A 573,644-nucleotide genomic window follows, 5' to 3' on the forward strand; every position below is an offset into this window, starting at 1 on the left:
TAATTATCTTTGTAGAATATTACCGAAGCTACCGATGTTAGCAAGATTATGAATGTTCGGGAAATAAAAGCTTGGAAAAGTGTTTTGTTGATGGTCAAAATTTATATTTTTATAAATAAATATTGAAAAATAGATGAGAGCAAGTCTTACATATTCATTGATAGTTTCATGAATCATGAGCATAAGTATATTCAGAATCGATTTTATATCTGGAGCAACAAAATCACTGGCAGACCAGTGTCATTTTGATATGGGGATAAACAATGATGATCCACACTTTCGGTTCTCGACGATTTTGGATATTTAAAAATTAAAAATCGACATTATTAGTATTTTTCAACAGAGGTTTCATATTAATATAACATATTAAGCGTACAAATATTTTTTCCAGATAAAAGTAGAGATGAATATAATACGCAGATTTTTAATAGTGAATTTCTCTGCAGTTGATTGAATCTTCAATGTCAATCGCATAACTATTTTCAACAATCTGAACAAAGTACCATATACTAAGTTTACCACGACCTTTGTAACGATCAGAACCCAGGTAGAAATATCGGAGACATCATAAATAATATATTAGAATGATCAGCATGACGGGCAAAGTCGATTAAGACTCGTGCGTCTGTCTATCCGTCTTTATATACGCGAACTAGTACCACAGAACTTGAGATATCGCTATGAAATTTCGCTTGCTTAATTTTTGGAAACGTCAATATCGGATCACTATAGCACATAGCTGCCATCAAAAGCGCGTTTCTGTATGGAAAACTTCGGCATGCATTATTGTCTAAGAAAATGCTACAGTTTCGAAACATAATGCTAAGATCGGAGCTTTATAGCACCTAGCTAGCATACAAACTGATCAATGGAACTCTTTTGTGTTCTAATAATTGCACCTGTGAAGTGTTCGATAGCTTCGCTTTTACTTGTTTATTTCTTGTACAAAATTTCATTATAATTCGGAGTATTCGGAATCGAGTATATCGCACATATATATTATAAAATCCATCAAAATAAACAGACGATTTCGAAAGAATCGGAGTGGGCAATAAAACTTTATTGATAGGCTTGTTTTTGTTTACCGTCGACGTTTTGACAAAACAATTCCTTTGAATTGCAAAAGTAGAAATTATGTCAACTTCACCCGAACCCAAGCACATTTACGTGTAATTAGCTTTTAGCACCTTTAATTGTTTGTGTGACACTGCAACAAGTCGGTTAATTCGCCTCACCGGCGAAACAAGCTCATTCATGCGATTTCGGTGAAAGCCCGGTCCGCAGCGGTTTTTCATTTCAATAAAGCGAGTCAGCGCTTTGCTAATTTATTTATTAAAATATGCTTAAGACACGCTTAGGATATGCCAACTAACGCGCTCTTCTGCTTCATTTAACCTTTCATTCGCAGTGAACGCTTCAATATACGTCGCACACAGACGCACACACATATAAACATACTCATACAGTTAATGATTTTGTGCGCTTTTGTTACATTGTAAAACTAGCAAATTGTTACAGGTGAATTAGCATTAGCTCGCGGCAGGATGTTCAAACACCCAGAGTAAGGTTTGCGCGTGCGCACAACATTTTGCCACACCACTACTTTTGTGTAGTCGCAAAGGTGTCAGTTAGCCGGCTAATTGCGACGCTAAGTCTCATCCGCACACTCGCATTTCGCCTAAGGCTAAGTAATTGTGCTAATCGTTTGTACAGTCGTGGCAAAAACAACAGCAAAGACTAACCAATAAACGCCAGAGCCGGTTTGAGGTGAAAGATGAAACGAAAGACTTAAGCGACAAACCCGCTGGTCGTTGACTGGTTGCTGGAGCTGCGCAGTAGCCTGTGTAGCAGTTGTCTATAACGCTTATTTGTTAATGTTGTTTATGAATTTTTTGCTCTTTTATGTGCTTGTTTACAGCTAACATATGCCTGTAGCTCGCTGATTTACATAATAAATGCATATTTAACGAAACAAAAGCCTTTTGTATGACTTCTGCTTTTGCTCAAGCACCGCTTGCGAATTTGATTGGCTTTCTTTTGCTTGATTTAAAACTTAATGAGTGCATAATTAATTGCAACGAAATTTATTAATTTCTTTGTTTGCTTGCAAAATTCACATTAGAGTTATATATTACCACGAGTTGCCATTGTTCGCTAACGAGAACCTTATATAAGAGTTTAATATTAGAATTATTTGTTAATAGAATAAAAGTATCAATACCTCTTTGTATGTTTTTGAAATGAAAAACGCTGGCTTTTGGCTAATCTTTATATTGAAAACAAAAATGTTGAGCATTATAACATAAACTCTCTTTATAAGATAAAATAATAATAAAAAATTGTTTTGAAAACTGAATTAATGCACTTTTAAACATTAACTTTCCGGTTCAAAAGAATCAATATATAGTTTGATATAAAAGCAAAAACTTTTTGAAAATTTTTAAAAAATGAGAAATAAAAAATATTCAAAAATTATATATACAATCGAATAAAAAAAAGGTAGTGAAATCGTTAACTTCGTTTGCACCTTAGTCATAGTACACTTGACAGATAAAAAAGTTTTTCATACAAGAACTTAATTTTGATCCGTGGGTTTGTATGACAGCCACATTTATAGTGGTCCGCTCTGAACAATTTCTTAAAGACTTGCATCGTTGCTTTATATATTAATTTATGCCAAATTTTGTGAAGATAATTTTTTAAATGAAAGGGTTATCCATACAAGAACTTGATTTAGATCATTTAGTTTCTATGGCATCTATATGCTATAGTGGTCCAATATCGGCAGTTTCGACAAATGTGCAAGTTTTTGGGGCGAAAAAAACGTGTAAAAGGTTTCAGATCGACATCTGTGACATTAAAGGACTATTCATTACTATACAGGTAGACGGACATGGCTAAATTTACTCCTTTCGCCATACTGACCATTTTTATACATACTTTAGGGTTTTCGATATTTCCTACTGGGTGTTACAAACTTCGTGGCAAACTTAATATAACCTGTTTGGGGTATAAATATTTTTTTGAATGTAAAATAAGCTATTAAAAGCTCTAGTAAAAATGAATCCATTATTTTTACAATATATTGAGGTTTTATTTGCAATGGTTAGAATAGCCGATTTAAACCAATTATGCACCGATATGTTCTCTAACTTGTTGCTTTTTGAAGACGATTCATAATGCCGCTCTCATTAAAACCATTGTCCTTCTGACCAAATCTGGAACAGTTGATTTGGCAAGCTTTTTGTAAATGAATATTTCGTAATTTTTATACAATAACAAGATATTATCGCTAACTTTGTCAACGAAATGTAATCTGTATTACCTTCAAAAATGGGAATATCCGCTCAATTCTCTGACTAAAATGTAAAAAAAGTCGTTTCGGCCGTTCTATCGCATTGCGAACAGGAAAAGCTTTCCAAAACCTTTTGCTGTTAAATTTACTCGGGAGTATTTTGACGCAGTGCAAAGTTGTGCATCGGTCCACGATTCTGATAGAGAAGCTAACGTAGGCAATAAAACTTATTTTTAACAAAAACAAATAAGCACAAAAACTATTACTTCAATCTCAGAATTAAAATAATTTTAATAATTTTTTTCAGATTGCGATGTCACTTTCTCTGAGCAACCATACTTGGTTTTCCCAAAATTGGCCAAATGTATTGAATGGGCAAATATTTTTTTTTTTTTAATTCTGAGAACTGTAAGTAGTTTATATTAATAGAGAAGATTTTCTGTAAACACAAAAAAATTGCTTCCGTATGCATCTCGATGTTGATTAATTCTAGATTAAAGCGAATACGCTCATTTCCTGATTTTTACTTATATGGGTGGTGTTAAGAACAGCAAATAACATAACATAATCTGTAATCTAAAGATTTTTCTTACCAAAAAAGGATTTCCGTGAAAAAGTAGGGTACTAATCCATGAATTCGACATAGTTGTATGCTTTTATAGTATATATACAAATAACCCCATTGCTATTTTTAAAAAATATTTAATTCAGTTATTATGAAATTGAGGAAGTCAGAAAATAAATTTGAAAGGCCGCCAGTTTTTGGAACAAATTCATTGAACAAACGAAACATTACTATCTGATTATCAAATCAAAAAAGTTGAATTATTTTTGGGATTATTTTTTTTTTTTTTATTATATCTAATATTTAAAAATATTTTTTATTTAAAAAATGTGTGAAGATTTTTGCTTTATCACATTTGCCAAGCTAACGAACGGTACTTACGTTTTCAAGAAGAATAAAAATGAGCAAAACAAGTTATATTTCAATAAAATGGCGGCGTTATTTGCATATTATAACAAGGCTTAAAACAAAAGGTTAAAGATTATATAAAATTTAGTATATATAAAAAAAAAAAATAATAAAAAATAGTTAGTCTCAAACTCAGAAGCGGCAGGTGTTTGCACTCACTTTTTCTCTTTTCACATACCTGTATTGATATTAAATAAAAAGTAAAGAACAAAAATAAAATTAAAATTCAACTAAATAAATTGATAGGAATGACAATTTGGTTGCGCCAACATCTCACAACGTAATTAATACACTACAACATTAAAAAATATACGATATATGTACATATATATTTTTGTGCGATTATAAGCCGGCAATAAAACCTGTTAAACATAGTGGAAATAGTTATAAGTAAGCAAATAGAATATATGGTAACGCAGCTGGCGTTGGTGACTTGCTGTCTGACGCTTTTTTGCTTAGTCAATTTTTTGGTTTATTCTCGTTATTGTATTAGCTTCAAACACTTATGCATAGATATTAATGAATTTTTTATGATATATTGTATATATATATAAATAGATGTTTTCATGCAAGTTTAAATAGCTTATATTTTTTGCTGTTATGGTGTTGTTGCGTAATATGAGCTTGTCTGTATAGATGAATGTTTGAGTATAGTTTGCTGACCTGAAGTTCATTGACAACAAAACATTGCAGTTTTTGATATTTTCAGAAAACATCACACACGATTCATAATTATGCAAATGTGTACAATATATAAATATGTACATATAAATATATATTTTAAACAACTAAACATCACCTACATACATGAGACTGGTGAGATCAATCAAAGCTGTCGTACGCCGCTGAGTTAATAGTGCCAAGTAGAAGGTCTCTGTTGTGATGTAGGCTCATTGTCATTGACAAATTATAATGTTCATAGTGTGTGTTGAATTTATTATATAGAGATCTATAGTAGATTTAATTATAATATTATATATATTTAAATAAATGGGTAAATATGTTTTTTCGCAAGTATTATATTTGGAAGTAAAATAAAATTTATTAATAACAGTGTTTGAAGTGAGGTTATAATGTTCAAAATGGTCCAACGAATTATTTCAACCCAGCAAATATTATAGCTACTTAACGGCTACATAAAGATTAGCAATCTTCTTTGTCTGAAGCAAATCAAAAGCATACCGTTCTCTAAAACGCTGAAACCCAAAATAAATGTTTCCACAAATAAATTTTTAGCCTGTTGTGAAATACCATTATTCGTTTTTTAAGTTAATTTTAATCGAATATCGACTTTGATCTCGAAATATATCATATACTGCTGTAGAATGTTCCCAGGAATTTAATTTCAATGTGGTTTTCACTTAAAACTTCCGCAAGGTGGCTAATTTTTGTTTTTCAAGCGAAGCACATACGATTTTTTTATTATCCTTAAAGTATAAGAATTAGTATTATATACTTACATAGTGGACTTTATTAACTTAAATAACATTAGAAATTGTCTTAAGAACATTTTATTATTTTTGTTACATAAGACATTATATAACCTTGAATTAAGCTTAAAGGAATAAAAATATATATAAAATATAACATATGTCAATTGACTTTCAAAATCGTTATGATTTTCTATTTTTGTCAAAAAATCGTGAGCTGTTTAGCCAAATAATTTCAATGCAATTCACTTCATTTTATTGTGGCATTAATGGATATTTAAATTGATCGATTTGCACTTAAAAAGTTTGACTGGAGCCATCGTTTGCCTTACTTGGAGTATCATAATAAAACACTTTATTTATGTTTGTCTGCGCGTGATTTGTTTACTAATTAGGGAGATTGTCAGATGACAGTGAAGAAATTTTAGCAATATTAATTTTGACATTATTAGTAAAAACTAAAACTGAAATATAAATCGATATAGTGAAAAATCTGCATTAAACAGAAATATTATATCAGCTATCGACTTAGAGGATTTTCTTGGGTATTGCAAATGTAGGCATCCAAATCCTTATAGCTGGAGCTGGTGCCATAAGAAGAAGAGCGCATTTGTAAAAAAAACTCAATGAGCAAAACTATTGCCTCATAAATGAATTTGAATGAGAGTAAATCAATATCCTCGGGAGTATTTTTGAACGCACTGCTAAGATGTGCATCGGTTCACGATTCTGATATAGAAGATAACGTAGGCAATAAAACTAATTTTTAACAAAAACAAATAAGCACAAAAACTATTACTTCAATCTCAGAATTAAAATAATTTTAAGAATTTTTTTCAGATTGCGATGTCCCTTTCTCCGAGCAACCATACTTGGTTATCCCAAAATGGGCCAAATGTATTGAATGGGCAAATATTTTTATTTTAGTTCTAAAAAGTGTAAATAGTTTATATTAATAGAGAAGATTTTCTGTAAACCTAAAAAATTGATTCCTTATACATCTCGATGTTGATTAATTCTAGATTAAATCGAAAATGCTCACTTCCAGATTTTTACTTAAATGGGTGGTGTTAAGAACAGCAAATAACATAACATAATTTATAATCTAAAGATTTTTCTTACCAAAGAAGGATTTCCGTGGCAAGAAAATTTACTGAAACAAGAAAAGTTAATTTGCAATTGATTATTTTAAGTCTTTATTGTGGAAGATTATCTAGTTGTGTAAACACAGATACATACATATGCAGTTAATCATTGCTTAATTTTGGTTAAAATTTTCACATCTGTATTTATCACATAAACGTTTAGGTACATGTATATACATAAGTATATATATAGTATATTTAAAATGAAGCTTTTGATATTTCAATATTGTGAAATTGGTTATAATGCATTAATATCATTAGTGTTTTAATAAGTTTCTAAATATTTTGACGAAGAAGACGTAGGTACAATAGCTGTTAACAATTTAGTATTATTAGCTATTATAAAATTGCTTTTCTTTTACTTAAAGTTTGTTTGCTTTTAACTGTAAGTTTGTTGTTAACATCAATAATGATATGTGATATGAATTATCCTGCTTAAATTTATATATATGTAAGTGCTCTGCAGTGAAACCAACTAGTTACGAACTACTTTAAAACTAGTGTGAAATATAAAATCAAGCATTCCGTCGACTGTATTTTTTTCATACAAGCCTTTGATTCGATCGGTGCTTAGACATCAAATCTTGCTAGAAGCTTATTATCAGATTTCGGTCGAATATATACCATATAAAAACTAGTTTAAAACAGATCAGTAAATGACTATTTGAAATTTTATATATAATATTTCTTTGAATTAAGTTCGGGCCATAAATTTATTAAAAATACTGATTTCCGACGTAACTATGATCTCTGAGCGAACATTGTAAAAACTTGTTATAAGTCTGATGGCTTTTGAACTTTAGTCATTATCTGTCATATATCCCAAACTAGTTCGATGTGACACTGCAGTGTCAATATGTTTTTTTTTAATGTTTATGTAATGTGTATATTTAATATAATATATTATATTTGTAGTTATCTAAGTAAATCTAAGGAAGCCAACTCTTGTTTGGTTCGAGTCTATCAAATTCGCTTGCAACAGCTGATATTGTTTTATTTCAGTTCAATTATTATTTTCTCGCATTTCAAATCATCATGCTCATCACCAATTATTCATAATACTATAATAGTTTATTACACCATTTTCGCCAATATTCCATCACATTTTCATACACAGCCTTGCCGTTTTTACTTCTAATCAGGTCTGTAGACTCTTTGTTTGTAGACTATACTCTCTAAAGCATTATATAAGTTTACTTTCGCATACATAGAAGCACTTTTTACATTCATAAGGGTTTATAAAAATATTTTATTAAGATCGTCTCGCCATGTTCTCCTTATATTAACAATATAGTTTAAGCATCCTTTGTTTGATTGAGCAAATACATAAATTCATTTGTCTGTGTTTTCGCAAAATTCCCAAAATGACACGTTTTTCACAAAGCCAGACAACTAGACAGTGACACGTCGCGTCCCACAGACATGCATCAAGGCGTGCACAGTGGATCATCGTAATAGAAACTATACATCATTTTCAAAAACTTTAATTGTTTAAATGAATGTATTTAAAGTCAGTAAAAAGCAGACATAGATTTTGCTTTTATAAGCATAAAATATAAACACATACCATTTTACAATATAAAAATACTATTCTACAAATAACAAAAAACAAAAAACACTTAAAAATGATTGTTGTATAAAATATTTCGAAGTACAAAATACAAATGGTAGAGCAGTGTAAAAAAGCAAAGCCTTGATTTTCAACTGTGAAAAACTCTTTTTGATGCGGAATTTGGAAACCTGAACTAGATTAAGATTTTATGAACTACTCTTGTAATCCAAATATTAATATATCGAAAATTAATTTTAGATAAAAATTTTTATTAAATCGGTTCCAACTGCACTGATTAGATTGGCACCACTAAAATCGAAATTTAGGATGAGAACCATTTAAAATTTAAATAAAAGACATTAAAGAGAGACCAGAAGATGTCAACATATGGATCATATGGATCAACTCAACACCTTTTGGTTAATGTTTTGGGGATAAAGCGTATCAATGCTAGACTCGTACCAAACGACTTGAATCTTTTGCAAAAACGACGTCAAGTGATGCTTGACAATGTATGTAGCTGAGAACCATACATGAATGTATGAATATGACGTCGAAATTGTTCAATAATTTAGCGAATGGTGACCCAAAAACTAGTCGAAATCGAAAAAAAATTAAAATTCGCTGAAAGTATGAAGGCCGTCCCAGCCGAGGCTTATAAAAAATGTGTGGAAAATTGGATAAAAAAAGATGTGTACTAAAATACGTGAAAGCATAGTTTTTTTTGTCCGTTCTGGTCATATTTAGCCAGATGGATATTTATTATATGTATATACATATATATATATTTTTTTATATTCATAATGGTGAAAAAAGTGGTTTTAAAATTTGATGTGCGATATCGACAAACATTAATAATACTTTTTTTAATGATGACAGTACTAGAGTAGAGTTCAAAATTATAAATTAAAAACAATCAACTCATTTGGTTTGAAACAAAAGATATCATCTAGATTTATACAAAGCTTACTATACGGATATTACTATATTCAAGAAAGGAAAAAAAATTCATTTTTTCTTTAAATTAGTTAAAAAAAACTTTATAAACTTAAAAGAGTTAAATTTTTTTTAAATATTGTTAAAAACATATTTTTCCGAAGTATTAAGGTTTTTTTTAACTAAATACGTATTATTCATACATACATATGAGCAATAAAAAAATTTTATTCCACTGAAATAATTATAATTATGCTCAAAATAATGTTAGCCTAAACCACTGTTCCGGGTATGTTGTTGCATGTTTTCGCTTTACATTTCAATATCACTGATGATTTGCGCTAACTATACTACAAGTATGTATATAATTTCGCACACAAAAGAAATGCGTTGTCGCATTTAGCTTTTAAATTAAAATATGCAACAGCAGTGCCAATGTGGCTTAAAAGCTTTGCTAGTGATGACGTCTATACATAGTCTAGTGACGCAAAAGCAAAAATTTAAGTTTATTTTTCTGTATTTACGAATTCGCCAAAGATTTTGTGCTGATAATCGAAAGCCAGGGAAGCAATGTGTCCGGCATTTTTAAGTACAAAAAGGAGTCTGAGTCCGTTTATCAGCACTGTCTATCGCTTTGCTTTGTGAATTTTCAATACTTGACCAACTAATGCTTTGCAATTCTCAACCGCAGTCTTTAAACTTGCATGGTTTATTTGTATTTGCTTTATTAGTAAATATTTATATATTATATTAATATCGATTTGTTTATCGATCTCACATTGAGCTGTATTTTGTTTATTGCGTGCGTAATTGAATTTGTGGTTCCGACTTAAAGTCATGGCCGGTGCTTGGAAGTTTGAGAAAATACTTTGGCTTCAATATTAATCATTATTTGAGGGTTTAACTTTGTTGTATTTATTTACCTATATGTATAACTGTTTTTAGTTTTTATTACTGCGATTTGTTTATATATCCATTGTATGCTCATACTTTGCCTACCCTCTTATTTGCACTGCCCACTGCACACTTGACTGAAGTCTCTTTTGTCTCGTTTGTGGTTGAATTAAATTCGTGATTGCGCATACGAGTATAAGCTGTTTACTCCATCTTATTTTCAATTTGCTATTCTCTTTCTACACAGTTATCAGGCATTTGTTTACATATTATTCTTGTACAGTCTCTAGGCGACAGTATTTACTTTGACAAGTTGTTGTACTCGGGGGCATAATTGCAAACACTCTACTCAACCGCAAGTGCCCACCACCGTTGCACCGCCACCGCCCGCCTGCTCACCTTTCTATCAGCCTCACTACAAACACTTTCAGGTACGTCGGCTCAGCTCAGCATTTGCATTTCACTCACGTTGCTGATATTTAGCCGCTGATTAGCCAAGTTTTCAGGTAAATAAACAGAAATTCCAGCACATGAACCACCTTCAGTATGGCCACTGCAAGTAAAATTAAAAGGAAGAAATATTTTAGAAGAGCTGAAAGTTTAAATTTGAGTTCAAAAGAGAAATAAAAGAAAAAAATTCATTGCTTTTAATTAATTTTTAAATCTCTTAGCTGAGATTAAAATGTCTAAAATGACACCTGTGCGGTTCGGCAACTTCATTTAATTGCCACTTTTTGGCTTGTGTGTGGTGTAGCTCGCCTGCGGCTACCCTGTGACCACTGATTTACTATGCCACTAAGCCTGGTCTTCTGAATTCTGAAAAGTTTTATCATTTGGAAGTTTAGTTTTAAGACGAGTCTAGTGCTAATCGTTCTTTGACTGTTAGATGTGTTTTTGACGCATTTCTCGGTAATGGGTAATGAGAATAATGAATTCAAGACTTCTTACACTGTTGCGAAAAATATAGTGACGATGTTATTTGCTGGATTTATATATATATTCCGCATTTACGTCAAGCAGTTGCAAAGCAATGCTTCCTAATAACTTAACTTAGCGCCATCTAGTGGATAATTTTTTTGCCTTATGGGTATAGCTAGTCTTACATTAAAATAACCCAAGCCTCACTTTTTTGGTATACACTTTGGGGTCCTAAAGACAACATTAATTTGATGAAATAGTGGAAAGCTGTTTCCCTGTCCAAAACGCTGTTGTACTGCAACTATCAAATCGAGTGACAATGATGCTCGGAGGCTAATGATAGATAATGCACATTTGAAATTTTGACTGCAGCCACACAATAATATTATCGTACAATTTTCTGCTATTATTGCAATTTTTAATAAAAATGTACTCACATTTTTCAATTGAAAATTCAACAATTTTTACAAGTAAGCCATTTTAATAAAAATTGTTTTAAAACTAACCTCTTATGTAATTTTCTAGCAAATTGTATAGGACGAGTTTCTAGAATTATCGGCACCCGTAGAAGTTCATTAGAGTAAGGTAATCCCGAAAACTGGCTCGGTAGCCACAATTTATTTTAAAAATGTTATCATTATTTTTTTTACACTAAAAACCATTTTTTTGATTCCATTTTCCTAGAATATAGCCTTGAATGCTCTTAATAGCACAGTCGTTTGAAACTTGAAGACTACAAAAAGTCGATCTGGATTAGATCCGGAAACAAAGTGGATGCAAAAGCAATTCGAAGTCAACTTTGATGTCGTTTTCTTTGGTATTTGATACGAAACTGCCACATAAAAATAATTTTGTTGTTTTTTGTGAAGCTTTATTCTGTTACAACTACTTTGGACATTCACTTGGTCACCTTAAATGCTAATATGAACTATGTGTTGAATGGAATTTAGCAAACCATTTTGACCTCTTTATTACTTTCTTCAAAATACCTAAACTTGCATCGCTCAAACAGTTATATCTCATAAACTGATTATCCGAAAGTGACTGAAGTTTGTATATATGTATTGTAGGCCTAATATGGTAGACCAATATTAAGGGAAAATTTATTTACGAGCGATCTAAGTTCGGTAAAAGGAAGGGGAGAGGAGGAGCGCGGCTAAATTTTAAAGGGTGAAGAATGATCTCGATTTCCAGCTAAATTATAGTTCTAAAGAAAAAAGTTATAAGGCAAAATTGTAGGTAATAAAAAGGAAAATTTTTTGTAAATAGACTTTTTTCACATAACCTCAATATTTATGTGAAAAATTCCAATGACCAACTTTTTGGGTTTTTTTTTATCTTGGACAAAAATTTTTTTTGCTTTCACGAAATTTGGTCGAAACTTATCTTCTTATGTCCCAAACATACTGTATTTTTTTTTAATTTCAAACATTTTTTTTTCCTTACATATATTGATTTAATATCGAAAAACCCCTAATTTTCAATCAAAATAATTTCTAGTCAAAATATCATTTTTTTTTTAAAAAGTCACTATGCTTTATATTCTTGAAAGTCTTTACTTTCAAATGGTATATGGCATATATACGGCACTAGGGCAAATTTTTTCAATACTAACTTTTGAGTATTCCTGATACAAAACTGGACTGTCCAATAAGTTCTCTGTCTACGAAAGAAAATGGAAAGTGGCAAAAATGCTTTCCTAAGATCAAAGTTGTAGCCAAATCTGAAGAGTACGGTGGATTGAGCAGCAGCGGCGATGGACTAGCTTAGTTCGCGCGATTTAGCGTTGTCATAGTGGAAGAGTACTTTCTTCTTAACCCAAGTGGACGTCGAATCGGCAACTGGATCGGTGGAGCTCTACCGATTTGCCTTTCTTCAAGTAGTCGATGTAGATTATACTTGTCGAGTGTCAGAAAGAAGTAGCCATCACAACTTTGGACGATAGGACAGTGTTTAACCCTTCTTCGGAGCAGGTTGACTGCGTAAATTAAAAATCTAAATTATATCAACGCTGAATTATATTATTTTCATTAAAAACAGTAATGTTAAATATTGAGTGCGCTGTTGCTAGTTAACAGCATTCATTACACTCGCTTTCTTAATGAAAATACTATCACAAGTAACCTTAACTCCTTCTTAAGAAATATTCAAAGATAACCTCCAAAGTTAAACAAAACTAAGGCGTACGCATTAATCAGCGCTAATTAAAATTAAAAGCCAAAATCTCGAAAATCTGAAATATGAAAAATGTGCTTAGGTCACACCGTCGCATTACAGCACCGTTATGTTTACTCACGTTTACAACACACACCGATACACGCATAAAGTCTACATAAAGCGGAATATGAGCCGTGCTGAGTAATGTCAGGCGATTTAAAGTCAAATCCTCGAGTAAAGCAAATAATATTTCCGCCGAGAAGTGAAATGTGAGACTAAACACAAAAGTATAAACGTGTATGCAAATTAGATGGTGCGCTAACAACGGTACAGTAATGTTTACATAGAAATTTTGCGTGGAAAATATTACGATTTGTCTTTCACTCACCGGCTGTCGTTCGGCGTCCGCGCTGGTGAGTGTCATTGCCATTCACTTTTAGCTGTTTATTCCATTTTCTTCTAGCACGGTAACAAATGTCACATTTCAGCACCCCTCGCAAGCCCACAGCCCATCAACACCTTGTTAGCTTTTAACTGATTTGACTATTTGCTTAGCTTTCCGATTCTCCGCCGCAAATTATGAATTATGAAAATGAATTTAGGCGCGAAAATCAAGTCCCTTCGGCGCAGTGTCGTATTATTCGAGTGATTTGTCATGCGAGCTCAGCTGAGCGGTGTTAAACTCGCGAGAGAGATACATGAAAATAATCTCTATACTCTATAGTTAGAGCACACCCTGTATTTTAATCAGCAACATCCATTTCAGTATCATGAAAATTATTACATCATTAGCACTGGCAATTCAAATGAAAATATTAGCAATGCGCCGTTTGACTTTGTTTGTGTATTCTGATTTTATTGTGACATCCGCTAAAAGACAACTTTGCTTTCGAATTTTGTGGCGGCTGATTCATTAATGAGACACATTAAAATGACGGTCATTAAATTTTATGACAACGGATTGCTTGTGTTCTTAGGAGAGTTTAGGAACACGCCGCTGAGGTGCAGGTCAACTAATTAGAAAGTATTCCCCAAGGTGTGCGAACAATTCTTTTGTTTTGTGCATTTTATAGTAATTTTTGTAAGGTCTATGCGTTTATTTAGCTAAGAAATGATTTAGATAAAGTAAAAACTTTGTATAATTTAACCGAGTGTTGACAAAAAAGTTTATGAATTTAAATTTTAAAATAGCAAAAAAGTTTTTTTTTTAATATTACTAATGACTTAGAACTATTGAACAGAAAACTTTGGTTATTACTTTACTCAATATTTGTTCTCAGAGTAAATATACACTGGCTGCATTTTAATGCGCCATTTACACAGATTAATATGGTCAAAATATATCTTTGCAAAATTTTTTTAGTAGTAGTAGTTCAGCGTAGGTCCAAAACCTTCAGGAGGATTTTCTGTCACAAGGAGGGCGCTCAGTAAGTACAATGATCATGAGAGCGATGCCAATGCTTGTGAGTAGCTAAAGGCCTCTGGGTACCGAAGCTAAAACAATCCACATAACCCAAACCTTCTGCGAGGGAGGTCGTAGCATATGTTCATATGATATTGATAGTGGCGTCTATCTTTGAGCAAGAAGCTCGCGTTATACATGTGTATATTTTGATGCCAGGTTCGTAGGTCAAGGTAGCAGCCCCACTAACGAACACGGAAACCTGAGCTCATCACCCATTTTTCTGATAGTACTGGATTACTGAAACCATTTCAGTAGAGGACTTATCCAAACTTGCGTCCATCTTTACTTTTCGCTTTCATTACGTGTTAACTGTTCCTTAGTTGGACTTAGTACACATGTTAAGTCAAAAAATAAATTAAACACCAACAACATTATCCGTTTGTAGAAAGGACTACTTAGAATAAATAAGCAAGTGAGTTAGCCTACAACAAATTATAAATTTCTAATTAATATGTTATTTACGTATTTAGGGCATACAATTTAATCTGTACTCGTATTTGTACTACAGACCGGGAGTAAAACTTTAGTATTAATATGTATGCTACGTTTGCCATCTATTGTAAATCTACTTAGCACTACCACATGCATTACTCACAAACATATATCCATATACGTAGCCAGCAGTGAAATCAACTAGTTATGAACCATTCTGAAACTAGTGTGAATCACGGTACAACTAATCAGTCGGCTGTTTTTTATACCCAACAGGGTACACAAAGTTAGTGATACCCAGAAGGAAACTTCGGAAACCCTATAAAGTATATACTAAATAATCAGCGTGATGAGCTAAGTTGATTTAGACATGTCGGGATATCTGTATACATGCGAACTAATCCCACAGTTTTTGAGATTTCGATCTGTTCTTTTCTCCCAAAGATGCTGCTCATTTGTCGGAATCGCCAATATCAGATCATTTTAGCGTATAGGTGCCATACAAACTGAATTATCAAAATTAAGATGTTTTGTCTTTGACATTGAGTAACTTTATTGAAAGCAATTTATTCGCCGACGTAGCTACGAGTATGTTCTCTTTTTGAACCGGACTTCTAAAAATGTTACAAATCTGATCGCTTTCGGACTAATTCGATTTTAGTCAAAAAATTATAGTATTTTTTCCAATAAATTCTATGTTCGATTGCATGGTACATACATATGTTTGTACCCATATACCATAGCATAAACAATATGCATATTATTATCCGCAGCTTCCGGCTTGCCTTGAGGCACTAAGTATGACCTGTTTGAGGTTCATTTATTTACAACAGCAACAACAACAATTATTCATGTATTTACCTGAAAACCATATCTAACAAGTGAATAATTTATCAATGTAGTCGCCCATTAAATAAGCTATGAATAATATACAACCACATTTATTGTTCCAGCTCATTGGTTGAGCAATGAATAAGGTAGAATAAATACAAAATCCCCGCATTTTGACCAAACAAATGTTATTGTGGATGAAAATGGCTTATAGTAGATGGAAAACACAGAAATGAAACTGCACATTTAGTATTTCATTATTGCGTCTGCATTCATGATAGAATGCAACTCATTAATCGCCGTCAAGCCGGACTCTTTAGCGACACTGATTACACTTGAAATACACAAAAAATTAATTTCAATTTTATTTACGAATTTTTTTTTAATGAATTTCAGTAGCGCGTGAAACGCATTGACAAGACATTTTAATAACTCATCACTCACTCGATCGACACTTGCGGTATATCAACGACAATAATCGAGCGTAAGTGCGACAACGGTAAAGTATTCATTTAATGATTATGTAGTCTGAGCAAAATTAAAACTTGTAGTGCGCTTACAAATTACATAATTAAGTTGATCATTTGCTTGCTGTACGGAAAAACGCTCGCATTACTTGCATTACATTAACTTGATTATATATTTATAACTCAAAGATATTAACTGATCTGTCAGCTCACAATAGCACTTAATGTGCTTACTGTTCTTTGTAAATCAAAAATGTAAATTGTTTGAGAAAAGCAGACTCAAAACAAACGATAAAGTGGCAATAAAAATTTTAAATCAGACTTATTTTCGAAAATTTGGTAATTCAAAAAAGGCATTAATGAAATGTGAGAAATGAAGATTAAAAATATTTTTAAGTGGAATAGAGGCCAAATATTGTGGAAAGAGTAAGAAAAGCATCGGTTGCCTTAATTTGCTGTAGAGGAGCTATAGGGAAAGGATGGGGACTTTCACCAAAGGTCATATTTTGGTTCTACGGAACCGTAGTCAAGCCAATAATGTTCTATGGTCCGAAATTCTCTCTTGGTTCAACTACATTCCTGAAAACCTGGATTACTGGCGGCTCTTTCTCTGCTCACATATCGAAGACGGATATGTGGAGGTTTAGTGTCTGTCAGGTAGAAGTGGTTGGTTTTAAGGTGGTAGACGTACTACTCCCCAGCTTCCTTCAGGGAGGTTAGCATTCACTCCAACAGTCGAGATTCGTTATCAGAGGGGGCACTCATCGGAATGGAATCGAGTTGAATTTTCATTGGCGTCTTGCGTTCGGGAGCAATGAACCTTGCGGTGCTTAGTAGCAGCTAGTCGACGACCCACAAAAACATACTATTAATTAATTTATTATAAATACACATTGACCGATATTCAACTATAGGCACTGGGGTTCACATATTCAGTACCTAGGGGCTTGAACACTTTTAGTTCGATTTAGACAAAAGGTGGCATACTTTAAACTCATTATTCATGCAAAGTTTTATCACGATACATCGATTGATATGCATAGTGGAAAGTGAAAGAATCAGATGGAATTGAAAATGGTGTTATATGGGAAATAGGCGTGGTCGTAATCCGATTTCGCCTATTTTCGCACCATAATATAGAAATATGAAAAGAATGTTATGCGCCGAATTTGGTTGAAATCGGTTAAGCAGATTCCAAGATATGGGTTTTCCCCTAAAAGTGGGCGGTGCCACGCCTAATGTCTAATTTTGAACGTGGTTCCTATAAAATCATCTTATACCATCCCAGAAATACAATTTAATGTCTCTGGCGTGTTTATTGCTTGATTTATAGCGCTTTTAGTAGTTTTTAACAGTACCGTTATATGGGGAGTGGGTAGGGTTGTCACCCAATTTTACTCATTTTCACACTGTTGATAGCGGTGCTAAAAATATTTATTACCAGTGAGTTTTGTTATTATAGCTTTAGCGGCTTAGGAGATATGCACATTAAACCTATTAGACCACGCCCACTTTTTTTGAAATACAACCATCTTACAGTACCAAGAAACATGTGTATAAAGTTTCATAAATATATCTCAATTTTTACTCAAGTTACAGCTTACACAGACGGACGACTGGACAGACGGACAGACAGTCACCCGGATTTCAACTCGTCATTTCAACTGATCATTTATATATACATAACGCTATATCTAACTCGATTAGTTTTAGGTGATACAAACAACCGTTAGGTGAACAAAACTATTGTACTCTGTAGCAACAGGTTGCGAAAATTTTGTAATTTAATAATTTGCAACCCTACCCGTGATTGTCACGAAAGTTTTCTTCCAGCGAGCAATCTATTGAGGTCGGAAAACAGGAAAAAGTACTGGAGTCAATTCGATGGTTATATGAGATATCATCGAGCCACTTTTTGACATCTGCAGCAGTTTATAAAATACTTAGTGTATAGGGTATACATAATATTGTACCAAATATCCAAAGCGTATCTTTGGAAGGCAAGGTCTACATATAGACTCAAATCTGGTAGCCCCATGTTAGACACCACTGTTGTAGAAAATTACATAGTTTTGAATATTTAAATGTTTAATATATATTTAAATTTTAAATGAACAATTTTTTATACTCTTAACAAGTATATAAAGTTTGCCTTCTAGTTTATAAGGAAAGGAGGAAACCTCGGAGACTGTATAAAGTATGTACTGTATAATGAAGAATTATGATAAGTTGAGCCTTGCCTGTCTGCATATACGCGAACAATGGATATCGGGCAGAAATTTTTAAATAGCCTTTTCACTGCAAGAAGCTATTCAATTGTCGAAACCGCCGATATCGGACCACTATAGGATATAGCTGCCATACAAACTGAGCGATCAAACTCAATTCCTTGTATGCAAAACATTAATATTTTACAAGATATCTCCACAAAATTTGGCTTAGATTTTTATCCAAAGCAGTGGTATAACCTTCGAACAAATTATTCAGATCGGATCTCTATACCATATAGCTGCCACATCAACGGAACGATCAAAATCAAGTCTTTGTAGGGATAACTCTTTTATTTGACAAGATATTTTCATGAAATTTGGTACAGATTATTGCTTAAGACAACGTTACAATCTCCGAACAAATTATTCAGATGGAAAAATTATAGCATATAGCTGTCATGCAAACTGATCATTGCGAATCAAGATAAAGATCGTTTTATATTATTTTGTGGTGTGGGGGGCATTATAGTTTTGGTGCAGCCGAAGTAAACGGATTTTCTTGCTTTTCCTATCTTTTGTCATGGATTCTGTAACCAACGCGAATCGCAGTGTCAATTGTCGGTACCATTCGGTGCCACAAAGTGTATATTTAATGTCTGGAGGTGACTATCTTAAACTTGTATTGATCGTGCTGATATGCATATATAAATACCACAACCTTTTGTTTCCTCTCAAATAAAGTGCATAATGTTTCTTTTCCAAAATAAAACCACAATCCATTGACAGTACATTATAATATGAATTTCTTTTTATTGATTTAGTAAATTATTTCAGTTGATTGGCTGCACCAACATTTCAATAATATGTATATGTAACCTTAATAATTCTTTAGTATTATGCTCATAATACACATATATGTGATGTATGTGTGTATATATGTGTGTAATCATTATCAGTTAAGTAATTATAATTATTGTTTGTAGCTTTAGCATTGATGTTTGATATATTAGTTTTGTATGTATGCATCAAGTTATGCACATTTCTATATATTTGTGTGTATATATTAATCAATTGTACATTATTTAATGAATTTTTACTTATGTGTGTATTACTTGCTGCATCAGATTTAGATTATAGCTTAAAATGTTCACTAGATAATTGCTAATCAATTTCTTTTTAAATCATTTTTAGCTTATTTTTGCTTTGTTTGCTGTCAAAGGTAATTATGTGTTTGGTTTTTATAATATTCTGATATTAAATATGGGTTTTTGTGTGGGTTTTAATTTAATTTTTTTATTTTTTAGTTTTTTAGTTTTGTAATTTTCTAAAACTTATTGCATTAACAATTTTAGAAAACTTTTCACGGGATTTTAGTTTAGATTATGTTGAGTTATTTAAATATTCTTTTGCTGCATAACCGTTATATTTGCTTAGCTTATGGAATTCTGTATTGTAATTGCAGTAATTTACAAAGTTATTTTTAGTATTTGCTGTATACTGTATAACGGATTTTTGTTTATGTTTTAAGTTTTTTAAACTGTATGTTTTGAATTTGAAACATTTTGACATTTATTTTCACTGTCCATTTTCACTTAGTTTATACTATAAATTACTGTGTTAATTATTGTATTTTGAAGACTGTATTTCCAAAGTTGTAATATGTGTTTAGTGCTCTTATTGTATTTTGCTCTATTTGTATTATAATAATTTTATTAAACATATTTTTATATAATTTTATTCATATATAATATATGTATAGTGTTTTTTGTTTGTTTTTGCGTAATATTCTTCCTGATTTTCCTTTACAAAGTTTTTGTAAGTAATATCGCTTGCTTTTGCTGAACACTCAAACAGGAAATAAATTCACTTAATTTAGAAAGTAATCATTATTTACGCATTATTTGTCTTAGCATTTAATTATTTACTTTAATTTCTACTTACTTTATTGCTATTACTATTTTTTATTTGTTATTAATATTTTATTTACTATATTATATAACTTTTTTTTTGCAGTTTCGTAAGTCTACTATTTTTGAATTTTATTTTACTTATTTGTCTTTTAGTATTTAAATACTTATTGTGATTTTTCGCTGATTTTCTAATGCACACTTACTTCTGCTTTAATTATATCCTCTCATAGACTGTTTTACTATATGTATAAATATCTTAACATTGTTTTATGTTTTCTTTCTGTTACTTTAATTTTCAGTTTATTGTATGAAGTTCTAAATTATTTTAGAGAACTTTTATAATTTAGCTAGGCAATTATATATATTTTTTTATTAATATTTTAATTTTTTATTTATTGTTGTTGCATTTTTGTTGTGTGTATGTACGTTGTCTAGCTGTAGCAGTTAACTAAAATTACCTATATGCATATTTCTTATATTGCAGCTATATTTTGTTATTAATTGAAAAGTTAATTAAACATTAAAAGAAAACTTTGTTTTGTTTTAGTTCATTTCGCTGTTTAAACACTGCCTAATTTAATACTATTAAAGTCTACTTTAACAATTTTCATTGATTTATTAAAAATATTACAAAAAAAGTGAATATTGTTTTGTTTCTACTTTTTTATTAATGCACACTACATTTTAAAGCGTTTTTAATTCTCTGGCATACTCAAAGAAAGGATTTTTAGTTTTTATACTTCCATGCGGTTTTGGTGAAAATATGTTTACAACAATATACAAACTTATGTTTTTATTAATCAATTATATTTGTTGATTAATTTTATTTTTTAGTATTAAATATGAGTTTTTATTGTATTTTTTATATAACAATTTCTATTTTAAATAATACTTTTTAAATGATTTTCATGAATTTTAGTTTATTTTAAATATAATAAATAATTTTTTAGTTTTACATATGAATTTTTATTGAATGTTTTTATATACAAGTTTTTTACTATTTCAAAGAATACTTTTCAAATGATTTTCGTGAATTTTTTTTTCTTTTAAATTTATTTAAAAAAAATTAAATAGACAATTTTTTTATAGCTATATTTATTTCATTTTATTTTTTATTAATTTATTATTTTTTTTATTTTTTTATTATTGGTTTTGGATTTATTATCTTTTTATATATTCTTTCATTTAGTTGTTTTTATTTAATTAGGGTTAATATAATTTATCTTCACTTAATTATTTTATTTTCTTTTGTTTTTGTAACTTTTTTTTATTTAATATATACTTTTTATTTTATTTCTTTTATTACTTTGTATTTTATTTTATATACTTTCTTTTTAATTATATTAAATTTCATTATACTTAGTTTTATATTTCTTTATATTATTTAAGTATGTTTTATATTAATACTTCTTGTTTAACTTTTTTTATATTATATTTGTTCATTTTGTTTTATTTAACTGTATTTTTTAAATTTTATTTATTAATGTTATATATCATTTATTTTTATTTAGATAATCTACTTTACTTTTTTATTGCAGTTTATTTTATTATAACTTACCTTTTGGTTTTTTTTTTTTAATTTTATTTTACTATTTATTTATTTATTATTTTTTTATTTCTATTTATGTTATTTTATATATATAATCTTTATTTTATATTTCAATTTTTATTTTTTTATTGCTTTGTTTATTTTGATTAAATCAAATTAATTATATGTTTATTTCTTAGTTAAATAATTTTCTATATTAATTTATTTTATTCCTTTGTGTACTTTAATGTGACTTTATTATGTGTTTTTTATATTTAATTTTTTTTTATTCCATTTATTAATTTATATACTCTTTCATACTTTTTAATTTGATTTCAGACTTAATTTTGTTTTATTTTACCTTATTAATTTCTCTTTTCATTTTTTATTCGGCTTGATATTTTTGTTAGTAAAACGTAATTTTTATTTATTAATTACTTTAATTTTAATATATTTCATTTGTTATTTATTTCTATATCTTTTTATCAAATTGATAGAAGCACTAAAATTATAGCTGTAAAAAGTCTCATTCTAGCATCTTAACTTGTTCATCGGTTTAAGCGCCTTAAAGTATATATCATTCGCTTGAAAACAGTATTCGAAATTAATTGGCGCAACTTCTGCGTATATTTTCTTCGTATTTGTTGTCGTATGTAGTTCTTAATTTAGTTATATAATGTCATACAAATTCAATTTCTTTACCGTTACAGAACACATAAATTTCATTTGTTTTGTCATATATGTATATATATTTAAATGTTAAAAATCGTACAGTAATAAGTTCTAATTAAAATATTTAGCAAAATTCTCAACTCAGCTGCGACGCACCAACACATTTACAAAGCAAAACGCCGCTCCTGCCGGTCTAATTTCAACAGTTGGCGCCTTGCGTTCGTGTTGCTGTCATTTGTTTCTTTCTTTTTTTTGTAAATAAAAAAATAGGCCATATAGTGATATGTATTTGATAATTATTTGACACAAAAACCATTTTAAGAATTTAATTTGTGATATTCAATGAACTTGATAACTTTTTAAAGTTGAACTTATAGCATTTTTATTTTTAAATTATTTTATTTCATTTTGCTTTATTTTATTTAAATTCATTTTTTAATTTACTTATTTTTAATGTTATTTACTTTTTTCTGCCCTTTGTACATAAAAACAGTATTTGTCTGATAATTTTTCATTAATTTTTATTGTAATATTATAACTTTTTTTTCTCAGCTACCAACAAAACTTTTCATATCATAAATTCATTAATTTATGCATTTTTATCAACGGGAATTCAAATGCCACTCAGCTTTCATTTTATTGAATTCAAATGCATTTAAATTTTTATTACAATTGCATATTTTATTATAACGACTATATAACATTGTTTTACATTAACCGTTTAACGCCGTTGCATTCATAATTGTGCATGTATGAGCATGCACTTCAGCGTGCTTTTGTATTATTTTTTTTTGTTATTTTTTGTTTTTGTTTCAATGTGTGCGTTCGTGCATTTTTCGTTTGCTTCATTTATTGTATTTGATTGTTTGAGTAACATTGTTTCATCTGTCATCGGCTTTTTTGTGTTTTGTTTACATTGTTTTGTGGTAGTTGTTGTTGTTATTGTTGTGTGCTTTCTTATTGAATTTACCGTATTTAAACACAGTGCAATACAAATGTTGCGACACGTGCGCTTGTGCTTTCAATGCATTTCTGCTCCGCCACTCTCAGCTCTCGTCATTGTGAACTCTCCGACGCTTTCATTGCTCTTACATTTTCGTTTTTTATTCAATTAAACATTTACCTTTTATTATCAGATGTCATAGCTGATATAATTTATGTTATATTTAATAATATGTATGTAAGTATGTCTATTTGTTGCTATCTTTTTTTTTATAATTTTCAATAACAAAGAATTTATTGACGCAACTGTATTTATTTTTTACATTTACTAACGCTAGTAGTTTTTTGCGTGAGTTTGAACAAACGTAAGTACATATATGAAATATACAAATTATTTGTACTTTAACAAATAAAAATTGTTAATCAGTGAAAATTAAATAAATAAATTTATAAAGAGTATAAGTGTATAAATTATATATTTGTATACATATAAACACATATTTTTGTAAAATATCTAGAATGTAATTAGCGATCAAAATTATTTATATTATTTTCGAATTTATTTTCCAAGTGTTTATAATAGCAGAAATTTAAAAAAAATAATAATAAATAATAATAAAAATCTATAAACGCCATCTTATCACTAAGGCTGCAAACCGAATGGAAGTATTTCCGAAATAGATGAGCAAAGTTATCGTGAAAAAAATTCAATTTTATTCAATAACGAAAGTTAAAACAAACTATCATTTATATTCCTAAGAACATTTTTTTATGCTTTAAAAACACATTAAAATTTATATCTCAGAATAATAGTTAGTAATAATTTCTACTAAAGAAACACGCACATAATCATCACCAAGTTAGTATTGCTTCAGCTAAAGACATACTTATATTACATGTCACTAAGACAGATTCTAATGAGTATATGGACAACACTCACTAGACTGGAAAGTCAGTACAAGAAGTTTCTCTTATCTATGATTACTCAACATAACTCACCCATATGTCTTAATCTGCTGTACGTAGTGCCTCTTTCCCTGTAACTTTAGTAGCATTTCGACTCTTTGATGTGAGAGTACTATAATAGCTCCATTTACCATACTCAGCATAGTAATACGATGTAAGTATAAATATGCCTTTCCCATTTGTCTTCGATCTCACTACCCAAAATATTCACCTAAAATTTCCTCGCATGATCTAATAATTTTCACAACTGGCGAGCCGGGTCTACATATATAGTACTAACTTTGAGTTTACACTTCAAAATCTGCCTTTGGTATTGTCACACCAACAAATGCTTGAGATTATCTGAATGTAAAACCTTTTTTCATTACTCTGTTAGCCGGGGTTGCTTTATAGTATATTTTATAACAAACTTACACTTTTAGAAAGTAGAGATTTTAACAACAACTATTACACGCGAGCATTTTTGATTGAAAAGTAAGATTTTTCGATTTTTAGTTGAAGTAAAATTTCTCTTTATATTGGTGTGTTTTGGACAAGTTTACATCAAATTTCCTGAAAGAAATTTTTCTTGTACAAGATAAAAATAAAAAACCCAAAACATTGGATATTTGACTATTCACATAAATTTTGAAGTTTTGTAAAAAAAGATCTTATACAAAAGTTGTAAATCTTTTCATTATCATCGACCGTAAATTTCGGTTTCAACCTACTATGAATTTGTTTCACTATTTATCATTTTCAAAGTTTTTTGCACTGGTCTAAACAGATTGCGGGTCAATAAATTCAAAGCTTTCGTGCAATGTTCAAAATTGTGTAAAGTTATGGTAAATTATATTAATTGAAAAAAAAAATTTAGAAAAAGTAATATTTTAAATATAGAATAATAGGCATCCTGCTGTCATTCATAAATTTGGTTTGAGCCACAAAACCGTATATAAATGGCAACAAGATTAAAACCACACAAATAAATATATATATAGAAAAGTGAAATAGTTAGAAATAGGAATGAAGCTTATGTCATTATATATATGTATATAAAAATATATTTCCAGAATGTACCTTTTTTACAAAAATTACACGAAAACTAATACCTAAATAAATCATAAAAGCTCAACCTTAAACTTTATGTTATACATATCTGATTAGATTATCAACTGAATTTATGTATGTATGTATACAAAGTTGCTTGATAATTCGGCATAACATGGAAACGAAGCAGTATGGAGAAAGAAGCAGTATATTTTCGTTAAACGCATATATACACTATTCACCCATATGTGCGCAAGGAGGCTTTGCGCATGCGCGAGCAGTGATTTGTGTACGTACATACAATCTTACTATACTCTAACGTACTGTTGTTGTTACACATATGAAAAGTTTTGTATACAAATTAAAATTAATAAAAATATATATATTAATACTTTTTATACAAAATAATATAAATTGCATTAGAATACATTTTATATAAAAAGTAAGTGATGTTATGCATTTGTTGCAGCTTTGATTTTTGTGTGGAATTTTATTTTTATTTAAAGTACGTAATATAGCTTTAGTTTAATTATTTATTTGTATAAAAATATAAATATTTATTATTTTTTTAGTTTAGTATTATTTTATAGATAAATATATATACATATTCGTATGGATGTATAATTATAGAATTTTGTTGCACGCAGTTAAGGTGCTGGCAAGCAACCAATTGACAGCATATATATTTCATTTGGCTTTAGATCATATTCACAAAAAAAATTTTTGGAAATCCAGGTATTTAATATAATTAGTTAGGCTTTAGCGTTGCAACCAAAAAAAGTATTTTGCTATAATTTGACTTCGCAGAAGATTTGTTGTAATAGAAATTCAAATAGTTCACCAATTATAATTGAATTAATTTTGCAGAGAAGTATAATTAGTTAAGCTTTAGTGTTGCCAATTAGAAAAAAAAATTATTTTATCTCAAAAACTTTTCCCAGATGTTTTGTTGTAATAAAAATGTAAATAGTGCGCAAAGTATATTCAAATCAATTTTGCAAAGAAATATACATATATAGATTTTTTACAAGGCAGCTGCTTGTTGTTATAAAATAATTTCCAACAAAAAATTTCAAAAAATAAAATCTAACTAGTTCAAAAATAATAATAATTTACGTGGTCATAAACATCGTTTATAAAAAAACAATCTGGCAACCCCAAATTTTTTAATGGAAATTTGCTGAGATTTACCTTTAAAATTTATATTTATATAAATAATGTTAATTTCCTTGGTATTATTATATATTTAATATATAATGCAATATAAAAAAATAATCTGGCAACACCGAAGTTTAGCTTTTAAATTTATATTAATCCCAACAAATTATAATTTCCGCGGTTTAAATATCAAAATAGTTTATGGTGTTGCCACCTTATTATAATTTTCGAAAAATACCATACATTCGTTTTACACATCAGTATATCATATTAAATGGCATTATTGCAGTGGCTAAACATATTTAAATTAACGAAATATACTATTGAAAACAACTTCATAAAATACCTTGAAATAATTATTAAATTAAATAATTAAGATTATGGATAGTTTTCAAATATACTTTTTATAATTATTTTCAAGTAACACTTCTCCGTTTGTCACTATTTTATACCGCTGTCAATTGGTTAAGCTTCCCACTTCATCACTATAATGCCAGCAAAAACTGCGTTACTCGATATTTCATTTACTAACATCATATAAACCGGTTTTGTTATTGTTTAATGTTGAAATTTATAAAAGAAGCTTTTCATTTATATGATTTGAGGTTCTAGGGCATAACCGCTACACGTTTAGTTAGGCAGGGATGCTAATATTTACTAGTTTAGTATACTATATTATTAGTTTTATATAAAAAATTTTATAATCATTATTTATTTTTTGTTTGCTCACGAAATACTTAGTATTCAAATAGAAAAGCATCAGGGTATACTACTACACTGCATATACTCATTGCATATTTAACACACAATTTTTAATTTTTTTTTAATTAATACTTTTTATATTTAGGCTTTTATCGCTTAATTATTTATTATCATTTTTTTTTTTTTTTTTTTTGGAGCTGTGTATTTATTTCTGGTATCTGTGGAATTTATTATGCCGGACTTCAGAAGCCAGTTTTATTTTTTAAATATTTCTTTGTCTTTTTTTATTATTTAATAGTTGTTATTTGTTATTATCACTATTAGTATTATTTAATATTGTTTGTTGTGTTTTTTTGTTTGTTGCTTTCAACCTACTATGTCTGTAGTTTCAAGCGTGCAACCGCTCAGTATTATGTTTTTTAAACTTTAATAATACACACATTTTTTCCGCTACTTTATTGGCTTTATTTAGAAATAATAATATACTTTGTTTTTTAATTTAATAATGTTTTCTTTTTTCAAATTAAAATACATGTTTATTTATACTTTTTATTATATTTCATATTTTATTTATATCTTATGACATCTTTCCATGCTGTTTGCATAACTTATTTTATTTATTTTAAATTTTACATATACAAGTATGTTCACAAAATTACTTTACATTTACTTTTTAATATTTAAAGATATATATATATATATATATATGTATATGTGGTTTTTCTTTATGTTTAATTTTATATTTGTCCCACTTAACCTAATGCGCCATACACACTTAGTAAAGTAAGTATAAATGTGCAACTAGTTACAGTACTAGTCTTAGAACTATATAATATCTGTATTTTCATTACTTTTTTAGCAATCAGAGTGTTCACGTTTCATTTAGAAGTGTTTATAATTGATATGCATTTTATATGTATATTTAATAATGTATATATTTTATAGATAATTATATAATTAATTAACTACTTAATAATTGTTATAATTGAGTACACTACTATTCAACGACATGTATGCATGTAGGCGTGTGTGTGTATGTAACTAAACTACATATATGTATATAGTATATATAGTATACTGCATAACTGTTAATATTTTGCGGTACTTTTACTTATATGCTTTTAATAGTTATATGCTTATGTAACTAACTATTTATGCGTGTGAATGATTTGTATGTGTGTGTATTATTTAATTTTTGGAGATACAGATATACTGTTATTGTTTTAGTAATTCATTGACATTACAAACACTTATTAATGTTCAGTTATTATTAATTTAAACTGTTACATATGTATTGGTGTGTATATAATAACTTTCTATATATTCAGCTTAAGTTTATATATGTGTATTTGTATATATAATTTCAATATTATTTATTTTAGTTTTCGTAAATACATGCTTAGACGATAATCATAGTTTTTTGTTGTGTTTTTAGTAGTTTTTGTTGTTTTCCATCTATAAGAGCCAATTTTATAAAACTGTTGAGTACAAATTCATATTAATAATATCATCTTTTGGTTTAATAATTGTAATAATAGTCGTTATAATAATATACTGATATGTTTTGCGCCATATATATATACCATTTATTGGAATATATATACATATATTATTTATTTTTGTATATATATATGTGTGTATATAAATATTTGTCACACTTTTGCTAGACTGCTTATTCCTTTATATAAAAAGTGTTTGCTTAGCAATTCATTTTACAATTTCGTTTAATTTCATTAATAGAAATAGCTTAGACCTTAATTTTTATAAATTATTACAATTTTGTTTTTAATTTTATAATTATTTTAAAAATTTTTATTAATTATTTTTTTAATTTTATAAATTTTTTATTATCGTTTTTAATAATTATTGGTTTTTTTATTTTAATTAATAATTTATTTATTTTAATTTCCTTAATATTAATTTTTTTCAACACTCTAGCTTAAACATTTGTCTGCCTGTAGCTTGACAGCTGTTTTTAATTCTTGTAACTCGACATAAGTTGATTTCAGTTTTACATGTAAACACATACACACATATACATATATGCTCATGTCTATACATACTTATTTTTTAGCATTTTCTTTGCTCTTTTTTCATAATTTTTACTATATAATATGCAGTTATGTGTGTGTTTGTGCCACTAATTTAGTTTATTGTACAAATTTGCAACTACTGCTCCTAATGCAATTCTCCACTTTATGCTATTAAAATCCAATTAATTTGTCAGCCATAAGAATAGGTTACTAATTTTCATTATTTTATTTTCCTTTTTTCTTATATTCTTCTCTTTCTAATTATTTCTGCTTTGGTTTTTTAGTTTCTACAGCACAGCTGAAGGGAAAGCTATATGGAATAAAGGCTAAAGGCTTATTTGCGCACTAAATACATATATTGTTGTTGTTGTGAAAATTTAGCTCCAAGTAATTTAAGTAAAGCTAGTGTTGTATTGGCAAGCGCAAATTTTTGGATAAATAATTTGCACTTTTATATAAATGTTATAAAATATATGGTAAATTAGTTGTTATTGTTCGTGACAGTTGCTGTGCGTAAAAATAGTGACAAAATGAAACAATCAGCATACAAACTGCTTCATGACAATTCAGTTCAATAATTTGACTAATTTTGTTATGACGTTTTTTGTTAACGTCACTCAAAAATACAATAAGGGGGGGTGTAAGCAATTTGCTGTTCTTTAAAAAAATATCGTTTACAGGTAAACATCATATAACAAGGACTACGCTACAATGCATGCTTTGAATGCTGCGAAAACAATATAATTGCGCAATATTTCGCTGGTTCAATATTTTTGTTGATATACCATAGCTTTACGAAAGATCGATTTGCAAAATCAGAAAAGAGGGAAAGTCATAGAAAAATATATTATAATAATAATAAGAAAAAGAAGAAGCAGATGAGAATGACTAAAAACCCATCTGTCATTTATTTGCTATGAAAAATTTTACCTTTTCAATATAAATGAAGAGAGTTCTATGAAGTATATGCGAGTATCTCTTGTTAGTTTTATTATTTGTAGAAGCAACATTTTATCTTAACATACTTCACACAGCTCTAACTCACGGCAATCCCCACAGCAATCAGCCAGATTTTAGTTTAATAATTCGTATCGTGTTTCTAGGCCGTATTCTAGGCAAATTAGTTTAGTTGTTCTGGAGCCTAGAACAAGAGAACACGCGAAACGCCCTAGTCTTTTCTCTTCTCCATTCTTTTCTTCGAAAAACGATTGCAAAATTTAGAACCTGAATATTTTCCCATTTAATAAAATTATTTGTCACACTTTATCCACCGATGTTTAATGCTGTGTCTAAACAAGTATGCAAGTTTTATGATATTGGCAAAAAACACTCAATCATTCTCTTTTAAAATGTCATATACTACATGTATCCACTCGTCTCTTCAAGCTAGCTCTATCTGATTCACACTCGGTACTAATATTGCATATAATATTAAATTTGTATCAAAAAGTCAATGTTTTGACACTTCAAAGACCGAACTTCTCAAATAAAGAAATTTTCTAAGAACTTTAAACTGTAATTTTATAATAAATATATATTTTTTTTAATTGTTATATTTGAATTTCATATTGAATAACTATCATATTGAGTCCTTGTAAGCAGTGTTTTTTATTAATTAAATTATTTGCTAAAACTAAAAATTTAAAATTTAAAAAGTTTTAAAAATCGCAGTAATTAATTTTTTAAAGTATTTTTAATTATAAAAAACTAAAACTTCCAATCCATGTCATCTGAGGTTTACCTGTACCCACAATATTTTAATAATACCAAATTTATTTATTTTCTTTGGCGACCTCTTATCTCATCGCTTTAGCTCATTTCAGGTATAAAATCGTTAATATTCGGCAAATTTTCGATACGTTTTTCGTCGTCGATAAAAATTTATATATATTTTGTTTTAATTTAACTTCGTATTCGAAATTTAGTTGATTGTAAAAACCTATGCCTGCGGTAGTCCAATTTTGTATAATTTTATTAATTTTTCAATTGTCACAAATACATATGTATGTTTGTATATGCCATTAAAATGTTGGAATGTGCCATTTGGCTTACAAAAAACAATTAACTACTTTGGTTGGGTTCTCCAAGCTAAAGTGTTTCGGCTGCTCGGCAGCTGGCGCAATGGTAAAAAAGTATTTTAATGTGCGTACGTGTGTGTGTGTGCGATTACGTTCGTTTTACAGAAATTCTTGTCCAAATAAAATTTAAAAAAAAAATCAGTAAGTATTCAAGAATAATCTAAAACTTGAAATGAAATATTATTTGATTAATATTAAATTAAATAATCGAAAAAAATCTTATTTTAAAAAAGGTATTAAAAAAAATTAAATAAAAATTTTGTAATTATTACAAACAAACATATTAAAAATATATATATTAAAACACATATAAAAATTAATTAATATATCGGTTAAAAAATTACTTTTTCAAAAAACAATATAAAAAATTATATAAAAAGTGTATCAGCAAAGTAATTAAAACTTAGCAATTATTACAAAAACCTAATAAAACGGAAAAAAATTACTTATCGAAAAAATAAATATAAAAAAATAATAATCAAAAAAATTATTAAAAAATTAATTAAAAATTTATAAAACAGTAATCAAAAATTATAATTAAAAAAAAAAAAACAACACGTGAAAAAGTTTTTATTTGAAACAATTTGTTAAAAAAAAATCAAGAATTAAATAAATTAATTGAAAGTTTAGTAATTATTACAAAAATAAGACACATTTTTTACTAAAGGGAATGATGATTAATTAATTAAAAATTTTGAAATAACAAAAAAAATATTAAAAATATATTTATAAAACAATATTAATTATTTTAAAATTTTTAAAAAGTATTTACGAAAATTATAAAAAATGTTAAATAAATATTGTAATATTTTAAATTGTTTCAAAAACTTTATAAAATATTATTTTTATATTATCTTACTCATTAATTCGCACAAGAGTTTCTGAATAAGCAGCACAAATGCTTTTGCTCGTTGTTATGTATGTATATGGTATATGTTGTATGTGCGTAAGAAATTTGCTCGCACAAATTTTCATTTCACATTAAATGGTTATATGTGCGTTTTTTATCAATTAAACATAATTGACCCCTAACATTGTATAAACGTACATACATATGTACACACACATATACTCGTATATTTATACTACTCTTCCGCCCAACTGCATCTACACTTACATTAACTACACTTCCTACAATGAATGCCCTTTACAAATTTATTGATTTATTTTCAGTATACGTTTCGCTATAAGCCTTTATGTGTGTGTAGGTGTGCGCCTGTGTGCGTGTGTTTGTATCTGGTTTAGTTGGTAATAATAAATTGTTTGTCGTTTTCTTCATGTTTTCATTTATAATACTAAGCTTGTTCTCTTTCTTGTTGTTGTTGTCAATTTTTGCATTTATTGCCTGTCTATAGTTTCTAAAATGGTTTTTGTGTTTTAGAAAAATGCATTTACTGACGGAATGCCTAAGACCAGTGACAGCGCCAACATGAACGCCACGATGCTCCTTTGTTGCAGTAGCAAGTGTTGTTGCAGGGAGGAAGCGGATGATGGTTTGACTTCACATTGCGCTGAAAAAAAGATGGAGAGAGTTGGTGGTTATTTTTGAATGGCGAAAACGACTGGAAACTTATAACTATAGTTCAATGTGGGTAAATGACATGACATATGAACATATATGTATGTATATAGCACTAAATTAGGTATATAAATAATTATTAGATATATAATACTTTTTTTAAATATTGTAAAATTATAAAAAATAAATTAACGGATTTGGGAATTGTTTTTTTTTTAAACATAATAGGTTTTTAAATAAACTCTTTAGTATTAGCTTCTAAATAAGTAACTCTCTCCAATGCTTGCTAATAACCCAATTGTATATACATATACTTAAATAGACCACAACTCGGATGGTTTCAAGTTCTATCTACAAATGTTTGAGTTTTGAAGGCACGAAAAAGCCATTAGACCGACATCTATCGAATAAATTTAGGGAAAGTTTATGTCTTTATATTTGGTCAGCGTTCTTTTCTTATGCGATCTCTGTTCGATGTTATTTTGGAAAGAAATACCGGTACCGGTAGAAACGACTGAAATGTCAACAAAATTGTATCACATACATGTGCCTGTACTTCAAATGCGATCAAATACTTGACATTCTCTATGATATTGTCGATAAGAAAAAACAGGGAACAAACTTATATTTAAGAGATGATTTCTTTACTCATAAACTGCACCAAATTAAACAACAGCTTTAATTATTTGTATTGGAAATTCCACTGGGAAAACATATTTTCTATGATAAAAATCCTAGATTTAGTTTCCTTGTTTAGTTCAATAATTATAGTTATCGCCGCGACTTGCTGAAACGTAAACCATTAGGTAAAGGTTCAAAGTTTCATTGCACAAATAGAGTATAGCTGGGATAAATCGTATTTCCCAGACAAGCAAAGTAAAAATTACAGAAATAAGAGATGGTGAGGCATCATGATTTGAATTGGGAATACACGGCATGATACATGTGAAAAAAGAGAAGAAAATTACGAAAAACAGTATGAAAGGCAACGTTGCTTTAAAAAAGCCTTGTGTGTCACTGCTAGTTTTTAAAGAGTTACCATATAACATAGGCTTCGTTTTTCGGGAGACTATTTTGTAAACATATACTTTTTGAACAAATAAGCCGACATATATCTGGTCTAAAAGATAGATTGAAAGAAATGATCTTCATGTTTTTAATGAAAATTTGTATATATGTATATATGTAATACACTTTTTTAGGTTCTTTTAAAAATAAAATATTTATATATATGCATAAATTGAAAGAGATACTACTTTTGTTGGGTATACATATGTATATTTAAAGCTCAAAATATATTCGATACTTTAGTCTGCTTGCAACCGAGTAAATGCCATCTGTTGAAACACAACAATTTTAATTCCCGTACAAGAAAGATATATGAATGTATACACGAGCATATTTCTTAAACTACTTGGTTTTTCTTAAACATAACTAAGAAAAGTAAATTTTATAAAAATTAAACTGCTTGTCAGAAATAACAAGTTTTTGGTAACTGGAACCATAATCTTTTTTGATCTGATATACAAGTACATATTTTTTGAAGAAATGCTTTGAATCAGCTGTAGTAAACCTGTCAAAAATATCGACAATATTTCAATATTTTAAACACTATGAATATGGTTTTAGTACGGTAATTTTAATCTTAGACTTAAAAAACATAACGATTTTAAAATATAATAAATAGGAATAAGTTATTAATTTTATATATTTTTTCGAGGCATTATTGGTCCTAACATTATTTTTGGTTGTGTATAGAGAATTTATATTTTTATAATGAATATCAAAGAAGCAAATTTGTTTAACACTATTTATTTCATAGAATCACAATCAAACCTAACCTAAGACTGTAAAGTTAGTTTACAATGGTGCCATTCCAAATGAAGAAGCGTAAATAAAAGTATAAAACCATTTGATAAAATATTATATGAGATTTATCATGTAAGGTAATTTTTATAATAAGAGCAGTTAGTGCTAAGGATATATGGGTAAAAATTGACGAGTTCTTTGCACAGTCTTTTTGGCACACGAGTCCAAACTCGGGAAGCTTCAGATCTTTACATTACAATTTTGATTAAAAAAATTAAGGCAAAGCAATATTGATATGTTTGCATTTTAAAAATGTATTAGCCATACAGAGGCCGCTTGAAATATGTAACACAAAATGTTGTATCGTGACAAATTCTAAATACGAGAACAAAAGCGTAAACTCAATAAGGGATTTTACAAAGTTGCCAACAACAACACAACTTGTTTTAACACTTCTAAGCTACGATATTTGTAACACCCAAAAGGCAGACCCGATAAAGTCGATTTAGCTATGTCCGTCAGTCTATTCGTCTCTATAGATGCGAACTAGTCCTTTAGTTTAAGATATCGGTCTGAAATTTTGCATTTCTCATTACAAAGCTGCTCATTTGTTTGTACGGTGAATATCTGATTATTACAGCATAAATAAATATAAGTGCTTGTATGGAACACCAATTCATTTGACGGGATATCTTTAAGAAAGCTGGATTGGATTATTCCCTAAGGCAATAATGAAATATTCGTACAAATTGCTCAGAACTGATCACTATAGCACATAGTTGTCATACAAACTGACCGATCAAAGTTCTTGTTAGGAATCTTTTATATTTGTGAGTATTATAGCTTCGATGCAATCGAAGTTAACATTTTTTCTTATTTTGTACTGTAAACAACAAAATCCTAAATACAATTGCAAATAACGAACAAAGAAGCGAGAAAAGAATTTAATAACGTGTATATATGTATGTACATATGTATGCAAATAACATTTTGCGATAAAGCAAGTAATAACAAATGAAAATATGTGCGATTATTGTTGTGATTGATGCAGTTGTTTGAAATTTTAAAATTTTTTGGGCTTTTCACTTAGCATTCGCTACTTACCTATTAATGCGCCGGCAAGAAAAGCCAACAACGAAGCGAAAGCCATTTTTTATTTCTTTTTACAACTACTTTATAGCCTCGTTGCGTGTTTATATAATATTATTTGATTATTACTTTTATTTGAAATGTATTATTTAAAAATGTTTTTTTTTTCGAATTGGAAACGCTCAAATTTTGCATTTATTTTATTCATGTAATATTCATTATACAACAATCAACACTTTTGAATTTAATTGTATCAAATTTTGCAAAAGGCACAAAATATCTTACGTATATACATACAAATAAACGTAGGAACACAGTACATAAGCTCAAACATACATACATATGTAAACCGGTACGCACTTGTTGTACGAAAAATGTATACAAAAATCGAAATTTTGTTGTAAAAGCTATGTGAACTCAAATTAAACAGTCACACGAAAAACGAAACAAAAACACTAAAAGTAACAACAATAAAGATAGCAGTAAAAGCATATTGTACAAACACATCTACAAACAAATGTGTCAGCAATAATTTTTAAGCGCGCGAGTTGAGTGCAAATGCAATAGGCACATATACACACATATACATAGATTTGACAATTGCAAATGTCAAACAGGCCGACACATTAATATTTGAAAAGACAAGCTACTTGCACTGTGACAAGAGTGGCAAATTATAATTTTTTAATTCGGACACGAGTTACTTATTCATATAGTATACATAAGTATATACATACTTGTATATAATATAAATGTATAAGCATAAAGTAACTGAAGTTTTTGCGCAAAAAATAGGATTACGAGTTCAATACGCAGAACTAGCATTGTTTAGCATAAGGCTAGGCACATAGTGAAATGGTGAGCTAAACAACGAAACACGCAAATAGGCTTGAACGAATACCTAACTTACTGTATTTCTATTTCAAATTTGCAAACATGTTTATTTTGTAACATTTTTAAGGTTTATGAATTGGTGAGAAGTTCACCGATCCACTTAGCAAAAACTTAAGTTAAAATGTAAAAGCTCACCTGTACGAAGATTTATTTTAAATTTACTATGATATTCTGTATGAATTTACCAACAAATTTTGATTTAAATGCTAACTATAAACAATAAACATTTAACTGGTCGAGGATTTTCCAAAAATCAATTATTACCTTAGAATTCTTTTGAGAGTTCTAAACATTATATAATATACTACCACAAAAGCGCTATTTGTGGAAGGCTTAATTTTGATAACTTCCTTGGTGCTTAATCTGTATAGGAAGTATGTTAAAAAAGTAATGGAAATAATTTGTTTACAATAATCTTGTTGCATTAAAAATAGTCCCCATTCGACACGATGCAATTCCAATCTTCGAAGCATTTCTCAAACTCGATTTTTGGGATAGTCTTTAGCTCGTTCAACGATGCGCTTATAATGTATTTTTATATATATTTTTTTTTAAATAGGAAAAAGACCCATGGCGCAAATGAAGGCAGGGGCATCGTTACTATATTGTTTTAGACCAAGAATATACGAACAAATTCTTTGGTCCATTTGCTGGTACAGACAAATTAAGCAATGAATATAGCTGGAAATTCGTTTAGTAGTTCATGCGCATGTATATCAACAAAATAAATTTTTTGAAACTATTATAATCTGTGCAACATATTGCGAGAGTATAAAAATACTCAAATAACATAAGTATATACTATTTAATGAAGCCTGAAAAAAGTTCCGTTCCTTTTTCCTTCCTTGGATGTCAAAAATATTTTCAGATCAATCTTTAATTGCCCGCAAAACCCAAACAAAGTTGTAAATATGTCAAAAGGGCAATAAAATTAAATACATAAATACATATTCCATTCATATCAAATAAGGCAGTAATAAAGCATATAATGATTTTACTATACTATACAGTGTATGATCATCAAATTGATTTATTTCCCCAAAGTCAAGTAAATTTCCTTCAAGGCGAAAGTATAATTCTGGTTTAATTCCATTCATACGATTATGTTTACTGAATATTTATTGTTTAATTTCGGTAATCTGAATTTGAAGCCGAAACGGTATTTTAAATTTTTTGTAGTGTTGCCTTTAAATTGTACAAAATGACATCTTTCTTCTCGCTTATTCTATTCTCTCATTCTTATAAATATATACTGATCATTGTAGACCGAATTAGTCGTTAGCCGTGTAAATAGTGAACGAAAATAATAAATGAGCAAAAAAAAACGTCAAGTATTTTTACTTAATTTTGCTGCTATCGAGAACTTTGGATTTGACAACCTCCTGTCTACTTCCACACTGACCAAGCTGCCTCAAGTGTGACCGTAATGTTTAATACCAAGGTGCACAATTTATTTGCCATAGATATATAAGGTCTAGTAAAACTTAATCTATAAATAGTCTTAATAAACTTCATTCTCATGATATCTAAAAAAAATTTCTTATCCCTGATCTCTCATTTTTGCTCTCCATCAACTAATACAGCTTAGACCTAGAAATATCTTTTCCAATAAATTACAAAGCCATTTAAATATTAACGACTGTTTTATTTTATACATTTAATCCCCTCATATATATTTCTCTGACAGTGGAATGGTATGATATATGGTGCCGTAGCGTGTCATGTGCTTAAAAAAACAAACGATAAAAAACGACGTTGCCAATTTTGTAAATTAATAAAGACTCTCTATACCCTTTTTTGTGCGCCGCACACTCATCGACAAAGAGCTGTGCCAGACACTTTGTCGTCGCTGCTTGCGGTCATACAGCTGATGCTTGTGCCAACCGAGCAGCCAGTAACAAGCAGTCGCCTTGGGCACCTTTCTTAATGACACAAACCAGTTAGCCGGTCGACTCTCTAACTGGCAACCCGATTTTTACACCGGCAACGAAAGAGCGCCGAGCGAAAGCTGAGGCGTGTGTGTTGTCACGCAGTTCTGCACCCCACTAGCCCTACGGCATAATACAAACCTGTTGTCTCGAGTTTTGTCGGTCCCTCTTCAGGACGGACGGTCTACGGTCGGTTGTTCTGTTGGTCTATTTGTCCGGCCGCATATTATGCGGGGCGCGGAACACCATTTAACGTGCCTTAATTAGTAAGTTTTAAAAGCAGCGTTTGACACACGTGTTCCCAATGTCGTGCCGTCCCTACCTCGGCTGCATCGCTCTTGCCCACTCTTTTTGACTATATTAGCATTTCCTACTTTTTTTTTAGCTTTTTCGTAGAAATTATCTTTCACTGGCGTATTCATGCTTAATTTTAGTAACTTTTATTAAAACAAACGTCGTTTGTTTTTGCCACTTTTTTGGCTATTTATTCATGCAGGTGGTTGTCTAGTGTCTTTTTTCGCCCCCTTCGGGTTCAACGGTTATTCATTCGTCGAAATTATATAAAATTTAAATTAGCAAAAAATCATATTGCCAATATTTGTTGCCATTTGACTTTTGTTGTATGTTATATTTCACTTTCTTTGTTGTTGCTGTCGTTGGTTTTGTTGGCACTGGCACCACATTAACTGCACACGACAGCTAATGCCAAAACAGCTAACCGCACTTATTGAATAAATTGCCGAGCTGATAGCAAAAAAAAACAACAAACAACAAATAAGCAAGCAAGCAAAGTCGATTTGTATCCAGCGGCGGCAACAGATTTATCTATATACTACATTTTTTGTCACTCTTGTATCCATTATACGGCGGCTGAGCGCTCGCATGCACAGGTGTAAGCATTTCTAGATATCTAGGTTTGTTCACGGGCAAGTTGCCTGCGGCAGAATGGCTAATGTTTCTTTGATATTCATAATTTGATCATTTTATTGTTTGTTTAGCAGTTTTGTTCTTATTTTTGTTTTACATTCGTTTAAATTGAGCAGGCACACAGATACATATGTACAAAGCTGCTAACGGTGGTGACTGCAGACAATCTACGCGCAGCAGCAGCACGAGTATAATGAAAAGCAATTGCTATTCAGGTAAACAGAATGGTGAGTGGGCAATCAAAGCGGTGAATTAATAGACAGACAGACAGTCGACTGTTACGCGTCAACTGGACATCAATATTTAATTGGCTACATTGCATAGCATCGGGGGACATACTGGAAAAAATATAGCACAAATTTGATATTTACATGTTATATATTTTCGACAGACCCGAATTCGTTTGGTTTCAATTCGTCCACAAATTTTCATTGCGAAAACTGAAGTTTGAGATCTACATAGGTACAAATTTATATTGGATTTACCCTAAATTGAGAACTTTATAGTAAACTATATCATATTCCCTTAAAACGTCTTATTATTGTGTCCCAGCTTTTACCTTTACTTCTACAATTTCCTTCGAGTAATTTTCAGTGACTCGATAGAAGGAAGCACTGATGCTACTTTTTCACTTCTTACATATCCTTGCAGAAGGCGTAAATGCATTTCGTAGGGCGTGGTGCCGTATCACGACATTGCCTTTGACAATAATCTGTGCCAAATTACGTAATACAAGTTTGTCAAATAAACATTTTTTTACAAGAACTTTATTGTGATCGGTCAGTTTGTATGACAGATATATGTCATAGTGGTCGGATATCGGTGGTTCGGACAAAAGAGCAAATTACAGAACAAAACGGAGAAAAAACAGAGTATAAATATACTTCGTTAAGGAGAATCAGAGAGAGCGAGAAAGAGAAATGTTAACCGTAAAATGAAAGGAAAGTTCAAAGGCGGAAAGAGAAATATAAGGTCTTTAGAAGCCCTTACCGACCGTTAAGAATTCTCGTAAGAATAAGAAATTTAATTGGTATTTGGCGAAAACATATTTCTTATCAAGCCTTGCCTTGCATTTTCGGTGTTTTTCGTCATCTGGAAAAAATGGCTGTCTTCGATTTACCATTTCTCTGTTTGCTTCTGTTCTCTTGTCAAAAAAATCGCATGCAAAAGCAAAATAAACAATATATACCAGAATTCTAAATTTTTTAAATATATTAATTTTTTAATTACCGTTTGGTATTCTGCTCATGGCCTTCCTATGTAATTATATTCCACTCTTGAAAAATCTAGGAAATCTAAGATTTGTGTTCCCAAACTCAATTGCTCATTAAAATGTGTATACACACTCAAACACCAAAAAACAATATTAATAATTATTTATCAGCACATTTAAATTACATAAAGGAATTATTACTACTTTTATTTTTATATTTTGTAACTAAAGCATTTTTTTAACGCTTACGGCTGCAATCGATAATTATCACTATCATTTATAATGTCAATGCTATTGGTGATCATTCATCATTTTTACAAATAAAATTAATTAATTCACTATTGTGTTTTGCGGCAAGCGTTAATGGAGAAGTTTCTATCGGAGAGTTTTTTCGTAGAAAATTTAGTCATTTACACATTTGGATTATTTAGTTTAAAAAAATATTATGCATAGCCACTCATCTCGTACTTCTTTTCGAATTGAATATAATTTTTTCTCCAACAAATAGTTTTTCACATTTCAACAAAATCTGCTTTCAGCTCAAAGCATTTATTCAATATTTTTGAAATACTGGTTTATCTCACAGACCTCTTCTATTAGTGTGGTAAAATCCGAGGTCATTTAAAAGTGTCCCGCTGAAGCACTCAGCTATGATTAAGGGTATAAAATAGTTGCTTTTAAGCTGGATTTAATCAACAGTTCTATTATATTGCTTATTTTTTGATACTTGATATATTGTGAAGCGTCGCGGAATAGCCTAGATGACTTCTCGAGAACTCATTCAAACTACAACAAAACGTTCCTAGAACTCATTTTTGAAGTGAATTGATACATAAAAGTATTTTTAATTTTCGAGCTCATTTAAACGATTTATTTCAATAAATATCTTGTTTCATAAGTGTATTCAGACGAGGATTTTTTCATAGCAACAAAAAGCTGTAAAAGGTGGAACCATATTATTTAGACTTGATCCCAAAAAAACCTAGTAATAACTGGTTCTGGTCGATATAACGCTTAAAAGTTTCCGAAAGAAAACTAAAAAGTCTAAGGCATCATTTACGTGGCTTATCGTCTCCAAATATTTTATACTCAAGTATGTTACATTAGAAATATATTTAATTTTTCTTTCCCTGAACAGGATATATTGAATTTGCCACGAAGTTTGTAACAGATAAAAGAAAACTTCGAAGACTCTATAAAATATATATACTATATATAAATGATCAGCGATGAGCTGAATCGATTTAGCCATGACCGTCTGTCCGTCTATCCATCTATATATCTATATATACGCCAAATAGTACCTCAGTTCTGCAGCTATCGATCCGAAATTCTTTCTTACCAAAAATCTTATCAAACCGCTGAAAACAAATAGCTGACATACATACTGACCGATCAAAATCAAGTTCTTATATTGAAAACTTTTTTATTTGGCAAGATATTTTCACGAAATTTAACAGATTAGTATTATAAGGCAACCCTACAATCTCCGAACATATTACTCAGATCGGACTACTATAGCATATATCTGCCATTCACATCATAGGAAATTAATCTTTAAAAAGTTTAACTGTTTAAGATGATTGTTTCTATAAGTTTATAAGGTTACTCGCTGGTTATTCGAAATTTCGAAATTCGCTGATAAGAAACGCATAGTTCAATTTAATATAATCAAAGCCTGTTGTTGCTATCGATGAATACTTCGTAAACAATACGTTGTACCAAGTGGTGGTGGTGAATGTTTTCAAATATTGTTTCCGAAAAACTCGAAAATCAAACTATACCGGTTCTCTATTCACTTGATCCTGGAAAACCATTGACTACATATATACTCAAAATTTAAATCCCATCATTTACGTGCAGGAGACATGCCATATAAATTTACCAACCATATTTGACGAAGAAACTATAAATTAATAGACCCCTTATCGAACATGATTGAACAAATAATTTCACGATACTTATGAATTTATTACATAATTTTTACGCACATGAATGCCGCAATCGCAGACAAAACTGTGGACCATAACTACGTATGTACCATATATATGCATGTCCACAAACACTTGAACCAAGAAAATATGGCTTCGAGATAATATGGTAAACTGCACAAACAGTAGCTGAAAGCGTGAATCCTACTCAAAAAGCGATTACTGAATTTCAATAATGCTGCCAAATAAATTGGAGAGATTTAGAGCATCATAAATTTGGGTTTGCATAATTACAAAAACAAAAGGAGGAAAAAATTAAAAAAAAACGCCTGCATATGCATGATTGGAATTTAATAATATTGTTCCACTTTCAAGCGGATTAGCGAAATGCGAAATGGAATAGCAACTGGTCGCTAATACAGTGGAGACTAAAAAACATTGATATGATGATAAATTCGAACCAAAAAACCAACTATAACCAAAACTTGTATATGAAATGTGAGCTAATACAAAAATTCGAAATTCTATATTTTCTGCATTTATCGATTAACGTAGCTAATTTTAGCTTATCGTTTAGCGGTAAAATGTACAAATTTATGCAAAAGTGTGTCAGATTTTAGTTTTTAGATAAAGTTAATTTTTTCTTTTTGTTCAGTTTTGTGTACAGCGCCATTTGCGATTTCTTAACCCATTGGCTTATGGAAGCATTTTCGCCTGCTTATCTGCGCCAATATCGTTTAAAACGGTTAAATTAATTATACAGCACATGTGCCTGCAGTATTGTTATATTATTATTTTGAATATTTTGAAGAAATCGAAAAAATCAGCCATATCAAAAAAGTCAATGCACGAGAGCGCATCAAAGACGCGACGCATAAATTTCGACTAAGATTAACGAGAGAAATTTTAAAAATCATTCAAACAATATAATTGCATATACTATATACATATATACAAGTATGTTGTATATCGATTATTCATAGTAGTTAATGCGAGAAAGTCCAAGTTATGCTCATTTCGAAAGTGACGCAACGTCTGCCTTTGTGACAAAGACATATTAGTGACCCTAAAATAAATCCATAAAAGATATGTGAATCAAAATCTATATATAATATATGCATATGAGCTTATTACAATGGTGATAGATTACTTCTTCTGTCACGAGAACCGCCGAAAAGGCGAATGTAATCCACGATCGACAAGTAAACGCTTTCTGATTAAGCTTGGCAGAACCATAAAATATATGACACCAATAAAGAACTACATGCGATTGTGTGTTTATACATATGTGTGTCTAATCTGTCAAGTAGTTGTTTTTACGCTTGTATTGTTTTCGTTTTTGTTTCGCTTAGCAATAAATATTGTCCCAGCAGGCGACCACGATACAGCGCCCAACTGTCTGCGCGATCGCGATTAGATTAAGCACTGTTTTAGCACCAGCATTAATACTAACACATCTATATAGGTATTCATAACACACCCATACTTGGACGATTTGGATACTTATTTGAAATCACTTTTCGTTATCATTTGTTAGAATAGCGCAAAAAAAAAGTAAATATAAACCCTATTCTGAGAATATTATTAACCACCTCGGCTTTGACAGTACTTAATTTATTTTTGACACAGCGAACTCTGAGCAAAACATGTATGTATGTTCGAAAATTTTAGAACTCGAGACAAGAAAAAAGTGTTTCTTAGTGCAGTTCTATTATACATTACTATACTCTACATGATTGTAAAAATTGGTGTAAAGTCGTACCAAAGTTTATACTACTTGTATATAATTACTTATTTGAATTGACCATATATATTTTTTTGCTCTACAAAATACCGTTTTGTTCTCAAATAGTCTTTCTTGAAGCATTAAGTTCAACATTTTGAGAGCCTAAGCCATCCACAAAATGTCAGATCCTGCAGTGTACAATTTTTTAAACAATTTTTGGATAAAATATATATACTAGCTTTGTCAGCTTGAAGCACTGAGACGAACAGTTTCAAAGTCTAAGCTCTCTAAATAATAACACATCGCATAGTCCTTCCACATTTCAGAGATCATTACTAAATTCGTCCAACGTATCTACCTCCTTTTTCAATAAAAATACCGAAGAAATTAAGGGGAAAACGGTGAATTCATGTATGTTATAGATGATTACCTTAATCAGAACTAGAGCATGGTCGCATCTGATCCATTGTCAGAAGCAGCATTTTTGTTTCTATAAATGGGATTGACTTTAAAAGCTAGACAAAAGCAAAATTTTCGAAGATATTTTAAACTACTTCCAAACTAAATTTGATAACATAAATACCCAATATGGAATCATTTGGAACTAGTTCACTGGAAGAGGTACAGTCTTTCAACATTTAATTGGAAAGTTCTTTATATAAATTTTTTACAGTTAACATTCGATCTTGATATTTTTATGACATTAATATATACCTTAGGTCGAAGTATCTATAAGTAAAGTTACGATGTTACTCTTCATATCGAGGATTATATAATATATGTATATGTATATATAGATATTTGTAGACCTAAACTGTATCGACTTGGCCTTGCGAAGTCCGCAATCTATAAAAAAATAGGTGGTCAAAATTTCTTGAGAAGTCGTTTGTAAAAAGGCACAGATCTATCGTTCTCGTAACAGATTTGAATGGAAACGAAAGAGCGATGCTGGGTCATATTATTTAAAACGTATATTTCTGGGATAAGCCTTAAATTTTCAAATAAATAAGGGTCCAATCAATTCGAAGTTGACACATTGATATAAAGAAAATTACTCACAGAGTTTCTTTGAAAATATTCTAGAATACAGACATTGCATTTAATTTGTATATTCGCAGATATTTAAAAAAATATTCGTATATCCATACAAAAATTACCTCAAACGAAAACGAAAATACGAATATTGAACCTCTTAAAAAGAAACGGAATAAATTTTAATAGGAAGAGATACGTTGACTGTTAAATTTATGCAAATTTCCTTCCATTTTATTATATAGCTGGATTTCATTTATTTCGCCGACTGTTGGATCACTTTCCTACTCCAATACATTAGATAATCATTAACAATTCTGATCATAAAAGTAGTTATAAGAGGTTGTAAAAGTGGATGCGCGCACGGCAGGTGGTGCGGATCTTAAGCGCTGTTGGCGAGTTGTTTCGCGCAGAATACCATTTCGATATTTTTTTCTCTATTTTGAACGTTTTGTCCTTTTGTTTACAGCTGCGCTAGTTTCTTATAAGGCAAAATATTATATGAGCAGATATGAAGGTAGAATTATATTGCCTTCGGCCTTTACGTAAAAGGTTAGTGCCTCAAAGCAGTTTTAATTTCGCATACGCATGTTTATAAATATTTAACGCAATAAAATATTGCCTAATTTCTTGCATTTGTCTTTGAATGTTTCAATAATTAATTCGCCGTGCTTTATGCTAATACCGTCTTTTATATCATCTTGATGTAAGTATTTATGTACATATATGGATATATTTTTTATGCCATACATGGCGTGATGAAATGAGGCCTATTTCGTATGCTTTTTAGGCTTTTCGGCATATCTTTGGAAACAAATATAATTGATGAAAGTTGGCGTGCTTAGATTTCAGCGCCAAACTGGCTGAGACAAGACAGAGATATCATAGAAAAGCATTTATCGATACAAGCTCTTCAGCACGTAGACCTATTGTCCTAAAGAACAGCTGCTTCCATAAATATTGTACAATAGGGCTTTAAAAAAAATGTATATTTGCTGACAACAACAAAAATTAAATTTCTGCTATGTTGACAGATTATTTTCCTTTCATTAATTCCATGTGTAAGCACTCAGTAGCTCCGTTTTCTGATTAAAGGTATATATCAACTAGCAGTCATTTTTCTGCTTAAAATTATCTCAAATCTAAAAACAAAAAAATGTGTTGGCCTCAAGGGCCATCCCTGCAACTTCCCGCTAATTTCATACGTTAACGTTCAAATTTCGCTTTTTTCACTGCTTTTGTTTTATGTTTATTGGGAGTTTAATATAACATTATTTCCCAAATTTCTCAAAGACTAATCAATTTTGGTGATTTCTTTCGTTAACGATGTCTCGTTTTTAAATTTTTTGTTTTCGATATCTCGCATGTAAATCAACCGACCCGGTTTGCGGCAAACGATGTGTTTCTTCAAGGCTTAGAACTGATTAGTTTTTGGTGTCGATCGGTCAAGTCGTTTGGAAGAAATTCGAAAACGATTTTTCTACTGGTCTGATTGGGTCCAACCTTACACGAAATTCAAGTGCAATGAAACCCTTTGGAATGCCGTCTAGTTTATTCAAATCGGTTGAGCCGTTTAAAAGTTATAAGAGGTTCACATGCATCCACACAAACACACATACATCCACACACACACATACATCCACACATACATACAGACATACGGACATCATCGTAGAAATGTTCGGGGAAGCTTCCTCGACCCTCAGAACGTCGAGATCTGTTGAGAACTCGATTTTTGCAAGATGGGGTGAAACCAATATCTTCCCGATTTTTAGAAAATTTTCAATTTTCTTAGCGGGAAGTTAAGAAAAAAATATCGCAAGACCAGCCAAAATGTTGGTTTTTGAAATTAAAAAATTTAAATTTTAAATTATAATTAAAAAATTTGCACTTCAAGGTACCTTAAAAAATCGAAATCGAATTATTATCTGACAAATATAGGTATATAAGAAGATCTTGTGTAAATTTCAAGCAGATCGGTCCAGCTTTTTCGAAAAAATATTCCTCACGGGCTCTGAAAACAGCGTTTCCAGTAAAACGGATTTAAAATTTAGAGAGCCGATTACACTAAGTTAAAAAATGCATACGAAAACGCTCATATCTCCGAAACTATTATTCGACTCGAGTTCAAATTTTCGTAGAATATTATCAAATATGTCTAAATTCAATATAAATTAAAAATTAAATCGATTTTTTTAAACTAAAAAGTGGACCTACCGATTTAACATATAAAAGTCGCAGAAACTAAGCTTTTCGAAATTATATCAGAGGATAATCAAATGGAATAATCTTCACAATGCTTGAACAATTGCATTAAAAAAACGACAGTCGGAAAGTTAATGTGATTACTAGATATCTATCATGTCCTCAGTGATTTTTAAGAACACTTAAACGGGACGGAAATATGTTCAGATCGGTAACAGTGAGCTCAAAGCTAGTCAAGGTATGCATGACTACACTATTAATGCTATTAAGCGACTTCCATATAAAACTTGTCTGGGTGCCTGGCCAAAGCGGAATCGTCAGAAATTTTAAGGGTGATGAGCTTACAAGAAAGGGTAGCCTTACCCAATTTGTCAAAGTTTCAGGGAGGAAGATGAAGTAAAAACAGACTAAAATTAAAGCATCTCGGTTGCCTTACTTTCAACGAATACGACACCGACTGGAATAGATATTAGCCGCCTAAATAAATTTGTGACTGGCTCTAAGAACTTTGTCGTTGTGTTACGGTCTTTTTGAATCATACTTTGCTTTCGGACGTTGTGATTCAAACATCCGAGAGAGTATTTGCTTGGCTCACTACAATATGAGTGCTTACAACTGTTGAATTTATAGGGCGCCTGCATATAATCTGTAATAAAAAACTCCTATAAAATCGAACAGGCTGTTTACTAACAAATAAGGCATCTGGAATAAGAGATTCAAAATATCAATAATATGGATGTGGCCCTACGATGTAGTTTATCTTTTAAATTTAATTCGTTATATAAAATTTTTTGTCCATCTTTCATCATTTTAAGATGAATGTGATTGTGTATTTTCTTCATCTAACTTCCAAACATTTGCAAATTAACAAAAATAAATTTATATTTGAAAGATGAAGTTATAAGAAGAATTAATTTTTACTTAGTAAAATTTTTTGTGGCAGCTGGCGTCGAATACGCATATGAGGGTTTTTCTTCGAAGATGGAATCTGTCAAGGTTAAGATATTGTAGTGCTTATGATTACCCAAAAGAAATTAGCGCTATAAATAATACAATATAATTACTTTTGTTGATTTTCAGTTGATTTGCACCGCAAAACCTTGATATTGGAGATGTAAAACTCATTCTAGCATAAGTCTTTTTTATTACAATCAAAAACACCGTCACCAATAGCTTTGAAATATTATACTACAATTACTGCCCTCTGAATCAAAATTTCTCACGTTTTGTATGTGCCAAGATATACATATAAAATATATATATAATATAATATATATACTTTCATAATTCAAATATAATAAAAATTTGAATTTTAATTAAGGCTTATCGCTAACTAAATCTTTCAAAAACGCTCAAATTCTTAGAAGTCAATATTCAAACCTCACTTTGGTTCATAAAAGACCAATAAATCTCAAAAATATCACGCATATGTGACCACAATGCCATAAAAGACATTTCTTTAAAAATCGGCACGAAAGATGAAAGACGAGCAACACTGTATGCATAACCACATTTAATTTCTTTTATTCACAGTCATAGATTAATATTATGATTATACGCATCCCATAAATGTATATTCGTGAATGTTTGCGGTTTTAAACGCTGCAATAAATAATACATATTAGTTGCCACACGAGCTGGCCGGGCGACATTAGTCATTAAGGCAATCTGAATAGGGGCATGCGCGTGCCATGCGACAACTGGACATATCATTTTTCATATGAATATTGATCAATTGTCTTCCCTTTATCAACTTTCTCGAACGACGTTGAGCTTCAAGCTGAATTAAAGCTAAAGTCGCGCTTTGACAGCCATGAGTCACATGTTCAAGTTTCATGCGGCAGCAGCAAGCGGACTAGCACAACTTAAGGCAATTAATCTTGCGTGAGTGATGCCGTTAATTTGCCGTATTTAAATGAGTTTTCCTTTTATTTAGTTTTTGTTTTGGGTTGTTTTGATTTTCATTATTCAAATCATACATATGTATGTATTGAAAACATGCACGATTCATAACCCGCTCAACTCTCGATACGCTTTATTTACATATTGTGATTGTTATTATTGATATTTCATGTTCTTTTTTTTGTGTTTTTTGGTGAAAAAAAATTTTTAACACAGGTGTCACCGAATGGTATTGTTTTAGTCTGTCCTCGTTTTTGTAACTAAATTTTTATTATTTTTCTTAAATTGGACGACGAAAAATACACCAATGCGCATTGTTACCATCATTCAGTCAATTTTAAGAGTCTTTATCTGAGCTCGGCTCACAGCTCACCGATATTCATGAGCTGCCACCTGAAGCCTATAAATTTCGTTTTTATATTTTTAGTCCCAATATTTAGTGTTAAGCTTATTTTGCTTGTTTTGTTGCACTCTCATTAGCAATGCAAATTTTTGATAGTAAAATATCTATGGAACCCCCGAGAGCTATTATCGCTGCGTCAAAAAGTCTGTGCATTTGATTTCTTCTTAAATTCTTTTGTATAATTGCCAGCGTAACTAATTAGGGTTCAAAGCGAACGCGTGCGATAAATAATCACACATACACTGTTAGGTGGTGTGTTTTGAATCGAATTTGAAATTATAATCGAAATTCTATATTTAATTTTGTTTAAATACGAACGATTTATTTTGTTTATTTAGAGTATAGTTTCGTTGCTATTCTTCGCAAATAAAAATACATAAAAATATATTTTACAGAAAAAAGAAACAGAAAATATGATTACCAAAGAAAAACGATATACAAGTAGGTAGCCAGCATCTTACAACCAGCTATTTTTTAAATATTCTACTATCATTGCTGGTTCCGTTACGAACGCAAAACACTCTTTTACGCTTTTAAAGAAAACATGAAACAAAATTCTAAACAAATCTTAACACAATTAATAATTTTACTAATATAATGACATTTATACAGATATTTGATACTTACATCCCCATTTCCGGACTTCGCGCAAATATTCATTCCAGAATGCGCAACGTCCTTCCAGTGGGCCACGTTGTAGCTTCTCCTCTTTATCATCGGTTGAAAAGACGTAATACACTGGATCTTTCTTCGAAAAATTTGGCCATTCTTCGCCATCTGTGGCGGGATTGCTGTAAAAGACAATAAAATTTAGAATTCGCAAAAAATAAAGACTTCAATAATATCATTGCGCTTGACCCTTATTATATTGTGCTTTACCTTTTTCGCTAACCAATAATCCTATTCCATAATGTGTCTTAAATAAAAACTATGTATTGCTTTTTTAAAGGCATTTTCAAGAGTGACATCTCCTTCCTCCATCTGATTTCCTTTCGAACTTGGTATAATGCCGTTCTTTGTACTTTTGGACAATGCCTACATGGTTTCTTTGGCTCAAGTTTTCGACTTTTACATATCTAAGCGACTGATTGAGGTTTCAAAATATAATTCATTCTGATCTTCAAAATCATACAATTATATTCTGTTAAGGGGCACACCTAATGTGACAGCCTATAAAAAGCCGCTTTTTATTTATTTTAAATATTTCATTAAATACAAAGTAAAATTTTAAAGAGGAAAATTAAATATTTTTTGAGTCCTAGTATCAAAAACTAATAAGTCAGTGTATTGAGCACGGTATAAAGGACATGCAGAAAAATTTGATTGCGATCGAATCATTGGCTCCGAGTAATCGCTCAAGCAACTTGGAAAAAGCCAGTTTTGAGCAAAACGCGTTTGAAGATAAACCGATAGAATTGATTGAAGAAGACTGTAACTAAAAAAATATTTGAGATATCCATTTAAAATGTATATTATGTTTTTAGGCATAATCTAACGAAAGATGCAAAAATCGATTTTTTTTATTTCACACTAGGCGTGCCTCTTTTATTTCACTTTAATACATATATTACTTTTACGGATTTTTACTATATTTACTTCTGTTTTAATTGTAAAATTTTTGAGGATTATGATTTATGTAGTTTCGGGGGATCCCAGTACACGTACTTTTTTCAATAGCATACTTTTGACAGATCATATGTGAGTCGTGTTTAGTTTTGTTTGGCATTTCATTCTGAAAAGACTTTGTCCTGAACAACGTCTACAAATTATTCAACTTTATTACGAAAATTCACGTTACGTAAAGAATGTGTTTCGCGCGCTTCGCTCAAGTTTTGGTCAACATAATCAGCATTCTGAGCGTACACCATCACCCAACATTCATTATTGAGTTATATTCGATCGAATAGACCACGCCCAGCATGCAGTGAAGAAAATATAGCGGTCGTAGCTGAAAGTGTACACGAAGACCATGGAGTCGATTCGGCGCCGTTCGCAGCAACTTGAACTGACACATGGAACGACTGAGCGCATTTTACGTTGAGGTCATTGATAAAATGAAAGCAAAAAAACAAAATACAGATTGTGCAAGAACTGAAGCCGCTCGATCTACCCAAGCGACATCGCTTCGCTCTATGGGCTCTTGAAAAGTTTCAAGAAGATCCGACATTTTCGAGCCAAATTTTGTTCAGCGATGAGGCCCATTTCTGGCTTAATCAAACGAAGAACAATCTGAAGAGATTCAAGAGCTGCCGATTGGCCACCAAGATCGTGTGATATCAAACCATTAGACTGTTTCCAGTGAGGATATGGAAAGTCTAAAGTCTACGAGGACAATCTCGCTTCGATTCAGGCCTTGAAGCAAAGAATCAGGCGTGTCATTCGCCAGTTACCAGTCGAAATGCTTGAACGAGTTATCGAAAATTGGACTTAACGGATCTTCAAAAAATAAATGCCAAAGGATATTCTTTCGAATTATAATAAACATTTTCCATTAAAATTGAATTTTCTATGTTTTTTTCCATAAAAAAGTAGGAAACCTCAAAATGGGTCACCCTGTCAAATATCCGGAAAATGGGAAGAAGCCTACTTAGCCTAGCACACATATGCAAGAACAATTTATGTGAGAACACTATTTATGCCTATTTGTTCCCAGTTCCCTTTTAGCGTGGTGAATTTTTATTTCCACATGCTGTATTCGCTTGTCCCCCTCAGCAGAGAATGTTAATAACATTCTCTCCTATTCATTTACATTCTCTGATTCTCTGCTTATCCATATTATAAAAGCTGCTATAAAAAGCTTAGTTACTATAAATGTTGTAGCTTTTCGGGCTTTTCGCACCGAAATACAACTTTGGTTCAGCGCTAAATTAACTTAACGAAAGGCTCACATGCCTCAAGAAAAGCTCTGTTTAAAAAGCTTTCGTATATTTTACTCATACCAAATTGAATTTAGGCGTAAGCTTAATATTAACGCGTTCACAGCCCAAATATAATATATTATAATAAACACATGAACAATTCTTATTTGGCAAATAAATATACGGCTGGTGGCAATATGACAATTTGAAGCTACAGGGACTACATACCTTGATAAATATCTACATAGAACTCAGTTTAATGACAAGATTTTGGTAATATTGTACATACATATATTCAAAAATAACTGAGGTAAACAAATTAAAACAAATTTGTACAAATATTGCAACAGAGTTGAGAAAATTGTATTTTCTGTGTGATGTTAACAAATAAAGTTGAATAAGAGCCATTATTAGGCGAAATTGAGAGTGGATTAATCATAATAATATTTAGTATCTTATTTACTTATATTGTAAGTAGCAGACTCCCTTAATTTCATTACAATATTTTGCTTCGTGTCTGAAATATTTATATTAAAATTATATTAATATAAAAATAATAAGTCAAAAGAGAAATTCAATATTATACAATACATTCACTTAATTTTAAATAAAGTTATCTTACATATTGACCGATATATGCGGTATTAGCTCAACCGGAAATACGAAAATCTTGATGTTAGGTATATGCGTGCTAGTGAAACTATTGTCCCGGTTTTACTCATTTACTTACACAATGACTCATTTTTCATTGGAAAAATAGTATCTCTGAATTTGAATACTATCCTTCAAAGATTGACTGATATTTTCGCTAAAAAGACAGTGATAGACACTGGGGTTCAAAAATTGGGTATCTGGGGGCTTAAAATATTTTAGTACGGTGCATACCTTAGAGGCACTATTTGGAAAGGTTTTATTTCGATAACTTCATTGGTGCGTGAGTATAAATGTTAAGAAATAGTAAATGAAGAATAATAACTGCGTTTTATGTATTACACATTATAAATATATTTATAAAAAGTTATTATTTATTAAAGTAAATAGCTTTTTGACCTTGCAAACAATGCAAAAGCGTATAAAATTACAAAATGCCTATCACGCATGTATATACTTATTTATTTACGCAACAATTACCTATGTGTACATATGCACTTAGTTACTTAACCATAAATATTTTTTGCTAAATTTCCTGAGCTTCTCAAATAAAAACTTTTTAAACTCAATCGTCAGTAAATTCATAAAAAAAATAAAAAATCAATTGCTCTGCATACTTTGCTTAATGCACACAACCAGATACACAAATATAATACGCAGATAAACATTGCCGAAAAATTTTAGCAGAACTGCAATCAAATTGAATGGCAGAGGCGAAGCAGTCGATTTGTTAAATTCGATATTAAATTACAAAGAATAAATTAATTTGCATAAAAGGAATTTAGTTATTGAAAATAAATAGAATTGATATTTGAAGTTAATAATATTAAAATATAGAAATAGCATTATTATACTCTTGCAACATGTTGCGACAGAGTATAATAGTTTTGTTCACCTAACGGTTGTTTGTATCACCTAAAAGTAATCGAGATAGCTATCGAGTTATATATATACATTGTGACCAGTAAGTTTCCGGAAATTGTAATTTAAACTGCCCGCGCTGAATAGTTTTCCGCACTTTTTTTTTTGTTAAGTTGTTAGCACCATCCTCAATTACTATCGCGAAAATGAGCGCGATCTGTCAACCAGTTTGTTTGCAGCAGCTGTTGAAATCAGTCGACCTCAGTCGTGTTTTACGATATTAACAATGGAAAAAAATATTGAACAAAGAATTTGCATCAAATTTTGTGTTTCGTACCAAATTTTGTGTGCGAAATCGTTGCGAATATTAGAAAAGGCTAATGATGAATATATTCTGTCGAAAAACCAAGTCTACGACTGGTGGTCTTTAAGGAGGTCGAAAAACCGTCGAAGACATGCCGCGTTCCGCTCGCCCTTTGACGTCTACCACGGCTTGTTCCAAAAGAGCTGGCCCCATGAGACTTTTTTTGTTTCAAAACTCAAGTTAACACTCCGTGAAACCCGTCGACAGCGCCTATAAGGCATTTTTCGATGATTGGAAAAAGAGATGGCATATGTGTATTGCTACAGAAGGAGCATATTTTGAAGGCGACAATATAAATATTGATGAAGATTTAACATTTTTCGCTTCATTTACGATTTCCGGAAACTTTTTGGTCACAAAGTATAAATGATCAGAATGAAGAGACTAGTTGAAATTCGGGTGACTGGCTGTTAGCCGTTCGTCTATTCGTGCAAGTTCGCGATAACTTGAGTATACATTGAGATATCTTGAGGTGTTGTGTCATAACTAAGGCACAAATTAAGGTATAAAACTGTAGTTTAGTACCTCCTGTACTGTCGCTATTGGCAGGAGTACATGTGTGGGCGTGGCTCGGCCCCCTTAATGGTTTAATGTACATATCTTCCAGACCGCTTAAGATATAATATATCAACCAAACTTGCTGAGAAAAAGAATTTATCACCCCTTCAAACTCTCTGAAAATAGGAAAAATCGGTTAATAACTACACCCACTCCCCATATAACGCTTATGTTGAAAACAACTAAAAGCAGCCACAAGCATTAAATTTCACAACCAGTAGGAGAGGGCTATATAGGATATGGTGTGGAAATTGGACAATGGGCTTTTCACAGCCCATATTTCGATGAAATCCTATTTTTCTAGAACTACGCGACCGATTTTAACCACACATTTCTATTAGACACTGCAAAATTCGGCGAAATCGGTTGACAACCACGCCTAGCTCTTATATAACAAACTTTTAAATTCCGTCTGATTCTTTCACATTAAAATATAAAACTAGACCCCAATAAAGTTATCAGAATACAACTTTGCACATATAGTGCGCTATTGTATTGGTATTTCATCTTACATCTATTGTCGATATACTAGAATCGGACTATAATTTATGCCAAAAATGGGTAAAAGCAGGTCAACACTTCCCTTAGCACCCATATACCTAACATAAGTATTTTCCGCTTCACTTTATACCGCATCTATCGGTCAATATATAAGAAATCTTAATGAGATTCAGAAAGAATATTTTTCTAATAACAGTGTATCACCTTTTCTTAAATGAATGAAATCACGACGACACTTTCTTAGTATGATATAAAGTATTGCCAACACCTGAAGGTGTTCCGCCGCCTGTGTTCCGTGCAAGTTCCAAGAGTATGAAATGATCGGTTACACCCGAACTTAGCCCTTCCTTACTTGTTTCAATTAACTTTTTTATATCTGCCTCTAAGCCACAAAAAAACCACTTGTTTTAAAAAAGTACTCAGCTGCCCACCGAGGCGGATGAGCAACACAAAAAGCACGCAAATACTGATAAGCACGCAAACACATACACATAAACTATCTGCTTCCATTCCGCTTGGGAAGTTTACAGGCGAAAACTGTTGCAATTAAAATTGCACTACAAATCCACTTGCGTCGGCAAATATACTTTCGAGTGCCGGCTACTCTTCACTTTTTATTGCACGCCAAAGCTTATTAATACTTGCAAAGCAACCGATGTCAGTGTGTGTGCTTTACTTCTCGAATGGTGTATTGCAATATTATTAACACATTGAAAGTTTCATAAACAGCGATCGTTGGTACTTACCCAGTTTTAGCAAATTCAATAACGGCATTCAGCATCCGCTTGCCCAGCTCTCGTTCAACTTGCCGATACTGTAGCGATGTATTCAATGGTTGACCGAAGAAGTACTCGATTTCATCGCCGTGCAAGACGCCCATCCACTCACCCCATAGGGAAGTGCTAGTGCGCTAAAAGAATATATGAAAATTTTTTGCGTTTTTTATTGAGAAAAAATTAAGTACTATTTTAAAAATGGAAGTAACTCACAACTATGAGTAAATTTTGTAGAACTATAAAACAGTAAGAATTTTAAAATTATTTATTTTTAAAGACTTAAAGTATGCGAATAAAAATAATAAACTTATTAGCCGAACTTATCCACGTTTTTACAATTTTCTACCACCTTTATAGCCTCAGCTTACACACATTTAACTCATACGTTTTTCAGGTATATATACATACTCATATATAATATATTAAATATAAACATTGGTGTCTATTTCTGCCCTCACCAGTTGACTTTCTACTTGGTTTTGCACTTAAAGCCTAAATAATTTGTTCGCTGCTTACCTGCCTATCTACAATTATCAACCCTCTCCAGCAACACATTGAGCAACCATGGCAATCTCAATCAGACTTTCGAACCTCCCTTCATCATTCTTTCGGTAGAGAAGTGTCACAAATGGGTCGATTGTAGTATTTACCTAATTTGTAATTTCTGCTACTATTTTCCTTTTGTTTTCGTCTTACTCATACAAACATATATTCTGTTTAGGAAATTGCTATAGAAAATTGCCGGTGAAAATAATCTGATTTCATAAAACTTATTTTTGGAAGATGTATTTTTGTTTTTCATGAAAAATTTTATATGGTATTTTTTTCGATGTCTCAATAATTTTGCATATAAATGTGGGTAGACTTAGGTATTAATTGAAGATTGAATAACTGTACTTATATGCGAGTCAATTTATATAATATGTAATGAGATATTGAACTTACATAGTCTGAAGCCATTTATGGGTAGGAAAACGAATTGCACAAGTATATATGATGAGACCTCGCAGCTCTTAAAAAAGATATTGAAAATATATTTTTCAATATTTCTATATTTCATTGTGCTATGAGAAGCTTAGTATTTCAAATGTACGACAATTGCCACGCGCAAAAAACAACTAAATGAAACTCGGGCTTAGAACTTATAGGTCGCTCAATTAATCAGAGAACACACTATACTCCGAAGAGAAATTCAGATCTTCACCAATTAGCAGGGGTGTTAACATCAATAACGCATACATATAATATATGGATATACCATATAACTCATCTCTGATAAAATATATTTCGTACTTAGTACCTTTTGTAAGTAATAATTGGTTTGGACCCGTATTCCTGGTGAAGGTTAAGCAAAATGATTCCTTTTTAGTGCATATTAACATTCTATAAAAATAATAAATTGAGAGAATAATGGGAGCTTTCGTAATTCCTACTATATGTAGTCCTTTGTGAAGCCACAAAAGTGGAATTGCTGTATCATATACTTATAAGAGTCTGCAAAGCGCCTTGTGGCCAATACAAATTTGCTTAAGCGTTTAATTTCTATTCTCACTCGGTCGGTGGGATATTTGAAAAGTTGATCTACGAAGTGTTTAAACCTTGATATCGCAAACGCGAGATAGTAAAGATGGAAGTGTTGAGATGTTTTCACTTCATTTTCTTCCATACAGCTTCTACAGTTTGAATCCGTTAAGATTATATACCTTACAGAGTGGACGTCGATGGGACAATGACCTTCTAGAACTCCCACAACTGTTCGGTAATAGAATACAGGAGGAACGTGGATCACAGACCCGTTCTCAACAACTGATAGCGGGGCTAGGGCGCTTTTTCTTGGCAACTTATCAGGTTTACAGCTATCTGCGATTTCACTTTGGGCAACTTTATTAGTCTTATCACAAAGTGAATCGATGCCATTAATAATGAGATTAAGCATTCATTAACTTGGCTTGAATGGACGGTTAGTGAGCTCAAGACTAATATCTCCGCCCTGCTATAAGAGCGGATAGTCACTTCTCTGATGGACACTGCACGCAGGAGCAGTAAATCGACAGCTACCTTAATGGCAACATCCTCGACTTGAAAAATACTACAGTAATCAGCAAGTCTGAAGCTGAAGTTAATAGAATAAATATGGTGTCGTAGAGCCAGAGGACTACTTTCGGTGAATGACGGCACCTCTTGCTAATGACCCATCTGAAGCAATAGATGGCAGTCAATACCTTCCTTACTTTCGCGAGCACTAAATACTTCATCGTATCTGCAGGTTGCAGGCGGATGCTTTCCATTCGCGGTAGTGGTGCTTCAGTGCTCTTGTATCCGTCTTCATGAGCAATCACTCGGGAACCACGCTCCTCAGGTTTTTTCAGCAGGTCGTTGACTACCACCACATCTTAGAATTATATATCTATATTTGAGAAAAATTAAATTATCTCTGCTCAAAGAAATAATAAGAACCGATTTGATTATAGTTTCCCAGACTGCTCACAAAAAAAAAATATATTATATAAACTAAAGTACTCTGACCTCTGATATGAAAAAATTTCCTCAAAAGTCAAAATGTCACCACCACAAGCAATTTTCTATGTGCATTGATCTAGTAACCTCAACTCAACCACATGTTGACCTGCGGCGATGTCGTTCACTAGCTGGACCAAAGGAGAAAGGAAGCTTTGTGACATCGCTTACACACGTGTATGTCGGACAGTTAGGCAAACCACAGCAGAGGCATAGTACCGTTATAATATTTCTCGCATTTTCGCTTAAGCTGCCAGCTCGTAAATACCCGACATGTTCGCATGGAAGTGTGGTTTTGCGTGTGCGCTTCGCTTCACTCCATGTAACAAGGCTCTGAAGATTATGCGCTCGATAGAGCTTACACACATGGAAAAGTAAAGAGGTTAGCGGCAATGCTCTTCAGGGGTACACTTTAGCGGTGCGTGTGTTAACTGCTTGCTCAATGCAATTTGAGGGAGCTGACTGCCTATGATGTGATAGGAAAGACGGTAGAGCATTAGTTTGCTTATATTGGTAAGCATGTACATACATATAAACATATATATCACTATCAGCAACTATGCACAAGCTGTTCATAAGTGCTTATGTGAAGGTATGTTAGTTGTTGGTTTCTCTGTATGTGCCAATATGCTCACATTCGTTTACGAAGTGTTTATGTGCCTAAATGTATGCTATTAATTTTGCTTTTGCAGTAATTTAACTTATCTCCTTAAAGCATGTCTACGCTGTCACATGTTTTCCCACCATATCTCATCTATATAATTACATCAATGTATAGACCACTCCAAAACCATGCTTTTAGGAAACTGTTAAGTAACTTGCTTTTCGGGCACATTAAGTGACCTCTTAAGCGTTTAGTTGAGGAATTAAGACACATATCTAATTTGAGGAAATGTGTGTGAAGCTACGTTGCTATTATAACGGGTGCTTTTTTAGACATGGGGTTTTCGATGAGGCAAGACGCATTGCGCGCTGCGATGAAGATTATTATTGCGCAAAAATACTGATTGGGGCCATATCCCAATTGCTGCAAGAAGTGGTTGAAAATTGAACCTCTTGGCTGGAATTTATTAGAGCCCGCCGCAGCGGTCACTTGCCAAAAATCATTTTTAATACATAATGGCCAACCCTTATCTTTATAAAAAAGCTAAATTTCTGGTCATAGTACATGTCTAAAAAAACTACCCAACTTAAAAATGTCTTAATTTAAAAGGATTTCTTTACTTCACCACTAATTTTAGGATTATCAAATCAATTTCGAAATTGCCCTATTGAATTTAAGAAATTTAACGACTAGATGTTGAGAAAAAAACTTTATATTAAATTAAAAGACACAACGTTCCACAAATATTGTATCGGAAAGATAGAACTGATTGTTGACTTTTCGATAAATTTACATGTTTACGGCTGGAATAAAATTCGAGAGACTATCTTATATTATATTACAATTTTTTTTTACGGTAAGAGAGTTTAATGGGATATTCCTTCGAAGTTCCTGATACCAATATATCTGATTCTGTTAGTTGGACCTTAATTACACTCAAGCCCTACTAAAAGCGATAGAACAATAAATAAATGCGGCAGAGACATTAAGGGGGGGTCCGGGTTTTTATTTTCGAAAAATCGCCCACTTTCTAATTTGGTACGCGGTTCCTATAAAGCCATCTCATACCATCCCATAGATAAAATTTAATGTCTCTGTCGTGTATAATGCTTGATTTATCGCGCTTTTAGTAGTTTTTAACAGTACCGTTATATGGAGAGTGGGTGGGGTTGTTATAGCTTTAGCGGTTTAGGAGAAATACACATTTAACCTATTAGGGGGCGGGACCACGCCAATGAACAATGATTGTAACTGTTCAAGCGCCTAGGTACTGAATGTGCGGACCCCAATGCCTACAGTTGACTGTTTACCGAAAATAAGTTGTAAGATATATTATTTAAATTCATATAATAAAATAAATAAATGAAACTTTCGATAATACTTGTAGTATGTTTTTGTGTCAAAAATGGGTTGAATCCAATCAATACTTCCTTTAATATAAAATTTTGCCAACAACTGAAGTAATTTCCCGGGCTTTGATGCTTGCATGTTGCGAGAGTATAAAATGTTCGGTTACACCCGAACTTAGAACTTCCTTACTTGTTTAATATAAAGTTTTCCTAAAACCTGAGGGTATTTTCTTTACTTAGCCCTTGGATTGGAACTACTCGGAGACGTTTGCTATGATTTCTCTTCTTCGCTGTTGAAAAGCATCGGATTGAAAAAGGGTTAGAGAGAACTTGGATAATTGAAGTATCCATGATCTTAATATTGTTTCCTCATTTATTTTTAAATGGTTTACCTGAATTGGAAGAACCACTTTAACGATAGTGTCGAAAAATTTTAATTAAAGTGCGCTACGTTTAGAGTACGTACTTTACTCAATACTCGATTCAACACCCACATGACTACCGCCGCCAAAATTACTTAATTTTTGAAGCAATCGCCTGGCAAAGCATTAAATCAATGCAAACTCTGCCGATAATGAAAATCGTGCCACATAAATATCTCGGACAGATAATAATTTAATGTATTCATTAAGTTTACGTTAACTGCGCTACGAGGAATTGTTGTGATTTGAACAAAAACAAATTAAAAAAAAAATAAAACAAAATATCAGCCATTAATGACAGAGTGGAATGCGTGGCATTGCGTGAGTTATGCATAGAGAACGACCGGCCCCTGGACCGAGCAGCGGGTCAGGACGCGACGTGACTTCGCGCAAAGTGTATAAAATGAAGAGACAATCGATACAACGAGAAACAGCAACATCAAAGCCGTACAGCGAAGAGCGCAAGACAATGCGCTACAATGTCGCAGTGAGAATTTCGGTCATTGTCCTTGACCATAATTATGACAATGAACACACCTTGCCAGGCACAAACACACGCGCGCTCATAAACATAAACACACATAAAAGCGCGCACGTTCATCCAAAAAGCAATCAGCAAACAAACTAAACAAATTGCTGTCCATCTCACTAAACTCCTCCCTTCCAAAATCGGAATCGCTTATCGTGCTGTTTATACTGCTATTTTATTTTGTTGACCCACAACAGCCAGCCAACCGACCAGATAGCTTGAGAGCAAGCTAATAAAGAACGAGTGTGTTTGTGAGTTTTTAGCCCAGTTTTGTGACCGACGAACGCACCCACAAGTCACCGGGAGCATTCAGAGCATTCAGCACAAATTCAAAGGCAGACCAGTTGACCGAGCAAGCTGCGAATGGCGAAAGTAAAACATTGGCATATAAAATAGCGTAATTTTTATTATTATTATTACGCGCAACCGAACCGATTTCACGGCAGAAATGAGACTGGATTACTAATTGAAATATTAAATTAATATAACTTGAATTTAGTTGCAGAAGGCAACAACAACTTGCCTATTGTTCTAGACGCTGACATCAGCACTTAGCATGCTACTGGATGCGCGTGCAGTTGGTTGGTAACCAATAATTTAGCTGTTGCGCTAATTCTTTGAATTAGTGCAACTTCGTTTGAAAAACAGGAAATGTGAAATAATATTAGTCAGCAATTAAAATTTCACCTGTGGGAATTTTTATTGCGGAGTAAGAATGTAAATATGTAATTTGATATATTTCAGCGGAAACAAAAGGTAAGCAAGTTATTGTGGCGATTGCCGAAAATATGTAAGTATGTAATTTTAAAGCAAAGGCAAAATGATAGTTAATTTATTATGTGTTAACTCCTCCGCCCTTAAAATCGAGCGTCCTCGATCGATGAGTTAACGTAAAATTTTGGTACGTCTTCTACTCCTATTTCTATCGTGTTTCGGTTGGGTAATTTCTCTTTATTTATTTTTCGCAAAAATCTTAATTTTAACATTGTACTAATAATAACTACTATAATAATTCCTATGGAGATTACATTAATAGCGAAATATAATTGATTACGGTTTTTTAATATTCCTAGTTCTCTTAGTTCATTTGTTTGCAACTCTTTAATTGACTTTAATGATAACATTTCTTCAATTTTCTTATGTTCGGCCATAGGCTGTAAAATAGCAGGCAAGGGTTTTTTCCCTGTTATGTCTTTAGAAAAGTAAAACTTATTACCTACTTCTATAGTTGTATTAACATGTTTTATTAAGTATGTTCCATTAATTTCTATACTTTCATTTTCGAATTTAACTAAACCTTGGTATTGGTTTAAAAAGATTAAATCATTTGACATTTCTTCTATAGTTTTTATATGCTGATTATTTATTTTTGTACAATTATCTAATTTACTTTTAAGCAGATGTGCTATGCATGTGCCGTTTGTAATATTTTCTACTGAATCTTTTGAACATATTGATAAATTATTATATGATTTACAATTTTTAGTTTTTCCATATATTTCGTTCTTACATACTAGTATAGATTCATATTCGATTTTATTTATGAATTTTCCTTTCTTTATTGGCCTAATTTCTAATGATTTGCAATCTTCTATTCTTGTTTTAGGTAAGTTTATTATGTAAATTAAGCTCTCTTTATTAGAGGCGATTTTTATATCGGCGAATTCTAGTGCTTCGTCAATATTTATAAAAGGAATATTTTCATCTTCTACGAATTTCCTTGTTATTTCCATTTCTTTATCAGATAGAATATACGAATTTATTATGTTTGATTTTGCCCAATGAATGGCATAAACAATGTTTATTAATTCTTCTTTTATTGTTTCTAGTTTAAACTTTGTTTCTAGTAGTAATTCATTATCAATTTCTTTCTTTTCTTGAACTAGTTTAGATATTTTATTAGTATTCTCTATTACCTCATTAATTTTTTCATTGGTTAATTTATTTATTATTACTTGTCTATTATTATTATCTAAAACGTTATTTATTTTCTCGACTATTATATTAAAGTCGCTATGGTCCGGATTTCCCGCGATCCATTTCCATGCGGATCCTATAAAATCTAATGATCTTTTGCTATGTGCTTTGTTTACACTAACTCTACGTAGATAATTTTTTGATTGATTGACGAGGGATAGAAGGATGGGTTTTAAGGGATGATTTCGGAGCTGTTCGTTAATTGTCGTCTCTAAGCGTCTGATAGTATTGTCATAGTCTTCTAATTCTATTATATGTATGATTTTAAAATTTCCTATTTGTAGTTTTGCTTGTCCTGAATCAATTGTCACGAGTTGGGATGATGAGTAGTCCAGAAGTTGTACGTTTGCTGAGGTTATCGTTATGATCGCAATCAATCTAAAAATTTAATAGTAAAAATAATACAATAATGTGCAATATTCATTATTTTGATTATTTTGACTATTTTTTCTTATTTTATGTCTTTTTTTTTTTCTTACTTTCTACGTTATGCTTATTCAATATTTCTTTTCCCCTTTTTTGCTTCGAAAGGAAAAATGGAAAAAAAAAAAAAAAAATGTTGAATTGTTTTTAAAAAATGGAATCAAAAATTATTGTTATTATTTTTTTTTTTTTTTTTGTTTTTTTTTTTTGTTAATTTTTTTATTTTATTAGGCTTTTGTGAACCACTTTACCCGATTCTGTTAGGACTGTTGATGAGTTATTTTCTTTGACTATTTCTTTTTTGTAGCGAGGTGTAAGCTTTGTTCCATATCTCTTGTTAATTTTTACGTAGATGGTCTGTCCAGATTTGTAGTTCTTACAGGGTGTCTTGTTTTTGTTATGGTGTTCTAAGTCTTTTTCCTGCTTCAGTTTTAGTCTTTGTATATTATTTTGTCTAGCTGCTTCATACTGTTCGGGGTTAATGTAGACTTTGCGTCCAAAAAAGTTCTCTATTGGTTTCAGTCCAGTTGTAGAGTGGATTGAGAAGTTGTATTCATAAACGGCTCTGTCAAGCAATTCCTCAAAGGTCCTGTCTATTTTTTCGTTTTTTAAACATCTTAGAATTTCTGCAAGGGTTGAATGGAAGCGTTCAACCTGTCCATTTGCAGTATGAGTGTGTGGTGGGGTTTTGTAAATTTTTATTCTTAACTGGTCCTCGACCATGAAAGCTATTGAGTGCGAATTGAGGGATTTTTCGTTGTCAATTATAATCATTTGGGGTATTCCAAATGTAAAGAGAATTTGCCTTAGTGGTTCACGAATGTTTTCTGTTGATTTTGATTTAATAACTCTCGCTTGTGCGTATTTTGAATATTTATCTATGGCTGTTAGCACTAGATTTTTTTCTGCTATGAAAATGTCAATGTGGACGATTTGTCCTGGGTACTCTGGAATAGGTGTTTTTCGTATTTCTGGTTTATTAGGGTGCCTATCGTATTTATTTTCTGCACAAATTTTACACTGTTTCACGATTTTGTTAATTTTTGACTGCATTTGTGGGAAATAAAATTTTTGAATAATTTGTTTTTTGTTCTCTATTGCGTTCCTATGTGCTCTTTTATGTTCGACTAAAATTTGATGTTCCTGTTGTTCGATTGTGTTTAAGTCCTTGACTTGTGACTGTGTGAATCTAATTTTGAAATTGCTAAAGTGAATAGGGTATAGTTCTTGGATTTGACCCATTATTTTTTCAGAGGTAAATAAGCCGTTGATGACAGAGGGATTTAGATGCTGTTTGAGTAAGTCTTGTAGATCGTCCGTGGAGTACTGTGGTCTGGTAATTGTATGTCTGTGGTATGTTGGAAAGGGAATTTTGAAGTCTTTTGAATTTTCTTGGCCAACCATTATCCAAATTTGATTTTTGAAGACGTTGATCGGGGCTTCCGTTGTTGATATTAAGTTGTGTCCTGAGCTTTCGTCTGAATGAGTCGCTATTGTTACTGTATTGAGTTCTGGTGGTCGGGAAAGAGTGTCGGCTACAACGTTAGTTCTACCTGGCTTATATTTGAGTTCGTGGTCATATTCTTCTAAAATTGCCTTCCATCTTTTCAGTTTTGAGTTGTCGTTTTTATTGCTGAGGGCGTAGGTCAAGGGCTGGTGGTCTGTGAATAATTTTATTTTGGCAGTCCCATATAAGTAGTTTCTTAGAGATTTTAATGCCCAGATGATGGCGAGCATCTCTTTTTCGTTCGTTGCGTAATGTTCTTCTGTCTTTGTTAGGGTCCTTGAAATGAAAGTGATTGGCTTACCATCCTGTTCCAAAACTGCACCGATAGCATGTTTTGAAGCGTCTGTGGTCAAATGAAATTCTTTTTGGTAATTTGGGTAAGTTAATATCACTTCTCTTGATATCAGTGAATTTTTTACTTGATTGAAAGCTTCGATGGCTTCCTTGTTCAATTGGATGAGCCTATTTTTTGATTGGTTTTTAGAAATTCTTCCTGCTTCTCCTCTCAGGAGATTAGTGAGTGGTTTGGTTATTTTGGCATAATCTTTTATGAATCTTCTGTAATAACCAGAGAGACCAAGAAATGATCTCAAATCTTTTAGTGTTTTTGGGCTTGGAAAGTCTACTATTGCTTGAACTTTTGTGGGATTTGTGGTAATACCTTCGGATGAAACTAGGAATCCTAGAAATTCTATTTCTTTTTTGAAAAATTCGCACTTGTCTATTTGTACTTTCATGTTAGCTTCCTTTAAGGTTTCAAAAACTTCACGGATGTTCTGGGCGTGTGTATCCTCGTCCTTGCTGAATATGATTATATCGTCTATATAAACATAACAGATCTTTCCTATAAGTTTTCTTAGGATATCATCTAAAGTTCTTTGAAAAATTGCGGGAGCGTTTTTGAGACCGAAAGGCAAACGTGTAAATTCGTATTTGCCATTTTTCACTGAGAAAGCAGTTTTCTCGATGTCAGATTCTTTCAGCGGAATCTGATGGAAACCGCTTTTCAGATCTATAACTGAAAATAGGCTGTTTTTACCTAGTTGGGATAGGACTTCGTTTATGTCGGGGATTGGGTAACGGTCGGCTATTGTGATTGAGTTAAGTTTCCTGTAATCTATTACCAGTCTGTATTTCTTTTCGAGGGAAGCATCTTGTTTTTTTGGGACTATCCATATGGGTGAGTTATACGGGGACCGTGAAGGTCTTATTATGCCATCGTCTAATAATTTCTGAATTTGTTTTTCGACTTCTCCTTTTAAGGACATGGGATAAGGGTAATATTTTGTGTAAACTGGTTCGTTTGAGTTCGTCCTAATAGACGCGACAACTTTGGTGGTATAAGTTAATTTCTCATTGGGGTCAGAAAAAAGGTCATTATTTTGATGCACTATTGAGCTCATTGCTTGTTTTTGAAAATTGTTCATGTGTTCGTTTCGTATGGGCACATGGTTGACATCCTGTGAAAATAGTTGCCTAAGGCGTATTTTAAATGAATCGTTGATGGTCATAAAATTTTCTTTCGTGTGAATCACTGCTGACAATTCCTTCAAACTGTCATTACCTAGTATTGCATGGAATGAGACGAGGGATGGTAAAAGATAGAATTTTAAGTTGATATTTGGCAAGTTAAAAAGATTTACATACGTATGGTGGGTAATTTCTATTTTTCCCCCTACTGAATTTGCAAAAAAAATGTTGTTATTTAGAATTTTCTTCTCTGCTAGTTGGGGCTGTATGTAGTTTTTGTTTGACCCAGTGTCGACCAAAATTTTTAAAATTTGTCCACTCTTCGTCCTGCAGTTAAAATAGGGTAACGAAGAGTTTCTTATTCTAAAAAATGGATGTCAGTAAAATCTGCATTTTCGTAGTTATAGGGATAATAATTGGGATTTTCGACTTCGTATTGTTCGTAGGTGATAGGTGGAGTATTATCTTTATTGTCGAACGAAGTTTCGGCTTCTTCTGGACTAGCGCTTAAATGGAAATTTCTTTGGGCTTTCATAGGCGGGTTTGTTAGGTTTGAATCGGGTTGTCTTTTTCCAGCGTATTTGAAGTTGGGTCTATTTGCATAGTTGATGGCATTTGTCCTAATGCTAGGGTCAATGTCCATCGGCTCCGGTTTTTGTTGTGGCTTCTGGGCTATAGGCCTAGGAGGTGGGTTATAGTATTGATTTCTCTGTGTCTGCTGCTGATTATAATTGTGGTATCCCTGTGGGTATTGGTATAATCCTGTTGGTTGGTTCGGTCCATGTTGGTATTGTGGTCTGTTGAAAATATTTGGTCTTTGAGCTACTTGGTAAGACATCAATCGTTGTTGAGGTTGTGGTAAATGTGCAAGTTCCGGATAGAACTGTGGTGCTTTCGGATAATTTCGAGGTGGCAGTGGTGGTCTAAAGTTGTAATTGTTGAATCCGTTCTGTTGGTTAGCGTGAGCACTCCTAAATTTTTGGTTTTCCAATTTTAAGCACAAATAAAGCGCCTCTGGAAGGTCTTTGGGTTCTCTCATTCCTAATAAACGTGGTAGGTCGCCGTTAAGGCCTCGAACAAATGTGTCTAGGGCTTTTAGCCTGTACGTTTCCGTAAGGAGTCTAATGGATTCCTGGCTCACTTCCATGCATCCGATTTTGTTTAAGATTAATGAAAGGTGGGAATATACTTTTTGGTAAAAGTCCTGAACTGAGTTTCTGCCCTGAATCAGACCTGTCATTTGGTATTCTAATGTACCTAGGTCTCTTTTGTCCGCGTAATGTGTTGTGAGACACATTGAAATTGCCCTCCAATCTAGTGGCGTATTGTATGATTCAAGCGCGATGTCAGCGCTACCTACAATCTTATTTCTTATAACGTTTAATATTCCAAAGTATCTTGGTGTTCCTCTTGTGTGTTCGTAAATGTGGAGAATCCTTTCTACGCTTTTCTTCCAAGAGTTGAATTCGGCTGGTTTCCCAGAGAATTCCCTCAGTGACCTAACTACGTCGGGGATCTTGTCAATTTCTGTGAGATTGTTCCTATGCCGTTCGTCTATTATTTGGTCTGTAACTGGTATTGAGTTGGCATCTGTCCCTACTATATTTTGAATTATAGTACGTCCGTCGGTATTAAGTATCTGCGTCACTAGGTTCTTTACTAGATTCTGCAGTTCGGGTGTGGGTTGTAGGGCAGGGCTTGCGCCTGGCTGTGGGTTTTGGTCTGAATTCCCTAATACAGATGGCCTTACTAGGTTGTTGGGGTTCGCCATATTGAATTATATATATATATATATATTTTTTTTTTTTTTTTTTTTTTTTTTTTTTTTTTTTTTATGAAGGTCTAAAAGAAAGGAAACTTCTATTTTCTTTTACAATTATAATCTATTACAATTTTTTCAAAAAAAAAATTTTTTTAGTTTAAAATTTTAATTTCTTTTAGTTTTTATTATTATTATATTAATCTAATTAGCCTTACGTTACTATGTGAGTCTGCATCCTGCTTTTATCCTGTGAGTGTAGTTCCTTTTCGCCGCTGCTACTTAGGCCTCTTCCTGGGATGTTTCGTTCCTCGGTTGGTGAATTTTTTGGAGTTGATTGTTGAATTTTTGTGTGGCACTTTTGTTTATATAGTGGCACTTTTTAGAGTTGATTTTTAGTTATTTGTGGCACTTTTATTTATATAGTGGCACTTTTTAGAGTCGATTTTTAGTTATTTGTGGCACTATTATTTATATAGTGGCACTTTTTAGAGTTGATTTTTAATTATTTGTAGCACTATTATTTATATAGTGGCACTTTTTAGAGTCGATTTTTAGTTATTTGTGGCACTTTTATTATTTATACAGTGGCACTTTTTAGAGTTGATTTTTAATTATTTGTAGCACTATTATTTATAGTGGCACTTTTTAGAGTTGATTTTTAGTTATTTGTGGCAGTATTATTTATATAGTGGCACTTTTTAGAGTTGATTTTTAATTATTTGTAGCACTATTATATATAGTGGCACTTTTTTTTTAGACTTAAGTTTTATTAATTTTGTGGCACTATTATTTTTGTAGTGGCACTTTTTTAGACTTAAGTTTTATTAATTTTGTGGCACTATTATTCTTGTAGTAGCACTTTTTTAGACTTAAATTTTACTAACCGGGTAATATCTTTTTGATCGGGCGCCAAATAGCGTAATTTTTATTATTATTATTACGCGCAACCGAACCGATTTCACGGCAGAAATGAGACTGGATTACTAATTGAAATATTAAATTAATATAACTTGAATTTAGTTGCAGAAGGCAACAACAACTTGCCTATTGTTCTAGACGCTGACATCAGCACTTAGCATGCTACTGGATGCGCGTGCAGTTGGTTGGTAACCAATAATTTAGCTGTTGCGCTAATTCTTTGAATTAGTGCAACTTCGTTTGAAAAACAGGAAATGTGAAATAATATTAGTCAGCAATTAAAATTTCACCTGTGGGAATTTTTATTGCGGAGTAAGAATGTAAATATGTAATTTGATATATTTCAGCGGAAACAAAAGGTAAGCAAGTTATTGTGGCGATTGCCGAAAATATGTAAGTATGTAATTTTAAAGCAAAGGCAAAATGATAGTTAATTTATTATGTGTTAACTTATATAATGTGTCCTCACCCTTTACTATAACGCTGCACTAATTTAAATATGCTTGTACATGTATATATAAATATGTGTGTGTTTGTGCGTATTTGTATTAGAATTATGTGATTAGTTTGGTCTGCGTGTGTAACAAGCACGTGTCTATAGCTCAGGGACTAAACATAAGTAGAGACTATTCATCAAATATGTATGTGTGGAGGTGTGCAGCAGCAAATGCGGATATAACGGGTGATCCAAGTAAAGGTACTTTTTTTTAATAACCATCCTTTTGACAGATCACGCATGAGTCATGTCAAGCTGTCATGTTATTTTTGTTCAGTATTGTTTGGCATCTTATATTAGAGAGACTTGCGCCTGAACAACATAAACAAATTGAACTTTATTACAATAATTTACGTTCTGTAAAGAATGTGTTTCACGCGCTTCGCTCAACTTATGGTCAACATAATCGGCATACTGAGCGTACACCATCACCCAATATTCATTACTGAGTTATATTCGATCGAATAGACCACGCCCAGCATGCAGTGAAGAAAATATAGCGGTCGTAGCTGAAAGTGTACATGAAGACCATGGAGAGTCAATTCGGCGCCGTTCGCAGCTACTCGGACTGACGTATGGCACGACTTGCCGCATTTTACGTCGAGATCTTAAATTGAAAGCGTACAAAATACAGCTTGTGCAAGAACTGAAGCCGCTCAATCTACCCAAGCGACATCGTTTCGCTTTATGGGCTCTTGAAAAGTTTCAAGAAGACCCGACGTTTTGGAGCCAAATTTTGTTCAGCGATGAGGCCCACTTCTGGCTTAATCAAACGAAGAGCAACCTGAAGAGATTCAAGAGCTGACATTTCAACCAGGAAAAACAACGGTTTGGTGTGGTTGGTGGCCGGTAGAATCATCGGTCGATATTTCTTCAAAAATGATACCGGTGAGAATGTAAATGTCAATGGCGACCGTTATCGCGCATTGATAACCGACTATTTGATGCCTGAAATTTAAGTTCAAAATTTCGGCGATATTTGGTTTCAACAAAATGGCGCCACTTCCCACATATGGCAGCAATCACTATCAAATTTATTGAGAGAACACTTCGGTGAACAGATAATTTCACGTTTTGGGCAGGTCGATTGGCCACCAAGATCGTGTGATAACACACGGTTAGACATTTTCCGGTGAGGATATGTAATGTCTTAAGTCTATGCGGACAACCTGCTTCGATTCTGGCCTTGAAGCAAAGGATCAGGCGTATCATTCGCCAGTTACCAGTCGAAATGCGCGAACGAGTCATCGAAAATTAGACTCAACGGATGGACCATCTGAGATGTAGTCGCGGCCAACATTTGAAAGAGATTATCTTTAAAATATAATTTACGAAGGAAGTTCTTTAGAATGATAATAAACATTCCCCATTAAATTTAAACTTTCTTTGAAATAGTAGGGAACCTTGAAGTGGATCACCCATTATAATATATATGATACCTTTTGCCAGGTTTACCTAGGTCGTGTCTTCTAGTCGTACATACTGCCTAAATTTGCTAAGTCAAAATTACTAAATCTATATAATCTTCAGAAATAAAAGTTCCTCGCCAGCAACATCATACCAGTTTAGCTTTCGACCTAGAATGAATTTCTTTAAGCAGGTAAAAGAAGGTTCAAGTTTTCGAGATTAATTTTTTCCTACTGAATTTGATATCTCCACAAAACTTATACAATTGCATATTTTGGTAATACGAACAGCTCCGTTAAAATTGGAAGTAAAATAGTTATCCGACTCATTTGATCATTAATGATGTTACACACAAAATTATTTTTTCTCATGCGATTTTTTAAAACTAAAGTGGAAAAAATTATCTGAAAGACGGAACCGAGACATATGCAGATTTGAAAATAAACAAGACTAACCTTGTGCCGAATTATTGAAGAAAAATCTTGAAATATATACCGATACTTAAAAAAGTATAGCCTTATTATCGACATCTCACCACAATTTCTGTAGTGGTGGTGGAGTGGAACAGTAGTCTCATCGAAATCATAACCTATATTATATAGACGAATTATATTTATACATAACAGAAATATCCCGAGATGTCTATCTAACGAGAAGGTACAATATTTACAGATTCCTCACATTGGAAATGGTCACCATCACTTAAGGTGAAACGAAGAGCTGCGTAGACCTCAGATGAACGAGGCAGCGATTTCAGCTTTAATGCAATCGCGAAGCTGCTGATTGAGATGTGTAATCCGAATATATGCAGACATGTCAATTGTGAACGAAGTTAACTTTAGCGGAGAAAGAGAAAGACATTATCTTCCCAAAACCAACGTGGAAAACAAAGAAACGACCGATGCTACTGGGAAATGCTGGATCTTAAAGGTCAAGTCCATTTAGGTACTTAACTATGGTAAATCCATAACTAGCACTAGCCTCACAAAGACGGTACAAAACGATGCATATTTGTGCTGACATTGTTCCTCAAATGCAGAATCCTATCCTGTTAACTTATTAAATTAAGTAATATATTGTATATAAAATTTCGGTAACATCAAACAGACACTTCAACACTTTTATTTTTAACCACAATATACTAAAAAAATTATTGAATATAGGTATTTCGAGAAATTTTTCTTTCCACTTAAGACTTGGTTTGCAAAAATCAACCTTTTTTTCGAAAGTACTATACGCTTAGATTACACTGTAAAAAGTTTTGAACGAAAATCGAAGTATTATATTGTCGAAGTTATAGCACCTATGCGTGAGCGTCTCGTAGTAGTACGCGCTGAACCGCTCGGTAGCTGTTGCACGGCAAGACCTGTTTCCTTCTATTCATTTATTTTGGAGCTCGGGCATATTGAAATTCAAAACGAACATTCAGTGTACGTTCGTTACTTTGTGCGTAAACATCTTGTAACGAAAAGGAAAGATACGCCGATTTCTATTCAAAATAATGTCACTTTTTTTACGAAGTTAACCATTATTTTATTTTTCAACGAAATTGTTTAATCCAACCGGAATGACAAGCCCACAGAACAATAATCTTTTTGACTTTTCTATTTCAGATGTTCTCAAGCGATTGGGGCCAACCACCTCCTTTTTTTTTTTGAGACGCTTACTTCAGTGTTAAAAAAATACAAAAATAATGCTTTTGTACACTCTAAGATACTATTAATAATATATAATATTACAAAATGAATCTGATTGAATTTTATTTTTTGCAAATGAAATATTCCCAAAAAAGACATTAAAAAATGAAAGTTACTGCTAAACTACTTTTACTATCTTAAAAAAATCAAAATTATTTACCGAGATACGAGTATATAGCTAACAATTCTATCTAATATATATTAAATTTTTCTTCACTTTTATTGATTAAAAATTTTGTGGAAACACTTGCATTCGTTGACTTTGTCAACTTGTTTAATAAACTTGCATTTTGAACGCACACACGAATACATTTTATTTACATGTTACTATTCACGAAAGTTTTTATGATATTCCACAGAAGCTTTTATTCATTCATCGCGACCAACTGTGTCAAGGTGATATCGAAGAAGTAACAGCTGTCATTTAGTCACGAGCTACCCCCAAATGGTTAGAAACACTTCATTGCTTTATATCAGAGCTTGGATTGTGTCATGCATTTAATATTTCTTCCCTTTCAAATGCGAGTATACGAGGTGTGTTCAAAAGATAAGGTGAATTTTCGCGGGCTGTGGAATATCGGGGCTGTGGAATATCGATTATCGATATATTTAGTTTTGGTTAAAATCAGACACATATCTTTACTATGTGCTTGCATTAGGAGCCAATTGCGATTATTAGTTTGTTTTGAAAACAGAAAAGGTTAGTCCCGTTTTTGTGTGCTCTTCGCTTTTTGACTTTTGCAAGAAATGGATCAAAGAATATCTATTAAATTTTGCGTTAAAAATTTAATGAAGTACTCCAAGGCACTTGAAATGTTGACTGTGGTATTCGGTGAGTCCACTTTGTCTCAAGAAAGTGTTAATAAATGGTACAAGCGCTTTACAGAAGCCCGAGAAGATGTTGATGACGATGAGCATCCTGGAGGTGCAACCATGTCAAGAAGCGAAGAAAACATCGAAACAGTGAAAACAATTGTTCTTAAAAATCGTCGAATCAATATCGAATATTTCGGACATGAAACGTATTGCAGCGAAGCTTGTTCCGAAATTGCTAAATTTTGAGCAAAAGCAGTGTCGCATCAGTATCGCTCTTTAGTCAAAAACAAAACCGTAATCATACCTCAACCACCGTATTCACCAAATTTGTCTCCCTGCGACTTTTTCCTATTCCCAAAACTGAAGAACCCAATGGAAGGAAAGCGTTTTGCCACAATTGATGACATCAAGCCAGAATCGTAGAAAGAACTGATGGCGATACCGAAAGGCACATTTCAGAAGTACTTCAAGGATTAGAAAAAGCGTTGTCACAAGTGTATTATATTATTACTTTAAAAGGGACACAACAGATATAGATGAATAAATAAGTACTTTTCAAAAAAATTCAAAATTCAGCTTTTCCTTTGAACACACCTCGTATTACGTACTTGCATATTCATAGTTGTTAATGTATCCCCTTTGGGCGGCATACATTTGTGCTTGCAGTAGTTGGATCGAGTCATTCTGCCATGTGGGGAACATTGCAACTTCGCGTACAAATTCTTGACGGCAGATAAATGATCCAGCGATAAAATTTAATGAATTTAAAATTAAAAAAAAATACAATTTCAAAAGCAATTTGAAGATTTATTTTCCCTAATAAAATTAAATTTTTTTTACATTCAAAATATGTTACATTCAAATAATTTAAAAAAACTTTTTTTTCGAAAAAGTCAAAGAAATTACGTGATTATATTGTAATATAAACTAATAAAATATTTTTTAAGAATTTTTATTTATACAATACTTATAAAATATTTACAGACATGAAATCAAAAATTTTATATTTGAATACCGTTCAATTCCTACTGGGCATTTGAAACGGATACAAAAGTAAACAGCACTTGTCATTTAAGTGCTAGTGGACTCTCATAGATTATTAATCTTTCTCTGTTACTCTTATATATTGTACTATAGTCGGTTAACTTGAATGTATAAATATTAAAATAATGTTGATCTGAATGCAGTTGGAGGATAAATAAGTAAATAGACATATATGGTTATATTGAAATATAGAAAGAAATGTATAATGTGTAAAAAATGTCTGGCTGTTGCATAACTCAATAGTTTTTTTGTAATTTCAAACAATTGTCACTAACCTTCCACATAACTGTTATATAAACATGGTTGGGTTGATACCAATAGCATAACAGTTCGTTTTTTTTAACAATTTTATTGAATAAACAAGAAAAAGCGTTAACTTCGGTTGCACCGAAGCTATAATACCCTTCACAAATAAAAAGGCTCCTTACGAGAACTTGATTCCGATCGTTCAATTTGTATAGCAGCTATGTGATATAGTGTTAATATGACAGCTATATGCTATAGTCATTCGATCTATACAATTTGTTCGGAGATTAGATTATTGCCTTAAATAATAATCTATGCCGAATTTCGTGAAAATACCTCGTCAAATAAAAGAGTTTTCCATACAAGCACTTGATTCCGATGGTTCAGTTTTTATGGCAGCTATATGCTATAGTAGTCCGATTTCTGCAGTTACGACAGATTAGCAGCTTCTTAGTTAGAAATGGACAGGTGCAAATTTTCAAATCTATATTTCAAAAACTGAGGGACTAGTTACGTATATACAGGCCGACGGACATGGCTAAATCAACTGAGCTTATCTTGCTGATTATTTATATATTTATTTTATAGAATCTCCGACGTTTCCTTCTGGGTGTTACAAACTTCGTGGCGAACTTAATATACCCTGTTCAAGGTATAAAAATGTAAACAGATGGCAACTTTCCAAAAAAAAAACTTTTATTATACTGTTTTATATGAGTATCTCTATATTTGAGTACTTTCTTATGTATTTTTAACCTTTTTTTTTTAACAAATATTTTCAGTTTCTAGTGTTACAACGAATAATCCAAACAAATCGGTTAAGCTTACAGCTTGGTGGTACTTGGTATGCCACTATAAATTAAATTGACTAAAATATTTAAACAGGTGGCAACGCTCTTACCCAAATATTTTATAATTACTAAATCTTTTCAGCAAACACAAATATTAGAAATATATGTATATTGTAGTACTTTTATGCTAAACGCTCTTCTGCATTAAAAATTTAAAAAAGCTGGCAACCTTCTAGCTTTGCATTTTATTAGTATATTAAATCAAATAATAAACAGAATCAGCTAAACGTTTCGAGCTTCACCATGGCGTAGCTGAGTCCACTACAATCGTGACGGATTTATGTTGCGTTGCCTAATTTCGTTGCGCTTTTTTTTCAAAAATTAATAAGGGACCTTCCAGAAATTAATTTCTTTCCTAGTTTTAAATAAATTCACTGTCGCAAATGAATACGTACATAAATAAATACCAACAAAATTTAAATGCATACCATATATGTACATATATACCATACATAAGAGCAGGTGAGTATCCTGTCACTTGTTAGCATACAGCAACTATGTCACCAACGTACGATATATGCCGGTCTGCATACGGTTGTGTATTTGCTTAGATAGTTGTGTACATTTCATTAATAATTACATTGTGTAAATATACTTTATTATTTGCCTTATTTTTACTGTTAACGGTCCGAGCAAATAGTGCAAGTTGACGAGCGGAGGGCAAAACCACTGTCACACACACACACACACCAAAGCAGATGACAGTATGTAGCATGTATTTGTTTGTATCACTACCGTTATCTGCGAGCCTTACACTTTGGCCTTCTCGCTTTTTTCATTGCTTCTCTGGTGCTTTTCACTACACAATTTAGCTTTCAATGGAAATAAAAAAGTACAGCACAGCCAGCTGCTTGTTTTCTCAATAGCACCCTTGAAGGTAGACAGTGTCAGCAATTTCAATGGACCCACAGACTTATAGGCAGCACATGGACAAGTTTGTTGAAAGGCACAAATAAGTATAAGTGTATGTGTCGGTGTGTGTGTGTGTAAACACGCGTGTGCTCGTACAGTTTGCGTTGGTAATTGCAGCGCACAACAACAAACAGTCACAGCAAGGAGCTTGAAATGTGGCATTTTAAATTGCAACGAAGTCAATACCAACAAGTGTTCGTTTACACGAGGAGAAGAGTGGAGTGTATAGTGTATATGTGTGTGTGTGTCAGTATCCATTTGCATAAATAGTTTAAACTACATTTGGCTTTGAAAAATTTGGGTTTGAAAAAAGCATGATTGGTATTCGATATTACACCTCCGATTTTATTTCTGACATTAGAAGATTCTTATATTTGCCCAGAGATTTGGAGGATATAAGATTACTAAAAAAACGCCGCCGTGCCGACCATCATTAGGAGCTAGCAATAGAGGGCACCCTTGCGCTTATATCGAAATGAAACCGAGTTGGATCTCCATTGGCTATTTACTTTCTAGGAACGAACCAATGGACCTCGTGTGCGCTTAGAAGGCGCTGGCCGACGATTCGCTCCTGTGCAACTGCAAAATCATTTTGGCCTAGGGTAGAACGCCGCAGATCTACTAAACTACTTGCCCTTAGCAAAGTTCATTTTGCCGCAATCGTAGGGCTTCTTACTGGTCACTGCCCAATAGGTATTCTACGGTAAGTCTAAAATACTTGTCGAACGCTAGTTGTCAGAGTTGTATGGAGAAGGTAAAGTGGAAAGATCTAGGCACTTTCTACGCCATTGTCCAGGTTTTGCAAGACTGAGTTTGAAATATCTCGGCAGTCTTCCCTTCGGCAAACATCGCCGAAACTGACGTTAGTCATCTCAATAAATTTGTTATAGACTCAAAGCCCTTTACACTTTTAAAGGGTCCTATGATCTGTTATATAGGAGTTTTAGGTAGCACAACAGACCGGCGTTCTAAGTTGTTGAAGTAAGATCACTGTTACGATCGATCTCAACTCTCTGAAAATAGCCTTTTCACTTCTGCTTTATTAAATGATTACAGAGAAACAGCCAGAAAAAAAATACAAAAATATATAGTTAAAAATGTAAAAATCAATTATTCAGTGCTCACTTAAACTCTTCAGCCTATTAAGAGTTTTTCCCTTAATGTTCTCGCACAAAAAGTGTAAAATAAATTTTCTCTACTCACGTGTGTAAAGTAGTAGTAGTGCACGGAAGCTCCCCGTTCGGCCAACGCTTGGGCATACTCATTAGTCGGGCAGGTGAAGAAGTGATCGCCCACTGCGCGCCCGATTTGCTGCTGATTTTCCAAACCCGGATTACCAACCCAGCTGGTATGCTGCAAATACAAAATAAATTAAATTATTGAAAAAGGTTAGTGAAGTAAATAACCAATAATGATGACTTTAACACAAATGACTATATTGATTGGACAGGATAATGCTTTATGGACATTAATTGTTTAATAATAGAAAATTACTCACAAGCAGGATATATACCTATATATAAATATGTATACGTACTTAGTAGCCATAACAACAACAATATTATTTATGCACTTCTCATTTGAAATGGAAAAAAATTTAAATATACAAAACAAAAATGCTGCTCAAACTCATATCAATTTAAGAACTTGACCGCAGTACTTATATAATTCAGTTCAATTAAAATTTCCATCCGAAAAGCTGCACACCTGCAATGTAATCCTTCCAAGCACCTAATTTGAATGCATAACCAATTATTACTTAATTAAATAAATCGATGGAATCGACTGACAGCATTTAGCAAAAACCACAACAGCAAATTGCTGCAATAAGCGGTCCATTTAATAAATCAACAAATTAAAATTTAAGTTGTTTGTGCGTAACACTTACATTCAACAAAAGCAATATGCAACAACAATAATGTGTCGCATTACCAATGACGTTCGGTGCATTTATTTACTCGTATAAATATGTGCAAATATTGGTCAGTGACTGGCCATTGGTCACACTGCTCATTAGTGGACATGTTCGATATGCCACCGAGTTGACCGCGATAAAGTAATTAGTGCACAATGATCCGGTGAGTGACATAATTGGTTTTGTATAAGTGGGAAGGGGAATTGCAGTTTGGAAATTTATTGAAATTTTTTGAAGCTGTTTCGAAAGCGTTATGAAAAAGTTATAGCTTCCCTAAGGAAAACAATTATTATGATAATTTTGCGCAATGCTCTTACTTTTTATTTACATATAAATATGTATATATGCACTTAAACCAAAAATATTTGAAAATATTAATATATGTAAGCAATTTCAAACGTGATTAAACAATTCTCTTTACATATCTGTACAATATATATGCACTTGTATATAATTAGGTTACGTTAGTTGTTATTAGGTTAGGAGGTTGATCCTAACTGGAATCTCACATGGAGAGCTTAGAATGCCGGTGCAAGCTCATATATAATTGATCAAAAGCCCTCACCACTCGACAAAGCGCTTCAAGCCTATCACATATTTGTTTAGACGGCTAATTAGCGGCTATGTTTCCTGGTTCGCCAAAAGTATGACTGCCGATATGTTTCAACTTTAGTGTTGCAAAGCTGTATGATGGAGAAGAAAGTACCTGGCTGTTTCAACCTCACCATCTGTCATATAACTTTGACAACTCGCGTCCAATAATATGCCTATTGCCTTACAATAGACATACCAATATTTTTTTAATTTTATAGATGTCTTTTTAAATTTTTTAAGAATATACTGTAAATCGTTTGAAAAATGAAATATTTTTCAAGTTACATGCGATCCCCGAAGTTGATAAATAAGGTCATTCACTGCTTGTCATGACTCCGGCCTTATCCATGCATGAAATCTAAAAAAAAATTCTCCACTATAAGATATTGACCGCGCAATGACCTATGCTTGATGAAATTTGCTGGACTGAGCTGGAAACTTATTCAAGATATCGCTTAAAATCGATTTTTTTTTTTAATTTTTTTCACTAGGTGTGCCCCTTAAACTACAATTACTAAAGCTTCTTCCCAATTCGATGGGAGTTTTGTGTCATCGTGAATTCATATGCAATTGAAAAGAGACATCAAATGAACCTTTGGAACATAATTTTGACTTACGTATAAGTCCTTCAGAAGTCATTAGTTCTTTGAGTTCAGAAAATTCAAAACAATTTTCAAAGAAAGAATGGTGGCGCCATCTAGGCTACTTCTAAAACTGCAAAAAAATGATTAGTTTACAATAAAAAGTATGATTGGTAAATATTAATATTTTTTTATAATTATTGTATAAATTACTTATTTATTGCGTGCATACACTTGGTTGCCTACCACTCAAAATAGGCCAGAATCTGCCACAAATCAACACATACCTTTGATTGTGTGCTGATTGTTTGCACACACCCATAGATAAACGCATAGCAATACGGAAATTACACTCTTCCACAATTCATATATTCATACAGAAACCACAAAACAACAGAGCACAGATAAATTTGCGAACAAAACAGATTAAATGTGTGCTGCAACAACAATCAAAATGTAATGACCACAGGAAGAAATTGCTAAATCGAAAAGGGAAATTAAGCAGTTATTCATAACAGTTATCTCATGTTTCGAATATGAGCATTAACAATATATGGTAAAATGCATATATTTATATCCTGACTATAAGTGTGTTGCAACTTCTGGCCACTTGGTTTTTAATGTTTGTAGTGAAACTTCAATGCACGTGTGCCCGTATCGTTTGCGTATTTGTGCTACACAATATTTAGTAATCCATTAGATAGGCTTACTATTAACGCAACACTAATTAAGTATTACAAAAAAACTATGTAGATAGACTTGAAAATATTCGAACCAGGGTTGTAAATTTTTTAATTCAAAAATTTAGGATAAAAAAATAAAAATTTAATAATCCCGATGCTGCGATTAAAAAGTAGATTTTCGTTTCTTAATCCCGATGTTGGGATTAAAAATTAAATTTAGAGATTAATTCCAGATGGTGGGGATTTAAAATTGAAAATATTATATGACTTTTTGATTGCAATAAACTTAAAAAAAGTTAATTTCAAAAAAAATTCTTTTTTAAAGGAAAATGCATTATTTGCAACCCTGATTTGAACATTAATTACTTGACATAACCGCAAATGTTCGAAGGTGAGGAAGCAATACTTACATGGTATATTAGTCAAACTAATTAAAAACCAATCATACATGGGTTAATCTACATATGCATATCTCACGCACGCGTACACACATCAATTAACTGAATTGGTGTTTGGTACTTTTTATACCCTAAACAGGGTATATTAACACACAAAAGAAAACTTCGTAGACCCTATAAGGTATATATGTAAATTATCAGTGGGACGAGCTGAGTCGATTTAGCCATGTCTGCTTGTCCATCCGTCTGTATATACGAGAGTTAGTCTCTTCGTTTTTGAGATATCGGTCTGAAATTTTATTTTTTTCTAATCAAGAAGCTGATTATTTGTCCGAACCACCGATATCGGACAACTATATCTTATAGCTGTCATCCAAGCTGACCGATGAAAATCAGAATAAAAAGATCTTTTTATATATTTGTATACTTTAACAAGTAAGGATGGGCTAAGTTCGAGTGTAACCGGACATTTTATACTATTGCAACTTTCAAGTATATAAATAACGCACACTAACTCACAATAACAAAAATCATTTTGTATATGCACATATGGAGATAGGGGTAGTAATGACCCAATTTTATCCATTTTTGGCATTACTACATATTGCTAATGGAAAAAATTCTCTCTGAGTTTCATGCAGGTACGTCGCATACAATCACGAGTATATAAGGAGTGAAGTCAACCGGATGACCGGATTCTGATATTAGTTATATGTGGGCAAGAGCAAGTTTTCACCCGATTTTATCCATTTTAGGCATACAGATGCACCGTTGTATATGTAGGTAAGGGCGGTTCAGGAGCTAAACAGAAGTCTGTGGCCGGCGCTGACAAAGGGAACCCCATCGAGACTCCCTCAAGCAGGATCAGATGCCCGGACTCACATAGGAAGAGGGGAGGCAGACTACCCCCTCTACCACCAACTGGGTGTTCTGGCGTACAGAATGATCCCAGGAGGAAAGGCATGAGCGATGCCAGCCTGAAATGTTACCTGGGGCACCTCCAGGAGGGAAGAACTCCGGAGGAAGCCGAAAAGTTAGCGCGTAACAGGGGGAGAGGAAACAGTGCTTTGGAGAAGCGGAAGGGTGGCAATACCACGTCCAGTAGTAAACGGAGTAGCGAAAATCAGAGCCAGCTACCGGTTTACGCAACTCAGGAAGCAGGGCGGGGTTGCGAAAGGACAGCGCATTCGACCACCCAGGCCGCGAAGCGCAAGAGTAGCCGCGGCACAGGAGCCGGATGGTCTGAGTATACTGCTGATCCAGGAGCCATGGTACAACAAAGGAGAGGTCAGAGACCTCAAAACGGAGTCCAATAAGGTAGTCTAGGATCCCTCTAGTGAGAGACTTAGAACCTGTATAGTAGTTAGGAACGATATTGATTTATTTTGTATTTCAGAGTTCCTAACACAAGACCTGGTCGCTGTGCAGGCTAAAAGCAACAAAGGAGCGGACTTCGTCCTGGCAGCGGCCTACTTTCCAGAAGAGACACTGACAGCACCCCCAGAGGCCGTCGGTAACCTGGTGGAATACTGCAGGGTGAATAACCTGCCCCACGTCCTAGGATGCGACGCCATCACATTCCGTGTGATGGGAATGGGGCAGCACGGACTGCAATACACGGAATAATTCACTCCTTGAATTAATAGTTAGTAGGAATTTAAGTATTGTAAACTTGGGGTGCGAGCCCATCTTTGTAACCAATGTAAGAAGGGAAGTGCTTGATATCACTCTTGGTAACGAACTTATGACAGGGCTGATCGGACAATGGAGAGTGTTATCGGAACCCTCCATGTCAGATCACCGTATCATAACATTCGCACTAGGGGTAGAGGACAAGCAACTCCCTCCCAGGCGTATCCCTAGAAACACAGACTGGGCCACCTTTAGGGATACGCTTGAAATAAATGTCAATAGGAGGGGGCAGCTGGACGGCAGTGCTAATGCCTCATGACTGGAGAGCAACTGTGATTTCAAGGGCCGTAACTTTTTATGATTTCAAGGATTAGAAATAGGGAGACTGGTAGTTAACCTTGCAGCTTCTTTAGTAAGGTTTATAATAAAAAAAAATTATATTTAAAACTTCGCAACGTTAATTCGTGATCTATATGCACGCACCCACACATGCCCGCACACATGTACATGGAAAGTATAAGCACATAAGTTGGCTATCAACAATCAGGCAATCAGCAGCAAATCGGTTCAATCGAATAATCGGCGTTAATGGCGGACCGTCTAGGAACGGGAAGGACATGCAGCACACCCATCAATTGCGTCACACACACACATGCATATTTTTACTCATATGCGCTCATACATTCAAGCGATAGCCATGCAAAATTCAACGCAATTACAGAGTTGCCAATTAGCACAACTGTCCGAGCCATTCAGTGCAAACACGCAGGATTAAAATTAATAATATGCTATGTGTGTGTGAGTGCAGCAATGAAGACAGAGTAGAATACCTTATATACTGTTCACATTAATGCGAATGAAAAGGAAAATCGTCTAAAATTGGCATTGATCAACATATAAATCAGGCGGGGAATTGGATTATTTTTACAGCAACTCTATAAATTATTTGTATATTAACAACAGTTGCTGTAGCTTAATGTAATTACATTGGAACTAAAGGGTTTGAAAGTTGACTGCGTAGGGTTTATCAAAGTTTGGCTGGATAACTTTATATCAGGAAGCAGTGCAAAAAAATTCACGATCGGTATTATTAGAGATGACTCAAATCGGTACTTAACTTGGAATGCTCTAATAAAGCTCCCCAGAAAAAATTAAGGTTTTTTGTTTTGCCATACACAAGTCACTGCCTGGCATAACATCTATATTATATAATATAATATAATTAAATAGAATGGAAAAAGTCCCATAATCTTCCAACATATTGCCACAGAGTATAAGAGTTTTGTTCACCTAATTATTGTTGGTATTACCTAAAATTAATGGAGATAAATATAAGCTTATACATATAAGTGATTAGAATGACGAGACGAGTTGAAATCCGGGTGACTGTCCGTCCGTTCATCCGACCGTGCAACGATAACTTGAGTAATAATTAAGACAACTTGATGAAATTTGGGAGCCGATGTCAAGTTTCAATTATAAGCGTGGCATCGCCCACATTTAGGTGTATTATTCTAAAATTTATATGTCACAGCGCGAAAATGATTAACAATCACACCTACTATTTATATAACACAATTCAAATTCTTTCTGATTCTTTCACTTTCCAGTATACAAAGCAAGCACCAATAAATATATCGGAATGAAACTTTGCATGAATAATGCCTTTAAGATGTACCACTTGAGGACCAAAAATTGTTAAAGTCGGACTATAACTATTCAAGCCCTCACATACTGAATTTGTGGACCACAACAAAACCAATCACGTCGTAAACAAACAGCTGCCAACACACACTAATTGTCATATGGAGATCAAACTAGACACGAAGTTGTACCAACAAGGGAATATTTTTTGATCGATTAGGGTTGCGCGGGTAGTTTAAATAATCCGTTTCAAGAAATTTATAGCTTAAGCGGTAGCGAAGAACATTTTAAACATAAAAGCTAACGTAATCATGGAAGCCTTTCGACACAGTATAAATTATAGTTCTCTTATTAACTAAACAATAATATCGTGTTAAACTTATTATTTCGTAATGTTAATAACGAGAGAAGCAGAAGGATCGTTGCAAGACTTTTTTGGCATACATCTTGTATTGATAACATAGTCCAATATACTCTAGATTCTGTGGAGCGACTAATAGAAAAAGTGTGCAAAGCACTTACATGTAATATTAGTTAATTTGCGGTCACTGAACTACCAAAAATTACTATCTAACATTTGGGGGAAGATTTAAAATTTGAGTTAACGAATTCTATGAAAGAACCAAGTCGTAGAAATATCATTATTTCTCTAAACTTTTACCTTTACAAACTTTGAACATCAAGCTTTTTGTACAACTGAACTAACTAAATACTGACCTTTTGTTATTTTAATAAAAAATGAGACTGCGTTAACTTCAAGAAAACCGTTCAATATGCTCGTTTGCTCCCACGAGAGCATATGTACTGCCAAACTACTTGTATGCTTACTTAAGAGCAGAGGCTACCACAAGTGGAAAAAATGCAACGCTATTAAAGTCAATCAACCAGTATTTGTGCCAATATTGAGTTCCATTCTTGTGTAAACGAATGAGCAACTGCACACTTGGCTGATTGGTGTAACTGACGGCCTTTGTAAAGCAGCTTGATATGCTGCAAAATGTTTGTGCAATAGAAAACCAGAAAAAGTTTGATATTTTTTCGGTCGCTGAAAAATGTGCAATGCACTTGAAAATTGAGTATTAGGGGAAACATGCAATTTATAAATTGATTGGTATTGATAATAAAGGGTGTGTGTGAAAAATGCCCTCTAAGGAATTTGATAACTCTAAAAGGTTGCACTTTAGTATATAGTATGTCCATATCTATGTTAATACAGTGGAAGCTACCAATTACAATTATTATAACAACGCTTTCCATGTCTATGGGAAATTTTCCAACTAAATTGTTGTGCAAAGATCAATTTTGAATGTAAATATCATACAACAAATATTCCATTTTTTAATATTTGTACAAAATCATGGTAAAATATCTACCCTGATCTCATCTGTCACCTTAATAGAATACTATCTAAATATAGAATCGCTGCATCAGGTGCTCAGACATCAGAACGAGCTTCTCGAGTGCGAATTGGGTGCAGTGTCCATGCACATTTAAATACGCAAAGGGACTACCTCTCATACCCCCAAGTACTCTTTTACAGTCATTAAAGGCGCTGGATTAGTTGAGGTACTGTGAGGTCTTTATAATGATTGTTTTTTTAACTATAATATATTTTTATTGATAATACTAACTATAAAAGTTGTAAAATTTTAAGTTTTCTCGCTAAAATATTTAAGCATTTCAACTTTAAAACGACTCTTAATTACTTATAATCGTTATGTGAAGACCCATATCTCTAAGCCATGAATGTTGCCATGTACTTATTCTGTCTAAATAATGTATACATTAATTACAAAACTATATAATTTCAGACAAACTAAGCTGCCTCTCTCAAAGTTTTAGCAGAAAGTTGAAGTCACACAGCCTACATAGTCAGTCTATGGTATACTAAGACGATTTTCCACGAATTTAAAATTAAAAACCGATTGCATTATGAAGTTAAGAGATTTGCCAACTTTTTTTCAGTACGTGGGTGCAGAAAAGTGTGTTAAATTAAAGAGCGGTTATATCTTTGTATATATATGTTTGTGCTCAACATCTTATATCGTTAATAAAGAGTGCAATGCAGCAATACTTTTTTCCAAGCTTTTTCTGACAGCTATTACTTGATATATACTCAGTCTGATTTCATACTCAAACTTATACCGGAACCACTTTTACAACGCATGGCGCGATGCGTCCAATAATAGGTCGGCATAATCTTTCAGAAGAGTCAGTAATTATAATAAAAAATAATTTATAATAAAGCTGAATTCTTGACAATAACTTTAAACTTTATGCGTTTTATTTATTCTTGAAAACCACTTGTCCAAAAAAACACCCTTTACATTTGTCCTTATACTCTATACATACATATCTAGGGCTGTGTCTTTATGAGTTTCTAACAATTACGTGTATTAGGTACTTACCCGAAAAATGATTGCATCGCGTTCCGCTGGTTTTACTTTGCCAAAAATGTTATTCATAATTTCCAAATATTTATCACGCGGCAATGAAGTCGCCTCATCCTTATCGAAATAATCGATAAAATCGTAAAGCAGAAAATAGGTGCCTGTGTAAGAGATTAAACGAAAAACTTTTTAGAAATTTGAAATAAGGCCTATTAAATTGTTTAAATATATATTACCGCTAAATAGCTAACGAATAGTATATACGTATGTGCATGTATTATTACACGTTTGGCTTATATATATCCTTTTTATAAGGATTTATGACACAGAAATTTCGTTAGTGTAAGATAAATGAAAATTTCACAGAATTCACTTTTACTCTCTAACAATATTTTGTTCGCTTTACTGGCCTTTAATCGCCGTTGGAAACGAGTAAAGCATTTCCCATATAGTTCGGTGTTCAGTTAACCCAATGTAATACCCAAACGTCAACTCAAAAAGATAATGAAACACTTTTATATAGGTAAATTTTTTTTAATAATTGAACATTGAAAACCTTGGCTTCTAGAATTATATATCATTCAAATCAATTTCATTTGAAATAGAACGAGGAACGTCCGACGTTGTTATACGATAACTTATCTACGAAGAGTAAGGCATTCGAAGCTTTGGTTCACTATCTTAGTGTTTAAAACTAGAATATAGTAGGTACCCTTTAATTGTATCGTCATTATCTAGTCATCGTAATCAGGTATAAAATCCGACCTCCATAAGCAAAATCGTTGACAAATAAAACGCAGATAGCTTATTTCATATTTTTGCTTATAAACGAACTGTGTTCGCAATACGGGCGAGAACAGTCAGCTGATATTCAATTTATTTCAAAATGTCTGACATGAAGAATAGTTTAGTTTGAATTTTTAAATTAAAACTGAAAGCACCCCACACCATCAAAGAACCTTCGCCAAAATTTCGCTTCGAAAAGCACATTGGTTCCTTACATAAATCTGGCTAATAATAGCTAAAACCGTCTGGTCCATCAAGATTAAATATTTTTTCATCAGAAAAAATTATCTGAAAAATAATATGTGCATTAAATTAAACGTACTTGCATCTATAAATTGTTTACCTGATGTCAGTTGGTCCTCATATTCCTTTCAGCGAACTCCTTGCGCTTTAACTTGTGTGTTTTAGTTTAATACGGCACTTTTTTTTTAATTTAGATCGGACAATGTGTGGTTGAGCATTGATAGATCTCTGAATTGACAAAATTTTGTACGACGCATAAAGATCTGCACAAACTTTTCGCAATTTCTATCATGCTTATATTCTGAGTATACAAAGCAGAAATTTATCCTTGTTCATAGCTAGAGAGCGACTTAACACGTTCCATTTCCTCTTTTTAATACTCAAGTTTTAAATACAAAAGCTTTCTGTATCGAAACTAATATCTAGCGCACTAATCAACAGCTTTTTAAAGACCGACCTTATCATTTTGTCGCAATGTATTGTGCACTTATTTAAATAAACGCACTTTTATTAAATCTAACGGTATCTTTCTACGTCCCAAAGCGGTTTTTTTCACTGTCATTTAGATGCATATTTATTTTCATATGGTTACCATTTTCAAGGAATTCCCGTTTTCTTACACTGTACTAACTACGATGTGACCTTATCATTTTGTCGCGCACCTTATCAATTAGTGCGTGTTTGGCAGCTGTTTGTTTACGACGTGATAGGTTTGCCTGGCGATTTTTACCATGGAAACCCAATTAAGATGAGCTTGGTAACCATTTTCTGTTTCCAACAAAATCACTGCTACGGAATCGTGATGTTTAAAGAAGTGTTTTGGTGAGTCTACTTTATCACGAACATGAGTATTTGAGTGGTTCGAAACGTTCAATGAAGGTCATGAAGTCATTGAAAAATTGCTTAATGTGAGTCGTCCATCTAACTTCGTTAATGACGATAACATCGAAAAAGTTAAAGAAACAGTGCTTAAAATCGTCGTGTTGACATCAAAGAGATAGCAAAGGATCTCAACATCTCTTACAGATCGACTCTACCATTTTGGTTAATCTTTTGGGTATGAAACGTGTTAATGCTAGATTCGTACCAAAAGACTTGAATCTTTTAAAAAGGACATCGATAATAGGTCGGAAAAGAGATGCTTGATAACGTAATTGTGAACCCTACATTTATCAAACGCATCATTACTGGATTAGACGTGGGCTTATGAATACAAATCAAGGAATGGCGCTCCAAAACTCAGCCGAAACCGAAAAAACCAATATTAGCTGAGTTCACCGAGGCCATCCTAGCCGAGATATAACAAGTGCATAGAAAATTGGATTAAGCGTTGGCATGCTTGTATTCGCGTAGTGAAAGTTTAGTTGTTTTATGTTAGTGCGGGTGAAATTTGATCACATGAAATATACATATATATATATCGTATAAGCTATCTATCTATAAGGCAAAAATACAATAGAAATAAAGATTTCACCAAATTTTCACCGTTACGTTTTTTTGTTTTGATTATGACAGATGTGACCAAGAATATAAGAACAAAATACAAGCGGTGACGTCACGAAGTTATAATGAAAACGTGGCAACGTAAGAATCAATTTTACAATTTAGTTTATGTTGCCTTTTCTCAATCTAAAATTTATTACGTCACTGAGTATTTAGATGGCGCAACCTCTTTTCTAACATTCTTGTAGGCAACTAAGTCCATCAAGTCATTCTCGTTAGTTTTTTGGGTTTTGCATATCAATAAAATTTTTCCGAAGGGTTTCTTTTGTGACTAAAAGAACTTTCCCCCTTCATTTGATGACTTCAATATTTTCCGCACTTTTGCTTTTACACCAAATTCCGTTTATTTATCTGAATTTGCATTTCACAAAATTTCATTTTCCACCAAGCGTCCCCCAGCGGGATTATGCGGATGCGGTAAATAGCGCAACGCCGCAGGACACCACAAATGGGTGGCAACGCCACAACGCCACCACGCTAAAACGAAAAACAAACAAGGCAACAAAACTTAACCGTCCGCGCTACGACCAACCGCCGACTGAAAGTGACGTCAAGGACAAGCAGAAACGGTGAAAATTAAACGCGAATTGCTAAAGGGGCATGAGTAGGGGGGAAATGAATGACAGGAAACTTGACGAGTTAACCGAAAAATATGACTTACTGGTTAAGCGATGCTGAAAAGTAAATATGTGTTTTGTTTTTGTTTTTCTCTTTCCGTTGCCTCTGAGGTACATAATTTCAGAATATTTTTAAGCGAAAATTTCAAGTACGTACGTACATATGTACATACATACACACATAAACATAATTAATTACGCGCCATGGCTTTGTGTATGTTTTTGACATTTTTCAGTTATGCACGTGAAAACGCTTTGGGAGGGAACGCCAATACAGTGGAATTCACGCCGAAAAGTAACCAAAATAACAACAACAGCAACAAGAAAGAAGAAGTGTGTAGGAAAATTGGCAAAATCAAACACTCAAATGCTCAACAGTGGTAAATTGTTATCAAGCATTGCCTATAGGCCACTTAACTCAATGACAACAATAGCAACAACAAACATATAAACCAATAGGCTGAGCGAAGCGTATATGAGCGTGAATGAGTGACAGAAGCGAACGCATGTCAAGGGTAATATTGTTGCAAACGAGGTAAACCCTTCTAAACAAAGACTCACAAGCATACACCAACAAACACTTACCACTTTAAGAGGGCGCAGCTGCTTGAAGAGGAAAATTGGAATTCTAATGTTAGGACTAAGTCATCATCTAAGAAGTTCTGCTGGAACCGGTGCAAATTAAAAATGTTAGTGGGTATAGTGCACTGCCTCCAAATAATTGTGTATGCGTATTTCACACGAAATCAATGAATATTCTTCTTACTGCTTAAAATTCAACATAAATGCTAAAATGTAGCTCCTAAATTATTATGATGAAAGCTAAAGTGAGTGGACTGTTTCAGAAATATCTGTCGCGACAGAAAATATTCACCAAATAATTTCAAGGCATGTTGAAAGTCGTCGATATAAATCCGGTTTTCATTTCAGTTACGTACACACAAGCACAAAAATCGTTATCAAAGTCTATGGATTACAGAAAATAATTTTAATCAAGCTCAAGACATTTGATTGGCTCGTTAAAACATTTTTTATGTATAGATTGATATGCAATATATAAGGTCTAATAAAAAAATCCTTTATTTATGCATTAGATTTAAGGTTTTATTTAGCAGAGTTAGAATATTGCGGTTTAGATCAAATATGTGCCGTTAAAAATGCCGCTCTTAAAGAAATCCTCGTTCCACTTGACAAAAAATTTTGACAGTCGATTTTCACAAGCTTCTCTTAAAGCCAATTTTTCAGCAGCAAAAGCATTCGCCATAAATATTAACAGATATTAATCACTTGGTACCAGGTCCGGCCTAATAGGTGTATACATAAGGAGGTTTTTCGTTAACTCTTGTTGTCATCCATTACATTAGCATCGTAAGCAACAGCGCTGTTGACCTCTCCACTAAATTTAGCAAGACCGAACTGGTTTTTGTTCACTAGGAATTACAAAATTTAAAATTCATTCCAAAATATTTCGATTACCCCATCGCTTTTCTGTCCACATACCTTCGAGAGAGGGATGAACTCGCTGGAGGACAGGGGCGGTGAGCTTTTTTACGGATGTTTCACGCTGGTTTATAAAAATTGGAATAAAAAGATCTCAAAATACAACACACATAAAATAATAGGCGATCTTAGCAATCAACTTGTAAAGCTAACGGTACAACTTAAAACGCACGAGGCATTGTAAAGAACAGAACAAGAACCTTTGGGTTATTTTCAAACCGATTAAATGTTGATTTATTGCGAAGCAATGGATTTCCCTATTGAAAAAAAAATATTGTAAGAATATTATCTAAGATTCTTTAGGCTTCTTTTTTGTGGACCGAATTAAGCACTTTTCAAAGAGTCAAATGGAAAAATCTTACCGTATTTACTAATATTCCAGAATTTTCCATTTATTCTTAGTGGAGACAGTTCACAATTCTACAAAAATTATCGTCATTAAAGGGTTAAATTCTAAACTACCGTAGTTTTTCCTCAAAACCCATTTTTGTCCAGTAATCACACATTCTCAATAGTTACTCAGCTAATCTATCTATTAAACCGTAAAATACGAAAGTATGACTCCCCAAAGGCAACCAACATTAAGAACTAACATCACACCGTTAACAGCCTAGTTCCCCACTAATTTGCCGACAACACGTTTCTCTGCAGTGCTAACGGTATTTGCTTGCAGCTACAGCTGACAAGTGCAACCAGCCGACAATGCGCCAGCTGTAAACAATGTCAAGAATAGCAAGTCAAGTGGTGGCAGCAACAGCAACAATAAAATTTGCAACAACAACAACTCTTATGAAACGTAACAACAGCAAGCACTTTATTAGCAACATTGGCAAGACCATAATAAAAACAAACAAACAACAACAACAATAAATGCTACTCACACTGCACGAACTCTTATACAAATGCATATCCAACTATTTGTTGTAAATGTGAGTAGAGACATAGGCACACACACATACGAAGGCATGTTGCACGTGAGAGCGCCTCAAGTGAATGCATGCTTTCTGTTTTCTAACTGTTTTGTCTCATTAGTTTATGTATTAATCATTATGTAGATTTAAGTGATGCATGGATGGCATGTAGTTGTTACATCATTACATTTCGTCTTTTCGAAACATGTTCAGTTTATAAAATTTACTTTTTGTTTTATTGGCTTTACAGTTTTCTTGATATGTAAAAACGCCACTAATTGCAAGAAGAATAGATTTTTAATATTGGTTGTTTCGTAGTTTCGTTTTTTTAGTGCAATATAAACACGATTTATTTTATTGCGTAAAACATTTTTGGGCAATTATTTATTCTTCATTTGGATCTAATACCTTTTGTCAACTTTTAAGCAAAATATTGATTTCGCGCTCATACAAATTTTGATCCTTGCAGGTTGTTTCAATGGTTTTGATGTCCTGATTTGAGCTGAAGGTTTTCACATCCAAAAAATTTTGCAGAAACCGAAATAGGTAGCATTTCGAAGGTGCAAAGCTGGGAAAAAATTGTTGGCGTGTTAGCACATCCCATTCAAGCTGCAAAAGCTTCTGGCGAGTCATCAAACTTGTATGAGATCTCGTATTAGCCTGGTGGAAAACCACATCTTTTCTATTGATCAATTCTGGTCTTTTCTGTTTGTGTGCATCACTCACTTTGCCCAGCTGATCATAAAACACTTCAGAATTAATCGTTGTATTGACGGGCAAAAATTCAAAATAAACGTTCCCTTTGAAATCTCACCAAACAGATAATATAACTTTTTTGGTGTCAATCGGCCTTCGCAGTGGTTTGGGCTGGTTCATTATTTTTAGGAGATGATCTCTCACACTTTACATTCTTGCTGTTTTCGAACTTCCATCTTCGATAGGGCACGAAACAAAACTATTTCAAAAAAATTAAAAAAATTTTCTAAAAATAAGCCTTACTATATCAGCTGCTTGTATAACGATAAAGCGGATAAGTGTGAAGTTGGCAACGAAAAAATTTAATAAGATCAGCTGTTGCCATCAAACGAAATTACTTAGTGAACGACCCAATAATTTCACTAAAATTATTTGACTTAAAAATGGTTTTCGAGAATTAAATAAACACCATGTTACCTAGTTAATCAAGTTTAAAGCAAAAACGAGTAAAAGTATTCAAGATTTCTTTACGCTCATCGCCTGAATATTGGCATATATACTTTATAGAGTTTCCAACATCTCCTTCTGGGTGTAGCCTACTTCGTGGCAAACTTAATATACCTGTTCAAGGTATAAAAAGAAAATATCGACACCACCAAAGAGAAAATACGCCATATTTTACAGTTTTTCTTCGAAAGCGCGAAACACAAGCCAGGTATTACAGTGGTTTAGGTTCTATTACCATAACAGCCAATCACTCGCAATTTTGTTTTCGTCGATTCCGTTCCGGTAATTTTGATGTCAAAGATGTAACTCACTTTGGATGGTCAATTGTTGAAAATATAATATAAATAAAATAATAAAAATCGTTGAGTTCAACTTTTTCGTTTAATCAGTAGTGAAACATTACACAATAAACCGCTTAAAACTATTTAAATAAGGTTGGATACAAAAAGTAGTTTGGTGTATGGATGACACACGAGTTAACACAAAAAACCTCATGGACCGAAGTCAAGATTGAAAGTGTTTGTATTTGGTGTGATTTACAGGAAATCATTTACTGTAAGTTGCTACAGTTTTGTAGTTTTTGAACCCAAAGAAGCCTACTAGCCTTTGTGGCCTTCAACTCTTACATATTTAAATATGTATGTATACCTACATACATATGTGTTTACATTTGAAATTTACGTAAATATATTTTCACTTATATTTCACTCAACTCATTTGGACACAAAATTATGCATTCGCATGTTTTAACCGTAATTTACTTTTGCTGAATATGTTAAATTTTTTTCCACTTTAAAAGTTTTAATACCACAATTCGTTGTTGTTGTTGTCATTTTTTTACATTTGATTACACTTCCACCATGTGCTTCACACTTTGCGGCTAGAAGTTTGCTTTATATTGGCTTTGCTGTTGTTGTTTTTGTTCACAGTGCCAACACACACATCCGCTCGGGATTCGCCGCCGCACAAGTACAATGTTCGCATTTTTTAACAAATTACAATTATGTAAATGGCATCGTTAAAGTATGCCAACAGCGGGTAAGCGAAAAAGTATTATATACAACAACAACAACAAGAACAAGAGATATTACACTTCCGGTCTGCCTGTGCTATCGGCAAGCTCACTCGTTCGCATACATTCATCTTTTTCGTCAGTTTTTTTTGTTGTTGTCCTGGTTACTATTGTTGTTGTTTTTATGCATTTGACTGTTTTGACTTTTGGGCGCTGCGGCACAGAGATTAATACGATTACGGCCACAGTTTTAATTTAACAGATTGTAAAAGCAAATACATACACATGAGTATGTACGCATGTTGAGTGTGTGTGTTTGCATTTTTGTTGGTTTTTTGTGTATGTTCGGTGGGTGCGTCGTTATTTTGCTCGCACAACCCGCATATTGCTAAAACTTAATTGTTGTTGTTTTTGGATTTGAGCGCGTATGTTGGACGTTGTTATCACGCTGTGCCACTTTTCACCTTAACGTGTTAAACGCGCCGAGGTTGCCACTTGCGATTGCGTTTATATATCAAGTGCGATAAGCGCCAGTCATTTATTTGAATATGTGCTTGTCTGAGATATGGGTTCACAAACCCACATATAAGCTTATATCGCTTTTAAAGTTAATTTGTATATGTATGTTACAAATGTTGCTTCGTATGCGTATGCAGATGTGTAATTGAATGTTCTTATAATTTTAATTAAAAGTGTAAAGTAATTAAAGTTCAAAGAAAATGTAAGTATAATTGGCTAATCATTCCTTACTAACCAAATAACCCTAAAATTATATTCACTGAAAATGCTGGAGTATAACCAGTTTACCAGGGGAACCAATATAAGGTGAGCGTTAAGATATAAATGTGTTGATAAGAGATATTTGTTGTGAACGAACCCTAATTTTTTTTTTCAATTTGGTTGGCATGACATCTTCAATAACCTTACAGTCATGGAACAAACAACATCATATTCTTTCATTGTGTTCATTTTGTATCGGAACGGATGAATAAAAGTTCTGCAGAGTCGCGTCGAATGCTTGTCGAGGCACATAGTGATCATGCTCTATCAGAATCAACATGGCAAAAGATGGTTTCAACGGTTCAGAGATAATGATTTGCTAAATCGATTTAAGATACAACCAAAGTACTTGGCTTAGAGCTGCTACCGAACCCACCGTATTCACCAGACTTGGCCCCTTCCGATTACCATTTCTTTTCATCAATGGGACACGCATTTGCTGAGCATTTCGATGCCTACGCAGAAGTCGAAAATTGGGTGTCTGATTGGTTTGCTTCAAAAGACGAACATTTCTATTGGCATGGTACCTAAAAACTGCCAGAAAGGTAGTCAAAATGTATAAAAAGCAATCATAAATACTTTGAGTACATTTTTTTTCACTTTCCTATTCAAAATTAGTATTATTATTTATTATTTGATAGACACACATCAGTATATCCTGAACAGCGTAAATTAAGTTTGCTAATAACTTTGACACACCCTGAAGGAATGTCGAAAACCACATAAAATTATAATTTATATACTTAGTCCTGCCAAAAGTTCTTTTACAAGTTTGAGCCGTTATAACACATTTTTTAATAAAGTTAAATTTAATATTCCTAACTTATCAGCAACTAAACGCTCACTATGTCAGAAAATAGACATCATTCGTGTTCCAAAAGGAGATTGAGATTGAAAAAGCGCATAATATAGAAAAATGGGTGTCGAGTTGGGCAAGAGTTCACAAATTGTACAATGAAACACTTCAATAGGAATAATTACAGATAATACAATAACAACAAAAATACCATTATAATATAAGAATGAAAGCTTTATATTTTACATATGAATACGTTTTATTCATGATAGAAAATCCATAATAATATAAAAAGTGACGCAGAAATATTGTTTTTTAGTATTATTCCGCTACATATCAAGTATTGAGTTATTTGAACTCTCTTGGGCAAAATCGATAACTTTGGTTGTAGGTTTTTGAGATGAGTTTCCTGTGTAAAACTATTTTTTTTTTATTCGGAGCTATAAACAATCAAGGGCTGCAAGCTCGACAACGTTTCTCAAAATTATTGAGGAAATATTGTCTTCCGCTACAATAATAACAACTATTTTTGGAAAATTAGCAGACAGCTTTCGAATTAGCTCTTGATCAACCCGTCAATCGCAGCAATTTTCTGAAATTGACTATGGAATACAGGGCGTATGAGTAACTTTAGTGCTACTTTATAACAGATAGGTCTTTCCCATGTGCGTAAGGTAAAATATAGAAAATAATCGTATTTCACTTATTTCTTTTTAAAGTCCATAAAATTAATAAATTCCAGTTTGTTTCTTCACCGATAATAATCACTTGAAATTTGTTAAGCCGACCGAACGAACCGAAAATATCGACTTTAATCAGCATTAAAGCATTAGAAGATGACAAAACAAACAAGTTTGCACAAAAGTAACTGTATACACAGCAATAACAGCTGGAAAGGGAAAGCGAAAGAAAGTGTGTAAACTGTACAAAGTGGCTGACGAGCATAATGCCTAGCAACAATAACAACAACATGCGCATATAAACAGCAACAAAAGGCACATATACAAATACAAAGATATGTATAGGTAAATTGACACATATAATAACGCAAGTATGTGGGAGTAAGTGTAATCTAATGCTCAAATAGCACTGCAGCACCGAAAAGTATCGCCGCAAACGGTGGCAACACTCGCTAATACATATTTTCAATTTACATGCGCTCAAGGACATACAAAGTAAATTTTATTTCAACGCAAATACTATCAGTCAGCATAGGGGCTTGTGCGACAACTCACAGCTGGGGAGGGTTAGAGGCAATCCTAGCAGTAGAGCTACGCAAAGAAGCCACTGTTGCGATGTTCTTCTGCACTGCTTCTTTTTCTTCTTCTTTGTTGCGGCATCTTTAAATATTTATCTTTGTTGTAGTGTTGTTATTGTTATTTGTTGCCAAACTTTTTTCTCCGTTAACTGTTATTGTGTTTTCAGCTAGATAGTGTATTATTTGTATCTGTAGTGGTGTCGGACACGGTAATAAGCATATTTATGCTTCACCATCGAGAAATGTGTGTGTGTAAGTGTGTGAGTGTGTGCTTATTGTACGTACACGCGTTAGTGGTATCGATTTCTGCAATTTATTTACCAGCAGCTTTCTCATGCTCAGCAATAACAAAAACCACAATTCAGTACAAATATATAATTTAGATACATATTTGTATGATTATATACATAGTTACAAACATACATACGTATGTTTGGTAAATGGAAATTGATACATTTATTTGGTGGTGTAAATATAATTTTGAATATTTGCTACAGAAATTCCAGTCACTCTTGGAAATTGTTTGAATTTTACTATGCCTACGCATCCAGCCATATACATATGTATATTTGGGCATGTATTTGGAAGTTAAACATATTAGTCTAATAGGTGATATATGTAAACCTTGAAGTTAGCTAAGAAATTTGTAATACCCTGTAGGAAAAGTCGGAGACCCTCCAAAAAAAAAAAATATATATATATATATATTTATATATATAAATGATCACCGTCCGTCTGTCCGTCCGTCCGTCTGTATATACGCGAACTCGTCCCTCAGCTTTTGAGATATCGATCTGAAATTTTCAACAAGTCTTTTTCTTACCAAGAAGCTGCTCATTTGTCGGAACGGCCGATATCGGACCACTATAGCATATAGCTGCTATACAAACTGAACAATCGGAATCAAGTGTTTATATGGAAAACTCTTTCATTTGACGAGGTATCTTCATGAAATTTGGCGTGTATTATTATTGAAAGCATTTATCTAATCTCCGAAGAAATTGTATAGATCGGATGACTATAGCATATAGCTGCCATATTAACAGAACGATCGGAGTAAAGTGCTTGCATGGAACTTTTTTTTTTTTTGACGAAGTATCTTCACAAAATTAGGCACGAGTTATTGCTTAAGGCAAGAAATTATTCTCCACAGAAATTGGTCAGATCACTATATCATATAGCTGCTGCCATACAAATTGAACGTTCGGAATCAAGTTCTTGTAAGGGGCCGTTGTATTTGTGAAGGGTATTATAGCTTTGGCGATATTGTATTGTAATACAAAATTTTGCGTTCTACAGGAGTTATATTTATTTTCTTAAAAATATTTCTTTAAAAGTTATACACGTAGACAATACATTTTAGGATGTTGACTATAGCGCGAGTACACCATGTCGTATGAGCAACACAGAATTTATAAAGCACTTGTATGAAGACTCATTTATATATTGTACATGTATGTATGTAATTAACTTATATTTTTATATATACAAGTGCATATATTTTTAAATTATATTTATCGGTAGCATGGCATCAAGATGAGTCTTGTTTAGACCAACATTTTTTGAATCTAAATTATAAACTTTTCATGAGTCTGTACTCAAACTATTGAAGAACATCACATCTAAGCTTGGGTGGAAACTTAGGAATTTATAAATTATCAAATTATTAACAAAACACTACACCAAAAATAATTTTTCAGTTTTCTTCTAATCATTTTACTTTTCAATACGATTACTGTTGCTTTCAGCAAATTGTTCCTACACTTATTAAGCACGAATCTGCTTTACATAGCTTCGGTTCTCATAGATTGCATGTCTTTTGTCTAAAACTTAACTTATCCTTAACCGTTCCTGAGCTGCTCTTTATCCAAATATTTTTGAGACCCCTACTTCATCAGCTGCTAATTTTTGAAATTTTAACTTTTTTATTTTTCGATTTTTTCTTGTATTCTTGTAATGTTAATACATAGATAACTATGTAATGGAAAGTAAAAATATGAATTGCCCTACGAGTTACGACACTTCCAAAACTACCTGAAATGCATGACACTACACTAGAATACGCTCTTAACTATTCAACTAAAGCATACGCAATAACAACTTGCAGTCCCCGCGTAAATCTGCATATTTAAGTTTTTTTTTTTTTTTTTTTTTAACAAAAGCGAAGGCGCAAAAGCATGTTGCGAGTGAAAAAAGAAGCAGCTGCACAGAACAATCACAACTTTAAAAATCCAAACCTAAAAAAGAAGAAACACCTAGAGAAGAAGTGCAACAAAACTGTTTTCATTATTGCAAGTGAGATTGTAACTGTATCATGTGTATGTAAACATCACTTGTTTTACAAACGCACTCAGAAAGTCAGCGAAAAAGTTGTTCCCAAGCCGGGTATTTCACTACATTTTTCGTGTAAATACATATACTCGTACGCAATACTCAAAGGAGGGTGGTTCATATGCACGCATTTTACCTCTTTTTTAAATATTTTTTTTAATAAATGCTGCAATAGATATAGATACAGATTATTTGAGGCCGCTCATTTGTCGAAATTACCAATATTGGTTGAATATAGCATATAGCTGCCTTACAAAGTGGTCGATGAAAATCCACTCTTTGTATAAAAAAAAAACTTTTTTATTTGACGATATATCATTCCATTTGGTTTGGATTTTTATACAAGGCAACACTACAGTATCCGTACATACTGTTCAGATCAGGCCACTATAGTTATGGTTGTCTAAAAAAAATAACTGATTCAAATCAAATTTTTGTATGGAAAGCTTTTATTTATAAAGGGTTTTATAGCTTCGTTTGTTCTTGCTTTTATTTCAAATACGAAAAATTGCTTGTGGGCTGAAAACTTATTAAAAAGTTTTGAAACTTTTAAGGGTTTGTGATAAAAAAATATTTGCAGCTTTGGTATATTGCGCTAGTTTTACAAGTATTTGTACCACGCTGTAGGTTCCCTTTTGATATAGAAGCATACATACGAGCTTGCCAACGCACACTAAGCTCGTAACAACTTATACACTGCTGCTTTTCATTAAATTTAAGCACTTTTAATATAAGTATTTTTTGCTTGCATTGCCACCAAAGTTCTTGTTGCTATGTACTTTATGTTATTAAGCTCCCGTTTTTTTGGTGATTACTCGGAGTTTTAGGGCACACGTGCCATGTCGTTGTCGCGTCGCATGCAGTATGCCCGAAAGCCGGTTATACACATTTTCCTTCCATTCCCTAAGTACACATACATAATTGCATATATTCGTATATATGTACATTATATCCGTAAATGTATGTACATTAAATATGTACGCAACCGGCGTATTTATAGCAGTGCTTAAAAGAACAGCAGCGCTCTAAGAAAGGCCCGTCGCCTGCCACTCGTATGCGCTCGTTTGATTGTATAAATATATGCAAATGCATATGTGTATGTGCGCTTTTTCTTATTTGTCCTTTATATATACCCCCTTTTAGTTGTTGGCTGGCGCTTTTGATGACTGTCACATTTTTTTGTATACCACCAGCAATCTACCTGTCACTCGTGCGTTTGCCACATGCCTCGTTGCAGCTGGTTGAATGTGGCGCGGTGTGTAAATGCGGCGAAAGTGTGACAATTAAAAACAAAGTGAAACAACGCCAGAAAAGCATGTTAACCAGTGTTTTCTAGTAAACGGCGTACGCGGCGTATGAGTGACATTTTAATTTTTTCGTTTATACAACAAAAAAGTCGCTGTCAAAAGTGAAGGCAAGGTAAAAATTTAGGATGAATACAAAACATAAATAAATAAAACTTATATATACATGTACATATGCATGTAAATAATACATATCTTCAGCATTATTCTGCATCAAAGTGATTGAAGGCGAAAATGGAAAATGCGAGAATGAAGGCTTCATAAATTAATTATAGCAAAATATTTTGATCTGAACAATTTCTTGGGCAATAATTCATGCCCAATTTTGTTAAGATATTTTGTTAAATAAAAAAAAAAGTTTAGATATAAAAATTCTACTTTGATCAGTCAGTTCGTATGGCAGCTATATGCTATAGTGGTCCGATGTCGGAGGTTCTGACAAATAGGTAGCTTCTTGGGGAGAAATAGACGTGTTGAAATTTTTAGATCGATGCCCAAAAAACTGAGGAACTAGTTCGCGATACAGATAGATGAACATGACTACATCGACTAAACTCGTCACGCTGATTATTAACCTATACTTCATAGGGTAACCGATGTTACCTTCTGGTTGTTACAAACTTCGTGGAAAACTTAATATACCCAGTTCAGGGTATATAGTTATAATCGTATAATTCTTTGAACAGCTAAATATAGTGAATAGGAAACACTCTCATTTATAAAATTTTACAGTTTTTATATTAATCTAACATATAATTTAACAAATCTTTCTCTTTAATATATGTTTATTAACAATAGAAATTTCAACTAATTCCAATTATAAAATACTTCCGCAACATTTCATTCTAAATTAAAAATAAAAAGAACAATTTATGTACAAAAATTGTATATTTTATCATTCCACATGCCGCGTGTACTTACACGAACTTGACCTACAATTGCCACGCACATAAAGCAAAAAATTTACAACCCAATATGGCATACTAAATGTGCCACACCGCGTATACGCAACATTTCCATACAAGCGACCATATGTTTGCATGCGCATTTGTCAGCACCACTGCGGCAGAGTGGCTTTCGCGCGTTCAAGCGGAAGTGTAAATCACACAACTGGCACGAATGAGTTATTTGGCAGCACGCTGAGTAAGGCACTGTCTTACTTCCGCAGGCGTTTGGGGTGGGTAACCACAAGCACTCGTAGACAGGACTCATAAGTGGTTGGGAAAAAAATATAACATATAAGTATATGGGTTGGTCGCTGAATATTTTATGCAAAAGTGCCACAGCGTGAACGGAAGCACACATACACATACAAAGATAATATCACTAAAACGCACAGCGGTAATTACAAGTACGATGAATTCTAAATGATCCCGCTATGTGTATGTGTATGTATTAATACATTTGTATCGTAAAAAGTGTGGAGCACGAAATGGTAGTTTTGGGAAGATAGTTTGTTGTGGAATTTAAATACGATAAATTAATACGAAGTTCAAAAATTTGGGACTAGTAAGGATATATATATATATATACATGGTGGTATATATATATACACATGGTGGTCATAATTTTTATACTCTTGCAACATGTTACTACAGAGTATAATAGTTTTGTTCACCTAACGGTTGTTTGTATCATTAAAAACTAATTGAGATATAGAGTTATACCATATATATGTATATATAAATAACCAGGATGACGAGGGGAGCTGAAAGCCAGATGTCTGACTGTCCGTCCGTCTCTCCGTTCAAGCTGTAACTTCAGTAAAATTGAGATATCGTAATGAAACTTTGTACGCGTGTTCTTTGGCAAAATGGTAAGAACGGGTTCGTAAATAGATCGTTGAAAAAATGGACGTGACCCCGACTTCTAAGAGTATATGTACATATATCCTGAAACATTCAAGCTACTATAATCAAATTCACTCAAAACATATCCGTTGAGCACCACTACCAGTAGTGTAAAAATAAATGAAATCGGATAATAACCCCGCCCACTTCCCATATAACGCTACTGTTAAAAATTACTAAAATCGCGATAAATCGATAAATAAACACGCCAGAAACATTAAATATTACATCCGAGATTGTAAGAGAGAACTGTATGGGTAGCATGGTCAAATAATATAATAGGCGTGGCACCGCCCCCATTTATGTGAAAACCTAAATTTCAGAAACTGCTCTACTGATGTCGACTAAGTTTAGTATGTAATATTATCTTGACATTCTTACGCTTCAGTGCGAAATCGGACGACAACCACGCCCACTTCCCATATAACACAAATTTAAATTTCATCTGATTATTTTACTTTCCAGTTGCAAATCAAGCAACATTAAATGAATCGGGATAAAACGTTGCATGAATAGTGTATTTAAAATATGCCACTTTATGTCCTAAATCAGTCCAAGTGGAACCAAAACTGTTCAAAATTGAGTTTTTATATATACATATATTTTATATATAATTGAAATTCAGAGAGGATACTTTCCTGATAATAGTATGGCTGTGGGTTGAATCAGATCAAAACTTCCGTTAGTACCCATATACCTGCTATAAAGATTTTCGAACTTCATACCTTCTAAAAAGAGCTTATCTTTGTGTTTATAATGGATAAAATTTGACCTAGGCCCCGTATGACTACTATCACGTTATTCGAACATCCGACTGACTTTACTCCTTATAGTATATGAAGTACCTTAATGAAACCTAAGAAGCATTTTATAAGTGCGTGAAATGTATGATAAAATCGTGTCAACATTACCCCCCTGTCCCATATACTGCTTATCATGATTTTCGTTTTTCTGACAAGTTTTATGGTGAATATGTCGTTCCGTGTGTAAGTTATATACTGAAAAAATTGCTTCAAAGGATGTTTTGAAGTGTACTTGAGCAATGTCCGAATTGATGCAATCAGCCAGTCCCTTTTCCTATCCCATAAAATGATATCCCTCTATCCACCTGTATTTAAACCGTTCAGGTTGGTCAAAATGTGTAATATTTTAATGAAATTAAATTGACAATTTTCTTAAAAATTATGTGGTTTAGCGGTAAATTAGAATGGAATGTTTAATTCTTTCGCAACATTTTCTAATATAATGCATTTGATTCTTGCAAGAGTATAAAATGTTTGGCTACACCCGAACGTAGGTCTTCCTTACTTGTTGAGCATCCTTCCAATATTAAAATATATAAATCTCATTTCAAAATTCACAAAATTTAAATATATCTAAATTGTTGTTTTACTAGCTTATATCCAACCATTATAGTAACCGTAATCCTATTATAAAAAAGTTTGCTAAATCTACTTAAACACTTTTTGCTATAAACCAAGGCTTTATAAAACAACACTGCAGATATTTACTTAAAAATTAGCAAATTTTGTTCTACCTTCTCTATTTATATTTGAAGTATAAAGGCATGCATGTCATCGTACCTGGCCAATTCTCTGGCTCTTTTGAAGCTTTTGTGCAGCAAAATAAAACATATTTTTAATGTTACCGAAGCTTAAGCAAGTATTTTCGAGCAGCTGTCACAATGCCACAGCCAAAACACAAGTGCTTTCATCAGTTGGAAACTGCCGCAGGAAGCTACTAGTTAGGCACATAACGGCGATACACAAAACAGCGCAGAAAAACGAAATAGAGGAAAGCAAAAGTAGCAAGAAACCGTAAGAAATTGAAGTGTAACAAAAAGTCAGCAAACTTGGCAAATATATATACGCTTGTTGAAAATAAAATTGCGGCTTTCAATGGGGCTTCAATTGTGCGAAGGCAAGGCGTAATAATGACAAAAGTCCAGAAGAAAAAGCTTAAACAAATTTGTGAGTAGAGTCATACCACAAAGGCATTTCAAGACAGAGCACAACTGACGTGCAGCAGCAATAAGAACAAGTGCGGAGTAAATTAAAAACCAAAAAATAAATAAATAAAAAAAATATGTATTGTAATTGCTATATTTGTATATATATCTGTGGAATAAAATATTTATTTGGTACACCCGTTATATTTCGCGCAGCCTCGCAATTTTTATTATTTTACAATTTTATTTATTCGTTGTCGCCGCCAGCTGTTTTCTAGTTTACTAATACAATACTAGCAGCACACGGGTTGGCTTTTGTTGTAAATAACAGTAAATGACCTTGAACTCACAAATACATAGACACGCGCACGTCAAATGTAAGCGCAAAACAAACATAAAGAAATGAGCATAGACAAATAGAAAGTAATAGAAAGCCATAGTAGGACACATACAAGCATACTTAGAGGCGCACTCACATATACACCTTAACAACTACACATACATAGTGGCAACGACTAATCCCAACTAGCAAAGCAATCAGACAGCCAGGTGTACTCTACGTCGGCAAAGCGGAGACTCACGCATCATCTAGTCAGCGCCGTTAAACTAATTTAGAGAAAAAAGATTGAAATTATAGTAGAAAATAAACGCAACAAAATTATAACAACACTGTGAACGACAACAAACACTTTAACAGCGGAAGGGCCTTTGCATCGAAAGAGCGCAGCAATATTAACAGCCGTGACCACGACGCAAAGCTGAAGACAATGTGGCGTATTATGTACACAGTAGTGACAGGGTTGCACTGAGCGGAGAAAAGTTGTGCGCCGTTAGGCACAGGCAGGAAAATATAGAGCTGAGAATTTATAACAATACACGAGCGTACCGACTTGAGCTGGCATAAATCGAGAGCAAACAGAAATGCAAACAATTCTGTTATAATCGTTGACTGTAAGAGCGATGTTGTTGACAAGTTAACAGCTGAGTCTCTTATGCCAGAGGTTTTGCTACTACTCAAAAGTTTGTATGTTTTATTAAAAGGAGAGGAAATGATTTGAGAAATTTGAGAACGTGAATGCTTAAATTTTTCTGTAGATAAATTAAACGAAACCTTAAGAATAGTGTATTTTACTTTTCTTCTTATCACATGAAGTATCCAATTAGGGATAGATATGGATATATTTAAAATACCAATAAGACAAATTACAAACTATAGGGTAGGTAACCCAAAAATGGTCGGTGGTTCGACCATAATTTTACAAGTTCTCTGATACTGAATATGTGGACCACACTGCCAACTGCTGACTTTTTACCGAAAATATCGATCGATCGCTGAGATCTTATATTGAAGTTCAGCAGTAATATTTTCTTTATTATAATGTGCCATTGTGTCGAAAATGGATAATCAATATTTCCACTATCGCCATATACCTAAAATAAAAATGTTCAAACTTCTGGTTGACTTTATACCGCACATATGGGTGAATATTTGAGTTAGCTTAATGAACTTCAGAACAATATCAATAGCTGGCTAATAATGAAATTGGCGTCACTTCTCCCATTAATACATTGAATGTATACATCTCCGAAGCCAATCAAGCTAGATCCCCCAAATTAACACAGCACAAATGTTTTCAACACTTCTTATTGCATTGTGAAAATAGATGAAATCGAACGATAACCCGTCCACTCCCCAAATAACAGTTCTGTTAAAAACTACTAAAATCTGTAAATAAATACGCCAGAGATATAAAATTTTACACCCGAAATGGTACGAAAGGTCTTTATAGGAGCCGATGTCAAAGTTGGACGATGAGCGTGGCACCGCCGACTTTTTGCTGAAAACCCATATCTCGAGACCAACTCAACCGATTTCAAACAAATTCGGCAGGTGATATTATACTGCCGTGTCTATGTTACAGTATGGATAATAACCACGCCTACTTTTCATATAAGACAATTCTAAATTCTATCTGATTCTTTCACTTGCTATAATACAAATCAAGAATCATTCAACGTATCCGGATAAAACTTTGCAAACACTCCAAGGAATTTCCCCGGCTTTGATCCTTCCAAGTTGTATGGTATAAGTACAAAATATTCAGTGACAACCGAACTTAGCCCTTTCTTACTATGTTTATCATGTAGGTTATCTTAGAAGTATTGTTTTCGCCGTCGGAAAAGGTTACTGATGCATCTATCTATCAAATCTATGAATTGAACGTTAGTAAATGCTAAAGTAAAAGTGACAACATCAAAATCGTCAACAGTCGCCGCCTTAAGCATTTTGACAGAATGGTTTTCAACTAAAACAAAGAACGGCTGTCCGACTTTTGAAATGCGGTCGAACAGTCTCAGAACACCTGATATTAAACAAAGGTGTCATTAGCTGGCCATCATATCTCCAGACTTGAATCAGCAAGCCATCAGATCTGCGCTTCGTTTTCTGGGATGTGTAGGTCACAAATCACCAGACATTTAACGAGATCAAACCAAATATTCGTTCCGACATAATCCCTATAACGTCTAAGATTCACGAAAAACAAATGGAATACACAGCAAAATAAGCGCAACTCGCTATGACTAATAAAGGCGGTCTCTCAATTGTTTCTTCCCAATATGTGATCTTCTGGCCGAATACATCAAAATGTTAAGAATTTGCTTTCAAATTTCATTCAATTTGTTCTGATGTTAATGAGACTATTATTATAATCATAATTTGTCAAAAAGTGTTGGTGATAAAACCAAACAGTGGAGCATGTCAGGTAATAAACGAAATGCCAAAAGATGCTCCCACTTAATGCACATTTGTTGCAACTTTAAATGATTCCGCATGTCACATTGTTAACAACGAATGCATTTTTTCAAGTTTGGAATATATTATTGCACAAAAATTTAATAGTGGCTTGTAAGAGTAAACTGTGCGCATCAGTTTGCAGAATGATAACGGTACATATGGATTACATACAACAACTTTACAACGCACAACAGTTATTTAATACGAAAAGTGCAAAGCAGAAAAAAATTTAATTTATCTGCATTTTACCAGCAACACTTTTGCATTGCAGACATTTATGAAAGCTTGCTGGTCCAACAATACAAATATCTATATGTATATATATATATATATATATGTGTATGTGTTGGTGTGTTTGCTACTAAAAATGTGTGTTAGCAACTTTTTACTCCAGTTATCTTATCATAAGTCTGCTGGTCAGAAAAATTTTACATTCACATTTTACCAAAAGTGGATTATCACAAAAGAATTGTTTCAGTAATGTACATGTGTACGAGTACATATGAAGGTGTGCGTGTGTGTTTTCATATCGTTGTGTAACAAAGTTTGGAAATTTATACGAAAAAATGCACGCCAGAGCAAAATATTGTTGGCAAATGTGAAATATTACAATGGACCATGTTTTTGATGTGCACATTTATTACCCAGCGGAGAAGCAATTCCTTCTTTTTAGTCACACACATATTTACTTTTCTCTCATATTGATAAGCTGTGCTCTGCATTTTGTGATATGTGCTATGTATGTAGTTGCATTTGTTTTGTGTAGAAAACTTTGTTTAACCATAGTAAGTAGTGGGCTAATATATCACAACATTTGAGTAGAGTTGCCAGACTAATTTCTGATGCACAAAAAATATATAAAACGAACATTTTGCGGATTCCCTTTGCTTTATGTTCAGTAGATATTATTCTCTTTTCGATTATATATTGTAGCAATAAATGTGTCTAATTTTTTTAGGAATTTTTAGTTCAAAATCGATATGAAGTTGGAATCAAGCATTGTTTTCAATTTTCTACTTTCCGATCAAATGTGTGAAGATTTACAAATTATAAAGGTAAAAAATAAAAAGAAAAATATATCTTATAAATAAAGATAAACTTATAAAACAAAAATATTTTCGAAAAAAAGTACCGTTTTACGATAACGAAATTACCGTTTTAAAAGTTTTAGAGAGAATAGTGAAGATGACACTCGCTTAGGCAGCCTAGTAACTGATCATACAACAGAAGTGAATTATTTTGTAAGAAAAATGGAGAAACTTATACTAAAGGATATATTTATGCTACATATATGATAAGATGATTCAAAAAAAAAAATTAATTTTTTTTTCGAAATCCTCAGGTAAAAACTTTCATGGAGATGTAAAAAAACGCCTGTGAAAATCAGAGCCTTATTTCCCATTTAAAAAATTTCAATGTTTCAAATAAAAAATCAGAACCGAAAATTTATATTTTCCTTAATAAAAAACAAAAAAGGTTTACGAAAATAAAAAATATGTTCAAAAACAAAGATTTCAAAAAACAAAGGTTTTCGAAAAAATATATTTTCGAAAAAAGATGTTCGAAGAAATATATTTTCGAAAAAAGATGTTCGAAAACAAAGATTTTCGAAAAAATGATTTGCGGAAAAATTAGTTTAAAAAAAAATATTTTCGAAAAAATTCTGATAACGGATAGCTCAAAGCGGCAATAAATTTGTGGTTTATTGAATACGGTTGAAGAAATTGTAATAGAAGGCATTTAGAATTTAATTACAATAACTTAAAAAAGGTTATTTAGCTTATTAGCTTAGAATTAAATACTAATATTAAAAAATCAAAATATCTTATTTAGTACGAAGAGATTTCCTAGAGATACCCAGGATATGTAAAGTGCCGCTCGCAGGGTTACTCACATTTAAAATTTTTATTTAAAGCTGAGACCCAAAGAAACAATCCAAGAAGTTGGAAATATATTTAAAAACAATGAGGCCTTGAAAAATAGTGACTTAAGAAGGTTAAAGAGAAATATATACATAATTTTGAAGATAAGTGATTCCGAAAAATTTAGATTTAAGATATTATATATAATATAATTTCATAAATAAAATCTAAAATGAACTTCAAATATTCCAACACAAAGTTAAATAACAGACCATAACAAGTTAAGCCGCTCAATAGACTAATTAAAAATATAATATTAAAAAAAGATTATAAGGAATGGCAACACTGGCATTCATTTTGCGAATGTGCTCCCCTGCTGCTTCGCCATAATCGCACATTGCAATTTCGCAAATATTTTATAGTGTGAGCGCTCGTCATAAACTACGAAAACGCTGCATTTAAGCATAAAAAATATGGGCTGCGCGAAATCATTGCAACTGAATGAGTTCTGCACCGCAACATATATAAAATTGTACACATACATACTTATACACATAACCGCATAAATATATACCATATACATGACACAGTCATAATATTGTTATACCCATTCCCTTATGAACCGGTCCAGCAAAGCAGCCTACAGCGGCAAGTCACATTTTATGGCCTATTTTTTATATCTCCCTCTATCTCCTCCTTTCCCGCGTCCAATGCCTCGGAAGTCACTTTGAGCTTAAACTGGCAACACTCAACCTAGCACCGGCTCGTTTTTCTGGGGCAACTCTGACGTCAGAGTAATAGTTGCAATAATGCAGCATCCTGCCGCGTTTCCTTCTCGCAGCGCACATACACACACAGAGACACACTTATATGCAGGCTTCACCCATTTCGCCATTACCACTTTAGTGCCGCTCAAATGGGGAAACAAAGTAATTTTGGAAAATGGAGCAGCAGCTAAACAAAAATAACAACAAAACCACAAACCATGAATTGTTTGTTGCAACTGGCAACTGTGTCTCGCGCCACTAACGCGAATGAAGTGCATGCGACAGGAAGTTGACTGTTGCCAGTCTATTTTAGCGGTTGCATGCGCACAAGTATACATTTATACCTACACATACATACATATTCATACAAGTAGTAGCGGCATGAAGTGTTTGAAAGTGCACTTAGCGCCAGCTGCCACACTTTGCAGCAACACCAACTCCATTGTCGTTGTGAGGCTAGTTATTTTTGTTATTTTTGGCATGTGCCCTTATGGCGCGGATATGATGTCGGGAAGTCGTTGACTTTATTAGGCGAAACTTTTTTTTTGCAAAGTTGTTTTTGTGTCCTGGGATGTGTGTTTGTATGTTTCCACCAGCTTTACTGCTGATTTTATTAAAATATATGACAATTAGATGTTTGTATGTGCATTTCTGGTGTTATAACAAGGATTGAAGTAGTAACGTAACTTCAATTTTTCGATTGGTATTTTTTTTATAACGTTTTTATGTGAATTTTAACTAAAATTGAGGTCATTCGCGCATGCTCTGCATTCCGTCGAATTCACTTTTTCAATTCAAAGGTCCTACTTCTCTTTTGCCTAGAAGTAGAAGCTTATCGGTCTGTTCACCATCAACACTACCCCAAAGAAACGTTATAGTATACCTTGTGTTGGTAGTGTTCCAAGACCTGAGGTGTTCCTCTAGGGGTGATTGTTTCAAGCAACCCGAATGATCTGAATGGTCTGGGGCAGCTTACAGGAATTTTGTTCCTACCTGACCTCGTCTGGCTTTTCGTTTTCTTCTATGCTAATATGACTGGACAACCAGATGATATAAACCGAGTTACCTACTGAGAGTCTAGTTACTCCCTGCTTGAATAACCTAGTATTGGCGCTACGTATAGTCTTAATTGAAACCTGAAAGACTGAATTGTAAGCATTTTGCTTAAAGCTACTTTTGTTTATGGATTACTACAGAAGAAGCACGTGAAATAGGAGCAGGTGCTATTTCACCTCTTGATAGGTCGATAAATGCATAAATTTCGTCATTAGTACTGTCGGTCACAGAAACATTGATCCATTCTTCACTACTGGGGAATGAAAACGTTGTGTGTAATTCCTCATGGTCGCATTGCCAATTCAGTCCCAACGCCCGTAGTGACGCCGAGTTTGGCTCCAACGATCTAAAATCATGTGCCGACTGGCCGGAAGTATTACATCATACTTCACTGGAATATGTATTGGCCGGATATCGAGGATAACTTCCAGTCATTTCTGATGTAGTTCTCTTTCTAATTTCTTACATTTTATTAGTTTTGTTTTTTTTTTTAATTTAAATTTGTTCACATAAAAACCACTAATTATCAAATAGCAACGAAACAAGTAAGGAAGTTCTAAGTTCGGGTGTAACCGAACATTTTATACTCTCGCAGCTTGCAAGAATCAAATTTTATATTAAAGGAAGTATTGATCCGATTCAACCCATTTTTGACACATAACATACTATTATCGAAGGATTAATTAATTTATTTTATTATATCAAATATATATCCTCCACATTGACCGATATTTTCGGTAAAAAGTTAACTACAGGCACTGGGGTCTACATATTTAGTATCCAGGGGCTTGAACAGTTTTGGTTCGATTTAGACAATTTTTAGTCACACGATGGCACATTTTAAACACATTATTCACGTAATTTTTTACGCCGATTTAATCATTGTTGCTTGATTTGCATTCTGGAAAGTGAAAAAATCAGATGGAATTTAAAATGATGTTATATGGGAAATAGGCGTAATTGTAAACCGATTTCGCCCATTTTCGCCCTATAACATAGAAATAGAATAATAATGAGAATAATGTTATGTACCAAATTTAGTTTAAATCGGTTAGGCAGATCCCAAGATATGAATTTTCACTTAAAATTGGGCGGTCCCCAGTGAATTTAGTTATTATAGCTTTAGCGGCTTAGGAGCTATGCACATTAAACCTATTAAGGGGCGGGACCACGCTCACTTTCAAAAAAAAAATTTAACTGCAGATGCCCCTCCCTAATATGATCCTGTGTACCAAATAACAGTCTTGTATCTTATTGTGGAGCTTAGTTATGGCAATTTATTTATTTTTGATTTATGGCGTTTTGCGGGCGTGGCAGTGGTCCGATTACGCCCATCTTCAATACCAAGCGAAGTTAGAGCTTGCACGGACGGACAGACAGTCACCCGGATTTCAACTCGTCTCTTCATCCTGATCATTTATATATACATAACCCTATATCTAACTTGATTAGTTTTAAGTGATACAAGCAACCGTTAGGTGAACAAAACTATTATACTCTGTACCAACAGGTTGCGAGAGTATAAAAATAGTATAAGCTAAGCTACTTTCTTTTTCGTTCGTTTTTCACCTCCGACCCATTTACGAATGTACTACACTGTATGATGCAATAAAGAACACAGTATTTTTTTACTACGACATTATTGAACCCTTTTCCACTTTAATAATTATTTAATATAACTTACCTTCGTCTCTGACATTTCCCATCAGTATGTCATAGCCACGTAGATCGGCTGTCTCCATCATTTTCATGGGGTGATCTGGCAAAAATGCGCCATCAATGGTCGGCGCAGATGGAAAACTTAAAATACCCGAGTAGGAGTTCCATTGTTGCACCGAAATCGTTTTGGCGTCGACAGCGCGCATGCAGGCCATCACAGCTTGTGGATTTTCCTGAAGAAAATTTATAAACAAGGTAACTATTTAAAAATATTATGTTATTAAATTAAATTTGGTAAAATATCTTGGAATCGTTAACAAGTTCAAATAAAACAATTTTTCATAAAAGCACTTGATGCCGATCGTTCAGTTTGTATGGCAGCTATATGCTAAAGTTCTGGGAGAAAAATGGATATCAGATCGTAAGCTCAAAAACTGAGAGCAAACGGACATGGCTTAATCAACTCAGCTCATCATGCTGATTATTTATGTATATATTTTATAAGGTCGCCGACGTTACCTTCAAGGTGTTCCAAACTTCGTGGCAAACTTAATATACCCTGCTACAGGTATAAAAACTGACAAAAAATTAATACTAAAAATATTTGTTTAGTTCAACGAGCCTAAAAAAGTGATGGTGGTAATGTATTCAACTAAGGATCCATTTTTGCCTTAGTTGACAGCAAAAAATACCAATTGATTCTTCTAAGCAATATCTAATAATTTACTCAGAAAGTAACAAGGCAGGAAACTGTACAGCATTTTTCCGCTCTTAATCTATTTTTAGCTTTTAATATTTCAAACTTTTCTTCTTGACTCAATAATTCTGCTTATTTCTCTAATGAAATAGAAAATTAAAATTATTTCCCCAACTCACCGACAATAGCGACGCATTACAATTGCAGTCGTTGATTAACGCCTTGCCAATCTCTACGGCCTTCTCCGACGTCATATGACTCCAGGGCGCATTCATTGTGCCCGATTGCATCATGCCCCGCTTCACCAAACCCGCCGTCACTGGCGACACAAGTTGCGCATTCACCGAACTCGAACCAGCCGATTCACCAAAAAGTGTCATCCACTCGGGATTACCGCCGAAAGCGTGAGCATTCGTTTTCAGCCAACGTATAGCCAATGCCTGATCCCACAACCCCACATTGCCGGGTGCCTCCTCCTCGTAGCCCGGCATAGCGGGTGACAGGTGCAGGAAACCAAAAGCGCCCACACGATATTGAAACGAAGCCACAATGACATTACCCACAGCCGACATAATGTCCGCATTGTATATATCCAGTGTGGCAGTGCCGGTCATGAAGCCACCACCGTAAATCCAAATAAGCACGGGTAAGCCATTTGTGATATTCTGCGGATTTCCGTTGTGTATCAAATGATCAGTGTCAGCTTTATTGGAGTGCTGAAAGTGAAATTTGAAATGAAATTTATTATGAAAGGAAATATAAGAAGGAAATGAATGAGTTGGCAATATTACAATATGTGCAGTGTGTGCTGCAGTTAGTTAGCTTGTGTTCTAATAAATTGAAAATTGTTAGAAGCCACACTCACCTCACCGCCATTAGCGCCACGTCCGTGCCGCAAACGCGCTTTCGCTGGCGCCCACACGTTTATGTACAGGCAATCTTCGGAGACATTTGTGTTAGGATTCCATATCTCTTCGCCAGAGAAACCGGGAAAATATTCATATCTGCAATGGTCAAATCAGAGAGCAAACAATTAGTTTGCAATTAGTAGCGTGTAAAAGCAGCTTATCTTTATATTTAACAAAAGAAGCAGCAGCTTTTCGCTTATAGTGAATTGAAGGCTTTATTCGCATTGCTGGAAAAGCAACCTCAATATTATATCTGCTTACAATGAACGGTAAAATGGCCTTAGTCATGCAGCATTAAACCACAACAGAGAGATAAAAAATGATGTCTTTTGGTTGTTGGTACGTACGTATGTATCCACTTATGTAATAATATATTTAATGCATGTATAGTTGGATCATGACTCCTCAGCTGTATAAGTTAACAGTGAGAGGCAAAAAGGTTCATATTGATTATACTTATACATAATGATAGAAATTTTTTAACATAATTTGTTTGCAAAATATCTACGTACAATCAATTGTGGGAGAGTGGTAAATCGAACAAAAAACTTATATAATTATAATACACAGATTTATTCAAATAGAATAGAAAGAAATTATTCCCCTCTCCTACAATGAATTGGACTCTGTTTTCGCTTCCATAAGCAATGAATGCAGAGAAGTAACGAGTCAAAAATCGCTTTGATGTCTCCTTATAGGCGTTGACTTGTCAAGAATTTTTAAAAAGTAGATTTTTTTTGGCTTAAAGTAAATATTAACAACATAGCGTGGTGAAAAAATGTTTCATTCCGTTTTATATTTTGTTTCAGATAGTACGTTTTGATTTTCGAAGATTGACCGAATATGCGCCATTTTGAAGAGGAGAAATTCCATTGCTTTTTCTACACACCCAGAATAAATTTTCAAATTTAGACCTTACAGGAGGGCTCTAGACTGGCATAACCCTTTAAGGTGTTCTATCCACTTGTGAATTAAATTTATATAAATGTTTGAGAATATTCTCAAAAAATTTAATATTGATACGGCAAATAGTTTCGGATATATGAACACATTTGTAAGAATCTTTTAGCTTAATGAAAGCGGCTTCTAATATTTAAAGGCGTGTTTCTCGAAACGTTGTTTTCAGAGTCGGTGACGAAAATTTCTCCGATTGAAATTTTCACATCACCTTAGATACAGGATACGAATACGATTATTGATAAAAATTTCGATTTTTAAGCCACCCAGTCCTTCGATCATTACCGGTATTTGTTTATAATAATATCGTTTTTATGGTATTTGGAATTTTTAATAGATTTTCCTTAACGCCTGACACCGCGTTCCGGTGGTCCGTTTGGAGATCGGTTAGGGAATATTCAAAGTTTTTCTAAGTTATTCCGTTTATTAAAATACATGAAATTCAGTGAATTCACATATTTTATTGATTTAATAACTAAAACGCCTCTTCAAAAAAAAAAAAGCAAAACCCGCTTTTTTCAATGTATACCACTCGCATAATTGCATTGAATTTTAAGCTTCATTAATTATGATAAGAAGCAAAATACCAGGAGTTTCGAAACGTTAAAATAGTCAAAATTTTGGAGCCACATTGATACTAGATTTGTTCTAGAAACCACAGAATATATACTCAACACATATTTTATTTTTATTATAAGCACCAGTATTCATTTTTCTCTTTACCTGCACAGTACATCCACAGCAAACACGAGCTCCTAAAGCGCAGATTTTCATTAATCCTATAAAACTTGTTTTAACACAAAATGTAGAATTATCATTAAAAAATAATGATAATGAAAAAAATGTTCTTAAACTTTTCAATGGCACATCAAAAAAATCTGCGCGACAATTGGAAGAGCTATGGAAACTGGAAAATACATCGGTTGGAGTATTCACTATACAATGTATACTTGCAGTATTGTGTAGTCAAGAAAATCAAAAAATATTTTTATAAAGCTTGTTTCATACAAAAGTAATAAGTAAGCAGTAATATCATAAAATTATTAAAATTTATTGTTTTTTCCTCTGAAAGAAAATAAAATTTATGGAAATTCAGAAAAAATTCGTGGCTACATTTAATAAGAAAATATGGCGCATAAAATTTGTTATTTGTAATCTAATTAAAAATGCACAATGTTTTTTGTGAAATAAATAATCGGATTTTTTATAAATTAAACTAATATTTAGTGTTTGACGATTCTTGTGTTATACGTCTATTGTATCCTCTTTTAATAAAAAACGCTAAGCAATTTTTATCAAACAATTGGCAAAATTGATATATAATATTTCCGTTTACTTCCCTGTCGGAGTAATTAGCACACTTGTGAATACTAACAGTTAAATTCTTAAGCCATTTTTACCGACGGACGATAGATGGCGCAACATCCAGATCAACATGTTCATGTAAAAAACCAGAAAAAGCGTAAACTTCGGTTGCACTGAAGCCGTAATACCCTTCAAAAATACAAAATATTCCCTATAAGAACTAGATTTTGATCGTTCCGTTTGTATGGCAGCTATATGCTATGATGTTCCGATCGGAACAATTTCTTCAGAGATTGAACCATTGCCTTAAGCAATAGCCCATGCAAAATTTCGGAAAGATATCTTAAAAAAGTTTTCCATACAAACAATTGATCATTCCGACAAGTGAGCAGCTTCTTGAAAATAAAAAGACGGGTGAAAAATTTCAGATCGATGTCTCAAAAACTGAGAGACTATTCGCGTATATACAGACAGACAGATCGACTCAGCTCGTCCCGCTGAGCATTAATATAGGTATATACTTTCTATCTTCATCTTATACCTAACTAATTTAAGTTTTTCAGTACACATTACATACATTTTAATTAAAATACTTTAAAAAACAAAAATTTTAAGTTCTTTTAGAAGCTTTCATTAAGCACACTTTTCTTATTATATTTAATTTAATAATTTTTTTGTGGCCCATCGTTTTTTGAATAGCCTCAAATAAAGTATTTTCGTTTTTCAAAATAAATACTACAATTTTATATCATATTACAGGCAAGTTGCTACTGAAAACTAACTTAAATATATTTTGACAGACTGTCTGTGCTCTCCTCTTTCCAGCTAGATATGTATGCCTGTCAGTTTCCGCTGCCAGTTCAAACGTCGCACATAAATTTCCAATTCGCGTGTGCAAATTTTGTTGCAGATGTGAAATGAGCAGTGAAAGTCCAAATAATTAGAATTTATATCGCAAATAGCGTAGTGTTAAGTGCTTTTAGCTTAAAATAAGCATATTATTCGTATAATCAGTGTTGTGTGTTAAATGGTGAGCGTGAATGGTTCACAGATGAGAATTAGTGCTCCGGTGCTGCAGGGCAAAGCAAGTTTGTATAAGTGATGTGTAGTGTTTGTGATAGTTTTATTGATAATAAAGAGATATCGCTAAAAGAGTGTATGTTCAGGAAAAGCTCTAAAGCTCAGTATCGCAAAGGTGGGCCTTAAGCTTATATTCTTCTTTAATTATCTTATTGAAACAATTAGTTGCACTCGCCATTTACACGGCAGCAAGAATGTAAGTTCACTCTGTTTATTGCTAATTTATATATTAATGGAAAAACAGCAAATTATATAATTCGGTTATAGAAGTAAAAGCATTTGTCACATACCCGGAAATACCCGGAGTTTTGAAGAAAAAGAGCAGTTTGCTTCCCTCTAGAATATATATACATTAGGGTGGACCGGAAAAAAAATTGTTTGCTTAGCCTGAGGGTAAAGTTTGTAGATTATACAAAAGAAAATTTTTGGAAAACATTTTTTTTTTTAACATCTAAGAAATTTACTTTAAAAGTGAGTGGGTAAGTGAGTCTAGATGTTAAAAAAAAAATTTTTTTCGAAAAATCATCTTCTCAGATGAGGCTCATTTCTAAGTTAATGGCTTCGTCAACAAACAAAAGTATCGCTATTGAGATGAGACAAATACTCGTGTGGTTCAGGGAATCAAATTGCATTCCCGAATATTGACCGTTTGTTGCGAATTTCAGTATGGTTTCATCATCGGGGCTTATTTCTTTTGAAATAAGGCAGGAAATGCCGTTATCATCACTATAGAGCCGTATAAGACGATGTTGACCGACTTTTTTTACCCGGAATTTGATGAAATCTCTATTTCCAACAAGACGGTGAGCCGCCTCATGCTCAACGCTTGAACATGGCCACATTGCGTGCAAAGTTTGGTGACCCGGTAATTTAGAGAAATAATGGCCGCCAAGATCAAGCGATTTAAAGCCTCTATAGTATTTTCTCTGGAGTTTGTTAAATCCAAGATTTACCCCAATCAACCAGCAACGCTCGAGGAGCTCGAAGACAACATTCAGCGCATTATAGCCGAAATGCCGCACCGGGTCATCGAAAATTGGCGTAAACGGGTGGAGATATGCAAACGGAGAACCCATTTTTTTACCCAATTTGAGTCTTTTCAACACATAAAAAAAGTATTTAGTGTAGTTGGCAACTCTCCTAATTAGCAATTACAGCATCTAACACCAAATACGTAACAGTTTGCGAACTTATGTGAAAAAAGCGATTATTTTATGTATTTTTAACTGAAACACTATAATTAATGGTATTTAAATGTAAAAACGTCATAGATTGCTAAATTATGTTGATATATTATTGTAATAAAAATAAACTTACCTTTTAAAAAAGTAACACTAATAAAGAAACATGAAGTACGCAACGCGAAAAATATAAATTCTAAAACAATTTCTTTTCTTCATTTTGAATTACAAACTTGCGATAAACATTTTTTTTCCAATCCGGTATTATTAATTCTATAAAAAATAAATCTTATAAATATATCTCATCTTCTAATCTTGATATACCGCGAAAATAGCACTTTAATTTGGAAAATGTAAATAATTATAGATATATGCATTTTTTAGTGCTAAAAAATATTGAATGTTAACTCAAGTAGAGAACACGGATGTAATCAGAGTAAAATAAAAAATATATCGAAGTAAAACACTATATCTAATTAATCGTTTGAATATATGTAATGTTGAACGTGCGTATATGTATGTATCTGTGATTGAAATAACCTTGTTAAAAAGCAATAATTTAGTTCTGTGGTTGCATATACCCATACTTTTTGCACATGGTATTAACTTGCATTTTAATCGCCCATTGTATACTCTTACTAAACACTAAACCTTACTCAAGTGTTGGTTTTGTCGGCTGTAAAGTGTTGAATCGTGAATTCAATGTAAATATGAATTCCAGTAACCAGCAATAATGCCGAAGAGCGTAGACATGATTTAATGAGAATTCAGGTATATCCCTACAGCAAGTGTTTTCTGGAAATCGAAAACATACTTACATATTTACATTTATTTGAGCAAATAACGGTTAGCATAGTTACAAGAATATTAGGGTGGCTAAAAAAAAACTAATGTTCTATTTTTGCTTCATACTCCGAAAAATTAGTTAGTAGAGACTTCTAAAAAACGCTCTTCAAGGATTAGCTCTTAATTGTAACGGGAAGGTCCTCCGCTTTACCGCCATCTCCGATCAGAAGAAAAAAATAAATAACGATAAAGCGGAGAACCTTCCAGTTTCAATTAATATCTAATACTTGGAGAGCGTTTCTTTGAGGTGTCTACCAACCAATTTTTCGCAGTAGCAAGCAAAAAAAAACCATGCGGATTTTTTTTTGACCCACCCTAATGAGTACACCTATATTAGTTATGCTGTATTTGCTATTAGCTCTTGCATTTGCTCTTAAATACAATATACATACTTATGTAGGGTTGTGTAAGCAAATATACGGAAGAGAACTTTCAATAACAATATCATTGAAAAGTTAATTACGAGTTTAAATGTAACTATTAATTTTTGGAATTTAGAAAATTTTATTGTGGGCGAGTGATTAAATATAGTATATGGTGTGTATATACATATGTTTATAAGCTTTGTTTGAAAAATAGTTATTTGATTATTTTAATTAACGAAAGACCTGATTTCTACAATTTCAAACGAAATTTGATGACAAATTTATTCAAATTCTTGGTAATAATAAATTACATTAAGAATTCACAAACATCCGAAGCGGCAGTTCGTAGAGAGAATTAATTTCTTGGTATAAATTTATAAATAACAAAAGTTTTAAAGGAACTAAGAGTTAAAATAAATAAAAAGCAGAAAATGAAAATTTAAAGCAGACTATTTTGATATAAAAAATGTGGAAAACGGTTGGCCTCAAGGGCCATCCCTGCAACTTCCCTCTAATTTCATACGCTAACGTTCAAATTTCGCTTTTTTCACTGCTTTTGAGCTCTTCGAAATTTTTCGTTTTCGATATCTAGCAAGTAAATCAACCGATTTCGACCCGGTTTGCGGCAAACGATGTGTTTCTTCAAGGTTTAGAACTGATTAGTTTTTGGTGTCGATCGGTCAAGTCGTTTGGAAAAAACGATTTTTTTATTTTTGAGATTTCTCGAAATTTACTGGTCCGATTGGGTCCAAACTTACACGAAATTCAAGTGCAGTGAAACCCTTTGGAATGCCGTTTAGTTTATTCAAATCGGTTGAGCAGTTTAATAGTTATAAGAGGGTCACATACATCCACACACACACACATACATCCACACATACATACAGACATACGGACATCATCGTAGAAATGTTCGGGGAAGCTTCCTCGACCCTCAGAACGTCGAGATCTGTTGAGAACTCGATTTTTGCAAAATGGGGTGAAACCAATATCTTCCCGATTTTTAGAAAATTTTCCATTTTCTTAGCGGGAAGTTAAAAAAATATATTATGAATTATATAAAACTGGAGCCACAATGTTTTTTTTTTTTTTTTGGTTTTTGCTCTTAAATTTACGTTGCATCTCTTGTTTATATTCGATATATTAAGGTTTTTTGTACGTAGTCTCATGTGAATGTCTAATAGATTTTAATAGAATTTTTTCATGAAAATCGTAGATTTACAGAACAGCAGTTAATGCCTATCGAGAGAATACCGCTAAAAGACAAACTAATTATCCATAACTCTTATAAAGTTTTCGTCAGAATTTAACATATTAACATATCAAAATTGTTGCATCTCAGTCTGTCTTTTCATTCCTTATAGCAGAGTTGGTCAATTTCTATGATTTTGGTTTTATTAAAAAATTATTTTTAAGCCCAAAATTGGAATTAAAAAATTATGAAATATTTTTTAATTTAAAACTTTACGTTTGAAATAAAAATCTGGCATATTAAGGGATAATAAGCAAATTTCTAAATATTTCTTTCTGAATAACTACGGTTTGGGTAGGTACAATCCGGTACTTAGGATTAAAATTTTATTTGTAATTTTTAGTGCGATTTTGAAAATTAAAAATTTAGTTCTAATTTTTCAATTCTGTATTTGGGATTGGAACGTCTAAAATTATGTTGAATTAAATTTCAAGATTACACATTAAAAAACCTTTAATTGCAATGTTAATTCAATTATCTTTTGAATGCATTAATTTCAACGCTGCTTAGTAGTAAGTAGAGTCAAACTCAAAAGTATGTAAACAACTATGTATAAGCATTTACGGAAAAGACTGAATTATTGACAAATTTACATTTACTGCTCTCTTTAAGGTAAGCTCAAGTTGGCATTATTACCACCCAACTAATACAATTGGTTGGGAAAAGTCATATAAAGACCGGGTGTTAATAAGTACCCCATATGAACCTCGATGACGATTCTGCTTTAAAAATAATTATGGAAAAACCATATTTTATAATGCGATTAAATTTGTAAGAATTAAAGTTGTGTGAAATATCTCCATTTCTCCGTAAAGCTATATACTGAAATTGTTTCTAAATTCTATATTCTGTATTACCAATCCAACTTAGTCTTATCTACAAGTATATCATATCTTGCTTGTTTGCCAAAATATTTGTGGTTTTGTAATTTATAAACAAATTTTCCTATTTTAAAACCGCATTTCTTTACAATAATCGATATATTCTCTCATATATGCTCATTGTTGTCTGATTTGTCTATTGTAAAGTTAAATGAACTGATGCCTTTCAGAATGGCATTAAATCCAAAACCGAAGATGAAGCACTCTTCCATATATTTTCCACTTCTTTCATAATTAATAGATTAGTTATTTAATCTACAGTTTCAATCTTGATTTGAAATATAACGTCTGAAATTGAATTTACTGATGTTACCAACTAATATGTTGTTACTACTGGCTGTAGTCTGGGGGGGAATAAAATGTTGGTTTTGGTTCGAACTTGTCCAAAAGATAATATGGTTTGTTACAGTAGTCCTCCGTAGTTTTGAGCATTATGAACTCATTTTGGTATAGGCTTTTTTGTGATTAAACCGACGAAGTTGAGAGAACTTTGAACTATCACAGTGAAATCTATGCAATCACCTCTAATTAATGAAACATGCTACTTCAAATATTTGTATTTGCGAACAGTTTCTACTTGTGAACCAAATTAATGGAGTCGATGCATGACGCACATTACGAAAATTAGGAAAAACTGTGCAAAACTGAAAGCATACTCGAGGCAGCACACAGAGGTGGCGACTACAGAAAACCAAATATAAATTAATTGAGCACCCATCAGTTAAGTCAACATAAAAGCGTTATGATAGCACAGAAAGTTGCATGCGAATTATTACACCGCTATGCAGAGCTAAGTGTGCACCGCACCTGACGCTTGTCATTAATAACACAAAATATGACCATAAATTGCTGGTCATGTTGTGCGCTACTGCAACAACAAGCGTTGCTTAACTTATATTATTATTTGAAACTTTTCAGCAAGTGCCACAAATGGGGCACCAATTTTCCCACTTGCCACTGGCAACAGCCAATTATTTTGGCTTTTCATTTACCAACTGTCATGACTGAGCGAAATAGAGCGCTGCTGGTTAGACCCTTTGCGGAATTTACGCTTACCTTTCTTGCACACAGGTTGCCGGCAGTCGCGTTGCATCCAAGACACCGTGCCAGGGCTCCGCTGGCACCGGTTTGCGAAATCGTAAATCATCTAATGGTGGCTTGGCATACGGTATGCCTGTGTACACGTGTACTTCTCGACCCTGCACGGTGACGGAGCGACCGCGCACCGGACCGCTCGATGTCTGCACCACCAAACGATCGATGACGCCATACACGGAGGACATACGCAACAGCAGCACAACAATGGCGAATAGACCACGACCGATATCGCCGGACGACGACGCGACACTGTATTGACGCGAAGACAAAGATGACGCCGCGGCTAACGACGCGCCTGCCAGCAAGGACGTTGGGTGAGCCATGCTAACTACAGGTGGTGAGTACGGAATCGGCTAGTGTAACGTACGAGGTACGCAAAATATAACGGTTGAATGGCGGTGTACACGTACACCTTATTAACACTGCTGGACTGGCGCTGGCTGTGCGCTCGAGATATACTCGATGTGCACTCAGCTGATAGACGACTGACTACCGCTTGACTGGACTTAGTGTTTGTGTTTGCTTAAAGAAGCGCGGACGCACACACTAGCAGCCGCTCGGGCATAGACACTAATATATGTGGTGTATGTATGCACAGTGATTGCTTGCTACCACGCGTAAACACATATGCACGCTCGTATCTTGCGAATGACAAACCGAAACGACGCGCGTTTATATTACGACCCGGCTCACAACTGTACGACACGATGGCGCGAAACTAGGCCGACGCTTAACCCTGCGGTGTTTGCACAACTTTCGCCAGCAAATTAAATGACGTCACTACACAACACAACAGTTCAGCCCTAACAGGTCAACAGCTCACACACGATTGCCTCGGTATATATGCGCTTTGGCTACACCGCGCTCAGTATCCACTCACAGCCGCCGCGCTGCAATTCCCACTTCAGTGCGTCACAAATTGCAGCGATTGAGCGTGTGTCAAGCGATTTACGTGGGGTTGTGAAGCGCGTGTTCGCGCCACTAGGTTGCCCTTCAGATATCCCTCACTCCCTCTGCAGCAGCTGCTTCGGCTGCAATTGAAAAATGCTTGTTAGTTTAGCGGATGCGGTGATTGCGCTTTCGCCGTGGCTTTTGCGCTTTTGAACTCTTGACTTTCAGCTTTGAGCTTTTGCCGCTGCTACCTTCCAACACTTCTCTCTTGCTCGCGATTTCACACCTGCCGTTGTTTACCGTTATTTTTCTAATGCGCGCTTTATTTTTCAATTAGCGCACGTATTTAGGAGTGGCAGTGTTTGCTTTGCTTGGCTCAGGTCACGCACGCTATTGCCGTTCTAGCTGTTGCTGCAACTGTTGCAACTGTCAAATGTGTTGAGGGCCAACAAAACAGCTGGTGGCAAAGTCAAAAATGTGCGCTATATATCTGTAAGTGCTCAGCGCGCTGCTGCAATCGCCTGCTGTTTGACTCACGTAATTCGCTAAGCTAGGTTGACATGCAACACATACAATGTTGTTTTAGCCGCTTACAAAGGCAAGCCACTAAGCTTATTCCGAACAAGCTGCGCTTAGTGCTGACGCGTTTTTCTTCCTTGCTGCAGTTTGCTCGGCTAATCCGCCTTTGTTCTAATTTTGTTGCGCTTATGTTTGTTTTTGTTTTTCGTTTTCTTTTGTTTACTTATTTATTGCTGCTGCCTTTGCCATTTCACACACGCGCGCACCACACACGCTGTCTCACTGCCTCACTGCCCGCGGCGTACACCACTGCCAGCAAACTTTGTAACTCTTTTTTTGTTGCGGCACAAGAACTCAGCAATTGCCACCGTTGTTTCACTTGTTCAGCTGTAGTTCTGCTCGCTCGGCACTCGCCAATCTGCAATTGAAACAAAAGCAAAGAAAGAAAATAAGTTAACATGCAATTTCAGCGCACTCAGAAACACACAAAACGAACAAGGAAAAAGGATATGTACAATTCGAAATTAGAAAGTGCATACACAAAAGAAATAAGAGCAGACAAAAAGCACATGATAGCTGTGCGCTAAGTAACAAGTGCTTTTCACACACAGGAAAAAGTACTCGAAACTTTTCTTCGCATTCATGCTGCGTCTCAATTTGCTGCACTGACAGTAGCATACAGACTGGCGCACGATGTGACTACTTCATACACACACACACACACACTCTCACACTCATACAAGGTATATTCTCTATAAAATGTTTTTTCTAATAAACTATTAACTATGCATAGTTGTATGCTTGCAACTGCCCACAACCCCACTCTGCACTCCTCTTCTCCTCTTTCTCTTTCGCTTTAACCAGCCACACCCATGCACTTAAAATGCTTGTTGCCCATAACTTGCTGCCATGTGTGCTTACTTAAGTGCTTAAGCATATTTGTCCGTTGTCTGTTGATGTTTAGATTTTCTTTTCGCATTTCCCCCTCCACTCCACTGCTCTAGTCGTAGTCGTAGTGGTCGTCTCTTTCAACTAATGCAGAGAAAATGTTGATTTTGTATTTAGGTGAATAAAAGAATAAATGAAAATAAAATAGTTGAGATATACGTAGCCATGTAGCAGTATGGTATGAGTACAAACAACAAGCAACAGCAAAAATAAAAGGCACACATACCACCAAACAGTTTGCGCGCCATCTAAGTGGAAATGGAAATGGCATTTTTGTGGTGTTGCACAAACGAGTGCAACGAGTTTATTCGAAAAGTACATAATTTCTTAAGTAGCCTAAGTACTCGCAATTTGTAAAGTTTGGCATTCAGTCTTAAGCATTTAAATGCAAGCTGGTGCTTTTGAAAGTTTGCTTTTAACAAGGAGTAGTAAGAGATTTTTGTTTCAACATTCGTTGCATTTGTTTTAGCTAAATATAAGTTTCATAAAAAATATGAAATAAAAAACATTTTTTCCTTGGTTGTTCGGAAAGCGTTGTAATGCTTGGATAATAATCTGTGCAAAATTTTATGAAGATACCTTAAAAAATAAAAGAGTTTTCATACAAGTACTTGTTTAGTAGTTTGATCGTTCAGTTTGTATGACAGTTATATGCTACTGTCGTCCGATTTCAACAATATCTTCGGAGATTGTAGCGATTCCCTGGATAATAGGCTCTATCAAATTTCTTGCAAATACCTCGTCAAATGAAAAATGTTTCTATACAAGCACTTGATTCCAATGGTTCAGTTTGTACGGCAGCTACATACTATAGTGGTCCGATATCGACGATTCCAAGAAATGAGCAACTCCTTGTTGAAAAAAAGACGTGTGGAAAATTTCAGATTTATATCTCAAAAACTGAGAGACTAGTTCGCATATGTACACACGGACGGATAGACAGGCAGCTGTTTATACATTTATGTGTATATTTTATAGAGTCTCCGACGTTTCGTTTTGGGTGTTACCAACCTCGTGGCAAACTTACTCACTTATACTTGTTTATACCCTGTACTTACTATACCCTTTCAGGGTATATGGTAATTATATTAATTTTGTAATATTAATTTTTTGCCGTTACGAAGATTTAGTTCTAAATTCCTTTTATATTGAATACAATTTCTGTTTTTAATGAAATATGGTAACTCTAGTTACTCTGTTAATAAATGTCCATATAACCTAAAAATATTACAATTAACAGTTTTTTTTTTTGTTTTTGTTAACAACATTTATATTTAGATAGATCATAGATCATTTTAGTATACACTTTACCCCAAACTTTCTTCTCTCCACTCGATGTTCATTAAGTGAAAATGTTTATTAAGTGAAAATACTTATGCTTTTTAAAGTGACAAGTTGGTGGAATTTAAACTAAAATTTAAATAACTAAAGAAGAATTCCAAAATAATACAATAAATTAGAAAAGTTTGAAATTATACCTACTACATAAGAGAAGGTCTTCACGGAATAATAACCTCGGTTTGAACAAATAAAAGCCAAAAGTTAATATTTGAAGTAAAACGTAGTGACATTTGACTTAAGCCTACAAAAAATATTACCAAGGAGTTATATCCACTAGCAAGTCTGAAAAAATAGAATTTAACCTACTTTAATAATCGGTGATGCTTTTTATAAATGTTCGGCTTTCCATGATACCGAGCCAAACACCATAAAACGTCCATAACAGGTGTCTATCAGTAAGGAAGGGTTTACTACTTAAAAATATCTCAAATCCAAAAACCAAAAACTGTCTTCAAAGCAGTTGCTAAAATGACCTCCTTGTGAAACAACATGAAGTAGTCACCGTGTATTCGTCATCAGGTTTTCAACTTATAGATATAGAGTAAATGACCAACTAATCATTTATTGCCACTTCAAAAAGTGTATATGTATACAGCATGCCAACAGGAGAGAATGAGCAACTAAACGAATATTAAGTTCGGCAGCATTAACCCCTGCTATTCCCCGTTTAATTACGTTTAAAGTGTATGATTTACTTTCTCAAAGTGGAGAATTTTCCACAGCAATTGCATTACTTGTTCAATTCAACCGGCTCGTTAACTAAAAATCCACAGAGTTTTTGCCAAATTAATTGAAGTTAATGGATGGTCAAAAATATCTCAAAGAGCCATAGGAATGCAACTGCTAAATGTGTGCAAGGCAAGATAAGTAAATGAGTAAAGTGGCAGTGAGGTTTGCAGCGCACGGAAAGAAGCAAACATAGAGCTGAGCAGTACAAATGGAAAAGTAAGTCTCTGGCACATGACATATGCGGCAAATTGTATTATGCAATTTAACCCGGCATAACCAGAGACGTTTGCGGAATTTCACAAGCCATTGCAGATTCATGTGCGTCTATATCAATGTATTTTTCACGTTACATATTGTAGAAGTAGTTGTGATAGCCCTGTAGGAAAATTTATGATCGGTAAATGGGCCACAAGAAATTACAATTTCTATATGCTGTATCTTGCATATCGGACTCAGTGACTGCCTGGCGAATGGGACTGCCCGGTGTTTTTCTAGAAAATTTCATAACCAATATATGGTAGAATATATTTGCGTTGCTTTGACTGAATTCTCCGAGCCAAATAGACGGTTGAATAGTCTCTGCTAATAGAAATATAGTTACCAAGTTTCTCTGCCTACCGGTCGATAAAAAGAAGTGCTGTGTACTTCCGAATTTAAGCTAGTCTTGACCCCAGTGTTAGTTTTATTTTGCATTTTCATATATGCACAGTTCTTATTGGGAATTGGTTGTTATACTCTTAAGAAGCCTTATACTGATTCTTAGGGAGAGATTGTTGTCTATTTCGTATCCACCTTCGTCCGTATGAACTTGACAGCTCTAAAGTAAACGAACGAAATTCAATCATTTCTCAGGTGAGACATCATATGATCTAGTCGGATATGGCACAAGCAAATTGATTTTTCAGGCCTTTGAATAATATTAGTTAAAAGTAAACCAAATCTATAGACCCAAAACTTAAAAACCCAGTAATTAGTGAGATTTAAAAGAAGAACTTTTGAAATAAAAACATCCATATAACCTCCAATAAAAATTTATATTGCCTAATTGTTCGATAAACAAAGTATTTGAATGGTTATATGCCGTTAGCTACGGCCAGGGGCCATGTTGGTCCATCTCTGATAATATTTCTGCTGTTTGACCGCGGAACCGTGTAGGCCTCATGATAGTTTATCTATACTACAATTTCAGCTTATGCCGATAGCATCGAAAAAATTATATAAAATATCTTCGAAATACAAATATGGAAAGAAGATGCCATCTACCAACCTTTCCTAGCAAAAGGCAGTCAGTGAGAGGTCGGGAAACCTGCTTATCAATGAAAAAGTTATGCTATTGGCTCTCAGCTGACTTATTCCTTTTTGCTGAACTCTATGTCATATATATATTGAAGGCTTAAAACAACTGTTATAGTTAAAGAGAGGAAACCTGACTGATTCCTCATTTGAGTTTCCAACTTCTTTCGATTCCTACTGGGTGTTTACACACTTATAAATGTCCGCATGTTCACATATGTGTGTTGTGGCGAAGAAATGCCTGTCCATTTGCGCCATGTCGCACCTGAGGCATGTCATGTCCAATGTGCAATGTGTGGCATGCCGGACTTTTGCACGATTTTCAGTTGACAGCACTCAAGACTTCAGACCATTTGTACTCGCCAACTCGGTCCGTGCATTCGTGAGTAGTCATGTGTGTGTGCCGCCGCAACTGCAGATGTACGTGAGTACTGGGCTATTTTGTGGCAATGCGGGCAGTAACGACATGACATGTCACAAAGCCACCAACAATGCTTACGAGCCTGCAAGTATGCCGAGCCTCACACATGCTCGCCTTATGCGAATATCGTCGCATTTTTCGACTTTTCCACCACACGCTTACAAAAATTTACCTGCATTTGCTTTCTTTAATGTACGAAAATGCTTTTAAGTGGTTTTAAAAATCGTAAAATGGTTTTATTTATTTTTATTTTACAAAATCACTGCTGCATCAAAGCAAATCAGCGTGTTTGGTTGTATTTGTTGTGTTTTTATTTTGCTCACTTTCCGGTGCGGCTTCTGCGCTGCTGAGTTCCTTTAATTATAGTGTGTGTTGGGTAAAAAGCACTTAAATCAAGGTTTTATATTTTCCGCTATTTACTTTTTTTAATGCGCTCTTCTAGTCACTTTACATACACTACACAATACACCGGTTTGTTTGTGTAGTGGTAAGTCATCAAATAACTGCACATACTGAAAGAAAACTCTTTGCTATGCCACCTGCCAAACGAACTCACACATTCGAAGCGGTCTGTCAACTAATGGGTTGCCTACATGCAAAACGATTGTCGAATTTTGTCGTGCACAACTTGCCAAAAAACAACAACAAACCAAACAAAAAACAAATAACACCATTAGGGACTGGAAATACAAATTTCTTTTATTGAGTTCCCAAAAGACCTTGTCCGCGAGGCGGTCTTTAGTGGTAAAAACGACACGCAAAGAAGTTGGCAAATATTTGCCGACAATTCATTTGATTACAGCAATTAAATTTTAATTGTTATTTCTTTGCAAAGCTGAGTTTAAAACTCTGTTTTTGCTAAAATAAATGTGTTAAAAAAAATTGGAGATCAATTTGGTTGAAGTTTAATAAACATATAAATTTGGATCCTTTTGCATTTACAAAACTGTCTTTTCAAGCTGCCAACTTTTGTACCAAAAGTCATAAAACAAAAGTGGATTTATTAATATCTAACTATGAGGTCTACCAGATTTAAACGAATTAAGAATAATTAATGGTTTTTATGAAAGGCTTTTTAAATAGTATAAAATTTAACTATTTACACTTGAATTGATCATAAATGGAGTTAACAAAATTTGCGACTACGGTTTTTTTCACAATCTCAAAACAATATCGTAAAAATTCGGCAGCTCGCATCACAAACACTTCATTTTGTAAAAGATTCTTAGATTCTCATATAAAATAGTCAGTATAAATATTAATAAAACAAGAAAAAACGTTAACTTCGGTTGCGCCGAAGCTATAATACCCTTCACAAATACAAAGGCCCCTTACAAGAACTTGATTCCGCACGTTCAATTTGTATGGCAGCTATATGATATAGTGATCTGATCTGACCAATTTCTGTGGAGAATAATTTGTTGCCTTAAGCAATAACTCATGCCTAATTTCGTGAAGATACCTCTTCAAATAAAAGAGTTGTCCATACAAGCACTTCATTCCGATTGTTCAGTTTGTATGGCAGCTATATGCTATAGTCATCCGATCTATACAAATTTCAAGATCGATAGCATAAAAACTGAGGGACTAGTTTGTAGACGGACGGACAGACGGACATGGCTAAATCAACTCAGCTCATCATGCTGATCATTTATGTATATATTTTATAGGGTCTCCGACGTTTCCTTCTGGGTGTTAAACTTCGTGCCAAACTTAATATACCCTGTTCAGGGTATAAATATAAATAAACGAAGTCTCATTTATATTAAACTTGCTACTGAAGTACGTATGCTTTTAGCTGTACATAAATGTTTCGGTAGAAGGCGGAGTTGTAAAAAATGTTAAATTCACAGCATCTCTTTTGTAATCTTTACTCGACGTAAATTTTGCACTAGATTCTGATCTTTTGGCAAGATTCTAGCATTGACACGCTTCATACCCAAAGCATTAACCAAAATATGCTAAGTCATACATAAAACATTAACTAAAAAATGGACCAGTCAGAGTCAATTTTGATTAGTCAATCTGGATCAGATAAAATTATGCTATATGCCTTTAATTTCTGTAAAACGGTGCACTCTGACTTAAATATCACAAGTTGAAAAGATTCACTACTATCAATATTGTACATGGTCTACAGCAAAAAGTGCAAATAACTCATCTAATTGCCTTTTTTATTAGTCCTATGTTATCTTTAAGCAGAACTTTAAGATGCCAAATGTTTTGAAATTTACTTAACTTCTTTTGCATGCTGAAACGGGAATGATGTAATAGCAAAAATGTTCAATAACGATATTCCATAACTAAGCGATAGATATCCCTTTTCTGCTTTTTAGTTTTACCTAGTTTTCACCACAATTGCATATGAACTTTAGATAGTCATTTTATTGATGAAACACATCAAGGGTAAGTAAACTACCGCTTTTATTGCTCTACTTAAGACTAAGGACCACCACACCGTTAGATTGATTTCCTACTACCAAAAATGCACTATCTCTATGATTACACAACATATTTATACTAGAAATGTAGCTAAACGCTTTTAGTTCAAAAATAACACTCGTACTAACGGTTAAGCGCCGCTCTATTGAGCATGGCACGTTATATTGTGCTCCACTAAACGTGTGCTAAACAAATCAACTCATTTATGCAAAAGAATGCATAGGTATTATATATATTTATGTAAGTATTACAAACACATATGCGCCAAACAGTGACTTAAATTTTGCATTTCTTTAGTCAGCGTACTCCACTCTCCCTCCTCCTCTGCAGCACTTTGCATTTTCCGGCTGCAATAATAAAATCACACACATACAAATGTACTTGCGAAGAAATATTTTAAAAGCAGCGGCAACTGTACTCATATTTCGTTCACACACCAGCGCATTTCTCAGTAGTTGCGACATGCCGCATGCCAAATGCCGCAACACGACACTTTTCCCCACGTGCGCGTGTCAGCGAGTCTTGCGAAGAACATGAGACACTGCTTGTGCCACATCTACACATACATACACACATACACGTACACATCTTACTGCACATTTGTGACGTTAAATGTGGTTGTGTATATGTGTGCTTCTCATTTGGTATGCAGTTGTGGTATCAACTAAAATTTTTAAGTATTTCCCAGTCGCACCAGTCCCACCAACTCAACCCATTCAGTTAAGCATTTATAAGGCCATTCAGTGGGCTAATGTTTTTACAATGCCCTCTTGCTTACGCTGGTGACAGCGCGAAGCGTAGCTCGTTGGTGTGTGCGTGGTGCGCAGAACGTGAGAGATTACGGCATCACTTCCGTTCTAAACAGTTTAAGTTATGATTTCTTATAACCATATTTCTTTAGCTCTAACACAATTTGCTACGCGCGTTGGTAGCGCAGTGAATAGGCAATGAGTGACAACGCGCATGAACTTATTTTCGCTTGCACTTTTTACCGTTCTTACGTACGCTTGTGTTTGAGGTTGCTCATACGCCTGAGTAAGCATGTTGGCAGAATTGTATTATGAGTTCACGCGTGTAGAATCACTGTCAAATGGTCTGTGAAATAAATGTGCATAGTGATGACGAACTGTAAGCGAATAATAAGTTGGTATATAATGACGGTATACGTATACTCGTATAGGTACAAATAAACTCTGTTAAACGTAAGTTAAGTAAAACTTCTTATTAGAAAACCAAACTAGGTTCAATTATTAATACTATAGGCTATAGACCCACATTGTTTCATTACTATATTTTACTTCTCATCTGCAAAAATTATATTAAAATCATTCTCAAATAAGATATATGAAAAAGAGTCTTAGATGTGAAAAACGTCAACCAGATCTTCGGAATTCATTATATTTGGGATATGAGGTTTGGACCAAGGTCTAGACCAATTCTATTCTAATTCAGCGCCAAAACACATTTCTAAGAAAACTTGTCCATTTAGTTTCATTTGAATATTACCTTTTGACCAACCCGAACCGTTTAAAGTCAGTTGGAAAGTCGGAAATCACAGGGCATATTGGGGAGTGAAAAAGGTATGAACTGATTGCACTAACTTTTGGCATTACTCAGGTATTTCAAGTAATTTAAAAATATATAACACACACACTGATCAACTTATTCGGCATAAGGTTTGTTAGAATAACAAAAATCATTACATATATTACCTATACATATGGGAGTTTGGATAATTCGTAGACCAATTTCAAATATTTTCAAAATTAAACTATATTATATCGAATATTATACATTCACTTAATTTTTTTAAGATATAAAGCCAACCGGAAGTTTGAAAATCTTATATAAGGTTTATGGGGGGTTAGGGTAGGATTAAACCGATTTTATCTATTTTTGGCCTTACTACATATTATTAACAGAAAAAAATGCTCTCTAAGTTTATTTATGGTACATCACATGCCATCACCAATTTATAAGGAGTAAAGTTAACTGGATGTTTGAAAATCTTGATATAAGTTATATGGGGGCTAGAGCAATTTTTCTCCGATTTTATTTATTTTAAGCATAACGATACATCGTTATAACAAAAACACATTCATTCCATTAATGGAGCTTACATATTGACCGATATACCCGGTAAAAAGCCAACCGAAAGTTCGGAATTCTTTATATTAGGTATATTGGGGCTATAAAGAAGTATTGATCCGATTTAACCCAATTTCGACATACACACATACTACTATCAGAAAGGATTCCTCCGAATTTTAATGATATATCTCACATATTGACCGATATTTCCGGTAAAAAGTTACTAATAAGCACTGAGGTCCACATATTCCATATTGAGTGGCTTGAACAGCTGGGATACTTTTTTGTCAATTCTTGATCAAAAGGTAGCTCACTTTAAAGGCACTATTTGTGCAAAGTTTTATCCCGATATGCTTTGTTTTATTTAAACCAGATGGAATTGTAAGTTGTGTTACATTGATAGTAGGCGTGGCCATTGTCCAATTTGTCGCCGGCTACCATAAAGCCTTACTATACCGTCTCTGGCACATTTAGTTATTTATTTGTTGCGCTTTAGTTTTTAACAAAACCGTTATATGGGAAGTGGGCGGGATTATCATCCGATTTCACGTACTTTCACCCTGTGGTAAAAGCTAAAAAGAATTTGTACTGGTCAAATTTAGGTGACATGACCATTTAAATATTTCGTCAACCTGATATTTTATAAATATATATCATACATAACTCTATATCTATCTCGATTAATTTTAGGTGTTACAAATAACCGCGGAGCGAACAAAATTATTATACTCCGCAACAACATGTTTCAAGAGACTATAGCTCTGATATATTAAAGTCTTGTTGATAACTCCCTAACATATTTTTCTTACTAACTCCCTCTGCGGTCATCTTGTCTGCTATTTAGTAACAGTTTCTATTTACTCTGCTGGAATATGAAACAAAGATTTTTTCGTTAAAGTAGACTGAATTCCTTCTGAGAGCATTGCCTGAAAAACATTTTCGTTCCAATAGTCTAATCTAAAAATACTTAACTGAGCTCTACTCTGTATAGCAAGCTCGCTTCGCGTGGAACAAGACAAATTACAAGTAAATTCGCTCAAAGTTGATAAGTAACTTGGTTCAAAGTTCGCATGTGTAAGACCTCGATATTTTTTATAGTTCAAATTAGACCAGTCCCCTATTTCCTAGCGGCATATTGAACTACTGCAGTAATTTTTGCAAAATTTTCTTAGTATATGTTAAGCTGAGACACCAAAGTAGGCACATAATCTAGAAAAATTATTGTAACTAGTTTTCCCCGTCGTTTCCACTGCGTACATTTCCGTGCATAATTGATGGTATTAACCCTGGCACAACATTGCACTTAGTTGCAGTTCAAATTGCACACATTTGATAAATTCGCTGCGTTTACGGTACCGAGTCGGCGGTGACCTCCTTGTAGCTAAAAGCGCTGTTCCACGCTTGAAGTGTCTGTGCAAAGGAGAACGCCAAGAAACTGCGCTGGGGTACATTTTAATGTATTTTTCTTTGCAATTAAATGCAGCTGGCGTTTGTGCCAGCGTCTTAATTCTAATTTGGATTTGCCGCAAGGCGATAAGTTTACAGTTTTGTTTTTTTTCCATCCACTCCAAGCCGCTGAACTGTGACTGCATACCTGACGGCGACAACCTTGCAGTACCACACATACAAACGCTAGTGAAAAGGTTTAAATATTTGTATGCGTGAACCCACAGGGTGGTACAAGTGGAAATAAGTTTTGAATTGTTGTTTTAAAATATATTTTATGATTTTTTGTTTCACATTATCACGTTCCACATTTCATGATTATTAAACATTATTTACTTTCCAACCTAAAGGATGTGGATTTTAAGAAATATCACCGACGTCGGTCGTTTTTGAACCAATTCAAGTTTGTGCTTTATTTTATTATGAAATATTTGTATGCAGATGGCAACACTTCTCAGTAATATCTCTGATAAAAATAGTTCTATACCAGTTTTAAGGCGATGTCACATTTCAATACTTTAAACAGATGACAACCCTAGATGACAACCCTTCATGCGCACATTTTTTTAATACCCAAATTGCTCTGATTCATTTATCAATCATATCACTTTTCTTCTTTTTTCTTATTTTCAACAAATTTCTAAACAGGTGGCAACCGTGCGCAAAAAATATTTTTAATGGCTGAACAGGGTATATACAGTCTGCCAGGAAGATGATTAAAACACCCAGAAGGAAACATCGTATACTCTATAAAGTATATATAAATGATGAACGTGACGCGTTGAGTCGATATAACCATGCCCGTCATTATATATGAAAACTAGTCCTTCAGTTTTTGAGATATCGATATAAAAATTTTTCAATGCCCAATAAGCTGCTCTTCTCTTGGAACCGCCGATAACGGACCACCATTATTACCCAAGATAACGGTACAATATCCGACTAAATAATTTTGAACGGACTACTAATGCATTTAGCTGACATACATACGTACAAACTGAACAATCAAATACATGTCCATGAACAACTTTTTTATTTGACGAGATATCTTCGTCCTCGAATAAATTTTTCAGATCGGACCACTATAACATATAGCTGCCATTCAAGCTGAGCGATCAAAATAAAGGTAAGATATTATTATACCATTTTATACGATAAAAAGTGCACCTGTGAAGGGTATTATGGCTTCAGTGCAGCGGAAGTTAACGTTTTTTCTTGTTTTGTAGTGACAACCATCACAATTTATTGAGGGTATTATTATATCCTGAACAGGGTATATTAAGTTTGTCACGAAGTTTGTGACACCCAGAAGGAAAAGCAGGAGACCCTATAAAATATATACACAGGTATATGATCAGCATGATGAGCTGAGTTGATTTTAGATTTCTGTCCGTCTTTCCGTCCGTCTGTCTGTATATATACAAACTTGAAATTTAGCACCTGTCCTTTTCTCCCTAAGAAGCTACTCATTTGTTGGAATGGCCGATATCGGACCACTATAGCATATAGCTGCCATACAATTTGAACAATCGGAATCGAGTTCCTATAAGGAGCCTTTGTATTTATAAAAGGTATTATAGCTTCGGTGCAAACGAAGTTAACGTTTTTTTTTTTTGTTTTTTACCTTTTGACACACCCTTTACCAAATGAGCAAGCTGCACCAGCATTTTATATGCCAACTCCTTCATTTTTATATTTTTTGCGAGTTTAACAGTCATCTTAAACCGCAATGCTACTGTTTATACATTTTACAGCGAATCTATATATACTCGTACATGCCCCGGTACATCTTTGTTACCATTTACGCCCTTAACACCGCTCGGGGTCTCCTAAGTGACTTGCATCTCACTTAATGGCATTAAAAGAAAAGTTGGCATTACTTTTCCTTTTTATTTTGCACTCTTACATGATTACCGCTTTTTTTCTCCGTAATTTTCGTCACCTCGTGCAACTACTACATCGTGTGTTTTAGCAAATAGCTTTACCACAGACTTTCTTGTCGAAGAGCGCGTGTTGCAAGTTGCTTTTTCAACAGAATCGGTTAAGGTTTGCGCGGAAAATGTATTTATACGGTTTTTTAATAAACTTTTTTAACATTTGTTGTAAACTAAACAACAACAACTGCAAGTACTAAGCTTGTGAGAAATTTTCACTCACTTACTGAATGCGACTTAGTGTGCTTATGCGCCATGCACTTTACGTTCAACATAGTTATCGACCAGCAGCAAAGATTCTTAGACACACTTCTGTATGTATATATATATATCTATCTTTGTACGAGTATAAAGTATATAATATATATATTTGAACTTCACTTCAACTTGCCTGTTCTATGCAGATAAAAGGATTTATAATTTGCTTTGCCAAGAATTTATGTGACTGAAATATTTAGTTGCCACACTGTTGCAGCTGTTTTAGTATAACCACAGTTTTGTTGTTACACCGACAAACCCGACCACTTTTAATGTCAATTTGAAATATGCTACTTTGCTTAGGTCGCCAAAGCATTTGCTGTTTCCGTTGACTTTACGATTTCCTTAAGACACCACTAGGTCGAACACACACACAGACCTTAGCATATTGCAATCTGCTGAGGCTGCCATAAAGCGAATTCTGCCACTTCTCAGTCACCGATATGAAAATGAGAATTCGCTTAGTGTGCCATTCATATGACTTCATAGTCTTTGGCATCATACAATTTTGTGCAACTGCAACTTATTTTTTTGCAGCAGCTGCTTCACCGCAAATGACAAGACAGCACTAAGCGGGGGTAGATACAAGCCTCATCTTTGCAGGCATTTATTACGCTTCATGGTATCTAAGCTGGCATTATAATTCTTAAGCTGTGAAATATTAATATTCCGCCTAGAAAGCAACAAAGCTTTATTGTGGCGCCATTATTTTAGTGGTATTATAAATTAAGCGCAACTGGCAGTTTTCCGACACAATTCAGTGACGAAGAGGAGAAATGCAGTTGTAGGTTATTTATTATCTTTAAAACTATTATGAAGATATTATGCTAATGCGCAAGAAAGCACAAAAAACAGATTGAGGGTACCGAAAAAAATTTCATTTAACCGAAAGCAGGCGCTGGTGAGCGAGGTTCCATAAATTTGGTCGCTAGATGCCGCTGGAGTAGATATCTCAACTTCCATTAATCATACGTTTCTAGGTAGTAAAAGAATTTGTTTCGGTCCGATTTTTATGAGACCATGAAAAGTTGTAATAGCTTGGTTTGGCTATAAGATATATGTACGTTGAATAACCTTCAGGTCTTAAGGTTTTTTTCTCCTTCGCCGCGATGTATGTGTGCATATTGCTCTTTCAGCTAAAACTCATAGCTCTAGAATGGATAGCTTCCAAAAGGGCATACGGTACATATTTTTCTGCGTCTTCATTGATTCATATCGGCCAATGTTCTTAGTATCCGGCATGCTGTTATCTAATTAGTCCTACATTATATAAAATTGTATATATATTAAAAAACCTCGTCCTTGAAATACAATCATAATAACACCGATAGATAGATCATAGTTTTTACAAAAATATTTAATATATTGATTGGATTATGAGACAAGCAGGTAATATAGTATTGTAGGATTTACAGACTGTCTGACAAACATATTCCAGTCTTTTCTCGAGATCAAGTTATTTAAGTCCCTGTGAAATGATGTGTTAACGATTCAGAGATAAATAAAGACAAATAAAGTCCGCTAGCTGGGCTATAAAAATCTTCGCCTGTTTTCACATCCATCATAGATCAGTTTGTGCCCCAACGAAATCCACCAGAGATCCAGAGCAGTTACTTCACTAATCAATAATTCGGATTGTGGAATTAGTTTCAATATCTTTATGACACAGATCAGATCTTAAAATAAGACGTATATAACGTTCTTCACTATGAATTGTTTACCTTTTTTACTCAGCAAAATATTCAACCAATTTGACCTACATTTCACCACTTATATAAGACACTAAAGTCTATAAAAAACTAGCCTAATGAGCTCTACATCCAGGTAAATATCAACTCCAAAACATGACACACGCAAAACTTCCTCTCAAAAAAAAGCAACATAAAGTAATTCACAAAATTTATTCGATTGATAGCGTGTCTGCCGCTAACTTCTAAAAACTAAAAAAAACAATACTCACTCTCCTGTTCCGTTTCAAGTTCAGTTGTAAATGTGCCTGGCAAACCAACCTCTACAAAGACTGAAAGCAAACCAGCCCACACAGCCCAAACTACCCGGCCACTAACTCCACCTTACAAATGGCCCTACCTTTCAATCACCGACTCTTCCGTTCGTCCATCCGGTACGCGAAATCGCGAAAATTTCTAATAATTAAACAAAACACCTTAAATTTAATGATGGCCCACTAAATTAAGTAATAAATTTCCAAAAGGTCACCAACATTTTTATGTCATTTTCACCAATACCCAAATCCGACAAAAAATGTAGACATCATAAATGGGTTTGAGGAAGAGGCAAATAGCCTATTGTCCTTAGAGTATTTTTCAAAAATATATATTTACAAAAATGGGTGGCACAACTTGATGTCGAAAAATGTATTTAATCATATAATCATAGAAATTATATTTTCCACAAATCAAGTCCATTATTTTAACCGAATTATTTCTTGTTGAAGTTAAAGTGATAGAAATAGGACTTAGACTTTCTATTTATTACAAGATATTAAGTACTTGTATAAGATATTAAGATATTGGTATACGATATCAGGCTTCGTATAATAAATTTTCAGTATTTTAAATTCAGGAAAAGTGCCTTAAATAACTCACCATTAAGCAATATTTGCAAGTCCCGGCTGAAACCACAAAGTCATCTTTTCATCGTAAAGATGGAAGTCTTAAGGAAGTGGTTTAAGTTTTACCTTTACTATATTTGTTATAGGTTATCTTGCTAATATTGAATGATTTTTGGAGAGATCTTTTCACGATATGTAAAGATATTATAAGCCCTGATAAATTCATAATGATTTCGTTGCCGTCGTGTTGAATTCTTTAGGGGGGTGTGAAATTTAAAAATAAAGCAATCTTTTTCATAGGTTATACATTTAAAAACAACAATCTAAAATTTCAACCCGATATCTCAAATAGTTTTTGAGTTACAACTTTCTAAAATGTAGCCGCTCAGTTCAATCCTGTTAATCAGTTCATCAGAACTGCAGTTTTTAAATTTTGCTTCAGTGAATAGTCGGAGACAAATAATCCGATCACTATCAAATCTTTTCTGTATTATGCATATACAATATGGTAGTTATCCATATAATGGTACAGGGGATCGCAGTGGTGAGAGGCACTTCTAAGCTTTAAATGGTTAAAAGTAAATATCTTTCAAACTATTAAATTGAAATTCGGGGATAATATTTTCTTGACCACAGCATGCCGTTGTGTTTGGTTACACCCGAACTTACCCCTTCCTTACTCGTTAATTTTGTTTTCGACTGTAGGTGTGCCGAAAATTATGGGTTGAGTTCGCTGGAGTTAAGGAAATATGAAGAATGGATAAAACAAAGGCCTCGGAATAGTTTTTTAATTTTCGCCAGAAATCTTTTTAAGATATTATGTTTTAAAAGGTAAATATCACTCAACATAAATGCTTTCCGATATTCTCGCACCTTTCGGTTAACCTTGTTTCGTACTTGTTTACTTTATTTGTTTTTTATTTTTTTGCGCTCTGCAAGTTCACCTCGTCCGTCAGGTATTTAATCATTGTTGCTTTTGTGCTTTTAAGTTCTTTTTTCATGTTCGTCAACTTCACTCTTCTGCTTTTCGTCATTCCTTTCATTAGGTAAAGGTCAAGCAACAATAAAATTGGTATTATTCGCATTTCGTGTTTTAGGAGTGATAAATACTTGTGGACAAGAAAGAATGAATACAAAAAAAAAAAAAAACACAAAAGTAAACAAAGGCGAATAAAAATGAATATACATAAAGCGGGTAAAAGATTGCTGACTTTAACAAAACGGATAAGAAGAAATGAGAGTGAGAGAGGAACTTGGTCGTCAAGTTAAATTGAGTGAAGCGTTGCTTTGTTTTTTTGTCTTATATATTTTAATGCGCACTAAGGTCGCCTGAAGGAGTGAAAAAGTGGTCATGTTTTTAATGGTGCCACCAGCACTAAGCCCACAACTATGACCTCAATCAAATGCAGGCAAAGCAAGGACTGACGATTCAACGAGCGCGTCACCAGCAATTCGAAGCGAATATTTATGAGAAAGAAGGTGAAGAGCAATGCACAATTTTTATCACTTATTTTTCCACAATATTTCTATGTAGTCGAAGTATATTACACATTATGCGAAACCTAATTAATGACACACATCAAGTGGGCAAGAGTTAATTAATTGGTGACATTCACCAACTTGACATTGCGTCGAGAGGCTGCTGGTTGTTGGTGTGCATTTGAAGATCGCAAGTGAGCTCACGAAGTGCTTCTACAAAAGAAAGCTGTCGCAGTGTTGGCGAATATATATTACATATATATGACGTAATAGTTGTACATTTGTATATTGAACACCCACATATTCATCTTAAAAATTGCTAGTGCTTCATATTTTATTTGCGTGAGTTCACCTGCGTAGGCGGCTGTAATTATTAGGTGGTAACAGCCACACCTCGTGAAATTGATTCACTTATCGACAACAGCTAAACAAATCCTACGTAGCGGCAATGAAACCTGATTACTGTTAACGAAAACAACAAAAAAACTAATATAACCAGTAATCTTTTTAATTATGTTATTGGTTACAGTTTTGATTACCTCACAGTCTAAAAGAAAGTATATATAAAATGTAAATTCATAACAGCAACAATGTACTTAAGGCTAACAATTGCTCTGTAACATTGAAACATAGTTGGACACCCTATAAAATATATATATGGGTCACTCCATCCGAATATTAAATTTAGTGCATAACATAATTTTTCGTTCTTTGAGGCAAAATAGTAAAGCGTGATGAGCTGAGTCGTTGTAGCCATGTCCGTCTGTCTATCTATATATATACGAACTAGTCCTCCATTATTTAGATATATCGATCTGGAATTTTTCACACGTCCTTTTCTACCTAAGAAGCTAATCATTTGTCAGAGCCGCTTATATTGGATTACTATAGGATTGAGCTGCCAAACAAACTGAGCGATCAAAAGCAATTCCTTGTATGGAAAACTTTTTTATTTTACAAAATGTGAATTATCATCACTTCAAATACGACAATTTGGTTTATTAACGTACCCATTTGTACTTCGTCTCGGAGAATGCGCATTATCCACTAGAGTAAACAAGGTGCGAAACTGATCAATGGTTGCTTTATTTACCAACTTTGCTGGGTTATTGCATAGACCGAATATTTGACACAGAGCGCGATGCATCGCGCAATCCGAACTAGGATTTTGATTTATGAAATCACTATTCTACGAAAAATGTCACAGATAGCTCCATATATTTCATGCCATTTACACTCCTATAATATTAATAATATTTCGTATACCGTATTTGATATTGACAAGAGTTTAATGTGCAACCAAACCCAAATGCTCAATTAAAATCCTTGCAAAGATTTCGTTCGATTTTTCTAATATAAAACACAAAAAAAATTAAATTTATTGCCTTGTAGATATTTTAAAAGTTTCGTTTTATTTAAATTTTTCCTATCACTATGGCAAGTTGTATCGCTCAATTATTCGAATAAAAGCGCGTTGTAACCAAGGCCATAAAGCCGCCACATCAATGATTGAAAGTATATGACTTCCAATACGCTTATATACATACACACACTAACACATCGAAAACAGCTGGAAATAAAATTCGCAACTTAATTACCAAGCAGGCGCACACCCTCAAATATAAAACATACACCAAACCTATACATATGCACTTTGAAAACGAATATATGCTGCCACAAAGTAACGACTCGGGCGCAATCAATATGCTGTGATATCATATCCGTGCCATGAGCAGCACATTGCCAAGCATTAAACGATATCTGCAATGTAATAAAAATTCCGCCAAGCAGCGCTTTACCCACCAGCGACATATATGTATACATATGTGTGTGTGGAGCTGTGAAACTATGACTTTGTATTGCCTCATCAATTTGCGACGGCACAATGAAATAGTGAAAACGAAAAATGTGCGGATAAAATGCAAAGTATGGCGTAGCTTTGGAACGCACACACCTACACATATATATATATATATATATTATATATGCAAGCTTCAGCTATGCATACATCACATACTCGTATGTGCACATGTGCTGGTATATGCGGACAGCAGTGTGTGTAACTGCACAATACTCAACGTGAACAACATCAACGTCGTCATCCATTATCACCAACATCACCAAGTGAGCCCTGGCAGCCACCATCTTTCACCATCTTGACATGCGCCAACCACAGCGAACAGCTGAGACAGCTGCAATGTAGACACGCCGCAAGCGTACAACAGCGCGGCGACGCCAACATATTCGCTTGCTTAATTATTGATTTCCGTTAACTATTCGCTATTCCAACCGCATTGTGGTTGGGTTTTTTGCCGCTATTCGTAGGCCTTTCAATATACTCACACTACCCGTAGTCCACCCTCGCTAACCGTTTGCTTCACTACACTTGGCTTTTGGCGTCTTTGTGCGCCGCAAAAGTCGTTGCTGCTTCATAAACCCGCCCACTGCGCCTAAAGTAGAACCCACCGGCACAAGTTTATGTTTCTGACTTTGCCAATATCGGTGTGTATATGTGTGTGTGGCAGTATTGAACGCTATCACCCCTTACCATCGCTTGCCTTTGCGGTCGCTTTTGCTGCCAGCGTCCGCGCCGAATCTTTGTCAGCTGTGCCGTCGCTGTCATTAACTTTTCACTTGGAACACCTCCTGCGCCTTAAGTGCCCAAGTGTTTGATGTTGGGTTTGCGCGAAAGAACTCACACATATGTCTTCGGTAATGGCGTGTGTTTTGATGATATCATCAAGGTCAGCTTTTACAACCGCCTAGTCAGCTAGCTTAGGTTAGGTTTGCAACTGGGAGAGCAGACTGGGCAGGCAGTGCGCAACGGCAAAGCAAGTTACCATTATTGAAGTAGAGTGTCTGCAGGCTGACAACGGACGCCGTGTGGCGGGTATTAGTTTGGATGGGCGTTAAAAATGGCGTTGATGACGACGTAAATTCTACCTTGCGGCATATTCAATGGCAGTAGTGACTTAATTGTTTTTCTTTCTGAAGTTTGTTGTAAATTTTTCAAAGTTTCGTATTTTTACTTTTAGTCGGAGAGAATCATTAAATACCTGCCAGATTTGCTATACTTTTATACTTTTGCTTAAATTATAACAAAATATTTGAAAGCACAACTGCAGACAAGCTTTTTTTGTTCGACTTAAATTTTAGCTGTTCTTTACTGTCTTTTTTCACATTTATTTTGTTGCCTCCTCCACTTTTTATTCTCTTCGATTCTCTAGGCGTTTTTACTGATTTTAATTGCATTTTGACCCCACTCCTACTCCTGGCTTATCAACGTCATAAAATTGGCAAAAAGTGCTTGGAACATCAAAATTCATATATAAATATATGGATCGTATATGTATATATTTGTACATATCTGATTCACGTTCTGTATGCATTGAAATAGTTACAAAACCAATCGGCAGTAACTCAATTTGGCATTGGAAGTGCAGCCATAAGCTTTCCAATTAAATCGCTGCGGCTCGGTGTGAATATGAAAATGGCAAAAATGCAAATTAATGCGAGATTTCGTTGGAATTTCAAATGGCCTGATGAAATATGCAGATACAATTTTATTGCGAAACTGATTTAATTGCATGTGCGCCAGTCAATGTCGATATATATAGTAATTGTTTGCAATATTCCGTGAGTTTTTTGTGGTTTGCGGTGCACCACGTCGTATGAGTAACACAAAGTACTTATAGATTAGTTGGTAAGTGGAAGTTTTTTAAGTAAACAATAAACAACGCTTTTTTTTACAGAAATGCAATATAAATCAGTCCTTGGTAAATAAAAATTGCTTGCGGGTATTAAAATGCATTACAAATAGAAAATATTTTCTATTGAATATTACATTTTTCACTATTATATCAAAACTTCAACATAATAAATAAATGGCACAGCAAATAAAAGTAATTGAAATGTCTTAAACATATTTCTATTTCAGTAATGTTATAAATGTTTACCAATGCTGCGTATCTCGTTACATAGATTTTGTAGTAAATTGAATGCTCTATAAAATGGTGTCTTCCGATTTGTCGGTTCCGGTTTAGAAGATATTAACCGTTGAAGTTTGATTATTTTAAGGCAAATTTTAAAACTAAAAGCTTTGTACGAAATATACTGCTCTACCGGCCTAGGTTCGATAATATATTTAATTATACAAAGTTATCTAAAGAGGCGTTAACACTGCAATTGTTCATAAACTAACTAAAATTTTAGTACTTTGCTTTAGTTAAACTGAAATGTGCAGATATTTTTTGTTCCAACAGAATCGATTGATCTCCGCACTCACTAAATTAGATCGTTTCGTTTTTATTTCAGAAAATCTATTATTGCATTAATCTTCAAATTAAAACCCTGATGTAGTTGTATAGCCTTATATAATCAGAGAGTCAAGTGCTGCCAAGAACACTGACTTTCCAAACTATAATTGGATTTCATATCAGGTTTCTGTTGGTTGGCCAGATCATCTGCCAATAAAAAAGTTATCAATTAAGCTTTCAAAAAAACTGTTGATTTTTATATTTATATTGATAATGGTTTGGACAAGGACCTAGAGGCTTCAAAATTTCGAAACTTAGAAAAGAACCGCTGTAGTATTTAAGCGTGTCAGTCAGCTTTATATGTAAGACAGTAAAATCGTTTTTCTCTAAACTAAAAACTAAATTTTAGCTATCGTTTCACAGTAACACTATCCAGTATCCAGTTTTTTGTTATTATTACAACTTAATTTAGAAACAATTTACTACTAACTTTTTCGAACAAAAATAGAACCTGTTTTAAAAATCAGCTGAAAAATTTATGTAGAGCTAAAGGTTTAAGAACTTTTCAAGCAATTTGAGTTTATTGAATCATCGTCACTGCAAAGGCCCTCGTGAAAAATTACTGGTCCACTAGCCGCCATTTTATATAAAAATATCAATATAAAAATGATAACAAAAGAAAGCAAATTTGATTTCGATTCGATTAGGGGTATGGAATACAGAATAAAATTGTCAAAATTAGGCCTTTTCAGTTCTTTAAACTGACCTAAATCGATCACTTTTTTGTGGTTAAGGGATTATTACTATATTAACTTGGTCACGAAGTTTATAAAAGAAAGAATGAGTCGGAGATAGAGTATAACATATATACATAAATATATGTATACATAAAAGATAAGCGTGACGAGCTGAGTCGATTTAGTCATATTCGTCTGGATGTCATCTGTCTATACTTACGCAAACTAATTTCTCAGTTTTTGGAATATCGACATTTCACTACGTTCTTTTCTCCCCAAGTAGCTGCCCATTTTCGGGAACTGCCGAATTCGCATCGCTATGGTATATAAGTGCCATACAAATTAATCGATCCAAATCAAGTCTTTATTTGACTAGATATCTTCATGAAACTAGGGAATTTTCGAAAATATTGTGCATATCGGACCACTATAGCATACTGAACCATCAAAATCAAGTTCTTGTATGGACAACTTTTTATTTAAAAATTTATTTTTACTTACCATGACAACGGCATAATAAAGAATTGTTCAAATCGGACCACTATAGCTTAAGGGCAGCTATATCCTTAAGCTGACCCAACAATAACAAGATATAGATCTTTTTATATTATTCTCTATTATTCTAAACTATAAAAAATGCACTTATGAAGGGTATTATAGCATCGGTGCAGCCGAAGTTAACGTTTTTTCTTGTTTTTTATTATTATTCTCTGAGTAGTTTTAGTTAGATGCTGATGGCAGGGCTTACAGCACGTAATATATCAACTAAGTTTAAATTTAATATATTGTAGAGTTATATAACAAAAAAATTAGACAAAATCGCAGATTTTAGTAGCACATAAATAATTTTCACAAATGAATTTTCCAAACTAGAAAACTCATTTTCAAAAAAAATGTTGCTCATACGCCGTGTCATACAGATTTTACTGCACTAGCGCATTAACAAAAGCCAACGCGATAACAATAGTTAATGGCTACCAAAGTAAAAATTAAAAATATAAATATTTTTCACAACAATGGCCACTAAAAACTAATTGAAAACAAAATATTGAAAAGAAAAACTTTATTCAGCATTAATTTAAAATAAATTTCCGGCTGCATATCCGTGTCGCCATACTTTGCTCTACTGTATGAGTTAACAAATAACAGAAACCACACATGCCACTTGCATGCATGCAACACACACACACAGCTCCGAAAAGAGATTGTAACAAGTAACAATGAGCGAAGCGCTGCGGGCGGATTGCGAAAATGCGATTTTGCACACAAATTAAATCCTTTGCCACAGTGGCAACGCAACGGCAACAACAGCGCAGTGTGGCAGTAGCACAAGCCGCACACACCAACCAAATAACTTGCCACATGTGTGAAATTGCGTGTATGCGTGTGTTGAGCACATACTGTTGTTGCTATTGTTGGCTTGCAATGCTTGTTTAATACTACACCACGGTGTAACTGTATATGTAAGTACGAATACGTGTGTTTGTATGCATGTGGCAAACCGGTATTGTTGACAAACGCAAATACGCAAGATAAACACAACAAAAAATACATATTTGTGCATACTTTCGCATTCACTTGCACATCTGCTTATTTGTTGTTTTTGTTGCGTCAAGTGCGTTGTTGAGCTTGTTCAGCGGCACTGCTATTTTGTTTGCCAACAAGCCAGCGATACATGCAATAGCTGACGCACACACAGCGCATATATAAGTATGCTGCTGTATGTATGTATGTATACATGCTTGCGTGTATATGTGTGTGCAGTTGCATGCATTGCTTCCAAATACATACATCATCACTTGCGGTCGCCGACTTGGCCTGAAGTCATGAATTTTACCCTTTGCACAGAACTCTTGCCATCCAACCATCTTTCCTAGTCAACCGAACCCCGGTCCCCTCTGCGCTGCGTATGAACTTTATCGAAACTATGTCAATCTCAAGTTAATTCCAGCAATTCAGTTGGCTTGATAATGCCAACTATGCCATTGGCCTCATATAATTGGCACAAACATGCACTTCCAAATGCACACACACATACCACTACAATAAAAAATGTATATGTATGTATTCACATGTAAATGTATGTTTTAGTAGCGAGGCAGAGCAGCAACAACAGTGCAACAATATGTTGCAACATTGGCATATGCATATATAATATACACATGCATATACAATATAAACATATACACACTTATACTTATACATTGTATCTCTACAAGCTGGCATTGTTGGCTCTTATTGCCATTAATTTCGTTGATATGCCCATTGTGCCGCTCTTACTTCGTATTCTTGCTTTGTTTTGCATTTTCGCATTTTCTTCTTATTGTCGTCATTGTTTTCTCATAATTATTGTTGTTGCTGCATTTTGACTCTAAGGCCCAATACTTTTGTTTATAAATGTATTGTATTGCTGTTCCACTTCCATAAGCCAACATGTTGCCAGCGTGCATGCAGCTACTATTAAAATTGTTGTATTGAAATACAAAGATAAACGTGTGTGTTTGGTTTTAGCCTAGTGCACTAACTCTACCTTTATTTGTTTGCATTCTAATTGCGAATTTCGCTTCATACACATTTCCTTATGTGTACTTTCGTGCCATTTGCCAGCATGCTTCGGAGCTTTATCTAATATATTTGTGTATGTGTGTGTAGGTTGCCCATTTATGACGTCAATGGCTTTCGGTGACACAGAAAAATTGTAGTCTATGAACTAATTTTCTAGCAAAATATATTTTGATATGAAACGGAGCCAAGGCTTACTGAACAAAGCTGGATACCGAACAGGACAGGAAAAAGAGGAGAATAAAGGCTAATAAACTCAGAACTTCGCTCTAGCAGTAATATATGTAGGAATTTAGATGGTAAAAAACTATATTTTATGATTTCTTAGTTAAGATTAGCAACGACCCTTACTCAAGTCACATGCATAATCCGAAAATCTAAAAATATTTGATTCAACTGATTGCTTTTATATAACCGTAAAATTAAATTTTCATTAACACCTAAAACTAAATTAATCTATCAACTATACATAGTGTCTGTTGGTATTAATGACGCTGCTCGAACCAAATATTTTTTGGATACTCTTCAAATTGTTGTGTGGTATTCGACAGGCTACATTCTCCAAGTCTAAACACAACCTGTACTTCGAGACGGCCAATCATCTGCAGCTATAAAATCAAAAATATTGCTTTTAAGCCACTACTGGATGGTTTTCCCTATGTGCTGGAGCAGATTATTGCTGAAAGATCTAATAAAGGCCGAGGAGATTGAAGAGAGTATTGCTTAACTGCTTTACCACGCCTTCTAAAATATCCTACTATTTTTTGACCCAAGCTTTAACCCCTTTTAAACATGAGTGAAGAGGTGTAATGCCTTTACAGAAGACAGCTGGTCATCAACCAGAACTTGAACCCTTGAAATACTTGTAAAAACTCTTTAACAAGGAATATTTTTCTATCTATAAAAAGGGCCGTTTATCGGATGCCTCTGAGCAAGCAGCATTCTGGAAATATTAATTTTGGTTCGAATTATTAGTTTAGCCTTAAGGGAATAGCTCATAACTGAAACCATGGACAATCGTAAGAGATCCATCCAATTTATACAAGCCGAATATATTAAAGAAATTCGTATCAACTTACCCAACATGTTCTTATTTTATCATAAACAGTTTCATTATTTTCCGTAACAAACAGTATTTCTGTATTGTTTAACTCTGACCGATTTGATGGCCTGTCCCTAAATAGCTATTAATATAAATGTCTGTATCTTTACCACCAGTCGAATATAGTTATATCAGCCACTGTGTCAAAAACCCCTAAGTAAGTTACAATATTACGCAACCAAATATCACGTGATTAATCTCAGGCAGTTCTTCAAAAATAGCCAAAGATAAATATAAATTGGTAGGACAGGAAATGAGGCCGTCAAGCGTGAATAGCGTCAACCACATTAGGGTCGGATAGCTGTATACTTAGGAAATCAATAAAATGCTATAACATATGCTCTGCTAAAAATTATGAATGAAAAACTTACGCACACATAGAAATGTATATACATTCACATATGTATAATGTGCATAACTGACTGTGAGGCTGCATCCATAAGACTCACTGACCCTCACATATGGCTTGGACGCAAGTGTCTACTTGCAAAAAAATCTTCCATTGTATTAGAACTACTTATAGTAGGCAGTCGCAAGTATATTTAGAATCATTTTTCACTGCTTTCATATAGGTACCTACAGCGGCTGTTGATAAAAAGTATTAAAAATGTATGTCGTTGGTCAGCAGCGGTTATGCGTAGAAACAGCGACCGCCAGCATGTATGCTTTTGTAAATATGTGTTTACGATTTCGTAACCGCCCCAAAGAATTTAATCAACTAACTGCGGACTACTTTATAACTAGACTGAGTAGTGACTAGTTAGCCAAGCCTTTTTCTTAACTTCTCCTTTTACTTTTATATTTAATTCTTTCAATCGTCTAGATCAAAATCATCAAATAATTTAATACTTTTCTCTTTCTAGTTGGAACTGGTTAATTTCAAACTTGTTCCATGCTTTACAAACGGAGAATAAGTTATGCTACTGCTACAACGTATCTACACACCACATGTCTGAAGTTTTTGTCTATGCGCCTTTTATAAGCCTCTCAAACATGGCAAATTGATTGACACTAAATGCGTATATGTGTACAAATACAACATAATATAGGGACGGCCACAAAATGTCAATGTTATGACGTCAGTAAAAATGTGATTCTCGTGTCGTAACGAAGGACAAAATGCTTTTTGAAATGAAACTCTTACATCACTAAAATGTGTATGTATGTGTACGTACATATGCTCGGGTATATTCATATGCTTTGCGTAATACTTTCATGAAGTAGTTATAATTTATGAAAGAGGAAAAAAAGTTTGCTAGAAGTGTATGCAAGTTAAGTAAATGATTGGAATGGTTTGAAGGGCGTATTTGCCCCATTTTGGCTTCGTTAAGCTCTGACGATAGTATACGATCTCATTACACAGATAAGACAGCTGAAAGCTTCCCTCATTTTTGGACATCTTTTTAGAAAAAAAATTCGTTTCAACAGGAAATATTATATTGTGAAAGCTGTTTAGAGCATGAAAAGTCAAGTAGTGAAAGTATTATGGAAACTGTGGTCGAAAGATAGGTCAAAAGTTACAAATTTTGTGAAGCTAACTTTCCTGCAGCTGAATTAATGCTTCAATGCTGTACCGAATTTTTAGCAGAGAGAGACTTACTTAGCTGAGAACAAAAGGCTTTTAGACCTTTTACAGTTCATCGCAAGTTGGTAATAGAAAAATTAAAGGGCCATTTCACACTCACAGAGCATAAATGGAGCCCAACTATTTGTAAGTCGGCTACAAAAGCACAAGGGAACGACTACCCGCTCCCAGATGAGTATTAATGAGACGAGGGTTTTTCTTTCTTACATGCGCTTCGCTTCGTTGTGTTTATTCCTCAACTTTATCCCGATGACATCGAACTCTGCTTATCTTTGTTTAAACACAAACGACTCTTCGATAAATTTTCCATTTAACTTCGCAAGTGAACTGAATAATGATCCCTATGGATTTTAAAGAGTAAATCTAATGATACTTAAGTACTCAACTTCTCTGGATGATTTAGCGATTGCGATATTCATTATAACCCTAACATAGTTCGTGTAGTTCATCCATGCTTTATTCCACTATACTAACTACGGTTTCAATGAGTTAATTAAGCACTTTTTTCTAATGTCTACTCTGCAGTAAAAGGAAAAGTATGGGAGAAACAGTAAACTCAATTAGCTAAAAAAGCTGCAGCTGTAGCCTTAAAACTTTTTTGCGAAAACTGTCATTGCCACTTAAAAATTTATAATTAAACCCAAAAGGATAAGACTCGAGAGTTAAAAATACCTATGTAAACTTGACTCATCGCAGAATTTTAGTTCGACTACTGATTAATATTTTTTCATTCAAAATTTGATTGATGAAGTTGTGCGACCGCACGACGTAAGCGTGATTTTTAATTTGGCAAAAAGCTTACTCAAACACACACAATCAATTATATAAGTATGTATATACGTATATACGAACAGATGATTACGCAGCATTCAATATTTTGAATGAAAATAAAACTAAGAAATAACGATAATTTGGCTGCACCGCAGCTACAATACCCCTCACAGATGCACTGCATATAGAGAAATCTTTATCTTGATTTTGATCGCTCAGTTTGTGTGGCAGCTATATGCTACAATGATCCAATCCTTACATTATGCTCGTAGTGTTGTCTTGGGCAATAAACCATGCTGAATTTCATGAAAATCTTCCTGTCAAATAAAAAAATGTTCCGTCTAAGAAATTGATTTGGATCGATCACTTTGTATGGCAGCTATATGCTATAGTTATCAGATATTGATGATTCCGACAGATTATCAGTTTCTTGGGAGAAAAGAACGTGTGCAGTAGGTATATACAGATAGACAGACTTGGCTAAATCAGCTCAGCTCGTCACGCTTATCAATTATATACGAGTACCTACTTTATGAGCCTTCTGCGTTTCTTTCTTGGCGTTATGAACATCGTGACAAACTTAACATAAAGGATTTCTTTAGAAATGAGATTTTAAAGAATAAATAAAATACAAATTAATTTATTGTTATGGCCAAGGTTTTAACTTTATTATAAAAATAAATGTTTTGAAATTGTTTTAGTACCAGGCTGACTCCAATCAGTTCCAGCCGAGAGGCTCAATTTTGGACCACCTTTTGCAACAATTCGGGCCGTATATCAGCAATAACGCGCCGAAAATACTCTTCCACGGCGGCAATCGTCTCGGGCTTATCTGCGTAGGCAAGCGGCTTTACATTCTCCACAAAAAATGGATCATACTCCAATACAAGAAGGAGAAAGCCATTAACCATTGCTCTATTGCGTTCCCCATTGACTCTCATATTATGGCCGAGATCATTTCGCAAAATATTCCATCAAGTGGATGATCACAGCTCGGATTGTTGCACGCGATGGTGGAGGGACTTATTCGTGGTGCGAAACCGATCCGTGGTTGGTCCAATTACCGACTGTACTGGGCGATATTGTGCAGGGTATGAAGTTTAGTTCAGTGACAATCTATGGATACGACAGCCATACACACAACCACATATACATATATAAATATGCGTGTGTACTACAAGAAAATATCGACGATAGTTTAGTACTGAAGCTGATAGTGGCAGCGAAAAGCGCAGTAAATACATACAGATAACACGCATAACCGTAAACTTGCTTCCACTCTCTGCCACTGTGGCATCATCGTGGGCATGCAGCATGCTCTGCCGCATACGTAATAATTTATGTATATCAGCATAATGAAAGCGTAATAAATCAGTGCCGCCGAGATTGGATCGCATTGCATTACAACAATGCACTTAAGCTGCATTTAAGCTATAAAAGAATACCACTTCAACACACACTTCCGTCGTAGCAATTAAGCGTAATTATGTTTATATTGTAAGTAATAGCGCTGTGCGACGGTAATGGACGTACTTAATTGCCGAGTAATTTAAATGTAATGCAACCAGTAGCCGTGCAGCGAAGCGCACAAAGTACTAAATGCTAAAATATGCCGAGCGTCTGCCATGAATAGAGCAATAAGGGTGGTCATGAGCGCACAATGGACGTAGGTACATACCAGCGTGTGTGTGTATGTGCACTCGTATAACAAACTTGCAATTGCTATGTAAATGTGTAAATTCATCGACAACAACAACAACAACAGCAAATGACTGCTTTATTATTTAATTGACAATGAATCAATGCTTGTTCGTCCATATATATGTATTTGTATATATATTGTAACTTTGTACAATAAATGCTGTATGTATATATATATGTTTATATATATTGGTGCGTGCAACAAGTTTTCTGCCTTATAAAAATTAATTTTCAGGTTGGGTGTGTAATTATTCAATCAAAATATCGGCATAATCTTATGTATTATTTTATATTTCATGCTTTGCAATTTTTTCCTTTTTGCTACAGATTTGTGCTAATAGATAGACATTCTGAATTTGCCGCCCACTAGCGCATTGCATGTGACCTAAGAACAGAAAATTAGCAGCTGCATATCGGTACATATTTGATTATAGTAATTTTTCACTTACTATTAATTAGAATGTAGCTCTATCAGTTAGTACTATGAATTTATCTTTAAATATTTTATAGCGATATTATTGTTGCATGCAAAGAAGTAATAAATTTCGCAAACAAAATAATTATTTTTTATATTTATAGCAGAAAGACTGAATCATTCCTGTCGCTTCTGTGAGAGTGCGCCACAAGAATTTTATCAAAGACACAGTCCTTAACGCGAAAATAAAGAAATCTAAACCCTTCTACTTCCAGGTTTAAAAAATGGTTAATTTCAAAAACTGTTAGGTTAGGCTCGATAGCTGATCCGCAAAATGGGTATCACACTTAGACTACCATATGTAGTCCTTTGGGAAGCCAGAAAATATAACTCCTATATGCGATCTTATAATTCGACAAAGCGTCTTGTGGTCAGTACAAATATCTATTACCTTACACCAGCTTAGCAGGATATCTGAAAGTTTAGGCTTTCAAGTATTTAAGCCTTGATTCGACAAAAGCGGGACCTGACTGAGATTTTTACTTCGTCTTCGTCCAAACAGCTTCTAACAGCAAACGTTAACTATCATACCCGTCATAAATACAAAAGATTCCTTACAAGAACTTTGATCGTTCTGTTTGTATGGCAGCTATTTGCCATAGTGGTCCAATATCGACCGTTTCGACATATGTGCATTCTCTTGGTGAGAAAAGAACGGGTGCAAAATTTTAGATCGAAATCTCAAAAACTGATGGACTAGTTCCTATATATACAGCCGAACGGACAGACAAATGGACATAGCTAAATCGTCACGCTGATCATTTATACCAGATATGTATATGCTTTACAGGGTCTCTGACGTTTTCTTTTGGGTATTACAAACACCGTTGCAAACTTAATATACCCTGTTCAGGGTATAATTATACATACCAAGCCAAGAATCAGATTATATCAATTTGCATGCCAAAATATAAGGCAAACCAGATATGTTACGAAATTGAGACCAAATTTAAAAGTTCCAATTTTTAAAGCTAGCGCTTCTTTCTCTCAATTCAGTTTCGCTTTGACTTCTCTTTCTCGGCATACGTAACAAATGGAAATTCAAATCCTGTGAGGATAACTCCTAAGACTTCACAGAATCCGTGGAAAGGCGCCAGCGATAAGCGAGGTTATGTGTATCTCCTATAAAAGCGTGTAGAAATGAAGGCAAAAAAAAATCGAAACAAGGACACACACATATATTAATAAATGCAAATATTCACCACACTCGTGGAATTCAAAGAAAAAACACGAAAACATACAAACAAGCACCTTTTTTACCTTGTTGTATTTTGCATATATGTATATGTATGAATGTGTGCCTGCGAGTATGCTAAGCACTTGAGATTTCTTTGTACTGCTTTCTCACTTCATTTTTTATTATTGCCTGGAGTATTTTATGGCGCTGAGTTGTGAGCTTTGGGGTGTGTACATACATAGCTACTTCCAAGAGGACAAATATACACACCCATGTCGGTAAATAAATGCAAAGACACAGTAACTGTGTCGTTAAGGATTCTGAGTGTTAACTCGAGTCAATACTTGTCATTTATTTAGCATATTTCGGAATGCGACTGGTGAAGGTGGCATAATGGTTCGGCTGTATTCAGATGTGGAGTTCATTTTACAATATATGAAAGCTTAAAAAATTGATTTTTTTAAGATTTTGGAAAATTTTAATAAAAATACCAAATTCTACTCAAGGACATGTCGTTTTTTGAGATATCGATCTGAAATGTTGCACACGTCTGCAAGGAACCTGTTTAATTGTCGACAACCAACTACTATTACATATAGCTGCCATACAAACAGATCGATCAAAAGCAAGATATTTTCAAGCCAACGCTACAATATCCTAACAAATTTTCTGAATGGGGCCACTATAGCAAGGCTGCGCTATATTCAGTGAACATTATTTTACGATCAGAAGATTATACAATAGCAAATAGCTGGCATTTAAACTGACCAAGTCCTTGTATTAAAAACATTATTATTATACAAGATATCTTCATAAAATTAGACATAGATTAATTTCCAAGCCAACTCTATAAGCTGAGAACCAATTTCTCAGATTGGATCACTATTGCATACATATATGGTAGCAGCCATTCAAACTGACCGATAAAATCAAGACAGAGATCTTTGTATACCCTTTTATAATATATGCACCTGTGAAGGGTATTATAGCTTCAGTGCAGCCGAAGTTACCTTTTTTTTTCTTATATATTCTTAGAGCCAAGTGGATAGACGCTGCGTACATTGATCAAAGCTATTGAGTTCAAAGTTCACGCAGTTATCAGAAAAAATATTCAAGTGTTTTTGATGTTGTGTTAAGTATAGCAGGTGCGTTTGTGGAGTAGAAGCAACGATAACAACAAATAAATGTATGTACGTAAATATACAGAGCTGTAACGCGACATTCAACATGCGACTAAGCCCAAAAAAATTAAATAATAAATATAAAGTTCCACTTAAAAAAAATTAAAGAATGCTCTATACTATAAGTTTCTCATATCTCCATAACAAAACAGACTTTAGTGTAAAATTCCAGTAATCTAGAGAAAACTACAATTTCCTTTGTAACCACCTTACACTTAACCACTTTACTTTTGTGTTTCTACTCAACTTGAGCACCAATGAATTCTTAAATATAATAAAACACATATATATACATTATCACATACATAAATATATATATATGAACATATGTCTATAGATGTTGGTGTCGGTCTTGCGGCAAAAATTTTAAATGTGGCGGCCACATAAAATTTCATTTATTTATATGTTTTCTTTTTTCATTTACAATTCGCTGCTTTATTTATGTGCAATTTTACGCCATTTCTTCATTTTTGTTTTCAATAAAATATTTACCGAGGTCAGCTTCATTAAAATGACATAAAACATTTATATGCCCATAACAAGATTATAACACAAAACAGCTGCAGCAAAAGTACCGACAACAGCGACAGAGAAATGTTGTAACGTACACACATACATCTATATGTTCCTATATACCTATATATACATACATGGCAAAGAAACCCGTATTTTGTCGCATACAAAAATACATTTACAATGACAAATACAAACGTCCTCTATGTATGTGTATGTAAATGAATGCCTTTTACATAATATTTTTATGCAAATTGAATTGAAATGGGGCAAGGATAAGGAGCAATGCGGCGCTAAAACGGACGAGCTTTTTTTGGCCACAAGGAGATACTGAATTTTTTGTACGGGTCTGTGCTTATACGGACTTATATGTGTGTGTAGTTATGTATAGTACCATTTTTATTCGCATTATTTCACAGTTATGTCACAACGGTTCATATGAAAAGCTCAATGACAGTTTTAAACAAAAAGGATACTTTACTGTTCAAATATAATTTTCATACATACGAGTTATTTCGTTGTTATATTTATTTTAGAGGAGAAACATTTGAATATTTTACAATATCAGCTTATTTTACATAGCGATAGAGATACATAAAGAGGTTCTTGCAGCTGAAATCGCTTTTTTTTTTAATTATAACGACGACTATACTAGTCTATTTGATTAAAGTAAAGATAGACCAAAAATAGATTATTCCACTTTGAAAAGCTCATTACTTTATTGTATTGATTTAAGGTGGACAATTTTTTTTTTTGGTTTCACAATTATTATTATTATTTTTTTTTTTGACCATAAAGTAATTCGTAAAACTATAGGAACAAACAACCGGAATAAAGTCTACTTGCTAGTATAATCAAGTAGAGATAGATGGTATAATCATGATGCTTTCGATTCACTAAGCTTTAAAGAGTATGGAATGGAATTTCTGGCAATTTGTGGATTACATCCCAAAAGAACTGCGCTCGCCCATTTTTCGTCTTCCATACCAAAATCACCACTATCAAGTCGCGCAAATCACTTATGGCAATTCGCTCAACTAAAGTATTCTCACCACAAAAAAGACTTTTGGCTTCATATTAAAGTAATGGAGAAGAACTTTCCGTTTTTTAGGCACAACTTCGACATATTTTAGTGGAAAAAATATATGTTGTTTACGCTTCAAACTAATGGCATATACTGAAAAAGACCCACAAGGATAGTAGCTTTCCAACGCATGTTCGGAATTTGGAACAAAGGATTAGTAATCAAGTTACGCCACTCTTGGCAAACCGCTATATAGCTAAAGACCCAATATTTTACAGTCTTAAGTTTTTAATTTTAATTTGTCATTTGAGACATTCACAAATGTAAAACTGGTCTAAATTTTATAAAATGGTATAACTGTAGATAGCGGTTATACCAGTTTAATGAAAAATCGACATACTCGTTTCTAACCTATTTTGGACAAGAGAACAGCGTTCAAAGATAACAAGCAAAGAAATGGCGAACCGAACTTGTCTAACATATTCTTATTTCTATTGAATTCAACTCAATAACTTTCTTGTTGCTTTCGCTTGTGAGCCCTATACACAATCGAATTTCTTTCACACTATCACCAACTACCTCCGTAGATACATATATTTGAATGTGAATATACATATGTAAACTATATATACCTCGTTATATAGCTATATATGTAAGTATTTGTATATACCCAAGAGAAACGCGTTACTGTTTACTTGAACTTAACAACTATAACGCCTACAAACGCACAATTATTACCACTTCCTTCCGTCCTTTCGGCCACTATGCCTAATGTGGACGTCTTGGTGTGTCAATCTATCCATTCAATTGCCTCTTTGTGCTTCGGTCGTGTTGTGTTTGTCTGCTTTTTTGCGCTTATTGTTAATTCTAACCTATATCTTTTTCGTTTTTCATTCACTTTTCTTTGTATTTAATTTTTAAGTTTCCACTCAGTCTTTTTAATCCACATTTCATGGCTTTGTGCTCTCTCACTTATATTAGAAACTCACTTTTAGACGTTTTCAAGTATCTTCTTACAAAAACTACTTGCATACATATTTATCTATTCTTTTGTTTGCAATACAATCTTTTCATTTTTATTGTCTTTATTGCGTGCCGCATTTACTGATCGATTTCTTTGTTTGTTGTTGCCATTATTGAAAAAGAAAACATCCTTTAAGTGCTTTTAAAGATGAGTAAATATATACACAATATACATTGTGCACATACACGTACACATTAAATCTACATGTCTACAGTGTGGCCCTGTAGGAACAAAAGATAAAATTTAAATGATTTTGAACTTTATATTATACTTTACATATTTTTTTGGTATTTGCATTTAGTCTAATTCTTCACATTGCGTACCCACGAAGCGATCTCTGTACTTCGATGATTTTATATCAAACAGATTAAAGTTCTTGAGAAGTCTTCTCAACGATGAACCTAATTTTTTTTTTGTAAAGTATAATTACAGCTTCCCAATTTTTCACTCATTGTTTTTGTATACAAGGTACTCGCATATGCAAACTTTTAACAAACGAAAAACGCCATGCTCATAAATCGAAATGTTGTTGTCGATGAGTCCTGGAAGTCCATCTTGGGAAATCACAGCTTCACATTATTTCTAACTATTTTTCATGTTTAGTCAAAGCTAAACCATATTAAGTGGCGAAAGTACAGAAAAAATTTTGGTTGTTGCTTCCAGGGTATCATTTTTAACTCAATGAATTTCACTTCAAGTTGCAATATATGAAAATTCACAAAAAAATACATTACAAAAATGTTGTTTATATTCTCAAAATCCGCAAAAATACTTATTTATGCTGAAAGTTTTTAAAGCGTTTTCTTATTTGCTTTTACAACAATAATTAGTATCCCTATATACCCAAACCAAATTTTAACCGAGCTGCCACTTTCTTTTGCCACTAGCTTCCGCTAAATGTGGAAATTCCATCATTTTTAAGCGCTTTCACCGATATTTCCATACTATCAAAACTCAATGACATTGAAAACAAGTAAAGAGTTTCCTACCAGAGCGCCATCTTGGTATTTATACAAATTCACAAAAATAAAGTAATATAATCTAAATGCTTATATCTTATTTTTTCCCGTTTGTTTGTACCCCTTCCAATATTTGTCTCGACTCGAGAAATTCTAAGACGACGTAAAAGTTTCCAAGTATCATTGTGCATGTGTACGTTTGCATTTTCGTAGGTACATCTCAAGAGCACGTGAACCATAACGCTACTTGTTATTATTATTATTATCATTATTATTGTTGCTAGTTGGTACGGGTTCACTATTGTCCTTGTGCGTAGCCATTGCCTTTACCATTACCATTACTGTTGTTGTTGCCACTGTCGTCCTGGTTATTAAGTAGATGCTTTGGTTGATTGCACGAGTGCTGGTGGGAGTATGGCGTGTAGAATTATTATGGTGCAAAACTTATACCAAAGTAACGAAATGAATACACATTAAATTAGTTCTCGTTCACACGCCTTCGAACCTCTTACCGCACCCTATTCAAACAAAAACAACACACTCATAGCAAAACAGTCTAATAGCCGACGGTAGTATCCGCGTTGATAACTTTTTTGTTTTGCTTTGCTCAAGTGCCCTAGTTGGTATTGTTATTGTTGTTGCTGTTATATGGTTCGCTCTTGATGCAATGTGTATATTAAATTGAAATATGAGGTTCGTTACCGAGTTATGCGGCTTCATTTATTGCCATAACTTTGACCGGCGCGACCCCGCTGCGGGCAGCGGAGCCGGGAAAATCCCAAAATCTTATAATTAAAATTCTTATTTTCATGCCGCTTGCTATGCTTAGTTAAACGCACATACACCTATACACATATCCAAAATATATATATTTTTTTTTGTTTTTGCTTTTTACTCTTCTTCATCTCGCTTGCCGACATATTTCTTCTTAAACACTCACCTAAACTGATTAATTTTTCATCAGATTTTTCTGGCAAATGTTGGGAGCAAAAAGCTTTTGAGAAGAGTACAATAGCGTGTGTCTGAATCTCTGCTATATCGGTTTACTTTTTTGTTTTGTTTCACTTTTTTTTTGTTTTTTTAATTAGGGATTTTCTCTTAATTATGATTTTTGGGTTTTGTGATTGGGTATATGTTAAAATACCGAACCGCAGTGTAACTGACATAACATACAAAAATCAATGAATTCAATATTGAAGCAGAGTTGTCGTCACTCAGCATTTCCTTCCTTCAGTCGGATTTTCTTTGGTTGCTTTAGATATGTCTAACGTATTTCAAATCCTTTCAGCCTGAAGTTTTCTGAAAACACATCTATTTAACTCCCACAATGAAATATTTTATGTAAAATCGATATTTTAGTGGTTAGTTTTCCATTTACTGAAAATGTGCCAACTCTGAGTAAGTGTTTTTTAATATACATACTCATATAAGGGTGTTTTTTAGACATGAGGATTTAAAAAAGAAATAAAACTCATATAAATTTATATTTCGGCCAAGAGCTTCGCTTTATTACACTAATAAGGGTTTGTCATTATGTTTTACAAACGATTTCGACTGACGCAGCTGGCTCGAATAAATTCCAACTAAGAGGACCAATTTTCGACTACTTCTTTCAGTAATTAGGGCTATATTTGGGCCGAATATTCTCTCTGTCCATTGAGCACACCAAAGAGTGACTTTTCGAGGATGTAACGGCGTTTTAACAATGGCTTGTGGATTATATCACTCCAAATGCGACAATTTTGTTTAACTAAAAATCAGATTCGTCGTTGAAAGCATGTTTGGTTTAAAAATCGGGATCGGTGGCCATCTCATTTTGGGCCAATTCACTGAACGTTCGCTATATTTTGATGGTCGTTCGGCTTTAACTCTTGCACGCAAAATCTTTCTCGGTGCGCACTGTAGGTCATTTCTGAGGATACCCACTATCCACTAAAGTGAAAGTGGTGTGAAATCAATCCATGGTTGCTCGAATTACCGACTCTGCTGGGCGATTATGTGTACCGAATATTGGACGCCACGCGTGAACTGAACCATTGTTTTGATAATAAAGACTATTTATTATGAAATAGAAAACCGAACTGAGTATAAATAAAGTAACAGCTGTCGACACAACCAACTCCGAAATATGTAAGTATTGACATTTAACCAGAAGAGAGAATTCGACTAATATTTTCTTGAAATATTTGCTATATCCAACGGGTAGTCTTATGTGACGTCCAACTCCTTCACAAACTTCTAAATTAACTCAAATTATCACAATTATTATTAAAGTTAAATATTATGTAAGCAAACTATGAGGAAGATGCGCCAACTAGTCAAAGTAAAAGTTGACACAAAAACTAGACAACTTTTTCTCTGGCTGTTGACACTCGCTGGTTGCAAAATTACGAAAAGTTAGTGTGAGCACATTTCCTATATTGCCTAATTGCCTGGAAACTGTTGGTGACAGCCTTTGACTCATTTTATATCATAAAAGAGCATGCTAAGGGAATATGTTTTTAAACTTCTGTACAGTTTGTGGCAGGAAGCACACAAGGATTATAATATGTCAGTAGAATCTATTTTAATTAATTTTGATTTTATCTTGGCAGTAGGTCCATATTTTATACGCTTATTCTAAAGTGATATATATAAACCGAGCATTCAGACTGAAGCGAGTTAATGTTTTATAAAGTTATTGAATGGCTCAATTAAATGGTTCAATGACTTTTACTTCGTGCTTGTCATTAGTAATAATTTTTTCTTTGAAATAATGAAGTGATTTATTAATAAAGACCACAAAAGTGTAGAGGACATTAGCATTTTCATTCGGAACTAAAAAATAATTTGTGAAATTAGATGATACAATTCACCGAAGATTAAATCTTTTAGTAAATCATAAAATAAAGAAAGTCTTGAAATCATTAAATACCCATCATAAAATACCCCAAGTATTACAATATAAAAAGTCTGGTCTGAATATGATGGAATATAACATAGTTAAATGTTGGTATGAATGTTATGAACACCTGAAAGGTGTTATCTAAAATGCTCATATTGCTATTAAATGACATAAAACTAATTAGTATTGTAATAACCAGTCAGTTGGTATGAGTCTCAGCTAACTATACGATGGTGGCAAACGCGGCTAAAAGAAACTACCATAAATCAAGGATTTTCGTTAAACATATCAGGCTTTCAGGTGTGTTTCTTTAATAATCAGCAACTTACTTACTGCTATGCATACATCCATACCTACATACAAATCGTTGAATTATTGTCGTCAAGGTTAATAAATATATATTATATTGCCGAAATACCTACACAGGTTTATCTACCTATATATAGTGCATCGAAGTACTCAAAGTAAGCCCTTACTCAATTTTTACCTCTTCCTTACAATTTACATATAACGATATAAATACATACTTGTATGCATGAAACCAATCAGTGATGCATACAATTTTTGGCATTGACTAATATACCGAAATAACCAAAAAAGCACGAGGTTATCCTAATATCCATAAACATACATACATATGAATGTACAATGTTTTTGAGTCGGGTTATATAATTGATATGTAGGCGTATATTGGTTGATATCGCTTAACCTTGAGGATTTTGCAAAAACTGTCAGTAATCAAATTGGTAAATGAGTAGCGCAAATGGATATTCGCTGATTAAGTAGTAGTTGTTGACATTGGCAATGAGTAGGAGAGCGTGAAATTCCTCAATTAGGCATTATAAGTTTGAATACGAAATTTCAAAAACCGCTTACACACATACTTGTATTGAATTTTCATAAAGTTGTAGATGTATACTCAGTATTAAAAACCTAATTAGTGCCATATAGTCATGGAGGTTCAAAAAAAGTCCATAACAAATGCTTAATTATTTAAAATTAATGATTAAGCTAAGTTAAAATATATGAATATAAAGCTTATTTTTAAATTTTTAACTAACCTCACATAACAAATACTATAATGCTTAAGGTTCAGGAAAATATAAAAACACTTTTATAATATTATCGAATTTTTCCACGCACTCATCCAAAAAATATGTATTTATATACATATGTAAACGGTGTCTTTTTAGAAGCATAGAAATTTTCATTTAAATTAAGTTCGAAATAAAAAAAAATATTTTTAAATTAATTTTGACACAATTTTGGTTTCCTTTTCTGAAGTCTGTTCCTTCGATTCTAATTTCCCCTTCAGCATCGACCGTATTTCGACAAAAAGTAGTCTAACGGAGTTAAATCGGTGGCTTACTGATCCATCCATAGTCCATCATTGTTGTACCAAAAAAGTGATGGATTCATGCACTCTGTGGCCTTTTACAGCGTCTTACTGGCACCTTTAGTACTAAGACGATTGATATCGACGTGATCAAACAAAAAGTCGTGTGTCATTTAGTTATAGTGCTCACAACTGACAACAACCTTGGTTCCATTTTCAGTTTTAAAAAGTTTTTACCAATAGGGCCTTCAGATTGGAAACCAAACCAATCAACAGGTTTCATAGCTTTTAATTAAGAAAATTATGCCTCTAAATACACCCTATACTTATATATATGCGTTAGTATTAATGTGTTTCTTCGTTACTGCATTCAATGCTCAGTGAATTGGAAAGCACAATAACATTCTTATCGTTTGCTCTTTAACTTTTATTGTAATTTTCGTGATCTCTTCTCAATTCATTTGGCAAATGCTTTATGCTATGCGAACTTTAATGGTTTGCACACATCATAAGCTTTTGTTTAATCGAAGCACTTTGCTGATTATGTGGATCTGGAATTTTTCACACTTGGGTATGCATACCAATATACATATATGTAGTAGAAATGAGTGTGCGTAAAGTATTTAAAATTATAAACAAAGCTTCAAACAAATTAATATGAATTTAACATCAGCTCGCTGATTCAGAATTATTTAGTTTTTTTGACAAAATGATTTCTGTTAGGAAACACAAATTAAGTTAGCTTTTGTGAAAAATATTTTACAATTACTCTGTGCACTTGTTAAAACAATTTTGAGTTTGTATGTTAAAGTAGTTTTAATGATGTATTGATCTTATTAGAGCAATAACAGGCCTTTTTACTTTTTAAAGTTTTGGTAGACGATTAAACTAAGTTGAAAAATTCTTACAAGTAGGCCAATATTTCCTAAACTTTTAAATATTACCCCTTAAATCTCCTGTTCTTAAAGTTTAACTGCAGATTTTTAATCAATAATAGAACCGAATTGTTTTCGTCAGCAGAACCTCTGTAGCGCATATTCAGCCTCATTCGACTTCAGCGATTTTTTTAAAAAGCTGAATTTTTGACGTAAGAATTTTCGATTGAAGATGAGGGTCCTTTACCGATATTAAGTCAATATAAGTTAAAAAAATAATATTTTTAATCAAAAAATTTGAAGAATGTTTGGCACATAAAAAAAAATTGTTCATTCTAAGTTTCGTGAAAATAAAAATATTTTGTTAAGAATATAAACCGAAGCGATTACTTGAATTTTTTACATAAGCTTTGAAGTTGTGTGAAAGAAGTGGCAACACGAAAAATGTAGATCTTTGTATTACCTAAAACTTTGCTATACAAACTTGATTCCATAGAACTTTTCTTTTCGTTCCTGTTATCTTATCTTCCTTATCCAATGGGTTCTAATTTATTTCAATTTTTTTTTGATTTTTTAATGTTTTTAAAGGCTTCTAATAGGTGTTTCGAAATATTTTAAGGTTCAAAAAAATTAGCGAAAAATCCGCCAATGTGATTTTGCCTACATTTTATGTCTTATAGAATTATATTATAAGCGAATTTTTTTTACTTGTAAAGAAACCCCCCTTATCAGTGGAAATGTTACTCAAAAATTAATCTGTTAGCTATTGACTCGTGCTCAGTTAATATCACTTATATACATAGCAGTATTATCTCTTTACTCGAAAATCCACTTATTCAATGATAATTTCATTACGAATTCAATATGCAGCGAGGCGTGAAACAAGCAGATTACTTTTATGACTTTTATCGACGCTGTTCAAATGCGAGCACAAGAAAAAAATCATTCATTTTGATTAAAAACGCTTAATTTAGCAAGCGTTGTTGTTTTTTTTCGCAACAAAATGAGCACAAAGCGAGAGCTACTTCCGCATTGTGCCGCCGACAAGCAGCAGACGCCTCCGCCACATGCAGAATAGTCGTTAAAAAATATGAAATCGCACAAATTTACGTGTGATATAAAATTTGCATATGTGTATTTTTTAAGATGAAATTGTGTGTTTAGATGTGAGTGTGCGCAATGTGCGAACAACGGAAACAGTATGCTGAGAGGGTCCCAAATGACTTTCACAGCTGGACGCGCGCACACTTTCAACTTGCTCGCAATCACGCGTGAATATATGTCAATCGGCGCACATACATGCACACATGTGTATGGCAATTTGCATAAAATCACACTAAAATCGCGCGCCCACAGCCGGTGCACGACACTTTCCCAGAACATTTGGTCTGCCAAAGCAATAATCGCATTCAACTCAATTAACACGTATACGCCATGGTGCAACGAAGCGATCAAATTAAACAGAAAATGCAATTCACATGCACATGCATGCCTGTGTCTGTGTATATGTGTGTGTTTGTGTGTGCAGTAGCGAACAAAAGTGACATGAGCAGACTGCCAACAATGACAGCCACAACAGCGGTCATCACGAGCTTTAGCACCGACGTCACCGGCGCATCACACTGCAGCAGACAGGCCAAAAAAAACACAGGAACAAGAAGCGCATGAGGGTGGCGAGGCATAGATGTCATGGTCGTCAGCAGTCGGGCCGATGATGCTCCAGCACAGCTTTTGTTGTCATATGCAGCAGCTGCATTGCTTTGCGTTGGCAAATTGTCATCAGCATTGTTGCATTCAGCAATGCTGCGGGCACAAACGTGCTAGCTCCGTTATTTTGCTGCTATTTTCACATGTCATGCGTGCGTGTGCTGTTCGCCTTCCAAAAACTTTAGTTTAAAGTTCATTTACGGTGCTTATTCAATAATTTGTCAGTTGTGGGTGTGTATGTGTGTGTGACGGTGAGTGTTCATGTCATTTTGCTGTCGTTAGCGCATTACTTTGGTCCAACTTTTACAATAAGCATGAGTGAATTGCATTAATCAACTGCCACACATTTACATACATACATATATCTGTGCGCATATTGTACGGAGAGTTACAGATCGTCTGCGTCAATGCAGAATTTCCATCAATGTGGCTATTTTATGCACTTCTCTCTCTCTCTCTCGCTCTGTGCACAATTTTATAATGGGAAGTTTCAATTTCAGTCAAGTCCACTAATTTCCACTTCATTGTTGTATTGATTGAACTCGAGACGAGTGCACTTGTCAAAAATAACTTTATAAAGGCTTCCGAAATAAGTCAGTTGTAATAATAGCTGTGAAAGCTAATAATGAATCTGATGACTTTTAGAGTTTAATCAAAATAACAATAGAGCCTTGATTCACTTAATTCGGCACCGAAATGTGTACAGTGTTATAAATAACTATTAGATTTCTTTAAGATTTTCGAGCTCAGCAGTTATAACATCATTGCTTGAATAAAGGAAATGTAAAGTACATATTCAAATTCTGTTGCCGTTGATTTCTGTATTAATAATTTTAAAAATCATCAAATCTATAAAATTAAACTTTCTACTTAATGGAAAGCGTTGTAAATGTACAGAAAACGGTAAATTTCGAACTTGCAAGTCGAATATACAATCTTTGAATTCTTAAATGTACTCAGTTAATATAATCGTATGTTCTCTTGAAGGCAATTACTCATGTCAATATCACTCAAACAATGTGAGGAATAGGCCTTGCTATATAAGTTGACTTCAGAGACGATATAAAGGAAAATTCATTATAAGAGATATCATTCCAGTTAAGGGGTTATATCCACTTGCAATTCAGAAAATCTGAAGAGACATTTTATTAAATAAATAAATAAAATTATTTGCATTTAGATAATTCAATCGACGATACATTTAAAAAAATTTGGATTCCTTTGATTCCGTAACCGATCTTCAGAAGGACCTCCGAAAACACTGTCTGGCAGTGAAAAAGATTTGTCTCTCAAATCCGAAAGCCAAACAAAAGCTATATTATTATTATAAAATAATATAAAAATTATCATGAGACATACATATTATTATAATCAAGGAGTAGTCAAAATTGTAATTTTGGACAAAACGGCAGCTCCCCAAAAAACGTCGGTTTATGTGAAAAAATTTACACTTCTTAAAAATTCGAAATCAATATTAAAAATCGTATTTCTTCAACCATAACCTGACAAATATATCTAAGAAAGTACTATGTAAATTTCAAGTCGATTGATCTAGCCCTTGCAAAGAAATTTTCCTCAACGACTCTGAAAACAGCTTTTCGAGAAATAAATTTTCGGGAGCTGTTTACACTAAGATAAATATTTCTTCAGCCATATCTTCATAACTATTTATGTACGAATGTATGTACGAATTAAGATCGATTTTTAGAAATTGACAAATAGTATATCCACTTAACGTAAGGATTATTATTCCTAATCATTTTCATCAAAGCAAAAAAATTCCTCAATACCACAACTTATTTCTTCTTTTTTATGTACTACTCATTTCCATCCCGTTCTTTATTTTGAGATTTGAAATGGGTAAAGTCTTCAATGTGAACGTTCTTTAAAATGTTCATTTACTCTTAAGCTTTTCGATTTTTTTTTAATAATAATAAGAGGTTAGTGAGAATAATAAATAAGAGGTTAGTGAGTTTGCCGGAATATCATGATCAGTATGGTTACAGTCCCTTCAGTTAAAGTTATTTCCATGTATGATATGCAGATTTGGACCTCCATCATCATTCGAAAAGACGTTTCCACTGTATTTCTCAAATATATAAAAATACCAATACCGATTGTGTTCGCCGAAGCGAATTTTTTAGTTTCGAAAAAAGACAAAAGCCAAAGGGAGCCAAATATGGCGAACACGTTGGCTGAGCAATGTCCCTCATTTCGAGTTTGACCAAGTGTCAGTCACAACCATGGTAGAATGTGACGGCGCACCGGGGTTTACGACTCTAGCAATGACACACTTCACACCCAATACCTTAATCAAAATGTGTTGTCGACTATATCTTGGATTCCAACACAACGCTTTCCAAGCACTGTTACAGTCCAAACCTTTCAATAGCTTCAATATATTCCATATATTATTAAATTTTTATTATTAAATTTTATCTCTTGGTAATGGTAATAACTAAGTTAACTTATCATAATTTAAGCGAGTACCGAAGCAAATAGTCGTAATGATATACGACACAATAACTTTTATAAGGAAAGTTTAAAGACATCGATACATCGCTCCGTATTTTTAATTTAATTAATGCATTTAATAATTTAATTTTTTACTGTATTATGTGCTTGTATGTAAGGGTAAATATTTTAATTTAATAAATGATTATTGTATTATCGCTTTTAGGTTTAAGTTCGTAGCGGATTTCAGACAACACAGGTAAGTACTTTCAATTACATTAAGCACAGTAAAAATATGTTTGATTTCCAACTGATTTAAATTTCACAAATAGTATTATAAAATTTGTCATTGTTTTGTTTTGAAGATATCTCTGTCGGTTTATTTTTATTCATATAAACACACTGCACTTCCATGTGTATCCAACTCATTACAATTTTACATATAATACTATGTTGCTTATATATCAGCACAGTTCTCATGCTCAGTTGGTTTTAATTAATCACCATAGTTTTAACTATTATATTTTAATCGAAATTAATCAAGCTTTAATTCGAATATTGCCATATTGCTTTATCAGATTCAACTCCAGCTATTATCGGCCACATTCAAAAGTTATTTCACTTTAGTAATATACATATGCAATATATACTAGTATATTTATAAGTAGCTCTTGAGACTTAAGTATATTGTCAGAGCACTTTAAATTGTCACAACAAAAACTTCAAATTTAAATTGAGAGACCTGTGTGTGGGACCACAATGTCCAACATACATATACTTGTATTTGTACATCACGGTACGGCAAATAAAACTATGCTCACATTTAAATTATATAAATAATTTGTTTGTCTTTTTAAGTGAAGCTTCATGCCACACGAAACACGGCGGCACAGTCTGCTGCGAAATAAAAGTGAAAATCCATATATACACACACAAAGAAACAGCCAGAACTAAAATAGGATATTTGAACAATACTATTTAATATTTAATAAAACAAAAGGTTATCCTATCTGAAGCGCTGGCAGTTCAAGTAACAAGAGAGGGAAATTCTAAATGTATTCTTTTATTTCTATGCTTTTTTGTGTAATTGAAACGGCAATGTAAATATTTTACAAAAATTAACTCTATATTTTAATTTCAATTTTTTTAAATTTTAAAATATTATTAAATGTATTTGAATTCATTATTTTCAATTTATTATTTCTGGCAGTTTCCAATTATTTCGTGATGACTTTTTAAAGTTTGATGTACTCTCTCATCTCAATTTATAATATTGTAGAAAAAACCTTCTCTTGTGGCTTAGTTGAGTTTTTAGTTTTGTCTACTTATACCTTGAACAGGGTATATTAAGTTTGTTACGTTGTTTACAACACCCAAGAGGAAACGTCGAAGACCTTATAAAATATATATATAAAGGATCGACATGGCGAGCTGAGTCGATTTAACCATGTCCGTGGATGTGTCTGTCCGTCCGTCTGTCTGTATATACTTTGGTATACTGGTCTCTCAGTTCTTGAGATATCGATTTGCACATGTGCTTTTCTTCCAAAGAAGCTGCTCATTTGTCGGAACCGCCGATATCGGTCAGAACGATCGGAATCAAGTGCTTGTATGAAAAAAATTTTTATTTGACAAGATATTTTCATTAAATTTGTCATAAGTTATTGTCCAAGTGTGCATTCTCTGAAAAATTGTTCAAATCGAGTCACTATAGCTTACAGCTGCTTTTACGGAATCCTTTATATTTGTGAAGAGTATGGTACATAGCTTCGGTGCAACCAAAGTTAACGTTTTTTCTTCAAACTAATTTTACTATATTCTGAGACTCAAACTATAATTTTATGGCAAATGTGTTTTTATATTTGTGCTCGATTTGTATGTAAATTTTCTATACTATTTTCATAAAGGTGACAAATATGAACCCATTTTTGGGAGCTGATGATCAATATGCCCCTTTACAATGTTCTCCTTTAAATATTAAGTAGAACTACAGAATGCAACAAATTCTAAAAATATAAGTAACGCATTTGTGCTGGCTTATCTACTAAGCTATTGTTGAAAATAAATCAATCACCTCTCCTTTTTAAATAAAATTTGTTTGGTTACTCTTTCAGAGTCTTTTAACTGAAATTTCTGACTTTGTATCTAATTATATACATATACCTATATTCCGAGTGCTAAAGAATGTAGGAAAAGATGCCTACATTTCGGCGCGCTGAAATAAAAAATATGATTTCAGGCCGTAAATGATATTTCTTAGAAAGCCAAGGGAATATTGCAGTCTGAAGAAGTTTACAAACGAATAATTTCATTTATTAGATTAATTGACGGAACGAAAGAAATGTTTAGTCAGTTAAATAGAAAAATGCTGTTATTTTAAGTTCAAATTTTTAATAAATAACAAAAAAAATAGTACTTAAAAAATAAAAATAAAGAAAATTAATATAATGCTGAATTAAAATAACTTAATAAGCAAAAAAATATATATAATGATATAATAAATTTTAAATTACTAAAAAAACAAAAATTAAATTTTCATATCAAAAGCAATAAATTCACGAATTTCGCGGTATGAAAGTATAATATACATATGTATATTCATCATTTCTTTAGTCCGATAAAATTAAGAACTAAATATTTACAGTTCTTTTTAAATGAGTTCAAGATAGCAAGTATAAAAATCTACTCATTTGTTGTTGAGTTACTCAAGTCAAGTTTATTCTACTTAAAACTCGTATGTAAAAATATATAATAAATATATATAACATCTGTTTAGAAAACTGCAACTGTCACAATTTGCCAAATTAAATTGGTCTTCTGCAAGTAAATTATATTTTATGTACGATTCATATGTTTGAAATAATTCAGTGGTTTAATTCAAAAATTTTCAATGATTAAATCTCAAACCGAAATTCGTGCTTATTCAAGCGTTTAATTGCATAATTACTAAAAAGTAAATAAATTTTAACCCACAAATGTGCAGATACAAACACAGCTGCGTACGTGAAGATGGAAACGGAAGACGCTCACTCAGCCTCACACGAGAGTACGAACACTTTCATGTATGAACTTAAATTTTGTCTATCAATGAACATTAGAGGGGTGAAAATAATTTAAAACCCACAAGCAACAAAACTGCAGCAAAACGCTTTTAAATACGGCATTAAGTCATTTCTAACTTCTATTTATGATATCTCTGCTTTCTTGCTTAAATGCCGCTTCCTTTCTTTTTGTTTATTTCATTATTTTTTTTGCAGAAAGTCATTTTTAATTAAAAAATGTATGAATATACATATATGTATATGAAGTTATGTATATAGCTTTTTTCTTACTAATAAATATTTTGATACATACATAAATATGTATATAATTAATATTGTATGCTATTTTTTCATTATTAAGTGGAAAATTATATTTTGAATTATTCAAAATGGGTTTTCAACTTTACATAAACGCATAAAAATCGCAGAATTATTAGCTTGATATAATGGTAAGTAAAAATGAATAACTTCTTCAACTTGTTTGTACTCAATTGCATTTCCATAAATCCCATGAAAATTTCAGCAAGCAAGAGTGCTGTGCCGCATTTACCGTTACTGATGTCATATTAATGTCGACACCGCATCCAACAAGTGCAGATTGTCGCTGAAAATCTGCATTGACTACACTGTACAGTTATTGCCATAAATTTATACCAGCAGCTCAAACATATGGACCCAGATTATTGTTTTCACTAACCCAAATTATTAACCCACCAAATATAAATATTTCATGTCGTAATTATGAATGATTTTTAATACCAAAATCAATACTTAAAGCCTCAACTTTAAAATTTCCAAAAAACGAGTTAAGCTCTTATATGTTTTGACAAGCTTAACTCGTATGCTAAATTCATTCCTCTAAACTTTCCACCCTGCTCACTATTTCAGTCGCTGTAATCACTTTTTTGTGTTGAGTACTACAAAAAAATTCTCTAATCCGCTGTGGTGCTGCATAATGCGACGGAGCTTATTGAGATTTATGCTAGGAGCGCACATTTGAAACACACACATATAACGGTATATACAAGCTGATGTATGCCTGTCAAGCACTTATCACCCTCAGTGATAAGGCATATTGTGTGGCCACTTCCAGTGGGGTTCCATAGTGTAAACTATTTTATGCCTAGTATAATGCTACTAAAACAAGTCATTTATAGGCTTATTTATTGGAAAATTATTTTCGGTTGAGTGAGGGCTAAGATTATGTCGGTTTGTGTACTTACTATCGCTCATTTTATCGCGTTTATACCCGGCGTATAATGTCAATGTGTTGTAAGACATTTTTCGACACTTACTACAAGAGTTTGACAGTTCAGCTGTGTAGTGGTAATGAAAAAATTTCTCTATAAAGCTTCATAATATGAGATTAAGTTTCGAATCTTGCGAGAACTCATGATTGGAATTATATCCAATTTGAAGAATATTTCTTTAGTTTGCGACGCAAAAATTTTGTCTGTCAATAAACTCGCGGGTGCGCGGCACGGCAGCATGTGATTTTTCAGTTTCAAAAACCGAAAAAGATCACAGGCAGCCAAATCTTACGAATATGATGGGTGAACGATGACTCTCGTTTCGTGTTTGGCCAAAAACTTAGTCACAATCATGCTAGAATATGGCGGCGCATTCAGGTCTGTTCGTATGAGTCTACCATTAACACGCTTCATACCCAAAACAATTACCAAATAGTTGAATCCTCTGATATCTCTCTGATGCCAAGCATAACAGAGGTGGATAGACTCGCATAATCTTGAGGTTTATTATATGTACATTTGTATGTACATAGTATGTTGAACTCAGCACAAATATAAACCTGTTTAGGAATCGATAAGTGATTTCGAAGTCGAATTCAAAATCAATAACGCTCATTGTACTGCAGAATTATACTTTCCAAAATCAGTAAAAAAAAAATTGTTGATAAAAAGTGCAGCTTCGAGAAAACTGCACCGGGTATATAAATTGTATTTCCTCTCTTCGGCACACGGCACCTCGATGCTCTCGTTAATTTTTTATGTTTTCTCATTTGATGCTTGCATGAAGAAGTGAAGTCTGCATTTCGTTTTTATTCATTTTTTTTACAGTGGCATTTGCTATCACTCACCTACCATAATCGCCACTATTTATTTATGTATGTACAATGTGTAGACAAGTTATTGTTTACGATATGCACTCGCTTAATGTATGCCTTTCAATGAGTCGTTAAAATGGACTAAATTGTTTTTAAATTTCCAAACAATAAATCATGTGCACTTAAGCTCCGCTTGTCAGACGATAGAATTACACTACTTTTATGATGAACTAAATACCGGCGTACATAAATACATACGAATACATATACACAATGTCGTACATGTAGACATACAAGAAAATATGTTTGTTAGTGTATGGATGTGTGCTAGTTTACTTATGCAAAGTCATGTAAAAATCTGATTGTTTGAGTAAATGATCATCTAATTTACAAAATGCATTATAAAACTGTGATTAATAACTGCAAATCGTGTGAAATGGCAGGGAACATATCCGAATTGACTAATCTCTTAACTCAATTCGATAACTCGTATAAGCAAAAACAAGTTTTGTTTTCTTGAAATTGCTTAGAACCAGTTTCTATGCCTGAAATGGTTCCACGATTATTATATATAATATCAATAATAATAATCACATAATAATATCTAATACATTCCCATTTAAACAGCATTTTGACAAATTGTAAATTTTCAGTTGATAACGAGTTTTCTTGATATACAATACTGTCTTAAGCCCTTATTTAGATTAACCGCATAACAACTGTATAAGGCGCTGAAAGACACTTTTGGTTTAAACTTAGTATGGTAAAAGCACCAAGATATCCTTATTCATTGCCCTCATGTTCTATATACAATAGTAAACGTCATCGATTCGCCACTTATTTGATCGGACAGATTGACCTCACTTTATAAACAAATTTTATGGAGAAAGAAACAAATAATAATAATAACAGTCTTACATTATACCAGTTGGGTGTTCGATTCGCCACTCTTCAGACTTTAGTAACCTAGAGAAAACAGCTTCACAACAGAAGTAATCCTGCAACGCAAGGAATTTTCTAGTTGAAAACGATCGAAAATACCACTCATAAAATATTTAAAAAGAATAACGAGAAATAGAGAGACAAAGAGGCAGAGAGGCAGAGAGAAGAAGAAATAACACGCAAAAAATGTTCAATGAATTATAAACCAATTTATATAGCAAAGTATAAATTAAAAAGAAAAAAAACTTGTAATATGATGTTCCGAGGAAAAATTTAAAATGATTAGATAACATTTAATATATTCACTAATCTAGGCTGCCCTCACTGCCTGCATTCAAATCGTTTATCGTTTATTAAAAGAAAACATTGTATGTCGTATTTTGTTATAAAAGTCGTCTTGTTTTATATATTTTACATTTATTGGAAATAATCGACGTATTTTTTGATTTGGGAAGTCGATTTCCAGGTTAATTCAGATGCATTGCTTTTACTTTATTGGTTTGGTTATACTTTTTTCTCTTTGTAGTGTCTAAATTAGCTGTAATAAATTTCCCTATTGACAAACAGATGGCGCTAAATCAGAGTCGCACAGGGAGATTTCGAATAGATTAGCTTCAAATTTCCTCAGTGATGAGATTAATAATTGTCATTTTAGTATGACGAAATCTTGCTAAATCTAGTAGATCAGTGAAAAAATCTGCTCAACAGCCCAAATATCGTGATTAAGGGTCGATTGGAATATGGTATAAGGATATAATAATAAAGTATTTTCAGATAAAAATCGTGATTATTTCATTTTTTCTAAAACTAGTTTAGATTAGATTCAATTTCTTCTAACTCCTGGGACGGAGGAAGCGAATTAAAACCAACACAACCTTTCACTGCATGTCTGTAGGTGGATTATTCAAGATATTTCAAATATAGCTAAAGACGACATATTCAATAAAGACATGTTGAGATCGTTCTACCACGAATTTTTACAAATAAATAACTTCGACAACTAGCATTCAATCATATTTTTAACCAGTTAAAACCTCTTTATCCATATAAATGCGCACCTTGTTGAGCGTCGAACTTATTCCTTTATCGATTGACCAAGACTGGTTGATTGCAGGAAAATTTCTGAAGGATAAAAACACTAAAAACATTAGTTAAAGCCATAGCAAAAATTATTATTTATCATAAGTTTTTCCTTGCTAGATAATTGTAGTCACGCACTCAACTCAGTCACCTATGACAATCGGCACAACAAAAGAAGGAAATGATTTCTCATGCCTTTATGTGGTATACATATTCATACAAATATAAAACGTTCATATATGATGGATATATGTAGATATCTCTACATAAGGAAAAAGAAAAACGTGTGGCACAGCGTAGTGAAATAAAATAGGTGAGCAAAGGGAATAGTATAATAAAATGCTCAACTTATAAGTAAATAGAAATGGTCGCTTGTATAGAGAAAGTACACGGCATGCCACTAACATATAAGGTCCTTATACAATGTATCACTTCACATGAGGTAAACACTAAAGTAGGCTATCTCAGCTGCCAAGCATCGGGGCAAAGTGGGGTGAGTGAAATGTTGACGGGCTGGCAAGCTGTGATGGGAATTTTGCGTTATGTAGCGGGAATGAGTGTCATGCTGTGGTTTGGGGACGCGTGCCAAAAAAGTGAATAAACAATTTTCACGGATCACGTTGCCCATCAAAAATGGCAAGACGAATTTTCGGCATAAAAACTACGTATAAGGTAAAATTAAGGCAAATATCAAGCAGGAAACATTTTGACGTTGTAGGAAAGTTCTCTGAGAATCTCTCGAAATTGTGTCAACTTGAAAATTTGGGTTCCTTTGGGAAAAATTTTAAACCCTGGAAATAATAGTAATAAAATAGTAGGTTTGTTTTTAATAGCAAAAAGAATTCACACCACACAACTTATATAAGAAAATGTTCAGATTTTAGGAGATCATACATATTTCAATATATAAAAAAATTATTTTAAGTAAAAAAAGTATATAGTAATGTGAACTTTAGTTGAAAAATGTACTCACCAATTAAAAGTCAGTTTGTGTGAAATTTTTCGCACAAAATTCTAACAACAGTCTTTATTTGTTACAAGCACTCTAGAAAAAAGTACAATGTTGCAGTTCTTGCGTTGTAAAATTAATTTTTTTATTTTATAGGTTTATGCCTTTTTTCGCTTTTTTCAAACTCTATATAACTTCACTGCCAAATTGTAAATATTTGCAATTAGGGGCTGGCCCACAAGCATTTCACTCAAATCTACAATATATAATTTCGCACTCCAGTATTTTTAAACATGAACTCACATTTGGTAATAAATTTTCATGTTTTCAAAATATCGTAGCATACTTTCTAGCGCGCAGTTATTTTACTTCGAATCCTTGTAGAGTATCATAAATGGCTGACACTAAAAAACATGCACAAATTTTTCATAATTAACTAAGATTCGTATTATTTTTTTATTATAGGTATGTATATTATATTACTTAATTTTTTGCAATATTCAATTCAGCACAATTATTAGTACTTTCTTATTTTTTAAACCACAATTGAAATATACTGTAAGCTGTACAGTACATTTACTTAAATCTCTCACTATTAAATGTTTGTTGCTTTCTCTTATATGCATATAGATTATTCCATGCACTATAGCTCCTTTACAAACACACCATTGTACATATGTATTTATATTAACTACTTTAACCAACGCGTTCACGGCTGGCGATTTTCGCAGCGTATTTATCCGCTTTTGGTCTCAACACGACAACGTCTCAAACTTGACTGAGCCGAACATCCTTTTGAATAGCATTTTTAAAGTGTTCTACATGCTGCTATGCACACGAAGCGCTTATGAATGCCTATGCCACGATACTCATAACAAAAATAAAACAAAGCTGGAAAGACTCCCCACTTGTGGAGGATGAGTGTGGCGAGTGGAGCTTCGAAATACCGCTAGTCAATATGTGTATTTGAAATATCTTTACTTTATGATGAGTTTGTTGATAGTTGTAAATAAAAGTTTCGCTCTCGCAAACACTGCACGAGATTCTCAGTTAATGTTATCAAATCTATGTTAAAGCGTAAAGCTTTTACAATGTTCTGAGCTGCTGTTACTGGTATTGGTCAGACGTTAATATTCTTTCAGAAATTTTAAAAAAAATATTTGAATATCTGCAAAGATTGTGTTTCAGTTTTATCGCAAATTATATCAGCTTAAATATTTAAATCATTTTTAGTGGAAATCAAGAAAATGTAGTCAAACTAATCTAATTTTTTTTTGAAACTTCATATTAGAGAACAGAGTAATCCTAGAGTTCACGGACGATTTTATAAGAGGATTTTCGATCTCATAACACACCGATAAATATCGCATTTTTATGTGCGGTGCAGAATTTGTCTGTTACAAGTTTTTAGGTTTCTCGGACACCTCTGATAAGTTGTCGAAACATTTTGAAAAGTCCGATTAGAATGACTCCAAGACATGATCTTCAATATGAGAACTTCTTATTTTGGCATCGAAAATCTTTGACTAGGTAGCTTAAGGGATAATATGGGTCTTGTAGCTTAAAAAACTTGTTCAAATGTACAATTTATTAGGAATATTGTCTGAAAATTTCAAGCTGTTTCGAGCCAAATTTCCAGATATGTACATATGTAGGCGTTTATAGCTCGCAATTACGGTCGACTCGTATCGACGCGACTCGTCGTGACTTTAAACGGATTTTTCTCAAAACTGCTTTTTTAAGGTCGGTAGTCAAAATTTCTTGATAACTTATGAATCGATCGGCTTTTTTTCATCATTTATAATTCAGTTGAGAGGGTAATACGTGGCCAAGTTTAGTGCAAAAGTGCATATAAATTGCAAAAAACGCAAAAAACATGAAATTTTCAAAATTTCTTAAAATTCTTAGTTCAAGTAGTAGCTCCTCTTAAAAAGCAAACTTTGATGTTCTTATTTCAGGCAAAAATTACCTAAGTTACAGTGACTACCGAGAGGACACTTTTCTGACGCTGACGTTAGTTAGGTCGCAGTCAATTACATTATAGGTATACACATAAGAGTAACAAGAAAAAAACATAATACTAATGTTGTAGCTTAAAAAAAAATCAACAAAAATTACCTTATTTTAACATATTAAATTTAAAAACATGATTCGTGTATTTTTGTTCTTTCGTTCGTCATTACCAAATGGCTAATAATACCAAAATGCTAACTGATCATTTACCACGAAGATTTTGAGATATGTGTACATCATTGTTGTGACATACCTCATCTTCTATCACCCAAATAGTCGTTTATGTTGTTCTTCTGGACTCGTATTTATATTTCGATTCTGCAGTCATTACACAGGATCCAATGGTTGGATTTTTTTTAATGGTGGAGTATACATCAATATTTTTCAATTAATTTCTCTAAATATATATTTTCTAGCACAACCGCAAATTTCGGCCAACTCTCGTGAAATTCCTTAATAAACCAGAAGCAGATGTTAATTTCTTTGTTGGGTTATTGATGGTACTAAATGTTACTACATATTTGATCTCCACATAAATATTTTAGTTCACTCATACATTCCTGGCTTCGAATGCTCGTCGGAAAAAACGAAAAATGGTGGCTCTAAAACATTTATTTTAATATAAATTTTTAATTTTGGCGAATACAACATTTTAAAACCACTACAAATAATTCAGCATATCGCAAAAACAAAACGTTTCAAGTACCATCAAGGGAATGACTATACCATCAGATTTGCATATTCTTCATACAGATGGCGCCTACCTTCCTGAATAAGGAACTAAATCTACCTTTTATCGCTTAATTGTAAGTAAAAAATGTTTCCAGCAGCCAGTAACTTATTCAATGTTTGTAAATATTTCTTTTTTAACTCAAATGTACAAACAGACGCGTTTATATTATATACATATGTACTATGTATATCGTGAAATACTCATAGATTCGTTCCCAATATAAATAAGCGTAAGCTTTGTGCATATTGCTGATCTACTTGACTAAAAATTAGAATTTCTTTTTCAAACAAAATACTGAGTACTTATAAGAGTATTATGTTCGATTATTTATTTTCGCTTATCAGTAAAAATGCTAATTCATTTGGTTTCAGAAAATGTCAAGTTCGGCAGTTGCAATTGTATAAATATGTACTTGTTCATGCAAATCGCTTTATTTATTTTCATCTTATTAGTTAATTAGTGGGTTATCAACATTAAATAAATAAATAATATATGCTTAAATTTTGCACATTATATAAATTTTAATTATATTGTCGGAATCATTCATATGTGCAGACATACTATAATATACACTCAAGATCAAATTTCACTCGAACAGATCTAAATAAACTGCTCCCGCAAACCCCATCTATAAAAAAGTTCTCTCTTAGATTGATATACCCTTTTATTTATTTATGTTCGTATGAAGTTTGATCTCCACTTTCGCGTCGCAAATAGTTGCCAGTCGCTCACCAATTGACGTATTGTACCGATTCGATTTGCGAGCGCAGTTTATATCGATATATCGGAATCAAATTTGATCTTGAGTGTATATTATAACATTCACTTAAAATTTTATCAGCAATTTGAATTATTTCTGAATATTCAGTACTATTGTGTATTGATACTTATATTCAGATGGTTTGACTTTGTTTGAAATAAGTGGGCTGTGTAGTAATACTGGGTTTAATCATATGCTGACTGCTTAATATAATGTTCCTTTTTTGTTAAATAATCAATATCTATGACTTCGACATCAATATCTGACCAAAAATGTTTCGCACTAGTTCCTAAATAAGACACTTTCTACCTAGTCTCAATTGGCACAGTTGTCTCCGATCTTTATGGTCTCACAATAATCCAAATTAGCCATAAGGATATTACAGAAGATTTTATTTTGGATCAGTTTAAAAAACTTATTAGTTAAAGGAAATAGAAATTATCCAGATAATCTCTTCATTCAACATTTCATAAATTAAAAAATTACTTTTACTTCAATTAATAACGGGTGTCTTTTTTAGACGTGTGGTTTTCTATGAGCCAATACTTTTTCCAGTTTGTCTTTCGAAGAGCTGCTACTTGATTTATGCTCAGTTTGGTTTACATTTACATAAACAAAACTATCACATTTGGTGTGAAAATAATCAACAAGCAAATGGGGAGACGCAGGTCCATAAATCCTCAAATAGTCACTTTTGGTTGGGGAAATCATTGGTCCATATTTCTTCAAAATTGAAGCCATTCATAATATAATATTAAAGTTAAAGGTATAGAGCCATGATTACTGGCTGAATTGTAGGATGTTGAGGTGGACGACCTTTGGTTCGAACAAGACGGCGATATATTCCACACAACAAACGAAACAATCAATTTATAGAAGGAAACTTTTGATGACCACATTATCTCGTGTCGTGGGCCTGATTGGTGGTCTCCAAGATCGTCCGATTTAACACCGCGGGACTAATTTTTGTGGGGTTATGTGGTTGCGCCCATAAGTTCGAGACGTTTGACGCCAGGGAAGTGAATACTCGGCACCGGTTAATATATCCCTTCATATTCAAAAAACCAACCTAAATCTGACTGCAATAAAGTGACGATTCACGTTTTAAATATCCATAGCCAAAGAAATAGACTACTTTATTTAGGAAATACAAATAATCTATCTATCACTTCAAGCACCAATACATAAATTAATAAATAATTTTCCTTCAATAAATATTAAGAATATTAGTAATTAAAAAATAGTAAGAACTAAAAAAGTACTACTCGATTTGGAACGAAACGTACTATTTAACCAATAGATATAACAGCGACCCAATTTCTTCATAGAACATAAAACTCATTAAATTGCAAAAGAAATATTGATATTGAAGCCATTAGTACTTGGGACAGCCCTACTCTAGGTATGAGCATATAAAGTCCAAAGATTCTATTGTCTTGTAGATATGACATTTCAGAGCACAGCTTTTCTAAATAAACATAAATGAGAACGGAGTTTATTTGGCTTTTGCTGTATAATCGGAAGTGTAGTGTGTTGACTACAAAATTTTTTTTTTAATTTGTATTAGAATTCAGTTCACCTTATTCAAAATAAAATTTTGGTAAAAACACAAAGTATTTTAGCAGGCAGTTCGATTCATAAGTAGTTATAAAAGGCAAACATCATTAAAATATGTCAATTATTATTGGCAACACCGTCATTTAAGCTCACTCAAATTATATATGTTTCCTTTTTGTAAAAATTACAATAAATTATATGTACTTCAACATACTCACGTGTTTAAATAAACAAGCAATTTCACTTGAACACACACACACACCCTCTATTTAAAGAAAACGCGCAATATTGCTTAAAACAATCAAAACAAATCCAGTCAAAGCCTGCTGACCTATTGCTGTTCTGTTTTTATTTTCATTTTAATTGGTTTTTTTTACTTCATGGTTTGCCTGTTATCTTTTGCCGCTCTCTTCGCCTCACTACACAAGTATTTCTGAACATTTAATAGTTGTAAGGGCCCGACTGCGGCACAAACAAGTGAGCTTATCTCGAACAGAGCAATTTTAGTTGACTAGAGGACTACTTCAGCCGTTTGTTCCGGCTGCGGTGAGAGGGAGAACGGATATGGAAGCGTTAAAATGAGAATGCGATGGTGATTTGGGACCTACACTCGGCCAATATGAATAAACGCGAAAGCGAGAGAGCGAAAAATCGATCACACCAAGCCGGAGGCAGCGCAGGTCTGTCTATATGTACACAGGTGCGTGTGTTTGTCTTGGGTTGCAGCTGTTTTTTATCGTATTGCAAAAACAACGACACGAAGAAAAAAGAAATGTTTATACGCACACATACATACATATACACACGCACTCACATATACTCAAATACATGTAAAGATGTGCGTCTATAAACTTGCTTGCCGCATACGAGTTCTTTAGTTCGCTACAACGACCGAATTTCTAGCGCCGTACGCCGTAAAGTATGCTACGTTTTTTGCTGTTCTTAAAGTTTACTAAATGTTTGTGCAGCACAAAGATGTTTCACTTCGACCGAGTTGTCATGCTTTGGCTACTTGTTTGTTTCTTTTATTTAGCAGTAGTGAATTCTTTTAATTTATGGCACAAAATTAAGTGTTTTTGAAGCTGTCACTACTTTTTAAAATAGAATACACAGAAATTGCAAATTACATAATTTATAACTGTTGTTTATTACACTCACTGCGGTTTGATAAGCTTAGTTCATACAATGTTGCCTTATTGCACAAAATTACACGGTCTAATACTTGGTTTAATACATTTTTTTGTTACTTATTTTTTCAAAAAATTCCCACTCTTCACATTTAAACGTAACAGGATATTTCAGCGTTCAAAGTTTGTATTATTTTTATATTTATTTTACACTCCGCTGATGACCCGCTAACTTCAGCACTAACCGCGTCGAGAGAACACTCACGATTGAATTGCACCCGGGCAGGGAGCATACTCAGGTCGGTAAAAGTTATTAATTTTTCCGCAAAGCTTTTATTTGTCTGCTCACATCAGCCGAACGCCAACCACCTGCCAGCTGCAAGATAGCCACCAACAGCCCCCCGTCCGCTCACTACTCATATGTACACTGGTATTAGTGTGCGTATAACAGTTTTTGCTATGCTTTTCACTAGTAATTTTGAAATCTCAAAAATCATGAGCAACAATACAAATTAACTGCTTTGCTTTTTTCTCAGTTCATGTTAAAATATCTGTTAAATTTACGCTCTCTTTGCTTGCCGTGCTTTTTTAATGAGCTTTTCTACTAACGTTTAGCTTTTCTGTTTATATTTCAGTGCTTAGCGAATAGCTTATATTGTTTACACCGATGTTTTTAGTACTGCACGTGGTTTGATGCTCTGTAAACTATTGCGGGGTTGTCAATTCTCATATATCAATCCGGTGTTAATTTTAGGTGTAAGCCCCGAATTAAATATCTAAAAGAAGTTCAACTTAAAAAGTAAAACTAAATACTCCGCTAGGCGATGTTGTTGAAAAATAAATATCATCGAAACCTTTTTTTTTTTTAATCTGTAACAATAATTGCAAACAAGATATACTAAAAAAACAGAAGTTATTGTTTTAATGATTTTTTAAGCTAACAGATTTCAATAAATCTTAAGAAAAAAATATAAATTTTCCAAGTAACACGCGATCTCCAACGACGCTGAAAAAAAGATCTCTCAGAGCCTAGGCGATTCCGGCCTTCTCCGCGTATGCAACAGAAAAAAGAGCAGATTCTCTACTAGAAGATCCATACAATGACTGACGGTTGAATAAAAAAATTCAAAAATTGACAAAATATCGGGGAAACATTTAACAACTATTGCTTTAGGTGATATATGTTGTTCCTTCTTTTAAATACTAAATATACAGTATGCTTTTATAACATTCAACTTACTCGACATCCAACACTTTTGAGTTTCTGCTTTTCAAAAGATATTACAACTAACTAGTTTATATGACGTTTATTCGGCATTTTTGTTTTTAAGTTTTCCATATAGTATATATATATATGTATATGTATAAATATATAGTACAGATTTACATTTGTATAAGCAAATATTATTAAATGCCAGTCTTTAGCATGGAGATCTGCATTCAAGCATGGCTTCAGCGCAATAATGCGGAAATTGTATGCATTTCAGAAGAAAATTGTTTATGCCCTGAAAAATAATATAATTATATATTACCGACCAATAGAAATATTTGAATACGATTAAGTTCGCGCGCGGTTTACAATTAATAATATCTAATACATATATACCCATATATACGTTAAACATTCGATTCTTAAATATGGATCGAAAAGTTGGCTCCATATAAGATTACAAAATGTCAAATTCATGTACCATATATTTATTCTTTTAGGCTTTTCGAACCTTTTCAGAATTATTACAATGCAATTGTTCCATTTACAATGTAATATAACTTACATTGCAGCATCCACAGCATGCCTCAAACATATAGAACAATATGTAAAAGAATGCAGCGAAGAAAGCCACAAAAAACGCGACGAAAAGTAAAACCAACAGCCATAAAATAAACCAGAGCGGGTTCTTCATAACGTAGTTGGTACTCTTCTCGGATAACTACTTTGACTTCTGCTGATAGACGCGTTCACTGAAAAGAAAATTTCGCTTAGCGACAGATAGCTATTTCTTAAAATTATTTTGTTTTTAAAAAGAATGTGAAGTAAAAAAATTGTCTGCACTCTTTAGAATGTATTGAAATGTCACAAAAGAAAATATGGAAACAGTGAGTGTTGCATTTTAATTATTTTTTTTTTACTTCCAAACACTGTGGCGATATCTTGTTAATATTGTAGTTGCCAAGGTTGATATTTCTATATACGGGTAAATAAATTTGGACCTCTGTACCGGAAATACGGATCTCCCATTCTGCTGTTGAATCTATAATATATCATATAAATCTATATATATCAGTATATTGCGCGCCTTACAGCCAGAACGAAGAGTTATTTTAAAATAAAAAATTATTTTTAATGAAGATTCGATTTCATTATCCAACACCATCGAGCTGTAATAGTTCTTACTGGGCATTGTCCACAATCTAAGAATTTTTTCGGACGCCATTTTATAGGGAAAAGATGAAAAATCCAGTCACTTTCTTTACCATTGTCCAGCTTTTTCACAGAAAAAACATATCGGTAGTCATACTTTCAGCCAACCAGGTGAACTATTGTACGATCTCTCCTTAGTTCTAAAACAGGCCGCTTTATCAGCCATTACCCAACCATCAAGGCAGCTTCTTTTCACAATATATAGAGTTTTTTTTTTTAATAAAAGATATTGATTTATTTTTATTTTAGCGCATTTTTTATTACAATAAATTATTTTAGACTGAGTAGAAAAATATTTAATGTAAATCGCTAAATGGCCTCATATATGGTTTGGACAATACAATTTCATCCCCCAATATAACTTGTTAAGATTAAATATTTATACGTATTTATACACTAACAATACAAGAATAACAAAAGAAACAAGTACTATTTTACTTTAGACCAACATTTATAACGGTGACTTGCAGTCCTTCATACCTTCAGCGCAGTAGTGGGGGAATTGTATGCCTTTCAACAATAAGTTGTTGAAACCCTGTAAAGGAAATCAAATAAAATATAATATTATATATCAAGATAACATATAAAAAATATTTGTATAAAGTAAGGAAAGCCTAAGTTCGGGTGTAGTCGAACATTTCATGATCTCGAAATTTGCAAAGTTGAAGGGCGGGGTACTCTGATCTTCAGGTAACTTTATAATAAAATATGTTGCAAAAAATTTAACATTCATTAATCGAAGAAATCAGACGAGAGGATAGAAAATCATTTTCGTTTGTTAAAAGCTCAACCTGTGTTGCTCGTTCGTGAACTCTTGTCCAAAAATAATAATGTAACGCTGATTCCTCCATATTCGGCAAAAATGGGTCCGTGTGACTTTTTTTTTTTAAGTCGAATTTGAGGAGTGTTTCGACGATTGGAACAAGCGCTAGCATAAGTGCCTAATATCGAATTGGAACTATTTTGAAGGAGACAACATTAATTCAGACGAATAAATAGATATTTTTTTCAAAAAAATAAAATTCTTGTTATTTTTTAACACATCTCGTATGCGGTATAAAGTCAACTATAAGTTCGAAAACTCTTACATTAGGTATTTGGTCACTAGGGGAACTATTGACCCTATTTTACCCATTTTAGACAATGCTGTTGTCATACAATTATTCAATCCGAATTTCAATACTACACCTCATGGATTATTTTCGATATTTTTTTGGTAAAAAGAATCTGGGGTCTTAAAAGGTTATGGTCCGATTTCGACAATTTTTAAGCTTGAGATGGCACTAGAGGCACAGATTTATTTCGATATATTCACTGCTGCCTGGTTTGTGTAATTTAAAGTGAAGAAATCAGTTATAACCTAAAATTGTGTCATATGGGAACTAGTCGTGTTTTTGGTCCGATTTGCTCATTTTCACACCGTAATATAATAATGTTAGGATAATGTTATGTACTGAATTTGCTTGTAATTGGTCTAGCCGTTCTTGAGTTATGGGATTTCAACTAAAGATGGGAGCTGCCACAATCATTGTTCAATTTTGAACCTATCTCTCTTCCTTCATACCATCTTGACAACATGTTGCGAAAGTATGAAAATATACTAATTTTGTCATCAATTAAAAGTCTGTAGTCAAGAGCTTTCTTTATTTATAAGCGTAGACTGTACTGATAAGCGAATAATAAGTGATATTTCTTATCTCTCACATTTGCTCACACTTAAACAACTTTGAACTCATTTTAAATTTATCATCGAAACTAAATTAAGAAATAAATATGGAAATTAGAAAAATTCAAGGAGGAAGAACTATCATGATTCACTCCCTTATCTCTGAAAGTGTTTCGCACATGCGTTACGAATGACACAGTGTTGAATAAGTCATATTCATATTGTTATCAATCTTATATAACAACCGGCCCGTTAGTGCATAATGAATACGCCGTTATATGCAAACTGCTTTATTAAAAGACTGTGAGTGATGTCATGCGACAATTAATGTCAGGTTATTTACGTCTATCAGATAGCTGACTCACACATATTACTTGTATTTACATCATTACACATGCGAGCATCAATAGCACTAAGACGTCAGTCTAAGTTCATCTCATGTGTTCTAACTATCTTGAGATAACCAATGTCATTTTTTGTTGGAATTGTAAGAGAAATATATACATATAAGTAGAGGTTTGAGATTGCCTGGCTATAAGCACACATTGTTTAAAAAAATATATGACAATAGATCTGATGTTCCATACAAGAAACAATTTGTCACTGAAATTTATAACATTATGAAGGTTTTAAGGCAAGACCTAACAAGATTTAACATTAAAATTTGTCAAAAGTGTTTTGTTTTCCATTTATACCAATCAACTGATAGTAAGGTCGTAAAATTATTACTATTTTCCTTACTCGGCTTAACTTAAGTCCGACCAAAAACTTTGCTAAAGCTTAGATCGTTCACCACTTTTTATACTGCTATGAATAGATACACACAATTGCAATCTGGCAACTCACATTTTTATCGTAAAGTTTCACATTTTTGATGTTATACATATTCAGAACGTTTTGGCATACGAGCGTTATTTGTGTTGTTAACAGTAACTTAAAATATTCATCTCGGGCAAAAAATGGAATTAAAGCGCGAACATTTTCTCGCGATCATTTTTTGCAACTTTCGAGATAGATTAACGGATGAATAGTGCATCGATGAACTTAATTCAATTTTTGAACATGAAGCTCCTTCAAAGACCAGTGTTTATCGATAGTGTGGTGAATTCAATCGAGGTCGTAGATAACTCCAAGACAAATTTCGTGAGGATCGTCCAAAATCAGTTGTTGTTTCGGAAACTATTGATGCTGTGCGCAAAATGATATGGCAAGATTGTCATCTGATGTATCGTGTTATTGAGACAACTATAGGCAGAGTAGTCAAAAAAATTCTCGTGTTGATTACGGTGCTTCGAAACACGACTATGTAATTGTGACAAGTGATAGATCGTGAGTTTACGCGTATTAGCCTGAAAGTAAACAGCAGACTGTTTCCAGATGAGACGAATCCAACAAAAGTTGTTCGCGCACTTCCAAGCAAATCGTTGCCTATTTTTTTGGAAAATCTGGACATGTCAGAACCATACCACTAGAACTACACAGAACAGTTAATTCTGAGTGATACACAACAATTGTTTTGCTAGTTGCCTTTCAAGAATTCAGGAAAATCAACCGCCGAAGACGAATCACTCTTCACCACGACAATACGAGCTCTAACACATCGACTGAAACAACTGCTTTTTTGAGCACTCAAAACATCGATTTGTTGGGTTATCCGTCGTATAGTTGGCAGCGAATGACTTCTTCCGAATGATTTCGTACTTACAAATTAACTAAGAGGTCAACGTTTTTCGACACTTGAAGGGGCGGTTGATGCGTTCAGTAATCATGTTTTGGAGACACCTCAATCAGAGTGGCAAAAGTGCTTCGACAATTGAATCAAACGCATGCAAATGTGTATAGATCTTAATGTAGAATATTTTGAAAAAAAAAATTAAGCGATTTTCGAGTATTAACATTTGTTGTTGTTCTCTAATCCCGAAATATAAAATGCCTACGTAACATGCAAAAGCGTGTCCGTTTGAGCTGTTATCAAACTAAAAGGAAGCGGATATTGGGTTCAGTAGATTAAGATACTCTGAAATTCTTAATTTCGTGAATGATGATTTGAAACTAGACGATAAGGTCAGTGCTGGAATTCACTAAACCTCAAACTTATCTTCCACCATATACATAAAAGCTTGAGACTGAAGTCTCAAGTAAAAGTCAGAGTTGGGAATGTTTGGCGTCAAAAAATAAATAAAATCAGAGATGTATTGGGCACCAGAGTGTAAACCACAGTACAATATATTTATTAGTTCTTGAAAAACACTGTGCTACCATCTAAATCGGTCTTCCCAACTCAACATACAGTAACCATGCGTCGACAAACGAAGGTCACTCCATCTACTGAAGTTGACCAAACCAAATAACCAAATAACTTATAGGTACAGTTTCATAATTTATATTAATACTCACCGATAACCCACTAAACAGCACTTCCAACACGTAGCATATTATGTATAAGAACGCAGCGAAGAAAGCCACAAAGAATGAGATGAACCAGAAGATTAAAAACCAAAAGATAAACCAAAGTGGATTACCCATATTGTTTTACTGTGGTTGCGGTCGGGTGTCTATAGCTTTCAAAAGCTAGTCTTGAGTGAGATGGAAGTTTGTGTTGTTGTTATTGTTGTAGTAGAGGAGTACGAGTTTTATGCTCTCACGCGCTCCGCAGTCACAGTGGCTAGGTGTTGCCGTAGGTTAAGGTGAAGAATACTGACGTTCAAATGCAGCAAACAAGTTCTATGGAAGAAGATAAAAACAACAAGAGTATCGTATAACATTTGCATTTTGATTTTTACATATCTACGAGTATTGTGTGAACATAAGTATATCGTATATATACGTTTGTATGTATTTCATATTTATTGCGTATGTGTATATTTGCAATGGAATTCATGAAAACGATTAAGCATAGATTTACATAGATTTAATAATTCTAAATAGTTTAAAATGAATTTTCGATAACTAACGGTATTTCAAATATAATAAATTGATTTAAATACACTCATATATATATATATATATATATATATGTATGTAGACACATGTACAAATATTTGAAAATATTGCGGCTTCATATTTATTAAACTTTTTTCGTATTTCCCTTAAAATAGTCATAAGGCGTTCAGTTACACATACAAACATATGTAGGTATGTAATTATGACATTTCACCTCAATTTCATTGAGTCACTAAATTCCTGGTCTTATAGCATTAGTTGTTAACACAGTGATAAGATAAAAGTACTTAAAGAAGTTTACGCAGGTGTTTCCGCAAGAATTTCGAAAATATTTGTCCTATAAAAAAGTAATGAAAAATCACAAAAACAATATGTGCCTAACATATTTATCAAATAAAAGACAAACAACAACAACATAGTCATATGGTTATTATCATAAATATTTAGCAAACATTAGTCCGCCTAAACTGGCTGCGAAGGGTCTGCACAAGGAATAAACGGCTGTGCATAGATTGACATACTTATGTATATAAGGGTGCTACTAAAAATTTATTCAAGTCTTAACTGTTTCTATTTGATGTACCATAAACTTGAAATATACCATCTGATCAAATTTGAACCGAACTGGTCCATATAGAGATATAGAATAGATGTTCCCTGATTGGTACAACCCTTTTTATAGTCGTGAGAAGTTTGATCTCCATATGTCAATTAGTGTGTGCTTGGCAGCTGTTTGCTTACGAAGCGCAATGTTTGTATGGCGAATTTTACAATGGAAAAAAATTAAAAATTGAAAATGAGTTTGCTTTAAATTTTGTGTTTCCAAACACGGCTATGGAATCATTGACGATGAGACAGAAGTGTTTTAGGGAGACTACTTTATAACGAACACAAGTATTTGAGTGGCACAAAGCATTCATTGAAGCTCGTGAATTCATCGAATACTGTCCTCATGAAGGTCGTCCATCTACCTCTGTTAAGGATGATAACATTAAAAAAATTTTAAGAACTTGAAAATCGTTGTGTTGTTATCAGAGAGATAGCAGAGATTCTCAACATTTCTTATAGATCAACTCATATAATCAAAAAATGTATGAAGTTGCTAATGACCTGAACCTTTTGCAAAAATGACGGAGAGTAGGGATCGCAAAAGAGATACTTGACAACGAAACTGACCAGTGCTCTAAATATGAACCGAAAGCGAAAAAAAGTAAAATTCGCTGAAAGCACCGAGGCAATCCCAGCCAATGCTTATAACAAGTGTATTGAAACTTAGATTAAGGGTTGGCAAGTTTGTATTGGGCCATATTTTGAAGGCGAAAATGAAGGTTTGTATTTATATACGTAAAAGTGTTATTCCTTTTTTGTCAGTCCGGTCAAATCTGATCAAGTTTTATTTGGAGAAATTTAGTAATATTTATTAAATGACTGTAACTACTCTTCTTATAAGGAGAATCATAGTTTGTCTTAAAGTTTACTTAAGCTCGACGACTCAACTTTAATAATATAAAATGTTTTTTTGTAAAATATGTATTTACGTTAATCATGTGTAAATTCAAACGCGAAATGGAAACATCTGAGAAATTATAAATAGTTTTGAGGCACCCTAATGTACATACATACATGCATATTTTTGTGTATATTCAAAAATAGCCAATTAGCGCCTGTTTACTTGTTTTTAATACATTTTCAATTTCGTAAAAAAATGTAGATATGTTTCAAAAACAGTAAGCAACACAAAAAAATGTTTTCCAAAACTGGAATTGTTAAATTGGGCATGCGCTGTGTGCCCTTTCGCAGTCAACACAACACTCAGGCAACAGATCGCCAAATACGCTTTGACCCCGACTATGACTGGAATAACTAAACATTCGACTTGTATCTTTTTGTTTGTGTTAATTTCTTATTGGAAAATATTTTGCCGCACAAAATATCAAAACAAATTAAAATTCTCAAGTGGCAAGTGTTTGTGTTATTAACCGATACGACTTTGATATGCTAATAGGCCGATTGGGAACGACAAACAAGTAGCGCAGGTGGGCGGGCGACCGGGTCTAGCACCCGCGCGATGATGTGATCTGCCAGGAATTGAGTAATTACATATGCATTCCAAAGCGCTAAACGCATGTAGGCCAAATCGAGACCAAAGTTATAAAAAAACAACAGCAATGCGTACTTACATATATTCACATACACACATGCAAATATGTACGTAAGCATACAATTAGCAGTAACTGTTTATATGACAAGTCAATTGTTGCTGTCACATACACATTTTAATTGTCTGTTTTCATATTAACATTTTTAGTTAATTTTTAATAATTTTGTAATAAAATTATTTAATTCGCACACACCCAACCCATTCTTTATATGTATTTATGAGTAATTTCCATAAATCATTAATCTATTTTCTATTCACAACCATTTTTATTAGATACTTAATTTTGTTTATCATAGCACATATTTATACACATGAACTCATATACATGTATTGTATATTTGTACATATGTATATAAAAATATATTTTTACAACACCTTGCAAATAAATTATTGCTATTCTAATCACTTAGACCAATTGACTTTACACTTACGATCACAATATAATCAAATTGTCTGTCCGTACGTTACTGCGACAAAAATACTACTGACAAGAAGACGTCGAAGGAGTGAGTCGGGTAGTGCTTGAATGGTGACTGTTAGTTGAGATTGTTGCGACTGACCAGCACTCTGAGCGCACATACTGTTTTCCGCTCTCTACTTTGGTGATCTCGCTGCAGTGAGTCTTCAAGAATTAGCGCTCCCATTAAGATTAAACCGCCTGTATACATTATACTTATATATGTGTTCATAGTGGGGAGAAACTCTTAATAAACTGTACTACATTATCCAACATTTTTAAAATATATTCAAGTGTGGTTTTTGTTTAATGCATAAATAGAGATTAGTACAAATAATCTTAATTCCTATGTTATAGAGGTGTATAAGATATATTGACTCGTAGTCAATCTTTTCATGGCGGTTTTTGAGGAACTATCAATATAAGACAAAACCCAAATTCAATTACCCGAGTGCAGCCTTTGATATTATAGGGACTTGTGCTGCAACTTGACAAACAAAGCTTTCTAGACTCTTTGGCGTTCAGCGCGTTATCCAGATATCTTCTCCTGAGTTTTTTTCAAAAATGATGCCGGTATGATAACCGTCTCTTTGATGCCTGAAATTGAAGCTTGTGATCTCGGCGACATTCGGTTTCAACAAGACGACGCCACTACACACACACTTCGGTGAGCAGATAATTTCACGTTTTTGGCTGGTCGATTGGTCACTAAAATCATGTGATATCACATCGTTAGACTTTTTCCTGTGGGGATATGTAAAGTCTAAAGCCTATGCGGACAATCTCGCTTCGATTCAGGCCTTGGAGCAAAACATCACGCGTGTCGAAATGCTCGAATGAGTCATCGAAAATTGAACGGATGGACCATCTGAGACGGAACCGCAGCCAACAGAAATAATCTTCAAAAAAAAAAATACCTAAGAATGTTCTTTCGAATGAAATTAAATTTGAATTTTCTGTGTTTTCTTTTTCTTTTTTCTACTTTTAAAGTGATCACACTCAGTTATCCAGAAACTTCTACCTTCTCAATGTCGTATTGCAAGACCGCCGAATGAAGGTGCGCGAGATAGCTGAGACATTAAGCACTTCAAAAGGCTACGTGGTTCATATCCTACATGAAATACTGTGCGTGGTTACTCACTACAGGCAGCAAGCCCACCCGTGATACCCCTTGACTCTGCTGAAGTGCAATCCGAAGGATCCAGTAATGCACACTACAGATTAAAGAATAGTCGAAACAATGAACTTCACCCAGCACACATGCTCCTATTAATGCGAAGGTTATGCTACGGCCGGAAAAGTGATGGTCACCATTTTCTGGGATTTACAAGGTATGATCTACGTCAACAGCCTGGAGAGGGACAAAATAGCCGCAGGACTCTACTATATCGATCTATTGGCGCAATTTTACAAGCGCCTTCCACCATAACAAGACACCGGTTCACACCTCCGCCATCGCCACGGCCAAATTGTTCGAATTTGATTAAGAACTGATACCCCATTCACCACATTCTTCAGATTAGACCCCGTGCTACTTCTTTTTATTTCTAAGATTGAAAACAGGAGTCGCCGTGCAGAAACTTTAAACGAATGAGAAGGTGATCGCCATTACGGAATGGATACAAACTCTGCGGCACTGAAAGTACACAAAGCTTTCCATATAGCATGGAAAAGACTTGAATTGATAATTAAGAAACGGTTAAAATCTTCATGGACTCAAGGCATATCGATTAAGCCATAATAGTGGTTCTAATATTCTAATGTTTGGCTAGGTGTTACTTTCTTAAGTTCATACATACTCAAGTAGATATATTTTAAAATTTTGTGAACATAAGAGACAATCGAAACAGCTTTGGGTTTTAACCGCTTGCCGATCCTCAATACTGTAAGCAAAATTAGATGTCTCACATAATGCAATTAGCCCGAAAGTTAATCTGTAATATATTGTTGTTGGTTTTTCAGTTTTTTGGCAAACCTCAGCACATGGTCACGGATATGCTATTTTTATGCAGTAAAAAACGAATTGGACTAAAACTAAAACACTAAAATGCAACAAATTAATGACGTGTAGTCGAACTTGTACCCCTTAACCCTGAAACTAAGTAAAAACACATTGGCCGTGAAATCACTGCCGCTGCAGCCCACTATAAATGAACCCACTCGGCGTTGCAGCAAGCAATTGAATTTTGGTCGATTACTTGTCAGGACGTGCCTGTATTGGACGCTAGTGACAAAAAAGTTCCAGAAGCAATTTTAAACGTACAAAGGATCGGTCTTAGAGGTGGAATTGTTGGATCGCTGAGAAGCTGAGTTTCGTTTAACGCGTTTACAAAAGAAAAACTGATAACAGGTAGAGAGATATACCGTAATACTTACACAAATGTCTTTAACTTTTATCTAAAAAAAAATACCAACTAATCTTTAAAGCATGCGCGACCCAAAGAATAGACTGCCCAAGTACGAGTCGGACGCTTTCGACAATGTCGAATATGAGTTCCGTATGACGTACACGCTCGAGACCGATCGTCGCATTATGAGTTTCGTCGATTCACGTTGGGGTATCGAGGTAACCGGTGGGATTGATCAATTCGAACCGTTAACCATTATCAATGTGACACCAACTGGTATGGCACGCAGTGCCGGCATGCGCGTTGGCGATGAGATTACGCAAATTAACAATACGCCAGCGTTGGAGTTAACTTTTAAAGAAGCATTGGAGTTGTTCCGTAAAAATAGACGTTATGTGCGGGTTTATGTGAGAGGGTGAGCGAATGTTTGGTACATTTTTAACTGAAAGTTTAAAAATTTTTTTACTATTCCCTAGTGATGTTGACGACGATGGCGAAGAGGACTGGACCTGTCACTTCTGGTTCAAACCACGTGAGTACCATATTTTATATTTATAGTAAATTTGTTCCTTAAATCTTCATATTTTGAAATAAACTAATTGCAGGCAAGCCATGGCGCCGCGATTTCACGCCCATCAAATGGGAGTTCCCATGGAACGATCGTCGCAAGCCGATCTACCGTGAGTCTAACTGTTTCATGGTGCCCAGTGTCATGGAGGAAAGAATTCGTCAACGTCGTGCTGCCACCTCGGCGGTACACAAAAAGGCTGAGCTTGAACCGCACACCCGTTCGCTAACACCATCACCGCGCCCTAAAAATCAACCCGGCGAAAACTTAATGGAAACTATGTTCAAGAAGTAAAGCTGCGCAAACATACAAATTTAAATAAAATGTTGCATGCACCAACCGATGTCTAAGCAGTGAAACGCGTTAGCAACTAATGCTAAAAAAATAAGCATAAATGTGTGTGTGAATTTTGCAAGTACAAAATATATGAAGGCAAATATTTTGTTGGAAAAATTCGCCACGCATAAAAACGCCAAAGGTTTTTCATTCCAGTTCCTGAGACAAATATACATAAAGAAAAAGGCGTTCGTTAAATCTGCCACAAACTCGAATAATGCTCACCAAAGAAGATGTGAACGATAAGGCGGTGTTAGAGGCTAGTCTATGACGCTATAGACACAAAATATCTACTTACATAGTTGTTAAACAAAAACGAAAAAGAAAGTAGTTTAATATAAATAAAAAAAATTTCAGAACCAACTATAAGTGATGAAATACAAGAAAGCACTTGTTATAAAGCTTTAATAGTTGTGTAACTTTATAAAAATGTGTGAAAATAATAGAAACAATAAAAATAATATTCAGCGTTGACATAAGTATAACTGTAATATGACTTTTCAATGTGTTTAAATAATGCAAATGAAATACTTTCTTGTCTCTTGCACACTCATTTGCATTTATAAAGCTACGTGGCTTTGCATGAAAACCACGAAGTGATTGCAAAAAGCACATCGTGATTCAAATAATTACCATAAACTTGAATGTAATCAAAGTAAATAAGCGTCAGCAAAGTTCTCTTAACAAACTATTTTGAAAACCATCAACCGATAGCGGCTCACAAGAAATTCAAACCTGCACGTATATTTTGGTATAAAAATCTCGTCATGCAACCTTCTCGAATTATTTAGTAATTGGTTATAGCAAATTTATTTTTTCATTTTTTCTTTGTAATTTTATTCAGTTTCAAATTTGAATTATATCAGACAAATGTGCTAAAAGTACAAATCGAAATTGTCTCTTTTACGTTTATAAATAAATAACCGTGGGAAATAAAGTCTATGCCAATTTTCTTTATGTGCTAATTGAACTTATTTATATTTCGTATCAATTAAATAAAAGCAACGCGAGAAAGCCAATGTCATTAACAAATGCATACAAATAATCCAAATGCATTTGCTTATTTTTATAAATGCACAATGAAAAACACCAACTAAAGAGAACTAAAAATTACTTGAACAAGGCTACAAACTTCTTTTGCTTAAAAGCAATTATGCTACAAAACTTTTTTTTTCGATGAGCGTGCCTGCTTTTTAAGCAAATAAGTCGGCGTTATTAAATTCTTCGTAAATTTTATTTAATGTGCTTAGATAATAATTTAAAAATGCTTTATATATCTTTGTATTACTAGGTTTGTTACAAAGGTTTGCACAAACCATATATATAATGTACTGTTGGAATAATTCGTTGCGCGACAAATGAAATGGCATAGCCGAGGAAGTAATCAAAATAAATAATTTTACAATCCACGTATCTTTTTTGTTGTTTTGTTTTGCTTGTGTGAAAAGAATTTTCGCTAACCACTTCATTTTTTTTTTTTTTTGCTGACAACCACTCAATTATCTTTTGTTTATGTTTGTAGCTTTTTATTCACTTGTTTATTTTAACAATTCTCTTGCGATTGATGATTTTGGTGTTGTTATTGATATTTTGATTGCGATGGCAATGACTGTTTGCGGTTTTCGAAATTAACTGTTGGCCCTCTGCTACGTATGTGGCCAGGTAGATACCCTTTTGCTTATATCTAACTGTGTGATTTGTGGCTGGATATTATTCGCGATGTAAAAGCACAAATATAGCTAAAATCGACAATATTGCCCACTAAAAAGAGAAATTAGACATTAAAATAGAAACAAATGTGACATAAAAAACACTATAGTACCTTCACTTTTGGATACTCATTCATGAATATAGTTATTATACCGACATATGGAAGAAACCCTCTGGCTCGACCTACAATATCTTTTTTCGTCAACCACAGTTGTCCAGGAGCGTAAAGACCTCGATCGTCCACGTTATTATTATCACCTTTAGTTAGGAATTTCACTGAACCATCTTCCCTACAATTTAAAAGTAGAATTTTTCCATATAATAATAGGCAATTAAATGTATAATTGAATTGTGTAGAATAACTCACTTTTCATGCAGTTTAACGACACGATGTACTATAGGTATATCTCTCCCTTCCACTTTGAACACAACAATTTCTCCAACACGCACTGGTTCTTCCTTGTAATTTGTTAAGAAAAGCAAATCTCCTCTATGAAAAGCCGGTTCCATACTACCACTCAGAACCACCACAATTGGCGATTCGCTGCCAGTAACCACCATTAGGCCCTTCCAGATCATCAAAGCCGATGAAACAATCATCGCAAAGCTCAATATTTGGTATAGGGACTAAAAACATTAGCGAGGGAAAAACATTAAAGAAAAATAATGCAGTTTTGTATACAATTGTTAAATGCATACGTGTAATCGAACAAAGTAAACCCTTCACACCACCAACTACTCATACATCAAAAATTTATAAATTTACCTGTCGTTTGTTCATTCTGTTAAAGTCGCGGAGCATTTCATCAAACTGCAACAGCTCGCCCAACCCCATTTTGATGGCTTTGTAGATTTACGTGTTTTTAACTTAAAATAGTACAAATAAAACTTTAATTTGTTATCCACACAATATACTCTTTCCGCAGATTTGTGAAGTTTTTGTGGCCGCTACCACGAAGTCGTCTTCTGTCAAACAACGCCGCGCGGACGCCTTTTGAACACGTCAGTTGCCACTTGCAGGGTTGTAAATTGGACTTGTACTAAAAGCACAAATCTTCGGATAAAATAATTAGTAAAGTTATGTCAGAGAATGTTATGATTATTCATTGATATCAATAAATCCCTGTTAGGAAAGGCACTATTCTCTTTTTTCTGAAAACTCCAATCAAGGAATTATCTAAAAATTAAATTTAAGTACAAGAAAGAAAAGATAATGAACCCAGTTGTGGTCAGAAATTCAATCAGACCTATTGAAATTCTTATATAAAAAATTTCATTTTATTTCAATACCCCTTTAAACCACAGAGGAAGTATTTTCAAAATTTTATATAACATTACACCATAATGCATGTTTCCTACTTCTTATTACGGTTCAAAATTTTTTAAAATTAGCCGATAATTGCAGCGGTATGTCGACGAAATAAATCCGGACAACGTAAAGCCGGCTGTCGTGATCATTCCTGTCATTGTGAATGACCCTATTTTAAGTCAAATTCATGTGCATCGTAACCTTATACCATGTTCATGTGCATTTTTTCAAAATTTCAGAATCCGTATTTTAAGCTGTGCGAATATTAAGTTCAAATCAGTTTTTTCCAACTTTTGTTTTTTAAACGAAAAATATAATATTGTCTCCATTTTCGAGGCTATAATTAAAACCCATTTTTAGACTTGCCATACAACATAAACGCCAATACACAGCAAATGGGTGACAATAGATTGTTGGATACCACCCAGGTTATCAATGGTATTGCTGTGCTGCTCTCGTTTTTCGTAGGTTACAAATATGCCTTAAAAAAGCATGATGTCAACCAGGATACTGCCGGTGCAAGGAGTACTAATCAGGGCACAGGTGACGCTACCACCTCTGAGGGTGTGAGTCTATAGTTAACCTTAAGTGGTGCTTTAATAACCAAACTTTTATTTTTGTATTGCAGTTTTTTGCTAGCTTTAGCAACAATTACAAAATGGTATTGGTAGTGCGCAATGACCTGAAAATGGGTAAAGGCAAAATAGGTGCACAATGTGGTCACGGTGCTGTGGGTGCTTATCAGAAAGCTATGCAACGCAATCCGCGACTAGTACGTGCTTGGGAAAATACCGGTTGTGCTAAAATTGCACTGCGTGTTGAAAGCGAAGCTGAAATGATGGCTATTAAACGCGCAGCGGAAACGCACAGCCTGACAACATGTCTGATACGTGATGCTGGTCGTACGCAAATCGAACCTAATTCGAAAACTGTACTAGCCATTGGTCCTGCAACCGTAGAAGATATCGACAAAGTTACTGGTCATTTGAAGCTGTTGTAAATTGTTTCATATTTGATCAATCAAGATACTCTTTGCGATAGCAATACGCTTATCGTTTTAGTGTAAGCTCAACAGAATAGAATACGTATGCGTAATATTAAAATTTTATATTTAGAATACAATAAGGTGTTACTTTATATATTAACTTGATTAAAAATACATAATTTATTTAATTCTTATAAATACGGTTATTTAAAAATTGTAATCATGAATTTTTCATTTAGAAGTGCAACCAGTCATCGTCATCATTATCATCTTGATGAAGTTGTTCGGGCTTAGCCGTATCCATAGTCGTTTGAACTTCATTAGCCTGTGGCTCATTCATGTTATTTTGTAGGTTAGCATCAATGCCGTCATTAGCCATTTCACCACTATCATTGAACACTTCATGTTTCATGGAGACATCAGCAACGGTGTCATCACCACCCCCATCTTCCTCGTCACTCTCCGAAATGGCCAAGTCTTCATCTATGCCGACGTTATCATTACTTGGCATTATTAGTGGCATCTGTGGCATAGACGTCATATCAGCTGGCATTGCACCATCAGTCATATTGGCATTCATTTGGAAGTGTGCTTGTGCTTCATCATCCTCCTTACCATATTGCATATGATTTTGTGTTGATTGCAAATCTTCAGTCGCATTATTGTGGGCGGGACGGTTGCCGAAATTTAAGAAGTCTGATGGATCATAGTTGGGATCCAAATCCATTGAGTCATCTAAAGGAAATATAATGGTAACAGGTTAAAAAATAGTACTCAAGTAAATTAAAACAAGCATGCTAATAAGATTGCATTGGTGAGCGGTGCAGTAAAGTAAAGGAATAAAATATAACGGGACAAAATTTCAAACAAAAAAATAAAAATGCTGAACGGAGATCGGTGAACGGTGGTAAAAGGAAATGTGCAGAGAACCTTGCTGCTGTTGAGTGTAGAACCCAACGCCACTCAATTGTACCATCGCCTCTGCGGCTTGTTGGCTGTCATCCTCGCATTGTTGCTCTGCACCTTCTTCCTCTGACACAGCAGCGTGTTATTTGTTTAGAAACAAAGAGTTCAATTACTTTAAAGGCACTTGAAATGCATACATACAAATTTAAACTAAAACTGCATATAGCTATGCCTAAGTTAGAATCTTTTGTTATACAAATTTCACACATTTAATTTGAAAGTTATGTTAGAAATCGCTCCACTCACCGTTGGCGAGCGGCGGAGGCTCTATTTTCATCTCGGTTTTTATATGCGACACATCAATTTGATCCATGCCCATAGCGCCCACAGTGTCCATGCCACTGTCGTTCGGTTGTATGCGTTCGCCTTGATCGAGTATGCTGGCGGCATTATTCTCATCCTCTGATACTTCCTGAAACTCCTCATCATCCGTTGAGCATTGCAAATCTGGTCGTTGTGAATTAATAAATTTTAAAAATTCATGAGTAATTAAAATGCGTACACAAATAAAGCGGCGTGTGGTTGCTGTACAACTAATTCATTGATAAATTACAACAGTTATAGTAGTAGGCGGTACAATAAAATACAATAAATTTTAGCGTGATTATTGAAAACAAATTTCACATTTGAAATAACCACAAAATCCAAAATTTTAATTATAATAATAATAGTAGTAGTAGTAGAGTATGTACAAATATTTGTTGGTGTGAGTAAAGGCGTAAATGAAAATCTCGATTCGCGTAGCTTTTTGTCTGCCACAAAAACTACGAAAACCACAAAAACTAAAAGTACAACAAAGTTACAAATAATTATTGGAAAATTTTAAATTCAAATTCAAATTAACCAAACATAAACAAAAAGTTGCCGAAACAAGGGTGTAAAGCCAAACGGGTAACAATTAGAGCAAATCATATAGTGTTTTAGTCAAACAAAAATTGGAAAATATTTTGTTTTGTTTTGTGTTTTAATAAATACGAGTAATTTTTTATTGTTGTTGTTAGATTTGCATTCCGGAAAATTCCTTGCATCATTTGGATGCAGTGTGTATTTGTTGGTTAGCTATTATTGTTGGTATTTTGTTGTTGTTGTTTACAATAGTAGTACATTATTAGTCTTACCTTCTTCCAAAAAGGAATTTTGTGGGTTACTTATATTTGAGGCTAGGCTGTCCTTGCGGGGTCGGCCACGCCCACGTTTAACAGCGCTCGCATTTATTTTGACTAGAAAATAGAATTTGTGTACGCTTTAACCCAGAGTTTTGGCTCATGGAAGTATTTTTTTTTTAAATTAATTAAAGAATTGTTTGCTTCTAAAGCTACTCTAATTGTGTGTTCATAAAGATAAACATTTTCAATTGTCAACAAACAAAAGGGATAAGTAAACGAAACGAAAGATAAAAACAAGAAAAAATAAAATAGTGCAAATCCGAAAATGACAAAAATAGGAAAAACAATCTAAGCAAATTTTTAGTTGAAATAAGGGAAAATTTGCTTTCACAATACTAGACACAAATAAAGGGTGTTGTAGACTAGGAGAAGCATTGTTTGCTCGAGAAACTGAAATTAGTTTCATGCCGGACGAAACACAAAGGACCATTTATTGTCAGATTACTAACAAAATTTGTGGCAACTGCTAAAGGTTAAGCGAACTTTATTTTTGTTTTAAGTATATGTATATCTACATATCTAAATATTTGTGTTAAAATTAAAATTAAAATTTTTTTTCAAATTCATGAAAACTTTAGAGCAAGTTATTGGTTAAGAGGAACTAATAACTCGGTGAAAATTAGCATGTTGTTGTTGCAAGGGTTATTCCGACAGAGTCTAGTGATATATATATTTAGACTGGATTGGAAAGCAGTGCTAGTTAAGTGGGCTTTCCGAGTCGATTTTAGGCTCGTTATTCTCTGTGTTTACATACTCGGCAGTGTGGTGTTTGGCGTAATCAATTTTAATATTTAATTCCGATTCAAAGAGGGTTAGATCGCCGAATTAGCAGCCCTTGGGCGGATAAAATCTGGACCAAACCCGGTAACGTTGAACTCTCTCGGTGAGCAAACATCTGCTAGCGATCTACACATTTTCTTCTTTCGTAGATTTCTGTCGACTTTTCGGAACAACCGTTACAACAACACACAAATTCCAATATTTACTTAAAAAAAAAAAAACCTCAAATTCCATTATTAGTAACGCGCAGAAAGATTATATGAGTGATAAAGTAGGCAAGAGGGAGCAATATATAGATATATATAACATTTTACCCATACCATTAAGGCTGTGAGCTGTACAACATTAGACCCCAAAGATGGAAGTACATTTTTTTTTTTTGAAAATATACAAAATAGCATATAGAAAGAGCATAAAATTATAAATTAATAAAATTAACCCATTAAACCGATTCAGATAAGCAAATAAAAAAAGAAATAAAAACAGTTACGCAAGCACTCACCCTCCTCCACAGTGTCGCGTTGTTTGCGCGGACGACCACGGCCACGTTTAACGTCGGGTGGCGGTGGTGCCATATCGCTACCACCAGCTGGTGTTGTGGCCGGTATAGTAATGCCACCAACAAAACTGCGACTAAATGATGAACCCGACGAGTTTAATGCAGCTGATGAAGTCGAAGGACGCTCGTTACCTTCAACATCGATAAAATCATTTTCCGGCGTACTCGAACGACTCGTACGGTGTGGGAAATCATAGTCTTGATCATCGCCACCCCAAGTATCATCCAGTTCGGCATCGGCACGTGCACGCTCTTGTACTTTGCTGATGTTTTGCTCAAGTTGACCACAATGATCGGAAAACTATTCGAATATTTTATAAAATAATACATTTGTAATAAATTAAGTTTTAAAGTGCCGTTAATTACCTCTTCCAGCTGTGAGCGCGCAAAATGCAGTAAATCTTTAGCATTCTTTGTGAAGCGCGATTCGCTGCCATTGTATTGCTCACAGTTGGCCGCAATTAGCTCAATGTCCGCCAAGAACTCAGCGCGTGAGTGATAACGATGCGCTGTAAACAAAAAAAAAAAAAAATCATTTTATAGTAGTTTTGTACTTACACCATATTGACTTTTACATACCCTCCACATTTTTGCCAATAGTTTCGAGGTCCATGGGACGCTTGATAATTGTATAATAATCGCGCACTTGCTTCTTATTGACTGGCTTCAAGAAGGGCCAGCTTTCTTGCATCAATTTTATTTTGCCATGTAATTGTTCGAAAATGAATGACAGCGCCACTTGATCGTTATCATCCAGCAGTGGATTAATAGCTTTCTCCAAGCGCATTAGCTTGTCTTCCTTCTCGGCCAATAGCTCGAAACAACTCTGCAGCATGCGTTGAGCAGCGACGGTGAACGAGCTGCGCGCACCATTGTATAGAGTTGAATTTTCAACAATTTGATTAAGATCGGCTAAGAATTCTTCGCGATTATGATAGCGACGTTGACGTATATAGTCGCGCATAGTTTGCAGATCCATCGGCTTAGTGACGATGCGATAATAATCGGGCACAAGCTACATTATACGAAAGTAGATTGTGTAAGAGTATATATACATATAAATATTTAGTTACAAATACACACCTTGGCGTTAACGGGAAAGAGAAACGGTGTCACATCCGGCATTGAACGCAACTCATTGAGTATTTCCTCGAGTATGGACGACAAAACAACTACCGGATCCGTACGTCGGCGATTTGCTGTCTTATTGTGACGTTGCAGATAATCGCAATGCAGGTCACCGGCCATGCGTCGCTTCTTCTTGCCCACAGCCTCTTTGGGCACCTTCAACAACAAAGTGCGACGCCGCACATCTTCGTGGCGCTTAAGCACCTTACTGCTCAATGTCACCTTAGTACCATCCACATTGACCAAATCATCATCCTCGCAGTTGAGCTCCTTCTCCACTTCCTCCTCCTGCTCTTCATTAATACTCACATTGGATGAATTCGAAGGCCCTTGCAAGCCAGTGTAGAGCGGACAGGCTTTATTTGTGCGCATGTGTCCAACCTAATTTAGAATATAATTTATATCAATACTCATCACTTTATAATTAGAAAGTTATAAGATTATAAGATTACCTGTCCACAGGCACCACACTTGAGCTTCAAGTCCGGTTTCAACTTGAACTTCTTGCGTGAGGGGCTGACTTCTTTGTGTGGCGTGTCGCGTTCTTTATGCGATGAGCCACCAGATGACTTGGGATCACCCAGTGAGGTGGGCATGCCACCTGGCTGCAATTTTTGGTTCTGCGCCAACAATGCAAGTCGTTCGCGTTCTTGATTGCGTTTAATGCGTCGCAGTTGCTCTTGTATGCGTCGTTTTTCACGTTTCATTTCCTCCTTCTGCTGTTCGTCCAATGTGGCGAACTGTTTAATGAATTGCTCATCTTTCGTGGTGCGTATCTTCATGTAGGCATCGATCACTGGCTGTCGGCGTACAATTTCCACACGCGTATATTCTTTGCCCTCGTTATCCTTGAAGGTGCGTGTTATTTTCAGTATACGTCCCTGATTTGGATTCGACACCGGCTGTTGTGAGCTGTCGTCTTTACCATCTTTCGATTTGCCACCCTTTCCACCCTCTTGATCTTCCATAATCTTTTTCAATAACTCCTCACGCTCTTGCTCTTCGCGTTCCAATGACAATTGTGTGGATGTCTTCTTATTTGACAGCATATTTTCCAAATTTTTACCCAATTCTTCAAGATCGGATTCTTCCGATGCTGAAGACTCATCCTCGTCCGTGGAAAGTACCTCTGAACTAGCCAGCACACGATTTTGTAGATCGAAAATGCGCTGACATTCCTCTTTGTAACGTTCCTGATGCTCGGCGATGGAAAACCGATTACCACGCGAAAATTTGTCCATACCCTGTTCGCCAGCTTTGGCCTTTTCGGTGGAAAGTGTGCGCACCACATCGATTACCTCCCAACGGGACAATTTTCGTATCTCCTCTTCAGGCACTTTGAATTTACGCAACAACTCTTTGGCACGCTGCAGCGGCAGACGACGTAAATCGGCGTCGGTGCCAGTGACGGTACGTTTCGGCTGAGACTCCTGCTCCTCTTTGGTTTGCTAATGGTTAAATTGTAAAGCGTTTAATATAAATAAATTTCGAGTCTTAGAGTTGACGTTACGCACCGTGGGCTTATTAGGCACGCGCACATAAGAAAAGCCTTCACCGCAACCGGTGGGGTCGGCCGGTCCAGTCAGCTGCAACAGACACTTGCCACGCATCGCTTGTATGTAAGCGCTGTAGACAATAAATAAAAAGAAAATGCGTTTACTTCAGTTGCACCGAAGCAATAATACCCTTCACAAATAAGAGAGTTTTCCATACAAAAACGTGATTTTAATCATTCAATTTGTATGTTTTACTACAACAACAACAACAACAACATCCCTGAAGTAATCAATTCTGAAAAACGTTACCGAAATTATCCCGGATTTTATCCCGCCGAGGGCTGTTATTTCGGCGATCTAAATCTAAGTAGTAGTAAGATCTCTGAAGTAATTTGAGGAAATACTGTCAATTTGACAATCTTTGACCGAAAAAAAGTCCTGATCCGTTCCGGTTACATAGACTCAACGGTCGTGAGAACAAATTTCTATTTTAGCTTGCTTACCGCGTGGTATTCCAAGGCGCCACCTTCACTTCATCGTCCAACTTCAGTTGCGCCTCCTCATCGTCATCCTCTTGAGGCGCGAATAGGAATTTCTCACCATAACCAGCATCTTTCAAACGCTGCTCGGCCGCTATCATGCTAAAGAATGCGCAGCACTGCTCCGGCGAGACCATTGCACGTATTTCCTCCTCAGACGGCAAACGGAATTCCGGCTTAATAACCCACCAGTTCGAGTCCATGCCTGTACGTTTGAAATCCGCACACTGTTTCAAACGCTTACGTATGCTGCTCTCCGAGTGCGCCGGGAAAGCACGCTTTATATCGTCCATACGTATGCGACGAGGATTGTCGCGACTCTTCCAAAACAGGCGGTAAATGAACACCTGAAAGCAGAGAAGAAATTAAAGTACAATTTTTTTTTCTCTAAAATAACTGCTTCTTCATACCTGCAGGAAGTCTCTTGTGAAATTATTGGCACGTTTCGAATTCGGACCAGGCACTTCGTAAATGGGGCACTCTTGACCCACTGTAAACAGCGCATTTATAGCGCGTATCCAAAAGTTGCTGCGATTGCGGATAACAAGAAACTCGGTCGGATTGATATTGTGCGGATAGATTGGCGCACGATACATATTATTCTCCAGCGCTTGTATGCACTGGCCTGGATGTATTATACCCAAGAAGGGACTGGTATGCGCAAACGCCACTTCGCCATATTTAAAGTCTTGCGGACCATTATCCTTTGCAGCCTTGCGTTTGTAGTAGTTTTTAATTTTGGAACACATGCCGACCTTAAAATAATGTAAAAACAATAATGTGAGTGAGTGACTAAATATAGATTAAAAATTTAAGAGTAACACGCACTTGATTCATCAAAGGTGGATGCTCTTCACAAAATTCGCATAATATTATATCGCCATCTTTGCCGCTTAAATCTTCAGGATTACGCATGAAAAACACGTCGCCACCACCCGACGCAATACGCTCCACCTCTCGTTGTTTGGCTTTTTTGGCGATATACTTAAGCAGTGGTAGTACAGCATGTGGACCGGGTGATGCTAAGGAACCATGCGAGAAACGTTTCAATGGTGGACGATGGAATGAACGCAGTTTCATAGGACCCATGTATGTCTAAAAGGTAAATTAAAGGAAAAATAAAATTGCTTTCAAAAAGTTTTCAATTCTTAAAATTAAATCTACCGGTATAAATGGCGAGCGTAGCTCAACTACTGGCGTGGAATGCTGTATCAGATTGCCGCCGCCCACTTTAAGTCGTAATGTCGGCTCAGTCTTAGGCTGATAGTAGCTGTTGAAAGAACACAAGTAAATTATACTTTTAAAATTAGAAGATTTATGCACAACTTACGAATCGTTTGAAATGTTGAATGGGTCACGATCTGGACTCTTGGGTGGTGGCGGCGGCGTGTCCTCGGCCAACACATTGATTACACCTGCTTTGCCTAACAAAATCTTCGATTTTTTAACATGTGGATGTGGTATTTTGATTTTCGGTGGTGGACCCGTATTTTTGCTAATTTTCGATGGATCAATGTCATCCGGTATACCGAGTATAATATTCTCATCATTCGGATCAAGCGTGAGCACTTTGGGTTTTGGTAATTTGGTCATCTGTTCGGCATCCCAGATGATTTCATCCTCCCATTTGCCATAAATCAATTCTTCATTCTCCACCGGAAAGATGCTGTACCAGGTGTCGTCCACTGCTTCGGGTGCTTTACTTTGTATGCTGAAATATTTTTTATTTCAAATTTTTAATTAAACTTATTTCTCGAAAATATCGCTAATTTCATACATACACCTGATTAGCCTTTTTGCTGGAAGACGATCCACCTTGCGTTTTGCCACTTACGGTGTTTCCCGATACGGGCATTGTTTTGCCCGGTTGACTGAAGGCACCGGCTGTCCGCGAGCCACTTGATGGCAACCAACCTGCTGCGATAGTTTTTGAATTCAATTTCTGCAGAACTTTCGCTTTTATATCGTTGCCATCCCATACAACCTCATCTTCCCAATGCAGTTGCGAAACCATCAAGAATGCATCGTCAGCAACGGGTTCACCTTTGATGTCTTCATCTTCTTCCACTGGCACTAATGCTGGTGAGTCTATTGCGCCACCTTTTTGTGGCGCACCGGATGGTTTTGTTTTAAATCCGTAATTGAAACCTTCTCCAGAATCGGGCACTTCCAGCATATCATACCAAATTTGTGCCGGTCCATAACGCCAGTCAGCGATTTTGGGTTTACTATCACTGTTGTCACCACTCTCAAGTCCCTCTGGTTTGACATCTTCATTATTTGTAATGCTTAATAATTTGTCCTCGTCATCGGAAACGCAATGATATGGCATTGGGTCCGGACCATAGTGCAGACCGAATCCTTTTTTCTTCGGTTCTTCTGAATCGCTTGTGGAATCGGATCCGGCATTCGGGTTCTAAAAGATCAACATAAATAAATGGATAATAGGATGTTGAATACTTTAGTGCAAAAAATATGAACTTTTTGATCCCGTGAGTGCTTTCGTCGTCGCCTTCTTTTCTTCACACTACGCCAAATCTGTGGCAAGCTTGAGGGTTTTCCCGGCCCAAAAAGTCGTGAAAAACGCAAAACTTTATCGGGACGGAAATCCGGAAATAATTCTCTCACATCCACATTGGCGTATTTGGATGGCAGCATGTCTGCTAAGGGCGTGTCCAACTTGCGCTCTGTCGCTAAATTTGTAATAACACAAAAAAAATTACTAAAATAAAAACTTGGCGGGAGATAATTTTCCTTGCAAACATACGTTTATCTAATTTTGTGTCGCCATTGGCACCGTCCGGTCCATTCGTTTTAACACTGTCAACATTATTGCTGCTTGACGTATTGCGTATAGGTGCAAGCGGGGGAGGCATTAGTTCCTTATCGTCTTTGGTTATACCTAATATGATATTTGCATTTTTTAAGTTCTTTTTTAAAGATTTAATTATATCTTACTTGAAGCCTCGACTTTTGAGGCCGGTATTGCGTCTTCAAGATCTTCGAGTATACTTTGTTCATGTGTGGGAGGAGTGCGCGGGCAATCTTCTGATAGCTCTGTTATATCTGAGTAATCTATTGCACTGTCATCTTTGACAATTTCACCATCGTCTTCATTATCAGCTTCATTGCCATCATTATTCGTAAATCCGGCTTTTAGGGCATCAAAATCACTCATTGGATGTTTAGGAACATCTACTTCATCCATTTCATCTTTTTCGGTATCTATTACTTCGTTCAACATTGAGTTGAGCCCCAATCTGTAAATATTTATTACCATAAGAAAAAAACAATAACAACGGCAATAACTGCTTTCGTGTATACATACTTGGACAATGAAGATATGTGCTCACGAAATTCTGGATCGAATGCATTGCCAGCATCATCGTCCATCAACCTTCCTTCTGAGTCTATATTACCAAATAATATGCCTGTCAGATCCATTCCAAAACCACCACCGGCGTTGCTATCAGCGGAGCCCCCACCGCCACGGCCGGTAGAACCGTCATCATCACTATCCGAACTCATATTGTAAAAGTTTTACTATTTCTCTTTGCTTTATGCAGAGATATCATATAGATCATATATAAATGGAAATAAACTTATTGCATAAAAAACAAACTAAAAATATTAAAGCAAAAACTATTATTTTCACAGAAAATCGAAACCAACTTCTTTAGCAAAAGATGTAAAAATCAGATGTAAGAATTTCGCGATATGGCCATATCGCAAGTAATACTATAATTTGTAGTCAGAATCAGTACTAAATTTTTGTTTATTAAACGAAGTGTCTTTAATTATACTAAAAATTATTAACTAATTTAAACTAAGTTAATTAATTTTAAACACACAATAAGCAATTTAATAAGTGAATTTCAGCACCAGTACACCTAAACCTAATAAAAAACCATTTTAGCGAAACAGCACCATATGCCTGCAAAGTGGCAGCGCAATAATTGTAATTAAAAGAGAATGGCAATGCCGCTCATGTTTTGTTTACATTATACACTGTCAGTGCTGAATTTATTTTGCTAACCAAAATCGCGTTTGTTTGACATATTTGAATATAATTTTTATAACGACGAGCTTTAATACTAATTATTTGTTTATAAACTTTGATTTCTGTTAATAAACTTCAAAATGTTAAAATATGATTATGGAAAACGCATTAAAGTAATGATAAATCGTGAAATTGGGTTAGAAAAGCGAGAAGTCTCTATAAGTAAATTGAGCCATAAATATCACGAAAACCTGGGTAAGCGCGGCTTCCTGCCCTGTAAAATGCGTTTATGCGTTTGTACTAACTTATTAAAATAATTTTAGCGAACTTAGAAGCGCGGTTTCATGATCAAAATGCGCGATATGATAAAATAAAAAATAAAATAAAGAAGGGAAATGAAATATGTAATGAGATTCAAAAAACGATTGACGACTGGAAAAAGCGAATATCAGAAATGCAAAACGAAGCTCAACGCTGCGTAGCTGAGGCTATACACAACCGTGAACAATTAATTAAGCAATTGGATGAGTAAATAATTCTGCGCTCACTTTAATTATTGATTGCTAAATATTTAATAATTATTATTTTTTTGTTTTTACCTAGAATACACACATTAAAGTTAGCGACCAATACGTACATTAATTTGAACGCACTTCCGGAGCGCATACAAGGAGTCTTTGTGCAAGAGACAGAAGTTCGCAGGAGTTGGCACCCTTTTTGCTTTGAACCTTTAAAGCACACTCCGGAAGAAGTGCGACAGATTATTTGGGGCAATTCCGAAAACGCCATGGTCTATAGTGAAGCATGGGAACGTCTGGTATTCCGTTCGGTACGCGAAATGCTGTTGCAATTAACTAAGGGCAGTTAATTCCTTTTTTAGCAGTCTTTGTTGTGTATGGTGTTTTTAACATAAGATAATTTTAAATTGTGAATATATAATATACAAATATTTTATTATATTAAGTAGTTTAATAAATTAAAAACGAATTTTAAATTGATTTATCTCGTTTTATTGCAAGAAACTTGGGGTATCCTACCGAATGATATATTCGGTATGAATCGGTCTCAATGAAAGGCATGATGATAAGATGTAAATCTAGTGGAATAACATTGAGATATTAAATTTTTCCCAAAAATTGAACGGTATACTTTCCACGTTTTGTTATAAGGACGTATGGCTTAGTGTTTGAAACTGTACTTAAAAGAAAGTAGCATGCAAGTTCTAACTAAAAAACAAAAAATATTTAAACTAGTTGGCGGATGTCGCCCAGTGTTTTTTAAGTTCGTTTAATAAGGAAGTGTTGATGCGAAAATATTATATCTCGAAATAATGCAATTCATTTCAGATAGTTGAGGTTAAAAAATGAATAATAATAACGTTCCAGTATTGGAATTTCAATGAAGAACTTTGTAAATAAATCGACTACACCGCCACCTAGGAATATGAATGTGATAGTAATCGTTTAATATCATGCACGTATATGATGAATCGCAGATATGCAGACCACATATCAGTATGCATATTTTGCATTGGAATACTTAAATGTTCTTACATATATACAAATTTATCAAACAGTGATTTATACCCAACCCATCTTTGATGCAGTACTTGAAAATATAGCAGTGCTGAGATATCTCCGAAACTATAAGTATTTCCCGTGCTTATTATCTCTGAGCTAATGTAGTTTGGTGTCAAAAATCGGTACCCGAAATATGAATCTATTATTTAATTTTCGTTATTCTATGTAGTTGTCTGTATACAGAATGTATCGGTTAATCTCTGAATTATCTTACTAAAATTAGCTGAAGCTATTTGATTTTATTTTGTATTGAAGACCTTCTCCTAACCCCAATACAGACATTTTCAACTTCCGCTTGACTATATACCGTAAATATCAGAGAGTCACTAAAATTTCGACATCTGCAATTATAAATTAAGTATTATAAATTTATATGATTTAATTTTTGAATATCAAAGTAATTATTTTTCCCTGACTTTAATATTTGAAATTAAAAAATGGTTGCATTATCGGACACACATTCAGTATTATTTTGCTCTAACAATTTTCATATATTTTCTGAGCAACAAATAGAAAGCAAACGCCGTAAAAAGAGAGTTGTCTTTAATAATACATGTGTAAACATATATTTGCATATGTATGTATATATTCGTGCAAGTTTCCAATACGAGCATTTCAAACTTATATTCGTTTTTCAGTATTAAATTGAAATTCAAAGTGCTTGGACGTTATCTTGAGTATAACAATTATTTTAATGCAAGTGAAAATACGGTAAATGATAAGCAGAATTAACTGTGCGTAAGAAAGTTATCATATTATTTATGTATTTACATACATACATATATTTACAGTTATTTTATTTTCATTAAATTTACATTGTGCCGAGCTCTCCCTGAATCAAGTTTAACAATTAATTGGCATTAATTAGTTGTTGGCTCCGCCGTTGGTCAACTAAAGGAGCAACCATTAAGGAAGCGCTAATCTCGGGCGGAACCAAACATTATATGTATATCATTGAACATTTTAAGAACATAAATATTTCAAGATGTTTGTTCAAAGGGAAATTTTAATGCACGAGAGGATGACGCCACGCCCATTGCTTAGTTAAAAAATCTATATACGATCTAATTCACATATTTAGTGAAGAAAATTTTATGTTTCTGGTATGTTGTCTAAATAATCCTACCTAGTAGAAAATACCATTAAATCGGAGGTGGGCAAACTAAATTATTTGATGCTGAAAAAACCGTTATACTGTGCGCAACATGTTGTGGGTGTATACAAAAGTTGTATTAATCATTATATGCATAATAAAAAATTAACGATAAGCGCTAAACGTTCAATAAATTTTAACAATCTAAGGCACTTGTTAGCCTAAGCTACAGATTTTTCAGCGCCATAACTGCTTAGAAGCTTGTGTAGCGTAATCTCGCACTTGCCAATAAATGCTTCAATTGATTGTCGATTGTGTAGTGAAGTTCGTTCTTGATAATCAAAGAACAGCTGAGTACCTCTTATATCACTTATAGTATAAGGGGCAAAATATCGACGGAAACGTCAAGATTGTGATCTTAAAATGTTTCAGAGATAAAATTAAGGGATGTGATTTTTAAAGATTTCCTATGCGGATGCATCGCTATTTGGTGTTTTAAAAGTCGCCAATATGCAAAGAACTAGACCTTTCTAATGGGGTTTTATCCACTAAAAAAAAACGATTTTTTTGTGATTTTTTTTTTTGGCGAAATATAATTTAGTAAATAAAAGAAAATAATATACATTCGCAAATTTAATCTCCTTCATAATCGGCGATTAATTTAGAAAAATTTTGGGTTTCCTTTGGTCCCGTAAACGATCTCCAGGAAGACCTCCGAAAAAAGGTGTCTGGCGGTGAGGAAGATTTTTCTGCTTAAAATTAGCTCAACATCATAAACCAAAAATAATTATTTTTACAATACATGAATACAACAATGATCGAAGGAATAGTCAAAATTTTGATTTATTACTAAGAGACGGCTTTCAATAAAAGTCGTTTTTTGCGAAAAATTTACACTTCAGAGAGGCTTAACAAATCGAAATTCTTATCAAAACTATTACTCCTTCTTCAATTATTTCCTGATAGATAAACTAAAAAGTTCGTGTGAATATTTCAAGTTAACGTTGTTGTTGTAGCGGCAGAGTTTTGTCGAGTTGACAGTCCTTGGCCGGAAAAAATCCGGGTCCGTTCCGGTTACGTAGACCCGACTGTTATGGGAACGGATTTCAAGTTGATCGCTCCAACCGTTACGAAGAAATCTTTCACACCAACTCTGAAAGCAGCTTTTCGAGAAAAATTTGTTTAAAGTTTTGAGAAACGATTACACTAAGTTAAAACCTTATTTAAAATGCACTCATATCTCCGTACTATTATTTGCCGAATCAACTTCAAATTTTTTGAGAATATTTTCAAATAACATGTATGTATGTACAGTCAAAATATTAGTAAACATTTTTTGAATTCATAAGTTAAGCTGATATCCTTAAGACCTATGCCATAAGAACTTTCGTTATTAGTTTTGATTCTAGCCCGACAAAATCTGAACAAACTTGAAAGTGAAAAACTATAGCAATAACTGTTAGTTGTAAATTTAATCTTTATTATTTTTATTTTATAATTATATAATTTTCAGATAGACCGGAAGCAAGAAATAACTCCACAAAATGTCTCAAAAACGGTAAGTGAAATGGTCATGCAAAGATGTAACTATCAGGCAGGTTAGTTATAAATTGTTCTAACAGATTTAAAGAAGATGTTCTCCTAATTAAATCTGATTCTCAAATATTTTTCTCTGATCTAAATAAATATTTGTTTAAGGTTGCTTTCTCTTGTGTAAATAATGCATTCTGATAGAAGTTGTTTTGGTCTCTCAAAAATTACTTTATATAACCCACTTATAAAATTCTGAAAAAAGCTCTTCATTCTCTAGTCCTAATATTTAATTGATCAATCTTGTTTTCAAAACCAAAAACCGTTGAAGAACACGACAGCGTCAATAATAATGAATAATGAGAGATTCCCGTTAACTTAGACCCTTTTAACGTTAGATCAGATTGCAATATTCTTCCTTCGCTGCCACCGAAAAAAGATACTATTTCGAAAATAAATTCTTTAAAAGTCCAAATACCCACTTCACATCCCTGCGTTAAGCATAAAAACTTACTTCGGAGAAGCTTTTTTATTTTGTTTTCTAAAAATAATTTTTTTTCTCTCATTCTTAGCAAATTTAATTTCATACAGATTCAATTTTAGTTTTCCGCTCGCTCACAGCTCTGCTCTCTCGGCTAAAAATATGTAAGGGAAAGCAACAACAAAGTTATACAGTTAACTATTCTATCTCTATTTGATTTATCTCAGTGTATATTTGATTCAATATTCTTCAGAGTTGGGTGGGTTCGTGTTCGTCAATAACATTTCAATATCCCTCTACTTTCAATCCCCTCTAGCTCGAAAAACTTGATAATGCGATTGCATCTTTATCTTAATATCCCTATATTTTAAACCAATTTCTATTTTTGTAGCTCTGTGTCGAAAAATCCTAACTTAGGTCAAATGTCTTCCGACTTCCTATACCACTTAGGGGTAAATGTACCGGATACTAAGGACACAGCAGATATTAAAAAGCAGTATGGACATATTAAGGTTCGTAAACAGTTTTTGAGTGTGAGAACGAATACTGTGATTCTGTTTTGCTAATTTACCGATATAATTAATTCAACAGGTGGTGTGTTTAGGTGGCAAGGACACGCGTATGCTTGAATTAGCAAAATATATACATTTCAATGTGTACGATGGCAATTCGGGTAGTGATTACGAAAGGAATTTATTCGAGGATGGCCACAGATATGCTGGGTTTATGGTAATCATTTTTATTTAAGGATTATATAAAATATATCTAAATTTTATTTCGTTTCTTAAAGGTTGGCTGCGTGTTATGTGTAAGCCATGGTGTTGGCAGCTCCACGATGAGTGTGGTATTACACGAAGTAATTAAATTGGTTAGTTACGCCGAATGTGTAGATCCGCTATTTATACGCATTGGCACCAGTGGTGGTCTAGGGATTAAACCGGGCACTGTAGTTGTGGCTAACAAGGGCTATAATGGCTTACTACTCAGTGAATATGAAATTGTAAGTATACAAGTATAGCCATCAAAAATATTAGACTTAGAAATAGAAATAGGTAGAAACAGTTTTCGAAAAAGTAAGTAAGTACCCTTCACAAATACACAAAATTCTAAACAAGAACTTGATTTTGACCGACCAATTTGTATGGCAACTATATACTATTGTGGTTCGATCTTAACAATTTCTTCTGAGTTTTGACCGTTGCTTTGGACAATAATTGTGCCAAAATTCGTGAAGATATCGTGTCACATAGAAAAGTTTTACATATAAGGACTGGATTTTGGTCGATCTGTTAATATGGGAGCTGTATACTATAGTGGTCCGATATCGGCGCTTCCGACAAATATGCAGCTTCTTGGGAAGAAAAGGACGTGTGAACAATTTCAGACAAATATTCCAAAAACTGAGGGAAAGACAGACGGCCATGGCTAAATCGATTCAGCTTGACATGATGATCATTTATATATAATATATACTTTATAGGGAAGTTTGTAACACCCAAAAGGAAATATTGGATTCTGGGTGTTACTGTTCAGGGTATAAAAATTGAAAATTTACATCAAAACCCAGTAATTTTGATTAAATTTAATATAACTGTAGAAGAAGTTTAGGCATTAAACTAAACTAAACTAGTGAAAATATTTTAACACGTTTTCATTAAGCATTCCCGATATATTCGGTATAAATGGAATCAGAATAACGAAAAGTATTATATTTAGTATAAGGGTTATGTTAACGTTTATTACATAACTAACGAATTGTATGGTATCAAGTTAACTCGAATAACAAAAATCATCGTATAAAGGGGTTAGGGGAACTAGTGAACCGACTTATGTATTTTGAGCCTGAGATCATTTTCAGGAAAATATGTTCACCTCACAAACATTTTCAGCATAAAATCAACCATAAACACAGAGATTCTCATATTCAATATCAGAGGACTTGAAAATGTGTACTACTTGACTTCTTCATGGTGCTTGATTTTTCTATTGTAAAGCGAAATAATTTGAGCAAATTTAAAATGATACTTTCTGCTTTATACTACTTTCCCAAGTAGTCCGATTTCGACTATATTACTAATAATTGCAGGCTATTTTAGGAGAACGCGTCGCACGGCCAGCCCAATTCGACGAGAGATTACGTAAAGACATAATTGCTTGCACGGAAGCAGCAGACACCGAGGAGCAAAATACCTGGGATATTATTGAAGGCAATACAATGGGCACAGATTGCTTCTACGAAGGTTCACACTTCTAATATTCATCCAAAAATAAATTTGTTTTTATAAATTTCGTATTTTGGCAATCCGTAGGTCAAGGCCGACTCGACGGCGCTTCTTGCACGAACTCAAATGGCGAGCCGTACACCGTTGTCGATAAACTAAACTTCCTGCGACGCTGTCACGATGAATGTGGCATAAGAAATATTGAAATGGAGGCGCCAATGTTTGCAGCGTTGACCTTGCACTGTGGCATACGAGCGGCTGACGTGTGCGTAACGCTTTTGAATCGACTGGAGGGCGATCAGGTGTGTGTTTTAATGAAGTTATTTGTATAAATACAAGTTAACATAAATAATTGCAAATTACAGGTGAAGAGTACCAAGGCACAATTAAAGGACTTTGAAGAGCGTCCGTTTAAGCTTGTGTCGCGCTTTATAAAACGTTACATAATAAACTGTGTATAAACGTGACAATAAAATATATATTTTCTCTTTTAAATCTCTTGGATTAAAATTTTTCCGCTCGCTTTGGAAGCATCATTTGGTAAACGTAGTTCGTTTGGGAATGTTGTTGCTACTGTAGTTTCCATTGTTTTTGTAGGCTGTTGCCTTGGTTGTTTCGTTGGTTTCATATTACTCAAAGCTGCAGCTGCGGTGGCTAATTTGTTTTTAACTAAACGATTTGGTTTAATCAAATCTGATAAATCGTAATCGCTTGGTTTCGTTTTGGGTAGGTTTGATGCAACGTTCGTGGTGGATAATGATGTCTCTATAGTTTTAGTGTTTTCAATAGTTTGTTTCTCATTAATTTTGGTTTTCATTTTTTTGGAAATTTTCTTTTCTTTCTTCTCAGTTTTTGCACTCTTCTCCTCTTCAATAAATAAACGTGTTGCATTGGCTGGTGGAAATTCACCATATAGACTCTTAAGTTGTGTTGTGGCTTTTAAGGCGTTGACATTTTTTGGTTCTAACTCTAGAACTTGCATATATAAGGCGTAGGACTGTTGGGAAAGAGAGGATCTATCAGTTTCGTCAAAATATTTCGACCAACATGTTACCTCTTGTCTTTCCCCATTAGCATATGTAGCATCTGCTAGGCGTAAGCGGGCTTTCAAGTTGTTCGGCTCCAGTTGCAAGCATTGCTCGCAATCTTTAATTGCTTCTGCATACCATTTAAGTTTTATTCCTAAAATAATAGTATTGAAAGTTAGAAAAGTGTATTGCAACGAGTTCAACTCACAAAATACATGACCGAAGAATTTTAGCGAAAAGATTGTTTTAATCGAACTTTTTGCATATTTTCGGTGTTACCGAACATTTAGTCGGACATACCATATATGAAGAGGTGGTTACTATTACTTGTGGCTTTTTCCTTAATTTATCGACACGTAATCGGCTCTACGGTCACCTCAATTAAGAACAGTTCAACTGTTTACTTGTATTATTACAGTTCACAAGGCGGTCGGTTCTACAACCCCGGATTTAGTTTCAACTAAGAACAGTCTCTACGGTTTCTTTTAAAATTGGTAAACTGTCCCCAAAGCGGTTCTACGACTCCGGATAAATTTCGATTAAGAACTGTCATTACGGTTCACTTCTAAATTGCTTAACCGCTACCAAGGTACTCGGTTCTACAACCCCGGATTTAGTTTCAACTAAGAACAGTCTTCTTGTAAATTTGTTTAAACATTCTAAAGGTTGGAGGTTGACCGCGAATTTATTTTCGACCAATAATTCACAGCATAAAAATTATTAATTTCTGGACTCGAACTGACTAGTATTTTCGCTTCCTAAAATATTTCACTTGTTTATCAACAAAGCCTATACTTACTGGCTGCGGCACGATTATTATAAGCTGGCGCCGCCTTCTCTGCGCAGACACTTATCGCTCGTCCATATTCTTCAATTGCGTTTTCATATTCCTTAGCACGAAAATAATCGTTGCCACGCAGACGATATCTGTGAATGTTACGTGTAAAAATATCATGAAAATTATATGCAGATTTCAATTTATGCTACTGACTCTTCGGCGAGCCGCTCGCGTTCTACATCGGTAAATTTGCTGAGTACTTCTTGCTCTTGGACGGTTTTAACTGCTGCAACTGTGCTGTCGCCATCTTCCATTTGTAGTTTTGATTTTTGTTTATTAAGGCGATTTTTGCGTTCAACCTCTTCCTGCACGCGCTCCTCAGCCAACTCCATGCGTAAGCACTCCTCATCTGCATCATATTTATCCCATTTTCCGTAATCGGTGGACTTGATACGCTCGGTTGAAATTTTTGATGTCGGCACAGCCACACCACTATTTGGTTTTGCTTTGAGTTCATTATTTTCTTCAGACTGTTTAATGGCACCGCTCTTACGTACTGGTGGCACGCCTAGATCTATTTTAGCCATCTTTTCAGCGGCGGCTGACAATTCAACGTCCTTCACCTTTATATTATTCGTCCAATCGAATATCGGTTTCCACTCTTGCTTCGAGAGCGCCTCACGTCCCTGCAATTTTTCCTCGCAACGAAAAAGTCGACTGTTCGGCTTGAGTTGTCGTAATTTATTTTCCGCACAGGTCGTGAGTTCAGGAAAATAACCTTCTTCGCCGGAACGTAAAATTTGTACAATTTTCTCTATTTCACGTGCATTCTCACACTCGCCAATATAAGCGAAATCCAAATGATTTATTGGAATATCAAACTTATCGATGAGCTTACGCTTTGTTTCCTTGCCATCCATGTTATTTATGTGCTATTGGGAAGATATTTTAATGTAATTTGTATTGCTGGAAATTATATTTTTTTTTGTTGCAAACTGAAAAAAAAACTGATTCTCTCATAATATTTATTTCGAAAACTACTTTGCTGTCCCATCGATTAAACAAGCACGAATGAGTCGGTAACTGCTAGTAACGGATCCTGAATTACAAGTATTACCGATTCGAGCAATCGTTTAATTGCATATATGTACATAGCTTTCAGGGATGTAATTCACTCTTTTTTCATACTTAACGGTAGTTAAACTCATACGTCTATTCAGGAGCTTGAGACTTGAAAAAATAAATAAAACTTAGTTCTCTATACGAACGGAGTCCTTTTGCGAACGGAAGGTGGTTTATGTTGATATTATATCCTGTATGTAAGGTATATTAAGTTTGCCACGATGTTTGCAACACCCAGAAGAAAACGTCGGGAACATAACATAAAAATTACCAGCGAGACGAGCTGATATTTTAAACACATCCTTTTCTCTACAAGAAGCTGCTCAGTTGTCGGAACCGCCGATATCGGACCATTACAACGTATATTCAGATTAAGAGAATAATAGCTGAATAAAATGCTTTAGACTACAAAGCCTTGAAAACTTAGTGTATAGTTGAGTTCTTAGATATTAAAACGTAATCTGTTCTTCATAAAGTTTTTTTTAAGTAATAAAGATGTGGCGTAAATATATTTACCTCATTAGGATCGCACTTTGTGTCAAAAGGTTGTAACGAACTATTTATCAGACGAAGGTGAACCTATATCGTTTCAAATTAATAAAAACGAAAAAAAAATTATTTCTTAAATATACCTATTTACCGCAAAACCAAGATCGGTCCTAAAATCTAAGTAGACAATTCCGTAAATCTAAAAATTACTGGAAACGAATCAATATCGATCGGTAATTCGATTTTCGTTCTTTGAAGGGATTTTGCTTCATAAGTTTTTGACGAGCCACGCTTAGGTGACCGGAATGAGAAAAACGTGAAAAAAATCCGCGATGTCGTATTGCCAGATCGCTGATTGAAAATGAGCGTTGTTGCTGTACCTAAGCAACTCAAAAGACCGTGTGAATCATAACCTGCTGTCGGGTGTAATGGGTGCCGGATTTGCGCAGTCCGGACAACAAGCACACCATAAAACTAGTCTTCAGCAGTGACTGATACTGTTTAAACACAATTCGAAGCAGTTTCTGCGTCTTTTCGTGACCGTCGACGTAACAGGGAGCGGCTGGTGTACATCAAAGACCACGTAAAAGTCGAAACAGTGGACTTTACCCGGCATAACTCGCGCCAGGTTTGACCTCCTTGATATTCAATAATTCATATTTATTTTTTTTTTATATATATTACATCATATTTATTTCATCATTTATTCAATTACACAATAAATCTGATTGATAATGAAGCATTTACGAACTTTCTTTTAACACAACAATTTCTGCTTGAATACATTTACACTTAACTCAGCTAATTTAGTTTCGAATAGTGTGTCTAAAAGACTGAAAGTGCAAAACTTCAAATACTTGTATATTTTTGGTGTCTGCTTTCTACATATAAATTATATTTATTTTTCCAAATTTATTATTATTTGTTTTTTTTTTCGCATGTATGTATATATGTCTTTCAATAAATATCCAACCGTTAAAAAGGCTTAGAAAGTTTGCAACTAATATAATAAAAAATACATTACTCGCTTTGTATTACATATACAAATAAACAGTTATGTGTGTGTGTATGTGTGCATTGTAGGTGTAAATGGCATGATGGCTATGTATGCGCTTAAGGACACTGCGATCTAAGGCTGAATTCATATAATGGCTATCTTAAGTGACTATTACGCACACATACACACGTGCGATGTAAATGTGCATAGTTTTTGTAATCCAAAAATATTTATTATTTACCAATTTTACTTATATATAGACACTGTTTATGTATTTACATTAAGAGTTTGCAGTGGAACTCAAAAATTTAAGCGAAAGATGGTTGCCGGGGTACAGTCATGATTCAAATACTATATATAAGGATGTGTCGAAAGCCTAAAAACAACAATTTTTCAAAAGTGATTTAACTCATAATGTCAAAACAAGCTGTTTAAACATATATTTTTTAAACATACTAGCGTATGAAAATGATTTTTAAAGTAATAACTAATTACGAATAGTTTTTAAAAATACCAAAATCATCAAAATGTAATTCATGAGAAGAACCAAAAAAGGGTTATTTGATATTATGCATTAAAAAATATTTTCGTAAAAAGAAACCCACTCTCAAGTAACACAACCCTATATAATTAAATCATGCGTAAAGGTGACTCAAAAAATAGTTTGCTAATTGAATTTGTAAATATTCTTTGTAATTTTATTTTAAATTTATTTTGTGTGCCGTTAGAAATTGTTATATTATTGTTTTTCTATTTTTCTAGATCATTCAACCAAATTTAGTTTCCAAATCGATTGAAATGCACTGCGTCGGTAAGTATTCACCATGTTTTCGAAACTGTTTTAATAAAATAGTTATTTTTCTTTACTTTAAATTTTTTCTTATTATTTATTTATTTTATTATTATTATTTATATTTTTATGCTTCAACTTATAGCTAGTCGTGCTTTTGGGCAAATTTTTAGTTATTAATAAAATAGTTTATATTTTTCCTGCAATTATTTGCTGTTCGTTTTACATACAAATATATTTTACACACATTCATACATGTGTATGCGTGTATTTCAACATAGGAACATCACTACAATTATTAAATTTAAACACATTTAAGTTTAAATTGTAATGTGATTATAAGAGTAGACATAACTAATTAATTTTACAGTTTAATTGGTATACAAAAATGTTAAAAATATCTGTTATATAATAGAGACCTGCTGATTTGACATTATAATTGTAAAAATTAAATATTTTCGTATAGTTGATGTGTTTGTGTTGTATAAGTATTATATGGTAGTATTTTTAAATATTTATAGGTAAATAGTGTATTATTATGTAGTAGTGTCGTTATTTTAAATCGTTCGAGTACATACATATACATATATGTATAAACTATATGTATGAGTTAGTGTTTTTAATATGAACGCGCCGTTTTGTGAAGTTTAACATACAATTTCAATACTTTTTATAAGCATATATACAAATTGACAATTTTCAAATGCTCAGGGTTGCCTAAAACCTCTTTAAATGCTGCTTAATTTTGAATTTTATTCACACATTAAACACTGATTGTATTTATATTTAAATTCTTATGTATACTGGCGCGCATTTTTGTAAGTAGTATATAATTTTTATTATGAGCAAATAAATTCGAAAAAAACACTAAAAATATCATCTTACAAGGCAAAAACAAAACAAAAAAAAAATAAATAAATAAAAATAAAAAAATAAAAATAATAAAAAATAATTTAAACTTAAAAATAAATATCAAAATACTCGTTGCTTTTGTGCTAATTTAGTTTTACACATTACTTTTACACTCTCTTTTTCCGTTAGTTAAAAGTTGGCTTCCTTTCTTCAGCAGAGGAAATATGGTACACTCACTTATACAAATATATCACTTTGTTGGCAAAACAACATATTATTACAAAATATAATTTTCAATTGTGTGCTTAAATACAAAAATTTCAATGTCAATATGAATTTTTTTTTTAACGCTGAATTGCTTGTTGTTGTCACGCAAAATTTAAAGCTCCTATGTTATATAATTCCTCTAACAACAGCTTTCACGCTTACGCTACATAGTAAAATATCTTAAACTAAAAAGAAAATGAGTACATCGTACGATTCCACATCAATTCTCGCATTCATTTAGCCTGCTCCATGCGCACTGCACGCCCAATCAAACACCATCCACATACATAACTCTCAAACTCATTTTCTTAAAGATTCCTAAGCACTGCTCTTGCTTGTTTGCCTTTTCGATTTCTTTTATTTTTACTCTCTACCAGCGAACTTGCCCATTATTTAAAATATATTTATGTGAAATTCGCTGACTATCGCTTCCAGGAAGTCTTTCAGTTGATAGTAAGAATGCTCACGCCAATAAATGTTGTTGTTGACTTGCTCCATGGCCAAGCCGATGGCTTCTTCGACTGCTGTCAGACCCAGTTTTCGTGCACGATCGGCAAACTGCTGCAGCTGATCTTTGTGGTATTCCTTATTCATGTAGGTGGTGATGGATTTGATCATCTCGGTGAGTGTGGAGAAGCCATCGCCGAAGCTAGAGTTACATAGAAAGGATATGTAATTAAATTTTTGGATCATAATATTTTGACTGCCATACATATGTATATACCTAGTCCAAAAAAATAAAGAAAATGTTTTCTAAAAATATCGCATACTCCCCAATAATTTTATTCCCTGAACAGTGTATATTAAGTTTGCCACGAAGTTTGTAAAAAAATACCTTTTTCTGTGCCCAATTAGATATAGAGACACAAAATTCATTTAATTTTAGAATTCACACAGAAACTATTGGCAATATAAGATATAAAGCTTCTACTTTCACAATATGTTCAGTATAGACCTTTCTTATTCCTTTTATTTTGATTATTAATGCATTTATGGAATAAAATATATTCAAATGCTATGATAATGGGGATCGTTTATAATCACATGTTGAGCCAAAAAGTATGCTTCAAAGTAACTTAAAAATCTCTGTTAAGATAACATGGATTTGTACATAGTCGTTATCATCTATGTTAATGTCAAAATAAATATTCCATATATCAGATATGGAAAAGGGCTGAGTATAGACATAAAAGCATTACTAGTCAAATATATTGAAGATAGTTGAATATTTTGATACTTTGAATCGTAATTATATTGTAACAAGTAAGGAAGGGCTAAGTTCGGATGTAACCGAACATTTAATACTCTCGCAAAGTCAAATAGTATACTCGTTTGAGATTTCTTTGTGGATTGACTGATATTTTCGGTAGAAGGTCAACTATAGGCACTGGGGTCCACATATTTAGTACTTAGGGGCTTGAACAGTTTTGGTTCGATTAAGACAATTTTTGGCCACAAGGTGTCATACTTTAATCGCATTATTTACGCAAAGTTTTATCCCGATACAGTAATTGTTGCCTGATTTGCATAGTGGAAAGTGAAATAATCAGATGAAATTGAAAATGGTTTCGCCCATTTTCGCACTATGACATAGAAATATGAAAAGAACGTCATGCACCGAATTTGGTTGAAATCGGTTAAGCAGATCTCAAGATATGGGTTTTCACCTAAAAGTGGGCTGTGCCACGCCCACTGTCAGTATTTTGAACGCGGTTCCTATAAAGTCATCTCATACCATCCCAGAGATAAAATTTAATGGCGTGTTTAGTGCTTGATTTATAGCGCTTTTAGTAGTTTTTAACAGTACCGTTATATAGGGAGTGGGCGGAGTTGCCACCCGATTTCACCCATTTTCACACTGTAGGTAGAGGTTCTAAAAAAATTTGCTTCCAATGAATTTTGTTATTATTGCATTAGCGGTTTAGGAGATATGCACATTAAACCTATTAGGGGCGGGACTATAAAAAAACCCACTTAAAAAAAAAATTTAACTGCAGATGCCCCTCCCTATACTAAATAAGAGTCTTGTATCTTGTTGTGGAGCTTAGTTATGGCAATTTATTTGTTTTTGGATAATAGCGTTTTGTGGGCGTGGCAGTGGTCCGATTACGCCCATCTGCAATACCAACCATCTCACGGTATCAAGAAACACGTCTACCAAGTTTCATAAAGATATCTCAATTTTTACTCAAGTTAGAGCTTGCACGGACGGACAGACGGACGGACGGACAGACAGTCACCCGGATTTTAACTCGTCTCTTCATCCTGATCATTTATATATACATAACCCTATATCTAACTCGATTAGTTTTAGGTGATACAAAACTATTATACTCTGTAGCAACAGGTTGCGAGAGTATAAAAAGGATGAAACGAAGCACTGATTTTCGAAGTACATATGTATTAGTATATATACAATACTATAAAAATTTCTGTACTCATTGTAAGGTTTGGAGATGCAAAAAAAATTTCACTTTTTGTTTTTTGGATTTAGTGGTATGAAATTGTTTCACCCAATTCAGTAGTCAAGTAAGATAATGGAATTCAAAATGGTCTATACATATGGAAAGGAATTTGTGGTTGAAGCAGCTGACCGAAAACTATTTCTAATTTTATAGTGAGGTTAGGTGTTATCGTCTAAATGTTTGTTTAGGAAACGAACAGTTGAGACAGGTTTGAGCCACAGAAATCATATTTGGGGGTCCAGTCTAAATAAGAAAGGAATTAGCCTTCTCTAACAATGAAAATAATGAAGAACTGGACACCAAAAAAAAAAAACACTGAAACCTCGTTAAGTAAATGAGGTAATATAAAGATATAATATAAATGGTTTTGGTCCGGTTTTGAGTGATTAATGGAGCTTGACTTTTTCTTTAAATTCTATGGTCAATAATTCTACTCTTATCTTGCTAGGTCACACTTGGAAATAATGACATAGTTTACGTTATCGCCCTATGCTATTATGTGGATTGATATTGCTCTAACTATGACACGAAAGAAGTTTTAAATCCGCGCCTGCACGGACGGACGATGACTGTAAAAGCGCCACTAGATTTCATATCTTCGAAAAGATTATTTAAATCTCTTCGTTTATTGACGAGAATTTATCTATTAATGAAAAATATTCAACTTACTATTCAGAGATTTCATTGATTTTCGATTGCAGAAAATCGAATGCAATCTCGTAACCAATCGGGTTCTCAGCAACGGCACGGAAAGCGCGAGCGCCATCCTGCTTTAATATACCAGAAGTGGGATCAATGGTCATATTTAGATATCTGCGAGTGAGAGTAAATAATAAATTTGAAAAATATATGTATAATTTGTGTATAAAATTCAATGATATTTCGATCCATTACGTACTTGGAGAGCAGCCATGGTTTTGTGGTGCAGCCCAAAGATGTCAAGATCTGCTCCTTCTCGGATGCGCTTGTGGTGCGTTTGTATTGCTTGTAGGCAAAGTACCATTCCTGGAAAGAGCCCTCGGCGAGCGCCGTACAATAAATGATCGATTTCAGATTTGGCTTAATGCTGTAAAAAAAAAATAATTTTATAAAATTTTTATTAAAAATGTAAAGAGTTGGACACTATAGGTACATACGGATTGAGTTTGGGATCGGCCATCCACTCGCGATACTTCCGGTGCGCTGGCATTGTACAGCGATCGTAGTTGAATTTGCATGCGAGGCGCGCAATATTGGCGCGATGTTGTAGTTGTATGTGTGATTCATTGTCTGGTTCATTCAAGCCGTAGCGGTCGAAGGCGGGGCGTACAATGAATTTCATAAAAGCCTGTATGAAATAGGTTGCTATAAAAAATTTTAATTTCAAAAAATAGTTTTACTCACTCTGAATGTCTCATAGGCTGGCTCGCGATGCAGCATATAGATAAGGTAATTGAGTCCACGTTGCGTTGCACGCCACAGTAGCTCGTCATCGGTGGCTGTGAAGATCTCCATAAGGAAGGTCAGGGGTATGTCATAGGTCAAGTACTCGGCTTGTGCCAAGTGTAAAGCATCATCCAAAAGTTGTGCACGTGTGATACGCGGCAACGTGGTGAACTTCTTTTTCAATGCCAACCAAGAGGGCATATCATAGTTGACGCGGTAGTAGCCCTGGCGATTCAAATTCACATAAACCACATTCTCTGTGTTATTTTCCGAGGTAAAGGCATCGCTTATGACAATTTGTCGATCAGTTTCCATCATCCAATGTGTGGGTATATTGTCGCCTTTGCGTAGCTCATCCGTTTCGAAGGTGATCGGTATAACGAAACGGCTGTCATCCGACATATTTCGCGATGGCAACATATAACGTTCTTGGGTTAGCACTAGATCAGCTTCACGACGCTCGACCGTTATTACGGGATAACCAGGTTTCGTTATCCATGAATCCATAACCGTTTTCACTTGCAGACTATCGGGCAGGGTCTTACGCTCATGCGCATGTTGTGTCATAAATTCCCACAACACATCACGATCGGCATTATCATAAGCATAAGATCTCAGTAAATCTTGTGTTGCTGCACGGAAGGCTTCATCGCCCACAAATGAGCTCAACATACGCAGAAGTATATTACCCTTTGAATAGGTGATCGGATCAAAGATGCGACGTATATCCGTTGTTGATTTCACATCGAAAGCAATGGAATGAGAACTGTTGTCCGCGTCATGTTGCATGGCATCGCCGAATTCGTAGATTGTATAAGTGTCCATAATTTGGAATTCAGGACGTATTGTATTCAGCGCCAAGTAGCTCATATAGCAGGCAAAACCCTCCTTCAGCCAAAGATCATCCCACCATTTGGGTGTGACCAAATTACCAAACCACTGATGCGCCAATTCGTGTGCGACAATCTGGGCAACGTGCTCCATGTGTTCAGATGAAGAAGCACGATCAAGATCTTCAGGCACGAGGAGAGCAGAATCTCTACAAGTTTATAAAAATATATTAATTTTATAGAAATTGTGTAGACTTTAAAAAAAATTCTATGCTCGCGCCAAAATTTTGCGGTATACCAAATTATTTAACCAACTGTAGGGAATATGACCCATGATTCAATAGTTCTCAAGAGTTAATCCCTAGAATCAAATATTGCAGATCGATCGGCTTTAACTTTATTATATTCCTGTAATACTTGTAGATTGATTTTTAAAAAATTACCAGCTGATATCCCTAAGCGGGTTTGAATACGGAGTGTAAGTAATGGCAGTTGTAAGACAGAGGTATTTAAATCGCCTTAAAATGTTGGACAGTTTTATACCGAAAAACTTATTTTCCAGATTCTCGGCTTTCCGTTTGGCTTTTTTCGTGCACCTGATAACAAAAGATACCCTTTTTGTAAGATGATATTAATAATAGGAGCCTAATATTTATCGACTTTTATATAATCACTACCCGGGCCCCGAGGAATTTATTTGCTGCATTTGCATAAAAAGGATCCATCCAAACTCCACCTCGGTTAGGTGCAACACATGCAATGGATGAGAATCTCAGAAACAAACTTATATAAATCTTATGAAAATGATTTTCGAATATAAGGTGGACTTGAGATACTAAAAAATATTTCCGTGGACGTTTATTTCATCCCAAAGTTTCAGTGAAACCAACACTCTGTAAAGTAGTGTATATCAGAAAGTTATAGGAAGTACTTGTATAAGTGAGCTGAGAAGCTTCAGAAGGTATTTTAAAACAACATTGAAAAGAGAGGCAAGCTGGTATAATGTAAGTACTGTCCAAACCATACTCATTTAAATTTGTGCAAAAATGCTTAAATGATAGATCGATTTTTCTTATCAAATATTTGGTAAACTAACCTGAATGTAATTAGTCCCCAATTTTCCATAGCACTAAAACCAAAATCAGGTATCGATACCATATCGATTTTCGATAAACGGTTCTTTATGCCAAAATAATCTTCGAAGTAGGGCAAGAACTTTCGCAGCATTGAATAGGCATAATTTGTCATTTCAGTATTTTCGGGGCGGGTCCAAATCTCTACGCGCGGAACTAGATTTGCATCCAAGTCGGAGAAGTGAGATTTCACCAAATTTGAAACGACAAAGGCGAAGCTGTAGATAGGCATTTTCGGTGATGTTACAAAATCATCGCGCGTAAAGCCTGGTCGGTGAACACTAAAACCAAGAAAGATTTAAAATATTTGTATTATATAACTGTGAGTTATGACAAAAGAAGGGAAACTCACGAGCTACGATAGAGTGGCATATTAGACAAGGCCATGCCGAGTTTATCATCACGTATAATAGTGATGGTAAAGTTCGCCTTCATGTCTGGACGATCGAAGCAAGGGAATGCGCGGCGAGCGTCGACTGGCGAGAATTGCGTGCTGACCATCCATCTGTCGAAAAAAAGAAGTTTGGAGAGGGAACGACGTGTATAATATATATCTTATTAATATATGGCATAAAAATCTTTCTTCATTTCTACTTACTCGATTTTATTGGTTTCCAAATTCGTATAGCTTGTTCTGTACACACCTTGAAGCGTGTCGGTTATCTGACTGACAAAATCCATGCTTACAATTAACTTGACATCCCGTTCATCCTCAATACCTCTAATTATGGCCACCACAAAGGATGAATTGTTCTCTCCATATTTACCATCGAAATCCAATTCGATTTCATCGCTTGCTGAGACATTGCTAAGCGAACGTATAACGCGCACATTCGAAATGGAAATATTGTGCACATCAAGAATAATCGGAAGCAGAGTAGGGATATTGGCATCACGTTGTACCTCAATGGCAATGCTACCATTGTTGGAGGCGGTTTTAATGTTGGGCTCAATTACAATGCTGGGAAGTGCAAAAATTATGTTTTTTGGATGATTAAATAATAATTTTGTTAATTTTGAAGAAAATGAGTGAGAAAATGGGATCAATATTTAAGTATTATCAAGCCGAAGTGCTCAACTTTTCAAAAATACCTTAAAAATTTAGTTAGTTTCAAAAATTTCAAGAATAAATGAAAGTTTCAAGTTAATTTACTCAAACTCTATACTTAAATATAATAGCGGTATTTAACTTACTAGACAAATAAAATCTAAACAATCAAAAAAATTTTTTTATTATGAATTTTCGGTTCATAATTCTCCAACTCTATTCTATATTATACCTAATTCCGACCTTTCATGTTAACTTTTTTTTAAATTTACTTTTTGTACAAATATTTCAATTTTTTAATTAGGTGGCAACACCATTATTTCATAATGGCGATAGACGTAGTCACAATAGAATATATACGATAAATTTATCTGTAGTTGGGAGTCTCTGTTAGAAACAAAAACTTAAAGTGTGGTGAATCGAACAAGCAACTCGTTTAAGTCAAAAAGATTAGTATTTTGTGATGTATCTACATCTTCTGACGTATGAAATTCTGTTAAATACTTTTGTTGTTGCTTTCCTGGCTGGTGCTAAAAACGGTTGTACCACCTGTTATATAAAACCTTTGAAAACATGACTGATATATTCACAATCTTGTTCATGTAGTATATTTTTTCGAAAAAAATTTAAGTCGGGTGGCAACTTCTCAAAAAACAAAAGTCTATTATTCAGATTGTAAAGGTATGACCACAGTATTATTATATGCTACCTATTCAAAAAAAAAGTTTTATGTTCATTTTATAAAACCACTTCATTTCTTTTAATTTAATTCAATTAAGATAAAAATTGCAATAAGCAGACCTGCCTGTAGCTTCTGTGTAATGTTGGCTAATAAATGTTAATGGAAATAAGCAAATGTGTTTATTTATGTAGATATGTATACTATGTAGTATGAAAATAAATATTAAGTATCAATTTACTTATCTCAGCCCCTTAGAAAGGCAAAACGATATTTTACAGCGATCTTGGCACCTACACTAACAATTAGCTCATAAATCAATAAAACCAATGACGCCGAATAAACTATCGACGTTATGCATACGTACAATTGTACATATTTATTCGTGTATATGAACCTAATGACAAACGTCATTAAATATAGAACCGTCTGTTATTGGAAGCTTTGAAAATCCGCCTCAGTGCATGCGATCATCAGTGAGAGCAACTAGCCAACAATAGTCGATAGAGTCATAGGAAACACCAGGCGCCACCACTAACAATAACAATACAATTGCAAATTTGCAACAATTAAAAGTCGTAACGGATTTTCATTAAACATTCAATTATTGTATGAGAAAATTAACAGCAGTAGTCATATGGTGCACGGCAATGCGCAAATAATTTCAAATTATTATATCGTAATAAAACATGTATACAACTGTATCAGATAGAAAAATGCTTGATTCTTCAACTTATATTTGCCATACGCGCTTTTCCTAATTAAATCAATTACCAGTTGCTCTCAGTGTCGTAAATTAAACGCAACAAGTGAGTATCTGATTAACGAGCTTGGGCGCAACGCGTCAGACATCTGGCACTGTCAACTGTCAGCTTTAAAAAAGAAAATTTATACAGATAATGTTGCAAAATATGGAGCTAATATGCTTGTTAATGTTTCTGCTAAAAGAGTTTAAGTTAAGTTAAGCTAAGGAGGGTATTTATATTGGGTTATATGGAATATGTATACATATGATTTGCGACTTTTGGTTTCTTGTACTCATATATCCTCTCCTCACTCACATTAACTTATCCAACCAAATCGCATTAAGGAAGCCTAACAAGCACGGTTAATGGAGTCACGGTTAATGACGTACTCCTTTGAGGATACTTCGGTCCGATGACTTTGCTCAAGGAATAGATGATCTGGTCTCACCGCCTCCAGGTCGCAGAACCAACAGTTTTCCGTCGATCAAGTTTCCCTTTTGAGCATTTGTAAACTCACCGCAGTGCCAAAGTACACAGCTTTAAGCTGCCTAAATTTGTTTGTAAGGGGGTTGATAACCAATCTGAACCTATCCAGGTTGTTTCCTCCACTGTAAAGATGTATCCGGTCCTATCGGCTTTGTGTCCGCTTTTGTCTTAGTCAGATGGTCCGCAATCTTCAAAACATATGTATCTCTTATCAATAACAGATGTACGTGATTCCGAGTTGTTATACTGCTAAGCTACGCAATTTAGTACCTTTGATAATCTAATTTGGGTGTGTCCTTTAACTCAATTGTTTTGATTAGGGCAGCGTCGATTCTAAAATAAACTGAGCTAAATAAGTGGATTTTTTTTGTAGGAAACTTATGTCAAGGGGATGGACGAACAGAGTAGGCAGGATGCTATGCTACCAAGTCATTTTCTTAGCGACTACCCTTTATTAACATCCATATTATTTAGGATATTTAGCTTAGGATGTATTCCATACATCATTTCATCCGTTGGATTCTTGAATAAAAGTACAGTAGACGATACTAGTAATTACATTAACCGAGTAACTTTATTGTAGAGAGCGGCCCCATATTTTTGGAGCCTATATTTCGGCGTCTTCGACGATTGCTGTGACATAGAAAGAACGGGCAAGGTTTTGAAAGCTTTCTGTATGTGGCTTCGTAGAAAACAATCACACATGCGCCTCGTTTTAAATAAACCCCATTTTAATTTTTTGTTCTGAGTTCTAAATTGACAGTTCGGACCGAATATTGTTAATGACATTTAATTTAAATAACTATTTTGATTTTTTTATTTAGAAGCAATCTTTTAGACAACCCCACATTTAAATAAGATGGCGATGTATAATTTGTGTAGAGCACGAGAGCAAGAGCAAACAAATGCTCGTAACGGGACATGGACCGTTGAATACCGCTATTACATACAATTTGACGCTCGTGCCGCATACAAGTTTAACTTCAAACCAGCTGCCATCAAAATGTTTGGTTATTTTTGCAATATTTTGATTGCTCTCGCATTGCAAGATCGAATTAGAACCGAAAGCCTCACGACAAACGCATTTCTGCACCTCTAACCCGATCAACCGATCAACGACCAACAGGGAGCGATTAGCGAGCGAAGCGCACAAAGTCAATACCATTGAGTGACAATCGCTTTCCTTCGCACGCTTTGAAATAATTGCTGTAAACCAGGAAATGCAACATTCTGCTTTGTCATGCCACAATTTCATATATCCAACAGACTTCTTACACTGATCACCGATTACACTTGTGGCCTGACGCGTTGCGTTGCGGCACGATCACAAGAACTGCGCCGAGACCACAAGCGTAGAGATCAACATGTACTAGACAAGAGGCAACAATGATTTGACCAGCATAACAACAAGGCAATAGTGCAACTCTTAACTCAACTGTCTCAACTGATGCGCGTTGGTCCGAACGCCTTCGATTTACGCCGCTCAACGTCATCGCAGGTCCGTCCAACCGTTTTTTTATGATTCCTATTGCGACGCTGGCGCTTTTCAACTGCATGGTTATTCAAGTCAATTCAATTCACACGGGCTGCCGCACCGCATTCCGAACGCGTGGCATCGCGTGCATCTGCGATATTAATGACGCTCGTTTGTGTGCCAATTGCACGAATGCATGCGGTGTGTTTGCTTTTTTTTTGTATGCTAGTGCCGCCACGTCCGTTAGTGCAACAATAGTTGCGCGCACGCGGCAAAAGTAAATGCCGGTTGCTACTGTCTGTCGCTTTATGCCGAGTTGTTTGATATCTCGTTTTGTTATCGTCGCTTTAGTTGTTTGCGGCTTGTTTTTTTTTTGTAATTCTGATTTTATTTGTTAACGGTTTTGTTTTGTTATTTTGTGAGCTTTTCTTGTTGTGGATGTTGGCAACATTTCTCTTTCTTATCTATGCGCTCAGATCGTTGCTGTGTAGTAATTCGCAGTATTTTGTTGTTGCATTTCGAGTGACGGCTGTTGAGCTCATTTGACGAGTTCGTGCTACTGGATTTAGTTTTTACTTAGATACCGGTGTTTATGATCTGAACGATTCTACTGTGGTGTATTTTATTACTTTTCTTGCTGTGAATTATGTAAGAGCTTGCTGTTGCCGCCTTATTTACATATTTGGTTCTGATAGCCTTATTAAGTAGGTCATAATTGGATTAAACGTTTTTTCCGGAGTTTTTTCAGAAATTTGATGTACCGAAGAGTGTTATAAATTATAACGAAATTACTTCTTATACTTTTAACAGTTATCAGGATTTTCAAATCGGCCAGGGTCTTGATGCTAATAGTAAATATGGTGTTAGTAGTTGACTAACATGTGTGATTTTCAGATACAGTTAAATTTTCTACACTCTTTACTTAGTTGAAGTATACTCGCAACTGTCATAATTTCGAAGTTGCAAAAATCGCCTATCATGCTCCTAGCATTCCACTAAAAGAATGTAGTTTTAACAGATGACGTGAAATCACTTTTGCTACCAAGTTTTGCAGTATTTATACAATTGAATACCAAATCAAACTTTATAAGCCACCAAAAAATATTGCCCTGGACAAAACCCTTATTCCTCTTAAAAGTTTATCTTAAGATGTTACAGAGGAATTATTTACGAATGATTTACGAATCTTTGCATGAGCAAAGATAAGAACCCTTTAGCTATCAAATAATCAAATTTCATTCGGACTCGTCCATTTAAACTGCGAGCGCAACTGAATCGATAAATGTTTTTTATTTTTTTGGTTCAACATTTTTTTATGTTCATGTGATGGTTGATCTTCATATGTCAATTTGTATGTGTTTGCCAGCTGTTTGACCGGAACCCGGAATTTTTGCAAAAACGATTAATAGAGTTCGCAAAAGATGTGCCTGACAACGTAGCTGAGGACCTTACATTTATCAAACGCATCCTTATCCTGCACTGAAATCCATAACAGCTGACACTTATGACAAGTGTATGGAAAATTGCATTAAGTAAGGGTTTCTCCCAAAATTCGCTGAAGGCACTGAAGTCCTTATAACAAGTGTTTGAAAAGTTGCATCAAGAGGGGTTTCTACCTTGAGAGATCAAAACAATCACTTTTAATATTATTGCTTATTCAAATACATACATGTTTTAAGAATATGTTTCAAATTAAAATCTGTTAAACTACGAAAGTAATCGGCCGTTTGTTGGAGCGTTTTTCTAGTTGATGAAGGTCCTACAAGACGCCAAATTGAGCACTTGCATGACATTTTTTAAATTTTAATTTTGGACGCTGGGACAAATTTTCAAGTAAAGCTTCATCTAACTTTTTTCCGACAACTGTGAGAAAATTTCTTCCTTTCACTTATTATACTTTCCGAAAAAAAAATTCCAGAAAAAGCATTAGGTTTTCGGGCCAACAAGTCAGACACTCCACTTAAGTGTTAGCATGCTTGTATTGGTTCAAAAGTAGCGTTTTTGAAGGCGGCAATAAAGATTTGTATTAAAATACATTAGGGGTAGTCACACCAGCTTTCTTAATTCATTAGTTGCTATTCGATACTTTTTTACGTGCATTTTGTTTTTGTAAAGTTATTAGATTATCGTTCTACCGAGTAACGAAGTACTCTGACAAGTTTGATAATTTTGCTTGGTAACATCAAATCAGCTATTTTTTTTGCGTCGTTGCCTTAAAAGTTTATTTAATTAATATTGCTGCTCGCTACAAGATAATTTTAAACACATTTTTTCAAATGTAAGTACTTAATAAAATTGAATAAGCTGTTTTGGAACAAAATTTACCACACTACTAAGATAAAGCAAAATATGTTCACAGTTAAGTGTTTGGAGTATCAACTAACGAATCACCAGATTAACATATTCAGTTTAAATATCCCTATTGATAATTGCTTTTTTTTGTCAGTCCGAATCAAATTTGATGGTATAAGTGAACAATTTAACAGTTACGTCCTAATGAACGCACACGTTTCAGCTGTAATGGTTTTTGACGTAGAAATACACTCTTCATTCCACATGTGGTAGGGAGAAGGAGAGTAAGACCTTTGTTGCAATGAAAAAACGTACTAAATAAAGGCTAATAGGGATTCGGAGAACGAAAGTGAGAAGAAGTTAGCTTAAAACAAATTAAGTCAGCCTTTAAAAGATTTTAAGCATTTTACAGAATTTTTAAGCTGATTGCATTTTTCGCAAATAATTTAAAAGTTTGCACAACTGCAAACTAAGCAAATAAACTCAGTTATCTGGAACACTGATACAGTATTGCGTGTTTAACATTTCAAATATTTACAAATAATGATGTCATATTAAAAGTATGGCATTTTAATGGCAAATAAAAGCGGTAAATTGACTTAACGAGCTGTTGAAATATGCACTTCAAATATGTGTGTATTGACCTACACAATTATTAATAAAAAAAAATTATAATAAATTTTAAGAATTATTACTTTCTTTATTCTTGATTTTGATTACTTACTTGTAATGGAGCGGTCTCCAACCGTCGTGCAGTTGTAATTTCCTATCGGCTGATTTACTCTTGTCTGCACCGAGAATGTCATGCTCTGGCGGTAAGCTGATGTCACCGATTGGCGCGATTGGTGGTGTGGTACCATATTTCGATATGGGACTGGCGGTATGTGGTGCCGTGCCGAGCATGTTGGCCGTCGCCACTGATGTGGTGTTGTATTGTTGGCCATTCGAATTGGAGGACAGAGCCAAAGGTGGTGAGTTCTTATTTGAGTTGCCATTAAAGCAGCTGGAATGGAAAATTTTCTTTAAGATTGATATTGAGATAAGCGTCAAGAGAGTTTGTATCTGTGTACTTTATCTCATCTATCACACTGAGTAGAAGCATTAGGCTTCGATATTATCCGTGGTTGCAATACTACTGCACATGTGATTCTTAGATTTTTGCTCAATCTAAATTACCGTTGTACATGAACGAATATCTATAGACTTAACACAAATAGCTTTTAACCCAGTTCATCGGATGGAATAAAGACACTTAAGCTAGAACTACCATTATATTAGTTTTATATTCTCGCAACGTGCTGCTACAGAGTATAATAGTTTTGCTCACCTAATGGCTGTTTGTAACACCTAAAACTAATCGAGATATATAGAGTTATAAAAAAAAAAAATATATATATATACACGATCAAGATGACGAGAAGAGTTGAAATCCGGGTGACTGTAGCTTGTGCAAAAACTAAGATATCTTGATAAAACTTTGTAAATAAACGAAATATAATCCCGCCCAATCCTCATATAACGGTTTTATTAAAAAGTGCTATAAATAAATAAACAAATGCGTCAGAAACATTAAATTTTACACCCGGGATGGTACAAAGGGCTTTATAGAGTCGGTGTAAAAAATTGACCATGGGTGTTGCACCGCCCATCTTCAAGTGAAATCCCATATCTCAGGGCCTACCTTGACATGCTCATGTTACGGTGTGAAAATGGCGACAATACCTCTCAAACATGTATAAAGATTTTCGAACCACTTTGACTTTACACCGCATATATCGGCCAATAAGTAAGTTATCGTAATGAAATTGTGAGATTGTGTCAGAATTTTAAACATCCTGTGTACTAATTTCCGACATTCCACCTGACTTTAAACCGGTTATGTTTTAATTGGATAAGTTTTCTTAAACCATCTGATAGAGTGTCTGATATTTCGCTTTCTTACCCTGTTTATTACTTTACCTTGGCTTCATATTTTGCTTAATTTTTTTGCGTTTATTAAGGAAGCACTTCTTCCATACAAAATCACAATTTCATTATCCTGTCAATTAAGTTATAGTAATTACTCTTTTCCAACCATTTATGTGTACTTTCTCCTCTTGTTTGCTAAATCGCTACTGATATTTGTGCAAAAGTACACGCCTAATTTTGGTCACCGGAAACAATATTTTTCGCTACCTTGGCTAAACAAAGAAAAGCGATCGAAAATGTGGGTCAATTGATTCAATTTACTTCTGTATACTAAAACTCACAACCCTAACAATAGCTAAAACTAAAGTGTATGCAAAATGAAAGCCAAAAATAGCACCCACAAACAACAACCAACCTTTTCCAGAAAGTGACTAACCCTAAATGTCATAAACTGTCCAATCGAGGTTACAACTTAATTAAATAGAAATGACGTAAAATAAAAGAAGAAATATGCGCTAAAACATTTAAGTTAACTGTATAATATGTAAAAGGAAAGAACACACCCTAGAAATCCAATTTGATTTGGATTTTAGTATTATACTTGTATAACATAGTTGATGATGAAAATTTTCACTTCTCACACTTTTCTCTTCAGTTTAAATGCCGCGAATGATATCAATACTCTCCTATATACTTATATATAAAGTCATAAATGGGTGTTGCAACAGTGATTGTTGCGGTCACGTGTTATGAAATTGTAAAATAGCAAACTACAAATTGTTCAGCATTCGTACGAATCGCGTGTGGTTCGTATATTGTCGATTGACTTTGTAATTGGTATTCAGCAAACCGTAATGAAACAGCAAAAACAACGCCACATTTGAATGCGTTGCAAAGTGGTGTGTATTGATTGATATTGCGTTTGATACTCACCTAGGTGTTGTTACTGAGCTCGCAGTCAAGAAATATGTGATGAGTATGGTGAAGATGAGCGCCACAACCGTCACTATCGCAGTGAAGAATACGCATGTTCTGGTCACGTAAATGCCCGAGGGTGGACCGTTGAATACATATTTTTGTCCATTTTTTGTTTTTAGTTGGCCACCTAAAAGAAAAATGATATGGAATATTATATTATTTATATATATAGTATGGGTTGTCTAAAGGTTATATAATTTATGTTGTTAAAAAAACAGATAATAAAAAAATACAATATTATGGGTAACCAGTTAGAAGAGTAAACCAAAATATTCAGAAAATGTGCTTTAGAAAATATAATAAATATAGACAACATTCCCAGTACATTTGATTTAATCCAGGAAATATATTATATGGATAAAAAGGAACTTTCTTTAAGACAAATGTTTCCCATATTTTCTTACGAATTTTAGCGCGATTAGGTCACAAAAAAACCTTCAATGGCATTATGGTACTCATGTTTTTGATATCATAGAATTTTAACAATGACTTGTCATTGTTAGTAAAAAATTGTAAAACCAGACCTCAACAGTTTCAAAATGCGATGACATCAAATATGGGGTTTTACATAAATAAAAAAATATAAATTTACAGAATTCAATATACTTTAATAATCGGCAACCCATTTAAAAAAATTTTGGAACTCCGACAGCCGAAAAATAGTGTATGGCCGTGAGGCAGATTTTTCTACTAAAAATTATCTGAATTCCCAAAACCAGGAAAATGTAATTTTACCATAGATGACTTCAGGTACTGATTGAAAGTCAAAATTTTGATTTTTGACAAAATAACGGCTTTCCAAAAAAAGGCGAGTCCACTTCAAAGAAAATGCTCATATTAATATCAAAAATATTTCTCCTTCGATCATAAAAAAATATATCCAAAAAGTCCGATTGCCAATTGGTCCAGCCGTTTAGAGAAATTATTTTCACCGACTCTGAGAACAGCGTTTCGAGCAGCGTTAAGTTAAAAAATTCTTGCAAATACGCTCATACCTCCGAATCGAATTTCTCGGATCAGCTTCAAAATTTCGGAGAAAATTCTAAATAACAAATATACATACATACATATATAAGTACATTCGATATCTATGCAAATGCAAAAAATTATTTTTTGAAATTTAACAGTGGATATGAATCCTTAAGGAATGACAGTAAGATGATTATAATCATAATATTCCCTTTGGTTCGGTAATTTTCAAATAGTATTCTTCCTCGCCTTAATCCCTAACTAAATTATTATGATTTATGATGTTTTTATAACATATCATTTTTCGTTTACGATGTTATTGTAGTAAAATGCTGCCAATGAAAAGTTCTATTAGATTTTAGTTTTCCAAACAGTGGTTTGTAGTTGTTGGTTTAGAATTTTATGTATAAATCTGCTTTTAAACCTTCATGATCGAATTCTTCCAGCATTTTCTTGCATCATATTATAAGAGTCAGTTTTAGGACTTTTTTGAATTCATTATTGATCCAGTGTTAACATATCATTTTAACTCCAGATGACCTTGCAACTTCTTATTGATGTTAGTCATAATATCATTATATTTAGGATGATCATCTAACATCGATTCTGCTCAATTATTTCCGCCGAAGTCCACATTGTCATTGGTCACTCTTTCATTTATTTACTTTTATGCATATACAGAACTAATTATTCAATGTTTGTTTTTTTATCTAATTTCTTTTCTTCACATCACAACCACCATACAAATTAAACGGAAACTATTAAGTTTCACTTGGCAACACTCTATGAACTATAAATTGTGCAATATTCCTGGGTTACAATTAATTGTTGCTCAATCACGTTCAATTAAAAAGCTCGCAAATAAATATGACTTCTATGTTGGCTGTCGATAAGCAGAGAATTGAAGGCGTTAAAAACGCAAATTAGTGCGAAATTATTCGCACTCACCCGCAAAACCACATGTCACTCAGCATTGCCACCAATTTAGCTAATTGCAGGAGGCATAAATGCCCACTAGTGGGCTGCCAGGCGAGCCAATACTTGCAAGCTGAGTGCTACGTGCTGCGTGCTGCGTTGACTTTTCGGCCAGCAGCCACTTTAGTAATAGAAACCCGACCATTTTCCCGTTTATTGTGCCACGATGTCGTTGAGACCACTTAAATTGAATGCAGGAATGTGAAAGATTGTGTCAAATACTCGCATTTAATGGTCACATGTGGCGAGTGGGTCTGAATTGTTTAAATAGAATTTGTGGTTGAACGTTGACACTGCATTCAATGATCGCAAGAGAGTAGCCTCAATTTATGTAGAAAGTTTTGAATGAAAAGAGTTTGTTTGGCGGAATCATAAAATTGATTAACCATTGTAAGTAGTAAATAGAACCATTACTTAATGGGACAACAGAAGTGTTTAAGTGGTTCATAAAGGTTTACTATGCATTCAGAGCAATCGAGATTCTTTTAAATTTAACGACTTTAACACACATTGATTAACATAAGTACTATAATCACACGGGCTGATTGTTTCCTGATTTAATTGGTTTCAATATATGGTTTTGTTCAAAAGACTTCTTTGTAGCGGTTTCACACTGATCTACTTATGTGAGAACGTGATCAGAATTTCAATTCATATGCATTGAGTCACAACACTTTTATGATCGGTCATCTAAATTTCACACCACATACCATACACTTTGCGCCGAAGTGAGGCTTGTAAAGTCAATAAAAATTCCAAGAATTCTAAAATTTGCGAAGTTCTCTTTGCTATTTATTTTACTTATTTTTTGTTTAATGTGATTTTGTAGTTATGTATGCGTGCAATTTAAAGTGCGATTTGCACTCTTTTCGAAATTGGGTTAATGTATTCAAGACACAGTAATTGATTGGCGCTGCTAACAGTCGGATCTACATAAAATTGAAGCAGATCGACTATGTCAAGGAGAGAAGAAACTTGAAACCGATATGACTCACTTTCCAGGTGTGAAACCTATTTTGATAGTATATATAACATTATAAGCATGTATATAGAAATTTTACAGCTTTTTAAGCACTGTTCCATTATTCAAGTATTCAATTATTTTTCTTTTTATTATTTTAATCATAATCTTAAATAATTTTTTTTTTATTATATGGATCCTTTATCTTTCTATAATCATGTAGTTTAAGATGGATGATTGATCGGAAAAGCCAAACAAGCAAAGAAATACTCAAAATATCTGGACATTACATGCGTTTATTTCAATTAAATATTAATTTGTTTTGCTGTATGACTGTGAGACTTAGAATGTCCGCACTTGTGATTTAGAACGATTGCAATCCTTCACCAATCATTGTCTTCGCAGAGTGCTAAGTATATATTTTAACACCAATCAAGCACTATGGAGCCGCATACAACAAATCCATTGCGCAACGAAATTCTTAAGGGCAAGTGGGCGTAGATTGGAAACACCTTACGCAAACCTGCTAACGGTATTGCAAAATCCAGGTGGTGACTTTAGACCAACAGAAAAAAGTGGAGTCGAAATTCCTGTAACAGGAATGGTCGGCCAAATGTCTTCAAATGAAAACCTATAGGTTCTCTGACTTTAAAATTTGTTAACCACCAATTGTGAATATTTTAAATTAAATACTAATAAGTGATATTATGTAATTGTAAAAACAATTTAATGTTAAAAATAATGCAAACTGATTGACATGTGCTATTAATTATACTTTTTCTTATATACACAATAATATACCGTCAATCTGATTCAATTAACTTTCACATCAATGCTAACAAATCAAAGCTTTCCCCTGTGACTGCTTACTCAAACGCTAATTTAAAATTTAATGCAGACCAATTTGTAAATCATAGCAACAGTAGACGCACACAAGAGCCATTTGCTCTTGTATACATTAGGCTAAGTGCATAGTGGAGCATAGACAACTGGGGATAGAAATAAACAATAACTTAGGCATAGTTAGGAAAGCAAGAAAAAAACGTTAACTTCGGTTGCAACGAAGTTATAATACCCTTCACAAATGCAAAATACTCCTTACAAGGATTTTGATCGATCAGTATGGCAGCTAGATGCTATAGTGACTCGAACTAAACAATTTATTTCAAGAATGCACCGTTGCCTAGAACAAAAACGCGTGAAAATTTTCGTGAAAATATCTCCTAAAGGAAAATGTTTTCCATACAAGCACTTGATTCCTATCGTTCAGTTTGTATGACAGTTATATGTTATAGTGATCCGGTGTAAAGAATTTCTTCGAAGATTGCACCATTGCTTTAGGCAATAATCCATGTCAAATTTCTTGAATGATTTTAGAGAAACTTTAATATGAAATTTAAACTTTATTTTTACGATTTTAAATAATATTTTAGGGGAATAGGGGCTTAAGAGAAATTGAAAAGTTTATACTGTTGAATGCGATAATTTTCTTCAAAGCCTATAATATTCAGCTAAATTCGTTAAACTTATACATCGAAGTTAGTATACTTGTTGCAAATCTACAAAACGGTGATACAAAACCTTAGACCCTGGGCTACCTGCTGGTGATTATAATTTTTAGTTCTATGTTAATAGGAGCTCAAAGGCAAATGCTTTAAATTACAATATACAATGGGTGAGAGTTTGACACCACACAACAGATAGTAATATGATATATGGTTACGTTTGGTTAGGTTCTATGGCTGATCTCGAAAATGATCATACTTGGACTGTTATAAACCAGCATGAGATATATAAAAAAATATATCCGCCTTGCTCTCCGCTGTACTATGCTCTTAGCCTTACTTACATTGTCACTACATATGTAATTTTGTACGTTCATATGTGGTATGCTGTGATGTGCTTTACTGTGCCTTGTAGGTATAGTGGACAAGTCTTTTATGTTGTCTGCCTGCTGCTGAGGATAAAATGCGCTTTGATCTCTTGCAATTGCATTTACCTTCAACAGTGAATAATAGAAACCACAACCGCAGCACAGTTTTCCAAAGAAACGTTGCAGGCAGCGCATTTGTGGTGCAGCGTGTGTGTGGCATGCATGAGAAAAACAACCGTTCAATGCTAAATGTAAATGACGAAGATGCCGTGCGCTGATGCACTGCCAGCTGCACGTGTGCTTTCAACAAATCAAAATGCCACAAACCAAACAAGTGAAAAGAACACGCATTTGATTGAATTCCTTTCTAACAAAAATGCTTTATTTCCATCAGTAGCTAGCCACTTTTTTTGATTATTATTCAGTTGCGCGGATTTGGTGTTGTTGCATACCGCAGACATGAAAATTTATCAAAAATTTGTGATTAATGTATGAATTAGAAATTTTCAGGTAGCGTCTAAATGTTATTTTAAGTTTGTTTTGTATTGTTGTGTGTGTTTATTGTCCATCTTTAAATGCATCAAAATATAAACTAATAGATGAGTGAGGCCAGAACAAGGTGTTGAGATTTCTTCTACATTTAATTAATATCATTTTGTTTGGAGGAGACAATATACTAAATTCCTGAGGAAATAGGAACGTTAAAATGAGAAGTGAAAGCAAAAGTTTAAAAGCTTTTTGATTTATGCACCTCATATCGTATGCTTTTAAATGTAGAAAGCTGTATTACATATGTACGAGTATATGGATGAATACGGGAAATCTGATAGAGTAGGATAAAAGCCAATTTCCAAATAGAGGCGTTATATAATATTAGTCTGTCACAATCGTAATTAGATTATATTCGGATGATATCATGAAGTTCATAATAGCATTAAAATCGAATAATTTTTTTAATTTTTTACCCCTGAATTTTTACTTCCAACTTCCGCGTCCAACTTCAAGACTTAACATGCCGTTCTAATCGCAAGTTTATTAATGGCATCACTTCATCATTTTTGACAAATTTCTGTCTAATGGCAACTCTTCTCTGTCTAGTTAAAGATTTAAACTCGCGTGGACCTTGTGCATAGTTAATTCTTGTATATTATAAAAAAATATCGTTTAACCTTCAAAATAACTTCCTCTAAGCTTTAACTCAACTAGCCTGATGGTGTTTCAAATTTGATATATTTTAAATCAAATGTTGGTCAGTTGATATGGCTCAACTAGTGGAAATGATGCTTTACCCATATTTTACCCACTCTGCATGAAAACAATGATGATCTTTATGTTTTAATTAACATAGGTATAATAGACATATTTTAACCCAGTCCATACTTTCTAATGATGTACCTTATACATACGCCAGGTGTACCGGTATGAAGTGAGCGTTAAGATACAAATGTGTTGGTAGGGAACATTTGTTGTGAACGAGCCTTAATTTTTTTTGATTGACATGATATCTTTAATAACTTTACTGTCATTGAATTTTTATTGTGTTGAAAATGTCAAATTTTGTACTGGAAAGTGATGGTTTGCGGAAAGCATTAACTTTTTGTTTCAATTTGAAGAAAAGTGCTGCAGAGTCGCATCGAACGCTTGTCGAGGCATGTGGTGATCATGCTCTAACATGCAAAACATGGTTTAAACGGTACAGAGATATTGATTATGATGTGAGAAATGAAGAACGTGGAAGACCACCAAAAAGGTTTGAAGCCGCCGAACTACAAGCAATATTGGATGAAGATGATACTTTGAGCCAAAAGCAAATGGCAGTCATGTAAAATGTTGAAATTTTGTTTCAAAGACACGAAAGAAAACCAGTTTTGCATCGAATGGTCAGCGACGATGAAAAATGGATTTATTTAAAGAATCCTAAACGGAGAAAGTCATGGGTTATTCCGGGACAACCATCAACATCGACTGCAAAAACCGATCCATTCGGTAAAAAGGCAATGCTCTGGTTTGGTAGGATCAGAAGGGTGTGGCATATCATGAGCTTCTAAAACCTTGTGAGACTGTAAAGACTAATCGTTACAGACAACAAATGATCAATTTGAACCACGCATTCATCGAAAAACAACCAGAATGGGCCAGAGGAAACGGCAAAGTAAATTTCTTACACGACAATGCACCTGCACGCAAAGCAAAATCGGTTCAGAATGCATTCAAAGTACTTGGCTGGGAGCTGCTAACCCACCCGCCGAATTCACCAGACTTCCCTGGTCCCGTCCAATTACCATTTGTTTTCAACGATGGGACACGCATTGGCTGAGTAGCATTCGATTCCTACGCAGAAGTCAATAATTCGGTGTCTGGATTGGTTTTCCTTTAAAAGACGAATATTTCTATTGGCATGGTACCCACAATTTTCCAGAAAGGTGGTTAAATAATGTAAAAAGCAATGTTCAATACTTTGAATAAGTTTTTTTTAACTTTTCCATTCAAAATTAATTTTTCATTTTTGCAAAAAACTCATTTCATACCGGTGGTAAGGCTAAGAAAAGCCCCTTATTTCACTTGGATTATAATGCCCGAGTATCGACAAGTGAAATAATTGTTTACAGATTGGGAAAGAAGCGATTTCTATCTATCTTAGAAAGACTAATTTGGAGCATGGTAAAAACTCTCTAAAAGTACGATGTTTGTTGTGATTCGGGAGAATAATTGCACTTATATTGAGATGAAAGGTTATCCTGATTTATAATAAATATGATTTGTTTTTTTTAAATTTTTTCAAATTGATTTCACTTAAATAGCGATGAAAAATCGAAAATTCATTTCTAGCAAGTTTTATTCGTCAGAGTTATTTTTATTAAAGTCGTTACTTTCCTCGAATTTTTCTTTAGGTGGTGAAACTTAGGAAGATCTCTTAGAGAACAATAACATAATATAATATATCTTAACAATAATAATAATTTTATACAGGTTATTGTTACAATATTTTCCGTTTAACAAATATGTTCGCGTTCGCGAAACACCAAAAAAATTGTGAATTTGTTTTTAATTAAAGATTAATAAAAAATTGCTAAAGGATACTTATTTTGTATATTTTTAAAATTATTTTTTCAACTTATTTTTTGTCAATTACACACATACCCGAAAATTTTTCCTTCGTTACGAATTCGAAATGAAAATGTTGTTTTAAATTTTTCACTCGATTATAATCGAAATTTCGCACTTTTTGAATGATATCCTGCCAAGTCGAAGCAATACGATTCGTACTAAATGAATTTGGTGATGCCAATGAGGGTGATGAATTTTTCATTGTTGCTTGCTGTTGCTCTTGCAATTTGGTTGGTGACAATTGTGTTGTTGTGTTTGATGGTGTTTGTTTAGCCGAAAATGCATTTTGAAATTTTGCCGAATGAGTATTTGAATTAATGATAGCTGAAAATAGTATGAAGATGAAGAAACGAATGGGTGAGGAATAAGTTTTTGTGGATGAATTTGTATGAGATTGGTCGAAATGGTTAGTGGAACAAAATTTTTCATTTACAAAGGTATGCGTTTTGTTAGTATGTATTGAATGAAGTTCGTTGCAGCGAAAAGGGGTAAATAGGGTAAGGGATTAGTGTTTAATTACAATAGTATTGATAAAAGTTTTTGAAATATAGCAAAGTAAAATGTGAGCAAAACTTAAAAACAATAAAAAAAATAAATAATATGTGTTTATTTATTTGGAGGTTAATTTCGGCATTAGTAGCCTTATCATTAAATATTTAAAATATTTTTAAAATTTTCAGAATTTAGTCAGCGAATAAACAGAACACAGTGTCTATTAACGCTTCGTTTTATCCATAAGAATTGAAAAGCCAAAAGTCATAACAGAGATTCAATGTAAATTTATAAAATCCTATGAAATATGCTTAAACTAAACTGTAAGTTTTTTTGAAAATGTTTTTACAAGGTTAGAAGTGTGACACGGAGGTCCACGTTTAAGTAGTTGATTCAAATAATGTTGCTATTAATTGAAAGCACGTAATGCCTTTCTTTGGATATAGACAAAGTTTATGGAAATAGAGATTACGACCTCTTACTTTCGTTACTCTTTATATCCTGAACAGGGTATATTAACTTTACCTCGAAGTTTGTAACACACAGAAGGAGACGTCGGACGTCGCCCCATAAAATGTATATATAAACTAATCGATCAACATTAAGTTCTTTTATAAAACACATTTTTATTTGTGAAGGGTATTATTGCTTAGTGAAACCGGAGTTAAGGTTTCGTTTTATTTTGGGTGGCGTTTGACAGAAAAATACGGTAGTTCGTGACGTTATGAAAGAAAGAAGGAAATGAAGTCTACATTTGCAATTATATACTATATATTATACTAGCTTCTTGGATATGGAAATGCTTCTCAAGTAATCTATTAATAGTTATTATTAACAACATAATGATTATATATATATGTACCGAACTGTAAAGTTGTTGAAGCTATAACCGGAAAAATCTATAAATCTCAAATTATTTTTCAATATTAATCTATATTAATATTTGTTTAAAAATCAAATATGTGCTAAAACCGAAAAGCAATGGCAGATTATAGCCCACGTTTTCATCACAAATATCTGATAATATTGAGATAAATCTTCTCGTAATCCCTGTGAAAAAGTCTAAACTTTGAACACAGCCGTTAACTGCTAAAACAAATGTGCTTAAGCGGCTTAAAAATCGTCAAACAATGAATGACTAACACCAAAAACCGCAAGCTGTAAGCTCACACGCAATTCATAAGAAATAATTCGGCTAAATTGAAAATTAAAAACCAAAAGTTAAAAATCAAAACAGCATTGGCCTTGAATTGGTTTCAAACTCATTTTCACAGAAGTTGGAGTTGCAACGCCCATAAAACAATAAAAGCAAAAGCAACAAAAATATTGATTTATACATACATACATATGTACCTTACTAACGCCAAAAAATGTATAAATAAAACCGATATGCATATATTTAACGATAGAGAAAACATTAAAGGTTAAGTAAATGAGTCAGAGATTTTACCAAATAAAAAAGACAAAAAAGAGAGATGCCATCAAACACCGTCGACCGAAAATTCAACGCCTCATTGATTTTGCAACGGTAACGAACCGAACAATCGTTTAACCAAGCTGTAGGTAGTTACATACATACGTACTCACAAATACGATAAATAAAACCTTTAAATATTTTCAGATTCATGAGTAAGCCGACACTGTCAACATTTTGGTATTAAGTTTTTTGCCATTCACCACTCAAGTTCAAAGTCAAGACGGTTTCCGTTTTAGGAAAGCAGACAAAGCACAGTTTAAGTGGCACACAGACAACATTTGCACGAACAAAGCCGAACTTAAGGTCATTAAAAAATGTATAAGATACAAGCTTCAAAATCATTCACTGAGCTAATATAAAACGGCTCGGTATATTGCTTTTATATTGCGAAATAAATACATCTATACTTATGTACATAATATGTGCATAAGAGTAAACATGATAATTGTGTAATTGAGTGTTTCAATTCAAGTCTCATGACTAGGTATGAACATATACATATGAAGATGCCGATGGCTTTAGTTAAGTTTGTTACGAAAAGGCTACCATTGAGTAGATTGCAGGCTCGGGTTATATGAAAATTGCTTTCTCGTAGCCTTTCAAAAAGCAATGAACGCAATATACCTTAATTTTATATAAACGCCCTCAACTATCAACTCACTGGTTGACGGCTTAAAACAGTCTAAATGTATAGCCTTGAAGCAGCAAAGTCACAATACAAGTCGTGAGAGAAGTACGGCCCAAAAGCTGCCTTATTATTACAATTAAATAACATTCATATATGAATGGAAGATATGTAAGTAGGTGTGTTCGTGTGTTAGTGGTGGCGCATAATTTAATCACGCACCAATGTAATTGAGATGATGACAAGATGTCTTGTAATGCCGATCGTGACATAAGTTACATTTCTTACGGTTGGTGCTACACCACGAAAGTAAGCGCGCAGAGAAAATTGCATTGCTTACACGCGTATTAAGTTCAAAAAATAAAACATAAATACATATAATTTAAAAACCCACAGAACAGTCTGCAATATTTCTATACGAATTACGGTAATTTCATTGCTTGTAGGTACACAGTATGATTTGTAATCGAACACCTTACTCGTACGAGTGCGATTTTCTTTTGCCTGTTTGTGTCTGTCAACTCACAGCGCTCTCGCATTACAGTCGCGGCTCAAAGTCCTTACTGGAAATCGATCGCAAAGTAGTCTGCGGCGTTAGTTCATTGCACTAGTCTGTGACTCATTACATGTAATTGCAAGCGATACTGGATAATGAGTGAGTGCTGGGGAATTGCACACGTCTTCGCCACTTTATTTGTTTACGATCACTGAACGGCAATTAAAAGCTTGCTGGTCAGGAACGCGCCTCTTTTCAGAGGGTAATGTGGTGTATCGTTTCGAGCCCTTTTTTACACTTTTGCAGAAGTGAGTATATCTATAAATATACGGCAATTAATCGCACAGTTATTTACTGTAAATATTTATGGTTCAAAGGCCCTTGCATAAGGTAATCAGCCGATAAGTATTTGCCACGCTGTGTTGGGAATGTTTCATGTTGCAAATAGTTACAATTAGTTGTTATTTATTTATTTTTGAATATATGAGAACTTTAATAAAAAAAGTATGTATTTACTTATAAAAATGGCAATTAATAAATGTAGAAGAGTTTGATTCCAGCACCATTTATATATATAATCAAAGCGCAATCCATAAAGAATGAGGATAAGTTTTATTTAGTACTACCTTTGGAGATTGTGATTTAAGAAATTATATCCACTTGTGAATTAAAAAACAAAAACATAATAAATAAATTTTTGTACCAGGTAAGTGGAAGATTGTTAGAAGTTCGATTTTATCTAGTTAATGAAACACTAATATACCCAAACATATTACTAATTAAAATTACATATAAGAAAATAATATTCTACAGTATGGAAAATGGAGGTTAAACTTTAAATTCTCGCTTTTTATCTCCATCTAAAAATATCACTGAGAGCTCAATTAGTTCTCGATAGTCATCGAAGCCGCCTTTGTCTGTTCTCTTTTTTATGAGTTCTCTAATATGGGCACATCTATCAATTGATCTTCATTTCCATATGAATTAACTACCGGAAGACGTTCTTCTTTTGATTTACGAGCATCTAAAACAGGCAATAATATTCAATCAAAGTGAACAATCACAAGGTCTGGCAACTCATTTTGAAAGTCAGTTTTAAGGGATTCCGCACGTTCTTTGTCTTTTTCTGTGCGAATTCTTTGAATTAAGGACTTTATTTTATGATATACGTCCGTATTGTATCCAAGTGTCTTAATAGTAGATTTAAAAACATATACGGTATCCATCATAATTTAGTGACATATGTCTAGCGCCGCTACTAATTTTGGACGAAGTCTTTTCACATTGATTTTTTGTTAGTTTTGGCTTGCGAGGCTTCGACCTGAGTTGACCCATCTTCTTGCAACGATATTATGTCTGCGTTCGAATCAGATGAGTCTTCTTGCATATGATTATATGATGATGTCGATGGGGATACTCTGCGATGTATTTATATCGCAGTTTCTTTTCCACAATAATTTCCAGGCGCGGCATTTCCTCTTTATCGATCCACTTTTTTGCAACTCCATCTAAGGTCGACCGGCTTGGATCCCGTTTTCGTTGCAAAAAATGCTTATATCCATTTGTTTTGATCAATTGAAGCGTATCAGGCGTGGGCAATATCAAATAAATTATGTTCTTTGACAAACTTTTGTCTCTGCTGTCTTGAGTTTTTTGTACATTTTTTTTACAAACCCCTCAAAATTTGCTTTAAATTCACAGGATTCTTTACACAATTAGGACAAGATTTTTTAGTACTACCAGTTCATTCCCAATAAACATTTAATGCAATCGCGATTAATGAGATTTTCACATTCATTTACAAACAATTCACCTGACGAATGTTGTAGGATAAAAATTGTTTATAACAAAGAAATTTTGATCCCTTATTTGATGTTTTGCCTCACCTATTAAAAATATATTTTACTTAAAACTGCGTAATTCAAGTTGGCATGTTGATCGAACGAAAACTATGTATTTATTATACAACAAGCACAAATTATAACGTGCATATCTATAGTTCTTCGATGTCGGCTGTAGTAAGCAATTATTTACAAGTTTCGATTGAAATCGGCACGAGTTATCGTAATCCTATCTACACCAAACTTAGTTTTCAACTGTTTCAACGTGATTAAAACAAATTAAGAGGATATGCATTCAAAACAAACAACTTTTTTGAGAGACCCTCATGTGAATATGTGAATATAATAATATATCGAATGTATATATATTTTTAAATATTCTGCGAAAAATTCGAAATGGGCCCGGTAAATAGTTTTGGAGATATTATCGTGTTTGTAAGATTTTAGCTTAGTGTAGATTTTTTCACAAAAAACGGCATTTTTTTAGGAAGCCGTCATTTTGTGAAAAATCAAATTTTTGGCTAATCCTTCGATATGTGCTTTTAATTTTTTAGTATTGAGATAATTTTTAGCAGAAAAATCAGGTACGAGAATAAAAGAATCTGAAATTTTTCAAAATGAATCGCCGATTATAAATGTACATTAAATTCTGTAGATTTGCGCTGCTTTTATTTATTCCTTAAATAAAATGCGTCTTCAAAAAAAAAATCACCAAGAATTGTGTTTTTTTTTTTTACTTTCAAGTGGTTATAACCCCTTAACATTATGATGTAAGTTTTATTTGATAATCATTGGAAAGTAGTTCGTATTTATTACAAACAATTTTATAGGAGAACGTTGAAGAAGTGTTCTAGAAACATCGATCAGATCACATCAAACCAAACTATGGCTACACAATTTGTAACAGTGCTATTAAAACTACATCAAATGATTCATTTGTGATAGATTTGATAATTAAGATATCTGAAAAGTCAGTTTTCGAAATACTTGAATGGAGTTAAAAATGGTTCGAGAATTTATAGCCATGAAAAGTTGCATTGATGTTCGCTGTAAACATTTTTAAAGACAACCCTGAAGGGAAGTCTCTTAAACTTACCACTGATTTGTCACTAATTTGATAATATGTCAACTAATGCCTATTCTTTTAAATTTTTTACTATAAATAACTTTCTAATTAAAAGTTTCTTCCTTATAAATTTTATTAAAGGACACACCTAGTGAGAAATTAAAAAAAAATGTTTTCAAATTTGGATAGGTTATTTAAAAATAAAATACTAAAATTTGAAATTGATATATTAATTAGTTTTTAAGTTACAGTCTTCTAAAGTGATGCCGCTAAGTTCAATCAGCTCCATTCGTTTTTTGATGTGAAATAAAATCGATCAATTTTTAATTTTTTGGACCGTAGGTCATTGTACGGAAAATATTTTCTAGTACAGATTTTTTTTAGCTTTAGGTTATAGGAGATTGCGTCTAATTTAGAAAATATCTAAATCCAATGTTATTTCAGAAAATATCAGGCTATAAAATCAAAACCGACTATAGATATTAATAATATTCATTTTGAATGGGCTGAACAACATAAAAACATCACAGTAGTACATCGTATGACTGATTTCGGTGCAGTATTATCTCATCATAACCCGAGTACATGCATATATTATTGTTATGTAAGTCCTAAAGTTCTGCTAACATCTAGAAAAATGGTGCGCAATTTTTCTAGAAGATTATAAAAACCTGTAATACTTTTTATTTGCAAAAAACAAAAAAACAAATTGAGTGTAGATGAGAGTGCATATTTGAAGGGTGCTTTGGCATGCATATCACAAATAATGCTGCAATTTGTCCTCTTTAATATGGTTCATTACAAATTTAATTTACTTGAAAACAAAAACGTATGTTGTTTCTCAGCGAAAATGCAAATGCGAGCAAATATTGTACTTACATACAGTTGTAATTTGTGGGACTGAAATAGAGAAAAACAGAGTTTTGCAAACTGAACTACTTTTTAATTGTTTTTTATGAATTACAATCTAAAAGATTTCAATTAAAATTTTTTTTTTAATTTATTCTTTTGGTATTTTTGCTTTTTGTTTTGCTGCGGCCTTCATATGTACATAGCATAAACATTAATCATTGAGGTTTCAAAAGTGCAACAAGTGAGTAAAAAAGTTTTTATTGCTTTCAAGATTATTTATAAATGCCAAATGGAAGTATAATGTAACCTCACAATTTATGTTGCATTTAACGGCACAATTTCGCACACTAAAATTAAATATATGCAGAGTAAAAGTAGTGAATGCAGAAATATTTAAGAAAATACTAATTTATTGAGAGCTAAATAATTGAAAAAAACTATAGCATTTAAGCACTTCAAATAAAAAAACTATTCATTTTCTATGCTCAACTTAATAGAAACTTTTGTGCGGATACTCTGTGCATACTTTGTGCTGTGTACCAGGCGCCAGGCCCACGTTTATTTTTACCATTTAAGTGCAGTTAAATTAATTTTTATGCGCTTTTCGTGCATTCAAGTGAAATTGTAATGAAGGAAATAGAAATGGTTGATTGTAAAACAAAAGTAAATGCAAGCAATTGATTGACAAATGGCATTTGCCCCTTTAACACCGTACAACATTTGACGGCAGCAGAATTCGGATGGGCGCTTGTGACAATGAGTTAATCACATGTAGACACGAATGTGCAATAAATGCATTTGTTTAGGGGCGGTACATTTGTTGGTGTTCTGTTGATTGACAATTACAATTTTTTGTTCCTCCTAAGTATAATGACCACTTAGCAAAAAATTCACTGCAAATGATCAATTTCACTCAAGAGTTAAGCTTTTTTCAAGTGCAACGTTGACGCAGTTGGGTATAACGGTGAATTATGTAATAAAATTGTTAATTTAGTTTTCACTGCAATTCACTGCGATTTCAGACACTATATAATCTTAATTAGTTATAATACTACACAGTACTTGTATCCAACAAAGTTACAGTCACATAGTTGAAGCTACCAAGCAAAAGTTCTAATTCGTCTTCTCGATCTTAAAAAGATCTAGTTAGCGCCACAGTGTAGTTTTTGGTGAATAGAGGTTTTATTGCAACCTTTTTGATTTTCAAAGCCACGATACAGTTTGTAATACTTGAGAAACTTTTTTTCTGTTCAGTTCCAAAACAATAGTTTGGTCAATGGAATTCCCTATTTAATAATATACAGCAGAATGCACTTTAAACAAATATTATGCTTAAATTGATGTAAACGCACTTAATTTTACAGTTTCTTTTATTGTAACTCCATATTTTTTTGTGATTTTAAATAAAAAAATTAAGCAGGGTTTTACACGTGAATCGGATATAATGCAAGATACGTAAAATGACAGCGGAAACCGGACAAAGCAATTACAAAAATGCTGCTGCCAGAGTTTAAGTGCTACTAGTTTTGGTTTCTAAATACATTTTTGCGAAAGAATATACTTATGTATATATATGCTAATTGTCAACTAGATCTTATAATAACTATTTTGCAATATTTAAATATTAAAAATTAAATGTTTGCTACATGTGTTTAAAAATTTCAATATCTTAAATTTTGTATTCCCACCCTATTGTGAACAGCACGAACAACAATGCAAAAATACAAACACAACGCTATGAAATATAACGTTTCCGCCGCCATTTCAACCGTCGTGCAAAAATTTTGGACGCGCTTGAGAAAAAATTTGTAAAAAGAGTGAATTTTAGCTTTAATAACGAAATAAATCAAGTGTTATGTAAGAAATATCTATTCTCAAAGTGTGTTTTAGTGAAAATACTGTATGCATCTAGTGTTTTAATAAAATAATTACCGAAAATGCATGAAAGCGTCGCGAGTGAGCTGCGCAGGCAAAGACAAAAGTTGTCAGTGCTATTGTACGTAAAAGCGTTGTGAACACTTAATGCTTCCCAGAAAAATCGCTTTTTAAAGCCGTGGAATTCAACATTATCTTCATAGAATGTAAGTTGTTTAAAAAAGACAATATTTAACATGTTTGCACAAGTCTCAACTGGACGTTTGGGCAGAGAAGCGAGCTGGCGGCAGCGCTGCTCTTGTTTATAGTGGGCTTCAAAACTGTATTCGTGTTGATTGTAACAACAATACATTATTTTGAAGCTTATGCAGTAATGACTTGTTAGAACTTGTTGTTTTCAATAATGTGAAAGTTTTGGGTGCGTTGTAAATAACAATTGCAATATTAGGCTACGCTGAATTAAAATGTTTAATTATTTACAAATGTTTAGAAAATTGTAAGTTATTGTAATTATATAAATATTTTCGTGAAAAGTGAAGTTGTCGTGATGTTTTATGTCTCAAAAATTTAATCTGTATATTTCGGCGTAAAGTGTTTCTTTTTGCGTAGCAGTCTGCTTACTTCGAGTTACACAATATGCAAATATAAGTGTAAAGTGTATTAAATTTTGTCAAATTCCTTTAGCATTTCAACTACATATATAATACTAATAAAGATTTCTGATTTCTGCAATTACAAACGATAAAGTGAAAAGATTCCCTATGCAACACGTGACTCTTAGGAATAAAAAACTCTTGCACTTACTTACATACTTGTATAATAAATATATATACATACATACGCATTTACTATACAAACATACGTAACTGAGTTTGACCCACTAATGTAATAATAATATAATATATAATACGAATTTATACATACAAATATGTCTGTGTATACATTCTTATACTTACATTAATATTGAAAGCTTGTTCTTGGTAGCTCTGTTATGATATGATAACAAAAAAGTTCACACCTTTCACGACTCTCCAGCTGCACGCGGAAGCTAAAACTTTTCTTCGATAACAGCTGCGTACGTAAGCGATTGCAAAATTAACTGTGTATGCAGTCTTTCTTATCAGTTTGTATTTCTCGTGAAGACAAATATATGCGCTTATCTTAACATACGTAAGACTATGCAACAGCTTTTAGTTTACCTTAATTTTAGTAGTAAGTGTATTTTTTAAGCATTTTCGAGCATGTACTCTGGCTGTGAATATTTTAAATTGGTGCTTGTAAAATTGTGTATGTACTATTTAGGTGTAACCGTAAAGATAACCTACATTTTTTCGTTCTACTGTGGCGCACCTACATTTTTCGGTTGACTCTACTTGTATTAAATTGCTTTCTAAAAAGGCGCATGTATTCTCCGTTGCAGGTTTGATGAATGTATTTTAGAAAATTACACACTCATTTTCAATTATTTTTAGATGAGAGGAGCATAGTAGCACCTTTTTCATGCAGTATTCTATCAAAATCATAATTTTTTTCAAATTTGAATGCAGTTTTCGATCTTCTCAATGTAATTAAGGTTTCAAGTGGTCCCAGTGCAAGCTGTACAAAGCTGTATGTATACTATAACTGTTCTTAATTATATGTATTATTCAACAATTAATTGCCGAGTCATGCATAATGCTTCAGTTGACAAAAAAATATCAAAGTAGCTTATTTTTGAAACCATAACTGTGTAAAGACGTCTTTATCAATTTACACCATCAGTAACGAGACATTGATTCAATTGAACAAAAATAGTTCTTTATATGAAAAAGAACGTGTTAACACCATGAAAGGTTTGCTGAAGAATCAATTACTTTAACTGTTGCGGAGAAAGTGAAAGCAAATTTGAATAACGCATTCAAATGCACATGAGTCCACACATATTAATATAATTGAAAACCGCTCGTACTCTGCCAAGTAATATCAGTTATATTTAATTGTTTTCCCACTTTGGTTAGAAAACACAATTTTTCATTTTCGAAATAATAAACTTGTGAAAGCTTATTGCAATGCACGTCAAAAGTAAGAAACAGAAAGTTCACAATTTATGCTTTGGATCGTACATACGCTTATACATAAGTAAATTCGTAAAATTTTAAGCTCGTTGGCAATACATAAATCAAAATAATTTTTGGTGTAAAGTAATAACAATAAGTTATAATGTTTCAAGGGGTAAACATAAATTCTAAAATAAATAAATATTTCTTTAGCGAAAACCGCCGTACTTTAAATAATGTTATTATTAAAGCTTTGGAAGTCAAGTGAAATCAGAGGCTTCTCGGTTTTCGTAGAGTTGCCAAACAGTTTCCTAGACGTCGCTGAGCTTAAAATTTATAATTTTTGGTATTGTGAATTCTTTTTAATTTTGGGTATAAAATGTTTTTGTTATGTTTTTTTTGCAAAACTGAGATCTACTTAATGTGGTTGAGGTATTACAAAAAGAAAGTATCTACTATTGAATTCTAACTTATTACAAAATAAATTTTTTATTTAGTTATTATTAGAAACACTTCATTCAATAATTAGTTTCGAATTTTTTATATTAAAAATTTGTTCGGGGTTTTAGATACCTTTTTTTAATTCTACATATTTTTTGATAATAAAATAAAATAAATTTTTAGTTTCATTTAAGTTGTAAAATTTACCATATTTAATACTAATATTTATTTAATACTAATATTTATTTAATACAAATATTTATTTAATACTAATATTCGTGGTCTCACCGTGCTTGATTGATATTGCGAATATTTAGAAATTAACTGATATACTAAGGAAAGCTTTTGTAAACGTCGAAGAATTATATATAATATATATATTTTTTAGAATACATTTTCAAGTCACAACGACAAGGTTCTATCCTCGGTTAAAAAAATGTAAGGTACATGAATGCATGAATAGACGAAATAAAAATAATATGCCGTTTATTGAAACTAGACTAATCAGAAATAAACATGAAAGCCTCAAATTTAATTGATTTCTTTCTACTCACATCCCAAATCTTAAAATTGCTTTGACTTTGACTTTGTCAGCAGATTCTGTGTACTAAATCTACTTCTATTAAATATAAACGCAACATCAATAGAAATGTGTCAACGCTTTTGGTAAATTTTTATTACTTTCAATTCATGAAAGTGGCATTTTTCTGATAACCTTCAATGCCTACAAAGTTATCGCCTCATAATGTGCATCTGCCGAATAAGAAGAAAACAACAACTCACATCACGGTGCTATAGCTCGGAAGTTGCATTTTCTCTTCCAATTTTCGATTAGTTGTGCCGTCATTCAAACAAATTTTTTTTTCTTTCTTCGAAGAGGAATACGAATTCTTGATAAGAATTCATGTTTCTATAAGCTATGTGCCTGTAAGTGGAATTTTACAGTTTTTGATGAAGTAAAATTATATGTGTACATATGTATACAGTACAAAATTGTAACAGGTCGCTTTATAATTTGTGCTCATCAACACTTTGAAATTTTGGTGAAAGGAGACGGGAAGTTGTTAGTGTCAAATGACATGTTTGCTGTCACCAGAATTTTTATTCTTCAAGCATTAATTCTTTCATGTTATTATTATTATTATTCTTTTGCACTCTTTCCTCGTAAAAAACTGACTGTCAATTATATTTTGGTTTTTCAACTTCCCCACTTTTGTGACCCATTTTTTTCTTACGCCTACATTATTCACTAAAATAAGTGGTTCCCTGTTCTTCCCATAATTTGTCCACTCAGCTTTTACATTTAGCAATACTGGATTTAATGAATGAGCAAATAATGAATGAATGAAATACATATATACTTGGTGGCTTAATTGCGAAACTTTTTCTTTTAAGGAAAGTGCAATAAACCCTTTATCCGTTTTTATCATGAATGAAATGTGTTTAATATGAAATAATATTTGCCGAATTGGTAATTGGGTTGACAGTCTACTTATTGCATATTCATTACTTGTATGTCAATGCACCTCAAAGAAGTAAATGTATAAAATAAAGTATAATTACATACATTTTTTATTTTGAAAGTTATTTTAGTGTTTTTGTTGAACCTACAAAAATATTATATAATATCAAATATCATTTATACTTTTTATGCTCTAGCAATTATAAAGTATAATTGTAGAAGCATAATTTCCACTCACATAACTGTATTATTCAAAGTTATCAAACACTTTTAACGAACTGCCGCTCTTTAACGAATAAAATTTTAAACTTTAAATTATGGCGGGAGATAATACTCGTATGTCAGATTTTTATACGCATTAGAAAAAAAACTGATTCACGGTCATAGCCTCTATGACTTCTACATAATGGCTAAATAAGAAACTAATCGATTTATCTTACCCTTATATATTTTTAAAACTCTTAAAACTCCTTTTAATTTAATCAGCTTAATTTATTTTGAAAGTTGATTGCAAAGGAAAACCTGAACGCATCTCGCTTTCGAAAATTAGAAAAATCACTCCATATCTTCTGCTAGTTCCTTAGGTCTAATAGAAACTATATCATATATTTTGGTCAACTTGTGAGATATTTTACTAAAATTATATGATTATCTCAAGAGAAAATTAATTTGACGCAAAATAGTTAAAATCGGTTCATTCCTACCTTAGAATATTCTTCATAAATCTAATTTGAGGGTATGAAACACCTAATAAGCTTCATTAGTGGCCCGAAATAAAGACAGCGTTAAAGATTGAAAATATCACTGGTTAGAAAAACAGTTACTAAAGTAATATATGGTACATATGTATATCACAGGTCTGTATAATGACTTATGGTTAAAAAAAATCAAAAATACGCTAAATGATGGCATTTAAAAAAAGTTGAATTTTACCCAACATTTTGATCGATTTTGGAACAGATCAAAAAACTGGGGGATTATTGTCTGGAGAACCATATAGTGCAGAAAAAATTCTATAGTGATCGAGGCATTTCTTTCCGATTAATCACTCAGAATAAAGGTTGTAACTCAAAAATTATTTGAAATCGATTTCAACTTTTAGCATGTTATGTATTAAAGAATAAATTATCGAAACATAAAAAAATATCGATTTTTTTATTTTACTTATAAAAATGTTGTTATTACAAGCAGACAAGAGTTTCTAACTTTATATGGAATATTATTGTAAATATTGGGCTTATTAGAAACAACTTCCGGAAAGCTGCGCTCTTTATTACTTTACCGCGACATCCATGGTTAGAAGGATTGTCACCATAAATCAATTATGAGAGAATCCATAATCTTGAATATTCTATGGAACAAGGAAAGCCGCTAATATAGACAGGGCAGCATTAAAATATGTATAGATAGGGTCTCCAACATTGTAATGACATAAAAATAATTTTTTGAACATTTCTTTTTATTTGTTTATTTTTATAGGTTTTCCATCCTCAGTACAACACAGATCTATAGTCACTCGTAAAAGTATATTAGACTTTTTAAACTAATAACTAATACGACTTCCCTTCATTATAAGCACGAAAAAGTACATAATTATGGCAGGAAAAATAGAGGGAAAAGTTAATAATAAAAATCAAATGAAATCATAGATGAAAATATTAAATATGTTTTTTTTTTTTTAAATGTAAAATATCGACAAATGTATGTAAGTATGCTCCATAAAGCAGCAAGTAATCATAATCAGCTAATTAAACTCTAAAATGCATTTCACGTGTGGAACAACTACTTTCGGAATGTCAACATAAAAGAAAAGGAAAATAAAAATGTTTGTTGCATAGCGGTAATCAGGTTTATATGTATGTGGCGTTTTTCAATTGCATTAAATTACGGCAAAGAAAAGCAAAAATAATACTAACAAAAGCTGAATCCACTCACTCTACATTTCAAAAACACATTCATACATACACACTCACACACACACATAAGTACTCGTGAAATATGTTACAAAAAATTAAAATTAAATGAAAAGTGTGCGCTGATAATAAAAGCTATAATTATGCTGGACTGCAGTTAATTGAACATTTCGAACGAGTGCACAAACATACACCCATACATATCTACGTACGTTTGTATGCACACTCGTTGCGTTGCGCCATGTTGCCGGCTGAAATGTTGCAAAGGCATGTTGCTAGAGTTACGCAATAACAAAAAATGTTTTTCTTGGTTTTTAATGAATGGAAAAAATTATGATTAAGCGGTGCCAATATAAATTGCGCGAAATTTTTGCAAAATTAAATTGTTTGCAAGAGTAAACAAGCGTTTTGGTATTTTATAAGTGTCAAAGAGATTATTTGAATTATGAGTAGCCTTTCAAATAATTGCGTTTAATGTAGTTATGTGTTGTTTGTGCAATCAAAAATTGTTTGATAAAAACTTAATACTGAGGTAAATAATGCTATAAGTAATCAATGGGTGCCTGCAACTACTACTTATTAGTGTTAAATATAATTTAAGTAGTAAAGTGATGATAACTGTTAATTTTGTTTAAAAAAAAAATGTAAACATACCGTAAATTTAAAAATTTCTTTCGAAAACGTTGTAGTAAACGATTTTTATTTACCTGGAATAGAGAAAAATAATATTTGATTAGTTAATAAAAAATAAAAATAAACATATTATTATTTTTTTTTAATTTATAATAATTATAAATAAATATGTATATACTTATATAACGGTTATATCAGAATATTGAATGGAAATTAGTTTAAAAACTTTGGTCATTATTTCTTATACCCTGAACAGACTACATATTATGTCAACCTGTCTGTATATACGCGAACTAATTCCTCAGTTTTTAAGATATCTTTCTGAAAATTTTCACACTTCCTTTTTTTCCTTGGGAAGACCCAAGAAACTGACGAATCTCCAATATCGGACCACTATAGCAATAATTACCATGCAAACTGGCCGATCAAAATCAAGACAAAGATGTTTTTATACTCGCTTACGCTATACGAAATGCACTTGTGAATTCTATTAAAGCTTCGGTGTAGCCGAAACATTAACATATTTTGGTATAAATCTTTATTATCGCCTTCAAGATACAATACATAGCTTTGAAGAAAATAATAAGCATACACCACCAATTCTTGGGAATATTTGAGTTTCGAAAAGTGAAAAAGGTCACATATGTGACTAAGCGATAGTGTTAGGACCTTCCTTATTTCCTTCCTGAAGAGTTTTTTCAGTTAAAATTACTCTAGAAATTGGTACAATATTGAAATAATGAAAGATCTATGAATTATGTGCTCAAACATTTAGTTCTAGAAGATACGTTTATCTAAGAAAATGATGAGCAGCTTTTGGAGTTTCGACCGACTTCGACAATATTTCTTTTTTTAAGTTTTTGTGTGAGTGTGGTTACGATCAGACCAAATTTTGCTTAATCGATCCTTAGCTGAGTCTTCTCCTTGAGTCTTCTTTAATGCTAACACAAAAGTTTCCAAGTAAAAGTTTTATAAATAATACCAGTTGAATATATGTTTAAATTTCAGACTAATTTTCGAGTTATAATTAAAATTAAACTGCATTTAATAGCTGTCTTCGATTCGCCACTTCTATGCCCTCTTCTGCTTTCTTGCCAAAAAATTTACATGTAAAAGCAACAATAAATTATCGAGTTGAATTCGTCATTAGTCGCTATCTTCAGTTCAGGAAAATACAAATTTCCTCTTTTTAAACCAAAGACTTAAAGTCTATTAAAAAAGTTTACAGAAACCAAAAATAAAGGGTTACAGAAACGTTTTTTTTTTTAACGCGAAAATGATAATTTGTCTATTAAGAAAGAATCATAACACTATTGCGTATGCGTCAGAAGTCATGTTAGCGCAGGGTTGCACCGCAAGTGTGGCCCGTTTATTTGAGCAACTGTTAGTACTGGAGATTAACGCTTGGGGAATGGAAAGACAGCAAACGCGATATAAATTTTAAATACTTTTTTCTCTTTTTGAGTGTTGTCAAATTATCCTTCGTACCGAAATGTCAGACAACTGAATACAACTTAAATAACGGTTTTTAAATTTAATAGACTATACTCGTATACCAATTATGAATAATTAAATGAAAATATGATCCTCCCCATATTTCATCTCCATAATAATACCATTAGCATTTTATTAGTTTTGTGCTTACAGTTTGTATATTTATGCACAAATGCATGACAAGCAAGCTCATATTTTTGGAAACTAATTTCCCAACAATTATAAACAAATAGTTTATATACCCCCCAACTTTCGAGCAATTAAGCAATTGTTTATAAATATTACCGCATTGAATTGCTGTCAAAACTCGTTCATTAGTTATGACGGTGTTGAAAAACATTAATTTATTTATTCCCTTTCAAAACGGCGGATTGGAATATTTGTTTGTATGTTTAAAAGGAATTGCTTAACTATGTATACATTAATATGCAGAGCTTAATACTTCATATTTTTGTTTATGATATGTCAAAAGCAAATAACATTTTAAGAAATTTTTCTGGCAACATTATTTTATACAAACATTAATAAAACTGGTGATATTCGAGTCGTGCATAAATGAACTAAATGTAAATTTGAAAAAAAAATTTTAAATTGGTGATTCGAAAAATTAAAAAAACATCTTGAATATTTTTGTTTATTAAACTTGAATTATTGTACCCTGAACAGGGTATATTATATTAAGTATGCCACGAAGTTTGTAACACCCAGAAGAAAACGTCGGATAGCCCATAAAATATATGTATACATACAATACACACTTGTACATACATATATAAATGATCAGCGAGTCAAGCTGAGTCGATTTAGTCGTTTCCGTCTATCCGTCTGTTCATATACTGTATGTAGACTCTCTGTATATACGCGTCCCTAGGTTTTTGAAATCTTGATTTAAAATTAGCACACGTCCGTTTCTCCCCAATTTTTTCAGTTGTCAGAACAGCCGATGTCGTACCACTGTAGCATATAGCTTCCACATAAACTGAACAATCGGAATCAAGTTCTTGTGAGGAATCTTTTGTATTTGTGAAGGGTATTATAGCTTCGGTGCAACCGTGTTTATTATTTTACAATAGCCGTCTTCGGTTTGGCACTTCTCTATTCGCTATGTTTGAGTTATGATGTGGTGCTTGTAAAAAACAATAACAAAGTTATACAATGTTATGCCTGAACAACTTCAAGGGTCACATTTAGTGTGTGACAGCCTAAAAAAGGAGGATATTTGGGAATTGAAAAAAACTACTGTATCGAAATTCGATCAAAATCCTTTTTGAAAAATAAAATTTAAATTTTTCCCAATATTTTTGTCGTTTTTGACCTGACAAAATTCGATATTTGATCAGATCACAAAACTAATGGGTCATTGTATGGAGAACTAAGTATATAAAACATGCAAAACTATTTGAGATATCGATTAAATTTTTACTATGTTATTTTTAAATGTATAGAGGCAATAGTTTGCTTAAGTAAAATGAACTGTCGAGGTTCTGCCATTGTTTTACATAAATTTAGTTATGGTAGTGAGAATTCTCTTGCCGCTCGTTTACAAGAGAACCGGATAACTTCAAGATCAAATCATTGAGGTGGGATCAATTATTGTGAGATATTCTATCTGTTCTCTTCTGTTCAAATTGTTTTAATATTTTTTCCTAAAACGGTAAAATTTTATCTATATTAAACCTAGCTACTCGCACTCTTGTCCCCACTATTAAAATTTTTCTAGGTTCCCAAGCCCGAGGATTACTATTTTTATATAAATAACAAAGAGAGATCTAACAACCGAGGCGAAAGACAATGTCTCAATGTCAAACGCCTTCATTAATAGCTACAATAAATGATTATCAAATTTAGTGTTAGATAGGTCCAGGACTATAATACTTCATTAAATTATTAGTTATAGTGAAATTACCATCATCTCCTGAAGCTCTTTTTATCACTGACATATCAGAGAGAGTACAAAGTTTTTTGACAATTTTTTGAATTTTAACCATATGATCTTATATATTTACAGATGTATACCTATATGGGTATAATAAGTAATAAGATACTTTTATCCAAACGAATTATACAATATGATTACACTTCCGAGAAGCTTATTTATATATAAAATTTATATAGAAAATTGCTATTCCTAAAACTAACAAAATCTCACTAGAAATATGAAATTAATAGATATTTCATAACTATGTTTCCAAAATTTTGGCGCAAATCCTATCGTTAGCACAAAAAAAGAAAATAATAATAATAACTCCTCTCTCTAAATTTCTAAAATTAGATAAAGTATATAGTACAAAATTATGTTAACATATGTTTTATATTTTGTACTCGAAAAAGTTGCTTTAATTAATTGCAATCAATACGCAGTGTAATTCAAACAGCTTGCGGCACACCTGAAGACAACAGCAACTGCAATGTTGATTTACTAATTAGTTTTGTTTGTATGCATGGGCGTGTGTGTGTGTGTGTGTACTTGCACTGCATGTAAACATAACAGACGCATATGAGCGTAAACACGAGCGCAAACGAACGTGCCGACACATATCCGGCGACACAATGAATGCACTACTTGGAATTGCAACAGCGCAGCGGTAAACGGTACCTTCAATATTTACCTTCCAAGTAAAAGCAGGAGCGCACAAGAAAATATAAGTATGTAAGTGATATAATGAAGTTAAATATAAAGCAGAGTTAGGTCAAATGGGAGAAAAGAATCAACAACGTGAGTACAACAAACATTTGTGAAATCTACATAACAGTGCGCCGTATATAGATGGCAGAGAACTACTGCAGCAACAAATGTGTGCTATGTAAACAAGCAGCGCTGTTACTCATAGCAACAAAACAGCAAAGTTGTTGTTCTGCGCTTCCGTTGTGTTTTGCATTGGCAATTTTTATGCAAATCAACATTTTGCATTGCAAACCAATGCAGAAAACCCGCAAATGCTGCGTAATTGAGGGAGATGAGAGGAGCTGAGTGTTTGGGTGGCTTCGAAGGGTTTCGAAATAATAGATCATTTTTAGTTCTGTTATTACTCAATAGTTATTTTGTACATACATATGTATATTCTTCTTTAATTACATGTATGAGCAACTGGCGTTTGTGCAATGACTCGCAAGAAGGATGTGGGCGTGGCTGTCTACAATAGCGGCAAGAATGCTGCAGGCAAGCAGACAGTTTTCCTTACACATGCGTGCGTTTTTGCAAATGCATGTATGAATGTATGTATACACACACATTTGCGCGGCATCTGCCTCCTGCACAATTCGACTTTTTATACTTACCTCAAGTCCAGGAGAGTGCCAGCGCGCATAAAGCGTCGTTTTTAAGTTGAAGTCGCACGCTTTTGCACATTTCGGCGTGCCGTCAGCTCGCTTTATGCTGTGTTGCACTTCTATTTTATTATTAATGTTGTTGTTGTTACTGCATCGCTGCATTGCAACTGAAAATTACCATGCAACAAAGAAAAGCTGCTGCTGCCGCTGGCAATTGCTTTTATAGCCATTTTCGTGTAAAAGTAAATAAAAATGTAAAGTTTATTGCCGCATGCTGCCGGTTGTTGCAGACTGCGAGTTCATTGAGCAAATTATTTTTTCCTTTTACGCATGTACATATTTTGTAGTGTCTTACATTTCTCCGTAGAAGGCTTGTAGCTCTTTCACTGCGGCATTGTTGTTCTTGTGTTTGTCTAACGAAATGCATTTGCAGCAATGCGTTTGCTTCCGCAGCACTAAAAAGTTTTATTTTTTATTTTTGTGAGTTTTTTATTTCGTTATTGTTGTGGCTTTTAAAGTTTATTCCGCCAGCTAATGTCGATTTGAGAAATAAAGTTGCTGTTTAGCATTAGAATTTCAGCCCATTGCTGGTCGTTGTTTTGCATGCCGTTTGGCAATTTAAAAGTAATTACCATAATCGTAAAAATATGCAGTTGGTTTAATTAAAATGCGTATGAATAGTTTATTACTTAAATGCATGGCTGTTGAGTGTTAGCGAACAAAAAGGGTGGTCCTCATGATGGCTTGTATTAATCATAGGTTATTTTCATGCAGCCTTCTATTGCTTGACAAAAATTCAGCATATCCAGTATGTTCTTGGAAAACAATTGAAGCTTATTTTAAGAAGCGAATGCAATAAAAAGATAATACCCTTATACTACAATTAAGGTTGCGCTGCAGAAACATAAAAAATAATTGTTTGTGGTCAGAAATTGAAAACATGAACTTGAAGAATCCTTGATTTTAGTCAGTTCAGTAAACTTGGTTTATTATTAGTGGCAGAAAAGGATCAACAATGAATTGATCATTCTTATACGGTTATAAATTCGGTTCCATAGCAGTTACCTGACTCGAACGTGCGAACAGTGCATTCACTATTAAGGTAAATTTTATAAGATAATGCCAGAACTACAGAATTAGTTTTAAAAAAGAAAAATAATAGAAGTATATGAACCACCTTTTCTGATTCGTCGTCCGTTTACTGTCGGATATTTGCTTTAATTTAAGATAAGGATAATTTCCAGCCGAGTTATGGCTAACACCGCAAATTTTTTTTTTCTGAAGACGTTCTGGGGGAAGCTCTGTTACCGGATTATGCTTCATGAAAAAATTACGCTATATTGTCGAAAGTATGCTCAATAATGTACAAAAGGTCCGAATAAAATTACTCAATCCATATTTAAGAAAAAAATTCGCAAAAAATGTATTTTTTACCTTGAAACTCTGCGGTTAAATTATTTTGTAGAAAGGTAAGAAATAAAAAGAATAAAAAAAGCAGAATAATAATAGATAATATTATCAATCAAAACGCAAACATAGCAATAAATATATATATTCACATTTTTGCCAAAAATATTCGTTATGATGAAGAAAATTTAATAACATATTGTGATACTTTTTTAAGTATTGCACATATCAATTATTAAGTTGAAAGTTGTTTTTTGTCCCATCTTTTATTTTCATTAATTATATATGAAATGTGAGATTTTTTAATTTCCTTTTATTTTGAGATTGGGATACAACTATTCTCATATTTATATATGTATAAGTTCCAGCAAAAAGAATATCCATTAGTTTTGCATTAAATTGAAGGTTTTATTTAGCATAGCTAAATTATCCGATTTGTAGGATAACTTGTTGCCATTTCAAAGCTATTTTTATAATGTCACACTCATAGAGCTCCTCGTTCCTGTTAGTAATAAATTGGGACAGCCGATTTTTACAAATTTCTCTTGAGACGAATTTTTCACCAGCAAAATCATTCACCATAGACTTGATGCCAGGTCCAAAATGTAAGGTGTAAGCATAAGAACTCCCCCTTAAGCTCCTGAACTTTCTGGCGAGTTATTATTGAAACAAGTCTGCAGGCGTTGTCCTGATGAAACACAATTTCTCTCCTATTGGTCAAAGCTGACTGCTTCGGGCCGATTACTTTCTAAAAACTCTTTAATTATTAACAGTACAACTCCGAATTTAGAGTTTGGTCGCTGATGATCAGCTCATAGTAGGAGCTTCCTGCCCGTCAATCCTGACTTTTCCATCCCTTGCGCTGGCCCACCAGCTCATACAAGTAAGTGAGCTACTTTTCAGCGTCAGTAATCATCCGTTACAGAAATGTAATTCATCAGCGATTTGTAGATAGAAATTCCATCTATGGGGTTTTTTGCGTTTACACGTGTAGCACTTCGAGTTGCTTTTGGTATTCAGCCTTATTTGCATGGTTTCAAACGGTTTTTTGTGTAATGCTCAACTCCTGAGCAAATGGTGGTTATATGACGGTCGGACTCGACGATTTTTATACTCTATTGATATTTTCGACAATTGGCCAGAAGGTGGTGTATCTTTGACATAAAAATTAAGGAATCGTCGATTCATGTAATGTTGCTGTTACGATATCATTACAAACACTATCACATTTTCAATTGCCACGCTTGCGTTTTCGCTTTTATCAAAAAAAAAGTATAATATGGCGTAGTTGATCGACCAAAAGCATATCCTTGTATTGAAAAATAATTTTTTAACAAGATATCTTCATGAAATTTGGCACAAATTATTCTTTAAGGAATAATCTTCGCAGAAATTGTTCAGATAGTGCCACTATATAATCTAGCATGTGCAACCGAAGTTTTCATTTTTTCTTGTTTAAAATTATTTCATTTTTTTTATAAATGTATACATCATCAGTAATTTTTTTCTTTGACTTTTAATTTTCTAAATTTTAATTTTTTATCGTTTTTCTTAACCTACCAATACTGTGAACTAAAAGCAATAGAATTTTTATTGCAGACAACAATTTCGTTGCTATCGATCAATTTCATATCACATATTTTTTAAAAACATATATAGGCAATTAACATGCTTTTTCTTATGTCTTATGTCGTATTTCAATAGTCTTAAAAAATACGACACTTGTGAGCAACCTCTAATTGCTGTATGTCATATTATGTAATATTTCTACACTTCACCAGCTGGTAGTGAAAAATTAAGAATACAAAAATGCAGCGGGAAAGTTACAAAAATAAAATTAATGCTTCTTTATGTTGAAACAGCTGCATTTTGGTTCACATTGCAACCACAGAAACAACAAAATATTTTTATATTTTACTTTTCTTCAACTTAATTTACCTGAATATCGTGGCTTCCTTCCATATTATTAAAGAAATTGATGAAATTTATTTATTTTATTAATTTTAGACACCTAAACGTCAACAATAAAAAAAAAGTAAACAGATACGCAAATAGAATAGCACAATTAAAAAAACATACCTCGCCGTGTTGTATTTGTCGTATTTTAATTTTGTATGGGAAACAACAACAGTGTCGATATGACAGTCATAAAAAATAAGACAATATGACACCTTGTGAATACCCTAATAGTTTCCTGTTAGCCTATTCAAAAATTAGTGTTTTGCTAATCCACAAAACCCAGTGAGAATTTATTTAGTATAATTTTGTAGACAACAAGTTCGATGTACTTTTACTTTAAAATAACTGTAGAATGAGTAAGTTTAACGTAAATGTCAACAGACGGCAATTTTTATGACTCATTGCAGTGTAAAATTTTAAATAGCCTATACTAGTAGTGTAGATATTAAAAAACTCCAGCCCAAAGCGGGTCATTAAAAAGATGTAAATTAACACACCCAAATTGGACAACTTGTTAATATGCAGAGGTATTACAATGTAGTACATTTACCTGCCGCCTATCATTTTATACTCTTACTCATATCTATATCTACACACAAACACATTGGCAAATAAATGTTTACTACTGTAGATATGTAATCTGCAAAAGTTCACTAACCCGCACAAACGATGTATTTGTTTGTTTTATACCACTTTTTGTTGCTATTTTTTATTTTGGTCTCACTTGATACGTCTATCGTTTGCGCTTCAATTAGCTAATAGCAAAAGCAACACAGTAAGGGGGGCAAATGAGTAAATGAGTAGCTGTATAAACATTGTGTGAGTTGGTTTTCAATTAGGCCAACGCCTGCAAAAACAAAAAATCGCTAAACCTACACCCACCTACTTTTTAACAGCAGATTCACAAAAACCGAAACTGATCAATTGTAGCGGCGCGGCTAAAATTTAAATTATATGAAAAAAAAAGAATATATTTGTACTTTGTATTCGCAGAACAGTTGTTTCTAAAGTTCAATGAAAAAAATAAATCACTTTAATGAAATAAACATAGGTGACACCAATTCTATTCTAACTATCTATGTTAATAAATTTATTATATTATATATTAGGAGGGTTCTTAAATATTTTAAGGTAATTTTTACATCAAAGGTTTTTTTTAACATGAACCCTTATGTAACTTGTACCAGCTGTAATCGGTTTACATAACCTTAGGGAGTGGCGAATCGAACAAGCAACTGGTATAAATAAAATACACTGATGTCATATCTACAGAATAGATATATAATAAAAAGCTGTTATACTTTTTTGATGAAACATCCAAATACCCGATATTGCGACCACATAAATAACGTATTTAAGATGGCCAATATACGATATATGAAATGTCAAGTACATCAAATTTTTTTCGTAATTGGAACCGGTTAAGGCGTGTCGCAAAGGGGTCAATGAGAATAAAAATATTGATAATATTGAGATGGTATATTAAAAAACAAATATTCTTATAGCTTTATGGATCACCGTTATAAAATGCATAATTCTAATTAATTGAGGTAATGTAGTTTTTTTCAAGAAAATTTCATTGGTCACATATACTTATTTCAAAGCTCACACATTGCTTATTTTTTAATTAAATTATTAAGAGACTTTTTAATTACCATAAATATACAATATTATAATTTTTGTTAAAAAAAACATTGCCTGGTCATTTTCTAAATGGTTGGAGATATTAAACGAAAAGTTTTTTGTCATTTTCTCTCTTATAATATTTTTTTACTGAACACATTTAAAAACATCTATGGAAGAATAATTATAGCAAACTATGATTAACAAAAGGTAAATCAAGTTTGTGTGCGATGTACATACATAGATTATATGTTTACATACAGTCTAGCTAGGGTGGTAACATAAGAAGAGCAATTTTATAAACACCTCCATGACGTCAGCAAAATTTGATGAATTGTACGATGAAGCAAATAACACGTGCGCAACTAAGTAAGTATGTACAAACAAATGATTGCTTGAGTTGGGTGAAATGCTTTAGAAAAGGTGGGCGGGTAATGGAATCACTGATTTAAATAAGCAAGTCTGTATATATGGTTTATTACGAAAATTTCGTTAAATTTTAAACGGGAGTAGGGCCACAATATTATAAAAATATAGTAGAAGGTGTTAAAATAGTATAAATGTACATATAGTGAATCATTTAGAAAGCAAAACGCGGCACTTTCGACTAGTGTCAGAATTTAATGTCCCCCTTTCAAAGATCAGTATTTAGTTTTAATTAACAATAGTAGTTTGCTATCTTAATGTAGTTAAGCTTAGTACTCATTACAGATATCGAAAATAGATGTTACGAGCTATTTAAACCATCGATATCTTTTACTGGATTCTAATCGTGCTATATTTAAGCTAATATTTCTTACTAGTTTTCCTTAAAAATTTAAAACACATACTTGGTATGTAAAGCTTAAATATCGTTTTGCTTAATATAAAATAAATGCCCTTTGAAGTAAGGCTATGTAATGGACCGCTTGGTGAAAGCTCTAAGAATCAAACAGTTGAGCCATACTGAATCAGAAATTGTGTAATAAAAGTAGTTCTCTTTACTTAAGGAAAAAGTAGAGGTCGATTATGAAAATTTTCAATTCTGTCCGGAAAACTGCTAAGTTAGCATAATATACCCGGCATCAATAAAGTAATTTCACAAGCATATCGAAGTATTATTTAGAACCAGTTTCGAAAGTGCCGAACGTTTGATATCCTTAAAGCCGAAATTCCTCTTTTTAAGAAAGAAGAGAAGATTTTATATCGTTCCCCCTTTCTGGGCGGCGTTGGAAGAATGACTACACTTAATTTTGACGCATATTTCGTGCGTTACGAGCTCTCTACGTTTTTAGTGTTTTCTAAAAATCGCATTTTTCTGCATATACATATGTACATATATCGAATGTGCATATGCATATTTGAGAATATTCTCCCGAAATGTGAAGTTGATCCGGCAAATATTTGTAGAGAGATAGGGGTAGTAGTAAACAATTTTTAACTTAGTGTAACTGGCCTAAAACGCGGTTTTTCTCGAAGCGCTCTTTTAAAGTCGGTGGGGAAAATTTCACCTAAACGGCCTTCTTAAATATAATTGTCAAGTAATGATCCAAGGAAAAAAAGTTAATTATAATAACTAGCTACTAAGCCACTCTTAAGTGTAAATTTTTTCACAAAAAAAAATTTTTTTTTTAAAGACGCCATTTTGTAAGAAATTATCATTTTCATTATTTCTTCAATTATCACCTGTATTCATTTGCTGTATTGATAACATTTTTTGGTTTCTGGATTTGAGATAGTTTTAAGCAGAAAAATCTTCCTCACCGCCAGACACCGTTTATTGGAGAACCTTCTGGAAATCGGCTACGGGATAAAGAGAAGGACGAATTTTTCTAAATGAATTAAAGTACATTAAATTCTCTAAATGGTCACTATTTCTATTTACATATATAATGCCTATTAAAAAAAAAATCACAAAAAAGCCAATATAAAAAGATTTTTTTTCCCTTAAGTAACTCAAAATCTATAACGATTGTGTCATTGCAAATAATTTTGAAACTAATTGATTCGTCTAAAATATTTTTTCCATTGTTCACTAGATATCTAAAGATTTAAAGTACTTTTGAATTTTTTTGATTTTCAATTTTTGCTAGTTTTGCGTTGAACCTTTTAAAATCTTTGTTGCCAAGCTTGACATAGATTTCCCACAAAAACGATTAAAGCCTACTTATTTTAGTTAAACCACAACCCTTTCAGTTCATGAGTAAATCGCTATACATATATACATATGTATATATTTGAAGGCAATTTGTTGTTGCGTCATACTTCAATTGTCTAAAAAATCGTTGTTTTCACTTTTTGTTGATTTCATTGATAAAATATTACACAAAGCAGTGTGAATGGCTACAGACGGACGGCAGTTAATGTCTATAAATATATAAGTAAACATACATAAGTGTGTTACATATGGTATATAGGTATAGAGTGTGATATATGCGTATATAGCATATATTGCCACCGTATGTGGGCAGTTGCATGTTGAATAGCTCACAACTCATTCATGAACTTAAGCCGCTGAGCTTTTCGCTTTCATAATTTGTCATTTATTCAAGAAATATTCGAAAAAAATGTGACTAAGCAGAGAAAAAAATAATATTATTGTAATAAAGTGGCAAGTCTGAGGCGTATTTGTCTGTTTGACAGCTGCTTTATTTAAGCGCTTTCCGGTAGTTATTTATTAACCCATTTATTTGCATGATTTAGTAGTAAAAAAATGTTATTTGTTACTAATATTTTTATTTACAAATATATATGTGTTTGTAAATCTAATGTATTTTAAGCCACTTCAGCTTACAGTGGCAGCAAAAACTATGTATATGTATATGCTTGTAGCCAAATTTATTTTTATTTTACATGTATGGCATGTTTCGTACATATATACATACATACAAGTATGTACAATATGTGAAGGCAAACTATTTTTAGCTTGCACTCAATAATTTTTTCTTTTGCCAAACGTTTACTGCTTGTTTAACTTTTATTAGTTAACCATAATTAATTCGTAGCTACGTGAATTGTTAACAATAATATAAAACAAAACCGCAATAAACATACGTGTGTACATTTACTTATATGTAAATAAATTTATATGCATTTCTCGTTTTTTTCTTTACGCATGTTTTACGTTTGTGGGTGAAAGTATATGCTTAAAGGAATTAATTTTGCGTGTAAATATTTAAATATAATTTTTTCTAAGTTTAGACACACTTTAAAAGCGTAACACTAAATATATATTAACAATAAACATATGTATTTATCTAGCGTTGCATTTTCTGGTGAATGTAATGGCCACAATTAAGACAGTTTATAATTAATTACCCGCCCATTAATGGCTTAGCGGCATCAACGGTATTAATTAGTATTCTCTTAAGGTATATTTGTGCATTCATGGCAGATATTTAATGAAGTGATTTATCTTTTAATATTTTGAAATTAAAATATTAACTACCGAATTTCTTTGCTACAGAGTTATTTATTGTTTTGTGAATTGGAATTTCACTTAATAGAGCCCCCGAGACCAAATTTTAGCTTGCCTATGGGCTACTATTTCGTATGGAGAAAAAATCTACATCCGTTAGTTGCCCACTTTGCATTAAAGCAGCTTCTTGAGGCACCAAAAAAATTACTATTTAGCTTCTTTTCTAGCAGATAATATTTTTTTTTCAATTTTATTCTATAAGCTTTCAAAGTTTTTATTCACTTAATATGGGTTTTTTCTTTTTAACATATTAGTTGTTGAATTATAATATATGCATACCACACACCGAATGTGCTTGTAAGGCCTGCGGTTAGCTGCATAATGCATTTCTGTGGCTAATAAATCATTTTTCAGCTAATTTGGTTTTGTAGATCATGATTGTGAATTTCTGAGTAAAGAGCATAACATGTTGTCTATGTTGTGTGACTTTCATTACACCACGAGATTGTTAGTAAATGTACATATGTAAGTTCTTTAAAACCGAATTCGTAAGCTACAGATTTTAGTTTGTAATATTTTGAGCACAATATTAAATGGATCGAAAGTCAAGAAATCTTGAGGGCAATATTATTTATAACCTTGTAAAACAGTAACAGCTTCGACCAAAGAAGAATTATTTAAATTTTTTATACGGGTTTAAGGTGGGGTAAAGCTATAACTTTCATTTGTGACAGATTTGTCCTGCATTTTTTTTTTTAAGACTTACTTCTCAAGCTCTTGATTCCGGTCGATCATTTTATATGGCAGCTATATGCTATAGTTGTCCGATCTGAAGAATTTTTACGAAGATTGCTTCTTGGTAAGAACAGGACGTGTGCAAAACTCATATAACCTGAGCGATATTTCAAAAACTTAGGGACTAGTTCGCATACATACAGGCGGACATGACTAAATCGTCTCAGCTCGTCATGTTGATTATTTATGTATATATTTTATGGGGCTTCCGATGTATCTCTCTGGTTACAAATTTCGTAGCAAACTCAATATACCTTGTAGACGGTACAAGAATTTATTATAATAGGTGAAAACTTTGCTAATTCGATTTTTTCAAATGACTTCAATATATTGAAAAAATTAGTTGGGAAACTACCACATACACCCAAATTAACTTAACTAACCTTAAAGATAGAGGGATAATGGGGGACACGTCCACAAGAGTTTCGGTTAAATTTGTTAGGTCGGCGTTAAAAAACTCATAGAAACATTAACAATGCCATTTGATAATTAACCAGTGACTTAACCGCTAGTTTACTTACAGAGTAGTTTCTAAAACGCTATCCTGAATCAGTGAAGTTATGTACATTACAAGGTATTCAATATAACTCACTCACTCACTGCAATAACAACAATTAATACCCAAATTCGATTCTACTGCTAAATTTTAATTTCGAAATTGTTTGAAATTTCCCGTAGTGCTCACACCTTGCCAGCTTCTGCTATGCGGAAATCAAATTTCGTTGTCGAATAGAAAAACAAATTAACCGTGAATTTGTGTATATTTATAAGAATTCAAGGGAAAGCATTTTCAAACACGAATAATTCTGCATGGCAATTAAATTTTCAACGAGCGGCCAATTGTGCTTTGCTTTGCCAACCGCACAAGATAATAAACAATTTGCCAGCAAAATATTTTTCAGATTATTAACACGTTTGCAATACTCGAAAACGAATCGCATCGAACTGTTTCTTCCTTCTCAATGATTGCAGCACTTAGTTGGGGTAATAAATATTTAAAATATACATACTTATATACTATTGTATATATGTATGTATGTCTGTAGAAGTATATGTACATTATAAGATTACTCAACTTTCCAGCAGTCTAGTTAGGGTTAATGCCCTTAACTAGCTAATATTCCACTCGAATGCCTGTTGTAGATATGTATGTGCATGCATGTATGTACATTTGTATAGTTGAATTATTGAATAATCGGTTAGAGTTCGCAATTTATGCAATGTGCCGGCATATAAAAGTACGTAAATTACAATTCAATAATGCATTGAGTTTAGAATCGCATAGAGCCATACAGGCATACTTGTATTTATATTTGTAATTGTATTCATATGCTACACTGATTTTTTCTGTGATATAGGCAATGCATATATATGCGATATGATATGTATTGGCTATTACAATATATTTACTGCAATTAATTTTGACATTCCCGAGCAGACGCTCTGCGCGTGGGTTTTACTATAAATAATTTAAAATAAATAAAAAATATGTATTAGGGTGGAGCAAAGAATTGCTGGTGGAAAAAATGTTTTTTTTTCGCTTAGCCTGAGGGTAAAATTTGTAGATTATAAAAATAGAAACTGTTTTGCAAAATAAATTTTTTTTATCATCACATTTTTTTATTTTGTAAAATTTTTTGATAAGTGTTCTAGAAGCTGTGGAGAGTCCTCTTTCTGGTCAATTAAAAGTTATCAACTTAAAAAAAAATTTTGTGGTCATTATTGGAGTTTTAAAAAAAAGTCTTAAACGACAACATGCTTTCCTTAAGCGTTAAAATAAATGTTGAGTCAAAAACCGTCAAATTCGGTAATTTTTATATAAATGTGAAAATTGTCCAGAAAAAATCTAGATGTTAAAAAAAAGGCTAAGAAAAAAAAATTTTTTTTCACTTCATCCTAATATATATAGTATACAGGGTGCCAAAGTAAACACTTGTAACATTTGATCAAATTTTACCCGGACTAGTAAGTTTGTCTGGCGATTTTTAACATGGAATTCAATAACGAGTTTGCTTGAAGTTTTGTGTGCTACGGAAACGTTGAAAATGTAGCAGAGGTGTTGCGGGGAGTCTTCTTTATCACGAATACAAGTATTTGAGTGGCTCAAAGCATTCGGTGAAGGTTCATCTCATTGAAGTCAATACAACTAATAGGTTTCAAGTAAAAATTAATGTATTCCTTTAATAGTTATTCCTAAAATAATCAAGAATTATTGGAAAAAATATATCACCTGATCAAATTATCGTTGGTTTGGGTTAGTTTAGGCTTAAAGTCTTAATGCTACAACTCAATGTAATGCTTTGAGCCAAAACGAAATAGGAATGGCAACTGATGGCGAAATTCGGGACCTCAAGTCGATGAAATGCCGATTCCAAGCGTAGTTTAGGTTACGAAAAAGTATTTATTATTATTGAAATCACATCAAGAGGTTAATACCAAACTTTTCTTATTAAAATGGCGTCTTCAAATATGGACATCATTTATCAATTTCTAAGAATATCTGATATTTGGAGAATATGTTTTCGGTAAAGCTTCTTATCACAAATAAAAAGTTCAAAGAGCTCTCTGAAATTCGCTAGCATGATTTCTAACAATGGAAGAAGTTTTAACTTCGGGATATTTAAGCATATTTCTAATTCTCTGCATTTTACTATAGATTGATGCTTGCAAAAGTGTTTTTAATTATCTTGATTTAAGAGGAATTATTTGTAAGAATTCAGGTAATTAGCAATAAGCAGCTATAGGCCTATGTATTGGAGATAGCTCGTATTATTCTAGGATATTAAGTGATTAGTATCACAATGGGCCTCCTAAAGGCCTAGGTGTGTCGAAAGGCAGCCACTCCACCTACCTACATACCTAGGTAATTGGAGTAACTTCGAATATGTGGTAGACTCTTTGTTTTTTTTCGTTAAACAAGGTATTGTAAAATCCTAAACCTGTTATGAAGGATGGGAATTGTTTTTCGGTGGTTTGAAATATTAGGAATTATATGTGATTTTATTAACAGTATCAACACTGTTTTCGTTTAATTAAATTTAATAAAAATACAAAAATTGCAAGAAAACTTCCTGAAAACATTTTTATTGAGCAGAAAACTCAACGCTAAAATCGATAGACGATTGCATAAAAAAGACGAATTATTTGGAGCGAGTTAAGAATAAAGAATCCAATTCATCAACCCCTAAAATCAACGCTAATTATGCACCGAAGGGAATGGAAGTGCCAAAAAATTCCTTGCTTATATAATTTACTCAGAGTCTTATGTGAGGAAATGTGTAAGATGAGAGTCAATGAGGCAAATGTAATTTAGGTATAACGTTGCTGGATCTGAACAATTTCTACTTTCTAAGTTCCTAGTATGAAATATTATGGTCATTCACAAGTATTTTAATTCGCGGCCACATTATTGAACCAATTCTCTATTTGTACTCGTACTTTGCTTTATGATCAGTATCAGTATGATCAGCAATCATGCATCCATTCACTCTTCTCAGCTTCATAATTACAACTATTATTAAAAATTTTATGTACCTAATTAAAATGCATAAAATACGATTACAGTCTACACACTAAAAATGTATGGAAGTCAGTGTGATGGGGTAATAAAATTAATTACACTGCCGTCGACAATTTATTCTTAAAGCAAAACTAATAAACCGCGTTTAAATACAATAGCACAATTGCTTTGCTTAAATGGGGAAAAAATTACCATAAAATGCGATGACAAAATGATGGTAATAAAATGCAAAAATAGCAATCTGTAGACATTTTTATATATTCTTATTAATTTTTTTCATACAATTTTTGTTGCGCACCAACACACTGTGTGGTGCCAAATTCCATACTTAACCTGCTGTTGCACATAAATTCTGAAATTCTGTTATGAACACCGCTAATGTATTAACCGTAATGACATTTTCTCGCTGTCAACTGTCACTTTCAGCGTGGGTCAGCGCAATCACTGTGGCAATGTCATTGGTGCGATTCATTATTAACTTACAAATGCGCTAATTTTATCATTAAGACTTTTCTCTTTTCACTGACTAAGCAACAGACTGACCACACAACTGTCGCACACTTTGTAGTTGCTGCCACCCACACTCAGTAAATGTTTTGTTGCTTTTCGCCCAGCGCTATTTATGAGTATTGCACTTGGTCGCTTGCCAAATAAAATTCCTAAATGTTTATTTTGTTGATTTAGCAGTGACATTGAGGGAGACTTGTGTGAGCCATTCAAAATTTGATGTTGTTTATATTTTATAAAGCAATGCTGCCGCGGCTGCATTGTGGCTGTTGCCGTCGCAGTCGGCGTTAACGTCAGCGCCAGCATCGTTGTGGACTGCACAGTGAATTTCTCGTGAAATTTCGCTTATTTTTGACATTCTGTTTGAAAAGTGAAAATTTTCGAAATATTCTCTATATTTTATGCGATCCTCTGCATAATTTCGCTAATTTTTATGTGCGCCCCAGCTGGTTGACTCATTGCTTGCCGAATAAAGTGACTTGTATTTAAAATTTTTAGCGATTTTATGCAAATTTTTAGTAGTTACTACAAACTTTTCGATATTTTATTGATTTTCATTTTATTCGATTTTTATTTATTTTTTTTTCATTTTACTCCTTTTTTTTTGCACTTGCTGCTTTACAACATTTCAAAGATTGCTCGAATACTTTGGCACGCTCATCGAAAACAGTCGGAAGCGTTTGCAATTAAATTTGAATTAAGTTTGCATTTGTGTTGGAAAAATTATGTGTGGGTGTTTTTTTCTTTTTAAAACACACTCAACGAATTAAAATTGTTTGTTGGCCCTCAGTGTACTCGTTTATTGAAACAAATTACGCTTTTAATGACATTTGTCGATTTCCTTAATTGCCATACATACGGCTTTTTATCGCTTTGGAACTACCGGTGACTTATGTTGCTGTGTTTAGGTATTTTTATTTGAATTTATAGTGTCTTCGGCAATCGTTTGATCATTCATCAATAAGCGTTTTGACACCTTCCTTGACGTTGTTTAAGCATAAATAATTTTTATTACTAATAAAGCGCATATATGGAAAGTATGTATGTAGGTATACTACATAAATGATTTGAGGTTGGAATGCTTCAATGCAGTGTATCTGCCACCCTAGTAGCTTAAGATAATTATTTTCTAACTATTTTCTGAAAGATTTGATTTCCGTCATTGTCGGAATTAAGTTTTATCATACATGTATCCGATCTTCTTGGTGAACTATAATAACTATTCTCTTGGAAATTATGCATTATATTTACTATGGATGAAGACGTATAGTTCTTTACTCATTTCAACTATCTTGTGAGTCCTCTTTTAAAAGTAATAAACTTCATCGTCATCGATACTTAGAAGCCAATGATGAAGCTTTTAAAAACAGTAACAAAAGAAATGTATTTATGTGAGGTCGGGAAGAGGAAAGCGAGGAGCGTAGTTCAATTTTTAATGGTTATAGTCGTTTTTTCTCGATTTCCAATAAAACTACGAGTCTTAAGGAAGAAATTTCAATGACAAAGTTGTAGGTAATAAAAAGGTCTAAAAAAATATCTAAAAACGATAAACCGAAAAAAGGTTAAAGAACCTGGTGAGAATAGCTTAGGTAATTCTTCGTAGAACTGTGGGTTTTGAAAGACGAAACTCTGGATATAATTCTATATAGAAGGAACTGCCTACTGGTTACAAGACAAATATAACAGCTTAAACTGGATAATAAAATTGGAAAATAAAAGATCAAAATCAAAAATAAATTATTCTACAGATACAAATGCTGTCTTCTTTCTGCTTTCAGATGACTTTCATACTTTGAAAACCTCTACGCTGTTATTAGCCAACATTGGGTGAAAAATCATTACCTTTACGCATCTCCTTGAAATAAAGCCTAAGCAACGCAATGATTCACTTAATAATTGAAAATCTGTTTTCAATTAAAAATGAAAGTAGTCTACAAAAGCCCAAAAATGTACATTCGAAAGTCAAAGTAATTAAAAGCTCATGTCAAATGAGGAGTGCATTTGTTGTACTTGGTTTATTGCATATCAATTCAGCTTTCCCGTAATTTACTTAGGTAACCTTTAGTCATCATGAATTTAATTCAAATGTACCAAAGTACACGCTTGCACCGAATGCCAGCGTCAACATGACCTAACCCACCCAAATTGTTGTACGAATAGCTGTTTACAAAAAAAAAAAATATATGCTTCGTCATAAATCAACACGAAATCATTTACATTTTTCCAAAGCAAATAGATACAGCGCTCACACAAAAGCAAAATCAACAATAAATTATCTCACAAAACTTCGCTTAAGCGGACAGACAGACAGTCATTGACGCAGAAACACTCTCATACCAACAGATGAGCAAAGTGCGGCGCTGGAAGCGGAGACGCCGCCGGAGACAAAGCAGTCGTTACACGCCCACAGTTTCCAATTGCACAAGCACTTGTTGTAATTGTTGTAATTGCGTGCCGCATAGAAGGGAGCAGAACAAAAATAAAGATAACAAAAGCCGGCCTAGTAACCTTCGACTTTAGTCAAGACATGCTAACGAGTGCGGAGAATAAATGTTTTTGCTGCGAATTTCACTGCCCACAAACAATTTGCGCGCATTGGATCAAAATTAATAAGTGACGATAAAGCGGCTTACCAACATATTTATATTAGGGTGGTACTTAAAAATTCCTTCATTTTCAGTTTCACCACTTTGATTTTTACCTTCGAGTAGCTTTAAGCGTGTTAATGATGGTTTCAATTCCATATGCCATATACAGGGTGTTTTAAAAATATTTTTCTTTCCTACGGCCAAACTCTTAAATTGAATCAATAGAACTTCTGACCGAAACAACCGTCCATAACCGTCTAGCTTTGGCTAATAGAAGAGGAATTGTGTTCCATCAGGACAATGCCAGGCCACCCATACCGATATTGATTTGTCAGAAACTTCGGAAGCTGGCGTAGCATTATGGAATTGCCTTCAAAATTGCATGATTCGCTTTCTGAACTTAACTACACGAACTTCTGCCCTCATTTTCTTATTTTAAAAAAAAAAAAATTTATTAACTCTTCAGAAGAATAGTTTCCAAATCGGCAAATTTAATTTCGAATAGAAATTAATAGTTTAGACTACAACTACTAGTCCTAAACACTTCATCTCCAAATCTAAGTTCCATCCTAATGTGCATAAGTACATTCCAATTGCCCGCAGAGTATCGTATATTGTTGGCGGCATGTGGCATGGGACACATCGCCACTGGTGGCATGTGCTTAACGGGCTAAACAAGTGTGGAGCACAATTACAGCAAGTGTTATTTTACGCATAGCACGTTGTATTCGTTTTGTTATGTTATTGTCTAATTAAATTGACATTACTAGGCGCCCAATGACAAAGAGGAATCGTAAGTGACATATGTATGTTTTCCTGTTGTTGAAGCGTCAAAGCAAATATCCAATTAACAACAACACTTACACGCTGCACTACAACAAATATATGTAGTACTGGTTACTTAAGTTTGTTCGAAAAAAATCGAAGCTCGAAAATTAATTTATTAACAAATTCATTCGCAGAAGCCGACTAAGCAATATTAATATACTTGCTTCGCTAAAGCCCCTGCGTAGGTGACCTATATTTGCGAGCGGAAGCTGTCTAAAGTATATCAGCAATGAAAAAATTTTCGAAAAATATTGGTTTTGATTTATGCCCTGTAATGAGTGGGCTTTCGCGTTAAAGAACTGCTGAAAACAAACACCAAAAAACAGCCGAAATACAACTATATTTTGTACCGCAATGACAGAACGCTTTCGGTTTGACCGTGAAAAGTTAACATTTTCAACACAAATAAATCAGTCGCCAATGCCATAGAGCTTTTAATAGAAAACAAGAGGATTTTAAACAGCAATAATAGCGAAAACCAGTGGCATTTTGAACTTGACTACCGTTAATCATAAGCCGATGACATAATTGGACAGCGATAATGTTGAGAGCATATGTTATAAGCATATTGGTTCATATGTACAAGTATGTTATGTATGTATGTCAGGGGGATTACATACTTCCAGTCGCGAAGGCGTTCGGATCAAAGACTTACTATATTGTTATTGAACTTAGCTGCGTGCCTATTAAATATTTGAATATAAAAGCATAGTAGACGTCATCGATTCGTCATTTCCCTGCTCGCTAGGTGTGGCCGCTCTTCTCAAAGTATTAACATATGAAAGCAACAAAAAAGCTATCATATTTCTATAACCACTTGTTATTCTATGTATGTATATATATTCAAATGATCGGGATAAAGCAACGAGTTGACTTCCGAGTGACCGTCTGTTTGTCCATCCGTCTGCCTGTGTAAGCGATAATTTGAGTAAAAATTTAGATATCTTGATGAAACTTGGTACACATTAATACCTTGGCATCAAAGGAGGATTGGTATTGAAGATGGGCGGAATCGGACTATTGCCACGGCAACAAAACGTCATTAATCGAAAACATATAAAGTACCATAACTAAGCTCTACAATAAGATACAAGGCAGTTATTTAGTACAACGAATTGCATTAGCAAGGGGCATCTATGGTTGAAAAATCTTTTGGCCCCTCTACTCACCTGTGAAAATGGGGAATTCAAATTATATCCCCGCCCACTCCCAATAAAACGGTTCTGTTAAAAACTTCTAAAAGTGAGATAATTCTATAACTAAATGCGCCAGAGACATAAAATTATCCACCCAATAGCATAGGAGAGGGCTTTATAGGAGCCGCTGTAAAAATTTGACGATAGGCGTGGCACTGCCCATATTAGGTAAAAACCTATATATTGGGACCTACTCAAACAATTCGGTAGTTAATATTATCTGCACAATCCTACACTACAGTGTGAAAAAAGGGCGATTTTGGACAGAAACAACGCCTACTACCCATACAAAATGAACACAATTTCAAATTCCATCTGATTATATCACTTTCCAGGAAACAAATCAAAAAGAAATCATTGTATCCGGATAAAACTTTGCACGAAGAGTGCTTTTTAGGCGTGCTATGCCAAAAATTGTTCAAGTCGGACCAAAACTATTCAAGCATCCCGATGTGAATATGAATATGTGGACCCCAGTTCCTATTGCGAACTTTTACCAACAATTTCGGTCAACCCGTCAGATATATTATAGAAATTCAAAAAGAATTCTATGATCTTTGATTCTGCTTTTCATTTATGTCTATTAGTTGTTTTTTCGATTTTCTGCTATTCAAGGTTGGTATACAAAAAGTATCCCTGCCAACATTTTCGTATATACTTCAGTGAAATACTTGTCTTTTTTTGGAACATGGGGCTGCTATTTTTGGTCGGTCAGGAAATAAGCAAAACAAATTTTTGACGTAGTTGTTAAAATGATATTTTTTTTGTATAGTGATAGAATTTGTCTTCTTCTGATTAAACCGCCCTACACCTAGAAATTATAATCGATTATAATAATTAAAAGTTACTAATATAAACTTATAGTTTATTTACGGATAACTCCGAAACCTACCAAGGGACAAGTTGTAATTACTTTTTAGAATACATAGGAAGGGTATGTCTTGGACTTGGTAGTGAAGCCAATCCGAAAAGACAGCAATTCCGGAATGAAGGTATTAGCCTGGACCTTTCCGATCTAAAGACTAATTCAGACTCACAGTATTCGGTGAAAATACATTGATAAACATAATCTTTATACGATGACTTTCGAGCCTTACGCTTGTTTCGAGAAATCAATCAGTTATTCCTCGAGTTACAAGAACAGCTTCAAACCAAATTTGGTGCAGCAACTAATTAGAGTTGTCTTGGTCACTTGCCATAAAGTGGCTTGAAAGCGATTGAATACTGGTTCTATTTCAGCTAATCAACAAATGAGTTCATTATCATATATATCTAGTACCATCTGCGCAGTTTGTATTGTCAAAACTGATCTCTCTATAACAGGTAGTACCGAGGTTAGCAGTTTACTTCGTTTAGACGGTTGATAACACAATACCACTCTAGACATACGAAGGGACATCAGTCAAGTAGCAGAGATTTTGATTCGCTGAAAACATTAAGAGATTGTTTTTTCTCCAGTTTTCAAATAAACTAACAATAAGATACATACATATTTTGAGATAAATCAATCATAAATACTTTTAATACATTGAAAAAGTCATGAATGATTTGGAGGTTTGACCTAAATCTATTCACAATCACCTTAGGTGAAACCAAATTAACTGTAATGATTTCATGAATTACTCATACTCAATAAGTAGATATGTATATTGTGGTTGGGCTACAAATCTGCTAATGCTCTATACCAATGCTTGTGGGTTAAGGCAGTAAATAATCATAAATATTTTGCAAAGTATGTAGTTCTACTTCTTGCCGAAAGCTAACTTGGTGAATGGCTAGAGCAGAGCAAAATGCCGAAGCAGCGCATTAGCTACACAATGGACTGACACACAAAGAGATGACATAGAAAACTCTAAAGTACGAGTATACCGTATCGGCGGTTGGTATTGGTTACTTCTTGGAAGTTCTAAGCAAACAGCAGCGGATAATAACGTCCTGACTAATGCACAATTTGCGCTTTGCCCAGCAGGTTGACATGAAATCAGAGATTGCAAATGTTTGTAACTTCGTTGTGTTAGTCGAAGCAAAAGCGGCCAGTGAGGAGAATGAGTCGAAACACAGAAACTAATTTCGAGTTCATTAATTTAAAATTTTTCATATTTATGGTCACCATGTTTTTAAAGAGTTTATAACTAGTTATGCAACATCTACCAGAGATCGCCGCTTATAAAAGACTGCTTCGTAATTATTGTAAGTGAACTCTGATTTCTATATGTTTTTTAGAACGGAGATTGATGAAAGTCTAGGTGGAGATGTACATACTTATCATATATGCCTAAAAATTTTTCAAGGTACTGATACATATTTTGCCAGACAGTATACAATGTAGCGGACAGGAGACTGTTGCTTTTTTTTCTCTGTCAACCCTTCAACAAAAGTTTGGATTATAAATTTTCAAAGTCAATCCTGTGTGCCAGTGGTTTTTTACGATACTAAATATAGCGGTTATTTTATAGTCGTCACCTACTGTCCTAGCTATATTGAATGAGTTTTTGGTTAGAGTTGTGAATCTTGTATGAACTTAGAGTTATATTGTACAAAAATAATCTAATTCGTGGCAGAGTTGATTGTAGAAGGCTAATCAAACCACAGCTTTCGCCGTTTATATAAATATATTCGAGTATATCCATTAAGGTATATTTTTACAGACTCTAAATAGTTTTGAGATAATGTTTTATTTTTTGGAAAAAAAAATTTGTTACTTATTTTTCTTCTCAGTTATTCTGTGAGCACTTTGTTAGCAAATAAGTCTATAGATTTAATGTGTTTTGGAACTGAGTAATTATTCTCTCAGCCTTAAGTCGATATTGAAACCATCATAATTGCCTTTTGTCTTTTTATACTACATTCTCTTCTATTTTTACAACTTCTACCGCTTTCAAATTTTAATTAATTAAAAATTTAACTATATCTTTACTAACGGTCAACTCCCGTAACTATATCTAAGATTAGGTTGTATTTTTTACTGAATTGCCATGGTTAGACTTTCTTTTTTAATAATTTCGGTAAAATTCGTCAAGATATGGTATAGAACGGAAAATGTTTGAAAGCCAATAATAGACAACAAAAGAGAAAAAGAGGGTGTACCGTAAAGAGAGTATTAATAAGTTTCCTGAACCAACATTAAATTTCCTGCAGGGTTATACAGCTACTTCTATGCAAAATGTGTTCGTGTACATCTAACGCTGACAACGAGCATTAGGCATATTGTGTTCCACAGTTAAGTTTGATGGATGTGCTGCGAAAGCATGAAGGATTGAGCAAAAGTACTATAGCTTACAGCCAAGTGAGTGCATAAATGACTTACGAGTTTGAACTGAACAAATGTTGTTGTTGGTGGCATAGTTGGAACGCGGGCGATGGTCAATAATACTCGGCCGGTTGTCGGTTGTCATGCGCGTGGGGCACAATGCGCAGATCTCAGCTACAAGATATTGCTGAGCGCACATAAAACGCTGCAAAAATTCGCCGAATAAATGAAGCAAAGCGCGAACGCTGAAGTCGGCGGTTTTAATAAATTTGCGTATGCAAATTATTCTGCAAGATAAGTAGAATGCGCTGTTCTGACTGATTTGCGCAATGAGATAGTCTCGACCGCTGTGCTGCAGTACAAGTACTTACATATATACATGTAGGTACATGTATGTATTTTCATATTTCTAATGCATTTGCTGTGTCTGAATTTCGCTTTGAGCGCCGCGTGCGCATTTTCTGCTTAATTAGAAAATTATTGCAATCTGCGTGATTTGCGATTTGTGCCCAAGAGCATTGCTGATTTCTAATAAAATTTGTATATTAAACTTACTATTGGTTGCGCAAGCGTTTTTGCATATTTTTTATATGAATTTTGATTATTTTATTAATATTTGAACTGCAAGTGTCTAAGCAAGCGGGGGTTTCTCGCTATGCTATAAATATAATACTGAGCAACAAAATATTTTTATTTAACTTGAAAAATATAATATTGACAGACAACAGAAAGCACTTAACCTCATTTACCGAGCACTTCAATAAGTCAGCAATTTAGTTAAATATATTCTGACACCTTTAGATTTAGATCTAATGTGATGGTAACTCCAAGTATGAGAATGATTTCGATACGTTTAATGAACCTCATTTATAACTGTCAAAGTACTTGCAGAGACTGTACGTATTTACATATATTTATGCATACATATGTGTATATACGTACATAAGTACATACATATACATACATATGTAAGACAGCATCCGATGTGCTGTATCTTATGTGGTTTTAGGTAAAAATTTCCATATTCAGTCAATATATTACCTGGAACGAGATAGAAAGAAAATATATATAATTAGAATTCGTAAAAGGTGCTTTAAAAATTAATATAAGTATATGCTAAAAGCTTAATTAAGAATATGAGTCTATAAAAGTTTTTAGACTCAACTTCAGATTTGGTAACTCTTTTTAAAATGCTAAATATAAATTTTTCTGTAATTTGAGTTACTTTCGGTTATATTTTTTACTATCACAAAGTACTATCCAAACAATATATTTGCAACTTTAGCCGCTTTGGTTACTAAGTCTCCAGCTGGCGCCGAGTGTCAATAAAAACGCCATTAAGCATATCGCCAATGTCAACTAAAGCGTTCACTAATTAAATATTTGCCACAATTTAGCGTATTTGCACGCTTGAATGTAGGCAACAACAAAAAACCACATGTTGCCGTAAATTGCCAATGCTTGTAGCCAAATGCTTGTCGGCGAGTTCAATTTAAAAACACATTTAGCGGCGTTCAAAAACGCAAGCTCTTAAGTCAGTTTAATCTCAAAACTTCCATAGAAAATATTTGCAGAAAATTATCAAAACTGAATCAATTTTGTAGGTTTGGGTAAACAATTTCACAAAAAAAATAACACGAAACAAATAAACAACGCTATAAATAATGAAACAGTTTTAAATAGCTGAAATTATGGCTATGTGCTAAGTACAAAAATATTTTTGAAAATATAACTACTTTATATGTATTTAAAAAAGTTGAATTTCACAGTATTTGCAGTTTCTTTGGTTTTGAAAAATTTCTAAATATTCATTTGAATTTAATATATAAAGATATTTCAAGGTATGTATATGCCCTTTGACTCCTAAACATGAAAAAATTATTAATTTTGAATTTTCATGAATGAACAAAAATACTTTCATACGATTTATTTTTAAATCCAAAATTGTGTATTCTTACCATATCACTATACGGTATTATACTCCCTAAATACTTGTATATAACTTTCTGTTTTCGAAAACCTAGGTTAAGTTAAATGGTCGATCCTCAACAGATTTCACTTGGATAGCTCATAACGTTGGTCCGTTGTGGTACCTATCCTCCTCCTATAAAATTTATCATAAACACTCTCATAAATCGACAAAGTGCTTTGAGTCGATCACAAATTTGTTTAGCTGGCTAAACAATCTTGCTTGGGGCAATTGGTTCAGTAGATCACCTGCGTTCTACTCTAGGACAGAAGCATTTCGCTATCGCAGAGAAGCTGGCCGGTGACCAACGCCTGCTAAGCACATGAGAGTTCCATAGGTCCAGCGCTAGAACGCGAGATGACAACAGGGATACAACTCGATTCAAGCGGAGTACGGAGGTCCTAATCTTGCTAGCTAATCGGTTGTGCAGTTTCCAGCGATTCTGCTATGACCAACCGATCCTGATAATGAAGAAACTTGATGCTATTTCCAGTGAGGATAGACACTCTTGACCAATCTTTGCGTGCTCAACGCTAGTATTGTTACTCTGCTGTCGGAGTGAGTGCTTATCTCCCTGAAAGCAGCTATACGTAACTTAAGTTCTTTAGGAATCAAGACCTCAAACATTTTCTGTATACTTGGCTACCTTTTCACAATTTTTTATCCATGAGAAAGCTTCTTTAAACAAGCTGGTATCAGCTTGACTCGAACCCGAAGATTAAGAACCAAATTCTCCCATTTAGGCTCGCAACTATGAGTCAATTAGCCTCAAGTTATGGACCTCATTTTCTTACCTATATTATCGACTATTTCGGAAAAATGTGTTGAACTAAAATTTCTTAAAAAACAAATATAAGGAAATCAGATTATTAAATCTCGAAAATAATCGCCCCAAGAGTAATTAATCGTTTTCGAAACCTTTTCTTGACAGCAAAACTATCCCTTGGATCGTTCGAAAATATAACCATTATTTAATCCTCTTTCGCTTAAAAATATACCTAAATTTTGACAATTTCTAGCAAGAGAATTCCTGAGAATTGAGAAGGGAAAAATCTTCAATTTAACTAGATCCTGAAAAGGCATTGGATACGAAAGAAATTCGAAGCTTAAGGCTGGAAATTTTGCCATCATTTGAAATTGGTTTATCATCTATTTCCCCTTATATAAAGAAGAGTCTTTCAATTAATGAAAAAAATAATATTATCAAAATGAATAACCAACCATCTAATGAACCTTTGTCTGAGAACATTGAAATTTATGCACGTGTCTATTAAATATTAGGTCTGACTACTAAACAAGTTATTTCAATATTTGTAATTCCCCTAAGAAAAAAGGGTTGACTAGAGATAAATAACTGTATAGCTAGTTGCAATAGTAAAGTCTCATGATTTATTTACCATATTTCCGTCTGTCAGTCTATCTGTATATACGCGAACTAGCCCTCAATTTTTGAAATAACGAGCTGAAATTTTGCACACGCCCTTGTCTCCCTAAAAAGCTTCTAATTTGTCCGGCCACTATAGCACATAGCTTTCATACAAACAAAATGTTCAAAATCGAATTCTTGTATGGAAAACTTTTGAATTTGACAAGACACATCTATAGATAGATTGGTTCAATCTAACCCCGAAAGGCTGATTATTTGATCGTTCCATTATTAAATGAATAAATAAACTGTATTTTATACCCTTTTGACTCACATTGCATCCCACTGTGCTTCGTCTAACTCTATACTCTAAGTAATAGTCGTTTAGTTAATATTTATTAATTGTTTTAATACTCGTCGCAAACGCCACGATTCATCTAACGCCATTATTCATATGCAAATCTCATGCATTTGCCTTCTAATCGGCATTCTGCACATTCTGCACGCCTGATAGCCGTTGGCATATGGCCGTTAGACGATTCGTTGCACATTCGCTTTTCCACAGTAACAAAAATAAAATGACTTCACAAGCGTTTATGCTCGCGTGTTAGCCAATATTGCTAGCAATTTGTTGCTATGCTGGTTTGTTTACAAGGCATAATGGTAGCTGGGGGTAACCACCTGTTGTACACCATTGCGCTTGTATTGTATGCGATTTATTTTCTGCGCGTTGTTGGTTTTGCTTTTGCTTTTCTTGGCTCAAATACCAACTGGTTGACGTCATTTATGTTTAAAAGTTGCCGACTTTTTTATATTTTGTTTATTTTTCTCACGAAATTTCAAATTTAGAAGAGATATTTCAGGCGTTGAATAAATAGCGAAACAATTTACAAAAACTACATTGCACGGCGCTTTTACGTAATGTTAAAATACTTTTAATTGCATTTTTTAAGGAAAATTTGAAATTTTAAAGAAGACCGCCAAGCATTGTGCAGAAGGTGGTGAATAACTTTTTTGGCGCCTGCATGAATGTATGTAAATATGTATGTACTATATGTATAACAGATTAATTGCGATATCATCACTAGTGCGGTGTAATGCGCATCTTTGCATTTGGGTTGCCTTAATGGAGTGAAGAGAACTGTGAATGCCAACCGTGGTGCAGACGCTTCATAGCAACACAGGGTAGACCAAAGTATAATATTTTTTCTCATATTCAAAAGATTCTCTTTTGCTGTCCGAGGGAAAAAGTGTTTGGTTAATGTCTCCTTTTGAGACGGCACTATAAATCTATATAGAGACCTACCACTACCTATAAAGAAATGGATCAACAAATTTCAAAAATTCTTCAGAACAAAAATAGACAATAAATTAATTTCATTTAAACAGATTGCTTCAAGTTCAAGGTATAAAGTATTTCCGTTGATCTCATCTGTCCATTCTCCATATCAAGTTTCAAAACAAACTCATTTATAGAACATCATTTCTATACGCTAGTGTCGAGGGACTGTTTAATTGATTGTTCGATTTTAATATCTGCTGAGAAAATGTATATATATATAATATATATAATAACAAATTAATTATTTATAAATCAATGCTATCTACAGGATGCTAGTTATGAAAACTTTTCAAATACCTTAAAATTACATTTGGTTTGAGTATTTAAAACTGACTAATTTCACAGTTTATCGGCTCAAAAGCGATCTTGATGCGCCAACCTTCTGACAAAATGTCACAAACTCGCGATTACATAGCACATACACCAAAACGAATATAAAAGATAATGGGTAATCGGTAGCAGGGTGCTGCACGCAACAAAGCAGTGTAGTTAAATTAAAATTTCAACATTGTTTTAGACATTGCATTTTTTCACAACAACACAATACTGTGATTTCAAAGCAAATTACAACAATTTTACGGCAACTTGCCCACAACAAAACGGTGTTGATTACATTCGCAATTTCATTTCATGCAACTTTTTTGCATTATTTTGCTTTTCGAAATTAATGAGCGTGAATTAAAAGCACACATAATTACTCTTTGCTACTCAATCAGTACTGGAACGGTATAAAAACAACAAAGTACTGAGGTGAAGGCAAAATTTGTTCGCGTAGTCCTTAAAAGTAAGAGCGACAATTTTAAGTTGGAGCAACTGCGAAAGTACAACAACAATGTTGCTAAGTCAAAATGAGGTAGGAAAAATGTAGAAACAACAAAAAAGCGTAAGAAATAACAATGAAACAATAAAAATTCATTCAATTTTCATGTGGCTTTAATGTTGCTTGGCTATGTGTGTGTATGTGAAAAGTGCCAGAAAAAGTTATTAGCGTGATTTTACTACATGCGGATGAAGTCATAGCGACTGTCACACAATTCGACAATTCGGTTGCCAGCCGCTTCGGTGCCACCGTCATGCATTGCACTGACATTGAACTACTTTTCAGTCGCAGTCGTTGGGGCAACAATACACACACACGAGCGCAACCTACGGTACATACTTATGCGTGTATAGGTTTGTGTATATGTATGTCAATTAGTGTTCATAATGCTTACATAATTCACGCCAGTGGCGCTAATAAGCATTATATTTTTGCTGTTATTGGCAGCCGAGTGCAAACGTACATACTTAAATTAGCTTCTTTTAGGCTCTGACGTCATTTCGTATCGGCTTATAGAACGCAAGGCAGTTATTGAATGTAGGTTAATATATACCGGGCTTGCGGGATTAACAAACAAATCAAAATTATTCGCAATATCTAAAGGGAAGAGCTTAGAGAAATTTGAAGGTCCAATTGTCAAAATTTTTAACTTCCCGCTAAGAAAATTGAAAATTTTCTAAAAGTCGGGAAGATATTGGTTTCACCCCATTGTGCAAAAATCGAGTTCTCAACAGATCTCGACGTTTTGAGGGTCGAGGAAGCTTCCCCGAACATTTCTACGATGATGTCCGTATGTCTGTATGTATGTGTGGATGTATGTGACCCTCTTATAACTTTTAAACGGCTCAACCGATTTGAATAAACTAAACGGCATTCCAAAGGGTTTCATTGCACTTGAATTTCGTGTGAGTTTGGACCCAATCGGACCAGTAGATTTTGAGAAATCTCAAAAATAAAACGCGCAAACCGGGTCAAAATCGGTTGATTTACTTGCTAGATATCGAAAACGAAAAATTTCGAAGAGCTCAAAAGCAGTGAAAAAAGCGAAATTTGAACGTTAGCGTATGAAATTAGAGGGAAGTTGCAGGGATGGCCCTTGAGGCCAACCGTTTTCCACATTTTTTTATTATGTTGATATAGTACATGCCCCTGAAGTACAGGAAAATGCTCAGCTGTATTCTTTGCTTACTTTGTCTGTAGCAGCCGCTAAGGTTAGACGTTTGATGAGCTTAGCGATTTTCGTTTGTTAAAAGAAATGGATCAAAGAATTTGTTCGTGAATTCTTGGTCAAAAACATTAATGTGACGATGTCCCTGCGTTCATATTCGCCAGACATGGGTTCGTGTGAATTTTTTCTATTTCCAAAAATAAGGAGAATCTTAAAATTTTACAAGATTTCATCTATCTTGTAAGAAAGAGCTAAAGGCTATCCCAAAAATCGAGTTTGACAATTGGGAGAAGCGCTGGCATTAGTGCAATATACCGAATAAGGACTATGTACTTTAAAGGTGACAACATTAATGTAGACGAATGAATACATTGTTTTTTTAAAACCAAAAAATCCTGTTATTTTTGAACAATCCGTTTTAATAGTTTTTACTGCCAGCGAAGTGGTTGATTTCTTCCTAAAAATTTAACGGCTATCTCTATGAAATGCTTCACTTTTGCACACCGATGGACTTTATTCTTACTGATATATTTTTGTTTAAGCAAAAGTCACTTTAATTTTAGTTAAATGCAAGTGTTCATAATGATTCTGTCTAATGTCAATTTTAACAGTTTATCAAACTTCAGAGAAGCCGATTACAAGTAGACACGGCAGTGAAGTTCATGCAACTGGAACGGTCGCGGATTTATGTTTGGTAAAGAACTGTCAATTCGGCAGAATTTCATAAAATTATTCAGGAAAAATTTGTCTTATACATGAACAACAAAGAAACAATTATACATTACATTAAGGTGGGTCAAAAAAGGATATTTTTTAGCTTGGTACTCTGAAAAATAGGTTCTTAGACAACTCTACGAAAATCTAACCAATTATAAACTTTTAATTGTAATGGAAAGTTCATCCGCTTTACAGTTTTCTATTTTTTTTCTTACTTTCAGTTAGAAAAATTCATATCTCGCTTACAACTACTTGAAAAAATAATGGTCGCTAACGATTTTTTCGTAAACCAAAATGTTTAAAAGATATTAACTGTTGAAATATCAAACGAAAAAAATATTCAGATTTTTTACCCACCCTAGTATACATAAACTTTCAACAAAGTTTGTCCGTCGTATATAATATTATATAATAATATCCGATTTTAAAGCTCGCCAAATAGACGTCATACTCCTAAGGTGAGCTCACTAACATTTAATAGACAATATTTTAATAAATAGAATTTTTCAATATTTTCTAAATGATGAGCTGGACTTTAATAGACCTTTCCTACCTTACAATTATTCCTATCAATGACAACTGGACAAAGTTGCATCGAATTAATTTGTTTTCTTAACATTTGCATCATATAGAAAATCTACTGTACTTCAGACGTTAGTCACTGGCAAAAAGTACCTTTTCTAAACAATGTTTTTAGTGATCTCTATCGCTTTATTATGAACTCACCAACCTCGGCAAAGTTTAATAAACTGTTAAATCAACTACAAGATTATTATGAAAAAGAAAACTGAACAAAACCATCTTTTAGAAACCGTTAATTTCCGCTACAAATACATACATACACATATTTTTTTACTTACAAAAACAAATGCAAATAAAGCGTTTGTTGTCTGTTAAAACAAAAATCTTTTAAAAAAGAAGTATTTTCAAAGAATTTTTTGAATCGACAACAATTTAATTTGCCTAAACAATTACCGTCGCACGTGCGCCACACACTTATTTTGTTGCTAGAGGATTAAACTGTTTGTTTATATTATTTTATTTTTTTTTTTTTTTTCTGTTACACAAATGCTTACCTTCGGCAAAAACGAAAAGTATTTCGACTTCGTTCCTGAAAAAAAAAAACAAATAACGGAATTTCCATAATATTTTCACTTCGCAAAATTGCTTGTGTTAAGCGAATAACCTAGATGAGCAGTAAATTTGCAGACGAATCTCCACACGCTTTTCGATTTTATCGGACTGCTGAAATATCGTTTGCCACTTGTAAATCTTGTGCAGATGTACCCTACATATACATATACATACATATATATATGCATATATAAATTTATATATATATAGAAATATATATACATACACATATGTTGGAGTATACGGCTGATCGGCCATCACTTAACACGGAGAATTACTTACAATTATTAGCATTTAATTACCGCTAAGAACAACAACTAAATCTGTATTTTTTTCTTTGTGGCTTCGCTGATTTGTTGATTGTACGTAATTTTTATGGTAATGAGCACTTCTTTTATTTACATACTTGTACATATGTACATATAAATATGTACATAAACATAAGAACTCTGAGTACAACTCAACCTATGGTATGTGCATATGTACATAAAATCATCAAATTAATTTATTGTAATGTCAGCTATGCGATTGAATTATGTGGCGATGTAAAAACGTGCGTTAAACTTGAGGTAAAATTAATTCCAAAATAAACAATGGTTGGAAAAATTTAATGGGCTTCGAAGTATAACTAATAGCGGTAATGCCACGCGGCAATGAAATATTTGAATTTTTGTTTTTGGTTGTTGTGAATTATTACACTTATACTTAGATACTGAGTACGTTGAGTTTACGAAAATAAAAATTCTGGTTTTACTAAATTTAATTGTTTGTCTAACCTTGTTTCAGAAATTGATGTGTAGTAAAGCGAGAACAGTATGAAAAGCACAAGAATTGGCTAAATTTAACCTTCTCCGATTAAAACCCAAATTATTATATTTTCTAATAATTCTTTATTACCATCCTTCTTTTATCTAGAAAAGGATATATAAAGTTTGCCACAAAGTTTATAACACCCACAAGAAAACGACGGAGACCCTATAAAATATAAGTATGTATACATTTATAACTGTTAAGCGTGATGAGCTGGGTCGACTTAGCTATATCCGTCTGTCTGTATATATGTACATACATACGTGAACTAGTCCCTCAGTTTTTGCGATATCGATCTAAAATTTTTCATACGTTTTTTCCCCCTTAAGAAGCTGTTAATATTAAAGAAATGCTGATATCGGACCACTATAGCATATAGTACCTACCATACAAACTGAGCGATCAAATATGTCTTTGTATGGAAAACTTTTTTATTTGACGAGACATCTTCAATATGTCCACGGCGACGGTAATATAGCTGCTATACATACTGAATGCTAATAAGTAAGTCTTTAGAAAACTTTTAGAATCGGTAGAATCTCCAAAGAATTTGTTCAGATCGGAGGATATAGCTGTAATACAAACTGATCGATTAATATCAAGATAAAGATCTTGCTATATCTTTTTATGCTATAGGAAATGCAACAGTGAAGGAAATTTCATCTCCGGTACAGCCGAAGTTAACGGGTTTTCTAGTTTTTTTGGAAAAATATTTTTTAATACACTATATATACTTTTCGACTTCTAATTTATTGCATCTCTCTAAAATATAAGCCGTTAGGATCTTCTTTCTCTCGAAAATTGAAAACATTCCATAAAATTTAATTATTTTAAAATTTTAATTTAGCAGATATGTATGTATAATCACACTGAAATCTCTTATATGCAAGCATATGTATGCCTATAACTTTCTGAGTCTATTTTATAAAAAATTGTTTATATGTTGCTTTGTACATTTTTCGTATTTGGACTTCATGGTAATTGTTATTGTTGCAGTGTTATACAAATTTCTCACACAATTCGGGGATTAATCCGATCCGTTCTGACTATTGGTGATTTTTAACATAGCAAGATGAGAAATTGGTTCAAAGATTTTGTATTCTAGTTCTGATTAGAAAATATTTCAAATATTATTAAAAGCTTTCGAAGCTCCTTTTTTAAAATGAACGGCAATATGAATGCTTTAGCTCTTGGAAATTTGATCCTGGTTTCAATGCTGCCAAAGCTTCACAGATCTAAAACAAGGAAACGTCTTTTTGCCCAGCTTTTTTAAACTTTCACATCAGCTATACACGTCGTATAAGTAATTTCAAGAAAAACGTACTAAACTTTAAAATACTAAACTAATTTCTCGCACGAAATAAAAATTTACTCAACGGAAATATGAAAATAGACATCGCACATTTGAATAGCAAATTTGATGTACTCATAGACACTATTGCAAATTGTTGCCATAACCACACACTTGCACAATAATTTCGAAAGCACACGTGCAAACTATGAGCATACTAACTGTACTTGTCCCTCTTCCGCTTGGAGCGTGATTTATTTGCTGCTCACGCAGTTGACAATGCCGTTTTTAATTGGTCTTGGCAGCCGCTGTAAAATTGCGGCTACTTCAGTTAGTATCGTTGTAGCTACTGTGCAACATGTGTGCAGAACACATATGTATGTATGTTGTATTACTACAACAACAACACACTTGAAGAATTCAATATTGTGAGAGCGCTTTAAAAGTATTGAAAACGCATTAATATTTATAAAACGCTGAGGAATAAACTCAAAAAATAGAAAATAAAATATTAAAATAAATGGCGTAGAACGCAATGTTTTGCAAGAAGCTGTCATTACTTCTGATATTTTGAATATTTGACACAAATTTAATGCCGCCACAATAAGTGCAAATACTACAAGCAATATCTACGCTGATTCAGCAGCTTCAGTTGGCAATATTTGTGACGCACTGCAACTTTTTTCTTATTTTAACTGAGCTGCAGCTTTACTTGTTGTAGTTTACTGTTGCATCTTAATTAAAATTGACAATCAACGCTGTTTGTGCTGTTCCTTACTCCGATATTTTATTCAGTTCAATTTATACATATATTCATTTGTATATATATTTATATTTGCATGTTTTTTGTTGTTTTTTCTTCCAATGACATGCATTGGCGCCCATCGGTCTAATTGACGAACGCCATTGTGTAAAATGTATGACAGCGCATTTGCATTGATTACGGTTGATTGCAATTGATTTGTTGTTATTTGTTTTTGTTGTTAACTGAAAAGTTGCCAAGAAAGTGTTAAATGTATTTTATGCATTTTGCATTTAAATATATTGACTGTCTTCGATTCTCCGCTTATTTGCTCGCATACTCACTTTGTTTGAGCTCTGCTCTCTTCTCGAATAATTTATATAAGTACTTATAAAAGAAGCAAGAAAGTTTCGCAGATGGATTCATAACGGAAAACAATGTGCATTTTTATTTTAAGTGGCTTAAAAGCTTTCGGTTTTATCTATATCTACTTAAGCCAGTTTACATGTTGAAACCAGTTGTTTGTTACTTCGATTCGCTACTCCTTAGGGTCTGATGAATCGGGGACAACTATTTTTAAAAAGAAGAATCGAGCATATTTATAAGAGCACTGGTTCGAAACTGAAACAATTTGTGCTAGTTGATAATATTTTAGAAACAACGTAAATTCGTTCTTTGGAACTGTGTAGACAGTGTTTCACTTCAATAGCAAAGTACGTAAAGTAGTTTTCCTTTTCAGTTTAAGTCGATGTTTTCAAAAATTTCATGCCAATAACGGCTTAGCGGAGAAAATTATAACATATGTAAGTCATTTTTGAAAAGTCAGTGGATGCTATATTTAATATATTATATTATATATGTATATATAAGTAGCACCATTTAAATAAAGTTGGATACAAAAAGAACTTCGATGTTTGGGTGCCACACAAATTTACGCATAAAAAACCTCATAAATCAAATTTCCATTTTCAAGTCGCTGTTGAATTCGAAACAAATCGATTCATTTCTGAAAACGGTTGCAGGTGATGAAAAAATAGATCACTTACGATAACATCAAGTGAAAACGGTTGCGGTCGAATTGCAGTGAGCCGTCGCGACCTAGCCAGGATTGACAGTCAAGAAGGGGTTGCTATGTATTTGCTGGAATTAGCAGATATCCATTTACTATTAGCTGGTCACCTACGAGTTAACTCTTAATTCCGACCCGTAATGTTAACCACTGAACCGTCTGCAAGTTGAAATCGTCTAGAAGTGGCTCGTTTGGGTCAATAGGAGAGTAATTGTGTTCCATCAAGGCATTGCCAAACCACCCACATCGATAGTGACTCTATGCCAGAAGCTCCGGGAGCTTGGTTATTATGCACCCACCTGGGACCAAGCAATTACTATTTGTCCTGTCTATGGCGAATCATTTTGCTGCTGAAAATTTTATATCGAGAGAAGCTTGTGAAAATCGACTGCCCTAGTTTTTTGCCAAATGGAGACGAGGGTTTCTTTAAGAGTGGCATTATGAAATCATCTTTAAAATGGCAACAAGTTTTCGATGAAAATCCTGCATCCTAGCATTATGACTATTTTTTCTATTGGATTTTATGGATATTTCACGATTAGCTTAGTATGATGACATCAGCTTCACTGCAAATATGTATAAGTAAAATCCTTCGATATACAAGAAATCTCGAAATAACTAAGGGCTTATATAGGCTAAAGAACTTTTAATGGAATGATTTCATGATCGCCTCAATAATACATTATGGCTCAATCACCTATCCTTCTGATACTTACAAACGTTAGACCTTCATTTATAATATATAACATATTTTCAGTTTCTTACAAAGCATGATTAAGAAAACTTTTTTTTATGCCAGAATACAAGTTTCATTTGTTAATTTTAATATGACCGATAATTCGAGACATAAGGGATCTGTAATAATTTATTAGAATAATTTATTAATTTTTGGTAATAATTCAGATTATAGTGTCAAAATACTGGAAGGTTTTTGAGATTTAAAATAATAATTTGCACTTAAAGAAGACAAGTGGTTTATGTGGTTAAAAGAAATCCAAATATTGATCACTGATTATCTGATTATAATCGAAAATCACAGTAGCAGACAGACATTAACATAAGACAATATATTCTCAATTTATCAAAACTCACAGAAAATACAAGCTACAAAAATTTGCATAAACTAGTAACTTAAAGCTGTAATATATTTACATGTATTCTACAATTGAAATATATAAAGAATAATGCTATTTTCCCTATTATTAATTTTTTTTTTCAAACAACGTGTCACTTATGTCGTTTGGCACGCCATCAGCTGACTAGCTAACAAGACATCAATCCATCAGTTGTCCGCACACGGTGCGTCCAACAGCCTCATTCGCATTAATGTCAATCTTATTCTATTTTTACTTCTCCTATTTCGCAAGTTGTCTGTCTGCCTGTCAATTGTAGTGCCCCTACCTCTAACTGTCAGTATCGAATATCAGTTTTGCAATTTATGTACAGCCATCAGTTTAAGGTTAAGTGAACTTTGAGCACGCTGCACAGTTTCATCGTAAAAAGTGTAGAAGAGGCAGCAAGCTAAATGGCTTAGGAAGGAAAGCGATGTGGTTGAGGCAACACGGGTGGTAAACTCTGTTGGAAGTTGTAGACAAATGTGTGTGATCTTTTTAAATAACACTTGCAGATGAAAATGTATCATACCATTTAAGCGATAAGTGATGTGCAGCCACTTGTGGTTGCTTTGCATGAGTGTTTTTCAACTGTCTATCCAAGTGTCAGTAGAGATTAAAGTGAGAGTGCTCCAGAGCTTATGAAAGCATACTTGAGTGTATATATGATTGAACGAGTGCAGCTCCTTTGTTGATTTAAAAGCAGCTTACGATTTTGCAAAACTTAATTGATTGACAATTGGTGGATAAAAGATCCAAAAGGCGGTCAAGCAAGAATCATGAATCATGAAGTCGCTGCTATTTGTCCTCACACTTTCTAGCTGATATACCAATAAGTTTGAGAAGTTATATTTTAATTTTCCAAGAGAGCCAAGGGAACATAGTTATCCCAGCAGCGTTCCCAGAAATTATTTGGAATCACTTTATTCTGTCATAGGAATAATTTGAACGAGATTATAAAAAGTCTGGAGGACTGGAAAGACTTTCTTAAGAACCAGTATTACAAATAAAATTATATTTTTTACTCAAATTTTTGTCCTTTTCACGCTGACTACAGCTGTATTTTTATATGGACCGCTTGCATAAACTGGTTTCAACCAAATAAGCATACATACATATTTTTGCATCTAGAAAGTAAACTCCTTATGAAATATAAGTTTATTAAGAAGCTTAAAAGTCAAAAAAACAACAACAGTGTTTCCTGCGTGACTTTCAATCGAAACGTGATCCATATGAAAATATCTACAACATATGTATGTGTGTGTAGATTCACAACAAAGCAATGAGCACACCGAAAAGTGGCATCCTTGAAAGACAGCATAAAAACAGCGCCACAAACTGACGCGTCTTGCAAAAATATCGAATGAACTTTGTCAGCGATGACATCAGCCGTCTGCAATGCGCTCTGCCGGAGAGCTGCAACAGGGCAACATCACACGGGCTTGCCACAATTGAGACTTGCCAAAAATTCAGACCATAAAACCATTAATTAAAATGTGACAGAAACACAACACCACCAACAAAAAATAGTCGTAATAAAAAAATTCACTGAAATAAGTTCAATGCGCAAATTCCGAGAAGGGCACACAGGCAGCTGGGAATAACAATCACAAGATTTCAAAGTGATTTTAAGCTACTTAAGCCGTGAACCACAATTGTTGGCGGCACATTTTGAATTTACGGCCTGGCATATATGTACTCATATACAGTTATTACATATTTACATATGTATGGATTCGAGACTTATAAGTATATTTATTGGCGCATGAGTTTGCATAGCAATGGCCGCTGTCAATAACACAGTTCCTTACTTTATATTATATATACATTTGCTTACATGTATGTGTGCGTTTTTCTTTTTTTGCTGCTCATCCTCGTTCACTTGACTCTTCTTCAGCGTATTTTAGATGCAAATTCACCGTGAACATGACATCATTTCTACGTTAGTTCTGTTGCCGCAAAAGTGCATCCAACGTAAAAACACACAAGTGTACACGTAAATTTGTCGCGCATTGTGCTGCTGACCCAAAAACCGCTGTCAGCTGTCATAGTCGTAATTTCTCGTAAGAAATGAGAGAGGCCAAAAAATAACGAAAGTCACAATTCGATGGCCAATGCAATGAGTTAGTAAATAAACAATTCGATGGATAAGTACTTAAGTAAGCACTCGAGTAAATTTAGTGGCAAATAAGTACCTGTGTCCCAATTTATTTAAATATTATTACTGACGTACAATTGCATTTTGAGTGAACATGTATTTATATTTCACCCGTTGAACACAGTGGTAAATATATATAAAAAACTTTTTTTTTCAAGCTTTTGCTTTATAATTTTCCAGTAGACAATCTTTTTAAGAATCTGAAGTAATCTGTCATCATATGTCGATCCCATAAACCTTGATAACTTTCTTCCATCTATTTTAGATCTTGGTGATACCGCTGTCCCAATTTCACTCTATAATTTCCTGAATTAACCGAAAATGTATTTAGATATTTGAGTATATTGAGTTGATAGTTGAGACAGTCTTACTGGATACTCATATTTGCTCCTAGAATCTGAGAGTTTGTCAGCATATTTTCAACAATTTCTTCATAATTTGCTGCTTTATGGTTACCTAGGAAATTTTCGATTACCACCGCTATATATTCAAGCTACACTTTTCTAAACAGTCATAACTTTACTAAAATCTGTACCTTTCATTAATAGCTGTACTTGAGTACCATCAAATTTTCCACTTTTCACTTTTCTTTACGAAGCTTTGAAACTTTTCGACAAACATCCAGCCCCGTCCAACGGTTTGACAAACTTTCCTATCATTCCTAAACTGATCACGTATTAAATCCTTGACTTCATTTTGAGAAAATTACTTTGGCGTATATTTTTCAACTTCCCTTTCACTTCCACTGGTAAATTCTGCCGATATCTGGGAGTTTGGCGACTTCATTGTTTTTTAGGGTAATCGAATTGCTTTTGAAATTCAGAGGGTTTATGTTTAATTTTTATTAAAGCTTTAAAACTTTCTTCATATTGTTTGCATTTTTCCGGTAGTGAGTCTGAAAGTGGGGATTATGTGATGTTTGTATGCGCGGAAAATGGGAACCCTAATCATGACTGGAAATATTAACAAGCCGATAATTGATCACAATATAAGATATGAAATTATCATATATTTCATGAATAAATTCATAATCTGGGTACTTAAAACCATCGGAATTTACATAACTATCTAGTGCAAAAAAAAATACTTTTTTTGTAGAGCACAGCTCAAGAGTAGAAACCACAGAAAACTTTTTTGATTAACTTCACATCGTTTCATTTTATTTATAAAATTTTAATCAATATTAATGGCATGTCTATTAAGGCGATTCGCATTTTCTGCAGTATTTATGGTAGTTAATAGATTCTTTTGAATTAAAGTTTGATTCCCAATATACCATACTGCTCCTCATTTAGGGGCACAGCATTATAATTTTTGAAGAAAAGAATTAATTAATTTTGGAAATACATGTGATCGGAGAAAATAGGTCCTTCACTGCTGCATTGATTCCAGCCTTTTCTATGGCTGGAATTCTTACTTGAAGATATTATATTATGCGTACATTGACTTATGGTCGGAAAAAAAATTAAAAATTTACGAAATGGCGGCGTTTTTTGTCGTTTTGCTCCTATTAAAATTGGGTTCTCGATCAGATTAAAAAACTGTCATTATCTGAAGAACTATTTACAGAACATGCAGAAAAAATTAATTCATTTGCCTCCGAGTGTTCTTCAAATAGTTCGAAAAATGTAGTTTCGGGAAAAACTTGTTTAAGGATAAACTGGTTAAATGGTGCTAATTGAATTGAGCATTTTAGAAAGCTGTAACTCAAAAACTATGAAATATGAAAGTATAATTAATTGTTTTTAAATTTGTATCAGCTCATCCTTTTCGTAGTGACGTCAGATTGTGATTATTAAATTACACAATTGTTAATCTAAATACATAATATGTAACTACTTACAATAAGAATTTTATTGCGAATTTATCGCCTCTAAAATAATTTTCTAATAAACAATTACTAATTAAGTTGGTTTACGAAAGTGTCTGTGTTAACATTTCTATTATTATATGACAGCGTAATTGTTTGCAGTTAATAATATAATCACAATACAATGTTAATAAGTACATACAGTGTTAATCTCTGCTGCGGGTGCAAACAGCTTTTTATTGCCATTACAAAATGTTAAATAAATTACTATGAATGAGTGGAGGTTAGAGGTATATGACTAATACCACCACTGTCGTAGTGTTTAACACAATTGGGCGATTGATGGAGCACGGGTGATGTGAGGCGCACACTCAACTCTTGCTAAAATGTCGTCAGTGAATGGCTGATTAAATTTTATGAGAATCTGATTTATGAAATCTGTTATCTGTTTGCATTAAGTTGATTTTATAGTAATTTTTAACTTTAACTCTCTTGGTTCATTTTGCAAATACTGACGTATTTAACTTTTTTTCAATTCTCGTTAAACTTTTAGGCTATTTCTAATAATAATTTTTATTTTTACCGCCCAGTGTAGCTGATAATATATGAGGATGCCTGCTTGGGAAGAATCGAAAATGTTGTGCAATAACTAATACATATAATGTTCATATTATATATTACATATTTATTTCACTAAACTCTTCATTTGTCGAACCTGGCAGTTTTCTCACAAATTTCAGTATTACACTTTTCACTTAATAAGGCTTGGCTATAAAAGGGGTGTTCATTCCGTTGGTTAACTATTTACTCTCAAATTAAAATAAAAAGGAAGTTTCATCAGTTTTTATAAAAATCTGATAATTGTATTTTTTTTCGGTCTTGGAGTAATTGCATTTATGGTATATTCACCTTTACCTGAAACTGTCGCGGTTATCAGGTTACTAGGATAGTATGATTTAAGTTCTTCAATTGGTAACATTACGAAGAGAATAAATTCCGCTCCAAAGTGGTTAAATAAGAATTTCAGTAATTTACTATATGATGTGAAATTTTTGCCGCCACCTTGATATACGTATTCGACAAGCAACGAAAGAGTGTTGAATAACTGATCCAGAAGTTAATACGGTGGAAAATAAAAGTCTATAAAATGAGAACCTACCTAGATTTGTGTTTCTGAGTAGTTGAACTGCCTTGACTCATAGCAGAAAACTCTCTACTCGAATTGAATAATTTCCATACACATATATAATATTACAAAATGCCTAGTTTTATAAAATATTTTTCGACATACATACATTTTTAAACTTCTATTTATCTTAGAATTTTTCCTCCTCATATAATAAAGTACTAATACATTCTTCGGAAATTATGAAAAGTAAATAAATTGAACTTTTAATTTTTGACAAGCCCTTGAAAATTAAATAAACAACATTATTAATACAATGAACCCACATCTTACATAACCATTCAGTCGACGAACAAATTTATTAAAACACAAATATCAAAAAATTAAATAGAAGATGGTAAAATGAATTGATAAAAGAATACAAAAAAAAACATATAGATGTTATGAAGAACTTTAACCTTCACCTCTAGAACAATTGAAGAGAATAGCTACAGACTTATGAACAATAAGATTCAGAAGTTTTGTGTAGGCATATGTAATTAAGTCACCTCCATCGGGGGCGAGATAAACGTTGATAAAATGTGAACTACACCGTAAAATCGACCGCCCATAGTGCATTCATTGCATTCGAAAGCAATTGTAGTCGCAACAAAGCGTGTTGCCCGAGACAGTCAGTGGGCGTTCAAGGTGTAGTGTGGCATGCCACGTGCGCAACAATACAAAAGTTACAGTTTTTTTTCTTTTCTGTTGTGGTTTTCTATTGTAAGCTGATATTTGATATAATACAGCTAAGGAAAAAATGTATTTTAAATGAGATGGTAGACAACGTCTGTGCCGATACCTTGGTGACAGAGGCAAAGTGACATGACAATGAAATTTATTCGGCGCACGGAAAAAATTACGTGATTCTTGTTCCCTTTGACAGGTCATTAGATTTTATAGCTGTCAACTGGGGTAATTTACTAGTTCAGACTATTATATGGGAACTCTATAGAAGGATGTGTTGGGATATGGAAAACTTGTAAATAGCTTAAGTTATACAAAAAGGTACATAAGATATGTGTATGTCTTTTTTGAAGATTTGAAGTCTTGCAACATGTTGCTACATAGTAAATAGTTTGGTCACATAACTGTTGTTTGTAACACCTAAAACTAATCGAGATAGATACATAGTTATATATATAACGATTTCAACTTATCCAATGGCCAGCACAAAGTCCCGACCTTAACCCGATTGAAAATTTGTGGGCTATTGTAAAGAGGAGATTGTGCAAATACCGAACAGCGCCGAGCAATATGCGGTCTTACTCGCCACTGTAGAAACAAGTATAAATGATCCGGATGACGAGAAGAGTTGAAATCCGGTTGACTGTTTATCCGTCCGTCCGTTCGTTTGTCTGTGCAAACTGTAACTTGAGTAAAAATTGAGATATTGGCACGAAACTTGGTGCAGGTGCATAACGGGATACAACTTTGTGCGAATAGTGCCTGAGAAGTGTGCCATCTGATGACCAAATTTTCCTATTGCGAACTTTTTACCGAAAATATCGGTCAACCTTTGAGATATGTTATTGATATTCAGAGCAAATTCTTTTCTGATAAATGTATGCTAAAAAATCGAATCAATAATTTCCTTAATCCTTAAATGCCTAATACTCAAGTACCAATTTGAATATTAAAGTCAGGTCTGCAGGTTTCAAAAATTAGTAGGTAATTGAAAAATTGAGGGTTTAAATCAAGAGTTTACTGTTACATATTGTAAAAGTCCTCCTATGAGATGATTTAATATTATATTTTTAATAAAAATACAAATTTTCAAAAAGAAAACATATTTTTACTAAATTGCTATTGTTAATACCTAATGAATTTCTATTGTAAAGTTTTTACTTTTTATTTCCATAAACAAAAACTATGGTGATTTGAATTACCTGGACTCTCCACTCCCATTATTGCATCTGAATCTTCTATGCAGAGTTGCAATGAAGAAATGCAAATGTTAGTAAATGGACAGGCATGGAAAATAAGCAAATATTATGTGGATTAGTAAAAGTAGTATTTAGTATTGAATTTCTAATATTTATAAATGCATGCTAATATAAATTAAATAATCACGAGCACTTACTTCAGTACCATTTATTCTAATTTTATGAACACATATAAGAATGCAAAAATTAAATAAGTGATAATAAAACTTATGTAATCTTTACGATTGATTAATGAGAACCAGTTGTCCAACACAATTAACAGAAAATTACACAAGATTATTTCTATTATTGAATACAACATCTGCTATTAAGTATGTTCCCAAAACAATCCGGCCCTAAAGAGCAATTCCGCCTCACTTTAGTAAACTTACAGCGATTTCAACTATTTCAATCCGACCATGGAAGTGAAACTTCGGGAGTAAGTTTTCTTATGTTATATACGTAGATAGCTTGATCTGAGAAGAGTTTTTCCGCAATTTCTGGATCCATAATTCTAGCACACAGTCTATATTTTGTATACAGACAGTTGAATCTACTAATGAGCGCCAATGATACTTTATAAAAAACTTTACAATAATTAACCCCGACCGAACTTAATGAAATCATATCTTTTCTGTATAATTTTAAACAAAATAATATTCAAAAAATGTTTAAATGTCTCCGTATTGAGATGTCTTCACCTCTGCATTCAATGAATACAAGCTTATAAATAAACCAAATAATAATCACGCAAAAATGCAATAAAATTATGTGAGTTTTGTTGCGCGCACTTTAAAAATAAATATTGCTCGCATTAAGAAAATACTTTTTTCCAACTGCCTGTGTAATGATGGATAAATGCTCATCTGTCTTTAACATGGCACCGAAAGAACAAACGGCGACAACACAACGACAGCAACTACATATTAGCAACAACAGGCTTGACAAGAAAACCAAAAGCTTAACAACGTTCAAGCAATTTGCAGCATTACAGCAACAAATATGTGCATTAATATAGTGAAAGAATGCATGTAGTCATGTACATGCATACTTATTGTTGTCTGTATGTAAGTATGAACCTACAAGAGCAAGAAACACAGGTGCCAAATGTTGCAGACTTTCTTCGAAGACAGCAAACTGCTACTGTCGCGTGTCTTTCGTATTGTAGCAACATCGGGATGATGTGTATGTTCAAGCGATTTATAGTTCTACGAATATGTTTTTATTTTTTAAAAATAAATAGGCAAATGAAGGTAAAGCAGCGGAGAGGCAAAGCACTAGCGTGAGCAACACATGATTTCAAAGTCAAAATTGCATTTTTATTTCACTAATTTCGTAATTTTCGAAACATAAATGCAGAGAACATTAAAACTTACACACATTTGTTTGCATGCTTGTAAAAATATATTCTTCTGTGGGCACTGCGCAGCGCATGAGCTATCTCGACAGCCCGCAGAGTGGAATGAATGTTCGCTCGTTCGCCGACAATGAATGAAAAGTTGCTTGGGCGGACAGATGGGTAATCAGTTTGGTTAGGCTTTGCCTTGTAAACAAACAAACAATGGCGATGACGCAGACAACAATAAACATGGTCATGACATAATGAAAAGAAGCAAAGCAGGGATCCAGGGGCGGTGACTAACAAACAAAGCAAACATATGCAAAATCTAAGAGCATCGAGAAAAAAATTTGCATTCCATGGACAAGCTGACGGCTGCCGTATGCTTTATGTCGCCCACTTAAGTTGCAACACATCAAAAGACGATGAATTTCGCGACTGGCAAAAAAGTAAATTTCTTTGAATGCAATTTCCACTAGTCTTAAGCGCTCTCAAAGCGAGTCATAATTGATTGATTGATCTTACATTTTTGGACGAAAATACAATTTAAAGAAGAGTTCTTGAAAAATTATGAATAAATTTTGAGTTTGATGTGAAACCAAACCATTTATATACACTTAAAACTTTAGTTATTGAGAAATTTTTATGTAGTACCAATTGGATTATTTGGACAAAGTTTTGAGGTGACGCAGTTGGTGGTTTTATCGCCTCGTGCGACTTTGTAGCCAAATCTAAATCTGTATTTTGAACTTATTAGGGGTTAAGTTCAAAATCTACGAGTCCTAAGTGGTTCGTCCACACTTTACTCGACTTGAGCTTTTCGTCTGCGATGGGTGGTGGTTTGACTCCAACTACGGTTTCTGCGAAATCATCCCAACAGAAACTGCTTGGGGAGGGGTGCATTGTGTTCGACAGGAACATCAAGAGACATACTGTAATAGTCCGGGGTGCAGTATTCCAACTCGTCTGAAGCTTCTTCGTCTGCATTTCACTACATCTAGACGACCATATCGGTGCAGTGTAGTTGATAACCGGCCGGCCGATTGCCTTGTATGCAGCCAACAACGTTTCTATGTATTTTCCTCAGGAGCTGTTGGCTAGTGGCTTTGTTGCAGTTCTGTACTTTGGCATTAAAACACAGTCGTATATGGATTGATGGAGCACAGGCTGTCAAATGTAACGCCTGAATTTTTAGGGTTTTTGACAGCGATTCCTTGCCATACACATGCTATAGATCCTTTCTTTATCTACAACGTTGCCGTATATTTTTATCAGAAATCGGGATAAGCCATTTTTAGTCCTTCAACATTCAATCACGCTCCTCCCCTTCCTTTTACCGACCTCAGATCGGCCGTAAATTATTTTTACTATAATGCTTGCCATTTATCTTTAATTATTGATGGATTTAATCTACTATGAATTTCTTTCATTTTTATCGTTTACAGTCTTTGTTGTAGCCTAGAATTATTAGAATTTCTAAGTTCCAGCTTTCACATTACAAAATTTTTTCTTAGATCCTCTTAGATCCACTATTCCAAATGCGTTCTTCAAGTCTTTTTAGTAAATTTTCGAGCAGAATATTGGAATTATCGAGCCCTCAGTTGAGTGAAAAGTATTTATAGGCTAGTCAGAAAACTGGATTATTCTGCCAAAGTCGGACACGAATTAGATAATTACCATAAGCTTGAAACAGATAGAATCATAACACATAATGCGGGAAAGTAATTGTTTTGATATTGTCTGCGATCAAAATAATTTCATGAGATTTATGTTTTGGAGGATGAAGTAGATTCAAGTCGCTTCATAGAGCTGATCATATTTTAGAAGAAAAGTTTTTAAATAAGGGTAACCTTTGTTAGAAAAAGGCAAAACTATGTTAATGCTTACATAGAAGCAGCAATCCACCAAAGAACCGCCTACTTTTCTATGAAATCGGTCTTCAAAAAATTAAGATATTTTAAAAAGATATTAACAAAAACAAGTTTTAAAATCAATAAAAACCATCATTCCAATATAATTTACATTTTTTTAAATTTTGTATGCAGTATTTTAAATGGGTTTTGATGCAAATATACATTCATGCTTACATATATAACTAATACTGTTAACATTTTGATATATATAAATATAATTGACGAGTATAAGTGTATGTATTGGCATTAGCACTCACCTTCATTCACGTAGCCGCCCTCCATCGTGCCAAACGTGTACAAATTGTTGCCACGAATTTTGTTGTTGTTATTGTTGTCTCGCCGATTACTGCTGATATTTCGTTAAGACTTATTTATATATGCTTAATTTTTGATTTTTATGTTTGATTATTTTGTTTTTTTTATTATATTTTGAGGATTTTTCTCACCACTCCTGCTTGTTTTCACGATTCCCGTTAAATAACAACAACAAACAGCTCAAGTTTGTTTTTTTCGGCTGCCGCTGTTTGTTAGCTCTTCCGCACTTTCAACACACTTAGCAATACTTAAGCATGTAGTTGCCACTTGGATTTTGGAAAATTCTTGAAATGCACTCAATGATTTCCTCAAATGTGACGGCTTTCTTTCCGAACGCGAAACTTGGAAGAAGTAGAATTAAGTGTAGAAAGAGTCAACAACAATTTTTATTGTCGCTTAATACAAGTTGCAACGATGCCGGCGAGTTGATTCGTACACGCCTCCCGCTTCCCACTCACGCGCCAACTCTGGCAGCACTAAAATAGGCACAAAGTGGCACACTTAAGATCCAATTCGATCGACAATAGCGACAAAGAGGAGAAGCTCATTTCATTTGCATTTCACAATTATTATTTTTTATTTCTTTTTTCACTTTACTCTGCGACGCTCACACTCGAGAAAACACTAAAAATAGGAACAAGAAGCAAATGAGACAAATATAAAATATTGTAGAAAAAGTGTGAAAAATACAAAAACAAAAAGTGGTAAAACGTTCGGGAATAGCGAGGCAAATAATTGGGTTGTGGGCAGCGAATGCACTGCTGCAACTGCAATAACGGCAAAAATCGCAGCAATTGGTTGGGGCTCACTTGCCAGACGCTGCAACCAATGTTGGCGCGCACTTGCAGCCGCGCCAATTTGCATAATCATTAGGAAAGTGTGCCTCAAACAAAGATCTGTCGATTGAGATGCGCACATACATAAGTATATGCATTTAACATATTTTTTGTGTTGTTGCAATTGTTGGTATGTTGTTGTTGTTCGCCGTTTATTTTCACATTTGCTTGTTGTGCACCAGCGAAATGTGCAGTTTATTTGTAACAACTTTCGATTATGCTCACTTTTATTGTTATTATTATACAAATTTGAGAGATTTGCAGTAGTTATTGAGCTTTTTATTGCATGCGATATTTTCTTTTATTTCATAATATTTTTTTATTATAAAACTTAAAATAGTTTAATCACATGTATTGTTTCTTTAGTAAAATTAATGGTGAATTACAGCTAAACCTGAAATGAAACAAAATAATAATTTTCATTAGAATTATACTTATAAAATATTATGATATATTAAAATCTAATACAGTTAATATATATTTTAATAAAACTATTCGTCAAACTCTATATTTTTTGGAGTATTTGACCAAACCAAGCTTTTTCGAAGGATTGAGTCAAAAGTAGAAAGGTAATTCCTTTGTTTTTCAAAGCCTCCAAACTCGGAATATTGGTATTCGATATTCCGAATTGAGCTTATTGAAAAAATCATTATTAAACAACCATACAACCTCTAATTAATTTAATGTGGAGCTTGGTAGTAGCAAAAGTACTCTGGCGGATTGTCATTACTTGGCGAGTTTAATAGAAATACTACTCTTTTCAATGCTGTTTGAAAACTGGTATCGAATTAAAGTTCTTTGGAAGCGTTCACGGGGCTGCTATGTCAGAGATCGCAGATAATTTCATAGCTTTTTTGGTGGTTATATTAGCAAATACTTCTCTTCAATAACAGTTAATTTCCTTGATTATCAAAAAATAAAAACCTCCTAATAACTGTAAATTTACATACTCTTATCATATAAGCTCAAGCAGGAGATTAAGGCATGCCACGTCCAAAAGGGAGGAGGCTGTTATACCCTCATGGCAATTTTATACAATTTAATTCATAATGTCACTTTTCTAACAAATCTAAGCCAAAACAACAAAACAAGTAATCTTTGGATATTCTAAACCACCTTCGCAGGTCCATTGCCTATAGCATAAAAGGTATTTATCTTTGTTTTGATCGGTCAGTTTGAATGGAAGCTATATGCTATAGGGGTCCGATCTGAACAATTTTCTTAAAGTAACATTACTACTTTGGATATTAATCTATTTTTGTGAAGAGACCTTAGAGCTCAAATAAAGAAGTTTTCCATACAGGGACTTGAGTTTGATCGATCAGTTTGTATGACAGCTATGTCCTTTGGTCGATCGATATCGACGGTTCCGATAAGCGACCAGCTTCTTGAAGAAAAAAGTACGTGTACAAAATTAAAGACCGATATGTCAAAAACTGAGGGACTAGTTCGCATACATACAGGCAGACGAACGGCCATGGCCAAATCGACCCAGCTCGTCGCGCTGATCATTTATATATACACTTTAAATGTTCTCCGACAAAATTAATATATTAGTGATGATAACTGCAGATGACTTTAAATAAACAATATAAGAGTGAATAATATTTTTTTATAAGAGAACCAATTCCGTCCGAACTATTTCCTTTTAAATTTATAGGCCTGATTATACTAAGAAGTTCGCACGTACAGTAAAGATTGCACGAATTCATTCAAAACGCGTTTGGAATTTATTTACGGACAAAAACTGTTTCAACAGCCGCATGCCACAATACTATTTGGAATAAATTTATGCTGCTAGAACAACTAAAACACTCAAGAACACGACAACGAGCTATAAGAAATCATATAGAAATAGTCTAAGGAAACTAAAATCCGGCCAGAATATTTAAATAACCAAAAATTACATAGAAGAAAGCAGATACGCGAAGTCTGCTCAGACAATGCCCTGAATTGCCAAAAAAATAATTTAAGTGCCTTAGTTGCGATCCCAAGAATAGATATGCAAAGTATGTTCAAGACGCACCTATTGTTTTTCAAATAAATGCACTTTTAAACTCTTTACATTCTCAGAAAGTTACAACACTTCCCTAAGCATGTACACATATTCTATACTTATGCATCTGTATTTGTATATTTATTTATTTAATTTGAATATGCTTTTGTTCCTCGCCATTTCTCATCGACACCATGCACCATTAAGCAGAAAATTTTTTTCGCACGCCACATAATTCGTGTCCATCACTAAAAGTGAGTGAAACCTTGCCACATTTCTTGCGTTTCTAGCCAAACAAATTTGTTGCAATAATACACACAATAAGCGTTAAACAAGCAAACAAGAAGTTTATACTCATAATTGTAAAAGCCACATTCAACACAATGCATTTAAGTTGAAATGTGATGTGTATATGTATTTGAGTATGTACATGTGTGTGTCAGTTCATCTATTTAATGCACAATCATCCCAACCGAACCCAGTGCATCTTTTATGTAGGATGTGTGTATAATTTGTATGTAAGTGTACAGGGTGGTTTTCAAATTCAATATTTTTCAATACAAGTATATCAATTCGAAATACACTTATCTATCTACCCAAGAATTTCATTGCCGCCTGAACATTTACAATTTATCGAGTTGTGACTATTTCGTATTTAGTGTGCGATTCTCTCATCCAACACCTGGACAGAAAGTTATTGTTGTATTTTCCGTAATGCAAGAAACAAAAGTTGATTAAAAAATCAAAATTTTTTACAAAACTCCTGTTTTTATGTGTTTTTATGTTTGCGACTGCTTAACGGCCGCATCTGGTAATCGGAAAACCGTAACGAAGCCGACACCTATTCAAAGAGTGAAGATTTAGTTCTTGTTTTTTGCACTTTAGAAAAATTTTGTTATGAAATTTTGGTAAGCGAGGCACGGTAAACGATTTTCGTGGTCGTAAATTGAAGATATCGCTACTTCATCAATCGAAGGATTCAGGAGGTTATGTGTCGTGTCACATAATCTATGACACAAGCGATATGTCTATTCGAATGGAATTACTAAGCCAAGTCGGAGCTGTGATTAGACGCCAATCAAATTTGTGTGAGAGATGCCATGGACGACCGATGTAAGTGAAATGTCTCCATTTATAGGATTTAGTTTTTTCAGAACATATATATAAGGCGTCATTCTCTAGCTAGAGCCTGTCAGTAATATTTCAAAACTGAGCTAACCGGATGCGCTACTGCGAATCCGCTTCGAGAAGGTCACATGAATAGAATACTGTTTATAATAAAAGTAACTTTTTCTACGATTAAAACAAAAAAATTAAGAAACTTTTTTTTGAAAAACTATGAGCATATACATTTGAGCCACCCCGTAATTGAGAACACTAACCCTGTACTTTCTGTTTATATTTCAAGTAAAAATATAATCTCTGCAAACATTCCCGTTTTATATCTGCCTGCCGACTTGACTGAGATTTATTACAGCTTGCCTGCGCGATAATATCCACCAACACACGCCAGTGCCATTGCCAGTAGTACACTTGAATACCTTTTTAGTTATACCCCATATACACAAACATGGAGCCGTCATACAAAGTAAGCAGTGCGTCTAAAATTAGCATCGCCTTCAACTCGGCTGTCTCTGCCGCCACAGCAGGAAGATCTGCATATTTGCCAAGTGAAATATGCATGGATGCAATGCGGACTGGCCTCTATACTCGCATTTGCGAATTCAAGTGCTATTGTACCCATACAAATACAAGTAAGTCGCTTGTAGTATTCTTGACATTTGTGCACGGCACTTTCGGTTCTTGCGGGAAATTTTAATGCGCCACATAATGAGACAAGTTCAGTGGAATGAGATGTAACTACAATTGTAAATATGTATGCATAATTTTTTGTTTATAAAATTCATATCTTGTTTGCATATACCTAAACACAGTGGCGACGGCAGTCAGTCAAATCGTCAACACTGTCAAACTGCCATAGATATCATGCATATTGTAATAAAATGTAATTATATTGTACGGTTAAGCGAGGGTCCAAGCTGTTAGCACAGAGATGAGCTGTCACTTGTCTAGTAAATAAGCATGCAAAAATTTCTTATCCGCCACGAGGAAACGTTATTTTGTTGGAGGTTTTGTACTTCTAGAGACTTGCTTGACTTATAAGATATAATAATAATAGATATGTAATGAAGCTGAAAAATTAATAAAGTTATCTATTGAAAACTAAAATCTAAATTAAATTTCGAGTGACGTCATATTAGCAATGCTTCGAATATGAATGAAATTATTGAGAAGTTCTTCCTTGTAAATGACTTGTCAAGCAGCTAATGTTACGTCATTAAAAACCAACAAGAAAAAACGTTAACTTCGGTTGCACCGAATCTATACGACCCTTCACAAATACAAAAGGTTCCTTAGAAAAACTTGATTCCGATCGTTCAGTTTGTATGGCAGCTATATGCTATAGTGACCCGATATCCACCATTCCGACAAATGAGCAGCTTCTTGGTGAGAAACGGTCATATCCTAAATTTATGATCGATATCTCAAAAACTGAGAGACTAGTTCGCGTATATACAGACGAATGTATAAATTTTATGGGGTCTTCAATGTTTCCTTCTGGGTGTTTCAAACTTCGTGATAAACTTAATATACCCTGCTCAAGGTATAAAAACTGTCTAATGAGCATCTGTTGGTGATAAAAATTATTATTTAGAGTCTGTTTCTTTGTGAAAATAGTAATGTCTTCAAAACTGGTTGCAAGCCTCACCTGATTTCATTCTCAATTAATAAAAATTTGAGTACTTTTTAAAGAAATCAAGTTAATTAAAAGTCTTATAAAAACCGAATGGTTTATAGAAGAGATTTTTATAAAAGTTATAAACGCTATAATCTATATATCGTAATTTTTTAATTCTTATTTTTAAACAAAACGTTTTAAGGTATCATAATCTCATTTGAAGTTAAACATAAACGAAAATATTATTTTATAAATTAATTTTGTTTTTAGATTTTTTTAAGCGCTCAAGGTATTCTTTATATTGATAACTTATTAAAAAAAATTCGACACTAGAGATCATAAGCCGATATTGTTTACTATTGACTAACCTAATTTTGCTTTCCACTCAAATTAATCTCGGATTGGGAAATTCACTGCTATTTTGGGAGATTGGACTTGCTGAAATAAAACAATCTACTCCGTTTACCTTTACCGTTCTTAAGAAAGAATTGATTTTATTTTTCAACATAGGATAAATCGGTATCGATACACCGATTACAACAATACTCCAATTTTTCGATATCTATTTTGTAGTTCGTTAAGTTTTTTGCTTCAAAATCGGCCTCCACATGATATTATTTTAACAGTTATTTTTGAGAAATAGCCAGAAAAAGTCACTGAGCCTCGTCCCGGGGAAAAATGAAACCTCTGCCACTTTATTGAAACCTTTATATTTTCGTAATTATTAAAAGTTTTATCGAATTTAACCATATGTACAAACATATGTATATATCATTCCCAATGTATATAATTTCCCACGAACGTGACCAAACATGTGTACTAAAATTTGTTTTGCTTGTTAGATACATCAAGCTTTAACTGTTTTAAAGTAAACCGCTAACAAATTTAAAGTGCAAAATATAAAAATCTAAAGTTTATTTGCTTAACTGCTTATCACAACTTCGCTGAGGATTAAGTCGTGTGCTGTCAAATGCACAAATTATACTCACTAATTTTAGCGTTTTCTTAATTTAGTAATGTGCAAATATTTATAAAAACCCGCATGTGCCACCACTAGGTAGCATACACAGTACTTGATTAGTTATTTATAATTTATTTTCTATTTCAGAGTATATATATACGAGTTTAAATATTGTTGGACATTTTTAAAGCAAGAAAAATAAGGAAAATATATCAACAAGTCTTTATACCCATAGTGCATATAAGGGTTAATCAGACAAAACAGTTTAAATGGACTTTGCATGCAAATATACAACAATTTAAGGAGGTATCTACATACATACTTATGTACATATAACTTTTTATATACGATGATCTAACATGTATATACAAATATATATTAAAGTACATCGGTGCGTAAAATAAATTTTAATGCAAATAAATTGCAAATTAGTTTGTGTTTAGAAATAAGCCCCATTAAACTCATATCTATGCCTCAACGTGGCCATGCATATATTAATATGTAAATATATGTATCATACACAGAGTAAATACTATATATTATGACGTCAACTTTTATACAAAAAACTGTTGCTATGAATATTTAATTATCATTTAACTCTTAGTCGACTTTATTCGAACAAAACAGAGTATAATAATATGCATGTATGAATTTGTATGTAAAACAGGGTAATAAATTTTTACAGTCCTAAAGCAAATAACGGTGCAAACTTATACACGTAGACAAATGAAAATGTGTTGGTCCATTTATTTTGTTGAGTGTGTACTACAAAGATACATAAAAAAAATTCTGTTTGTCATAAAATTTAACGAAAATTATTGTTTGCTGGTGTGAATATATATTATGACGATTATATTATATGTATGTACATATGTTATAGTGAAATCATTAGTAGAAAAATTATTTTAAGTCTTTGCTACGAACTTTGTAATATCCAGTAGTAAACGTTGAAGACCCTATATAATATATAAATGATGAGTGTGATGTATGTATATACGAGAATTATTCCCTCATTTATAGAGATATCAATCTGAAAATTTGCACTCGTCCTTTTTATTTCAAGAAATTGTCTTGTCGGAACATAGAGCTGACATACAGACTGAACGATCAAAAGCAATTTCTTGTATAAAATCTTTTGTATTTGTGAAGGGTATTATAGCTTCGTTGCAAAGAAATGTAAATATAAAAATAACGCCAAATTATGTAGGTGTGTTTATTTTCTTATAGCGCTTAGTCGCATACGATCATACTATTGCTGTAGAAGCTGTATTCAACCTTAGAGAGTGACGAATCGAACATAAAGCAAATATGTTGACAAAATAAAATAGAGATAGGGTGCTCTAAAAAGGTTTACAAACATTTAATAGACAGTATGTCTTGTATTAAATCGTGAGAATTTTATTATGGCTTTCGAAAATGAAGTTTTTAACAAGAGAGCAGAGTTTGCCCGAATGTTTTGCCGTTCAGACGTTTTAGTGAACACCCAAGTAATTAAGAACAACATATTCTAAGTCAAGTAAAAAGTTCGTTCGGTTTTTATCTAAGAGATGGCGTTATTGTCCATAGTACTAGTGTTATGTGTCGCATCATGTCATACTATTCGGCGGTGAAAACGTGTTTAGTCGCGCTAAAAGTTTGTCTTTGACAGTTTTTCGATTGATTGACTCAGTACGTTGTGAGCGCTCGTCAAAGATGGACACCAGCAAAGAGAAAATTCGCTATACTTTACAATTTTTCTTCGATCAAGGCGAAAAAACAGCCAAAGCGGCTGAAAAAATTAATTTAGTTTATGGGCCCGATACTGTAAACGAACGTGTAGCACAACAGTGGTTTGCTAGTTTCCGTTTCCGTAATTTCGATGTCAAAGATGCACCACGCGTCGGGAGGCCTGTCGTCGAAAATTGCGATAAAATCATGGAAATAGTGGAAACAGACCGTCACGTGAGCACTTATTTAATTGCTGAGGAAATAAAGATAAGCCAGAAAACCGTTTGGAACCATTTGCATAACCTTGGATTCAAAAAGAAGCTCGATGTTTGGGTGCCACACGAACTAACGCAAAAAAAACATGATGGACCAAATTTCCATCTGCGAATTGCTGCTGAATCGCAACAAAATCGACCCGTTTTTGAAGCGGATTGTGACTGGCGATGAAAAATGGGTCACTCTCGACAACATCGAGCGCAAACGATCATGGCCAAAGCTCGACCTAGACGGTGGCCAAGACCGGATTGATGGCCAGGAAGGTTTTGCTGTGTGTTTAGTGGGATTGGCAAGGAATCATCTACTACGAGCTGCTCCCCTGTGGCCAAACGCTCAATTCGGCCCTCTACTGCCAACAACGGGATCGCTTGAAGGCAGCACTCATCCACATGAGGCCATCTTTGATCAACAGAGGCCGAATTGTGTTCCATTAGGACAACGCCAGGCCTCACACGTCTTTGGTGAAGCGCCAGAAGCTCCGGGAGCTCGGAAGGGAGGTCCTAATGCACCCACCTTATAGTCCGGACCTGGGACCAAGTGATTACCATCTTTTCCTGTCCATGGCGAACGTGCTTAATGGTGAGAATTCGGCCTCAAGAGAGGCATGTGAAAATGTTTGGTATGAGTGTAGCATACCCAAACCATTAACTATAACGTATTGAGTCGAGTCGGTTTGGGATCATCTGCTATATCTCTGATTCCAACATGACGATTTTTGCTTAACTTTTTTGAATATTTTTTCATTAAATACTATGGTCATTACCTTAATAGCGTGGAGAATTGCAAATTCATCAAGTTTAGAAGTTTTGTTCTTTCAAGTAGACAAATACTCTTGTTACATCAACCTCTGGTTCAAAATCTAACTATAGCTGTCTATACGAACTCTAAAGTGTTCTCTATTATATAACACGATTTCGAATGTGCCTCGTCTGAAAAGTTCATCAGCCTTACAGTAGTTTAAGAGTGCAGAGTACCCTGGAAACATTATAACCTCATTATTTAAGTTTTACGCTGTCACCAGAAGAATTATCAATCAAATATTAACTAACCTCATTCCAAATGATACATATGATAAAAAATTTATTGTTGTGTGGCTTTAGAGTTGATATTTATCTCTTTAACAGAGGAAAGAGATTTGAAGGGAGCAGCTTATTTACAACTTTCTTGATGGTTTCTTCCTCTGCTTGGAACATATTGCAGGGATTAAGTACACTAAAGAAACATTTTTAAAACCATATTCGATGTTACCATTCAGTTTCTTACCCTTTATTTGAAACTTAAGTTATAAAAATGACACTGTTATGATGAAAAATCAATATTTTAAAATTTTTTACAAAAGGATTTTTTCTTCTTTTCTTCGAAGATTATTTCCTCACAATGTTCTATTTTCTTATATTTAGTGCTTCTTATGCCTTATTATCGTTTTATATTCCATTGAATGTCTCTCTTTTTATATTAGCAATATACCGTGCTTGATCAAAGATAACTCCTTCACTGTTATTAATCATTATATTGGAATTAATATTTTTTTTGTATTTATTTTTCTTGGCATTATCTCAATATTTCCCGTTTCTTTGAATTGTGTTTTAAATTTCGTGACACAATTTCAAATATCTTTATATTAATTGCTCACTGTCACCGGATCACTTTCCATGTCAGCATGCAAATTTAAGGCGATTAAGACAAAAGATCAGCTAACACTAACATAGCCATACCTACATATGTATATACATATATACAAACATATTGCTACATAGTGCCTAATTCGTAGAAATCATCAAATAACCAAAACAAAAGCAATTTTTAATAAATTTATCAAGACAAGAGATCAGCGAAATAGCGGAAATTATTAGCCAAAGTGAGGGCGTTCTCGAGACAACAGAGCACACTTTTTTTCCGACAAACACCCACCGAAATTTAAGCTGGCTGTACGACAAGCTTTTGAGTGACAATGACAAGAGTAAGGCGGGCAGATTACGAGCCGCCCCAACAACTCGAGTCACCGATCCACAACCGAACAATGGCAAAGTCGCGATTAAACTGATAGCAATTGAACAAAAGTAGCAGCGCTTGGGCAACAGAGAGTAAAAACAAAAGCAACACGAAATTTTAAGCAAAACTTTGCGGCAAACCAAAGTACACAGCACTTTAATGAAGCACAAAAAGCGAAAATTCTGCAGGCGTCACTTTTAAGTAGTACTGTATTTACATACCTCCAACGACTTGCCCAAGTGTAATTGTGGCAACAACAACAACAATAGTTGTTAGCATATTGCCAGCTGAACTGTCAATAAATATAACAAGCTTATCAAACACATCGCACAATGTACAGTTGCAGATAGCGATCGCTCGCCAAGTGACAGCCGACGAGGTGGCCGAAGTGATGGGGGCGTCCTGGGTTGTGGTTAGTGTTCATCAATCAATTTATGCTCGACTTATGTTTTTTCACTAAGCATTTCGAAATACTTAAAACAAAAAAATATGACGAATTGTAAGAAAATATTTATTCACGTATGCTAACCCTAGCGCCCCATTTTTAGCGCTGCAAAGACGCTCATTGTAAGTAAGCGTTTGCAAGCGATGTGCAAATGGGTGTTGACAAGCACGAAGACAAACGACAGTTCCGCCATTGAACGTCGCCTTAGAAGAATTATTGTGCTTTTAATTAAAGCGACAGACTATTTTGGAGGCCAACTAAAATTGGTATTGCGCGTTATGGGGGTATTACTCACCGAAATGTGTACATATTTACAATGATACATACAAACACATAAAAAATGTTCGATATGCTTTAATATGAAATAGTGGGGGTGTACATTTGGCGTGAATTTTTTTCGAAGTTCTACATATCACATACCCGTAGGGTAGTGATTAATAATGTATACTGAGTCCAAATTAGGGTTTTTTCATGTATTTTTCTTGGAGTAGATCATAACTTAGCCTTATTCCGAAGAAATCATTTAACTTCTAATGTCCATCGAGACACCTTCAAAAATATGTCTCCTAGAATTTGTACACACACTACCACTTCGTAAATCAGTCGAAGTCTTCTATCGAAATAAAAAGACTTTTCTTAAAACGTTCGTTACACATCAGACTTAGAAAAATCTCTCAATGTATTCCTGCCATGAAAACCATTCCATAAAATTAATCACAATTGGATCATAAAACCTAAGTATTTTGTTTGTGACATAAAAAATTCAGAATAGGTTTTTTAAAAGCATTTTTTGGTGTTAGCTTTTTCCCGAAAGCGAATTTATCTTTCGGTTACGTTGTCTTATAAAACTGCTCTCCGACTCAGTCCGAATGTTTCATTTAAAATTGATTAAAATATAATCTCATCTTTTACCCAGACCACACTGTTGATTTCTTGATCCCAATTCGGTACGCTGAGCAAAGAGAATTCTTCTCTACATGGTCTTGGCAAAAGGTTGGTTACCACAACACTTAACTTTCAAATATCTTACTCACTGCAAAACAGCACTTTTTGACAAGGTGATTCCACATTAGATATAAATTTTCATGCTGGTTGTAAGATAAATATGCAGATCTTTTTGCGAAATGCGAGATGGCTCGCATCGAAGGGAAGACACTTTTATTTGTGCTATTTCGGTTTAATATTTAAACAGTCTCAAAAAGTGTCAGCGTCTATTTACCAAGAGATGTGTCTGCCTCAAAACAAATGGTTTGCTATGAAACTAAATATCTAGGATCATACTGGCTACATAAATATACAAATCTTGATTACGATCCCCATTCTGATCTAATTTATCCGACCAAACTGATTTAACTTTTAAGAAAATACGGCTTGGATGTACCATATGTATCTGAAATACACGGTCCCCTAACAGTGTAGCTGTTTCAGCACATAAGTTGCCGTCCTATGGTTGCTAACTTTTCGAACACTCTATCATAAAGCAAAGTATTATAATATTGAAGTTCAGCGGTATTGTGTTACGAATTGAAGTAGTCTAAGCAAAAATGTGTCGATGTGTTATGTCTTTGAACTCACTTAATTAAAATAAAATTCAGGTCTGATCGCTTTCACTCAAAATTCTTTAATAATAATATTTTATCATGTGACAAAAGTTATGTAACAACAAAAAATCGTTGAAATAAACTCTAATTTATTTTAAATGATATTGAACTCAGCGTGGCGCCAACTGATCCCTGTCTCAACTCAACAAAAAATGAGCGCCTATAAAGAAAGCTTGCATATGCAAGTATGTGTGCATAATTAAACAAAAGAGTAAGAGAAATAAAATCTTTGCAGACACCGAATTTATTATGAAGCACACACATAACCTATAACAATGTTTTAATGGCATGCGCTTGCGGGTAATAAGGGGCTCTTCCTGCTCTGGCGGGCGCAAAGTTTGTTGAAAATGCAATATAACGCAATAGAGACCGAATCCAAATTAGATTTCCCTTTCAACTTATTGAATTTAAGCGTAATCAAAAGAATCTTCATTGACCTTCAATTGTTCGCCCATGAGCACACATACATTTATATTTATACACACATACTTGTATTACATTCATAGCAATTGAGTTAATTTATTTTTGCTTACAACAACCACAATTACAATCAATTTGTCGTAACCGAAATGCACTTGAAAAGGGTGAAAAATCTGTAGGTGGATGCCATGTGATTCAACATACGACTGACAATCGGCTGTCAGTGCTCCCGGTTGCCTTCGATTTATGATTGCTTATGTATGGCTGAATATGTGTGTGTATAATACAATATGTATATGCTTGTTGGTGAGCGTCGTTATGATTTCACTTTTGCCATGACAAACAATCAAAAATGCATTTCTTTCAATTATTCGTTTATTTATTAATGTAAATAAGAGCGAGTAGTAGTCAGTCACGCAGCAAGCAGTGGTAAGCGGTAAGCAGTTAGCGATGATGGTACGCGTGCGCCTAACAGCCTACCACCACAGAAGGCAGAGGCACCTACACAAACAATTGCGATTTGATTTAGTTTCAACCAGTCGTGCTTCGCTTTATTTGCGTGGGCATGCTTGTTGTAACTATAATTTTGTTGTTGCTGTGGTGTTGGCGCTAGTATTAACACGCGGATGTGACTACTGTTTTTTTAGCAAATAAAAATTCGTTATATATTTACCCTGAAGTTATTTATTTTTCAATTAATTTCTATTTTTTTATTTCATTATTCGTTTGTGGATTTATTTATTGTTACTTTTATAGATTTTTTTATATAATTTTTTTTTGTAGAATTTTGTTAATTTTTTTTCGAGCAACCACAAAACGCATCAATCAAATTCTCACTTTGAGCAATCGTCCGTCACTAATGCCACTCTTATTGCGTTTTTATTAATTTGTGCTGTGCTCTATTTTTCAATTGTCCATGCAGCTTTGGGGCATCAACCAATTATGATGTAATATAATGTTGTATGGTGTAAGAAAAAACCGAAATTTTATTTTTTTGAGCCAAGCATACATTTTTGTGTCTAAAGGGTCAAATGAAAGTGAGAATTAGTTGCGAGCATAAGAAGATGAAAATGCAAAGATGACATGGTAAAAGCTTAAGTCGAAAAAAATGAAACTGCCATATTCCATAGATGGAGCTGTTACAGCGATATATCACTCTTAAATATTTAATTGTTGGGGGATTAGCGAGTAAAAGTTGAGACTTTTCAGTCGCTAGGTGAATGTTAGCAGTAAAGCTATTTGGAAATGAGCTGAATGTGTTTTTGGTATAACAAAACTATACCACTTTTGAGTTTTAAAATAACGTAATTTTTGAAATGACAAACAATTATTCCTGAGCATATCTGCTATGCAGCATCTTGAGAGCAGAAAAATAGTTTGACAAGATATCACTACAATGAAATTTATTTTGAAGTATACTCTTTATTCCCAAGATCACCTCGAATTTATACTATAAACAAGAACACAAGAAAAGAGAAAAAAATCTAAACTAAAGTAGTGGTTCACGAGTAGATACTTGGGCAATATTTGAGAAATCCCAATTACAATAGACCGATACGCTTATAAATAACCGAAAATATTTTACGCATTGCAAACGGACTTCGAGAAAATCTGGCTTTCACTTTCGGCATATATTGGTACCTCTATTTATTGCAATTATTTTCGCGGTTACAATTATAATAAGAAAACAGCAAAGACAATCGGCTTCACTGGCTGCGATTCTTATCATACTGATTAAATTACACGCTAGTACACGATAGTAAATCAAGTCAATCAGTCGGAGATTTCAGTGTCTTGGTTAGATAGTCTCAAAATGAGGTTGGTTTTTATCACCTACTTTTACTGTTTCTGACTGATAAAACTTAGAACCTCAAATTAAAATATTTTCCATCCACGAACATGATTTTGATTGCTCAGTTTGTATGGCAGCTATATCTTATATAGAAACAAAAAGACTGCCAGACATACAGAAATGGCTAAATCGGCTTTTCTTGCTGTTCAGAATATAAAAAAGATGGTAAGTGAGATAAGCGGAGAACGATCATGTATACACAGATAAAGGTCGGGGTCAATACATTAAAAGCTTAGTCCGTAGCATATATCAAGTCAGGACTATTTTTTAATTTTGTCGGAATGTTTTAATTTTAACCGCAAAAGAAAATACTCATCTTGACAGCTGTCTGAGCCTGAAACATACTTGTAGATTTTGAAACTTTGACCTTTTTAATTATAGAAGTTTTCAACATTTACTAAATATCAAAAACATCGATAATCACCGTCAATGATATTTGTATGATTTAAAAATGTTTTCATTCAAGATCTTCTACAAGGAAATTTATACTTACATATATATTTATGAATATTCGTAGAACACTATTTATATACATAAATGTAGGTATATTAATTATAAAATACAATTATCAGTAAATTACAACCATGTTAGATAATTCCAACCCACTGTCAGACGAGCAGCGCATTTTCAAAGTAGATTAGCATACTAAGCCCACAAGTTACGTTAAACCAATTAGTTGCTAGTGCAAATTTTCATATTAAATATAATCGCTTTAATATTTTCGTTATCGCCGGCAAACGTGATATGTCTGTCAAATATTGACGAAAGACGAAAGTCAGCGAATATTGGAATAGCAATACAACTAATTGGAAACATAAATAAACGAGAGCCAATAAAAATTCTAACGAAGCTGCAAATGGCAAACAAATGCACGCAAACGAGACTCTATATGAAAGTACATATGTATATGCAGATATGTGTATGTGAACCTGAATAAGTACAAACATAAGCGACCTTGAAATATATTCACATATATATAATATTATATATTATACAAGGCTAATGAAGCGATATGAAAAGAAAGACGGGGGGCCTATTATAAAATTAGCACACCCTCCGTGAACAAGTATGCGAAAGTAATTTCTCTTAAATGCTAAGTAAATAACTAGACTATATACACACATTTGTATGTATATATTTGGTTGTATATGACTACTGGCGGTGAAAAACTACAATCAAATTTTTATATATTTTGTTTTAGCTCATCAAAATTTATTGTCGCGTGCGCGCGAAACTTATACTCCCAGTTACTTATACGCACGCGCTGATTACGCACTGTGATTAAATAAATATGTTTGTTTGTATGTATACTCGTACTATCTTATCGCATAAATATTTTCAAATATTAGCACAAAACAGCACACGTTAATGAGTTAATTAGGGAAATGCGAAGCGATCCGTGAAAATCAATATACATGTATTTATATTCCAACACGAAAAATTTTCCCTTCGTAATATATGTACATGGTTTATTTGGCCAATCTTTCCAGAATACTTTCTTAAACACTTTACGTTTATTCATTTGTTATATGCTTAGTTGAATTTTTTTCTGCTTGTGGCAACTTTATATTTTTCAAAATGCTTGTAATTTTATAGGCTTCAAGAATTCTTTCTCTAGCAAATACCTGCTATACAAAGTGGCCGATGGAAATCATTGATCTTGTATGGAGAACTTTTTCTTTGTAAAGGGTATTATTAAGAAGAAATGCGTTTGGTATCAATTAACATTTTCCAGGAGCAGCATTATTAAATTTTAAAATTAGTCACCATTATGATGTTTTAAGCGAAAGAATTTCCTGGAGGGTTATTTCCTTTTAGATTAGATTATTATTTGTGTTATTTTCGCTCTATTTTTTATTTAACAAAATACTTTACCGTGAGTCATATACTCTTCCTCATACTAAAGTGTGCAGTTTTATATTTTCAATTTGTGCTCTAGTTTATATTTTTTCGCAACACACCTGCCCATAAAAGTGCCATTAAACAGCATTTAACAAATTATTTCGTATTATATATATTGCACAATAGATATGTATACATATTTTAGGCTTAGCAACATGCCGCTTGCACTCTGCAATGGGGTAATTGTTGTCGTGCGAAAACTGGAAATAACAGCTGTAATAAACTGCTAAACACGCTCGGCATTTCTTACTACACACATGCTACTTAATACGAATGTTTATACCCTGAACAGGGTATATTAAGTTTGCCACGAAGTTTGTAACACCCAGAAGGAAACGTCGGAGACCCTATAAAATAAATACATATATGATCAGCATGATGAGCTGAGTTGATTTAGCTATGTCCGTCTGTCTGCATATATGCAAAACAGTCCCTCAGTTTTTAAGCTATGGATCTGAAATTTTGTTCTTTTCTCACTAATAACCTGCTCATTAATCGAACCACTAAAGCATATAGCTGCCATACAAACTGAACAATCGGAAACAAGTGCTTGTATGGAAATTTTTTTAGTTGACGAGGTAACTTCACGACTTAGGCCTGAGTTTTTGTCCAAGGCAACAGTGTAATCTTTGAAGAAATTGTTCTGATCAGATAAGTATATTATATAGCAAGTACAAATTGAACAATCGGAATCAAGTTCTTGTAAGGAACCTTTGTTCCTTTTGTGAAGGGTATTATAGATACTATTGAGTGCAACCGAAGTTAACGTTTTTTCTCGTTTTTTATTAAGTCATTGTCGGTTTCATTATGAAAGTGTTTTCTTTACTAATACAAGTCAGACATGGCGTATTAGCAATGTTTTTTTCTAAAGTAAATTTTTTATTTATATTTGCATATATTTGAGCTTCGCAAAGTAATTTAAATTGAAAATAATCGCATTTATAATTTTAATAATATTGCTTATATGAATTTAGTTTTCATAACAACAGCATAACTCAAATTAGTTTTTTTTTAATTGAATGTAAAAACCGTTTTATAAGTTCAGATCATACATTTTGTTATCAACAGCTTTAAAAATGGCGAGATAGAGGATGCATTCGGGTTGATTTAGCCAACCCTATTTTTTTGTAAGCAAGTGTTAAAAGAACGCTTAATTTAGCTATCGTAAGATATTTAAAAACACTAGTATTATCCCCGATGTCAAATACATGCTTCAGTTTGTTGTTGTAAATAAACTCATCAATTTTAAATTAACCACGCTGAACTCAAAAAATACTAACCGAGTTTGTTTTGTTGTTTTTGTTATTTTAGCGAGTGTTCTTTTCCCGCTCGCTTGTAAAAGAACGAAACATTTCTAACTCGACTTTAGTCATTATATAAAGCTGACATATTTTCAGTGAATAAACTTAAGAATATTTATAGTTATATGCAATAATTGTTTTTTATACAAAAAACAACAAAAAGACGTGATTAATCAAATTTAGACATAGCTGATAGCGATAGCTTTGCAATGAAATATATGCAGTAATTATTAGTTTTTAAATTCGGATTCAAAGCAGATTATAGGAGAAGTGACGCAATCATCAATAGAAAATGAATGAAGAAAATATTGCCGTGTATTCAATATAAATATTCCAAAAATTCAGAAAATTTGGGTCACAATACCTATACGCAAACACTAAGTTCATATTTTGCCCGAGGTAGTGGGTATTTATTACATATTTGAGGATTAACGTATTCCATGGTTTCCAAATAAAACTTTAAGAGAGCAGCCAACTTTGAGATGTTTGAAATTTAAAAAAACCGATTTTATTCATATTTCAATACCTTTAAAAATAACATACGTACATTTTAAATCGATATTGAAAATAGCTTTTGAGATACAGTATTCTAAAATATAGGCGCTTAGTTCAATAGGCTCATTTATTCTGTATCCTCCCCTTAGCTTGGCCTTTTACTTGGCCTTAAAGAAGTAAAAACACAGAGAAAGGATGATATAAAAAGCTTCGAAACTGCCACTGGCGTGATCTCCTTTGATTATCGATTAGACCACATATATTGTCTATTATTATCAATACTAAAGCCTCATAACTTATTTTCTAAATATTTTAACCTACATTTTCTATATCGAAATTCCATTGTCACAGGTCAGTACTACAACTAGCGCTAATTATCCTAATCTATAAAGTTTTAGACTAGCCCAAATGAGAGTATTAAATATATTTTGAATATTAAAACATTTTTGACATTTCAACAGTTACGTCAATCATATTGACATATTTATACATAAATGTGGGGGTTTTTGCGTATAGCCGCCGTCTAATATTTACTCGCACACACCCAACGCGTTTACGCGTTCAATTGTTGTAAATTAATTCATTCATTTGTATGAAAATGCTCGAAGAAATATCCGCTAATTCCGGTGCCATATTAATGAGCAAATTAATTTGCAAATAAATAATTACAATTTTTATGGCGGCCAAGTCGGCAATGGCCAAAGTCAAAGTCAATGTTGGGTGTGCACACACCCATTTGCGTTTTTGCGAGGTGGCCAATTTGCATTTGGACTGCCGATTTGTTTTGGTTTTCAGTTTGTAAGCATAATGCTTCAGTGTTCGCCTCACGAGGCTTGTAATAGTTTCCTTGTTTTTGCTTTGGAAATTATAAGCAATTTTTTACAGCTTAGTTCCAGCACTGAAACATTACAAAAAGAGTTAACATACAAATTTTCGATTTCAAAATAGGTTCCTTAGCCAATGCAAGCATGCCAACGCTTAGTTCAATTTTCCATACACTTATTATAAGACACGACTTGGCCACGTCAATTTCGTTTATTGTTTTCGGTTTTGTCTCATTTTTGCAGTACTATTCGGAAGATTGTTGGACAGTTTTAACGTTATATTCATAAACGCAATGCGCGTCACCAGTAATGATGTGTTTGATCAATGTAGGGTGGTCCTCAGCTTTGGTGCCAAGCTAATCCAAAACTTAAGCAAAAATGTCGATAATGTCTAAGCCACTGCTTCTTTAGCTTTTTCGATGATATCGTCTTTAACAGAGGATGATGGACGACTCGCTTGAGGCAAGTTTTCGATGACTTCACCACCTTCAATGAATGCTTTGTTTATCACATACTTGTGTTTGCGATAAAGTAGACTTCCCAAAACACTTTTGCAATATTTTCAACGATTCCGTAGTCATGATTCCATTGGAATTTTTTTTCATGGTAAATATCGCCAAACGAACTTTTCGCGTCGTAAACAAACAACTGCTAAACGCACACTAAATGACATATGGAGATCACACGAACATTCATATAAAAAGGTTGTACTAATCTTGGAAAAAAACTTTGTACTGATTAGGCTTGTGCACGCAGTTTCCATGTGGAACAGTTCGAGTCAAATTTGATCAGATGGTAATTATATTCGTATATGTACGTATGAAGAGTACTTGGCTTTCTTTTCAATTTCACGGTTTCAAGCTTTTTTGATGACGTCACTTTAGTGCATTTCTAGAAAAATTATATGATCGATAATTATTGTCGGTATTTAACTTTCTGCTTTTTCGGCTTGTTTGAAGAGTAGCGCTGATAAGCAATAAATAATTTATTTTTCAATGGAGAGATGCCACTACAAGTTAAAAAAAAGGTGAAAATAAGCTGGTGGCTTATGATATTACATCCTTCTCTCGACTAATTAGCTTATCACTTTCACAATTTAAATATTTAATTAACCCTAAAAGGCGTGCAATCCCATTTAACAGTAGGTAGTTGTTATAAGCCGTTTACAAAAACAACAAAACGCTCTATTATTATAATTTAGTAAAGCTAATTCGCGCACTTTGAGTCTTATCAAATATTTGTCAGACCTAGAAACTAACTGACCGTTAGATCAGTGCTTTTTATCTATTAAATTGAAAAATTATATAAATAAAAGATTAAAAGATAGCCGTAAGCCTAAGCTATAACTACTAAGCTCTTGAGTGAATCACTTTGTTACAAATAACTCCGTCTGTCTGTCTATGTGTTAGCTCAAAATTCGATATCTTCATTTATAACGGGTTTGTTGATATTTCGCTTCCTCATTTTCTTTAGTAGATATTGTATAATCCAAATAAATGTGTGTGCGTAAATATTTATCTGCTGACACTTGCGTTCATTTAAATAACTACCCACATAACAACAAACAATGGTTGTGAAGACAATGCTTTTAACGCTTGTGCGATGACTTTTATGGTGCACTAGCGTCTGTATAGAGATGCTAATTTCTAATCTAAACAATATAATTTATATATTCACATCCACATGTTGATCAGTTAGCGTTGGAACCGGTCGTCTTTTTTTTCTTTTTTGTTAAGTGGCATGTGAACGAATAGCGCATTGTTGTGGTCGTACCCTGTGACTGGTTTTTTGATATAAATGTTTACTTTCAATTTAGAAAAAAATTTCATATATCTAAAGAAATTTGATATAAACATGAAAGTGAGTTTATTTGCATATGTTATCGGAGATTTAAATTTGATTTTAAAGGAGGTTTTAGGTTCCATCCATAGCAGCATGAGAAATTGTGTAGCAATTTGAATAAGTTCCTTACATCTTTAGTTGAATACGTATGTTGAGAACATTTTGTATAAAACCGCTCGAGAGTCAATAAAATAATACAACGGGTCCTTGTTAGGATAGAACGCGTGATCTAGAACAGAACTCAGCTCTTTTTATTTCCCTAATAATAATGCTTACCGTATACCGTATAAAAGTAAGTCAGCTGTATAAAAAGAATTTTCGTAATATCATCAGTTCCGTCCACATCGGTAAGAACTTCGAAAAGTCATATGCTACCAAAAGATCTCTTAGACAAGATGGTTCTTCCTACTTTACTTATTTAAGTTACTCCTTTCATTAGATAGGCTTAATTGGCGAATCTTTCGGCGTCTGCAGAAAACACCCAATAACGAACTGGTCATGTTTAAACGAATTTCATTACACACTTTGTTGAAGCAGAACCTGCCCCATGAATATTAAGGGGGCTATCCTGAATTGCACTAACAATAAACGACAATTCATACCAGAAAAAAAAGATGCGGCTATAAAGAGAGACTCAAAGTCATATACAGAGGACAGAAATGCTTTCGAAGGCTTAATATCTGGGAATGATGTCCTAGGTATCGAAATAGTACTTACTGTATACAATCGTGGTCCGAAAAGTACACAACCTCATCGTCCGATGGCCTCACTACCACAAGGCTACAAAGACGTAATTTCGGACTCGTCGTTATGTTTTGACCGCATTTAGAAGTCATTAAAAAGAACTTAGATGCTGAATACGGAGACTTTTCTCCCTTGATACAAACTTTTAAAAATTAATTTATTGAGTATCAACATTGTGACCATGTCAATCAGTTTTTAAAGACCGAAGTCCGACAAACCTGCTTCGAAGAAGTCATACAAAGTTAAAACGTAGAGTTTTCTAGAATTCACAAGGCGTAGATTTCATCGACCACTTGTGGCTTTAGACAACTCCTCAAAAATGTGGTCAACATACTTGTTTATCTCCTCTGTAAGAATTATTAAATGCCGGTCTCAAACTCACAAGCAGTGCAGCAGTTTGAAATGAGCAAATTTCCATTCGGGTTGCACAATTTAAGTAATCTAAGTTCTGTCTGCATGTCAAGGCATTGTTTACGTGCACTTGAGCTAAATATACTCGCCAAGACAACTTGTTATGACATTATTCATTAGACTTTTTGTTTATGTCATATGAATTAGAATACACTCGCTCAATACTAAAATGCTAGAATTCTTTTTTTCTTTTGTGCTAATCGCTGCTTCTATTTCGCACATTTCCTTTCGCCGTTTTTATGTACCGATGATGAATGAGATTCAAATGCGAATATTAAATGAATAAAATTGATTTTTTGTCGCTTTGCACAAAGCCATAGCGCCGCAACAGTTGTCAATAAACGAATCAATAAATAATTAAACGAATAAACAATGCTAGTTGGAGTACATTTATAAATATATAATATATAGACATGTACTGATATCTATTCGCTTGTGACAACTGTGTAAATACACACGAGTTTATGTACTCAGTAAAATCATGTGTTGGTTGGCTTTATTCACATGACCCAGTTTTCGCAGTTTTTCCAATTTTCCCAAAGTTTGAGTTTTAGATTTGTTGAAGAGTAAGTTCTAGTTGCGAATGGCCGGACATTGACATAAAGTTGTTATTGTAAAATCTCTCGTAACTAACTGGAACGACATAAGGAAGTTATTAAACATGTTTTTCTGTTCGTTTGCTAATTCAATATTCTTGTAGCAGTTAACTGTTAAATTTTGACAGTTCTTATGAAACGGATGAGTGGTATTTAAAACTTTTAAGATATTCTGAAAGTATCAGAAACTATATTTTAAAAAAAGAAAAGGTTTGAAACTTTTAACACATACGCAACACACATTTTACACAACGCAACAGAAAAATATTATATCGGGGTTTCAGATCAAACTTGCGACGAAAATTGAAGTGATATAAAATGTTTTGTCCTTATATTTATATTTATTATTTATAAACTTATTTAACATAGGGCTTTATAAAGGGTATTTCATAGTTAGTTCTGCCATAAATTTATTTTGCAATTTTTTTAAACTGATTTAATAGTGCATATATGCGTAAATGAGTGATGTTCAAAATTTTATTCGAAATAGTCATCTTTGGCTTTGAAATAAGCGCTCAAACGGTTCGGCCATTGGTCAATAGCAGCGACGCAGTTGCTATTGGTATTGACGACGCTGCTCGTGCCAAATATTTTTTGAGACTCTCCAAATATTTGTGAGGTTCAATGAATTCAAATCTGTACATCTAAACTGCCAATCATCTGTAGCTATGAAACCAAGAATATTTCATTTAAGCCACTGCAGGGTGGTTTTACCTTGTGTACTGGAGCAGAATCTTGCTGAAAGCTGCAATGCTCTCCAACGAAAAGAGTATTGATTAACTGCTTAACACGCCTTCTAAAACATCCTACTGGTACACTTTTTACCCAGTTTGTACCGCTTATTTACAAAAGGGAAGAGGAGATGAGTGAGGAGGTTCACAACCAGTTGACCGACCGGTAGGCCTTTATGTGGAGACTATTTCGAATAAGTCTTAACATTGATCTGGTTAATATATTTTTTTCTCCTGGCATAATTTTCTATTTCCTAAGTCAATATGTAGAATTTCATAGAATGATAGCTGTCAAATCAGTTGTCAAAGTAAACTAATGTTTTTTACTCTACTACTAGAGCTCTTCGCAGACATGATCTATGGATATATTTTAGGCTTAACAGGTACAAAAATAAGCAAAATTGTTGTATTGGAAGAGCAAATAATTCCGAAGAGACCTTCACGATGTTGGATGCTTTACTTATAACAGTAAATGGTTCCAACAGCATTGTACAACAATTTTATACCTTTTTAGAAGAAACTTTCTAAAAGTAGTGATGTTAATCTTTATATTTCAAATTTTGTTTCGATATCTTTATTAATATTTTAAGCAACTTTTTCATAACCAATGAAGAATGAAAACTGATATTAAATTGAATCTAACAAATTATTAGCTATAACTTAACATTGCATAGAACATTTATCTCTAACATTTTTACAGACTCTTACAATGGCTTGAAATGAATCATTTGCTTTATCATCAAATACCTGCCTAACTTGCAGATTTTGAGACTGGGAACTACATAGTTTCGGAGTTATCTACTTGTAGTTCATTAAAAACTCATTAGGTTCTTTAAATTCTTCGTGGACAACCCAAAGACCATGTAAGATTTCTTGACATACTGCAGTGACGTTTAATGTTAAATAAACTTAATTTATCAAATTCAATTCACTGTCAACGAAATAATAAATTAGATAATCCCTACAAATTTAGTAGCAATAAGAAACACAAAGCGTTTGGCGGCCATAAATTTCGGCTAAAAGACTCAGCAACGCGCTCCCACACTAAGCAAACCGTTACTTTATATTAACGTATATGTATATATGCCAAGATATTTATATTTACATGTGTTCTATGCATTTAGTTATATATAATACATACACAAAATTATCCCGCCATGTGTTGATGATGATTTTAATGATGCGTTGAAGGTGAGGATATACCCATAAATTCCATGTTGCTCATTTTCTATTTGAAAAAGGAAATTATTTGAAATTTTCAAATTTCCAGCACTACTTAGAAAGCATACTTCTTCATACATATTCAGAATGTAAAGTTTTTATTTGGCATGATCTGCTTAATTTACCCAAGAAATCAACTAAATAAATAAAATTAAAAATTTTTTTTTTTGCTTTCAAAACATATGTTTTGGGTTTAATTATACACAAGCGATAAATGTGCATATATTTATATAAGTACATACTACAGTGAGTCAAAAAAAACATTTTTCTCGCTTGATACTCTTAAAAACTGGTTGACCAGTAAATTTCCTACGAAACTGTGAGTTTTGCAATTTAAAATGACTTTTTAATAGATAGATAAAATAAAAAAATTCATAAGAAAATATATCCTATAAAAGGTTAGGTTTATGAAAAAATCGTAAGAGACCATTTTGTTTAGTGCACTCAATTTCCTACAAAATCTATGAAAGAAGATATTTTTTCATGTAGCTGGAAGCGAACTATAAATTTTTCTATCTGATAATAACAAAAAAATAGAAAACTGTAGTATGTATACTATAATATACGTATGTATATGTATATATATTTTTAGTACATACATGTTTATTTCCTCATTTTAATTACATTAACACATATTTGACATTTGTATGTGACATTTATTGTGCCAAAACATTTATCTAACGCAATTTCTGTCATGCGAAGACTTTTATTTTGAATATTTTAACATCGGATTTTATTTATAAACGTAACATATTATATATAACAATAAATTATATACATTTTCATTCGTTTGTTTTTTCTCTTTCTGTGCCTCTATCTCATTATTTGAAGGTTAATTCGTTTTTGCATTAATAAATTTCTGTGTCTTAACTATGAGTAATATAATATATATATAGGCAAATATCTATATATGAGTATCACCTGATTTATTTTTATTATTGCTTACTATTTTCACTTGGCACACAATGTTTTCTGTCTTCCTCTGAGTGACGCATTAATGTCGGACCTTTAATATATGTATATCTACCATATATCGGTATCCGATGTCATCGTTAAGTTGCTAAGTATGCTCCTCCTACCATTAAACTAATATTAATATTCTTAATTAAAAACGACTAACATGAACTTCACACCGCCACTTCATTAATTAATGAGAATTATTAATTGATTATGTTGGGCTTTTAATTTTACTCAATGGATTTTTCGTGCGCCTATTAGCATTTAGGGAAGACTATATTAGCAATAAGGTTATAAATTCGTGTAGTTAATTGTTTTAATCATCAAGTGTTTATTACAATTTATGTTTTGAACTTATGACCGTTTTCTGTAATTTGAATATCACCGAAGCAATTTATAACAGCGACAATTTAATAAGAATGTAGTCTTTAACACAATTAAAGTATTTGCAAAGCATTTTTAAGAGACGCACTGACACATATCTGCGAAGCACAATTTTATTTTAAGAGCACATTTAAATAACCGAGTTTAAAACGAACGCTCAGCAAGGTGGTGTGTCATAACTATGATATTTAGCAGCCAATTGCTTACCGAATATGATCGTTGTATAATAAAAACATTATTGTTTATATTCACCCACGGTATCTCCTTAAACTAATACTTTATAACATACAAACAAACTTAGAAAGCAGAAATGCCACAGAAAAGATTTTTTGACTAATAGATTTTATATTAATTCTTGATGTAATAAAATTCTATGTGGGAGAAAAAAGCGTTAAGATACCATTGGGAAAAAATATATAATATATATATATATATATATATGCTTAATGGTTTAAATACGGCATCCTTTCGTCCTTGTTACCCCTTACGACCAACCAAATTCTCGTCATAATATGGTCAAAGCCACACTTTGTTTGATAAACTTTGGAGAAGACTAGCCATGAGTAATATACTGATGTTCTTAAATATTAACATATGGTTGTCTACATTCTCTATAGTCATAAAGTTGTCATAAGCACTCCTAATTCAATGACAGAAATATTCAGACGGATAATATTTAAGACCTAAATTTTAATATCATTAAAATGTCATACAACTGACCAATTAAACTCAAATCTTTGTACGGAAAACTTTTTGATTTGGCATCGCTACATTCAAAAAACACAAAGTTGCTGTTAGCTTTCACAAACATTTTTGTAAAATAAAAGCTTTTACTAACTAAAAAATAGATCGTCAGTCTTTGCACAAGTTATGCGATATTTTTGTTGAAATTTTTCACATAATTTTACAGTATATTTCGCTGTGGTCAACACAATACCACAAAAAATCATAAGTGTGACCGAACTCCTACATCTGTTATATACATATGTACAAGTATATTTCTACAACTGTGTAAACGTCACACATGACTGCATTCCACACGCTTAACGTGGTAACATTTATTTTGAAATTCTCCCTTGCATACCGTTATTTTTCTGCCCATTTTCCGCTTCACCACACTTTTACCCATTTAATTGCAACACACACCTACATACGGTGCAATTATTCAATCCACCTCGGGATGGCCAACCGCTTCAGCGCTTATCGTTATGACATTTCCGCCGGCCAGATAGACGTAGTGACAACATAATGATGACTTCGCGTGCCGCGCTCGCTTTCCAATTTTTCTAATTGCCATATGCATTTTAGCACTTTTTCCCTTAAAGGAGAAGTATGCAAACACGTGTGAGCGAGTGCAACGCGTGTTTTTATTTTTGACATTTTGACGTTGGCGCATGCAACTCTAGCGTAGCGGCGTGGTAGGTACAATGAAATTCCACGCACCTTGACATTAAATGATAAGAAACATATAAAAACATCTACATATTTGCTTTTTTTATATGAATCACGCCTATATTTATATATCTGGCTTTGTAATCGTGTAACGCTTGTTGACATTTCAACTGTCAGATGTGACGTTTCCATTCAGCAACGCTGTCCAGTACATTTGTCATAAATGTGCATAAATCCGTGTCGAAATATGTGGTACATTTTTAAATTATGAAACAGGTTCCGATATTTAAAAAACATAACTTTTGTTTTGACGGTCTTTTATTACGGAAGCATGTGAATCGAAATTTATTTTATCCTGATAACTAAATATAGAGGATTATATAAATAATAACCATTCATGAAATTTCTCTGGTGCCATGTCATTCCGAATGTGACCCAGTGACGGAAATAATTTGCTCAATTTTGTGGTGATAAAACGTCACGCGTATCATCATCATTCATCATTATTGTGCGTTCGCTGGCGTACAGCTGTCAACTGTCAGTGGCAAATTTGTGCGATCATTCGTCAAAACATGAGCGCTTCTTTAACTATCGCTGTTTAAGTGTGCTTGCCTTTTAACCACTATCACTCCAGGGCCTTGTATATCTTTTATTTGAATTAGTGCTGATTCTCACACACAACATGTAGAAGATCATCTGCTCGATCATGAACATGATTTTGTTTACTGATATGAGTGATTTTACACCCTGCTGGAAATCATGATTAGGCTGACTATGTTCGTAATTTTTTACTAATAGGAAAGCGTAAGCTAATTATGATATACGAAGCCATTTCGCTCGCAGTAACATATTGCCTGCTTCACTACCCGTATCTACAAGCCTACTTGCGTATTCATTTTCATTCGCGTTCGTATCCAATTTTATACTAATTGATAACAATTTGGCAATAGTACTTTTCCTTACAGGGTATGTATATCACTGAGACTTATTTATATAAAAATTATGCATAATTTTTTAAACAATTGAACATGAATGAAAATGCGTTGTGCGAACTTTGCAATCTGTCAATCTTCGTTAAACGTATGAGTACATAAGTAGCTGACAGAATGTTTTTATAACAGAGAGAATTATTTTCATGCGTGCTTAAAGTCAAAGTGTCAAGAATTTTTATTAGCTCGTGGTAGGCTAATAGAACTATTAATTTGCATACTTTTATTTTTTCAGACCTTTTTATATAACAGTTTCAAAAAAGCGAGATAAAAGAATGCAGAATTCATACGGAAAATAATTACTTGCCAATATAAATTGGAGACCGATGAAGCTGTGAATAGAACTGTGAGTCCCTTTTTTTTACTAATTTTATAAGTATAATACAAGTTTTTTCTTATAAAAAAAATTCCGAATCAAAACTCTAATTCCTATTCCTTGGGCGGTGAGCACTAAATTACTTTGCATAGTATAAATTGTCTTCAATGATTGCCCGAATGAAACTTTTGATTCGATTTCTAAAAATGCAACCCTAGAGATCTTACTCGCAATATATGTATGATAGTTTCATTATATTTAACTAGCATAAGGAAAGACGATTGATCTTCAATATGTTTTTGCATCTTTATTAATGTAATCGGCTGAAGGTTTATATAAATTACCATTTAGTAATGTTCAGAAACTGGAGCATGTTTTCTATGCAACGCCCAAATTAAAAAATATTTAGTCACCTCGCTAAAACTAAATCAGTTCGTAACCACGCTGATTTTCATATAACGGTACTTTCTAAAAAAGAAATATATATGCCCAGAAAGTCACAAGGTATTTACGTTTTGAGGAACAAGGTATAGGTAATCTGAGTTTTGGGATTTATATTACTAGGTAGTGAATGAAACTTTCAGCAGACAACTGCATCCTCTTTACTTTAAATAATAGTTGTGTAGTGTGTTTATTATAATTAACCATAAAAAAAAAAATTTGGAGTTCGAGGAAGTTGTAAGTGACATTATTGAGGTTCCAGCCGAAGGAACGCTGAACACTTATGAAAAAACGTTAATCATTTGTCTCTCTAATCGAAATTACTAAGGCGAGTGTGGTTAGTACTGAATCTCATACTGATACCGAGCGAGACTACCCAAAGCTGATGTCCACTTATGTTAAATTATATTAGAAATAGTGCCAGTGAGTCAGGAATCAGCTAAAATTTCTATCGCATTAAATCGAGTTAAGGTCAATCAATACATAAATTTGCTACATTATTTTCCAGTTATTGAAAGATAGTAATCTAGAAATATACAACCGCCATAGAATTAGTTGAATACGTCATTTCGATTTTTTTTTAATCTTATAGTAAAATGTTCCTTACTCAATATATTATATATGGATACAAACGGATAAAAACGGAACAACTACAAAATTGAAACACAGATCAACACAGGGTCTGCAATAATTACGTAGAAAGGTATTAAATGCATAATGTGACCAAAAACAAATAACTCATATATAATTTCAACACCACAACACCGCATTTGTATTTCGTTATACAAGTATATGCCATTTCCCTTAAATATGCAAATTATGCGGCTTCCGTAGCGAATTTGTATCCTTCTCCAGCTGCAGCTCACACACAATAGCTCACAGTGCTATTGTTGCATTATATCATAACCATATAATTAAAAGAGTATTATTTAAAGGACTTTGTAAATGATACTTCACTAAACCACAAAAGCTTAACACAGACCAACGGTGGGTTATGACACCAGAGATAATTATATATCGCCTTACAAAGTACAAAGTTCGAACAACGCAGCAATAGCCAGGTGAAAGTTGAAGCGAAAATACAAAAACTAAAACAAAGTAAAAGCAAACAAAGGGAATTTCCTTTCATCCTTTCGGTGCATATAAAAGAATTATGTGAAATATACGCCCCTCAGGACGCCGGCTGCTGTCAATAGGGGCAAATTGGTTGCAGTGCTGACAAATGGAAATCGATGCTTTAATACTTATATGCACTACTAGCTGAATGCATGCAAGGGTATGTGATCTATATGAGTGCCCTTTAGGAATAAAATATCGTAATTTTTAAACCAAATGAAACAGTAGATACTGAAAATATTGAGTTAACTAAAAACTAAAAATCTAACTAAGAAACTATAAATCAGATGTATTATTGAGATTTTCAAAAGAAAAGAGTTTGAGGTTAGTAAAAAGAAATATTTTCTATTTAAAAATATATTCTATAGGGGTCCGAATATCCACTAATAATTTTTTTTAACTCTCCTTCTCGTCCTATAGAGAGACTAAAACAGGAATGAATAGTTAGTCAGCGATTTAAAAATGTACCCGCTTCGATTTTTAATTTAGTATTTAAAATTTCATATAGCTATAGATATAGTGTGCTCTATTCCTTTCCATATAGACTAATTATTCCCGAAAAATAAAATACCAATACGTTGCAATGGGAAGTGTGAAGCTACCTAAAACTAAATGTAGCAAATTTATACATTTTTTGATAAAAATGTGAGAGTTTTTCCTACTGGGTATTCATATACTTACGTATTAATGGCGCACTGAATGACTTCGGCTTAACAAAAGGTAAAGCCATAAATCGTAGTGAGCCCATACAAAACCGATTGAGTCAAAATAAATCCTGTGCAGATAAAGTGAGAGTATGAAAGAAAGCGAAAGTGTAGAAAAAAAATCATAATTGCTAAAAAGGTTATAAGAGCTCTAAATAAAAAAAATCATATGATCATCCAACTTTTACTTAAAAAAGATACAAATTATTTCAAATTTCCCCCTTTGCCTATCAGCGAGTGTCAACAAAAAGCCCCTGGGATGATGCAAAAAAAAAAAATTAAGAAATAAATGCATACAAAAGAGCCTCTTTTGTCTAAATCCCTTATTCATGTTATTATTTCCATAATGAGTTGGTTATTATTTGCTTGCAATTTCAAAACAGATTTTATCGATATTTGATATTTTTTGCCAACAAAAATTAAATTCAATCTAATGAAATTCCCCACAGCCAATCGCTACCACCAGCTGCTCCTATTTCCTAGAATAATAAATGCAATTTCCTCTTCCTGTTACATAATACAAACGGCTTTCATTATCAGCCGCTGATATCTGTAATATTATAGTTTGCTAACTTCGCTAGCGAAGGGAGAATTCACAACTATTGAGTTGGTGACGTTAGCAACGTGAATAAATACTAGACAAAGTGATATGCAATTTTTGAATAACAACAGCAAAAACAAATTTTTTAAGCATTTTTGACATATCAGACTCACTCTTTAGGCTTAATAAAAATAAACTTCTCTTAATAAGTAAAATTATAAACAAATTTATTATAATAGAATTATAAATCTCGGCTGATGAATTTTTTGTTTCCTTTTCTCAGTTTTAGATGCCGATGTTAAAAAAATTGTCTTGCTTTTCATCACTCGACAAATTTCAATCGCATGCGCATTGCGCTCCTTGCGTCGTTTATGATGGAACATGGTAATTTTTGGACTTATTAATATTATTAAAATGAAGAATATTTTTGAAAGAAGATATATTACCGGTGTTATTAAATACTTTCAAGAAAAGTTTATTATACTTCCGCTTTCTTTGGCCAATACTTACAATGAACAAACAATACTATTGCTTCATAATCTATAAAAAGTCTAAAATGTCCAAATTTGTTACAAACTAGCACAACTAAATATGTTAAATTTCTTCCGTAGCTGGCTAGTATTGGTATACATCAAAAGAGACCTTCGCAAGGTTAAGTTTGCCATGAAGTTTGTAACATCCAGAAGGAAACGTCAGAGACTCCATGATATGACTCTATGAAAAATATAATAACATTAAAAAGCAGCTCATTTGTCAGAACGGTCGGTATCGGACGACTATAGAATTAAGCTGCCATACAAAATGCACTATCGGAATCAAGTACTTGTATTAAAATTTAGTTTTTTTGGTTTTAGGCAATATCCGAAGAAATTGTTCACATCGAGTCACTATAACATATAACTGCCATACAAACTGACCAATCAAAGTTTTAATAAGAAATCTTCTGTATTTGTGAAGGGTATTAAAGCTTCGGTGCAACCGAAGTTAATGTTTTTTTCTTGTTCATTAAACAAATTATATTTTCAAAAACACAAAGCAACGTCACATTCTCCGAATATATTGTTCAGATCGTTGTCATTGTTCTATGAAAGCTTCGGTGCACTTTTAAAAGTTGCATAAAGTTTCCGAAACATTCGTTTTTTTTTTGTATTCTATAAGAAATTATATAGTGTAATACATTTTATTCGAACTCACTCTAGATTAGTTCTGATCCCTCATGATCAATGCCTTCAAACATTTTTCGAATGTGGGTTCATTTAAGGTTTGCTGATCCCAACTATACGTTTTTCTCAAAAAATTTCAATTTAATTTCTCAACAACCGTTATCTCTTTTTTGTTTAATGACATAACCTAGTTGTCAAACAATCTACTGTACGAAATTGGCTTTTGCTCCCAGGCAACACCTTTATTTGCTATTTAAAAACTTAGATATTGTATAAACTTAGAAGTCTACCCTTTGCGGCTTGTAGGACGTCCCTGCTGTCGATTTCAAATATTTATTCGATATTCTCAATAAACATATCCCTTAATTTAATCAAATAAAGCGCTTTTGGAAAATAAAAACATTGCACACAATTGCTGAAACAATAACAGTTTCATCTTAACTACCCACAATCGTAAAATTTTCACCCTAAATTTCGAAATTCCAAGTATTTATAACAAAGAAATGGTGGGAGTATTCGCAAAATGTCCAGCACACGATTTACCACTTCGCCAAATGTGCGATCAAACCATTTAAAAACACAATGCCACATTGTAAAAACCACAATAACAAATAAATATATACACATATGTATATATAAATAGAAATAAAATTATTCCGACAGCCAACAAAGCGCTTCCAGCTGCGAAAATGTCTATTCATACGGGCATATGCCTTAAAACACGCCAACTGATGAAATGAAAAGAGGAAAATGGCAAAATTCGCAAAAACAATACACGAATTTGGCACGTTAGTGCAATAGCAAGATCACATCGAGAAGAATGAGATATATGTATACACATAGCTACGGACAAAGGCAATCACAAGACACCAGCGGCGGGTCAATCGCATTTGAATCCACTGTAAATAAGCCCACTTCGAATAACACACATAAAAATATATGTAGTCATATGTATATGTATATATGACTGAGCGCCTTATGTATTAGACCATACAAGTTTTCCAGCAGCGCTAACGGTCCAACGACCATAAGTGAAAAACTGTAGCAGCCTTCCTGGCGCCAAGTCACGGTATTGCAAAATATTTTTACGTCTGTCGTTGCGGCAACTCAGCACTTTTCTGTAAACTTGCCAGCATCCAACATAGTTGGCAGCACATTTGTATTATTCTTCTTTCTCATGCTGTCTGCCATATTTGCAACAATTATTGTACAAGCGTCTTATCTAAGTAATAATCTATTTAAGAGGCAACCAGGCCAAATTCAGTTTCGTTAAGTGCAACCGCTTATATAATTTTCGGATTGCCTTAGGTTGTGCTCTATATATATATTTTCCTATGTGTCGTAATAACACGTTCATTCATCCTCAGCAACTTCATTCTCAAATTTTAGACTTGTCCGCATCTTTTGCTTTTCAAAATCACTTTTCTTTCATAAAAAGGCTCTTGAACTTGCTGATTACACAATTCAAGTGTTTTCATCGTCTGCCGGCATTGTCTCTATATTTGTTTTGCTATTTCGCAATAGAATGGTATTTGTAAACATACTTCATCTATACACATATAACAATTGAAGCAAATATATATTCAAGATTTAATAGAGGAAACAAAGCAATATGTTGTGCTCCCACTCCATTACTCGAGTATGCCCATCTTCGTTGTAATTGTAGAGAGACAATTCTGCTTGTAATGTAAGTGGCTACACTTCGCTATTGTAAAATATTTTCATTTTGTATATATATCTTGTGAAGCTATGAAAAATAACCTTTGTTATCTTATCGGCATGAATTTATTTACACAAATTTCATACAACGGAAGAATTTTTAAACTATTCCAAGGCGATTCTTCCCGCGAACTTATCTGCAGTTATGGGTTTCGAGTGCTAGAGATAAAAGTTTTGTAGAATAAGGCAAATATATTTTCTGCTAAAAAAATCAACCCAATTTATCGTATGCTCTTAAAATCGCTTGTACCCAAATTGGTCCATAGCAAAAGTTAATTCGTTCCATTGCAGTATCCCTTTAATTTAATTTTTATACGCTGAACAGGGTATTTTAAGTTTGCCATAAAGTTTGTAATCGCCACCAGAAAACCCGGTAAATGTATACGTACGTATATGTATAATGACCTGCTTGAAGCTGCCAACTGACTGATGAAAATCAAGTATTTGTATGGAAAACTTTTTGCCATTCAAATTGACCATTTTTTTTATAGCCTTTTATGCGTTAAGAATATTTTTTTTTGTTTCGAATTATTATTTTTTTAATTAATATATAAAGCTATAATAAAAATATTCATTTGAAACCCACGATTTATGTAAAATTCTTGTTCGTTTCACCACTCTTTACATTTTCGGAATAAATTGAATACAAATATTCCCAAGGCAGCAGTCTACAATAATGGTTCGCCTACGAATAGGCCACAGTAAATTGACACACGACTCCCAAAAACCATGTCCCTTCTGCAAAGGATTATTATCCACAGACCACCTAATCCTCGACTGGCAGCCAGTGTTCTCTTTTTTAGATATTATATTTGTATACTATATATATATTGAATAAATAAATAAAAATAATCGATCAGTTTATAATAAATAAATAAACAACAAGTTTTTAAAATTAACAAGCATTTTACTATATCTTCAATTGCCATTTAATCTAAAAAATCGTCAACACTCCAGAATTAAGTCTTTAAAACTTTCACCCACACTTTTAAAAAATAATTGTTTTGCTCTCCCCACGAATTCTCTTCATTCAATCAAATTTATTAAACAGCTGCTTGTTCTGCTGGCAAACGATTCAAAGTAAACTTCGGCGTTAGAGTTAAATGCACGCTTGAGGGCGAAATTGTAGTTAGAGCACTTGTTGGACCATTAATTTCACACTCCTTCAAGACAATTCCGCGAAACGAGGTTAAATACGCTGAGCACAAGTTGCAGTGGGGCACCGATATATAGCCGTGCATATGATCTGGCCACCGAAGGGGGCGTAATTAGGCATGCATGAAAAATCGCACCTCGCATTCGCCACGCAATATTACACAAAAAAGGGAGGAAGAAGAAGCAGAGAGCGAAAAACAACAGCAAGAGCTGAAAAACAGTAGCAAATAAATGGGTCGAAATAATAAATTAAGTTAACAGTACATTTGCCTGGCAGCCGCTTAAAAGCCGAGGCAAAAGCAATGAATGAAAGACAAATGCAGCGAGACAGCTGAAAAAGTACGAAAAGACATGGTGTTAAGAAAACAAATAAAAACAAAAAGAAGCGAATTAAATGAATTGTTAAAAATGCAACGCTGTCACCACTAGCAGCAACAAGGCACAGCAAGGGGGCCAACATGGATGTTAAGCGAAGAAGACTACATATGTATAGTACACATAGACATACATATCTACATTTAATACCCGACCGTCGCTAGCAAGTGTCAGCGGTGCAGTCATTCACAGGTTATTCTTCTACACTCTTTTTTTTTCAATTTTTGATATAAAAACAAACAAATCGAATTTGCAGCAGAACAAATTATAAATATGAAGTATAAGCAAGTGAAAAACGCAAGTGTGGAGAAGTAATTGAAAGCGAAACGAAGTGCAATGACATGGCAACTAAAAGCGTAATTGTAACAAAAACACTTGTAGTGGCCGCCATCAGCCAGAGTCATGAGCAGTTAGAGCAGGCTCACGTAGCCGGTGATTTATGTAGGCATCATACAAAAATGTACGAAATTCATATTTAAATCATTTTATATGAAAACAAAAAAAAACATAAACTAAGCTTAATACCCTTGTCAAATAAAAAAGTTTCCATACAAAAACTTGATTTTAATCGATCAGTTTGTATGGCAGGTATGGTAAAATTTTATTTCAATTCTACAAAACTGGCAATTTTCTAACTTTTTTTGTTCTAAAACATGTGGGTATCTGTCCAAAAAATTAAAAAATATTTTTAAAATCGGTTAAATTTTCACTAAGATTGCATTTAGTTTACTGCAATTGTGACGAAAATTAGTTGCGTAACACAGCTGCGTTGCATCGGTTATTTTCACTCCCATACCCAAAGAAGGTTCACTTGAAAAATATTTTTCTTTCAATAAATACTACAAATAACAAACAAGCATTAATGCACATGTTGCTGCAACATCTATCAAGCAACATGTTGCACCACAAGCAGCCGGCAGCTGCAATGCGGCAAAATTTGCGAAATTGTTGCTGTATTTTGCACTTTGATTTGGCAATTTCTGCAACAGTTGTTGTTGTGGTCAGCGGCAAACATGCGTACTGCTGCAAAATGCCGCTGATTTCCGGGCTGCAGTCGGAGGAGCCGGACGTCAGCTGCTGTTGCTGCGTTGCACAAATCATCTGCAATGTGTCCTTGCCGGTACCAAGGTTGTTGTTGCGCTTGTCGGCTCAAAAGACTGTGCGCGTTTAAGTGCCTATAAATATTACAGCCTATAGATATGCATACATACACACAGCTTATGACTTTGTTGCTATTCAACGAAGTTTTGAGGCGAAGGACTCTTCGCGCACAAACACATCCATTTATATATGAATATGTGTGACTATGTACGTATGCGTGTTTATTACCCAAACGATCGATAATTTGTACGAAAAGTTTAAAGCGGCGCTAGTTCACATGAACCACACATACTAGCAGCGTGTATGTGTATATGTAAATAGTATATTTTTGTATGCCGTGGTGGCTACTCACAGCAGTTTATATGTTAAATTTGGAAATATGTATAATAATAAAAGCGGCATGCACTTACCTTCAAGGTCAACGCTGTGTGGATGTGCTCAATTTTTGTGGGCATGTACACTCATGCTGATATTTGTATACATATATGAATGTATGTTTTTGTGCAGCAATTGTTGTCTATTGCTGCAGCTGTGCCAATAGCAATTGTTCAATTTTAACTTTCAATTCAATTTTATTTTGTTTTTTTTTTCTTTTTCTTCACACAAATGCACTTAGTTACACACACAATTTTGTATTGTATTTATTGTTTGTCGAAAATATTGCACACATGTATTTTAAAATTGCAACACGTAACACATGAATTATTGTTCACGAAATTATTAATATTTGATGAATATGCATTTAAAAATTGTGTTTTCTTTTTTTTTTTTTTGAGCCACTTAAACATTTTTTTAATCCTTTTAATTTTTTTTGAGAATTTGGCAACGAATTTTGAAAAATTTTATTATTAAACTCCTCATAAAGCTTTTGAGTGGCAATAAATAATAAATGCTGTATAAAAATGTTGCGAAAGTAAACAACTCGATTTGTTAAAGTAAATTTGATGAAACAAAAAAAAATACATCATTTGCTGCTAAAATAAATGTTCGTAAATTAAAAATTTTATAAAAAAGGCACTATAAATTATTAAAATATTTTGTTTTTGTTCTTTCAACGAGCAAAATTAATCAAAGATTTGGTTTTCAATATATAAAAAGCGATTTATAAATTGTTGCCCTTATGTCCTTGTAAGTGATTATTATATGAAGCTTCTACTCTAACCTGTGATTTTATATTTGATTTCCAATACAATTTCACTTATTTGAGGTGTTGAGGCTTAGCTTTTAGTTTTACCAAAATTTTACTCGTTCTTGCTTCAAATAAATAATTAAATAGGAAAGTAAGAACATGTAATAAAAAGTGTAAAAGCTATCACAGTTTGGAACCCAAAATTATGCTTTTAGTAGCACATCCTTTTAAATTTTTTTAAAATTTGAATATGAAACTGAAGTATAGGTTTTTGGTACCGTTAAATATTTCGTCTCTACATATACATAATAACTCAAATACACTAAGTTTTAGTACACATTCATAATGGTAACAGACGCACCAATTTTATTAAATTTTTATTGCCTAGTATATTAAACTTCTTCAAAAATGAGTCGGAACTGTATGGGTAGGTGGTGTTGACTGCAACGAACTTGCCTCATATTTATGCGTAATTACTAGATCAGGAAGCCTATTTCAGAGCTAAGTAACTCAGGTTGTACAAAACTTTCCTCTTCTTTCTGGCCTCAGGTCGAAAAATTTATGAAACTACAGTTCGCTGAGTTATAGTCAATAATTCTGCATCACTACTCTATCGAGTTTAAGACTTTTCAGCTTTAAATAAACTTAAATACTTTCTGTGCCAGATGTTTATATTTTCAAATCACTTGATTTCATTGAATTGATGGGTTTTCAAATCATTTGATCAGTTACAGAGGAATTGAGGTGCTAAGTTGCTTGGTAGGACTACATAAATTTACTGAAGTTTATGTCGGGATTTGATGCTTGTGGAATACATGATAAAAATACCTATGTATGTGTTTTTAGATGGTTAAAATTCAACATTTTAAAATTTTCAATGAGCAAGAATAATCTAGACTCTGCAGGAGTGAAGAAAACTTTAGACCTGACACATCGATTTTTTTTTACGTGAATATTAATATATAATATATTTTGGAGCAAAAAAATTTGTCGGCTGCACCGCAGCTATAATCCTTCATAAGGGCATAAAACTATCTCTATCTTGATTTACATGCTATGGTAGTCCAATCTGAAAAATTTGTTTGGAGAGTGTAGCGTTACCGTGGACAATACTCCTTGCCCAATTTCGTGAAGATATATTGTCAAATTGAAAATGTTTCTATACAAGAACGTAATTTTGAATGATCAGTTTTTTGGGGCTTGTTTGGACATGTGCAAAATTTTAGATCGGTATCTCAAAAACTGAGCGACAGACGGACATGACTTAACCGCCTCAGCCCATCACGCTGATTATTTACAAATTTTTTTATAAAAAAAAATTACTTTTGTAAAGCTAATGCGCACAGAACTGATTTAAAAACATTTTTTCCAATATATGTGATTTTTTTCATGAATAAAGTTTAAAAAAGTACATGTAGGAGTTAAAATAATTAAGTTCTGAGAGTCCCTATTTTTAATATTATATTTCACTTCTTTAGCAGCTTAACTTTAACCCAAACACCAACGAATTTACATAAGGTATATTTTTATATATTTTTGCATCCAAATTTTTGAATTCAGCAGTTACGTTACTTTTTTCTTTACATCCTTAGTTTCAAAAAACTTTTGAACGAATATTTTATTGTAAACATTTTTAATATTTCCTGCGTTGCAAAAACATCATACACTAGTTTTTATAACAGTTATACAATCTATAGATTTAATGTTGTTTTAAAAAATATTGTATTTGTTTTAGATTATTATTTTTGAAAATTTTTTTTAATACTTTTTTACTATCTTTTCTCTAAATTTTTTTTTTTCTTTGTTAATTTTTTAAGAGCACGATTGAATTTAACTTCGAATCAAAAGCCTTATTTTTAACGTCTATGCATATAGTACTACATAAATAACGCCGCTGGCATTTCAATAGTTCTAATACTCATACAGCCTACAAACGCATATTTTTCAAATATTTTGCAACAACTCTTAGCCGGTTTATAAAACACTAAAAGTTAAATATTAGACCCAATTCAAGTGGCGCACTTGTGAGGTCCACTCCAAACGCATTCACGTGCACCCACGTTCGTCTGTTAGACTGCCACAACAAACAGCAACAAAAAACGGCAAAAATTGTTAAACAAAAACACAAATACCAATAGACTTATTCATGTATTTGGTGGTATGCAGATAAGAACGGGCGAGCACAACACACAGTTCAAGCGCAATAAGCGTTCTGCATTACATACGAACATTTACAACAACGCGCTGCCTACTAACAATGCCGCGCTTACACTTGACTGCCTTTTGGGGTGCGCCCAACACCCAACGCACGCCAGTGTTATCGAAAACAAACCAACAACAACAACACACACACATCAATAAACAACAAGAATAAACGTCAAATGCATTGGCGCTGAAAATTTCGCTTTCTATGCATTCGATTCTTGTGCGTAAGCGACCTTACTCTCTGGTTTCGCAATCAAATTGTAGAAAAAGAAGAAGAGCATTTTTTCAATGTAAACATAAAATTTTGCTTTTTATTTCCTCACACCTTTTATGCTTTTAACAATTAGTACGAATATTTTAGAAACTCTTTTTTCGATTATTTCCACAGACCTCACGACTTAGACGGGAAAATTTTGAACGCGCGTCAATTATAATTTCTGTATGCTACTACAACCCTACGTGGAGCAAATTACGTTAACGGCGCCGCTGAAACACAACCGAAACGCTGTAGATACTTTTGCAGACTGAATGAAATTCAAATCGGAATTGTGTTCGACGCTGTCGCCGGCACACGTCGGCCGTGCTGCAGAATACCGAATACAAGCCCATTCGTGCCGCGCTGCAGTCACAACCACCGCTGCTTGGCGCGCCACTTTTGGAGTTCTCTCCATGAGCGCTATTATTGTTGGCGTTTAGTCAGGTTTTCCACAGACAGCGGACGATATGCGAACAGCTGTTCATCGCCCGCTTTTGTAGTGACACGATGACGTATGCGTATGCTCACACGCACACAAATCTGCACAACGTATTGGGGTTTTTGAGCGCAGGCAGCGCGGCGTTCTGTTAAGCGACCAACTACTGCTTGGTTGGTTGCCGGTGTTGAGGGCTTCCTCATTTAATGACATCATCGCTGGTGCTGAACAAATGAGCATGTTGATGACCGCTTAACAGAGCGCTTACATACTCATGCACTTCCGAGTCTGTTAGTCATTCAATACAACGGGAGATGAGGCGCTCTGTTAGGCAGTGATAAAATAACATTTTATGTTAGATACTTATGTTGTTAGCATTTGAATTAGTAATGTCTCTCTAAATGAACTATTACAGACATAGTTAATTTACGAGTTAATTTCAATTTTTTTCAAATTTCAGTATGTTTTGCTCTGTTTATAACGATTATTCTTTTCATGCGTTTTCTCACCTTATAACGAATTTATATTAAAATATTTCTCCAAAAGAAGAGGAGGGCCAAGGTGGCTGACGTTAAGGCAGCAGTAGATATTTTGCTTCGAAGTGCATCCTCTTTCAGGAAGATGGGGAAAGCTGATCTGGAGGATCTCCTCTATCCGCCCATACCCATTTTATCCCCGAAAGCCTGGGACGTTATTCTAAAGCCGACCCGGGAGATGAACACTCACTCCGACAGCAGGAGGCTGGAAGGCAATACCATTTGAGCTCGCTCACTGGTGCTGTCTGTCCTCACTCTCGATGTCATCAAGCTAAATCATTATTAGACTCGTTTAAGTGTCTGGTCATAGCGGAATCGCTGGAAGATGTAAAGCTGACGAGCTGCTGGTCAACAACCAGCTCTTGCGCGACTATGAGATCCTTATTGCCTAAAAAATGCAGGAGATCCACTGAACTACTTGCTTACTGAACATTATCCAATAGGCGTACATGCGCTAAAGCTGAAAATCTTGTTGGACGCTAATTGTCAATTTTCAAAGTTGTGTGAAGAAAGCTGATGGGAAACATCCAAGCACTTTTACCTCAATCGTCTAGTTTTTGCAAGATTGTGGTCGGTCTCGGTAGTCATATCTTCGGAATTGATATTAGCCGCCTTAACAATTTTGTGAAAGTCTCAAAACGCTCTCTCGCTATTTCAGGAGTACATAGTTAGGAGTATTTAGATATGACATAGTGGAAATCTTTTTGGATAGACCTTTTATTTTAAGTTAAGGTTACAAGCCTAACCTAATAACCAAAAAAGAAAAAATAATGTATTTAGGGAGAGTCCCGATTTCCAAATTTGATGATAAAAATCAATAAAAATTTATCACTATGGTGACATGTAATACGACAGGGTCGGAGAAGCTTAATTTACTTGTTACAAGTAAGGAAGAGCTAAGTTCGGATGCAACCGAACATTTTATCCTCTCGCAAAGCCAAATGGTATACTCGTTTGAGATTTCTTTGTGGATTGACCGATATTTTCGGTAGAAGGTCAACTATAGGCACTGGGCCACATATTCAGTACCTGGGGGTTTGAACAGTTTTGTTTCGATTTAGACAATTTTTGGTTACAAGGTAGCATACTTTAAACGTATTATTCAGGCAAAGTTTTACCCCGATATAATCATTGTTGCTTGATTTGTGAAAAACTCAGATGAAATTGAGAATGGTGTTATATAGGAAATAGGCGTGGTTGTAATCCGATGGTAATAATGGTATAACAGGATTTATTTGTACATTCGTCATTCATTTTGGTAAAGTATTCAATTAGAAACATTCGTTAATTAAGTGTCTGGAAAATTAGACTTAATTACTTGTATTGACTAAAAATGTTCCTTAAAAAGCAGGAATTTGTTTTTTATTTACCTTATTCTGTTATAACCTATGAAATATATATATGTATAAATGATTAGCGTGATGAGCTGAGTTAGTCATGTTCGTCTGACCGTCTGTCTGTCTGTCTGTCTGTTTATACGCGAACTTGTCCCTCAGTTTTGAGAGAAATCTCTGAAATTTCCCACACATCCGTTTCTCCCAAGAACTGCCGATATCGGACGACTATAACATATAACTGGCATACAAACTGAACGATCAAAATCAAGTTCTTGTATGGAAAACTTTTTTGTTTGACAAAATATCTTCACAAAATCTCCCATAGATTATTATCCAAGGCAAAGCTACAATATCCAAATAAATTGTTAATATCGGACCACTATAGCATATAGCTGCCTTACAAACCGCTTGTTAAAAATTGAATTCTTGTATGGAAACGTTTTAAAATGGGTACAAAATCAAATTGTATCAGAAAACAAAAATTCATTAGAACATACATACATATGTATGTTTATATTTGCACTATAAATTACATAACCAACCATTATTTGAAATAACTTCGCCTTATCAAAAACGTTTCAACATGATAATAATCCAGCAGCACTGCAGGAAATACTTCTATGTTCGGTCTCATCAGCATAATGTGCAGTCAAAGTGGCACCAGTTGATGCTAAGATTATCATTACAAGGGAGAGGCAACAGCAAATTCGCTTAAAGCAAGAACGAGACGAGCATTTTATCCTGTTTACCGAAATATTTTAATGTATCCGCAATATATGGCACGCGTCCTTAGTTTCCCGCGCTAATTCAATCGATATTAAGCACTAGTGTAACTAAGCGCCTTTGGCAAGCTCTAGCGTAATACCAATGGGAGCTTTTATGTGGAGTTACAGGCAACTAAGTAGAACAAACCAATAAAAAGTTGACAGGATACGTAAAACGACGCGTTTTATGGCAATAACAATATACTTATATACATATGTAAGAAAATAGTTGAAGTTCGTATATAAGAGTATAAATTTACGTATATATGTTTGTATATATGTTTGTATATATAACAAATATTTACATTGACTTCAGTTTTCATGGCGACAATGTCAGCGTCGCCAAAACCGCCGCCTCATACAGTGCGACGAAACAAACTCGAATTTTCCGCCCAACTCCACGGTCCGACCAAACGAATGAGTGAATGAATTTTGTGTTTTGACTGAGAACACGACAGTGAAAATAGGTTAGCCAAAATTTATGATACGCTTGATACTGGGCTGATAAGCGGCAGTTGAACAGTTTTCCATTCAAACGAATATTTTCTTAACTTTTTATTGTTGCTGTTATTTCTATTTCTATGTAGCATTCCTGGGTGTCATCCTTTTCCAGCGCTCGCATGTCTGCTCCTATTCGAAATTCGCCATACAATTTCGCATTAATCAACTCACCTTTCGCTTTATGAATTTCGGTGAATATTTCAAGTTCCTATTTGTTTTAATTAACTTACTCGCTTAGTTCCACATCCTTTAGCAATTGTATTTATGTAGGTCATTTCTGGGTCAAGCCATAAATTCAACTCCCATTCGGTTGTGGTGGCTGTCACTTTTTTTTAGTTTTTGTTTGTGCTTTTGTTGGCAATTTTTACTTTTCATTTGCATTTTACACGCCACCCGCGCCCTTATGCGTCTTAACTGTTTTTGTTGCCCCATTAGGCAATTTAACTAATCCTTTTCTGTTCCACTTTAGTTGCCGTTACACTGCTGCATGTTTGTATGCGTCTATCCCCTCAGACGCTTGTTCAGCCGCTAGTTAGTTGATTTCGTCCTTGAGTATAAGTTCTGGCATTTTTCATATTTTACTCAAATGAAGGTGCGATATGCATACATATTTATTTGAATAGAGGCAAACACCTCTTGGCACAGTTAACTTAATTAATACTTAATTAATACTTAATTTGCTAGATATGAGATAATTTGCAATTTGGCATAACTGACAGGTATTAAAAAAGGGTGGGGTTAATTTACAATATTGTTATTAGATCTATAACTATATTCGTTTATTAACGTTTTTTTAAGCAAAACATGTGCAATAGTATTATAAAAAAGAACTGCCCATCTGAAACTATAACATTTTCCCGTATTTCTATTGAGTCCGAGATTTGGTTGGCCAGATTTCAAATATGATTTTTTGCGTTTAAGGTTGTCATAATGGATTTCTTTTTCGTCACCAGTCACAATCCGATACAAAACGACTTCTTTTTGTAGCGTTCAAGTAGCATTTCTGACGTATACGGCTGCATTTAAACGTTTTTAAATGGCTGCTTGAACGGCGCCCAAAGATTTTTCGAGCTCTTCTTGTGTTTAACAATAATACCGGTCAACAAAATAAAATTTTTTTTTTTGGTTTCTGTTTTAATGCTCAGGTTCTGATTCTAGAAATTGAAAAATACGGGTAATTTTATTTTTAACTTGTAAAGTTTGCTTTTGCCTGATACACATGGGCCTAATTTGCCAATACAAGCCTAAAAGAATACTTTAATCAAAAAAACAAAATTTATTTTTATCTTCCAGTTCCTCATCTTCCAACTGTTTTGGCCACTCAGGAAGTTCTTCGTAGAGGTTGAACCATCTTTTATGTCATAGTAAAAGCATAGAATAACTTTAACATTTACTATCCGATTGGGATGACTATAATACTAATTTGTTTTAGAATCGTAAATTCAATATAAGTTTCACCATAACTTAAATAGGAAAATAAAACAGGGACACTGACAGATTGGTAATATGAAATTAATTCCAGAATTCTCAAAAGACGTTCGTCGGCCTGAGAATTTTGTCGCCAGTGAAACCGTACACGTCACTTGAAGTACGCTCAATTAGAACCAGGACGGCGGGATATTAAAAACGATTCTTATTGACTGGCTACCCAGATGTGTAGATTCGACTCCACGTGACCTCCTTTTATGGAAATTTTCAGACTATTGACATGGCAATCTTTCCAACCGAAATTATCAGTATGCCGCTCGAGATATTGAAAAAGTAATGGAAAACGTAAAACATTGTAATTGTAAATAAAAATACTTTAAACATTAAGATTCAAAGTTTTAAGTGTTTGCATACCGACAGAAAAAATGACGCACCATCCAGTAAAGATAAAGATTACGTACATATATATTATATATTACAATATGAGAATCCAAAGAACTATGGGGCGTATGAGGAATTTTATCTAACACATACTATAATATGTACTCGTACAATGTTAAATTATTCCTCTGTAATTACTTTTTGACCAGACTACTGAACTTTCGCGTCCTTAACTCAAGATAATTTTTGACAAAACGCAACACCGTTTTGTTGGTGTGCCCTTGGCGATGAGCTTAAATTTCTAACAAGGTGTTTGTGGTGATTCGTCAAAGCAGCATCTAATAGGCTAAGAATATTTCCAGTATAAAAATATCAAAAGTTAGCAGCTAGTAAAGAAGAGGGTCTCAAAAAATTGGCACGCGACCATACCTACAATTTCAACCTTACTAGCAATCTGAAACCAAAAAACTATTAATATAATAAAATGATAATATAATATATGTCACATAGTCTGTTGCTACAGAATAGTTTGAAAATAAATTTTTCACGAAATTGCTACTGCTTGCACAAAAAAAAAAACAATTATTGTATAATTTTTTTTTTACTGTTTCCAATTTATTAAAAATTGTTAAAATGTAGTAAAAATGGAAATTTAGAAATATGACTAAACTATGAATATGACTCGCTAAAAATTTCAGGTAAATCAGTTCAGTGGACCTAAGGAATTGTGGGTATCGTTTTGAAAAAGACAGTTTCGAGAACAACGCGTTTATATCTCCGAAAATAATTTAAATTTTGAAAAATCCTTTTGTAGACATATTCTTGAATATTTAAACTTTGAAAATATAAAAAAAAATTAAATGTTTATTTATTTTATTTTAATTTTTATTGCGTCAATTTGTATTCGGAAAACTAAATATTTATTAGAAAAATTTTGGAAGAAACTCAATTGCTCAAAGAATTTAAAATTAGTGCATCGTTATTTCAATCTAAATCAATATCGAATAACTAAACGTCGATACTTCAGAAAAGAAGAGCATACATATACCTGCACCTGAAGATATACATATGTATGTAGACTAGCCAGGGTCCAAAATTTGAGAGAAAATTTTATTGAGCAATATTATATTAAATCAAAAATTTTGAGGCTCTTCGAAAAAGTTTAGTCGATTCAGTGTAAATATAGTAATGATAATTTGTAATATTTCGTGTGTCAGTGTTCGTTCACGATCTTCTAAAAAATTAGAATTATGAAACCGCAATATGAATCACTTATATTTGCATGACTAAGAGTAAAACTGAGCCGATTAAGTACGAATACGTCATAAACAAATGGCAAGTGGCTCAGATAATAAGGTAGTTCGACAGATCATTCACAGGGTTTTGAGAACACACTCAAATCATAAAGTTAGAAAATAGATGCAGTACACTGGTAGAAGAGATATTATACATGTCTATTTCTAACATCAAAAAGATTTCTACTAAAATCAACCCCCCATTTGAAAGCGCCTAAAATGATTGGGACCATCTTGATTTCAGTTAACATCAAGAACCCTTCAAAAGTATAAGGTGGCTATTTAGTTAACCAAACCTCACTCCCCAAATTATTCACTGAAGGCAGATTGGCATACAGTCATCACAGCTTTGAATTATTGAAATAATAAAGACAATAAGCTAGTATTGAAATGAGCTGTTTAATACAATTTTGTAACTGACAACATTGCCGTATGACGAACAGCGTGCTTTGGAAGAAAGTATCAGCGAAGAATAAATAAAAAAATTGCACAGGAAGCAGTTGACAATGTTGAAAAAATAATATTCGTGATGAGATGACTAAACGCCGTTAAATCACCATAAAAAATAAATGTTAGAAAAAATTCAATTCCACGAAGTAATTCGCCGTACCATACCGTAAATATTTCTAATTTATATGTCGCAAGCACACATTGTGACAGTATATTTTGACAAAGAACCGCAATGATGATGCCATCATCGCAAAAACGCAACATTCAATGCGTTGTTTTCGTTGTCAATATTTGCAAAGACAAGAGTCACTTGCGGGGTTCGAGTGCCACTTCAATAGTAAACAAATAAGGCAGGGTTGAGTTCGGACGAGCATGTTCACTTTTAGGATGTAAGTATGTATGTATTCTATTACTATTAAGTTAGTACACTTGGAATACTCTTTAGAAATTAACGAAGATTATACAATTAATCGGTATGACAGTGACTTCATTTCGTGTACGTTAGGATATAAACGATGACTAGCCATAAACGAATTGAAAACGATTAATCACTTTTTGTAGCCTTTCGGTTTCAATTAGCCTCTTCATAGGGCATGATCAGACAAAAGAGAACATGAGCAAGGATCAGACGACACAATGTCCATTTAAAATATTTTTTTGGAAATTAAAATTTTACGATGATTTGCTTTCGTGTTCTGCAATTGTGTTTCATTTCCACCCATTTTCCTTAGAACCTCCATTTTTTGCAATATTCGCTATTGCCCTGTTAGATGGACAGACAAACTGATATATACGGACAAACATATATACATACATAATGATACCGAAGCCAACAGCCTGACCACATTAAAAACCTGCGATGTTTGAAAATAAATCTCAAAAAATGAGAGTAAGAACAATGAAACACGAATTCAAATTATACCAGTATGAAAACTAGACTTTTTTGGGCATAAGTAATTGACCACTATAATCTAATAATATGTTGAAACTATTTTGCTTTCGTAGTACTGTATAGATTCAGATATTTTATAACGAGTATGATAAGACGGCTTCCTACCCAAAATATTAACGAAAATGTGTTGGTCAACATCGTAAGAGTTGTTAAAAGCCTCACAAACGCTTTATTGCCAATTTGGTTGATTTTCTAGCATCATTTTCTTATCTTTCATGATTTTATCGTCATTAACAGATGTGTACCAGCTCGCATGAGTAACGTTTTTATGATCTCATGATCTTCACTAAATGCCTTACGAGTATATTCAAATACTAGTGTTCTCGATGAAGTAAATTGCCAAAACAATTTCTTCTGTTTTTAACCTAGTAGTTTAAGAGGTCCAGTCTAGAAAAAAATGTAACTATATAAATACTTTGGAAACTACAAGTAAAAGTGTGATCATCTCCAACTTATCCAAAATTGAACTAACTGTCAGCTTTGCTTTAGTTTGATATAGATCCCTGTTCATCTATTTGTTTGCCAACTTTAAGAATTTAAATAACTCATTAGTGTGCGCAACACATAAAACAAATAAAGCTTAGGAAAAAGTATGCAATCGTTGGTAAATGCAACTGTGCGAACTAAAATTGCAAAATATTAAATATGGTAAACACTTGAGACCACTGACAATAACTTTCATATTTGTGTATCTTGTTATCGTAATGAAAGACAAATACTATTCATCGGCGTGCCTAGATAAAAATATGACTTACATACAGTTATAGAGAAATGTCTCAAAAATTAACAAGGTACAAGTATCTACAAGCTTTTCTTTTTTGACTGAAATGCAATTAAGTATTAACAGTATTGTTGTAGACAATAGCAGTCACTTGAATCGCCACTATTAAGTTTTGCATGGCTTTCATGCATTGAAATTAAACAGGCAACTGTAAGAAACGGGTATTTGTTATATTGCTCCCTTCCTTTTTCAATCTTTGAAAACAAGGAGAAATGAGAGGTCTGAAAAACTATCAACTATTTTCAAATAAAGTTATGTATTATTTTTCTTTTTATCCGAAGATTATGTCTTGTTGACTTCAAGGCTTTCAGTGGTTATGTATCATGAAAATGAGCATCTTATTAGCTGTTTGACATGTACAAAGTCCCAATAAAAGTGAAAAAATTGGTCATAAATGAAATACGTAGTCATAAGATGAACTCAATTGGTGAAGAGAAGAATATCTACGATAATTACCTTTTAAAATGAAACTCTAAGCCAAGTTCTCTTTTCATTAAAAACGTCCATCGACCAACCACAATTAACATGTGGGTGTTTACTAAGATCTTTATCAAAAAGTTGAATCCATTTCTGCTTGATCGAAGTTTTCCATTGAATCTTTCTGACTGAGTGAAGTAACAAGCTATTACTCTGGTATACATACTCGTATATCATCAGATTAGACCAAAAGAGCTTGGTGAAGTTGCACTTTAATACTTTGTCTTGCCATAAATTCTGTTACAAAGTTAACAATACATGCAGCGAGGTCAAATTAGGAGAACAAAATTTTATTATCTATGATATAATTTGTATGCAGTGTCTACTCATATACTTATAATTATCAGTTTAGTGTTTGCTTTCGCTTATTAACAATGGAGTGGGAAGCTAAAAAAATCGTATAGCAGGCCATGCTTTACCTCAGTATGGCAAAGATGAAATATATGATAGATAAAATTTTATAAGCTTCTCAAAAACCTTAATATTTCGAGAATGTTTCTACATATACCGCACCATTGATCGTTTTTCACAAACTTATACAGTTGATGACAGAAAGAGAAGTGGTCGTCCGCTTTAAAATTAACTGTTAAAAAAACTGTATTATAGTTTCCTTTATTATAACGGTCTGAACTTGTAACAGAAAATACTTTCACCTACAATCTGCGACTATTAACCTTCAGCTCCATTTTATATGGCTAAGCTCTAGTTAAAAATAAAAAAATGATATAGAGCTTCGAAAAGTTTTGAAATCTGTCCTGTAATTCGCTATGTCTTCAGAACTGCAATGCTTTTCAAGTCGGAAGGATTTTCTTCAATAACCTGCTAATTTTTAGAAAGCAACTGTATTTAATTATGTGATATATATGTATCCTCTTATTCACACTTGTTGCATGCAAAATTGCGACAAACAACGTTGATGCCTGTGACATTTGTTTGGTAAAAGCGAAGTGTTGTGCAAAGGGAAAAGTTGACATAAAAGGCTACCGACCGGCAAATTAAATGCTTACTTATGAATATGAGTGCTTTTATGGTTACATACATAAAGCATTTCAATTACAGTAGCAACAAAAGTGTGCATATACATATAGATGTACATACATATATTATCCATACACAATAGACGGCCTTTATTTGTTGAAGAAAAATTGAGGGCTCTTGCAGAAGACACCACTGACACACTGACCATTTTGAGTAAGCAAAGGGGAATCTTAATGCAAAGTTTACATTTGTGGAAAGAATGCAATACTTAATGTATATTATTGACATGAGTGGGTGTAAATCATGTAGCGGTTATCAGTAAATTAAGAACAGAAAATAATTTTTCTCGGGCACTATGGCTCATTAAATGTTAATAGTCCACAGCTACTGATACCCATAGACACTGAATTAAGTACATACATATGTACTTTTATAAGATAATTTATATTATTAGCAAATTTAATATCTGTAGTGGCTACAAAACATATATAATTTTATTTATTCAAAGTTAAAGCTTGAAAGCGAGAATTCTATACCGAAATGTCAAACTGACTGTCAATTTCGAAATGTCGCACTTTACCTAGACGATGCTTTAGGAATTCAATATTTGTTTTATCACTTTATTGTTTAAAAACATATATTATTAGAGTATATTTTCTGGTGTAGTAGTTCGTATATTCACTCGAAAATTTGCATACATCCGTCAAAATGTCACCTCACCCGATCGCCTCACTATTCCCTGAAGCAATTTGTTTATGAATATTAATTTATTATTGTTTCTATTAATGGCTACGACCCACCCACCAATGGCACCCCACCAGCCTGTGACATTTCGCATGCAAAGTGAGTCAACATCGGGTGTCACATTTATACACCAGGCGCCCCAAACTGGCGGAGTCACAAATTAAGTACTTTCATTTGGCAACACTTGCCATATACAAGTATACTATTTAAGCTTTTTATTTTTGTTTTACTATTTTCAGTTTTGCTATCTTAAAGCAAATCATTTAATAATAACAAATGTGTCCCAAAACAAAATATTAGCAATAATTGGCAAACAATTGCATTGAACTATTTCAGAGAAAAAATAATTAAACCGAATTAGAAATAATGTATTTAGCTAAACAGTGTGAATGATGCAACATTATTGTTGACGAATTTTTTCTCTGCAATTTATGTGCATATTTGTATAAAAATTATTGTCGGTATACCCTGAACAGGGGTATATAAAGTTTGCGACGAAGTTTGAAGCAACCCGAGAGAAACGCCGGAGACTCCATAAAATATTTACATACATATGTTTGTATATATACTAGGACTCTTAAAATTTTTCGAATAACCCGAAAACCGATTAATCGAATATCCGGTTTGTAAACATTCGTACGAATATTAACCGTATAATACTATTCGAATAGTCGTTTAACTTTTTTTTTTTGAACGCTTCGAATAGTCGACAACGAACGGTTAACCGAATAGTCGAAAATGAGCAGTTAATAAAATAGTGGACAACTTACGACTATCCGGATAGTGCTAACCGAATATTATTATTCGAATAATGCCTTTTCCGGTTAATCGAATACCAAGAGCTCTAATAAATACATATGTATATAAATGATCAGCATGACAAGCTGAGTGGATTTAGCCTTGCTTCGCTCAATTCTTAAGATATTGGCCTGAACATTTTTTCTGTCATCCTATGCCAATATATTATATACATACATATATATGTATATGAAGGTACTACGTCGAGTTATACGAAATCAGTATAGAGTTCTGTTATTGCTGCGCTCTTTTCAGGAAGTCGATATAAATCACACGTAGTGCATCCCATATCGGATAGTCTTCGCTTTCTTCAACGCAGATTCGCCAAGTGAAGTCCACTGTTTCGAATGTTTATTGTTTTCTGGATGTGTAATAGTGAATCCACAGTCATGAAACGGTGTAGAAATTCCTTCGGATTGCCCTTAAACAGCATTAAATACTGCTGTGAAGTACTCTCAGCACTTTGCTTGTACCAATCGCGGCACCCCTCATACCGACTGCGTTATCATACCCAATATTCCATCTAGGATCTATTGTCACGTATCATCCATGGTAGTTGTTCTTGGGACACCTGGTTGTGCCTTATTAAAAACCCACGTTCGACTACATTGACACTCGTTAAACAATTTTTGGCTTTAACCATCGAAAGAGAAGAGTCACAGCATATATCGTTGTTAATGACATTTAACAAGAAAGTATATAGTAAGTATTACAACAACAATTCCGAAACAAAATAATCGCCAAATATAACATTTTTAATTTATTGTACCTATATTATATTTTTTATATATGTATACATATTTAGCTGATAACTGACATATATATATTTAAAGTACGAAAGTACGGGGAAATAAGGGTCCACAGATGTCAATTAGCTGAAATAATTAAGTTTTAAAATCTTTGTCCATGATGGTAAATAATTTAATTTAATATTTTTCTTTGACAAAAATTAAACAGTATTTAATAATAATTGTAATTTAAACAATTTAGTGCACTAAATATATATTATCAATTTTTTTATTAAACACCGAAGAATGAGAAATAATCATTCAGGACTGAATGAACGGCCCTTATGTCGCGGAAGCATTACATTCATTTATGAACGCATTACGTAACAAAGGCTTGCTTGGTCAATAAAAATGTATGCCCACATAAATATTACTAATATCATGAATAACCTGATATTTATGGTATACTGCAGTTAATAAAAATTTAATTATACCTAAATTACATATAATAATTAATATACAGTTTGTAAAAAAAAAAGCGTGTGTAATAATAGTTTCATTTATAGTCTTTTAGAAAGTAACTTCGAAATGCAACCCTGGTGTGCAGCGTTTAACTCCGTTATTTGACACTGACCCGTTTTGACATTTCAGCACTAATAAAAAAACTGCACCAATTGTTTGCTATTCCTCCGTCTTTCTTCAATAAAAATGAAAATAAATAAATAAAGAGTGAAAACATTAAAGTTTTAAAGACGACAAAGTATTTAACAGCATTGAGGGGTGTAGAATGGAAACAGATGATTTGTCGCATTTAACCGAAGAGTACAGACTGGATAACACAGATTTGGGTGAGCATATGCAAAAACAATAAGAGGAATAATTACTATTTTCGGCAAATAACGATAAACTTTTACAATTAACAGATAGCATAATGACGAATGAAATTTTTCAACACAATTTATATCTGGACGATCAAGAAGTAGATGAAAATGAGCCCGATGATGTTATTATTCTGCATATGGACATACGCGAGCCATTGCGGACATTGCAGTGAGTAGGAGGCGGAACTCTGCACTTCCTGCCGCAGTACAAAATTATACAAAAATTTAATACTTCATCAATTTTGTTGCTCTACTAATTGCAGAAAGCTGGCTGAAAAGAAGATTGGCATGAATTTGAAAGGTTACAAATTCTTTCTTCAAGATACACAAGAGGTTAGTCTGTGCGATATTAATTTTTTTTTCAATTCTGTTATAATTGTGAAATTTTCTTTGTGTTATGTATGACAGCTGGAACCTCATAAAAATCTTGTTGACCAATGCGTGAAAGGTGAAGGATTGGTACAAATAAATGTACAAATACAAACCGCAGAGCAGCACATAAACATTGTTGATGTGCTAAAGCCAACGGAGGCGGCGTTGGGTAAAAAATTGCAATTACAATTTTTTTTTTGTATTACTTACCCTAAATATGTTTCAATTGCAGCTGCTTTAGCCGCTGAAGAAGCAAACAACAAAAATGGTGATAAGAACGAGGACTCCGAAGAAAAACCTTGCCTGAACTGGGTTTTAGACAATAAATTTAAGAAAGAGCAAATTCGTCTTAAAATACCAGAAGATCCTAATGAGTGGACAACTGTACAGGTGAAACACTGGTTTCAATGGGCTGTAAGGCAATTTGAATTGGTGAGTGGAAAAAATAAAATACTTGAATAGAATAACAATAGTTAATGTGGGAAATCGATCAAAATAATCAGAAGCGATTTATTGGTATACAGTTAATTTAAAAAGCTCATTTATACAAGTGCTTCTGAATTTAAAAGCAACAATTTTGACTTGTTATTTGTGATTTTGAAAATGATTAACGTTTTCCCATAATACACCGCTTTGAATTTTACCGGCTGTCAGTAAATATTACTGTGTTTAGCAGTTTTTCCCTTAAACACTGCTTTATCTTATTTTTACACGAAAAGCAAGTGCTTAGTGCAGTGATTGTGTGTTTTTTTTGCATTCTTTTGTTGATGCCGATATAAAACAAATATACCTATAAAAAGAATTTAAAAAGCGCTACTGTGCCACAATCCTTGACAGAATAAGAACCTCAATCCCTTCAAAGTTATTCAAGTAACGCTAAAAAACCATCTTTTTCTTATTGCGGTCAAATCTCCATGTGTTTTTCCGGCATTATGAAGCTTTTCATATAAAGTATCAGCCGTTTGGAGGCGACCTGAAGCTCAACATTAAGGCGCGCAGCCCCCATAGGAGGAGTGGATCGCACTTATAAGAAAAGTGTAAGCTCCAATGGAAGCATATACTTTTGCCGAATAAGAGTTTGGAATCAAACCCACATCTTTTTCACATCATCCACATTTTCATCACAAAAAAAAAAAATTATTACATTTACAACTATACTAAGTAAAAGAAAGTATCCTTAAGCCTTATTTAAGTTTAATGATTTTTATTAACCGTATTTCATAAATATTTCAGAGTGGCGTTAGCTTGAATGATTGGACCATGACGGGAAAAGAGCTTTGTTCACTAACACATGAAGAGTTTCGTCGAAAGTTACCCAAAGATCCGGGTAATGTGTTCTGGACACATTTGCAATTGCTTAAAGAATGCAAATTTGTCTCCGTTGTACATAAAGTGGCTGAAGATCGTGGCACTACCGGTACGACTGGTACGAAACCAAGTACCACTGCTAGTGGTGTAATAACGGCGCCAACAAAAGAATTAAAAATAATGCGCAAAACAAGCGTAAGCGCCACAAAAACCTACTGTAAGAAATGCAAGTAAAATAAATATTTATTAATATTTTCTACTAATAATCATAATAATATGCTTACAGCACCGATAGTACCTACGGATGGTTCACCAACACACACCGTACTAAACAACAACAACAACACCGGCGGTAATAGTGGTATCGGCAATAACTATGGTGTTGGCTCCGGCAACAATGGGCAAGTACAACTGTGGCAATTTCTGCTCGAAATTTTAACTGATCGTGAACATCGCAACATCATACAATGGGTTGGCACCGATGGCGAATTCAAGCTCATCGATCCGGAGTGCGTGGCACGTCTGTGGGGTATTAAGAAGAATAAACCGGCAATGAATTATGAAAAGTTATCACGTGCCTTGCGCTATTACTACGATGGTGATATGATATCGAAAGTGTCGGGCAAACGGTTCGCTTATAAGTTTGATTGTGATTTGAAGCTGTTGATTGGCTATGATGCCGGTGAACTGGCACAATTGGTCAGTGAGAAAACCTTTTTAGACGAGTCGATGTTTTTGAAACATGAATCATTGCAAGATCACTTAAAACAATTGACAGACGATGGGTGACATGGACAACATGGCGCATATGCCGAATTTAAAGTGAAAACAGAACCGGTTTGCACATTAGAAATAGAGCCGTACCTCGAATATGAGGATGAAGATGAAGAGGATAATTAATTAATGAATTGCGTTTTGATTTCTCATTTACGTTTTTACTGCGACAAAATATTTTTTTATTTACATTATTGATATACCACAACATATGGCGTTAAAACAACAAATGAAAAATATAATTTCAGCACATTATTTAACTTATAAAAAGCAAACGTTATTTTATTTGTGATTTTTATTTTTTAATATTTTCTTTTTTTTTTACCCTAAACAGGGTATTATAACACCCAGTAGAAAAAGTCAGAGACCCTACAAAGTATATAAATATATGTATGTATATGATCAGCGTGACGAGTTGAGTCGATTGAGTCATTATATCTGTCTGCCCGTCCGTCTGTCTGTATATACGTGAACTAGTCCCTCAGTTTTTGAAATATAGATCTGAAATTTTGCACATTTGCTTTTCTCCTCAAGAAGCTGATCATTTGTTGGAATCTTCGGTACCAGGCCACTATAGCATATACACCGAAGTGCACCGGTGAAGGGTATTATAGCTTCGGTAGAGCCGAAGTTAACGTTTTTTATTTACCTTTTGTTTTTCTTCGCAACCAAAAGCGTGCTGTCGCTTTCGCAAATATTTAGTCAAAAATCATAAAGGATTTGTTTTTATAATTTTTTTTTTCAAATTAATTTATTTAAATATATTTTAAATTCAGCTTAACAAAACTTAAGTTTAAGTTGATTATGTTTTTATTTTCGTGTTTTTTTTTATATTTTTTTTTATTGACTAGTTCATTTTTATATTTTCACATTTTTCAACTTATACGTAAAATAAGGCAACTCAGTTTATATTATTGTATTATGTACACATAAATCTATCACTATTCGCAAACATTTACTATAAACTAGGAATGTTTTTCTCAGCTTTCCAGCTCGTGGAAGCAAAGTATGTGTGTGCACAGTCGCTGCTTGGCGGTAACTGGGCGGCGATTTTTATATTTTATTTGTTCGTTGGTGCTTTCTTTTAATTATAACTTTACCGTTATTAATTTTAATTATTTTTTGACAAACTACTCTATAAAACAGACAATAGCTCCATGCTTGTGCAATAACTTTGTGCGTTTTACATGATTGCATACTGGTATAAATATGTATTTGTGACGTCGACTGAACATTTAGTGATTTGTAAAAATTGTTTGTAAATATTTGTGGTTAAAAAGTGTATGTGTATACTTAGCATGTACACAATGTATTCTGTAGATTTTAAGCATATAATCGTTTTTACAAAAAAAATAATACTTTTCAATTAAAATTATATTTTATAATATAAATTAAAGTATATACGCTAATCCATTTAAAATAATTAAAACAAAACTAACACAATAGCATATGAGAAACGAAACAAACAAAACACACAGCAGACATTATAACTCAGTCGTGATTTCGTCCTGCGGTCGAAAGCCCAATTTGTAGAATTCGTCTTCCAGCCATAACGAACTCGCATTGAGATCCGATATCAGATTGCCACTCTTGAGCGTGTTGAAACTGCTGCCGAAGGGATCGGACGGGCGTGGCTCCTCAAATTCATGCAAGCTGATGAGCGAGCCGAACATGTGCAACTTTTGTTGACCCGAGCCCGCCAACATACTCTGTCTATAGACGTTATTCTTCTGTGGGAAGAACGTTGCATCGAAGTCATCGCTAATGCCAACACTGCTGCTGCCACGACCGCCACCGGAGGGCTGAAAGAAATCAATCAAATGACCTACTTGCGGCTTGTAACGCTCTAATGCTTGTTCGGACCATGTGTACAAACGATTCCAGTCGTGCGGCGCCGCCGGTATCAATTCGATTGGACGATTCAGCAGTATCAGTATTTTGGCAAGATCGCGTACTATCGGTCGATAGGAATTAGCTGCGCCCACCTCGCCCGACAAATACAGCTTGCGTATTTGACGTCGCGTATCGTTGAGCATCGCTAGGAAATATTCTGCATTCGGACGCATTTCGTTGAGTTGTCGCAGAAAATCGGAACGATCCATAATATTCTCGTTGATCAGTTTCTGTTTGATCGATTTACGTCTACGTCGACGTCGCATCAACATCATCGCGACAGCTAATAGCGTGAGACAAACCACAAATCCCCCGATTAGTCCTGCAATAGCGGCCATGAGCGGACCCGAATAACCGGTGGAAACGCAGACGCGTCCCATAAATTCGGTATGTGCCGACCATTGGTCGATGTAACCGGAAGGACATAGCTCCACACACTGACGTGTGTCGGTCATCAGATAGGCGGGACATTTGATGCAACCCTCGCTGTTGCAGCGCAAACAATGTGAACTCGTTGTGGGAGGACAACCTGCAAGGAAAGACAAGCATCATATTAGTTTCGTTAATTAAATAATAACCATTTAATTTTAGTGTTACTGTGTAACTTGTTACGTGCGTATAAAAAACAATAGTAAATTATTTTATTTCCTTTTTGGCCAACAAACTTTCTTTTTGTCCCTAAATACTCAAATTTATCCGTGAATATACAATTCAGAGTAAATAATTTATTATTAAAATCGAGTTTGATCGCTAAAGCCAATTAAGAATTGCTAATTATCATTGTCATTATCAGTTGGGCAATTTGTCATAATTACAATATTTAAATCAGTGAAATGACAATTATGTACTTAAATTCGATTTTGAATGTTGAAGCATGTATGAGCGTGCATAGGTTGGCTTTCTTTTAACGCTTAGGGGTATCTATCACTTATAATTACCTGAAAATGGAAATACGTATACAGTGGTGTAAATATAATGGAAATGAACATTATGTAGGTTTTAAATTAATATTAAAATTAAATATTATAAAGAAAAAATAAAGTATGAAACAAAGAGCACTGTCAATATGTATATTTACCTCCAGAAAATGCTGAAGAAATTGAGCTTTGACGAGATTTTAAGATAAATGGAAGGTAAATATTTAAGGTACTTTAGTACGAAGGAGAGATTTTACGGGAGCTCTTTTGAAAAAGTGGGCATGACTCCCAAACGATCGGTTGGTCAGAATGTATTAAAATGTTCGTATTTATGAGATGCGGTTCCCTTTTGATCTAAATCCATTATTTTCCCAATCGCTAGTTTTCGTTATTAATATTGCTTATTATTGCTCAGTATTGTATTAGCATGTGTCAAAGATGGACACCAGAAATGGAAAAATATATCATATTTTAAAATTTTTATTCTATAAAGCGACCTGGCTGACTGAAATTGTGAATATCAGCCAATTAGGCGTAATTTTGGATGCGTCGATCCATTCCGATAAATCTCATGTTAAAGATGCACCACCTCTTGAAGGCCAATCGTTCGAAAATATCGATAAAATAATGGAATGGATCATTATCGAGTCGGACCGTTATAACGAAGTAAATAAGGCTGGATACAAATAGAGGCTCGGGGTACTGATGTCACACGATCTAACGGGAGCCACAAAATGGATTCTAAAGCGGATGGTTATGGGGAATGAAAAGTTGGTCACTTATGACAATGTCAAATGATGACGGTCTGGTCGAATTGCGGTGCGCCGGTGCAAACGGTGGTCAAGTTTAGCATTGACGGTCAAGAACGTTTTGCTAACTGTTTGGTGGGAATCATCTTGACAGAATTTTGGTGACTCGTGAATACAAATCTCAAGTGAAAAAATAGAAAATATTTTCTGTAAATGTGTTCGCTCTAGACATCCAATTCTAAGTTGGCTATGAAAAATATTCTTACACGAATGCTTCAGTCGTTCGGAAGACGATTAGAACTAGTAGCGCCCTACAGTTTTAGGAACAACTTCAAATTCGAAAAGTTAAATTGTTGCCATAAATGTAATAAAAATAATTGTTTACCTATTTCGTCGCAAAGCACTGTATATACTCGTATGTACAGGTTGGTTGACGAGTTTCTGCTCTCACCAAGAACTAGCACCACACGCTTTCTTTGTCTGAAGTTGGTACATCTGTTGTGAGAACTCATCCAAAGTTACAAGTCATTCTGTCAATTAATTCTTTGTTGACAAGCTATTTGAAGTTGACGTGTCAAAGTCTTTTTGTTGTTTTTTAATATGGAAAAAATTGAATATCGCGCAGTGATTAGATTCTTGGTTTTGAAAGGTTTAAATGCAAAGGAAATTTATGAACAATTATTAGAAGATTGTAAGGAGTCCTCACTTTCAAAACAAAGCATTGAATTTTGCGCTGGCGAAGTTAAACGTGGTCGTACTAGGCTTGAAGACGATCTACGCGAGGGACGACCAAAAACCGCAACCCCACCTGAAATCATTGAGCAAGTTCATAATATTGTTAGTGAAGATCCAAGTTTGACTAAGCTCGAAAGTGAGTACTTCATATTTTACATTGAGAATTACATATACATGCTGTTTGAAAAGTTAGTGCCACACACGTTAACAATTCAACAAAAACTAGATCGAAAACAAATTTATCAGCATAACTTGGAGCGTTTTTAGCAGAATAAACTGATTTCTTGGAGAGACTTGGATCTGCCACCATGATCCTAAATCGAAACAAGAACGTTTACGGTGGACTGAAGCTAGTTCTTCTGCTCCAAAGCTGGTGAAGTCACAATGATCAGCAAAGAAGGTTATGCCATATCATCAGTTTTTTTGGGTTGCAAATGAAATTTTGTTGATAGATTATTTGCAGAAATGTAAAACAATCAACTCTGAATATTACTGCAGCCTTTTGGATCAGCTGGATAAAAAAAATTCGTGAGAAAGACCTGGTTTGCAGCACAAAATATATCGTATTTCATCAAGACATTGCACCTGCTCACAAAGGTGTTTTAACAATGGCGTTCCACCGTATTCGCCATATTTGCGGCCCAGCGACTACTACCTCTTCAGAAACCTGAAACAATTCCTTTGTAGAAAGCGTCGTTTTTCGTCGAATGAAGAAGCCATTCCAGCCGTAGACGGGTATTTTGCAAAGCTTCCGGAAAGTCATTATAGGGATGGCATAAAATTATTGTAGCATATTTAAATTAGGTGTATTTGTATTAAGAGAGATTATATTGAAAATATATATTTCGTACCAAAAACAGTATTTTTTCAATTCGAGCGCAGAAACTTTTCAACACACCTGTACATACATATATATTGTATATGCAAAAGCACTTGTCGTTTGGGCTTATAGATTTATAAGTGTCTATGTGTGTTCAAACAATTTAAGCTCATAAGCTTATCAGTTTGCGACAGTGGAACCCGGAGTAATCCAGCAAAAGTGACACGCTATTGTGATAAAAGCATATTTATGTAGCTGCCCAAGAATGTATGCATATTAAAGTAGTCGGAGGCAAAACTAAAAGTGAATTATAAGAACCGCGCCACATATACTCGTATATATACATTAGGGTGGAGCGAAAAAATTTTAAGTTTTTTCTTTTTAGCTTAGCCTGGGGGTAAAATCTGTAGATTTAGAAAAAAAGAAAATTTTTGGCCAAAAAAAACATTTTTTTTAACATCTAGAGGTCACATTTAAATTGAATTTCAATTTAAAATTTTTATTTCGTAAAAAGGTGTTCTTAAGCGTTAAAATACATTTTAGTCAAAAAACCGTCCGTTCGGTAATTTTTATATAAATGTGAAGAGTTTAAGCCAAAAAAAAAAAAATTCGCTCCAACCTAATATACGTACATATCTGTACATTTGTGATAAATACACATGGCAAGTAATATAGCAACGTCTTTACCAAGAAGCGGTCAACAATTTGTTGTTGCTACAAGTGTATTCTGAGTATTGAAGTAAAGGAATTTCGACTGCCGACCGCGACAGCTGGGAAAGTTTAGTTAATATTCCACAGCGGCTTACATTTCAAAACTCTGTGCGCGAGTAAATATTTTGCAGAAACGCAAAAAAAACCAAACCAAATAAATATGAAGGCGAAGGTGACGGGAGAGAATGAGAATAAACAAAAACATCAAAGACGCCGATGGCAGTAAAAACAAATGTCACATGCTCTTGCCAAGTAAAGAGCGGAGGCTTGCCAAGACAGTGGACCGAGCGGTCAGCCAAAATCAACGAAGTCAGTCAGAAAGCCAGCTGCTTGCTATTTGACTATTTGGCGTGGCTGGTAAAAGCGCATGCGCTCTAGCAATAATAATAAGTGTAAATATAGGCGCATTTCAGACCGTTGCAAAATAGTCCCACGTAGCGTGGCGTTGACAGAGCAATAAACGGACCAAAGCGGCGTAACAGCGTCGTAAAGTTAAGCTGCCAAGCAAAGGGCTCACATGCATTACATTTGTATATGCATAGGTACATAAATACATACAGACATATGAACATTGCGTGCAACGAGAATCATTAAATGTTGCCACGCAGCAGTTAGCGATCATCCACAGGCTCCAATGCTACACATGTACCAATGAGCCCCCAACCTGCATCATCGCACACATAAACAATTGCCACATTTTCAATTAATTTGCAATAGAGTACTCGTGTGTGTATGTGTGTACGTTTAACACAAATGCTGCGCATGCGTTGCTTGCCGTTGCTTTTTACTGCCATTCTCATTCCTGTTCTTATAAGTGTCTTCTTCTGTCATTCAACTTGCCAGCGCTCGCTTATCGATTGTTCTGCCGTGATAACCAATACTTCATGTGTTCAATAGGCAGACGAGCGAGTAGCCCTTCCGGCAAGCAGCCTAACCATCAACCATTCAATCCCGTCTGTCGTTTGGTCTTTTGCGTTTCTTGACGCGTACGTGTATTATTGGAATTAACTTGTTTATTCGCTAATAAGCTGGAAAATTATCCACCACACGCGGATATGTAATTGAGATTGACGTATGAACCAGCTGCGGCTGTAAATGACCCGTCGCAGCGTTCATCATCGATCGTTACACCGATGTGTTTGGACAAATAACCGAAGGCGCTGACGACGGCAGGCGGTGGTGTTGTTGGTGTCTCAGTGAAGCCGACGTTCCATCAATCCATCCATACATACACACATAGTTGAGAGTTGCTGCATTGCTCGTGGTCAGCTGGACGCTTGGCAGATAGTCACTTTTAATGATAGGGTATCGGTGGCAGTGATGGCAGGTTGGACGTTTGCTTGGTGCGAATAATTGCTTGAGAGTGTGTCTATTTATTTATTTGCGTGCCGACTTTTGATTGTTTAGCGGTTATTGATAGCAAATGTGTTATAATTAGTATGAAGTGAAATTTGTGCTTAAGGGTTTATATACAGTTGCGGGTAAAAAAAACGCGTTTTTTGTGAAATTTTTTGAAAAGGCATTTTAATTTATAAATAAGTAAACAAAAAATTTATATATTTATCGAATTTAATTTACTTTAATAATCCTGGCGGTGAGGAAATTTGAATGCGCAAAATTATCTCAAATCCAAAAACCAATAATTTTTTTTACTACAATAGATGATTTAATGATGAATAAACTTATTTTTACAATATAATGATCGAAGAACTAGTCAAAACTTTAATTTTTGCCGGATGAACTTCAAATTTTTGGAGTATATTCTAGTATAGTCAGGTTGATCCAAAATCAATGGATTTCAATTGGACAGACATTCGTCTTTGTGTTACCCAAAAACTCCAAAAAGTGGATCACCAGATCCTCATAGATTGACGAAGCGTTTTAAGCTCACAACAAATTTATTAAGGCGATTAACCTCGCTACTATCGCACTTCGCTAGGTTCCCGAAAGCTGTGTCTACGACGACTACATTTGGCAAATGCCGAGAATTTAGGAAAAAATTACATGAGGATTTCACCTCGCCTGCCTCCATACAGCTTTGGCAGACCCACTCGCTTCACATCGGATGGAATTGCGATTAGCAAGCACGTTCACCGGCTTTGCAGTTTCCGGCGACTGCGTTGTGACCGCGCTCCAAGGCAGTCTTGTCTTAAATGAATGCATAATATCTCAAGAAACTTGACGTGTCTAAATTTCAAATCGATTGGCACAAAAGTGACGAAGTTCTGAGTGTTTTTATACCTGTCTTATGAACGTTTTACATTACATTTCAAGCTTTTGAAGCGTTTTTCACCACAACTCACGTTCTCAAACGGGGGCACACCTTCAAAAATATTGCATTGATCCTTTTGAAATTTTGAACGCTATTTCTTTATGAAACTTACGAGTTAACGCCGGAGAGTTAACTTCAAACTTGTTAATAAGTTTACTTTACAATAACAAATTAGCCGATTCTTTCTTTCAAAGTTTTCCAAAAAAAAATAAAGGAAAGACTGAACCTTGCTTTTTTGATTTCAGATGATACAATTGCAATTGCCGTATTTTTTAATATTTCTTCGTAAAAGTTTTGCATAACATTCTTCGGATGTCATACTTTAACGCAGCATCGGTTTTAATAAAGAGCTTTTTACTGAGTTGTCACAGAAAATTCACAAAAAACCTCCCCCCTACTCCCCCCTTAAAGAGCTATATGTACTATATGAACGTAGCTTAGACTAACTGTTGAAATAAGCGATTTATTTAGTAGTCCGTATGTAAACTTTGAATAACTTTGGAACTTCAATTTATTTGGACTATTTTTGGTTTGACTTGAGGGTTTAGGTGGGTTTTGAAATGATCAAAAAATCGATTTTATTAAATAATACAATAATTACTATTATATAGTACAATAATAGGAGAATATTACCTGAAATTTCATATCGATCCAATTGAAATTCTAAGAGATAGATCCTCCCGAAGTACCGCCCATCAGGTTGCATGTTATTTCATTTTTAAACTTTAAACGCGTTTATCTCAAAACTGAATTTTTTTAGTAGATGGACACGATTGCTCGAGAAGCGATTTTGTTCAAATTTTGCACACATCTTTTGAATAACATTATCTTGTCACTGAATGAAGTTTTTATCACAACTAATTTTTTCGAGCCAAAGCCAAAGTTCAGTCTGCCAAAAATTCAGATTTTTATTTTTTGTTTCTTTCGTGCAATAACGAGATTTATCCATGTACTACTAATAGAATATGTTTTTTGATTTAGGATAAACCATAACCGAAACCCACATAACTCCTTGAGATCGCCAAGTGTTCGAAGGTTGCTAAAGTAAACTTTTCTTCTTAAAAAGGTCAGTGAAGAGGAGTCAAAAACCATATAATTTGATTTGCAGTGTGATATGGACTGCCGTCTTTTTAAAACCAGTAGTGAGTGAGACCATAAATTACGTAAACTTTTTTCAGAGAAATTCGCCATGGCGATATATACAATAATTAGGTACGTGGTTTGCGAATTAATCTCAAGCCCCTTCCATACTCTTTTGAATATAAAGCCTTATGTGATTCATGGCTGGAATTCTACTAAATCGAAGTTTCTAAACGTGTCTTATCGGCTTATTCGGTTAAGAAATTTTTCGCTGATAAATAATATGCGCTTTGCAAAAAGTCATCACTAAAAGTTTCTGAAAATACATTACGGGGATTTAACATAAACGCTAAATATGTACTTCCTCTAAAAAAAAAACTAAATACAGTAAATACAAATTTCTGCACCACGATCATTTACAGTCATGCGCATCACAATTAACAAATATGTATGTATGTATAGTTACATATGCATACGTATGTTTAAATATTATATGTGCTTCAATTTATGCTTTTTTGCGCGCTTTTGCAAATTTGTCGAAAACCCACGCCAACTAATTGAATTTAGCGCGAATGCGCAGTTGCACGAATGAGGCATGCAGTGCCAGAGCCGGAGCCAGAGGCAGATTAAACGCGTGGAGTAGCACCCGATTCGCTGCTGCGCAGTAATAAGTAGCTATCAGCACGAAGTATTGTTGTTGTTGTTGCTGCTGCACTGTGGCTGGCGCGGATAAATAAATAAATAATTCATGCCAACAACTTGTCAAAAACCACACTAAAAGCGCACACACACATACACACAAGCACACTAATGTTTGCTGAGGGGATACATATGACTTTTGCTAGTATAGTTATTATTGTTGCTGTAATTTGGTGGTAAAAAAAAGCGCGAAAAAATACATTTGTAATTTTTATTTACGGAAAATTTGAAATCGTGCCACTTTGCATTAATCTCGTATATTTGCCAACAAGTGCTGCCAACTAAACACAGCTAAACCGTTAACCAGCTGCGATAATCGCTGTGCGCATGCGCAACTTACCAGCTCAGCATGTGTGATAACTTTTAAAGTTCGGGTGCAATAGCCACCTGTTGGCCGCTTGCTGGCGACTTTGAATACATTTTGGAACTGCTGTGGGCACAAAAACTAAAATCACAGGAAGCACATACACACACACACACATAATCACTCTCGTGATATGCCTCCAGTGTGTTCGATAATGTATCTACCATTTGGATTTGTTAAATGGAAAATTTGTTGAGATTACATTACAAATAAAATGTGTAAATATCGTGGGGCACAAAACTTATACTGATCCTGAGATACGAACATACAAAAGTGTGCTTGAAATGTGGCTTTCAGTGGTGATTTCATCACAGAATGGAAATAGAGATTTTAAAATGATTAGAAAAGGTGTGATTGCAGTAAGTCACAGAAAACTTGGCTAAGACAAATAGACTTCCGGCAAATTACTGAAACATATTAACTCGACCGGACTAGAAATATGATTTGCTCTAGCGTCAAGACTCATCATAGGGAAACCCGTAAAGCTAAACGGATGTAACCATATCGAAAAACACAGACAAAAAATCTATTACAAAATGTTGAATAGAAGCAATGTTTTAAGGCTTGGAAATGTGTAAGAATCTGACATCGCCTGAGTATAGGATAGTTGGAACATACAGTCGCCGAACTATTCGCTTTCCACTCTTGTTTTCGGGAAGCATTATTTAGTAACTTGAAACAACCACGATCGCTCTCAAACTTTGAAACATTTTTAGCAAATTTGGGAAGGCGAACAGTTTCAGATGAGATGTTAGAGTAGACACACTTTAGAAAAGATATGGGTCTTAACGGCGACACAAAATATATTTTGTGACCGCCACGAATTCTTGTACGAAGAAGCTTATAGCAGCACAACCTCAGCTGCTATACGGATCTTAAATGGCGCTTACAACTCCGCATGATGTTGGACTGAATTTTCTTGCAATTACTGGTGTGTCTCGGAATCATTGATGAATGTTGAGACAAACTCTTTCATCGCAAAAATACGCTACCTTTGGCAAAGGGTGACTACTATTAGAAAATACCCAGGCGCTTCATATTGGTGGTTGAACCTCTAATCACTACACCACGGCCACGCTCTTATAGATCAGTATTATACTCTAACCCCAAGCAAGCAAACTAGGGAATCAATACTTCATTCACACGACTTGTTTAGATATATTTGTTATGCAATGTAAATTTTTTCACACAAACATACTTTTTTGGGAAGCCGCCATTTTTTCAAAATCAAAACTTTGACTAGTGCTTCGATCATTATCTGTATTTATGTTGTCTATTGTAATAATATTTTTTGGGCTTTGTTATGATTTTAAGCAGAAAAGTCTGCTGACTGCCAGACACTTTTTCGGAGGTCCTCTTGGAGAACGGCTACGGGAACAATGGTATCTAATTTTTTTAAAAATGAAGTATAAAGTACATTAAATTCGGTAAATGCAAAGTTTTTTATTTATTTATTAAATACACTTCCTCTTAAAAACAAAATCACTCAAAAGCGCGTTTGCAAGTCGATATAATTAATCCTTAAAGCAATAACGATTTGAAAATGAGACAAATTGTTTTACGAGGCACACCTAGTGTGAAATTTCAAAAGTCAAATGTTTTATTCATCGAAAGTTTACAAGACTTGTATGCCTACAAATTTAACTTATTAAAAAATTTAAATTATTTTTGTAGTTAAAGTATTTTAAAATGTAGCCGTCAGTAGTAAATATAGGCAATCAATCGGATTTTGTCTTTCAACGCGTTTTGCTCGAAAGAGTATTTTTCAAATGTACTGCAGTGATTACTCGCAGACAAATGGAACGAATACTATCAAATTTTGTTGCATGTTCTGTATATATTTCTCCATACAATGAGCTACCAGTTTTTTGATCTGATCGAAAATCGAATATTGAAAGGTCCATAACGTAGCTGTAGATTCTTTTTTCTACGCAGTCACACTAGGTGTGCGCCTTAAGGAGGACATATTAGTGACTTGTATTAGACTATCGTAAACAGCATTTATTCATATTAGTCTCTCTGCAACGACTTTCGGCTTCCAAACCTTAGAAGTTTAATGGAAGTTTAACATTGGGGTCAAATAAAGAGAGCTTAGGCTGTGCGAATATCGTTAATTTGTATCGAGTTCAACAAACCTCTTAAACTGAAAATTTAATTTTGTAAAAATTTAGGGTCAGAAACAGGTTTTTAATTAAAAAAAAAACTAAGTTCACAGCACAGCTTAGTAAGTTGCCCAAAGCAAAGAGCAATTTTAACAAAACAAAAAAAAAAAACTTCAACTGTTTGCCAATAAATATACAAAGAAGTTAATGACAACTACAAACAACCAGCGTGCACCAAAGTCTGGCATGCAAGAGCAATTGAGAACGCGACAACGACAACGCTTCACGCGTCACGCTTTGAATCCAAAACCAATACAAATAATAATCGCATTTAATTAAAATGCAACGAGATCGTGAGCCGAAACAAATAACGAATTGCAAACAGAATAACAGTGAATAAATAAATAAAGTAAATTCTTTTTCCACGCAGCGAAACAAGTTGTTGTGGAGGCGCGAAAAATGCGCAGCCGCAAAATGTGGAGTGCAGGCGGTGTCTTCGTTACTTGTATTGCAGTTGTTCTTCTGTGCTGCTTTTGCATGCTGGCCCTGGTCTAAATGCCGCCATGAACGCTAACTGATTGTCGGCCGAGTGTCTGCACTTAAGTACCGTTATGATAATAAACGACAGCGATGCGAACTTTGAGCGACCAGTGGCTACTAGCCGACAGCCGGTTTGGTTATTAACTTCTTTGCACCGACTTTTATGCTTCGGATACACTGTTTTTTGTTTTATCGTTTTGCTTGAAAATAATATAAAATGCTGTGGCATATTTTTCGGTGTTGGGTCAGAAAAATCTTATAAGAAAATCGCTAAAATTAAAATGAAGATAAGTCGAATGCAACGCCGGCGTAGTAGATTGACTGGGTGCTTTGCAAAAGAAAAACAAACAAGCAAGTAAGAAAGACTAAACTCGTGCGGTGCCGATTACATTGTGCGAATATAGAACTTTGTATGTTGTTAATCTATACTAATATTATAAATGCGAAAGTCCGTTTGTTTGTTAAGCTTTCACGCAAAAACTACTTAACAGATCATCATGAAATTTTGTACATATACTCTTAGAGGTGTCAGAATGAACATAGGATACTTTTTATTACAAAATTTATAAATTTTTTACGGATTATTAAAAAAATTATTTTGGAAGATTATATATGTTTGGAAAATAAATTTGAAAATTTTGAAATTGAAAAAAAAAGTTTGACAGAAATGATTGTTCGTCGAAAAAATTAAAAATGAAAGAAAACATAAATGTATAAAAAACGTAAATCAGAGAAATAACACAAATATGGATTCGATGCGAGCGAAGCCGCGGGTAAAAGCTAGTAAGAAATAAATCCTTCTTCTTTGAAGCGGTGGTTATGCCCCGCATTTCACTGAAATTTAACAAGACGTTGATATAAAAATCTAGAACAAAATCCAACAACAAATGGTAAATCTATTCCTACTTTAGCGGTGTGTTACTGTATTTCAAAGGGAAGAATTGTCTCGTATAATATACACGTCGTTCATAAAAAAGGAATTCGCTTTTCCCTATTTTATAACTACAAAATTCGATTATAATTATTATTATTTTGAAGTTCGAAAAACGGTTTGGTAGATATACTCGACAACTAGAGGATGCAAACATTTTTAGACTGCCTCCAGCTGATGAGTTTTTCAGCATATTATATAACAGAAATAACATACCCTAGATTACTCTTACAAACAAACTTGTTTGATCTTTGTGGGAATTGGCATCGAATATACTTAGATGGTGCATGTTGTTGCTGAACATGAAGCAAATGATTAACCTTTGATATAAATATTTGCCAGTTAATTACTAAAAGAATAAAATTTTGACAATAAAAAATTTGATTTTTAAGCTACTCTGAAGTGTAGAGAAACTTTTTGGAAAGCCATCATTTTGTGAAAAATCCAAATTTTTACTAGTCCTTCGCTCATTATCTGTATTCATTCATTATAATCATAAACTTTTGCTTGGTTTTTGGATCATTTTTACCAGAAAAATGTTGCTCACCGCCAAAAACCTCTTTTTCATTTTTCAAAATTAATCGCTGATTATTAAAGTACATGCAATGCTGTAAAACTGCATTTTTTATATTTTTATTTATTTGTTAAATAAAATGCCTCTTCCAAAAAAATCCACCAAAAAGGCGTAATTTCCTCTTGCAAGTGGATATATCCCCTTAATTTCATAACCACTAAGATATTCTCTGGGTTTGTACAAGAGCACGTCACTATGCAGATTATGAAGTATTTTGAAAACAAAAAAAAAAAAAATTATACAAGGGAATGTATTATGCTCTGCACCAGGTGAAGCTACCCATACATATCCGGAACAGAATACTTGTGTGGATGGGCGTAAAATCTAATTGATTGAGATGTCTGAATATTCTTAGAGATAAGTATCAAAGGAACGTGTTAAACGCATCGTTTATGAATATTTATAAATGTGTAAGCTCTTAAAAACTTTGAAGTGTCAAAATCATAGAAAATGCGACAAAAATACATCAATTAGACTATGAATCGCTTCTGCATTCACCGCATTCTCTGAATCTGAAATTCTAACGATTATTTCATGACTTCATATTCCAAGAGAATGCTCACTGAATATTACTTTAGCGAAAATGAAATGGTAATCGCCCAGATAAAGGTTTATACCAAATATTTCTTTTATTAAAAGATAGCTGCGAAAACCGGGTCGCTATATTCGATGTATCACTCTCGATAGCAAATACAACGCATAAAAATGTCGAATTTTAATAACAAAAAATTGGTTTTCTATGAACTTTTCAACCCCTTGTAATATATAACAAAGATTTCATGCTGTTACAAATAACCGTTACGTGAGCAAAATTATTAACTCTGTGCATAGTGTTGCGTGGGTATAAAAAGTATAAAAGCGCATTTAGCTTTCGGCCAAACACGCTCGTGCAGTGAACCCTAATTTTAGTGGCTTGACGCGCTCAACTTCATTTGCTTGCCTGTTTTGCATGAGCGCTTTCACAGCACTTGGGTGAGCGTTTAATTTTAATTTTATTTTTACGATTATTATTAAATTTTTTTTTTTTTTTTGTTGTTGAAAATTTAAAGGAAGAGATTTTTTAAATGCGCCAATCACGGCAATGCTAGAGAATCTGTGGAGGCTGTCATGATTGCCAAGTTTCCCACATCAATTTCCTAAATTTCTTTCCTATGGGCTAAACAAAAACAAAAACACACAATTGCTTATTAGAGTGGAAGGGGGAAAGGCAATTATTTTTTTTCTTTTAAATATTTATAAGTTTTTCACTTATTTCCTGGGCATAGGCAATAAATACTCGCTGCCACTTATTACTTGCAATTGCTTGTGATGGATTATGCAAATCGACGCCAGAGTTTAGACATTTCGCTGCATTTTGCCGCCGTTGCATGCACAGCGACACTTAATTGACGAGCATTGACGGAGCGAACAAATGACAGTCGGCAAATTGAATTACTGTCGAACCAACTAACCAATCAACTAGCTAATGAAGTGGGGTGGGTTGGTTGAGAGCTCAAGTAGGAATTGCAAACACATTATTTTACATATATGGACGTATGCTTGTGGGTTTTTACCCAGCGTTTTCTGCTTGCCAAGCGCCCAACTGATGGATTGACCGAGTGACAGTTTCGTTTGCCGTTTGATCTGCGCACTGCTAAATAGACAGTTTCGTTTGTTTGTTTTTGCGCCTGACATCACGTGTCAATCGGTCGGTCGGTCGGTCGTTCCGTCACCAATCATTCAACGCTTTCAGCAGTCACAAACACAAACACACATACATACAAAGAGCCGAGTCTCAGCTCTATGTCGGCTTGCCTACCAACCAGCGATGCTGTTCCTCAATGACTGCCGACTTTACATACATACACATGTTTGTATATATTGTATATAAAGGTAAATACTTATATTATATATGAAGGTACATTTATGATGCCGTAATTACATTTTCTCTAATGTGACCTTGAAAAATTATCGTACTTGCCGCATTTGCGGATACTTTTAACTTTGTAATTACAATTTAAATTGCACCTGCCTGTGTACATATGTAAATACGTACAGTTATATACATACACATGTACACATGTATGTATAGCTACGTGCAAAATATGCAAATGCTGTCAGCGCACGAATGATCAAAGCGACTGCACAGGGTGCATGTGAAACCAATAAAAATACAAAACTAGAAAATGGGTGCAGCCGCAAGGTCAATAACAATTCAAATACCAAAAAAGTTGAAATTTATTTGCATATTTAACGCTATTTGTTGTTTTTTGAGATTGCATGCTGAGACAAAATACTCTGCTGTTTTGTGTTTTTTTTTTTTTTTTGTAAAATTCACCCAGATTACCCCAATCTGGATCATTATCCGATCAGCAAATTTATACCCTCTTGCTATCTCTGTCGATAATCGGAAAAGTTCCAATTTCGGACCCCAATCACTGTGTATTTATAGAATGTTACGCCTTAAAAGCACAAAAATAACATGACTTTCATCGAATTAGTAGTGCTACCGTTTAACCACATGTGGAGCTGCACAAACTCGATGAGCTCGAAAGGTTTTCTCGTCTGCTGTTCAGAGTCAACGTAAGGTTTATCAGTGCAGATAATTGCCCGATGGGTTAGGTTAGGTTATAATGACCGATCCCCAAGATTGGGAGTTCGCACTTGGACTTATTATGTTCCGTTCTTTGTGAAGCCTAAAAAGTAACTCCTGTAATTAGATCTGATTACACTGCTCAGCTGGATAATGATGTGAGGTCCGACACTTGCCGGTAACTTGTATAATCAATATTATCGTTAGTTAAACGTGATGTCATACAATCGATTTGAATTTTTTTTACATGCCCTGAAACCTTTTAGGCAAACAAAAAATTTATTTTGGGATGTCCTACGTATAAAACTATGTAGTAATTTGCATCTTCGTTTTTCCATAAGGTTAAGATTTTTCAAAGTTTCAATGATAGTCTATCCAAGAAAAGTAATTACTTTTTAATATTGGAAAAGAAATCAATAAAAATAAAGTTTAAGGTCTATGTACTTAAATAAATGTAATTCGAAATTCGTAAATCAATATAATGTTCGCTGGAAAAAAATTTAACCATGAAACAGAAGTAATCGCCGAGCTAACGCCTAATACTGAAACAAAAGTCTAATTAAACTAAAAAAATGCTAGCGAAAAGTTGAAAGATAGTTATAATCGGTCTTTATAATGAGTAGATAACAACAATACAATAATTAACAACTATTATGTTTAAAGACTTTGCTAAATTGTCTATTATTTTTGCACATAAAATTTTGACTTTGTGTTATTTCCACCTTTAATTGTTTTTAAAAAATATCCAGACATTTCGTTTTATAAATCAAATTTTTTTTTGTTTTAAATTATTTTTTAATGCGTTTGCTCCCAGTCTAACTTGTTATTGCCTCGTAGATCAAGCAACTGACACAAAAGAAATCTATTTCCGCGCACTCACAGCCGATAAGAATCGACAACATGCAGCTAGTATCATATTTTTCATATTGAAGGAGGCAATATTTGTTGAAGAAAATATAAAAAAGTCAGCAATTATGCAGCTGGTAGGGAACCCACGCATGCCTCACTACATATGGGGGCAGCACACCCACACGACTTCGGTAAAAAACTATAAGTATAGTACATACATACAAATGTATGAATATATATAAACTATGTATAAAGAGTGCACCATGCGACAATGCACACCGGTCCATTAGACCTCAGCCATTAGCTCACGACAAGCACAGCTTGCAGCTGCAACAACGCCGACTCTGGCGAATGATTGTCATAGGGTACGGCAATTAAATTAATTTTGAACAAGTGTGGAATTTACTAGATTTTCAGAACAATTTCTAACATTGCCATTGATTTGCATAAAATGTATAATTGAAATGGGAGCAATTATTCACTGTGGCATTAATAAAAAGCAGAGCCAAGGAAATGCTGCTTAGAAATATAAATACACGCTGTGCAGGCACTTGGGTTAAAAAAATAGAACAAATAGAAAATGCGCTGTGGCAACGACATTGAAAGGGCAACATGTATAAGTTGTTATTACAACAACAATAAAAATTTTAATGCGTATTTAAAATGGTTGCAGCGCCATCAAGTCATAAACTAACGTAAAAAACACTGAAAATATTAAAGTGACCAAAAACAAGCTGCTGAGAGAAGCACTGAGGGAGTGAGAAAGAGGCGGATGCACTATGTAAGCAATAGAAATGTGCTTTAAACGACGAAAATTGCATGTTGCAGCAACATAAAGCAACAGCAAAAAAAATATAAAAAAAATTGAATAAATTAAAAAGAGTAAGGAAAATCACTGCAAATGCATTAAATCGCAATGGAAATTTGCACCATAACACGCCGACACGAACTGAGACCGTAACGGTGGCTCGCTTACACGCGCTTGCGCAACACTCGGCACGCTTATGCGCCGACCACTGAAGAGCCAAGAGCCGAGAGACCGGCCTTTCTTGGCATTACTTTATTCATTCCATATTTCAGGAAAAAAGCAATTTTTCGTATGCCACCAACATTAGCAACAACAGCGCCATGCTTTAAGAAAAAATCGTAGTCCAACAACTTTTCTGTCTGTCGGCCGGTATGGCTGTGTTGCTCTGTTTGTACGGTTTCCTTTGATTTCTACTCTGACTTGACATAAACTACGCTTACAAAGCAGTCGTTTGCATATTTCGGAGCTTCTGTTTCAGCGCATAGTTGCATGGCATAAGATAAGCCATGTGCCTTTGATAATTTTATTTGTATCAACTAATTTGAATTTATTTGCCAGCTACTGCAGTAGCGCGCTTTCTGCGACACTTTCTCAATTTAACATAATAAAATGTCGCAGGCGATTGCACTAATTTTATGTTTTTAAGTAAATATTTTACGATTTTTAGCCGCATTGATTAGCTGTCTGGCAACACCATAAAATTTTATGTGAAGAAAAGTGTAAAAAAAAAATTAATAAATTTTATAATTGTTGTAATGAATGTGCCACTATTAAGCTATTACGATTACAGCATAAATCAAGTTTGAATGGAAGAAATTCGAAATAAATGCCTTCGAAATGTAATAACGACTTTTGAAAAATGCAACTTGTTCGTGCCGTTATGAGTAGCTATTTTTCAATTTATATTATGTTCATACTTGTAAGCTTTGAATGCCCATAAGTTTAGAAATCCGTATAATTTAAGATCGAAATCAATTGCATGCTTGTTTTTCGGCTAAACACAGTCAGTCACGAAAGTGCCGTGCCACATCCGGCCTAAATCAATGAAATGTGCCTGTCATTCACACGCAGCTGCACGCATTTCTTTTAAATGCAGCCAAAATTATGGGTTTAGTAGACATGATCGCTGTAAAAAAAGTTGGTTAGTTCTGTTGTTTAATTTCAGATAATGATAATACGAAAATAAAAAATAAATAAATATCCAAAAAGTATAGTGGCAGCTTTAAACTTTACGTACTAAATTATTTGCTGTTGATAGACTTGACACGGTTTCAACTATAAAGCATGTTTGGTTTAGTCATGAGACCAGAAAGGGTTAGCAATAAAAATAAAAGGTAGACAAAATAACAAAATAGAAGATATACAAAAAAAAATTGAATTAGCCTTCCCAAAGTATTTAAAATGTCGACAGTGCTTTTTAAGGAAGTATTATAATCTTAAAAATTGAAACAAAAAAAAACATTTTTTTTCTTTTCATATTTCGATAGTTTAGATATTCAAAAATATTTCCTTGAAATTACTTTCTCAAAATTGAAATTATTTCCAAAATACAGCCGTTTTAGTGTCCTGTCAAGGACTAAACTAGTCAATTAACGAGGTGTGTTCAAAGGAAAAGGTGAATTTTAAATTTTTTGGAAAAGTACTTGTTTATTCATCCATATCTATTTTGTTCCCTTCAGAGTAATCCCCCTCGGATATTATACACTTGTGCCAACGCTTTTTTCAATACTCGAAACACTTCTGAAATGCGCTTTACTGTATGGCCATCAGGCCTTTGAGGCTTACGGTTTTGTTTTTTACTTCTGCGACATTGCTTTTACTCAAAATTTAGCAATTTTGGAAGAAACTTCGCTGCCACACGTTTCATGCCCAGAACATTCGAGAAATTGAATGGCATGAGCCGATTGATATGCCAACATCCTCTGCAAGTTCCCTAATTCCCTAAACATTTTTCTTTTAGTGTTTCGATGTTTTCTTCGCTTGTTGAATTGATCGCACCTCCAGGAAGCTCGTCGTCATCAACATCTTATCGGGATTCTGTAAAGCGCTTGTACCACTTATAAACACTTTTTTGAGACAAAGTGGACTCACCGAATGCCACAGTCATCATTTCAAGTGCTTTGAAGCACTTTATTCCATTTTGAACGCAAAATTTAATATATATTCTTTGATCCATTTCTCACAAAAGTCAAAAATCGAAGAGCACACCAAAACGTGACTAACCTTTTCTGTTGCCAAAAACAAACTACTAATCGAAATTAGTTCCTAATGCAAGCACATGATAAACATGTGTGTCCGGTTACCCCGTGAAAAATCAAAATTCACCTTTTCCCTTGAACATACCTTGTACTTGAAATTTGGCAACAATATTTGTTCATACTATAATGACATTAGTAGTAAGCAAGAAACCGTCATTGTTTTATTTTTTAGAAATCGTGACGGAGTTTTTGTTCCCCTCTACTTCAATAATTGTTCTTTGAGTTCATTTTGTGTACTCTTCAAATATAAATAAACAAATGATAAAACAATGAATAGTAAAAACATCTATTATTTTTATCAATTGCAAAATAAGTTCAAAATTCGAGCATCTAAACTATCCATGTAAGTGAAAAAGGCTTTTGAGAAGTACAAAATCTTCCAAAAAGAACGAAAATTTACAAAAGCCAATGACGACCGATGCTCTTAATATGGGGCGCTCTTAGTATCGTAAAAAACTTTGAAGAAGTGTGAAAACATTCTTTTGGAAATCTTGAATCACCACTAAAGGTATTGGCGATTTGCATAGTATGATTTGTCCGAAGTTCATTGCTTGAGACGTGTGTCAGTGAGCTTTGCACACAAAGTAAAATTATTTTCGATCAGTAAAAAAGTGACATAAATACCGCTTAAAAATTATTGAATAAGGTTTATGATGAAAGTTTACTTTGAAGTTATCGTAACTGGTGACTAATAAACAGTACGGGTAATTATATCGAAACCAAAGCCCAATTGTAGCTATAGAAACTTCTGGGAAGTTCTTTGGTATGTATTTTGCCACCCACAAACGAGTTCGTAAAGTAGAAAGAGTATCAGTTTTTCTTTGTTTTATAAAAAAAAAAACAACTTCCCAACTAAAGAGCGACTCACAATTCTGTTTGTTGTTGTTATTTGAATTGTGACATTTGCATTTTGCTTTTTGTTTGTTGTAAATTTCTTATTAGTCTGAAAGGAAAACAATAAACATATAAGAGTCAGTTTTAAATGAAATCATACTAATCTAAGTTTCAATTAAATTTAGGTATAGTAAGACCAGAAAGTTTCCGGAAATTGTAAATAAAACGAAAATTTTTTAATCTTTATCAATATTTATATTGTCGCCTTTAAAATATGCTCCTTCTGAAGCGATACAGAGGTGGCATCTCTTTTTCCAATCATCGAAACATGCCTTGTAGCCGCTGTCCGGGATCGCATTCAGTTCCCTCTGCGAATTTTCTTTTACGGCCTCAATCGAGTCAAAACGAGCAACTTGAGTTGTGGAAACAACAAAAAGTTACATGGGGCCAAATCCGGTGAAAACGGTGGTTGATCGATTGTATTGAATAAGTTTTTGGTCTTAAAATCGTTCATTATACTCTGTAGCAACATGTTGTACCATGAAACCAGAAAGTTTCCGGCAATTGTTTTTTTTTCGATATCATGATATTCGCGGTTTGATTCATCATGAATTCGTTCCAACGGGACAGACGGTCAATAAAGAGTATTATTTAAGCGGTTACGTGAAAACATCCGTCGTAGACAGCCTAAATTGTTTGCCAACAATTTCCGGAAACTTTCATGTCTTAATATACTTAAAAAATATTCATACAAAATCTCAAATGCTGAGATATCGAAACAATTGGTTTTGAAAAAAATGTGTTTAAAGTTTCGTCATATGCTCAAACCGGTCAAGTTGCCCCGTCACTAAATCAGCTATAATATTGGAAATAATTTGAATTTCGAAAAACTATTTTAGGGAGCTATTTTTGGATATCTAAACTACCGAACAATGAAAAGAAAAATAATTTAATTTCTAGAGCAGAATACCCAATATGACTTAAGAGAAAAATTTCTTAGTCTACTATATTTGGTTAACTAAAGTAATATTTTAGTTTTGCAATCTTGTTGGGCGTGTATTGAAAAAAATCAATTTTTTCAAATATATTAATTTTTTACAAATTATTTTCCATACAAAACGAGTTAGGTGAATATAAAGGAATCTTTATCTGAGTACTTCCCAACTTAAGTTATGACAAATTGTGCAATATCAAGTTGTGTTATTAGCAATCTGTTCAAGAGTTGTTCATAGAAACGATTAGAATTTTTTAGCAAAAGGGGTGCAGCCATTACAAAGGCGATAAAGAAATTGTAAGACCCCCCATATGTTGTATATCATATGGAAGCAACAAATGGAAATAAGTTCGGCCCAACATTTATCAAATGCTCAACTCATACACATAAATTGAAGTTTATTACAAAACAATTTTTTGCGACTTTACATTTTATGCATTCCATCCGCGTACACAGACGCACACACACTTACGCCATCACATATGCGCATCGCAAAGTCATTCATCTCCAACGTCTTTTCTATGGTTTTCAATTATCGATTCAATATTCAAAATTATAATATAAAAGAAATTTATGCACACATCTTTCATACGAGTACTTTTACTAGCAGCCAACAAAAGCAAAAACAAAAACAAGTAATAATAATAAGTAACGAAAAGCTGGATATAGTTATATATGAAAAAAGACGAAATACAGTAGCACTGACGCCAACAACTTCCGTAAAACGCTACCAAAAACCTAAAAAGCAACAGACAAAGTTTGGTAAATTCAAATGCAACAAACGAACTTGAAACGCCAAAGCAAAAAAACAAAATAATAACAAAAAAGAAGAAATCCAACAGACAACGAGGCGGACGATTTTAAAGACCCGCCAGACAGACCTGACAAGCTAACGATACAACAAGTGGCTGGACGGTTGCCTGGCGAACTCAGGTAGCACCAAAGGGCCACAAATACAGGCAAATACATATGTATATATGGCTGATATGTATGTGTCATGCTTGATAATTTTCAAAAGACTCGTGAGCAAAGCAAAAAAGTCGAAAGTTTCGTGAATTTTCAATTATACACAAGAGACAATCGATGAACTCGCCACTGCCAGTCTAACAAAGAGTGCTAACACCCCGGTACTGCTTGACAAAAATAAAAGTAATACGTACAATACATAAATGCCATCCAAAATCATATCGCCAGAATGCTTGATTGGATTTCTACCAAAACTCACGTTTGTTAGTCAACATTACTTGCAATTTCTTAGCTTAATTTTTTCGATTGTGTTTTAACTTAAGAAAGGAAATATCTTAAAAATGCTTGAAAGTCGCACAACCGGTTAGCGGTTTGTTTCTTGGCAGTGACTTACTGACTGATTGGCTGCTGACTTGCAGCTGCATTGATTTTCAAATGTCAACAATAATCAATTGGGGTTCCAACAAAAGCGTTAGAAAGTTAGCTTACATATGTATAAATGTTGTTGTAATGTTGCAAACGCATGTACATAAATATGTATGTATGTATGCATGTTGTATAAATACGCCTTTAACTAAAGAAAGCTTATTAAAAAGCTATTATTCTTTTGTCTGGGGAATTGGTAATGATAAATAAATATAGCTGATGAAGAGTTTATCTGTTGTACATATGTATGGTAACATATTTACGGGCACAAATATATGCCTTGGGGCGATCGTGTCTTTGCGTTGAATATTTTCGATAGTAAATACGCTTAACTTAAAGATTTTTGTGCTTAAAATTATCTGAAATCCAAAAACCAAAAAAATGTGTTATTACAAGATGAATACAGGAAACGATCGAAGAACTAGTCAATATTTTGTTTTTCGTCAAAATGGCGGCTTACCAAAAAAGTCGTTTTTGTGAAAAAATTTACACTTCGGGGTGGCTTAAAAAATCAAAATTATTACCAAAAAAACGGTATTCCTTCGATCATTACCTGACAAATCTATCTCAGTTCAGTTTTTTCGGAAAAATATTGCACAGCGACTCTGAAAATAGTGTTTCGACAAAAACAAAGTTTGTAATACCTAGAAGCAAGCGTAGGAGATCCTATAAAATATATATATACAGGGTGGCTCACGAGTCGTGCTACAAAAACAAACCGTAATAACTTTTTTTTATTGTATTTTATTTTATATTATTAATTATTTAAAAAAATTATAAACCGTAAATTGATCTCAATGCTCAGCCACACAGCTAAGCGGCATCAAACTCATCCAACATCTTTAAATAACTTTACCCATTGACCCACCTCGTGGATTATTTCTGGACTAAATTCACTCCATATACGGCAGTTTTGCTTGTTTACATTTCCGTTTAGAGCAAAATGGGCCTGATCAGACATAAACAGGCAATTAATCAAGTTATTGATTGCAACAGTCGCGATCGTTTCTTGAACGCGAACATACGGATCCCGATAGTACGTTCTACTTGTGATACTTCCAGATTCGGCAACATGTTTAACAACCTCATAATGGTCCATCTAATCGGGGGAGTGCCGCCAAAATCCCGTCTAAATTTCCTTTGGACGGAAACAAGGGACTGCAAAGCATGGTACTGCTGCACTATCCAAACCCTCTTTTCGGTATCCCAAGCATTCATTTTTAAAAATAGTAATAGTTAATAAGGTTATTTTTGTAGCACGATTCGTGAACCATCCTGTATAAATGATCAGCATGACGGACTGAGTCGTTTTAGCCATATCCGTCTGGTCCCTCAGTTTTTTTTTGCACACGCCACTCTAGGACCACTATAGCATATAGCTGCCATACAAACTTAACGATCGGAATCAATGCTTGTATGAAAAGCTTTTTCATTTGACGAGATAACTTCAAGAAATTCGGCATAGATTATTGTCCAAAGAAACGCAGCTGCATTCATTCCAACCGATCAAAATTAAGATAGAGATAATTTAATACCTATTATGATTATGTTAACGCTTAAGTTAAAGTTTTTTCGTGGTTCCTTTACAGTTCGCCCTAAAATAAGTACCCTGAAGACGATCCAATAATTTCGTCAAGCAGTGCATATGTGTGAGTGAAGTCTTGCCCGCAAACGTTCAAATAAACACGGCAATCATCATTTTATATTTACACTCACAGCAGTAGCAAGAGTGGTTGTAAGTTGGGTACCAAACACGAAAGCAATTTACACTTGAAAATCTTTTAGATGAATTGAAATTATCGATTATCAAACAGATTATCATACTTTTTTGCGAAACCTAATGATTTTAACCTAATCATTTCAAATAATTTGAAGTTTATTAAATTTTAACAGCAAAAAATATTTTATTATAAAGCTAATTGATCTGATCAAAAATCAAATTAGCTGGCCAAAAACGACCAACATTTTGATTTTTTTTTACCGTCAAATTTTCGAAAATAACTAGTACACATTTCTTTAAGGTTTCATCCACGTAGAAGATTGTTGTTTTTTTTGCTATAATTGGGGTTTCATAAAACGGCATGAAGTCCAATAATATTTTGTTGATCAAAAAAAAAACAATAAATTTATTTATTATTATTTTTTCGTAGGTAAGTAGTTTTTATTGAAGGAGATACAAAAGTGGAAATGTTGGAAAATATACTGAAAATTCAATTTTGAATATATCACAGTCCAAGAAAAATTATAAAATTAAAAATGTATAGCATTTGAAGTTAAATATATGCAAATTATTAGCATATTGCCATATATATTTTCAACCTGCACACTCGGATCGTTAACCAATATTTATTTCTTCATTAAATACAATTATTCAAAAGCAATTACACAAATTCCGAATATTTGAGCTTTTTTTGTTTTAGCAAATTTTCGAAACTCATTAGTAATTGTAATTGAAAAGCTAGCCAGTTAAGTACACAACAAATAAACAAAAGTGTGTGCCAAAGCTTATAACCAAGTTGTTTATTTATTACTGTCGACTACAGCTCCAGCAAAACAAATGAATTGTTAAAGAAAAACGAAAACAGTGGAGCAAAAACGTCAAACGGCAGCAAATTAATGAATGACATATAAGCAATGCGTGCAACTTCAACGCCAATATCTAATGAGACGCACACACGCATGTGTGAAAACAAACACACACATAAACAAATATACGTGTACAAGCGCATGACAAGCTGTCAATGTTGCATGACAGCCACTCAGCTGCCGCCGCCGCACTGTTGCTGTTGCTGCACGCCGAACGGCACTTGACCGAATTCCACACGCAACAAAATAAGCTTTGACATGTGACGGCAGACCTAACTTAACTTAAACCTCTTTTGTTGCCTTCACTCGCGTCTTTTTTTTATCGGCCACATGCAAATTAATATGTTTGTTTCACCACTCGTTTGTGTTTACCACCTTCGTAGCGCAGTTATGTCGCAACACCGCCTCCTCAAGTCCAGCTTCAGAGCGCGCCACACCGAAGTCAGTTGAAATTGTGCAGTTGCAACCAACGGTCTCAGTCTCAACTGCCCAACTGCCTAAACGCTCAACTAACTGACTGACAGTTGCGGCTGATGTATTTGACGTTTATGTGTACACGCGCATGCGCACAGCTCATACTTCATGAATTCTTCCGACTGTGTATTGACAGTAGACGGTGCACTGGAATTTCAACGCACTTTGGCCACGTGGTATAAAAATAAAAAACAATTGTATACTTTGTAAACAATGCAAAAATTATCGAATGCAACAGTTGGTCAGAGCATGACATTATTTTCTATGATTTTATCATTTCAGACATTTGATGGTTTGCTCAGTTGAATGAAAATCGAAAACACACACGAATTCCATACGTATTTAGTGTGTTTGTGGGTGGATAATCACTTATTAAATGAAAAAATATTTATTGACTTAGCAATGAAGTATTGTTATTGTTTAGAAATCTACACCCACGTGAAATATTTCGTCAAAATATAATTTTGCCTCTTTCTATATTATCTTTGAATATACAAATATGTCATAAACCAGCGGAGAAGGGAAGCGCTGTGTATACGATGATTGAAATAATTTAATTCCCTTATAAATTTTTTTTTGAAGTATTATAAAAAGAAATAAAAACTCGAAAACAAGATATAACTGGCCATCCTTTACATTAGGGGTATTACTATTAAAGAAATTTAATAAAATGAAGACCCTACGTTTTTTTATACTCTCGCAACTTGTTGCTACAGAGTCTAATAATTTTGTTCACCTAACAGTTGTTTGTATCACCTAAAACTAATCGAGTTAGATATAGAGTTATAGATATATAAATGATCAGGATGAAGAGACGAGTTGAAATCCGGGTGACTCTCTGTCCGTCCGTCCGTCCGTGCAAGCTCTAACTTGAGTAAAAATTTAGACACCTTTATGAAACTTCGTAGATATGTTTCTTGGTACCGTGAGACGGTTGGTATTGCATATGGGCGTAATCGGACCACTGCCACGCCCACAAAACGCCATTAATCAAAAACAAATAAATTGCCATAACTAAGCTCCACAATAAGATACAAGACAAGTCAGTTATTTGGTACACAGGATCACATTAAGGGGGGCATCTGTAGTTAAAATTTTTTTTAAGTGGGCGTGGTCCCGCCCCTAATAGGTTTAATGTGCATATCTCCTAAACTGCTAAAGCTATAAAAACAACATTCACAAACGTTTTTAGCACCTCTACCTACAGTGTGAAAATGGGGGAAATCGGATTACAACCACGCCTATTTCCCATATAACATCATTTTAAATTTCATCTGATTTTTTCACTTTCCAGTATGCATATCAAGCAACAATGATTATATCGGGGTAAAACTTTGCGTGAATAATACGATTAAAGTATGCCACCTTGTGACCAAAAATTATCTAAATTGAAAACTGTTCAAGCCCCTAGATTTACTAGTCATAAAAAATTAATAAGAAGTTCGTTGCTTAAATCTTTTGCTTTCGCCAAATAATTTATTGAATAAGAATAATCGTGAAAATTAACTTCTGCTTTGCCTCTGCTTTAAGGTTAGAACATTGATCAAGTGAAAAAGCAAATACAAATTAAAAGACACAATTAATTAATTATTAGTTGAAAAATTAAAAGTTTAAAAAAGAAAAAAGTTAGAGTTTCAAACATTTTTTAATTATACTACGAAACTTCAGCAGAAACCATGAAAATACCTAAAGTCCATTAAAAACTCTACAATCTCCAGCGAGTTGTCTGTAGAGCGTATGTTTCTGTGTCGTAAACTTTATTATTGTCATTCAAGGTTCTGAATTTTTCAGTATGTCGAACTTGACATTATAAGTTTATATTATATAAATATTCGCATACCCGACCGATCGATAATGTGTTGGCAAATATTACAAGAGATTAAAACCTTCATCAATAAAAATAATCAATGAATATTCAATTTATTAATCGGTTTTGACATTTTCAAGACCATTTCGAGAACTTAATTACTCAACATTAGCTCTATCTGTCATTTCTGGTACATATGCTCGCCGTTATAAAGAAATTAATAGCTGCCACGAAACAGCAAATCTTTCTGCAAATATAGTTGTAAATATCTTGGCTAGAGCATTGCAACATGTGATTAGTCGTGTACTGGTTCAATATGCCACAACAAAAGCATGTAATAAAGACGATTTTTTTACATAAAAATATATAAGCCTCAAGACTTAAGTGCATGCCCGCGATCATTTTATGGATTATGACTGATAATAATCTCAACGCTGGAGTTGTCAACATGACTAGATCTGTCAAAGCATTTTCCGTGGCATGACAAGCGAGATGTTAATATTATGTCAATGAAGTCTATGTGACACGGCGCTTTAACGTCGACACGGGCAATATTGTAGAATTAGTCACAAAGCATCAGTTGACGTTGGAAAAATAAATGTATGAAAAAGAACTAAAAAAAAAAATGAAATTGAAATAAAAAAAGCAATAGATTTGTATATGTTTCATAAATATATGTATGTACACCGTTTAGCAATTAATTGGACACGCGGCAAAAAATATTATTTTTGAAGTACATATTTTGGAAATAATGAGAACAGTTGAGAAAGCGAGAAGTATCCCAGAAGAAGGCTGAACAATATTTTGTTGCTGTATATTTTATTCATAACAAAAACAAACCTATATTTTTATCCGACCAAGTGTTATCTTTTTTTTATCAGTATTCTCTAAAAATAGCACTGAACTGTTGAAAAATATTTCTTTGGACATTTAGGCTTAAATATCCGATAAGAGGTCCCACATAAATGTGCGAAAAAAATCTAAAAGCACGGAATTCCACAATACTATTCGACCATATCGAAACCTATCGTAGCACCATATTTTACTGAAAAATATACTATTCGGTGATCGCAATTCTCGGAAAATTAAATATTCTCACGTCAAAATCAATGAAAAATTCTCCAATATAACATAAGTTGATATCTTAAGGGTTACCACATTTTGCTAAAATAAAATGTTTCTCACAAATGCTAAAATATTAAAATTTCTAAAGCGTTACTGATTACCTGTCAGTGGATTCTATCATTCTACATATAAAAATGTTTACACATAATTATTACTACACGGCGATGAAAACGTGTTCAAAGCCGCTTAACTAACGATGAGGAAATTGTGGTGTTGTAAATTTTCCGCATGTAATAACTCTTCACTACAATCACGAATGGTTGCGAAGTCAGTATTTAGTCTTACGAGTATCTATTCAACGAAGAAGAGCCACAAGAATTGCATTTAATCGTATAACGGTTTAAAACCTTTTATGTCACCACATGTTTATTTCCTTTTTCGACAGGCTCGTACACGACTGCATAGCGCGGAGCATTCAATTGCGAAGGCAAGTCTAACGCCATGACCACCCGTATGCCTTGGCGCTTGCATACGTACGAGCATCGTATATTAGTTGGGTCGTCTGCCGCGCCGTTTCTCTGAGAGCAACGAATAATACGAGTGTTACACCAGATTGCAGGTAAGCTTTTCGTCCATTTTCGTTGAACTATTTATGGCGACTTTGCAATATTCGACTTTTGCTCTTCTCCACATGGTTTGCCTAAAGCGGAAGCGATCGCTGCAGCAAAACTATAGTCTAGTAGGAAAAGCAAGTCTGGCCAAGTGGGTCCCAGTTAAGCGCACAGTCATTCTCTACGTACGGAAAAGGGCAGGCTATGCAAGTGTTGTTTACTTCTAGGCGATTAAATGAAATTTCGCGACGCGCGAGAGGAAGCCACAGCTGCGCGTAGTCATTACCTTTTATGGGACACCGAAGAGTCATCGACAAGCAACATAACCACTTATTGAAAATTGAATTTCTTTGTATGTACTAGCAGGATGCTGTTAAAGGCTATTATGGGTATATACGACAACTCACCGCTAACGGTAAAGAACATAATTTGCGGATACACAAGCAATGGTTGGTGAATTTTTTGTCTAGTACAAAGAAAATTTGCTCAGAAGAAAGTATCTTTCATTGTGTGGCTGATAATAATAGCTTGGGACGCTGTCTGTAACATACTTGTATATGGAAAGCATGCAATTGTGGGGTTAGGTTTGCTAATTCTCATCAGAAGAGAAAAATAATACGGAGTACTGGTATATATTGAAATATATTGAAAATGGCAATAAATAGCTATGGGCAAATCTAAGTGCCTAAAATAGTCAATGTGTGTTGGATTATGTTGAGAAATCGCGTAGAACACCTCAGACCTTGCTGAGTTTGCTTTGAGTTATTATGATTGTGAGGCCAAGTGGCGATTGCACTTAATTGCGGAAAACCATATTGACTAATGAGACCCTTAAGTCTATCATGTAAAATCTTTCCAACTTCTTGTGAAGGCTTGGCCTCAAAAGAACATATATGTCAACGCAATGTATTACTTGATTTTTTACCAATGTAAAGAACTTAAATGCGGACACTAAAGTATATAGCTATATTTTATATTATTGACAAGAAGTCTGTAAGAGAGAAGAAACAAGGACCGTGATAGGCGTTACCACGACAGTCGGACATATGTAAACGAAACGTTTCGGATTTATACTCGGCCAAGGGCTATTAACTCGTCAATGGTTTCTGCACGTAATATAGCAACAAAAAAAAACAAAATAACAATGGAGTGGGTTATAAGCTAACAGCCGTTTTAATAGTTCAACGCAAGAATTTTTATGGTACGTCAATCCGCTCAAGCAAAAAATTCCAAAATTAAGTATTTAACCCTTTAGACTGCGTTTCAGGTCGGCTTCACAGGTTCCTTCGCCTATTGACTGGTGTCCCGAGAGATTTAGTAAATCTAGACATATTATTCTTATGAAACGGTGAATCAATGAACTTTTTTTGATTGACTTTACTGGTTTCTATTTTATCACCCTAAAAAGTTGCTAGTATGTATCAAGTAGATCATTATAAAATAATAAAATCAGTGAATTCAAAGTTGACACGAAAGCTGTACTGAGGATGCATATTAAAAAAAAGAACTGGGATAAATACAAAAAAGCCACCTAATTTAATTTTTTTTTTTAATGTGACACATAGTTTTTACATATCTTAGAATATTTGAAAAGGCTTAATTTTGAAAATAAATTTAAACAGTGCTGCCACACTTATTGAAATTCTAAAATATTGGTCTTATTGAAATTGGAAATTTACGATGGTATGGTTATGAAATTACTGATAAACAATAAATAGTAGATTAACAAAATTACGACCTTATAGATGTAGATGCCACCTAATTCCTTTTATAAAAATGAAAAAATGTATTTCAAAACTCTAGATTAATAAACTGTTATGCTAGAAAACTGGAGCACTTTTCATAAAAAATTTTAATTTATGCAGAGGTACATACATATGTATATGTTTATTTGAATAGCTGTGCTATTTTCCCAATATGAAAGCAATTGTAATGCTCTAAAACAAATAAAAATTAATACATTTTTACAGGGGAAACTAATCTTTCGGCCAATGTTCAACTGACAATAAAATAAAATATTGGTATTTCACAAAACAATAAAATAAGTGCCCTCTTGACCCAGAGAAAATGTAATTACTACACAATATACTACATACACACATATTAACGAATGTCAATTAAAAGGTCTATATCAGTACAAATGAAATACTTCATACGAATTCATGTATAATACACTGCATATGTGTTATGTTATATGTATGTAGTATATTATAAAACAAAAACACAATTGTGTAATTTTCGCCTACTTACCTAATTTACACGACTTCTGATCTAATTTTCAAAACCCACATAGACTACTCTATATGTATGAATGCACGTGTGTTGTACGTGCAAATGCTTAAAAAATATGTATAAAAGTCAAAAATATTTTCTATATGAAACACTCTTTTTGATTTCCCTATGAAGAAGAAGCACCGCTTCGACACCAGCGGCAAGGTTATAAGAAACAACTAAATAAACGTTTGAATGAAATACTTTATTAAGTGCTTACAACATGTGTCGGTTCACCGTACACCCACACACACACATACATGTGTATGCTATGCCTGCATGCACATTAAGTGCGTAAATATATTGCCGAAATTGCATCTTGTGCTGGTTTGAAGCACCGAAAAGTGCAACGTTATTTTCTTAAAATTTATATTTTAAGCACTTATTGTTATTGTAGAGACGATTGAGTGGCTGCTTGAATATGATTTTGAAATCGGCAAGTGGATCATCGAATTTCTATATACAAGTATTAGGACGATATTTTCATTACCCTGTCACTTAACCAGCACGCACCATCCTAGGTAAGTACTGATTCTTTGTTGTCGTTATTGGAAGCACTCATTAAAACTGGGTCGAGTATTTAATAACTTTTCTTAATAATGTGATAAATACGCAAAGCGTAACGATAATTCACTCAAACTGGCAATTACAAGCTGTTAACGGGCCCAAAGTACACAACTATGTACATACATACAGACATATATGTACACACATATACATATGTATTTATGTATGTAAGTGCTTCGCCACTTTCACTTTGCCGAACTCCGCTTTCGTCTTCTATTTTGATGGCTCATGCACTTGCGCTACTTTATTAAATGATTATATGGGGCGCTCACTCAAAAGGAACAATAAAAGAGTCATTTAACCAGAACAAGTGTTCGACGGTGTCTTCGAGGTAGAACTCAACGATAGTTAGGTGTATATGTGAGTTATAGCACGATAATAAGCTTTATGATAGAAATTGTATTGTATATTATTTTTACATTGATATTTTAGGCGAAATTAGATCAATTTTTGTAAAGAAAAAAATTATATTTAAAGCTATTTTTCGAAAGGTAAAAATCGAGAAGAAACAGCAAAATATGAAGCAGATAGGTAAGAGAGTGATTTTCCCCACACAATGATGTATTTAAGCTTCCAACCTAAATGGAATGAAAATATTTTTTTCACATATATTTTCTTGCGGCAAAAACAGTTCGAGTCAATTGGGAAACTGAAATTCAAATCGAAATAGTCATTTAGTACAAAAATACGACAAAAAAAAAAATTTTAAGATCTAATCTGAGATTCAAGATACTTACTAATCACAGTAAATAGAAATCTGCCTACAAAAATTCTGTAAGGTCTGAAAATGAAAACAGTGATGGAGGTTAATAAACTTGATTTGAATGTCAGATAAAATAATTATCTCGTGAAAAGCCGGAACTGGACTCCCAGCCAGTTATCTTAACTTTTATAGAACAACATGCATAAGAAAAATATCTAACTCTCTATTTTACAATATGCATTAAGTCACATTTGACGCCAGCTCGCTATTCCATATACTCTAACACCGGGAAAGTCACATAACGTTAAATTCAAAATTCTCTACCGATTTGAACAATGAATAAAAAACTTTGATCAACGAGTTTGCTTGAAAATTTGTGTTACCAATGGAATCTCGGCTGCGGAATCGTTGATAATGTTGCGGAAGTACTTTTGGAAATCTACTTTACCGTGAACACAAGTATTTGACTACCACAAAGCAGTCAGTGAAACTCGTGAAGTATCGGAAACTTGCCGCATGCGATTTAGTGCTTGAAAATCGAGAGAGAGAATCTAAACATCTGTTATGGATCGACTCAATTATTTCAGTAAATGTTTTGGGTATGACGCGTGCCAATATTAGACTCGTACCAAAAGACCTGAATGTGTCATCATGCTGTGATTGAGTTTTTGGATAAACAGGAATCAAATAAACAGTTTCCAAACTACACACTAATTGACATATTAAGATCAAACTTCACACGAACATAAAAAAGGTTGGATTTTGTAAAATCAAATGGTGAACTTTTTGAATTCATTAAACAGGGAATTCCCTTAAACAGTGATGCACCCTCTAGGTTAACGTAGCGTATCGAAAGCCGAATTTTTGTTCTGGATCCGAATATATCTCGTTGCAGTTCTAACTGATTTCTCAAAATATTATTGCGGTATGTTACCGACATTTTTTGGTTGGATACAGCGATTGGGTCGAAACAGCCAATATTAAATCACGCCGCGACGAAAATTCATTTATTGTTAATGAGCTTACGAAATCGCCATCGTATATTTGAGATTCAGGAAAGTTTAGTCCTTTGTGATTTCGTGCAATAAACAAACGATACGAAATATCAATTTCACATCAACAGACATATTGTTTATGAATTATTAATACAAAACACCAACTTGACAGTTTAATTTTCATATAATGATTGCAAAAGGATAAAATCACTTTTCCTGATATAACCATTCCCAATATAACTCTTACTTTTCACTTTCAAAGAATTGTAAATATTTTAAGAGACTCGCCGCTAAAGCACAATTGCGGCAATAAATTCACCCAAACATTTAAAACTTGCAGACAAATGATACCGTAATTATGCCAAAAGAAAAATAAATGTTATTGACAACTTTTCCTTTTGTGAAACGCCGCGCAAGCGCAAACACACACCCATGCACATAAATACAAATATACAAAAAGAAAAAAATGCGTGTTTGCATTCACGAGTTGCGCCAAAAAGCGGCTAAGAAGAGTTAAACTATCAATACGAACTCGCGTAAGCATGTTGCAACACATTTGACAGACAGATGGATAAAGAAACACAACAAACAAATAGACAGTCACAGACAGGAATGCTCAGTTAAGACGTGAGTTAAAGTGTGAGTAGAGTGACAGGCATGCGAGCGCACCATAGGCTTCAACATGGATGAACAAACACCCATACAACTATACACCTGTATATATGCACACATACAGATAGAAAGATGGAAGTTGTAAACAGCGAAACATGTCGTCAGGTGCAATAATTGTCAAAAGCGCAATGATTTAGAGGATTTTAATGTGCCGCTATTAAAAAAAAAATAAGAAACAACGTTAACCGAGGCCATAATACCCTTCACAAATAAAAAAAAAAGTTTCCATATAAAAACTGGATTTTGATATTTCCTTTTGTATGGCAGCTATATGCTAAAGTGGTTCGATCTGAATAATTTTTTCGGAGATTGAATCCTTGCCTTAGGCAATAAACCATACTCCGCAAATAAAAAAGGGTTCCATACAAGAACTTGATTTTGATCATTCAGTTTGTATGGGAGCTATATGCTATAATGGTCCGATATCGGCGGTGCGGACAAATGAGCATCTTCTTGGGGAGAAAAGGGTGTGTGCGAAATTTCAGCTATCCCGAAACTTGAGGGACAGCTCGTCACGCTAGTTATTTATATACTTGTATGGTATATTTTTTTATAGAGTCTCCGATGTTTCCTTCTATGTCTTAAAGACTTCGTGGCAAATTTAATATAACCTCTACAGGGTATAAAAAGCAACAACTCAAGAAAAGCGAAAAGCAACTCCAGCAACAGGAAAGCCAAACTATGAAATAAAAACAGCATACAAATAATACATCTCTATATGCCACAAGTGATGCTTTAAGTGCTGTTGCAAACTGCAGCTGTTAAACCAGTAAAAAACACACAAAAGTTGTTGTTGTTGCTGTCTTTTGATTTCAGTTTGATCTGCACCGTCTCAATGGCATTTTGTGGCAACAGGTTTGCGGCGCTTTTGGCAAATAATCACACTGCCAATTGTTATTGTTTTTTTTTTATTGTAATTGTTATTGTACACCATTTCGTGTAACAAATATCCGTTTTACGTTGAATGTTGCAAAGAATTGACGACAAAAATGTGCTTTTAATTACATGCCGCGCTGAGCTGCCGCATGCGATGCAGATTAATTTCAACAGAATTTGTTGCAGACGACAAAACGGTCAATAGCTAATACCACACACCACAACTTCGCACGATTTGCTGGTAAATATAGCAGTATAAACATATAAGGAGCTACATATGACTAGCAAATACAGTGTATGTATTTAAATGGACATAGAATGGTTGTTATGTATGTATGTAAATATATCGCATTTTAAGCGCCTCACGTTTGCGGCTGTAAACTTTTTAAGCGTATCGCTGCCGCTACACAAACGACGGTCATTTAGAAATCGAAAGCCAAGTTAAAGCCAACACCTACGCCCAATATGACAACACCAATAACCTGTAAAGAAACACTGCCTTTAAATGGTACCTTGCATGACAAGCCAAGCCAAGCACAGTTTAGAGAACAAAACAGTTAAAAACAAAACTTCTTACTTTTTAAACGTTCTCGGCTTTTAAACTATTCTATTTCGTGCTTAATTTAAAAGTGATTAAATATTTTTTAAATAAGTCAATAGTTTATAACTTAACGCTATTTAAACTGGATCATAAATCTCATTGGTTTTACACCGGTTCATTTTTGGTTTAGAATTACATATCTATATGTCGAAACTATATAGAGACTCCGTCAAAAGAAATCTACTTCCTTGCAAAGTGTGCGGGAAACGCCAATAAGACAGTCCATAACTGGTTTACCAACGTTAACGAAAGTACAAGATCTGTTACCTACATGGACCTCTTTCATCGGAATACTTCACTCATTGAGCGATAACTAAAACACGACAAAAAAAAATTACCTAAGCAACTCCATTTTTTGGCGGCATTGATTGACATTGAATTGTATGAAATAACATTTCAATTCAGTTGACAAGTATTAAAAGCGTTAACCGGAAAGCATTTAAGATTATTGAAACTAAAGCAAAATAATGAATAACAAAAAAAACATTATATAATACCCTTCACTTGATTCTGATCGTTCAGTTTGTATGGCAGCTATATTCTATAGTCATCCGATCTATACAATTTCTTCGGAGATTACCTTGTTGCCTTAAATAATAATCCATGCCTAATTTCGTAAAGATACCTCGTCAAATGGAAAAGTTTTTTATACAAGCAAAAACTGAAGGACTAGTTTGTATATATACAGACAGACGGACAGACAGATAGACGGACATGGCTAAATCAACTCAAATCATCATGCTGATCATTTATGTATTGTATATATTTTATAAGGTCTCCGTCGTTTCTTTCTTGGTGTTACAAACTTCGTGGCAAAACTAATATACCCTGTTCAGGGTATAAAAATATTTACAAAATGAGCATTGTCCAAAAACGTTTGATATAACTATTGCGTATGGCCAAATTTTGAATCCGGTTTCACTATAATATTTTCCTAGCTGTCAGTGACGACGTTTGTCTACCCTGCGAAGAAAACAAACTTTAAGTATTTATTATGGCAGTTTAAATAGTTAGTGATATTTTATTTGCATTTTTACGATTCCAAATAATGCGACGACGAAAAATATTAATAAAACATGTATATGTGAATAAATTATCAGTTTATATTGATTAGAAACTGATCGAAATTCTCAATATAACTATTCGAGATTCTATATATGTGCACTAATTTGGAACAGTGGAATTTCCTGTAAAGTATATATAGCCCTTCTAATATTCCGTGGATATGTAAAGGCATTAAACGTATGTATGAGTCAGACCACAACTGAGTGAGTAAATAAATATTTTTATACCCTGAACAGGGTATATTAAGTTTGCGATGAAGTGTGTAACACCCAGAAGCAAACGTTGGAGACCCTATATAATATATTTATAAAGGTCAATTTACCGACTGTCTATATATACGCGAACTAGTCCCTGAGTTAATAAGATATCGATCTGAAATTTTGCACACGTCTTTTTCGCCCCAAGAAGTTACTCACTTGTCGATATCGGATTACTATAGCATATAACTGTTATACAAACTGAACAATAGGAGGACAATAATAAAGTGTTTGTATGGAAAACTTTTCCATTTCACGAGATATATTCACAAAATTCGGCATGGATTATGGCATATAGACGCCATACAAACTGAAAGATCGGAACCAAATCTTTTGTATTGGTGAATGGTTTTATCGCTTCGGCGTTTTAATTTATTAATTTTTAATAAAAACGCTCAGATCTTTAAATGTCATTTTTTTTTATGTGTGTATGCTTTACTATTGCTGAAAGATAAACTGATTTTAACCCTTAAAAATTCAACCACGAACCTCCTCTTCCTTTTCCCAAGATCAGAACGCCCTTAAATTATTTTTCCTTTAAAGTTTGTAAATTTATCTTACGTTTCCGATGGATTTCGTCCTACTAAGAGTTGTTTTTAGTTTTAAAAAATTATCTACGCTGGTCTATTAAAATGGACCAGATTTACACATTTGGCCCTACCCAGATCAAATAATGAAATTGCAAGGTTCAAATTGCTATTTATGTTTATAAATGAATTTATGAGTCTTCATCGTACTCCCCGTCTTTATCAATTCTTAATTTCTTTTACAAACTGTGAACCCGGCACAAACAAATTAGCAGCGCTTGCTTTTATTTACACTTTGCGCAACACAAAGCAGTAGAAGCCACACACACACTGATAGCACACTTACATTTCACAACAAGAATTCTCAATTCCGCAATCAGCAAAGTGACGCTTTTGAACTCATTTATTCTTTGGTTGCTATTAACAAAAAAATAACAAGAACAACATTAAGTATCGCATTAATTTGGCGCAACAAGTTGAAAATTCGAATAGAAATTTGCTCATTTGCATTGTATGTATTTGGCCAGTACGATCATTTTTAGCGTTACAAAGACAGAGACAACAACAAAAGAAAAATATTCGTAATGGTAATGGGTGTATGAAAGAACCCTGCACTCCCAGAATCTTAAATGTAGGTATAACATTTTCGTTAAGGTGTTTGCATATAAATGAGGCAATCACATAATATTTACATATATAATACACATGTATCAGAGCATATGTTTATACATGGTTTACTTATTCAAAAAGTCGTTATTTGGTTGAGAATTACACTTACATGTAAACGTATGTGGCAATAAAATAATAGTAACGGTACTGGGTCGATTAAATTTCAAATTACAAACGAGCATTTACCTGCAAGCAAAAAAGAGAACAAAACGATTTTTATTAGTCAAGTGTGTTGAGGAAATTAATGAAGTAATTTAAAAATAAATATATCCATATATATAAAAATAGCTGTGTGAGAACTTTCAAATATATGTGTAAACTTTTAAATCATATACCATTCGAGTTTTTGACATTTTGATGAAGTATATTAAAATTGAAAAATAGTTTATAATTTATCTTCAAATATTTACTTTTAACGTATTTTTCACAAAATTTTATAACAATATTTCTCTTTTTATAATTTTTTCCCAATTCACACATTGGCACTGTGTAATGAACATGTTGAATTCACCTTCAACATTATAAATTGACCAGAGTGACCCCAGTTAAACTTTCAGTTAAAAACACTTACCATCATCGATTTCTAAAAGGCATTGCCATGAACACCCACAATTGGTGGACACTAATTGAATTCAATAAATTTTTTGATGCGCATACATATATGTATTTTTATATGCATATACATGTACATTAGGGTGCCCGTTATTTATCAAGTTAATGTTTTTTTGCAAACGCCTTCTGAATTTTCAGATTTTGCTTTAAAAATAATACCCAACTTAAAGAAGCTCTTTATTTGGAATTTAGTCAGTATACATATATTATATATCTATATATAATACGAGACATACTTCAGAGATCTGGCATCAAACGCAGCAATACTGGAAAGGAAAACATAAAGCGTGATTGGATCAATCTAACTAATATTTATAGACGATGATGATGGAAGCAAGAAAATCGTATTGTTACTTTAATGAAAGCCAAAATATCAAGAAAATATTTAACGTTAGCAAAAAATTTCATGCGGGTACTTCAACATATTTAGACACGATTTAAATTGAAAATAAAGAGAAGAGATAATTTTTTAGGGCAAAAACTGAAAATGGAAAACAAAAGAACTTGGGAAATAACGGACACCCTAATGTACATAGATACGATGCAAATGACACGCAATAAAAAGTAGTAAACTTTTTGTAAAACATTTAGTCATGGGTAAAAATGTAAAATAAATTTACTGTATTGCGAAACGATCACTCTCAAATTTTACATATATATGTATGTATATACCAATGCAGCCGTAAAAATGAAAATATGAAGGCTAAATCAATCAATGGAGGCACAAAGCGAGCGAGTGTGTTCTTTGTATAAAAATTTAAACGCAAGTGCTTCAAAATCATGTTTGTGAAAACGGATAAATATATACAAAAAAATTCAGAAATGAAATCTGTCTAGTCAGAAAAAGTCTAGTTAAGAAGTGGCATAATCACACTGGTAAAGAATTATACCGAAAATGCCCGACATTTAACCCATTCTAAAACTATTTCTTAAGAAGTTATTTTAATTCATGTCACAACACCCACAAAGGGTTATTATTAGTGATTAGTCTTGAAAAGAAACAATTTGTCGTGCTAAGTGATCATTGCGTCTTTCTTCGTTATCAGCAGCGATATGTTTGTCTCCATCAATCTGTCCAAAACTTTGTCAGCAAAGAATATAACTTTTTTTTTAAACTAACTGATTTCTATAAAATATATCAAATTCTATCTCATAAATAACTATAATGGGTTCTCTGCAAAGACCGTATAAGGACAAAGTGCAGTATAAGAAACCTATGCAAATGATGGTAAAATTTCATGAATTGAGCTTCGATTTGCTACCGCATCCGACGTTTTTTACAGATCTGGTTTTAAGCGACTTTTTTTTTGGAGTAATCGAAGAGTTTGATAATTAATTGTATCAAAATTTGTTAAAAAAATGTGATTTTCTTTCAAATTATATAAAGTTTTCGGTTTTACCATTTTGCCTCTTTAGTTATGTACTATAGCATTAGTTACAGATCAGCCCCAGAAAACGTTGTATGCGTCACTTTCAAGAATAATACCTATATGAATCACAAACAATCAAAAACAAGTTCCACGTAAATGATCAAGCTGAAATTTACACTAAACAGCTTATGATAGGATGAGCTAATAAAATGCAATTTTGGTGTTGTAGGGGCATACAATTTTCCGTTCCGAGAAAACTGTGAAGGTGACAATCTTTGCCCGGATGTAAGCCAGGCTCCATTTTGGTTGTGTACTGTTTCCATTACCCGCGAACTAAATATGGCACAAAAAATCGCTTAGAAACATTTAAGGTAGGTATATAAAAAGCTCAATCTATATATATGACTATAGAATATCCAACAAGGCTACAAAATTTCATAACGTTATTCTTGTAATTGAAATATCAAGCGAAAACCCTTGAATGGCTATCCATCAATCCTTTTATTCTTTTGTAGGTTAGTAAAAATTAAAATAATAATAAATCTGCATAAATACCATTAAGTAATATAATAATTATTCTGCATGACTAGCTTAGAACAAAATACATTAGAGAACTGACTAATAATGCTATTATCAAATTCATGAATATATGTACGTACCTTTTTACTTTTATACAGACATTTACTAAATCATAAGACCACTTTGCCTAAGACAGGCCGCTGAAAGAGTGAGTTATCTGTTTTATTTAATTACTCAATTCGCAAGGCAGTTAAAGCTATAATGAAAGGTGACTTTTATAACTATTTCTACACGCTTTTAAGGCCACTCCCTGGCAAAATACGGTACTTTAAAGGTCCGTCATATGTTCTCTATAAAAAAATAGTTTAAGGTTTACAAATGAGTAAAGAATCGTCAAGTATGGGAGTATGTATGTAAGTACATGGGCATATACATTAATGCATATACATTTGTATATTGTACATATGTAGCTATGCATATAAATAATTCCAAGCACACAGGCATTTTTCTCGGCGTTTATAAAATCACTGAACAACGCCACTCAAATGACATTACAAAAAATTACAACTGAATTTTATTCATTACTGACATTATTTAGCGCTGCTGGTGTAATTAAATGTGATTAAAGTACTCGTAGCAATAATAAAAAAGACATTTATGAAATTGTTCAATAGAATTTAAAACAACATGTACTGTTGGGGGCAGAGGAAATCAGAGCAGATCGAATTGAAATATTGCTGAGCGCATAGTTGAAGGCGCCAAACTCTGGCGAGGTGATATCAGTTGATTGTAAATGAAATGTAATTAAAATAGGCGTATAGGAACAAAGCTAAAAAAATATAGTAAGCTTTAGAACGCTGGAACAACACAAGCGTGCGCGCGGCGTTAGAATGACAAATTCAGCGATGTGCGAGTGTGTGTAGGGCAAACAATGCCTACTCGTAAAGGCCATAAAATATTTAAGTGGCATTGAAAAGGCGAATACAAATCAGAGATCATAAAATAAATGAGACCATGCATGAGAACAAAAAGATTTGGGGGCTTAAGCTGTATTTTGTACGCTTAGCGAAGGCACATGAAATCGAACTTCGAACTAATTGGGCTAATTTAAATAGAAACATACATATATACAAATAGCATGCTGCCCATCAAACCCAACTTAGGATCGTGACGAAACTCTAATACAGAGTATAACCTCTAAAAAAAGATTTAAACTCATTAGAAAAATCTCGGCTTTATAAACTTCCAAGTGTTTATATTGTATGTAACAGTGCTTTAAGTTTATGAGACATTTTCACTGTTTTTCCAAATTGCTCTCATAAGAGCTTTAAAATTAGAATCAAAAAGTCATAAAAATACATATTTTTAATATTTTGGGACATTTATATTTCTCAAAACTTTTCTCGGAGTGTAACGTGTAGACTATAGAAGAGAAATACTCTTGGTGTGATCACGAGAAAGATTTATAGCCTTTTGTGTGTGAGAGGCGTCAAATCGCCTCAATCTAATGATCGAAAAAAGTGCACCTTATTGAACATCAATAGATTTATTAAAATAAATAAAATTCAGAGGCTGTGCTGCCGAGGTCTCGTCACCATACTGAGGAAAGACCTTGCAGCTAGAACTATTTTCCAAAATGATAATCTGGGAAGCGCGAGTCTCTCAAATTTTTATACTTTTGCAACATGTCGCAACAGAGTACAATAGTTTTGTTCACATAACGGTTGTTTGTATCACCCAAAACTAATCGAGTTAGATATAGGATTATGTATATATAGATGATCAGGATGAAGAGATGAGTTAAAATGCGGGTTACTGTCTGTCCGTCCGTGCGTCCGTCTGCGCAAGCTCTTGAATAAAAACTGAGATTTTGATGAGATTAAATCTAGTATTGACTAGATCCTCAAAACTTAATTTAAAACATTCTGCCTTCTTAACCACTTTAGTTGTTATTTTCAAATCAAAGTTTCAAATAATCAAGTACCACTGAAAGCTACTATTTACAATAGTTAACCACGTTGTGGTAGAGAAACAATGTCTTCCGCAAATTTTCTATAAATTTGACTAGGAGCTTTCAATTTAAAATTAAATTCCGACGGACACTTTTGCAGTTATTCTTGAATAACAAAAGATTCCGCGGCTGACCTCAACTCAAAATATTGTCTTCAAAAAAAAAAAGTTAGTAACCGTTAGTCTTTTTATGTCTGAAGTCTAAGGCTTAGCCAATTTAGATAATTACTGTCCTAATAAATCGATTTTATATGAAAAGCACAGACGTTAAAAATTGTGATTATTTTGAAAATTGGTTTATTTTTATGCGAGCAATTTTCATAACTCTACACACTTAGCCACGAATCTACATAGCATCTAGATACATATGTGTCAGTAGCACACATTGCGAAGCTCTACTCTTTAATTCCGTTGCAATCTTCTGTTTCACTTGCAACACACTTCAGTTGGTCAGGACTCTAAATAATTGAGAAGTGTCACCTGTCGGTTTGTGTGCACAAATCAATGCAAATTACTCGAAATTATTATGCAATTTATACATCAGCCTTGATTTGTCAGCCGGTGCAATTTTGATGCTACACTTCCTCAAAGCTAAAGAATTGCATTTGACACAGTTATGGCAAGTCATAAGTAACAGTTCTTTTTTCAAACTCACCGTGAATGGACGTTTCGAAATCGTGGTATAATGTGGCATTTGCAAAAGATTGTAATTTTGGTCTCTTTCGGCTATGTTTGCGCAAACGAATTGAAAATCGGTACAAAATATCAGCAAATTCTTTGTGTTTGTGAAATGAAGTAAAACGGTTATTATATCATATTTTGTTTCTTCAGCATTTTGGATTGACCCACTACAGACGGATATCGAGTTGGATGTTGCAAGTGCTGTGAAAGAAATTGAAGCTTTGCAATTGGAGGCCAAGATCCAGCATCACATTGTCGTTATAAAGAACGTCGGGAGAAATAAGGGGCAGAAAAATATGGAAAAACGTACGTGGACTTAATGTCAATGTCGCTATTGTTACAAAAACGATTCCTAAAACTTAGATAAAGAAGGTATTTGGGGCTAAGGCTCAAGATACCGGAATAATCGGATCGAGAATAGTGACTTGACATATGACGACTGTCAAATATTGAAACGTGAAACGCAGATATTAACAATAAAGTAAAGTTTGAAATTATTTGAAATAAGTCCGAAGCATGCCACCTATACAAGCTCAAGCAGAAACCATAAACATATTACGGTTTTCAACTCAACTGCATTTTGGTTAGATTTTTAATTCGGTATTATTGATATCAACTCAATTTGTCAAAAATAAGTCGGCTGAAACTGACTAGAATATCAAAAAATTACAACTACTACCAAGCAGTTTAGTTGAATATATTGCATTTATTTAAGAAACATATGAATACAAGGTGCGTTCCAAAGTAAACAGGACTTTTAAAAAAAGACAGAACAAATGGTTTTATCGGCTAAATCAATTAATTTTATTCAAAATAGTCTCCTTCTGCTTTAATACATCTCATTTCTCATTTATGTCCTCACGACCACTTTGAAAACGTTGAAACCACTCGTGCACTCTGCTACGGGATAGGCAATCTTTGCTATAAACTTGTTTCATCAATTGAAACGATTCGGTAAAAGTTTTACCAATTTTAAAACAAAATTTAATGTTGGCTCTCTGTTCAAATCTCATTTTCGCACTGATGACAAAAACATATTGACACTTAAAACGCAATAACTTCACTTCCAATAGATGAAATGACATGAAATTTTTACTGGAAGTCGATAAAGGAAAGCAGATTCTAACGCACTAGTCGACATATAGATGGCGCCACTAGAGTTTACTTTGTTACTTTTTTACTGTTTACTGGAACGCACCTTATAGAAAATGAAAAACGTGCAAATAAACAATTTTATATATAATTTGAAAAATTTTTTATCATTTATTTTATACAAATAAATAGAAAAAACAAGGTGAAAAAGTTCAATTTGGAAACAGTAAAAATCAAATTAAATAAAACATTTCCTAATCCTTTGTCACATAATTGTCATACTTATGTTTAATTATCTGTTAAATCTTCAGTTTCTAGGTTGGCAACACCAATGAAACGACTGAAAATAGTTGAAGTTCGTAATACCAAAACAGAATTTAGTTGATTTGAAGTTGAATTGATTCAACTGAGTGAAGTTAAAAACCATAATAGGGGTAACAGTTTCATAATCCATACGTGGCACTCTCCTACTTGACTTTCACGTAATCTGAGGATATGAAATATGAAAATGAATTTTAAATTTCAAAACTAGCAAAAAATAGGTCATAACTTTCAGACTAGAAACGAATTATTGGTGTGGAATTTCTGACAACTGTGCGACCAAATTAGACAATGTGAAAGGGAAAATATTGACAATTTGCAAAGTGAAAAAAACTGTTTATATTTTATTGGCCGGCTTCTAGGCTCAGGAAGTTCCATTCAATAATAGTTGATTAAACCCAAACTTTTGATTCGTCCAGATCAGAACAAGTTGTGCCATACTAAGTTAACGTGTTGCACAGCGATGCTTACAAAATGTTACTTAAAACGCCAACTAAAATATCGTAAAATTACGATTAAGCTTCGAATAAATTGATTTTACATTTTTTAACTCCTTGAAAATCAATGCATAGTTCAAACACGACGGTTTGACCCAGAGAAAGATTTAAAAAATTATTAAATTACTATACATTTTAAGTATTAAAATGTTTATTAGGAATTCAAAATTTATTTACAATAATTCTCCGAACTCTTCCATATAGTTTGTGAACACCTTGCAACGGTCGGCGTATCGGTAGTTATCGACTTTACTTACCACGTTTGGCATGAAGGGTTGGATCTACTTAGAATGTATCAAATACCTTTCCTACGGGTAGATCGTATACTGGCACCATATTTTAAAATGTTTTCGCAATTTGTGATGCAAAAGTCGGGACATGAATGTATTATGATTTTTCAGAATGCCAGAGTATGTTTTCACACATTTTACTATTATTCAAGACGCTTATTTACAAAAAAAATATTTTTATTATTAATATTTAGGACACTGAGGAAGCGGTAATACAAATCGTCGAAGGTTATCCTTTCCACAGTTTGATCATTAATGCATTTGATAATAAACAAGATTTTATAAAGCGTCTACGAAAAATCCGACCAATGCCTTCGTGTTATGCAATCTTTGCGGATGGCACAGCGATGAATACCATTTTTGATAGGGTATGTTAAGTCAGAAGAAGACTGACTCTTTCACTAGATGTCCATACTTTTCTCATTTAGATTTCGAAAGCCAATATCTTCGAAAGACCACGAGAATGGCATTTCGTTTATTTGGACTCACGAGATCGTGTCTTTAAATTTAAGAAGCAAGTTGATTATGCGACAAAATTTACAATCAATCCGAAGACACTATGCAGAGCACTAAGAATGAAGGACACATATTGCCTCAGTGGGTTTTCGGTAAATCAATTGAAGTTTTTTTAAACGCTTTGAAACATAATTACTTTCTAATTATGCTACAGTTTCAGCGCGCAATGATTTTGGAAATCCTACGCGGCTTAATTGAACTGAAACAAGCGAATTTGTATTGGTTGCAGTCTTTTGTGATGGAATGCAACGCCACAAGCCCCAATGAAAACGGAACGTCGGGTTTTAATATTTTGGAACAATTTCCGATGAGTGAGTTTCTACAATTTACAACCGAAGTCACTCTTCCCGAAGACGAATTCGATCACGTACCACGCCTCACTTATTCACCGACGATCAACATAAATCTTTATTCGACCGAACACGATGCTCTGACCGAATTGGCCATTTGGCAAAATGATAATCTGCGCAAAATAAATGAGACGATCAGTCCACCACGAAGATTTTTTCGCATAGGCACTGTGGAGGTTTGTAGATCGTTCCCTAGAAGTGTCATACCTAAATTGATAGATAGTCATTTCCACTACTGCTTATAGGCCATACCTTGGAATTACATGAAACGCGATCCGAAAACTGATGAACTAGTACTCGACGCTTTTGGCAACCCGATTTGGGAGGGTTTTTGTATTGACTCTATTCAAAAGTTGTCTGAGCGTTTAAATTTCGGCTACATGCTAGTACCACCGGCTTCGGGTGAGTTTGGTCGTCGTGATGTTGTTAACGATATTTGGGATGGCATTGTGGGCGATTTAGTTACTGGTGAAACAGACTTTGCTGTTACTGCGATGAAAATGTACTCCGAACGTGAGGAAGTTATCGACTATATAGCGCCGTATTTTGAGCAAACAGGCATTTCGATTGTAATGCGTAAACCGGTGCGACAGACATCACTTTTCAAATTCATGACCGTCTTGCGGGTGGAAGTGTGGTTTAGCATTATTGCGGCGCTGGTGGGTAGCGCATTAATGATTTGGCTGCTGGATAAGTATTCACCCTACAGCTATAGAAATAATCGTGCAGCCTATCAGTATCCTTGTCGGTGAGTGAAAACTTATGAAATCCACATATAACCTAAAAATGTGTTTACTGCTTTCAGCGAATTCACATTGCGCGAGAGTTTCTGGTTTGCCTTGACCTCATTTACGCCTCAGGGTGGTGGTGAAGCGCCAAAAGCCGTCTCTGGGCGTATAATGGTCGCTGCTTATTGGCTATTTGTGGTCTTGATGTTGGCCACCTTCACAGCTAATTTAGCAGCCTTTCTCACTGTGGAACGTATGCAGACACCAGTACAATCTTTGGAACAGTTGGCACGTCAGTCAAGAATCAATTATACTGTCGTAGAAGGTTCTGGCACACATCAATATTTCATCAACATGAAATTCGCTGAGGATACTCTCTACCGGATGTGGAAGGAGTTGACATTGAACGTGACGGAAGATTTTCAAAGATATAGGTAAAAATTTCGATATAATAAATTGTGCTGTTTCCAAAATTCTATCAACTACATAGCTATAATAGGAGATATTTTCTGTCCAGATTTGAAACAGGTCACAGAATTGTGTCCAGGCTAAGTCATAATCTGAAAATTAAAGACTAATGGCGCACTTCGTCAAACCTCCTAGATCCTTATCGACAGCATTGCTCTTTTTGTTGTATTTACAACTATTTATGTTTTTCAGAATTTGGGATTATCCAATCAAGGAACAATATGGTACAATATTGCTTGCTATAAATGGTTCCGAACCAGTAAAGAATGCTAAAGAAGGCTTCCGCAAGGTCAACGAACATGAAAATGCCGATTTCGCTTTTATACACGATTCGTCCGAAATCAAATACGAATTGACGCGCAACTGTAACCTAACTGAAGTTGGGGAAGTATTCGCGGAGCAACCTTACGCCATTGCGATACAACAAGGTTCACATTTTGCGGTAAGTAGTTACAGCGCTAAAATTTTTTTCCAACAACAATTTTATCTCACTAATTTACAGGACGAATTGAGTTATGCGTTGCTGGAACTGCAAAAGGATCGCTTCTTCGAGGATCTAAAAGCGAAATATTGGAACATGTCCCGCATTAAAGCCTGTTCGGTAAACGAAGAACAAGAAGGTATATCACTCGAGAGTTTGGGTGGTGTATTTATTGCCACACTATTTGGTTTAGGCTTGGCCATGGTTACTTTGGTATTGGAAATAATCTACTATCGACGAAAATACAGTGCAATGCATCGCTTCAGTGAAATAACAAAAGTGAAACCCGCCTCTGGTACGTCCATCAAACAATTGTTACCGAAGAAGAAATCAAAGAAACGTATCGCTGTTTGGCATACGAGCACATCAAAGCGTGATAACTCACCGGAACACAAGACGCCGCCACCAGCTTTTGATGCCATTAAATTTCGAGGCAAAAAGGTACCACCAAGCATCACATTAGGTGGCCAAGAGTTTATGCCGAGGCGAGGAGGCCAGCGTCAGCTAAGTGAAAGCTTGGATAGTGCAGAGTATAGAAAAGAAGGTATACCAAATAGGGATGATGAATTGCCGCCTTACACAGAATGAATTGGATGTGGGATTGAAGTTAATTATCATTAATAAATTATTTTAAATAATCTATAGTAGGTAAAAGTTGCTAAAACTATTGAGTCTACTGCAAATAAATATATTTCTTCAGTGAAAACAAAAAGTTTGTAAACTTTTCTTGAAGATAGGAAATAGAAGGCTAAAAAATATAGTATGGAGAAATAATGTGTTTTGCGAGCTTAATTTTACACAAAGTATGCACTTAAAAGACAGAAAGTACCAGGATAATTGAAAAGATGGACTCTGTTCTATCAGAGAGCGCTACAAGATTTGAATGTCCTTCAGACCTAACCCTTAAAAGAGACGTGTAAAAGCCTCACAGCTATCGGTTAATTGGTTCGTAAGATAAAGCATTTTTAGTAATTTACAAAAAATTTGATTTTTGATTTAAAAAAAAAAAACAAAAAAAAAATAGCGCTGAAGAAAGTGGAAGTAAATGACAAAAAGATGTTGTCACAGAGTAAAAATCGAATATATCCACAAAATGATTTTGGACACGTAGGCAAAGACAGCGGATTGGACAGGACATACCGTTAATGAATATTTAAGTACAAAAAGCCCTGTAACGCGGGTGCAGCGCAAGTTTACAATTAAGCGATTCACCCTATCGTGAATCAATACCCTAAACAAATTTGAAGAATTGGACCTTTAATTTTTTACATATCCACCGTATTCTCCGGATATGGCATCCAGCGACTTATCTATGTTCTCAGAGCTCTAGAGAAAGGTCACTAGAAGCAAACCTCAAAAATTAAGAACTATTTTTAAGCAAAAAATTTATAGGTATAGAATAGTATTAAAAAGTTGGAAAATCCGTTAATCGGTATATTGCCTAACAGTAATTTAGTGAGAAACGCGTCCGTCTTACAACTTTGTAACAAGAACATCGTAGACGTACTTATCGGGTTAGCATTTCAGAAAGCTTAGAGGTCGCTGAGATATACTCTACTTATTTTGGTGGAAGTTTTGGATATATTGTAAGTATAACGAGCCGAAACAAGACCCGCGGAAAAAAAGTGACATGGCAAATAAAGACCGCTACCGTGAGCCATAATTATTATACCCTGAGTAAAGTGTATAAGTTTACTACGATATTTGTATCACCCAAAAGTAAACGTCAGACACCCTGTAAAGTGTATGTATATATAGATGTTGCGTGACGAGCTGAGTCGATTTAGTCATATCCGTCTGTATATACACGAACTAGTCTATCAGCTTTTGAGATATTGACCTCAAATTTAACCGTTATTTCCTCACCAAGAAGCTGATCATTTGTTGGAACCGGCAATATCGGACAATATAGCAATATAGCTGCCATATAAACTGACCGTTGCCACTCAAGTCCTTGTACGGAAAACTTATTTTTATTTGACAAGGTATCTTCACGAAATTCGGCATCTAAGGCATTGCTACAAATTCCGAACATATTGTTCAGATCCGATCACTATAGCATATAGCTGTCTTTTAAACTGACTGATCAAAATCAAAAAATATATTTTTTATACCCTTTTATGCTATTAAAAAAGCACCTTTGAAAGGTATTAAAGCGTCGGTGCAGCCAAAGTTAACGTTTTTTTTGTTTTTGGAAAAAATTTGTTCAAAACTAAGATTAATATACTTCAATTACTATTGTATTGTATTAATAGTTTATCAATAACGTCGAGCAACAAATGTTGCGGAGATAACAGAAAAGTGCCATAGACATTAAAACCAAATTAAAACAGTTAAATATTTTTTTAATTGCATTAAGCTGCAATGGTTCCGACTCATACTGTACCACTACCTATAGTAATAAAATTTTATATTTTACAAGGCATACAAAGAAGAAAAGTGTATAAACAAATAATCTTATATTTACATACATATATACAATCAGGTACTATAAACAAATTTACACTTTCTAAGCGAGTTTGCGACCGATGTTTATACAAACGCGTGCCTTTCACAATCCAAAATTTATTCGGCAGGTTAATAGCACACCATTTACAATAAGAAAAACAAAAGCCAAATAAAAAGCGTTGCAGCATTGAAAATTATAGTTAAAAAAAAGCTATAAGCATAAGAAGCAAACTAAATAAACCGAAGAAGAAAAAATAAAAACAAAAAAGTTTACAAGATTGCCAACGAATGCAATGAAATGCTCAAACGAATGAGGCGTAGAGCGATCGAGCACCGGGCGCCGGGCACCACTTCATTTACAAACTTACGAAACAACGTGCCACAAGCACTCAAGTATATACATACCTATGTATACTCCTAGTAAGCTTACAACTAACTGTGCAATGGGAAGCGTGTGCTGCACGCTTCAATCAACAACTTAATTCAATTAATTTCGAAAGACTCGCCACAGCAAGGAAACATGCTAGAAGCCACCGCGAAGGCGATCAAGCCGATCGGCAATTAAATTCAAACACATTAGAATAACATTATCACACCGAAACCGGATGGTTGGTGGGGTGGCGAGCAGTTGAGTAGGAGCGTCGTGAGTAGCGTGAATGCGAGCCGATAGGTGTGTGTGGATAGCGAGCTGTAATTGTAGTTGTTGTAAAAATACATAATAAAGTGCACAAACATTTTGTGGTCAATAATTTGTTGCGGAAAATGCGGTGCCCCAAATGTCTAAATACGCGCTACGCAACCGAGTAAGCGTGGACAATTGATGTTGGTGACTATGAGGCCGCGTGCAGCGAGCTGCGAATTTCCGTCAATTGGTCGATAATGAAGGCCTCATTGAAGTAAATGTCAGACGTCGGATGCCTGAAAGGGGAGGTTAAAAAATGTTTAAAGAAAAGTAACAGGATAGCTTGTTTCCTGAATACTCTCTACGTACTCAGTTTCATTTATAGATTCGCTCAAACTACAAGTAGGAATTAATGATGCGGGATGAAGTAATCAAGGACGCCCTGGGAGTAAAACATCGGCCTTGGCAGATGAAAAGCTCGAGATACCTCCAGAACTTAAAGTAAATCCAGCACAATTACCTTCTGGATACTGTAGCAGATTAACCTCATGTTTACCCAAACGTATGTGCCAACTTGTTTTCTGCACTTTCCGGTATATGGCGCCAATGAAATAGAATGGAAACAAATGTTTTCTGGCGATGCAGTTATGGCCTACTCAATATTAGTCTCCAAAAAGTGCTAACAATTGTCTAACTTCTACTGAAAATGTGGAAAACAACTATTTTAAAGAAAAGAGATCCACAATAAAATTTTGTACTGTATAAAAAAAAGTTTGTCTGAAACTCCAGGAAATGAAAAAACCAGGAGAAACTAGGCTTAGCAATGGGATTTTTTGTTGTAAAGAAAATGCGGAACCAAGCACTGTCGCATGAGAGGCTTAACATACTAACAATTGTATTTTGTCGAGCAATTACAGAAGAGGACTGACTGCTTCTTTCTGCCAGCACTTGAAGAGAATTTAGCGGACCCACATATTTTTATTATTATATTCTGAATAGATAATGAATTTTAGGCTTTGTTAGGTCATGAAGGAACGAAACAATTATTATAGTTGAAGCCTTTTGTTAGATGAAAAAGTAATTGTTTGCATGCTTTAAAAACATTTGTCTCTGGGATGTTCAGATTTCATAATTTCAACAAAAATGGAATTTCAAAAACCTGGTTCTTTGCAACAACCTCTAAATATTTTTAAATTCTTCAAACAATTACAATTAACTTAAGAATGATTTACAACCATTTCACAGAATTCAATTACTTTCTTGAATTAAATTATTATTGTAATTTTTATTGTAACGATGATATCATACTAAGTGATTTCCATTTGTGCTTTGTTATGTTATTAAAAATGAGTGACTCGGTGCTTTTTTTTTTGCTAGTGTGTTTGATTGAATAATGATCATAACGAAATGTGCGCAAAATTCCAAACTTATTGCTACACATGCATACACACATACGAGCAAACACGTAATGGCGTTTAGTAAAAAAGGTGTTGCTGCAATATATTAATTAATTCTTGACTCGGTTCTGCTTCAGCACGCTCTTTCCCATTCACAGAACTAACATATCGCACTAATAAAAATTCTTTAGGTGAACTAGAGCCAAACCAATTGATTTATTATTCGGTATTACAATAATTGCTGCGAAATGTATGAGCAATATTTTTTCGAGACTTGCTGTAAGTGTTAACAGTTGCGCATTTCAATGCCACAATTTTTTATTACGACAAAAAAATTAATTTGATCCATTAACTCATAACTTAAAAATGTTTGAAACTTATTAGCGTTTTTCCCGTTGTAGCCTTGAGTATCATTTTGCGAACTTCTGTACAAAATTTTAATACAAAAAGGTTTTGAATGGGAGAGCTTTCATTTGGATTATCACATCAGCAGAAATTCGGTTTAAAAATATCAATGATGTTCTAAAGATCTTAATCTTAAGCTTTGGTCGGATATGAGATAAGCTTAATTTGATCAACTATACTGATCAGTGCAAAGTGTTGCCACAATCAATGTAAAAGTTAAAAAAAAATAGAAACAATAGTAACGTGAAACCATTGAATCCCGTACCGAATCTGATCTAGTGTAGTGTTTATACAAATTCTTTTCTCTCTTGTTAAAAGTTTTTTATCTACCCGCTACACTTTTACTGGGTTTAAGCCAACAATATCAGCCACCAGACATGCCCTAACTTTGTCAAATTTCATATAGGTTGTTGGAATGTTATATATTTAGGTATCATTTGCAACGTCTCCAAGATATTAAGTTATCTTTTACGAGAGCTATTCTAAGCATATGTATGGCAATAATAAAACTAGTCAGCTCCTACCTGCCAAAAGGTTATTAAATAAATATGTTCGCTAAACTGGGTCCTTAAGGTTACATCCTATCTTAATTTGGAAACATTGGACAACTTGTCAAAAGAGAGACACAATCCCTTTAAGAGTCTTAGAACGATGTTTGAAAAAAAAAAACATTTAGAAAAGAACAAAAACTACTACTGTCAAGAGACACAGCAAAGATAAAATACACCATATTTTACAGTTTTTCTTCGATAAAGGCGAAAACGCAAACCAGTTGGCTGAAAATGTGAATATTGCTTATGGTCCTTATACTGTAACAGCTAACTAAGCGCAGTTTTGGTTTTGTAGACGCGCCGGAAGGCCGATTGTCGAAAATATCGACAAAATAATGGAAGGAAATGGCGAGCCCGACCATCATCTAAGCACTGTTTCGATTGCCTAGGAGATAAACATTGCACAAGAACCTCGTTTTAAACCATTTAAATAAGGCTAGATACAATGGTTGGGTACCACACGAGTTATAGTAAAAAAAACTTATGGACCAAATTTCCATCGGCGAATTAATCGTAACAAAGTCGATCCATTTCTGAAGCGGATGGTTACTGGTGATGAAAAGTGGATCATTTACGACAACGTCAAGAAAAAACGGTGGTGCGCGGTGAGCCGGCGCAAACGGCGACCAAGCCAGGATTGACAAGCAGGTAGGGTTTGCTATATTTTTGATGGGATTGGTAGGAAATAATGTGCTATAAAAAGGTCTCCTACGGCCAAACTCTTAATTCGAACCACCTGAAGTAAACCATCGCCCAGAAGCGGCCTTCAAAATAAGCTTTTGAAAATCGACTATCCCAGTGTTATTGTCAATATGGACGAGGGATCCTATAAGAGTGGTATTATGAAATTAAAATATTTTATCAAACTAAACGGTGCATATTTGACCTAAATTGAATCATCCTAACTATGCTTTAAAAACTGCAATTTACTAGACCTTATATATACATATATCCAATATGCGAAGTTGTAAACTATTAATTGCTAAACCATTAAAACTCTTTAGCAATAAAGTTCCGTGATACTCGTAATAGGCTTTTCCTTTTTATATGAACTTCATATGAATCAAATAAAAGACCAAACACTAACAGCTTCCTAGTAAACACATAGAAATGGAATTAATTATAAAGTGGTAAATTTACGCGTAATTATGCTATTTTAAGCATTCGAAACATATTATCGGTGGTGTTTGTTATCTCTGCATGTTAACACATAATTCACAGGGCATAAGCGTGCTAGAATATCCATTCTCAAGACCATTCACTTTAGGCCGCAGGCAGACGAGCCCACCGCATAAATACAAACAGACATGGGTATAGTGGAAGTAAGTGCTGAGTTAATTAAGCAGAACTACAACAACAATATAAAGCGATAGAAGCAGAAACAAAAATGAAATAAAAACCAAAACATGAAAGTTAAAAGAAGGCAAAGCAAACATTTGAAATCCAAATAGAAAGCATGTCATATGAGCCTCTCTCCCGACAATGTGCGGGTTTCACACATATAGGAGTATACCTGCCACTGTGTGTGCATAAATCAAAGCAAATCAGGAAACCAATTTCGGAAAGTAATGAAAAGTGTCGAATTGACGAAATGCTTGAAAAATCTCAAAGAAATAAAAATAAAATTTTAATAAAAAAACAATAAAGTTCAGCAACTTTACGAAAAGTGTCTATAAACCCAAGCGTTATGCGAAAAAAACGAGTTTTTAATTTTATTTACCAAAGCAAGTGCATACGCTTTAGAGCGTCGAGTGACTGTGACGACGATTACACTGCGCCACACTTCGGTATTTGAGGCTTTTGGGCATTTGAAGTTTACCAAAACGCACTGAAAACATAACAAAAACACTTTGAAAAAAAAAAAACAATTAACTCTCGGTTTATGAGCGCCGGAGGTGTACAGAGGTACAAGCAAGCTGAAGGTCTTCTCGCAGCCTACTGACCAATGTCCAAGCGCTGGGCCCAGCGCATTTCGTCATGGTGGGGAGTTTACTAGGCATGCAAACACACATTAGAGCAAAGTTTTTGTTTTCATATATTTATAGTGCCACATTTATTTACCGTTGCGGGCATGTATGTATGTTTTACAGTGCAGCAGATAGAGCGCGCAATCTCTACTGGAAATCTCGACTGTAGATCAGTATGTCGATTGCTGGAGTCGTACTCCATCTGCGTAAATAAATATATATACTTATGTGTGTACTGTTTCGTGTGTGGGCCATTGCGCCTGCAAGCGTCGTGCTTAATTATTATTTTCTCATGTTTGTGGGTTTTTAATGTGTACTCAACTCAATAGCGGTTGGTTGTATGTAAATGGAATTGGTTTTTCTTGATTTTTTGTACTGCCATATATTTAGCACTGAATTCGTAGTTTCTTGCATGGCACTTGACCGACTGATGTACTTTGTTACTAACTGGTTATTCTTTGCTGTATACATGTATGGGTGTAATTGACCAGTGACTGGGGTGTGCAGCTCATGGTCATTGCTGTTATTGTGATCATCTGTGGGATGTTGACGACGTCAATAAATATAAATGGTTTTATAGAACAACTAAATTAATAAATATCATTTCAATCGGTACAAAATACGAATTAATTTTTATACAAAATATAGACTAAAGTCGATTTTTATACCCTTGCAACGTGTTGCTACAGAATGTAATAGTTTTGTTCACCTAACGGTGGTGATACAAACCCTAAAACTAATCGAGTTAGATATAGGTTTTTCCTTCCTATCTTTATGAAACTTGGTACACATGTTTCTTGGTACCGTAAGACGGTTGGTATTGCGGATAGGCGTAATCGGACCACAGCCACGACCATAAAACGCCATTATTCAAAATCAAATAAATAGCCATAACTAAGCTCCACAATAAGATACAAGACTTTTATCACATTAGGGAGGGACAGCTGCAGTTTAAATTTTTTTAAAAAGTGGGCACCACTAAAACTATGATAACAAAATTCACTGAGAACAAATGTTTTTAGCACCTCTATTGACAGTGTGAAGATGGGTGAAATCGGGTGACAACCCCGCCCACTCCTTATATAACGGTACTGTGAAAAACTACTAAACGCGCGATAAATCAAGCACTAAACACGCCAGAGACACTAAATTTTATCTTTGGGATGATATGAGATAACTTTATAGGAACCGCGTTCAAAATTAGTCAGTGGGCGGGGTTAGAAAGAAGCGATGTCGTTGATTAGTTTCGGACCAAATTTCTTGGGCAGCTCTCTCAAGAACCCAAAGTCTTTGATTTTCAGATGAATGTCTCTAATTCAATCTTCTTTTAATTTATTTCATTTAACAGTTTTTCTGTAAGGAAATCCGTTACTATTTGTTTTTGAAGTGAAAAGTCTAAAAAACTTGATAGTGATGAGATCATTTGTCTCCGACGAACCATCAAAGTAAAATGTAGTTTTGAAAAAAAACGTGTTTGAATCGAACGGTGCGGCTAAACTTTAGAAGACTGTAACTCAAAACTATTTGAAATATCGATTTGAAACTTTAGTATGCTATATTCAAAAGTAACCTAGAGAAATATGAAAAAATTGATTATTTTTTAATTCCACACTAGGTGTGCCCCTTTAACAAAACCTTCCATTGGAATGCATACTAACAAAATTATAAAAGATCAAGAGCGAGTACCTGTACTTGACAGTGCAAACAGGTGCTTATGTTTATTTTATAAATAGCTTTGCTTAAGTTTTTTATAGCTCCTGCGCTGGATTTATCTTGAAATGGCCATTACGGATTTATCTTAAGATACAAATGTATGTACATAGGTATGTACTTTTAACGCCAGAAAATGTTTACAAACACTTGCAGTTGAACGTCGATAAGATAAGCATCTCATTCTTATTCAATAACTTACTAGAAAACTAAGAGAGGAAGAGATATACTACAGACCCCTGTAAAAGCCACAAAGTTTATTGGCCTTCTTGAGATGAACTCCATCCGCAGGTAAATCAATTTTAGTGAATACGAGCTCATGGGTACAAATAAAGATTCATAGAAAAGCAAAAGACATTGATTACAATAATATTCGATTTCGCACTTCAATTATTGAGCAGAGCGTTGAAAATCACGGTTAATTGGTTGTTGGTGCAAGACATGCTGTGTAAAACGATTTTCCTTCGTGCTTATTCTCTCTTGTAACTGCTTAGTGTTTCCGATACATTAAGGTGCTAATTAATTACATGTATACATTTATATATTATACACATATTTTTTTAGGTGGGTATATAAATTATGGATGGTCCTATAAAAAGAACTTATATGGCAAAGTAGAAGGTAATGAAAATATCAAATCTTTTGTACATACACCTTTTTCACATAACCTCAAAAAGATGTGAAAAACTAAATAATGCAGAGAACAAAAATATAACTAAAGCAACGCGCAATAAATAAATAAAAAAACATCAAGAAACAAAAAATATTATCAGAATACGCAATAAATTTCAATTACGTATAGAATACCCAAATATTTTGTACAAGTGAGACATCAAACTTGATGGTAATCAGGGATTTCTATGTTTTGTTGCTTAGAAAACATTTGTAATGCTATCTGTAAGTGTCTACATTTATGTAAGAATGTATACATGTATGCACTTAAGCTCTCATGAAGTATACTATTAAGACTGGAAGTTGTTTTTATGCTAGCTTACAATTAGTAAAAATTTGTTTAGACTTCTTGTTGTTTTTCTACAACGCTATCTGCAATTGTGTTAGTGCTGCAAGATCTGTTTGTTATACCCTGCAATAAATCAAACTAAGACCCGGTTAGTTGTAAAGAGTTCTGCGGCCAGATTTGAAATATTTTGAATGTGAGAGAATATTCTAGAAAAAAGTTGAAGTTTTTTTTTCAGACAAGCTCTTGGGAAGTGACTCCTAAAAGAGGTAACGAAGTGATCAAATGAAAAGCGAAGAACAAAAAAGATCTGTCTAAAGGAATTTTCGTTTATTTCTAAGCAAGAACGAGTCATGTGACTACAGTGGTGCTGGGTATGAGTGATAATTACTATTTTTTGTAACAGCCTTCAATAAATGCGTTTAACAAAAATCAAAGTTATAATTCGTTCTTTAGAAAAGTAGTGAAAGCTCTTATCTGGTGTAATATGTTTTTTATGAAGCCCAAAAAAAACCTTCTGTAGATGGATCTCATATATCGAAAAAGAGTCTTGAACCCATCAAATATAGACGTTTTATTTCAAACCCCCGTTCTCCTTGATCGAGATCTAATGTATTATAGCATTGATCTTGTTAAGTCGCGACATTCGTAAAAGAAGGATGCCAATAATTCTATAGGTATTCTTTCAAATAGCTTCCGGTAAGGTATATAAGCTCACGTGAGCATTAGACAGTGTTTTTTTGATTAAAGTGAGACTAAAGTATTTCCCATAATAGTGTTGTCATCAAGTAGTTGACGAGGTTAGGCATTCCGCAGCACTAGTTTTACGGCTAATCCGGCTTTCGGAAGAGGAACTGCGATCCGCACTTTTCAAATCAAATGATCTCATCAGACAATAAAATAATGTGTATGCAACTATTTCCTTCAGGGGACTCTTCAGATTTTTCTTATAAGGCTAATTCAAAAGAATATATATGTAGACATCAAAAAGATTAAAAGTACACGTGCAACAAGTAAACAAACAAGTAGACAAGCAAACATTGGGCACCACCGAAACTTTGTTGCACCAACACACTAGTGTAATTGCATAGAGTTATCAACTCGCTTACTGCAACTACCGAAGAACAAGCGATTCGACAACATGAGCCATAAAACACCAGAAAAATTAGATGCAACAACTGCAGAATATAATCAGCAGCTATTGGTGTGGTAGCTGGTTGTTGTAGCATTGTCGTCACCATCAGCGTTGCGCATCATCACCAACGTTGCCGTTAAGTTCGTTAGCAAAATCGCCACCAACTATGAGTACGTGCATTGGCGAAGTCCAAAAGTAGGGAATAAAAAGAGCAGAGCAAGCTAGCCTTAGCAACAACACACAACGGTGCCTGCGGATGCGGGCGCTTCACTTTGACTTTGGACGCTGGTGGCTGATGTGGCGTTGAGAGTCATTGATCTTTGTGCTGTGATCTTTGTGCTTGTATGTAAGTGTATGTATATTGCAACCAAAGACAGATGCTAACTCGGATATTGCCAGCAGATGCTCTTGCTGTTATTGCTGCGCGCTGGCAACCGCATTGCTGTTAAACAGACTGTTCTATGTTTTACTGTACGGCCCATAAAGAACCATTGTGCACCGCCAAAAGAAGAGTCAGTACAGTACGACGATGAAAGGCTGCTGGAGGCAACGCGCCAGCACCGGCACCGGCACCAGCACCACCAGCAGCAGTTGCAACAGCGCTGACACAACAGATTTTTAAATACTCACCAAACACATGCAACTATACACACATATATACATATAAAATGTATCTGTAGTTGTCGTTTTAATAATCCCTTCTGGCTGGCGGTTGCAACAATGTTTCGCGTTGTCCTCACAGTTCAAAAGTCATCAACATTCTCTGTGCCTGTCTTTTCCGCACTTTTTTCCTCATTGTTTTTGTTCTCTACCCGTTACTGGTGTTTTTATTTTTTTACTCTCCATGAGTGCGTTACATTGTCTGTGGCATGTTGCTAGTTCGTGAGTTTATTTGTTGCGAAAATAATTGTCAGCATTAATTTAACATAAGGAAAAGTCACTGAAAGCCAGCCGACGGACAGACGGACAGAGAGATAGACAAACGGGTGTTGCTATCCAATAGGTTGTTAAGTTTGGCGGATCAACTGCAGCTGTCGGTGGCTATCGGTGAACACAGGCGGACTGGGTGGAGCACATAGCTGGCGCTCACGATTTGTGGGCGGAATTTGTTAAACATTTAACGTGGACATTTCGTGTAGTTGCTAAACAAAATATATATGTAGATATATAATCCATTACATTATGGTTACATAGAGATTTCCCGAAAAACTTGATATTTAATTTCATCGAAATTTTAAACATTTGATTCACAACTTTTAGGAAAATTTGAGAAAGTATTTCTTTGACTGACTCAACCAAACTTCGAGGTGCCACGTTGTGAAAATTCAATGAAAGTTCCATTAATTTATGTCTGATATCTGACCTTTTTGATTCCAAACACATGGTCTATACTATATATGATATTACATGGACAATAGACCAGGCTAGCTTATGGCCTCTGTAAGAAAGTCTCCATAGTACCAAGTACCATAAAATATCCCATTAAATTAATGAATTTTCTAAGAAGCCTCGGAATGCAGCACCATCCCGAAGCAGCAGTTGATCCTGTTGCAACAGATGAAATGTATGCTTCCGGAATTCAAGGCGAGATCATGATCCAAAAAACTGGTATTGGCTCATTTTGCAGTCATCTTCGGGGGTAGAAACACTAATCATAAAAAAACACAATCTGTCCAAACAGTCAACAGATGCGATATTCGACATTCGTTCTTGTCGATATACGCATAGAAAGAATTAATTTTTCATTACATACGGATCACCTACAAAAACTTTTGTCACTATGCACAGCAAGTGAGACCAATTTACAGCCATGTTGGGCGCTGTTTAAGCTCAATCCGAAGGACGTTTTACGACGTTTCATTACACTGACGAAGTATGAGGTGGCATTAGTACAGATTAGAGACCAGGGAAGAGTCGGCACAAAGGACTTCTCTTGACGAACCGACTCCGTGTAGAGCGATGACTGTTCTACCGGCCAAAAAGGTGATGATTACCGATTTCTGAAATTCACAAGGTCTGCTTTCAACCCTTGGAAAGGTCAAACTGGTCTTATAAATTTGGTTAGGAAATGCCGCCTAATCCAACATATTCTCCAAATTTAGTCTCGTTCGACTTTCTGCTGTATCCAAACATGATGAAGTAACTCGGCAATTTGAGTCGAATAAGAAGGTTATCACTTCCACCGTGACCTATTTTGTATACTTCCAGAAAACGTTTTAAATGGGTTAAAGAAGTTGTCCGATCGCTGGCACAAGTGGACCAAGCAAAAAGGAGCCTATAGTGGCAAATTTTTCAAAATTTTTTCTTTTTGTTCTGCAGGCGAAGTTCTTATCTAACCGTGCTGGTATATGAGTGTAAAAATTCTGAAATACTCAAAGACAAAAGGAGCTCTCAACAGTGTACACAAGGTTTCAACTCAGAAAATCGAAGAACAATACTACTTTGGACTTTCTAGCTTTAGAAGTTTTCAATGCAGTACTAGCAAATGCTATCAGCACCAGATGGGGGCTTGAGAGGGTAATTTTTTTAGCTGCGTGTTTCGGATGGGTACACATTTGCGAAACGAAACAATGACCATTTATCCAAAATCGCTTAGCTTGCTAAAAACCACTTTTAAGCAGAGAGCTCTAAAGCTATGAGAAGCTATATCAAGTTTACAATGAATAAAAAAAAGTTCTTGCGAACTTAAAGAACATCTAATTCCACTCTAAGATGTTTTAACCAAGGCGTTCCATATTCTGCATATATACATATGCTAGTCAGTAGGTAGACTCGTCTTTATTGAAATTTCATTCGAAACACTTTATGTGGTTATCGCTGGACTTTTAATGCCACAGAAGACAATAAAAACTGCAGACGGCAGCAAGTCAGCCATTTAAGCAACAAAAACCCAAAACCACTATGGTGCGGTGAGAAAATACTGCCAAAAAATAAAAAATAAACGCGAAAAATAACTTATGAACTCTACCACAAACTGGTTTTGTGTCTTTGGCCCAAACGACGAGATGAACCGCAGAGCTGAACTTAGCAAATGTTTGGGTATGAAAAGTGGCAAGGAGGTGGTGGCAAGTGTGCTACCATTTCATTGATATTTACTTTGAGACTGGCTCAGTTTTTTTGGCTCAGCCGTTTTGCTTGGATCGCCAATGGATTTTTTGTTTGGTATATTTTTAATTTTTATTTTTTTAGTATTTCAACTCCTTTCTACTTTTCGAAGCCAGCAAACAATTTCTTTTCCAACAGACACTCATTGACCGCCACTGTCATTATTATCTCGCTGCACCGAGTGGTGTCTGGCTTGTCTTTTTTTGTTTTCTCATGTTGACTTCTGCAGCATAGAATTTATTTCCAACTTAAGTAAATGCGACTTTATCGCGAAATGCCATCCTGCATACATCCCAAAGGCAAAGTGAAATGTGCGCATGCGCACCGCAGATATTCACTGCAAAGTACTCGTATCTATGCCGGTGCAGGCGTGCAGGCACCGCTTGCATTTCTGTACTTGCAACACATGGAAGTATGGCGTGTGCGCAATGAAGTGTTGAGTAAAGCTTGCAGCTTTGATTTCTAATGGTGCAAGGCAATTGCATAGTCGTTGTTGTTGCCTTTACGCGCGAGAGCCCATGTTTTTGGTTACAGTTTTTCAGTTAAATTTTTTCGGTTTACCCATCGTTTTGCACACATACATAAATATACTTTGTTCGTTATATGTTGTTGCTTTTGCTGCTGCTGCAACGCAATATGGTGAAATGTCTGCGCAGAAGATGCAACAAAGAGATAAACTCCATGTTGGTCTTTTTAAAGCTCACTACAGCTTAAAAAAACAAAAGAAAAAGACTCACCACAAAACAACGTCAGCAGCCACAATAGTTTTACCTTCTATAGATATATACATATATGTATACCATCATACGTCCATACAGCAACACAAACAACAACAATTGCTGCCAAAAGGTTTCTATGTATTTTCTTGTGTTTTTGCATTTAAGTCACTTAAGCGTGCTTCGATCCGAGACCTCTCTCCTACAAAGTCCCGTCCAAGCACGGTCCGTTGCTAGGTTGTGATTGCTTCTGCGGAAATGTAAATTAGAAAAACGTGCCATAGCATGGGTCAATAGAGAAGTGGAAGAAATGACACACAGTGTTTGTGGAAAATCTAGTTTTTTTCTTCTTACTTACATATATCATAACAACTCATAGAAAAGCTTCCAACCAACCCACAAATTCGAAAACTACGATTTTTTTGTTACGAAAACAGAACACTTTATATGCAGGAGCGTTTTCTTTGTTCAAGCTTGATAAGCAATTCTGACAGAAAACCTAGGGTTTATTTTGTATACTTCATATACCTAAGTAACAATAAATCTAAATATTTTATATAAATTCCAATGTGAAAAGTAAGTATATACATATTTACGAAAAATCTTCATATAAATAATTCCGCGCTTATAATTCCGCGTCTAATAGATTAACGAAAACTAACTGTACAAGCACTAAAAATGCATTTATTCTAATTTTTATAGATATATGGAGAACATACTCATGAACTCATCAAGAGGAAAAGCTAATGCGCCGAAACATTTCCCAGCTGCAAAGGTGCGACACACATTAAATTTCACCGCTTTGATTTGTTGACACTGCGTGGCCCACATTAACTACACAATTACCATAAGAATAATTTTCATGGCTTTAACACTCCACGCTAAGCCGCTTTTCTCAACAAATACCACTTGAAGACCGAGGTAAGTTAGAGGTTGAATGTGAAGACAACGCTAAGCAGCTGAAACCCTTTAGAAAATTTCCATTTCAACAATTGGGTATATGAGTCATAAATGTTGCACGAATGCTGTGCATGTATGTGTTTGTGTATATGTAAGAGTGATCAGCTAAACGAATGTATTTGTTTGTTAGCTTTGTAGTTGTAACGACAAGTAGAATACCTACTTAGGCAAAGAGAAATAGAAAAATTTGAGCAAGAAGTGTATGTGTATTAAATATTATGTATTAAAGCTGGATTATTTTTAAGGCCCGTCGGCTGGCAGTAGCGCTCAATTCATGCACTACGACTCTGTTTGCACTTATAAATTCAACTTTGTCGTAGAAACCTGATTATTTTCAAAGAAAATCAAGAAAAAAACCTTATTTTCGAAAGCAACAAATCTATAATACCCTTCACAAATAAAAAAAAATTCCATACAGGAACTTGATTTTGATCATTCAGTTTTTGTGGCAGATGTATGCTATAATAGTCCGATGTAAGCAATTTTTTCGAAGATTGCCAAGGCAAAGAGCCAATAAACTATGCTAAATTTTGTAAAGATATCTTGTCCAAAAAAAGATTTCCATACCAGAACTTGAGTTTAATAGCTCAGTTTGTATTGGAACTATATGATATAGTGGACCGATATCGGCGGTTCCGGCATGTGCAAAATTTTAGATCGATATATCAAAAAATGAGATATCAGTTCGTACAGACGGACAAACGTATACGCCTAATCGACTCAGCTCATCACGCTGATTACTTATATACCACTTCGTGGAACCCGTTTCGACTCGATTGAGGGTCAGCGCCTACAAGGCATATGTGTATCGCTTCAGAAGGGGCATAAATATTGATAAAGATTAAAAATTTTTGGTTTTGTTTACAATTTATGGAAACTTTGTGGTCTTAATGTATATGTGTTTTATAAGGAGAGTCTCCGAAGTTTTCGTTTTGGCAGTACAAACTTCGTGGCAAACTGAATATACCCTGTTCAGGGTATAATAAACGCTGTTAACACTACGCTCCTTCTAGCCCTCCATCGCTCAGCGTGTGACTCAATTTGCGTACAATAAACATAAACAATTTATTACGAATAACACTTGAACACATGCTTTTACATATATCCAAATATATATATACATATATATGTTGCTTGTAAGTCGGCTTGCTCGAAACAATTTGCTATTTGCCATTTACTTGGCGTAATTTATTGCATAGATTTTCGCATAAACTACGTGCTGTGTATGTGTTCGCCGGTTTCTGTGTATCTGTGTATCTATGAATAATGCAAATTGGTCGTCTAACTGATTGCAAGTAGTCGATAGTTGACTTTAGCGCCTGCCTCGGTGACTTTAAGAAGCGAGCGGCTAATACAAATTGCATACATTTCTAGGTCTGTGTGTCAGTACGAGCTGCTACTTAAGCACTAACCGTATTCCATACACATATACACATACACACATATATATGTATATATTTCCATACTTGTTGTTGCGTAGTTGTTGTTGCCAATCGGCTCCACCTATTTAATGACGGTAATTGGCAGTTTAGCGCGACGGGATGCGCTTTGATCTCGCCTCACACCGACCTTTGGGGAAATGCTCGCACGCTTGCGTCTTGTTGTTGTTGTGCTACTAGTACTGCTGACTGCAATTCTCCTCCTGCTAAATGTCGATAAGAATCATGTTGACAGCATTTGCCTACTGGGCGATTAATGCACGTAATGCATTGCTTAAATCGTCATTGATCAAGATCAGCTTAATGCTGTTATTGTGTGCCGGTGGAGGTGTTGTATGCAATATTACAGGAAATAGTTTCTTTTTTTTTTTTTGAACATATATTAGTGCTTGCCAGTTTTATGGGTGGCAAATGTATAGTAATTTTTGTTAAATCCTGGAGAAAAATAGTGACAAAATTTACTGCCACATGATTTATAGCCTATCCATAGAACTACAGAATGCTATACGTTTATATATTTTCTAATCAAGCAGAGCAAACAGAGAGTAAAAGCGATTAGGAGAGCGAAAAGCTGTCATACTTGGTTCGAGCTTAAAATGACACAATAATCTTTCAATATAATATGCAGACTAGACTAGAATCCAAGTAATCCGCAAAGCCAGCTGATAGACTGAAAGAAAAATCAAAAGGTTCTATAAAAAATAATTATATGTGCAAACGCCTGGAAAAGTAAAAATTCCGAAAAACATTTTCTTATAGAGAAATTTCATAAGCTAAAAACACCATTTTATAAACGCATTTATTTATTTAAATCGGTTTGCACTGGGACTAGGAATGAGGTGGATCCTTACTGAAAACTTATCACTCATAGAAAAAAAGTCACTCACTTTTAATAGTTCTCAATGAAAATTGTATATTACCGAAATCGTAAAAATGTCTTAATTAAAGTAAATCATATACTGGTTAAAACGAAAACACTAAGCAAAGAGAATAACAGTGCTTAAAAATAGCAATTGATTTATAGCATAAATAGACTCATAATATTTTGTATCGGTATAACACAAGTGTGAAAAACATCAACAAAAGATCCGAATTTATTGCCAAGGTACAGGTCGAATAAACCCCAACACGAAACAATAATCGCTCGACCAACTTATTAACAAGATTTTTTCCTTTTGACATTTTTCTGTTTAAAAAATTTAAATATTTATTTTTGGTTAGTTTGATTCAATAGACACAATAAAATAACCATTTCACAGTAGGAATGAACGGTTGCTTTTCTAAATTTTCTAAATTAGTTAATTTCATACAAGAACTTGATTGGACAGTTTGTATGGCAGCCATTTGCTATAGTGGTCCTATATCCAGACCAGTTATACAGACAGACGGACATGGTGAGTCGGCTCGGCTCGTCACGCTGACCATTTATACTTGTATAGGGTCTCCGACGTTCTGGGTGTTACAAACTATGTGGCAAATTTAATAAACTGTTCATGGTATAATAACTCAATTTTTTTAGTTAATTGGGGATATGTATATATTTTTTTTTATTTGTTGAAGAAATATTTAAAGAAATGTATGAAAAGGCACGTTTGATTTTTGGTGTAAAATTAATAAATACCACAAATGTTTTCTAATCTTTCATTTATCGCAATAAAGTAGTTACTGAAAAGCAGCTGCTCGTGAGTCATCTACGACTTTTGATACAATCTAACTTAGAAGTAAAAACTGGTTATGTAAATTATTTATTGTTTAGAGTTTAACATCTCGAGGTGTAGAACCATTAAAAAGCAATGTGTTTCAATAGCTACCACACTTGAGTCATTAATATGAGACCATTAAAAATATAGCGTGACATCTGATACTTTATCGGCAATAGAAACAGGTGGAAAACATATTTTTATATAAAAACGTAATAAAGAATGAAAGAGATTGGTTATTCAACAATAAAAATAAAATTATAAAAAATTTTAAAATATTAAAAAAAATATAAAAATGTATAAAAAAATATAAAAAAACAAATAAAAATAAATAATAAAAAAATTGAAGTTCAAAGGAAAATTTTAAATAAAAACAAAATACCGCAACTAATGTTGTGCAGACTAATTGCTTAGTGTTCAATGCAGTGCATGCAATGCATTGTTATGTTAGTATTGCAAGCAGCTTAGTCTACAGATTGCCAAACTAAATAGGTCACTGGTTGTTTGGCAGGTATCTGTACGATGTTTATGTAGCAAGCAATGCATGGCCTACAAAATTTCTTTCAAAATTTATCTATTAGTCAAAACAAAACAATGCCTTTGATATTTTCTCTATCGATTGCAGGCTTAGAGGGGCAAGCATTAACTATTTATTTAAACAATCAATTATAACGAGGAAGGCGCTGCTGCCACAAAACAACAACAACAAAATATTAAAAATTGCAAGCGGAGAGAAAAAATTTGAATGGGAAAAGATATAAAATTAATTTTAAAAAAAATTTTAATTGTTAACTAAAAAAAATAGTAAATTTAAAAAAATATGCAAAAAAAAGTCAAAAATTAAACAAAAATCTAAATTTGAAAAAAAATTAAAAACAAAAATCTAAACTTGAAAAAAAAATTAAAATTTGAAAAAAAATAAAACAAAAACCTTAACTTTAAGAAACAAAAATTTTCAAAAAATTTAAAAAATAATCGAAATTTAAAATCAAAAATTAGAAGCACTGAAATATAGAAAATGAAATGCCTAAATAACAAGAGTCAACCATTCATTAGAAAATTGAATGCAAATATGATATTCATTGCTAACAAAAGATAGAAAATAAATAGAATAAAAAAATGTCCAACAAGTAGAAGCCAGCGTGGCAGCGTTAGAAATCTAGCATTAAATCTAATAGATTTCACTTTGAACTTTCTGTTTACTAATAAACGCAATACAGCGAAATTCTATTAACATTTTCTAGTATGTGGGCTGTAGCAGTTTACATTAATCACAAAACAAAAATCAAAATACAAAAGCAACAACTACAACGACGACGACAGCGACAGCTACAGCAGATCATAAATAAGCTGGGCAAGTAACAAAAGCGCTCGAAAAAATCTATTGTGGGTAGCTGTGGACCAGTTGTAACGTTCTTCGGCGCTCACACAAATGCGATGTGTAACTCAAAAGTTAATAGTTGTTTTGGTGTAAATTTATATGATTTTTATGTATCGAATGCGCTCAAGTCAAGAATGAAATATAATATGATTAATAAAATATTCAAGTTAAGATGTCTCAATTGTGTTTTTGACAGGCGAAAACTCTGAACGCAATGAGGTTCTATTTTTTTATAGCGATGTGTGAATGAGTGGTTGAGCCCACGCGAAGCCGCTGAAATTTGTACAGATTAAAAATCATTGAAAAATTATAGAATGTCTAACCTAAATAAATATTTATTTGCTTCTATTAAATGAGAGAAATTGTAGTAAATCTGTTTATAGCATTTATTAATTTTATACGCTCAGCTTGTTGCGTTGCAAAACAAGAAATTTAAAAATATTACCCATAATTCATGTGTGGCTACAACCTGCTGTTTTCAAAAATTGTAACTTAAAAAAATTAAAAAAACTAAAACAAACTAAAACAGAAACAAGTAAGGAAGGGCTAAGTTCGGATGTAACCGAACATTTTATACTCTCGCAAAGTCAAATGGTATACTCGTTTGAGATTTCTTTGTGGATTGACTGATATTTTCGGTAGAAGGTCAACTATAGGCACTGGGGTCCACATATTTAGTACTTAGGGGTTTTGGTTCGATTTAGAGAATTTTTGGTCACAAGGTGGCATACTTTAAACGTATTATTCACGCAAAGTTTTACGCCGATATAATCATTGTTGCTTGATTTGCATAGTGGAAAGTGAAAGAATCAAGTGGTATTTAAAATGGTGTCATATGGAAAATAGGCGTGGTTGTAATCCGATTTCGCCCATTTTCGCACTATGACATAGAAACATGAAAAGAACGTTACGAACCGAATTTGGTTGAAATCGGTTAAGCAGATCTCAAGATATGGGTTTTCACCTAAAAGTGGGCTGTGCCACGCCCACTGTCTAATTTTGAACGCGGTTCCTATAAAGTCATCTTATACCATCTCATAGATAAAATTTAATGTCTCTGGCGTGTTTAGTGCTTGATTTATCGCGCTTTTAGTAGTTTTTAACAGTACCGTTATATGGGGAGTGGACGGAGTTGCCACCCGATTTCAATTATTTTCACACCGTCAATAGAAGTGCTAAAAACATTTGCTTCTAGTGAATTTTGTTATTATAGCATTAGCGGTTTAGGAGATATGCACATTAAACCTATTAGAGGCGGGACCACGCCCACTTTTTAAAAAAAAAGTTTTAACTGCAGATGCCCCTCCCGAATGTGATCCTGTGTACCAAATAACAGTCTTGTATCTTATTGCGGAGCTTAGTTATGGCAAGTTATTTGTTTTTGATTAATGGCGTTTTGTGGGCGTGGCAGTGGTCCGATTACGCCCATCTGCAATACCAACCGTCTCACGGTACCAAGAAACATGTCTACCAAGTTTCATAAAGATATCTCAATTTTTACTCAAGTTAGAGCTTGCACGGACGGACGGACGGACGGACAGACAGTCACCCGGATTTCAACTCGTCTCTTAATCCTGATCATTTATATATATATAACCCTATATCTAACTCGATTAGTTTTAGGTGATACAAACAACCGTTAGGTGAACAAAACTATTATACTCTGTAGCAACAGGTTGCGAGAGTATAATAATAGGGAAAATGAATTAGAAAACAAGTAGAGATCAGGATCATAGCTGTACAACGATACATTGATATTAGAAAAACCAGCTCTTTCAATTTCACTGAGATAACTCACAGATTGGCCGATATATGTGGTAAAAAGTCAACTGAAAGTTGGAAAATCCATATCTTAAGCATACCGGGGATAAGGGAAGTATTGATCCGATTCGACACATTTTTCACACAAGGGTGCAAATTTTTATCCCGATATATTAATTAGTGCTTGATTTGTGTACTTCAAAGTAAAAAAATCAGATGGAATTTAAAGTTGAGTTCTGTGGGAAGTGGGCGTGGTTACCGTCCGATTTCGCTCATTCACACTGTCAAATTAATCTAATGTACCAAATTTAGTTGAAATTGGTGCAGTAGGTTCGGAGATATGGAATTTAACCTGAATGTGGGCTGTACCACGCCCATTGTCCAATTTCGATACCTACTTCTATAAAGCCCTCTTGCGACATCTTGGATGTAAAACTTAATGTCTCTGAGGCATTTCGTTATTGATTTATCGCAGTTTTAGTAGTTTTTAACAAAACCGTTATATGGGGAGTGAGCGTGATTATCATCATATTTCCCCAATTGCTGTCATGCTGTCGCCAGAGGTGTATAATGATATGTGTCAATTTTGGTGATATAGCTTGAATAGTTTGAGAGATATAGGTATACATTGGGTGAGGCCACACCCAATTTTAAAAAATTGTCAAACCACAAATGCCCCTCATTATCGTGATTTATTGTACCAAATTACGGTTTTTATTTACCAAACTCCTACAAGTAGAAAATATTTATTTTATGTATTCAAAAACAAAATTTTGTACCAAAAAAATCACTTTCTAGTTAATCGATTATAAATCAGGAAAAAAATATTTTGCCACAACCAATCTTGAAATGAGCATATCAATGAGCGTGCAAAATATATTTTTCATGCATAATAATGCAAAATATTTGAATTTTATACATGATAAATTGGTTTAAGCTTTGGAAATGTCAACACTGATGAATTACCGACTATGAAGATGGCTTTCAAACCGGTTCGCTCATTGCGCTTATAACACTAAACTGTGAATATTCACTGCTATTAAGTTAAACGCTATAAAATATGTGTTAAATAATTCTTCAGGTTTGTTTGTGTCATTTTATGTAAATTTCTGTTATAATGCGTTATAAGATGCGAATTATAACCGAAATTAATGTTTAATTATTCAAAAAAAATTTAAGCTAACAGAATATTCCCCTTTCTATTTCTCTAGTTTGGTTGTATAGCATTCCTTTTTTTGGTACTGGTTTACCGTTAAAATTCTGTAGTAGAAAAAGTTATTTTGTTTATTTTTATTTTAGGGGCTTGAACAGTTTTGGTTCGATTTAGAAAATTTTTGGTCACAAGGTGCCATACTTTAAACGTATTATTCACGCAAAGTTTTACCTCGATATAATCATTGTTGCTTGATATGCATAGTGGAAAGTGAAAAAATCCTATGGAATTTAAAATGATGTTATATGAGAAATAGGCGTGGTTGTAATCCGATTTCGCCCATTTTCGCACTGTAACCTAGAAATATGAAAATAATGTTATGTATCGAATTTTGTTGAAATCGGTTAAGCAGATCCCAAGATATGGGTTTTCACCTAAAAGTGGGCGGTGCCACGCCCACTGACTAGTTTTGAACGTGTTTCCTATAAAGTCATCTTATACCATCCTAGAGATTTAATGTCTCTGGCGTGTTTATTGCTTGATTTATTGCGCTTTGAGTATTTTTTAACAGTACCGTTATATGGGGAATGGGCGGGGTTGTCACCCGATTTCACCCATTTTCACACTGTAGGTAGAAGTGCTAAAAACATTTGCTTCCAGTGAATTTTGTTATTATATCTTTAGCGGTTTAGGATTAGTTTAGATATGCATATTAAACCTACTAGAGGCGGGACCACGCCCACTTTTTAAAAAAAATGTAACGCAGATGCCACTCCCTAATGTGATCCTGTGTACTAAATAACCGTATTTTACCTTATTGCGTAGCTTAGATTAATGGCGTTTTGTGGGCGTGGCAGTGGTCCGATTACGCCCATCTGCAATACCAACCGTCTTACGGTATCAAGAAATATGTGTACCAAGTTTCATAAAGATGACTCAATTTTTACTCAAGTTACTGTTTGCACAGACGGACGGACGGACAGACAGTCACCCGGATTTCGACTCGTCTCTTTATCCTGATCATTTATATATATATATATAACCCTATATCTAACTCGATTCGTTTTAGGTGATACAAACCTATTATACTCTGTAGCAACAAGTTGCGAGAGTATAAAAAACATCGTTTTAGGAACATCGATATATAGTAAACCTTGGCCATGATGAAACACAACATGAACAAGTTTCTGAACTAATTTATGACAATGGATATGTCCAATCGGCAGTCAACTGTATGATTGTTGCCCGGTGAAAGTTTTCTAAAGCGCCAGTAGGTTGAAAATTTGTTAGCCGGCATTTTTTGGGAGTCACAATGAGTTATTTGAATCGATTATTTCCAACATGGTAAAATCATCGATAAACAATGTAACAAGCGTTATTAGATCAATTGAACATCGAAATAAAAGTTATATTTGAATAATTTAGACAAAGAATAACCAGTTTCTCTTAATTTTTTTTTAGTAGTGAACCTTATAAAATATGTTTTTGTGTGATATACCATAATTTAAAAAAATGTAGCAAGAGCTGTTAAAAAATGAAGAGTTCAATTTTGGCTATAGTTCTTAAGGAGTTCTAGTCTAAAAGCATGAAGTTTAGGTAATTTTTGAAGTGTCGCAATATAGGCAATTAATTTTTTTTTCTATCCATATTTCATTAGTTATTTATTAACATTACACGAATATAGGAAAAAATCAAAACATACATAAATTTTAAAACTTCAAAAATTAGCAGCTGATAAAGCGGGGCCCTCAAAAAATTGGCACGTTACCATAGCCACAATTTCAACCCTCCTAGTAATCTGAAACCAAAAAAAAAATATTATTAATCTAAAATAATGTATCTATTCTGGAACTAAGGAAATGTTTGAAAAAAAAGACGAAATTGCGCATGCCTGTAAAAAAAAGGGGGTTATGGCTAGTTCCAAACATCGACAAATCTATAAAGAAGACTCTCTAAACATTTCGTGTAAATCGGTCCAATAGAAACCGGGAAATCATGGGTATCGTTTTGAAAAAAGACAGTTTTGAGAAAAACGCGTTTAAAGTTTCAGTTCCGGCCGAACCAGTTTGAATGCCGGGTCAACAAAATACATTTATCTTCAAAAATAATTCGAATTTTGAAAACTCCTCTTGCAGACATATTCTGGAATAGTTAAACTTTGAAAAAAAAATCAATTTTTTTTTTTTTAATTTCTAAATTAGAATACCGCCTTAAGTATACTCAAAAACAATGAAAGGAGACGTGGTTGTAGCACGATTTCACCCGTTTTCACATTTACCATAGGTTTAATGGCATATTGTGGACGTAGCAATAGTCCGATTACATCCGCCTACAATACCGAACTTCTTATGATGTTCCTTGGCACTACTGTGTACTAAATTTCATCAAGTATCTTAAACTTTACTCAAGTTTCAAGTTGCACGGACGTAAGGACGGACAGTCAACCCGATTTGAACTACTGATAATTTATGTATTCATATGTACATAACTTTATATCTATCTTGGTTAATTTCAGCGTTACAAACAACCGTTTATATTATACTCTAAAGTAACATCTTGCGAGAGCTAAGGATTTATTTTGGCTATTATTAAGATTCAAACCATAAACGGAAGAAGAGCTTTCGTAAAAAATATGTTAGCATAAAACTTTTTTTTTTTTAACTATTAAAAATACAATTTTAATTTACTGTAGTCAAATATAAATCCGAATCCAATCTGAATACATAGACTGGACTGTCATGGGAACGTAAATGCCGTGACCAGAAAGTTTACGGAAATTGTAAATAAAAGGAAACATTTTTAATCTTCTGAAACGATACTGTCTGGGATCGCATTCAGTTCCCTCTGCGAATTTTCTTTTACGGCCTCAATCGAGTCGAAACGGGTTCCACAGAGTAGTAACTTGAGGCAAGCAAAAAAAGTCGCATGGGGCCAAATCCGGTGAATACGGTGGTTGATCGATAGTATTGAACAAATTTTTGGTCTTAAAATCGTTCACAGCTACAGCTCGGTGCAGTCTTTAGCAAAAAATTCAACTCTTTTGTAACATGCCGAGCGTCTCATGTCGAAATTATCGCTCAAAATCAAACGAGCTGCTACATGGCCGATGTTTAGTTTACATGCTATCTCTCTAACACTCGCATAATGATTACGGAGCACGATTTCCTTCATTTTGATGTTATCGTCAGTGGTAGACGTCAAAGGACGACCGGAACCAGGCATGTCTTCGACGGTTTCTCGACCAGCCTTAAAGGCTTTGTACCAGTCGTAAACGTGGGTTTTTCTATAGAATAGATTTACCATAAGCCTTTTCTAACATTCGCAACGATTCCGCACACGAAATTTGGTTTGAAACACAACATTTGATGCAAATTCTTTGTTCAATATTTTTTTCCATTGTAAAAATCGCAAACCACTACTGATTTCAACAGCTGCTGCAAATAATCTGGTTGACAGATCGCGCTCATTTTTGGCATAGTAATTAAGGACAGTGCTACCAACTTAACAAAAAAAAGTGAAAAAAGCCGAAATATTGCCGAAAATCTTCGAAGAACAGCTAAAACTTTAAAGAAAAATAAACACTGTCGAGCAGCCATTTTCTAAGACGTGACTAAAAATTCTTACTTTTAGTAACCATACACCAAATAAAGGGTTAATACCTTCACTTAAACATATTTATTTACTTTATATTTTCTAAATATGAAACTAACAGTTAACACGATTTTTATTTGACAGCGACATGCTGTGTGGAGGCATTTTCGATATTCCCATATGGGCATGCGACAGTCAAAAGAAAGTGTTAAGGCATATGTAAGCGTGAAAACAACAATGTAACGACTACAAGAGATTTCAAGCAAAACAAATAAAATAAAAATATATTATGAGTAAGAGAATTACACATGACAATAATGAAACGACTCGAGAGAAAACCAATTTCGGCTTAATGCATTACAGGTAAACACGACAATCTATGGTTGCACTGACGCGCAGGCGCAGACCGCGTTACATTGTATGCCAGGCAATCAGATGGTAAACAAGAATTTACTACGCAATGACCAATGAACTATATACAAAGAAGAGTGTATATGTTTATGTTGACTTTGTCGCCGATGGCTCGGTGGCAAATGCGTGAGGCTGCGGCCACAAAGTAAACGCTGAGGCACAAATGATTGCTTAATACCGGAGACATATGCATGTATGTAAGTGTGTGTGAGTGCATATGAAATGCACAATTGAAGATGTAATTTCAAGGCAACGGATTTGGCAGTCAGTCCACCGGGCTGTTCACCTGACTGCGTGGACTTTCAACGAATTAGCACTTAGACGCTAACAAGTGCAAGTTGCATTCAGTGATCGCTCGCTGCTGCTGTCAGTCACACCTGAGTACACACAAGCGGCAACATGGCTGCACTCTGCTGCAACAAGCAATTTCACACAAATCCGGGAGGATCTCTGCTGCATACGCTGACATAATGCGCAGCGGGTCGCCATACTTTTTCTGCTTTATTAGGCTCTGTACCATCTAACAACATAACAGCAGTTTTAGCATTTGATTTGCGAATGATATTCTGCTTTTTCATTGTGTGCATGCGCTCTTAGACCCTTATGGAACACCGCTGTCTGCAGCATCTCACATTTTTACGAGTTTTTCGTCTTTCTGCCTGTTCACGAACCTTTGACTGTATTGACTTATGCATGTGAAACCATTCGCTTATTTTATAATGGGATTGCTTTAGGGCGCGGATGAAGATTTGTGTATTGTTTTTGTATGTGTGTACTTAACTCATAAACTCTGCTCGTTGAGCTGCCAACGGCCTCATCTTTCATTTGATTTCTAACAGGTACACTGAGTTTATGAATTTAGGTGAAACCCAGTGGTGGTAAATAGTAAACTGAGAGGTACAGGCTCTATGTGATCAGGACTAAATTGTAGACAACCTATTCAAGTGCATTTTTAAAATATATGTCAATTTTGTAGAATTAAAGGGCTAATACAGACTACGGACTTTCGACTGTAGGAGTGGGAGATAACTGCGTCTACTAGTACCGAGGTGGAATCTGGTGAACTGACGACTGACAAAGATCTTATCTAAAATATCAAATCGAATATGGAATGGTTTAGAAAGGTTCGACAAGCGGACATAATTAAAAGCATTGATGGCGCTTGTATTCGAACTGGACCTTTCCGCCTATTTGAGTTGATGAGTCGAAGTTTAAGTTAGGTTAGGTTAAATGGTCAATCCTAACAGGGTCCCACTTAGACAGCTTATAACGCCGCGTCCGTTATAACACCTAGAACTTCTTTAAAATGTATTATAACGACCCACATGCATCGACGAACCCCTTTGAGCCGATCACAAATTTGTTGAAGCCGCAAAGTCTCCTGGTTTGCCGAAGGTATGACTGCCGAGATGTTTCAACCTCAGTCTTGCCAAAGCTGAACAATGAAGGAGATAGTGCCTGGATGTTTCCACCTCACCTTCTTCCATACAAAGTTTACAGTTTGCGTCCGACTGGATTTTCAGCTTTACCGCATGAATGCCTATTGGACAATATTCAGTAAAAACTCCTACGATTGCGGCAAGATAAACTTTACGAAGGGCAGTTAGCTCAGTAGATTAACTCACAGAGGAGCGATTTCTACACGGTTAAACAAGGGATAGGGCTGCGAAATGTGTAGATTCATTGGAATGTAACGCAGAATGTTGATTTTGAAGATCAGTTAAGTACATAAGCAAAGCTTCCACGAGAATAAGACGTGTCTCACAAGAAAATTTTCAGCCCTTTTTAACGTTATTCAACAAATATAGGAATCTATAAGCTTCAAGCTGCCTCCAAATTATTGATCAATTTTTTTAGAGTTCTATTTGCATGCCAGAAAAAGACTTGGGAGGTATTCAGATAGATAAAAGAAATAAACCTCAAAAAAGGGGAAAAGTAAAAAGTTACTCGAAAACAAATTCACAAAGAACACTTTGGAGCTGGTACTGTTCCACAATGCTAGTTCAGATTAATACTACTTATTCGGCAGTTGTAAAAGGTCTTACGTCGCTAAAATGTTCATTGAATTGCTACTTCCCATTCATTTTCTGCCTTAATTTGTTCTCAATTTATAGCCATGACCGAGCCAGTTCAAGCATCTGCAACATCCTTTTTGCGTTCAGCCGTTTTGGCGACGTCATAAATCCCTCTATCTTTAATCATTGCTCGGCTTTATGGCGGCCTCAATGCACAGGGCAAACAATCTGTTTTATTTTTGCTTTACTAAATGCGAACATAAATTATTTTCTTTATGGTTTTCGACATTTCCACATTTGTGTTCAACAAGTGCACTGCTTCGTCTGCTGACTTCCTCCTAGCTTCCAACAAGCCCACAACAAAAGTCCATCTAACTTCGGAAAATTGCTGCAATTCTGTGTGTATATGGGTGTGTGTGTGCGACTGATTAGCTGCGAGTAGCCAGCCTAATGCATATCCAATGCTGTAAGCCTCAAGATTCATTGCTTGGCATTTAATTTATGACTTGCGGTGTCTTTCGTTTACGCTTAGGTTTGTTCTATTATCTTTTTTATGAATATTTTCTTTATGAGAGATTGCATTTAGCACACTAGTTTTTGTAGTGAAAATAAAAACACAATTTGGGAAAGAAACTGAAGGATTCAAAGGACAAAGATGGCATGAAATCGCCAATGATATACCATAAATCATCCAATCTATTGCCTAAACCTTTATTGACTAACAGACATTTTATTATTCTCACTGCTATAAAATTCATCTCTATAAATAAAAGCACTCACAAACAAGTAAGGAGGGGTTAAGTTCGAGTGTAAGCTAACATTTCATACTCTTGTACCTTGCAAGGATCAAAGCCGAGGAAAAACCTTCAGGTGTTGGCAAAACTTCATATTGAAAATGTTGCGAAAGAATTTAGCATTCCTTACTCGACGAAATCGTCAAATTAGTTTTATAACTATATTTTACTTCCCATCAGTCAAAATTATATTAAAATCATCCTCAAATGAGATATATCTGACATAAACCTAACCGAAGAGGTTAAATTTAATATATTGAGCTATGTACGTAGTATAATATAATTTCACATATATTCGGCATTAAACTAATGTATATTCAATATTATACGTTCAGTTAATTTGGTAAGTTACATATACGATATATGGGATATAAAACCAGCCGGAAGTTTGAAAAAATATAATTTGAGATATTTTGGAGGAAGGTGTAGTATTGGCCCGATTTTATCTATTTTTGGCATTACTACATAATATTAATAGAAACAGACGGCCTCTAAGTTTCATTCTGGTACCTCACATACCAGATAACTCACATATTGGCCGATATATGGGATATAAAGTCAGCCGGAAGTTCGAAAACCTTTCTATTAGGTATATGGGGTCTAAAAGAAATACTGACAACGATTTAACCAATTTTTGACATACAAACATATTACTATGAGGAAAGGATTCTCTCGGCAGAGAGTCAGCCATAGGCTCTGGGTCCACATTTCCAGTATCTGGGGGCTTGAATAGTTATGGTTCGATTTTGACAATTTTTAGTCCTGATGGCATACCATAAAGGCAATATATACATACATGTATATACATTAATTAATGCTTAATTTGTATACTGGAAAGTGAAATTATTAGATGAAATCTAAAGTTGTGTTATGTGGGAGGTAAGCGTGGTTTCAGTCTGATTTCGCCAGTAACATGGAAAGGTCAAAAGAGTCCTAGGTACCAAATTTGGTTGCAATTGCTGGAGTAGGTCCGGAGATATGTGATTTCACCTAAATCAACACCTGCTCCTATAAAGTCTTGGATGTAAAATTAAATGTTTCTGACGTTTTTAACAAGACCGATATACGGAGAGTATGCGTGGTTATCATCCGATTTTACCCATTTTTTACTCTCACGCTGTCGCAAAAGGTTTCAAAATTGTTTATCCTGAGCAAATTTTGGTGATATAGCTTGAATGGGTTGGGAGATATATACATTTAACCTACAGGTGCTCCCCGTTATTGCGATTCGTAGTACTAATTTACAGTTTTGTATTTTAATTTGCGGCATAGTTATGGCGATTTATAGGTTTTTGATTAATGGCGTTTTATAGGTGTGACAGTGGTCCTATTACGCCCATATACAAAATGATCTTCATTTTTTTGCTAAGGAACACCTTTACTAAGTTTCATGACGATATCTCAATTTTTACTCAAATTACAGCTTGCACAGTCAGACGGATGGACAGACAGTCACTCGGAATTCAACTCGTCTTGTCATCCTCATCATTTATATATATAAATTAAAATATTATCGCATATTTACACAACCACGCTAAATTACATACATAAATCTAGGCACGGTGCAATCTCCGAAGAAACTGTTTCGATCGGACCACTATAGCATATTGCTGCCAAATAAACTGGCCCTTCAAGATCAAGTTCTTATGTATATTTTGTGTTTTTGATGGGTGTTATAGCTTCGGTGTAGCCGAAGTTAACGTTTTCTCTTGTGTTATTTGTATATTGCGCAAAAGTATATAATGTTCGATCTATATGGCGAATAGATAGTTTAAAGATCTATGATCGCCAATAGTTTACGGTTTATGCATTTTTTTATATTAACATTAAATATATTTTTTTTAATTGCAAATTTGTACATTCTCTATTGCGCATTTTGTCTTGCTTAAGTCAAAATCGTAATTGCAACAAAAACAACGAATAACCATTCACTAATTATGTAACGGCTTTAGGTAATAATGACTTTAGAGGATTTTTAGATTTTTTTGAAACACTCTGTGCTGTTTACCTTTTTCTGACTCATTTCAGTAGAAGTGCATGTGTAAACAGTAACGGATTTATGTATGTAAGCACGTATTTTGGTATTTAACAGCTTATCGCACTTTCATTCGAGCCGCAAAGGCATAATTAGGTCTTAAACGGCTTAGCCATATTAACAAAAGGTGTTTAAATATTTGAGAAAGGCTTTCTCACAACTTAGATGTAGTTATGAATGCAAGTGCACGAGCATGCTATAATTTGCTGGTAAACATCGGCGTGAATGGCACTGCGTTTGGTGTGTACATGCAACGCCACCAGTGCAGATGTCAGTCAGTGTGTATGTGTGTACATGTGTAAGTAAATATGAACTATAAATTATCTTAAGTGACGCGACGCTGTATTTTAAACCTTTCACTGCTGCTCAAAGAGTCCACAGCATGCATTAGGGTGATACATTTTTTAAATTTCTAGTTGTAATACTTTCTAAACTTTACTTTTGAGTAGGATGGGATAGAATTCGGACAGAATCACAGATAATTGGACGTAAAGATATAGTTTACTACAAAAAATTATGTTTAATAATATTTTAATTACTATTCTACTTTATATAAATAAAAAAACTTTTGAAAAAATGTTTGTTTTTAATACTTTAAATTTAGCACCCACCCAGAGTTGTATCAGTTATAAAAAAAGTATTTCACTACAATTATTGTATTTCAATATCTTAGAACACCCCTAACATGCATGTATGTGTCGCACACCAAGCCTGGCGTTTATTTTATAGCTTCGCAGGAAAAAACCTGTACGTTCTATAAAAAACAAAAAAAATCCATATTGTTTGCGAAGACAAGATAAGACTCTATTTAGCCGGCGCTGAAGAAGGAAGTGTACACTTGGATTTTGTCACAAAACGTTTAATGAGCCCAAAAAATCAGTGCAAGCTATTGGTAGACCATTCTTTGCAACGGATGTACTCAAAGTACGGGGGTATTCGTTTATTCATGACCCCCTCTTAGGCACAACACAAGCGTATGCTGTCAGCGCCACTTCTTATTTTGTGTATTATATGCATGATTGGATATGCATATGTTTTAACGGGTATATCTATAGCAGTACCCAGCAGGAATTGTATTTTGGAACACTAAACACGCCGCAGTGTTTCGAAGTGCCCGAAAAAAAAACTACAAGAAAAAATTATGTTTGAATAGATATTCAATTCGCTCCAGCAAACCATTCTGGTAAAAATCGAATTTCTATAACCGAATTCAAACCGAGTTTACATCGGGTTAAGTGCTGTCACCACAGCCACAATTCTTAAAACTACCCGGGAAAGTTATTTTTCTATTGCAGCAACAACGAACATAAATCGAAAATTCCGCTCACACGGCAGTAGGGTCTAAGTAACCGAAACGGATCCGAATTTTTATCCAGTCAAGGCCTGTCAACTCGACAGCATTACTCGTAATTACTTCAGAAATGTTTCATACTACGAAAATTTATATTTTACAGAGGTAACTATTATTAATGCACTTTACTCTACAAATATTACAAAAGTAATATTTAGAAACAGACATTTCCTAACAGCGGGACAGATAGAATTTCCCACAAGGCATTGTGTACACATAATTTCAAGTGTTTTCATAACTCAACACTAATTTTGTACTGTTCTCAGTCTTCTTCGACTTGTCCGTTTTCCTTGCTTCGTCTTGCCCGACTTGGTTGGTACCTTGTATTGGGTATTGCTTATTGAAATATAATGAGCTACATTTGTGTGCTACAAAACAGCTGAGGTTTAGTGCGATTCCGTCGTACATACACAATATTTTCTTTTTTTTTTAATTCTGCTTTCTTTTTTGTCTGTTTTTCAAACCAAACAACTTAAAGAAAAAGGTATTAAATTACCGAAACAAAAGCCATGATATTAATAATATTGGAGCAGCCAGGAAATCAAAGCAAACACGTCTGTAAATATGTTTGTTTGTATATTGTTGTATGGCAAAACGACCGACAAGTGTTGCGCGATACGATGAGTGGCGGTCAGAACATTGAATATATCTTTATATATTATATACAGATATATTTATAAGAGTGAATTAATGCAGCTCAACATCACTCCAAAACTCACAAAAAAAGGTAAGTGTTGCATTCAATATTTGTTGAAGAAAGGCGAAGTTACGGTTAGCAGTGCAACCCAGCATGCACATGAGTGCACATTTTTAAATAAAATCAATAACATTTACTTATTTTAAATATGTAGCATATACATAAAAATACATATAACATATATACATATGTACAGACAAAATTTTACATGTCCTTCTGCCTTCCTGTCAATTTTGATTTGATATTTACGACTACGCGTTGCTGCAGTTCATGGGGCTATTGGCTGGTATTATCGCCGTGATCACATCACGATTTTAATGTAAATGACAAAGCAATTATTCCAGTGCTTTTCCTGTGTTGCGTTGTAGTATTTGTTTTGTTGCCCAGTTGCGTTTTGTTTGAAAAGTGTGAAAAAATAAAACTGAATAGCGAAAGATTACTTGCTGCAATCCATGTTTATACATGAGTAGCCGCAACATGATTGAATTGAGGCATTACATCTGCTTGCCTTGGATGCACCGCACAATTGTTACTGTTTGTTTATTTTAGTAATGCACTTGCTTCCATGCATGTGTAAGCGCATAAACATATTTATATATAGCGTTAATGCTGCTTGCACTTTGGAGAAGTCCATGAATTAACACTTTTCGAGTAATTTATAAAGGGGGAATATTAATATGTATTGTAATTTAACATTGCATTCGTAATTAACTCCACATCAGCCAGTTTTAATATTATTATGTTTCGGTATTAATCTCAAACCACTTATATTATATTTATTATAATTTATTTTTTTGATATTTTGATAACACCTGTATTTTTATCACAAACTTAACTGCAAATGTTCTAATAAAGTTCTGAATACTGTAATTTAAATAATAATAAAATTCAATCAAACTCACCTGCATTTGTTCTGGCATCTGGTGAACGCGCCGGCAAAGTTACCGCAACATCTGGCATACTGTTACCAGCACTAGGGTCACCCTTCTCCGCAATAAAATCCGCAGCACTTCTTTCTTGCAGATAGGTGAAATTGTTGTGTGCATATTGCAGTGTGCTACGATGATGTTGCTTGTGATTCGCATGTGAAGTTGTTGCTGTAAGCGTCGTGCCTATGTCTGTTGCGGCAACAGGGTACGTATTTGCCGCCCGCGCTTTGGCAAGATCGAAACGACTGGCGCAAAGCAATATAAAAAATGTCACATACATTGGAGTACCTATATCAACACATTTTTTACCCACAACACAAGGCAGGCCCACTAAATTCGGCTCCCGCCAGCATTTTACTTTACGTTTGAGATGGAACTCTTTGATAGGTGAGCGTTTCGCATACATTTTTTAGGCACTTTCCTTTTTTTCAATTTTCACAAAATTTGCACCAGCTAAACACAAATGTTCAAACAATAACATATGTACATATGTAGTTAGGTATGTAGATTTTTTTTTATTTGTAATTGACCTTTTTCATAAAGTAGCGTGACACTTCCAATTATCTTTCGTCTAGCTCATACATATTCACTTCAACAAATGTTCAGCGAACGGAACAATTAGTAAGTTTAATTGAATTTATGTTGGCAAGTTATGGCTGCAATTAAAAATGCGATCAATTGTGACAAAAGCAAACACACACATCGCAAATACGGCTTACTAAAACAACACAAATAAGGTTTCGTAGTAAGCGGATGCTTTCAAAAATATATATTATATACAAGTATGTAGGTTGTCTTGACTTTATTGAAATTCGTTAGTCACTTGATTAATTTGATTAAATAATTTGTTTTTAGCGTGACACTTATTTTCTATTTATTATAAGCACACCGGCTTTTTTAATTAGGTCTCGATAAAAATAGCACATTTGATCTATCGGCTCCCTTACAAAATACTGGCATGCTGTCAAAAATTATTTGACACACTATAAATGTGGGGCATTACTGAAAATTTACTTGAAATCACAATCGCGCACTAGCTAGCAAATGTAAACAAAAACACCGCGAAAGCGCATAAGATCCACATCGAACCTGCAAAATATACAAATTTTTATTAGTAAGAGTTAACCGAGCTTATAATGTAGGAAAGCACCAGTCACGCAATAACTCTATGCCAATTGTATAGCACAATGCGTGGTGTGCATTATAGTGCTTAAGAAAAATAAATGCATATTGAGGCAATATTTGTAACCGTAATAAAAAAATAGCAGTACTAGCATTTAAATATGTATAATAAAGCATACAAATAAGTATCTATGTAAATGCTATTTTGAGAACTGTGTCTTGATGTTATATGATCTTAAGCAGCATGTTATTTTGAAAACGAAAGGCTTGTGGAGTTCTGATTAGTTACAAGATGCTTATTATTTTACACATATCCTTAGTAACTTCGAACCATTATAATTCCACATTTTATGGCATTTTCTTACATGCATCACGGAAAAAAAACAATATCCTCCACGATACTGTTTAGGAGTATACAAACAAGTGCCCATTTACACACTAAAGTCATAATGTATTTATCAAAACATATGTGAACAATATGCTGGTATTAAGTAAAACTTAAGAATGAACATACATGTGTGCACGTAATGCATGTACGTTGCCAATTTATACACAACTTAATTTAAATGAATGCACAAATATGGTCATTAGGGACACCTATTATATTTTGCTTTCTTAAATACGAGTACATGAAAGCTATTGCTGTAAGCTGTGATTTAATTATTTATAGAGAATTTTTACAAAACAGTACTTTGAGTAGCTTTACGATTATATTTCTTTCATAATAATATTGTCATTTAACACAAATTGGAATCCGTGGTCTTAAAGCAATTTGGTTTCGTTATAATTTGTATTCCCATTTCTTATTCCATCAAAAATTTATTTTAGAAGTTTATGGTATATGTTTTTGTTTTTAATTGATCTAAAATATATTTTAATTCTTACACGTCTGAAGATGTTTCAGGTAGGTTTATATTTAATTAGCAAGTATTCCGCTCTGATGCTAGTATTAATAAGCGAACTTTTAATTTTGCATCGTTCATGTATTCATATATTACATTTTTAAGGTAAATCACTAATATTGCCTTTACCATTTAACGAGTATATTACGTTCATTTTACAAAACACTTTCACATAAAAAATCCGGAAGTAATTATAATTATATACTAAATGAGAAACAAATAGTTTAGTAGCGTATTTTGGTAGAACATAAGTTCATCACAAGGATTCCATATAATCAGTATGGACGAGTGAAATATTGCATATATATATTCATATGTATGTACATATGGCACTGCTTTGGTTCTTTTCAATCACTATAACTAAGAATCATCATTTGCATTTTAATGTTTTTATACTTTTTAGTTGAAAAACAAATAATGAAAATGCAAATATGCATTTTCTCTAACACAGTTACTATAATTTCTTAATTGTTGTTGAAAAATTGATTGCCAATAAAGCTCAAAATCCATAATACACACAACATGCCACTTTGCAATAAGTTTCTTTTTAACTTATTTCTATTTTCAAACTTCTTTAGTTTATACCGTTATTGCTTGCATTTTTTAACTGAGTCTATTTCGTTTTAAACTAAAATTCCAATTGGATTTATTAACTCACCATAATTAATTCTCTTGTTTTATACAATTGCATAAATTGGACTATTTAAGTTTCATATGCAAAAATACTATCGAATTCCACATAATATTTTCAAAGGCGATGTATTTAATATTCCCGCAGACATCAATTTAATATACGCGCACTACTGCGACAAACAAAGTAATCTAACCAATTGAACGATGCAAAACAAACTAGCGAAATGCCGCTATTGCTGATCTTGCCATCGTTGCTTAGATATTTTATCAGTTTCTTTTACGTTGCTTCGCAGCCAGTACTGCCGTCTTAAATTTTGATTTGGGCTGAAATTAATGTATTTTATCAGCAAAATAGTTTTATTACGTGGTATTTTATAAAAAATATAAACTTAACAAGCAATATTAAAAATATTTCAATCAACATATATTTCCCTTCCTTCTTATACAATTACAAAACGTTTTCTCTAGTAATGGCAACCTCTGCTTCACAGCTGTGTTTAGTAACTTTCACTGTTTCAAATCTTTTACAATTGGAGGAATCTATCGGAAATCGGATAAGTCGATAGTTAACAGTTATCGATTCTATCTATCAATTTATGTTAATTATGAATTTGCACAAAATTCAAAATGTAAAAATATACGTAGTCATTGTGCTCACAACTGTAATCTTCTACAACAGCAAATTAGTATAATTTTCAATAAGCAACTTAATGTTCTTAAATTTTATCGAAGTGGTAAATGTGTAGTTTAGGTCCCCCAATGTAGAAGACCTTGAAAATATATTTTTTTTAAATCATCTTATTTTGGCGCGAAGATTACACATCCTTGAGCGGAAGTTGGTTTTTTCAATAATTCTATATATTTTTCAATTAAAAAAAATGAACTTTTACAAAAAATTACACACATCGCACATGTTCTTTCGCGTGGTAACTCCTTCTGGCGGCCTTCGATCGCGCTTCAAAAAAATAACCCTCGGTCCAAAATCGGGGTGCCAATAATCCTTTTGCATCGAACTCTTTTTAGCACACAAAAGAACTATGGACACACCGGTGTTGGGCCGAACAGGGTTTTTTTTATTAAAGGCGCGGCCGATTCGACGATTTCCTCTATTTGTCCACACCATCAGATCGCGACGTAAAAGAAATTTACATTTCTTCAGCATTTCTTTTCAGAAGAAAAGTGTGTAACTCGCTGAACGTGTGATTACAGCTAAGTGATCTGAATTTTACAGAATTCTGCTGTTACAACAACAAAACAAAAACTAAGTTACTTGAAAAATATGTGCAAAGTGTGTTAAATATATTTTTATATAAAAGTATACATAAGTTATTGGAAATATTCACTTCCCGCTCACGGATTTGCAATCTTCGCGTCAAAAACAGATGATTAAAAAAGGAATATTTTTTTGTTAATTTGAAGATGGATATAAAATTCACACTTCTTTAGCCTCTACTTAAAAGAAATTTCTAAATACTTTAACTACAGCTTGTACCCAATGAGGTACATGTCTTGAGGTAATTTCATTTTCAGCAGTACTTGAAGAACTAAAGAGTCGATCTGCTTCGCTTTGTAAGCGTTCAGTCAATCCACCGTTTGTGGTAACGAGGCACACCTGTGTTTCAAGATCTCGATTCACAGAACGCTCGCCAAAATTTGAAGAGCCAATCAGTGTAGCGTTAGGAAACGAAGTGCCTGGCAGATAATACCTAAAATATTTTTGTTATTATTTCTACACATGAACTTTTTGATTTTATTTTTTACCATAATCCTTTTGCATGATAGGTCCAACCTTCTTTTTCATACTCGAAGAAGTTCACACGGTGATTTTGCTTCAACTGCACAAGGTTTTCATAAAACTTCTTTGCTATTAAGGTATATGCCGCCGGTATAGCACCAGCTGGGCCACTAGCGCCTTGAAACCCGTTTGCCTTAAAAAGAAATAAATGGTATTAGTATAAAAAATGGAATATCAACTGGAAATTATACGGTGGTCATACATTAGGATGGGCCATCAGAATACTGCACTGAGCCAAACAATTACTAGCCAAGGTATCCATATATTCCTGAGTTAAATTAAAATAACCAGTGGCAAGTTTTAGTCGCGAACCTTCAATTGGCGATGATAGTAGTTGCTTAGTCACTAGGCTGTCGTGGTGAATGCCTATTTGACCCATTTCAACTAGCGGGAATATCCACGTATCAGCACCTAATTGTAATAAAAAATAAAATATTTTACGTCAAAGTTCGTATGTGCAAAAACTATTTAAAAACCTTTTTGTTCTTCCACTATTTTCTGCTGCTGAACATAGGTATCCTTCATAAAATCAGATATACGCTGTTTTGCATGCATAATGAATTCTTCTTTTACACCTTCATACGGTAGAATTTTTCCATCTTTATGCAGTTCTTCCTGTGCATTTTTATTAACAGCCAAACTAAATTCCTGTACTCGCGCAATAAACTGGGCATAAAAATCTGCAAGCGGTTTATCCTCGATGAGTATATAACGATCTTGGCGATTTGTGAAATAATCATTTGACAAATTCGCGCCCGATATAAGAACAGCGTCATCGAAGAGATAAACTTTCATGTGTTGCAGGCCGAGTAGCTCATTCCAACGTGGTGGCGCGAGCCTTTTCGTCATACCACGTAGATCTGGTGTGTGATAGAGTGATAATTTCATCTGGTCGCCAAAATCACGTAAAAGCGGTAACAGCATCGTTTTGGAGTTGACTTCACCTCGTGTACCACGCGTAAAATCCAATAATACATTGACATGCAGTGAGGATTGTTGTTGTAAGCTGCTGCGTAATGTTTGTACGAAAGCGTTTTCCAATTGACCTGTACCTAGATACAGGCTGGCTAGGACAATACGGTCTCGTGCCGACGCGCTACGTTGTACTAGCGTTTCATAGAAGTGGTGGGGCTCATGAATTATTTGAATCTGTTCCCCGCGAAGCGGAAAACATGGTGCCGCATTGTGGAGCCATATTAAACTATCGAGATTACGACAACCGCCGAAACTGTTATGTATCATTTGAGGCGTTTGCTGCAAGCAGCTAATTAAATCGGTAGGTGTGCTGATTTCTTCAGCGAATTGCGTAAAAAAACGTCGTAAGTGCCACATTATTAACTAAAATAAATATTTTTTTTTTATTTTACTTTAAATAAATAAATAATATGTGCTAAAAATGAATAGTTCAAGACCAAAAGCAAACACAATCCTTACTGATGTCAATTCTTATCAGTTAAATTTCTAATTTTACATGACTTTGTGCAGCTTTTTAAAATATATTTTCAGGATGTCATTAATTATAAATTAATTTTGATAATATTTTCAAAAGCTTATTTGCTACTAAACATCGTATTTGGGAATTGCACGTTTCAATTGCATTAATCAGCTGACTGTATACACTAACCCAAATACCCCTAGTTGCCAACATTACCAAATAAAACAGAAAAGGTAAACAATAGCTGTATTTCGTGTAGTACATAGTGTGCCAACGGTAACATTTTTCCAATGGTGTAAGCAAAATGGAAAGTAAAATTTTGATAGGCTTGTTATTTAAAATATTAAATATATTGCTAAAATTATTTTAATGAGAAGCAAATATTTTGCTTGATAATAACAATATTAATAAAGCTAAAAAAAGATATAACATATTTTACAACGTACTTGTTCTGCATATCTGCAATTCTTTTAAATTCGCGTATTCCTGAATGCATATCTGTATTCATATTTAAAAGTTGTGAATATTTTACCGAGCTCGGGAGATGAATAAAATTCTGAAAATCGGATTCAACACGAAATACGTCAAAATTTCATTTTTATCTGTAAGAATTTTAATTTTTCAACCGTTTGACGCACAACCTATATATTCTTTTGATAAATAGTATGGCAACATGTCCTTGATAAAGTTATCGTATCGTTTCACATTATTTCTCTTATGCGTATATTGTCATTCACTCTAATTCAAATAAAATTTCCTACAAGAATTATGGCTGATAATTAAAACTTTGCTCGCTTTGCTTGACTTTCGCGAAGAAAGCAAAGTGTATGTCAGAATTAACTCTTTTGACAAAGCGTAAAATGACATTGCATAATCCTAAGAGACGTGAACGAACTCATACAAGAGCATACATCAAACTTTTCCCGAAAATATTTTCGACTTGTTGTTTTATTTTGAGTGTTTGAATTGATGCTGTATTAATTTCTCATAGTCTTAAAAATATTGCAATATAATTCAAAGTATTATATAATAAATAGTTCATAACAGTATAACACAACAAAATACCAAATAGTGGCATCTCTATTCGCGCGCATCATTTTATAAATTCGAAATGTACCGACATAGTTTAATTTTCTATGAAAATTAAAAAAAGGGAGAATTCAAAAAATCTATTTTCTATTTAATTCATAAAATGAATCGTTTAATTATTAATGAAAATATGCTACAAGATTTGGAGTATCGACGTTGCACCTGGTGGAGCAGCTTTTTAGAAGTGCGTAATATCATCTACCTTTTTGTGCCAAATTATATGAGCTTTTGTTATTGTAGAAAATGGCTGAATGTGACGATGGAGAAGTTTACGATGTGAATTCACTTAATAAACAATTTGACGACGATTCCTCCAATGATGATGCAGATGAAGCAGAGGAAGTGAAAGATCTGGAGGATATCGAATATCACAATCTAATGAACCAATCAACAGAGCAAGAAAAGACTACTTTTATAATGGAATCAGAGGAAATTCAAGACATTTTAAATTCAACACGTCCCATATTAAAGGAGCATGACTTAAAATTAAAGAAATCCGGTCTGGAAAAAGTTATGAATACATTTGATTCTGTACGTATTATAAAAGAAGTTGGTGGATGGATGCGCCAACAGCATACTGCTAAAGCTGAGATGCAATCTACTTCTGATACTGACTCATCATTGTCTTGTGAAGACGATCGTTATATACGATCTGTACAGAAGTGCCACCACATGCGAAAACCTAAATATAAGCAGTGTTTCAAAAAGTGTAAAAATTATCAAACATCTTGCTGCAAACATGAAATTTCGGTTGAACCAAAACCGCTCAGGTTACATAATTGCAGTTGCAAATATCAATTAAATTCAATTAGTTCTCCCAAATATTGGAAAATGTTAAGCACTGAAGCACCAGAAATTATAGACAAACGACAGGGACAGTCAACTTTTTTTTCTGAAAATAAACATAAAAAGCGTTATGTTACACGGGAGGACAATTCTAGTTCGGCTTCCGATATCCAAGATAACCGTTTATTGAAGCGAGATATGCACACCGTGAGAAAATCCGAAGAAAAATTTGGAGAATGTTTACCACAAAAAGAAAAAAGGTAAGACTTATTTTCTACAAAAAAATATATATATATATACATATATATATTTACAAAAAATGTTTTTATTATTAGAAATCGATTGATGTCCATGATAGAAAATGTGTACGAAACTCCAACAAAATCCAAAGCCTTAAAAAGTAGTATTCCCAATACTGCACCATCTAAGATCACTACTAAACGCAGGGCTGCCGAGAAGGCATTATCACAATTGACCGCAAAAAAAGCAGAAAATTTAAAAGGAATCAAATCAAAACGTGTCGCTAAATCACAAAAAAATGAAAAAAGTTCTTCAGAATATAACACAACATTCGAAAACGATATTAAAATAGCTAAAGCACTATCTTTAAAAAGCCTCAAACCAAACGCCGACGAATACGAGTCATCCAAACCGCAACCAAGAACATCGGAATGCACAAATAAGAACTTTTTAAAGTTAGCTAGAAGTTTTAAAAATAAGGAAGTAAACGAATGCATGTCAACTGCTAAAACAACAAGGAAAGCAGAGAGAAAAAATAAAACTCAATCCAAATCTTTACAGAAACAAAATTGTTTGAAAAAATTCGATGCAAAACCCGATGATGCGAAAGAGAACACTTTTCTTCTCTATTCGGAAAATATTTGCAATTCAACTGCGCTTAATACTGCTGCTGCTCGCAAGCAACTCCCAAGCCGCGTGTCAGCTATAAAAGAAAATTTAGAGTACTCGACCACTGCATCGCCGTGGATAGAAAATGAACAGCATACTTTGCGTAAGAAACCCACTAGCCATCTGCCAGCTATTGAAGAAAGTTCAACAAGTTCTTCAGAAGCAACTCCTAAGATAAAGACACAATCTAAAAATGCTTTCAGTTCAACAGCAGGACCTGATGCTGCAGTTGGTAGAGAGTTAATTATATCCTCCCCGCATGTAGAAGAACAAGTTACACCTTCCAAAGCAACTTCTAAAGTAGTGGCGCGTCATGCCGTTACCGAACCACGCCGTAAACAAAGGCGGAGCATGAAGAATAATAAAACAATGGACTATCGTTCCAACATTTCCACTACTACACTTCGAAGCGCTGTAAAAGCAAAATCAAATCGAATAATGCTATATACTCCGCAACATAAAGCGCTTTCAATGGATGGCAATTTCAAAGTAACTAAAGAACTTATGAGCAGTGTTGTTGGAGAAAAGCATACACGCAGATTTTTTAAGTACCATATTGGGCGACTTATATTCCCCAAAACTTCCACAATATATTATTGTCCACCTGAGACCGAGCTTTCGAGTTCAGAAAGCGATGAAGATCCACTGCAAAAAGCTGGATGTTGCGGTGAACTGTATGAATCTGAACAACAGGACGATGGCAACGTAGTCTAACGTCAGTTTACCACATTTTTATATTAAATTTCGTTTACTCAAAATATTGTTTTCTTTTTTTGCCATAAAAACTCTAGCCTTTTCAATGTGTGAAAGTATTAAAAGTGCTACTCGCTTACAAATAATTAATTTGCAATTTCATTCCAATATTGATTAAAAATAGTGATCCTAAAATATCGAAACAATACCCTATTACAGCAACATAGAGTAATGTGAAACAATTGGGAATGCTATCAGGTTGTCTGGGATAGGAAATGTTAAGAATATTGAACAAAGTTTTTACAAACGCTACAAAAACCCCAATTGTTATCCGTTTATTTGATTATCTAAAACGGTACATACTTTCGGGTTATCTTGGAACTCGGTAGAGTTTTTATACTCTCGCAACATGTTGCTACAGAGAGAGAGTGTATTAGTTTTGTTCTCCTAACGGTTGTTTGTATTATCTGAAACTAATAGAGATAGATATTAAGTTATATATATTTAAATGATGGGGAAGACAAGACGAGTTGAATTCCTAGTGATTTTCTCTCAATACTTTCCTTGAGGAAACTTGCTACATATGTTCCTTAGCGCCCAAGGAAGGTTGGCGTTGGAAATGGGCGTAACCGAACCATTGCCACGCCTAAAAAATGGTATTAAACGAAAACCTGTAAAATGCTATAAATTAATACCGAATTAAGTTATAAAACTGTGTTTGAAACAGGGGAACACAGTAGTGAGAAGATCCTGCGCGCTGAAAATTTCTAAAAAGTGGACATGGACCCAGCTTAATCACCATATCTTATAAACTATTGTAATTAGTTCCACTACATTTGCTCAGGACAAATTGTGTTAAAATGGATGAAAACGGATTATAACCCCGCCCAATCCATATAACGGTTATGTTAAAAACTATTAAAAGTGCAATAGCGCAAGAAATAAATAGCATTTATACTACGAGCATTGCACCACCACCTTTAAATATACTACATTATATTAATATGTTCTACAACGCCTACATTCCATATAACAAAATTTTAAATTTCATCTATTTCCTTAATTTTACAGTTAACAAATCAAGCACCTATGAAGTTATTGGAAGAAAACTTTACGGAAAAAAGTGCTCTTAAGGTATAATATGACATTTAAAGTCAAAAATCGGACTATGTCCTTATCAAACCCCCAGATACCGAACATGTGGACCTGAGTGCCTATGGCTGTCTTCTTACCGAAAATATAGGTCAATGTGTGAGATATATAATTGAAATTTGGACGGAACAGTCTGGTAATAGTATTTCCGAATTTCAAAAATGTGTAAAATAGAGTCAATACTTTCCTTACCCCTTGTACCTAATAGAAAATTTTTCGAACTTCCGGCTGACTTCCTAACGCATATATCGGCCAATGTGTAAAGTATCTTAGCAAAATTAACTGAACGTATAATATGGAATATACTATAGTTTAAAGACGAAAATATATGTAATTGGTATACGAATTCCCTCGACTCCCATATACTACATATAATGATTTTCGTATTATATTCGAAATTTGCTTGTTCAATTCTGATTTTCTGGTTGACATTATTCACATAAAGGGGTTACATGGATTTCACGACTATTTTATTATTTTTATTGTCTTATTTAATTAATAACATCTCTAGAACATGCCCTAAATTCTCAAGTTGATCCCATTGGAGATAAAGCTTTAAAAAGTTGCGCGCTCAAGGTCAGCTATATAATCAGTTATAACTTTTAACGTGTTTTTCTCGAAACTGTGTTTTCAAAGACAGTTGTCAAGATTTTTCGGGAACTACTCAACCGATATTAATGAAATTTTACACAGGTCTTTAAGCTATAATTTGCAAGGTATTGAAAAAGGCTTTTTTTTTTGTTCAATTACAACAATTAAGAAACAAAAAACGTCGAGAACTTTTCACCAAACTTTTTTTTTTTTTTTTGTCCTTCGTCCCATACCTAGTTAATGGTCTTAATTCTAATACGTATTTTGTTTTTACTTCGGATAATCCTGTAAGAAATCCTGCTGTCAATGTGGAAGCACCTTTTTTCCGAGGGACTGCCGGAGATGACGTCGTAATGACCGAGTTTTGAATATTTTCCTTTGAAAATTTCATAAAATCTTTATCAAATATGTATCTACGGAATAATAAAAAGTTTGAACAAAATATTTAATTTTTTGCTCGATGAAACCCATGTAACCCCTTAACTCAATAAATTAAATTTAGCCTTTTCTGTTGAGTTTATGTCAGATATGTATGTACGTACATCTCATTTGAAGATTATTTTATAATAATTTTCGCTGACGTGAAGTAAAATATAGTTATAAAACTAAGTTAGTCTTTAACCTATAATATAAGGTTATAAGATACAAATTTTACTGTAATTCATTCCCGATTTCGTCGAACAATGAAGGTGTTGCCCCACCTTTGAGCTTCAAATTCAAATTGCGAGTATAAAATGTTCGGTTACACTCGCACTTAGCTCTTCCTTACTTGTTGTCCTTATTTTATAGTGGGTGCGTTAGTCTCTTATGCTTCTATAAAAACAGATATTTTCAGCTTAATCCAGTCAGGAATTCCACTCTCTCGATATTTCATACTCTTCATAGTCGAAATAAACACACGTGCAGCTTTCCGCCGTCTCATCTTCGCATTCAAAGAATGCTTTCAGCAGCGCCTATTCATGAACACCAAAAAATTAATCAAAACTAGACTAACTGCAGTCCATTTAAGCTTATTTCTTATCACTTAAAACACATTATAATAATGAATAGTTAATTGTCACCAAACAAATCTTAACTATTTCTTAGCTGTAAACAAATAATCAGCTGTTTTCATGCCGCTTTTTGTTATTTAGAGTTCGTTTACTTTTGCAAACATTCGATCTAATTAGAATGCCCTATTGATAATATCAGAGTATGTAAATGAATAATTAATAATAAGTATTATTTTTTTCAACTATGTGGTTGTGTATATCTACATACACATACATCATACATACATTCATCATACCTGCATACATCTGTATGTAACTCTGATTAACTCAAATGGCAGCGTCAGATTTAAGGACAATTAAACAAATTACTACAATAAGATTGACTTGTTAGACTTGTTGGCGTAAAAGACTGACTGTGAAGCTGACAGAGAGCGAGAGAGAAATGCATACGCTTTGAATACCATGACCCTCTGTAGGTCGCGTAGTTTTTGAGATACTGATCTGAAACTTTGCACACGTCATTTTCTCCTCAAGAAGCTGTTCCTTTGTCAGAATCGAATTCGGACCACTATAACATATAGCTGTCATACAAACTGAACCATCAAAAGCATGTTCATTTATGGACAACTTTTTTATTTTATTTTTTCAATAAACTCTTTCTGGTCCGTCGTTTTGCTATACGAAATTTATGGAGTATTTTAAGAGTTAGCCAATGTCCATAACATTATTAGGTATATTATAAAATTAAGAATGCATCTATTATTTCAGGTGGAGAAATAGGAAACAGTGCATTACAAAAATAATAAACGTAAAAGTATAAAAAAATTTTTTATTATTATTTGCAAGTTTATTTTCCTTTAATTCAAATGATTTGTTGAAAATAAAATAAAAAAACAACACGTACATAATAATAGTAATAATAATAATAATAATATAATATTATTCAATGGATAATAAAAAGTATTTACTCAGCTCGAACATTTATGTAAATCAATATCTTAAAAAACAATTACTCTCATTATAAATAAGCAATGAAATAGGACATACGTTACGTAAAATTTATAATTATTACGTTAAATTTCACATAGCAGCAAGACTGTGTACATTTCAATGACAGCTAATTTTGTTTTAGTTTATTTTAATTTTAATTTTTATTTTTTGGCAACAACAAAATGTATTCGCTATCCAAAAATGGCAATATCTCGTTATATTTTTTTTTTATATATATTTTTTATGGTTTAATTCGTCTAATTTATGAATTGTCCGAATTTTATTTACATAGACTTTTTGCAGATTCAAGTTAACTTAGTAAATACATATGTATGCTTTAATATAAATGATTTCCATTGGCAATACAACAGCGCAATGAAAGTACAAAACAAAAAACAGAAATTGTAGAAATGATCTTTCTTTTTTGAAATTTGAATTTGTGCTACAAAGTTCGTCTAACTCATTCCTTTTTACCAGCGGCTGATAATGTGCTTTGCTATGTATATATGATAGGTAAATGATAAATTTCTTTTAGACTTTACTGCTACATACAATACATACATATATGCGCGCAAACGCTGCAAGGTATGTTGTTTTTTTTGTTCTTCACTTTTTACTTGTGCGTCTGCTTTATGTTTCTATTAGAAAAAAAATCATAATAATAATAATAATTGCACCGTTCGTAAGGCACTTTTACACACTGATCATCTAGCCTAGACATCGATTTGGAATGGGGAGCCGGGAATATGTTCTTCGCCCCATTTGACTATTAGTATATATTGACCGCGATCGCGCACCATATAGTTTACGTTGAAATTATTGCGGCCGGTGTGTTTGACATTGAATTCCTCGCATGGGCCTTTTGGACCGTACATGCCCACGAAGAGCATGTTGTTGCCGGCATCTGTGGCGTTCACCGTGAAATTGTTCTGTTTGCCCATATAAGCCTTCTTCAAGCCCATGCCCTTGGATGTGATTTTGGAGGCGTCCGATTTGAAGGTGGGCATATGTACGCCGACGTTCTTGCCGCCCTTGGCCAGCTTCTGTACCGTCTCAACAGACACGGTGGAGGTTTCTTGTGCACCCTCATCGGCCAGTTTGTCGCCTAACAAAAAGAAAATTGAAAATAAGTAAAAAATTGTGTTCTCGGGAAGTCGTCATGTATCATTTCGTCTTGTTGGTTAATGTACTCACCGGCACAGTTCACCTTAAACGGTGAGCCTACAATATGCATGTGATTGTATTTGATTGAAATGTAGTGATCGCCCGGCAACAGCGGTGTGTAGCGCACTTTGTAGCCCTCCTCCACTTCGGTACAGTCCATGGCAACCTTTGAGGGGCCGTCAATCGAAACGGTTAGCGTGCCGACACCGGCATTGCAGGTGTTAATAATAAAGTCGGCCTTGTGGCCAGTCTTCACTTCATCTAAACCGGCGCCAGTGGCGTGTACGGCGGCTGGATCGGCCACATCCTTGCCAACCTTGATTCTGAATGGTGAACCGGGTATGTGTACGCCGTTGAACTTGACGTGTATGGCATGAATGCCGTTCTCACGTGGATAGAAACGTACCGAATACATTTCGCTGTCGATGCTTTGGATGAAGCAATCGTCGTCGGTGCCAGATGGTGCAACGATCTTAGCGTCGAGTGTGCCCTTGGCACCGTTCTTACGCACCATGAATTGATAGGGAGCATCGGCTTGGATGTTGCCTGTTAAGATTAAAAGTGAGATATGGTAAAAAACAAAATTTTTAGTTTTATTATTGTCTGCTCACCTTGTGGGAACTGTTGCACTTCTAATTTGTGCGCATCACCGGCGTCGGGGGAAATGTATACTTTGAATGGTGAGTCGGGTATGTGGCGATCATTAAATTTCAAGCCGATACGATATTCACCGGGTTCGGCAACCTTATAGGAGACATCGCATGAACCATCCTTGCGATCTTTAAAGTCGATTTCAGCTTTGCTGGGACCCTCCACGGAGATGGCCAATGAGCCACCACCAGCTTCACGTGTCCATACATTGAATTCAGCTGGCTCGCCAACGATACCGCGTTCCAAGCCCGAACCGCCGGCCTTTACCAAATGACTGCCAGAGTCGCGTAAAGGACCCACTGTGAACTGGAAGGGTGAGCCGGGGATGTGCATGTCCTTGTAGCGCACGGAAACGGTGTGTACGCCCAATTCTTTCGGTATAAAATGCACTGAGTAGAGTCCATCCTCAACTTCTTGAATCTCGGCATCTTCAGTCACATTGCTTGGCGAAGTTACACAGGCCATTAGATCGAACGATGTAATACCGGGCATCTTAAAGGTCAACTTGCACTTGCTACCGATCTCGGTAACGGGCACAGCATCGCGTTCACGTTGGATCTTCTCACGTTTGCGATTGCTGCCCTCACCAGTTACCTTTACAGTGAACGGTGAGCCTTCGACGTGATGATCGGCGAATTTCAGATTTACAATATAGTAGCCTGGCTCCGTGGGCATGTATGAAATATTTAGGGTACCATCATCTTTATCGGTACATTGGATTTCCGCTTTGCTAGGACCCTCAATTGATACGGATAAACCACCATAACCGGCGTTGCGTGTATCCACGGAGAAAACATTATCGATGTGTGTTTTACCCTCCGTCAAACCGGTACCGGAAACCTTAACTTTCTTTGCATCGCCAACCTCGCGTTCGCAAACATCGACCTTGAATGGCGAGTTGGCAATATGTGTGCCCATGCGCTTCACCGACACCATATGCACACCGATCTCACGCGGTGTAAACGAGATACCAATATTACCGGTAGGCATACGTTTAAGGAAGCACGGTTCTTCCAAACCACTTGGCGCTTGTATGGAAGCGTTTAAAGCGCGCAAATCATCATCGGTAATCTCACCGGGCATGGTGACCTCCGAACAGGAACCGACCGAAATTTGATTACGTTTGCGACCCTCACCGGTGATTTTGGCAAAGTACGGCGAACCCTTGATATGTTTGTCCCCAAAACGTACGGAGATTTGATATTCACCAGGGGCAGTGGGCAGATATTGCACCGACACAGTACCGTCTTTGTTGTCGTGGTAGTTGATCTGTGATGGAGGTAAATATAATATTATTTTGTTAATAACTACTATATGCATGTAGAGTTTGACAAAAATAACGGTTAAGTTTTGATTTGTTGTTGTGTACACTTACATCAGCCTTGCTGGGTCCCTCCACTGCCATGGTGAGTCCACCAGCGCTGGCGCCCTTCGTTGAAATGGTAAAGTTAGCGGGCTCACCGGTAACACCATGGGTCAGACCTGGTCCGTAGGCAGTCACGTAACCAGATGTGATGGAATCAACGTGGAATTTGAAAGGGGAACCTGGAAATGGATTGTGTGGGAGAAATTTACTTTAAAACTGAGTGCGCCTCTAGATGTTAAAAAAAATTTTTTTTTGTCCAAAAATTGTCTTTGTTTATAATGTACCCCCCCAGGCTAAGCAAAAAAAAAATATTTTTTTCGTCCACCCTAATACATATAACTATGATTTAATTTTTATTCATAAACAGGGTATATTAAGTTTGCTGAATAGTTTGTAACACTTAGAAACAAACGATGGAGACCCTATAAAAAATATGTGTAAAAGATAGTCCCTGAATTTGTGAAATATCGATCTGAAATTTTAGACATTTTCTTTCTTTTTCCAAGAAGCTACTCATTTGTCGGAACCGCTAATATCGGACCACTATATTATATAGCTGCCATACAAACAGAACGATCAAAGCCAAGTTCGTGTATGGAAACTTCTTTATTTGTTAAGGGTATTCTGGGTAACGTTAACAACTGAGGTCAATGTTTTAACATGTTACATGTTACATGCTACAGAGTATAATAGTTTTGTTCACCTAACGGTTGTTTGTATCACCTAAAATTAATCGAGTTAGATATAGGGTTATATATATATAAATGATCAGGATGAAGAGACGAGTTGAAATCCGGGTGACTGTCTGTCCGTCCGTCCGTCTGTCCGTCCGTCCGTGCAAGCTCTAACTTGAGTAAAAATTGAGATATCTTTATGAAACTTGGTAGACATGTTTCATGGTACCGTGAGACGGTTGGTATTGCAGATGGGCGTAATCGGACCACTGCCACGCCCACAAAACGCCATTAATCAAAAACAAATAACTTGCCATAACTAAGCTCCACAATAAGATACAAGACTGTTATTTAATACACAGGATCACATTAGGGAGGGGCATCTTCAATTAAAACTTTTTTTTTTAAAGTGGGCGTGGTCCCGCCTCTAATAGGTTTAATGTGCATATCTCCTAAACCGCTAATGCTATAATAACAAAATTCACTGGAAGCAAATGTTTTTAGCACTTCTATTGACGGTGTGAAAATAGTTGAAATCGGGTGGCAACTCTGCCCACTCCCCATATAACGGTACTGTTAAAAATTACTAAAAGCGCGATAAATCAAGCACTAAACATGCCAGAGACATTAAATTTTATCTCTGAGATGGTATAAGATGATTTTATAGGAACCGCGTTCAAAATTAGACAGTGGGCGTGGCACAGCCCACTTTTAGGTGAAAACCCATATCTTGAGATCTGCTTAACCAATTTCAACCAAATTCGGTGCGTAACGTTCTTTTCATGTTTCTATGTTATAGTGCGAAAATGGGCGAAATCGGATTACAACCACGCCTATTTTCCATATGACACCATTTTAAATACCACTTGATTCTTTCACTTTCCACTATGCAAATCAAGCAACAATAATTATATCGGCGTAAAACTTTGCGTGAATAATGCAATTAAAGTATGCCACCTTGCGGCCAAAAATTGTCTAAATCGAACCAAAACTGTTCAAACCCCTAAGTACTAAATATGTGGACCCCAGTGCCTATAGTTGACCTTCTACCGAAAATATCAGTCAATACACAAAGAAATCTCAAACGAGTATACCATTTGACTTTGCGAGAGTATAAAATGTTCGGTTACATCCGAACTTAGCCCTTCCTTACTTGTTTAAGTATTGTATTTGAAAACTCGTCGCTAATAGCAGTAGATAGCCAATCAATTATTAAAAAGTATTTTATTTCATTACCTAACAGTGGTCTTATTAAAATTCAGAAATATAAATAAATAGTTTTAATTACCTTGTACGGGTTCGCCATTGTATTTCACGACCAGCTCGTGTGTGCCCTCCTCCTTGGGTTCATATTTGATTGACACTGTACCATCACGATTGTCTTGAATGACAGGTTTGTCAACTTTACCGCTGGGCATTTTGACTTCGGCTGTAAAAAGTAAAAATAGAAAATAAATTTTTAAAATTGTTGAAATTATAAAATATAAATGATATTCATATGCATTATAAAAATTTATGCAAAAAAATAACTGTTAGTAATAGATTAATTATAACTAATAATTAAAAGTTGTTGTTTTTATTATTTTTAAATAAATTTTAATAAAAAAAAGCTTGAACCCATCTCCATTTTTTAAGAATATGATTGCTAAATATTTTAAATATTGCTTTCTCGCATATTTTATCATTTCTAATAGCATTAATGCCTGCCTTTATTGCTATGTTTTCTTCTCCAATTTTTTGGCTATTAAAAAATGCTATGAAAAATGGCGACGCAATTAATTCAATGATGATTCAATATTCAAATATTTTTATTAAAAACAATCTTTCGCTTTTTGATTTTTGCATGTTACGCTTGTTGTTGTTTTTCTGCCAGTGAAGGCTCGCCAATGGCACCACCTTCGTTCGTACATTTATTTTTATTCATTTTACATTTTTTTTTTTTTTTGGTTATAAATAGCTGAAGCATACATACCAGCAAAATGTCAAAGCAGAATAATATTTGATTGCATACCAAATAAATATGGTTTTATTTGTGTACATATGTATAAGTCCACACATGTATGGGTGTTGCTATATAAATTTTCGTTTATTTATGATTGGTTTATCCATGCGAAGACACATGGAATTATTTTTAGGGAAATTGGTTGACAATTTTCATATTTTCTTTGCTGTTCGTAAGGTGATTACAGTGGCGGCCAAAAAAATTCCGACCGTGATGTGATGAGGTGGTAATCATTAAATGACAATTCATTTCTAAATTGTTCACTTAATACTGAGCGTTGTGAAACATTACAATTAGAAGAGAACTGTTTTTGTGCCAAGTCCAACAATATATTCGGAACTTTGTTATATTAGATTGCCGTGCTAGCTGTTTTTTTTTTTTGTCAAACTATTAATTTTTACAAAACTGACATTTGAAGCATATACCTTAATTTAAGCACCCTTATTTTTCCAGCCTTAGTAGCATTCACCATCACAAAACTCAAAAACTGCTGGAGCTCTGCAAAATGGTTTTGCTATTGGATAGGATATTAGCACTTTATCTTGCAACTTTTATTATAATCTTTTCTAATGTTTCCTTTTCTTTTAGTGAAGGCCCTAAGATAGAATCCATAAAAACATATTAATAACAGTCCCTTAGGGGTTATTGAATTTTTAGAGCAGTATTTTCATAACCAAAAGTTAAGTTAAGATTTTGGCAGTGCCGGTGATCAAAAACAAAGTCTAAAGCCACTTCAAAAAATCTTCAAAATATTTTCCTTTCTTTTTTAACGGTATTTAGAATTAAACATAGTTAAACTAAAGTTCTAAAATCACTTGGTTCGGCTTTAAAATATTTCAATGATATTTTAAACAATGCCTTGATTAATTGAGATATTTCATTTATTTGTGTTAGAAAAGATTGCGATGATAAGATTTTGTAGGAATTGTGGTTAGTAGCGTACACCTTTTTTCCGGTGAAGATTTGCAATAGATAATAGATCGAACTCTCATAAATGGTTGAGGAACTGTTTGGAAGGATTTTCAAACTATTTGAGGTATCTTTAAAGTAGAACACAAAATTTATATATATATTAGTATAGTATATATATTAGTAAGTGTTTATAAATTTGTATATATTACATAGATATAATTTATTTTGAAACTTGAATTGGTTTCAATCAGGGTCTAAATACGGTTTCTGAATTTTAATATGAAAAATTTAACTTTTAAAAAGTAGAAAAGAATATAATATGTATAATATATATTTAACTAAAGTTTTTTTTTTTTATTTTTAATTAAAATTTATAGATATTTTCAAGAATAGGGTTTTGTCTTTTTATTGAGTATAGATTTATAGTCTTTTTATACTCTGTCACGAAGTTTGTGACACACAGAAGGAAATTGCCCAAAGCAACGGTACAATCTACGAAGAAATTGTTCACTTCAGACAACTATAGCATATAGCTACCATACAAACTGGCCAATAAAAATCAAGTTTCCATACAAACTTTTTTTTATTTGTGAAGGGTATTGGGTTACACCGAAGCTAACGTTTTTTCTTGTTAAGGAATAGGGCTGCCATCTTTTGCAAAATTGCAATATTACTAAATTTGTATGGAATGCAAAACATTACAAGAAGTCTTCCGCTAAGTAGTAGTAATCGGTTGACATATTTTCGAATAAACTTCATGTTTGAAAACAGGACAACGTGGACGGGGTCTGCTAGTATCACATATGTGCAAATATAAAATGTAATTATAGCATAAATATTTAATGCTCAAAATTAGAAAAAAAATCAAGTGTTCGCTATGCATATTTTGGCTAAATTAAAGTCATCCAATAGCAACAATGTCGTTTAGCTTAAACTAAATTATTTGATGCATTACAAACCACAATAAACCGTTACGAAATGAATAGCTTTGGCATTGTGCTGGCATAAAGTAATTTCATTGTAATAAATAATTTGGGCATTTAACAAATTAGCACTTCGGCCGCAGTTCGTAACGCGCTCGTTACAATATTAATAACAACAACAACACACAGCAAAGCGATCCTTTGCAATTACCATTAAACAGACATACATACACACGTGTACCATATTCATATGTACAAACATGCATTGCAAAATGTGACAAGTGAACTGTAAAATAGCTAGAGCGACAGCCAACCGCAGTAGTGAGTACATTTCAAAGGCGGTCGGCGAATAGTACAAATAAATAAGAAAGCAAAAATGCGACACATTTAAACAAAAACCAGCAAAATTCTAAGATTGCAATTTAATGTTGCGTTTTGCTGTGCGGTGCTGTGCTGTGCTGTGTCCGAATAGAAATCGACATGCAGGCGCAACATTACGATGCAACACACGCACAAAAGTAAGAAACTATGCAAGAGTACGCAGATACTCGTACATAGACTATGTATGTTTGTTTGTAGGTATGTATATATTTGACGTAGCATAGACCACCGTGTACACAAAGAAATGCATAAAATGCAAAGAAATAAAATGTAATGTGAAAGCAGAAAATCACACAAACACACAAACATATGCGTGTAGTATGAACATCGCCATTACGTATACGCATCGTTGCACCGTACCAACTGCAACGCCATACAAATCCCACACTTCACTTGCTGTGACACCCGAAATTCTTGTAATTTATTTGCAAATGCAGCAGTGAAGCGCGAAATTTGAAGGAATCGGATAAAAATTGTGATTTCGGCGCAAGACAGCAACCGCGATACGACGGCGAGCCGCTCAACCAATAATTTGTTGCTGGTTTTTGAAGTTTATTTTCGTTGTTGTTGTTGTTAATACATAGGTAGCTGCTTTATGTTGTTGTTGCACCATTTTTTTCACATTCGTAAAATACAACAAATTAAATACAAGCAAAATTGTGAATGCAACGATTCATTAAGAACATAAGAAACGAACTTGCGTTGTGCGGACGCGGCCTCGGCGGCCTGCGCCGAACATAAATTATGTTTTTCAACTTCAAAAGGTGTGTTTGGCAATGCGTTTTTTTCACGTAAAGGCACTAAATATGCGTTTTGCTCGATATTTATGCCCGCTGTAAACTGGCTACTTGGTTTAAAACGCATAAAAAACTTTCGCGCAGGCATAAATTGCCGAGTGATATGTATGTACATATGTATATATATATGCACATATGTGTGCATGAACTAATGTAGCTGTTTTCGAATTTGTTTTGGGGCTTTTGAGCGCCATAAATTGCAGCGATCAAACGTCACTTGCTTACTTCATTACACGACATAAAACATATGCTCCGCAACGGACGCACAAACAAGCGCACACATACACTTACATGTACATTAAAAAAATTTCATAAACTTGTACATACATATGTGCATGGTTATGTATGTATTTCTTATTTGGGATTTCTAAATCATAGATTAGGGCAGATTTCCGGCAAAAGCAGATTTCCGGGTAAAAGTTACATGGCAATATTGTATGTAATAAAAAGATCTACAACTCTTGTATTAACACCTTTTTCACATAACCTCAAAATTTATGTAATAATTTTAAACATCAAAGCTTTTGTATTTTTAATTTTTAAATTATACAAAAAAAATTTTCTTTCATGTAATTTGGTATAAACTCAACTTCTTGTTATCTCAAACACACTGTATTTTCCTTTTTGAAATATTTAGGCGGAAATATTATTTCGACTTAAAATCGAAAAAAAAGCTAATTTCCAAGCAAAAATTCTCACTCGAACTATCAGTTTTTTTAAAAGTCAGCAAGCTTGTAGTCTAGTAATAGACAAATTGACAATTCCCACGTGAATTGATTTCGGTGATGTACGTACCTATTTTAGTAAAAGTTTATACGTTAAGCATTTAACCTACATTGCCTGTCTAAAATATGGAACATCTCCCGCTGATAGAAAATGGTTTTGTAGGACCCTCATGTATAGGGTAAGGTCGGGGCATAATTTTTTTTTATTTGATCAAAGATAGCTTGAAAAATGCTTTTCATTTCTCTTCTTACATCAGTTAGCTCTTCACAATGGCATAGATAAATTAGCAGACATATACCATGTTCCGACCAAAAATTTTAAGTGATTAAATTACATTTAATCTATTCACTTATTTAGACTGGCCATTGGAGAAATGTAAAACAGAAATATTAAAAAAATTCACATCCTTTAATATTTATTAAAAGAAAACATCGTATTGTCGTACTTTGTTATACATTTTTTAAATATTCTTTATTTAATGGAAATAATGGACGCATTTTTAGAATTGAAGCGCCTAGCATTGACACTAGTCAATGTGGAGCAAGTTTACATATTTTTTCTCTTTGTGGTGTCTAAGTCAGCTGTGATAAATTTTCCTACTGACAAATAGATGGCGCTAAATTAGAGTCGCAAAGTGAGATTTCAAGTAGATAAGCTTTAAATCTCTTCGGGGACGAGATTAACAAGTATCATTTTCCTATGAGAAATCTTGCTAAATCCAGTAAATTAGTAATGTAATGTAATGACATTGTACTCAACAGCCTAAATCTCATGATTAAGTGTCGGTCGGGACATGGTATTACTTCGAAGTAACTAAAGCGGTAGATCATAATCGATGAATATTCATTTATCTTAAGTAAAGAGTACTAACAACCCATATAGTGTATTCAGTAACATTAAATGTCATTATGCTGATTTATATATACATATAACTTCCGATTAGTTATTTAACCTTTCTGAAAATTTGAACTATTTATATATACAAAAAATTTAACTATTTTAGGAAATATAGTGAAATTCAAATTTTTCATGGAAGTATTTACCATTATATAGATCTGGAGTTTCTTGAAAGTTTGCACTCTATGTCATTTAAATAAAAAAAAAAGAAAACGTTAACCACAGCTCTACCGAAGCCAGATACTGCTATAAGACCTTTTACAGAAACATTTCTAAGAGCATAAATTGGTAAAAAAGATCTTAATCCTGATTTGGATCAGTCAGTTTTTATGGGAGCTAAATGCTATAATAGTCCGATCTAAACAATTTGTTCGGGGATTGTAGTGCTGCCTTACCCAATAATCCATGCCAAATGCCTTGAAGATATCTCGATAAAAAAAGCTTAATTTCGATCGGATGGTTTCTATTGCAGCAATATGCTACAATATGGTGTTCAGTTCAGTATATAGTTCAATATCGGCGGTTCCGACAAATAAGCAGCTTCTTGGGGAGAAACAGTCATATCCTAAATTTAAGATCGATATTTCAAAAACTGAGAGTTCGCGTATATACAGACAGACAGACGGACATACATACGGACAGACATACGGACATGACTAAATCAACTTAGCTAATAAAACCGATCATACAAGTATATGCACATACTTTATAATATCTCCGACGTTTCCTTCTGGATGTAACAAACTTAGTGGCAAAGTCAATATACGCTGTTTAAGGTATAAGAAGAGAATCTGAAGCTTCTTCGATTTCGCAAACAGAACAGCAAAAAGATAACCTTGAAATAAAGAGCAGTTTATATGACATCATTACTAATCGTAATCCTGAGGCTACGTAATGGATTTTGTATTAGCGACGGCAAATTGGTAGAAGAAAAAACGACAAAGAACTACTCAAGTCATGGAAGTTTTAAGATTTTAGAAAGGTTTTCTTTGTTTAGGCGTTTCGGAAAGCTTAAAATTCATGCTAATTTTAATAGGAATGAACAATTAGACAATAGCTAAAACCAACTATGGTAGAAAAATGGATTACTACAGTTTTATCTTGCGACTTTGTTTGGAGCTCTTTTGACAGACAATTACATTGGATTGTGACGTGATAAAAGAAATAAAAGAAAGTAAAGGCATTATTAAATGTTACTATGACAGTTCACTTCGTTTTGAGACGTTTCGTGCTGCAGCCTAGTTTCTATCGTTGTTGGTTAGAGTAGAAGCAGTAAATGCATGAGAAAGGCAATAAATCTGCTAGCTCAATTCCTTATACATAAATATTTTGTCAGTCTTCTATAAGTCTTAATATTATTGATAGCGTCAAACACATATCTTCTATCAAGAATAAAACGATCTATAAGTATATTTATTCGCCTTTCTTTCTTTGTGAATAGAGGCCTATTTAATTATTTTTCACGCTTCTAAGTTTTTGTTGGTATTTTATGCAGCTGTGAGTTGCCAAGTGGCACGCGCACACCCAATTTACTTGATTTATTTCGCTTAGTAACGTTTACCGGCGCCATTTCTACAATAATATGCTCCACTAAATTGTTGTTGACTTGCCTTTGTTTCATCAAAAGCATTTGCCAAATTTTTCTTTACAACATTTGCACAAAAGACATATTTTGTTTTTGTTTCTAGTATGATATTCTAATTTTTTTTGGTTTTTTTCGATATTTACTTTTTGTGGTTGTACGCATACACTTGGCATACAAGTATATTCGATTGGTTTTCCAATTAACTCGACATTTTTTTAGTCACACTTGTTTAAACGCTAATTGGCCGCATTAAATTTTGCTTGCACGTTCTTAATGCGTTGTATCATTTCTAATCTATGGACGCTTGGAGTTTTGCATTTATTTTTGGTATCTTAGATACAATACAACAAAAAAATTAACAAAAACATATTTTCTAATATATTGTATTTATGCCTTATCTGGAGTGTGAAAAGTTTGGAATGTATATTTTTTTTAATTAAAAAACATAGCTCTGAAGTTTTTTATAAGGAAAAATAAAATTAAGTTGAAGGTTATATTTTTTTACAATAAAATATTTTTGGCGTGTTTTGTTTGAATAGGAATTTTAATGGAATTGTCTGCAGTTTAAATTGAGTGTCATAAAATTTGAATATATGACAAAAAATTTCAGAGCTGTTATGCTACAATAAAAACTTATAGAAATATATTTACAACTATGTATATATGTATGTATTTATTTATATAAATAAAGCTATGCTAATGTCTTTTAACATATTTTTGAAAAATGTGTTATGATAGAAACCATTCGCTAAGTGGCACAATAAATGTATAAAAATAAAAAAAAATGGAATATATTTTTGAAGTTTTTCCCTTCTTTTACATAGATTTCCACATGAAAAATATTTCTTCCAAAAACCAGATCATCTAATAATAAATATAATTGGTCGCAAAGAACGAAAATCGCCACAATGCTTTTGTCATGACATTTTTGAGACATCGTTAATTAATTGTTTTTAATCAAATTAATCAAAAATATTTTTAATATATTGAAAGAAAATTAAGTTAAAAATGTTGAATTTTCTATTTCAAGATTAAAAGAATTTATTTTAAGAAATTTCAAAAAATTATCATTAAATAGAGTACTGGCAAGTCTGCTATTGAAATATGTTATTCCTATTCCATTAAATCTCATCAGCTGTGCTGAGTTGTCTCAAACTTGTGAGAAAGTAAGTATGAGCTAAACCTAAAATCATGTGAGAACGTTTGTAACTGTCATATAACACTGTGAAAAAGTTATGGTTGTTGTTTAGTTGTTAGATCTAATGCGGAGAAATTGGTTGGGGTTTTTTTGCTTAAAAAAACTTAGCATAATTCAACCGTTTGTGTATGGTATTGTATTATGAATCTCTTCGAAATTCAACTCGAACATTTTTGCATTAAACATTTTGTAAACTTTATATTATTTTGATTTTGACCGCGCTCGAGATTCTAAAAGTACTTTCGGAAAGATTTTATTGGCGGTAAAAATATTTTTTTTTAAATTTTTTTAACGTAATCCTAAATAAAAAGTCAACTTTTCACCAACACAATTGATAGGGCTCCATAAATACCTAGAATTACAGAAATGGAGAACACGACAATGCCGATCCGTTACTTTTTTAGCGCGCTTTAATGAAAATATGTGGATTCGTGACGTCATGACAGAAAAAAGGAAATAGTTCTATTGATAAGTACTATGCAAGTTTGACAGCTCGTTTCGCTTATGACTTTGTAGGAAAATGTTGTACCTCGTATTATGTATTTCAATAATTAAAACTCATTAAATTATATTGAACTTTGAAAGAATAAAAGTGAAGTTAATTACGGTCGGTAAGGCAGCAGCCATTTCAACTATTCGGGTTTAATACATTTTCCTGAATTTTCCAAATAATGAATTAGAAAATTAATCTGATTATATTGCGGCAGAACGTCATTAAATTTTTTAATAAAAAAAAAGGAACCTATTATAGTAAGCTAGGAATTTTATTCCATATAGTCAAAATTATGAGGGAAAACAGCATATGCACGTTATAGAAGGGTACATATAGTTATAATTATTAACATATTTTAAGTTGAACACAATAAAAAAATCCTTAACTCAGATTTGAATCCAGAGCATTTTTAAAATAACAATAAGAATTTCTTGACTATGGCAGCATTTAATTCCGAAACTACTATTTCAGTAGTAAATATGGCTGGGGTTTTTTGAGGACTTTGCGGAATCTGGCCTTTGTGGTAAATACAAAATGTTCGCTGAGTTTTTTTGCGCAGGTCACCGATCTCGTGGATAATAATTTTTATTTATTTGTGTAAAAGTAGGTATAAAATATATTTTGAAGATAAATGCTTGAATTCTATTTTCAATACTCGAAAATACTAATTTTGATTATATCATATAGTATATATGTTTCATTTCTGTACATTTTCAACTTCAGCTTACACGAGTTTTCTTTATTTTTTTTCTTTAAAGTCTTTATAACCCACATTAGAATTAATTTACCTTGATGCGTTACTATGTAGTATGAAGATAAGAAATTTAGTGGCAAGAAGTCGCAACCGCTCAATGCTTCATTCTCCTCTATGATGGTCTCATTGAAGTACACAGTAGCGCGTTCGATGTGATCGCGTTCTGAGACCGTTATCTTATAGTAGTTGGGACGATAAAAATAACTTTGCTCTTCCCAAGTGGCTTCGGGACTTTCTTTCTTTTCGGCCAACCAACTGAAGTGCATTTTTCGTTCGTTTTATTAGCCAAAGTTTATTTTATTTACAAATATTAGTTTGTTTTTTCAATGTTATAATATTTTATATATAGATTTTTCGTGTTTTAAGTTTTACCAAATTCGTTTTGAGTTTTTGTTTGATTAATGTAAGTTTTTTGATTTGACAGAGTAGTTGTTGTTATGCAATTTTTCCCACAGAAATTGGAAATAAAGACACTTAAAATTTATAACAATTGAAATTAACGACGAACATACAACAAAATAGTAGCTTTTAAATGGAGAGTGTAGAAAAGGAGATTGTGAGAGTTAAGCAGATATACATAAAAATGTATAAATATTAGGCAGAGAGCGATAGTTGCAGCATGTGCAATATTTTCGTCAGGACATGCGGAAAGTCTAAGTAATACTTAAAAATATTTTGTGTCATGTTAAGGTTAATTTTGAAATAATTTTTGATAAAAATTTATAATTAAAGAAACTAAAGTTTTATTTCAAATATCTTCACATATCCTTGAAAATTATCTGCACAGCATGAGCAGTACTCAAAGGATAACTCACACTTAAATTTTTTTAGTTTTTATAATTTTTATTTTTTGTTTAATTTTTTGTCTTTTTACGCGTACTTTTATTATATAACTTCTTTTATTAAAAAAATTTATATATTTCAACACTTTTGTAAACAAAAAAAAATGCAATACACAATACGAATATAAAACTTTATAAATGGGACTTGCGAGGTCCTTTGTATTTCTTTAATTAATTAAATTAACAACTAATTTGCTGCTCAACACTTTTGCATTTTTACCAACGACAACTCGCTCGGCGCTTGTCGTCTACGCGTTTTCACGTTCCGTTTTCAAGTGAGCTTTTTTTGATTCCAAATCGAAATTAAGGCCATCCGCCACCAATAGTGCCTCTGATTGCTCCGTTTGCGCAGCAAATGCGTCTTCCGAACGAGCGGCGATCGCTGACAGCAGCAGCGGCATCGGCTGCGTTAGAAGTTGAGGCAGCGGTTGAAAAGTAGGCAGCAACAGCAGCAACAAAGAGCACAACAGCACAGCAGCAGCTAATGCCGTTGAGGGATTTTCGAAAATTCACATCGATAACGCCCTTGCATTGGCCTCACACACCGTCACACATGAACACACACACGCCACACATGTGCAGTGATCCTCTTGCTTGGACTGTGCTACCGCTTTGTCCGCTATGGCTCACTTTTCAATACAACAACGAAGAATTGGAAAACCTCCTTTGCCAATATTCGATACTGTTGACTTAGAGAACGCTGCCGTCTCGGCCGCTAGTGCTGCACAGATCGCTGCTCGTGTCAGCGTTGCCACTGTTGCTTGGTTGTTGCTGTTTCTGCTGCCGCTGCTGCTGTTGTCTTTGCGACTTTTTTACGTTGCAATTTAAGCATATTTATTATTTATTAACACTTTTATATAAAAATATAACAGCTTCCATGTGTTTGTGTTCGCATCGCATAACTTATCTACTTTTGGTTTGTTGTTGTTGGTGCTCGCGTAGCCAAGCTTGTGTGCGAATTCTTTTTCATGAAATTTTTGTTGTAATTTTTTGTTTTTAATGACCAATGCTACCTTGTTGTCGTCAGCATCGATTCCGAGCTATATATTTCTATATATTAGTCGATTTAGATATATATAAATATATACATACACTTGCTCGTCTTTAAAATAGTCAAACAAGTGATCGAATATTTAATATATTTAAAATGATTTCGAAAATTCGAAAATGTGCGAATGTTGCACAATTTATTTTATGATTTTTTTTTCAGCTCAGCAAAATGTTTCTGCTTAAAAAATTTTTTTTTATATTTTTATAAATAGATTTGTCAATTTTGCTTTAATCATTGGCTTTTGATAAGTTTCAAATGCATACATATGTACATAGGTATGTATATACAAAAATATTAAAGTGCCTTTGAAATATGCAACGTGATAAGAAATTTGGTGGTAAAAAGTCGCGACCGCTTAATACTTCATTCTCCTCTATGAAGGTATCATTCAAAAACTTGGGCGTGTGTTCCGAAGTGGTAGCATTCCGGAATTGTTTTCTTAAGCGTTAAGATGATGGAAACAGATAAACTCTTTCCAAGTGGTTTCTGAAGTTTATTTTTCAACAGCCATTTGAATATTTTATTGTAGGAATATTTTTATATAGGTAAAAGTCTACAAAGCCAAGTCCCCACTGAAAGTTTTCTGAAACTCTACCTAACGAAAAATGTATAGAAAAGGTGCAGCAACGAGAAGAAGAAACTTCGCATTAGATTTTAATCGCCTTTTGGTGGTTTCCGGAAATTGTAAAAAAAACGAAAAATGTTTAATCTTCATCAATATTTATTTTGTCGCCTCCAAAATATGCTCCTTTTGAAGCGATACACATATGCCATCTCTTTTTCCAAATATCGAAACATGCCTTGTCGGCGGTATCCGGGATTGCTTTCAGTTCCCTCTGCGAATTTTCTTTTACGGCCTCAATCGAATCGAAACGGGTTCCACGGAGTGGTAACTTGAGTTTTGGAAACAAAAAGAAGTCGCATGGGGCCAAATCCGATGAATCGATGGTGTTGAACGAGTTTTTGATCTTAAAATTGTTAACAACTACAGCTCGGTGCGGTCTTTTTGCAAAAAATTCAACTCTTTTGGAACAATCCGAGCATTGACGCGTCTCATGTTCAAATTATCGGACAAAATCAAACGAGCTGCTTCACAGCGGAGGCCGGTTTAGCTTACGTGCTATATCTCTAACACTCGCATGACAATTTTCGAACACGATTTCCTTCACTTTTTTGATGTTACCGTCAGTGGTAGACGTCAAAGGACGACCGAAACGAGGCATGTCTTCGACGGTTTCTCGACCAGCCTTAAAGGCTTTGTACCAGTCGAAGACTTGGGTTTTCGATAGACTAGATTTACCATAAGCCTTTTCTAACATTCGCAACTATTCCGCACACGAAATTTGGTTCGAAACACAAAAGTTAATGCAAATTCTTTGTTCAATATTTTTTTCTGCTGCAAATAAACTGTTGACAGATCGCGCTTATTTTGGCATAGTAAGTAAGGACAGTTCTACCAACTTAACAAAAACAAAGTGCTGAAAAATATTCAGCGCGGGCAGTTTAATGACAATTTCCGGAAACTTTCTGGTCACAATGTATATTAGAATGCTGAAGAAATTGTATATACTTTTATCAGATAATATTGTAGTGATTAAAATTGGGGAAAATAGTATGTCTTAATCAAAAGTGTATATATGCGAGTGATCAATGAACGAAGATGAACTATGTATGTTGCCTTATCACTCAGCATATGTTTTTCAAATCGTGTGACTCATTATTCGAATGGGCAGGTGGACTGTCATTTAGGGGGGAGTAGGGTTGATTCGGTATGTTTTTGTGAATTTATTGTGAGGATACAGTTAAAATTTACAAAAAAAAAAACAATGAAACCTTAAAGTAAATAAAAATATTAAAAAGTACGGCAATTGCATGAACTATTCGAACGTATCTCAGAAAAAAACGTCTGCGGTGCCGCTCATAACTTGGTGTTGTATCATCCAAACTCATAAAATCAAGTTTCATTCGTTGGAGAATAGCATTCCCCAGGTAACACGAGTGATTTTTTAAATTTTTTCATTTTTTTAGAACACCTTAAAGGAAAAAACTCAATATTTAGTGAAAAAAAAAATTAATTGTCAAGTAAAAATTATTAAGAAATTTTAAAATAACTCTCCGGCGATGTCTTGTAAATTATGTACATAAATAGTGTTCAACATTTCAAAAGAGCATAAGTTTAGAAATCTGATATAAAATGTTCATAAGACAGGTATAAAGATATTTGTAACTTCGTCAATTTTGCTCCAATCGACTTGAAATTTAGACATCACTTTCTTGAAATATTAGATAAAAATTCCAAAAAAAATTCTATTGAAAACTCTACTCTTCTACTACCTCTTAAAACATTTTGTACTATACTTAGTCAATGAAAACTATTGGTATGGAAAAAAGTCATCTAGCGGACTGGTCAGTTACCAACAGTCGATATGCGCACCAAGAGACGCATTCATCACTTAGCAACTAGCGAAGGACTGAGTTGGCGTAACGTAAACAGCGTGTTCAGCAAATTATGAAACATGAAATGGGACTTAACTTTGAATCAAAACTAACCCAGCGGTGAATGAAGAAGCGACATAAAAATTACCGTGTTTTATTTTGCGACAAATAAAGGTTTTGGAAGCACGAGTTTGAAAATCTAATTTTTAGTGATGAGAAAAAATTAAATTCGGATGGTCCAGATGGTCATACAAATATATCTTGTCAATATTACGACACGACATCCTAGAGAGACTTGCTTTAAGCGACACCATGGTGAGGGATCTTTAATGGTATGGGCTGTCTTAAGCGCTAAAAGTATATCTCATATTTGCTTTTACCGACTAAAGTCAATGCCGAAGTCCGAAGATAGTCCGCTCATTTCTTTTGTTGAGAACTTTCATGACGAAAATTGAATATTTCAGCAAGACAACGCTCCTATTCTTGTGGCTCGCGCAACAAAAGAATTTTTTCAATCCTGGAATATCCAATTATTGGATTGACCAACTTTGAGTCCTGATCTCAACCCAATAGAGGATCTTCTTTGTTAAAAAAATGCAAATATAATTTGAATTTTGTTTTTGTTTACTACATCCTATGAAGCCATAAATAAAAATATATACTATCAAAGTATATAATGTGTTCTCGATACGTTAAATTGAAATTGATGTATTGCACATATAATTCTTTTACGAAGGTATCAGTGCATTGAAGGGAAAATAGGAGCTTCTAGGCCCCTAGAATGAACGTCATATCGCCTAAAGGTGGAGCCCAGATCGGTAGCCATGGAAATGCTTCAATTTGAATCTGTTAGCCGTTAGAGTCGGCTTACAGCTTGTAAATCTATTTAATATGCAATACTTCTAACTATGTATATTCATAATTATTACTTTAAAGGTGTTTTTGAATTTTTGAACGATTTTTTATAGTTTCCTGTTTCAAACCATGACCAAGATAGGACTCAACATTATACAAGCACATACCTCTAAGTCTATTTCTCTCAAAAAGATCGTTGTAATATCCTTATTTTGCTAACTTTTTAAACCACAGGAGAGGGAAGGAGAGGAGGTAGAACCGTCTATAAATCACCTATTTAAGTATAAATTCTACACTCACAACAAATACGAGAGAAATTTGCAACTGAATGTAGAATTTGAATTATTATATATTGTATAATATATATGATTCATAAATTTAACATAAATATCACTTTTAGTATTAAATTAACTATAGAGCAATCTATTGTGATTCCATAAAAGGGTTCTCTCATATGAAATTAACAAAACCGTACAAACAAGCAAATACCAATTTTTATATATTGGATATTTATCACATTTGTACCTTTACAATTGCATGCAACATTTGGAGCACTTATCCACTTATCGTTAACCACAGATATAGAATGAGTAATTTTATTCAACTATAATTATAGGCTTCTGGGTGCAAGCAGGCGAGGTGCCGTAATTTGGGGCAAGCAAATGTACTCGTGCATGTTTGTATGAAAATGTGGCAGCACTGCGACTATGAAAAACAATTGCTGCAGCGTGTGTTTGTATATGTTAGTAAAAAATTGCCCAATATTTGTCATAGACGCAATTGGCGCAAATCAATCAAACCTTATTCACGGCAAATATTTGTACCTGCTGTTAGCATATTGCTAGAAAATGCAATATTTTATTGAATCGAAAATTTCAATGCGGCGTGCAATGCAAATCAAAGCGAAAATGAGAAATAGGGATAAAAAAAAATTCGGAGAAATCTCTCTATGTATGTGTGTGTATGTTTTTCAGGTTGCGAAAGTGAGGCGAAAGCAAGCAAGTATTCATGTAAATGTGACTTTCCTTTCTATATACACATATTTATTAATAATAAAACACAAATTTATGTAGTGAAGAGGAGTTATTTTTTTTGCTAAATTTGCTTGCTTAAACTGAATAGCATCACATGCGTTGCAAGTGTATTGGTTTGGTTGATGACTCGCCGCTTTTGGCGATTTTTGGGTCGAGAAATCAATGAATTTGACATGACGTATGAGCAAACAGCACGAGCCGCCACGCAGGCAAAGAAATAATCATTAAGGAAAAACACATCATTTACAGCAAAGTATTTGCAAGCGAAATCGGCCAAAACATTTTGCGAAGCAATGCAAAAATAAAAAAAAAGTGTATTTATAAAATAAAATTAAAAAAAAAATTTTTGAAAAATAAAATTGGAAATAAAATTTCAAGAAAAAATTAAAAAAAAAAATTGAAAATATTATATTAAGACGAAAATTAAAAAAATTAAAAAAAAAGTATATTTAAAATTATTTTTAAATGCTTTGATAGCTCTCAGACCATCATTGCCACTTATTGGAAGTGAAAATGTGGCAATAAATGCAATCTTTTCTAGGAAGACTCGCGGGAGTTGCTGCGCCGCGAATGCGCAGGCAATGATATATGCGCTGCAGCTTCATACTATATGCTATGGGCTGGTATGTGTCACACAGCGAGTAAATGAAACGTGTCGTAGCAAGTGGATGCAAAATATTGAAACCTGTCGAAAAGTATCAAACTATGCTGGCCAACTATTGGAAGCTGGTTGCCGCTGCACGGAGCACGCAGTATTTATTCTGCGCTGTTCCGTCGTAGGCGACACAACGGCGCGTCGTTCAAGCGCATGCATATACACACATTTCTACAAGTAGATATAATAATTATGTATGAGTTAAAATTTGCTTATAAAAGAGCGCAACGAACTTGTTCCGTCCAAAGATTCTTCACACACTGACAATGTGTATTGAGGAATTGCTCATAAATCTTGAATATAATTAATAACTGTTAAATGCTGCTGTTGGTACGCTAATAAATTGCATGTTCATGTCACAAGTGAAAAGTATTTGCGTTGCTAAATATTAATTTGAATTTAATAATGTCCATTTGCAAAATTATACTCGTACTGTTGTGCTGTGTGCAGCGGCAGGTGCGTGCTTGATATCAAAATAAATGCGTCTAAGGAAGACCGTTATACATTTTTGTTGAAAATATTAATACCTCCATGACTTTAAATGAAACATTACTAATACTCAGTTAACTCCACTTTTATATAATATAAACCGTTATTATGAATCACAACAGGTGAATGAAATTATAACAAATAACAAGAAAAACGTTAATTTCGCTTGCAGCGAAACTCTTCAAAAATACAAAAGGTTCCATATAAGAACTTAATTTGGTTCGGTCAGGTATAGGGGTCCGATCTGATTTATTTATTGGGAGATTGTACCGTTGCTTTGGAAAATAATCCGTGCTAAATTTCGTGAAGACGTCAAATAAAAGAGTTTTCCATACAAGAACTTAATTTTGATCGTTCAGTTTATATGGGAACTAATATATGCTATAGTGATAGCAGCTCGTCATGATGATCATTTATATATACATTTTATAGGGCCTTCGACGTTTTCTGCTGATTGTTACAAACTTTATGCGAAACTTAATATTTTTCGTTCAGGGTATAGAGAACAAGATGTCTGATGTTAGAGATTTAAGTACCATATTTCAAAACTATTGATACTATAAACAAATTATTAGGCGTATTTGATTCGCTACTTCTCTGCTCGCTTAATTTGAGTTATATGTTCTTTTCAACTAAAAGCAATTATATATTTATCCATATCATTTATGGTAAATAAAAGAGAGTATGTATGCGTGAATACCATTTTAAAGTGGTGAGACGCTTGTTAAAAAATATCTACTTGATTATACCAGTATATTATACTTATACCAGTTGTTTGTTCGTTTCTCTAAGCACTGATAAACATATTAAAGTGTGATTGAGTTTAATCAATGGTATTGTAAGCGGTTCAACTAAAAGTGTGACCGGCATGGTAAAGAGTTGAATTATGACAAATAAAAATGTGATCTTCGATTTTTTTATGGTACAATAAATATTGTAAATAATTATAAGAAGTCTATTATATGTAATGAGCAAATATAATGCAATTACGATATGGAAAAAAAAATCTGAAATTGATCAGCGGAAACTTTAATATTGGGACGATGAAACGAATTCAGGTTTAAACCTATTGGTAAAGTTTAGAATGGCTGGGTATGATCGAAAGACTACAAACTGATTGAAGACTCGGTATATATATTGTATATATATATATATATAATTAATATTCTCGAATTAGTATTATACATTATGATCGCCTAATCCTGATCAGAATATCCGAATTTAGCTCGAATTTAAGAAACCAATAAAAAGCCCTTATATTATACATCCTAAACAATAATTTGCGAATCATTTTGAATCCCTCATACTCAGTGACCTAGCGGTGGGAGATTGGGGACCAACCATTTTTTTTCAGTTTTTTTGTTCCTCCAGCAATTGATGGATAAGGAGGCCCGCATTCTATATCCTCCATAGGCCCCGGTTTTTGCCTTTACGGCTCTATGTATACTTCTTTTATTAAAAGGTGCTCCTATTTAACAAAATAATATGTGTATGTACTTATACATATACATATATTCATGTGTTTTCGCTACACACTAGAGTTCATGCTTAATTAACATTTTCGCTGACACTCGGACTGACAATCTGTCACCAACAACAGATAATACAAACAACAACAATGAAAAAATAATGTTCACTGCTGTTCTTATGTTTTATTATTTTGGTTTTTTATGGTGCTTGCGGTTTATTAACAATAACATTTTCATCAAGCCACAAACTGACAGGCGCAGTGTTGTCTTTTCGCACTTCTTGTTTATTTTTGCCATCACGAAAGATCAGACGATGCATGTCGTTGCCATTTGTTGCTGCTGTTTATAGTCTGTATACTGGTCTAAAGTGTGCAGCAAACGATGTTGCCGCAATTAGCATGAGGATATATACTTACATACATAAATACTTATATCTAAGAATATGCAGACTTTGTCAATACTGAAATATGATGTTTAAGTAAATAAAATAAGGGCAATTATATCCGGATGGTTAGAAGTAAACTGAATTATATAATATCATGCTCTGAAACCTTCTATATGTGAACCTACTAGTTTTAAGGGCTTGAATGCATAGTATGATATAAGTATGGTCGATCATATACCCTTGACAATGTCAAAGTTCTGAAGTTTCAAAATGTGCAGAGTGGCCAAACGAACAAACAACTGGTACAAATCAAGTAGACTGGTATAGGAAGTGCATGCTTTTCTTTTATAAATTACCAAAAAACTATTAAAACAAATTCAAATTGACAAGAAAAAGAGAGCAGGACCTGATAAAGAAAGAGAAGAAAATAAATGGCAAATCGAAGAAGCCTAGTACTAAAAAACCCATTCGAATAAATGTACAACTGTAATAAACCTGAGGTATTCATTAGCCCTTACTAAAGTGGTCTGAGAAGTTCTAGACAAATCTTAAAATCCATTATTTGAAAAAAAAATAGGATTATTATAATTTATTATTGCAAGAAAGAAGAAGAGGGGAGGTCGCCCTCATCCTGAACGAAATTTCACATGAGAATTAAAAAATGGCCCTCAAAAATCTTTAAACTACTCATTTGAAAATTTTGCAACTATGTAAACTTGAAATTCAATGACAACTATTTAGAAAATATAATGAAAATAAATTTTTTCATACATAAAATCACAAATTTCCGTTCGTCTTCCGAATTTTAAGTATTAATAAGCCAAAATTCTAAAATATGGATCTAGCGTCACCGAGTTGTGGTTGTATGTGAGTACAGTTATACAGCCTAACCGAGGAACTGTCTTTAACTTAAATTAAGAATTGTATCTACATATGTACCTATACTAGTTGATCTACTATATATAACTGTGCTTTACTATTCCCTCTGCCATAGGTCAACAACAGAACATTCACCCGAATGCCCAACAGGCTTCATTCGTAATCCTCATATCGCTCGTATGGAAGAAGATTTCCTTTATCATCTTGGTTTGGGCAGGAAATCACATAATTTGCCAGAAATGTTCGGCGACGTGAAGGTAAGCTTGCAATTCTGATATGAGATCTTCGTTTTATATTTGTCTAATTATGAGACGAGGAGTAACAGCATGAATTATTGAAAAACAGTCGGCTGCTTTGAGAGCTCAATCTCCTTTTCGTTCTATAAATTTTGATACTTTCTTAATGTGGTACTAATGGGGCACTTGAGGCCCTTTATAATTAATAAGAGCCTTTTCATATTAGAGACAAAGAGTGGATTGATATCAGTGACCAAGTCATGAGAAATATTAAATTCTTTATAACTAAAGTCTCTTACCAATCTTAGTTCCTTTCCTGACTACCATATTTTTATGTGTTACAGAGCTCTTCGCTATCCTTTAACCTAACATTACTTATACCATAAATGAGTTCATATCTTACAGAGGACATGACATATAGACTCCTGTCGTGTCTCCTGTGGGGTTAGAACTCTTGTCAAAACTATAATACTTAGAGTGATGCTGCGATTTTTTTTATAGTTTGTCATTGTAGGTGGTACACCGAAACGTATGGAAAACCTTGCGAAATATTTGTTGGATGAAATAAAACACAAGCTACCTGTTGGCACACAATTGTCTGACTTAACCGGCGCCGCAGATCGTTACTCCATGTACAAGGCGGGACCGATTATTTGTGTCAATCATGGCATGGGCAACCCCTCGATTAGCATTTTACTGCATGAATTGATTAAGCTCGTACATCATGCGAAATGTAAGAACCCGGTTTTCATACGCCTTGGAACGTGTGGCGGTTTGGGTGTACCAGGTGGCACCGTTGTCATTTCCGATGGTGTGCTCAATGACAAATTGAATGCCGAACATGAATTTGTGCGTAATATTTGTGACGATAGTTGATTATTTAAACATATAACAATAATATTATAAATATAACTGTCATAAACCTTTTGATTTGCAGAAAATTTTGGGTAATGTTGTGCCACGACCCACAAAACTAGATGCCAATTTAGCGCAAGAGCTCAAGGCAGTAGCGAGCCCAAGCGATGGCTTTCAAACAGTTATAGGCAAGACTTATTGCGCCGATGACTTCTATGAAGGTGAGATTTGTGGAGGCTCCTTAGATAGTGTATAATATATAACTAACAAGTTGGTTTACACGCAATCGCCTAGGGCAAGGCCGTTTGGATGGTGCATTTTGTGATTACCAAGAAGCGGACAAGATGAGATGGCTAAAAATGCTGCAGCAAAGAGGTGTGGTAAACATCGAAATGGAGAGCTCCATGTTTGCAGCACTAACCCACAATGCCGGCCTTAAAGCAGGTATAATCTGTGCTGCCATAGTTAATCGGCTCAACGGTGATCAGGTATGTTTTAATTGTGTTATCGAGAGGGTTACTTAAATATAATATATTTCACTCAATCACAGATTACAGAAAGTAAAGAGACACTCGGCGAATGGCAAGAGCGTCCAGCTAAACTACTCGCTCGTTATATACGCAGACAGCTGGGTGTTTAGAAGGAGGGTTGTTCTTAAAGTGACTACAGTAGTGGTTTTCTTCATCATCATGCACCAACAGCTCACAAGCTAGATCCAAATAGGTCATAGCAAGCGCTCATAATTTTAATAAGGGAGATGAATTTTCTTTTGGCAAGAGATACTAAATTTTTGGTTAACATTTCGAAAGCAACAAAAATGTAATTTTTATATTAAAAATACGTGGTTCGTTTGTTGACCCCACGACAAAAGCCTGCCTTTGTAGAAATTGTTATATATTTATATTTTTTAGCAGGTTTTTGTTATGTTTTCATTGTACGAACCTGATGTATAATAAAAAATATATAACTAAAAATAACCTCTAACTTACTTGGCTGTATAATTTTTCTAATTTGGTTCCACAGACATAAATTCTGGTAGATTAGGTACGTTTTGAAACACTAAAATATATGACAATGTTATGAGAAAGATTGTTGTTTCAAATATTAGTGAAACCAGATAAATAATTTGGTCTAATGCTAGGTTCCAACTTGTTTCTTGTATTTTCAAAGTAAGTATCAAATTTTCCAAGAGTTTTCTTTAAAAAAATAATTGTAATTACTAAAACCTTTGCTTTGTTTCATCAAATTCTCTACGCTGGCTATGTGTTCAGTCTAATTTATCAAGCACATTCTCAGCTTGGATTGAATAAAAAAAAAATAATACATTACAAATAGAATCCATCGATATCCAAATTAAAATTTTTTAAGAAGACTTTTAAAACGCAAATATTTGCATGGTTTTTGACGAGCTAAAGAACCAGAATTAGAATTAATCTGACTATAGAAGTCAAAAATGCTTGTTCACTTTCCTGTATATTGATTTGGGCTTGCAGTTATTATATATATTTTGTTGTTGAAAACTGATATCGTTGTTCTGTACTAGATATCAATGGAATCATGAATATTATGTTTTGAAACTCACAAGACATGCATAGAATCGATAATGCTATGTTCTTACGATTTTAATATGGCCAACCGTAGAGGAAATATTATTTATACTTTTGAGCAGTTGTGATCTTGAAAATATAATAAATGTTCCCTCTAGCCCCGATATATGTATTAATTAAGTTTTACTTTTTTTAATCTACTAAGTGAAATAAAATACACTTCTTATTCGTTTTTAGCCCGAAACATAAAATGTTTCTTAAATCTTAGAAGAGATGAGCTACATAAAAGCTGTCAATATACTCTCCCATAGCAAAAATTTCAGCACGATAGAGATTATGACAAGATTATTTCTAGCATGTCTTTACTTCCACTTAGGTGACATATTCAAATATTAAAAATTAGATTCATAAAACAAGAGATAATTGTAAATTAAAATAAAAATAATGTTTCGATAGCATTTCTTTTAATACGTTGAAATCATTTTGTACTCACCAACAACGTTTCCGCCGGTAGTTGGTAACGGTAATTTCTCGAAAGCAACTGCTCTATAAGATCTTTCACTGGCGATCGATTCAGTTGTCTGCGCAAAAGAAATCACATTGAGAATAAAAACAAATTTATTTGCAAAGTTCAATAAAGCAATCTTTCATTCATAAATTTCTTGTATGCCTGTAATTCTCACCTGTGTTACAATCTTCGTATGCTCTTCGATATACTCGCTGTGACTATGGCAATATTCCTCGATGCTTTCAACAGCCTGCAGTGAATAAAAATATTTGTTTTTACTCAGAAGAATGAAAAAACGAATAATATTGTGCAAATCAAATAAATATACATATTAACTTTCTTACGCTGTTATCGTGTGTGTAATGCCGTTTTTTCGCACTTACTGCAGCGCATCGAAATAGAAAATTCACATAATTTTTTTAATCGAAAAAATAACGGCAATTTGTGCCGACTGCTGGCTAATATTCTGCATTGTATGTTGATTGATTTAGCAACTAGAAAATGTAGTAACTGACATTTGAAGGGCTTTTATTATTTTGTGCTGGAAATTGGCCTGAAAATGTGTGCAGCGTTCGATGCGAAATGCGATTGATTGATACGAACCGCATTGCTGCGCCACACTTTGGCCCGAGGGCTGGCACAGCAGGCTGGAGGTGAGTGCTATATGCTTTTTTATTGTTATTAGAAACATTTGCTGCAAAAAATTTGTGAAATTCCAAGACTTTCCAAAGTTTTTCGTCTTCGAAAAAATAATTTTTTGAATTTGTCTAAGTGCCAAGCCGATTATTAATTGCACTGTGTCATGGCAAAACAACAGATGTGCGCACTTGCCAAATTTAAAAAAGCTTCCAAAGACACATGCTTACATATATATAAGCAATCAGATTGTGTGAAAGCGTGGTAAATCAAAAAACTAATGACCCAGAAATATCGTCGATATATACAGACATATGTATATGTTATTGAGAAGTTTTTAATCAAATTTGTTATATGTGGAAAATACTACAAGGAATTTTATTTTGTTGTATGTATGTATGCTTAAATATATTATATATAGCATATGTATATATGCTTTTGTTATCTGGCGCTATTGTCGTCTGGCCAACGCCCATTTTAGTTTAGTTTATTTTTATTTCGCTTTATTTTATTTTTGTTTTTTAGTTTTTTTTTATATTTTGAATTGGTCAATTAAACTTTTTGTTTTTGTTTTGAACAAGCTTATTGCTTATTTGTCTCTTTTATCATTGCCACTGTTTCCTGTTTGCTAGTTTTCCTTATTTTGTAAACACAATAAAGTGCGGACGTGCTCCAGCAGCTGTGTCTTTCGATTGTCCTCTCCATAAAAACGTTAAAAATATCAACATGTTTTGTTTAAAAAATATTCAGCTTGTAGTTAAATCATGTATTTTTAGATAATTTATAAAAAATATGCAATAAATATATTTACATTTTTTTTATTGTTTTTTGTTATGTTTTGGTACACTATTTTCGATTAAAAATTTTAAATTTTTAATTTCAATTTATGTTTTATTTTAATTTTTTATTTCTTATTATTTATAAATTTTTTTTATTTGGTTTTCATATTTATTTATAACCAACGCAATCTCATACATCTGAAACTATTGCTCTTTTTCCTCAACATAATATTTTGAATTTATTTATGCTCTGCTTTCAAAAATATGCACCATTAGCCAGTGTTATTCGTAAATTTGAAGAAATTTGCAATATTATTTATAGTTCTTTAAGAAATAATTATGACATATACATACAATTAATTTCGGGAATATCCAATTTATTGCGTGTATAGCACAACCTTCAGCAATGTCAAATAAATGAAAAAAGGAACCGTTAAAAAACTCTGTGATTAATATATTTTTCCGGCCAACGATTCTATTCGGCCACTCATTTTTTATATACTTCGTAATGAAGAAAATATAGAGATCTAAATAAATTTTTTATTTTTATTTTGTGGAGAAAAATATAAACTAAGAAATCTATTCAATCTGTTGGAACATCTAAATTTTTGTTAATATTTCCAAGGTACACTAATATTTTTAAATTATTTCTTATAAATAGCACACGGTTTACAGAAAATAATTTTTTTAAGAGCTAATTAGTTTTGAGTTGGCATTGTTGATATTATGATTTGATTTAAGAACTGATAATCGATCAATATATAGTTAGACCGAAAACCACGTCTACTCAAAATATAACTATAGTTTCGATTATGGAAAAAAGATTTAGGAAAATACTAATTTGATAATTAGGGAAATCGATTGGAACAATATATTTGAGTGGCATAAAATATTCAAATAAATTTTATATATTTTTGATGTTTTCAGTGCCAATTTATAACACTTTTCATTGTCAACATATACTAAAAAAGCCGTTTTCCTTTCGCAAAATCTTAGAGAGCGCCGAATCGAACAAATAACTGGCATAAACATTAAATATTGGTATAATTAAAGAGAAATAGAAAAGCGAGCGGTTATACCCTTTTAGCTCGAAACTGCTTGTTGAATTTAATTAGTTACTGTTGATTTCACACATAAATTGACAAGAGAGGAGCGCTCAGACTTAGATATCAGTGAAGTGGCAAATCGAAAACAGATTTAACCATTTTGAAAACATTTTGTTACTATTCCAATTATTTCATATATATATATGAGCTATTTAGTTATACTACACATAAAATATTATAACATGTTGAAAGAAGAATGGTGGCACAATCCCAATTAAAGCCATTTAAGTATGTTAAACGATGCCCTTGTGAATATTTATTATTTCATACAGGATAACAAACTCAGTACACAATTTCAGAAGTCTGGGGTCAAAAGGGTTTCTTCAAAGTCAAAATATTTTAATTTCTATTATTAAAATCCTTTTTAGAAGGGCTTTTTAAGGCATCCAAAGTAGTTATAACAAATAGGATTGAATTGGTCCGTACATACAAATAATCATTTCACTATATATTTGATTTCTTAAAATTTAGTTTCCTAGATTGTTTAAGGTTCTGAGAGAAATTTTTCAACCTATTTGCTAATTAAAAATAATTTGAAAGTTATTTTATTTGAGAAATATTTACCATAAATAAAAATTTATTTAAATTTTTTTGTTGGTTTTTCGAAAGTTTATTGAAATCAAGTAATATTAAGAATATTCGTGAAATTGATTGTGCAACATGCTATTTTTTCTTGTTTTTATAGTAAATTATAAATAAACAATTCTAAAAATTTTTAAAAATATTTTTAAGCGAAAAGTATTGGCAATTCTATGAAAAAATTTTGATTAGCGGAAACCACAGGGTTATGTGTAAGAAAGTGACTAGTTGAAGTTCATAACTTAAAGCTCGTTCGTGCCCAGGGCAACATTAGCAAACTATAGTGGTATATACATACAGAGTGTGTAACCGAATTTTATATACAAATCATATGCAGCATTAAAAATATCATCTTTCGAATGCACCAAACATCATCTAAATCGGATGACAGAATTTACAGCCATTCAATAAAAGAAAAGGTATGCAAATGTTTAATTTTTAAAAATAGCAAATATAAAATTTTTTTTAAACTTGCTGAGACATAGCAATTTTAGTACTCAAGTTCATACGTGTTTTACACGATTTATTGGAAATTATTGGAATCGATGCAAATTTTACTATGTTGGCTGAAAGATTTTACATATGAGTAAGAACACTATTTGGAGAATTTTAACTGAACATTTGGGTAAAAAAACGCTCTGTGCGCTTTTTGTTCCACTTCAATTAACTGAATATCAAATGAAAAGTAAGAGTTTTTGATGTAAAACATGGATTTTTTCATCGACTTGATTCGTATTCGTCTAATCTATCACCATGTGACTGTTTTCTATTTCCACAACTGAGAACCAACATGAAAGGATCATTTTATGATGATATCCCAGCCATTGAATCAGCTTTAACCGAGATGCTGAAGAACATTCCTATGATGATTTGGATAATCGTTTGAAACATTGCATTTAGTCTAATGATAAATAACTTAAAATATATTGTGCGTTTTATTCTAAAGCCAAAAAAATGCGGTTATTATTATGACACATCTTATATTTTGAGAATTGTAAAAAAAATTTAATATTTTGTTACCCTAAAGTTTTTGGGTAATATTTTTTTAGAGTACATATATGAAAAAACTGGAGTAGTCATGAAAATTTTTAATACAATTTTATACCTATAGTTGTTCTGAGCAGCATTGTAAAATGTAGCATTAATAATTTTGAGAAAAAAACCTTAACTTTAAGGATATATGGAAATTCCACAAAAGATCACAAGTTAAAATTTTTAAATAAAATAATTTAGAAAATGTACTGGATTTAGGAGATACGTTTTTTGGTGTAAAAGTACTAATTGCCTTGTCAAAAGGATTAATCATTGCAACTATTTACATTTTGAAATAAATAAAATCTATTTGTAACCATTTTGATTAGGAAAATTTGATTTTTGCAATTTTTTGTTTCAGTTAATAATATTTTATAAAAAAAAATTATAGAAAAAAATGTATAAAAAATAATGTCAGAATTGCAGATTTAAGATTTAAATTTTTATCAGTAAGTTTTTATAGTTTAGTATATATTATAGTAAGTCTAAATTGTTTAATTTAACAAAAATTCAATACTTGATAACTTTTTTTGTGAACTAAATACTTCAAAGCACCCATTGATTTATAGCCATAAATCTTATTTTTAATATTGAAAAATTTTTTTGTTAGCAAACCTGCTGTGCCGCAAATTTCTCAATTTCTGCTTAGTAGATATAAAAACATGTATATAGATTCGATACAAATCTAAATAGAAATAATATATTTTGAAACTATAAAAACGTAGATATTGTTTTATATACAATTTTATATTTTATGCTTAATGCATTTGTCATCATCACATTGTATACTGTCTGTCAGCACAAATCGATCGGAAAATGTATGTATATATGGTACAAGTATATCTGTAACTAATAAAGTATATTTTATCGGTAAATGCAACAACCGACTACCAAATGCTGCATCGCCCTTATTTACTAATAGCTTACCACCCAACGATTGCTGAAATCTCATTTGCGAGACATACACATTCGAAACACAATACACACAAATATGTATATTTAAATATTATGCTTGCAAATCGATATTTTTTTGTTGTATATTTTCAATTGATCAATATATTGAGTATTTTCGAAATTAGCAATTTCAGTACAATTTGCACACCAACCTTTATATCAACCGTACGTGTATTTGTTGTATGTATCAAAGCACTGCAAGAAACGTCAAGGGTTTGCAGTTATTTATTTTTTATTCTCTATATATTCTTCTTTTCCTTTCACAAGCACAAAAGTCGATTAATTTGTGGGGAACTTAGAAACTTCTCTGGCCAATACCAAAAACACTTGTAGTGAACGGACTACTTTCGCTTCGCCTCGAACACTTTGCGACTTTGCGTTTAGTAGACACTTGTTTGCAGCGTACAAAGCTTCAATTGGAAATGTTCACACACTCTCGACACGATCTCGCTCGTCAATGGTGGCGACTTTGGTTGTAACGTATGACGATGGCTGCCAGTGATGTTGGCCGCTGGCTATGGTTGGCTACAAAACGGACGGACTAGGTGAAGACGAAAGCCAGGCGATCGTCAAAATACGATCGTGAAAGTGATATTTCAATTGCAATGTATCTAGGCATAAGTGTGTAGTCATGTGTGTAAGTGAGTGTGTGTGTGTTTTTAGGTGAGCCAGGACAATTGGTTGACCGAGCGTTGAGTTGTGTTACCAAGTAGTTTCTACTAGTACTTGGTATATGTGTACCGTTATGTGTTGTTGCATTTACCTACACACAAACACAAACACATACATATTTATATGTTTATAATGTGTCCCGACAACAGTTGTCGTCTACTGTCGGTGGGCGGACATTGCGTTAGTGGTGATTGCGGGTAATGCCTGACTTGTCACGAGCTCTGCGGCGGCATTGAAGTATGCAGGCGCCCATATGTACATACAAATATTTATTCATGTATATATTTATTAGAAATGTTTATGTATTTAATATTACCGGCAGCGGAAATTGCAAGCAAAACAACCACACACACACATTCATAGCAACTAAAGTGGCTGCCATTATTAGATATTGTTGGCTTCCGAAAGCAACTTTTTTATGTGTTTTTATTTTTGCTCACAATCAAAAATACTTTTATTCAAATCAAAAATTTTCTGAATGCATCACCCGCAGCGGTAGTAAGTGGGAATGTGTGTCTGTTTGCTTCGAAGAATATATCGGTGTGTTTGTTGGTGTAGCAGTGAAACCAAAATTAATTGAAATTTCGAAAAATGTATAAATTTTAAATTTTATTTTTTTGATTTTAATTATATTATATTTAAGTGTGCAAGATATTCGTGTTGAAAATGCCAAATTAACATGTGGGTATGATGGATATACATTACATACATATGTATGTACATTAGGGTGTCCATTATTTCCCAAGTTGATTGTGTGTTTGCAAACGACCCCTGAAGTTTCAGCTTTTGCCCTCAAAAAAAACAAGTCATTATTTTCATATACATATGTAACAGGAGATTTTGTGATATTTTGCATTAAACAAGTAATTCTACAACTTTAAAAATGTTATATTCTAACACAAAATTGTCTGCCCTACAAAAATGTTTTGTTGATATTTGTCCTATAAATTTTCCTTTAAAAGTTATACGCAGTTAAAGGTATATAATATATCAAATGACCTGAACATTTATAGAAGTGTTTTATACATTCTGTGTTGCTCATACGACATGGTGTACTATGAATACAGTCCGTTGTATGAGAATATAATATTTTCAAAGTTGTAGATCTACGAGTATTTGCTTTAGAGATAAAGAATTTATTGCAAAATATCAAAAATTCCATATTAAATACTCCAGAAAAGTAAAACGATTTCAGCAGGATTAAAATTGAAAACAAAAAGCTTCTTTACCTCAGATAATATGTTTGGGGCTAAAACTGAATCTTCAGGGGGCGTTTGCACAATAACCTTAACTTGAGTAATAATATAACTAAATTGTATATATTTACCAATATGTAAATATATCAGACGTTTTCAAAGAACATGCGTATCGAAAAATAAAATGATGAAAAAATTCACTGCTACAGTTGTTTCGGATTTCGCTAGATCGCCTTTCATATAGAAAAAATAATATTATTAATCCGATTCCGATGACTAATTGAATTTTGAATACAGTTGGTGTGGGCCTGAGCTGAGTTGGCCTTTTAATTTTTTGGAAAAATACTTTGAAAGCCCTCATTTGATGTCTGGCATGTCCTCCGAAGCGAATAGTGTAAATATCATGGAATTGCCACAGAAATGCAAATTTGAAGCAAAAAACGGCTATGTTTTTGTTTCTATTATACAAATTATATTATTGTATATAATTTTTGAATACAAATTTGGTATCATTGAATTTCATACACAAAACATAAACCATGAGTTGTGCCAAAATTAATGTTAGGAACCTCAGCTATCTCACAGCACTAATTCCCTTACTTTGAGTTGAGGGTAACGTTAACAGTGGTGAGTGGATGACTTGCACGAACCCACGACATATAGTACATTTGACTTTGGAACCGAATATGGATCATCTTTGAGCTCTACTTCACTGAGGAACCTACCACTCAACGAGGATAAAAATATTTTTAAAATCTAAAACTCATATTATCTACAATATATAAGCGTACAGAGAAGTGTTGAATAATGTCCTATGGTTCATAAATTGGGGAAACTCTTTAAGCAATGATGGAAATTTAAGCATTTTATTTATGTAAAACTTTACTTGCTTGCTCAGAAATAGTTTTACCTCTTTAATACTATCTGATTCGAAATCGAAAACCACAAGCCGAATCGAATAATATTTTTTTTTCTTGGGTTTCATTAGTGACCATGGAAAAAAATTTAACAAGTAATTTACTTGAAATTTTGTGTTTCCGGCTAATGAATAGTTGAAAATGTTGCAGAAGTGTTTCGGGAAGTCTACTTTATCATTAAGTTATCATTAAAATTTTGATACGTGTATGAACCTGGGCACTCTTATATTTCAATAGGCATACCGTTACGTACAAATATGCAGTGTAAATTGTAAACAAACTTTTTTTGAAAAAAAAAAACAAATCAGAAACAACAACCATATGGCATACCGCAGTACGGTCTAGCGCCCCTTTAATCGACACACAAGCAGTCAATGCTCGGTCCACACATAACAAACTGCTAAAGTATATATGCGGTACTGTAATAATGTAATATGCATACCTGAATTTCTATATACAAGTATATGCTTGTACATAGCAAGTATTGTAATTATAGTTAAGCGTATGCAATTATTTTCCGATGACTTTGTCCTCATTGAAAAATTTCGAATTTGTTTTTAAGTGAGTTTCGAATAAAATATTTATGTATATTTTGTTGTATATATAAATGGTGTTTGTAAATGTTGTGGGAGGTGGCATATTGCAGCTGTTGCATATTCTCGATATTTTGTTATTTTGTTGATGCAACATTTTTGCCGCAAATTATTTTGTGGGTGTATAGGTATAAACAAATCTGAATGCTTATGTGCGCATTTATACAAACCTATCATATTTTTATACATAAAAAATCGCTCGATGTACATGCATGTATATGTACATATTTTATTATTACGAAATTATAATTTTTTGAAATACTCAATTTTTACTGCGGCTGTCAACACTTTTAAGCTCGGTATTTCGAATTTCGACACATTTTGAAAATTTCTAAATTGCCCAAAAGAAATGAGTTTCTAAATTTCAACCCAGCAGAGTATTCAACCACCGCTGAGTGCAGATGCTTACCACTTTTGGTATTATTTGGTATATTAAGTACTAAAATGGCATGACGTAAAATTTTGCAAAGTCGATATATTTTAAATATCAATGCATACAACACATCTCTAACCGCAGCTGGAATTCATTTGGCATTATTATAGTATTTGATTGAAAAAGCACAGTTTTACCGGCTTGTGCGTGTTTAACACCTTTCTTATTCGTTCGTTATACTTTGCAGAGTAGCGAATCGAACAAAAACCTGGGATAAATATAATGAACTTGTATAATTAAAGGGAGGCAGAAAACTCTCAAGGTTTATCACTTTAAAAACATGTCTTGATTTTAGCTTGATAAAATTTGTCATTTTAATATTTTGACATAGCAGCAAGAAAAGAGACGAATCGAACACGGCTAAAGATAACCGAAGAGTACTTTCCCATATTTAATTAGATGTAATCTTTGAGGTGTTGGTTGTGTTATTGGAGTCTACTTGAATATATTCAGTTTAGATCAAAATTTTAAGTTATATCGCGGAACAATCATTATTCGAAAATTTTGTATATCGTTCGTTAAGTAACACTTTTTTTTAAGATTTTCCTATACAAAATTGATTTTTTTGTTTTCTCCTTACTTTTGATTTGTGCTATTTTTAGATTTAACATGCGATATATAGGCTAATATTCAAAAAAAAATTTTTCTTATATATAAAGAAATTATAAAAGAAAATCTAAGGCAGTGTATTATATTTTTCGAAAATTATATGTCTGCTATCTGAAATCAATTTTTTCATGCCCTTAATTACACAGTACTTTAGATATTATATTCACACATTTATACTGTGTCAGAACAATAATTTATCATATTTAATTTCATAACATTTCGTGGGATAATAAATTACAAAATTATTTTTAATATCAAAAAGAAAACAAATTTTCGAAGTACCATATACTTGTATATATCATACTTGTATATAGGCCAATATAGGGTGCGCCAATTTTTGGTTACTAAAAGGTGTTCAAAATTAAATTTAAAAAAATGTACCTTAAACGAAAAATTTTAAAAAGAGTTTGAAATATCAAAACAGCTAGAACAAATTTTTCTGACGCAATGCTGATACCGGAATGTGTATTATATTTTTGGGAAGTGAAAGCGTGTGAATATTTAATTAATGTTACTAAAAAAGTATTAATTACATTTCAAAAACTTTACTTAACATAAAAAAAAGTTTAAAAAAAATCGATTTTTCCTTAAATAGTGTTGGTACCGGGATCCAAAATATAATTTCGGGAAGTGTAAGCTTGTGAGTATTTAAGCGAAAGTATTACGTGAATATAAAACTATTTAGCATCTGTGCTCAGATTTTCACATTAACAAAATAAATTTGGTTCTATATGTAAGGCTCGTTTAAGAAAAATATTTCTAATTTTGGCTAAATTGTTATATTTATGAACATATTGCATACTTTTGAATTCGAAAATTTATCAACTATGTAGTATTCTACTCACTAATCATTAATGAATGTTACTCATAACATTTGAATTCAAATTTTGTTTTTTGTGTAATCTTAAATACGCGATAAAAAAAATGTTTACCCCGCATACTGGATTAAAAATAAAAAATAAAAACTTCAATCTTAAGCATATAATTAAGAATTAAAAAAAAAAATTATTTGACAAAAATCATATTAAAATTCGTTTAAAGAAAACCTTTTTGTTGAAGATTTTCTTAATTAATTTACTTAGAAAAAGTTGAATAAATATCTGTGAGAAAATCTGATTAAAAAGCATTACTACTTCATGTTACTCATACGACCTGCTGGCTCATGTTATTCAGTGAACCAATTTAAGGTTACAATTTAAGTAAAACTGCTTTTTAAAATCGAGTCTTAAATAATAAAATTTTTCAATAGAAAAGAAAAATATTTGACTTTTTAAAATGTGTAAAGTGTGCATTAAAAAAACTAAGAGATAATATAAAATAATTAATGTCACTATCAAAAAAAAAAAAAAAAACATTTATTGAATACAAATTTCAGAAAACTTTGCCTTACCTTTAGAAAATTTGTTTTACAACTTGTTAATGAAAAAGTTTCTTAAAAAATAAGTTTTTTTGGAATATATGTTTCATTAACAAGCAACACAAAACAAAACACCTTTTAATATTTATGCACATGACTTTCTTTTGGGTGCGTTTTCGTATGACAGTCTTCTTCATTTGCCAGACTTCTTAACGCTCGAAGTAGAAAAATCTCACTTGACATTTGCCAATCACTTTGCGCGTCAAATGCGAGGAATACACACACCAAATTACATACAGAAAAAAATTTATTTTTTCACCTAAAGAATATGCACATATGCCAGATTTTATTATCAGGAAGTATATCTGTGACAAAAGTCCGCACACACGTTGCTAATCTTAAATAATTAGCAATTAGACAGTGACTATGTGCTGTTTTTAAAATAATAAATTAAACAGAAATTTGCGTCTAACTTTTGTATCAAAAAACGAAGAGTGATCTCCAACATATGATCGCTGACTTTGGTGTTGTTTCTTAGTTATTTGTTAAGTTTTGCTCGACTGCTGACTTGGCGCGTGATAGCGGCACATTTGGGCGCATTGCCCAGTAATGAACATGCCAATAATTAATTATCCATTTCTGTGCAGGGTATTATAGGCAATGTTCTTAAATTTATAGTTTATATAGACGGTAAATTAATTAAACATTTTGTTATATAACAAGAGATGGATATTATTGTGGAAGCAAAAGTGCTATCTTAATATTTAATTGGAAAGATAATATCATATTAACTACACAGATTGAAATAGGCAGTTGCCGAAGTAGTTATTATATTCAGTTGTATTCTGGATTAAAATCTAGTAAGTTTTGGTTTTAATATCTCTCTCTACGGTTTTAAATGTTTCTAAATTATAATTATTTCTTTAATTTCCTGCTTTTGAAAGGCTATGTTCTAAGTATGCCTGGAATCTGCGAATTTTACTGTGAGTTCTTTGTGTTTTCACAATACTTTAGTGGTTATTTTTTTTCTTTCTCTTTTTATTTGTTCGGTGGTATCAAAAGGACTTTTTAGTTCTAAGTAATTTCTCCCATTATCTATTCTTTGTTTACTTTTTAAATTAATTATTCTAAGAATTCGTCTCGTTGTTAGATGATCTTAATGATCCAAAAAGAAAGTTTGATAATTTCGATGTCATAGAAAATACTTAAGATATCTATTATATTATATATGTTTTCTACCTTCTCAGAAATTCGAAGACACACATAGTTCGCCAAGAAAGGAGAATTATGGTGCAGGGAGTACTTTTGATATTATTTATACATTTTATTTGATTGTATTTTAGAATGTCTAAGGCTTCTAGAAAATATAATCTATAAATATACGAAACGCTTGCATCGTTTTAACTTTCTAAGCTTGCACTCAGTTAAGTGTTGAACTAAAACGAGCTATCAAAAGCAGACATTTAAAGAAAGATGAAAACTCAGTTTTAAGCCCATAAAAGGGAAAATTGTTGTGATTTGGAAGTTCGAGTTTAAGAAATGGTTTTTTTAATATCCAAACGATATATGCTTTGCTTTATGTAGAAATTTTCAATGGCGATAAATATTAATTTCCAAAGTAATTTATAATATTTTTATGATTAATAATCTCTAAATCGCTTTTATTGCATAAGTGTGTTTTAACTTGTCCGTAACACTACTCTTTTCGTGTTTATGGAGGTGTTACTCTGTTCCGCAACTAAAATTAGTAGTATGAATGAAGGTGCTTTCCTTTAAAAATGTCGATGAAATTTTGGAACAGTTCAGGACTTCATTATAGATAAACAAGAAAGAGGTGCACAAATACAAAAGATTTTCTACAAAAACTCTATTTTGATCGGTCAGTTTGTGTGGCAGCTATATGCTATAATATTTCGATCTGAAAAATTTCTTTTACCATTGCTTTAGAAAAATGTGTCTGACAAATTTTGTGCAGACATTCCGTTAAATGCAAAATTTTTCCATACAACGACATGATTTTGATCGATAATTTTTTTTGGCAGCTATATTCTATAGTGGCCCGATATCGGCGGTTCCGACAAATGACCGGCTTCTTGGGGAGAGATACGAGTATACTCTATAAGGTCTCTGACATTTATATCTGGGTGTTACAAACTTCGTGGCAAACTTAATGTACCCTGCTCAGGGTACAATATGAGGAATTAAACTCTTAATTACCGGAACACGCTAAGGATAACATTTTATACATGCTCATAAGCACAAATGATGAAACTCGAGTTTGTTGCAACTTTATGGCAAAATGTACAACGGATATTATTTTGGGCTTTAACTGTTTCAATAACAATATTTTCTTTGGTCAAATACTAAATTCTTTTTTCCACCATGAAACCAGAACTAAAATTTTTTTTTAATATAAATTAGGTGGTATAGCGTTGAATGATGTACCGTTATTAATGAGACCATTAGTTAAAAGTTTAAAATAAGTTCTTAAACGAATAAAGGTATTTTTTTTCAAAAAATCTTAAATAAATTCCTTAGAAAATCGAGCGTAAAGTAATATTTATTGACCTAGACACATTTCACGCAACACCTACATATATATACATACATAGGCTATATAGAAGTCGTTGCATATGTTGAAAAAATATTTATGTTGTTATTATTATTGCTAAAATTTTGCTTATTTATTTTGGGCTAAAATGCATGTTTTTGTAAATTAAGGCAAATATTATATTTAGTTTTATAGCTAGATGCATTCAACGGCGAGACAGACATTTAAAAGCGCTGCTAAACGCTGTGCAATAAAGTAGAGGTATTCTAAAATACGATGACGCAGTCAAATTCTTTGCATTGCAGTTACGTACATACATATATGCATCTATATATGTACATATGTGTAAAATATATATATGTATATATGTGTGTATGTCATTGCATTTTGCACTTATGTGCCGTTAAAAATTGCGAAAGCACACGAAAAAGGCGGCGGCTAGAAAGCGTTCATTTAATTTGGCAAATTACACATAACGGTTAACACCAGAGTGTACTCATTAAATTAGCAATTATTTAATTAGGCCTTAATTAATTTTTTGTTAAATTAAACAACTTTTAATTAATTAATTCTTAATTAATTTGTGTGTTAAATCAAAATTTTTTAGTTCATTTAAATTTTAATTAGTTTTGTGTTATATTAAAAAAATCTTCTCAAAGTGTGGAATTAAAAAAAAAAATAAAACAAAACAAACATAAATATTAAACAAAATTTCAACGTGTCGTTGCTTGAGTTGTTGTGCGTCTGTATGTTTGTCTGTCTATCTGTCGGCATGTTTGCGCAAACGCACGAACCAATCGCAGCAACAAAATGTTATAGTACAAAGACACACAATCAACTTAAAATGGTATGAATAAATACTAAAAGGCATTAATAAATTTATTTATTTATGAAAAGAAATAAAATTAATAGGCAGCAAATAAATTTGAAGCAACAAAGCGTAAAAATGTATACAAAAAAAATCATAAATTTTGTGTAAAAGAAGCGCGCATTACTGGACATTTTTTTCACGCTACTGCACATGTTCATTGAAACTAATTACGAGTATTGTTTTTTTTGTTTTTTTTGTGGTGCTCTTGAGTACCAAATTTGTTTATTTTATTTATTTATGTCATATTCATCAGTTTTACAAAGTTCTACAAATTTTCTTGAATGTGTAAAAAAAGTATTGTTTGTTGCATAAATTTTCTTTAAAGGTTTTTAAGCAAATTGTTTCACCTAATTGTTGCTTAACATAGTAAATAATCTGCTTAAAAATATTTACTGAAATTGTTTGCGTGTATTTGTGCTGTAACTGTAATTGGTTCTTACGTTTAACACATGATAAATGTCACTTATGACAAGACAATGACACATTTAATAATATAAATAATTTTTTTCAATTTATTTGTGGTCATACACATAACAAATGTCACTTATGACAAGACAATGACACATTTAATAATATAAATAATTTTTTTCAATTTATTTGTGGTCAACTTTGTTTTTTAGCTTAGTTCGAAAATAATTGCTAATTTAAGATTTTCTGCGCATACTTCTTGACTAGTGTTTCACTCTTGTGGTTGCCATTTCAACCCTTTTCTTTGGCTTAGCATAATTTCACTTTTGAAAATTTTGCATGAAAATGTTTAAACTACCTTTATGGCGAAGCTACCATTGGGTATGTCCTTGCCGCCGAATTTCACATTGATATCATAATCACCGGGATCCGTGAGCGCGTAGAAAATGTCAAAGAAGCCATCCTTCTCCAACACATCGATATCGACGATTTCGCTGTGAATCAAAATGAAATAAAAAATAATTAAAAAATAATTAACAACACATTATACACCAATTCTAGTTACTCCCCACCCCCTCTCACTCCCCCTAAAGCACTACGTACCGTCCGGACTTGTGATCAGTGATCTTGCATGTGACCGCGCCATCGCCCGCGTCACGCGCATCCACCGTTAGGTGACTCTTGCTGCCTGAGGCTTGTATTTTCGGCGCCTCTTCGACCAATTTGCACTTCTTCGCCTCACCGGTGGGGAATGCTTCGAGTTTGAAGGGAGAACCGTCAATATCTTTATCGCCATACTTGATGCTCACGTGATAGGTGCCACATTCGTCGGGCACAAACGACACAACATATGTACCGCTGCCGACCTCTTCCATGCGTGGCGCCAATTGTTTACCTTTCGGGTTCTTGATCGCGACATTAATGTCATCTTGACCGGCAGTTTTAGTGTCGATCTCGAATTCGGCTGGTAGTGATGCGGGTGTCTTCTTCTTCTCATTTACGCCCTTAACTTTTACCTTAGTTGCCTCCGATTTGGGGAAAACGGTCATTACGAAGGGACTGTGAAATATAAAGTTAAAAAATATTCAGTGAAAGTTGCAAAAAACGAATTATAAGATATGCTTTACCTGCATGGCACCTCTTCGTCGGCGAACTTCACTTGGCATGTGAGCACTGAACCCTGTTTGGGCGGCACATAGTGCACCGCATATATACCGTTGCTCTTGTCTTCAACGCGCAGATTATCCACGGGTATGCCCTCCGAGTTGGTCAATTTGACGGCTATGCGTCCAGGTCCGGCCTCGCTAACATCCACATTGAAATATGTTGGTACACTTTCGCGCACTTCACCATGCTCAATGCCGGGTCCGTATACTTTCACCTTGCTGGGATCTACAGTCTCTTCGACTAACACGCGGAACGGCGAGCCAGGTATGTGCTTGTCAGCAAAACGTATAGTGATATCGTATTCGCCGGGATCTGTCGCCAAATACTCGACATCACAGCTGCCGTCGCGATTGTCGGTGCAAGTCATTTTCGCTTCGGATGGGCCCTCGATAGCCAGCGATAGACCGCCATTGCCGGCACCACGTGTTTCCACTGTGAATTTGTTTTGTTGATTTGTCAGACCTTTTTCCAGTCCCGGACCGTAAGCCTTGCAACGTGACGGATCACAACCGCTCTTCACATGCACCACAAATGGGGAACCAGGCACAGGAATGTTGTCGTAGAGCAGCTCAATGGTGTGACGGCCAGCCTCGAAGGGTGTGTAGGCGACGCGAAAGATATCATCGGATGGACCCGAAACAATCTTGCTAGGAAGTACATTACCCTTAGGATCGAAGATGGCGCAGGAGAGTTTCGTTGAGTCGATATCGCTGCCAACTTTGCTCATGTCAACCATGAAGTCGGTGGGTGCATTCATAATGACGCCTGTGAAGCGATAGATGAGTTGTATTAGTGAATTGTTACAAAACGAATGAGCCGAATAACGTATAACACAAATGATAGAAGAGAACATTTAAATGCGATTAGTGTAAAAGTGAAGGAAACAGCGTATACGTACGAAGCTGTGTGAAAGCTAACGATCTATTTTGATTAGCCGAACTGTTAACTTTCACGTCACTTCGCATGTAAACGAACTAAGGCTCAGTACGACCCAAATATAAAACTGCTGCCGAATACGCTTCGTAAGTGTTTACGCAAAGCTTTCGCCATGCGTTCGAGATTCCATGACTGGGTGGCTTACGAACTCACTCTGGCGGGGCTTACATGCTTTCAAATATAATATTTATAATAACTGTTAGATTTGTGATTAGTTTGCAAATAACGAACGAACGAACACACTAAATGCTTGAGTTAAGTAAGACTGGTTTGGCTTGGAAGACCAGTTGTTGTGGCACACAAAAGCGTTTGGTTAATTTTGTAGGCGTTTGCTGTTTTTGTTTTTTTTTCAAAAAAATTTCAATATTGCGTTGGCCTTTATTCTGATCGTACTTATTTGAGTCACGCATGCGCTTGCGGGTTGGCTGACAACAGTAACGGCGAAGCATCAGAACTACATCGAACGCAAATAATTCGATGCCTGCGTAAATTTGAATATCCTACCATGTGGTTGTATGCCAATACCACTCACGCGCGTGTTTTGTAGGTTCGGCAGTGGCATTATGACCGGCTGGAATGGTGAACCGCTGATGTGACGTTCGTTGAATGTGATGTTCACAGTATAGTCGCCGGCTTCTGTCGGTAGATAGGCGACATTGCAAGTGCCATCCCCATTGTCCCGACAATTAATCGCAGCCTCACAGGGACCCTCTACAGTCACACCGAGTCCACCTTGACCGGCGCCACGTGTGTCTATTATAAACTCAGCTGGTTGTGCTACCAGACCACGCTCCAGGCCGGATCCGAAGGCGCGCACTTTATTAGAATCGCTGCCACTGAGACATTGTAGGCGGAATGGGCGTGGCGCAATCGGTGTGCCACCAAAACAGATGCTTAGCAGGTATTCACCCAGTTGAGTGGGTGTGAAATTGACGAGGAATCCCTCAGCGGTGGGGATGACGTGTGCGCGTATGCGACTGCCTGATGGACTGGTAATGGTGACGGCAAGATCCGCTTTCGGCAGCCCACGCGTAATGATGCGGAACTGCTGGAGACTATTCAATGGTGCAGCTTGTACGTGAATAAGTTTGTAACGAAAGTGTTTGGGCTTAGATGATGACCTTGTATTGTTCTTGTATCTTGTTGTAAACTATCACTTAAATTGACTGAACCATTGCTATTTTGTTTTCTTTTCTTTGTTTTTTTTTTTTTTGGTTTCGACAATATAACTCAGATATGCATAGGTGAAAAATGAGAGAGCGAGATAAAGCATTAAAAGCACTGTGTACTTACTTGGTTCGAGACCGTCAACTTTGATCTTGGTAACATCCAATGTTTGCTCCACAAGCACCTTTTGGCCGAGTGGGACAGGTTGACCGCCATAAGTCATGGTGGTAGTGTAGGCACCCTTGGTGGGTGGAATGACCTCTACTGTGTAGGTGTTATCTTCGTTATCGATAATGCGGCATGGCACTTCAACTTTAGTCTCCTCGTGTACGATCTTTACCTTCAACTCGGCATCACCGGCATCACGTGCATCTACATTGAAATGTGTGGGTGCATTAGGTCGCACGCCAGGCTGCAACCAGGGACCGAATGCCTGTACTTTATTGGCATCGATTGGAATGCCCACGTAGACGCGATATGGGGCATTGGGTGTAGCCACGCTGCCATAGTTGACTGTGATGAAGAAAAATTATGAGAAATCAACTTTATAAAATTCTTTTAAACATTTAACTTACCTTCCACAGTATGTGGTACGCCTGAAGTTGGTGTATATGTGCAAGCCTTTGTGCCATCTGGGTTATTTTTTATATCTACCGGTACTCTCTTTCCATACACATCCTCGACCACAACTTCCAGGGGTGCTGAACCAGCCTTGGAGGTATCTACCGTGAATGTTTGTGGTTTACCAATTGTTACACCGTTCTTCTCCAAACCCGGGCCGTATGTCTTAACCAGCTCAGGGTGGAAATCTGTGCGTGGCAAGATTTGTGCAATGAATGGTGATTTGGGTATGTCTTCATTGTCGCACAAAATATGTACTGCATATTCGCCCACAGCAGTTGGATGGTATTTGACCAATGCAGAGCCATCACCATTGTCGTGACACTCGATCTCTGCTTGCGATGGACCCGCCACAGTAAAGCCGAGTGCACCAGTTTCGCCATTAGTTTCCACAACAAAAGCGGCGGGATAACCGATGATACCGCCACTCAAACCGGGACCATAGGCGACAATGGAAGACTCTTTCTTAGGTCCAACCTTAATTTCAAATGGTGACTTTGGCACCTCTTGACCACCAAAAGTAACCATAGCAACATAACGACCCTCTTTAGTGGGGAAATAGTGACACTCGTAGGTAGAACCATCAATTTTAGTTAAGGCAATATTTTGATTAGCACCACCCGGTCCGATCACGCGTACCTCCGGTATACCTTCGCCAGCACCTTCGGTGTAAATTTTGAAGTCGGCATCATCACCGACACGCACACCGTTCGCCTGCAGACCGCGACCCGAAGCACGCACTTTACGTGCATCGGACAACGGCGCTACTTTCACCGGGAACGGGCTATTCGGTATGGGATTGCCAGCATAGAAGACATTAACTGAGTGTAGACCTTGCGTGGAGGCGACATATTCACAACGCCACACATTGTTCTCCAGTTGCCGCACCTTAGCCGCCACGGAAGTCTTGTGATTGGCCGGATCGATGATGATCACTTCAGGTACACCACGCCCAGCGTCTTTGGCATCAATGTCGAAGAAAGTGGGTTTGGTAATTGTAACACCAGCTGGCTGTATGCCTGGCCCAGTAACTTTAACCTTTGAAGCATCCCCAGCATGACCTTCCACCTTAACGGGGAAAGGACTCTTCGGTATGTCACGACCAGAGAACTTCACAAATACTTTATGTTCACCCTCAGCTTTGGGTATATACGAAATAGAGTAGGTCAGATTCTTATCATTGTTGAAGCGTACAACGGCTTTTTCGATTTGACCATTGGGCGAAACAATTTCGACATCGACAGAACCTACGAAGTGTTTGCAGAGAAGGAGAAAGGAGAATTGAAAGATTGAAGAATACTCTATAAAAGTATACTATACCTTTGCCAGCGGAGAAAGTCTCTACAGTAAAGTTGGCTGGTGCACCCACAACAGGGCCGATTGGTTCAATGCCAGGACCATAAGCACGCACTCTGTTTGGAAATAGATCGTAAGAAATATAGTTTGATTATGGAAATAAAAAAAATGCAAACAACTACAATAAATTAATTAATTTACTGTTATCAGTGTAACTACAAAAAGTGCAATACTTTTAGCGTAATCAATGAATAATTAAATGCAATTAAGATCGGTGTTAAAAAATAGACCTGCTTAAGGGGTTAGATTAGTATAGGATTTTGAGAATTTTGAGAATTTTTTTTACTTAGAGTACAATTTTGGGTCTTTAAAACATTATTTAATTGGTGGAATAGTGAAAAATGTTTTCTATGTTCAATACCCTGTAGTGTCGATGCGGTTTCCGCCATTTTGCGAAAAAAAAATTTTTAATTTGAAGCATTTATACTTTACTAGCAAGTCTTATTAGATTAAGAGCCCGTTTCTTAATTGGTTTCAGATAACACGAAGTCCTAGAATCAGCGTCCTTCCTTTAGAGATCCTCTTGAAAAGGTGATTCTGAAGACTGGCCGCTATTATGTAACAAATTTCCATATAATAAATGACTTAACTTTACACACTCAAGTACATGTTTAAGAAAGCCTGAAAGGAAGAAATTCGAGTCCTTGTTCCCAGATGAATTGTCAAAACTAAAATTTTTTTGAGGGCTCTAGACTTGCCTAACCCCTAATTGAAATATCACTGATTTAATTTTCATTATTTTTAACTTTTTAAGTGTTTTTCCATATGTTATATTTTTTCTTTTACGTTTTTGCGATTGCTAAAACTAAGAAAACTCTCTTAAAATATTTTAAACTTTTAATCGACAGAAATTGTTAACTCTGTTAAACACATTTTTTGATTAAGCTTATTTTATAAAAAAGAGGAAAATAAAGATTTCGTGTTTAATTTTAAACAAATATTTATTTATTTTTATTTATTTCCATCTTTTATTAATAAATTGTTTATTATTCATTAATTAGCCGTTGATTTCCCTAAATAATTGCAATATGTTATTAGCCAAGTGCTCTGTTAATTTTTACTGCATTGGCTGTTAGACAAAAAGTAGAGCTTTTGATAGGTAATGTCAAGTTAAGGTTTTTGAAATATTTGTAACTTTTTATTTATAAATACATTAGTAATATAATAATTAATAAGTATTGTAATTATTTATTTTCTTTATTATTTTTTATTAACCATTAAATCACTGCAAAGGTTAATAAACAAAACAATGCCGTTGATGTGTGTTTTTATTAATATTTTAGTAGAGTAGCTTCATATTTAGCATTGGCTACAGCAAACAATTCCGTAAACATTCTCTGTCACACTGCAGTTATTTAACATATTTGAGCTGTCGCCAGAACAGAGAATGTTAAGAATATTTATTCTGCGGTCGCTGAATTTTATTTTCACAATAAGCGCCTGCGGCTATGCAAAAATTTGTATGCCTTATGAAGCATTTAAAGAGAACACAGACACAAATGCCCGCTGCTGTTAGTGAGAGCAGCGCTGCTTACTACTAATTAACATTACATATGAATTTTATTTTCTCTTGCAGTTTACGTAAAGTTCTGTTAAGTGCCATAGAATTCTATTATTCAATATATGCATTGCCCTATTGTATTATATTAGCGGCTGTTATTATTTATTAAGTGCAATTACTTATATTTTTGGTGTTCAATACCGTTATTTGTGCGTTAGAACGAAAATTCTTCAGATGTAATTACTACACTGAATTCTCAAAACAAAATATTATATGATATATAATATATATAGCGTCAGTTGCTTGCCATATGGTTTTTGTCATTTGCAGAGTGCGATGAAAGGCGAATTTGCCGAAAGAAAAAGAAAGAAAACTAAAATTTTAACATAATATACATTTTTAGAAAAGTAAATAATGACACTTAAAAACAAGCAAGTAGAGAGGCGCTGAAATACGAATGTAGCTAGCAAAAAGAGCAAGATAACGAAAGAAATAAATAAATAACTGGTACATAACGGTTAAGCTGTTTTCCAAACAATAGCAACAAAACAATTTGCTGTGCCTATTTAGCCGCGTTGAGCAGTTAAAAGTAACAATATGCAAGCATTCCAGACTTACCGCGGTGGAGGAATGCTGAGTTTTAGGTTTTTCAATTCAGTGAAATTTTTGTTTGCATGTTTTGCATAAGTTTTTGTGAAAAAACAATATCCAATAAACAATTTTGAAACGCACAGAAGAAAAAATAGATATGAGGAAGAAAAAAATACTTATTAGATATTTGTATTTGTAAGCTAAAAACAATTTTATTGGAAAATGGCAAAAAAAAAAAGTTCAAAAAACTTTTGAAGTAAAAAAAAAAATTGTATAAAATTATTAAAATGAAAAATAATTAAATTAAAAAATTAAACACACATAAATAAAAAGAAATTAAAAACAATAAAAATATTTCGTTTAGTATTTATTAACCTCAACACAAAAACCAGTTTCGATTTGAAAAAAAAAAATTAAAAATTAAAAACAGAATTCATAAAAAAATTAAAAAATAACAAAAATACTTTAATTAATTTTTTTGCACCTCAACACAAAAACCAGTTTCGAATTATACAAAGAATCAAAAAAAAAAATATTCGAAGAATAATGCTCGACAATGCGTTCGAATAAATATATAAAAAATACTTGTAGTATGCGCACACACATAACATTAATTAAGAAGACAAATAAAAAACGTAGAAAGAAGTAAGTTGAATTGTAGTTGAAAAAAGTTACGTGCCAGTTGCAGTTAATTCAGTTTTAAAATGTGTACACGCGAAAATTTAATCATTTAATTTAAATATATATTAACTGTAATTTGTAGCTTTTATTATTCAAAATACGAACTTACCTATTTGGATTGGTCTTGGGACGCAACGGCGCACCTTGCTTCAACTTAGAATTTGGATACTGTGACAAATAGGTCATCATCGACTGTTCATCCACATTGGGATTAACTAATTCCTCGGGTTTGATCAGTTGACGCACATTCAACCAGTCATCGGCGAGACCCATGGCCTCAGAGGCATTCTGTACAGCATCTTTGGGATCCCACATCTCCCAGTCAGGACAGAGACCGGGCGCGCAGGCATCAACCAAAGCACCAACCGCCTTACCAGTGGTCCAGTCGTTGGTGAAGTTGTTGATGGGCATTTCAGGGATTCTAGTGTGGATCCAGTTGAGCAGCCTGTAAGAGAAATGAGGAGATGGAAAAAGTTTATATTTGGTCCGAAAAGAATATTCTTTAATGCCTCAAATCAGTTCTTGTAAAAATTTATAAGATTTTCGAATATCTACAATCGGAAATGGAAAATTTGAAATAACTTGAGGTAAGCATTTATCGATACTTTATCGAATGCTGAAAGTTCTTAATAGATGTTTAGTATCGTCGACATATGTCTTATATTGCTTTGATGATGCAAAAAGTGTGAATGGAATAATTGTAGTAAAGTCTTTGAAGGCAATTGAGACGAATATAATTTATTTTAGATTCAAAAGATATCGGAAGGAAAAAGTTGCTGAAATTGAATGGATGTAAAGTGAATGAAAATGACACAGATCGATTTGTTTTCGGATCGGACGTTGTTAAATGTAGTAAGTGGTAGAAAAAATTTATCAACAGAAAATGTTAGGTTGAGTATATATTTTAACTTTATCTGCTATCTAGTTACGTCTTGCTTCCAATAATTTATGTATTTGACTTCAAAACTTCGGAGTTGTAATTTGAGATATATCAAACTTAGTTATCAAACTTTATTGCGGAGACATATGTTGGGCAACATTATGGAATTGGATCTATAACTACACTAGTTTGTTCGATTTATCGAATATTTTTATCTTTTAATTGTAGAATTTTGGATTTAACTAGGCCATAGTTAGTGGATGGAGGTCAAAATATTACAATAACATCGTAATAAATTAAATTGTATTCGTATTCAGTGCAGGTTGCACAGAAACTTAAACGATTAAAAAATATGGAAGAAAGCTTTATTTCACATAAATCTCGCGAATCCATTCACAGATCAATATACAAAGATTTATCTAGCTCAGAGTATGGTATGAAGCAAGATTTTGGAGTAGTGGCGTTGAATTTAATATATAAAAAAAAACGTTTTTTGGCTGCGCCGAAGCTACAATACCCTTCATAAGTGCATTTCGTATAAAATAAAAATATCTTTTTCTTCATTTTGATTGGTCACTTTGTATGGCAGCTATATGTTATAGGGGTCCGATCTGAATAATATGTTGGTAGATTGTACGCTGCCTTGTCCAATAATCCATGCCAAATGTTTTTGTTGTTCTTGTCAAATAAAAAGGTTTTGCCTACCAGAACTTGATTTTGATCGGTCAGTTTGTATGGTAGCTATAGAGTGATCCGATATCGTTGGTTTCGACCAAAGGCGATGCAAAATTTCGGACCGAAATGTCAAAAACTGAGGAACTACTTCGCGTATATACAGACAGACGGACGAACAGAAAGATGGACATGGTTATATTGACACATCTCGTCACGCTGACCACTTACAGTTTCTCTGACGTTTCCTCCTGGGTTTTACAAACTTCTTAGCCAACTTAATATACCCTGTTCAAGGTATAAAAATTGATTTCGGAGCAGTTTGGATAGAAGTAATTGTGAGAAATCTCTTCGAGAAGTTAGAATATAACAATAAAATGCTACAAATTTACCTTTGTTTGGGCGTTGGACCCGATCCATTCACTTGACTTTCATCTTCGCCATCCCATTGTGGCATTGAAATGGAGTAATGTAAAATGAGCGTCCATATTAAACCGAGAATCAATTTCAGTTTGCAATCGACGATGTCAGATGAATCTGAAAAAGAATATTTATTATGACTATGCGATAAGATAAAAAATATATTTAAATAAAAAAGAACCGGTTAAGTTTCTAAATTAATCACATATGTGCTTAAGCAACACTTGACTTTTCAGGAAGCATATCCATTAAAGACATTACAAATTTTTTGTATAAATCAAGAGGAAAGCTGTTTAACAAGTCTTCTTTTATGCTAGTGCCGTATAAGCGCTAATAGCTTTTTAATTGTGGCCGATTGTAAATATTTTACTGGTGTCATCAAATATGATAGACAGCTATTAGAGTGCAACATTATTTGAAAACGTAACTTACTAAAACATAACCTCACTGCCAAGAAAGTGTAAGCATGACATTTGAATAGAATAATGTTAGTAATGATAAGATATTAGGATGTAAGCAAATTATTATAAGTGATTTTCAGCAGTTATGGATTTCTAAAAAAACTAAAAAATAAAATAACACGTTGCCTAACAACATATTGTAGCAAGCCCCTGAAATGTTTACCATTCTCCGCTCTCCAATCGCTGTCATTGATTATTAGCGAGTTTATCATTATTGATTTGGTGTGCTTAATAGTCACTATGAAATCGCATGGAATGTGCGAGTGAACTTGTTTTGATGCAGTCGCTACGTAAATGACCAAATACAACAGACCCCACGAGAGGAAAGGAAAATGGTGAAGCGCTGAACCGCACTTCATGTGGCCATTAGACATACTCACAGACGAGCCGCAGCGCTAGCAACCAGTTTTTAGTTAGTAAGATGCAAAGCCATTTACGTGTTAAAGCCACTACACATACACATATATGCTACATGTGTAGACATGTTTCTCGAAATAACCGGCAACGATTTGGCATGGACAAAATCACAGCCACTTTGCCGTGACCAGCACATATTTGAGCATAAGCGGCGAGTCGGCCAGCAAGCAGGCGCGCAAGCAACGTCCAAGCAATTAGCCAATTATGGATGACATGACCTTAAACTTGACTGAGTGACAGTTGGTCGCGTGTATACGATGTACATCGAATTTTTCGCCTTACCACTTTGTCAAACGGTTGTTTTTATGGCATTTTGATCAGCTTTGTGATTTGTATTTTTATGCAAATACTTTTGTTAATTTTTGGTTAAATATGCGTAATTATAGTTTGTCAATAAGCATTGTTATTATTAAAAGACATATGTGGTCTTTGCCGGTTATTTTATTGTTATTTGAATGGTAATTCGATAGCGCCATTCACAAGTTTGTTGAACTTTATGCATTTGTTATGGTGGCGGTGATTTTCCAAGATTTATTGGCTTTATTATTTAAACAGGCTATTAAAATGATATCAAATGATTTATGTAAAATTATTTTGATATAAATTTCTGAGAGATCTGTAATACATTTATTTAATAGGGGAATGTTCGAGAGAAAGTTTCTCGAAGAGTTACACTGTGACATTCGCGCTTTTGTCACGATGAATACCACGATTAACGGAATGAACTGTGTGCCAGCATAGTTCGATGAATAAAAATACTTGGGTTATGTTGATTCTGATATTAGCCTAACGGGTTTACAATACGGTGTCTACTGATGACAAAAATAATAAAAAACATTATCTTCGTTAAGTTTTTCTTACGCGAATTTTATTTGATCCAAATAATTTTATTTGATCCAATTAGTTTGTATGAAAGCTATATGCTATAGTGGTCCAATAAAGGCGCTTCCGACAAATGAGCAGCTTCTTGGGTAGAAAGGGACGTGTGCAAAATTTCAGATCGATATCTCAAAAGCTGGGCGACTAGTCCGCATGGCTAAATCAAATCAGCTTGTTACGCTGATAATTTCCATATATTTTATAGAGTCTTCGACGTTTCCTTCTAAGTATTACAAACTTGGTAACTTGGGTAACTTAATATTGCCCTATCCAGGGTATAAAAAGCGTACTCAACACATTCGCTTACGTTAGAAACTGAACTCGTTTTTACTCGTCTTCTAAAAAAATTCTATAAATTTTTCCCCATAATAATTTCAACGATTTTGTAAAACTGTTAATGGAGTTGAAATTTGTATTCAAACGTTATCTTTATCGCCACACTATATTACTTTTGTAAGGCAAAGATTAATATGGTCAAAATTTAAATTTAAATAGCAAACTTGATAAAATGCGATCAAAATACTTGTATCGAATTTGCATTCAAGTTCTATGAACTCTAAATTGTGGTCAGCTTTCATTTCTTGGGCAATGTTTTGTTTTATCACTTTTTACGCAAATTTCAATAGAGAATGTGGAGAAGAAGTATATTTAATTGAAAGGGAATATTCAAACAAAATATCTACAATATTAAGAAAATATAAAAAAAGTGTCTAAAGCTAAGGCAATTACTTACAACAATTTATTCAATTTTCTAGGGTGTCTTAATTTATATAGGAACCAGCAAGTATTTAAATATTTTTCTAAAGATATTTGCAAAGCACTGTTAAGGAACGCTCCCGAGTTGATAGTTCTTAGACGGAAGATTACGATTCAAAACTAGACGAAGTTCAGTAAATTTCGAACTAATCAATTTGTTTGGGTTAAGGATCTTTCCAAGCTTTCCAAACTGAGGTGATATCATTCCAGCTGCAGAAGGCATTTATTAAGATGCAATCTGCTGGTTTATTATAATAGGAAGTTATGCTTTTTCGGAACTGTTTCAAGAAATAACCAAGGATGCAAGTATACTGATGTTTAAAAATGATTCGGAATACAGAAATCGCATAGAAGTACCAATATACTCGCATATATGGATAGACGAAAAATTATTATTAGAAATTTGAAGCAACCGAAAACGGTATAAGTTGTTTTGGAGTGGTTCTGCAAAAGATTAAGGAATCATTAAACATTGTAAGCTTTTAAAACTAAATACCTTTGATAACTCTATATTATTTTTACTTTGGCTAGTAGTTATGATCCAGCGAAAAATAATGAACAAAGATTGTTTAACATAATTCAAATTTAAAGCCATTGAACCCATTATTTCATTGATAGATGTAATCATTACCATAGCACTTGCAAAAGCCAACAGAAAACAAATTATTTCATCATTTACTATTGAAAACGCTACACAACAATATGCAACTACTTGTATCATATGTTGCCAATTTTGCTTCTGAAATATGACAAACCCGCACATTGCTGCCACCTTAAAGTGGCGTTAATTACCCACGGGCTTTTCATTTTACAAGCAACAAAACAAAATAAGGCACAATGAAATGCGAGAAAAGCAAAATGAAAGATCGACAAACATTTGTTTGGAGTGAAAATATTTTCTTGAAAAAATCAGCGCTTAAATGACAATCAATTAATTAACGGTAATCAAAAGTAATGCGACTATTGACAATTGCATTAATTCAGTGATGCCATTTAAGTGAAGTGAAGTGAATTGTGAATTCAACAGGTTAACGTTAAATGTCTTTACAGGTGGATGTGTGTGTGCGTGGCTTAATAGGCAGTTATGTGTAAGTACGGCAGAAGCTAGTTTAAATGAACGGAAAAGCAGGTTCATTATTGTTATTGTATTATTGAAAATCTATATTTACAGAGTTGGAGTCAAATGTGTGCTCTCGAGATGCAGCTTTAAGAAAGTGTTAAGTGAAAACATATGTTTACACATACTCGTATGTAATTATAGACTAGAAATTGTATGCAAAATGAGTAGATTAATGTAAAGGGTGCATTTTTAGATGTATAGTTTTTTTCAAATAAAATATAGAAAATAAAATATTGTTTTAAAAATTTAATTTGGTATTTGAACAGAATCTCAGGCATATGGACGCTCCGAGTATGTTTTATGAAGGCCGAATTGCCAGTCCAATGCAAATAATGGATCTTAGGTACCCAATTTCCAACAAACTGTACAATTTCTCATCTGGAGAGTCTCTTCAGAAATTTTTTGCTTACCGAAAATGGAAATTTATATGTTTTCTTTAATCCAAAAATGTACCTCATCGCTGACATGTGCGAAAAGCTCTGTAAGTTTTTTCACACAGATCTCGCGTTTTGAAAATAAATTGCTACGATTTTTAAAGTTCTTTCGGTGTAAATTTTTATATAGTAATTTTCCAAACTGTACAGAACATAAACGGTAAACTTAATCATTCATTTTCACAGCTATAATTACAGGAAATTTATAATTTAAAATATAAATGTATACCCCTAAAAAATCGCGCTATACATATGTAAATGAATAAATCAGTAAATCACACACGCATCACATCTAACCTCATCTCAATGAAGTAATGCTGTACGTACCTAAAAATAGAAACTAGTCATTGTAAGCAGCAGCTGATTACCAGGGTCAAAGGTGTGACATTACAGCAAGTGCGGCACAGTATATATAATATATAAAAAAATAGCAACACAATAACAACAACACAGAAGCACGACTACATACATGGCCACAATTGGCATGAACAAGGCAAACAATTTATTGCAGTTTAACTTCTTATAAGAAGCACCAAGTTTCCCTTCATTTTGATACTGTGAATTCCAGAGATTCTTTACGTTCACTCTGTGTAGGAAGAATACTTCTATGTGCGTGTAGACAGCATATAATGCTTGGTATTTAGCACATACATATGTGCATGTGTGTAAAAGTTCGCTGGGAAAATTTGCTGCGCCCAATGATTGAAAATTGAAGAATAATAATACTATCCACATAAGTGGAGGAAGTACTCGCCAACACTTAATTGGTTCGTTAAGCACGAAAAGCAGCGGAATAATGAGTGAATTAATAAATGCAAAGGGAAAAGCGAAAAAAATTTGAATACAACTAATAAAAAATGCCTACGAAGTTGCCGTGCATGAGACTTTTATGAGGTGTTATTAAAAAAAATATTTTAAAGTAATTATAATTGCAGAAACAATTCTTGTAAATGCAAATAAGCTGGGAAAAATATACATAGTTGGCAAAATTAAAAAATATATAATATAAATAAAACAAGTAACCGGAGGTTCAAAAATATTTATGTTAGGTATATGGCACAAGTTGTAGGGGGATTTCGACAATTTTTGGAATGAGATGAAATACCTTGAAGGCCCTATTTGTGCAAAGTTTCATTCTGATAACTTTATTGTTGTTTATTTGCAGTGTCAAATAGCAATGTTTGGGTAATCTCACATACCAAATTTGGTTGAAATTGGTCGAGTAGTTCCTGAGATATAGGATTACACCTAAAGGTGGGCGCTGCTGCTAAAAAGACGTGGTGCCGCTTGCTACTGCACTCTTCTTTACCAAATTACAGTTTTTTATTTATTAAAGAAAATACAATTATAAATAATTATACTATTGTACCTACAAAATATAACAGCACTAGCGACAAGGCCTTCAGCTGTCAAATTACAGTTTTGTATTACGATTCCGCCCATTTGCAATGCCAACCTACCTCTGGAAGCCAAGGAATATGTGTACCAAGTTTCATCAATATATCTCAATTTTTACTCAAGGTATCGCTTGCACGGACAGACGGACGGACGGACAGTCACACGGATTTCAACACTTCTCATCATCCTGATCATTTATATTTACATAACCCTATATCTAACTCAATTAGTTTTAGGTGATACAACCGTTAGGTGAACAAAACTATTATACTCTGTAGCAACATGTTGAAAGAGTACAAGTATAATAAAAGACGTTAACTTCGGTTGCTTCCGAAACTATAATACTCTTCATAAACACTTAAGTGAAGTTGATTTTGATTTTGATCGTTCAGTTTGTATGACAGCTATTTTTTTTGGCGATTGTACCGTTGGGCAATAAGCCATATCAACTTTCGGGAAGATATCTCGTCACATATAAAAATTTGACTTACAAGCACTGGATTTTGATCGATCAGTTTAAATTTATAAAAAAAAATATAATATAAATAGTAAAAGAAAAACTATTATACTCTGTGCAACAAGTTTCTAGAACATTATTACATACATTATACAGGTATGTACATATAGATATATAAATAAATATTTATTTATGACTAGTTAGCACTACTTGATGACGAATGTGTGCAAATGTTTGACAAGCAACCAGGCTCAGAGCTGTATTTGCGAGTAGTACTCCCATTTGTAAGAGTATGTGAGTGTCACTCTCCAACTGTTGTTATTTATGAATTAATATATTGCTTATCAGCGAATAACTGTGCTTTCGCTGAGCGTGCTTTTGTGCAGGCGCATGTGTATTTATTTTAAAATCAGCAGCAAGTTTATCTACATATCTATCTGTGTCAATGTACTTATGTAAATAAAAATAAAAGTATAATTAAGAATATCACATGCAACGACAATGTACATATATATATTATATATAAACGATGATACACATATGTAAAAAGCAAATGTGTCGACTTAAGAATGAGCTCTCGTCTGCTATAAATGGGCATAATTAATGAATTATCGATTAATTAAGTTGTTAGAAGTTTTTTTTTAAACCATTTTTTTCGATATGGCCAGATGATAATGTCGGAGTTGGTTTAAAATATAATTTTTAATCTTATCAAAGAGAATCTAGAGCCATCTGTTAAGCCTTCAACCTACAAAGAAAACGGAACCATTCTTTTAGTTTGGTATTCTTGACCCAGCGAAGTTCCAATTTCTTTAACCCGTCTGAAAAAAAAGTTTTTAAAAGCAAATAGCTTCATAAACGACTTAAATTTTACTACGGTGAAAATGACAGCAGTGCGTAACTAATTTCGACCAGTGTGGCCGTTGCGTTGGAGGAGGTGTGGCTTAATGCGTGATCAAGCTGGAAGGTGCTTTTCAGAAACGATTGCCATCAGCTTGAGTTCCGGTTCTCATCTTAACGTTAAAACTTTCTATATACCATAAGTACGCACCATACAGATGTATTTGCATGGTATATGTGGAGAGGAGTGAGTCAAATCTAAATTCAGGGGAGCTGATTGAACAGCTGTCGTTTGAGCGAGCCGCAATTGGACTAATTTGAACTCGACTTAACTTCTTAAGTGGCACCGAAACGGGTTTCATTTTGCTCTCAGCAATAATTCAATTGCCAACATTTGACTACAACAACAATAACTTGTGAAATTAGAAATTGTGCGCATATCCAAATTGTCGTACATATACATATGTATGTATATATGATTGTATATATGTACGAGTATGTGTGTATGTGGTATATGTTTAAGTGTGCATATTTTGTTTGCGCTTTCAAGAAATGCCCATTTTATTCGCAATTAGCAATTCTTCTTCTTCTCATTTGGCTTGTGTTCATTTAAGTTTAACGAATTTTTTACTGTGTTCTATAACGCTTTTGTGGGTTTTCGCTATTTATTTTATTATCTTAGAGAATTTCAGTTTTATTTTGTTAATTCGTACTTAAAAGCACGTTATGTTTTCGCTTTTAACTTTTTGCCATTTTTCTTATGGCGAAAATTTTTGGTTGTTTGCTTTTGCAGTCATTTCGCATCACATTTTTTCATACAGTTTAAGGTTTTTTTATTTGGGAACTTATAAAAAATATATTTGTGTTTTACTATTTTTAAGCTGTCAGCGTCATTAACGTAGACAACTACTGGTCTATTTAATATATATATTTTGGTTTTTGTTCCGAGTTTTCTGATTATGGTTGGAGTTGAAGAAAGAGAGGTTGAAGAAATACATATGTTTGTATAAATTGTGATACATTGTTTAATTGCTCTAAATATCCAATGACATCATCGCTTAAATTCCATTTTGTTAAGCAAACACAGCGAAGTGAAGTAACGACAAGGCATGCCCTCGAATTTTCGAGCAGTATATAGTACAAGTGTTATATAAACTTAAGGAACCATGATATTTTTTACCACAAATATTACTGATGATAATATATTTCTTTTAAATGGATACGATAAATATTTAACTTAATATTCTCAGAATGTGGGGGGCTTATTTGCGCAGCACTTTAGTGAAGGTATAAAAGAGTGTCTACATATTTTGTATAGAAAGAAGTTATTTCAACATGTTGGTATATTTATCGCTTTCCGTGTAAATATTTCTAAAATAAGTATTCTTGCAATACTTAGGAATGAATTACAAAAGCCCGAAGAATAACCCATGGCACCCATGGGCTTGTGTAATATATTTATTTAAAACAAGTAAGGAAGGGCTAAGTTCGGATGCAACCGAACATTTTATACTCTTGCAAAGTCAATCGGTATACTCGTTTAAGATTTCTGTATATTATATTATATATTTTGCTTGATTTGTATAGTGGAAAGTGAAAGAATCAGATGGAATTCAAAATAGTGTAATGGGAAATAGGAGTGGTTGTAATCCGATTTCGTCTATTTTCGCACTATAACATAGAAATATGAGAAGAATGTTATATGCCGAATTTGACAGAAATTGGTTAAGGGGTAGTCAGAGGCACGAAAAAATTAGAATTTTCTGCAATTTTTTTGCTATTAAATCATGCTATTTTATAAAAGTAGTAATATGGCATTATTGTACAATGTTTTGACTTGAAGTCACGAAAATTTCAAAAAAAAAATATTTTTAATTTCCAACGGTCCGTGTTGACCCAGTTCAAAAAAAGGTCCTTGCGGTGGCAATCATAAGTCCTTGGAGGTTCATCTAAAATCTATCGGATGGAAAAAATTTGTTTTATAAATAGATAATCCTGGGTCTGATCGAAGCTTTTTTTGTTTTTTCAAAAATTAATAAAATGACGGACTCAGGAAATTTTTTTATAGATTTTTGGGAACAAATCAACAGTTGATTGGTCTTAAGAAATCCAAATTTTTGAAAAATTATGTATTCTAAGACCTGTATAAATTTTATTGAAATCTACTAAGCGGTTTTCGAGTTACAGTTGTCACCAGTTCAAAAAACATAGTTGATTTTTTGAAAATTCGGACTATCCCTAACCCCTTAAGCAGATCCCAAGTTTTCACCAAAAAGTAGGCGGTGCCACGCCCACTGTCTAATTTTGAACGCGGTTCCTATGAAGTCATCTCATACCATTCCAGAGATAAAATATAATGTCTCTGACTTGTTTAGTGCTTGATTTATCGCGCTTTTAGTAGTTTTTAACAGTATCGTTATATGGGGAGTGGGCGAAGTTGCCATCCGATTTTCACACTCTCTGTAGAGGTGCGAAAAGCATTTGTTTTCAGTGAATTTCGTTATTATAGCTTTAGCGGTTCAGGAGATATGCACATTAAACCTATTAGGGTTTGTATTGCAAATGGGCGTAATCGGACCACTGCTAAGCCTACAAAACTCCTTTATTCAAAAACAAACAAATTGTCATAACTAAGCTCCACAATAAAAAACAAGACTGTTATTGATATACAGGGTCACATTAGGGAGGGGCATCTTCAAAAATTGTCTAAATCGAATAGTGCCTATAGTTCACTTTTTACCGAAAATATCGGTCAATGTGTAAGATACATAATTAAAATTCATATAACAAAATAAATAAATGAAACTCTCCATAATAGTATATGTTTTTTTGTGTCAAAAATTGGTTAAATCGGATCAATACTTCCTTTAATATAAAATTTTGGTAACACCTGAAGTAATTTACCGGACTTTGAGCCTTGCAAGTTGCGAGAGTACAAAATATTCGGTACACCCGAACTTAGAACTTTCTTCCTTTTTTTTATATTTTCTTTCTTTTCCAATGAGTTTAATCCTCATAAAAATTTTTTGGTGCCAAAAACTAACGACTCTGGTCTATAGCCTCATACAATCGAGATATTTCAGTTCGAGGTTGTGTGTTTTTGGAAGGATTAATAACGATAATTCCAAAAGAAATATTTTTTTTTTATAAAAACTAAACTATTTAACGGTACACACATTGCCAATACTGTCTGAGCAACTGAGGAACTTTTGTGCCCAAAGAGATGTCTCATTTGCGTTACAAATATTTAAAAAAGCGTGAATTGAGTAAAATTATACATAAATATAACGGTATTTTATTTATTATGTCACGTAGCTGTAAATTAATCAAACATACTGGTATTTGCAAACATATACAATAAATAATTATGCTTGTGTGTATAAGTATGTATTATTTATAGCTTGTGGTCTAGAGAAATTTTTTTTTATACACATCCGTTTTATTTTTTTTAATTATCGTGCTTTTTTAACATTGAAAAGGCATGTTCCTATGTACTCGCTTTAGAATTAATAAAAAGTATTTGAAAAAGAAAAATATTTGTACTTCAAATCAAGCTTTTTGAAAACAAAGGAATGTGCTCGCAAGTGTATAAATTCAAATGTACTTTGTATTAGTATAAGTAAAATTTCATGAGCATTTCTTATCAAAATCATACTTGGAAATAGAAGGTCATATCCTTCTGTGGTCATCCATGGTAAATTTTTAATATTCGCAGAATGCGAGCAAATATGTAATTGCGATAAAATTCTAGGAAAGAAGAAAAATATTTTTTTCTACTTAGATGACATATTCCAAAAAAAAAGAAAAAAAAATGTCTACCTTTCCAAATAACTAAAGCAACAACTATACGTATAAGAATAAATATAAGGAAAATAATCAAGGTTACTAAGTAAACGCTTAAGCTCTCATATCACATTAACAACTTTATCATCAGTGACAACAATCACAGACAACACCGCAAACGCCACCGCCACGGCCACAACAGCTGTTATAACAACAAATACTGTTATTGTCGTCTGCTGATCAACAGCTTTAATAATAATGCAATCATCAACTGCCAATGAGTGTCTCGATTCGATGGCTGATTAAGCTATTGAGTCATGATTTTCGAGGCGCCTATCAACCAATTTTGAATTATTACTGCGATTCTTACATGTGTGTTTTTGTTGTTTCTTTGTTTCTAAGCGACTCTTCGTGGGCGAGCTGCTGTGAATTGCTCAAAACAGAAATAAAAAACAATTTCAATAAGTGTGTGTGAGCATAACTTAAGCTTTTGCTTTCGCATGGTGACGACATCGCTTGCGTCATAAATTCATTAGAATGTTCGATGTGTTGGCCACTTTATTAATTCCCCATTTTCTTAATCTATTAGCAAATATTATTAATAATACGATTGAGCATTAATCGTTTACTATTTCTGGTTGGTTCCCTAATCGCATTCATTCTACTTTAGACTTTACAGTAGACACAAATACCCGTTTGCAGATATTTGATTAGTATGTGCAACAATGACGTACAATACTTCAATAGTGTGGGCATCATAAAGCTTTAATTCACACATTTGTTGACTTTTATTAGCTTTTGTATGATTTTCAGAAAGAAAGTTTTAATATTGAAATAGACCGCTAGCAGCAAAATTATCAAGTTTTGGATATTTAATAAGTATAATTACATTTTTCTTTCTAAATATGCGAAGATGATTATTCACAAAACTTGATATGTTAATAACTGTAATTTCAAATATACAATATATTTATTGAAATTCAGTCTCACCTTATTACATTTTCGAGGCAGTTTAAAAAAAGAGATTTTTATTAATTTATTGTTTAATTTTATAGCAAAATATTAGAATAAAAATCTCCTTACTTTATCTCTGTTCCCTAACTATCCTCCCTCTTTCTCTTTGGTTTTGAGTATACAAATTGCCACGTATTTAAATTGCATTATTTAGTTTTTAAGAAGATTACTTTATTTTATATACAAATCCAGGTAAAACTGAAATGGTTTTATTTACCAGGAGATATAGAATCCCTGATCCTTAAAATACCTAAGACTTATCCTTGATAGAAAGCTTTCATGAAGGTCAAATGTTGAGGAAAGAGTAAGGAGTGTATCGGTTGCCTTATATTGCTGTAGAGAAGCTATAGGCAAAAGCTGGGGATTCTCGCTAGAGGTGTTTTTTTGGCCCTCTCTTTTCTGGCTAATCTTTTCAGTCAAAGATTGATTGTTCAAATTATAGAGAGAGATGGGGAGAGAGAGGGAAAAATTGAGATATCGAATGTATCAAAGAAACACTAAGTGAATCATACTACAGAATTCATTTCCTACAGATCGACGTAGACAGCAGAAAAATTATACTCCATAACTTGATATTATATTATATTATTCATTAATAACTCAGCGGCACCTTCTGTTTTATTTTACTCAGCTATTTCTGCTATATTTTATCTAGCTTCATAAATTCTATAATTATATAATCGGTGATCCCTAGTACCGACGGGAAACTTCTTGATAGATGTTAACTACTTATCTCATTTTTCAACGTCCGACAACAAGAAAGTAATAGACTTTACTTGACCTGAAATGCTCTTAAGCGCTAAGTCTGTTATGGATGACTTTAAAACTGGATTATATACTATACCGCTCTGATCCAAGTGAATGTGGTTGAGTTTTTTGTTTTGTATAAATTAATCACGTACAACTTAATTCCGGTAAATGAGAAACCAGAAACATTTATTAAAACATCCCAAGCAATGACAAGTTAAATGACCAAAGCGCCGGCTACACGGAGTAAAACAGAAACAAAACCGCTAGATGAAATGAGGAAAAGTAATGGCACAGAAAAGGCGAAAAAATCGCAGCTAAAAACGTTTAAGTAAATGCGAAGACTAACGCAGTTACTTAGAAAGCAACAACAATTTTTGCAGCTTACTTAAATACCCAACAATGCACCACATGCCACATGCCACACCATGACGAGCGACTTAGTGTTGACTGTGAAACTGACAACGTGCAGCATTGTTTCGCTAGCCGGTGGCTTACTCGTGCAAACCGGCAAGATAAGCCGCTAGTTGGCGACGCTTGCCAAATGGGAGCAAAGCAATTGACTTTGATGCGCTGAAACGCTGAGGCAGATACTCTGCTGGCGATGAACCGCCAGCTTTTGTTGGCGAACGATGGAAGAAGAAAAAAATGATCACGCTTAGAGGAACAGGTCGGCGCGCGTGCATTTTGATAGATTGCCAACACCAACCTGTTAGTGAACGGACAAGCCGCCGACTTAGTGTTGGTGACAGGGCATACAAGTATGCCGCTGCGAATACTGATGAGACGGAATAAATAAAAATCTCGAAACAGCACGCGCAAGTGCCACTGTTGCTCTTAGCTACACTTGAGATGAGTGAGGAAGCTTTCTTTTTTGCTAGACAAGTGGATGGTTTTGCCACTGCGTTTGCGCATGCGTGCCAGCGCATAAATATGTGAAATGTGAAATTTGCTGTTAAACAAATACAACAATGCTGCAACAGTAGTTGAGGAAAGCTTTTCGGAGGAAAGGGGCAAATGCGCGTTACCTTGGGTGAACGAAAAGAAAGACAAAGAGTGTGCACTTCATGACACACTGAGCTAAGTGAGGGGCAAAGGTGACAGTTGAAGCTGGTAGCTGTGGTGAAGAGCTGACGGAAGCGGTGATCTGCGATAGCCTCATTCTGAAGCGTATATGTATGTATTGTATATAAGTAAGTAAAGTTATGTAGCAATACATCATACTGTTGTCTGAACATGTTGTAAGAACGTGCGGCTCGCACATGTTGGCGCGTATGCGCAGAGCAAGTTAATTGCTGATATGATGCGCAAGCTTTTACCATATTGCTGACAATTTCCACAATTCATTGGTGTTTGCTGGAAAGGAGGAAAATCAATGCTAAAAGATGCTGCAACGCATGCGTGGCTTTATTATGATAAATGTGTGAGCGTGTGCTTGATTATAGAAAAAGCCAGAGGCTCGACGCATGCGTGGGTAATTAAAGCAGCAAAAGACCGCTGAATACCGTAATAGGCGTTGACCGATTAAGGTTTAATTCTGAATTTAATTAATGTTAATTGTCAAGCAGCAGAGTTGCAGAAAAACGGTACTGCATTAATATTTTTTATTGATAATTAAACAACTAAATTGCGGTATTTTTTTATTTTCCAATTACGGCTGAGTATGGATGAAGAAAAGAAGGTCAAGAATACTAATTGTATTGAAAGGAGATTATAAGACTCAACGGATAACTGTAGTTAATAAGAATGATGAGTTAAGTAAGAGAATTCATTCAGAATTTTATTTCGGCTCGAAAACTGGTCATAAGGAAGTAAATTTGGCAATACTGCTGCCAAGTTCCCACAAGTCAAGTGAGGTAAAAATCTCCTTAAAGGATATATATTTATGAGGCTTTTTAATATCAAAAAATATCAGTTCTCAACTATCAAACTGTTAAAGAGGAGCTAGTAGAACAAACTATACTTACTGTAAAGGACTAGCTTGTAGTACAACTTTGAGCTAACATATACTCTGACGCATGCGCTTCTTTCTTTGTCAGAGAAAGGCTTCTTTAATCACCAAACTTGAATAAACCCAAGGTTTCGAGCAGCATTCATGCCTTACGATGTCTATAAACAAAGTATTAAGTTTATAATTTCTTCTTTGATAGCAAATTACCATTTGCCATTAACAATAGTAAAACTGGTTATTTAATTTATTATTATTTCTCTCGAAACACTATTTCCAGAGTCGTTGAGGAATATTTCTCCGAAACGACTAGACCGATCGGCTAAAAATTTCCTCACGACCTTCTTAAGTATATGTTTCAGATAATGAAATAATGAACACGATTTTTGATAATTATTTCGATTTTAGGTGTAAATATATGTTTCACAAAAATTACCAATTTTTTTGGAAGCCGTAATTTTGTCATAAATCAAAATTTTGAGTAGTCCCTCGATCGTTACCTATAGTATATTAGTAAAATTATTTTTTATTTATTCATCTTGCCTCTTGGAAGGTGATTTCTATTTCAACGCTATATTTTTTAGGTTGGCTAAAAAAAACTCTCAATAAAACCAGCAGCTGAACATTTGGGTCTGAACACACTTACAGTTGGTTGATCCATTGAGAAATGTTTTGAATATCGCAAAAACAACAACATACTGGAAACTTGCATATAATCCCGTAGTTTTTGTAAATCAGTTCGAGTCTATACATACATACAATAATTCTACGTTCAATCCATTTGGCTATCTTTTGCACACTAATGCACATCGGCACATTAGTCCAAGAGTAAGCACAATCAAATTTGCCGCAAAGTGGCACCTTCATACACTAAGTAACTGCCTTGGCAATTCATACTTTATCGACTTGCCGTGACACCTTTTTCTTCTTACATTTTTACATTTCGCATTTTCTGTATTTGCGTGGCTTTTCAATTTTCTGTTAACTATGCAAATTAGCAATTATTACAAAAAGCATAAAAGTCTACAACAACACGCAAAGAAATGTCGCTGCATATGTATGTTTGTGTGTGTGTAATATATGTAAGCGTGTGTTAAGGTGATGTGTATATGAGGTTTTGGCGTGAATTTCCTTTTAACACGGTCGTTGTTGTTATTTGGGTTGTTGTTGTAATAGAAGATTACATTCAGAATTTCTCACAAAGAGGCATTCTTAAGAGGTCACATGCTGTAGAAAGGTGACTGGTGAAAGATAAACATATTTTGATATATGTGTGTGTTTGTGTGCATAAATATTCATAGATATTTGGCGTCCCGATCCAGTGTGGGAGCAGCGTGTACATTGGAATGTGGAAATAAATAGTTTTAATAGGCTTATTGTAGCTGGCTATTTGATCTACGGTCAGTATCAAGATTTCATTTCAGATTCTGTAGTAAGTGATTCATAATGAAAATCCAATTAGAAAATATATGTATATAGCTAAGTATTTTTCATATACTTGTACAAATTCATATCAAAAATACATAACCAATCAAATTACGCTGATGTAAGAAAATAATAACTTTTGACAGTTTAAAAATTTGGTCAGGATCAGAATCATCCATGTTTTTTAAGCTCAATTAACTTTAAAACAAAAGAAGTACAAAATACTAATACTGGGTTTTTATTTGCCAAAAACTACATTTGGACAAAGCCTAAACTCGCTTCGAGATATCCAAACTAAGGACAATTTACGTGTCACGTACTCTGACTCAACCAGCAATGTTTTAGCATCAAAAAATCCCTAAAGCTCCCTAAAATTTGCATAGTGGCGAAATGAACGTTCTCATTGGCAATAGCACCAAAAAAACAAGAGATAATTACTTATGTTTGTAAATGTAAGAAAGTTGCCAACCAAAAATCTAGCGACTTGAATGAGTGTATGTGTGTATGTTCATGCCATACAGAGAAACAGAGCAGAGAAGTGGCGAATCGAAGGTGACTACTTACAAAGGACGGTAATATTAGTGAGATAATATTTTATATTTACACAATATTATAATTTTACAAAAATAACAAAAATAAAATATAAATATATAGAAATAAGAAAAATGTAAATGAGTTCACACAGCTTACTCACGGAAATATCCCTTAATTTCAAATTAAAATTTACAACTTTCACGAGCAAAAGTTGAAATCATGCGATTTCAGACATTAAAACGAAAATTCTATAAATATAAATAAACTCTTAATTATATGTAGTATCTACATAGATATATTTATGTTATAACTGGAAAACCGCAATGGAGTGTCTAACTCCCTTAAACGTAAGTTTTATATCTTATCGAAAGTGCTAAAGTAATTGATTATGACATTACAGTTACTTTGTCTTCTTTTAGCTGCTGCAAAATGCATTTGCAAACAAATATTTTTACAAACATATAAAATGGTATTTTTTTTTTAAGTTATGAAAGCCCGCACCTTATCGAATGCCTATAAATTTGTTTATTCAATGGGTTCATAGCCAATTTCGGAGCTTTGACAAACGCTACAACTGATAGGCGCTTATCTGAGAAAGGGATATGGAAATTTTATTTATACTTGTAAAAGTATGCATGTATGTTTTTTATATGTATGTATGTATAGTTATATATATGCATGAAGGTATTGCGAAAACGCAATCTTGAAAAAAATCGCAAAAAGGAAAAGTGAGCAAATATCAGCGATTAGATCGCTGTGGGCAAACATGCAAATATGTATGTATGTATATGGATATTTTTTTGGGCACAGATAGTCGGTTGAAGGTTAATCATGCGAAATTATTAAGCAGAAAATTAACTGACTGCTTTTTTTTGGATGTGATTAAATGCACTGTAAGATTTTATTTAAATTAATTAGAGAGAATCGGAGAATAAAGTTAAAATTAAAAATAATTATTGCTTTATAATACTTATTAATTCGTTTTCTATGAAGCAACGTACTATTTAGCAATATTTAAATGTTATTACAAACATGGCTGTCTTTCAACTGTTGCCAGTAGTCTGAAAAAATTAATTGAAATAAATTTATAAACTAGAGAAAAGTTTTAGTCAATTTGAAGAGGTTTGAGAAAGCTTTACTTTTTTTTTTTTAGAAAAACTGTGTTCAGTTTAATATAGGATTAGTAGAACGCATATAGTTGGTTTATAAACAGAATAATAAGAGTTACCAGATTTTTAAATTGTAATTGCAATAAAATAATAATATTAAGAACTTTATAACATTCGCATCAAACGAAATAGAGTAATTATAAACAATTTTTTTTTTGATAGTGGTTGCCATCTGATATAAGAAAGATTTATATCGAAAATATTTTTGTTATGGATTGTCATCAATTATAAAAATTTAATTAAAATATACAATGAATTAAATATTGCATTATTGATTATAACTGAAAGGTATTTGAAAAATCTTCAAGAGAAACTACTACTGGGCTACTATCAATGTATCGTACTTCAGTTCATATTGCAAGGCTATGTGATTGTAATAAAAAAATTAAATAATAAATAGTTAAAGTCTAATAAAATTAAATTTTAAGTATTTTTAATACTTTTTTCCTTTATAATGTGTCAACGGTACGATAATATCAGCAGTTTAGCTTTTAATTGTTTTCATTTTACTACATACTAATTACCTAGTTAACTTATACAAAAAATAGGTAAAAATCTACCTGCAATTCTGTGAAGTATGTTTAATAAGAGGAAAGTGTGTGTTTATGTCAGTAATAACGGCAATATTGCTTTTGTTGTTGGTTTTTAATTGCTTCATAAACGACTAATTGACTAAATTAACGCACTGTCTGAAACGCCCACAACATTTAGTGAACTTTTTCGAATGATATATGCGTAATAAAAAAAAATTTTGGTGCTTAGTGATCAGCTTAATTACTCAATTTAGAACTTAATTGCCTTAGCTAATTGCTTCGTTAGCATATATTATACATGATTTGCAGCGATCGACATGTAACATAACATTACCTTTATGGTTTCTCTTATATCGTCATTCAAAAACTTATCTTATCAACCCGATCAGCCTCGCCCAATAAGTGCAATGAACTCGTTAAATGTAATTCTGCTTAGAATTGTTATTTGTTTAGAGTCTACGACTTGTCAACTTTACTACTTTAGATGTAACGGTGTATAATTGACTTGTGGCGCCTATCATTTAAATGGATTTAAAATTTTATTCGTATGTTTTCTGATTATCAAATATATCTATTTTGTATTTGTTTTATCTACACTGAATATTTAAGCAAGGTTGGAGGTATAATAATATTTATGTATGTACCTATCCCTTGTATAGATGTGAATAAACGAGTTATATGAGACCTGAAGCAAGTAAACTGTCAAGTATACCTTGTATTAATTACGCTTCACTGATATTAGGCCAAGTCTATATGTAAGCATATTTACTGGATATATTATTATATAAATATATGAAATTAGTTGTATATAATGCAATACAAATTGCTATTAAATTAGAGTAGCTAGTGTTTAGTTGTAATATTTATTGAATGAGAGATTTTTGCTGAATATTATTTACTTTAGCTTTGCTTACAACTGCCTTTGTCGTCGTATCTTCTATTTATTTTTTAGTTGCTCACTTCTCGCTATTAATATAGGCACCATTTCCTGGCTTATTACGCTGTACGAGTACCACACTCGATTGGGTATTGGAGCAAACCAATTTTTTTCGAGAGATTGATTCATATGAAAAAGTGACTTCTCTGTTTTTCGAAATTAGTCTTAAAAATCGAAATATTTGACTTCGAATTTCAAAAAAATATTATTGTGTAAGTTAATAAAATATAAGAACATATATACTAGCCAAGGTTATAGACAGTTTTTTTATTAGTGATGAAAATCTGGTCTTTAATTTTAGAATAAAATATATTTAGTTTATTTCGAAAATCGGAAATTTTCTAAAAACAATTGCAACAAATTCGCTGCAATCTTGTGCCTGTTTGCATAAAAATGTTAAATTATTCCTATACTTATATAAATCATACTGACGATACGGCTTTTCAAATGGCAACCTTACAAAAATGTTAATTATTCAACATTCTCCGAAGCGACAAGTCGACAAATCGAAGTACCTGCAATGATGGCCAATGTGGAAATGACATCATACGTCACTCACTGGGTTACGAGTGCCAAACGTTTGACTCATACCTATATACCTCTATATATACAAACAGACAGACATACATGCATTTATTATGAGTATTATTTTTAGCTTTCATACGCAAAACTATTTACATACAAAACTTAAGAAAAAAGGAAAAAAATGGGAAAATATTTAGCGTTTCAAATAAAATGAAAAGTGAATTCGGAGCTCATTTGCACGCTTCGCTGCAATAATTATATGTGACTAATTTGATACACACCATAAAGGAAGGGTAAAAAGAAGCATAGCGAATAAAGCACACAGTACTAGCGATAACTATGTAAGTAGCGAAATTTTATATATTCCACATGATTTATAGCAAAAAATGAGTAGTCAAACGTGATAAATGGCAATTTACATTTCTGTCAAGTTTTTGTTGAAGGCAGACTTACTTACACATATGACGATTTGTTTGTATATACAAAAGCCAACAGGTGTGCTCAAATAATATAATTGAGAAAACAATGATTTAAACAATATAGAGCTTTATTATTTTAGCCAAAATTTGCAGATATTTTGTGTTATATTCTTGATTTTTCTTCTATCTTCCTTTAGCACTCCTTAGCACCTTTTCAATACCAATATTATTGATATAAGTACTTTTTGCAGCATTTTTAATGCTTAAATAAAGCAACAATTCCTTCAAAGTAAAATTTTATATTTTTTCTAGTAGTTACAGAAAATTACTTGTTATATTTATATAGGTCTGATATGTAAATTTTGAATAACTTGAATACATGTTTCAGAAACCTCCATTCCGTACGTTTCTAACCATGAATCGCTCCAAACTGAAGTGAGCGTGAAATATTTGAGTTTTACTTGTAAAGAAGTCGTTCAGTTTGGGTGATGATACATTTTACATTATTTGACAAAATCGCTTTACTTGAGGAAAATAATCCATTCGAGATCCATGAGTGACTAAAAAGTGACAATTTGGATTTGTTTTTTGTTCCAGTTCGATCACATATGTCTTTAAACAATATGAATTTGTCGATATAATTTGATATTGGTGGTTGCTGACCAATTATGTCTGTTCGAAAATGTGAGAAAAAAGTTTTGAAGGTTACTCATTTCAAAGCGAACGCTCTTCATTTCTTACGGTGAGGCAAAAAGTTCAGTGTTTGCTAAATGCTAACATAAAAAATAACGCACTTAATTTAGGGATTGTATACAGGCAAGTAATTTATAGTTTTAATATTCCTTAAAGGAAATGTCGGATACTCTAAAAACTATAAACATAATTAATCAGCGTGACGAGCGGAGTCGATTTAGGTATGTCCGTCTGTTTTTTCGTCTGTATAAATGCGAACTAGTCTCTCAGTTTTTGAGATATCGCCCAGAATCGTTTTCTTACCAAGACGCTGCCGATTTGTCGGAACCGCTAAGATCGGACCACTATAGCTAATATAATATATAACAAACTGAACGATCGGAATCCAATGTCTGTATGGAAAGCATTTTCCTTCAAGAAATTTGGCATGAATTATTGTCTAAGGCAGTTATGCAAGTTTCAAAGAGTTTGTTCAGATTCGACCATTTTAGCATATAGCTGCCATATAAACTGACCGATCAAATTGAAGATAAAAGTTTTTTTTATACTTTTTTATGCTATAAAAATCACACCTAACGTTAACGTTTTTTCTTGTTTTTAATCAGACTCAATCAGGCTTAGCATTAATCACAGGTTTGAAGATACCTTCTGATCATAGCCATATTTATAACATTTAGTGATCGCATTAAACAAATAGATTAATGGGGCATTATCGAATGACTGATGATGCTTTATTGAGGCCCTATGCTCCAGTGGGAGATACAGGAATTGATGATGAGGGTGAAGTGATGTTAAGCACATCTTCTAAACTCACAATCACTAAAGCTAATAGTTGGAACAGAATAAAGTAAGTTTAGTAAGCGAAAAGAGCCAAAATGTTTAACGATACTGCGATATATCGATAACCATGGAGTCACTCGATTTGAGGCCTAAAATAGCTAATTACAATGCACAACGCCTACTGCCTTAGCGAGAGTGACAATAAACAACACAACACATAAGTGCTAAGTTATATGTGTATATGTGTTTGTAAGTCTATAAAAATGTGTGCAACTTCAAGTATCCCCAAAGCTCCCGCAGAGGGTTTGCGCCATTTAGGAGTGACATCATTTGTTTGTTATTGACAAAAACGGCGACATGCAAGGAGCGCGACGGGCACAGCAGGCAGTCATTGACATACATGTATTTATATCTATTTGTATTGCAATAAGAAAAACATTGAAATGTGAGTAAAGCCACCTCTGTGAGTAAGTCTTTATATTTACTTTGAGTATTACCACAATTATAGGCGCTCGTCCGCCTCCGGCTGAGTCGTGGTCACACATTGAGTTGCATAAGAAAAAAAAGCAAAAAAAAGACTTATCGTCGCTATGCAAAAATACAATAATATGAAAAGAGAAAAATATATTTTTTTGTTCACTCAATGAAAGGCGAAGCTACAGAGTTCTCAGGCCGCTTAAGAATTTTAATGTGCATTTCACATTCAAAAATTTATATGGAAAATAATGCACAACTAATTGGGCAACAATAAATGAAAATTGCCATTAAATTCAATTTTAAAAAAATGTGTGTTGTCGGTTTAATATTGAGTGTGCGTGTGTGTGTGCAGGCACATTGTGAAATGTGTTGCCGTCAAAAGTAAATCATTACGCCGCTTATATGCTTTTTTATATATAAAAACATGTATGTGTGTATGTATGTTTTCTGTGATATCATCGGCTTGACCGTGAAGTCATTTGCCACCAGAACTCAACTGTGTGTGACGCAAGAGCGATATGGTTTAATTCTAACGCTTCGTTAGATTCAAAATGTTTCAAGTGCTGCTCGAGTAAAGCAAGAAGATGTGGTGAGAGTCATGAAACCGCCCTAAATACATATGTACATACACACACACTAACGCATGCACACAACTGTTTGAACAGAATGCTTTTTAGGTTTCCACGAAATGCTAACTTCAATTTGTTGTTATTGTTATTGTTTGTTTTTGAACGCCCGAAACTCGTTTAAAAACCCGATTCCCAGTCTTGTCTAACGGGCTCTGCCGCAGCACAGCCGTAATGTTTGTGCGCATTTGTTAAGCGTTACGCGTCGTTCAATGCGGCGCCGCTTTTTTCCCCGCCCCTAAAACCTTCGCACTGTAGTGAGCGCTGCTCCACATTTTTGTTCAGTTTTTCAATGAATTTGTCTAACCCGCATGACAGGTAAAATAAAATCCAACTCATCCGGCGACAAACAAATTTCAGCACTTCAATTTTTGCGCACAATAACAAACATGCATAGCAACACGCGCATGCCCAGCTGCCACAGCATGCTTTCGTGCGCATATTTTATTCAAATCCCTACTTATTCAGTTTTAACTAAGCTTTCTAGTAATTTCGTGCTTATAATTATGAATATGTTATCTTAAAGGTCAATTCAACGTTTTGTACTCACCGATATTGACGATCTTGATGTGTTCCTGTTCGAGGAATTGCAACGCTACCGAAACGTTTTCCAATTTTTGACTACGGAATGTTGGACGTTTATTGTATTTGGGCATACGTTTCTGCGATAGCACCTCGATCAAAGCAATCAAGCGCAAACCATCGGACAGATCGGTTTCCAAGTTGTTAATATTGCGATCGATTGTCTTCAGGTGTTCGTTGGCCCAACGTGTGAAGGTGTTCTGCTGGATCTTCTTCCATTGCGCATCCTCAGCGAGATCACGTTCGGCCTCCATGTCTTCGTCGAAGTTCTCGTCGTACGGTTCTTGGTGTTGATAGTAATCGGATGGCTATATTTATTTTTTAGATCAAATTTTATAGATTTATTAAATTTTGTTTTGAGAAGTTTGCTATATTAATAAATTGTTTAAATAATTAGTTATTATGAGTTGATTTTATGTTAATGTCCGATTAGTAGCGATTTTAATATACAATAATTAAAAATCTTTAATAAAATTCATAATGCTTCATTAGTAGATCTCAAAACATATTGTGTTATAATATTCATTCCACAAATAAACAATATTCACTTTTTTGAAGCTGCTGAAACATTTAGCAACTACGAAATATCTTACTAAGAAAATATTGTTGTATAGCAATTAATCTAAAGAAGTTAAAAGAATATGTAAATAAATCGATGAAGAAATATAGCATAGAAATAGATTAAAGTAAAAATATGTGTGATTCTGAACTCTTAGCGGGTATATGCGAAATCACTTATAGATGATTCATGAATATTAATGATTTTATAATATAAATAAAATTATACTAAAAAGCACGAAATGCAAAAGTTTTGGGGACCAAGATAATTCCATTGCAAATAATATTGCAATAGAAGATTTTTTACATGTACCATTCAGAAAGTGTACAAAACGTTTAATCTTGTAGAGGAAGACTAGTATTTAGAATATAAAAGATGAAATCCACTTTCATTTCAAACAAAATAAAGACCAATCCAAAAACATAAATTAATAATTTTTTAAAGGGTGAGTCGTATTTGAAAAATGCCTAACACATAAACATAATTTTGACCAATTTGTTTGGAGAGTTCTTTCTTAATAAAATTCGTAACGGTGCACTAATAGATTTTGCAACATAAAGAGATATTATAATCAATATAAGCCTTGCTGGAGCTCCTGGAACATCTAGCAATTTTAAAATGCCTAACGAAGCAAATTGTTCACACTGCGAGTGTAAATTGCTAATTAAAACATTATTTTGTGGTTATCGAACATTTTCGCAAATTTAGTGAAACCATGCATTTTTCTCTAATTAGAAATACGGCACCAAATCGACGGTAATTTTGTTGTTCGGTATATACTTCTGATTAAATTTTGACACTTCATTTTGAAAACAAAAAGTTGAGAGTTCAGTCTTGTACTAGATATTTCAAGGATTACAAGGCCTTTAAAACATTTTTGTTTTTAATATTCCAGTTTGGCTATTTCTCAATCCTCAAAAAAATATTGGAAAATTGGTTTCCTACAGGAAGAGTATTTGTTCTTTATTGTAGATGTTTTAGTCAAAAAGTAGCTTTAAGATTCAAAAATAATACAACAATAAAATAAGTTGTGGAGACTATCTTTATATTTTTCAAAGTGAGTAATATCTACATAATTATGGATTTTTGAAGTTTTTATTTGCTGACTATGTATATACATATTTATAATGGAATGTTAAAGAAATTAAAAGAATTTCGAATTTTCGAAGAATTTTTCGCTGAGTCAGATAAACATATTTTCATGCATAAAAAAAGTTTCGGTTATGAGTCATCGGATATGAAGCGAATATAAAATATATTATAGAATGGATCCTTTAGTTTTTCATTCTGTATTTGTTCTTTTAGTTTTTTAATATTTTCTAATTAGTGATATTATCCAGCTTTATAAAAATACATCGATTGTTGCGGGGATGTTGCTGTACCTTGGTTTTTAAAATTTTGTTGAGTGTTTGTACTTTTAACTGTGCAAATATTACAAATCTATTTGATATAAATTTTATTAAGATTATTGAACTATTTTGAGAATTCGACACAAATAAATTCTCCGAGAACTCGTTATAAGTACCAAATGAAAAAAATTGTTAGTCTAGTCCAGAAATTTTAAGAAATCTAATCTTTATCATCATATCTTAGGTATTAAAAAATGATTTTTTGAAAATTCAATTTATTATTACATTATATCGTATGAACCAACAAAAACTGAAAATTTGTAATTTGCCATATTTTTAAAAAAATCGAGAAAATAAGAAATATTTCTTTCCTTCTCTACTTCGAGAATAACTTTTTGAAAATTTATTTATTTATTTGCTTTTTGTATACTCTTGATATATTAATAAATAAATGGTAATAAATTATGTAGTAAAAATTCGAATAACTTTTTTACCCATTTGCCAAATAAAAATATGCTTGAAATACGGGCCTCTACACTAGAATACCCGCTTTAATTTTGGGCGAGTTGTAGTATTTAGACCTGAATTTTGAAGTTATCATTTTATGATAATCATGTACTATGAAAAGGGTCACGGATAGTTTATTTCCCAGGTACCAGAATCTCTAATAAAGCTTTTAATTGACCTTGGTATACTTGAGAAGACAAAAAGTGTTGTGTCTCGATAATTTTACACCTTTTTTCTCACAAACAAATTTTCTTAAACCCTCCGTTGTGGTTCTGCTGTATTAGAGCGAGCTCTATATATTATGATAAAGTAAAAGCCAAGTTTTATAAGTTGGTTTTTGAATTATTATTAAGGGCGAATTGAAAAATTCGAACACATATTTTTTTGAAATAATTAATTATCTCGTTGAACAGAGAAGATTCCAAAATACTAGTAATATATCACCCATATTTCTGCAAAACTGGTAATGAAAGCGTCAAGATGCATACAACATTTTCGTCTAGTTAAAGTACTTGTTGCATGTTGAAAATTTGTGGTTGGACTTAATAGAAAAATCTTCTAAGAGCCGTGTGACTCATTCTTGTTCTTTTGACTGATTAATCGCCGTGTCTCTTAGCGGTGTTTCACTAAGAGGTTTACAAACTTGCATCGAATTCAAGCTTAGCGGAAATGCCTTTAGAAAAATTATTCAAAAACTAAGCGCATTAAAAAGAGAATTTCACACTGCAAGCAAAGCCGGTCAAATGTTTGTAAGTCTACAAATTTTTATCTTCTTTTTCAATTTGTTTGTCAGTTTATGCATGTGAGGGCAAAAGGCTGGTAAATATGTAAATGAAATGCGTGTAATACGTATAACAACAAACGGTAAAACCGGCTAGTGCCATTAACCACGTCATCAGCGGTGAGACGGCGCACACAGGCAGACACACACCGATTTGCAACCTACGAAAATATGGAAAGCGAGCGAGTGTGTATGTGTGGGTTAGTAAATATGTGATAAGTAAGCTTGTAAGCGCGATAAAGCAAATTTGTATATATGCTGGGTGTGTGTGTGTGGAAGTAAGCATACCGGAACCGCCCAAACGGCAGCAGCCGAGGCAGACAAGAGCGACAGTGAAAAAATTCTTTAGTCATAATCACAATGTTGCATCTGGAAGCATGTCATGTTGGCTGCCAATCGACAGCCACGCTCTACATTTTCACACAGGCAGACACAGAGGTTCAAATATATGTATAGACATGCATGTATGTATGTATTTATGAATTGCTTTTGGCCAGAAGCTATTATAAAGACAATGCTGGTAATGAGCTACTACAAGATCATTTATTCTATTACATATACACGCAGGTATATACCCCTATAGTCATATTTATAGTTATGGCAGTCTGTGTAATACAGCCTTGCCACTTCACACACTCGACGTGCAACGGGAAAACCGGCATCAGAAAAATGTTGACATGCACACCGGCTCTGCTGCTTGCTGGCCCTCGACACACCCCTTCTAGATAGCCATATTTGTAAATGTTTGTTTATAGATATGTATATATTAGGGTGGGTAAAAACTTTTATTTTTTTAAACTTTCCTTATGAATAACACAGAAATATATATATCCTAAACAGGGTATAACAAGATTGCCATGAAGTTTGTAACACACGGAGAACCTATAAAGAAAATATATAAATGAAATTTTGCACACATCCTTTTCTTCTCAAGAAGCTATTTATTTGTGGGAACCGTCGATATCGGACCACTATAGCATATAGCTGCCATACAAACTGAACTATCGGAATCATAATGCAATGGTGCAATATCCGAAGAAATTTTTGTTCATATCGGATCATTATATCATACAACTGCTATACAAACTAGCCGATCAAAATCAAGTTTTGGTTTGGAAACTTTTGTATCTGTGAATGTTATTATAACTTCGATGCAATCAAAGTTAACTTTTTTTCGTAAATTCTGACAACATTTTCTGGGTGTCTAAAGAAAAAAATGTAGGTAATTTTTGGCCCACCCTAATATATACATATGTAGCCTATGCAGCCTGTGTGGCTGTGTGCCACCAATGCAGCGCACTTCGTATGTTCGTACATTGGGACGTTGCGCGTGCCACATCAGCTGCCATGAAAGGCTCTTTGGCAATAATACAGGCCAATTGCCACCAACTTCTGCGCGCGTATTGGTCACAATGCGGCAGCGCTGTCATGCAACGTGACGCAACGCAACGCCACGAACAGTCGCCCGGCCCGGCTGGCAGTCATAAAAGTGCCAACAAACAAGAAGAACCGCAAGAAGTGCGGCAGGCAAAATGCTCCATTCTTAAGGTATTAAATTAAATGTGTGCGGTTGTGGCAGCGAGGGGGATGGCGGGGCGACGTGTGAAAAAGAGCAGGCATTGCTGCCACTTTTTGCTGTCTACGTTCACAAGTGTCTTTGCCACCGTATATGTGTCAAAATGTTGGGTAGCGACGTGAATGTGTTGAAGTTGGCCGCTGAAGTGGTTGATTTGTTATTGTACACACATTAGCACACACACCCATACATATAAACGTATAATTATGTGTAAAGTAATCGGCGGGCTGGCTGACTGCCTGGCGTGTGAAGTTCATTAACATTTTCATTAGTTGCGAAATGTTAATTTGCTTCTACAAGCGGCGCGTAGAACTCAGAAGCGTTTACACAACAACAACAAGCGGTTTATTAGCTTGCGCTGATGAACGCTGTTCAATGTTCGGTAAGCGGTTAAAGCGCTTTAAGCGTAATTTCGGCGTTTTCCTTGCCATTTCATACACAATTTGCTATGTGTTCTTGTTTTTGTTTACAACACCAACACACACCTGTTGATAGTAATTGTAGTCGCTGTTGTTGTTGTTGCTGTAGGCGGCTCTTTGCTGCTGTCGCGGATAGCCAGACACTGCTGAGCTGTGGTATCCTGCACTGCTGTCCGGTGGCGGATAATTTATGCACTTATTGTTGTTGTATTGATCGCGTTCGGCGTAGGTGTTGGCTTTGGCACTCGCGTTTGCGTTCAAACTCACGTTCGACAAGTATGTCGTATTTGGCGCTGGCTGCGTGAAACTCGCGCTTGCACTCGCGTTCGCGTTTGTTTTGTTGTTGTTTTGCTGATTTAAATGAATCGTTGCCGTTGACGTTTGACCGTAATTTTGGCTATTATTGCCGATTGCTTGCACTGTTTTTGTCGCACTACTTTTTTGAGCACTCGATGCGTTAACGTTCTGTTGTTGTTGTTCCTGTTTACTGGCTGTCACTTGCAATTGACGTACTGCTTGCTTTTGCTCTTGTTGCTGCTGCTTTATTTGCTGCCTTTTAAATAATTCACAATCCGTTACATCCGTCTGCGCACGCGGTCCACCTTCAACTGAATCTTTATTTCTGCCACCATATGAATTTACTGCCTTTGCTGCACAGTTCACTGTGGCTGTTCTCGCTTCGCTCGCCGTCGTCGACGATAACTTTGTTTTACCCATTGTCGTCTTCTGCTCCCCGGCGCCAACAAGCTCATTTCGTGTTGTCACTTTGCTTGCCCGCTCCAGCGACGTCGTCACTTCATCTCTCACGTTGTGCGTTGTTGTTGTATTTGCCGCTGGCGCTGCGACTCTCATTGGTTTTGGTGTGGTGGACATTGTTGTTGTTACCGCATTGATCGTCTGCGCTCCATTATAACCGGCATTTGTGGGCTCAACTCCACCACGCCGCAGCGTAGGACCGGCGTTGCCGGCATTCATCGCGCTGCTAACGTTGGCGTTGCCCGTGCCGCCGCCGCCTCCGCGATTGCCATACATTTTTGCTGAGCAATCAACTCAGCTCTCTACAATTTGTGGGGTTTGTATAATGAACGTCTTTGTTATTATTGTAAGCTCTTTTCACTCTACCTTTGTCGTCGCGGGGGATTTTCTGCCAATAACTGCTTTTGCTTTGATGACTTTGGCGATATTCACCACACTTTGCACTTACTCACTGGCTGATTTGATTTTTTTACTTTCGTATCTTCTATTTTACCTTTTTTTCCTATTATGATTTGGTTGAGCTCTCCGTATATTGTATTATTGCTTTTTTTGTGGCTCTCGCTGAGCTGCACTCTGCAAGATCATTTGTTTACACTGTAAATACAGAAGAGCATCAATATTTAAGCCGAGTGACAAGTTGTTTATGCCGCTTGTTATCTCCTCTAAATAATTTTAACCGCTGATAAAGTTTCTAACTTTTGGAGAATTTCATGAAATGCTTATATATATATGCACTCGAAGTGTTTTTTCCGAATTTGCCGTGAGTCATTAAAATACCTAGATTACTACTTCCCCCATAGATATTTGTAAAGCCTTTATAACAAAAAACATAATTTAAGAAAGTGAAATATTGACTATAAAAGTTTGTTGTTGATACACAATTAGATGCAGTAAAAAGTTTAGTAGTAAAATACTAATTAAATGCTGTCTAACATTTTCCTGATTTGTACTGCCATAATAGAAGAGCAAATTATCGGCGTTTTATTTATAGTTGTGCAATACACTTGCATTTCTTCAATAATATTATATATTGTTCCTGAGACAAGTAAAGTCAAGTCTAAACTACTTTCTGCGCTAAGGTGGAGGAAAAGGTCTAGACATTTCGGGGCGATAGATTAGTGAACAACCTTTTTTATTCTGTTTGCCAAAATAAGTGCCATTGATAGTTGAGACCATAATAAAAACAAAATATATTGCGTTTTGGAGTTTTGTCCTTCTTTCCACCCTACTCAGTCAGCCTTGGGTCAAACATAGAATAAACTAACAGATTAAGGCCAAGGTATGCACAAATTATACGTTCGATATTTTGCCGAAATTTCATTGGGAGCATTGTTTTGTGAGAATTTTTCTCGAAGATCACCCAGCTGAGGTATTATCCTGAGAAGCTGCGATCGGTCACAAAGTAAATATTTCTACTATAGCATAGTACAGTGTACTATAGGATATATAAAATATAATATGGTGGCAACTGATAATTTTTCTTTTGTCATTCACTTGTAGACGCCAATGCTTGGCAAAATGGATTTTCTTCCACAGGCGCTTTTTTTGGATCTGTGGTGGTAGTTTTGTGCAAAAACAAAATATGCTCGTAGGATGTATATAGTTTAAAGAGGAATATGTTGGGCAGAACGGTTCACAGACTTCCACATTCTGCGTGAAGAATCATAGAGTTATTGGTATGGAGCCTCTGTTGTACCTTTAAACCTAACATATATCAAGTCAATGCTAAGTTTCGTGCTAAGATCAATTCAATTGAAATTCGTTATACATATATGTATGTATAAGGCATAGCAAGACCCAAAGAAATCGACGATAATATAGTAATTATTATGTATGAGAATAATATGTGGAATGCAGACTTTAGTTTTGGAGAATATTAAATGGGAATATCTTTTTTACAAGTAGAAAATGTCGTTAGAACATTGGTGCTCTATTGCGGAGTTACCCCAATATTTATTGAAAAATAACTGTATTTTGCTAGACAACTTTTTTTCATATTAAAAATATCTCAAGAGTGTATATACATATCTAATTGTGTCAACCAAATTTTCATATGAAACGAATGCATTAAAATATTTCTTTTAGTAACACTCCAGAAAGCGATATACATACATATATGTATGTTAAAGTAAAGGAAACAAATTTTAAAGTTTTGCAGGGTCGACAATATTTTCACTAGTATTCAAATTATTCCCAAATTGATTCACAATGTGTACTCTTCATTTCCTTAAAATTGTATTTTTATTTTTCAGTGTAGCACTGTTACCAACATTTCTCTTTATGTTACGTGATATTGCTGCTGATCAGGAAGACAACTCTAATTAAATTCTCTATTTGCTGACTCTCCCTCACGCTCTCGTTCCCTCTCTGAGTGACGTGAGTGGCGAGTGATGAGCTCATGTGAAAGAGGCATCCAAGCTAATTGAAAATGCTATTCAACAGATAGGAATGCGCCTACCTCATGCTAATCGCACTTTTTCCCTGCCCAATTGCTTGTTTATTACAACTGTCTGGATGTTTGGTGCGTGTGTGTGTGTCGGTTTTTGCGTCTGTGTTTGTAATGTTATTGTTATTTAATACTATGTTAAATTGTATCTTCCATGCAAGTGAAATGGTTGACTGCACTGCAATAGTCAAATTTATTTTGTTTTTTTGTTACTGTGGTTTTTGTTATTGCGCTCTCCAATCTGTTTAAAATGAGAGCGCCTGGTGTATGCGTCTTAAATCGTGTTCGCGCAAATTTTTGTTGTCGTCACCGAAAGTCGAGCCGTCAATGACGTTGAGTGTGACGAGGTTGAAATTGACGCTGACTTCAACACACGTGTGTGTATGTTTGTATGCTTGCTGTTGAAGTGTGCGTGAGTGGCGTGGTGCGTGATTGGCGCTCTCTATCAATTTGAGTTTCTATTTGGCGTATCAAACGGCGCGTGTTTTCGCTTTGATTTGTGTGGCATATTGGAATGTTTGTGGTGTTTTTCATTTTTTTACGTTTTTACTTTTTTATTTTTTTATTTCGTTTTTTTTCGTTTGTTTGTTTGTTTGTTTAAGTAGCATTGCGTTTTATTTATGATCACTTTCGAAAACTATATATTTGCTTATCACAATAAACACTTCTATCTGAACATAGCATATTAGTACCATACATACATATCTAAATATTTACTATATACATATGTATGTACATATATACAGATATTTCATCTGATTTCTCACTGTTTCATTATCACTTTGATTGAATTTATTATCGTTTACTAAGTTCATAAATATTTTCACTTCATTTGTCGACTCAACATTCGCTATCATAAATAACTTCTTTAAGTTTTAACTTACAATTGCACTCATCATCATCGTTATTTCCGTTTGCTGCGTTACTCTTTCTTTCTAAGAAGTATGTAGGCATATTTCCGAATTAATTTATTGCATAAGTATAACTGATATGCACACAAATATATACACTTCCCTCATCATAGCACACATGAATTACTCACAAAAACATTAGTCACCTATATTTTGTTTAAAGCGAGAAATTCAGTTAAGCCTAAAGGTAGGCTTCAAAAAATGTTTCTTTGACATAAAGCTATGGCAGAAGAACGTTGTAAATTCATAAATAATTCTTAAGGTGTAGTATGAAATTAAAGGGCTGTTTGTCTACTTTATTGTAATAATAATTATAGCAAATATTGAAACAATTCGATGAAAATTAACTTTAAAAAATTAACTGTAAACAATAAATGAAATGACCTGATACTAAAACCCCTACTTAAGTAGATATTGATGTTTGTGTGTTGAGATTCAAAGTTATTCATAACAGCAAGCAAATTTAAATATTTTAGAATTTTTCGAGTAATTTTGTTTGATGCTATATTTCAAATTTTTATTTTTTATTTAAAAACTTGGGATTAGCATTTTTTTATTATTATTTAATTGAAATATTATTATTATTCTGATCATTAATTTCTAAACTATGAGACGTAAAACTCAGCAAGTTCACCAATTCACGAATTATATTTCTTCTTTGGAGCATCTGCTTAACTCTTTGAATGATTTAAATTCGGAACAGTGAATTAGTCGGGAAAAGTACTTATTTCCTTTAGTACAGGTTGAACCGGTTTATATTGTTGATGAACGGAATTTTTGATTACAACTCTGCTATTTTTTTTACATATTTCACTAGATAACTCCTAAATAAGGAACTGAATGTTGGGATTTATTCAAACTATTCGTTAAATAACTCAATAATAACATTCATTAAAGGAACTTCCTTGAGCGAACTCAACTCTCGTTATTTCAGTACCTTATACAACTTTCATACAGATCAGTTAGCTTAAGCTATAAAAAAATTTAATTCATTTAGCTTATATATATAATATTTGTCTATCATATACTACTCAATGGCTGATAACTTCACCTTGGATCGAATTTCATTGCATTACAACCAAACGATTAAATTTTTCCGTTAATAGAAGTGAGTTTAGATCACAATTTGATTGCCAGGCTTGTGGTTCATGGTAGAACTTTAACCAAACATTTAGATTTCTGCCATCTCTTTTGATTATATTTCGCTTTTGCACTAAATAACTCTTTCTCCTTCAAGGGATTGTATTGGAACTTTTACAATTTTGTATGTCAATTAAATTTATTTTTGTTTATTTTTTATATATAGTTAATGGTGTCGTTGTATTGTAAATTTAAAAACGCAAATAGCGATTAAATTCCTCAAATTCTCTTAATAGCTCAATGAAGATTGTATTTGGAGAATTAGTTTTCACAACTGATTGTGTGATTATCAAATTTCTATATATTCTTAAAACCTTTTGTTAAAATAACGTATTTAAAGTAAGGATTAGGGATAGGTAATAAAAATAAAATGTGTTTAACAATAAGCCAAATAATTTGCCATATCTTTAACAGCGAAATTTTCACTGTATCATCACTCCTATCTGCCTATATATAAGTGTATATACATCTACATACATACATATAAACAACATATGTATATAATTTTTTCCTCATAAAACCGTCGATATGTTTATTGAAAATGAAATGAAAACACTCGATAAACAAACAATTTAAACAAAACCCTCTTTCTTTGCTTATGTAAATGAGTCATTATTACCCCAAAAAATGTTTCTAACAAAACAATAGGTGATAAAGAAATTCGTAATAAAAATGAAGTAAAAAGATTTGCCTTGTGTAATAATTAAACCGAAATAAAAGAAAAATGGTTATACAAATTTGACATCATCGCTTGAATGATTACTCAAAGCTGTTGTTCATATATTTGTGTTTGTAGATAGTAGATATATATGTATTTCTTCATAAGAGGGCCGTCGCAAAGACGATGCATTAAAATATTATTGAATTAGTATTTTAATTAAATTTGTTATACTCTCGCAACCTGTTGCTACAGAGTATAATAGTTTTGTTCACCTAACGGTTGTTTGTATCACCTAAAATTAATCGAGTTAGATATAGGGTTATATATATATAAATGATCAGGATGAAGAGACGAGTTGAAATCCGGGTGACTGTCTGTCCGTCCGTCCGTCTGTCCGTCCGTCTGTCCGTCTATCCGTCCGTCCGTGCAAGCTCTAACTTGAGTAAAAATTGAGATATCTTTATGAAACTTGGTAGACATGTTTCATGGTACCGTGAGACGGTTGGTATTGCAGATGGGCGTAATCGGACCACTGCCACGCCCACAAAACGCCATTAATCAAAAACAAATAACTTGCCATAACTAAGCTCCGCAATAAGATACAAGACTGTTATTTGGTACACAGGATCACATTAGGGAGGGGCATCTGCAGTTAAAATTTTTTTTAAAAAGTGGGCGTGGTCCCGCCTCTAATAGGTTTAATGTGCATATCTCCTAAACCGCTAATGCTATAATAACAAAATTTGCAAATGTTTTTAGCACTTCTATTGACGGTGTGAAAATAGTTGAAATCGGATGGCAACTCCGCCCACTCCCCATATAACGGTACTGTTAAAAACTACTAAAAGCGCGATAAATCAAGCACTAAACACGCCAGAGACATTAAATTTTATCTCTGAGATGGTATAAGATGACTTTATAGGAACCGCGTTCAAAATTAGACAGTGGGCGTGGCACAGCCCACTTTTAGGTGAAAACCCATATCTTGAGGTCTGCTTAACCGATTTCAACCAAATTCGGTGCATAACGTTCTTTTCATGTTTCTATATCATAGTGCGAAAATGGGCGAAATCGGATTACAACCACGCCTATTTTCCATATGACACCATTTTAAATACCACTTGATTCTTTCACTTTCCACTATGCAAATCAAGCAACAATGATTATATCGGCGTAAGACTTTGCGTGAATAATGCGTTTAAAGTATGCCACCTTGTGACCAAAAATTTTCTAAATCGAACCAAAACTGTTCAAGCCCCTAAGTACTAAATATGTGGACCCCAGTGCCTATAGTTGACCTTTTACCGAAAATATCAGTCAATCCACAAAGAAATCTCAAACGAGTATACCATTTGACTTTGCGAGAGTATAAAAAGTTCGGTTACATCCGAACTTAGCCCTTCCTTACTTGTTTTATTTTGAAATTATAATACAATTAATTTGAATTCCAAATATCGCATTGAAAATATAAACAAAAAATTTAATCCTAAGTACGAGATTGAAAAAAAAAATTTTACCTGAAAAACCAAATTTATTTTTAATCCCAAAGATCGGTTAAAAAATTTAAAAAATTAACTCCGAAGCTTAAATTTTAGTTTAAAATTTTTAATTTCGATTTTATTAGAGCTTTGTGTTAAAAAATTTGAAATCCTGCTAAGTAGGGATATAAAAATTTTAACATATCCGAAAAATATAATTTGAAAATTCACTGACTTATCAAATCACTTTCGTATTTTAAGAAGATGCGGTCACAGCAAAACTGCATAAAGCTTTTATTTTATTTGCTATGTTTTAAAAGTGTAGGGCGAATGAGCTCTTAATTCCTTTAATGGACTCAATTTTAAAATCTGACTCAAGTGTAAATGATTTTTTCTTATTAAAATGACCATTTTTATGGCATAGTGACTTAAGCGCGACAAAAAAAAACAACAACAACGTGGCTTGCATCGTCGGCTATTGATATGCCGCATTCCATTGAAATTCAAAGTAAAACTCAATACACACAAACATACATAAATACATACACATGAGTTAAAAGAAGTCAAATGAAATCATTAGCGCTAAAAAAATATGTGAGTATGTTAGCACCTAATACAATAAATTAATCACATTTCTCGTATGAAACAAGTGCGATTCAAATTTGGTGCCATGATTGCCAACTTGTCTGAAATTTGTACAAAATTCACTTTATTTGCGGTACAGCGGACCAAAAATGCGCCATTGCAATGCGATGCTATTGATGTTGCAAAAATATGTGTGCATTTATAATATATTTCTATGCTTTTCTTTTTTTGCTTTCGCTTGTGGCACAACCGCTGCGCGTGTCAGTTGTCGCGCCGGCGTGCCTTGTCAATCAATATCGCTCCGTATTTGCCGCAAAAGCACTTTATAGTCATTTCTTATTGCTTTACTTTCATTCATTTTTGCTTTTACTGTTTGCATCCATATGTTCAGTAGCAGTAGTAGGTTTTTCGCCCAAATATGGCATTTTCATTTAACTCACCTGAAACCTTGCACTTGTTGTTTGACTCATTGCACTGATATCTAATAGTATGAATGTATTTATGATCTTATACAACTTAAAAACATATGCATGTGTGCGCATAATATATGGTATAAAACACAAAAATAATAAAAATAATTTTAAAACTTTTTTTTTTTGTTAATTTTTTCATGCCGCATTTGCGAATAAATAAATGTGATCATATTGCAAAATTAATCATCATGAGCAGCGTTCACCGCTCAATTGTTTGTTTGCAGGTGTGTATGTTTTCGCATTTTTTGGTTTTACTGATCAGCTGTACGGACTAAAGGCAAATTGTGCTTGAAAAACATGTTTAGGTGATTAATTAATCACAGGTTTGAAGCTTAACAAAAGAAACAGTAAATTTGTTCTTTCAAATTATGCTTAGCACATATAATTCTAGATTTCTGCATTTAGATTTCATGTTTTAATAATTTATTATAAGAAAAATATAATACATATCTTACAAAAAAACTTAGAATATATATTATATATATTTATACCCGGAACAGGGTATATTAGGTTTGCAACTGTATATACTCGAACTTGTCCCTAAGTTTTGGAGATATCGATCTAAAATTGCAGATCTTGATTTTCTCACCCAGAAGCTGCTCAATTGTTGGAACCGCTGATATCGGTCAACTAAAGCACACAGCTGTCATACAAACGGAGCGATCAAAACCAATATAAAGATCATTTTAAACTATTTTGTGCCGCTATGAAGGGTATTATAGCAGCCGAAGTTTACGCTTTTTCTTGTTTTGGTAAAATTTGTTATAAGTATTTTACAATAATGTATAAAACTTTTTTAAATTAATTAAATACAATAAAATAACAATCAATAAAACACATAAAAAATTAATAAAATAATAAAAAACAAAATAAAATTGAATAACAAAAAATAAATGTAATAAAAATAAAATGAAATAAATAAAATTAAAATCAAATAATATCAAAATTAGTTTTAGATTAGTTTCCGCGAAAAAAAGTAAAAATATTTAACAAATATTTTAGCATATATTTTAAGATAAATAATAAGAAAAAAAAACTAAAGTATAAGTATTAAAATGAAAAATATGCAAAATTAATAATATTTTTTTTTTAATAAAAAATATAACAAAAATTAAAAATTAATATTTTATAAGAAAAAAAACTTAATTTTGTTTGCACCGAAGCTATAATACTCCTCACAAATACAAAAGATTTCTTACAAGAACTTGATTTTAAACGTTCAGTTTGTATAGCATCTACCTATATGCTATAGTGACCCAATCTGAACAATTGCTTCGACCGATTAATACAATCAAAATTTCTTCGACTATGTCTGTACTTATGATTTTATTCCTTTGTGTTAAACAAATAATCGCATTGTTAAAAGAATATTAAGAAAAACCTACAAAAAAAAATTAAAAAAGCCTTGTTTTATGACGTCATTCTTGCATCTTAAGTTAAGCTGTCGCTCATAATTTCCAATCCTTTCTGAAAATCTCAAAATTTAAATATGCAAATCGTTATAATAGATTATAAAGATACATGTATTTTTTATTATTATGCAATTGTATATAAGCCTACACATACACATCCACATTTAATATATATTTTATTATGCATTATTGACGCTCTAAAAATACGCTCGCCCGAGGAAAACGCATAAGTAGCCATATAAGCGATTGCATACAAATCTACACACACACACACATACTCTTGCATATATTCTGTCGGCAATGAGTGTTATTGAATTGACCAAATGTCCTTCGGTTGAGACGGCTATGTCGAAACGTCATAAATAACCGCGAAACGTTTGAGAAATATGGCAGGGTGCAAATAAATTAAACAGTCAGGTATTTTCCTCAAAATGAATTTGTATATATGTATTTCGTTGCATTTAAGGCTTGCACATAATTTTTTAATATTTTTTCTCGATTTCTTGCAATGTATGCAAATAAATTTCTGCAATAATGCGCCTAATAATTTATATGCGAGGCAGTAATGCATAAATAGAAGATATTTTCATTTATCAACATGCATTCATGGGTGCATATACATATACATGTGTGCGTGTGAATATTATATGTATGTGTGAGTATCATTCGCGCCTCTTGGTCGTCGCGGATTTCGAGTGATTAATTAATTATGTGCGGCATGAATTTGTAAAACAATCAGTTTGCTGGGCTATTAGCCAGCTAATTGAGCAGGAAACTGTTGAGCAGCGTAGATTTCATATGCACATTTTATAGTACGGAAGCGAACAAGAATTATGGGAAATTATTAAAATATGTTAGAAGAAATTCGATTTATGTATTATATTACTGGTCCAAGGTATCTTGATTATTTCTACAATAAAATAATAAAAAAAACATTAATGAAAAATAAAATAATTATTTTTTCTAATCAAATTTTTATAATAAATATTTGTTTATTTAAAATACAAATTTTTTAATATATATTTGGAATTAATAATTTATTTAAGTAAAATATTTGTTTATATAAATAAATATAAATAATTTAATTGCAATAAAAATTACAACAAAAAAAGAAAAATTATTAAAAAAAATTATTTGAGGAAAATTTTTAATGGTTTTTGACACAAATTTTACTTTACATTATCGTGAAATATATTACTTTCAGCTTAGTCGTTATTAATTATTCTTAAAATTATTGTCTCTACCACTGAAAAAATTATTAAATTCTTATTTTTACAAAAATATCGATACTTATTCGTGTAAAAAGTGATTAAATAGTTAAACTCAGAATTTTTCAAAAGCATATTTATACCCTGAATAGGGTATATTAAGTTTGCCTCGATGTTTGTAACACCCACAAAACCTCGGACACTCTATAAAGTAAATATATACAACAGCCCCGCTGGGCTTTGTACTCGCATGGAAGAATTTAAGCGGCTTTTTTAAGTCCAACGCGTCTAAATACCTTAAAATAGTAAAATTTATCGTGAGGCATTTAAGCGGGTTTACTGTATAAATGATCAGCGGGACGAGGTCAGTCGATTTAGCCATGTTCGTCTGTCTGTTCGTCCATATGTACGCGAACTAATCTCTCAGTGTTTGAGATATCGCCACGAAATCTCTCATTTGTCGGAACCGCCGATATCGGACAGCAATATAATATAGCTGCCATACAAACTGACACAAAATGGATTTCTCAACCAAAAAACCACTATTTTTCAACGAAAATTCCCAAATAATTTCCAAACTTGTATTACAGCGCCACCTAACCAAAGTTGCAGGTTAAAATAAATATCAAGTATTTTTACTCAGTCCCAAAAAAAAAAAAAAATGATAAAAAAATTTCAGTATGATTTAAATTTATGTACAAAGTTTACAAATATTTTCTTGAAAACAGGGTCACCAACTTTAAGTACGAATAAAAAATACCAGATCTAATTACAGGCTAAAAATACTTTTCGAAATTTGTTATGAAAGCAATAAATTGGTATTTATCTCTGGTTGCATCAAACAATATGCTTTTGGTGCACGCTCTTTAATAACTTGTTGAAATGCCACCGATTTATCACTCATGATCAAAATTTAATTTTCATAAAAATAATTTTTTTTTTATTTTTTACCAAGATTGATATATGCTTTAATGCTTTAGTGCAATTTTCATCATTTTTAAATAAGAAACACATGTTCTTTGCTGATCGACAGCTGTTGGACGTCGATCGCGGCGAATTTGCGCTAATTGATCAAAGTTGACAAGAAGGATTTCCCATTTCTAAGTGTGTATGTAGTGGTGATGAAACAATGGGTAACCGTTAGACAGCATGCTACATATCTACGTTATATGTGTGTATGTGCAGAATTTTTTTTATGTGAATGGGTGCATGATTATATGTTGGCAGCTGTAGAAATGAAAGTCACTCACATTTTTCGCCGACATTTTGACGTATTCAAATGTGTTTTTGATTTCTTTTCTAAAAATACTCTGTTTCTATTTAAATATGTTGTTGTTGCTGTTGCTGTCTCTCGCTGTTTCGCTTGTTTTTATAGGTGTTTCTGGCTGTTTGCAACACAGGCAAATTGCCGCCTGTCAGGTAAAACAAAATCGATGTTTTTAGTTAGATAAAACAAGGTCGTGCACAAAAAGGTTTAAAAATGTTGGTTAAAAAATTTGAATTTGGAATTTTTTTTTAAATATTTAAACACACAAACACAAAAGGTCACAAGCGTTCTGATTATTTTTTTTTCGATTGCTTGCCTTTATTTCGAATTTCACTACCTTTTTACAATTTTTTGGTTTCTAAAATACCAATTTTTTAACGGTATTTCGACACAGCAATTTATTTTATTTTGATCCTTAGTATTTGTAATTATTAAGTGTATTTTCTTATATTGTAATCTTTTTGTGTCTTCGTTTAGCTGGGCTAATTGCTTGTTGACCAAACGTTATATTCGCGACAATATCGCAACTCAACTGAATTGCATACAAAATTGCTGTGAAACTTTTATGCGAAATTCTTTTTCACATTTCCTTTTGCATCGCGTTTTCTTGTTGATTTCGGCATTCTACAGCGAACTATTCATTCTCGCCGAGTTCGGCTACTCGCCGCTTTCAAGTGCGCTCTTGATCGCAAGCATGTGTTTGACTGATAGGTTGTTTGAGTGTGTGTGTTTCGTTTTTATTTACAAATATTTTAGTTTTTAAATTTGTTTTCTCCTTTTTATCTACATCGCTCTGTTACTTTTATTTCAGTTTATTTCCTTTTATATATATACGTACATATTTTTGTTTTTTACTTCTTATGCTTTTCTCTGTTTTTGCTTTTTGTTGACTTTGATTTGCTGTTTACGGTTTGTTGTTTCAATGCAATTGACAGCGTTTTTATTTTTATCATTGATCACCGTATCTTAATAAATTAGCGCAATTTTGGTTATCGATTTGCTATCTCGCTCTTTCATGCTTTTTACGCTGCGTTTTCGAATTTTTTGCTGTCATTTGGTGCACAGCTGATATTACATCGTCTTTTAGCATGCTTTTGAAGAATATATGTGTATTGATTTGTGTTTATAATCTACACCGAATGCCACATTTTCGTAGCTGAAGGAGAGTAGAAAACTCTCTTATTTAGGTCTTAATGTAAATTACTGTAGTTGAAAGATATACATAATACATAAGGGTATAGACCGAACAAACATGGACACAATATTTCTCCGAATATTTAGGGTTACAATGCAATAATTTCCCCACAATTTCAAAAAATAGAGTTCTCAAGTTGAATATCGTTAAGGGTAGCAGGGAATAAAGTTTTTAATTTTTTTTAGATTTTTTTTTTGTCTTAAATGAATTTAAACAGCTCACGAACAACTACACCGTCGTTTTAAATTTTAAACACTACTTCTATGCATAATTTACGACGTAACGCTCGATAGTTACATTTTACAATAACATTTAAAACTATTTTTTGTCAAAAATCACGTTTTGCCCCTCAAAGTGCTCCCAAAATATGAAAAGTTTAAATTTCGTAACACCCCCCCCCATTGTTACCTCCACAAAGCGATTATCTAACTATCTAATTTTGATTTTTTGATTTCAGTGACCCATTTATGAGAGTCAAGGCATATTAACTTTTAACCGAGACGCTCCAGATGCTGTTCGTTTTAGAAAATAGTTTGGCTTTGGTTTACACAAATTAACAGTGTTTTAAAATATACTGTTTCCTCAAGTTGAGAAACAATGTTACTACCTGACATAAAATGATGTCCTTTTTGTTGAGAACACTAGGACTTACACTTCAAAAATGACGTGGAAGCCTTAAGAAATTCTTCAATAGAGCTTTTTATATATATATTAAGTAGTTGTTAATCTTTAATCCGCCCACCCCTCTGTCCGCCATATTTGAACCTTGCTTAAAATGTTAAATAAAAATTATATATCCGCTTTCTATTCTATCTCCATTTGATTATGACAGCTGTTTGTATTTACACTGATTTATTGATCGATTCGCAACTCTCCAAAGTTTGAGTCAGCATAATTTATTTATTTTGGCGCTCCTTTCACTATCTTTAGCATCGTTTGATAAAAAATCAGAATATATTTTTCAATTAACTGAGTTTGTTACCTTCCTCAAATGACTTCTCCCCCTATTTGTGACGTATGCCTAGTTGTTATCGGTCAAAAGGAAGGGTCTTTGAAAATATAATTTTCGTTCGTTTTATGATGTTTGTAAGCAGCTGGTAACAAATTCGTGGTTCGTGAAACTTGTGGTTGTGAAACGCGTCACAATTTCCTCAAATTACTCTGCTTTCAAAATATGGAATTTTATTGAGAAAGATTTGCGACGAAAGAAATTTGATTAAAAAATACTTTTATAATATCATACCTACATATATAAAGTTATATTTTTTTATTTTAATCTTTATAAGCTGCTCCATTTCCATGATGCTAACAATTTTCAACTAAATAACTCTGCAAATCTCCAAAAATTATTAGAAAATATTTAATTTGAACTGATTTCTTAAGAATAAAAGACACTTAAGATGAAGCACACTAAAGTCAAATAATTTTATTTTGTTTTTTGCAAAACAACCACAAATGTATCTTCCATATATGTACTTGTATGTATATGCTATAACCATTGTGCGTTAATTTGCAGCATATATGCATCTTTCGTTTGCTTTGTTGTATATTCTTTAGCATTATTTACAATTTTCACCATTATCACTATGTCTACATTCCCCATTAAACTATATTGTAATGCTTTGCTATTATAATAAAATGTTGATTCCTTGTTAGCTGTCAAATTATGAGTGGAGGCGCATTATGTTTGGCACTTTATGAACTCATTTAAGGCGACTGACTCAGCCTTTGTGCGATGACATGCGCCTTTAGCTCATTCCACAACGTATAGCATATATGTACTTGTATGTAAATATGGCAGTATACAGTATAAGTATAATGCATATATGTTTATCTAGTTATCAGTAACGAGATTTTCGAACAGAAGTTCACATTTTGTTTATATGCAAAACTGACCATTTGGCATAGAACTGTTAAACACTCCTGGGACTATAATAAGCCTATAAAAATTCCTACGTACATATATATGTATATAAGATGCGGGTTGAAAAGTTCATATTGTTTTAAAGAAGAATACATTTTTTTTCAAATTCAAAGGCGATACACCGGCTATAGCGCGCTTCTAAAACTTCGATCCCATACTTATAGTGCGGTTTATTTTCTTTCCACACGGACCGTTTATATGACAGCTGTGAAATATATCTCTCGTCCTCCGAAGATTAGGTCCAAATAGATTCAATTCTAGTAGTGTACTCCCATAAAAAATATACTAAATTTAAGAATACCTGATATCATAATTAAAAAGGATGAATATATATGACGATATGACATGACGATATATATTTATTTTTTTATTTTTCTAAAGCAGAAATGTTTTTCTTGAAATATTATTTAAATTAGTAACTACATATATACGCATACACCATCAAAGCAATAACAAACGACAAACGTCGTTCTCTGCATCTTAAAATACCTTGAAATCGTAAATAAAAGTTAAACAATTTATGACTTCTTTCAATGTTTATAAATACACATTTCGAAGGTATGCGGTCATCTCAATCATATTTTCATAAATTCATACATTCTTGCTCATCAAAAATATATGCAGTCATATGCGTTCTTTCGCTAACAGTTCTTATAATTAATAACCTCGCATAATGGAAAAGAAGATATATTGCGTATAAAATGTTTGAAATAATTTTTAATTTTTATTTTATATCTTGTGATGAGTTGTTGCTCTCATGCTACTATTACTCTTTGAACCTGGAAGAATATGATTATTTTTAACTTAAATCCTAAAAATAATTGCACTAAATGCAGGATATTAGACGGGTTGAAACAAGAATATGAAAACGCAAAAAAATATATGATAAGACCATAACTCTTATTCATTTTTATAAAAAAGGCTCCAAGCTCAATCCGTTATTTCATACTTAAGCATTGCTCGTCGTGCAGTACAAATGGATTAAGTTTAAACTGAGTTGCGCCTAAAAATATGCTTAGCGAATTGCCAAATAAGTTTGTGCTACAAGAGGATGGAAATGAAATATTTACAAAACAATAGCACGGACTATAAAATGATTTTATATTTAGTTTTTTTGTAAAGAGAGGCGTGCTGTTTCCCTTTCACTCTGAAATTCGCGAGGAGATACTTCACTTAAGATATAAGCAATATTCAGAAAAAAATAAATAAACTACTCAGGTCCTCGCATATGATCATGGATCCAATTCATTTATGGTCATACATAAAGTAAAAGTAAAAAACTTCAAATTATTATTTTATGCTAAGGATGCCATTATATCCCACAGTTAGAACTTCAAAACGCCTCCATGTGATTTTCGCAATAATTCGTCAAAAGGGCTACAAAACTAAAACAAAATCCTATACATAGTTCATATTTTGTAGATTCCCCCAAATTTGGCGTAGTGATAAATCTTAGCGTCCAATTAATATGCCAAAAACTAGAGTTGAAGCCATGGCATAAAACATTATCTACATTCGGTTATCAATAACTGTATGGTACGTGGAATTCGGTTGAGAATTGGTCATGCAAAACTATTACCTAAAATTTTTATGTTACGTATACGCCAAGGCAAACGTGAACATAATCCGAAACTCTTCCGCTCATTTATTGTTGCGAATGTTTACTCGAATTATTTTTGCATTAATTTGTGTATAAATAAAGCTTATCACTTTTTTATGGTTGATTCACTTCATTTTGATTCATCCAATTAAATTTAGTACGCAATAACGATTTCATTTTCGTAAACAAATAAATGTGATGCGGGATGCACTTGAATGAAATGCAATTTGCCAATAAATGTAAATATGTGTTGCTATTGTATATAATTGCTAAATTTATATTTGCGCTAAGGCATGCAGAACAGATGCGCTAATCACTTGTTATTCATTCGCATTTGTAATACCAAATAAAATTTGCTAAAATTAACAAACCAATCAAATGTGACTTTCGATGAATTTGGCATTTACTGCAATAACAAGTGACGTTTTATGTGATGATTTTTCTCGAAGTAATTTTATTTGCAGCAATGATAAGAATTTTATTTTAATATAAGTACCGTTTTATTGCTTCTATTTTTGTCGAGTTGGTTGAAAGAAAAATAGTGAATAAAAGAAAGTGCGATACAAATGTAGATATAGGTTATATTTTCCATTCAGTAAAATTTCAAAACTTTTGTTGTACTCTCAGTGAGTCTCTAGAACAGGCTGAAATTATGTGGCCAACTAGTTTAATCATGAAGTGTTTATTTCTTTCAATTCGAAGCTATCCCCATAAAAACTTGACAACTTTGGTAAATGCTAAACCCCTACCGATCGAAGTACACAATAAAGGTATCGAAAATTAAAACCGTTTTTTTTTCAATACATGGTTTTAATAATCTGTATCATGAGTTGTATGAGTACGATGGGGTTACGCTAAATTTCGTTCAAAAGATAAGATTTTGTACTAAAAACTCTTCTCTAACAGTGTTGCTTACGTGCACGTCAAAGATGGACACCAGCAAAGGATAAATACGCCAAATTTTATAGTGCTTTTTCGAAAAGACGAATATGCAAGCCAGGTGGCTTAAAATGAATACAGTATTTATAATCCTGATACTGTAACAGCCAATCGTGCGCAATTTCGGCTTCTTCGATCCCATTTCCTTATTTTTGATGTCAAATATACATTACGTTCTGGAAAGTCCATTTGGACAAAATATCGGAAATCGGCGAGTCCGATCTTATCGTCATGTAAGCACTGTTTCGCTTCCCAAGCTAAATAAATATGGATGTCACACGAGTTCACTTAAAAACACATCGTGGAACGAATTTTAACCGATCGCAACAAAATCGATACATTTCGGAAGCGGATTCTTACTGGTGATGCAAAGTGGTTCACTTACGATCCACTCGAAACGCGGTGAGCCGGTACAAACAGTGGCCAACAACTGTTACTAAATATGAACTATTCCTCTACGTTAAACTCTCAGTTTGGATCTGTACTGTCAACAATTGGACCATCTGAAGGAAGCAATCGCCCAGAGGCAGACATGTTAAGCCAATAGAGCACAAAGTCCGGGCACACAAATCGATAATAGTTTGGCCCGGGAGCTGGGTTGGTTAAGAGAATTGTTTGTACCATCTTATTATCTAGACCTGGCAATAATGTTGAAAAATTCGACACAAGAGAAGCTTGTGAAAATCGGCTGTCCAAGTTTTTTGGCCAATAGGAACAAATGTTTCTATCAGAGTGTCATTAGGAAATTACTCTCAAAATGGCGACCTGTTATATAATAACAAAACGCTGCATATTTGATCTTAATTGGATCATTTAAACTATGCTAAATTAAAGTCTTCATTTAAATATTACAAAAATAGAATATTTACTTTTACTAGACCTATATGTTTCACAACAAATGTAGATGTGAAAGGCAACATATATGCAGCTATTGTAAGTTACAATGAATCAGCGTAAAATGTGTAGCGCATAATTTATGTGCACTTTTTGAATAAACATAATGAGAATTGTAAGCAATTTAAGAAAATCAAGAAATAATTAAATCAACAGTTCAATATTCACCCATTAACATTTTATAATAAGTGGTATATATGCCTGTATGTGTATGAATGTATGTTTGTGTTTATAGATGCTTTACAAGGAAATATAAAAACTACAACAAAAACAAAAAAACAGCGGGAAAAATAAACACAGTTTTCGAAATCTTTGAAATGGCGTTATAAAATATCGAAATGACAAAAATGGCAGTCTTAACACGACGTTTATGACGCTAGGTCATACTTAACTGAAATTTAAATGTTTATCTTGTATTAGTGCTTTTGTTCCTTACTAGTTTTATGGAAATAATTTATGAACTTCAGGAACCATGCAACTGTATTTGGACACCTCAACACGTTTCTTTGTTTGAAAAATATTTTAACATTTTTCTTCTTCTTATAAGAAATCATCGAATAGAAAGTATTGAGTTTATTTAAGAGACGTGGATAGTCTCTCCACTCTCTCCCCCCCCGCTATTAAACACTTTTTAAATTTAACATTCTCCACATTTTCGTCACTAAGCTTGAGAGCTTTTATCATATATGGCTTATATTATAGAGGAATTACATATAGAAAGTTATACAAGCTAATATAATATGTAAATGTAATGTAAATACAATATTTTAATTTAAATATAGCATACATAGTACATATGTATATACAGTTTAAGTTGTTCAGTCCAGGGCAAGTTTAATCAGTTTGTTCTCAGTCTCTTGGTTGCCTCTGGACAGATTTTACAAAATGTTTCCCTTTCTTAGAAAAGTGAAAAAAATATTACCACGTGACAGGCACATTGTTAGATCTATAACGGCATACAATAATTCGTAATAATTTTTTAGGTACATTTTTAAAGTAACAGATTTTGATACGGAATTTTTACCCTCTTTACGATCAGGAGTATAAAAAACCATGAAATACTAGGTAAATATATGCATTACTATAATTTTATTTGAATAATTTACACTGTTTTCATGGCAACAAATTTCACGATTCTATTTCAATAATTTACTTTATGGTATATACATTACAACATATTTCCGGAAGGCTGAGTTTTGAATACATGAATTTTTCACTTAACATTTTTTTAAAAAATTTTTTGGTTATCTAATTTTATGTCACATTTTGTAGTATTTTTAATATAAATTTTTATTTAACGATTAATTTTTAGAAACTTCCAGTCTTCTGGAATTATTTGCCATTCATTCTCGCTATTATTCTGCCACTTTTATTTGGACCCCATATTCACACCACGTCACCACACGCCACCTTACTAGCAGCGCAGTTTTTGGAACACACAAATACAAACGTACATATATATGTATGTCATGTATCAATACACACACATGCAAATGAGAATTATGAAAGATTTTCCTCAGAACAACCGGCTGCTGCCAACAACGCTGTGCAATTTGCACTTTCTCAATGCACTGTTGTTGTTATTGGCAGTGTTAGATTTTTTGTTATATTTTTTTGCTCAATAAATTGCGACACACACAGACGCCTCCGCGCAGCAACGGCGCGGCGATACCCACCACAAAGCGTTCATTGGCAAATATATGAACAGTGTGCCGTGTAGCGGCCGCTTACAAATTTAAATTGCACAAATATATATATATTGAAATTTTAATTTATATTTTTAATATTTTGCGTGTGTACTTCATGTTTTTCGTCGAATATTTTCCATATGTTTCATAAATGTCAGCGTCCACTGTTATATATGGAACTGTGCAAGCGCCTTGTCTGCGCTGTATGATTCATCGCCGGTTCGATATTTTATTTTTGAAAATAAACTTATAGACCTTTCAAATAATTCGAAGAATACATTTATTTGGTCTTTTTGCTTAAAAATTAATTACAACTTAAAATTTTTACCTTTCCATTTCAATATTTAACAATTTTTCAAAAACCACACACTTTTTGAGTTAAATTTGCGTTTTTGAAAACTATTATGAAACAACCGCGTAATTCTCTTGTTGAAATGCTCTAGTTTTTTTTTTTTAAACTCACACTTTAACACAAAAATTGTACGCAAATAGAGCGTTTTAAAATTTCAAAGCCCTTTATGAACTCATAGTTTTATATACTTGTATATATGTATATATATGGATAGATACATATATATATTTTGAAAATGGAATTCTGGAAACTCTGACAAAAATCACACGCGCAATGTTCGATTTTGCGTACCGCTCTCGTAGTGGCTGCTGAAGCGACTGAGTAGTCAAAAATACATTTTTGAAAATTCTACTCAAAAAATTTCGAAATGCGTACAGTATTGTTGTTGTGGTCGCTGTTGCGCGGTGAGCAAACAGTTTGGCTGATGTTTTTCCATTTGCACTTGTCAAAATTTTGGTAAAATGTTATGTGGCAGTGAGATTTTTGCAACACAGTGGTGTGCAAATAAATTGTACCGTGGAATATACTTTCAATTGTGAGAGAATTTAGAATTTGCGGCATAGAGATATACACAGCACATATGCTTGAAATTTTTGGAAACAAAACCCTTAGCCAGACACCTGCTATGTACGAAAATCCGCAATGTAATCGATGAAATGATCTGACAATATTCAAAACCTTGTCATCAAATATAGCCGATGTTTCGACGATCTCTTCGAGTGAAGTTACGATTTTCTATTGGTCATAATTAACAGTCTGAAATAACGTGTTCTTAATAATCGATATTGAAATATCCACTATCCATAAACTCATTTCTAGACACTGGAGCAAATGTGATCCATGTATATTACCGGCTTTATTCAACTAATACTGGAAATTACATTTCATCAAATATTTCCGTTTCTCTAAACATATCTTACAATCAAGTTTTTCACAAGTTTTAAGTCAAGTTAGGTTAGGTTATATTGGCCGACTGTCCCATATACATAGACCTACGGGCCCCTAATAATGTTACAGGAGGTCCATGAAGCTACAGTATTCGTCATACAGGATTTTCTGCCTGGAAGATACTGCAGCATTCCGAAAGCTTGATGTGTCGCCCGTGATCCAGATCCCAGCAACTTTCTAAAAATGCTAATTGAGTTGCAGAAACTCAGGAAATATAATAAAATACTCAAGATATCTGTATGCATTTTTGTTAATACCTGAAATTCTAAAGATGGAGTCAGTAGATTGATGAACCTCGTAGTAATCTTAATCTCATTTATGGTTAGATCTCATCCACTGCTTTGGATCAGCCATAAAACCGAAATGTCTGCTGAGCGGTCGTACGCTTTTAATCTTACCATCATGATAATTATGAGAATCCCATAAAGGTTCCATGTCCATAAAAGAATGAGATTGTCGAATCCTCTTTACGAGAACTTTAATGGAGATGATAACATTGGATTGGAGAAACACCTGTTACGCTTTTCTTTTTTAAGTCTTTACTAAGCTTATGTGTGGTTATTATATAGTTAAAAGCGGTATAAATGTTGTTTGAGGAGATTCTTAGCCATGTTCTTAAAGTTTTGAAGGTATAACAGTTCAATAATAAAATACCGAGCTGATTGGAAACTTCAGCTCAAACATTCGAAAAAGAAACCTTTTGCTTAAACAATAAATGTGAGGCTATAAAATTCAAAAAATAATAGTCTATGATAATTACCATATCTTTATAGAATTATTAGCGACATATATATGTACATTTTCAAATTCTGAATCAACAACCTATTTTTTAAACGCCTTCCATATAATTTATGAACTTAATATTATACCGAGTATATTTCAGCCAAGTATCATAACAAAATAATATTCAGAAGCATGCTCACGAGAGCAGCAGAGTTTGTTTTTTATTGCTTTTACTGTCGTTACACAGTCCAGAAAGCCACATTTACTAAGTGAAAAAAGATTTTATTACGGTCCACACCTGAGAGTTTGCTCTGTAGCGTCTATGGCCGCAAACTAGCACATAAGCTTGTCAGCAGCCCAGAACACGTGTGACATATATCGGATGAGTCAACAGTCAAAAGAAGAAAAAAACGTCTAAAAGGAAGTGTTTGGCAGAAAGCCAGCTTTCGAAACAAACGAAATGAGTTGGCAACCAAAATGGGTACTAGAAACAAAAATACATCTACGATAAGTGGTAGCAAAATTGAGCGATAAAATGTGAGCGGACGAGAGAGTGCAGTGTAAAATTCCAAATTGAAATAAAATATAAACTAATCTAACTAAATCAAAATTTAACTTGTTAAAATTAGATAAATTACATGTAGCTATCATTGGTAGGCAGACGACAAACGAAACGAATCCACCAAAAATATCGGCTCGGACCAAAGGTTTAACTGAGTCACCTTGGCTAATCCGTGGAGCCGTTCGCTTAAATTTATATACATAGATATACATTTATATGTTATGGGTTCAAGGATTTTTTTCGAAATAAAAAAAATAACACAAAATCTTAGAAAAATCGTTCTAAATAAATCATTCGGTTAAGTTCTATAAATTAGAAAATTGTATTCAGTTTATAAAGGGGTCAAATG

At 33.7% G+C, this 573,644-nt stretch overlaps 17 protein-coding genes, 2 long non-coding RNA genes and 1 other non-coding gene across 46 annotated transcripts; 9 read left to right on the forward strand and 11 right to left on the reverse strand.

The window, feature by feature from the left end:
* Window positions 1-9,504: 9,504 nt before the first annotated feature.
* Ace (Acetylcholine esterase) lies at window positions 9,505-125,258 on the reverse strand. Of its 3 annotated transcripts, XM_036361577.2 has the most exons (10): window positions 124,366-125,258; window positions 115,400-115,538; window positions 114,714-115,250; window positions 113,863-114,070; window positions 87,673-87,815; window positions 79,021-79,170; window positions 56,841-57,004; window positions 50,929-51,092; window positions 30,787-33,234; window positions 27,942-30,744 (listed from the first exon to the last, which is right to left on the reverse strand). In XM_036361577.2, exons 1-9 carry the CDS (start codon window positions 124,728-124,730, stop codon window positions 33,101-33,103), a joined length of 2,004 nt encoding a protein of 667 aa, XP_036217470.2. In that variant the 5' UTR covers window positions 124,731-125,258; the 3' UTR covers window positions 27,942-30,744; window positions 30,787-33,100.
* A 53-nt stretch (window positions 125,259-125,311) lies between these two features.
* LOC138855730 (uncharacterized) lies at window positions 125,312-185,621 on the reverse strand. Its single transcript, XR_011394802.1, has 3 exons — window positions 185,393-185,621; window positions 179,196-179,427; window positions 125,312-126,235 (listed from the first exon to the last, which is right to left on the reverse strand). It is a non-coding gene; the product is annotated as an uncharacterized lncRNA (long non-coding RNA).
* Window positions 185,622-186,764: 1,143 nt separating this feature from the next.
* On the reverse strand, window positions 186,765-187,573 carry LOC138855715 (uncharacterized). The gene is made up of 2 exons (XM_070105455.1): window positions 187,137-187,573; window positions 186,765-186,866 (listed from the first exon to the last, which is right to left on the reverse strand). Exons 1-2 carry the CDS (start codon window positions 187,263-187,265, stop codon window positions 186,783-186,785), a joined length of 213 nt encoding a protein of 70 aa, XP_069961556.1. The 5' UTR covers window positions 187,266-187,573; the 3' UTR covers window positions 186,765-186,782.
* A 443-nt stretch (window positions 187,574-188,016) lies between these two features.
* LOC106623715 (uncharacterized) lies at window positions 188,017-195,098 on the reverse strand. The gene is made up of 3 exons (XR_011394803.1): window positions 194,985-195,098; window positions 191,847-192,173; window positions 188,017-188,318 (listed from the first exon to the last, which is right to left on the reverse strand). It is a non-coding gene; the product is annotated as an uncharacterized protein (transcript).
* A 2,079-nt stretch (window positions 195,099-197,177) lies between these two features.
* LOC106623718 (uncharacterized) lies at window positions 197,178-198,396 on the forward strand. The gene is made up of 4 exons (XM_014243317.3): window positions 197,178-197,360; window positions 197,438-197,773; window positions 197,835-197,890; window positions 197,964-198,396. The coding sequence occupies exons 2-4, from the start codon at window positions 197,439-197,441 to the stop codon at window positions 198,218-198,220; spliced, it is 648 nt and encodes a 215-aa protein (XP_014098792.2). The 5' UTR covers window positions 197,178-197,360; window position 197,438; the 3' UTR covers window positions 198,221-198,396.
* Window positions 198,397-199,070: 674 nt separating this feature from the next.
* On the reverse strand, window positions 199,071-200,954 carry twr (signal peptidase complex catalytic subunit SEC11 homolog C twr). Its single transcript, XM_014243314.3, has 4 exons — window positions 200,739-200,954; window positions 200,340-200,599; window positions 200,085-200,262; window positions 199,071-200,023 (listed from the first exon to the last, which is right to left on the reverse strand). Exons 1-4 carry the CDS (start codon window positions 200,805-200,807, stop codon window positions 199,973-199,975), a joined length of 558 nt encoding a protein of 185 aa, XP_014098789.1. The 5' UTR covers window positions 200,808-200,954; the 3' UTR covers window positions 199,071-199,972.
* A 524-nt stretch (window positions 200,955-201,478) lies between these two features.
* LOC106623721 (probable peptidyl-tRNA hydrolase 2) lies at window positions 201,479-202,464 on the forward strand. Its single transcript, XM_014243324.3, has 2 exons — window positions 201,479-201,847; window positions 201,910-202,464. The coding sequence occupies exons 1-2, from the start codon at window positions 201,677-201,679 to the stop codon at window positions 202,279-202,281; spliced, it is 543 nt and encodes a 180-aa protein (XP_014098799.1). The 5' UTR covers window positions 201,479-201,676; the 3' UTR covers window positions 202,282-202,464.
* Window positions 202,374-212,583, reverse strand: Taf1 (TATA-box binding protein associated factor 1). 7 transcript variants are annotated; one of them, XM_070105537.1, is made up of 21 exons: window positions 212,229-212,583; window positions 211,859-212,160; window positions 211,668-211,802; window positions 211,382-211,593; window positions 210,682-211,316; window positions 210,231-210,611; window positions 210,065-210,170; window positions 209,729-209,995; window positions 209,311-209,655; window positions 208,865-209,247; window positions 208,380-208,491; window positions 207,318-208,313; window positions 206,821-207,246; window positions 206,317-206,752; window positions 206,104-206,246; window positions 205,681-206,038; window positions 205,499-205,513; window positions 204,351-204,452; window positions 203,479-203,679; window positions 203,197-203,298; window positions 202,374-203,001 (listed from the first exon to the last, which is right to left on the reverse strand). In XM_070105537.1, exons 1-21 carry the CDS (start codon window positions 212,426-212,428, stop codon window positions 202,502-202,504), a joined length of 6,357 nt encoding a protein of 2,118 aa, XP_069961638.1. In that variant the 5' UTR covers window positions 212,429-212,583; the 3' UTR covers window positions 202,374-202,501. The 7 variants fall into 7 exon arrangements, with proteins under 7 accessions (XP_069961638.1, XP_036217478.2, XP_069961639.1 ...); XM_036361585.2 differs by lacking the exon at window positions 205,499-205,513; XM_070105538.1 differs by lacking the exon at window positions 203,197-203,298 and having other exon boundaries at window positions 212,229-212,582.
* A 359-nt stretch (window positions 212,584-212,942) lies between these two features.
* On the forward strand, window positions 212,943-213,898 carry Spc25. The gene is made up of 3 exons (XM_014243316.3): window positions 212,943-213,155; window positions 213,224-213,428; window positions 213,504-213,898. Exons 1-3 carry the CDS (start codon window positions 213,041-213,043, stop codon window positions 213,766-213,768), a joined length of 585 nt encoding a protein of 194 aa, XP_014098791.2. The 5' UTR covers window positions 212,943-213,040; the 3' UTR covers window positions 213,769-213,898.
* Window positions 213,899-215,110: 1,212 nt separating this feature from the next.
* LOC106623713 (uridine phosphorylase 1) lies at window positions 215,111-220,301 on the forward strand. Of its 4 annotated transcripts, XM_070105543.1 has the most exons (9): window positions 215,137-215,191; window positions 215,272-215,583; window positions 217,087-217,131; window positions 217,976-218,096; window positions 218,176-218,313; window positions 218,375-218,584; window positions 219,671-219,824; window positions 219,894-220,108; window positions 220,172-220,301. In XM_070105543.1, the coding sequence occupies exons 3-9, from the start codon at window positions 217,118-217,120 to the stop codon at window positions 220,265-220,267; spliced, it is 948 nt and encodes a 315-aa protein (XP_069961644.1). In that variant the 5' UTR covers window positions 215,137-215,191; window positions 215,272-215,583; window positions 217,087-217,117; the 3' UTR covers window positions 220,268-220,301. The 4 variants fall into 4 exon arrangements, with proteins under 4 accessions (XP_069961642.1, XP_069961643.1, XP_069961644.1 ...); XM_070105541.1 differs by lacking the exon at window positions 215,272-215,583 and having other exon boundaries at window positions 215,111-215,191; XM_070105542.1 differs by lacking the exon at window positions 215,272-215,583 and having other exon boundaries at window positions 215,117-215,191; window positions 217,091-217,131.
* On the reverse strand, window positions 220,166-222,669 carry Spag1 (Spag1 axonemal dynein assembly factor). The gene is made up of 4 exons (XM_014243312.3): window positions 221,826-222,669; window positions 221,634-221,761; window positions 220,861-220,988; window positions 220,166-220,803 (listed from the first exon to the last, which is right to left on the reverse strand). Exons 1-4 carry the CDS (start codon window positions 222,530-222,532, stop codon window positions 220,297-220,299), a joined length of 1,470 nt encoding a protein of 489 aa, XP_014098787.3. The 5' UTR covers window positions 222,533-222,669; the 3' UTR covers window positions 220,166-220,296.
* A 1,213-nt stretch (window positions 222,670-223,882) lies between these two features.
* On the reverse strand, window positions 223,883-355,801 carry LOC106623711 (aminopeptidase N). Of its 6 annotated transcripts, none has more exons than XM_036361592.2 (13): window positions 355,658-355,801; window positions 314,630-315,311; window positions 311,085-311,120; window positions 241,549-241,720; window positions 239,432-239,710; window positions 232,581-232,943; window positions 232,335-232,487; window positions 231,946-232,263; window positions 229,978-231,058; window positions 229,731-229,921; window positions 229,493-229,660; window positions 229,264-229,407; window positions 223,883-226,778 (listed from the first exon to the last, which is right to left on the reverse strand). In XM_036361592.2, the coding sequence occupies exons 2-13, from the start codon at window positions 314,652-314,654 to the stop codon at window positions 226,523-226,525; spliced, it is 3,186 nt and encodes a 1,061-aa protein (XP_036217485.2). In that variant the 5' UTR covers window positions 314,655-315,311; window positions 355,658-355,801; the 3' UTR covers window positions 223,883-226,522. The 6 variants fall into 6 exon arrangements, with proteins under 6 accessions (XP_036217485.2, XP_069961641.1, XP_036217486.2 ...); XM_070105540.1 differs by lacking the exon at window positions 311,085-311,120 and adding an exon at window positions 256,356-256,376 and having other exon boundaries at window positions 355,593-355,801; XM_036361593.2 differs by having other exon boundaries at window positions 311,085-311,117; window positions 355,593-355,801.
* A 12,943-nt stretch (window positions 355,802-368,744) lies between these two features.
* On the forward strand, window positions 368,745-371,719 carry Ets97D (DNA-binding protein Ets97D). Of its 2 annotated transcripts, none has more exons than XM_036368372.2 (7): window positions 368,745-368,957; window positions 369,033-369,159; window positions 369,254-369,323; window positions 369,399-369,531; window positions 369,595-369,794; window positions 370,596-370,896; window positions 370,957-371,719. In XM_036368372.2, exons 1-7 carry the CDS (start codon window positions 368,897-368,899, stop codon window positions 371,457-371,459), a joined length of 1,395 nt encoding a protein of 464 aa, XP_036224265.1. In that variant the 5' UTR covers window positions 368,745-368,896; the 3' UTR covers window positions 371,460-371,719. The 2 variants fall into 2 exon arrangements, with proteins under 2 accessions (XP_036224265.1, XP_036224268.1); XM_036368375.2 differs by having other exon boundaries at window positions 370,596-370,887.
* Window positions 371,720-372,436: 717 nt separating this feature from the next.
* On the reverse strand, window positions 372,437-459,336 carry T48 (FU domain-containing protein T48). Its single transcript, XM_036368376.2, has 3 exons — window positions 459,133-459,336; window positions 456,424-457,539; window positions 372,437-373,866 (listed from the first exon to the last, which is right to left on the reverse strand). The coding sequence occupies exons 2-3, from the start codon at window positions 456,854-456,856 to the stop codon at window positions 372,929-372,931; spliced, it is 1,371 nt and encodes a 456-aa protein (XP_036224269.2). The 5' UTR covers window positions 456,857-457,539; window positions 459,133-459,336; the 3' UTR covers window positions 372,437-372,928.
* On the forward strand, window positions 415,939-421,918 carry Ir8a (Ionotropic receptor 8a). The gene is made up of 10 exons (XM_036368368.2): window positions 415,939-416,550; window positions 416,627-416,782; window positions 418,591-418,796; window positions 418,871-419,044; window positions 419,105-419,284; window positions 419,347-419,718; window positions 419,788-420,290; window positions 420,348-420,704; window positions 420,931-421,180; window positions 421,241-421,918. The coding sequence occupies exons 1-10, from the start codon at window positions 416,481-416,483 to the stop codon at window positions 421,805-421,807; spliced, it is 2,835 nt and encodes a 944-aa protein (XP_036224261.2). The 5' UTR covers window positions 415,939-416,480; the 3' UTR covers window positions 421,808-421,918.
* On the forward strand, window positions 436,752-441,146 carry LOC106625449 (uncharacterized). The gene is made up of 3 exons (XR_001331082.3): window positions 436,752-436,809; window positions 436,936-437,154; window positions 440,958-441,146. It is a non-coding gene; the product is annotated as an uncharacterized lncRNA (long non-coding RNA).
* A 1,037-nt stretch (window positions 459,337-460,373) lies between the features above and the next one.
* PGS1 (Phosphatidylglycerophosphate synthase 1) lies at window positions 460,374-468,507 on the reverse strand. Of its 3 annotated transcripts, none has more exons than XM_070105549.1 (5): window positions 468,327-468,507; window positions 461,379-462,240; window positions 461,105-461,313; window positions 460,869-461,035; window positions 460,374-460,813 (listed from the first exon to the last, which is right to left on the reverse strand). In XM_070105549.1, the coding sequence occupies exons 2-5, from the start codon at window positions 462,232-462,234 to the stop codon at window positions 460,561-460,563; spliced, it is 1,485 nt and encodes a 494-aa protein (XP_069961650.1). In that variant the 5' UTR covers window positions 462,235-462,240; window positions 468,327-468,507; the 3' UTR covers window positions 460,374-460,560. The 3 variants fall into 3 exon arrangements, with proteins under 3 accessions (XP_069961650.1, XP_014089894.1, XP_014089893.1); XM_014234419.3 differs by lacking the exon at window positions 468,327-468,507 and adding an exon at window positions 462,784-462,886; XM_014234418.3 differs by lacking the exon at window positions 468,327-468,507 and adding an exon at window positions 462,337-462,476.
* On the forward strand, window positions 463,393-465,964 carry cal1 (chromosome alignment defect 1). The gene is made up of 3 exons (XM_014234416.3): window positions 463,393-463,610; window positions 463,667-464,472; window positions 464,548-465,964. Exons 1-3 carry the CDS (start codon window positions 463,530-463,532, stop codon window positions 465,833-465,835), a joined length of 2,175 nt encoding a protein of 724 aa, XP_014089891.3. The 5' UTR covers window positions 463,393-463,529; the 3' UTR covers window positions 465,836-465,964.
* Window positions 468,508-469,374: 867 nt separating the features above from the next.
* On the reverse strand, window positions 469,375-562,988 carry cher (filamin protein cher). Of its 8 annotated transcripts, XM_036368356.2 has the most exons (20): window positions 562,808-562,988; window positions 562,454-562,615; window positions 544,911-545,250; window positions 521,961-522,105; window positions 520,126-520,461; window positions 519,363-519,377; window positions 517,208-517,299; window positions 515,842-517,134; window positions 515,393-515,779; window positions 514,604-515,170; window positions 513,124-513,928; window positions 512,600-513,055; window positions 512,355-512,490; window positions 497,479-497,553; window positions 497,289-497,376; window positions 474,683-474,823; window positions 472,730-472,899; window positions 471,315-472,623; window positions 470,734-471,249; window positions 469,375-470,644 (listed from the first exon to the last, which is right to left on the reverse strand). In XM_036368356.2, exons 2-20 carry the CDS (start codon window positions 562,466-562,468, stop codon window positions 470,253-470,255), a joined length of 7,278 nt encoding a protein of 2,425 aa, XP_036224249.2. In that variant the 5' UTR covers window positions 562,469-562,615; window positions 562,808-562,988; the 3' UTR covers window positions 469,375-470,252. The 8 variants fall into 8 exon arrangements, with proteins under 8 accessions (XP_036224249.2, XP_069961649.1, XP_036224243.2 ...); XM_070105548.1 differs by lacking the exon at window positions 562,808-562,988 and having other exon boundaries at window positions 562,454-562,739; XM_036368350.2 differs by lacking the exons at window positions 562,454-562,615; window positions 562,808-562,988 and adding an exon at window positions 550,200-550,827.
* LOC106617304 (uridine phosphorylase 1) lies at window positions 494,013-496,232 on the forward strand. The gene is made up of 6 exons (XM_014234400.3): window positions 494,013-494,145; window positions 494,273-494,414; window positions 494,895-495,242; window positions 495,331-495,469; window positions 495,543-495,736; window positions 495,799-496,232. The coding sequence occupies exons 1-6, from the start codon at window positions 494,114-494,116 to the stop codon at window positions 495,886-495,888; spliced, it is 945 nt and encodes a 314-aa protein (XP_014089875.1). The 5' UTR covers window positions 494,013-494,113; the 3' UTR covers window positions 495,889-496,232.
* Window positions 562,989-573,644: the final 10,656 nt, after the last annotated feature.

Source organism: Bactrocera oleae, chromosome 2 (genome assembly GCF_042242935.1).
Source record: "Bactrocera oleae isolate idBacOlea1 chromosome 2, idBacOlea1, whole genome shotgun sequence".
NCBI lineage: Eukaryota > Metazoa > Arthropoda > Insecta > Diptera > Tephritidae > Bactrocera > Bactrocera oleae.

What these genes read in the sequence shown, in the direction of transcription:
- Ace (XM_036361577.2), bottom strand. Translation starts at nt 124,730, where the DNA reads ATGGCTCACCCAACGTCCTTGCTGGCAGGCGCGTCGTTAGCCGCGGCG. An exon ending in GCAACCTGTGTGCAAGAAAG is followed by an intron (nt 115,539 to 124,365) that starts GTAAGCGTAAAT and finishes TGACCATTGCAG; the next exon opens with ATATGAATATTTTCCCGGTT. An exon ending in GTGGCGCTAATGGCGGTGAG is followed by an intron (nt 115,251 to 115,399) that starts GTGAGTGTGGCT and finishes TTTCACTTTCAG; the next exon opens with CACTCCAATAAAGCTGACAC.
- LOC138855715 (XM_070105455.1), bottom strand. Translation starts at nt 187,265, where the DNA reads ATGAAGAACCCGCTCTGGTTTATTTTATGGCTGTTGGTTTTACTTTTC. An exon ending in CATGCTGTGGATGCTGCAAT is followed by an intron (nt 186,867 to 187,136) that starts GTAAGTTATATT and finishes ATTATTTTTCAG; the next exon opens with GGCATAAACAATTTTCTTCT.
- LOC106623718 (XM_014243317.3), top strand. Translation starts at nt 197,439, where the DNA reads ATGCGCGACCCAAAGAATAGACTGCCCAAGTACGAGTCGGACGCTTTC. An exon ending in GTGCGGGTTTATGTGAGAGG is followed by an intron (nt 197,774 to 197,834) that starts GTGAGCGAATGT and finishes ACTATTCCCTAG; the next exon opens with TGATGTTGACGACGATGGCG. An exon ending in TCACTTCTGGTTCAAACCAC is followed by an intron (nt 197,891 to 197,963) that starts GTGAGTACCATA and finishes AACTAATTGCAG; the next exon opens with GCAAGCCATGGCGCCGCGAT.
- twr (XM_014243314.3), bottom strand. Translation starts at nt 200,807, where the DNA reads ATGGGGTTGGGCGAGCTGTTGCAGTTTGATGAAATGCTCCGCGACTTT. An exon ending in ACAGAATGAACAAACGACAG is followed by an intron (nt 200,600 to 200,738) that starts GTAAATTTATAA and finishes TAATGTTTTTAG; the next exon opens with TCCCTATACCAAATATTGAG. An exon ending in ATGAGTATCCAAAAGTGAAG is followed by an intron (nt 200,024 to 200,084) that starts GTACTATAGTGT and finishes TTCTCTTTTTAG; the next exon opens with TGGGCAATATTGTCGATTTT.
- LOC106623721 (XM_014243324.3), top strand. Translation starts at nt 201,677, where the DNA reads ATGGGTGACAATAGATTGTTGGATACCACCCAGGTTATCAATGGTATT. An exon ending in ACGCTACCACCTCTGAGGGT is followed by an intron (nt 201,848 to 201,909) that starts GTGAGTCTATAG and finishes TTTGTATTGCAG; the next exon opens with TTTTTTGCTAGCTTTAGCAA.
- Taf1 (XM_070105537.1), bottom strand. Translation starts at nt 212,428, where the DNA reads ATGAGTTCGGATAGTGATGATGACGGTTCTACCGGCCGTGGCGGTGGG. An exon ending in GCGTGCCTAATAAGCCCACG is followed by an intron (nt 208,314 to 208,379) that starts GTGCGTAACGTC and finishes TTTAACCATTAG; the next exon opens with CAAACCAAAGAGGAGCAGGA. An exon ending in AGTGTGGTGCCTGTGGACAG is followed by an intron (nt 207,247 to 207,317) that starts GTAATCTTATAA and finishes ATTCTAAATTAG; the next exon opens with GTTGGACACATGCGCACAAA.
- Spc25 (XM_014243316.3), top strand. Translation starts at nt 213,041, where the DNA reads ATGTTAAAATATGATTATGGAAAACGCATTAAAGTAATGATAAATCGT. An exon ending in TAAATATCACGAAAACCTGG is followed by an intron (nt 213,156 to 213,223) that starts GTAAGCGCGGCT and finishes AAATAATTTTAG; the next exon opens with CGAACTTAGAAGCGCGGTTT. An exon ending in TTAATTAAGCAATTGGATGA is followed by an intron (nt 213,429 to 213,503) that starts GTAAATAATTCT and finishes GTTTTTACCTAG; the next exon opens with AATACACACATTAAAGTTAG.
- LOC106623713 (XM_070105541.1), top strand. An exon ending in CACAGATTGCTTCTACGAAG is followed by an intron (nt 219,825 to 219,893) that starts GTTCACACTTCT and finishes GGCAATCCGTAG; the next exon opens with GTCAAGGCCGACTCGACGGC. An exon ending in ATCGACTGGAGGGCGATCAG is followed by an intron (nt 220,109 to 220,171) that starts GTGTGTGTTTTA and finishes TGCAAATTACAG; the next exon opens with GTGAAGAGTACCAAGGCACA.
- Spag1 (XM_014243312.3), bottom strand. Translation starts at nt 222,532, where the DNA reads ATGGATGGCAAGGAAACAAAGCGTAAGCTCATCGATAAGTTTGATATT. An exon ending in CGCGAGCGGCTCGCCGAAGA is followed by an intron (nt 221,762 to 221,825) that starts GTCAGTAGCATA and finishes TAACATTCACAG; the next exon opens with ATATCGTCTGCGTGGCAACG. An exon ending in CTAATGGGGAAAGACAAGAG is followed by an intron (nt 220,804 to 220,860) that starts GTAACATGTTGG and finishes CTTTCCCAACAG; the next exon opens with TCCTACGCCTTATATATGCA.
- LOC106623711 (XM_036361592.2), bottom strand. Translation starts at nt 314,654, where the DNA reads ATGGAGGGCGGCTACGTGAATGAAG. An exon ending in AGCTCAGTAACAACACCTAG is followed by an intron (nt 239,711 to 241,548) that starts GTGAGTATCAAA and finishes TTTCCATTCCAG; the next exon opens with CTGCTTTAATGGCAACTCAA. An exon ending in AAACCATGGCTGCTCTCCAA is followed by an intron (nt 229,408 to 229,492) that starts GTACGTAATGGA and finishes TCTCACTCGCAG; the next exon opens with ATATCTAAATATGACCATTG.
- Ets97D (XM_036368372.2), top strand. Translation starts at nt 368,897, where the DNA reads ATGGAAACAGATGATTTGTCGCATTTAACCGAAGAGTACAGACTGGAT. An exon ending in GAGCCATTGCGGACATTGCA is followed by an intron (nt 369,160 to 369,253) that starts GTGAGTAGGAGG and finishes TACTAATTGCAG; the next exon opens with AAAGCTGGCTGAAAAGAAGA. An exon ending in AAAAACCTACTGTAAGAAAT is followed by an intron (nt 370,897 to 370,956) that starts GCAAGTAAAATA and finishes ATATGCTTACAG; the next exon opens with CACCGATAGTACCTACGGAT.
- Ir8a (XM_036368368.2), top strand. Translation starts at nt 416,481, where the DNA reads ATGTGGCATTTGCAAAAGATTGTAATTTTGGTCTCTTTCGGCTATGTT. An exon ending in CGCAAACGAATTGAAAATCG is followed by an intron (nt 416,551 to 416,626) that starts GTACAAAATATC and finishes TTGTTTCTTCAG; the next exon opens with CATTTTGGATTGACCCACTA. An exon ending in GCAGAAAAATATGGAAAAAC is followed by an intron (nt 416,783 to 418,590) that starts GTACGTGGACTT and finishes TCTTCCATATAG; the next exon opens with TTTGTGAACACCTTGCAACG.
- T48 (XM_036368376.2), bottom strand. Translation starts at nt 456,856, where the DNA reads ATGTATGCGAAACGCTCACCTATCAAAGAGTTCCATCTCAAACGTAAA. An exon ending in AGATGCCAGAACAAATGCAG is followed by an intron (nt 373,867 to 456,423) that starts GTGAGTTTGATT and finishes CTTTCCTTGCAG; the next exon opens with GTTGTCCTCCCACAACGAGT.
- PGS1 (XM_070105549.1), bottom strand. Translation starts at nt 462,234, where the DNA reads ATGTGGCACTTACGACGTTTTTTTACGCAATTCGCTGAAGAAATCAGC. An exon ending in AATAGTGGAAGAACAAAAAG is followed by an intron (nt 461,314 to 461,378) that starts GTTTTTAAATAG and finishes TATTACAATTAG; the next exon opens with GTGCTGATACGTGGATATTC. An exon ending in TTCTGATGGCCCATCCTAAT is followed by an intron (nt 461,036 to 461,104) that starts GTATGACCACCG and finishes TTTCTTTTTAAG; the next exon opens with GCAAACGGGTTTCAAGGCGC.
- cal1 (XM_014234416.3), top strand. Translation starts at nt 463,530, where the DNA reads ATGAATCGTTTAATTATTAATGAAAATATGCTACAAGATTTGGAGTAT. An exon ending in GGTGGAGCAGCTTTTTAGAA is followed by an intron (nt 463,611 to 463,666) that starts GTGCGTAATATC and finishes TTGTTATTGTAG; the next exon opens with AAAATGGCTGAATGTGACGA. An exon ending in TTACCACAAAAAGAAAAAAG is followed by an intron (nt 464,473 to 464,547) that starts GTAAGACTTATT and finishes TTTTATTATTAG; the next exon opens with AAATCGATTGATGTCCATGA.
- LOC106617304 (XM_014234400.3), top strand. Translation starts at nt 494,114, where the DNA reads ATGGATCTAGCGTCACCGAGTTGTGGTTGTAT. An exon ending in TCACCGAGTTGTGGTTGTAT is followed by an intron (nt 494,146 to 494,272) that starts GTGAGTACAGTT and finishes CCTCTGCCATAG; the next exon opens with GTCAACAACAGAACATTCAC. An exon ending in TGAATGCCGAACATGAATTT is followed by an intron (nt 495,243 to 495,330) that starts GTGCGTAATATT and finishes TTTGATTTGCAG; the next exon opens with AAAATTTTGGGTAATGTTGT.
- cher (XM_036368356.2), bottom strand. An exon ending in CGTACCACATACTGTGGAAG is followed by an intron (nt 515,780 to 515,841) that starts GTAAGTTAAATG and finishes TCTTCATCACAG; the next exon opens with TCAACTATGGCAGCGTGGCT. An exon ending in ATGGTAGCTTCGCCATAAAG is followed by an intron (nt 497,554 to 512,354) that starts GTAGTTTAAACA and finishes TATTCACTGCAG; the next exon opens with GCTGTTGAAAGCATCGAGGA.